Here is a 576,716-nt window from a genome sequence, read left to right as displayed (position 1 = left end):
CAGGTGGCGAGTGTCAAAGAGTGGGTGGAGAAGGCAGGTGAGCAGGTAAGACCCCTGTCACACTGACGAAATGAATCCTGCAGAGGGATGCAGACACACGCAGAGAGAACACAGAAATTCTGTGTCCGCAGGCATCTAACTACCATCCTAAAAAGGCAGCAATCTGCCTCCATCCACAACACCTGTGTTCAGCACATCAACTGTCCGCTGTCTGCGCGTGCACGTCTGGCATCTCTTGGCAGAATTTTTCATCTTGCACAAGTGATCTGCACGTGTTCTGTACATGCCATGTCGCACGGTGCACCCAAAGTGTACACTATCGATGGTTTATATTTCCCATCCGCCATGAATTTCTGCAGACCGCTTGTGGTCGCTCGTCTGCACCCCTCTGCAGGATTCTTTGCATCAGTGTCACTTGGGTCTAAGTCCTTCCTTTAACAGATTAGAGAGACCTGGTGAGTTGTGCTGGAGGTTTCTACAATCAACAGTTGAACAGGCCTTTGCAAACAATAGGTAACAGGGAGGGCCTAATGTTCACCATAGTGGCGACAGAGATCTGGTAGGGAACTGTTGCAGCCTCTGACTTGATATACTCCACAGCTGATTGCCAGATACAAGGCGGGTGTGGGAAGAACTGCCCCCCCCCACCCCCAATGGTTGCCTCCACATGGTCGTCCTGGCCTATCTGGGTGATCCCTGTAAAAATTTGCAATCAAGGAAGGATCTAAAATAAATGATTGGAGGATCCACGATCCCTCCTCTGGTTCACATCCCTCCCAGTCCATTAGATACTGGAGGCCCCAACAATGTTGACAGACATCCAAGATCTTGTGGACTGAGCAAATAGTTTCTCCATCCAACTTACAAGGGGGTGGAGGAAGGTTAGTTGGAGGACAAAGAGGGCTGGCGATGTCATGGTTGATAGCAACTACAAATAGACTGCAGTTGGGTTAATGACCAAGGTAACAGGCCAAGAGTTTTCCAGTAACACACATGAGGGGAATGTCTCTAGAGGAAAGCCAAACCTTTAGTCCAAGAGAACATTATAGGGTTGTGGACCCTCTGTCGGTCAGAAAGCTGCGGTTCTGAGTAATGTGTGATTGGTTTATTTCTAAAAACGCCAGCACCTCCACAGGTGTATCAACTACCTTTTTTTCCCTTCCTGAGAGGGAAACAAAGGTGGTTCAAACGGGGAGTGGCTGGTACCTGTGGAGGTCAAGATGTTATGTGAATACTCACAATCCATGGCAAGTGTGTGCTCCAAGAAGTTGGGTTAGAAGAGGCAACACAATGTATGGCAGATTATAGTTTCTGATTTAGTTTGTCTGGCAGACTGATGACAGCCATGCCAATTTAAACTCACCGGTTAACCTAACCCCACTAAGTGCGTGTCTTTGGACTGTGGGAGGAAGCTGGAGTACCCAGAGAGAACATGCAAACTGCACATAGAAAGCTCCCAGCCAGATGGCAGGCTTGAACCCAGGCCCTTCTTGCTGTGAGGCAACAGTGTTAACCACTGCGCCACCGTGCTGCTGGAATATATGCAATGTTGACATTTAATTTTTTTTTCAAATTGTCATGAAGTTTAAAAAAAACTCTCAAAAATTGGAATTTTCTGGTATTTATGTCATAGTTCAAGCTTCACAGGGTTAAGTAAAAAACACAAGGAACATGAAATTATCCTTTAATGTTGTATACTTTATTTGAAAATGAGTCTTTTGGAAGCCACACATTGAGCTGGTTTAGGCTTCAAAGATGCTCTCATGCTGTCAGTTCATATGGTAAATGTGTTCCAAAAGGGAATGTCTTTGCAGCACATTGTAGATAAACACCATAAGATATAACTTAATGATGTGCTGCAGAAGAAGTAAAGTGGTTGACTGGATTTTTCAAGTTTTAGGATGCGTCTTGCTGTGCTGCAACACAACTTACAGTACATCTCATTTCTGCTTCCTTCCCTAACTCCAGAAACTGGATGCAACCTTTCCTGCTGCAGCCTCCCAATGTGCACAGTCAGCAGAGTAGTCAGCGTAACCCACTGTGGCATTTGCATCATGCCCCTCAGTGAGTGTGTGTGTGTGAACTGAATGTGTGTGTGTTCAGCTCCTAATGAAGAGAGACAGACTCTGTTGGGGTCTCTTTTTTCCAAGCCTTAAGGGGGCTCTGGTACAGTAGGTGGACAGTTGGTATATGTCTTTTTGCACGATTGAATGCCTGTTAGTTTCCAAGTCATCATGCATGCATGATTTATTATTATTATAGTTGTTGTTTTTATTATTATAATTAGTATTATTAGTATTGTTATTATGTCTGCGTGCATGCAAGGCTATGAGCACACTATGCCACACCATACTGTACATGAACGTGTGAGTGTTTGAAATGAGATCCAGGTCTCGGCCTCTCCATTTCTCTCTGCAGGTAATAAAAATATAGAGTGCCCTCCAGATCCCTTTATAGAGAGAGAGTTGAGACCGCAGCGAAATCTAGGACAGGCTCCATTGATTTGGAGGCTACAGTATTACTAGCCATCACAGCCAAGGCAATATGAGAGGCCTTTTTTAAAATCACACAGCTACCCCGAGCCCAGAGGGACAGAGAGAAGGCACAGCGAGAGGAGAGGGGGAAGGGATAATTGGGGAAACTATCCTTACTTTGTTTCCTCTCCCTGCCATCCCTGTTACATTGTGTGGATTTTATCACGGAGGGAAATAACATATTTCACACTTCTACTCACATTTCTCCTTTTGGTTTCACAATCAAATCTCCACATCTCAGAGAAGACACAGAAGATGTAACATGAGTGCTGAGCTGCTCCAGGAGTCCCTGCACATTGCGGACGTGTTTTCTTTTTGTTTTATGGGTTGAAATTTACATTTCTATTTACTGAATGCAATGTACATGCTGGGGTGTGTTATATACACTCCTGGGTCCATTAAATGTGTTAAAAGCCCATTGTCTGATTCCCCAAATGTCAATCATGGGGGGTGGGAAAAAAAGCATTCTGCTCTCAGTTTGGTTTTCATCCAACAGCAGTGATTGGTACCATTTCAAGAGCTGGGCTTTTTACACTTCAAAGGTGTGGACAAATGAAAAAAAAATGTTTTCATGGTGTCTCCTTCTCCTGGATTGGGCTCTTCCAGATCTCAGGAGAGCAGTGGAGTGTTCTGGGTCGGGCCAGGAACCGACCTCCTCTGTCTGGCTAAATAAGATAAGACCCTGTCATTGTATCCCTCCACTCCACAGCCCTGACCACATCAAATATTCATGGGCCACAGCAGACTCTTAAGTAAACTGGCCAATTTGTTGCGGAAGACGTGCATTAAGATTGGCTGGGCCGATATGCGACTGGCCCCCCGGGGGAGGGCCAGACAGTAATGGGCGGCTGCCATTTTGGATCTCCCTGTCTCTATTGTTGCTACCCGTCAGAGCGGTGAGGGGAAGGGGGAGCAGCACGTGGCGGTCTGGCTGACGGTAAGAGGCCGGGTGAGGGAGGGAGGGGCAGGGGGAGCAGAGATGGTTGGAAGATAAGAGGAGGTCACGAGAAGCTGTCTTTCATCTGGATGCATGTCGAGAGCAAGTTAAGGAGGATATGTGATGGCTGCAGTACACACATAAATGGTAGCAACTTAATAGATCATATCAAAGGGATAAACAGAGAGTACATGTGTAGCGCCGCACACCAACACTTTTGAAAGATGGCTCATGTCTGCATCTCCAAACAATGGCTTCCAAGGATAGCCCATCTTCACGTTATATCTCCCCGAGGACACAAGTTGACAAATCACTAAAGCACATTTTTATTTTGCTTTATGGGCGCAGAAGTTGAGCGGCGTCTAGGGATAGACACAACTTTACGCTCCGCGATTCCCTGTAGGGCATCCGATGAAAATGAGCTGAGAAAGCTGTGTGCAGAAACGTCTGTTAGAATAAAAAGAAGAGGAAGAAGAGGAGCGGAAAAAAAATAAGAAGATGAAGCTCATAAAAACCACCCAACTCGTAAAACTGTTGAGCCGATCTGAGAAAGTGAGGCTTCCTCGAGGCGGGAGAAGCGGGTGAAGAGGAGGGGTTGTAATCCTCGATGGCAGCGGGGGCGAGATGACGATCTGTGGTCGCTGAGAGGGCAGCGGGGACAGAGATGGTGGGGCCTGGCACGGTTATTAGGTCACTTCCGCAGAGGACCAACGGGTGTTTAGAGAGTGACCGGTTTGCCGGGTGACCCCTGACAGCCTGCTCGTCATCTGGCACCAGGGAACTCTGGGGGATTGGCAAGAAGCTTGTTGTGAATATTAAATGTGACATTCTGCCTTTCGCTTACAGAGAGAGTAGAAAAAGAGACTGCGGGAATAATAATTTGGGGTAAAAATGGCTTCTTTTTTTTTCCTGTGGAGATCATATCATTCTTTGCCACATTTAATTCCTGCTTGAATTGTAGTTGAAATTTGCTGTACAAAACTATATTTAAATCATCTGAAACCTGCATTCACAGCATGCAAAGAGCTTATTTCTCACACCCTCTGAGAGGTTTGATTGTTGCCTCAATGGGCTACATAGTGAATGAGGCCATTTACATGCTAATAGCCGAGCAGTGCAATTTTCTTATCATGTATGTAAATGAACACATGTGCCGGATCAATTTCAGCCAAATATAAACAGTCAACAATATGCTGACTTCATGTTGATGTTTCACTTTATTTATTCGCTCGGTAATTAAACACTGCCGACACACACGATTCCTCGTTGATAGCCTCGTTAGCATTAATTAAGTCCAATTAGGAAAACAAACCGATCTTTCACACCTGTGATTTTCCTACATATCTTTGAGATTCAGTGCATCCAGGATGCATAATTCGACCTATAAGAAAACAGCCCACTTTCTTTAAGTACAGACATATGGCGGGAGTATACATATATCAAATGTGTGGAAGTTTTGAGGCCTGCATTACTGGAGCAGATATTAAAGTAGGAGTTGAAAATGTATCAGAGGGGCGGGGGGAAGGTATGCACAAAGGCAGAGTGTGTGTGGGTGCAGATGAGGATTATTCTGAGTTCTGCCATCTGTAAAAAGGCGGACAGGTTTGTTTTCCAGAATGATGAGACAGAGCAAGTAAAAACAGCAAACAAAAGTACAAACAAAGTAAGCAGTGTGCTTCAGATGAGGGTAATGACTGTATATCTGCAGTTTTTTTGTTGCATGTGAGAACTGAATAAACCCATTTACAGTCTCTGTGCCATAACTGTGTATAGATGAATGTGGCATTGTGTGATCTGCGCTACAGTGCAGCCAATACTGGGTCAAAATTCCATGGTACAATTCTATAAATGAAATATATATATATATATATATATATATATATATATATATATATATATATATATATATATATATATATATATATCTCATGTGACCATATTTCTTTTTCTGCTTGAAACCACTTGTGCACACTCCTCTATGACCAAAAAACATAATAGACATCTTTTAAATTTCTAAATCATCTATTTTCCCACCCTCTGACAGTTTTATGTAGATTTTGTATTGCCTTGTTCTACCTCCCTCCTGAAGCTCCCCGATGTTTACACCAAGGTTTTGTAATGGCTGCACCATTTGAGCAAATGAAAAACTAAAATGTCTCATGCATCATTTTAAACACATTTCCAGTAAATTAAGCCTAACGTATTTGGTATCTTTGGGAACTTTATTAGAAATTAGCATAACGCCCTGACAGAGTGAACACTGTTTGGCCGCACAGCATGAGCCTGTAATGACTGAGCCGCCGGTAGGTCAGTGAAGTGGAAGGATATTAAACAGCAGCACTGCAGTCTTTAACATTATGTATGTTTCCTGCTATTAAAGCTTAAAGAGCAATTTAGTTTCCCTCTATTTTGTTTGTTTTTCCAGACTCATCTATAAAGATATGTGTAATCCAGCTTGAATGCAACATCATTTTCAGTGTATTGGTAGGCAATCAGCATATCCATGTCGATCCACATATGGATTCAGCATACAATCTTTGGACACTAGTACTAGGTTGGACCCCTTTTGTCTTCAGAGCTGCCTTAATTCTCTGTGGTATAGATTCAACAAGGTGTTGGAAACCTTCCTCAGAGATTTAGTCCATATTGACATGATGACAAACAGTTGCCGGAGATTTGCCAGCTGCACATGCATGATGAAAATCTTCTATTGCACAACATCCCTTCGACTGAGATCTGATGACTGTGGAGGCCATTTGAGTACAACTCATTGTCATCTTCAAGAAACCTTTCTGAGATGATTAGAGCTTTGTGTCATGTTGCGTTATCCTGCTGGAAGCAGGTAAACTGTGGTCATAAACGCATGGATATTGTTAGCAACAATACTCAGGTAGGCTGTGGCATTTAAACAATGCTCAGTTGGTGCTAATGGGCCCGCAGTGTGCCAAGAAAATATTCCCCACATCATTACACCACCAGCCTGAACAATTGATGGATCCATGCTTTCATGTTTTTGAAGACAAATTCTGACCCTACAATCCAACTGTCACAGAAGAAACTGAGACTGAGACCCTGTTTGCTAAGCATCAGTTTCCTGTTCTTAGCTGACAGAAGCAGCACCCAGTGTGGTCTTCTAGCCCATTTGTATCAGGACATGTTGTGCATTCAGAGGTGCTCTTCTGCATACCTTGCTTGTAACGAGTATTGTTTAACCTATCAGCTAAAAGCAGTATGGCCGTTCTCCTCTAACCTCCAACATCAATGAGACATTTTCACTTAGAAAACTGCTGCTCACTGGATATTTTCTCTTTTTTGAGCCATTCTTTGTAAAGATGGTTATGTGGGAAAATCCCAGTAGATCAGCAGTTTATGAAATACTCTGACCGGCCCATCTGGCACTAAGAACCATGCCACGTTCAAAGTCCACTCTGATGCTCAGTTTGAACCTCAGCAGGTTATCTGGACCATGTCTACATGCCCAAATGCATGACTAACATGCAGTGACTGATTTTTTTGTATTAACCACTAGGTTAACTGGTGTACCAAACAAAGTGACCAGTGAATGTAAAATGACCTTAGCAGAACTAAGTACTCCTAAATTTTGTTTACAAAGGGATATTTTTATGAGTTCAATAAATCAGACTAGAGACACTGTTATGTAAGTTGAGTGTAAATCTGTTCACTGCCATTTACAAGCTTATTTAACCATGCACACATTTAAGTGCTTCCCAACAGCACTCATTACTTTCTATTACAGCCAACAGAAACTGCTGTCATGTAAGATGTCGAGCCAGTCCTGCAGACCCCATAGGTCGTTTGTGCAAGCTGTTATTATAACCTGGATTTTAAGTTTAACCGACCTCGAGCACATGTGGGAATAAATGCATGTAAAATGTGCTCTGGTTTCATCACCTTTAATTGGAGTGGAGCTTGGCACACTGGTAACCTAGAAAATTGAGTTTTCTCGTTAACATTTTGAAAGCATGTATTTTACCCAGATTACAATCTTTTCTAAATCTAATTCAGTCATTTTGGTGCCAAGACCTAACTAAACTGCAAGCAAAAGCAAAACTTAAAAATAGCTCCAGATTAGGCTCAAACTCAAGGTTCAAAGTTGGACTATAAACACCATCACGCCACCTGCCTCTTAACACAGACTTTCACATTCTTTGATTATGAAGAAAACCCACATAGGTTGTTTCGAGGACACTTGCACAGGTTGCATCAGATTGTAGAAACCAATGACTGATGTCATTGTTTATTTGGAGAAAGTTCTTGTTTTTTTGTTTTTTTTTTTTTTTGCCCAACCCTAAATAAGTGAAATTGAAAGTAAATAGTGAGTGAAAGCAAAAGTTCCAGACAGTGTCAGATGATAGGGAAAAACTACCATTATGGTTGTTAGTTGAAGGGCTTGTTGGAAATATGATATTAGATAAAAGGTCAGCTCAAGGTCAAATGTCAGTTTAAACCTACAGTAACAGGATTGTGTCAGAGTAACTTTCCATGATCTGCATAGCAAGGATGCAAAATCATATTAAATGGAAAGATGGCTCAGCCATTCTGTGCTAACAGGCATTTTAAACAAAATGTCCACTGAACTAAGGAGACAAATGCAAACCAGACAGGGGAAAGCTGGAGGTCATATCACCATAAAAAGCAGTGTCATATTTTTTTTTCATCACAAACACTTAAGCTCCGTCCAGATATAAAGCGATTTGCACGTTGTGCCCCACTTTGTGGATGATGGCTGGTTGCTAGTGGACATTTCAGTCAGCACTTCCATGGTTCTCTGCCAGAAAACAGTGGAATGCTCCCTCTGGGTTGGGGGAGAAAAGCTGCCCGAAGCAGGGGAGTATCCTGGGATCTTATTCACTAGTGATGGGAAGGTGGAGCATAAGCAGGCCTGTGCTGGCCTGTCATAGCAAAGAGAACTGAGCCAAAAGGCAAAGCTTCTTAATTTACCAGTGGATCTACATTCGAACCCTCACCTATGGTCATGAGATCTGAGTAATGATCGAAAGAGTAAGAGTGTGAATAGTGGCGGGGTCCTTACTCCTTGTGTAAATTTCCTCCAATGGCTGATCCATCTGGGTTCCACCTTAAGCCTTGATTATACTCTTTTGTGGACATGGACTCAAACAGCTGGAAGCCAAATAGTCCAAATAGTCATTCCTGTTATACTTCTTTGAAACGTGCAGTTGGTGCATTGTGATGTAAATTCTCCACAGTCAAGTATGCGTGGTCACAAAAAACAGGCAGGCATGTGGACGTCTACACGGACCTTCGCACTCATCGTTTGAAGATGAAATTCATGTCACTTAGACCTGAATGGATCTGAGCAGATCCCAGTGGACTCGCGGATGTGGAAAGTATAATCCTTGCTTTAGAGATGCGGTGTGAACTTCAGACATCCAGAGGGCTCTAGGAGTAGATCAACTTCTCCTCATTGTTCAAAGGTGGCAGTTGCGATGGTTCATGCATCTGGTTATGATGACTCCTGGGTGCCTCGCTTTGGAGGTTTTCCAGAGACGCCCAACTGGGTGGAGACCCGGGGTAGACCAGAACCTGCTCATATGGCCTGGCAATGCCTCAGGATCCCTTAGGAGGAACTGTTAATGAGGAGAAGGATATCTGGAAAACCATGCTTAGCCTGCTGCCATCAAAAGATAAAGGATGGATGGTTGTGCACATTACAGTCTAGTGAATTTCCATGTGTGATGTAGGGTATGTCCAGCATTTAGAAGTTCTTTGGTATTTCCCAGCACATCATACCTCAGTCAACACAATTCCTTTTAACACCCTTTGGGAGACACTTTAATCACCTGGCTCAAAATTGCGATAAGTTTACCTAGAGAGCCGCCCACTTTGCTTGGCTGTAAATTATTTTGCCTGCCATCACTAGAAGTCACTGAATTTCATGAATATTACATGGTCTCCATTCCATGGCCATATTACTGCTAGTCCCCTCTTGTATGTACGCCCAGATAAAAAAGATAAAAAAGCAAGGAGGTCATCCCTATCACCATCAGAGTCCTATATTTCTGTATAATACAGCATTATGAACCCTTAAGCACACAAATATTGTAATCCACTCAACCCCAGATTAATTAAGCATTCACTCATTGTGATGTTTACCAACAGAACCCTTCATTACTATTGCTTTCAGTCTAGAACAAATCTGGCAAACCCTATAAAATACTTTGATCATACACTGAAAGCTCTATGTCAAATATTCTATAGGTATTATATCAAAAATAAACTTTTTTATAATACTTCCATTAGTCAACCCTTACGACAACTTTGAATGCATGTTTTGACAACAACAAGACTGTATGTGTGTATCTATACCCAAATAAGTGTATTTAACTGTGTGCATGTATGTTTTAAGAGAGAGTGGCTGTGTGTGTGTGACATACTCAGAGGTCACTGTCATAAAAAAAAAAATATGGAGGGAAGTTTTGAGCGCGAGAGGAAATCCAATTAAGACCCCGGTACAGTAGTAGTGGCATTTAACAAATATCTCTCCTCTGTCTCTCCCAGCAATGGCCGGGCGAGTGAGCTGCACTAATAATAACACACTCACTCTAAGTTATAGTCTTATACTGCGTTATGTCTCCTATATGTCCAAGAAGAATTACATTTCTATTCACTCTCATGACGAGGGCATTTGTCAACACCTAGGGTAACGACCAATCATCGGTGGTTTTATCCATCATGTGCTTTCGTATGTGCACGTATACAAACACAAAGATGAGGACCCATCCATTACCTGAAATGTCTGTATTCTCCCAAGGTGGATAAAAAAAAAAAAAAAAAAAAAAAAAATCAATGCAAAGCAATATTACTATTGGATTTAGTTTATGCCATCGACCTACTTCTGTGGCATGTAGATCATCTGAGCAACGGCGAATGGATGATCTGGTAACCTCTATCTGGGGTCACTGCATTAATGCTCGCTGCTGTTCCTGAGATAGTGACTTTACCCGTCATTTATAGATTTTCAAGAAATACTGGCATGGGTTTGAAGAGGCTTTCCACTCAAAATGCCTCTTATGGAGATAAAGGGTGAATTCTGGAAGATGTGCATGCCAAAAAATAATAATATCCTGAAAATTAAAGGAAATTAAAGAGGCCTTTTGTTTTATCGAGGGATCTTGGGTAATGTAAAAGCAATTTGCATGGTATTAGCAGTTTACTGGTTTACTGTTTTGTGCAAATTGGAGCACAAACACAATTTAAAAAAAAAAAAAAAATCTAATTTTTTAAATTGTGGTCTATCCTTTAAATACATAAATAAGAGAAAAACATAATCACCAAAAAAGAGCTTCCAGCTCATCTCTTCTCAGAATTCATGAGTAATGCTTTTGTTTCTGTCATAGGCAATATTAAAGCATTATGAGCATCAATAAATCAATTTCAACTATCTCGAAAAAAGAGAATGTGTTAGATCAAACCTGGATTTTTCTTTAATGGCACAGCAATGATTAAAACACAAATCAAAAACCAGTTATGCAACCTGATATACAAGCGTGATGTCAGGTAAGACTTTTTAATTCCTATGAAAGTGCAGATATCTCTAAGCAGGGGACAAGGTTTTTGTGCTGCCTGGAGCTTTATGGTTCCTGTTTGTAGTTTGAGTTTGATTGACCTGTCACTTTTGGCCACGTTTGTTTTCCATGCCCAGCACATTCCCACCCAAATTGTTGCATGCTGATGCTTAGTCAGTATGCAAGAGTCTCCCTTTAGCATCACTTTCCAATGTGAATAAGAGCAGAAATCCACAATGGGAGGCAGGTGGGACTGTGGACTGCATAATCACACTGACCTCCAACCAGAAGACCACCAAGATGAGAATTTGAGTTGTGTCTGGGGACACTTTTTTCTATCCCCTTTATATTATTTTTTTCTTTTCCAAAATGTCCTTGATTACCACAGTTAATGACACCAGCAGAGTTGCCCACAGTCTCATGGCGTCTATTTCAGATGTTTGGGGACTGCTTATGATTCAACTGGACTAGCCTGTATGCTGAAAAATGATACTAAAGGGCTACCTACTACATTACAATGTGAAATTATTTGGTCTGACTCAGCATACTCAGCGTCATGGTTCTGACCCACAGCATACAATGAGTTGGGAGGATGTTCTTGTAGGTTAAATGCAAAGAGCAAAAACAGTATTGTACTTGCCAAAATGCAATACTGATACCATCAACCATTAGCTGATAATTATTTAGCTGTTTATGACCTCTTATGCAATAATTTACAGCAGCAGCACTATCAGTCATGGATTGGCCTCCCCAGAGCCTCAACATTATTGAAGCAGTGTGGGATCATCCTGACAGAGAACAGAACAAAAGGCAGAAACATCCAAAGAAGAGCTTTGAATGTCCTTCAAGAAGCCTGGAGAACTATTCCTGAAGACTACTTAAAGAAATGAGAAGAAAGCTGCCTCAGGGAGTTCAGGCTGTGCTGAAGAATAAATGTGGTCACACCAAATATTGATTTTCAAGCTCGTTAGAATACAAACTCTGTTTTTGCTTTATATACTGTATTTCCATGAATGTTTGCACGTTTCAATAAATTGCAGCACCTTTAGCACCTTTTTCCCCCCATGTTCCTCACAGAATACAAAGAAACGAAGGGTGCCTCAAGATTTTTTCCACGGTATTGTAAATAAATTAAATGCTCGTGTTGTTTTCATTATTAGTATTTTGAAAGTGGCCCAGCAAACGAGTCATCAAAATCTCTACAGGCATCGTGTGATCTCCCCAGATACCAAAACTAGGCCCTATGTGTCATCTGTTTCTTTGTCTTTCTGCTTCGTCCCACCCAAGTGTCTCTACAACCCATATATTTGAACCCAGTGACACAAAGTGACACGGTGGCGAGAGACCAACTCAGCAACTTGTGGCACCACTCGTCTGGGAAGATAATGAGTTCCCATAGGCTAACAATAGGGCAGTGTGTGTGTGTGTGTGTGTGTGTGTGTGTGTGTGTGTGTGTGTGTGTGTGTGTGTGTGTGTGTGTGTGTGTGTGTCTTTGTTATTAAAGTACAGAGAGACAGCACTAGAAAGAAACAGGGAAATTCTTTAAACTTTAAACTTCAAATCGGCCCAGTTTGGTCAACCCCCAGCAGGATTTGGCTGTAATGAGGACTGGTTCTGCTCTCTCTGTCTGCTGCCCTCTGTCAGTTTCTCTCTTTCTTTTTGAGTCTCTACTCTCCTCAGTTGATGGTACAGACAACAGATCACTCCCAGGAGAACTGGCCCTAAAACATTATCTATCATGTTGACAGCTCAAGAGTCTTAAAGTGAAGAAAATATCATGTACTACACATAGATAAACTCCTCCTTCAAGCTCCTCTACACTCAGTTTTTCTTTCCTTTTACTCCACATCTTTTTCACTTTTACTGACAGCACACGTATTGAAGAAACTACAGATAGTAAAGGGTTGCAAGTTCGATACCCGATGATCAAATGACACCTTAAATCTGTATGTGACTGGTGCTACAGCATTACCACTTTAGTGAGCACTTGAGACAGAATACTGTGATACAAGTCAACAGGAAATTGCTGGCAGTATGTCATCCTGCCTGTATATGTCCTTGTAAAAATACAACTGTGCACATTTGAGTGTGGGCAAGAGGGAGAGGGAGATATATATATATATATATATATATATATATATATATATATATATATATATATATATATATATATATATATATATATATATATATAATGAAGAAATGAAAGAAAAAGGACACGGGGGGAAAGGAGTGTGAGGGGAAAGTTAAAATTATAGCTATTGTAACATTAATTTGTCATTTTATGAAAGACATGAAGACAAAAATCTAACTGAATTTTGCAGTCATGCAAAAAAAAAAAAAAAAAATCTTAGCCACCAATAAGCCATGTGTTTCACTGAATATGTCTAGGTAAAAAAATAAGAACTGCAGACTTGTTTATTCCATATAATAAAGCCATCTAACAGAGGAGGTGACAAGCTAAATGTCATGATGATAGAAGCAAATTGATGAGGAAGTTGGAGGGGGCATGGTTAGCCAGAACAGATCTCTTATTCCTGCAGACAGACAGTAGGCTTATGTGTTTGCAGACAGCAAAGATAGGTGAAAGGTGAAGGGATGAAAAAGCATTAGAACAGAAAGTTTGATGTGTCTAATTTTTATAAACATATCCTGTCCCATAATACACAACAGTCCAATCAGAAAGCCAAAAAGCCAAAAGGTAAATTAAAAAAAACAAACAAAAAAAACAAAAAAAACAATCCATCATCCAGTTTCCTCCACTTATCTAATTCAGGGTTGTGGGGGTGCTGGAACCTATCCCAGCCATCACAGGGCGAGAGGCAGGGTACACCAATTTGATCTCATGTCATACCTACTGATACTAGTGCTCAACAACGGTACATGAAATAATCAGTTTCATCATACTGCAAATCTCCTTTACTGTATCTCATTTAGGAAAGTATTTCTATGTGCAGTGTGTTACCTACTAACATACTTGCAACATTTAACTACGTGTGGTCATACCGACTGCTGCATTTTGTAAACATTTATATTTTAATGAATCTAATCACAAATCTATCTTCTATATTGAAGACAATTTAACAGCAGATTTCTATCTGCTAGCTAACAGCGGCAGACAGAAATCCTGTTGCTGTTAGCTAGCTAGTTAGCACTAGTGTCACGACTGGGACTAAAGATGGGTCCTCTTCCTACTGGCTGAAAATTGGTCATTAGTCCCTCCCCTTTGCTCGTGTAGCAATAATGACAAATGTGGTGGTACTGAGGGACAGACAGATGACACAAGGGTGACAGTGTAAGAACTGGGAGCTCGAAAGCCCGATAATGGCACTCTGGGAATTTCACCCAGAGAATCTCTAGTTCAAAGTTATACCAGTTACCAAAAAGGCAATCATGTTTGTTACACTTCAGACAGAGAGGTAGTTCAAGTTATGAAAAGAAGTCATTTATTGACAATCATAAAAAAATAAAAGAAAACCACACATATGGTTTTAAATTAACTCTGAGTGGCTGTGGCTTACCATCTCCAAGTGGAGATGTTTGGTCAGAATGCACAGTGCCTTGCTTGGGGAAAACCAAATGAAGCACATCAGCACAAACGCCTCATAGCAACTGTTAACATGGAGGTGGAGGGGTGATGAGTTGGGCTCGTTTTGCAGCCACAGGACCTGGGTACCTTACGTCAGTGAGTCTTCCACAGACTCCTCTGTATACTAAAATATTCTAGGGTCAAATGTGAGACCATCTGTCTGACAACTAAAGCTTGGCCAAAATTAGGCCACACAACATAAGTACACCAGCAAATCTACAACAGAAGGGTTAAAAATGAAACCAATCAAGGTGTTGCAGTCAAAGTGAGACCTCAAAGTGATTAAAATGCTGGGGACAAACTGACAACAGAGGGAGACAGGAGTTTATATGCTCTAAGGGTAATCAGGGAAGTGGGAACAGCTGGGGAACAAAACACAGGTGAACAGAATCAAACAATCAAAAAGGAGGTAAGCAAAACTACACATGGCACAGGAGATAACTGACTACCAAAAAGAATAAAACAGGAAATGAATAACTGAAATGCTGAGCACAGAGAACTTAACACAGGAGACAAGAACAATACTCAAAGGGAATAGACTATAACCAACACTAAAACACTTAATGGGAATTGAGAGCAAAGAAAACTAGTGAATATGAGGAAAAATAAAAGGAATTCAAACCCTGAGGAACAATGACACTAATAGAAGTTGGAACTGGTATTATAATGATATGATGTAGATGAAAGTCAAAAATGTAACTAATAAACTAAGAGCCAAACTGATCATATAAAACTAAAAGAACTCAAAGACCCAAACTTGAAAGCCTGGGACCATGACAGGAAAAGATTACAGACCATCTGTGACGGGATGTCTGCTGAACTCCTCACAAGCTATAGACCCATCCACCACACCAATCTCCAAGCGCTTACTTTCAAACTTGCTATATAAAGGTCAGTCTACTGTGTGCATTGGTGCTGCACTTCAACACTGAATATAAATAATGAGGTGCAGAATTGTCCAATATGGGAACAATTTCTAGGGGTACTGGGCTGCAAAACCTGCTTAGAATTCATATGAAACTGGGACACAGTCCTAGTTTTTAGTGACTGTCCTCCTTGGGTTGAAGAATTTGTATGACCTCCAGGCTCTCCAAACTCATTGTATAATTAAAAAATGCATGGCAGACATACCGCTCAAGATGTGGGTTGAAATATGTGAAAAGTTTGACTACAATTGGTTATCTTGCTAGAAAGGCATTCTGACTGCATTCAGTTATGACTTTTCCAAGGTCCGGGCAGTGTGAATGAAGGTAAAGAGTGGGTAAAAAGAGAGATGGAGAGAGGACAAATGTGTTGAGGTGTGTGACGACTCTGTAAGGAATGATAAAGAGACAGAAGGAGAGACTGCTGGTTTTACTGCACCAAGGCCGACATGCTTGGATTTATGGTGTGTGAGCATGTGTGTGTCCTAACTCTTAAGTGTCCGAACTTGCTGACCTTGTGAAACTCCTAAAAACTGTTTGAATTCATTCAGTGCGATGACACTGTCCGTTTCCAGTGGGTTTATTAAGTGAGGAGCAATACAAAGACATTTTAAGAGGGACAGATCCGCCCTCAGATACTCTCATGCAAGCAATAAATCTTTTGTCTGATCTTCAAGGCATGCAGCCTCATTCTTTGATGTGTCTAATTTTTTTTCCCGCCTGCAAATAATTTCTTACTGGGTGCTGAACGTTCAGACAATGACAAAATCGTGACATTTCTGACAAATTATATTTCAGACTTTAAAAGGTTTTCAACATCAAAACATTGTTTTTTCCCACCGGAGCTAGAAAAACACAATAACCTGGACTAAATTAACCTGGAAATGCAAGGTGGATTTCCATTATTGAATAGTTTTAGGGCAGTTTCTTTTTATTTATTTATTTAATTATTATTATTATTTGTCACGGATTTAAGGCGATGCAATATTAATATCTGAAGCACCTAAATTTCTGTACTGATTCTGATTGGTATTACTTTTCATCCTCTTTGATCGTCTGCTCTGAAAATAATCTGAAGTTATGCAAATGCATTGCCTTTATGCACTAAGGCACCCTCTCTTAAGCAGTTTTCTAAAGTGAGCTTTCCCATTTTGTTTGTTATTGTGCTCATTCACAAGGATGCACATGCATGCACATTCTACAGATTTGCAAGAAAGCGACTCCAACAAAAGCAGCGGCGTGCCAGCAGAAGAAGACGGGTATGGAGACATGCAAGTAAACCCTAAAAGATGAAGAAAATGCTTTCAACACAGTTGTTAGACTTCAAGGCTAAACGAAACTAAAGATTTGTCTGTTAAGGAGGCGAGGGAAAAAATTTGGCCACCACACTCTTCAAGGTCGGCTTCTTTCCAAACCCTGTGAGCGTTCCAGTGCTGCAACATTGTTTGGATCACTCCCTGGAATTTGTGATCTGACCACTTGCTATTTCCTCGATGTCAGCTTCTGTGTCAAACTAAGCTGACCCTCATGCCGAGTATCATCAGTGGCAAAGTGGTGCATCAGGTCAGGAGCATTGAACATTCACAAGGCTGGGCGCAGTAAATTCAGTGGCCAGAATAAGGAGTTGCATTTGCAAGAGAACATTTGGTGCAAATGTTTTGTGCCATTATGCTCTCACAGTTGTCGCGCTTTACACCCGCCCTGCTCTGCTACATTTGACTCCCCGCGACATCTTCCCCTTTCCCACAATCAACACCTACTACTGGTTTTGACTCAGTAGGTGTGCAAGCGCATGTGGCCAAAACAGGACTTGAATTGCTTGCAGCTTTGGAGCCTTGAAGCAGAGCATGGCCACAAGTGGGCAAGAGAGAGTGACTCATGAATAGCACCAATAAAGGTGTAGTTTAGGTAATAAACTTATATGTAAATAATAAAGCATTTCCAAATGTGGCATTTGCAGTTCATACTGACATATTTATATTGGGTCCCATAAGGTTTAACAGATAGCTTCAGATGGGCTGCAGCTCCATTGCTACCATGAATTTGATAAGCAGTTAACAAAATGGATGGAATAAAGGATGGCCTGTAATAACTCATACATTGTGTATATGATGTCTCTTAGTAAGACAGCGGTGCTGATGTATAAAGACGTCGCGAGCATGATGACAAGATGAGTTGTTTTTATAGCTACAAATGTAAGGATAGTGTAACATTCTGTCAAGAAATATATAACAGAAGAGGGAACTGTACACATGAACCGACGTTACAAAAGCCTGAACTTGGTGAAATGATAAGCTTACAGCGAAGTCAGCAAGGGGGAGGTGAATAGTCTTTTCACAGCAGAGGAAAGGAGGTAAAAAAAAAAGAGAGAAAGAAATGAAACGACAGAGGCGAACAGTCAGAATGTGACAGCAGAGCAGCAACCTTGAAACCTTAGGTGGGCGAGAGAGGAGCCTGAGGGGGCTTTATGTTAGTGAGGGAGAGAGGGAGGGAGATCATAGGCCTATTGCTGCACAATGACAAGAGCCTCCACCTGGGGACAAGGGCACATGTGACTTCAATTCTCTTCTGCTTTGTGTTAGTGAAGGGACGGCGCCTGCGTGTCATCACCCCCACCGTGCAAAGAACACAGTCGAACATGGATTTTGAGGTTCATTACTGAACATCCTAATCTTAGATTGTCACACAGCTGCGTATGACACATCAGTCTGGTTTCATAAAAATGTGCTGTGAGCATGATGTTCTCCTGCACTGAGGAACTTAGTGAAGTTTTGTGCCATTTATTACAAATGTACTATACTTAATGCTGCTTCATACTTCCGATGATGTTTTTTTCTCGTATGCCAGTTTGAGAGATTTACTGGCGAGGTTTTTTTTTTTATTTTCCCCATGATTCTATAGCACACAAGCTTAATGTTTGTCATATGTGAAATCAGTCGCAGCGAATATTTCATTGCCCTCATCATGTGGCTTTGTAGCAGAGATTGAAAAGCACTAAAGACAAGGACAAGTGTCTGATGCATATATTGTATATAAAAGATGGATGCAGCCACCGTGACAACGCTCACTGGCTTTTGGACAAAAGAGCTCAATAGGGACCACCTGCTGTTTTAAGGGCTCCAGTTCCAGTGAATTTCTCATTTATTATCTCCACTGATGTTTCAGAAAATCCTTATATAAAGATTTTTAAGGCTTGAACCAAACCTGCCAGCTACAAAGGGAATTCTAACCATAAAAAGATTTGATGTAGCTCAAAAAAAAGACAAAGTCAGAAGTATGACTGTTTATGTAGTGTGTGTGTCTATATATATATATATATATATATATATATATATATATATATATATATATATATATATAGGACCAGGCTTTGAAGAAATTTTTGCTACTCTAAAGTTGAGTATTTTAACATGGGATTCTATGGGAATCGACTCACTTTTGGCACCAGTCTCAAGTACCTCTAGTACTTGTCATAAAGTGGAGTGCAAGGAGTGTGAAGACCCAAATGTAGACATACGGAGGCAGACTAAGGTGAACAAAACTGAGCCATTTATTGTAGTCTGATGGCAGGTTAAAACAAATGCGAAACATATAGTGCAAAGGCAACTGAAAACTATAAGCTACTGAAACCTAAAAACTTAAAAACTTACTAGAGTTAGGAAACACTACAAGCACAAACGGGAACATAAACAGATGCTCTGACTCAGGACAAGGGGAGACTGTGGCAATAAACACACACAGAGAAGGATGATTGGGGAAGTGGAGACAGCTGGGGAGGACAAGACACAGGTGAGCACAATCACAGGAGACAAGACACAGGAAGCAAAACTAAAACCAAAGAAAAAGAAACACAAACTCTCAGCATAAAACAGGAAGCGTGATGTTAAAACAGGGAAGACACAGACACATGAATGAACTAAATGCAAGGGAGTTGTCAAAGCAGGGAAGAATACTGAGGGAGGAATGAGACTAAAGCAACTCAGAACTAAGAGCAAGACTTAAGATGCTAAAATTACATGAAGCAAAATGAAAACATTAAAATCAAGAATCAATAGAATATGTAAATAACTAGAAGGTTCCAAAAACTCAAAGATGCTGGGTAACTGACCCAGGACCATGACAGTATTGTAGATTTGGAGGCTTCCACATTGCCTAAAATTTTCATCTATGGAAGTTACCCCTTGAAAGGATAAAGTGCCCTTTCGTATGTCTATGCTTGTGATCTGGTCACCATAAGGTCCACATAATCATCAGTCATTTGACTGGCAATTATGCTGAAATGTTTTTAAAACCACTGAAAGACAGTTTGTTGAAGCTTTACCCCGTATTGCTCGCAAATGTCCAAATTTTCATCATTTATGAACGTTTCGAGCACCACAAGCAAAATGTATTCACCTCCATTCTTCTTGTGATTTACTGGGGCATGTTTTGCTTATTAGACCTGTTGGTAATTACCTTCAGAAGCTTGCATTTCAAGCTTTTACTGTCTTGAAGTGTAATTTTGCGTAATTTATTTCATACGACCTTGGCCTGCACAGTCGTACACTCGCACGCTCACATCCCTTCTTTCCCTTTAGGACAGCATCCGCTGGATGAAAGGTGCAGGCCCCCACCCACTCACCCACCCGCCCGCTCCAACATCCCCTAAACCTTCTACTCTCTGCTCTCTCTCAGTTGTCAAACATCAAAAAGAAGGGTGCAGTTTCCAAAAAGTCTCACCGAAGGCTCAGAGCAAAGGGGTTGGGGTTTTTTTTTTTTTTTTGGGGGGGGGGGGGGGGGGGGGGGGGTGCTAGAAAAAGGGAACATGGCTGATTTTCTGGCTCTGAGCCCTGGTGCCTTATTCATGCCCCACACACTCCCCTTGTGTGTCGGGCGAGGACAGGGTTCCAATGATTAGTGTGAGAATGTTCTAAAGAGAGAGGTGCCAAGTCGCCGCCTCTAGCAAAAGTTACACAGAAGGAGAGAAGTGTGCGAATGCATGTGTCAGTAAAAGGGAAAGAGAGGGAGAGAGGGTAAGAGACAGAGCGATTGTGCGCTGCTGCAATGATTAAGTCATTTCATATACTCGCCTTTGAGTGTCTTGTCTTTGATGCAGTAAAAAAAAAAAAAGCCCCTCCCACACAGACATCATTAAGGAACAGAGGAATTGTCTCTCAAGTTGGATGAGGAGGATGAAGAGGGATGGCGGTGGCGAGCATATTGATGAACCGGGGGGTTATCAAACAATCCGTCCACAAAGATACAACACGGCAGATTTGCGTCACAGTTTGTTGTCTTTGCTCTGCTGCGCATCTGGTTTGCTAAAAGCTCTGCTGCATTATTGAAAACTAATTAAACAATGTGCCGTCATTTTCTGCTTCTTTTTAAAGTGCCCCCCCCTTTAGATAAAGTTTTAGGCTCCTGTCTGTTATGTTCCTCATTATCAGAGCTGAGGTAGTTGCAGCAACAGCGGCACTTAAATTGGTATGCTGTAGCTGTAAAGTTAGTCAGCTGGAGGAAAACGTCATCTCCAACAAAAGTCCTAAAAAGCAATAAAATATCATTTTGCTGGGATTTGTTAAGAATTTGAGCTTTTATTGATTTCCTTATGTCTTCACCTTCTTCTTGTTGCGTGTGTTTCCTTTCTCCGCTGTATGTTTCTTCGTGTCCTCTGTCCTCCTGCCTGTGGAAATAACCCAGAGCGTCATGTCAAAGGATGCCTCAATCCCTAAAAAAAAAAAAGAAAAAAAAGAGGAAATAGGAGACTTGCTGGAGGAGCTATAGTGGAGGATGCACAGGTATCTTGTAACACTCTACATAAAAAAGTTTATGTGATTAAAAAAAAAAAGTTGTGATATTCTGCCATATTGTGCTACATTGAAAATTTAATTTAAAAGTAGCCCGAAGTACAAACATTGTCACTCTGAAGATGAATCAGTGTTGCCTCAAGTCCCCTCTCCTCATCTCCTTCTCCGCTAACATCTCCAATGGGAGGGGCTAAGATGTGAGGAAAGGAATCAAGGATAAAACTGACAAATGAAGAGAGGGGCGTGTCTCCGTCTGTTTCTCACGTGTGCTTCTCGTGTCTCGTGTCGTAGCCCACCTGCTTTTTTCTTGTAGACTTTTGGCTGACTGACCCTCTTTTCACTGATCTATTGATAGTAATGGTACTGATACTGTGGTAGTAATATTTTTACTATTGTGAGGAACTAAAAACACCGCAGGGTTGTTTTGCTATATACTGGCACTGGGCTGATCATCGTCACTCTGATAATGGTCCATTGCTTGAACCATCCTCACCAATACTTACACTTCTCACATTGGGGACAACATGACTCAAAAAAACTTAAATGTGATGCAATGACACAGGAAATGGCCTCAAAAGTGGCACATTGTCCCTCAAGAGTCATATTAGTTAACGACACTAAAGCAAGAATGCTAGCGGGAAAAAAAAAAATGCACATTTAATATTCATAGAAAATTTGTTTTCATTTATGTGCATAAATCAGTGCATTAAAACGTGTTTGTTTCCCAAACTGCCACAAGACTGATCTGCAATATTTGTAGCAGAAGCTGCAGCTATTTTTTTTTCCCTCCTCTCATTGAGCAGATACGGATCTGCTGGGGTGTAAGCCGTGCGCACCACTGTAACTGATTGTGTTTACTTGTCCCCGACTCAGTGCACCTATTAAACTACAAAATCTACATTAAGTGGTCTGGGCATTTGACACAAAGAGCCTCACACTTGATCATGTCTGATAACAGTAGATTGTGCTTTTGATTAATGTGTCAGTCAGGGAGGCCATGAATAACATCAGTGCGAGCAGGTCGGTGAAAAGTTTTCCCCATGTGCTGTGGCGGCTGCTAAAACAGTGCGAGTGTTTTAACAAAAACTGATGTTGAAAACCCTAATTGTCTATAATTATTAATGAATATGTGAGCAGATTAGCCACTAAACGGCACATGAGCTGCTAAAACCAGTCAGACAATCCCACCAGAGCCAAACAGCAGGAATCTCAGTGCGACAGTTGTAGCCTCTATAAAATATTGGACGATGTGATGCAGAGACGGGGAACGTAACCAGTTTGTTTGCCTTCATTTACAGGCGGCAAGATAAAAAGAAGGCTGTTTAAGTCTGATGCCGTTGGTTCTCTCTGCCATCAAAATGAAAGACTTCTAGACTGACAGACACAAAAGGGCTTTTTGAGATTTGTTGCAACTGCAGGAAGCTGTCTCTCCCTCCAAATTTGCCACTTGACAGTGATGGAGTGTGTGTCTAATACAATGATGTGTTAGTCCGCACATGTGCGCGCAGAAGTGCACTCGCAAACACAACTGGGAGTGCGTTCAAAGACCCGAAGGCTGTCTGACAACATCATTAGTGTGTCTCTGTCTGTGTGTATTACGTCTTCTTTCTTCTCTCTCTTACCTCTTTCCCCTCTCCCCCACTTTCCTTCTGTGCGCCTCTCTCGACGGGAATCGCGGGGAAACAGGTGGAAGACTATTCACAGAGAACAGACATCATACATTCCCTCTGTTATGTCTCAGAAGCAGATCAATGGAGGTGTGGAGATATGCACAGCTACTGGGTGACAATGGGGAAAGCGTAGATTATTGCCTCTGTAGAACTGAAGTGAATCTCACTCTTGGTCGAAGTTTTGCTGTTTCTCCCGGTGGAGCTCACACCCCAGTGTTTGTCAGGTAACTGTGAAACATGTCTTTTCAGTCAGAGCTCTTATTGCCGTGCCATATATTAGTGATTCCCAGTCATGGGTAATGGGGATGCATCTGCAGTTGTTTGGGAGTGTATGGAAAGATTAGACTCAATTATTCCAGTTAACTAATGAATAGAGCATACTTGAAAAAAGTTTAGTTAGCAGCTAACTAAAAGTAATGGATGATCAGTAGAAAATAAACTGCTAAAGTGCATAAATACTTAAAAATAAGTTATGATGAAAAAAAGTAAAGATGCAAGCAGCACAAATCGGTACATAACACGTGGACTGTACAGTTCACCACATGTCGTGAAGGCAAATAGTCGTGCACATGCTCACAGCTACATGGTAATATGTTGTTAGCACTGAGGCTCTTCTCCATGAGTGAAGACAAAGTTCACTAAAGTAAAGTGTGGAGGCACCACCACAAAAACGTTTATAAGAATAAACCTAATCAGACAATTAAATCACCCTCACCCAGTAAAACACGGACATTTTATAAAATGCTAACAAAGACAAAGTGAATAAAACTAAAGCTACTCAGAGCTCAAAGTCATCCACAAGCCAGGAGCCTCGGTATGAGCAAAGGATCAAAGCACTTATGAGGAAAATTATGGAGATCAGTGAAAAAGAGATACAGTAGGGGTTGATGGCCTCTTATCTGGCAAAACTATAAGCATACCGGAAAATGATTTAAGTACCCGCCATTTGTTCCATTATTAGTACTTAATACATTTATGAGAACACCTGCCATAAAACAGGAAGGCACATATTTTAGAAATCTGTCAAAAACCTGTTTAAAACTAGGCAAACAACAAATTAAATTCATGTTATTTTCTATCTATCTATCTATCTATCTATCTATCTATCTATCTATCTATCTATCTATCTATCTATCTATCTATCTATCTATCTATCTATCTATCTATCTATCTATCTATCTATCTATCTATCTATCTATCTATCTAGATATAGATATAGATATACAGTAGATATGATGCACGCAGCCTGAGCCCCTTACTGGACATGCACACTTCAACAACTCACATATCAAACACCTCCACACGTCTTCTGGATGCATTTGCTTGTAGAAACAAACAGAAAACACTATTTAATGTGCTGCATATCAGAAAGGAGTCTTCTGAAGATGATTACAAGCAATTCATTTCCTGCTGATGAGCACTTCTGCTGGAAGACAACTCATCTTGGCTTCGTATTGGCCTCATGGCAAATAAAATTAAGAAAAGACGGTGGTTAAAATATGCAAAAACAACTCCCAGTTAAGCGTTAAGGCAGTTTTGCATTTGATCACTTTAATATAGTTTTTTTGTGTTGTTGTTTTGTTGTTTTAGGTTTTTTTTTACTGCTTGCATCTGTCCAAAATAGGTTTGACAAGAACTGAGAAAAACAACAAAGGGCACAAAAAAAGAAGAAAGGGGAGGAAAGACAAGGAGGTAAAATTGTGCTCTTCACTGCTGGGCTTTGTGCCCCCTTGTCTCCACATGAGAGGGGGTCCTCTGATGAGGTGTTGATTGCCTGTGGGCACAAGTGGTTTCTCCAAACACTCTAAAAGTGCCCTATCCCCTGATTAGATTTAAGTGTTATAACGGCAAATAGGCCCAGACACTCGAACATACATTACAACGTTTAGACAGAGCTTGAGGCGAAAGCTTTCATTAAAACAGTGTCTCGCAAAAGAGCAGAATGGATTAAAGGTTGTTTGGAGAACAGCACATGTAGGGGTATTTAAATCCAAAGCTGGCAGCTGTTTTATTTTGGCAGCGTGTTAGAGTATGGCAGATTGTTGGGATGTTTGAAGAACAGAGATGGCTCGTTGGGATGTGAGGTCCTAATTCCCAGGGTGTTTTACACTGCTGTTCTGTCAAAGCTGCTGCCGTCGCACAAGTTCAAGGTGTCCGTCAGGGGCAGCCATGAAATGGTAACACTGGGGGTATTGTAAGGATGGAAAAAAATACAAAATTTCAGTTATGGTTTTAATTTCTACCAGAGAAATATAGTTTGTCAGTGTGAAAACGAAGTACTTCATCTTTGTGTACTTGGCCCAAGTTCGGTGTAAAGTAGGTGTGAGAAACTGTTTTTTCCGAATGCATGTGAATTTACTGCTACAAGGTTGCAAAAAAAAAATAAAAAATGTATAGAGCCGCCTGAATAGTTTACAAAAGAAATGTAGCCCGAACACTTTTGAAACATTGATATTATTTCTCCAGTCAAAAAACAGTCATGCTATAAAAGCAAAAACTCCACCACAGAAGAACAGTGGTCTGGTCTCACATTTGACTCAGAGTTCACGGTCGACTCGATGACTGCAGTCCTGTGGCTGCAAAACAAGCCAAAACCACCACCTCTCCAACACCGTGCTGACAGTTGGCATGAGGCGTTTTGCTGATATGCTGTTTTTGGTTTTCTCCAAATGTGGTGCTGTGCATTACAGACAGACATCTCCACTTGGGTCTTGTCTATTCAAAGGACATTGTTGCAGAAGTTCTTGTGGTTTAATGAGATGCAATTTTGCAAACCTAAGTTGTTGCTGCCATATTCTTTTTAGATAGAAGAGGGAAACCCTTCCAAACAAGCCGTACTTGTTCAGACTTTTTCTAATTGTATTGTCATAAACATTTATCATACTAATGGATGCCTGCAGAGTCTGAGATGTAGCTCTTGGGTTTTTCTTTGAGCATCACATGGTCTGACCTTAGGGTGAATCTGCTGGTACATCAATTCCTGGGAAGATTAGCAGCCGTCTCGAATGTTTTCCACTTGTGAATAATCCTTCCCTTTGGAAATGGCCTTATAACCCTTCCCAGATTGATGAGCAGCAACAGCTGCTTTTTAGATCATTGCTGATATTTTTTTACTTTTTGGCATTGTGATAACACACGTCTGAATGCGCCAGACCAGCAAACCACCAAAACTTCTGCTGTCATAGAGGTGCACACACTCGCTGATGATCAATTAATCAAGTTCATTTGGTTAGCAGCCGCTGTCTGCTACTTACCCTCTTATAATTCCAATGGAAGCAGTAAGGGTGTACTTAGTTTTCCACACACTGCATTGTGGCTTAGTTTGTGTTTAAAAAATGATGTCATATATCATGTCATCATGTTCATCTCAGGTTGTATTTACCTAATTTCAATACCTGGTATGTACCAGGTGATTTTTTTTTTATTATGTCCTGATATGTAAAACCTTCAGATTGAAAGAGGGTCTGCTTTCTTTTTCATGCCGCTACATCTTCATGTAAATTGTCTCATCTGTTACATGGTGAATGGCAGCTGTTACCTTAATAGGATTACAAATGGACTCTAGTCAGTTTGAATCTGCTTCTTTTTGTCTGTTTCTTCCTCTTCTCCCAAAGGAAAATGTTTGTTTTGATCCAATATATAAATGGATAATATATAGCAGTTCTTATACACTTGCTGGAAACTCTAACAAGGACATCCAGCAGATGGCAAGGTATTGTCTCTGATGCTGGCACAGCTTTTATTTAGGAACTATTTTTCAATCAAGACTAGATGTTCAGAAAGACTGTCTGCAGATGGTTATTCAATTTCACAATGTTTGCTGAGTATCCATAGCTGCACAGTAAGTATTCCTGTATACCTGTGCACACCCGTGAGCCCGGACTGACATCTGTCTGCATATATATGGGTGCACACACATGCACAAGCATGCCCATTCTGTCTGCGATGCACACGGCGATTTACAGGCACACAGACAAGACATGAATATTTAAGAAGCTTCAGTCTGCATGCGTTCCATATATGTCACCATCATAGTCTCGAGAGCTTGTTGGAGGGCAAGGGCCCCAATGAGGAGTGTGTGTGTGTGTGTGTGTGTGTGGCGGGCTCAAAGTGGCCATCTTCATATATCATGTAGCTCCTCCTTGCCAAGAGCACTGCTTCTGTCAAGTGTGTGTGATGAGCATCCACAAGACCTCTCCACACTTCACCCACTCATTTGTGTGTGTGTGTGGTGTGGTGTGTGTGTGTGTGTGTGTGTGTGTGTGTGTGTGTGTGTGTGTGTGTGTGTGACTCAAGAAGAAGAAGGGAAAGAGAAAGAGTGAGGCAGAGGGAACATCATGTGTATCTGCTGTGTTTAGAAAGCAGGTCAGTGGAGTAGGTTGGAGAGTGAGAGTGTGTGTGTGTGTGTGTGTGTGTGTGTGTGTGTGTGTGTGGTGTGTGTGTGTGTGTGTGTGTGTTGTGTGTGTGTGTGCACGCGCACAGTTGGGTAGGAGGCTTTTAATCTTCTTAGGGCACTCAGTTAGTCAAATGTAGTTATTATTGCAAACAGCACATTTCATAATAAAAATGTATTTGTCTGTGCAGTCAAAAAGCTGCACAAAATACACAGAAAACAGATGAATATTTAGCATTTTCAGTTAAATGCATTAATTTAAAGAGTGGCAAAACCATTATGCTCAGAAACATTTGGTGGTTTGTGACAAGGATGAAGTTGGAGCAAACCATGATGAAAATTAATAATCATAGCTAATTACTTAATGTTTTTAAACTAATCTGTTTATACCTCTTTCATCACTAGCTCTTGGTGAAAAACAAAACAAAACAAGTGTAACCAACTTCCCGAGATACGAGAGCAGATTACATTTAATAGTGAGATAACTGATAGAACAACTGTGGGCCTAAGATCAGAAGAACCTGGTTCGTGGAGCCAAGGAATAAAGCAGTAATAATGAGCCGAACACAGAGATGAAATTGAGTAGCAACTCTTATATTGTTACATAATAAAAATAAAATTTGCCATGGCTTACAATCAATTAACTGAAAACCCCAAAACAAAAAAAAAAGAAAATTGTGCACAAGTCCCACTAGGGATGAAAAAGGAAATTGTCCGTCTGAGTCTCTTATGGGAAAGACAGCCCGTGTTGCAGGTGTACCGGGTATGCTGAGTCTATCTGAATGGTCTGTATGTGTATATGTGTGTACTTGACTCTTTCCTTCTCTGGATCTGGGTCTTTCTCCAAAGTCCTTTAGCTCGCCATCGAATTGGATCGGAGTCTCGCTGGGTCCTCAAGACTGTTTTTCTTGTCCACTCAAAAAACCTGACCTACAGATAAGGTCATACATGTACATGTCCATTACTTCATATTCTTAGATGCATCATTAAAGATTCAAAATCAACATATCTATTGAATTTAACCTTGGTCATATGTCCTCAGTCAGTTAAATATCTGTTTTAGTTGTACAACATTCAGCAATTCAAAACTAATCAACATGAGAACTAAATATTCAAGCACTCATATTACTTACTGTTCGTGTGAACAATGTTCTACTAAGTTACAATTTCAAATCAATCTTGTGAAAAGTTATCAACCTGAATAAACAAACAATTTTAAACAAAACGAGTACACATACAAGTTGGTTTAGAGGGTATCAAAGAAGTGTGCTTAATTTCTTCCCTTGCATTACAGGCCTATTAATACAATAGAGAAACTGCACCAAAAATTGCCCTCTAACCTGCTTTAATTTACAAAGGAGGAATAGAGTTCCCCTATAATTTGAGCTTACAAAACACATTTAGCAACAATACACAACTACAACTCTTCTTAGCATACATTACAATACATAAATCACAGTGACTGCAGCCTACTTGCAGTTACACATTCAGTTTGCACTTATTTCACCATAGCTCACTCATTAGCTTTAATTCCAGCAGCCGAAACAAGCTAGCTGTAGCTAAACGAAACGTGGTTCTCACCGTTGCTCTGGATTTCAAATGGAGTTTGTTAGCTTCAGCGCATCCACAGCTCCCAACGCGAACGGCAACACCAGCTGCTGTAACTCGTCTCCCTTTGCCGAATCACTCTCTCCTGAACTCGCAGCAAGTAAGCTAATTGCTTCTGGCTTTCTCTTCACTTATCAACCGAGATGTTCTCCCTTCAGCATTGTAGCTACCTTCTCCATTTGCGCCTCGACTTCACCCTACGCTTCTGAGCGTGATTCCTGATTGGCTGCTGAACAGCGTCGGATCGCATACACTGAACGATGCATTCAAGTGCAGTAGGGCATTTGAAATTTAAGCATACACTCCTATTAATTCCATTTTCCTTTCATTAGTCAGTTTTGTCACCTGGGCTACACCCTCCCCTCCTGAACCTATGCACGTCCCTGTGCATGGTAGATGGTTAAATGATGATCACTCGGGGGGACAGAGAAGGGGTAGGACCAGGTTCTTTACCATCACCTTCGATATCTTCCCAAGCTTTGGAGAGTCCTTGAAAGAATGACTTCACTGCAGTGATTAAGGGATTACCTAACTCCGGATAGTCGAGCCGTTTTGGTGGTTGACGGTCCCTCTCAGATCTTCTGACAAAATCATTCATATCTGTTCCTTCTTTTCCTTCTCTTCATCCATCAGGACTGTCCCATCTTCCTCAGATTCTGCACTTTTACTGCCATTCTCCTCAGTACTCGCTGTTATCTTTGCTGGAACTAGAGGTTGCTCACCTTGGATGCTCGGGTATTCAACCTCAGGTAATTCTTCTTGAGTGAAGGCTGTCTTTTTCTGCTTGTTCGGTTGGATTTAGGTAAGCACTCAGTGTCACTCTGATAAGAGTTAGACTCAGTGAGTATCAGGGGACCATCTGAAGTACTGTTGGACATATCAGGTAAGTTTTGGTCAAGATCGGGTAGATTGTCAATATCAGGCGGGTTGTCAATATCAGGCAGGTTGTCAATATCAGAAATTCTCTTGGCATTCTGAGCGGTTTCTGGACTCTCGACAGGGTGAAGGCCTGGAGGTTCAGCACGCTGTGTATCTTGTACATTAGTCAACAATAGATCAGGTTCCACAGGACTTTCACAAACTGTGGGAACAGGAGACCCTGAATAAATTGGAATTAGTACATCATCTCCTTCATCTGAGGAGTTTCTCCTCCTCTACAGCAGGATTAGCACGAGTTCCTGGCTTGCGGGGTACTGGGTTTTGGACAGGCGCACTGCTTTCCCTCCATGGGCAGATACCCACATGGAGTAGTAGATCTCTATGTAGCGTCCTTAAGGGACCATCCCTGTTCTCAGGCTTGACCATGTAAACTGGGAGGGTACCTGCTCTTCTCACCACTACATGCACAGTGGTTCCCATTTGTCTGACAGCTTATGTTTACCCCGAATGCGGACATTTCTGACCAGCACTCGATCTCCAGCTTCCAAATCTGAGGCTGTTACACGTCTGTCGTACCTTGCTTTGTTCTTATGAGCTATTTTTGCAGCCTGGTCCATAGCTACCTGGTAGCTTTCTTTGAGACGTGACTTGAGGTTTCTCACATACTCGGAGTGAGATGAATGCTGACTCTCGTTTACTGGCAAGTTGAAGGCAAGGTCAACTGGCAGACGAGGTTGGCGGCCAAACATCAATTCATATGGGGTGAAACCAGTTACCTCATTCCTGGTGCAATTATAGGCATGGACAAGAGGTCTTACATGGTCACGCCAACAACACTTATCTTGATTTTGAAGAGTGCCCAACATGTCAAGCAGGGTGCGATTAAATCGCTCCACAGGGTTTCCTCTTGGGTGATATGGAGTTGTCCTAACCTTGTGGATACCGGCGACATGACAAAGTTCCTTGATTGTTCGGGACTCGAAATCTGGCCCCTGGTCACTATGTAGCTTTTCTGGGATACCATAGTGTACCATGAAATTTTCCCACAGACACTTTGCTACTGTGCGGGCCTTTTGGTTGGATGTTGGGATGGCAACTGCAAATTTGGTGAAGTGATCTGTGATCACAAGTATATCCTTGGTTCCACTTTTGTCGGCTTCCAGGGACAAGAAATCCATGCAGAGGAGTTCAAGGGGTCTGGTTGCGCTAATATTCACCAAGGGTGCCGCTCTTTCAGGTTGTGCTTTCCTCCGCACGCACCTGCCACATGTCCTCACTTTCTTCTCTACACCCACAGCCATCCTTGGCCAATAGAACCTGGTCCTCACAAGATCCATGGTGCGGTCGACTCCCATATGACCCATGTGGTCATGCAGGCTGGTGAGGACTGTGTCTCGAAGCTCTGATGGAAGTACAAGCTGGTAAGTTATCTGAGACCCTACCTGGCGTCGTCTATACAGAACTTTGTTCATAAGCTCAAGACGGGGGAGTTCTCGGAGAAGGAGCGGGAGATCAGGAAGTTGATCCCGCAATGTGGGAGGTGGTGTGCTCCCCATGCTCCATCTGGGAAATGACATGTTTATGCATTCATCAGCCCTTTGCTTATCTGCCAGTTCGGTCTCAGACAGGTGGGGGATGGTTGGCAGGCCACCAAACCGTTCTTCCTGTCCATAGCTGTCGGGTACAGCACTAGGGGACATGGCAAGAGTCTCCACTAAAGCAACGCAGTCTGTCTTCCCCTCTTCCCCATCATCAGGACGGGCACTGTAGATGAGCTGCCTCTCACAAATTGCTCTCACAACTGACTGATCTACTGCATTGATGTTCTTTGGATCAGAGAGGTGATCTTGCGTGAACTGTTGAATGCGCTCTCTTTCTTTTTGAGACCTTAAATCATCTGCCAGTACCCCATGGGGCCTTCGAGATAACCCATCTGCATCTCCATTCTGTTTTCCTGGACGATAGAGGAGTTTGAATGAGAACGTGGATAGCGCTGATAGCCATCGATAACTGGTTGCATCAAGTTTTGCAGAGGTCAGGATGTAAGTCAGTGGATTGCTATCTGTTACATACAACAGTGAAGTGGTTGCCGTAAAGATAATCACTGAACTTCTCTGGTCACCGACCACTTGAGTGCCAAAAATTCCAACTTGTGTGCTGGATATCGACTCTCAACTTCGAGACAGCCCTCTGCTTGCATAGCCTATAACTCGAAGCTGGCCTCTTGTTCCTGATATAACACCGCTCCCAGGCCAGTGGTGCTGGCATCGGTGTGCAATATATAAGGCTTCTGGGGGTCAGCAAAGGCTAATACAGGGGCGGGTTGGTAAGGCTCTGAATGACTGTCTCGAAAGCCTGCTGGCAACCTGGCGTCCAGCGACTTCCAAAGGGCTCTTTCGGGTTATGGTATTGGTCTCTTCTCTGTGTTATACCTACTGGTTTCCCCTTGATTTCTTGTGGTAAGGTGGGTAACCAGAGGTCAAATTGTGGAGAGGTTTTACGGTGCTAGAGTAACCCTTAACAACCTCCTGTAGTACCCAGCAAAACCGAGGAAAGATTTTAGTTCTCGCAGGGTCTGGGGAACAGGCCATGATTTAAGGGCTGCTATCTTCTCAGGATCAGTCTGAACCCATCTCTGGAGACTATATGGCCCCAAGTATCTAACTGAGGTCTGAAGAAGATGCATTTTTCTGGGGATAGCTTCAATCCGAACTCTTTGAGGCGAGTGAGCACCTTCAATAAGTCTCTCCTCATGCTCCTCAAGAGTTTTGGAGAATACTATCAAGTCATCCAGGAATACCAGCACGTCCTTCAAATGCATGTCCCCCATGCACCTTTCCATCAATCTCTGGAAGGTGCTTGGGAGCATTAGTTACACCCTGGGGCATCCTGTTGAACTCCCAGAATCCGAGGGGACATACAAAGGCTGTCTTTTGTCTGTCTGCTTCTTCTTCGACCTCTATCTGATAGTATCCTGACTTTAGGTCGAGTACAGAGAACCACTGGGAACCACTGAGAGCTGAGAATGTGTCCTCCAGCTTGGAAGGGTTGTATGCGTCTTTTATAGTCTGGAGATTCAGACGTCTGTAGTCAATGCATAGCCGTACTTGGCCATTCTTTTTCCGTACTACCACTATGGGTGACGCAAATGGTGACTCTGACTCTCTGATTACTCCTGCATCAAGGAGCTCTTGAATGTGCCTTCGGACAGCCTCAATGTCTTGAGGGTGTATTGGTCGGGCACGCAGTTTGAAAGGGGTTTCATCTGTGAGTTTATGTGGTGTCTCACTTTATCTGTCTGGCCAAAGTCCAGATCATGCTGCGCAAAGACATCAGGCATGCTGTTGAGCTGCCGAGTGATGCGTCTCTCTCATTCAAGTGGGACTGGGGAGTCACCAAAATTGAAATGTAAGATGGACTCTTGAGATGACTGAGTTTCTGGGGTTCTTTGGAGGGATTCTGATTGCTTGACTATGCCATGTTCTTTTAATAGGATGGTCTGAATAAGTGCCAATCTCTGCAATAGTGCTTTTTGCAGGGATGACAATGTCATGGTCTGACTCATTGCTTATGACTACTGGCAACTTATGGGGCCGAACCGAGGGAAGGTCAACTAGACCAGCTCGGACCAGCAGCCCACCTGGCAAGGGGGATGATGATGGGTACTCAATAATAACGGATTTTTCACCTTGGAGGCCATTGGCCAGAGCAACCCCCTCCACCACTACTGTTTTACCGGCTGGGATTGACTTGAGGGCTCCTGCCTTGCATTCTCACCAACCCCTGCTGGTCATTACTTGCTTGTTTCGTCTCAGCTCAATAAGTTTGAAAACTACTTGTAGCCATATGGGAGAGAATGGCGACAGATTACATCAGTCCCTGAGTAAATGTCAACAATACATCTAACGTGTTTGTGCCTATAATCATGAGGGACTGTGAGGTATCAGGCACAACTAAAGCGAGTGTGGTCACATCTATCGAATCCCCTAAGAAGTCTTTTGGAAAAGTTATGGTAAGCTCAACATAACCAAATATGGCACCAACTGGCCATTTGCACCTTCCACTTCTAAGAGGTCGTGCAGGGGCTTAATCTCCTGGTCGGAGAGGTATTGCTTGTAAAATGACTCAGGTACAGTTGTAACTTGCGATCCCTGAGTCAAGAAGACAGCTAACCTCTTCCCTTTCACCAATCACTTGAGCTGTACTCTTGGTACCAACCAACCGTTGGGCATTTGGGAGGGTTGGTTCTGCTTTGAATGTCGTAGGCCAGAGCGTGGTTGAGCATTAAGCTCTTCCGCGGATGTAGTCGCCCCACAGCTCTTGACAGAGAGTTTGGATTCACTTGGCATGTCTGAGGGACATTGTTGACTCCCCTCAGTCCCTGTTTGTCCCACAACAGGAACTGTTAACCGTTTAAAGGTGAGGCAGCACCATTTTGTGACTCCCACTTGAGCTGTCTTTCTTTCAACTGCTTCTTCTTTTCTCCTACTAGGATAGGGTTGGGAGGGTCAGTGCAACGTGAGGCAATATGCCCATCTTCGCCGCAGTTGAAGCAGTACCAGGGTTTTGGTTTGTATATCTGTTTCTTTTTAGTCTGCCTTTGTGCGTCTGCATCCCCTTCCTCTGGTCTTGACATTCTGCCCTGAGGTTTCCATGGAGATCCCTTATTTTTTCTTTCTTCTGTGTCATGAATGTAGTTAACTGACTTTGTAAACTGGCCACCTGTTTCCTCAATTCCTCAATGGCATTGTTACTACCCTCATGTTTCTTTTCTGGTTCACAAGCATAGGCACCTTGGAGCTGCAACTGGGCTCTGTGTTTTGTGGTACCCATGTGTTTTTTCATACGACTACTTTTTGCTTGTTGTCGATCTTCTTCAGAGCGAATCAGTAGTAGGAGATCTGAAAACTGGGGGGGATCGGTTTTCTTTTGTTCAAGCTGCAAGGCACTCAGCAGAGCGTCATCCCAACAACCCCTGCAGAATTGTTTTAGGAGATGTTTGTCAACCTCTGTACAGGCAATTCCACCCCTCTTTGCAACGCGGCTTAATGCAGCCTGAAGTCGATGGAGGTAAGTGGATGGTTTCTCACCTGGATCTTGGAGAGTGTTCAAGAATCGGGCAAAAAGTTCCTCCCCATCTTCCACTGTGCCAAAGGCGGAGTCTAGGAGCTGCAGGTAGGCTGCGGGTGATGACTCAGGCCGTAAACCCCTTACTATATCCGCTGCTGGAGGAAGCAGGCTCTCAAGAATCTTTCTGGATATTTGCAAGGGAGGCATACTAGGATCACTTTGGAGTAGTTCAATGTGTGCGCGCCATGTGTCATAATCGGTTTCATTATTAGGTCGGGAAGTTTTCCCGGAGAGAAGAGCGAAGCCTCACTTGGGACTGCATGGGTGGAACAACATCTTGACTCCGTACTATATGCTCAACCACGACCTTCTGGATGTCAGGTGGGTTCATATCAGTTAATGAAAGTGGCAGTGTCCTCCCTTTACTAGTGAGGGTGACATGGTCAGTGGCACCTTTGCTGCTTGGTGTGGCATTTAGGAAAATAGTGGGATCTTGTTGCTCTTTAATAGTGGGTGAAGATAGTGTGATGGTCTCAACATGTGTATGGGGAGAATCTTCGGCTACGGGTTGAATGGCTTCAACATCCTCCCCAATCTGGGACATTGTTTGCTTCAACACCTCACTATAGTCTTTGCCACTCAGCTTGGCTAGTTCTTTAAGTTCAGCTAAGTAAGTTTTTGTGACATTACTTCCAACCTGGGCAGCATATACGCTACTGAGTGCACTGATTTCATACACAACAGTGGGGTCATCATGTGAGGTGTATTTATAAGGTAAGTGAGCCTCTAAACCTTCTATGGCTGAACCACTGGAATATTCAACGATCAGGTTTTGGTGGAACTTAGACAATGAATCATCAACAGAAAAGCATCTCTCAATCTCCCCATAATGTTTCAGAAGTCGATCACCTGCTCATCTTGGCTGGCCACCTTAGTGACTCCGCTGATAATAACTGCATTTGGAATTTTGACGCCAGACTTCTGTATGAAATCCATACTGATCACGTCTCAGTATTGCTGCTAAATTCAAATGGCTCCTGGCTGGCTCGCCACTTATGTAACCAACTTCCCGAGATACGAGAGCAGATGTACATTTAATAGTGAGATAACTGATAGAACAACTGTGGCCTAAGATCAGAAGAACCTGGTTCGTGGAGCCAAGGAATAAAGCAGTAATAATGAGCCGAACACAGAGATGAAATTGAGTAGCAACTCTTATATTGTTACATAATAAAATAAAATTTGCCATGGCTTACAATCAATTAACTGAAAACCCCAAAACAAAAAAAAGAAAATTGTGCACAAGTCCCACTAGGGATGAAAAAGGAAATTGTCCGCTGAGTCTCTTATGGGAAAGACAGCCCGTGTTGCAGGTGTACCGGGTATGCTGAGTCTATCTGAATGGTCTGTATGTGTATATGTGTGTACTTGACTCTTTCTTCTCTGGATCTGGGTCTTTCTCCAAAGTCCTTTTAGCTCGCCATCGAATTGGATCGGAGTCTCGCTGGGTCCTCAAGACTGTTTTTCTTGTCCACTCAAAAAACCTGACCTACAGATAAGGTCATACATGTACATGTCCATTACTTCATATTCTTAGATGCATCATTAAAGATTCAAATCAACATATCTATTGAATTTAACCTTGGTCATATGTCCTCAGTCAGTTAATATCTGTTTTAGTTGTACAACATTCAGCAATTCAAAACTAATCAAACATGAGAACTAAATATTCAAGCACTCATATTACTTACTGTTCGTGTGAACAATGTTCTACTAAGTTACAATTTCAAATCAATCTTGTGAAAAGTTATCAACCTGAATAAACAAACAATTTTAACAAAACGAGTACACATACAAGTTGGTTTAGAGGTATCAAAGAAGTGTGCTTAATTTCTTCCCTTGCATTACAGGCCTATTAATACAAAGAGAAACTGCACCAAAAATTGCCCTCTAACCTGCTTTAATTTACAAAGGAGGAATAGAGTTCCCCTATAATTTGAGCTTACAAACACATTTAGCAACAATACACAACTACAACTCTTCTTAGCATACATTACAATACATAAATCACAGTGACTGCAGCCTACTTGCAGTTACACATTCAGTTTGCACTTATTTCACCATAGCTCACTCATTAGCTTTAATTCCAGCAGCCGAAACAAGCTAGCTGTAGCTAAACGAAACGTGGTTCTCACCGTTGCTCTGGATTTCAAATGGAGTTGTTAGCTCTCAGCGCATCCACAGCTCCCAACGCGAACGGCAACACCATCTGCTGTAACTCGTCTCCCTTTGCCGAATCACTCTCTCCTGAACTCGCAGCAAGTAAGCTATTGCTTCTGGCTTTCTCTTCACTTTATCAACCGAGATGTTCTCCCTTCAGCATGTAGCTACCTTCTCCATTTGCGCCTCGACTTCACCCTACGCTTCTGAGCGTGATTCCTGATTGGCTGCTGAACAGCGTCGGATCGCATACACTGAACGATGCATTCAAGTGCAGTAGGGCATTTGAAATTTAAGCATACACTCCTATTAATTCCATTTTCCTTTCATTAGTCAGTTTTGTCACCTGGGACACAAGGAATCAATGACCATTTCTATCATTAATAAATATAGCATTATAGCAGGCATATTATACTTAAAAAAATTGAAAAGTTTAACACTAAGAAACAACATTAATAATAACAACTTTAACTTTCCCTCTAGTTATAATTTTATATAACTTACCCATTCAGATTGTATTAAGGCTTAAAGGTACAGTCAGTCATTTTTTGGGGATATTTAATAGAAAAAAGATATATACTTGTAATATACATAAATTACTGCGTAAGTATGTCTTTCCAAAAAATTGATGTATTCTCATAAATTTATAATTCATCTATTAAAATACATAGAGATCATCCCCCTGTGGGACATGTTCGCTCCCCACTGGTTGTTGCAGCCCGCCCGGGATGGGGGCACTTGGTGGTTCCGGGGCACGGGGGCTGGGTGTTTTGGCGTGGCTGTTGGCCTGCTCCCTTGGGGGTTGTTGGTTCGGGTGGGGGCGGGCTGCTTCTGCGCATGGGGAGGGGGAGGGGGCTCTGCTCAGTGTGGGAGGGTCTTGGGAGGCTCTCGGGTGCCTGGGGTCCTCCCCTGGCTTGTGCGTGGGGGTGGACAGCCCCTGGGGGGGACTGCTACCCATTGTCAAGCTAGTTATGTGGGCTTCTTGCCCTTTGGCTGTGGGGCCCCCTGCTGGGGTCACCCTTCTCGTCCTCTTGGGTTGGGCATGCAGTTGTCATCGAGATGCGTGGTCTCGAGTCTTTGGTGCCCATGGGGGCTGTGGGTGGCCTGGGGTTCCTGGGTCTATCTCTGGCTATCTCTGGCTCAGGGGGGGTCGTTGTTGTGGCTTCTCACCCTCCTTACCAAGTATGTGTGCTTTGGTATTTTATTACAGGTGCAGCAATTAGTGATTCCACCCCCACCCCCACCCTGGGCACTTTCTCCTGGCGGTTCTGGTGTTGTTGGGTCATATCATTTAAAGCTAAATAAAGAAAATAAAATGAAAATAAATAAATAATAACAACAAGAGGAGCCCACAATACAGCTCCTCTTGGCATGATCTGTTTGGCACAACACATCATACAAACAATAATTTTGCCTTGCTTAAGTTGCCGGACAGGACAGGTTAAAAAGAACAAAAAATACACAGAGTTTGTGGAAGCCACTTTGTTCTTCCACCATATTTGAACGCAGTGGCTGAGAAGGACATCTCCCTTCCTACTAATCCTGTTTGCATATGTGGCTGGAGCCTGGCCACATATGTAGTAGCCAAAGGTGTAAAGAAAGTCGTAGGTATTTGTGTGCCGCGGAAGGACAGTTAAATTTGTGCCTTCACATTAAGATTGTAGATATGAAGGTTTATACCAATGTTTTATTGTCGGAGAAGGGGTCCCCTTCGCTGAACAACTGAAAACATGAAGGAAAGAGACAACGCCACTCGCATCTTAATGAAATGCCCTCATCCCCCCATCACCTCAAGCCTCAAGTGGATTAAAAATCACACTTTTCCTCTGATAAACAGTTTGATTACATTCACAGAGAGTTTATTCAATAAGCGTCAGGCGTCCACTTCAAAGGTTTACTAACAGTGGCTAACAGCAGCTAAGAGTAGTTAATAGTAGCTAACAGCACCAAAAACAGAAGTGCTTACCTACAGAAAAGTTCAGGATATCCTCAAGTGAATTTTGTTGAGGGAAATTCTCATTTTATATCTGTATGTTTACCAGTAAATAGCAGGTATTTGTGTCTGTGTGATGCACCTGTACAGTCTTTGACTGGAAAAAACTGAGTTGCTACACTTGGAGGTTATTCATTCAGCTCATAGGCGTAGGAACCGTGGGGTGGGGGGGTGGATGTGTCCCCATGGATGTTGGCAACTTTTGGAGAGTTTTTTTTTTTAACTTGAAATCCTCCGCTATCACCATGTTTTGTGTACATACAGCCTTTGTACTGCATCCATTCGTAGGCTTTGGCATCGCCCGGACCCCCAAGAGTAACTGGCTGTTAGGTTGTACCGTAAGTCACGTGACCTTAATAGCGGAAGTGGGTCTGTTTGTGTCCTCGTGATGCAGCCGGTGGATACAACGCCGCACTGAGCAGGTGGCCCATTACTGTGATACTTCAGCGCAGCACAGCGCATATATCTGTGGATTTACTGAGCTAGCTGAAACCCTGCTAACTGATGGATGGAAATTTGTTCATTCAGTCTGTTTACATGTTTTGTTATTTGCACAGAGTATTGGATGTACAGGAGTACACACAGGAGGACACACTGTGGTGAAGTCTACTGCACTGCAGACTGGCTTGTTAAAGAATAAGTAGCCTTTTGCTATTTTTGCTCTGTATCTTTTCTGTTTTCATTTTAATAGCACAGCTGTGAGTCTTTTGTTATGAAGGAAAAAAGCATTAATTTATTTCAGGAGCATTATTATTTAAATATGCCAGTGGTTTATTTTTGAGCAATTTCACACATACATCCACAGCTGAATGTTGATAAAAGTGTCTGTGTGACATTTTGGACATGTAGCTTTGACTCAGAAGTGCCTTTTTGTTTATACCTTTTGGGAAGAAAAAAATATCAAGATATATTTTGTATATCACCATTCGGGTAAAAATATTGAGATATTATTTTTGATCTATATTGCCCAGCCCCAGTAGTTCTAAACATGTTTAGGGTGTTTTTCTTTACTTTTTGTCTCTCCAAAGATGTTATTTCTCTCTCCTACAACCTCAATTGCAACTACATGCAATAACCAATAGCTACTTTCCTTACTAAGGAGTTGGCAACAGTGCTCCCCCTGTCCCCCCGTATCAACATGTAAGACAGTATATTAGATATGTGTAATGATATCTTATCAGGAGAATGGTAGTACATAGAGTACTGACTGAGTTGAAGCAATGAAAGGTGGAGAGGCTGAAGAAGATCAAAGTCTTGGATTAGTTTAGTGAAATATGTATTAGCCTGTTATTACTTTTTAAATATAAAACTAAACAATTTTATCATGAGTAAAACCATCAAATAGCATTTTTTATGCTTTGCTCAGAGTATTTACGGATCTGTCAGGTTTCCGATGTGTGTCCCCCCCCACTAGTAAACTCGTTCATATGCCCTTGATTCAGCTCATAAATAAACAAACCAGATGAATAAAACTGCTGTTGTCTGGTACTTGAACATTCTGGCTACATGAAACAAAGGTATAATAAATTCAAAGATACTCACAGTACTCATGTTATTTTGCATTCTGAGGATAATCAGATAAATAATATTAAACACATTTTTTAAAACAGTTGCTGCTAAAAAACATTTTCTGTTCTGAGCTAAACTCACCTAAAAGGTTTAGTTCAACTGATCAAGTAGTCTCCGGTTTCATCTTTGTGACCACATATATGATCAAACACAGTGAATTTCATTACAGCATGACAAGAAATTGGTACCATTGTACTGTTGGCCAAAATGAGATGCAATTTGGTAACTGCTCATTGAGACGCAGCCACACGTAAAGGGTTAACGACACAGTCGGTGATGCCTCGCTTTCCACAACACTGCGTGATGGGTAAATGACACCCCCCGCAGAGTCTGACAGTAGCTCACAGCGGTCCGTCACCTCATGTCCACTCACAGTGGGACGCCTCGCACTTGTGATGTTATGAGATATTCACACAAAAAGCACAAGCTTGCACAGGCTTGTATATGGCTGGTCCCACTGATCTGACTTAAGTGAAATGATAAAATAAGAGTGGCTCCATATAGAAAATAGGACACTGACTTAAAAATGCTGCAGTAAAGAAAATATTTTTTTATAAGGCACCTTTAGACGTGAATAAATTATTGGTTAAAAAAAAATACAGCTTTTTGTTAATTTAAAGTGAAATTATTTCTTTATAAAAACACTTTGGATAGGGCCTTATTAAGCCCTCACAAACATGCAAACAGTGCAGTAAAGCGACGCACACCAAAGAACCAACATGCCGTAAAAATGTCCTCAACAAAGCTTCAAAAAATTAGAATTGCATTATTTTGCGAATTTTTCATTTATATGTCAAATCCCAATCCATAGTACTGTGCAAAAGTCTTGGCCTTCCCCTCATTTATTTATACTTTTCTTCTTTCAAAGTTTTTCTGTGGCTGCTTTTTAACTCGGGCAGCAGGGTGGCGTGGTGTTAGCACTGTTGCCTCACAGCTAGAAGGTCTACCTTGGCCTGGGCCTTTCTTTGTGGAGTTTGCATGTTTTTTCCCGTGTTTGCGTGGGTTTTCTCCTCCCACAGTCCAAAGACATAGTGGGGTTAGGTTAATTCTAAACTGCCCATAGGTGTGAATGTGAGTGTGAATGGTTGTCTGTCTGTCTGTGTTAGCCCTGTGACAGGTTGGCAACCCGGACAGGGTGTACCCTGCCTCTCACCCTATGGGGGCTCCAGCCCCCCCGAACTTGCAGCCTATCACAGAAACACATCACTTTCTTCACAGTTTCTTTGGTTGAACCTATAGAGTTCCTTACCTTTTAACACTGCTGGTTAGTTTACACTGGGACAAATTTCAGCACTTGTTTGTATGCAAACTCTTCATGAGAAAAGGAAGCCATTCATTACTTTCAAATGGAAGTTTTAAGTGCTAAAAAGGTTCATCGCGCATCTGCCAGCAATATGCAGCTGAAGGTGCCTTTTTCTCCTCTCAAGGAGAGCAAACTTTCAAAGGGGGGAAGGGGAAATCTAACTGGAGCACAGAGACTGATTTGACTGCAAATGATTTAGACTCTGATGAAGACAAAGTAGTGCTGGAATGATGGTCTGTTTGCACTATTAACGCTGCATCAGTCATCGTGCTCCAGTCGCTCAGTGCTGTAAGCATTCAGCTGGATGAGGCAGAAAAGCACATGCACCATAAAACTCTACTTATGTGATAGATATCCAATTAGTTATTGTCCAGCGCTGGCTATTTGAAATTAAGCAAGTATAATAGCCCTGCATTTTTATTGGATCGCATTACACTCTGAGAGGTTCTTCTCATTTTAACCTCACTACCGTGTTTCCGCTAAAGCAGGAGTGCAAATCAAACTCCGAGCTTGAATGTTTATCTACTCAGTGTGTAACACTGTAATGTGGCCCCTGTTTCAGAACAAGCCTCGCTATATGGCAGATATGAGGCAGAAACAGTCATGCGATACATTACCCCTGTCCACTGTCGCAAGCTTCTGTTACAGAGCAATCTATAAGTACTTAGCTGCTAAGGAAATTAGCCGCTCCACCGGCTGGAGAATGAAGAAATCATTGCAGAGTCCGGTACGCTCCTGTGCGCTCGTGTAATTGTATTTCTAACAAATGTGCTTGCAAAGTAGGGGGCTCCAGACCTCTTCTACTTCCATCTCCTCCTCCTCCTCCCTCCTCTTAACTAAAACCCCCTTAACATGCAAGCGCGAGCTAACCGTGCACCTAGGCCGTGCCAGTGCACCGCAGCCAAACCTCATTACCGTTTGATTATGCGAAATCAGCAGAGAGGAGCGAGAGAATCAAAGCCGCCACTGGAGATGAGTGAGTTGTACAGTAAGTGTCCCTGCCCCACTGGATTGGTCGGGGAAAGATTAGAGAACTTGCTCGCTGAGTCTCACAGAGATCAAATTCTCTCCGTTTGCCTCCCTCTTGGGTGTCAAAATGAGTTTCAGTGATGAGACAGATGTCAAGGTCTATCCTGGAGTTGCTTTGGGGAAATGAGAAGAGCAGGTTTGGGTGAGCTTGGAAAATAAGGAAGATGCTCACTAAGATAGGGATACAAAATTCTGGGACCCTTGAAGAGAGGAGTGGGTTAAAACACCATCATTTATATTCAAGGACGGCTTCAGCCTAAGAGTGGGTGTAAAATCGATGCGGGGGCTTTACCTCGTCTCATCCTCACTTTTTGTTCATGCTGAAAAGACGCCTCTGTGCTCGCTGTTGCAGTCCTCAACAGAGGCTGAAATGATGTTTAGGGGGAACTGAATACAGGGATGACAAAATAGCAGGGTGGCATGCATGTATTCATACACAAATAGGACCAGAAATGCAAGCAAAGACACACACACACACACACACACACACACACAGCAGCCATCAGTGCTGTGTGAGATAACAAGACCATACTGAGGATGACCGGAGGGGGTGGAGAGACGGAAAGGAAAGACGGATGAGTGAAAGAGTAAGAAAGTGGTCACGCTTGGCTTACTTTTGCCATGTAGCTGCCCTATCTCCCTGCCGCACTGACCCTCTACACGACAAGCTCCACGTCTTATCAGCGCTTTCCTTGGTCCCTTGGTCTTTCTCCCCTGGCACCACGCGGAACGTGATGCTGAAAACGCAACGCCAGATATAGGTTGAGTCATAGAGCGGCACTATCAGCTTTGTACACAGACCCCGTTAGCCTGCAGTCATCAAGCAGTTCAAGGTGTGATTTAAAACTGCGGACCACTCTTTCCCTCAGGCGTATATAGAGAGACATATGTTCATAAAGCGCGCACACACTTCAGCATCCCTTAAGAAAACACACACAGAGGTATGAGCTTGCCTAAGTCCAGCCTTTAATTGAAGTGCTACTGCAGGTAAAGAGTGCATTTATATGCATTTCTTTAGCCAAAAGCAACTGGCTGAAGCATTTGCAAACACACATGCACGCACACTCGAACACAATGGCAACAATAGTTATTGAAGGTGACAGGGGCCTTATCCGCTTAATCCAAATTTACATACACCACTTCCGTTTGGTATTCCATCAAAAGCATTAAACCCCTCCCTCTCCCATGCAAATAACCCCAACACTGGGCTTAGTGTTGGACTGATACTAATGGGGCTTTCTGTGTGAGTCAGTTTGGACCTAAGACCCAAAACTGCCAAAAACCAAATGCAAATACAGGAAAGAAAATCACATATTTCAGTCGATCTCACCATCAGGATTAGCCAGAATGTGTGGGGTTGTGTGATTAGGGGGGAAAAAAAGAAACCCTTTTGGTAGATGTTTTATAATCTTTCCATTCTTTCAAATACTGGATAGAGTTTAGCTATATTTTTAGCATTAAATGGTTAGTTTAGCTACAAAAGAAAAAAAATCTAATGTATGCCTTATATTTAAACATGCCACCATTCTTTTATTGACATAATGAAAGAGCATTAGGCAAAATAGTCCATCCATCCATTTTCTTCCTCTTATCCAATTCAGGGTCATGGTTGGCGGGCACGGTACACCCTGGACAGGTTGCCAGTTTGGTGTGGGGGCCAACAATCCCTGAACCTGGACAGTCAGCAAACCAGATCTGTCAGTCGGGCCATTTCCCTGTCTGCCACTGGAAGCATAGCGCATGTGGTGCTCATGTCTGTGGCACCTTGCACATCTCGTGGCCTAGGTTTTAATGTGGCGTTGTCCACCGCCCCATGTAAGGCAACCCTGCAGTGACTGGATGCACGCTGGGCTCCTTTTACAACCCAACACTGCAGAGGTGCCCATCCCGTGCCCAATGGGTTGCAGCAGCTGTCACCTAGACCGCTGACTTAGAACTGGTGTGGACCAGCGGAATTCCACTCTTTAATTAAAACACAGCATCATGAAGGCCCTGGCTGTGTGATAAGTGATCTGTCCAGTGCTCTGAATGTCAATAACTTCTATTTCATCTTTGTGACAAAACTAGAAATTAAAATTCCAACAAAAGGAGCCCTCAGACTCTCAGACTGAGACTGATAAAGGTTTTTTTGCAGACCACACTGTGCAATATAGATCTTATGAATTGATTATAACATCCAAGTCGATGGACTGTGCAACAATACTGGTAATACTGATTTGCAGGCTACATGCAGCTGCACTTCCTCTGTTATTTCTTTCAGTTGTATGACCTCCTTGGCGGGGTCAAGGCAGTGGCTGGAGAAGAACTCATTCTGCACTCCTACTTGCTGGTGAGTAGATGTGAGTTAAGACAGCATTCACACTGTGAGAAGGTCATTATTAATTTCTGATATTGTTATTTGGTCCCGGGCTGCCCCCCCCCCGTGTTCCTTCTGCATTATGTTTTAGTGTGAGCGTCTTACCTCTGTAGTTATCTTATGGGTTTACTTCCTGTTTTACTTTGATAGAAAGTTGTCCTTCATGCTGTGCTTTGTGTTTTGTGTCTAGCTATGAGTGCATTCACACAAAAGGGGTGGCGCTGACCAATCATGGATAAGCGTTCAGGCAGCAGAACAGCTGATTTTAACAAAGGAAGAAAAAACAGTGCTATGGCAACGATACGAAGAGGTTAAACACATAATACACAGCTGCTGCAGACAAATCAAGTGTGTGTGTGTGTGTGTGTGTGTGTGTCTGTGTGCTTTGAACACTGTGGTCAGTGAAACTGGAAAATACCTACTACACTAATAAAATTTTGATTATTTAAAGGTGAGAAAGGAAAAAATTGTGACTGTAAGCTAACAGATTTTTCAGTACTGCAGCTTTATCATTAGGACACAGGAGAATCTTATAGATTATAATCAAGTATTTTCATTATTATTCTGTCAGACGCAGCCCCGGTGGTGTTTAAGAGTCTGAGAGCAAATAAACCGTGAATATAATAAAAACAGAATTCAAATGTAGGCTTTGTCTATTTGGGAATTTCATATAAAATACACAAATACAAATAGAAGCTTATACAACAATTAAAATTATAAGTTTGTAGCCAAAAGGGAAAAAATATGGAATAAAGTTGCATCTAAGAATTTGTATTTATCACTATATGCTCCTTGTTTGGTTTGACTTGTTAGGTCAACAGCATATGTTACCATGGCGATGTACCTCAGTTAGAAGTGGATTGCCTTCGTAGTACAGAAAACCCAGAGTTAATCCTGAAGTCACCTGGATAAGATCAAATGGATTCCTGTTTTATTGTTTTTGGACTTGGCTTTTGGATTCATAAAAATTCCTGCATTTGCATCTTTACTTTGCAAATCCTGGGAGAACCTCTCTTACTGTGCCACGCAAGGCCACCATGTTGGAATCATCTCTCCCTGTGATGGCTGGCTCCAGCCACTCAACTGGATAACAGAAGAAAATGGATGGATGGATGGATGGATGGATGGATGGATGGATGGATGGATGGATGGATGGATGGATGGATCAAAGCATTGGTTTCAGGTTGGTCATCTTTAGACTGAGGCCGCTCCAAATTGCACATCTATGACTTTAACCCTGTTCGTTAGAAACTTGACTTGAAGATGTTTCCTTTTGTCGACTTCAGACTTGATTTGGATCTGGACTTGATTTGGTGTGAAAACCAACACTTTTTACTGCTTTCTCTTTATGCTCAGTTTAGATTTTAATACTAAAAAAGCCCAAATTGTTGCAAAGTCCTAAACTATGAATCAAACGTGCCATCCTTTTGGGTTCATTACTGCGTAACACAACTCCAACTGTTTTCCCTAAACCCAGGTATGTTGCATCAGTTGAAGACTAATAGGCACTTTCCCTAATGACACTCAAGTCAAAAGCAATCTGGGCTTTCATCAACATCTAGTTGATGAAAATGCACACTACTCTTGTACCAAGAGGAAAGTTTTCTATTTCAAGGAGCTATGAGGCACATGGCCGTAGCTGAAAAGCAAATACCACTGTTTACATTATTGCCAAGAACATTGTGTTGGGTTATTTTAGTCTCAGCGTGAGTGTATCGATAATGTGTTAAAGCTGTTAGTGATGCTGTAACAAATGTGGCTTGCGCCTTTAAATAGCACATTGTCCCCATCTGTCATTAACAAATGCACGGATCTTGGCATGAATTATTTGGTGTCCCTAGTAGCCCTCCTTGGGATGTGCGGGGGGGGGTGTTGCTGAATCAATAGCCATAAGGAGTCTGGCTCCCGTTTGCTTTCAAGATCTACAGCCAAAGGACCAAGTCATCAAAAGTTAATGAGCTATTTAGATCATGCTGTTTCCTCAGCCCTCGACTGAGAAAACACTGCTGGACTAGGGAGCAAAGAGCCCCCCACGCATGTGTATGCTTATGTTTATATGCTTCATGTGTCTCCTATAGATCAGCAGAGAGAGACTGGCAGCTGAAAAAGAACAAAGCAGTGGAAATGGTTATCATGCCTGTGCAGTTGTTCTTGCTTTGTTTGGTGCAAATGCTTGATAGTGGTTACAACCCTTTTTTATGGCCAGTAATGTGAAAACAAAGCTTCTTTTTGACTCCATTGTAATGCTATGTGTAATGTGCAGAACTTGATTCTTGCAGTGAGAACTGTAATTCAGCCTGTATTATCCAGCTGCTAACTATTAACTGGAGTGCAACAAATCAGTCTTATTAAATTGGTTTAGTCATGTTGTTTATTGTGCAATTTTGTCAGGATCATGTCCAAAAAGTAATCTCAGAGATCCCAGGATTAAATGGGAACTCAAACCAGCAACCTGCAGTTTACTAGTAGGCTGCTATAAACTTGAGTCTTTTTCTCATCCAAGTTGTCCACCCAAGCGTTATATCCTGCCCTATCAGCGATTGTATGGCCGTTATCAGACTCCTCTACCCACTGTGAGGTTTTCTTATTCACTGGAAGTTGCTTCACCCTGCTGAACCAAAGTAGTGAATTTCCACAAAAGGTTACTACAAGTGAAACAACACTGCGCAAAAATTCTTAATCTACTCCTCATTTCTTATATTTTTCTTCCAAGGAGCCAGACTCTTTAAAGTGGTCTTGAGCAATAGTTCTTCAGGCTTTCTGAAGGTCTTTCAAAGTTTGTCTTTGGACATTGGCTGCTTTTTCACTCATTTTCAGACCAGTAATTGTACCTGACCATTTTCAGAGGATTTTTTTTTAAGCCACTGTAAAGCTTGACTCGTTAAATAATTTTTAGTGAACCTTCTGATAAAAAAGAATGTATATAAATTTGTACATATGAGTTTTATTAAGTATAATTTTTATTACATCGGGCATTTTTGTGCAATTTATTGTTTAAAAATTTATTGAGCACATTATTTTTCAGGGGGAAAAGTCACACTGATGTACAGTAGAGGTCTCAAAAAATCACAAAAACTCATGTATGAAATATGATACACTTAGCTTTACAGGATTGACACTGACCTATGAATCATTCAAACATAAAAAGGCTCCTAACTCAATGGATGAACCAGTGTTACATACAAAGCAATTTTAAATTGCATCTTTATGCACTTTGTTTCTAGCAGACAGTCATGTAAGTGTTCCCATTTCTTTGATTGATTGATTGATTGATTGATTGGCCTTATTTTGAACATGTTAAAGCCACACAAATAATTTATTTGAAACTGTGAGAAATGCCAAAGATAACACAGTTTGACAGTCATAAAATAGCATTTTTGCATCAACAAGGTGATTCCCAAAGAACTACTGGCCAAGAATCTGCAGTATCTTGGAATAATGTGCAGTGTGTCCTAAAAAAATTGAGGAAACTGGACAAGTGGAGGACAAAAGCAGAAGCGGTAGACCAAAAAAATAATTAAATAAATAAAAATCTACAGCAGATGAACAGTATCTGAAAATCATGTCTTTAAGAAATAGGAAAATAAATCCACCAAAGATCTGACACAGATGCATCTGGACCTTCAGCTGATCCATCTACTGTTCACTGAAGCCTCATCAGAAATGGTCTCAGTGGAAGGGTGGCTGTCAAGAAGCCATTCTTAATGAAGGAAAACAGGGAGAAAAGACTGAGGTATGCCACATTACACAAGAACTGGACTGAAAACCAGCGGCAACAAGTCTAATTAGTGATGAATATGAGTTTGAAATTTTATATTAAACTAATTTTATATATTATATTAAACTAATTAAATTTTATATTAATCCACAGAGGAGGTCAGGAGAGAGGTACAACAGTGAGTATCTACAGCATCTGTAAAACACGGTGGAGGCTATGTCATGGTTTGGAGCTGCATTTCGGCCAGTGGTGTTGGAGATCTTGTTAAAATTGATGGAATTATGAACTGAGAAAAGTACCATCAGACTTTGATCCACCATACAATACCATCTGGAAAGCATCTGATTGGGAAGAGCTTCATTTATCAGTACAAAAAAGATCCCAAACACACTGCCAGTATTGACTTTCAAGCTCATTCTAATTGTTCACATGTGTTTCAATAAATCACTGCACCTATTTCTCGTTTTCCTTGCAAAATAATAAAAAAAAAAAGATTGGCTCAAGACTTGTGTATACTGTATATATTGGATGTACAATGGCCACTGGTGGTTGTGCTGCAGTTGCCTACCTTGTTCTTATTGTCCCTTGTTGTGTTGGTATTTCTCTGCACAGACCCATGATTTGAATCCAAGTAGTAATTATTGTTGGTCTCACTCCACATTTTTTACTGCCCTTCATTAGACATCTTCCTTTTATCTCTCCTTCTCCACATCCTCTTCTTGGTATTTTATGTCTTTTTACCTTCTGTCATCCTCATTTTCTGAGTCTCTTCCCTTCTTCCTTCACCTGAAGTCAGCTAACAAGGCCTAAAGCAGATCGGCTAACATGTCAGGAATCCTCCCATGTTCCCTCACTGGCTGTTTCCCTGGCCACCAGCCTTGTTAAAGGGATGGCACATAAATGTTGCAGGCAAGAAGTTATGGCTGTCCAAATTCCCTAGAGGACAGTCAGAGAATGGGAAGGGCTTCTCATTACTAAGACTACAAAATGTGTGCACGGGCATCAAGAAAGTAGGATGTGATCATTAAGAATTAACCTTAATCCCAGTGTAGTTATTCAGAAGACTTGTGGAACAAAACACAACAGATTTCTACAATATATATAACTGAAAGTAGCCAGCAATTCCCATTCCGCATGTTCAATATCAACACTGTGGGAGGAAGGTGTAATGTACAGCAAACTTTCAGGCAGAACTGCTAAAAATATTTTTTTTGACCACAGTGCCGGTCAAGCGGCAATGAAGGAATGAATCAAACTGAGGTGAGTGGAGCAGAGCATTGATTTTCAGGATGTTCCCAGTGGAGGAGGTTTTATCTGTTGTGTTCTCCACAGATGCACATTAACCTCCAACTCTCTTTGAAATACTCCTAAACCCCCAGAGGACTCAAACCTCACCTGTGGCGATTAATTGGTCAACCTCTATATCGCCCTGCCTCTGCCAGTCTGCCCAACCAGTTCTCCATTCGTCTCCCTCCGTCTGCCTGTCAGCTTTGATGCCTTCTCTTCTCCAACTCTTTTCCCACAAAACATTAATCCCGTAGCTTGAGAATCAGGCGCCAGAGGTTCAGCGAGTGAAAGAGATTGGGGATGAACTTTGGCTTACTGTCAGGCTTGGCAACCCTTCCACATAAACCTCTAGGAGAAGGCATGCTGATCAATGATCACTTGTTGAAGCACATTACTTCTACATTTTAATATATATATATTTCAGAAGCGTGTAATGTAAGAAAAGATAGCTTAAAAATGTCTGGAAAAATCTTTCTGTCTTTCCAAAACTGATGGAGAGCCTGCAGGACTGTCTGTGACACGAATGAGTAACATGGCTGTTATTCAGTTCAGAGCTCAGGAGATCACCTAGCTAGTAAAATGTAACAGGCCGTCTTTTAAAGAAGGACATTTTGACATGCTAGTAGGAAATAGTAAAATTAATGACTCCCATTTAGTTCCTTTGATTTGAGGGTTAGATGAACAATCAAACTTGCTTCATTTAATGGTTTAAACTTACTGTGTTCTGATCGTGATTTCAATAATGTGTTGAGACTGTGATTTTTATGAATGTGTCAAGTGGTTTGTGAGTAAAATTTTAGTCATGACCATGAGTCTCCTTTTAGCAATTAATGACAGCCAATCAGAGCTCATGTTCAAGATTGTTGTTCAAATCTTATTAAAACCAATTCCAGCATCACTGTACGGTCTGTGGGGCACATAAAGCCAAGTTCTCTGTCTCTTGACACATAATATTAATACTGTAAAGAAGTACTTTTAACTTTTATACCAATATATGGTATAAATTTGCATAACTAACAACACAAAGTGCATTTAATTTAAAATTACTTTACTATGGTATAGTCTGCTATATCAAGTTCTTATGAATTATCCAACTTAAGTACTGCACACTTAAAAAGTCAGTCTGGTTAGTGCAGTTACTTTGTTTTGACATTTAGTTTAGCCATTTTATCAAGAAGGTTCTGCATTCATTCCAACCTCAGTCCAAATTAAATGCTGTGGCAGTTCCTTTAAGGGAACTGTGCATTAACCTCAATGCAAGCAGCATTGTTATAAAGAGTGGGCCAAAATTTCTCCATGATGTATGTAAAATGTAATGTAAAATGTAAAAAAACAATAAAGTCATACAGAAAACCATTATTTCAAGTTCTTGCTGTTAAGGTGGTTCTACAAGCGACTGAATCATGAGGTGTACTTAGTTTTTCCACAGAATCCTGTAAAAAAACTTAATGATAGAAGTTGCAGCTAGTATTGTGATCATCAGCCAAAATATGTTGAAATGCACTAATTTATTATATATATATATATATATATATATATATATATATATATATATATATATATATATATATATTTTTTTTTTTTTTTTTTTTTTTTTTTTTTTTTTTTTGGTGTTATTAAGCAATATGCCATGGACAAATATTTATCTAGAAATGTAACCATGAGGTGTCCTTGGCCTTAAATGTGGTGCAGATGTTCTCCCATTTATTTATGCAATAGAGATAATTACAAACAGCCTGCGTATAACTCGGTGGTATCGCCAAGTACTGTCCAAAATGTATCAACAGCTGCCTGTACTTGTTCTCTAGTGAGTCCACTATAAAGTAATATATTAGATGATTGAGTGAACAAGTGGACAATTCAAACACAGCCTGGGACACTTTAACAGAACAGAGCCAGCCTTAATTAGCGCAGTTAGTAACACCTGTGGTGTGATGTTTGACAAGTCAAACATCTGCTGTGACAAAGACCATTAAAGGCTCATTGGAAAAGAAAACCTATATAATCCAGTTGGTCATTGTTGACTCTGTCATTTTATATCTTTTTATGTATGTTTTTTTGTCTTGTTATACTTGGTGTTAGCTTACATTTTGGCCTTAATTCTTTTGTTCAAAGCAACAAAATGAGAATCAGTAGTATTACTGCACTCTGAAATAATGTGGAGCCAGGTTATGCTACATTGCAAAAATTTGTGAAACTTAATGGAACAATACTGTGTACAAGTCTTGTAAAATTCAAACACTCAAATGAAACTTTAAGGTTAAATATGGAGTTCTAGCAAGCAGTCATCAGCTTAGTCTTTGCCTTGTGTAAAAAATAAGCAACAGTTTTGGGTGTAAAGTGTTCCACAGTAATGTCATTGTAATCATTGTCATTTTTAAGGAATGCAGTTATATAGTACACTCCTGTTCTAAATTATCCGTACAATGGGTGGATAAAAAGAGCAAAAAAAATCAAATGTTCCTTTTTCTTGTTGCGCTCTTGTGCTACAATCAGCTGATGTCAGTTCATGTGCAGGGAGGAGGAAAATGGAAAGCGCACACTGTGTTCAGACCAGAAGCAACTGCATTATACTGCTAACACAACATCGGCTCTTTGGAAGCATCTGCACAGACATCATGCTAACACAAACCTAGCCAAGAACCAAGACTGACGCTAAAGCTGAGGGTAAGTAAATGTGGACGTAGCCTAAAAAGAAAACATTCACAGGTGTTTTCATTTTGGCTGATGAAACCTCAGGCTCAGGTTTGACAGAGTTGAAACAATCTACTTTAAGTATTTTTCATTAATTGTCTCTTGTTGGTTAAAATGCTATGATAATGAATAAGAATTATAAATGTGTAGATTTCCACTTTCATGGATGAAAAAATAATGGGACAGAGAAGAAGAAGAAGAAGGCAAAGACACAGGGCCTGCATACACAATCTTAAAAGGTCTCCCCCAAAGTAATGACTACAACTGATAAACTAATCTGTATGAGTAATGATTTTTTTTAAGGAGATAACAAAATATGTCTTTGACTTTAACACAATACAACAATTAGCAGTTAAATTTTCTATCAGTTTTGAACTACTAGGGGGAAAAAAGCCTTGACAGGCTGAGGCCCACTAGGGATGTTCACCGGTCATTGATGAGTGCTCTCCACAGGACTTGAGCAACAGCCACTGAATTATTGAACATAGCAGCGTCCCTAAGGTGAGGCACTGCATGGAAGTCTTCAGTCTTTGGCCCTGACAAAGGGAGAAGAAGGCTTGATGAAACATGGTGAGATGCTTACAAGCCATCCGTCACGCTACCTCCCCGGCCACATAGAGGCAGGATTGGATTTCCGGCCAGGGGGATTTGTCCTGTCAGACTGGGAAATGGGGATTGAGCAATACTTCAACAAGATAGTGTGATAAGAATAGCCATGATTGTTTCCAGAGTTTTCTAAATCTTCATGAATTAAATATTTTTTTGTAAGAAAATCTAATACATCTGTCCGTTTCCCACTTGTGTCACTGGCATGCGTATTTGCTTTTATGCGGTAGACCACATGTGTATAAAGTATGCATATGTTTATGTGGGTATGTCTTTTATGAAATGCATACATGAGTAAGTTATGTGCCTGAGCCTGTGAGGCTTATGCCTGACCCAGGGCACGAGTCGTAATACTATCAGAACTCTCCTGCTGAGCACCTGGTTTACTACTATATACCCCTGAACCTCAAGCTGTATATGAAACCCGATAACAAGCACAGCCTCTGATTTATGTACTGACGTATACACAGTGAGCTGAAGTATATAAGGTGATTTAATATATGAGGCATGGATTAAAGGTGCAATATCTAAGTTTGTTAGTTTAAAAAAAAAGGTGAAAACACTAAACTTATTAGCAGGTTGTGCATCCAACCATCCATCCATCCATCCATCCATCCATCCATTTTCTTCTGCTTATCCTACAGTGCCATGAAAAGGTATTTTTCCTTCTTTGGGGGGTTATTTAGGGTGCTTTCTATGGAAGCTTGTTTCTGCCACTAAAACAAAAGAAAAAGAAAACAAAAATTACGCGATCTGTAACTTGAAGTTTTGAGTTGTTTTCTTGATATATTGATATAGTAACTCGAAATTTTGAGAAAATAACCCGAAATTTCGACTTAGTAACTCGAAACTTTGAGTTACGCATCTCAAATTTTCATGTTAATTACTCGAAATTTCGATTTAGCACTGCCAATCAGGAGGTTCTGTGATCCGTACATCATTTCCTTGTTAACCGGAAGCAGGAAATTGAAGGTATCAGCTGTCCAACAGATCGACATGAAAACATTGATTCCTTACCTTTTATGAAGCTGTTTTTTGCTAGAAGACATTTTGACCATTGACGGTTTGCTAGAAACTGCTAGCTTACTGATACTGTCGCTACCCCATTTTGAGTGTGCATGCGCTGGCGGCATCTGCATCCGGGTAACAAGGAAATGACCTCTTTCTCAGAGCTTCCTGATTGGCAGTGCCAAGCTGAAATTTTGACTTATTAACATGAAAATTTCTCAAAATTTCGAGACAACAACTCGACAACTTTCACATTACCGATGGTGATTTTTTTTTTTTTTGTGGCGGAAACAAGTTTCCATAACTTTCATTTGTTCTTCCACACCATAAACATGTACGTATACATATACGTGCATTCACACAGGTCAATATCATGCATGTGGCTGATCTCCTGAAGGCATGAGACAAAGTATGACCCTTCTCTCTCATACATTTCTTTTTTCTGTAGTAAAGCAAACAGTATTGAAAACTGTTTGAATGAGGAGTTTATGTATACGTACATGTTTATGTTGTGGAAGAACAAATGAAAGTGCCCCAGTTAACCCTCCAGAGTCGATGGATGTGTCGGCGTCCGCAAATGATATCACCGATTTAAGATAGCTGCAGAATGCAGCCTCTCTGAGTGTTGCAACTTCAACACTCCACACTTTTTACATACCAGTTTTTTTAATTATGTTGATAGGCCAAGTAAAACCAGATATATGATCAATAATTTACACCATGCTTTATCCTGTATATTGTTGTCATGTTTGACGTGTGTTTGGTGCAGGAAGAAACTGCAAAAACAGGGTATTCGCTAACAGAAAGTGCTTGCGAACAAAAAAATAAAGTGTGATATTTGGTTGCTGAGGACCAGGTAAAAGTTGTGGGATGGGGCGAAAAACATTGATGTCAATGGCAAGTTTTGAAATTTGAGAGATTTGTGATATTTAGCGTGTTTGGAGTGTACAGTTAGTGTGTAGTGTAGTGTGTTGTAGCTAAACAGCCACCAAAGGCTGACTCAAATGTAAACGCTGTCTCCAGGTGTACAACAGGAGTGACACAGCTGGAAGTGTTGGCCTGTGATGTGGTGGACAAGAACTGTTTTTGGAGTGGTTACTACGGTATGTCAAAAGGAAAAATTAACTACAGTCGCAAACGATTTGCTGAAAAAAATGACACCAAACAATGCAAGGTAAACAGTTTTTAAGGTGAAATATAAAGGTAAAATCAAAAGTAGTCAAAAATGGCCACTTATACCGTAGATCCGAGAAGGCTGAGTATAGATTTGTTTAGGATTTCATTGACATCACAGGAACTGCACATGCTATCAGTGCCAGATCAGAGCCAACCAAAGCTGGGTGAAACCTACAAAAATAAGGATTAATAAAGAAATGTTGGGACCTGAGTATAATTGCCTATTGTTCAGTTCCTTGAGTAATGTTTAGTTGGGCCTATATTTTTTATGGGGTGTATGTGCTGATGTCTCAGCTGCAGTGACAAACACGCGCTGGGTACATTGCTGATAATGTCAGTTTTTATTTCCAGGTGTTTACATCTGGAACTCACCTACCAAAAAGTGTTGGAACATGTGACTGACAGCTGTGTTTTGTTGCCCAGGTGTGTCCTGTTACGGTGATTATTCAAAGAATAAATAGCGCTGAATGTCTCTGCTCAGTTTCAGATCTGAGTTTTGCCTGTGCAGACTCTGCATTTATAGTTAGAGGAGTAACCAACATGAAACCCAGAGAGCTGTCTATGGGTGAAAAACAAGCAATTTTGAAGCTGGGAGAAGATGGAAAATCAATCAGAGCCATTGCACAAACATTAGCCACAGTGAGTACAACTGTCTGGAATGTCCTGAAGAAGAAAGTCATCACTGGTGTACTAGGTAACAGATGTGGAACAGGTAAATCAAGGAAAACAGCAGCAGTTGATGACAGAAACATTGTAAGTGCTGTAAAGAAAGGCCCTAAAACAACTGTTAGTGACATCAGCAGCAACCTCCAGAGGGCAGGAGTGAAGACATCACAGTCTAGACTTCATAAACTTCACCAGAAGATGCAAATCACTAATTTGCAAGAACAACAGGAAGACCAGACTGGAGTTTGCCAAGAAGTACAGAGACAAACCTCTGAAATTCTGGGACAAAGTTTTATGGACTGATGAGACAAAGATGAACCTTTACCAAGGTGATGGAGAGGCTAAAGTTTGGAGAAAGAAAGGATCTGCTCATGATCCCAAACATATGAGCTCACCTGTGAAACACAGTGGAGGTGATGTCATGGCTTGGGCTTGCATGACTTCTTCTGGGACGGGCTCATTAATCTTCACTGATGATGTCATGCGTGATGGCAGCAGTACAGTGAACTCAGAAGACTACAGAAACAGTTTGTCTGTCATTTTAAAGAAAGAAGCAACCAAACTGATTGGGAGATCCTTCATAATGCAGGAAGATAATGACCCAAAACCCACTGCCAACACTACAGAGGAGTTCATCAGAAGCAGGAAGTGGGATGTTTTAGATTTGGTTTGCACAGTTACTATTTTTTATTTTTTTAATTAATTTAATCATTAGCTAAAGGTTCTTACGGCACGGCGAGACATCTGTCTGGTTTCCCACAATGCACAAGAATTGGTTCTCCTCCTCCAGTATTGGTGAAATTTTTAGTGAAACTTCAATCACCTGATGGGTCTTCACCTAAGCTGTGCTTAAGGTCAGCGTTACATTTGTTGTTTTATGGGCCAAAACCTGGAAATTGTGATGGATCGCGAGCTGGACGAGGTACTGCGTCACACAGCAATATATCCTTCTTCCCACTTTTGTGCTGCATCTATTCTTCTTTCTCTTGGTATGAAATACCACACACAGCTTGAGGATGCCACCTATTCTTCAGCTTAAACAGATGCCGATATCTCACCTACGCACACATACCCACCTTGGTGGGTACTCGCACAGAGAAACTCACAATCTCACACCGGCTCACACATGCAAACACCTTTCTCCGTTTGCCCCTGTCTGCGTGTCCCATGTGGATAGTTGCATCAGCAGCGGGGCCTCTGACTGTTGTCATGGTGTGAAACATCCCTATAACCCCAGTGGATTTAACCAGCCCCCTCTGTCTGCCTGCACATGTGATGCAAAGCACCCTGCTATCCAGCCAGCTGCCTTCCACAGGTGTTGTCACCAGATAGAGGATACAAGAAGAGGAGGCAGGGAAACGAACACACTGTTCTCCTGTTACCTGGTGGACCGCAGCTCATCGAGGCTTACAGATCCCTGCGATAGTGTGCATTTCTGCCTAGGATCCGAAACTCCTACCTGCTCGCTTCCACAGGCTTTGCAGTCAGCTGCGTCATAAATCGCCTAGCAACCACACCTGGCATCATCATTGAGACCCATCTGGGATTTAGCTGTGCACAAACACTGGCTTAAAAGATGTATAACCACTGGGCTGGACGTGGAGACATTACCCAGGCACAAAATGACCGTGTTGCAGATCAAATCAGTGATTTTGTGAGTGAAGAGTTTTAGCGACACAGCTCTGGAAAAATAGCAGCTTAATCACACTTGAACAGTCTCTGAGTGGCAGTTTTGTTAACATTATTCCTCATCTGCAAGACAGTGAGAGCAAAAAAGGCAGAAGGGTGTATTTTACATTGCCACTGAGAATTTTGGGGTCACTCAGAAATGTGGGCTTTTTGGTGATTTTAATAGCCCCCCTTCCTTGTCAGGCCTACTATTCGTTTTCCCCAGTCTGTCTCTGTTTGTTGCCTTGCAGGTTCCTGGTAGGCAGAGTGAATCAGTACAACTGGGAGTATCTTGCCAGTCTCTCCAAAGCATTTAAGAGCTGGCTGTCTCAGCTTTTGTTTCCTCTACACAATCCCCAAACACCATGATGTTTGATTGACTTTTTAACTTTAGGCTTTGTGCACTTACACTTATTATTCAAACAAACAAATGACATCATATAGAAGTACATCTAAAGTGTTTTTAAATTTTTGATAAAGATTTCAGATAATTACATGAGCAGCTGAGGCATTAAATGTCTGTGTGGAAACACGATATGTGAATTGAAAAAGTTCTGTGAGAAAATTGAGGGTTACTAGATGTAACTCTTGTTTTAGGAGTATACTCAAAACCCAGCAGTGGGGTCCACCATTCTGGGCTAGCAATAAGGAAGGCCATATTTTCATTGCCATGGCTCTACCCTAAATTTGCATCTTCATTAAATGATGCACATAAGAACCAGTTTGTAAAGAGAGTAGTACACAGTACTGCATGATCTCGCCTTAATTTTGTAGAACAATAACGCTATCACCAGTTTTCAGCTCTAATTTCTAATCAGCTGTCATAAATAATTATCATTAATTTCAAACATTTCTAAGCAATTTGTTATATTAGATGAAAACAATTGTGCTTCTGTTTCAAAATGAAATACTGTTAAGTGTGACTGAAACTTTTGAACAGTTTTGTGTGGCTGTGAAAGAGTAGGCACAGTGCAGTGCAGGACTAAAAGCAAGTAGGGATCATACTTGCTCCAGCATTGTCAATTTATATATTTTTTATTCCTTTCTTTTTAGAATAGCCCCGATCTTAGCTTTTAGAAAGCCTTCTGATTGGTGGGGAAAATGGATTTCAAGACTGCAGGGTGTAAAAGAGAATAAAAGAGTGAAGCTGGAAAAATAGATGTAGATGGAGGGAGATGGAGATAGAGCAGGATTCAGCTAATGGTCAAAATGGGTCCGGCTGCTTCCTGAATTGTTAATAAAACCTCTCAGAGACACTGATGAGCGTGATTGATTGATACACTTCTAACAATGCAAGCCTCTTCAGTGCACTCAAACTCATTTACCTCTGCCTTTCAGTTCCTCTTTGTTCGACTGCGGCTTTATCAGCACTGATCATCAATAAAGCCTTTATGCGTCGTCTTTGAATATTAGAGTGCAGCAATGCAGCTCTAACACAATATTCATCACAACATCTCATGAGGACGAGTCACTCAGCTCCTGTGAAAATGGTCTATCGCGGCATGAGTGTGCCTGGGATTTCTATCAGCTTCTGTTTGTGCTGCTGTGTGGAAGATAACCATCGCTGTTTGTGTGTTCTCATATGTGCTAAATGGATATGCATGTACACTACAGCGTACTTTATTCCATGCGATTGCTATCAGCTTGTGTTTGCACTCTTGTTTTGGTAGATAACTATCTCTTTAGGAGTGTGTGTGCATGTGTGTGTGTGTGCGCTTTTGTGTAATGCACACCAGACAGACAGGTAAACATCATCGCCGGGCCGTCCCTTCTTCTCCCACTCAGATAGCGTCTCTCATCTTGTTGACTTCACCTAAGCCTCCAGATTGCATTTTGACAACACCGATCATCTTGCACTGTCGCCGGCATCCAACTCCAGACAATGCCGCCGCCACTGCCGCCAAGATCTTATTAAACAGAAAGAGAGTCAGGGAGGAGGAAATGGTGCTGAATGAGAATGGGAAGCTCAGCAGACTTTCACATCATGAGTGAAAACACAGAGAAAGCAGGAGAGATGGTAAGTTGGGTCTGATTTTAATAAAAAATACTAAAAGAAGGATGCCCTTTTCTGCGGGGAGACCAGCTTTGCTGAGGGTTTCTCGGCACTCACTTTAGCTGAGGGAAAGAGAAAGAGGAGGGTGTTCAGAGGCGTTGGGGGCTAATGTGTTGTCAAGGCTAAAGCGACACGCCTCACACTGAGACGATAAGATAGGAAGCCCAGGCAGCGTTGTGAATGTGGTTGCCAGGGAACTTCACAAATCTATGCATACCGGAGATGGGAGCGGAAGAAGCAAACATCATTCAAACACAAGGTGAGGAAATGAAAACAGTCAGTGAGAAAAGACTGTGCTTTTGTAATATATTCTTGATTTATTCAGCTGAAAAGTGAGTTAGAAAAAGTCCATTTGGCAGCCTCTTATCAAAAGTGAAGTTTTTTTTTTTTCACTTTTGTGTAATCCACCTACTCAACTAGACTAGCATCTCTTTCCCCCTTTCCTCTTTACCTGCTCGCCTCAGTCCTCCCTCATTTCTCTTCTCCTGCCTCTCAGGTGTACTAAAGCCGAGGCCAATCTGTCCCTTCGCCATTCATCCACTTCATCCCCTATCTTCACTTTTTCTTCGCTCCTCAGCTCCTATCACTCCTTTATCTCATCTTCTTCCCTCTGCTGCCTCCCCCTGCCTCTTCCACTCTTGCCTTGCCATTTCATTTCTTTTTCTTTCTCCCTCTTTGAAATGCCTGTTGCTGATCCATCAGGCTTGCAGCTGGAGTATGTTCCCACTCGTTTCTCACAGTGAGTAAAGTCTCTCTCAGAGGAGGTGGCAGTGGTGCTGGAAGGTAGCCTCCACTCCAGTAGGGTACCAGCCAGTTATTAATTACTCCCCAATTCCTCATCTGTCTGCCGAGGGAAGTAATTACGTCTCTCCCCGTTTCTCCCCCTCGTCGGCATCAGAAATGACGTGATAACCAGGAACCCAAATTACTCCAGCTGATGAGACAATCATTGAGTGAGGGAGAGCAAACTGAAGATTTTTCAGCCCCGCTGTGCTTCACCCGTCGGGGTAATGGCACCTTGATTTGGTTTAGGAAGTCTCCCCAATGCATTTGCAGGGCGTTTCCAATTTCCACCTCACAAAACACTAGAAGATGGGTAGAGAGAGATAGGCAGAATGAATTAAATGAGGATTTTTTTTTTCCTCTCTTTCTGCCTGTTTTCCCCCCTTTCTTGCTTTCAATAAGCGAGTGCAATCATGAGGAGGTTCTAGCTCCAATCAGCATTTTGCAGCTGGAGAGAGCGATGATGGAAGAGGGACATTAGCGCCGGATCCTCATCTGCCACAGAAGACAGAGGGAAAGAAAGAGTGGAAAAACAATTAAGGATGCTTTTTCTTTCTCTGTCGTTCTGTCTTTCTGTCTGTGGAAAAGACAAATTTGGTGGCGGCCAGGTGTCTTCACAGGTGTATGTGGATATATTTTTTATAAATATGTGTGAGCGAGACATCATTTCAGCCCATTTTGACTACTTGATTTACCCTGAAATATTATCGCTTTCTTCACAAAATAAAGTGAGAACACATTTGAACTGACACTATCCGTTTGTTAAGTATGGGTAATTAGCCATTTCCTGTCCAAAGTCGGTGGTGAACATTATAAAAGATCCAGATTCTTCCAATGCCACTAAAGTATTCAGTGCTTCAAGTCTCCCAGGTGTTACAGTCAAGCTTACTGTCCAGGACAGAAGATTTACAAGGTAAGAAAACAGCAAGTGGAGTTAGAAGTTAGCATTGCGACAGCTAGTTGTACAACATTGCTACTTAAGTTAAGCTAGCTTATATACAGACCTGCTCCTCCATAGCTAGCTAAGAAGGTATTGTTAGGCTAATATAAATACAGAATCACTAAGAATGCCTTTAAGGAGATATTTAAATTGTCAGTAAAATAAAGATTTATCACTGTCGCTGCCAGTTAGTAGCTACAGCACCTGTGAAGTACAATCAACAGAGTGTCTGAGACTGTTAGCATTTTGGTACATGGTTTGAATCAAAATTACTAATGCCATAATCCTGAGCTACATCTCCACACTAAGACCTTATTTAGCCAGAAGCTTCAAAATTTTGAGGTTATGGGCACTGTGAGGTTGCTTACATGTAAATTAATAATGCAAATAAAAAGCTGTACAGGGTTAGAATAACAGCTGGACAGTTTTTAGGGCTCATGACAATAAAAAAAAAAAAAAAGTAGCATTTCATTATGTGACGTCCCCATTTTGTTCCATTTTCTGCTGCATATCCAGGTTTGGGTGAGGGGAAGTAGCTGTTTAGGCAGGTATTCCTAGTCCTCCCTCTCCCCAGCCACCTTCTCCATCCAAGAGGCATAATCCCTCCAATGTGCCCTGGGTCTGCCCCAGAGTCTCCTCCTGATTGGGCATACCTGAAACACCTCCAGGAGACATTCTAGTCACATACCTAAACTGTGAATTATCATGGTGGAGGGATTTGTGTGCCTGTGTATTCCCAGGAGTATGTTGTTCAAGGCATTTGTCCTAGTAAGGTCTCCCAAAGCAAACTGGTCCTGTATGAAGGGCCAGAGTAAGGGTGATTCAGAAGGCTCCAAGGAAGAATGCAATCAAAGCTGGTTCTTGGGACTACTCTTATTCATGGCATTTTGTAAAAGCAGAGCATCCTTTTTCAGCGGAGATGCAAAGATCACTGAGACAAACGTGCCATTTCCAATTTGGCATTGTGCAGCAAAGGGCCATATTTCACCCCAAACTGCAATCATTCACCAAATCTAACCAGTTACCTTTTAGTGACTAAATCTAACCAGTCAGTAAAAGCCAAAGTAAAAAGCAACTGAAAAACAAAGCAGCAAGTGAAAGAAAGCAAAAAAAAAAAAAAGCCCCAGCGGTACACGGATCATGGTTATGCCACAACCACACCACCACCATCCTAATGCACACTTTGTTGGTCTCTAAAACCTCTCTCATCATCCGGTATCGCCTTGGCACTGGTGGCATCTGACAAAATGATGTTACATTCCCATCGATTGAGAACATGTTTGCACTAAAATAGAGCCTTTCAGCAGGCTCATAATACAGCGATGAAATTCAAAAACTAATAATCACAGCAGATTTAGCAAACCTGCTTTCTTTTGGAACTGATTAAAGTCATCTCTGGGACTCATAGTCCAATAGAACTAGATAAAATGTGTATTATTGCAGTGTGCGCGTGTGTATAGCCAAATTTTCTGCACCTCCATAGGAGCTCTGTGTCAGGGCCAATCGAGACATCTCCAAATGCCCCCCATCCACCCCCTTCCCTCCTTAGCTGTCAAACTGCAGTTTAAATGGAGCAGAAGAACCAAGAGGCTAGTGCAGCTCTCTATATTGTATTTCAGTACCTGTCAAGTGCTTATTGATTGGCTGCGGTGGATTAGGATGGCTACATTGCTGCAGTATGTGTACGAGTGTGCAGTGTACGTTCAGGTGTAGCGCTACGCTGGAGGTCTCTGAACTGGCAACAAGCGTCTGAAATCACACCACCTAATCCGCCGCTCACTTCCTTTATTTCTTTCTAACATCTTTTTTCCTCTTCCTCATCACCCCTCGCTAACTTCTCTTAGCCTCGCTGTCTTCAGTCCAGAACGATTTGGATCCTAATAGTCTTTTTACAGCCGCCGGCTAATGTTGCCATGGGGGAATGTAACAGGGCCATAACGAGACAATCCCATCCCATATGCAGAGGATATGAGGGGGAATTTGTCTGCTTCAACAGTGACAGGAGCAATCTGTACTGTGGGGTAGTTCCAATGAAGAGCCTATTGCAAAAAGGGGGGAAAAAACTCAGTGTATTCAGGATTATGGTGTAGGAGCCCATTGAAAATCTAATGGACTAGTCACATCAAATAGACTTGGTAGGAGCACGCTCAGAGGAATACATGTATGCCACCATGCACACACAGTCACACAGAGAAAGAGAAGCCATTACCACCAGTGGCTAGGCTATTACTCTCTGTCCAGTATGCCAGTGTGAGTTAGTGGAAGTGTGTGTGTCCCAGTCATAGTGTATCCAGTCCCAGAGGGGTCTCAGGACAGTGCGGCCTGTCTGAATAATTACCAAAGCCTTTCTATATTTAAAAAAAAAAAAATCACAAAGGTAATAAAGAAACCTACGATACAGCATTGAGCATATTACGCTGAAATGAAGCGTGAGACGAAGGCTACATTGGAAACATGTCAGGTGGTAATTTAATGGCCCTTGAATGAAAACATTTTTGCAGTGTCAAATGGAGTTACCATCAGATTGTACTGGCTTTTGAGGCTTTCCAGTACAAAAGGACTCAGTGATTCCTTATTTTCAGCATAAAACACAACTCATGAGTTTAGTTATTCCAAACAAAGACAATCTGTTTGCAGGCTTTAGTCGAAGTTTTGGGGGGAGGAGGTGGTAGAGGTATTGGAAAACAGCAGCTAAGATAGCTCCAGCTATAATCTCCAGTAATGACTCAAGGGGGTATCAGTTGGGCTATAAACATCCCCAACCACTGCTTGAAAGGAGTTTTGTCTACTTATGTTAAACAGTATCTTACAGTGTTTTCTTTGAGTAGTTGTTACAGTGTTCCTCTGTGTTGCCCATCAATAGCACTCTTGCCAAAAGATATCAGGTCCATTTTTTTAAAGCTGATAATTTTGTGTATAGGAAAATTAATTTCAGATTTTGCATGTCAGAGAAAGGAAATGCACAGATTTATTACAGCTCGACTCTCTTCTTGTATATTCTAGATTTAAATTTTTGCAAACTGTTGGCATAAGACAACAGACTATAATAAGACTATGGTAAGCGCCCAAAAGTAGAAATCCGAGAGACTGGAACCAGACAATTTTGGTAACTTTTGCTCGGAGGAAGGACTTGCCAATTAATTTTCTTTCCACTGATAAATGGGTTCATCAAATTGCGTGAGCTCTACTTCATTGACTTTGGTGAGCTAACAAAAAGGGCCCTTTTCACAGCTCATCATAAATGCAATTTGTTTCTCCTGTGCTTTTACTGATATGAAAATTCAAAGTCATCTGTGAAAAGAATTCCTCTCAACATAGCTTTTCCTAATTTCAACCTCTGAAGGGCGTTGAAATATATATTTTATACTAACAATGGTAAGTAACACCTAATTGATGCTACCACGGCTGGCTTTTTTGGTCCTTTGTCTTTCCCCTCGTGCCGTCAAGTTACATAATCATTGTTTCAAAAGCATTTTAATGACTGCATTTCAAGCTGTATTTTGGACTTGCTGTGTGAATATATGTCCATTAAATATGCTATTGAAGCAATACATAGGCCTGTTTGATGTCTAAAAATAAAAACATTTCACTTTCCAACTGCATTTTTTCTACTTTTTAAAAACTCTGAGGCATCTTTCTACGCCAGCAATCCCTTAAAACTATGAATGTCTCATTTTCATGTCCCAACTCAGAGCCCACATCATTTGAAAAAGAATATATCTAAGTAGAAGTGTGACAGCATTTAACAAGAAAAAAAAAACTTTACCAGGTGTCATCCAGCGTAGGAGAGATAATATCATATTATTAATACAAATCACATATTCGATTCAGTGTTGAGGGCAATGAAGTGGCTTCATTTCAACATATCGTGTAATTTTCTTTGACTCAAGTAAAATATCATGTCATTTTGACCAAGTAAAAAAAGTTTTTTGTGACTATATTTTCACAGTAATCGTAGATTCATCTTCAAGCGCACGTCTTAAAACATCACATCACGGCGTTGTTTTAAACACATTCATCTCTGCCGAGTCCCCGGGCCATTTCGGGAGGAGTGATATGTGCCTGCTGGCGTGGCACATAGGCTGTCTGTTCCTTCAGATTCCTCCCCCGACCAGTCATAATCTGCGTAAGTCATCCTTGATTAACCCCTGCTGAATGACTCTAATTAGAGCCAATTAGCCCAGGCAGAATGAGATGCTCTTCATGCAGATGAACCCGATGGAGAGGTGGAAGGACGGATGGAGAGATGGAAGCGGGGTCGAAGTGGAGGTGTGGAGGGCTGGGGGGATGTGCTGAATGATTGAGGGATGGGGGTGTTTGGGGCGTGGAGAGAGCCTAGATGTGGTGGGAGGTTGAGAGAGAAATAATGAGGGGATGAAAGACAGGAAGGGTGGTAGAATCTAAAGAAGTCAGGATGGTTCAATGACTACGCAGCCGTACAGCGTGAATAAACACTTGTAGGGGCGGAATAACCATGATTAAATGTTTCTTTTTGCTTACAGTCTCATATGTTTTATGCTCATATCTCACAGTAATCATAGTCTGCACTTCTTGTGGACATTTTCCAGAAATCCAGGAGGTATTTTACATGTTAGCTTGGATTTTTTTTTTTTTTTTTGTGCATACTGTGTTTAAGCTGAAAACATGAATAATTTTAATCTTCATTGCTGTAACAGGCTAATGGCTATGTTAAAAGACCAGATAATATTTAGCATGATTTTTTGTGCAGCTACCAGAGGGTTTAAAAGTATTGACTTCAGGTGAGGGTCAGAATGAATGTATCTGTTTGCTGTTGGGCTCCAGCTGAGCCAAAATTGCAGGCTCTAGCCTAGATGAGCAGAAATCGATGACTATATGCCAAGAAACAGCTCCTGTCAAAAAATTACTTTATTACAATGGTTTATTGATTTTGTTTATTTTCCTGATGGGTATTACCTTTGGATTTCAAAGGGGCATTATGCTTATTGCATTAACTCCTCTTGAAGGCATGTTTGGAACACGGTGTTTGGAAAAAAGTTCATTTATAATGAAATGAAAGAAGAGTTTATACTGAGTTGCATTATGGGAACTGTAGGGTTCAGATTTTCTTGGAACGGGACCCAAACATAAACTCAGAATATCTCGGCCCTGTGGCTTCTGGGTTTTTTTTGTTTTTTTTTATCATTTTGTCTTTCTTCTAAGCCTTTGAAGCCCACTTGAATGCACATAGCTGGTCCTACTAGGCTTTGGCAATATGCTACATAATAAAAACCATTCTGAGAAATGGAAACACCAAACAATTTTCCTTAATGGGGACCAATTGTGCTCTTCCTTAATTTCTGTTAGAGTAGGGGATGCACATTTTAAACACGACCAAAGTTTCAAATAAGTAATCTCTGTAAGCAAAACATTCAGTTTTTTCTACTCTTTGCTCTCTATGATGTCAAAAGACAGCAGCTATATCTAATATGGTCCTCTCAGGCTCACAGCTCTGGCTGTGAGCAAAGGGGCAACCAGTAGGAAGAAAAATGACAAAGGGATGTAAAAGGCAGTTAATATGGCTTCTTTCAGGCAGAGGATGAACTGAAGAGCTGTACCAATTCTCAGTATAAGGTAAGTAAGGATGTTTTTAACTGAATTATGCAAAAGTAAGAATCAAACCATGGAGCTGGGAGTGAGTATAGTATGTTCATTTTACAATATTTTCCTGTAAATTCTATGTAAAGGTATCCTGTAAAAAGTAGAGGATATCATGTTCCATTTGGACTTGTACAGCCTGTCTGGTTGTGTGAGGGGGGACAAAAATATCTACCTAGGTATCCAATTTGAGGAAATTAAAAGTGGCGTCTTTGAACAGTGCAGCGACTTCCAGTTTTTTCAATCTAATATTTCATTTACCATTATTTGGTGCTTTGGTATAGTCATGGTTTTTGTTTTTATATTGTGAGATTACTTATCCATGGAAGCCACCGCCAGGAAAAAAATAGCCATCAGTAAGCCAAAAAAAATTGGTTAAGTTTAATTAAATTTCAACTTAATTTGAAATTTTGACTTCCTCAGATGGAAGGTCAAAATTTTGAGATACCTAATTTTACGCCTCGGCCTAGAGGAAAGCAGAGCGCAACATAAATGCGACTCCCCTGCTTCCAAGAAGAACCAGCACCACAGCAAGGTTCCCAAACAGGATAGTGTAATTATATTCTAGAGGTAGATCACTTCAGGGTGGGCACAGCCAAAACAACAAACAAAACACAACTAACTCAACTACCACCATTATCAAAAATCCAAAAGAAAATGCAGGCCTCTTACCTGCCTCCCTGGCAAAAACAGGAGAAAAGATACTAAAAGAAAAATGCTTCCCACCTCTACAGCAACCAGGTAAATTATATTAGAAAAAAGGTTTTTACAATATATACAAAGATAACTAGTCTGGCTCTTCCAGACACAGACAGACACACACAGCAATGCACACAGCCTTGTTGGAAACAGGAAGACAGCAGAGGGGCAGGGCCAACCTTGTCAGGTCCCAGTTTATAGCTGGCACTCTTTAGTCCCCAACCAATGGTCAGCTGCCACCTGGAGTTTACATTAACAAAGCATAGAAGAGAAAAAAATGAACAGCACCACCTCCAGGTGTGGAACACAATACACAAATTTATGACCAGGGTCATAACACTAACATGAAATTTTAAGATAACGCAATTTTTTTGTTGTTGTTTTTTTGTTTGTCTTTCAGTGGCAGAAACAAGCTTCCACACTTATCTTTAATTACTTACTATAAACATTTTTTGCCCATCTCCTCAATGCTTCCCTCTCTGTTTGACTACATCGGTTTCCTTGTAAATGGACTAGCTCTTATATAGCACTTTTCTACTCAGTCTGAGCACTCAAAGCGCTTATACAGCACGTTTACATTTACCCATGCACACCCATTCATACAAGCACTTCCATGATCAATTAAGCTAAGTGCTTTTAATTATCTAACATTCACACACATACATACTCCGACGTTTGCGTCGGAGAGCAACTTGGGGTTAAGTATCTTGCCCAAGGATACATTGGCATGTAGCCTGGAGTAGCCAGGAATCAAACCGCTGACCTTCCGATCAGTAGGTGACCTGCTCTACCTACTGAGCTACAGCCACCCTTGTCTTTTCTTTATCTCACTTCCTGTTCTATTTCTGGTAGTTGTGCTTTTTTTAGTGTCTTAGTTTTACTTCCTGTATTTGTCTTGTTTTGTCCTTGTGATTCACAGATTGGTTTCATCTACTCTCTTAGCTCTGGCTGGCATTGCTTTCCTTTGGTGTTTTTAGCTTTCTGCTTAGATTTCGATTCTTCTTCTTCTTTTGTTCAGTATTATTTACCAGTTTGTAAATTCACTGGAGTTCCTCCTGCTTCCTCTTTTGAACACACATAACAATATTGCTAAAAAATACTTAACTGTTTGACACTTGCTCTAAAGAAAATGTGTAAGTGTCCCTTTAAATATTATTGTTTACCAACCTTAGGTCCTGTTTTCCGTACCCTTTACCCTCCGTGTGTATCCATCCACTTTTTCAGCCAGGAAGAGCCTACCTACCAGATACCCATGCCAGCCTCCCTCAGCCCTCCCCTGCCATCAACCAGCAGCAGGGGTGGAGAGGCCAGACTGAAGAGCCCACTCAGCCTGCCCAGTGATTGCCTCAGTCTATCATCAGCCAGAAGATTTCTATTATTGCAGATGGATGATTGGTCTGGCTAGCTGCCGGCCTGGCAAAGCAGGCTCATTTTTGAGCAGTTTGAAGTGTGAGCTCCAGTGTACCGAGGCAGGCGGGAGGGGGACGACAAATCGAAAAGGGTGGGCAGGGGGGGATTTGGGGATTTGGCGTAGAAATAATGGAGCAGAAATGGTCATAATGACAAGGCACGCTAACGCTGGGAGCATTATGCACAGAGGACGAGGTTGTTAATGTAGACTGCCTCTATTTCCGACAACAATTTGGACGCTAATGGGGAGTGTTTTCCTGCTAAACAAACAGACGTCCCACTCTCAGAACAAGGAGTTTGTTTACTGTTTGTACGGCGATGCTAGCTCGACCCAAAACCCCATGACAAAGCGTCACGCTCTCCTCGTCAGACATTAGGGCATTTTGCTCAAAGAATGAAAGGTGCTGTAATGCAGTGAGATTACCCAGTTAGAAAAAATAAAACCTTGACTTGAAGAATATCAGAAAAACCACACTGCTGCACTCTGTAAAATGTTGCTCATTCCCAACTCCCTGTGTCTGTCTTATCAGAAAACCTTTTCCTTACTCCTCTGTAGTAAGATGATAGCAAATGTCCCCCCCACCCCTTGAGCTACATCGCACAAAAGACACACTATTCCCTTCTGCGCACGGCCAAAGGCTTTATATCTGAGTGCCACGTCAATATCATATGACTATCATATGGCTGCCGTCCTTCATGTTGTTTTTTTGCAGCAAATCCAATTACCACAACACATTTCAGCTAGGAAATTCAACTATTTAAAGCATATCATGCTTCAACTTAGCGTCACCAGCCCTGAGGTCAGTTTTGCTCTGCTGTTGAAGCGCTGGACTCTGCAACCTGCAACCTCAATCGATAGTCTTAAGGGAATTTACAGTATCTGGCTACATGGCCTCTGCACATGGGAGATTGGAGAAGTACAGAGGAAATACAACCCTACATTTTTTTTTTTTTCTAGTATTGATCTCTGCAACTAGAGCTTTAAAATGGTATTTAAGGAAAAAAAGAGCAAATATACGACTCTTTGGAACTTCTTCTGATGTTAAATGTAAAGCTTTAAAGGCTTCATTTAAGGAATTAAAAGAAATACTACAGTCACTGTGTAAAAAGTGCTAGTTTTGGAGTAAAGATCTGGATGTGCGATCATCATCCCCAACCATTACTTTACCCTTTGCTCCCTCCTCTCTCTGCGACTTTATTTCATTTCATCTGTTTACGTAGCTAAAGAGCTTTGAACCTCAGTGCATCGCCAGCTCTGCAGCTGCCGCTGTCACCTGCTAATGTCACCGGTAATGATGTGAGGCTGGTTTTTCCTTGAAATGGCGTCACGGAGCCAGGACTCAATCATTTCATTTAAGCAAAACAAAGTGCGACAGCGACAACTGTGAACCAGCCGAGAGAGAGCGGAGCGGCTGCGACGCTTTCGTCTGCAAATCATTTCGCTAACACCTTTGAAGTGGTGACATGCCTGTGGAAAATGTAGCACGAAGCCCCCGGTTTACGGGATGAAAGGGGAGTCGGCTTCTTGTCAACTTTTGACCTCTATATGTGAGCGATCAGTTGGGGTTTGGGCCAGCTGCCGCAGACGGCGCGCCCGTGTTTGATAAATGACAGTGAGTTCTCGTCTACTTTATTGAATTGGAGCTGAACTGCAGAGGAAAGGAAAAGTAAACTGAGTTAAAAATCAACTCAAATGAACTGAAATAAACTCGAGCAGAAGCAAATCACATCAGAACAAAAATCAATTTACTGGGGAATGAGTTGCTCATCTGCACTGGTTCGCCTGGGCCTCGTATTGCTTAGGATACTTCAAGACGGTAGATTAAGAGTACAGTGATCCAGCGCGTCTGTGTGAAAGGCAGTTGACCCTGCTTCTGCTTGAAATCAAGAAAGTACAGGGCTTGACCTCAGTAGAAGCACTTGGTTATCTTCCCTGGCAGTCACAATGAAATAAAAATGTCAGAATTATTTTAAAAAAACCCCACCTGATCTGGCCTAATATGATGTGACCTAACCCTGGTTAATCCAGAACAGCTGTCAGCGCCAGGAGCCAGACGTGCCATCATTTAACTGTGCGCCTATTTTTATTAACAACAACAGTTTCCTGCTGTAAAAGATTCAACAACTGCGGTGTATCCAATTCAGGCTTTCCAGGATAACACTGGCAACTGTTTGGTTGCCAGTATACAGCTTTAGTGTTCAATTGGGATTTCCATAAACACTTTATCACTTTATAATGTATTAAAGTGCTGTAAAATCTATACCTATAAAAATAACATGACTCATGCATCTGCATGTCCTCGCCCACGCAATTTAAATTCAGTTTCAAGAGACAAGCTTTTGTTACGATTCCCCTTCTCCTCGCACTGCACAGCAAAGTGAATTCTGCTGGAGTCAACATTTTAGCAACTACCCTGAAGATGATTACTGACGAACCTCTTGCTTGTGGTGCATCATTGCTGCCTGAGCCTTAAATTAACACAAATCTTACTCACACAACACCAACGCAAAAACCACGTTCCTAACATGCTGTACACGTTTGGAAAAACTGCTTCTACGGCCATAACGTTAAAACGAAGGCTTCAAACAGCGAGATCATGGTGGCTGTTTCATGTTTTATTTGCAGTGTAGTCCAGTCTGATTGCAGTCCCCATTATATCAGAAAGAGTGGTGGTGGTGGTGGGGGTAACCAGCTGAGGTCCTGACGCTCATAATTGACTTTGAAAAAAAAAAAGAAAATGAATACAAAATGCAGCTTTCACTTACAGAACGCTCGTGAATGCAATTCGAGCTGCACAATAGCGACAAAGAACAAATCAAAGCTAACACAATAAATGGCGAGTGAGCGCAGAGCCGGGGCAAGCGGCTCCCCTTTGCAGGGAGCTATGGCAACTGTCATTACAATGAAACAGTTGACCTTGTTTGCGGCAAAAAGCAGACACTGAAATTATCTTACTTCAGCTCCTCCAGGTGCGCGCACTGAAACGCTCTGTCACTGAAACACACAATCAAGCCACATGAATTTGTCCAACAGGCTGAATTACTTTGATAGATTCGCAGTGGCTTCGAATGTAAAAGTGTCATTCGCCATCAGGGTCACTGACAGTGAATGAGTCCTTTCATGTCCGAGCTCCCAGTCAATCTTGTTTCCATGCACGCTGCACATCTGAGGCCTAAGTAATTTCCCTCGGCTGCTCCCTCAGATCCGCTCGCGCCATACCGCGTTTTGTATATTCATGTGTGTACTTTCCTATCTTAATCCTAGCTATTACTCGCATGGCTGGCCATGTCAAGGGGAGATTTGTTCACTCACAGTGAATGGGCCAATATTGACAGCACGCCCACCGCATCAGCGATCAGTGTTAGGGCTTAGCACAGACGAGACTCACTGGTTTGAAGCCGAATTCAATGAGGAGGGTGGTGTGTTGGAAAACAATCCTCACAGGGAATCTATGGAAATGCTAAATGTTGCTCTTAGACCGTCAGGAGTGATAATTTAACAGCGGGGTCTGTTGACTGATGTGGCGCGCATTTGCTGCTGCTTTTAATGGTAATGCACTGTTTTGTATTTGCTTGTAAAGATGTGGTTTCAGGCCAGTTACATGGTGCTAAAGCGGCATGCCAAAATTTATGGTGCTTATCTTTTTCTTTATTTTACCCTTTGGCTTAACATTGACTTTAATCTGGCACGCCTAGTTACAGCACTAAAAGCGAGTGAAGACTCTCGTTCACGCTATTGCCTCAATCTCATCGATTGAGGGATTGATGATCCCATTTCTACACGTTTTTCAGGGTTTACACTGTAGTAAAACACTATTCTGTAAGCATGTGAGAGGCCAGAGCCAGTTTACAGTATTTACCACATGGATTTCACACATCAGACCAGCAGGAGCAGGAATTTCTTAGCTTAGCAGTCATCTTTGGCAACTTCTTTTCAATTAGCCACATTCCTATGTCTGTAGTATTTCTTATTTTGAAATATGTGCAAGGACAAGCCATGGTCATATGTGTATTCAGATGCTGTTCATCTGCATATATAGTATTTTAAAGCCTACATTCACTTAAGAGGGTGATGCAGCCTCTTAAGGGAATCTGCAAAATGGAGTGAAAGCGTGCTGGGCTGGATGGGAATTTGGCCACAGCTAACTGTTAATCAGTCTTAGGTAACATGCAAATACAAAAGTAGAGTTTCACCAACCAAAAAATAAGGCGCAGACTTCTTGGATGGGCTCTCATTACACTTAGTCATGCAGTAGGCCGTATTCTTTATTAAATAATGCCATTTAAAATGCTCCAAAGGGCACCGGCAACACAAGAGGTCCAGCTCAGGTAGGCACTTGCACATGATTACGCCCAGCTTCACTAAATTAGCTCTAGGCTGTATGTTTTGTACCAGGTTGTAAACATGATTATTTCTCTGGGCGTTTTAATATGGGAGTGATGGGATTAGAGCCACCCGTTCACAAAAATGCAGCTTTTGGCACTTCTGTTGGCTTCATTTTTAACATCAGGAGGCTTCTGCTTGGTTACAACACGCACATTTTAATCCATGTAGGCAGGCAAAGATGATGGTCCACAACCTAAGGAGTCACCTACAAACATTGCTTTGCAGTTGTTGCAGCTGATCTATCAAGCTCCAACTAAAGTGGCCCCATTTTCCTCACCCTACCTTATCATTTTTTCGTGTCATGAGCTAAATATGTGAGTGGATTTCCTCACTAATTGGACGCCTGACAAGCGGCATTGTCCTTTGTGACAATGTGACGGGCTTATACAAAATGTTCCTTTCAGTGGCCTCCAGAAGAGGCCAAGGCCAGATGGGGAGGGGAAAAAAAAAAACTAAATGGAACAGCAAATCATAACCCACAGTTTCAGCTGACACTGATGTGACGTTACTTAACAGGCAGGCGGGAAGATAGAGGGTGAGGAGGAGAGTGACTCCGGGAAAACTGACAGGGATTAGGCCCTATTTGTTTCACTTTCTGGGTACTCCTTCCTGCCTGCTTCCAGGAGTTTGTGTGCAAATGGGTATTTCCATCTCCCACTCATCGTCGCCTAATTGGCACTTAACAGCTGCCCCTCATGGCCTCCTCGCTAGCTCCGTTTCCACTCGGATTTTTCCTGGCGTAGGAAGGAGCAGCGCCGCATCAGACATCACCCAGCTGAGAGGGCACTTTCTCCTACACTCCTTACTCCCTTTACTCCCTCCCCTCCTACCCCTCATCATTCCCTTCCCTCGCAGCTATCTTGTGCGGGAAGGAGTTTGCACCCCAGACAGCCCCGAGCGCTCATTATCGCTTTTCTCAGCCACCCTGTCGCTCTGAAATCCACCCCTCTCCCCACCCCTGCTACTCATCACCCATCTCCACCTCCACCTTCTCCCTGTTTCTCTGCCTCCCCCAGCCCCCACATGGAGAAAGCACCATGAAGATGTTCTGCATCCAGGCCCAGAGCCAAAAGAGACATATGGCTGCATTTTCAAAATCTTATCTTTATTTAAGCAGATCCATCAATCAAAAGTAAATTTCCTCTTCTGCGGCGATTGCTGGGCTAAAGGACAGCTGTTGGGAGAAAATTTGTGCGGTTTATTTCCTTTAAGCATAAAGGTTATCATAATATTACACCAAGGCAATTTTAACTGGAGGGGGAAAAAAGCACCAGATTTGAGTAAAATGTTATGTTCAAATACATCAGGGCATGCGGATGTCAGATTACACCAAATGAGGGAAAATGAAGCAGAGCGGCACCACTCAGTGTCCCCCGGTTGCAGGAGACTAATGGATAGCGAGGCCAGCTGGGGAGGGTGCAAACATAAGGCGCTATTTTGAATGCAAATTGACTTATTTTAAGAAATTCTGTGTGCCTATGCGGCATTAGATCCCAGAATTTTGACTGTTTTTTTTTTTTTTCCTCTAAAGAGACACCATGTGTGCAACATCCAGCATTTAACTCACTGACCTTTTATGTTGTTGTTGCATCGCAAGCAGCCGAAATGCTGAATAACTCTCTGCACGCTCAGCAGAAGTTCCTGGAAATTTCAAAAAGGTTCGAGAAATAAAAAGGTCAGACGACAGTGAATATTACAGTAACGTGCCGTTATGAAGTTTTAACCCCAGCAATGTCAGCTAACCATATTAGCATTCCCACATGGAGCAAGGCTGTGAGTCGGAATAGAAATGGGCTGGTTCAGTGAGCAGGGGGGGAGTGGAGGTCCCATTCGTCTTGTCCTGTTTAAATACACTGGTTAACTCCTGCCAACAGGGAAGCCATTCAGCAAAAGGCCAAGGGCATCTGTCATGTGTCCAGCACACTGATATTGTCCCACTCCCTCTCCCTCTCCCCTCTCCACCCACCCACCTCTCTTCCTCCATCATTTTCCAACTCTTTGTTAATTGCCGCTTCTCGCCGTCATTCTCACCCGCTTTTCCTCCTTTTCCCTCTGCCTCGCTCTCCCGCTACCTCTCCTCCTCTTTTGATAAAAGGAGCGAATATGCAGGGAGCTGACATGATTAGCAGCCTCATATCCCCATGATGGATGGAGCCTGCTCCATTATTAATATAGTAAAAGCACCAACTGCCAGGTAAGAGCAATGTCAGCATCCACAATATAACGCTGTGTGCCCACGGATAATGGTGAGCACTTATTTTTTATCTATGATATGCATGGGCTTCAGGCCGAGGAGGAAGAGGAGAAGGAGGTTGTTTGGGGGGGGGGCACACATGGCACTAAGGCGAAGCTTTCAGTTGGGCTAATTCCCGATGATGCTGTTGGGCTGGTTCACTAGAACAGCAAATTATTGCAGAAACTTGGAGGGTGAAGTGATAGGATGTTGTGTTTCATTAAGAGACGTTTCTCTATTTTTTTTGTTTGTTTTTTTTGGGGGGGGGTAGGCTGGTTGATAAAATAAAAGGGGAGATCAGTTTAAACACTCTATATAGACTGCTGGGAAAATGTAAAGTGTTCTCTTAATATTGCTATACACAAACATAAAAAGTGCCTTAAATTTTAGTGTTTAGTGTTTAGTCAGTATTCCTTTAATTTAATAGTATATACGCTGCCATGCAAAGTGTGGCATAAAAAGGCTCCTAACTCAAGGGATGAACCAATGTTGTGTCTACACATAACAGACAGCTTAGCAAAAAAACCAAAAAACCAAAAAAAAACAAAACCAAGTTTAAATCATATCTTTAGGAATTTTGTTACTAGAAGCTTAATATAAACAGTGTGTGACAGACATAAAATAATATTTTTGCACCAGCAAAATGATTCCCACAGAGCTATTAGCCAACAACTTGGAATATTTCACTTTTTTTTCCCTAGGAAAATATTAAAAAATGAAGGGTGGCTCAAGACTTTTGCACTGTACTCTAATTAGTTTTGTTTCATGACCTGCAGACTCTCGTTATCGTCCATCGTTCTTAAATCTGAATTGTCTCATTCTTGAAATCAATAAAATTTTATAGCGACTCACACACGTGGCCTTTTTTTTCTTTTAAAAATCAGTGTTTGCTGTAATATTTAATATTCCCTAATGAAACCACGGGTTGTATAAGAGACATGGGTGTAGCCTCAGGGTCTAAAAAGTGAAGGAAATGTAGCTAATTTCTGTTGACGAGCAGGGGGCAAATCTGCTGCTATTAAAAAGATGTCCAATTCCATAGAAGCCTGTGAGAAAGCAAACTGACTTCTCAGCTCATTTATGACTTCATTAAATACTTTCCTAATGGGTTTATGGTCTCAAACACTAGTTTCAAGTTTTATTAAGCACAACTAAGTACAGCATGATGTTTATTCAGTATAATATGAGCACACTAAGAGAGAAAAAACAGATGATATGGCATGCTTTATGGCAGGTTATGCTTCAGGCATACTCTGCATCTCTGTGTTTCAGTCAGATCTGCTCCTCACTTTTGACATTCAGATTAAAAAACTCACGATAGTGATGATCAAAATTCTTTAAAACAGGTGTCCACAAACCACTGGGTAACATCATGATGGCTACACCCATCTTGCAGTCAGTGGAAGGACCTCTGTGGCCGGTTCACGTCTGGTTTTCAATGGCAGCGTCGTCCCACTTCCTCACTTTGCTAAATAATACATTCTTCAGCAACAGCAACGCACACACTGGCCTGCAGCCAAACTGCTTCCAAAATGAATGCAGTTAAACTTCACTCATTTTGTACAATGATTAATGCTCATTTAAACAATGTGCATAAATGTAAAATGCAAAAAAAACAAAAAAGTTATACATTGTCGCATTTATTCAGCACATCAACATCCATGTGAACAATAGTCAGGTAGGCTGTGGTGTTTAAACTTTCATCAGTTGGTACGAAAGGGCCCAAAGTGCGCCAAGAAAATATCCTCCACCATTACACCACCAGCAGCCTGAACTACTGACACAAGGCAGCGTGGATCCATACTTCCATGTTGTTTACACCAAATTCTGACCCTACCATCTAAAGGGAATAAAATAAATTAAGACTCATCAGACCAGGCAACATTTTTCCAATCTTCAGTTGTTCAATTTTGGCAAACCTGTGTCAGTTATAGCCTTGGTTTCCTTTTTTTTTTAGCTGACCGGAGTGGCACCCGGTGCGGTCTTCTGCTGCTGTGGCCCATCTGCTTCAAGGTTCCACGTGAGGTGCACACATACATGCTCTTCTGCAAATCTTACTTGTAACAATTGGTTATTTGGGTTACTCTTGCCTTCCTATTAACTTGAAGGAACCGCTGACATCAAGAAGGCATTTTAACCCAGAGAACTGCTGCTCACTGGATATTTTTTTGTTTTTCAGACCATTCTCTGTAAACCCTACGGATGGCCGTGTGGGAAAATGCCCTCAGATTAGCAGTTCCTGAAATTCTGAGACCAGCCTTTCTGACACCAACAACCATGCCACATTCAAAATCCCTTAAATCACCTTTCTTCCCCATTCTGATGCTCACTTTGAACTTCAGCAGGTCACCTTGCCCATGTCTACATATCTAAATTCATTGAGTTGCTGCCATGTGATTGGCTCATCAGAGCAGATGAAGAGGTGACCCTCATAAAGTGGCTGGTGAGTGTATGTGCCATACAATTTTGCTGTAGTTGGTGTATTTCATCTCTGATTGCAGGCTGAAGAACTGTTTATAATGGAAATCTACCATAAATATAACAGTAAAAAAAAAAAGTACAAACTTGTTCCCAACCCATGGAATTCAACCTAAAAATGCTATAATGAATAAAGTATGAACAACTAAACTAAACTATGCCACATTGGGATAATTTTAAAAACAAATTTAACAGTCTTTTGTCAGTTTTTGTCTTCGTCTTTGATAATCCAAGGAACCACATGAAGAATGCATAAAAACAACAGGATTTATCTCGTAAATATTTTACACTCCAGTCAGCCATGAGGAGATTCCCTAAACAGGACGGGAATGCTAGATTGCCTTCCAGAAAGCACACGGCAAACGTAGAGGGTGCATTTACATTTCTGTCACATGCTATCTCTTCCCTTATAGTCATGAAATTCTGACTCGGGTACAAGATGACAGAGGGAGAAGAGGAGGGAATTATCGGGAAGAGGGGAAGGGCATTTCAGATGAAGGGGTGAGGAGTAAAAAGGTGCAGATGCAAAGAGAAGGGAGTGGGAAAAATAGAGAGGCGGGAAAGAAAGACGGAGTGAGTTGTGTCAAACGGATAAATGTCAGCAGGAGCTTCGTCGTCTGTCTGAGTTGAGCTCTCCTTCCCAAAATGCCATGTGTAAATTGCGTAGCTGGGGCCCTCAGCTAGCCTCCCCTAGCACTGTAATAAGATTACAGACCTCTACAGCACACTCTCCCTGTGTGTGAGAGTGTGTGTGAGAGACACACAGAGTGAATACTATTGAGCCTGTGTGCAAATGTACAATTTTGATGGCTTACATGGGGGCCGGCGAATAAGCGGGATTACTCACACCACCAAACAAGACTTATGGAGGAAGATTTGGATACTTATTTTTCACTCCACACACACACACACACACACACACACACACACACACACACACACACACACACACACACTGTGGACTTGTTTTCCCCACCGGTTTTTATTTACAGCTGCATGAAAAAGTGAAGAGGATGTTCTTTTTTTTTTTTTTTTTTTTTTCGTGTGGGTCAGTTTAATAAAACTCCTGCATGCACAATAAAATGCATGCACTCAACGTTTCATAGCACAGTCTCTACAGAAGCACTGAAACAACATTATAGGGGATTAAAATATCATTAAGTATGATAAGTTGACTCTACACACATAATGCCTCATCCTGCATTTCTTTATAATTAAACATTTGCACTGTGGGACAATATAGGAGGCTATTAATACTGCTTCTAGCTCAGCACATGATGTTTACACCACGGCTTCGCCTCTCAGACTAGTCCTTCAGACCTTCATCCAAATCTAATATACCCATCCATAAATAGCTCACCTATCGAGCCCATATTTGGCGTGAGTGATTGGACAAGGGAGCCAATCCCGCCCGCCAGAACTGCCTAACCCCGCCTCTTCGCCCTCCGCCGCCGCTCTAATGCCTCCTCAACCGCCCATTCGCCTTAAATGGGAACGCACGGGAATTGATTGACAAGCTGAATCACGCCCCTTCGTTTACCAAGCTCCGCCCCCTCCTTTGGCTCCCCTATCGGTGTCTATTTTGGCAACACGGATACGCATGGAGCCTCCATCACCTCCAGTCCCTTTTACGCACCGACTCCCGATAATGCGCGCAGGTACAGGGAACCCAGTCGCCACATTTTTTTCAGCCGCTAAGCTCAGCTATTAATCTTCCTCTTAAGGACTAATATGAAAGAAGCGGATTTAGAGGTCTGACACAGCCAAGAAAGGAGGCATATTTTCCCCTGTGGATCATTCTTGTTTTCTGTTACCAGAGCGTAAGCATGGATGTCTTGGCGAACCACAGTATCTTTCAGGAACTTCAGCTCGTTCACGACACCGGCTACTTCTCTGCCATGCCTTCGCTGGAGGAAAACTGGCAGCAGGTACGTGTGAACTTTCAATTTCCATCAGCTCGTTGCACAGCTTTAACCACACAGCCGCAGTTCGCCGATTTGCGCTCGGGATGCAACTTTTCCCCCCCCTAAAGCGTGGACGTGCGTGGTTCAGGCAGATATGTGGAGGTAAAACGCTTCCCGTCACTCGCATATCTGATGATTTTTGCGAGAGATGGCAAAGTGGATAAAGCACACCGGTGCGTAATGAAGCTGTCAAATGTGATTTGGGAAGAAGAACATCCTAATCCCATAATAGGGACTGAAATTGTCGTGAATAATACATTTTGCATCCTTCATATTACTGAGTTTTGAACCCTCGTGCATGAAAGAATTCCCTCTCCTTATTCATAATACATACCCTAACAAGTCTGGCTTTGTACCATCATTAGCCAAAGAAGAGGCGAGCGCAGACTGAGAGAAGAGAATAAGCTGTCACCAGAATGTCCACGTTTTTCCCCCCATTTGCTTCACTGTGTTCAGTGGGTGTCTATGGAGAGATACTGTGTGAAGCATTGGGATCCACGCGGCCACATGGCGCTGGGTGTGTGGAGAGATGCGCCGGCGCTTTACGCCATCTGCGCTTACACAGTCCTTAAATGCGCCACATCTTTCTTTAGTTTGTAAAACTGTTTGTAAAAATGTTATTATTGCTGGATTTATATTTATTGGTAGTGGTGGTTTGAGGGGGCGGTTTGGGGGGGTGGGGTGTCTTTCAACATATTTTAGTGTAAAAAAAACCAAAAAAAAACTACATTTGTGCTTTTTAAGGAATTATTTCTCTGAGCCCAGTCTTTTCTTTTTCATTTTCTGCTTCAGTTCAGTGTCACCTGTCATGCAGAGAGAGGATGAACATATTTTCCCAAACATCCCTCCTACTTTCCTCTTTTCCATTTCCATATCCAAATAAGGGCCACGCATGCAGCCCACCTGCATTGCTGCTGCTGCTTCTGCTGCTGTTGGAGATGATGCTTTCCATGCTGCACTTGAATTACCGGACACACACACACACACACACACTCACTAAAAAAATCATTGCATGGAAATTTGATGCCGATATTGTTCATGAAATATGAGCTCCAGTTTTTCCCCACTTCTCTGCTCCATGCGTAAGGTGGAAGGGGGTGGGGGTGGAGAGAAAGGCAGAGAGAGAAACCGGTGCGTGACCGCGGATCCATTCGTTGCGGCCAAGTAGCCTAATTGGCATCCTACTGTTAGCCACCGACGCATCTTTTCATAACAAGTCTCCAACTCCCTGCCTTCCCTGTCAGTGGATTTTTAAATTGCATGGGGCCCACGTGTACCATATGCAGTGCATGTCTCTCTCTCCTGCTTCTCACCCACAGCCTGCATTTTAAAATCAATACCTAATGCAAATGGAAGAGCAAAGACAGCTGCATATGTGGGCAAAAAAAAAAAAAAAAAAAACGAGAGAAGAAGAAGCTGGGAGAGATGTCTGGTATCATTTTGTATGATTTAATGTAATTTCTGAGTGTGAAATGTGATTGTATAGATGTATAGATGTATAGATTGAATCTGTCCTTAGCCTGGCGTTAATGGAAAGAACAAACTGACCCTGAGCTGCATTTCTTCTGCCTAATGTTATTTAGAAAGTTACTTTATGTAGAAAAAAATGGATAAGGTCGGCTGATTCATCCAAACTCTATAGAGGCTGGTAATGATGCGAGCTCGCCTACAAATTGCCTCCATACAGTGCAGCTAAGTTAAAGTTAGCTGGCTAACTTTAAATGTTAAAATGAGAGATAAATGGAAGGCAGTGGGAGAATTCTGCATCAGCATAGGCAGTATTACAATAGGAGCGTAAACTAAAAGAAGAGTTTACGCCCTTTAATCTGGGGCTACTTATTTTTTAAGACATTGAGTTTACATTATCTTTTAAAGGAAAACCAACATATCATTACAGTGCAATCTGTTAGTGTTGTGTGTGTGTATATATATATATATATATATATATATATATGTCAAATCAGACATGCATGGATACCCGCTGTGGTGACTCCTTGTGAATAAGGGAGAATATCTGTACATATGGGTTTTTTATGATGTGCCAAGCACTGAATTTTGGATAAAGTTAAATAAGCAGATTCTTCAAAGTGCCCTGAGGTGTTTCAGGATGGGTGCAGAGTTGTGAAACGTATTTCTAGGAGGACTTTGCCGTAACCTTTACAAAATGGAAATGGCAACACTTACTGAGGTGTATAACCTGTAATGATTTTAAACATCTGTAAATCGTGATTGATTGGCACAAAGCAAAAGTTGTATAACATTTTCCTTCTATCGTAATAATTAATAGTGGGGTAGTTAGCCCCTTATGTATCTGGCATTGGTAACTTTCATGTACCACTCAAGTCTGCTATATCGATACTCATTCAGTATATAAGGGTCTAGATACATGCTTTCTTCAAGAAAATACAAAGTCTTGAGAAGAAGGTTTCTTATCTTTTGGAAAACAATCAATATTTTGGGTAAGAAGATCGCCGCAGCCTTGAGAGCAAAAGGATCTGAACTTTTGCAAATCAATCTTTGTGCTCATTGTAGCAGCATGAAGATGCCACTGAGCTCCCCTGAATACAGGAATTATGAGTTGTGGCTCGCCTTAAAAGCTCTGTGTCCAGCCGAGGACCCCGCGGTTTGAGCGGTCCCCTCTGTATTCCAGGCACAATTTAGAATTTGATGCTTTTATGGGGTCTGATGGCGAGATAGGAGGCAGTTGTAGTCAGCCCCTAAATGGGTCCCTGAGATGCGATGGCAAGAGTGATGACTGTGTCCCCTGTTGGTGTCTGTGAGGCATGATTCAGGCGGTTATAGGGGGATGGGGAGAAGAAAAGGAGTAAAGTGTTTTGGAGGTCTGCAGATGGTACATTTGAGGCTGCTATTTGTTCCATTATTGAACCTAATAGTGCCAAAGTGAACCGTGCGCCGCCTCGCTTCCAAATCCCAGTACAGTTGGTTGTTCAGAGTTGGAACAAAGTGCGGGGATGAGCTGGATTTGGAACAAGCGGAGCCGGTCAAAATGAACTTATTATGTGTGGAACTCAGTTTGTCTCAAAGCGAAAGAGCACACGTGTTATTCTGCATCTTTATACCAGCACAAATGCTGGCTTGGCTTCACTTTCCAATGCTTGTTTTGCTCTTTTGTAAACTGGCATTTGCTCAGATAAAGCCACAGCTGGGTTTGCTGTCAGTTTGTCAGCATGAGTGAAAAAAAACAAAACATCTGGATCGGATTTCAAGCCAGTATGATAGAGTTCTTCAGTCTCTGCTGATGACGCCCCCTCATCCACTGCACTTGACCCTGATGGGTAGGATGTAACAGGACACCTCCGACAGCTCTCTGGCATTGACCTCGGGACACACTCTATACCCGCCAACACATATATTGTCCCTCAGAGGTTCAACACACACACACACACACAGAGTGCACACATGTAGTACGAATGCCTGCACAAGCAAAATGTCTATGTGCTGCTTGACGGTGCATTATGAGCTTCCATATATGAGGACAGACTGTACACGGCAGGCGCAACCTCCATAAGTAAGTCCGTGTGCTCTGATGCATCCACTTACATCCAACCGGCAGTGGCGGCAACTCCGTCTGGGGCTGAGGGGGGTGGAGGATGGAGGTGGAAGAAGTTGCAGAGCATGCACATTCTCCCTACTGCAAGATTTTGCATTTCACAGTCTGGTGGGTTCCCCCCACCCCCCAGGAGTGAGGAGTACAGAGAGATAGACATTCAAAAGAAGGAAAAAAAAAAGAGGCATGATGTCCTGATGGATGGAAGAAGAAGAAGAAGAAGAAGAAGAAGAAGAAGAAGAAGAAGAAGTGGGGATGCAGATCGATGGAGTCATTTCACATTTTGAGTGGGAGGGAAAAGTCGCTCCATGCTGGGCTGTTTAAGCCAGAGCCAGGGCCAGAGAGATATATCAGCATGAGGTACCCCCCCACACACACATACACACACACACACACACACACACACACACACACACACACACACACACACACACACACACACACACACACTCTCAGCCTCTAGAAAGATGGCATGGCAATGAGGACTGAGAGAGGACGTGGCGAAGGAACCGTGAACATCCATACGCATCCACATACAGCCTTGAATACGTCTGTGCACGCTGGTGTGTATGTCTCTCAGTATGTTATGTAATCCTCAGAAGGCCACAGCTGCTTTCTCACACACAGCAGGCATGCTGGGGAGAGCAGCCAACTTGCCCCCCCCGCTTTCCTGTCTTCCCACATCCCTTGTTTTCCCTTTCTCTCTTCCTACCCCCTCTCCCCCCATTTTTTTTCTTCCTGCTTATAGAATTGACACAGTATGGATTTTTTTTTTTTTTTTTTTTTTTTTTAAATCTCCTGAGGGCTGTTGTGCAAGATCGGGAACGCTGTAAAATGCAGCAGCTCGCCAAGTCGCTCTGTTTCCCCTTGCGGAGCACCTGCATCCAACACTTTTGGACGTTAGAATCACGTCTCAGTAACGAAGCTAAAAATACACCGCCTGGCTTTTAAAACAGATCTCACACGTTCTCTGCGACCTTTCGCCGGCTGAGATTTGATGTAATTTTATGCAAATTAAAATTAAATCAATCCTGTAACGGGCACAGTTCAGCATTCTGCGAGCAGGCAGAGGAAGGACAAACTGGGACTTAATCTTATTTGTGTCAGAAGAGCTCCTGCTAGTGTTTTCATTCCCGGCATGTTGCTTTATTAAAATGTCACATCAACTCTTTAAGTATGAGATGTGGAATTCCCCGAAATTGAGTTTGGACCCCCTCCAATGGAAAGAGGAAAAAAAAAAGAAATATTAATTGTCTTTTAGTTTCAGCTGACATCTGGTTCTGTTTAACCAAATCCTGAAAGTTGTTATTTTTTTTTTTTCCAGATGCATGTGTTACCTCATGATGCTCAGAGTATGGAATCGCACAAACGCAGCATCTCTGCTGGACTCATTTTTAAATGTTTTCTGCCACAAGGTTATCAGTCAATGCACCGATTCTGATAAATGGTGTGCGTGTTGGGTTGTCTCTCTTCCGTGGGGCATTTCTGTATTCAAAGAGCAGCGAGTTCATCTAATTAGCAGAAACAGGAAAAGTGTGTGTGTAGAATCAGTTGCACAAGAATCAGTTCTTACAAGGCAGCAATTTCTGAGGAACTGTGCTGCACTTGCATGCATTTAATTTATTACTTTGCCTTTCTTTTAATGCCTGGAGGTTGGTGAGTGTTTGTTGCTACACGCGGGGGCCGCAGTTTCATTATTTCACATCAGGACCCATTTTCTTTGTATGCACACACAGTCACGGGCAGGTGCACGGGTTTGTGTGTATGTGTATGTTGTATAATGAGTTGTGCGAGTGGCCCTCTGACCCAGTAACATCCATTCTGCCATAAGAGCACTTAGTGAACTCTGCCACCTCTGTCTCATCACTCAAGCGGCCGAGAGGCGATTCCCAGTGATAGGTGCCGGCTACCGCTTCACGGGCGTTGATGAAAAGGTGGGAAGCGCTGATGAAAGAGAGGACAGCTGAGGAAGTATTCATTTGTCTGGCGCTCCAGTGACTGGCACACCAGAGAAAGGCAAGAGTAGGTGGTGTAGAAGAAAATGGCAGAGGGGAGGGGTGGTGGGGGGTAGGAGAGAGGATAAGAGGGGGAGGGAGAGCGGTGAACAAGCACATCTTTATGTATGGCTTCCGTCTGCGAAACGCTCTGCCACCCCAGGTTTGATTAACAGTGAGAAGAGAAGCTAGTCATTTTTTTCGCCTCACACCAGCACACATGGCTTGGCAATGACTTTCACATCATTTGAGGCGAAATCGGGAAGCCGTTACAGCACCTTACAGTGATCCGACATGCTTCGCTGCTGCCATCCGGCTTGGCAACCGCAAGAGAGGAAAGAGAAAGGAAGAGAAGTCTCAGACACTCATTTTATGCTTTGGAATCACCACCAACTCTCTCTTTATCTCCCGACTCTCTCTCCCTCTCTAACTCTTTGACAAATTCTGAGAAGACACTTTTGACGAAGTCGCAGCCGCCTTGTTTGATTTGCCCTGCTCTAACCCTCATTTAAAGTCAGCCGCGCTACAGAAATTTGAACTCAGGAGAGTTACGCAATCAAAATTTGGCACAAAGCTGAATAAAGGCCCCTTTACATAGAGCATGTCACAAATAAAGCCGAAAAATAGCTTTCCTTCTGTTATTTCAATAAAGTGTAGTGCCATGAAAGGGTAGGATGACAGTTAGCTCCACATTTGCAGCTCTGATATTGAGCAAGTAGATTGAACATGTCAGATAAGTGTTCTGGAGGTTGTCAGAAAGATATGCAGCCTTGGCCTGCTTAAATGCATCTAGTCATCACAGTCATAACAAAAACTTATGAAGTTGGTAGGTTAGTTAAAGGTAAGTGGAGCTCTGTTAAAAACTGACCTGAAGTCAGGAGCCAGTTAGCTTAGCATAAAGACTGGAAATGAGGGGAAACAGCGAGCCTGCTTCTGGTAAAGCTAACAGGATCATAACTTTTTATGATTAACAAGTAAAACTACTTGAATCTGTGAACAAAAATAAATGTAAAAATGTGACGTTGCCCTGTGTTGGATTATTCTCCTCTCAGGCATGGTGATATTAGGCTAAGATCACAAACTATTTCTTGAATATCTTAACATCCACCAGGTTGAGGCTAGAGGAATCTCTATAAACAGATGTTTGTATGTATGGATATGCAGAATCAGTAGGTTTATAGTACAGGACACTTTAGTCCAGGAATCACAGTTTTGGATGAATGCAGGTAAAAAAAAAAAAAAAGTCTGACTGGAAAACAAAAGAGAAAAGGCATTTGCTAAAATGCAATCTTGAAACAATCACCCATTGACTTATGAGGATTTTGGTTTTAATTAGCCCAATTAATTGTAATTATAAACAATGAGTGGCATGTGGAAGGAGAAATTTTGGCCCAGATATCTGTTGGTTTATGCCAAAAAATCTGAAAAATATTAGCCACTGTCCCCAGACTCTAAGTCCTCAGTCAGTAACTGATAGTTCCAGTGGGGGTTAGGGTTAGTTTAACATTCATCCCATTTACTTATTTTTATCCCCTGTTTGGTTTACCCACAAAGAAAAGTTTATGAGAGGAGAACTGTGAGGTTAAAATGCCCAAATGAAAGTACAGCACTGTACAAAAAACACCTCGTTTCTTTATATTTTCCTTCCAAGGAGGAAGACATTTTTTTAAAGCAGTCGTGAGCAAAAGTTCTCCAGAATTTTCTGAAGGTCTTTCAGAGATTTTTCTTTGGACATTGGCTGCTTTTTCACTTTTTTTAAGCCACTTAACAACCTAATGACCCATGGATCATTAAAGCATAAAGAAGCACCTAACTCAAGAGATGAATCAGTATTGTGTCTATGCATAACAGACAACTTAGAAAAGAACCAAATTTAAATAGTGTCTTTGAGCACTTTGTTACTGGCAGCCTGTCACAAAAACAGATCATTTGTTTCAATTTCTTTGAAAAATGCCAAATATAAAACAGCCTGACAGACATAGTATTTTGCACTAGTAAGGTAATTCCCAAAGAGCTATTAGCTGAAATCTTGGCATATCTCGATACGGTGTGCAGTGTGTCCTTAAAAAAGTGACAGGTCTAAAAAAATCTATCTACAGCAGATGAACAGAATCTGAAAGTCACGTCCTTAAGAAAGAGAAAAAAGTCCAGCAAAGACCTGACAGGACCTGAGAGATGCATCTGGACCTTCAGCTGATCCATCTACTGTTCACTGAAGCCTCATCAGAATTGGTCTCAGTGGCAGGGTGGCTGTCAAGCAGCCCCTGCTCCATTACACTGAAACAATTCACCGGCAACCTGGTTGGTGCTACTTATTGTCATCAGCTCTGCACATCTGTGTAAATATCATTCAATGAGAATGTGTGTTCTGATTTTGTGTGCCGATAGACTCTCCAGTACTACTTTATATTGCAATGATGGATTTAGTCACAGATTTCCAGCTGCTGTCACAAGTAAATATTAAGGTAATCCTGCCCTGGTAACACTGTTGCCAGGTAGTTGTTGGCACATTAAAACATTTCTTGCTGGCTAAACCCAGCTCGACTGAAATTGCTCCTTTGCTTGTTTTATTTCATTCAAATACTACTAAGGAATCCGTCCATGCAAAAAAAGACCCTTACAATTCAGTTTTCTTAGCTACTTTCTCTTCTTACTCACAGTTTGTTCAGTCTTCCAGCCTGCTCACATATTCAGAAATCCCTTGGCTTTAATAATGCCCACACATTCACACAATGTCCAGGCATTTCGGAGCCATAATCGGCTGTAACATTTGAAGCGTTGCATCCCTTCCTCCAGCCTACCTGTTGCTAGGCAGCCTCAGCAAGCAGTAAGACCAGTTGTGGCCTATTTGCTTGTTTAGCTGTCAGTCTGTGAGGCTAATCCCACCCCAAGAGACTTCTAGCCATCCAGAAACCAGAAATCCAGCCATGTGGACCATCTTGCTTCAAAGATTGCACAAGAGAAAAGGGGGTATAAAAAGATGGAAAAGAGGGGAGAGACAAGGGCAATTTGCCCAGAGTAAACACTGCTGTTTGTTGATGTCATCTGAAGCCAGTCATCAATCACAGCCCTAAGCTCTTGGTGGTGACAGCGGCAAGGACGTGACACTCTCTGAAACCGGCCGGATAGCCTATAAAGCAGGACAGCCAGCAGTGAAGATCGGATGCAGGCCGTGTCGACTACGTGCTGTAAAAGTATTATAAGAGGATGTCATCTCGGATTGAGGTCAGACTCAGGGGGTCCAGTAAAGACATAACAATGCCAGTTATTGGTGTGCTCGACTTACATTACATAAGCTCCTAGGAGTTTGTGGGTCTTTGTAAATTTGTGTGCAGTCACGTGTGTGTTATGGTTTGTTGCTCTGAAGCTGTCCGGCTAGTTGGTCAGTGTGATGGGGCTTTTTCAGCTGTCATTACATCCCTCCCTCGGTTTATCTCCCCAGTGATTGATCTATTTGTTCTCGCAGCAGTCTTTCTTACCTTCATATCTCCTTTTGTACTTTTTTGTGTCATCCCGCTCCTTTTCACCCATCCTTCTTATATCTTTTTATCTCCTTCATCTCTTTTATGAGATTTGGTTTCAATGTACCTACCAGTTGTATTAGTTTCTCTGTCATCCTCCTCCTCAAAGCTGCTTCACATCAGTCACTTAAAATTTACAGAGCATCGTACCTGTTTTGGCAGCTTGGAGCCAGGGGTGAGGGCACAGCTGGGTGCTCGGAAATAGATAAAGCATGTTTTTCATTGTCAGCAGCTGACGCTAAATTCTCCGGAAGATTAAACTGGGTCCCAAATTACCCTAAAGACACAGATATCTCGAGCCAACTGGGTATGTCGTGTAGTTTCAGTCATTCCAAGCCCCTGCAGGGTTGAGTTGTCTGAAAAAGATATGACTTGTTTCCTCGAAACCAGACAGATTCAGCTTGAATTGGGATTAGCCTGTATGTCAAAGCCTGAAAGCACAGTTTTTCCACTATGAAAAATAATGTTTTAACATGCTTACTTTGGGGGGGAAAAGGATGTTATAAGTGTCGACAGACAGAAGGGGGGTGAGAAGATTGTGCACCCTTCTTAACTCTTTGAGCAGCCTGGGAAGTGCCCTTCTGTGATTTAATGAGACCTGTGGGAAGAGCCATTCATCAGCATGACAGCATACCTCTGTTTTCCATTGTTCTGTTCTCGTATGTGGAGAGCAGTGTGTGTTTTAGCCTTAATGATGGGCTGGCAACCCTTTGATTAGATGAATCTCCTGGTGCTAATTAAGATTTAGGCTGCCAAAAGACATCTGTACTTATGCCTTCCTCCCCTGCTCATTCCCTAGAAGTGTTTTTGTGTGTGTGTGTGAGAGAGCAGTTTACAGGATGTGCCTTGCAGTGGTGAGGATTTTGATATTTTGGTCTAAACTGGCAGTTTGGGTGGTGTCTGTCTTGTGGTCAACATACGTGGCCTTGAGCAAAAGCATGGGTCATTCAAAACATATCTGAATACCAGAACTGAAATCCAGATTCTTTGGACTTAAAGTGTGTTCATAAAATCTCCTTTTCTAGTCATTTGGTCTGTTTCTCAGTGACACGTGGTATGAAAAATTTGAGTGATAGAAAATCTCCACTGATTTCATGCACACGTGCAAGGATGTCAGCTAACTTTAGAAATAGAACCTGCTCATCCCTTTATTGTAGGTTTAGCCAAAGTTGGTGTGGATGCCCAGGTACTTGTACTCCTCCACCACATCAACATCCTGCCCCAGAATAGACGCGGGTCATGTAGCCATCCTCTTCCTTCTGATGTCGATCACTCTCTCTGGTCTTATTCACATTCAGAGACAGATTATTCCTCCCAGATCATTCCACAGATTTACCCACTAATTCTCTGCACTCCTCCTTCTGCCTATCACTAACACATCCAACCACTGAGCATTTCTGTAGGTGGTGTGAGCCACAATTGTACTAAAAGTCTGAAGTGTACAGTGTGAGCAAGAATGGAGACAGTGCAGTCACCTGTGTGTACTGCTAAACAAATATTTTGTGTTTATTTTTAGAGCCACGTGAAACCGTTTATCACATTCCTTGTTGAAATGCGCCACACTTTGTATAACGCTGCAAACACACACACACACACACACAGTGTCAGGTTAGTTTGCAGAGTTTGGCTAACCTTAGCAGTGCTAGCAACACTAGCGCTGATTTCTTCCATGCTAGCACCCACATCCCAGTGCAAAATACACTACGTTGCCAAAAGTATTCGCTCGTCTGCCTTCACACATATGAACATGAGTGAGATCCCATTCTTAATCCATAGGGTTTAATATGATGCAGCTATAACAGCTTCAGCTCTTCTGGGAAGTCTTTCCACAAGGTTTAGGAGTGTTTATGGGAATTTTTTTACCATTCTTTCAGAAGCACATTTGTGAGGTCAGACACTGATGTTGGATAAGAAGGCCTGGCTCACATTCATCCTAAAGGTGTTCTGTCAGGTTGAGGTCAGGACTCTGTGCAGGCCAGTCACGTTCTTCCACACCAAACTCTCTCGTCCATATCTTCATGGACCTGCTTGGTGTGCAGTCGTGTTGGAAGAGGGAGCATCCGCTGATCCAACTCTGTGATTTTATGTGGCCTACCACTTTGTGGCTGAGTTCCTAACTTTCCGAATTGCTTCCATTTTGTTATAATACCACTGATATAATACGACTGAGGAATATTTATTAGCAAGGAAATATACTGTGGTATATTTCTATCATATATACTTTATGGATTCTTTAAAAAAATAACATTATTGATTTGAATTGTAAATAAACAGAAATATCCCTATTGATTTCTTTCAAATGCCTGATAGACAAAAATGACTCAATGGGGAGATTTTTGTATTCTCATTTCACAGAATATTTTAGTCTTTTTTAAAATTTTATCCTTCAAACTGAAACACAGAGCTGAAATGTGCTTGCTTAAATGTGTGTGAATGTGGCTCCTGCAGCCTTTTTATTCACATTTTCTCTATTTTCTCCTCATGTTTAAATGCCAAAAAAGAAAAAAAAGATAGAAATACATTATTCAATGCTATATCAATAAAAACAAACTATCTCTGTGGGGATCTGTGTCAAATCTTAGCAAACACCAGTTTGTGACTTAAAAACATTTACAACCCTCTGCTGTGGATGTGTTTATCTCCGTCTTTTAACTAAACTGATGGTGTCACATAAATGTTTCACTACCCAATTCCCTCATGCTTATTTTTCAGAGGAAAACAGTTTGATAACTTATGCTAACAGGAACGAAGGCATCCCCACCCTCCGCCTGACCCTCCCTTTCTGAACCCTTCCCCAAATCACACCCCGCCCGTGTGGCTAGACGGCACGCGCTCCCGCTCGCCAGTTTACCACTGTGTGTTATTCAGTCTATTGCCCCAGATATTATTTCATTGTAAAATGATGCCAATTAGTAAAGCCAGTCGCCGGTGGCTGTGGTCTGGCTTCTTCTCCGTTCCGGCGGGGAAAGTTATTTGGGTCGGCAGCTATTTTCAGCCTGTGATGTTGCCTGGAATACTTCAGGGAGCAGCCACTGTTTTATAAGAGAGCACATCAATAATTTTCATTGCTCTGTGTGTGTGTGTGTGTGTGTGTGTGTGTGTGTGTGTGTGTGTGTGTGTGTGTGTGTGTGTGTGTGTGTGTGTAAGCAAGAAAGAGACAGAGACAGGCAGGGTTTATTAGGTTTACATGTGTGTGTGAGAGAGAAAAGTGGCTGTTTTCTTTTTTCCTGAATATTCAGTGGAGCAGGTGTTGCGCGTAAACACGCGCACTTGTTCCTGTCTTGAAAACATTTCACTGTAACTGGCATGACCTGCCGTTAATTTAAAACACATTAATTTGCCAGCCTTTAAACTTTAACCCCAAAATCTTAACACAGCTCTTAATCTGGGCTTTACCCTTTGCCCTCTAATCACCCGCTTTTTCGTGCTGAAAGCTGTTCTCGGGGGAGCGGCGCATCACTTAAAGCGCGCACACACTAACACGGAACCTGAAGGCCAAAGTCAATGAGTTCCTAACACCTTTCTTAGTGCGTCTCCCCTCCCCTCCGCCACACAGCCGTACATTATCGTGATGAAATTGGGGTGAAAAGTCCTCGCACTCCGCTAGCGCTTCCCGCTGAAAAGCCAGCCGCTCTGCACCGAAGGGTGAATGAGTTCAGCCTGCCGCGCTGCCTCCTCCCATCCTCGTACCACCTAAACACACACACACGCTCACTACACTATCTCTTGGAGGAGAGCCCAAAGCGGCGGTGGTGACGAGGAGACGTCTTTCAATATTTTAAGCAGCTTGCGCTAATCTTTGTCGCTCAGGTTTGTTTTGAAGGCGCTGCAGCTGGAATAAAGACAGAACGACAGCACCCCACCTCCTGTTTGCGCGGCTCCAAACGCGCGTAAAGGGATGCGCACGCTCTTGCGTAACTTCGCAGATTCCCTCCAGTCGCGCGCGCAACACGTCTGCGACCCTGCGCTAATCCACCTTGGCCTCGCGCGGCTGTGCCACTGACCTGCTTTCGCTATTCACGCTTGTTTTCTTGCCACCCCTCCTCCTCCTCCACTTTTTTTTTGCTTCTTAGCTAACCCTCAGATTTGGTGTTGTAATGAGGGACAAAGACTTTAAACTGTGGCTCTGCCAGCCACACAGTTGCACAACACTTGCGAGGCAAAAGCGGGGTAAACAGAGTCTGCGGAAAGAAAAAAACAAAACTAAGGTGGCTTCTTATTCAGCGTGTAAAAACGAACCATTCTGGCTCTTATCAGTGTGGGCACGGCGCCACAGTTGCACTTCACGGTGTGTGGACGTGATTGGGGTACCGAACGGCCCTCGCTGACTGGTACTGTATGAGGAGGAAGCAGAGTTTTTCCGCTTCACTGTTCCCTTTATCTCTCTCCTCTACCCTCTGTTATTTTCGGCCCTCCTCCCCTCTCTTTCGCTGCCCGCCGCTCTTTTGTTTCTCCGTGCCTTTTCCAGCCAAGGCCCCATTCTCTTGCCCCGTCATTGTGTGCGGTAATGAAGATTAGCCAGGCTGCCGCACACAATGGGGTCCCCACATCCGGAGCACAGACTCCCCAAATCCTGCCGCAAACTGCTCTAACCCCGGTGTAAAACCACTGTTGTCTCTGACACCCCCCCCCCCCCCCCCCCCCCCCAACACACACACACACACACATACACATACACACCCATATATATATATATATATGTTTGTGTGTGTTATGGTTCATTCACATTCGCACAAGCGTGACCGTATGCACTCTGCTGTGTTGAAAGCAAATGGCTGAAATGTCTCCAGATTAGATTAGGATGGTTTTGACGGCTGAGAGGGAGCGCTTGGCGACTCATACGCCGATAAACAGCAGCTCACCCAAATCCAGTTAAAGAGAGACAGAGTTCCCCTCCCCAGTGAGTGCAACACGGCTCCAGTCATCGGGATTATACACCCCATCCTCCATGGCCCGCTATTCTCTTTTTTTTTTTTGCCTCTTTTTGCATCTATCTCATCCTCCTCTCCTCCATTCCTCATCTTCAGTCTCAAGATGCTCCTTCTCTTCTCTTCTCCTCTTCTCTTCTCTTCTCTTTATCCGATTTCACCCTCACCTCTCCTATCCTCGACTTAATGCCAGAACAAAGACATTTTCCACACTTTGTCACAAGCTATTTAGATGGAACAGGAGAGGTCTTTATATTCAGTACACTTGTTGTATCCCGAGCGCTAAGACCTCTTAATAACGTCTGTATCGCTCTCAAGGTCGGCAGATCTTCTCGAGTTCAATGTGTTTACTTGTCAAGGTACTTTCGGCATTTAGAGGCTTCGTGCGTCGCTTTGTCTGCGGTGGAAAAGATGGATTATCCAAATGTGGCAGCAGTTGTTTACTGTAAGGATACAGTAGCAAATGTGCATAAAAAAAAAGTCACATGCCAACTTGTCATGCACTGTATAAACTGCTTAAAGCAATGCTGGCTTCCATATTTAGGAGAAGGCTGTGTGTATAGTCACCGATCTGCCAAAAGTTCAGATCTGATCAGAGCCTGGAGCTTAAAGAAACTGAGTTGAACCTGTCATTGTGTTTCTTTTTGCTGTTGAACTAACTGAGCCTTCTATAGTTAGCAAATTGACACAGACAGCCCTCATGTCCCACTTAGCAGCTCTTCTGGACATTTTGATTTTTTTTTTTTTTGAGTACTCCGGGGACTTCTCAACCATGTTGGGACAAAACATGGTCACATGGCCAAGTTCAGTTTCTAACTAAGGGGCACCCTGTGAGCCTGAAAAATGAAGTGCCACAAACTGCAGTTCCTCTAATGGCCACTTGAGGCTGGCTCCAAATGTAGTCAATCCCCATGTTAAAATGCCCAAATTTGCAGCAGAAATAAGCATGTTTACAGCCTTGTGCAAAAACAATTATGGTCCCTGTAGGTAAGTTCCCGCTTCATTACATGTGTGCAGGTGGTTCATTTATATTTAACTAATCTCTAAGTGGATAAAGGCTTATTGCTAGAACCGCCGATAGTCCAAACCCATAGACCCACTGGAGGGGTTTTAACACTTGGAATGGTAAAGAGATCATTTCTTGAAAAAGTTTTATTAATTTCATGGAATTTTTCTAATTATGCGAAAAAATTCAACATATATAAAATACGTATTTATGATTTTAAGGCTTTTGGATTGTATATAAGAATCAACACATTTTAATGCATTAAGTATCACAGAACAAAGTAAAACAGAGTAGAACAAAGAAAGTCTATCATCTCATCCACTTCTCCACCTCACCTGCAGCCTCGCTCTCATCCACCACTCCGCCTCAGTCTGCAGCCGTCCTCAGCTCGGCTCCTCGGGCCCTGAAACCTTCTCTGGATTTCACTCTTTATTTGCACCAATTACATCTCCACAATCTGAACTCTCTGCTCAGTTCAGTTACAGTTGCTCTGCTGCTCAGCACAGCCAGCAACCCACCCACTCCTCCCCACACTCCACCCTACTCTTCTCCACTCTGCCCCGGTCCAGCATCCTGCTCGAAGAACTGCCTCTTTTATCTAACTATCAATCAAATCGAGCTAGCTCTGGCTCATGTTATAGAAGCATTCGTATCAAAATGTGTGTAAACAATATGCATTGCTAGACAACCAGGCGTGCCCCGAATGTTGAGCACAGCATTTTTACAAGGGGGTCAAAATGATTCTGTCAGCAATTCTAGGTAGGAGTGGTTGCAATTTTTTTTTTTCCCTTTTATCCCACACACTCCAAAATTCATTATAAGATGAATAAACCCATTTTTAGGAAAGGTGGTGAAATCTGAGATGAAGGGGTCTTGTTTTAACAGAGTTACGAGATTTTTAAGTCATGTGGGATAAAGGCTGTGAGTGCTTTGAGTGACAGCTGTAGCTGGTAGCTGCCTGCTACTCCTCGCCTCAGCTAAATCAAATCGCTGAACTGGGCCTCTTGACCTTCTTTGTGGTGTTGGTGCCTTTTGGAGTAATTTTAATGCAATTATTTGACAATAACATGGCTCGCTGTGTGGTTAATTTTATTAAACAATGCAGGAAGTCTGTGCTCCAATTCTATTCTATTATTCTATTATTTTAATACAATCAACCGTGCAATGGATGCCCACAGAATGCAAAATGTCCCGTGCATGTGGCACAATGTGTGATTTACTTCCCCTTTTTAGGAATTTTTATGGTTACTTTTAGAGACTTGCATATACATTTACTGCCTTTTTTGTATATATTTTCAAGGACATATTTTTTAAAACCTGTACATGTTTGCACTGATAGGATTTCATCCAATTTTGTTGTGCATGTGCAATTCAACTTGCTTCAGTTTCATTTATATAGCCCCAAGTCACAGCAAGAGTCACTTCAAGATACTTTACATTGCACGACCCCCCTGTGAGCAGCACTTGGTGACAGTGGGAAGGAAAAACTCCCTTTTTAACAGGAAGAAACCTCCAGCAGAACCAGGCTCAGGGAGGGGCAGCCATCTGCTGTGACAGGTTGGGGCTGAGGGGAGAATGAACACAATGACAATAAACACATTATTACTATTATTATTATTATTATGTCCATGCATTTTAGCCCTAATTAGCAGCTATCTCATCCATACAGTTTGTGGATGCACCTTGCTGACTGAGCTTGTCAGCGTCAGATAATTTACCGCTCCCGCCTCTCTGAACCAACATGGCTGCAGCGAGGCTTCAAAGCAGTAAATCCATAAACTGGTGGGTGATGTCACCTTGGCCGTGTCCATCTTTTATATACAGCTCAGACTGGCCCTAACTAAACATCAGGATGTGGCGATTTGGAAGTCCAAACAGGAAGGTTGACAACACGCATGAACAGTTAGCGGCCCGTGTGGTGTTTTTGTCACTTTAGTTATTTATTTATTGCCATCCGTGTTCCTGTGTTATGGGTAAACAGGGACGGTGGGGGAGGAGAGGTCCCCGGTGTCGGGGTGATGTGGATGTGTCCCTTTCTGTTGCGTCTGCTCGGAGAAAGCAGTGGGAAATGTCTTTCTGCTCCATTAGGCAGAGGTCACCAGGTTTTTATGCTCTGAGTGCTCCATCATTGTGGCTTTCCTGCTAGATGAAAGGTGCTTTGAAGATCACACACAAACAGACACACACGTGTCCCATAAAGCTCTGATAACTTGGGGGGGGGGGGCTTACAGCGGAGACGTCTCACTCGAATCCAGCAAACTAAACCTTATTCTCTTACTGCGCTGTGAAGGGTGCAGCCGCTCAGTGAATGCAACCAATGAAAAAATGCGACTGGATTCAAGGAAAGTGAGTCCAGTAAATCACAACAGAAAATAGTGCCTATAAACAGCTTCGAGTGGCCATTGTGCCTATTAGAGCGCCCATCCAAACAAAAATTGACTGCATATAAAGGAGGTGTCAGGTTAACAACCAAATGTGCATTATTCCCTCAAACTCTGTCAGCAAATTGTGATTTAACAACTGGCAGTGTCTGTTATCAGCTTGAAGCCCACACTGTGTAAACCCGCCTCAAGCTGCTGCGTTGCCAGGTTTTGACGGAGGGGCTGACGGCGGCTCTGATTATTACTGTGAGGCTAATGTCGCCTGATAAGGCGGTGTGTGTAATTAAGCTGTTTCCGTAGTGTGTTATCTGAAGCTAGGTGAGGCTCGGCTGCCTGGAGAGATGGAGCTGTTAGTCAGTGAGGAAGAGGAGGACGCCTGTCTCCTGTCTGTGGCATTTAAAGCTTCATATCTTTCTCTCCCCCCTCCCCGCTCCAATCTCCAAACCCTCTTTTTCTTTTTTTGCATCTTCCTTTACTTCTTCTTAAACTTGCCGACTCTATTCTTTGCTTCTTTCTCAAATACTGAGGCCTGTTACTTCATCTCTCACCTGTCTGTCACATGTGTCTCCTCTCTCTGATTTTCTGATTGAACTCAGTTTCTCCCCCTTCAGCTCTTTCTCTTTGTGTCTCTTCTCCCTCTGTCTCTCCTTTGCTTCGCTGCTTCGTGGCCCTGTCGGGGCGCCAGGAGCTCTAAGATCCCTCCTGGCCAAACAGTGCACCCCCTGCTGCTCTCTCCATTGAGAATAACAGCAGCACGAGGGCGCTCCACTATTCAGATCGGTGTAGAGGAAAATGAGGCCTTATCTCCCCCACCTCCCACCCCCCCCTCCATCCTTCCCCCCCCTCCTTCTGGCCCTGTAGGCAGGTTACCCGCTCAACTGGGATCTGCCGATGACGCTGTGCTGCTCTCCAAGGAGTCTGAAATCTGGGGGCCAGCGAGTAAGGAGCAAAAACCCTGAAGGGGAGCTTAGTCGAGAGGGCGTGCTTTTTGGAGAGTTTGTGTGTGTGTGTGTGTGTGTGTGTGTGTGTGTGTGTGTGTGTGTGTGTGCAATGGGGATTGGGTGGTGGTGGTGGTGAGTATTGCTCAGTGAAGCTATAGATTACTGTCTCTGTCAGCTGCGACGGCCACTGCTGATGAGCTCCTGCATGGTATCATTTCGTATCGATTAGCAAAGACACACACACACACACACACACACACACACACACACATACAAACACACAAAAGCTTTTGGTAAGATGGCCGCCGCCTCGGGCTACTGGTCATTTAGCTGTCACCTCAAAGTGATGGTCTAGCCCAGCTCACTGGATCAATGCGAGACACAGACCTTATAACACACTCTGGCAGGAAAACACACACGTGGGCGCAGACACACTCGTAAATGAGCGTACTGTGCGAAAGACTGCTCTCCGAACTTTTACTTCGACAGAAGCGCCGAGTGTGTCGCTGAATTACAAAGATGACTGTGACCAATGCGTCAGTAAAAAATATACAAATAAATAAATAAAAAAACAGTGTCATCAGATGAAATCCAAAGAAAAAGAAATAAAGGATAAGATAATTTGGTTACTTGGTCCGCTGCAGGCGAGATGCAAAAACTGATATGATTGTTACTTACCTGTAGGGTAACACTGTGATTAATTTCTCAGAGGGATTTTAATCACAGCCGATAGCGCGGCGTTATTGCATTCACACCCCGTGAAAAGAAGCCGAGGCCGCCCCATTTTCTGTGACCAATGACATTGTGCGATTTAAACAAAAGCATACAAGAAGCAATAAACAGACTGTCACTTGGATGTGAAACAACAAAAGGCAGAGGAGCAAAGCTGTGGGAGAAGCCTATGTTAATTCATCCATGACATGAATGTTACTCGCTTTTAAAATGAGTAATCAAACTCCTGCTACATATGAAAATGGCCAAAACAAATAATCAGTGTGTCATGTCGGTGACAAAGAGGATTTTTTTTTTTTTTTTTTCTTTTTCAAATTTTTGGATGACAATCAAAAAGCACATTCTGTGCAACCAGTATTTTTGTTCTGAGGAAAGCTTTTAAAAGTCACCCATCTAAAGATGTGACTCACATCTGTAAATATGTAACAGGTCAGCTTTGGTTAGCACAAAAACTCAAAATGAGGGGGGGGCGCAGGTAAACTTTTTTCTAAACAAATGTAAGGAAATTTGCCCTCAATCCAAGAAAAATAAAGCCAGGGGAGAAGTGCCAATAGCAGCAGTTCCTCTAATGGCCACTTGAGGCTGGCTTCAAAAATGAGCCAGTCCCCACAGAGCCCAACTGCGAGGTTCCAGAAGGAAAAATCCCGTTCATGTTTCCCTATGGGAATTTTGATTATGAGCCACAATACTGTAACCATCCAAAGAAGACTTTCTGCGAGCTACAACATTGTGAAACAGGGGTGTGTGCTGCTGTGGAAAACCCCAAGTCTGCATGATCCTCAACCTTGCTGTGACAAACACATGTTTTATCCATCATATCGTGGACGAGAACTACATTACCCACAATCCTAAACTGAGACAGCAACAGCTGTAGTTGATGGAGGTTCCTCGAAGTACAGGTCACTTAGTGAACCAACCAGAGTGGTGACTGCAGTCAGGAATGAAGCAGTGTAGCATACTGATAGTTAGGCTATACTTTACTACACACAGACACACACAAAACACAAACTACAAGATATATTCAAAAGTATTATTATACAGCAGTATTAATAACCCTTTGAACACCACGATAGTAAAAAGGATTAAATTCAGGAAGGCTGGAAGTTGATCACTGTGGAATCTGGGATTTGCAGTGTTATATGGGATCAGCTTTAAAAGTAATTATGTACACAGTGTTGTAGCTTTGACTTTTTGATTCAAATCAAATCTTTATGGTCAATTTCAATTCAATTTTATTTAAATAGCCCCAATTCACAAGGTGCTTTTTATTGTAAGGTAAAGATCCTACAATAATTACAGAGAAAACCCAACAGTCAAAACGACCCCCTATAAGCAGCACTTGGTGACAGCGGGAAGGAAAAAAACTCCCTTTTAACAGGAAGAAACCTCCAGCAGAACCAGGCTCAGGGAGGGGCAGTCATCTGTCAGCTGAGGGGAGGGATGGAACAAAAGACATGCTGTGGAAGAGAGCCAGAGATTAAAAACAACTAATGATTAAATGCAGAGTTGGGTATAAACAGAGTAAAAGGAGGTGAATGAAGAGAAACACTCAGTGCATCATGGGAACCCCCCAAATCAATCTTCTCATATAAATCCAGGCAAAAAAGATCATAGGGTAGTATATTGAATCTGGAGCTTTTCATTATAACGTAAGACATTAAAAATGATGTAAAACTAATGACAGTCATATCTTCAGATTCCACAAAGTGCGTCAACTCTGTATCAACTGTCCACGTCTGAATTCTGAGCAAAAATAAAAATCCATGCAACACTGCAAAGAAGGTGCTGCAGGGAATGATGGGTCATCTCTGAAAAGATGTGACAGCATCTCTCCCCCCTCGCAGCCTCAGTGTATTTAACAATAGTTCTGCATCACCCCTCCTGCTCAGGGCCTCCTTATAGCCCTGCCCTTTTCAACTCTGCTAGCATCAGGTCTGAATATTATTCATAGCACCTTGTCTCTATCAAGGCATCTGTAAAAACTAAACACGATCATCCTAAAATTAATGAGCCGTATCCACCCCATTACATTTATCTGTTTAGTGGTGTTTTGGGCCTTCCTTTAGGGCATTATGCATGCTCTTCTGTTCATATTTATAACCCAGGCTTTTTATTAGCAGCGTAGTGGGGTGCTAACAGTTGGGAGGCAGCATGCGCTTTGATGGTGATGGCAGGCGGCTCAGCGCAGGCCAAATGTGAAGGGAGGTGATGGAGAGAGAGGCTCAGCTGCCAGGCCGAGGGCCCCCGTGGAAGAGGGGAGGAGAGAGAGAGCAAGGCGGAGGGAGGGAGGGAGGAGAAAACGAGAAAAGTCAAAGTGTGAAGAGTGCAAGTGAGTGAAACGGGCCTGGTTCACAGCTCTCAGCCTGCTCGGCTTTGCGAAAAGCGTGCGTGTCTTGTGATCAGCGAATATTTATCACACCTGCTGTATTTTAAGCCTCACTAACCAGAGGTGTGCGGTGCATGTGTGATTTCAGTGTGTGCGCAGTAAAACAAAAGGGAGCAAAGGAGGAGGAAGGAAGCCAATTTAACCCGACTAATTTGAGCTCAGTCAAAGAAATTTACATTAAACCGACTTCATCACTTGTATTTTATTGATATGTTTGTGATGCTTTGTGATTCTGGAAGCTGAAGCGTGCTTTCTCATTCACTGGTACATAAATGGGAAGTCTCACGGGTGCAAACACATGCAGTACAGAGACAAGGCCCATACCCGATGCAGACTTGATCCTGGGCGCTGCTGAACTCATTTCAAACATTTCTGTGCTAAATGTTCTGATAGGAACAGTTACTTTTCAACCTAGATGATATTTGGGCTCTTGCAAAGCTTATCTGCATTCTGAAGTCACAGCTAGAAATAATTACTGTAATTAACCAGAGTGTTGTGTTCAAATCAACAACTACAGTCAGAAAAAAAACTGGCAAGAACCACTGCGGTAAAATGAACAAACTTAATCTTAATAAGCAATTAACTAATTCTGTGTAGTATCTTTAGTTTGTAGTAATAACAAATATTGATATAAGAAAGCCAAAGGATACACACTTGTCTTAAAGCACCTACACACTGTGCCCACTTGGGTTGAATACTGTTGGAGTTTTCCCAGTGCTGTGAAAAAGCCCCCCCTCCTGATTTCTTAACTTTTTTGCATGTTTCTGATCAACAATCAGATTTTAATATTAGACAAAGATAACCCAAGTAAATCTAAGATGTCGTTTTTAATTGATGATTTTATTCATTAAATGAAAAGGGGTATGCAAGCCTGTCTGGCCTCATGTGGAAAAGTAACTGAGTCTTTCATTTCTCTGTGGAGAAATTTTGGCCCACTCTTAATTGCAGAATTGGTTTGATTCAGCCCCAGTGGAGGGTTTTCCAGCATGAACGGCCTGTTTAAGGTCACGCCAAAGCATCTCAATTGCATTTAAGTCCGAACTCTGATGAGGCTGCTCCAAAACCGTCATCTCGTCTTTTAGCTAGAGGTGGACTTGCTGGTGTGCTTCGCATCATTGTCTCGTTGCAGTTTGAGCTTCAGGACACAAACTGATGGCCAGATATTCTCCATCAGGATTCTCTGGTACAGAGCAGAACCAGACTCAAACCTTCCAAAGAGTTAAACTTTTCTCTCGTCAGTCCACAGAATAGTTTCCCAATGAGTTCTTGGAGTAGGCAGTAGGCTGTATGATAATAATGGAACAGCTGCATTTCCTTCCCTGTTTTAATGCTGTGCCTCCCTAGGAGCGGTCATCTACATACATAATACAAACAAACTCCTGCTGCCTGAACTCAACTTGATTTTCAGTTGGGGGTGGCATGTTGGTACAGTGGTTAGCACTTTGGCCTCACGGCGAGAAGGTCTGGGTTCAAATCCACCATTTGGCACGGACCTTTATGTGTGGAGTTTGCATGAATCAGAAAAGATGGTGCATTTAATTCTCATTTCTGATATTGTTCCCATATATGTTCTTTCCACTTCTAGATAGTTTTCTTTTTATCTATGATGACTCTGGAAAGTCACAGTTAGAAAAGCACATGTGCAAGTTATAAAATAATCACTGGGTTCTATAATATTTGTGCAACACAGCACAAACAAGAAGTGCAACTAAAATATATATTTAAAAATATGACAAAGTATAAAAGTCATAAATCTAGCTGTGTACAGAGCTCACAGAGCTGGTATTGTGCATGCAGACTATGACCTACACTAGCCTGATTTATGGTTTTGGTCCACTTGAGCAGAACAGTTGGAACGTCAACTTTGCAACTGCGCTGTGGTCTAAAGCCAATTTTAGTAAAATCTGAAGCACTGGTCAGGGGTCAAATTTGATTGCAGTCAGCAAAGAAGATGCTTTAGGTGAGGAGTCCTGTGGCTGGTGCTGAGTTACCGTTTCCCTCTCAGCGCCTATGCAAATGCCACAGATAACCAGCAGATTCAAAGCCAGGCTGCTTTTGCTGTGAAGCGACATTGCTTACCACTGCACCGCAGTGATTGATTACTGGCAGCAAATACTTTTGACTGCTCAACATGCAACACAACAATGAGAAACAACCTCATACTGTATATAAAATGACATCAACATGTTTTTGATTTGTGTTTAAACAAACTGCCATCTGGTGATGTTAATCTGTTGTTTTCTTGTCTGATCACAACCCTTGTGCAGTCAGCCGACGGCTGGTTGGGACGGAGATGCCTGCAAAACGTTCACTTTTCAAACAAATCAAGTCTTTATTTTTTATTCTTATTATTTTAGATGTCTTTCCATCTTTCCAACATCCTGCAAGGACGGCTTTTCATTTTTCAACCAAATTTAAACATATAAGGACATCTTTCCGAGGATCACGTCTGAGTGATCGGAAGCAACCGTGCTGGGAAGTCACCCTACCCCACGAAAAGTGATTCCCCCTGGCTTGGAGGAGGGGGGGGCTGCTGGAACGACCGTTGGATTGTCTCAGCTTATCTTGGCTCCCACGAAGGAATCATCCCGAAAGCCTTTCAGGAAATGGACCATGGCTTTGTGCAGAGCCAATTGATGTTGGCTCTCCAGATCGGCGTTTGTCCAAATGGAGTCGAGGCGGGCCATGAGTGTTCCTTTATCTTGGCTATTGTGGGATGCTTTGGCTCTTGATTTCACACACACAGATGCCAACTGCACATTCACTTTAGGCCGCAAGACCGGCAAGTAGTTTATGCTTGTGCGTAGGTGTGCACACAAACGCACGTACAAGCACTGCATAATTACACGGAGTAGCGTAATTATGCACACGTGCGCTTGCAGAAATTATGCGCGCGCACACACAAGCAAACCGGCATAATTACATGTGGCCACATGCGTACACCCACACCACTTCGCACAGGATCTGCTGATCAGCTGCATGACCTTCTCTCTAACAATGTTAATGTCACCACCGGGGGGGGGGGGGGGGGGGGGATGAAGAAGGGAAGGAAGGGGGAAGGACCTTGATGGAGTGACTGGAGAAAAGAAAGACAGATTCAGAGAAAGCGCCCACGATAAGCTTGTAGCACCCATCGCAGCCTCACCTGGGGCCGCTTTCATCCTCTGTACGCGGTCAAACGCCTTCCATTCTGTATGCGCACACACTTATAAGACCACTATGCATGTACGCACACACACACACACGCACACAAAACACCCAAGCACATCACCGTGGGTCGTAACCGAACATTTAGTGTGCGTGAACCCTTTTTTTTCCGTGTGTGCATGTGTGCGAGGCCCGTGGCTCGCCCGCTGACAGGATCCTGTTACGCCAAATGTCACACTTCCAAAAAGGATTCACCCCCCACGGAGAAAATGAAGTCAGGACCTGCGTTCGCTCTGTCTCACCCTCCTCCCTCCCCTACCTTGTCCCTCCATCACTCTCCTCCTCCTCCTTTTCCTTCTTCACCTCCTCGCTTATCCATTTCTATCCTCTTTTCTGCTCCCTTGAACTATCGCTACCTCACGCACGCGCACGCGCTCACTCACCTTGCTTTGCAGTCCTCAGCATTTTGCCGAATAAAGTACCTTTTAACTGGAGGGTTTTAGCGGATAATTAGTCCTCACCTTGGGAGAGGAAGGGACAACAATGCGGGAGGAAAAAGGAGAGGGAGGGGGGAAAAAAGGTTGATTTTGGGCAATCGATAGAGGGGCTGAAAGGCGTTGCTGCAAACAGGGCAGGGTTGTGATTTTTCTAGAGCTCGCTGACCACCGTGGGCTTCTCCCGGCACGTCTCGACGGCGTCAATATTTAATTGTGCACCGAAAGAGAGAATAACGAGTGGGAAGGCTCCCGTCGGATTTAATTCGCAACTCATTCGGTGGAGCCATCAACAGCAAAGACCTCTCAGACCGTGCATGAAAGAACTTATTTTTTAATGCCATCACCGGTAAAAGAAAAAAAGAAAAAAAAAACACGTAGGCGTGGAGTCTAGGGAGGAGACACGGTGCATTATCTTCACTTCTCGCTGTAGATGTGGTCTAGAGCAGCTTTTTAATTTGATGTCAGCAATGCAAATATTGTAAACAGTAAATAAAAAAAAACTCCACATCCCTTTTTGTTCCTGGAAGAAAAAAAAATCCCTCAGCAACACTGCCCCCCCCCCCCCCCCGCCTCCATACACACACACACACACACACACAGGCGTGCACACATCCTCCACCACCTTCGAAACAGAAAAAAAAGGGGGGGGAAAAGTGCAGTTTTATTTTTAGAAGGTGCAAACAAGGAAAAAAAAGGGGGGGGGGGGGCTGTAAGATTGTAAATGTCTCTGATGCGTTCAGTCTGCACAACCTTATTCCTGATAATGGAACTAGCTACTCTGTCTGTCAGTGCCTATTTACACACAAATGAAGTGGCGAGTTGCACGCGCCCAGTGGAGCTGCTAGCCTCCATCTCAGCTGTCAAAATGGGTTAGTGGCTACAAGCAAAACACAACGATCCCTGGGATCAAACTGGCGCCGGCCATTCAAACATAATAGCTTCATCCTTGGACACGGGGCGTCTCTTTCCCGTCGCTCGCTCTCTTCTTAGAACCTTGCCAGCTTGTTGTAAAGTAATAGACTTCTCAGGATGCCAGTTCACACAAATCGGGGATGCAGCTTTTTATTTGCCTTCCGCGGGGAGAGGTGTTTGGAGTAATAGGGATGAAGCAGACCATAACTACAGCTGAATAAATCTTCCTATCTTGGCTCAGTGGAAGCCGGTGCACACATGGTTTGTCAAAGCTCCATAAAATGTTGTTTGATAGGAGTTCTGTACAGTTTAGGAGTTCTCCTCCTGCTTTCCCCTTGCCTCTTTTTTCTCCCGCACTACAGCGGTTGCAATCAATCAGTGTTTAATCAGCCGTCTTGCTGGAGTTGCCAGGTAATCCTGGCTGTCTTGGTGGCTATCTGTGTGTGTGTGTGTGTGTGTGTGTGTGTGTGTGTGTGTGTGTGTGTGTGTGTGTGTGTGTGTGTGTGTGTGTGTGTGTGTGTGTGTGTGTGCGTGTGACAGCTGGCAGAGCTACTCGCTTGCCTGTGTGGGTGAGTGGATGGCACCGTGCAGATTTTTTTCTCTGCACAGCATGTAAAGGCATATCGGATGATCTGATGGCTGTTGAAATTGTCAAGTGGGATTTGAGAGTGAGGGCGTGCAAATGACCAAATGTGTGAATTTGCCTGGATTGATTCTAAACTGAGTGTTTTCTCCCACTTTTGCCTCTTGTAGACCTGCCTAGAATTGGAGCGTTATCTGCAGACAGAGCCCAAGCGTTTGTCGGAGCTCTTCGACCAAGACTTGGATGGCCTCCTAACGCCAGCCTACGTAAAGGAGGACGGAGAGGAAGAGCTGTCAGACACCCTACTCCCCAGCCTGCCTAGCCTCCCTGAACCACCGAGCCCACCTCCCGTGATCCTTTGCCCCACTCGAAAGAACTTCCCTGCCACCGGCGCCATGAGAAGAGACCTCAAACCCAAAGGACAGGGGGTGGAAAATGTAGAAGGCATGGAAGGGGTGCACCAGGCTCAGCTGAGCGCCGTCACCTCCCTGACACCCCCGTCATCGCCAGAACTGGGCCGACACCTCATCAAACCCAACCAGACGCTGACGGCCTCGGCTGATGGGACGCTCACCTTGAAGCTGGTAGCCAGGAAGGTGGGGCTCAGCGCAGCCCGGTTGGTGGCGGGACACTCGCTTCCTGTCCGGGTGAAAGATGAAGAAGAAGGGGCTGCATGTGTGATCGGGGTTGGAGAGATACCAGAAAACAAGAAGAGGATCCACCGCTGCCAATTCAATGGTTGCAGAAAGGTGTACACCAAGAGCTCCCACCTAAAGGCCCATCAGAGGACACATACAGGTAATAAGCCTTCTTCTTCTTTTCGCTTCTCCCTTTAGGTGCCGCCACAACCTTCCACTAAATACATGAACCTCCTCTGAGATCTTCCTCCTGACGGGCAACTCCATATTCAACATCCTTTATTCCAGTATATCCACAATCCCTCTGATATACTCATTTGCAATATTATCCATTGAACATCTTCAGCTCTGCCTTCAGTCTAAACCACACATCACAGCGGGTCTCACTACCATCTTGTAAACCTTCCCTTTCACTCTTGCTGCCATCCTTCTGTCACAAATCACCCCTGACACTCGTCTCCACACTTCACGGTCACTCTGGTAAAAAAAAAAAAAAAAAAAGTATAAGCATTATAGTTGGGAACTTTTCAGATATGTCAGTAAGTTGCTTTCAACGAGACAGCTGTGAGGACACTTCACAAGAGGTAGCCCCCTTGATGCACCTGCTGGTAATAAAACTGACTGACACTCATTGTTGGTGACAGGTTAAAAAGGCTCAATCCTGAAGCTAAATGACCACTGCGCACCGAGCGAGACGTGGACAGTATGTCTGTGTCAAACACAGACGATGAAAGAAGAGAATTCAAAGAGGGTTTTATGTCTTTTTTTTATTGCACACAATCCTACTTTCTTCTTGTTTTTGGATGAGCTTTCTGTCTCCTACCATTTTTTTTCTTTTCTACCAGTGCTGTCTCAAAGCCTCACCCGCTCAGGGAGACGTGTTTAATATGTCGGCCAGTTCTGCAGCAATCTTTCGGCCTATCGCGGTCCATCCTTCCACCCTCTCGGGGTTTTGAATTCTTAGATAACCTCACTTGAAAATACTGAGGGAAAATCCACCTGCTACACTTTCCTGGAACAAAATGCACACGAAACGATAAGAAATGTGCAAGAAGAAGCAGCTCGGTAATCGCAGAACGGGCTCTGTGCCATATTGAAATATCAAAATGAAAGATAAAAACAAAATGTGATGATTGAAGAAAAAAAAAATACACACACACACACTTTTCTTATCCCCACTCTTTCCACCTAAGTACTTCTCTGAGCCAAACCAGGGCAGGTCCTCCTTGTCAAGGTTCTTCTCATGAAGGAATGGGGGAGGGTGCAGAAGCTATAACTCTCCCGCTCCTCCATCTCAATCCCAAACCACTCAGACCTCTGTCAGGGAGCTGTCCTCTGTCTGAGTAAGTGCACAGTGATGGATGGATTGACCTGGATAGGCTGCCATTTCCTCGGTTTATTTCAGGCCCTCCCGTCCTCTATGCTTTCTATAAGTCTAGGTCAGTGTTTCTCAATCTGAAGTTGTCTTTTTTTTTTTCCAGGGGTGGTAAAGGGATCATTTTTAAAAGCAGGGAAATATTTTTCAAATGTAACTTTGTATTATAATCCCATGAGGCAGGTCATGAGGGATAACCATCTCAGAGTTTTTTGTTTGTTTTTTTCCCAGTGTGTCAGTGTTTGCTGTTATTAACTTGGAGGTTATTTGAGCCGTTCTCTGTGTCTTCTTTTGGTTGGCAAGGTGAGAACAATGTTATTTTTGTTCGTTCTGGTCTCTACCCCCACACTCCGAGAGAGGCGTTCGGGGGTGTAATGAGATGGATATTGACATGTGATAGGTAGCCATATAGCTGCTTCCTTATTTATTTTAACCGCAGGAGGTACAGCAAAGAGCGTCCATCATAGTAAATGAAGTTACAGCGACTTAAATTAGATTTGGTTGCTTCCCCGCCTTCTAAATTTATCCGCTGCTCGGTTGACAGATCACCAAAGCTGTCCGGCAAAGATGCGACTCGTTCGCCGGCTCTGGCTTGCCCGTTTGAAAAGAAGTCATCATCTGAGTGTTAGAGATGATGAAAACATCACACCCTCCGTGTTGGAACAAATTTGCACAGACATGCCATCATTGATTCCCCCAGCGTGATGTGTCTACAACCCCTGTGATTAGACTCCGTGCCAACTGGGCCAGCTATGGGGGACCAGTGCCACTGGTGCTATCCAGTCACAAAATCCATATAGCAAAGCACCGCACAAGAAGCCTCAATTAATAAAACTGAAATCTGGAGATTTGTGTCAGCTGTTTGATGAGTCAATTTATATCAAGGCTAAACTGACCAAAGGAACCTGAGCATAACACTGTTGTTTGATGCTACTGTACTGTGTAAAAGTCTTGAGCCAGCCCTCATTTCTTTATATGTTATTCCAAGCAGCCAGACCTTATCTTCTTTAAGAATTAGTCTTGAGCAGTAGTCTCCAGGCTTTCTGAAGGTCTTTCAAAGCTTTTCTTTGGATATTGGCTGTTTGTTTTTTTTCATTCTCAGTCCAGTCCTTGTACCTGACCCTTTTCAGAGGAATGATTATTTGGTTTGTTTGTTGAGCCACTTAACACTGACCTATGAAACATTAAGGCATTAAAAAAAAGACACCTAACTCGAGGCATGAACCAGCGTTGTGTCTGCACATAACAGACAACTTAGCAAAGAACCAAGTTTAAATTGTATCTTTAGGCACTTTGTTAGTAGCAGCTTGTCATAAAAAAGCAAAAACAATTTGTTCCAATTTCTTTAGTTGAATCTATGAAAAATGTCAAACATAACACAGTTTGACAGATATAAAATATCATTTTTGCACCAACAAGGTGATTCCCAAAGAACTGTTAGCTAAAATCTTGGCATATGACAGCATGGTGTGCAGTGTGTCCGTAAGAGATTGAGGAAACTGGACAAGTGGAGGTAAAAAAAAATAAAATGAAAAATTTTTTTTAAAGCAAATGAACAATATCTGAAAGCCACGTCCTTAAGAAAGACCTGACACAGGACCTGAGAGATCAGAAATGGTCTCAGTGGACGGGTGGCTGTCAAGAGGCCATTCTTAAGGAATGGAGGAAAGGCTGAGGTGTGCCACATTACACAAGAACTGGACTGAAACTCAGTGTCAACAGGACTTTTTTTTATTAAAATCATCATAATATGTAGGGGGGGGGGGGGGGGGTGCCAGGAGAGAGGTACAACAGTGAGTGTCTACAGCCATCTGTAAACCAGGGTGGAGGCTCTGTCATGGTTTGAGGCTGCAGTGGTGTTGGAGAGGTTGTTGAAATTGATGGAATTATGAACGCAGAAAAGTACCATCAGATTTTGATCCACCATGCAACACCATCTGGTTTCTTTTTTCATGACAATGATCCCAAACACACTGCCAATGCAGTTAAAATCATACCTGGATAGAAAAACACACAATGCAACACTATCAGTCATGGATTGGCCTCCCCAGAGCCCGGACCTCAACATTACTGAAGCAGTGTGGGATCATGCTGACAGAGAAGTAAACACCAGACAAAAACCATATCTTAGGTGGCTGTACTGATGAAATTGCAGGCGCAGTGATCGACACTGCTGTAAATTTGTATGGTATGTGTCAAGATGATCCATCATTTTCATATGTAACTTTATTTGTATTGTGGTAGCTTTTTGCTTTGAGCTGGGACTTTGATATCCATTTGAATATAGTTTAGGCTTAGACCTCTGGAAACAGGCAAAAACACTGTTTTTCCCACATTAACTTAAAACAACTTTAGGAAAATTAGTTTGGGATATTTATTTTTTATCCTTTCTCACATGTGTCACACAGCAGGAAATAGTCTGCTTCAGGTGCATTCACATTATTAGGAATACTCTGTGTAGTTTAGGCAGTAGAGCTGCTTGGGTGGAGCGTGCTGGAGGCAGGACACATGATGACCACTTTAAAGCAGTGAATTCATCGAGCAGGCGCCTGCACCAATCCCACACTGGACATCACAAAGACTTTGTACTGCCTAGTTAAAGAACTGCTAATGCCCAAAACAGCAGGATGAGCAGCTCTTTTAGGTAGTGTGGAAAAGTTCAGCGCTGCAGTGCCAATCAGCTGAGTGTTTGGGAAGTTGTAGAAGGCTGCAGGAGAGGGAGAGCACATGTCAATCATCTGCACTGACACTGTCTGCTGTCTGGCCCATCAAGTGTCCAAGTTTGGAACTGGCTTGGCCCCTGACATCCCCAGATTTGTTTTCTCTCTCTTTTATTAACCATTTCACGATTATTAACCACAGGTTGCCACAACTGAAGTCAACATCCTCATATTTCAGTTTGTTTATATTTATAATGGCGCCAAGTTAATATTATGACTTGACAAATGACTTCAACTATAATTTCATTCCCTTTTTCCGCTTATTGACTAATTGTTAGAAGTGCCCATCACTGCACACCCGAACAGACTAACAGAGAAAATTGAGGATGTCATCTTTCAGCTAATGTGGCATCCTCTTGCCTCCCCCCCATGTTGAACCTGTAAATTATTTTAAAATTTGCATTAAAACGATTTAATGACAGTGCTGCATGTTCCACATAGCACCATTAAAAACAGGTTTCCTTGAGGAGCCCTTCCCCCTGGAGCCTATCAGTGTCACATAAGGTGCTTTAACATAAAAGCACTGAAAAAGAACATCTGTCTTGTTATTCAAACCAGGAAGGTAGAATGATAAAGGGGGTGATGTCGACTTAAGATGACAAAAGGAAGCACAAAAGCTGAAAAAAAAAAAAAAAATGGCCCAAGCAGAGGAAGAGAGTGACGTGGAGTGAAACAAAGAGTAGATGAAGACAAGACAGGAGTGGGGGGAGGTACAGTGGAGCGACCCTCTTCAGAAAAAGACAGCAGTGCCACAGGCTCCCCCCATTCACTGAGCCATTATCCTGACAAGTTTAAAGATGTCATTACTCAAATCCTCTTTTTCTTAGTTGTTATTTCCATAAATTACCGACGGAGAAAAGGCAACGATTTAATCTGGAATTAGACGGGCTGAGTTGAAATGACAGTGCCCTGTAGAGCTTTTTGTGAATAGGCTTATGGGAGATAAGGAGTGGTACAATTAGATTTTGGGAAGGGTAAAACACGAGGACTGTTGGGTTATTCTGCCTTCGTGCTCGCGCTCCTTTTCTCTGTCGCTCTTTCGGTGTTTCCCATCATTTCCTCTCTCTAGCTCTCTCTCCTCCGCTCATTCTGTGCCGGTCTTTTTTTGTCAGTGCTCTGTCTCTGCACGTTTGCCCCTCTGTCCTGCTCATATTCCATCACTGCTCTCTTTTGACACTTTATTTTTCTTCATGGCTGAACAATTTAATACAGAACGAGGCAAAGTGTTGCTCTTCATTTTTAGAACTGCTACTTTATCTGTTAGTTATTGTAATACTGACAAACTAAGGAGTCCCATCTGATTTTTGAAACCATACTGACGACTCCAGGTCTGCTCGTCCAGCTGCTTCAGCTTCCTAGGGCTCGATCAAAGAAGATCCCAATTAACAGCTTTTAATTTGGATCGATTATACTCATTTCCAGCTACATCATTTTTTATGCCTGGACTCTACTAAACAAACCTCTTATGACTCACAGTTGAAAATCAGTCTGATTCATTTTATACTGGGCCTCACTGCAGCCCCTCAATTTATCCGCTGCCTGAAACAGTCATTTTAATTCCCCTCCCCCTTCTATGTCCCCCAAACTTTCTTCTGATTGGCTGCCTTTCGTAAACAGAAAGTTTGAACAGCAGGTGGGTGGGCTTATGTGGCTGACGTGACCATATTAGGAGTATCAGCTCTAAGTGACATCATATGTAGAAAAGAGTAGAAAAAAAACATCTGAAAAGGAGCATTTAGAGCTGTCAGTAGTCTACTTGGATATATGAATTTTTTTTATTTGACGAGTATTAATTGAACATTATTATTATTAAAACAATGATAGGATGCTCTTACCATAATAGCCGCTCCATCTACCGCAGAATTTTGATATAATCTCTTTTTATGATTTTATGATGGAAACTCATTTGGCCTTTACAACCACAGACAGACTCTTTCCCCTTTTATTTTTTAAACATTGCAATATATCATTTTATTAGAAAATATAAAGCCTTTATCTAAAAAAAAAGAGAGAGGGAGAGAGAGACCCTTCATGCCATACTTTCCCACCACCCTAACATCTCTTACTAACACACTTCACTTCTCCATTACTTCCTCCATATTTCATCTTTGTCTCCTCCCCTCGCTCATCCCCAAGCCCGCGGTGCTAGTTGGGGGCAGGAGCCTATAAAGCCGCCTCTCCGAGAGCCTCTGTAATGACCTCTGAGACCCAAATGCCCTGCTTCAGCTTCGGCTAATGGAGGGAATGTAATTAACTTCAACACTGGCACCTGAGAGGCTGGAGAGAACGCGTGCGTGAGTGTGTGTGTTTGAGCATTCGGAAGTAACAGATTACACTTAATGGGATTACAGTGACTCAGGAAACACCCAGTTATCAGATTATGGATGGGAAATATGTGAGTGCTCATTTGATTATTTTAAAATAAATTTAATGAAAAGACATTTTTAAAGATGGAGGGGGTGGAGCATTTTGACTGTATGCATTTCTTCCCTGAAATTAGCGTATAGTGCCAGTGAATGGGGAATTTTATTAAATCATACAGAATAAATCATTGTTTTAAACAGCAGCGCGCAACTGTCCACAATCCTGATTCTTTAAATCATAACAATAATCCACTTAGCTACATAATCTACATTATACAGGCAAAGTAATCCAAAAGTAACAGAAGGTAATCAGATTATGTTGCTGGGTTCAGGCTAATCCAGTGGATTAGGCTACTGATGGCCATTTAAAGCTGTCAATCAGTCGCAGTGTGTGTTTTTAAAAGTAGCCTTTCCAGTCCAGTGTTGTTTGCAGAGGCGAGTGTGTACCTGCTCCACTTGACTGTTTGGGCATCTTGAGAGAGAGCGGAGGAGGGAGAGTTTTTTTTTTTTTTTTTGGGAGGGGGGGTCTGTTACTAGGCAACGAGGGCAGTGTATCGTTGGAAGAGTCGGTAGCTGAGTGGTTATGTACAGCTGCAGGCTCTGGTCCTCCCTCCCTCCTCCCTCCCTCCCTCTCCTCCTCGTGCACCACCACCACTGCTACTACCACCACCACCACCATCGCCCCCTCAGCCCCGCTCCTCCCTCCTCCCTCCCGCCTCTTGCCCTGTACAGCTCTACGGCTACCGTCGCTAGGCAACTGCCTCCGTGCTCTGCCAGCGTGCTCGGTAATTGGCCGGTGGCATGGCGGCGTGCCGTTGCCAGATCCAGCCAGCTGCACTGCCTCCTCATGTTTCACTGCACCCCCCATCCCCTTGTCTCTCTCTCTCTCTCTCTCTCTCTCTCTCTCTCTCTCTCTCTCTCACACACACACACACACACACACACACACACACACACACACACACACACACACACACCCCACCCCCTTGATCCCATTGCTAGGCAACACATTCAGGCATTCCTGCCTCCTGGGAATTTCATTGGCCGGAGTCGGATGGCCCAAACCTGCAGCTCTGGGTGTTTCTGGGATGGATGGAAGGGGACAAGACTAATTTCTGGATCTAGACCAAAAGCACTTTAAACTCTACAGCTTTTTGTTAAAGAGACAGTTCGCCCAGAAATCAAATATACATGTTTTCCCTCTGCCCTGTAGGCCTATCTGTCCATCCAGATTGTTTTAGCATCGCTCACTTTTGAAGATATCATCTGTAGAGATGTTTGCCTTGAATATAATGGAGCTATATTGCTGATTCTGATCCTGGAATGGGTCCCTAAAAGAGTCAGACAGTGGCTGAACAAATAAGAACAAACCAAATGAGTGACATTACATTCAAACTGCAAAAAACCCCAATGGACCAGACAAATTAAAAAAAAAAAACAAGGGAAGGCCACTCAGTCCAGCCTAGAAAGAGCCATCAGTTTGAACCTAAATCACCACAAGAGCTACATTTAACAGAAGACCTGAGGACAGGTGTACTGTACCGGATCCATCGAATGGCAGAACGGAAGTTTATCATCATTCAAAATCCCTGTCAGCTGAACTGCACCATGAGCTTGCTGCACGCTTCTTATTGGTTGGTAAATGTAGGCAGTAGAAAGAAAATAGCGCTTAGATTAAACTGCTTGTGTCAAGGTTGTGATATATAGTTTAAAGAGGTCATGAGTTATGGAGAATTAAAGCAGGTATCTTACGGCAGTTTGAGGTTCTCCATGTATTTCTGCCATATTTAAATAAAAGGAAGCTAAATGAATTACAATCTGTATTCATTTGGTGGTTTGGTTTGGCATTTATTTTGCCATTTTCTCACCATTTTCTCACCTCGTCCCTGTTCTAACCTAACACACTTCTGTTTCCCGCCGTCAAACCTTACATAATTCCTCTTAATGGTGCTCCACAACACGGAGTATGTTTGATAGAAACTGCTTGAGCAAGTCCATTTGGCAAATAATTTTATGCTGTTTTGGCTCTTAGGACAGTTTTGCCATGAAACTGGACTCGGTCTTCACACGGAGAAATAAGAAATAAAGTTTGGATCCTGCCTGACATAAACTGTGAATATCTACAACAGCTGGCCCATGTATTGGCAACAACCCCTGTTTTTACATTACACAAACACTCTTCTCAGTTTTGACAAAGCAGTTGATCTATTGATTGTAGCCCCTCTGGATAATCACATTCAATAAATTAAGCCAGTTGTTGTGCTGAAAACACTCGAGCTGGTCAGCGTGTCTCCGTTCAGCCGCGAGCACCAATCCAGATGGGATGTGACTGATGCAGGTGACACATCTTCGGAGTTGGACGCAGCTGGCAGATTGTGGCTTCCTTGCTATTATGTGACTGGCCTAATTATCACTACCCCCCTCCTTCCTTGCCAGCATATCTGCAGCCTCCTTTGCCTTAATCCACTTCTGCAACACTTCTCTCCTACTCTACTTTTCCCTCCCCTGGTCTCATCTCACCTCCTCCTCTCAGTCTCTCATCCACCTTGCCTCTAATCCCCACCCCTCCTTCCCTCTCCACCTCTTCTCTCTCTCTCTCTCTCTCTCTCTCTCTCTATGTTTCTCTCAACCCTCCACTCCTCTTCTGCATGTTCAGCAAGATTGGAGACCAGTGGGAGCTTCTCCATCTCATCACACTGCTCTCTTTACAGTCCCTAAAAAAGGAAATAGTGACAGGAGGCACAGGGATCTTTATCAGGCTGGAAGCTAAAATGCACTAACAATATACAGGACATACTCATAAAGCTCTGCATATATGAAACATGAAGATAAAGGGTTAGTGCCAAAGAGCCTTTTTTTTCCCCCCTTGTCCCCAGAACACAAATAAGCGTGTGATTGGTGTGTGAGCGATCAAACAGGTGCTCATGTGTGCTTTTTTTTCACCCCCTAGGTGAGAAGCCATACAAGTGCTCGTGGGAGGGCTGCGAGTGGCGATTCGCCCGGAGCGACGAGCTGACGAGGCACTACCGCAAACACACCGGCGCCAAGCCTTTTAAGTGCAACCACTGTGACAGGTCTGTCAAAACACACCTCTCCCGCCTTCCCCGTGTCTTATATGTTTTTCCTTGCCTTTCCTTTCTGAGCAGTATTTGAAGCACTTCCACAAGCACAGCAGGCTGCGTTTTAACATTGTGTTTGGTGTAGTAAAGACAAGATGCTGGTAACGCACCCGAAATGTGTTTGGTACTGACCCAGTTTAAAAGTGTGTTGGCAGGATTACTAATGTGCGCTCCAAGACCCAACTTGCTCAGTCTTTGAGTGAGAATGCTCGCTCTGCTCTGTGCCCACATTAGGGATGGTGCAGCATATTAATAGTGAATCTTCACACATGATGATACATGGGCTTGACTTGGGTTCAGGGAGGGACAGAGGTGTAAAATGAGTTTAGAAGCCATTAGAACTGAAACACCCAAAAACCTGGCATGTTCATTTAATTTGGGGGGCAGTAAGTAAATAAATACTGACTTTATTGATGATAAATTATCAGAAACACTGACAATAAAGAAATTTAGAATATTCTCATTTTGGTATGCACTCACCTGATGGGTAAAATAGCCAAGAAAACTGGGTATTCTAGGGTAGGCCTACCTTGTCTTGTCTACATTTCAGTCAAATTGTAAATTAGTAGAAATTTGTGGCTTTTTAGACATTTGGAGGAAAAATGTATTTAGGGAATTGCCGAAGACACCATAAACCAATATATAGATGTTAGTGTGTGTGTGCAATACTATGAGCAAAGCCCCGGGATGGCCCAGTGATTGGAGAGGCTTTCCTGTGAACCAGATGATTCCTGGTCTTATCCATGTCACTTGAAATGCCCTTGAGCAGACTGACCATCAGAGAAGTTTACCACACACAGTATCTTGCTACAAACAACAACAACAAAACTTTATAATAACTACTACTAATGAATTTTAAATGTATTGCTAATTGAACTTTAATATATAGTCATTTTACAACTAAACAGTAAAAAAAAATAATAATTTAGAACTCTTTAGAAATGTCATAATTCATGTTTTATTTATATTAGTTATATATTGTATATATTCAGTTTGATTCAATTTTAATTACACAGCATCAATTCAGAACAACAGTCCCCTCAAGGTGCTTGATTTTGTGAGGTAAGAGAAACCCCAACAGTAAAGACGACCCTCTATGAGCAAGCGCTTGGCAACAGTGAGGAGGAAAAACTCCCTTTAAACCTCAGGAAGAACCAGGCTCAGGGAGGGGTGGTCATCTGCTGTAACTGGTTGGGGCTGAGGGGGGGGGAAAGAAGAGAGCAGAGAGAAACAGGACAGAAGGCAAAGAACTGACCTGAACTGAATTCGGTTGAATTGAATTGAATCCTTAAGAGGCTTTTTTTTTTTTTAATGTGCAGAGTTAATGTTGCAAATGGGTGTATTTTAAACCAAACTGCAACATTTTCCTAAACCTACCTAAGCAGTTTTGATGCCTAAATAAAAGTGAAAGCACATGAATTACAGTCTCCAGGTGACTGACTCCTTAGTATTAGTAATTTTCATTTTATTGTTGAGTAACATTTAACCAATAAATACAGTTAACTATCAATTTACTGTTGTTTTTTTTTCAGATAGTTATGATGTCAAATATGTATCTCAAACTTTCTAATTGTCATATATAATGTCTTGTTTGCTGTTTTAAGTTCATATGAATTACAAACATCATATGAAACTTATGTACTTTTACAGCCTTTCACTCGAAAGCGGTGATCTGATGTAATTTGACTGTGACACTTCCTCATTAGTCACCTATGGCTTCTGTTTAATTATGAAGCAAAGGGAATTGTTTGGTAATTTTCCAGGCTCCTTAAACGTGGTTCCACTGACCAAAAAAAAAAAAAATCAAATATTTAAAGGCAATTATTCACTTTTTTAAAAGATCAGCTTGTCTGAGACACAAAAATCTTTACTCCTATTTTAATTACACCTTGCTGTCTGTCTTTGATCTGGCCCTCGCTGACACCTCTGGGATCTCTGAGCAATATTGTCTACAGGAGCCAAAACAGTGCAGCAAGGCAGCCCATATTAAAAGGGTCTTTTTAAAGGATTTCATCACAAGAAAAGGGAAATTTAAAAAGTTCTTTTTATTATCAACACTGCATATTGATTTTGTGAGGTAAGAGACGACCCCCTATGAGCAAGCACTTGGCAACAGTGGGGAGGATATACTCATATATATATATATATATATATATATATATATATATATATATATATATATATATACCTGCAAGCTAAGTACTGCCTTAAAATGTGTTTCCCCCTTTAATACAGAGGCCTTCTGATGACTTTTGTACGTCTTTTGGTATGCATGTCCTTGGGTGTGTGAAGGAGGACACGCAGTAATATTTTACGGTAATAAAGCATTTTATGGCGATTCTAGCAGCAACAGTGAAATAGCCCTATAATGGCAACCAAACAGCAGTATTATCCTGTGTAGCTTATATTTCACAGTACAACACTGTATTGTTTTTACATGAAAGAAACTGCTGTTGTAGATTACAGCACGCACACTGTGAAATAACATTTTAATGCTGGAAAAGCTGGTTGCAAGCACTCACTGGGTTTTAGCATACACCCATACTTAACATTTGTTTTACTTATTTCTGCTTACGTGTTTTACGCACATTTGTCGACATGCTTCGATTTGTTCTACTTGCATCACGCGTCATTTCCTTTTCTGTAAATTAGATGCAACAGTATTTAATTATTAGTGGAGCTAGAAATTCACGAAATAAAGATGTCATCCATTGTGGGAAAATGCTGCCAGCAAAATGCAGTGTGTGTCTTTTATAGGACAGGGCAGCCTTTTTGACAGTTTCAAAACTGATCACAGTGCAGTGTGTTATTGAATATGTGACTTCTTGAATCATGCATACGTTCATTATGAAAGGACAAAAAGAAATTCCCTCTTCACCTGAGGTACTTTGCCTTAATGTCTGCTGAAGAGTGTGTATGCATATGTGTGTGTGTCAGGGAGCAGAGGGCCATGCAGTGTCAACTTAATCAGGTCTCAGCTGGACAGACTGTAAATACAGTATCCCTCCCTATTGATCCCCCCCCCCCCCCCCCTCCCCCATTGCCAGACCCCCCCTACAGGCACATCCCTAATTCGGGCCCACCTCTGTCATGTGTCACAAGATGTCCAACCCCTCCAGCCTAGCACAAACACTCACACACACACACACAAGTGCACACACACCCTGCTGAGATGAAGGAAGCGGGGAAACAGGGGAGACAGAAAAAAGTCGGGGTGGAAGATTGAGGATGGGGGAAGTGTAGGGAGGATGGGAGGAGGAGACAGACCTACGGTGTGCCAGCTGGTGTTGTGCCCCCGAGTCGTGACTCATACTTTACCATCTGTCTCAGCGAGCACACTCACAGTGACACATACACACACACACACACACACACACACACAAACACCCACGAATGTCTTGTGAGCCATTCATTTATCCCACGTGTTTGTACGGGTGTGCATACACACACACACACACACACACACACACACACACAGGTATGACAGTAAGACGGATGACTGGTGGCTCATCACATGTGACTCCCCCTCTTGGCCAAACACTGATTCATCAAGACATGTTAGACAGTTTCCTCTGTCTGAGTGGAGAGAGCCAATCTGAAACCTGTTTCCAAAAAAAAAGGTAAAAAAGGAACTCCTAGAAATTCTCTGATGGGGTTACAAATGTAAAATAATGTTATGTGTGTAAATTTCACACATAGAGTCATGCATAGAGTCATGCTATGGTATGTTACATTAATGGCAATCATCATGAACAGAACTATAACGAAAGGAGTTATTAAAATTAATAGTTAAGGCCAAGATAACTCACATTTATGGCTAAAATGCTATCATAAACCTCAAGTGGCTTCAGATTAACATTTTAAAAATAAAAACATAAATTGGTAATTGGTTCATAAACATAATGAACCAGTTACCAAGGAGAGCATGCAACAGCTGCAATATTACACTTTAACCTACACCTGTTATTTGATCCAATCTCTAAGGAATCTTGTCATAGTCGTATAATATATAAGTATAGAATAGAATAGAATGCCTTTATTGTCATTATACAGGATGTACAATGAGATTGGAGGTTTTGGAGATTGGAGATTTGAGGATTGGATAGTTTTAAAAGGTGATCAGCATTGCCATATGGCAGTTTGTATTTATATAAATATGGACGTAGCTTCCAGGTCTGAAAAATGCAAAGCGCCCTAAGCCTGCATTGCATTGTTCAGCCAACAGGGGGCGAGTCCTCTGAGTGCAAAAAGAAATCAGCTTGTATAGAAGTGTTTGGGAAAACTGCCCTACATCTGACTTGATTTATTACCTCGATAAACGCTTCTTTGATGAGTTTATGGTCTTAGTCTCCAGCATCAAGTCTTGCTTTGTGCAGCTTGGTGTTCATCCTCAGCTCATTTGGTTGGACTGATGAGCGTTCGTCTGTCCTTCCACAATTCACACGAATTGCTACTCCTCCTAGAGTCAATCTGAGTCAAACTGGCAAAGAATGATTACCAATCACCAATAAGCTGGACTCAATTCTGCTCAATATTAATTTTATGTCTTTATAAGCTTATTATTGCAGCCCTCCACAACAGTCCTAGTTGCTCCTGTGGCCTTCTGGGAAAATTAATTCCCCACTCTGATCTAAGGGTCTTCACCCAAATCACTAGTCAGATTTTAGTGAATATTTTGTCCTGTATGACAATGACATCAAAACTGTACTTCACACGTTAGAATAACCTGTGGATTTGGATGGCTCAGGAGCCAGATGAGCTACTGTGTCATGGATATTCTGATTTTAATTACCGTCCCAGGTTATTCTTTAGGGTGTGGCTACCTGGTCATTGATAACACTGATGTATGAGAATGCAGCATCCATGGTTTCTCAGTCAGATCCAGCACGCACTTGTGAATGAGGTTTCTTCATCTGGTTGCATCCTCTCTGATATGTAGATAGTGTCAAAAAGTTATATTATCTAAATAAGAGTGTGTTAGTTATGAAACGCTTGGAATATTTTCCCTAAGCCTTTAGTATGACACTTATCTGGCACTGCTGGGTATGATGCACTTGAACACTAGTGTATGTGGTTATTTATTCTGCCATAACAGGCAACATTTTTCTTAAGCTTAGTCGAGCTTCTTTTTGTAGACGCTTCCTAAACCATTAGAAACTAGAAAACATTGCAAATTGGAAGCTGTTTGTTTCTTTTTTTTCTCCAAAACATTAGTAAATTTATCCACTTTATTAAACTCTAAAACAGCCTCCGCCTCCGTCCAAAATATTTCTCACAGACTAATCAGCAAAACATGCAACTCCCAATTATCTAAAAGAAAGCAACACTTTCTTTTTGGAAAGCACTTCTCTAGGGAACGGAGCTGTGGTGTTAGTTCAGTGAGCATGCCATAGAAACAGTGTTGATCTGGAGATGAAAAAGTAGGCCTCATAATGGCTGCATCTGTATGGAAGCAAGTGCGGCATAAACAAAACACCAGCTGAAAGCATACATTATGTCAGTTTGTGGCAATCAGGTTGAAATAATCATTTGTAAAGATTATTTTTAAAACCCTCTCAGAAAAAAAAAAAAAAATAGGCCGATGTACTTCCAGAGCAATTTCATTTTTCACTATGCAGCTACGCCCCGGCAATTCTGCAAGCCTGATTTCAGACGAGAGGCTTCGATTCATCTAATTTAGCTACCGTTTTACAGCACATGTTTTGCATGCCGCTTCTCTCCCCCCACCTACCACACTGTTTCAACAGATCCATCTGCGGGCTCTCTAGTTATTCATGGCGCAGCTGAAGTCATTAGGAGTGCTGCTGAAAATGCTGATTATGAATTAGTTACACATATACTAATTGCGTGTGCATTAGTGGCTCAGCACTCACTAGCTAACAGCAACATTTAGCTCAATCGACAAAACAAACTTCTTCCCCTTGCATTGGTAACGAGCTAACAAGCTGTTCTCTGTTTCTCTCTCTTTGGTTGCAGGTGTTTCTCGCGGTCGGATCACTTGGCGCTACACATGAAGAGGCACATCTGAGAGATTCGAGAGAGGTCAGCGGGAGAGTGGATGGAAGAGAGAGGAAAAAGGATGGAGGCAGAGTGGAGGAAGGAGGGAGCATCATCTGCAGAAAAATAACACCTTGGATTTCAAAGAGAGATAGTGGGATGGATTGAAGAAAAAAAAAACCCACAAGATTTGTTTTTTCTTGACTGGAGAAATAGGAACCACACAGGGACAACAGACAGAAATACAGGCAGACAGACAAACTGATCCTGAGTGGCTCTGTCAATCTGTGGACGACCAGTTGGTCCATGATTCCACGGTGACACATTGTCACCTCACAACCGTCCCCCTACTCCCCCCCTGTTTTGTCGCGTGGACTATACAGACGCTCCATCCCACCCTTCATATGTGTCTCAGAGGGGACGTCACATGATGAGCAGCGGGCCACGTGCCTGTAGTTGGCAGCTTTTTATTTGTCACCCTTTGCGGTCTTTGCCTTGCTGTGGTCCCTCTGTGAAATGCTTCCAGCCCTGTTCATGCAGCAGTGCTCCACATGCCAGCTAGGACACCAATGCCAAACTGGACCAGTTGTATAGTAACTTTTGTGTACTGACAGCAGTACTATTCGTAGAACACACTTTTGTTTAAAAAGAAGAGTTAATTTCCAACAGCAGCTCAGCTAAGCAAGCGCGGACGCTGGCTTTAACTCCCACAACACTTGCCGCAGCCCTTAGAATTCACCAAATCTTATATATCCAACAAATGTTTAACAGTTTTTCATCAAATGTCTGTCATATCCGCCGACTGGATCCATTTACAAATCACTATGACTCGATGGCATCCGAGCACTTGCCTGAATGGAGCGTTCCATTAGATTTCGAAGACTTGAAAATGGGAGTTCGTCCCACTGATGTGCTGTGAAGACTTACTGAGGTCATCTAGAGAGCCAGCTTGCTCTATGAACACCATCCTTTTTAGGGTCACCACTAGGCAAGTCTAACTAACCTACACTGGGGAAGAATCCTAGAATTTTAGCTGGAACTGAGTGGCTCAAGAGATGTGAGATGGCTCCTAGGAGTGTTCTTCCTCTCTGGGATCTTAGCTCCAATGAGTTGTCAGAAACTGTTGCACAATTGACTCTGTTGGCAAACTTTTGTAAAAATGTATCGACTGTCTTGAACTGGGAATTAATTAGGGACTCAACAAATGCTGGTTTTTCACATACCATCCGAGCGTGGACAGCCAAATGCACAAGTTGAAGCAGCTAGTTAACTGCGATAGCACACCGAACACAAACGAAAATCACTATGTATGTAAAGGCTATTTTGTTTCTAAGAAATGGCACTCCTGTTTGTTCGAAAAAGACAGTTGGAAAGTCAGTTTCGAAGAATTCATTAGAAATGGATGCAGCCAAAAAACAAAACAAAAAACTCACGTCTGCAGTAGATGCCTGAAATGATCTCTTTGGCCTATGAGAGTGATTGGCAACTAACTAGCCACTAGGTTGAAGAGGGATCTATCCTTTTCACACCACACCATACTTTTTCCAATTTAGCAGCTCTTAGACATCCTTTTCAGAAATTAAAAAACAGCATTTAACAGCTCTTTAAACCTGGCCCTATGCAGATCCAAGAACATTCCTGATCAACATGTAAGACTGAATGCAGATTTCCAATCTTCTGGACATGGAAGAACTTGTTGGAAGACACAAATTCAATCAACTGGGTGGCTCTTCTCAGAGCAAATCGGCATGAATGTATCTGTTGCAAGTCTGAACATGTTGCTGGGCCCATAAGTGTGGTTGGTAAGATCATACCAGACACCATTTGTATTTATACTTTTTTACATTTAAAATGAACAATGATACTGGGAAAAAACTAGCTTGTCACACCTGGTAACTTTTATTGGACCACTGAGAGGTCATGAGTATGGATTTCCAGTGGGTGGCTGGAATGTGTTAGGGGAGGATGGGATCTGCTCAGTCAGCAATGATAACTGCCCCATCAGCTCACAAAACTGCAGCAGAGTGAAACCCACACGCACAAAGAGGCACATACATTCACTCCTAGAAAACTGGAATTATCATTTGTCCTGGGCGACCTGACTTTACTTGGATGCAACAAAGCCTGATAAAAATCCAGTTCTTAGACATCATCATGTCACAGACACATATAAGGTTAACACAGGCTCATGTCAAACGCACATACACATATAACAGAGCTTGAACAAAAGTAGACTGTGAAGATACTGAGAAATTTTACTGAGGACCCCTGCATCAAAGTGTTAATTCTTTGTTTTACAAGTCTTTTAATTTGTGTGCTCCGCCTTGAGGCAAAGGTTAGTCTGAAGCAGTTTGTATTTTGGTAGGAGCGACACAAAATAGATTCTACCCTGTTACACCAGAGGCACATATCAATTTTGGACATGAATGCAGTCTAGCTCAAGTTTATTTGGACATGATCTAGCAGTGGCTTTGAAAGTAAATGCAGTGTCAATTCCTTCATCATAGTGAAGACACCGAGACACCTTTAAACTGCTGATTTAGTTTTAAGGAGGCCAAAAATTTTCACAGAACTTCCAGATTGGAGCTACTTTTAGTCTTTTGCTGTGTCTCAAATTGCATACTTACGTACTTACTCTTTGCAAGTGATTTTGCACTGATAGGTACAGCTACGTGCAGTGCAACGACTACCTGTTAGGTGTGCACGTAACGGTCAAAAAGCTGAGTGAGACAATTCTCACTGCCAGTGGTCAACATCTTGGCTGCATAGTGGAAGAAGAAAGATCTTTACACACTGGACATGTAAAATTTGTGCGAATGTTTCATGCAATAAAAAATATTTCTCGGATTCACCTATTCTTAATGCAGCTGTTCACACTGACCCTGTAATATTGCAGGACAAATTTGCATCATTTATTTTTTCAGAGGAAGCTTGATTTTTCCAATTTTTCGCATGCAAATAAACAGATCTGACCAATCATACTGTTTAACCTCAAACACACAGCTAGAAAGTCTGCTCAATGAAATTATTTCTCTGCCTCCGCAAATGTGGTCCCAACTCTACCAACAAGAGCTCAAACCGTTCCACTGACATTCTGAAATATGTACAAAAGTGGTCGTTATACATAAAATTCTCCCTGCTGCTGCCTTCTCATGACAATTGGATGAACCCAGAATCTCAGTTTGGAAACATCAGGACCAGCTCATCATCGCTTTATGTAAACTTAATTTTTTCATAGTGCATTTTTTGAGGACAAAATTTTCATGCTTTTGTTACACAGCAAGTTTGCATGCAAATTAGTTCCTGTTGTTTTATTGCAATGCGCTTGGTGTGTAAAGGCCTAAAGACTCACCAGCCAGTTTACAGCACAGATCGTGACGCTGACATTAGCTAGCTAGCTAACAGCCACAGATTTATATCTGCTTTCAAGGTTACGTTTTTGTGGCACTGCTTAATTTTTATGTATGTTATATTGGCACCTCCCACACAGACATGTTACAGTGTTACAATAAAGTTTAAGACCCAGATAGCCATTAAAACAGGATTTTGGAAGTTTAGCAGAGTTAGAAGTTAGTCGGAATTTAGCTAGCTAGCTATACCATGCTCTGACTGAAGTATTTCTAAAACAATGCTATTGCTTTGGGCATAAACAAAGATAGAAAACTAAATAGCAGCAATTTTTGGATGGTTATATTGGACTGTTTGGTATATAATAATGTGCTACCTGGTGGCTAGCTACAGAGCTATGATAAAGCTAATATAAACACAATAACACAAGGAAGATGCTGAGTAAGAAGACAAGAAACCGTCCACAGAAGGTTTGTCATTATGTTGCTGCATGATTTGGCTTACTTGCTATAGAAAACTCCTGATTAAATAACACATAATACAGGCTTAAATAAAACAAGTCATAAAACATTACAGTACATTAAAAAGACAATAACCACAATCAGTGTAGTAGATGCTTGGACCCGGAAACAGAGTTGATATAATGTCACTTAATAAGCAGATTGTCATTTCTGATAACCTGTCAGCTTCAATTTGAGAGAACGCATCACTTTCAAAATTCACACATGTAAGAAAACACTGCCCTGAATGGAAGTGCACTAACAGAAGTATGAATTGAGACACAGTTAAATAAAAGTCATCAATACTGGACGCATTCAAGATTTGCTTCACAGACAAAATCGAAATGAAAAATGTTTGACTTCAGATGGGTGTGTCATACCAGGCTAGCAGATCCATGCTTTCCTTGCTTAGCCCCTCTCCTCGTGTGAAAATGAACTGAAGAATTGCAGTTTAACCTGTGGGTTAAAATTGTATGATTGATGGCAGCTCTACTTGTGCTTGTTTCAGTATTTCAATGGGGCATGCTCCTGTTGAAGTGGACTATTGCAAATGTGTGGGAAAATTGGGAATTATTATTTTTTTTGTTGTTGTTTTGCTTTTTTTGTTTTTTTTATGTTCCTTACCAATCAAGGATAGCGGAAGATTTTGGACTGCAATGCTTAGACTTTAACAATCCAAGATATGAATCCCAATTACAGAACAGTTTCAAATTTGGTCTGGCTCTTCTTGTGAGCTGACAGAAACACAGTTTCTCTTCACGTGTCTGCCAGGAGCTCAAAAACTGGGATTTCAAATGTGAATGTGTTTTCTTGGAAAGGTCGTTTCATGTTGTCTCTGTGGATGCGGCTCAGTTCTGTGTCATCTTAATGAATGATTGTTAATTCTGCTGTGCCTGTGTTTTCTGCGTCCGTTTGTATTTGCACTCTGAATTTTTTGGAAAGCTCACTTGCATATCTGCTGTTTTCTGTCTGCTTGTGCACTACACTTCACACAACAACCCTTGGTGATGAAGCACTGGTCACAAAGCCTGTATAGTAGCCGTTTTTTTTTTGTTTTTTAGCACAAAAGGTACATGCATACACGCTACACAGATTCACATACATTGCAGACGTGCAGACAAACCACATGCTTGCAGACACGCTCGGGTGCATCCACGAGTTCATGCGCAAATATGTACAAGCACATCCCAAATCCACACACTCACAAAAACACACAGACACACACAAACACCTATCCTGCATTCTCCTTGTGGGTTTTTCCTACACCTTGTGAGAGTCGGAGATCCAGACTGCAGCTCTTGCTCTCAGCAGAGGGGGTGCACACACATTACTATGTCTGTTTCCACCAGGTCTGAATTTTAAATCAAACACACCCCCGTTTTTCTACCAGCATTCTCTCATCACTTCCCCCTCTCCCTCCTCCTTCCCCTCGTTCCCTCCCTCCCCCCTTCCTTCCATTTTCTCAGATATGATCCCTTTCAACTCCTCTCCTCTGTCTGACCCCCCACCACCATCACCACCACTCTTGCACCCACCACCTCTGCCTCCACCTCCCATTTCCCTTCTTTTTTCCCCCTCTGTTCTCTTTCTCCTTTTCTTTCTCTGTAAAAAGTGTTTCAAATTTATCATTTGTATATTATGATGTATGGGTACAATAATGTTCTTTATTATGGAAAAATGAGAAAGATTTATTTTTGTTACCAGTTTGTTTCATAATTCCTTTTTTAAATTGGTATTGTAATATCTCTATGCAAGGAACTGTTCGGTGAATCATTTTTATTTAAGAATGTAATTATGTGTAATAAATGGTAGAAGCAGCTTGTCGTGGAGTATTCATGGTTCTTGGCTGGTCTGTTAATGGCAGTTTCATCCGCTAACAATATGCACCTAATCATCCATCTTCACATAAAATATTTTATGATTTCTTATCAAGTCTCAATCACAGAACCATTCAGATTGTTAACAATACTTGCCTAGAGGACGTTCGCATAGCCTTTTCCTTTCTCTTCTCAACGACCAGAGCAATACTAGGGATTGACCGATTTGGGTTTGCTGCAGTCAAATGTACAAACCTGCTCAGTGAAAGCGGGCAGGTAATTTAATTTTCATCCCCCTATTTCTGCTATTTGCAGCAAAGCAGCCTTGGATGAGTAAAAAGGGCTCTGATTTATCGTTTCTTTTGATCAAACACAGGAAATGGGCCAGAATACCTTTACTTTGCCTGAATGCACACTCTCGTTGTCTCCCTCCAAGGGAGTTACAGCATGTTAATTACATTTGGTACCAACCAAGGTGATGACTTATCCGCTATTCCTGCCTTTTGACCATGACTAGCTGATAAAAGGCTAATCGAATAACTAATGGCTAATTAGGGAGTAATTACTCCCTGGTAAATGGCCCTATGCAGCGTATTAATTCTCCTTGGGTCTGGCAGTGAGAAACTCCCATAAGGTTTTTTGTTTCATTTAATGCTTCCTAATTGAAATGGGCACCCTCATCAAGAAGCTTACATGTATCTGTCGAACTTAATGTTCTTTTATCTTTAATTACAGACAGGCTGCATATTATCTACCTAAATACACCTACTATGTCAATCGCAGAGACACATTATAAAATTAGAAACGATAGAGTCATTTTTCAATAAAGGTCGCATGTCCCTCGAACGGTTTTCAATCGTCATTTTCATTCCCTGTGATGGAAATGAGGTTGTATGCGAGTTCACAGCAGAGCTAAATGGTCTTAATGTGTTCCAGCAGGGAAAGGGCCACAGAAACACATTCACATCACATTCACATTCATAAATACACTATCATACAGTTTAATGTTATTGTTGTAGGGCAATGGGCAAAATTTCTTTGGTGCGTTTAACTCTGCTGCTGTCTCAATTACAGCAAATGTCTGTAGCAGCTTACATTACAGTGGCAGTGCTAAGATGTTGAGATTTTAGCTGCATTTAGCTGGGCCTAATAAGAATGTAATGGCTGTTAAATTAAACATGTTCTTCTTTACCTCACAGTGTGGGGAACATGAATGTCTGGACCAGATTTCTTGGCAATTCAAATCACTTCACTCAAAACCACAAATCTCAACCCCCTTTTTTTTTACACTGACATGGTGCTATTGTCTTACATTGTATGTTGCCTGATTTAGAACTAGTTCAACACATTTCCACAATTGTGTCGGTGCAAAAAAGCTGGCAACAGTCAGGTAACACAAAATTATTGCCTTAACATTGGAACCACCAAAGTCAGTGGCTGTGGAAGTCACTAGTGATTGCAGATGCAGTGAACAGATTCTGGTGGTCATCATTTTCTTCAAAAATTATAAATTTTTATAGTAGCACTACATTACATTCAACCCAAACATGTTGAAATAAAAGTTAGTACTTCAAAGGCACCAAAGCAGAACTGGAAAAGATTCTAAACTGATTTATCCAAAACTGGAGCAACTGATATCAGTAACTACAGTAGTGATTACTATAAAACCAAGAACTTCACAGTTGCAGCTCACACATAATGCTACATGATCCAATGTAATAGTATGTAACATTTTGTTCTGAAACTTGCTGAAATTGGGGCTGCTTCTTAACCCTTTAAGATCTATAATAGAACATATCTGTACATTTACACATGCTGTAGTACCGTTTTGTGGAATATTTTAATTTGCTATAAATCAGTAGAGTCTTCAGAACCTTAATTTTAATAATATGTATGAAAGAAATTCATAGTAACTATAGAAAGTAGCTAAAAAGTGCATTAACCCACAAAGAAATTGAAAATTATTTTTGTATTTACATATTTTGCTAGATACAGAAATGTCATTGTTGTAAATGCTAATGACAACAATAAAGTACATGGAGTACGTTTTGTTGTTTGCGCTTTTTACGCGATTTCTGTGAACCCATGAGAGGAAGGATACAGCGCTCTGGGACACGCTGAATGCATGATGTGTAAGTGTAAATTCTTACAGATTGTAAGTGTAAATTGTTTTATATGCAGAGAGAATTATTGCTCTATCATATGTGATTGCATTTCGACCGGCATTTAAAGACAGTTACGCAATTGCAAGGGCCACAAGGCATCAAGACAGAAATTTCTCTAAAGAAGTGCTGGCACCATGTCGGTGGAAAACATGTTAAAAGCCTGGTACTGGTGCCTAAATGCTGGTAGCAGCATGGCCACAACCACAAAATTGTTTCCCCTCTATTGGAGCCACTAGCAACAGTGGTTATTTGAAGGACTAAAGCAAGAAATGCACAGACGATTTCCACATGAAACTCTGATTCTGTTCATCATAATTTTTTTCCTACAAAAAAGTTCGTCCCAACTTTTCCTCTCTACGTGTAAGGCTACATCTTAACTTAAGCCCGTTTGCCTCATGGGGAGCACAGGACATTGAGAGCTCCCTGCCAGCACACTCAACTATGGGCGATCTCTAAATCCCTCCAGGAATGTCCATTCCTCTGCATTTCTGCCTCAGTGTCCTTTCTTTCCCCATTTTTCTTTCCCTGTGGATTCCAGATCAAGCCCTCAATTCAATTCAATTCAATTCAATTCAATTCAATTCAATTCAGTTTATAAAGCACCAAATCAAAAGACCCTACAATAATTACAGAGAAAACCCAACTGTCAAAACAACCTCCAATGAGCAAGCACTTGGCGACAGTGGGAAGGAAAAAAATTCCCTTTTAACAGGAAAGAACCTCCAGCAGAACCAGGCTCAGGGAGGGGCTGTCATCTGCCAAACCAGATACTTACTCTGGATGGCATTACTTAGGCCTCCAGTAACACTGTGAGAAATCTTGGAGTCATTTTTGATCAGGATATGTCCTTCAATGCACATATTAAAGAAATATGTAGGACTGATTTTTTGCACTTGCACAATATTTCTAAAATTAGAAACATCCTTTCTCAGACTGATGCTGAAAAGCTAATTCATGGATTTAATACTTCCAGGCTGGACTATTGTAATTCATTATTATCAGGCTGTCCTAAAAGCTCCCTGAAAAGCCTTCAGCTGATCCAAAATGCTGCAGCTAGAGTACTGACAGGGACTAGAAAGAGAGAGCAGATTTCTCCCATATTGGCTTCTCTTCATTGGCTCCCTGTTAAATCTAGAATAGAATTTAAAATTCTTCTCCTCACATCCAAGGTCTTGAATAATCAGGCCCCATCTTATCTCAAAGACCTTATAGTCCCATATCACCCCAATAGAGCACTTCGCTCTCAGACTCCTGGCTTACTTGTGGTTCCTAGGATACTTAAGAGTAGAATGGGAGGCAGAGCCTTCAGCTTTCAGGCCCCTCTTCTGTGGAACCAGCTCCCAGCTTGGATTCGGGAGACAGACACTCTCTCTATTTTTAAGATTAGGCTTAAAACTTTCCTTTTTGATAAAGCTTATAGTTAGGGCTGGATCAGGTGACCCTGAACCCTCCCTTAGTTATGCTGCTATAGGCCTAGGCTGCTGGGGGGTTCCCATAATGCACTGTTTCTTTTCATTCGCCTTATTTACTTTGTTTACTTTGTTCTGCAGATGATCAGTTTCCAGTTTTACAACTACTCTTTCAAGAATTTAGCTAAGACAGCTGGGTCAAGTGATGACTTTTTAAGTAATGGTTTAATTACTGCCACCTTAAAAGCCTGTGGTACATAGCCAATTAACAAAGATAGATTGATCATAATATTGATGCATCAATTAATGGGTGGACTTCTTTGAGCAGTCTTGTAGGAATGGGGTCTAATATACATGTTGATGGTTTGGAGGAAGTAACTTTCAAATCAGAAAGATCAATTGCAGTGAAAGCATCTAAACAAATACCAGCAGTGCTGAAAGCAGCCAAACATAAAGATAAGCCTTTGAGATGGTTATGAATCATTTTTTTTCTCATGGTTAAAATTTTATTTGTGAAGAAAATCATGAAGTCAGTGAGATAATCTACCTCTCTGGGAGCAAAGTAGCTGCTCTGCACTGTGTTGGCACATGGCATTGAAGAGCATAATAATTGAGGAATTATATCCTTAAACTTAGTTACAGTACTTTCAGAAAGATTTAAACTGCAATAAAACTTATTCCTCACTGCTGTGTATTCCATAACATAAATGATTAAAAATGATCAGACAGGAGGTTTTTCAGGAAATATTGTTAAGTCTTCAGTTTCTATGCCAAATGTCAGAAAACGATCCAGAGTGTGGTTAAAGTGGTGGGTGGGCTCAGCTACATTTTGAGAGAACTCAACTGAATCTAATAATAGATTAAATGCAGTGCTGATGTTAAAATCACCCACTATTAGTATTTTATCCGAACTGAGCACTAAATCAGATAAAAAGTTTGAGAAATCAGACAGAAACTCTGAGTAAGGGTCAGGTGGATAATAGATAACAAATAAAACAGGTTCTGAATTTTCAAATTAGGGTGGACAAGGCTAAGAGTCAGGCTTTCAAATGAATTAAAACTCTGTCTGGGTCTGTGATTAATGAATAAGCTGGAATGGAAGTTTGCTGCTACTCCTCCTCCTCTACCTGAGCTTAGAGGATTCTGACAAATAACGTGACTCGTGGGTGTTGATTCATTTAACACATACATCCTGCTGTAACCAGGTTTCTGTAAGGCAGAAAGAATCAATATGTGGATCAATTAGTAAATCATTTACTAACAGGGACTTAGAAGAGAACATTTAATAATCAGCATTTAACTGTTTTATTCTTTGGTGCAGTTGAGGATGCTTTTTCTTTTTAAATTTTTATGCTTAAACTGTTTTTGCTGGTTTTTGGTTTGTGTTTTGGTGGTCTGGGAGCAGGCACCATCTCTATGGGGTTGGGGTTTTGGGGGGATGGCAGGAGAGAAGCTGCAGAGAGGCGTGTAAGACTGCAGTTCTGCTTCCTGGTCTCAACACTGGGTAGTCAGGTTTACCAACAAAAAATTGAAATTCTAACAAATTGGGCCCCAAAAAATAGCCCCAAACCATGCCAGATCATACAGTGATAAACACACACTGAACTGAAAATCCAAAATTGAGCAGGAACACATTCCATGTATTTTCTGCTTTCCTGATAGCACTTTACACTCAGTGAATATAATGAAATTACTGCAGACACAGTGTGGAAAGAAGTGGATTTGCCATCCAGCTAATTACACCAGGGATGCCAAGCAGAATAATCTGAATAATAGGAAAACTGAGTTGATAAACAGAGCTGCTGAATCCTTGGTTATTGTGTATTCTGCCACTCTGTCCCCTCATCCTGTCGCATCAAAGATAACATCTATGTAAATCTGGTAGGATTAAATCATTATATAATGAATGTTTGTTATTTTATTTGAAATATTCATCTAAATCTGCAGTAAATATATGAATAAACAGTAAATGCATCAATATTTGGGCTTTTATTAAAAGTTGTTGACAACCATGTACTTTGTATGAACAAAATATCTCTCAGTTTTTGGTTTTCACAGGTATCATGCAGATAAATTATAAATTATTTAGCAGACTAGGACATTAAGGTTGTAAGAAAGGCATATTTCTGAATTGGAAATTAAACTTAAAATGAAAAATGTATCATTTAATGATAAAAAATTCAAACCACAGAAAAAAAAAATCAGCTTTTTCAAGCATACTGTGCCATTGTTCAGCACCCTGCAGGCGTACGACGGTGCCCTTGAATAGTCTATATCTCTGCTCTGCTATTCAGCAACAAAACACCTGAGCACATTTCAGAACCGTTGTCTTTGTTTTATATACAACGACTGAGGCATGGCTCGCGCAACTGAAAGAGGGTATAAATGGTGTAAAGCACTGAATTGAAGCATTTAAAATGAAAGAAAAAACTGATTCTTTAGGCAAGGCACTGATTCACCGAACCAGTAGAATATAAAGCCCCTTTTTTCACGAGGTTGCGCAATAGAAAATTTCACAGAGGGAGCTGCCAATGCCTGTGGGTGTCTTGTGGGCGTCTGGCAGCCATATAGTAATGTTGTTGTCACATCTGGCAGTGTAGAGATGCTGGCATACTGGAAAGCTGCAACAAGTTTAAAGCCTCCCCTCATCCCGTCACACTCCATGCTTCAGCCATCAGCACACTCTGCCACTGACTCCAGTGATAACGAGAACTCTTTGCTAAAATTACAAAACTACTTAGCAGCTGATATCCATGAAGTCAAGCTTTGGTGTTCAGTGTCAAAATCAAGATAATCTAAAATCCAAGCAACACTTTTGTCCTGTGAATGGTTGGATTCTTTGGTTACGTGCCATGGACAGCCAAGCGCTTAGGTGTTTCCAATTATTGGGAATATGTCGAGGTGGCCCTCTGTAATTAAAGCCTAATGATGCTGGTGGATTCAGAGAAGCATCCTCATCAAACTTTCATTACTCTCCCTCCTTATGATGCCTACCAGCAACCCAAACCCCTCTAGGAATGCTCAGATGGCCTACTGCCAAATCAAATCAAAGTATTTTTTGGTTTTAATCTAAAAAGGTATTTTTGATTTTATAACTGCAATAAATAATTGTAATATGAAAAAGGAAAAAGTAATCTCCAGTCCTATTGTTAAGCTCTGAAAGCAATTTTCTAAAGTCCTTTGAAAGAATATAACAGAAGAATCAACCAGAATTACATTCAATCTGGCAAAATTCCTAAAACTAAATGATTTGTATTAGAAACAAGTTGCATAGGCAAATATGTTCTCCTTGTTATAAGTAAAAATGAACCAATAAATCAACAATAAATCTACTTTTGATTCACTAACAATGGGGAGGAAAAACTCCCTTTGAACAAGAATAGACCTCTGTTAGAAATGGGCTCAAACAGGTTGTAGAGCAGAGAAAAAGTATAAAGTTGTCATTTCCTAAAACAATGAAGAGTATTATACTGAGTACATGAGCTCATCCACTGTACAATCTTTATCCTGTATTGTTAGGGTGGACCCTCAGGCCTCAGGCAAATATGCTTAATGACCTGTTGCCAACCACATGCCATCAACCAGTTGTGAGGGAAAAATGTATAGTCCCTGACTGGTTTGAGTGGTTGCTGGCAGTGACCCAATTTTCTACCATTTTTAGGCCTAACATTCACCCTCACACCAACGGCCACAGAACTGGTCCATGCTAGCTAGTCTGCCTCTGATTGATTGTCAGGCTGAAGTGTTTAGCTCCTCATCCTTTGATTTTTGGGATTCTCACTGGATAAAGTTGAGGTCTAGGGTATTCAAATCAGCTATGTATGGCATGACTCAAATCCTCTAGAAAACATTTAAACTAACCATTGCTGATTAACATTTTCAGCAACTGCTTGGCTTATTTCTTCCCTCCAATGATTCAGAAACTCACTAGTGTATTCCCCAGCACCTCCCCATTGGGTTTCTCTCCCCAAAGAACTATTTTAGGCTAAATTTGGATCCAAACAGTTGCTCCTGAGATGAGCTCAATTCATGAGTTGCCACCAAAATAAATAGTATCAATCTGTCCAAGATATATGCTACAAAAGCTCTTTTTCTCCAGAATGCTATCCCATTCCAACTCAGGCTATATAATATGCATGAATCTGTACTTGTTTCGCCTCCAGCTTCTGAATGCTCTTCCACTTCAGAGAGAGGTTTGAATGAAACTACGGGTGAGATCCTGTGTTTGCAGAGAGACTGAGCAGCTGGATAGGCTGGTGGCCTTGTGCTCTGAGACAGCTCAACTACAGAATCATGTGAGAGCACCTGGCTCTTCTATATGCTGCTTGTTTGACAGACAGCACAGACACCTGGAAGCCCAATGAGAGAGTGCAGTGTAAAAGCCACTGCTGCTCTACAGGGCCATGCATTATGCAGGAAGCTCTCTCTGTCTCTCTCTTTCTCTCCCTCTGCCCTCTGCTCTGCGGTAAAAATAGATCAACAGACCTGAGCGTTCAGCTCTTTTTTATGCTTCTCACTTTTACTTGGATCTCACCAGGTGCAGCGGCTCTTGGCTCCCTGCTCGCATTTCTTTGCCTGAATATATGTGTATCCGTGTGCGAGTTTAAACACACACGTGTTTGCACACTCTTTTGAGAGTGTGTGTATGAATGTCTGCATGTCAGCCGGGGTTGTTTTATCAGTTTTTCACTGAACTCGGCTTTCAATAAAAGTGGAGTATTAGACTCACAATGGTGTTTCCAGCCATTATGGTGGGGAGGATATTATTTGGCAGTCACAGGTGGCATGACATTTGGAAAACTGGTAATAAAACACTGCACTGCAAGACCAAAAGTATGTGGACACCCTGTACTTATGAGTTTGGGGCTGCTGGCGCCCCTTACTAACAAAGTTAGCTTCATAAAAATATGTCTTTTCCAGTTCAGTGTGGAATTTGATTAGCCTGCACCGAGCCCTGACCTTAACCCAAATCCAGCATCTGTGGGACAAATTGAGACATCAAATATGAGCCTGGACCTGATCAACCTCATCCAAAATCTGTGGGAGCACATCCCTGCAGTCATATTTCAAAACCCTGCAGCAAGCTTACCCATTAAAAAGGTTATAAACTGTAATAATTTTGATGTAAATCAAATTAGCTCTTTACGTTTATCCCCATTTTGCATCTGTTGGGGTGCAGATGGAGCTTCTAATATGAGACATCTTTCGAAACTGCCTGTACATATCACAGTCCCGGGGCATGCTGCTGTAAAGAAAATGGTTGCATCCACAGTTTTGGGTCCCTTCTATTTTTAAACTCAACCAGAATGTTAAAAAAAATCACAGTTGAAATAATAGCTTTAATGCATACATGTAAGTATGCATCAACATCCAGCATGCGTAAAGGTCTCATGCTCCTGAGTGCAAAGGCTCCCTGAAGACCATTGATCCGTGTCTATGACCACAAAGGTCTCCGGCTCCTCCCTGATTGCCATTCTACTGCTAATTAAACAGTCTTGCTTAACGAGTTCACATTGATAACAAGGTTGGAGGGAAAGGTCACCCTGTCATGCTCACTTCAGCTGGACACGGTCAATAACAACCCTGCACACAGAGGTAGTCATCCAAAAGTTAAAGAAAGAAGCAAGGATTTTCTATTTGGAGAGATGGATGAGCCAGACTGTGCTGGTGCAGATTCTTTTGTGTGGGCCAGTCTTACGTCAGCCATTAGAATTTGATTGGTTTGAAACATCGCTTTTGAGAGGGAGGAAGAATACTCTTCAGCAACTGTGTATTTTATCTTTTTTAGCCATACGGTTACAAGTTTTCTGTGCTCCCTTTCAATATTTTAATTCGATGCCTTTGAATGTTAATCCTTTGAAAGACTATTTAGACCATCATAAAACACTAAAACTCTGCAGTGAAGCTCAGACTAATGAAATTCATTTTGTGCATTAGCAGCACTTTATAGTAATGATGGTTATGCATGTTTCTTTTCCCATTATCTATACATTTACATTACCCATAACCATTTTTTCAAAGGATGTTTTCACCTTTTAAAATCCACCTGAATCTTGAAAGCAAACCTAGAAAGACATAAAGCTTGAATGAAATTAGAAATCAATGAATGTGATTGTTTCTCCCTGTTATCTTACAAGTGAAAAAGTATTTGCCCCCTTCTTGATTCAGATCACGAAGCACATTTTAATATTAGAGAAAGATAACCTGAGTGTACCTAATACAAAAAGAAGTTTTTAAATAATGACTTTACTTATTAAGGAAAAAAAAGCTATCCAAGTCTACCTGACCCTGTGTGAAAAAGTAATTGTCCTCTAAACATAATAATTAGTTCTCCCACCCTTGGCAGCAAGAACTGCAATCAAGCATTTGTGATAACTGGCAATGAGTCTTTCATGTTTCTGTGGACAAATGTTGGCCCACTCTTCTTTGCATAATTGTTTTAATTCAGCCACATTGGAGGGCTTTCCAGCATTAATGGTCTGTTTAAGGTCATGCAAAAGCATCTCAGTCTGGACTTTGATGAGGCCACTCCAAAATCTTTGTTTTGTTTTTTTAACCATTCAGATGTGGACTTGCTGGTGTGTTTCGAATCACTGTCATGCTGCATAACCCAAGTACTCTTGAGCTTCAGGGTACAAACTGATGGTCGGACATTCTCCTTGAGGACTCTCTGTAGAGAACAAATTTCATGATTACAGTAAGTTGTTCAAGTCCTGAAGCAGCAAAGCAGCCCCAGATCATCACACTACCACCACCACGTTTGACTGTTGGTATGATGTTCTTTTTATGAAATGCTGTGTTAGTTTTATGTCAGATGTAACGGGACTCAAACCTTCCAAAAAGTTCAACTTTTGTCTCCTCAGTCCAGAATATTTTCCCAAAATTCTTGGGGCTTTTGGCAAATGTGAGACGAGCCTTTGTGTTCTTGTTGGTCAGCAGTGGTTTTCTCCCATGGATGCCATTTTTGCCCAGTCTCTTTCTCATTGTTGAATCGTGAACTCTGACCTTAATTGAGCCAAGTGAGGCCTGCAGTTCTTTAGATGTTGGCTTCTTCTGTGACCTCCTGAATGCGTCATTGATGAGCTCTTGGAGTAATTTTGGTAGGTCGTCCGCTCCTGGGAAGGTTCACCACTGTTCCAAGTTTTCTCCATTTGTGGATAACAGCTCTCACTGTGGTTCACTGGAGTTCCAAAGCCTTAGAAATGACTTTGTAACCCTTTACAGACTGATAGATGACAGGGACTTTGTTTCTCAGCTGTTTCTTTAGATCATGACATGATGTGTTTCTTTTTTAGATCTTTAAGCCTGCTTCAGACGGCTTCTATTTAAGTGAGTTCATGATTCAACAGGTCTGGCAGTAATCAGGCCTGGGCGTGGATAGTGGAATTTAACTCAGGTTTCCAAAAAATGTGATTAATCACAGTTAATTCATGATTTGACAAGGGGGGCAATTACTTTTTCACACAGGGCCTGGTAGATTTGCATAGCTCCCCCAATAAATCATTTGTATTTACTCGGGTTATCTTTATTTGATATTAAAATTTGCTTGATGATCTGACACATTACAAATACAAAAAAAAGAAAAAATCAGGAAGAGAGCAAATAGTTTTTCACAGCACTGTAAATATTAAGTTGATTGTCCCAACACAATGATGGATCATACGTTTAAGGTTGTTAAGTGAAGTTACTAAGGTCCTCTTGTCAATCCTCATGCTGAACATTTTGATCATTGTCACTTTGGTGTTTATCCTATTCTTTCACTCTAAATGAATAGGATAAATTATAATTTGTGAAATTAACATCATTGCATCAGTTAGGATCATGTTGCGATCAAGGACATGAAACTACAAAGAGGAACCAAAAACTCACCTGATAAGTGTTTACTGAATAAGAGTCATTTTCTTTGACATTTGACACAAATCAGCCTGCAGACTGATTTTATTCAGTGACATTATTTGCCAAATACATAGGACAACTCTGTATATGTAAACATTAATTTTATCTTGGCAAAAAATAAAGATAACTTAACAATGAATAGCAGCACACACATTAACAGGACTGTAGATGGGGTTTTTTTTGTATATCTCCCAAGCTAATCTTCACTAAGGTGCCTCTTTCAACAAGAAGAAAGTGTTTTTTGCTGTATTTTTCAAGTGAGCCCATAAATGTCCACTGAGAAGCCCAGAGCCAGGCACACACACGACCTATATCTACTATCTAGCCTGCGCATCATTTATCTTACAGCGGCAGAATCAGGATAGATTGGTTCAATTAGACTGGCCTTTAATGTAATCTGTTTAATCCATTTCTATCATCAAAGCCAATACCTACCGCTCTCCTCTGAGAGTCGGATTAGCTGTGCGAGTGCATCTCAGAGCCAGCATCTCAGCTATAAAAACGCAGCCTCTGAGTCAACCGGATCGCCTCGATACTTGCGATATTTGTTTTCTTTACAAGTGGCTGTTAAGAAAACAGAGTGTCTCAGTGAAGTTTTAATGGGTGAAGATTTAAGATCCTCATATCCTACCAGAGATTGGAAGCGCTGTTTGGCACAATGCCCGGTGGCCCAGTAAAAAGACAAGGGAAGACTCGGCTTCCATTTTATTCTCTTCATGAACTGCAGCTGATTTCGTGTCTTTAATGGGGAAAATAGTGGCCTATAGAATTGCCCCAAATATTCATTAAATCTTTGAAAGTTTGTATGTAAAGTAACTGAACCTCAAAAGCAACTGTAGTTCCAAACTAATCTTCTACTAAACACCTTTTAAACTTAGCTAGATACAAACTGTAATATATAATGTAAACACTATATAAACTTAAATATTGCTCCTTTATAAATGGACGCATGATTTTGCTCTTTCTATTTGAGTAAATGTGCTTCGGAATGATTATGCATTATACAGTTAAGCTAACCTAGCTCACTGTGCTAAGACAACCAAATTAAGTGTTTTGTTAAAAGAATGGCTCACAAAGTTTATATTTAGGTTACCTTGTCAAAGGCAATCTAAATTAAAAGTTGTAAGGTAATATTTCACAGAATATATCGGGTATGAATTGTGTTCATGCTACTCGAGCTAAATGGGAAACGCCCCAACAGGCTAACGATACTTTTATCTGGCTAATCTGTGCAATTTCAGTTAAGTTGTTCATTTTCATCGAAATTTTGGTAGAAATTTTTCAAGTTTAAGATTTGACAAAATATGAATTTAAGTTTAAATTTGGGGGGTTTTATTAGTTTTTCAATTTACAAATGATTTGGACTATTTTATTACAGATCATAAGGATAAAATACATTTTAGAATCTACTAATAAACCAATAAATTTAAATAATAAATCTAAGATAAATAAAGGATGCAACAAACAACACGACTACCAAATAATGTAATTATGGTAGAGGAAACTGAAAAGTTCCACTTTGGAATAATTAGACAAAAATAAAAAGGTATAAAAAGAGAGCGCCCACTGTGAAACAGATTGAATAGCTGATTGCTTACATTTTGAAACTGACCTCATGGTTGTGTACAACAAAATAAGAAACACATTTTAACAAGTTAATTATTGTAAAAGTGGAACAAAGAAAGTGCATCTTCTCATCCACCTCTGCCTCAGCTTCACCTCTCTCTTCCGCCGCCCACGCTGCTCTGCCTCAGTCTGAGCCCTCCTCAGCTCCGCTCCTCAGGCCTGAAACCCATCTAATTCGGCAGCTCTGCTCCAGATTTCTCTCTTTATTTGCTTGGATTAGTGCACCACACTCAGGACTCTCTGCTCAGTTCAGCTATGGTTTTCCAGCTGCTCTACACAGCCAGCAACCTGCCCAGTCACACACTCTGCCCCACTTTGCCCCGGCTCAGTATTCCATCTGCAATCTGTTCAGCCCTACGGTGAATATTCATCTTTTTCCTAACGGCAGTACCTTCAATGTAAATCATATCCAGCTTGCTTGTGTTTGAGTACTTTTACAAGATCCCAAAATAAAAATCTGTCCCATGGGTGTGTGTCCTCCATCATTGTGGTTGTTTCTGAGTGCATGGCCTTAAATGAAAAAACTTTTGTGGGATCCTGCAAAAGCACTTTTTTTTTTCTCCAATGTCTCTCGAGGGGTTTCGTATAAAGGAGTCATAATATGAGCAAAATATAAGTTTAAATAGCATACCCTTGTAAATACAGACATCACTTTTCTCTATACATGTGCCATGTTTCAGAATGACTTGAAATGACAGCGTTAAGCTAAACTGATTATGCTAACCAACTAGCCTTGTAGTTTTGCTCAAAAAGAGGTCACAAAGCTTAAATTCGAGATGTTTATTTTGTGAAATCTGATGTAAGTCATAAGTTAACAGCTTACAGAATTTACTGGTCACAAACCAGTTTATATTTACGCTGCTGAAACTGAATGAGAAACAAGCTAGCAGGCTAACAGGCGGTACATTTATCTCAATGCAATGTATTTGTCAGACAGGAGAATTGGAGACAATTCATTTTGAGATAAGTGCTGTTTTTCTGGTGCACTCTTTCTTAGTCTGGTTAAATGTAAATCTTCATTTATTAATGCTTAGGCTAAAGTAAATATGTGAAATCTAACTGAAAAACAAATGTAAATGGCTGCAGAGCTGCCGTCTTAGAGACCGTCACTATTTTCATTTGAAGGTTTCCGTGATACTTCCTCTATAATAGTGTGCTGAAGGAATCAGGGGTCTGTGAAAATGCCTCAAAAGCCATGACAAAAATTTCCCACCCTCAGAAATTGCAGGGCTTTCAGTGCGGCTACAAGACTGTTTTCTAAATTCATGGATTTCATCCAACAGCCGCAGTCTGCTTCTACCTGCTGAGATTTCCACAGGGAAGTGGGATTTTATACTCAATCCCCATCTATCCATTCCCCTACCCTGCATGTTCCTGTACTCACACTGTCTGAAGAAAGAGGAAATCAGTGTGTGTGTGTGTGTGTGTGTGTGTGTGTGTGGGGGGGGGGGGGGGGGGGGGGGGGGGGGTGCACATGCATCTATTTCTGCTTGGAATGTATTTTTCTGATTTATACTGTACATACTCGTGAGCCTTTATCTCTTTCTCCATAATTCATGACTTTTTAGTACATACAAATTTAGAAATCCTACACTGTATTTAGTGGGTGAAATTACGATTTATTTTTTTCTTTCACCTGCCTTCACAGAAAAGCCATGTTTAAATAAAGTATCTGTAATAAATTCTCCTCCTGCTGTGGATTACCTGTGTGATTGCTTTTCAGCAGAAATTCCCCATTCAGCATTAGCAACACTGCGTGTCACAGTCGATGGAAGCGCTCCCATAGCTCTTTTTTTTTTACTGTGTTGGGACTGCCTGCAGATATTAAAGCAATATGTGAGGCTGTTTGTCTGACTCCACTGGCTTTGTGTTTTAATGACTCCTGTGTGTTTGTGTGTAAGGACACTGTAATAAGACATGGTGATAAAGACTTGGTGCTGCATTGGTTTGAGTAGAAACATGTCCATGGATGGCAGCTTTGTCCTCTAAAGTATGTTTGCCGAGGTTCAGGCGCACGTGTGCACACAGCAGCAAACAGTGTGAATTGAATGCAGCTGACAGGTTTGATCAGAGCTGATTGATTTGGCGACACAAGGCAGGGCTGCACGTAGCCGTATGGTAAGGTTAAGGGCTGGACACCTTAACAGAACCTCCTCCTCCTTCTCCTTCTTCACTCCTTCCCCCACCACCTCTTTTAACACAATCCTTATTGCAAACCATATCTGACAATAGATATTGAACAGGGAAGCAGGAAGGATCAATGCTTGTTGATTGGTCAGAAAACACAGGGTCAGGGCTGTTTGAAGGGCTTCCAGCCTAAATCATTCCAGAATGTTCCTGGAAAATCGTGAGGTTTAACAGATGATATTAAGTTAATCTGCAAGAACAGATCAAATTTAGGCTTCTTCAGTATGAAATATATATGATATATATATATATATATATGACAGCATATTGACTTTCAATGTACAGATGTACTATGTGAGAATAAATAAGGGGATAATTTCATACAGATATTAATTGATGAAGAACGATTTCTTTCTTTTTTTTTATTTTCAAGCATCCAATTTTCAGCAACCTCCTCTTCTGACATCACATCTATGTGAGCCTTTACTGCCATCTGCTGACGGTTGCATAAAAGTGCAGGGGTATAAATGCACACCATTGAATTAAGTATAATTTATATTCTTAACTAAACCTGCAGCACATGTGCCATGTTTGAATCTAGTCCTAAATTAAAAAAAAAAAATTCTGTGTGTGTACAATTAATTTTTATTTCTGACTGTTAATGTGTCTTGTTTCTACATTGTGACCTTATTGCGTTCTAAGTAAGAAGTGTCGTCTCCATCATCTTGTGCAGGTGACATGCTTGAACAACTCATAAAGCGTACCTGCTGAAAGAATGATGTAGAAAATGATGTAAGCGCTGCATGGACAAAAGTCCAGGTGCAGTATATTACTCCTAGTTTAATTGCATGCAATAACACGTGGGCGACAGCTCAACCTGGTGGTTAAATAAAGACAAGCTCGGAGTGCTGAGTCATAGTATTCGGCCACATACGCAGTTTGCATGCACACTTTGCTGCAGCAACATGGCCGTACGGCTCTTTGAGGGTAAAGATCATGCAACAGCTTACCTGCACTACAGGGTAGCACCCCAGGAACTCATCAGCACAGTTATGAACTTTATGGAGAAAAAGGTATGTGTTTATGATAATGTATTTTATACCATTTGAAGAAATCCTGTGACTCTATCTTGCATTTAGCCATTTTTATTGTGTTATATGAACCTTCAGGCAGCATTCCTCAGTGTTAATTGTACCCTAAAAATGCTGTTGCTGTTTGAAACAACATTCCTCTTAGACACCAAAACCATTCAACCTTGCACTGGATGTGGGCTGCGGATCAGGGCAAGGGACCAAACTTCTGGCTCCATACTTTACCAAAGTGGTCGGAACTGATATTAGCCCCGCCCAGATTGAGATGGCGCAAGTCAATAACAACCCTCCAAATGTCTCATACAGGTGAGGGGGAAGGAAATAAATAAATAGGTTAAACTGGAAACATTTCCATCTGTATTAATCGCCGTTTCCTTATCCCCACTCTGATCACCTCAACAACAGACAGTCTCCAGCAGAAGAACTGCCATTTGCAGCCGGAGAGGTGGACCTTTTGAGTGCCATGACGGCAGCCCACTGGTTCGATCACCAACGGTTCCTCAAGGAGGCTGATAGGGTGCTGAAGCCTGGAGGCTGCCTGGCCCTCCTTAGCTATAGCATGGACATGGAGCTGGAGTACGGGGACGTCTCCAGCATCCTCAATGATATCTGCAAAGAGGTTCATCCCAAATCTGAAAATCTAATGTGTAGACTTAAAAAAGCTCTCAGGTTTGAAGCTTGCGGGTTTCTTTTTTCCACTAGTTTTACGCTGCCCTGCTTCCATTCCGAGATCCCTACATAGGAAAATCCTCTGCAAAGATCTACCTAGACATGTATAACTCCTGCACCTACCCAGACAAAGAGTGGTGAGTGCTGAGATGCTTCACCATAAGTCGACTTCAATTATATTTACCAAAACATACATATGAGTGTGAATGTCTCCAGGAACGAGTGTCTGTGGATAAAAAAGACCGTACCACTGAGTCATTACATTGGCATGGTGGAGACCTTCTCCAGCTACCAGAAACTGAAACAAGAGGACCCCGCTGAGGCTGAACGCCTCTCGAACCACATCAGGAACAAGTAAGATATTAAACTCCATGGGTCTAATCATTAACGCCCAGCCTTGAACTCTCACCTCCCTTCTCCTGGCACTGAATCTTGGCCTCCTAATCTCCCCCAGCTTAATTCATTTATGATGATCAAACCCGCTGGAATTCGAATTTGAATAGTCGGACAGTCTTGGGCATTAATCAGAAAAGCCAAACATTGCTTGAATAAGCTTAACTGTTGAAGGCTTTTACTGCTTTGATAATATAGCCACCATTAATTCTCCAACCAGTGACAGGACAGAATAGCTCAGCAAGCAGAATATATGGAGGAGAATTGCTGAGCCATAATTTTTACATGGTTATATATATATATATATTTAAAAAAAAAAACATGACATTGTATTTAATTACTGTTAAAATTAGGAAGATTTAAACACAGTTTTGCTGTCTGTCTCTTGAAAAAGTTTCACCTGCATATTTGCCTTATTTAATCAAGGACACAGGCTCTGGCGGTTGCAGTTAATTTATTACTTATGTAATCTTCTAAATCATAATAGACCATTCTCTCTCTTGGCCTTTTGTCCTAGGTTGATGTCTGCCATGCATGTGTCCTCGCCTGAGACAGAAGTCACGATGTTTGTGCACTATTTCTACTGGCTGGCATGTAAACCTTGATCACTCGGAACAGCTGAATCCTGTTCAGGATTGTCTTCCAAGCTTTTTGGATTGTGGCCCCTTAAAGCAAACCTTTGTCTTATCATAGCTCTTTGTCATTGGTACAGGCAAAGAAAAAAGTCCCAAAAAGCTGTTCTCAGCTATACTGTGTGAGTCCTTTTGTGGTTCACAATCCCCACAGGGACACACTTGAAACATGCAGTCAGATCTGAAAACATGTTTGTCTTAAATCAGAATTTTCTTTTAATATAAATGGGAAACTTCTGTGAAATGAAGCATATTAACTGGCTCACAGGGCATATTACAGTGAACACTAGATGGAGCCATTTCATTCAATGATGTCTAACTCAAGTCCATTAAAAGCCTTGTGTACAGTCTCAAGCTTAACTCAAATCTTAATTTTCACAAATACTAGAGATAAACTGCAATAAAAACAAACCTATCACATACATTTGTCTATGTGAAGCCTCTGTACTCTGTAAAATATGGAAAAGCAGACACTGTAAAGAACAGATCTAAAAAACACTGTCAGTGATGTTTGTGGAGACATTAAATATGAACTAATATCACAATTTCCTAGCACAAATTTATATATATATATATATATATATATATATATATATATATATATATATATATATATATATATATATATATATATATATATATATATATATATATATATATATATCGGGTCCTCTACCAGAGGCCTGGGAGCTTGAAGGTCCTGCACAGTGTCTTAGCTGTTCCCAGGACTGCACTGTTCTGGACAGAGATCTCGGATATCGTTCTAGGAATCTACTGGAGCCACTCTCCCAGTTTGAGGGTCACTGCTCCGAGTCTTCCGATTACCGCAGGGACCGCTGTTACCCTCACCTTCCACATCCTTTCCAGCTCCTCTCTGAGCCCTTGGTGTTTATCGAGCTTCTCGTGTTCCTTCTTCTTGATGTTGCTGTCACTTGGTATTGCAGCGTCTATCACTACAATCTTCTTCCTTTGTTTGTCCACCACTACAATGTCCGGTTGGTTAGCCATCACAAGTTTATCTGTCTGTATCTAGAAGTCCCACAGGATCTTAGCTCTGTTGTTCTCAACCACCCTTGGGGGCACATCCCATTTTGACCTCGGGACTTCCAGGTCATACTCGGCACAGATGTTCCTGTATACTATGCCGGCCACTTGGTTATGGTGTTCCATGTATGCCCTGCCTGCTAGCATCTTGCACCCTGCTGTTATGTACTGGATTGTCTCAGGGGCATCTTTGCACAGCCTGCACCTGGGGTCTTGCCTGGTGTGATATAGACCCCAGTCTCTATCGATCTTGTGCTTAGAGCTTGTTCTTGTGCTGCCATGATTAATGCCTCTGTCCTATCTTTCAGTCCAGCTTTGTCCAGCCACTGATTGGATTTTTCAATATCAGCCACTTCTTCTATCTGCCAGTGATACATGCCATTGCATGGGCCTGTCCCTCCATGATGGTTCCAATTCCTGCCCCTCTTCTTTCTCTCATTTCTTCTGCCTGGGGTATTCACTAAGAGCACATGATCAGCTGTGGCCATCTTCCTGATGTATTCATGGATCTTCGTTGTTTCATCTAGGACAGTGGTTCTGACACTCACTAGTCCTTGGCCTCCTTCCTTCCACTCAGCGTACAGTCTCAGGGTGCTGGATTTGGGGTGAAACCCTCCATGCATGGTAACCCGCTTTCTTGTCTTGATGTCAGTGGCTTCTATCTCCTTCTTTGGCCAGCTTATTATCCCAGCAGGGTATCTGATGACTGGCAGGGCGTAGATGCTGATTGCCTGGAACTTGTTCTTCCCATTCAGCTAACTCCTCAGGACTTGCCTTACTCCCTGCAGTAATTTGGCGGCTGCACCTTTCCTTGTGGCCTCTTCATAGTTCCAGTTTGCCTGTGGGATTCCAAGGTACTTGTAGTGCACTGGTAATACAATCCCCTCGGTTCTGACTACCTTCCCTCTCTTTGTTACCATCTGACTACACTTTTCCAGTTCAAATGACATTCCAATGTCACTGCTGTAGATCCTAGTGGTGTGGATCAGTGAATTGATATCTCGTTCACTCCTGACATACAGCTTGATGTCACCCATGTAGAAGAGGTGCCTGAAGGTTGCTCCATTCCATAGTCAGTATCTGTATCAAGTCTTGTTAATGATCTGGCTGAACAGTAATGGGGACAGAACATCTCCTTGGTAAATCCCACACTTGAATGTGATACATTCAGATACACTCTTATTCTTAGATATACTAGTAAAGACTTTCAGTTCTCTAACACTGTATTGACTGGAGTCCTCTTTTGATTAAGCGTGGGCACTGGTAGACCGGACACCGGTGGACACTTCTTGTTGCCTCTCCAGTGCACCAGTTGCTACTTTTATTTGCACCAAAGCAGGTGTAATGGATTCATAATGGTTTATGCTTCTTAACTGAACTGACTGACATCCCTGAACTTTAAGTGACTTTGTGTTACAATGCAAAGTGTCCCCTTGATTGAGCAGTGTAAATAAAATGGCAGGGAAAATAAATAATAAAGGGGAATTTATATTTGCTTATACTGATTTATTTGATGACTCATTTATTTATTTTGGCAGTCGGGTTCCTCCATACAATTTTCTCTCTTCTTCCTTCTTTTTTTCTAATTCCTTCTATTCTTTTCATCTCATCTTTTCTTCACCCTTCTCCACATGGCTCCTATCAAATCAACATCGTCTCTCCTCCTGTCTATGCATTTACACGTTGTATAGTGCCATGAGATTATGTATACTAATTAACCTAAATGTGCTCGAAAATCCTGTGAATCTCAAAAGATGTTATTGTTCATATATTTTCATAGTTGTTAACTTATCTACTAGAAGTGACTGCCATACATATTTTGTACCAAATAGAGCATTTATTTCTATTGTCATCTTTCACAACATGCCAATTGTTTCACTGCAACTTCCAAAGAGTAATATTCACTTTTTATTCACGCTTTATACTAAAAAAAAAGTCTTCTAGAACATTCTCTGGGTCCAAATCCAGCACCCTAAGTGACCCTATAGCACTCCCTCTGTGCGTTTGCTCCTCCACACCACTAGGGCAGTCATAAGCAGGGTGATTAGTACTGGCACTGCGATGAATGGTGCAAGGATGCTAATCGGTGGGTCATGCAGGAGTCGACCAGTCAGAGCGCAGTCATGGAAGTAAATCCGGTGAATCTCCATGAAGAAATGGTCAACTATCTGATTCGGCCAGAAGCAGTCCATCCTCAAGGCCACCTGGTACGTGCAGTTTGTGAGTCCCTCATAGATCCTGCAGAGGATGACAACCACAGGCAAATCTTCATGCTAAATACACTGGATCCAGTTTAGTATGTGAAATTAAAGGAAAGGAATCAGTGTTACTAAAATTGGTCCTCTCAAAAATGTTAAGAGAAACATTTTAAAGCAATGAAGTTGAGAATCCAAATTTGCTTCAAGAGCGTAAATGGTGTTTCAGAAATTTAGATTGAAATCTTGTGACGTCTTTTAAATGTCCTTTCAGAGTGGGAACGGAGCTGGGTATTCCTGTTGGTAGGGTGGAAAAAAGGCAAAGGAGTGTCTAGAATTACCAGTGGGCTTAACACTGCTAAATATAACTGCTAAGTAGTGGAGAGCAGGAGAAATGGAGATGCATACCAATAGAGTAGAGCCCTCATACAGCATTGCACCATCCCAGGAGGGATTCTGTTCCAGATGGCCACTGCGCTCAGCTGTATTTCTGAAAACCAGTGATCAGAGTGATCAGAAAATCCAACCGTCTGAGGTCTAACCCGAAACCTAGTCCTAATGGAAGTTAAAGTAAGAGTAAACTAACTTTTTTGGAAAAAAAATTTGATGTGTTATTTTTTTTGTTCTGTCATTTCCATGGGTTTGGAGAACAATTAATAGAAAACAAAAATGACATATTCGGATACCGTAGGGTTAAATTTGGGGGTCATCACCAATGACAACTTAGACAGTGGCCATCCTGAGTAGGTTAAAAGGGCCCCAGGTCATCTACTAATCTATAAAGCCTGTCAGAAATATCTGTAGACAATATTTAGCACCACATAAGCCTTTGTCTACACGTGATTTGATAAATGATTTTAATTGGAGCAAAGTAAATATGTGCATGTCACCACAGCCACTGTTTAGTTTTTTCATTTCTGTTATATTTTAAATACAATTTGGTGCCAGTTATGTGTAACCTTGTGTTTTAGTCCAGTTTCTTAAAATGTCAAAATGCAAAATTTTAGGCTTCGTAACTGTAGTCCATAAACCAGTGGCTGACAACTATCTTTTTATATACAGTATATAACTGTAGTAGGGTTAGGGTCATACCTGTACCACAATAAGCAATGCTACATTTCATGTCTTTGAATTCATACTTTTTTTGTCAGTGTGACTACATGGCCTGCATGCACAAATATGACATATTTTTTAAATATTTCTACTCGTCTCTGTATTCATTATTGTCCTGTGAGCCTCAACAGTTGCGTCAAACATTGTTGCTAGGAGTTTTGTGACGCAACTGCAAACCCCTCCAAGTGTCTGTGCAAATTCTTTATGAGTTACAACTGTGCATACATACGCGTGGACACACACACAAAGAGTACCACCCCCAGTTATGTGCTGGACCAAGGGAAGACTATGAACCAGGTGGGAAATCACACAGCTTTGACAGCAGCTTCTCTTCTGGGCCTCATGGCTCCTTTCATCCTCCTGTCTGACTCATTCCCCCGACTGCAAGTGTTTGGAAACGAAGCCACCAAGTACTGAGACAATATTATGGCTAACGAATACAGTAAAGCTTTCCCTTGGTGTTGGTGTATGTGAGAGTAGGTAGATAACTGGACACATAAACAAGTTTTATGCTTCTAATAAGCTCAAAAAACAGTCTTTCAGTGCACCTGTTAAGATATTAATATGATATAAATGAGGCCTTAAAGTTGACATATTAAAGTAGGTGTGCCCAAACTCGGCCCGCGGGCCACTCAGGCCCCGCTCCCTACTTCCGGTCCGCGAATTGATCTCAAAAATAACATAAAATTTGGCCCTTCAAGTTACTTTTTTGACATTTCGCCTTCCCCTCCAATTAGGAGGGTTAAGCAAAATGTCAAAAAAGTAACTTAAAGGTCCAAATTTTATGTTATTTTTGACATCAATTTGCGGACCACAAGGGGACGTGGCTGGAAGCGGCCTGTGGGCCACAAGTTTGGGCACCCCTTGTGCCTGTGGCCCTATAATACTGACTCAGTATTATAGTCAGAGTGTGAATCAAGCCACAATCGCATCAGCTGCTTCTTTCATTTCTTTCTTTTTCAGGTCTGATGTTTACATAGCCACTTAACACTGACCTGTGAATCCTTCAAGCATAAAAAAACACCTAACTCAGGGGATGAACTAGTGTTCTGACATAAGAGGCAACTTAGCAAAGAACCCATTTTAAATTATATCTTCAGGCACTTTAAGAAAAACGAGTAAATGGTTTGACGGCATAAAATAGTATCTTTGCACTAACAAGAGCTATTAGCCAACAATGTGGTGTATCTCAGCATGGTGTGCAGTGTGTCCTTAAATCATTTGAGGAACCTGGACCAGTGGAGGACAAAAAAGAAGTGTCGAGCTTAAAAAGCTATCTAAAGCAGATTAATATCTGGAAGTCATGTCCTTAAGAAACAGGAAAGAAATCCAGCAGAGACCTGACACAGGACCTGAGAGATGCATCTGGACCTTCAGATGATCCAGCTACTGTTCACTGAAGCCTCATCAGAAATGGTCTCAGTGGACGGATGGCTGTCAAGAAGCCATTCTTAAGGATGGGAAACAGTGAGAACAGGCTGAGGTATGCCACATTACAGAAGAACTGGACAGAAAATCATCTTGTCAAAATTGATGGAATTATGAATGCAGAAACGTACCATCAGATTTTGATCCACCACACAATACCATTTGGAAAGAGTCTGATTGCTAATGGCTTTATTTTTCAGCATGACAATGATCCCAAACACACTGCCAATGCAGTAAAAGCATCCCTGGAAAGAAAAACGCACAGTGGAACACTATCAGTCATGGATCGGCCTCCCCAGAGCCCGAACCTCAACATCATTGAAGCAGTGTGGGATCATGTTGACGGAGAACAGAACAAAAGGCAGAAACATCCAAAGAAGAGCTTTGAATGTCCTTCAAAAAATCTGGAGAACTTTTCCTGAAGACTACTTAAAGAATCACAAGAAAGCTGCCTCAGAGAGTTCAGGCTGTGCTGAAGAATAAAGGCGGTCACACCAAATCAGAATCAGAAGAATTTATTGTCTTTATATGTCAAACATACAACGAAATTATGTTCCAGAACACCCATCCAAGAAAAGACAAACAAATCAGACAAACACGGGAGATAAGGTGCTGCCGTTTTAAAAGAAGATGGAAATATAGCGAACACAATGGGGTAAGTGAGGAGAAAAAAAGCATCTCATACTTTGCCCCGTACCAGGACAATATATGAGGTTAAAAAAAAACTCTGCATAGCGTAGTGTAAGCACATATAGCATGGGAGCGCTAGGGTGGGGAGGGAAGGGAGCCAGCAGAGGCGAGTGGGTTCGGGTTACTGTGGAGCTGACCCAGCTCCCCCCTCAACTAACAGATTCTGATAAGAGGTTGAATGTTCATCAGCAGCTTGGTCTAGGGCAGGGGTCGGCAACCTGCAATCCGGAAAGAGCCATTTGAACCCGGTTTTCCACCGAAAACAAAACAGTGAGAGCCGCAAATACTAGCGGAAGCCGGTAGCGGCTACCGTGAGTGACGCATATATTGAGAAACTAAATTAAATAAATAAAATGATTTTATTTTAATATTTCAAGATCACAATAATGTTCCAATTTAAAACTACAACAAAAACCGAACTGACAAAAAAAAATGCACTTCAATTGGATACTTACAATTTACTTCCGCAAGCCACACAGAGCCGCGGATTAAGACTGAATGCAGCTCCGGAGCCGTGGGTTGCCGACCCCTGGTCTAGGGATATTAGTTCACACAGGTCAGAAGACGGGACAAGCGGGGGCGTAGAGCATCTGTTTACATAACATCCAGTAGAAAAATGAGATACCTGGCTATCCAAGGCCAGTCAAGGAGCCAAATTTCAGATACTACAATTGTTTTGGTACAGGCTGTCATAACTGATTAATTTGCTGACAGCCTTACAGTCTTTCTGGCACCTCTCAATGTCAAAAAATCCAATCATCTGAATTGTCTTGGTTCTTTCCTCGCTGCGCAGAAACGGACACTTCTCCAAGATCTAATCCCTTCCGATTCAGCTCTAGCATATACTGAGTCTGAGTTGAGTTTGTACTGCTCTGCATCCCCTCATAGACAGCCTTACCAAGGCCCTACGGCTGCCCAGACTTCACGAATTTCACGATAAGCCAGGTATCCCCAAGTCCAATCAGGAGAAATCCTGGTATCAATAAGCCAAATATATATGCCACGTCCTCAATCGACAGTACAGTCAGGCACGCCATCTTCCACTCTCCACAGGAATCCATAACGTAGCCAGCTGGTTATGTCAGTCGGACAAGAGGAAAGAGGGTTCTCCTTTTCCCAATCTCCTCGTGGTGAAAATTTGATCAATCAATAGCGTTGAGAGACCAGCTGACCAGATCCATAATTTTAATTTCCAGTTCGGAAGATGTGTGAAGAGAGGCTCTAAAGCAGCGAAGCAGGGTAGATAAGGAAGGGTTAGGGAGAGAAGAAAAATGCGTCCATCTCTGCTGAGAGCAAGAAAAAAAAAATTGACTTTCAAGCTGATTAGAATTGTACAAACTCTGTTTTTGTCTTATATGCTCTGTTTCCATGTATGATTGCACGTTTAAATAAATTCTTGCGCTTTGCACCTTTTTCATAGCAAAATATAAAGAAACGAGAGGAAGCTCAAGACTTTTGCCCAGTCTTGTATCTAACACTAACAATATAATGATTTATTGAGCTTAGCGTGAGTTCAGGAAGGTCAAGAGGTCAAGCCCTGCCTGAAAACCCAGCAGAAAAGCTGATTTGAAGGCCATCTGACAAAGCCTCATGTAAAGAGCACTATTTAAATTGCTTTAAACTTGTTATAGTTGCTCCTAAAACTGCAAGCCCCTTTGCAACACACATACTCTGCTGTATACCGGGTCTGGTAGTTGCCCTTGCTGCCACAGGTTGGAATACCAATCCTCTTTTCATTATAGTGGTCCTGACTCTATAAATGGCCAATTTTTTGACTTAGATGTAAAATTTTATGCCATAATTTCAGTGATTTTATGTTCTGCTCTGTGTTTCTTCCCCTTTACGTGTTCCAGTCAGTGAACTCACTCCATTGTGTCCGGCCAGCTGCACCATAAACCTCGGTTCAGTCTTCCCATGTCAAATTTGAACTTAGCCAAGCAGAGATCACTGATCATCCTCTCGTAGAATGCTCTGCTGCAGCCAGACACTGAAGGCAGGACTTGAGCTGCAGAGTAAAAACAAAAGTGAGACAAGAGTTTTTTAAAAAAGCTCTGTTGCAGCTTTGCAGCTTGCTTCGTTGTAAACCATTCAAAACCATTTTGCAAAGTGCTGCAGTGGTTATCTTCTGTTTAATTCTTTCATAATTACAAATATGTTTGTGCAACAAACAAGGTCATGTCCTGGCAATGGTTATTCCTGCTGGGCCATTTCTTCCCTATTAGGCTGTTACTTTCACTAAGAAAAGATTTTAATTTGCAGGCAAAGTCCCAATCCCATTTGTTTACTTCAGAGATGGGTGTAAACAGCCTCTGAACGTGGAGGCAGACCGCGGCCATCCCGCAGGACTCGAGACTGAATGTAGCACCACTGAGGAGTACAGTTGGAGAGGGAGGCTTAATCTGGTGTAAAACGCCTGTGTGGAAACAAACAGGTTGTTGTTACGATCGCAAAACACGGTGGATCTCCAGTCTGCTTGGGCCAGATAAGGGCCAACTGTGTGCCTATTATGTTTGCACTGTCCCTGCTGGCTCTCTCTACACTCAAAGGAAGACTGAACATGTTGACAGGGGGGGGGTTCATAAGAGATGCTACAAAAGGAGAATGTGAGAAACTGTTGTGGTAAAGCAAAATCTGAACATATGTGTGGTAATCTCCTGAAAAGGAAGTGAATACTAGCTTGTCTACCATCTACAGTCAGTGCATCACCAGTCTGTCTGATGGAAAACTCACAGTTGCCTCTCAACTTGGCTGTTAACCAGCTTTGTATTCAGATTACATTTTCCAGGAAAATCAAGGGAAACTCTGACAGATGCTCTTCTGCCTGAAGGTTTATGCTCTGTTGACTTCCTGCCTTCAAGTCTGTTAGGTGAGGAAACACACACGGGTCCAACAGGAGTCATAAATTCTGCCTGACTCTCTGCAACTCAATATTTATGGATTTTAAAAGCTGATTCTATATTACATGATGGATGCTGAAATCATTCCCACAAATATTAATGCTCCATGCTGACATGAACGCTTCATAGGGCACTCATCACTGGATGATATTTAGGCATTTTTCTTCTAATTTTGGGACTAATTCATCTCAAGGGCAACACTAAATTTCACCTAATGCAATTAAACAGCTCTGTCAAACTTTGTGGTCCAATTTATAAACACATGTTCAAGCTCTAATATACATAAACCATCTACTTTGGCAGTTGGTCCCAGAAATATTGACAGTAGGTGGCAATCACCTCATTCAGCTGTGGTCCTTCCAACTAAGATTTTGGCTTTGTTGATGTCAGAGGAAAATGGCCAGGCTGGTTGGAGCAGATAGGAAGGCAACAGTGCGTACCCTGAAGCAGATGGGCTACAGCTGCATAAGACCACACCGGGTGCCACTCCTTTCAGACAAGAACAGGAAACTGAGGCCACAGTTTGCGTGGGCTCACCAAAATTGGACAACAGAAGATTGGAAAAATGTTGCCTGATCTGATGAGTCTCGAGGTGGATCCATCCTGCCCTGTATCGATAGTTCAGGCTGGTGCTGGTGGTGTAATGGTGTGGAAGATATTTTCTTGGCACACTTTGGGCCCCTTAGTACCAATTGAGCATTGCTTAAACATCCCAGCATACCTGAGTATTGTCAGTATTGTTTAGTAATTCAAAATTCCCAGTTAACTCGTACTGCCAACCGGACATTCTCAGTTGCAGCTCCAAAACTCTGGAACCGTCTTCCTTTACAGATTAGGTCATCTGCCTCCCTAACTTTATTTAAATCCCACCTGAAAACAGATTTTTCTTAACAATAGCTTTTCCAGGTCCAGATTAATTTTAACTCACTGTCATTTTCTCCTATGTGTGTCTTATTATTCAAATTATTTTTCTTATCATCATCATTATTATTTCATATTAAACTTGTATTCATATCTTTTAATTACTAGATTGTTGTTTTGTTCTTAAATTGTTTTGTTTTACTTTTTTTTATTGGATATTTACTTGCCACGCAGCACTTTGGTCAGTATCTGTTGTGTTTAAATGTGCTATGTAAAAAAACGACTTGAGTTGACTTGACTCATTGCAAGTCAGTGTACCCATCTCCTGATGGCTGCTTCCAGGGGGATAACACACCATGTGACAAAGCTCACATCATCTAAATCATCTTTCTTGAACATGACAATGACTTCACTGCACTCAGATGGGCTCCACAGTCACCAGATCTCAATCCAGGAGAGCACCTTTGGGATGTGGTGGACTGAAAGATTCTCATCGTGGATGTGCAGTTGATAAATCTGCAGCAACTGTGTGATGCTGTCATGTCAACATGGACCAAAATCTCTGAGGAATGTTTCCAGCAACTTGTTGAATCTGTGCCAGGGAGAATTGTGAAGGCAAAAAGGAGGTCCAACCCAGTACTAACAAGGTATAATGAATGAAGTGTCTGGTGACTTTTGGTTCTAGGTCTGAAAAGTGAGGCCTGCATCGTTCTAATGGCCAGCAGGGCCATTCCATGTAAGTGTATGAGAAATCTCCCTACTTCACTCTTGATTCTTGAGCTCAGTATTTTTTTTTTCCTGGTGAGTTTTTTTTCTCAGTTGCTATTTCAAGTAAAACTCAACAAAAACACTGCGTTCCTTTTGTAAATTATCGTCCAAAAAGCAAAATGCAGATGGTCAAAATACTTTAGCGCAAGACTGATCAATGGCCCACTACACTGAGCTTTTATTTAATACAGTCTATATCAGCGATCCTCAAATGCAGGCCTCGAGGTCCGGTGTCCTGCAGGTTTTAGATGTGTCCCTGATCCAACACACCTGATTCAAATGGCTGAATTACCTCCTCAGTATGCAGTCAAGTTCTCCAGAGTCCTGCTAATGACTTCTATATTTGACTCAGGTGTGTTGGATCAGGGACACATCTAAAACCTGCAGGACACCGGACCTCGAGGCCTGCATTTGAGGATCCCTGGTCTATGTTGTGTTACGAAGGGTTGAAAAAGGTAGATGAAAACGGTCTTCTGAGGGTGCAATAAGGAATGTGAGGGCACATACTAGTGAATCACATGGTTGAGTTAATAATCTTAAATGGTATTTTTTTCAGATTTTAGATGGACAAAAATATAAAGCAGATGCAGCTTACTGGACCTTTAATGAATGGATCAAATCTACCCTTATAGACTAAACATTACCAAAAGATCCCAAGAAAACAAAATCCTAACCCATCTCATCCTTCTGTCAAATCATCCAAGCATTTTTAATCATTTCCAAATATGCAAACATTTAAAAGATCAGCTTTTTTTTTCAGAAAAAGCTAAACAAGGTTGAAGATTAAACTACTAACTGAGCATAGCCGAGTACCATAGACTTACCTGCCATCAGCAACACAAACCCTGCCTTCAGGAGCGAGGCGCTCTCCAGAGTCATGCTGAACACAAACTCCAAAAAAGTTTGACGCACTCCGCTCACTCCCTGGAGATCAGCGGCACAAGCCTCATTCTAACTTCCACAGCCAGAGCCACTGAGTCGGGAACAACACCGCGCTGCCACGTTAGAAACAAATTGACCGCAGTTCACGGTGCGCTGTCAACAAGAAGGCGGCAACTGATTGTGTGTATAAGCCCCCTTGACCTTCCTCAGTGGCAGCCTCCTTCCTCCCCCCCACCCCGTCACTGCAGCCCTAATCATAGAAGCGCTGCTTGTCATCTGAGCCCCTTGTCCGGCTGCTTACTGCGTGAAACTGCTCGCAGGGGACGAAACAAAGTCAGATTCCAAAATTAGTGCAGTCAAACGGCCACACTTTATAGCACACACACACACAAACACTAGTGTGTCGTATTAATGCCTCATCATTGTTGAACATTCCCATTATAACCATTTATCGTCTATAATTTGAAGGACGTTCTCTCTAACATACATGACTATCACAGCAGAGGCCAGCTGTGAGATAAGATGTCATTAGACTCGATATGAGTCTTAATTAAATGTCACATTTTCCCCATTTCTTATTTATTATTTGTAATGCATTAATCTGAATACGCAGAGACAACCCTGGCGGTGGACTCACACTGGGACCCATTTCACAGCAGCAGCAGCGCACAAAGACAGAATTCCCATTTTCATGTCACGCTCATATCAGTGCAAATCTCAAGCAGCTCGCACTGTCTATAATTGAATGTTTTATCTGAGGATTGTTGTACAGGAACAGATTGATTAGTATTCTCAGTGCTGCTCTGTATTGGGCTGCCACCCAGCGTGGCTGCCTGTGCCGCTGGGTGTGTGTGTGTGTGTGTGTGTGAGAGTAATCCCGTCGCTCGAATCAGTGTTTTCATGTGGCTGCCTTCACAGAGTTCAGACTGACAGGCTGAGAGCCGTATCTCCCTTACATTTGTGGGCATTTTTGAGGATTTAAGAAGCTTTCAGAAAACGATGATTTGCTTTAAAGGCAAACTTGCTGTTCATTTTGTGTGTTTTGTGTGCACGTCTGTATAAAACGATCATCAATTATGGCACGAAAGAACTTTCATTTCAATTCAGTTTTATTTATACATAAATCACAACAGTTGCCTCAAGGTGTTTTATATTGTAAGGTAAACCCAATAGTCAAAACGACCCCCTACGAGCAGCATTTGGCGACAGTGGGAAGGAAAAACTCCCTTTTAACAGGAAGAAACCTCCAGCAGATCCAGGCTCAGGGAGGGGCAGTCATCTGCTGTGATTGGTTGGGGCTGAGGGGAGGGAGACAGGACAAAAGACATGCTGTGGAAGAGAGCCAGAGATTATTAATAACTAAAGAGTAAAAAGAGGGGTGAATGAAAAGAAACACTCAGTGCATCATGGGAACCCCCCTCCCCCCCATCCCCCCAGCAGCCTAGGCCTATTGCACCATAACCTGTCAAATAAATCAAAAAGGAAAGTTTTAAGCCTAATCTTAAAAATAGGTGGGTTTCTGTCTCCTGCTCTACTGGGGTGATATGTCACTATAAGGTCTAACTACTTAAACCTTTAACTTTGGTTAAGGCACTGCATTAAAATGATTAAGATTATAAATGGCTGCAGGTGTGGGGGCGGGGCGTAAAAAGCCTTGAATTGAGCATTCCTGTCCTCAACATATTAGTTTTCTAAAACTAGGCATCATGAATCTGACTCAGAAACCGAGGACACTGCCTGCTTGTATAATTGCGATTTGCCAATCACAAGGTAGCTGTGTCTTAAAGTATACCGTGCTTTGTTGTTTATTTAACTGTAAATATGATCATATTTCAGAAAATGGTCATTATCCTTTATTGAAGAAGACTTGAAAAGTAGTGACTGAAATCCACCAGAAGAATGTTTACTTAGGTCGAAAAATAAGGGAGAAGTAGGATCATTTTCCCATAGGCCTCTATACAATTTGATATTTTACAACTGCATGAGTCGCCCCCTGCTGGTCATTAGAAAGACAACAGGTGTTTCCACATTTGCTTTAAAAAGATTGAGAGGTGTGGCCCAAAAGGGCACACTTTCTTCTAGATTTTAAGGGGCAGCACAACAAAAAAATTAAGTAACGTTGTAATTTTATTCTTAGATTTTAGCATTTTACTGTTTCTAAATTTATTTCAATAAAAATCATTTAGGCCCTGTGACAGACTCTGGTCTGTCTAGGGTGTATCCAAGCAACGACAGCTGGGACAGAGTTCAGCTCCCATGTGACCCTGAATTGGATGCGTGGCTAAATAAATGGACATCTTTCATTCTCTGTCTCTCTGTATGGCCACCACAGTGGTGTGGAGGTTAGCACTGTTGCCCAACACCAAGACGGTAACACACACACACACACACACACACACACACACACACACACACACACACACACACACACACACACACAGAGGGAAAGAGAGAGACGGAGAGACAGAAAGAAGGTGGGTCATATTAACCCCAAGACCCCACTAACCCCTGTCAAATCAACAAAGGCAGTGCCTTAGAGTGTACTCTTAGGGGCTGTACCCCTAAAAGTACAATAAAGTACTTTGTTTATTTTGTGGGTTTCAATATATAATCTATATATAAAACTTATGAGACTTTTCAAATGCCAACTGTTTTAGAGAATAATTATTCATAAAGCTTTGATGGAAAACAAACAAAATAACTCATATAATAATGTTTAACTTTGTTCTCTCTTCATATGGCCTTTTGGGATAAACATGACGCTTCCAAACGAGGCCCACGCGTTGTTTCATGTCCCTCGGCAGCTTTAGCTGCGTGGTACGCAGAGAAGGATCCGAAGCGAGCAGTTCCCCGTGACTTCCTCTAGAGAGCAGCAAAGGACACTAAATAAACCGCCCCTTGGGCACCGTGAGGATCCATCAAGAATGATTCCCGTCGTTTTCCAACCTTGGTGTCCGTAGTAATTCAGCACTAGATCCAGTTATGGCCGAGAATTCACTTTGCATGGATCACAAATCAATATCTTTTTTGTCCTCGTTTCATACTTCCGCGTCAGTCCACAAATAAAACCAGTGTGCAGAATATCTGTGTGTGTGGAGACCGGCTTGTAAAATGAGCGGCCCTGAAAACGGTACAGTGCTCCAGCCTTTGCCTTCACTGCAGCTCCTTTACACCAGCACCATCAAACTTTATAGGCTGTGGCCTGTACTGGTGGGTATTTGCAGAGGCTGACCCTGCTGGCAAAGGAGGAAACTTTTCGAGTTGTTACTGAAACTGCAACACGGGGCAAATCAGTGTTCCATTAAAACCACTCTAACTGATCTCGTTTGTCTGCTGCATTGTTACATTGTTCCCGAATAATCTCGCTAAATTACGAGTGTTTTTTTTTTTTTTTTTTTTTTATACACTCCTAATTTGTAAATGAATGATCAAGATAAAGATATTAGCCAGACACGCCACCCGAAGAGAAACGAAAACAAAACAAAATCTGCTCCGAGCAGGTGTAATGACAGCCGCATTGAAGTCTAACAGCCAATCAGGAGAGGCGATAAATAAGGTGGGCGGATTTCCAAAAAATAAGTACTAAACGCTCTAAATCTTTTGGATGGGGCTTAATAGGGCGAAGGAGATGTCGATCATACCAAGGAGGCGTGTCCCCCCCACCACCACCACCACACAAACACACACTGCACCCCCCCCCCCCCAGCCACCGGCGCAATGGCAATGCGAGGAGTAAATGGCTCAGAGTGTCCACGGTGGAAACCGACCTAAACACTGGACTAGGAACCGATACACAAACACAACAAGGCGCGGTGCGTAAAAGCTCTCCACGGCGCACGGAAACGGTGCCAGTGTCAAGAAGCCAAGAAGAAGACTCCGACGGGGTTTTTTTTTTTTTTCTCTCTCTCTCTCTGTGGTTAATTTTTGCGTGTGTTAACAACAAGGATATCTTAATTGGACATGTGAGTTACGGGAGTTAACAAGAGAAGCAGGCTTTTCCAAGATGAAGTTTTTCCCAGCTTGCGTCCTCGTCACTTTGGCGGTGATCCGATCGTGTGCGGCGCAGTCAGGTGAGTGCTGGGATGCGCGTCTTCGCGCCCGGGTCTTCGGTCGGGGTCTGACTTCAAAAGCACCAATAAGTGAGAGTTCGGACATCCAAAGACCAGATTTTCTGTCCCCACACGGACTTTTAACATGTTAGCAGAATGCGACTGAATGATAAATGAAGGTCGCGGTTAAACGCCGGGTCTTTGCCTCTACACCGCTGGTCCAAACTTAACACAAGTTTATAGCCAGCCACGCTGATGCTGATTTGAATGATCGCACTCGCACCTGAAGCAAAACTGAGATTCGTCTGCCTCTGCGAGCGTGTCGGGCTCTGCGTAAAAAGCGCTCCAAACTGTCCCTCTTGTGTCTTTATAAGCCACTTATTTTTGATTTTTACGCCCATTTTTGAGATATGATTGAATGTCCAGTTCTAAAAAAAAAAATCTCCCACCAAAGAAAAATCTGTCATCAAATCTCTTTCGAACTAAACAGACTACAAGACTACGAATCTCTGCTGATTTCGATTCTACCCTAAATATGAATGAATGCGCCATCATTTCAGTTTAATTCCCCAAAGCGGGCATTGATAGATCGCAGACGGCGGCGATTTGTGCTGATCTATAAATTGGGCTCGGTTGCACCGGTGGCACAGTTTTTCTTTTTTTTTATTGCTCACTGCCTTTGAATAATTTAGATGTGGCAGATATACTGAGGGCGATACAGGCAGCGGGAAAACATTTCGCTTTCATCATCGCGACCCCTGTGGAGTCGGTCCCTTGACGAAAATCACTTTAATGCTCCTTCAATGTGTCTATTTTGGCTTTGGGTGCGTCAGTGACACTCAGCAGTCAATTTATAGTAAAGTTAAAGGTGTTTTTATTTGCATGCTCTGGCGGAGCTCCTTTGGCACTCCTGTCGGGTATTCGCTGAGAATTTTTACGTGTAATATTTGAGGTTTTCCCTCCTGCTGTGATGTTTTGTTTATGATGCATTGATTGCAACAATATTTCCTTGCGTGCTTATTGAGGTCAATTGAAGTTAAACTTTTTCCGATGACCCCCCACCCCCCCCGCCCCACCCCCACCCCTGCAGACACACACACACACGCTTCCTCATCAATAATTTAATTTAATTTGGTATTCGGTGGGATATCTTTTCTGCAATTCTGTCCAGTTATTTGCAGTTACATTGTAAGCATGGGAGGATAATTGAAACAATAAAGCCTGCTCAGCAAAGACTGCTGAGCTGCAGAAAAACAAACAGAAACGCACTCACGAGGCGGCAAAATGAGAAAGTTTTTAGATTCCTGCTCAGAGGTGAATGTGGCCCAAACTCCCAGGGACACAAATGAGATAACAGGATGCTTTTCTTCCCACCTCCAAAGACAGGTTGGGTTTTGGCTCGGCCTGTGGTGGCTTCACACACCCACACGCACACAGTCACACACTCACACACACACACACACACACACCGCCTCTCTCTGACTCTGTTGTGGATCTTAGATGGAAGGCGCTGAATGCTGCCTATTAAACAGGAGAGGATGGATGCACGGATGGACGGGTGACACACAGGATGAATGGGGAAGTAAAGTGGCACCCTCGCTGGTTTATTTATTCTCCATGCATGCACTCCCACTCCGGGATATTTGTGATGCAAATTCTGCCCAAGAATCTAAGCTATGCCTCTTGGGGAATGCATTGTGTTTGTGTTTATTGAGCAGTCCTGAGCGTGCTCCTATAACCCTCTCTCCTTATTGGAGGTATGTAAAAAAAAAAAAAAAATACACCACACATCATATATCAATCACACCTAAAGCCATGCAAGGGTGAAGTAAGTCAAGGCGAAAGATGTTCACTTTTTAAATGGTGATTGAATCTGTCTCCTGCTGCCAGACAAATGTCTGAAGCAGTCCTTCCAGTCAGGGGTGCACGCGCTACGTGGGCGCATGTTTGTGTGATGTACCCTATGAGCACATGTGTGCCAAGTGTGGATGTTTTCATACAGTACAACGCATTGATTCTGTATTTTCATTAGTGGCACAGTCGCATTTGTGTAGACCTTTTCGTTTTAATTTAAACAAACATGAAATCAACAGAAATTATGCAGCGATCAGGCCACATGGATGGGGCTGATCAGCTTTCTCATTAAACTCTTGGAAGGCAGCGCAAAAAAAGTCTCAGCTCTTAAGTCTTTTCTCAGCCAAATGTTAATGATAATTTGAGAGTGAAGAAATAAAGTGACATGCATGACAATACATGAAATTTCCATCTGAGAAAAAAATCCCAGAAAAATGGCTCCATTTGTGTGAGGCCAAAAGAGGAAAATCCTTTTAGTAGAGCGTGGGTTCAGAAAACATACATTTGTGTCCCCATCACCAGGACTGTGTGTGATTAAAAACACACACACACATACACACAGATGCTGTTGAACCTACAACACTTTGCAAACCCTATTTTAATCAAAGCTGCTGTACCCATGCTGGGCAGCCTTGGAAAAATGTCGGGAAGTTGGGCTTTAAGAGCACATCCAGCCTAATCCTCAGCAGCTTGGAACAGGTTAAGGAGGCTAAAGCTGACAGTTGATTAATCTATTAATCATTTAGCATGTAAAATATGAGAAAGCAGAGATGCTCACAGCCAAATTTAATGGCACTTTTTGTGACCGCTAGTCTAAAGTTTGAAGATAATGTACAGCTTGTTCTTATAAATTACAGTTTAATTTAATATCTGCTTGACTAAACTAATTGATTAAAGGGTCTTTCTGCTGCTCTCTTATTTGCTCTCAGAGTAAATGGATCTGCACGTGTGAGTCGGTGAATATTTTTCCGCCCTATGCAACCCTCTCAGGGATTTGTGTGTCCTCCTGGCCTCCAGCTGGGATCTTTCACACGTTAGGCAAACATGTTGTGTCCTATGGAGCAATAAGTAAACTAATTGATTAACTGACTTCATTTCCACCTGAAGAAGAAGAAAAAAAAAATCCCTCATTTTAATCTGTAAACATTCCAAAGCTGTAACTCTGTGCTTTGAGAAGTCTGGGAATTTTGGAATTCACCAAGTTTCCACATGTCCATCACTTGACCAGAGTGTGACTTTAAAAACTTCCACTTCCACTCAATGAAAACTGTAAATTAAAAGTAAGCAACGGCTGTATAAAAGTGTGCCAGTAGACTCTAAAAGGTCCGGAAACCCGATGAATGTGCCACGCTTGGGAAATCCAGCCTGGTCCGAGTGCAGGGACCTCCATCATGAATGACGGTGTCTTTGTAGCTGCACATACCGCTGAGTTAATAAGTTTCAGTGTTTACTATTTACAAACTTCTCTTTCTGAGGTCACGAATGAACTCTCACACTCTGTCACTGGAGCTGCGAAGAGGGTCAGTCATGTGCGTTCAGTCAAATTTGCACTCGGGGTGCGGTTGCCACGAAAATGTCACATCACAGATGACGGCATTCTCTCGAGCAAGTTATCTTTTGGCAGAGCTCGACGGGGGCGATCTTAGGCTTGCAACTTTTGATTTTGGCGCACGCTGCGCTGTCAGACGCTGTGGAAGTGACGGTTAACGACTGTTTTGGGGAATTTGTGGGCCAAGAATTGCCGGGGCGTTCAAGTTTTGCCACCCTGAGGAAGTTGATAGTTGAGTTGAGCTGCACAAGTGCAAAATCGGGATAGCAGGGGTTTGTGGGAACATGAACTTCACAGGCTGTAAACGGCTGTGGACGGTCGGGAATGGGCGACATCTGCAGGTGTGTAAATGGCTGAAAATGTGGTTGCCAGGGTTACCTTAATAAAAAAAAAATTTTAAAGTGCACAAAAGTAGTTTCACCATCCTCATCTACCTTTTTTTTTTGCCTCTGCTTTCTAAAACAAGTGGCTCAAACATTTTAATCCCTCCAGCTCTTGAGAGTGCCTGACAAATGCTGCATTCACACGCATGTGTGTGTGTTTGGGTGACATTTAAAGATCTCCTGTGAAATGGCGGAGGGGGAGAAAGGGGCAGCGGGAAGGGAACCCGTCGAATGCCAGTATCAAATTACTGGGCGTTTGTCAGCTGGCACACACGGAGCTGGCCGAGGCTTTGTGGAAGACTGACGGAAATGAGAATTTATTACAAGCTAATTAAGCTTTTTTTTTTTTTTTTTTGATAGCATCAGTCTAGACCGTGAGCCCTTTATTTGACAGCATGAGAGATGAGGGGGGTGAAGGAATTCAATCTTGCTCTAAATTAGTCAACACTGCTATCATAACTTGATATCTGCCAGGCTCGACCCGTGCCAGGCTTCAGCTGGATGTTTGTCAAATACGCTGTGCGAGCTGATGGAGCTTTGTGTGGTTTCTGTGCATCTGTCAGTGTCTTCTGCTGAAAGAGACGGAATAAAGTATGGCAGTTTGCACAAAGGAATAATAATGGCAGTTCAGTGAGGGTGACATTGAGGTGTGGGCTGTTATTTGCTTCCTCTGTCATAACCGGACAGTCTCAGCAGGCCGTAAGGGAAGCCTTACAAATGACTATGTGACGCGTGGGGGTGATGGAACGCTTCTCCAAGGCCTGAGACAGCAGTACACTGCCTCTCATGGTACTCGCTGGATGAATCAGCGCTCAGATTATTATCTGCACGGGCCAAAACAACGGTGACGCTGTTCTCTCATAAAAAAAAAAAAGAGAGAGAATAAAAGTCATCTCTTTTTGTCTCCAACTTTTCTCTTCCCATGCATTCAAGAGCAATCCGACGACGTCACGAGCCTGTTTGCTTGACATTTTGTTCGGCCGGCAGCTGTACAGAGGGGCCTCTGTTCTTCAAGTTTGCGTACCGCCCAAATATTTACATGCGGAATCACAACTGCACAGCATGGGAGGGAAAACATCCAAGACTCGGGTGCAAAATAGCGGCTTTATTGGCCTCTGTAATCATCCCGAAGCTTCTTAGTCCCGCTCCGTCTCTGGCGCCGTGTTTGTGTGTGTTTGGCAGGACAGACTTTTGAACCCCCCCGTGCTTTTGCTTCCTAATGATGAGCAGGGCTGGCTTTGGTTGCGCCGAGGCGTCCGGTGCCAACTCCTAGTGTGAGTTAGATTGGCCAATCGAAGACTGTAAGCCTGGCACAGATGTCCCCCCCCTTTCAGGAGGACTGAGATCTCACTCGTACAACTAAACACAGAAGGATTTACTGTAAACATGAACGTGTCAATGCACTCTTTAAATTTCTCGATGCGTCTCTCTTTCACACACACGCACACACAGATAAAGAGTCATGCAGGTTCATGATTGTTAAAGGGACAGTGACAGCTGTGTGCATTAAAGTGCAAGGCAGTTTTATTTTCTCACTGAGTGTAGTTTTAGAGTTGGGTGATTCTGATTTATCTTTCTCTTTCTCAAACACACACACATGCACACACCTACACACACACACACTGAGCGAAGCATGGCCCAGGAAAAGAAAGGACAGGAAAGACAGAGGAATCTTTTTTTTTTTTTTCCTTTCCTCTTCTGTTTCTTCTAGACCACTGGAGGGTTTGTTCAGCCCGCCACTTGTAATTCCACTCAGAGACAAATGCCTCCATCCTGCATCTGAGGGGCTTCCTACACACACACACACACACACAAAACACATATACACACAGTAGCAAGCGACACAAACACACACTGATCTTGCCTAGCAGTGCAGATTGGCTCACACAACCTTCTTTGCTTTGTCCTTTATTTCATTACCTCTCTTCCACTTTCTGTCCAGCACATTTGTCATCTCCTTTCCTCGACTCCATTTCCTTATCTTTCCGTCTTCTCCTCTCCTCTCACACACCTTGCCTCCTTCCTGCTCTCATCCATTAGCATCGCTCATTGTGTGTTTCTTTGACTTCCTTTCCATTCGCTTCTGCTTTTCTTTCCACATTTTTAACAGCTTTTTAATAAAATTTTTATTTCCTCTCTTTTTGTTTTCTCCTCACTCTTCCTCACTGTTTCTGTTTCAAAATCACACACACACACACACACACACTCTCCTCCCTCCGTTTTTCATTAGCTGTGTGTGTGTGTCTGTGGGGCTTGTCACTGAGCACACAGGGAGAATGGAAAGCAGCTCATTTTTTTTCCCACTTTAATTACGACACCCAATTTGTTTCACGGACAACATGCTGTCGGCAGCTCCTTCACACACCACTCAGTCACTTCCGTGTGTGTGTGTGTGTGCGTCTCTCTGTGTGCACTTGGAGACTTACGAGCTGTAAACCCTTTTGAGGGAGGCTGTAAATGCTGATTTTGTGTCAAGCATTTGGTTAATTGCTCATGTTAGAGTCTCAGATAAGGTTAGTTTTAAAAACCTAAACTTAGAGGGTTTTTTTTTAACAACTCTTTGCAAATACAGCTAGCTGCTAGCACAGTTAGCCACATGGACGCTCACACAGGTGGCAAGCAAAAATCACTGTGTTAGCATCTAGCGGGTGAAACTGTGGATGCAACCACTGGAATGTGACCCACTGGCAAACTTGGTTGCCAGGTATGGCACGGTCATCCAGGTGAGGCCTAGCAGACAGCTGCTGGCGACGTTGGCTGCTGCCTCTGTTAGCATCCACCTGCTAGTTAAAGTGGCTGTACATCTAATAATTCCAATTTTCAGCCTTATAAAATTTAAATGGGTAATATAGTCAAACATTCAGTTGTTATTAAGGAGGAAATTAGCTATAGAGGCCAAAACTGTACAACCACCAGTTGCTAGGTAAAAAATTTCTGGCTGTTGCTGGATGAAATCAGTTGCAAAGTCGAGTCTGTGCAAATGATTGCTTTGGTTGTTGGCAGACCGCCACGGTTGCCTGTAGTTTTTCATGTTTGTCTGCAAATACGTGATAACTACTAGCTGATCAGTAGTACAACTTGAAAACGTGCGACGCAAACCAGAAATGGAGACGGTTCTCCTTCAAAGTAAAAGTTGTGGAGTTAGCACTGGAAGCCACCGTGTCTCAAAAGGGGGAACTTTTACTTTAAAGGCAAACTTTCTTCATTTCTGGATTGCATTGCACAAGTAGTACTGCTGCTCAGCTAGCAGGTAGTTCATATTTGCTGACAAACATGAGAAACTACAGGCAGTTGCGGCAGTCACGTGGCTGCGAAACCTCAATATGGCCCCGGAGTCTTTTTTGCAACGACAGTTATTGCCATCTAGTGGCCTTCAGATAGAATGGCTTCATTTCTTGACCTGGAAGCAACATCCATTCTTTATACTGTCCATGCTTACAGCCCTAGCGGTTGCTGCTTTTTTCTCTGCCAAAGCAATAGCATTGCTAAAATCGAAACTGAACCAACAGTGAACCAGAAGAATTGTTATAGTGAACCATAAAAGCAGAACTGCTAAAGCATGGTACCTGCAGGTAACAATTCTCTCTTTGTCACTATAGTACAAGCATTACATTCACAATAGTGATTAGTACAAAGCCCAGAAGCTTTATGGATAATATTAGGGTGTTTTCTGTCATGAGGTTTAGGTTTGGGGAAGGCCTGTGGTTCTGAGTTAAAGCTTATATAGAATCAGTACATGAGCTGCACAAATACGTATGTGTGCATATGCATCTATTTGTGTGCTTGGGCTTGTGTATGCAAGTGCTGGCTTTGAACTTACATTTGCAGTGCTTTGCTCAGGCACGGGGCCAACACAGGAAGTGGGACAGTGTTCAGCTTCCTTTGATTGGCAGCGCTTCTTTGGCGAAGCAGGATCAAATGCCATCGACTGTCTTTCACAAACGAGTGTGTCTGGTTTTTTTTTTTCTTTTTAGTTCCTTTGCCTTCTTTCACTTGATTCCCTTTGCTTTCTGTTCTGGCTCTCAGCGCTGCACAATAGAGGGCATTAGAATCACAATAGATTTCTTCCCCCCCCTCCCGTAACCTTGACAAAGGCTTCCGTTTTAATGAAAGTCTGTAAGAAGAAAAATGATCACTGGTCTCTAATCCCTCATATGTGTATGTGTCAATCTGACAATTCAACCACGACCTGTAGATTTTTGTCATTACCTTCATTGTGTTCCCCTCTCTTTCTCTCATCTGTGTGAAGCGACTGCACACACACACACAGACACACACACACCTTTATACGCACATCAACTCTGTCTCACGTTTTTATCTTACTGTAGTTGAAAACTTAGCTATTTCAGATGTTTATCATTAGTTTGCTCCTGTTGTGTGTCTGTGCATGCATGTGTGCGTGCGTGTGTGTGTGCAATCAACCCCGCCTGGTGTATTGTGTGTGAGCTAATCCCTAGTAAGATATTCACGGCAGCTAATCTGTTTAATTACACTACAAATTAAGGATATTTACTGTTCCAAGACTTTTATGCGACACCCGCCTTAATCAGGCCTTAATCTGTCTGGCGCTATAAGAGTGTGTATTACGCCGTGTGTGTGTGTGCGCATGAGTGTGTGTTCGATTGATACTCTGTATGCTTAGGCATGTGCGACTTTGTGTATATCAGGCTGTTCCTGCCAGAGTCTGTCTGTATCTCTCTGCTTCAGTTGTTTTCTGAATATTTGCCCACAATTAAAAGAGAAAAGAAAACAAGAGATTATTGTGTTTTTTCCAGTTGTCAGCATGGCAGAGAAAGGCATCATTTACAAGGATTAAAATTTAATATCAGTAAGATGTTGCTCCACTATTTAAAAAGACGCAAACCCAGATCTACACCAGCGCTGCTCTCCACGACTTCGACTGGCGTTCTGCTAATTCTGCAGGATTAAAAATTTGTTCAAACCAGGGAAACAAGCTGTGTTCTTTGTTAAGGGCAGAAATATGAAAGTAGACAGCTGCAGTATGCACGCACTTCACTGTACATTTGAAGTTAATGCATTGCCTGTAATTGTCAACCCCTACAGAATTTATTAGTGCGTTTATTGTGGTTCTGCATGATTTTAAAAATGCACCAAACCACAACGGTGGCACGGTGGTTAGCGCTGCTGCCTCGCAGCAAGAAGGTACTGTGTGGAGTTTGCATGTTCTCCGTGTCTGAGTGGGTACTCCGGTTTCCTCCCACAGTCCAAAGACATGCAGTTAGTGGGGTTAGGTTAATTGGTGATTCCAAATTGCCCACAGGTGTGAGTGTGAGTGCGAAAGGTTGTCCGTCTCTCTGTGCTAGCCGTGCGACAGACTGACAACCTGTCCAGGGTGTACCCTGCCTCTCGCCTTATGGCAGCTGGGTTGTACTCAGCAACCTTGCTCTTATACAGTATAAGAATATAACCAAAATACAGTGAGCTGGCAGCCAGCTGAGTCGAGCCTCCTGTTGCAATGAGACGCATCACAGATGAGTTGTGCTCATTGGTCCAGACTGACTCAGATTGATTGCAACATAGTTAGATTAGATTTATTTTCATTGCATATGTCACAAGTACAGTGCAATGAATCATCTAACCAGAAGTGCTTGAGCGGTGAAAAAAAAGAGCATATGAAAGAGTATGTGCATAAGCAGTATATGTACAGAAGTGCAATAATAAATATACAGAAGTTTAAAAATTAGATTGCAATTCTTTGCAAACCTTCGCCAATCTGTCTGACAGTGACTGCAGTCTGTCCAAGTCGGACCACAAATTTTTGGAGACAAGTTGCCCCCCCACCAGGTGATCTGTGGAATGGCCTTCCAATCACGAGTGGTCACCCGGAGGTTGAAGGTGTTGCATGCGCAACCTCTGCGCAACCAGCTAGTCACCACAACTACTTGCAGTCAGTTGGTGAATGAGAAAAATTCAGTGCAGTCGCTGTGGAAGGAGATTTGATGGCCTACTTTTACTTAGTGTGACTGAGCCACTATGTAGGTTGTGTTGGTAGGCGTGTAGTTTTTTGAAAAGAGGCTCTGATTTGCTGACTTCAGGTTTTAAGCTACAAAAAATATAAATATTGTAATTCCTTCAGAATGACCTCTTTTTGGTGGAAAAAAGTCAGACTTGTTTAAATTTGAATTAATTTTATTGCCAGTTTCTGGGAAGAATTGTTTGCAGTTGCTAGACGTTTGTGTATTTTAAAGTAAGCACCTGTACCTGGTGGATATTTTTATATCGCCTACCTATGAGCAAGCTTTTGTGCTGTTTGTTTGTGTTGGTCAACTGTAGTTTGTAAGTATGCAAAATTTCATGCATATTGGTTCCCTTTGTGTGTTCACATGTGTTTATGTACAGTGTATTGTATGAGTTAGAGGTTGCGTGTTCAGATGGGGCACACTGTCCTTTCTAAATGGCCCCGCCTGCGATGGTGACCTGTAATAAATGAGTGGGCACGAGAAAGTGGCAGCCATGACAGCTGACTGGGGAGAGTGGGAATAGAGCGGGAGAGAAAAGGTGGAGAGGGGTGTGTGTGTGTGTGTGTGTGTGTGTGTGTGTGTGTGTGTGTCTGTTCAGGGGAGCGTGTGTTGGAGAGCAAAGCGAGACAAAGCGTAGGTAAAAGAGATGGAAATTCTCTAAGGACAGATAAGGAGCAAGCATGAGAGGATGAAAGGAAGACAATGGAGGGAGAGAAGTGAGGGATTGTGGGTCGATCGTCGTGAAACAATAGCCTGACCAGAGGTGGAGACTCTTTCTGTGCTGCCACTTGTTCTTTTTATGCTCATTACACCCACCCTCCCTACTTTTTTTTTCTTGCTTTCTCTGAAGTCACCTTGCAGTCCAGTAGAAATATGGCCGCCCCTTTGGTGGGTTTAAAGGTGCATAAAACTTGCGGAGAAGTTGTAGGCGTGTGTGTGTGTGTGTGTGTGTGTGTGTGTGGAGGTGAGTCACCTTCAGCAGCAAGAAAGATAAGTGAGTACTGGAATGAGTGCATTTATAAGAATCTGTTTGTGCATTTCTGTGGTTTTTGTGCGCAGGTTCATTAATTTGTCTGTGGCCAAGAGGCAGAAACGCACACAGGCGCACACCTGAGCGCCCCCCCCCCCCCCCCCCCCCCCCCCCCCCCCCCCCCCGCGCCACACCTTAACCAGTTGCTCCGCGGCAAGAACGCAACCGCTCCCGGCAAGGTGAACACGAGCTGATGGAGGGTGATTTGCAAGATGTGCGACAGAGGGAGAAAGCAAAAGATGTGGTCTAATTTCAGCTGGGAAAGGAGGAGATGAATTGTGTGTGTGTGTGTGTGGTTACAGTACGTGTGTGTGTGTGTGTCCAGCAGAGGTTAAGGTGGAGTGAGCGCAGCAGTGTGTTGTCTCTGAGGAGCACAGCTATCACCGCCGCTGAACGCTCCAATTAATCAGCCAGGGCCACACGGGCATTCACTGTGTGTGTGCGCGCGCGCGCGCGCAGTTGTGTGTTTGTTCAGTATCCATTGTGAGATTGTGAAGTGTGTCACGATCAGTGGGATGTGTCACTGTTTTGTTTTGTTTCCATGGATGATGCTAATGGGGTCACATGTGCCTGTGATCTCCAAATGGATCCACAAAAACTTCCAACCAAAAAAGAATATCTATCAGCGCAGTGACTTGAATTTTGCGACTATTATTGGATTTCTGGTGACTCAGACATGAAGACGGCGTGGGTATTTTTAAAAACCTGCGCCAAAATGGTAGAAGAGTGCTTTAGAAATATTCTACAAACCACTGCTTCTTACAAAAGAAGTCCGTGTCCTCGGATCTTACATCTGTCATAGAAATTTCCACAAATACACCTCACCAAATTGGCTAAACTTGATCAAAGAACATGTATAAACGATTGTAGCTTGACGGTGTTTAATACTCGGTGACGCAGACGCCTCGAAGCCCTATTTTTAAAGGATTACTTCAGTCAATTAGTTTTGCTCCTTCATTAAGTTGATTGACTCATAAGACAAGCTAAAGAATAACCAAAATCAAAGCACAATATTCAAAAGCTGATGCACTGTATGTGCACTGTTAGCTTCCTTTGTGAGTCACATTTAGCCAGTTATACACAGTCCTAAACAGCCATCTTTGACAGCTTCATGTGGTCGGGGAAAGTGTGACTATGTGGTAAAGATTTCATGGCTATATATATATATATATATATATGAAATTGATGTTGTACATAGAGTTTATAGCTACTGCTAATTTCCAAACCCTGTCCCTTCTTGGACTTTTACATCCACAATGCACAAACAAGATTTATAGCAATTTAAGTACATAAAACTACAACTAATCAAAACTCATTTAAGAAAACACAAGTTAACAAAACTCTCAAAACTAAGTAAAGAATATATAATTTATATGTGACAGTGATGCTAACGAAATGCTTTTGGAAACGCTCATATGGAGCTTTTTGGAACAAATGACTGATACTGTCATTTGGATTGGAAGATGACTGTCGACTTTTAATGTCTTTTCCAACACTAGAAAAAAAAGCAGAAAAGCATCATCATGGTGACACTGTTTTCAAACAAACTATCATTTTCTGATTTGAACAAATCCTTGACTCCCACACTTCCTTGAGACGAACATAAACACTACAATTATTTGGCTTGTTTCACGTATTACTTTGTCTTGGTTATTCAACCGGTACTTTGAAACATTAAGATCTGGAGCATAATTCATAGCAGTTCCGAGGTATAAAAGAAAGGAAAAAAATATATTAAAATATTGATCAAAGCTGCTTTGTAAAACTGTTATTCAGGCACTTGCAATGTCTCTATATCCAGGGTTCATTGTGAGTCCATTAAATTCCATTCTAGCTGCGTGCATTCATGTGTCTTCCTGCAGATAAGGACTGTGAGAAAATCCTGAGAGAAGTAGGCACAAAGAGTGAATGAAAGACTGACAGTGAGACATTTAGAAAAGCAGAGATAAATATGAGGGCAGATGGAGTCGAAACGCACGTGGTTTCATCGTCCGGCGTTTCAGACAGCACTTCATACTGTTTTGCCGCTGCCCTCTGTGAGCCTGTGTTCCGCCTGAAAATGGAATTCTCAAAAGGCTTTCACTCCCTTGAAATCATGTTTCAACCGCGGGGCAGTGGGGCATACAAACAGGTTCACTCACAAAAACTCATTGTGGTCTGTCATAGCATTTTGTGCCGGATTATGGAGTGCTTTCTGAGTTTTTCCAGTTAAGGAAACATTTTAAATCAATTTAAATAAAATGTTAGGCTCATGAGCCTGTTTAATTCAGAAAGACAGTTATTTCCTCTTTTCTCAGGACATTTTTATTAACATATTGATTGATTTTTATCTTTAAGCTTTCTGTGCTGGTCTCATTTTATTGATACATATTTAATAAATAATCATGATTAGGATTAAACTCGGAGGGTTTCCTCCGGGTACTCCGGTTTCCTCCCACATGCCAAAGACATGCACTTACTGGGGTTAGGTTAATTGGCTAATCTAAATTGCCCATAGGTGTGAATGAGAGCGTGAATGTGAGTGTGAAAGGTCGTCTGTCCCTCTGTGTTGGCCCTGCAACAGGCTGGCGACCTGTTCAGGGTGTACCCTGCCTCTCGCCCTATGACAGCTGGGATAGGCTCCAGCCCCCCCGCGACCCTGAACAGGATGTGCGGAAGCGAATGGATGGATGGATGAGGATTAAACTCTGTCATGAATCCAGTGCTTTTTTTAAGATTGCTGCCCAAGTATAGTGAACAATCTGGCTAGCTCGAACCCTTCAGGTCTCACCTTCTCACCATATTGTCTGGCTCGCTGGCCAGGTTGCTGTTGTGGTGGTACTTGGTATCATTCAGCTGCTTCTCCAGAGAGGATCTTGCCCCACAGTTGGACATACTCCAATTGCACCATCTTGGACTGCAGTTGGTGCTGAGATCATCAAGGCTGCAGAGCAGAACGTGGGCTATGGTCGCAGCCGATGATGGTTAGAGTTCAACTGCTGCATTAGGGACTCACTGGAGAGGCAGCTGATTATATTCCTCAGTGATGTTTGGCATAAAGTACCAACCACCCAACTGGTCACAGCAGATGGTTGCCCCTCCTTGAGCCTGGTTCTGTCTGATGTTTCTTCTTGTTAAAAGGGAGTTTTTCCTTCCTACTGTTACCAAGTGCTTGCTCATTACTGGGGTGTTGATTACTGGGGTGTTCTCCAAAATATTGTAGAGTAGCCCTGTGACAGGCTGGTGACCTGTACAGGGTGTACCCTGACCCTGAACAGGATAAGCTCAAGAGGATGGATGGATGGATGGATGGAATTGAATGGTATTGGTCAAGTTCATCTTGGTTTTCTTGGGATGTTTAAAGAGATAGTATGCACAACCATTTATATACTACTGGGAGAGCTGCACCAGAGATCATCAGTAAGGATATGGTATCAGCTGAGTTGCCGGTGTTCTGCTGTTTGTGTATAGGTAACGAATCAGGTGAGACCTGGCACCTTTCTGGGGTAACAAGGTGTCTCATAAGCCATGCTAGGTGAGCAAGCTGTGTGTTGTTAGCTCTCCTTCTACACCACCAATGTTCATACATTGCTGTATGATAAGATAATTGTAGTGTAGCAGTGCATGGAATTCCTGTTCTACAAACATGCAAACCAAAGGAGAAGAGGTTGGGTATGATTTCATGAAAATCCCAAGGACTTGAACTTCTGGTAGCATAAGTGATTGCAGTTGACTCATTTTAGTCATTTCACCGGCCAACAAGCTTCCCGGAGTAAACAAGTGATTTCTGTCACAGCTACTTCTCTCAGACTAAATGTCATGGTTTTGACAGAGCTAGCGAGCAGAGAATTGATGCAAAAACATTTTTTCTTTGAAGTGAAGATAAGACAGTGAGGCAGAGTTGTTGCAGTCAGAGCGCCAGACAGAGAATACGCACACACCTAGAGACAGACACTGTCAGGCAAAGCAACACTTCCTTTCTGGGCCCTGATATCTACCTGCAGTACATGTGACATGCGTATACACTAAGCACACACACACACACACATAGAAGCAAAGACTCCACAGAAAGAGAGAAACAGCAATAGTAAGAATAAAAGAGAAAGAGCTCTCAACATCAAGACAGCAAGTGTGATTTGTGTTCTTCTAGAGAATTACCAGGAAAAGGCAAGCAAGCAGAAGAAGGGGAAAAAAGGCTGAGGTGAGAGGAAAGGAAACAGTTGCAGCCCTGTGGGCTACACAGACACAAAGAGGAGGAAGTGTGGCTATTTGCCTTTTCTTCTTCTCCCACCATCTGCCCCTTCGATTCTCTTATTTAGTTAATTAGAACGCTGCATCTCAAGGCCACTGCTCCCAAATGGCATCAGCTGTGTGTGTGTGTGTGTGTGTGTAGGTAGGTGTGTGTGCATGCGTGCGTGTGTGGGAGACTGGTGCTGCGTATTAGCATGTGTGCGCATACCTCAGGCGTGCTTGTGCATGGAGCATCGTGTTTGTGAGACTATATGTTTGTGAGTGCAGGTGTGTGTGTGTGTGTGCCCACCGAAGGCTTGTATGTTTGGAGGGCTAACCAAAGGCAAGTCTTGTTCAGAATGGTAGGAACAGGTAATTGTAGCACCTTCCTTCATAAACAAACTCTAGTAAAGTGTGTGTGTGTGTGTGTGTGTGTGTGTGTGTGTGTATTTTGGCTCAAATGTGCACCAGTACAGCATTATTATTATTATTATTTTTTTTTAGTCTCTGACTCTGGTAATAGAATTTAAGCTCTCCTAAGCTTGTGTTATTAATTACCCTGAGCTGCTGTAATCTCAACGTGGCAGTGTGTTAAAGTATTAGTTTTCTTGGACATGCTGCCATAAGTTACTCAAATCTGATCATTTGTATCCTTTATCACCAATCAGACACTGTATCCAGAAGTATATGGACAATTCAGCCCGCATGCTCTTTGTCCAGGGGTGTTTTGAATGGTTTGGGCAACTATGTATAGCCTAAATAGATGGTGGATGCTCATAATAACCATGGCCAGAGTTTCAGATAATAAGGTCGGTGTACATGGAAGTAATTCCTTTGCTCAAAACATTTAGCTTACTCAAAATGTCCATTTTTTAAAAAAAAATGTGGCTCTATATGATGTCATTAAGGGGGTTTGGCCATCTAAGACCCCAGTCACACAGGTCTACAGACTAGTTGAGCCACCTGTTACTAGGGAAATGTGTATACTGCAACTGGTTGCAAGTGGTTGTTGGCGATCAGTGTAAAACAGTTTGCTAAGCCCCGTGATAATCAGTGGTCGCTAGGGAAAAATGTGTATTCTGCAACTGGTTGGTGAGTGGTTGTGGTATGTCGCTTGCTGTTGCTGTGTGAAACTGGTCACAGATACATAGTTCTGCATCAAAAACCTCCTTGAGATTGCTTTGGTTGCTAGAAGAATGCCACAGTCACCCGTAGCTTGCTTGGAAGACACCGGCTTATCCACAGACACTTGTTAGCTAATCACAGATTGGTAGTGAGACTATGGAAATAGATGCAAAGAGACCCTTCACTTTCAAAGTTTAAGTTTCAAATGTTGTTTCAAAAGGTGCAACTTTTACTTTGAAGACAAGGATTCTCAATTTCTAGTTTGCATCGCACTCTTCACAGTTTAACAACTGCTTGGCGAGTTGTTGATGAATGTTTGCAGACTCGTTGGCATCGTCCATACAAACAATGGGTAACCGCAGCGATCAGTGCAGTCGCACCAAGATTTGGAGCAGCACCCCCTTTCCGACAGCCAGCAGCCTCCACCAGCCACTCACGTGGGAATACACATTTTTCTCTAGTGACTAGAGGTTTGTAGGGGGTCGCCAATCAGTCTCTGGGCTTCTGTGACTGAGGCCTAAGAGACACAGCTCTGGCTGAGAGCACGAAATCCCCACCCAGCTGCCATTGACATCTTTTGTTTGCGAGGGGCAACCAATCAGAAGAAAGCTGGCTTAAGGGAAAATGGAAGGGTGATAAAACAGTTTGTTTCAGACAAAAGATGAACTGAGGGGCTGCACCAAGGCCCACTATAAATTAAGTGAGGATTATTTTGAACTTGGAACCGTGTGAGCAGCTTTTGAAACATGTGTTGTTGCATAGCAGAAATAACTCGTGTGCTTTCATCTCCTCAAGTTTTGCATGACCTCAATTTTGAAAACATCTCAGACCATCATACATTGCTGCAAGGTGACCCCCATTGCATGTGCATTTAAGTAAGGATTTAACCCAATCAAACTAATATAGAACAGCAGTGAACATAAGCCCGCATTGCAGGTTGTCTGCACTTTCTTTGTACTGCGGCTGTGGCAGGGGAATAACATCCATCATTTCTGTGATAGAGGACACTGACTGGCTGATATCTGATATTTAATAAAAGGCCAGTGTCTGCTAGATAAAATGGCAAACCAATATATCTAACCCTACATAGTATGGCTGTTAGAGCTCTTATATAACTGTGTGTACTTGTTTTCCACAGCAATGCAGAGAAAATGTAACCACCGCTAAGGAGAAGGAGAACTGATACAGTAATCAATAATAAAAGCTCTCAAGGTATATGGTAATTATGTAAATGAGTGGTGCCTGACCAATCACAATGCATACACAGTACAATTATGTACTGATTGTTGGTCCCAGTTGGGTTTCCGTTCTTGAACCAACAATAAAGGCAGAGTAGACGGCGAGTTGCCACAGCCGCGTTCGAGTGATTTCTTGAGCACCGTGAGGAAAACAGACATAATTATTGTCCCGAGTGTTTCTGCCACTTTTGAGATTGTAATCAGGCTTTGACGCTCGTTCGGAGGGCTGATCGGAGGACACGCGAACAAGATGTGACTAGGGGTGCAGTCATGCTGAGGCTGACATGGGAAGGACAGACCAGAAGTCTTGTCACTCTCTCCCTCCTTTTCTTTCTGAATCTTGTCTTCTGACAGATATCGTCTCCCGCATCTCTCCGTCTCATTTTCTCTGCCTGGAAGTTTTTTTTTTGAGTGGCATGAGAGAGAAGGAGAGGAGGAGGAGGGAAAGTCAGCAGCACCAAAAGCTGACATGGCATTCTAAGTTTGTAACTGTGCTGCTGTTGCTGTTTTGCAGCGCACTGCTTCCAGGCTGAACGCTCTTTGTTGTGTGACATCAAACATACGAGATACCACATTTGCACTCCTCCCTTTGCGAGCGAGATGAACTTGGCAGCTCCTTTAACTGTATGCGTGCCACCGGAGACCGCATAAACTCCCATTGAAGGCAAATGGGAAGAAGGAGCGGAAGGCAGCTCTTCTAGGAAAACATTATGGGGGTGTTAAATTTCTGACGCGCATCTCGACTGTTAGCATATGAACTTAATATGGGCCTTTTATCACCTCTAAGCTTTGGTTTATTTTACCATTATTTCCCCATTGATTTGTATTCCTGCAGAAGAAGCACCTTAAGAAGTTTCATATCTGGAGCACTGCACTCGCTATTCTGAAAGTATATCTAGTTAAAAGGGAGAAAGGGAGGGAAACACTAATGAAGCTTTGTAAAAGATGGTGATGCAAGAACCCAGTTTTATCAGTGGGAGGGCTGCCGTAATCGGCTATCTAGGGGAGGGAGGCAGCGGGGGTGCCTATTTATCAGGGCAGCTTTAGAGATTCACAAAGAACCTGCAACAAATGCAGAATAAAGCCAGAGATACGTAAGAGTAGACACACACGCAGTGTGCAGTTCTGAAATGAGATAACATCCATTTTTTTTTAGTTCTGCACTTTATTTTAAAGTGTTTGCTGCTTTGAAAGTATGAAGTAATTAATTATTTTGACATACAGTGTCAGATTTTTGCAGCTGGAACTAAGTAAAGGCAGCATTTGAAGAGTTTTCAGTGGAGTGTCAAATGCAGGAGAAATTTTGTGCACGTAGTGAGTGACTGTCTTGGCGTAGCACTTATATTTTACTGCACTGATGAGCCAAACTCACACAAAAAACCTGCCAATTATTTTCTTGATTGATTGATGAAATAATTGATTTCTCAAAAGCATGAAAGCCTTAATGGCCCGTAAGGCTGAGCTATTTATCGATATACATTATATTGACAAAAGTATTAACTCGTCTACCTTTACAGACATATGAACTTGAATGGCATCCAGTTCTTAATCCATAGGGTTTAAAATGATGTTGGCCCACCCTTTGCTGCTATAGCAGCTTCAACTCTTCTGGGAAGTCTTTCCACAAAGTTTAGGAGTGTTTATGGGAATTTTTGACCATTCTTCCAGCAGCGCATTTGTGAGATCAGACACTGATGTTGGATGAGAAGGCCTGGCTCACAGTCTCTGCACTAATTCATCCCAAAGGTGTTCCTATCAGGTTGAGGTCAGGATTCTGAGCAGGCCAGTCAAGTTCTTCCACACCAAACATACTCATTCATGTCTTAATGGCCTTGCTTTGTGCACTGGTTTGCGGTCATGTTGGAACAGGAAGGGGCCATCCCCAAACTGTCACCACAAAGTTGGGAGCATGAAATTGTCCAAAATATCTTGGTGTGCTGAAGCATTAAGAGTTCCTTTCACTGAAACTAAGAGGCCGAGCCCAACTCCTGAAAAACAGCCCCACACCATAATCCCCCCTCCACCAAACTTTACACTTGTTACAATGCAGACAGACAAGTACAGTTCTCCTGGAAATCACCAAACCCAGACTCATCCATCAGATTGCCAGATGGAGAAGCATAATTTGTCACTCCAGAGAGCATGCCTCCACTGCTCTAGAGTTCAGTGGTAGCAGCTGCTTGGTCATAGAAACCCATTCCATTACGGCCACATGAAGTTTGGAGGTCTAACTTCGTGCAGAAAGTTGACAACTTCTGTGCACTATGCACCTCAGCATCCGCTGACCTCTGCGATTTCACTGAGATCCTGAGGGCGACCCATTCTTTCACAAATGTTTGTAGAAGCACTCTGCATGTCTAGCTGCTTGATTTTTTTTTTTTACACCTGTGGCCATGGAAGTGATTGGAACACCTGAATTCAATGATTTGGATGGGTGAGTGAATACTTTTGGCAATATAATGTACCATGATAAACCTGTGAATAGCTGATATTGGGTCGGGCTCTAGTGCATAGGATTAAAGATATCAGCTTATTGTGTTTCTCTTAGGGATTCCACAAAAATGCCATAAAGCTCAGAGTGTGATTATCCTGCTTTGTCAATAGTTCAGAATAAAGATCTTTTCACTGTTTACTAAGCGGTAATGTTTATTTATAAAGACATGCAACCACGAAATGTTTGGTAGTTAATTAGGATTCAATATTAAAGTGTTTGTTGGCAACTTATTTTCTGTGAAAGTTTAATTAGTTAACGAACTAATAAGTTTGCATCAGCTCAAATAGAAACTGATGCACTTCTCAAACTGCTTTTGCAGTATAATCCATTTCTCTTTGGGCAATACATCCCTGATGTATTTCTTTATCTGGTCACTCTTGGCTCCAAACAACCAAGATGAGGCTTTAAAATCAAGGCTCACCACTGGGTGACATTGCAGATACATCTATATTATACACCCAAGCTGCAGAAGTGGTTTCAAATACTTCTATTAGCATCTTAATTTGTGCTTTTGCTCCTTTGCTGAATCTCCATTTGTAAATCCTGTCATCCGCTGTGACCCAGCGAGCTGTGATACTTGAGGATATTAGGTAGGGCGCGTTCCTTCAGAAAACTCTTTAGTGTTTGAAGACAGCTGCCTGAGTAGTGAGAAGAAAAAGCAACAACTTTATATGGGGTTGTGTTGTTTGCAGATGGGGTGCCTGTGTATATACACGTAGCATTTGTAGGCTGTTGCCGTGCACGTATAGTGTATATAAGACATAATTTAGTACATGAAGGCACAAATTAGTGCTAATCATCATTTAACACCAAGTGTATAAACTGCATTCGGCAGCAGGCTGCATTCGTATCAGCACGCATTGACAGTTGCTTCCACAGTCAGATGCTATGAGACTACAAGGCTGATATAAAACTATACTGGCGCATAAAACACTTACTGCTCATTTGCCTGTGTGTGCCTGTATAATGAGCATCTGTGCTGTTTTTATATAACGTCATTACCTTTAACAGCGCACCTGTCTCTTCTACGCCACAGATTAAGAAAGGAGATTTTGCTGCTCCCCCCCAGAAGCCCTTTTAAATTCCAGCCTGCAATTGTCTTGGTGGGTAGTAAGCAAAAGGAAGACTTGCACTGAAACCTGCGTGCGCGCAAACACACACTTTGCACAGCAGGAAAAAAAAAAAAAAAATCTGTTGGGGAAAATAGTGCTGCTAATTAGTGGAATTAGCCACAGATCAAAAGGTTCAATTAAAAAAGTGGTGTTGTTGCGTGGAGGCAGCGGGCCTCATTTGCATCACAACACATGTTCGGCGCGGACAAGGCAACGAGCGGCTGGACAGACCGAGGGATCCCACAATATGGTGTTCACCATCAGGGAGTGCAATAAAAAGCCGAAACGGGCATTAACATAGTTCATTAAAATAAAATATACTGCAGGGAGCTTAAAGGGGCGGGGGAGCAAAGTTTGAAAAGACCTCACAGTGGACTTTATTATTAGAACAACCTTCCTAAAAAATTGCCAAAATAAAAGCCCAAACTAGAAACTTGTATCTCACTGTAATAGAGCCAAGAGAGGAAACTGATACCCCCAAACATTTACAGGAAGCTCTTAATATATGCGACACGCATTTTAATTTGCCCAAATGGAGTCACACATATGTCCGCAAATTAATCGTGGACGTTAAAACATGCACACACACTAATCAGGAGCATGCAATTAATTTGCACACAGGTGCGCGCACTCTTAAACCTGCCGTGCGGTCGTCCGTACAATGCGTGTTGTTAGCCTTTTGAGTTCCAGGCTTAATTAAGAGTATAATTAAGTGTGTGGTTTTATGGTTTTGCTCAGCGGGGTGTGTCGTTCTGTTTTGTGCGCGCGTGTGTGTTCGTGCGTGCACGTTTGTGCATCCTGGGAGCTAACGAAACACGCTCTCCGCCACAGCTTGCACCAATGCGGCCAATTCACAGCACCGCTAATTTACCATTTAAATACCACATGTTTGTCTCCTAATTAAATGCAACCCCGACGCCATCACCCCCCCCCACCCCCGCACCCAGTTTTTTTTTTTTTTTTTTTTCTAGATGCTGTTTGTTTCAGATTGAGTTGCACAGTCTAAATGTCATGTCAGGTATAGTGTGATTTCCTGCATTGTTTCTTCTATAATGGCTTTATAATGGCTAGTGTGCTATTTTTCTTCAAGGTAAATGTAAGTCTTTGAGTCCCTTCTCTTTCCCCTCTGTTATTCTCTAAGTCACCTTTTTATAAGTGACATTTGAGCGCGTGTCTCTGGGTAGATTGTATGTTTACATGCACTATTTGTATTTCCATATTTGCTTTGTGCTCAGCCGCTGCAAAAACAAGTCATATTAGCATTTTCTGATATGCAAAGATAAGTAAAGAAATGTTTCTTGGCTAAAAGAAAGTACTATTGCCTGTTGGCAGATGAGGAGAAACGTGTCAGAGTTACAGTTTTGTCTTCAGGCCTATGTTGCAACATACTGTGCGACATAGATCTACCAACCTTAGGAACATTGAGTTTGATGCTAATTGACTGTATGATGCTAAGAGCTACTGAACTGTAGTATGATAAGACACGGTCCTTCTTCCAACAACCAAGAGCTTTCTGTTAGAAAAGGTTCACTTTTCTGTGTCAGTTCGATCAACTTAAATACTTCATGTGTTTCAGTAGCAGGGACCGTGCTCTCCGTTAGACTGCCAATGTTTCTTGAAAGATGGATGCAGTAGAGATAGATCTAGGTCTGAGACTGCCAGCACTCCTCACTAAGAAATAATGGCAGTCAATCAATTATACTCTTTTTTTTTTTTTTTTTTTTTTTTTTAGTTATGCATTATTGTAGATTGGACTTGTCACACCATTTAAATACTTGCCGTTAATTTCCCTGCAGTGTCAACCTGCATTTGCTGTGCCTGCTCTGCAGCGGTGGCATGCATATATACATTTGTCACTTAACTAGAAATATATTTACTTGTGTAATATTTAAAATGTCCAGGCTCTGAAATGTACCCAAAGTAAAAAGTAGCTCTTTGCTCACAGCTAACTGAACTTCAGGTTATGCTAATATGATGATAAAACAATATCCCCTTACATCTTTCTCCATCTCTGAGAGTGAACTTGTCACACATTAGCCTTTCTTTCCTCTCCCTGGTAAGAACTGCACCTTCAGCTAGCAGATGCAGTGTGTGACAAACTGCATGGAAACCGGTTGTGTGTTTGCTGATATCTGTTAAGCTGCTTGCAATGTTGTATTCTCTACTCGTCATCAGTAGCGCCAGCTAGATGATGAAGTATAGTGACCAACAACTTATTGATATCTGCACCTTGAAAGCCATTCTGGCCCATTCCAGCCCACTGTAGCCCCTCAGTATAGTGCAATACATGATGCATAGTTTGTTTTATTTCTACATATTTTAAGTCAGTCATGGATGATAAGCACCAATGATGAATACGCCAAAAGTGATTAGTCAGATTAGCTCCCAACTCTGCTGCTCTGACATATATTTGTGCACAGAGATATCACTGGCCCTCTCCCGCTCCTGAGCAGCTTGCTCTTTAGTTGCCAAGTCTAGTCTAGTTGACTTTTGAAATCTGGAATGTCAACAAGCAACAATGTTGCAGGTTTTTCGGTTGCTTCTCTTTTTAGTGGGAGTGGGTAGAATCTCACCGATTGGCCGACTGGACTGATGTCGTTCACGATACTGTGAGTATTATGACTTTGCATAATAGGTTTTACAGCAGTGTAACAACATCATGACACTTCCGTCTGCGCTGCTCAGCAGGGACAGTCATTGTTTACATGACAACAAGAGAGCACTCATGCAGAAAATGTTAACACGGGTCAATTTTAAGGATTTGCACAATCACCCTGGGCTGCAGTTTTTCTTTCTTTCTTTCCTTTTTTTTTTACTGCCTGAACAGTTTTGTTCCGTTAGTTTGAGGGCATGTCCGTGCCAGCATCTATTTTGTGTTCAGTGTGTGTATGTGCGTGTATTCCCATGCTGCTGCTGTCTGCTATGGTGGCAGTTTGTAGCTTCATGCTGTGTTAAATGGGAGTGTCCAGGCTGCTCCGAGGCCTCATTCATCAGCCTCACACAGGAACAGACCTGGCTGCTTGGAAAACCGCCTGGGACACACACACACACACACACAAATACACACTCAAATGCTAATATGTACGCCTTCAACTGCACAAATAAAAGCTTGACAGATTTTATAGATATGTAACTGCAGCCAGTGAGTGTGTACAGACACAAGCTGCACATGCTGACTCGACCGCAAATTAGGACGGTTTGACACCTGCATCCCGTCCGTGACCTCTCCGCCCTCTGTGGTCTCCCATTGGTATTTCCCACCGTCCTCAACCTCACTTTACTATTTTGCAGCTGAGTCTTTCACGCCTGATTCCATCTGCCTCTTGGCTGCTACCGTTGTTCACGTTCACAGAACGGCTCCCGGCTGAGCCAAGCTCGCAGTGGCCAGCACTGTTAAGAATCCAAACAATTTCCTCCAGTTGCATCTACAAGAATTTAATAAAAAAAAAAAAACGGAGTAGAAATAAAACACATTTAAAGTCGAAGGTTAGAGTTTACCCAAGAGGCACCTCTTTCCTTCTGGGTGCTAAATGGTTTTGAGAAGCACTCAGTTTTTTTCCCTCTTTTTTAATATTAAAAGGTGTGAGGTTTTTTCTTTGCATTTTCAAGGACCTGTATTTTAAAAGGTTTTCATGGTGGCCTGTGAAGCCCCAATTGTTTGTGTGCCATTTGGTGAACCCTTTTATTCAAACTGCCTTCTAGTGCTGTGAGTGCTTTCCTTATTCGCCAAGTATGACTAAATATCATGTTTTTATCTTCATTATATTATTCAAATCAACTGCCTTGAGAGACCATTGAAATTCAACAGGTATTTTTGTTCTCAGAAGCCGGCTTTGAGTTTAACAAGAGCACAGCTTCAGAGTTTAATGTTGAACTACTTTGAAATTACCAAGGGGATAGAGTATTTTATTAATGTCGTGCTCAGAAATTGTTTCAAGTCAGATATTATTGAGAAAACAAAAAGTATTTTTAAACTTTGGGACTGCTCTTAACTGAAGTATTCTTCCCTATGTTGACCACATCAGGAAGTATAGTCATTTCAGCCAGATCGCTAGGCCTCCAGACAACACTATATTATCATTTCTGTCTGCAGTATTTGTCTGCATGGCTCTTCTCAGGGGCCTGTCACTCTTCCAAGTGCATACATGGAAAGACATAGGTAGGGGAAAGCAGCGGCAAGAGCCCAGCACAGAACAGAGTAAGCAGGCATCAGTCAAAACAGAAGTTACACAGGAAGTCAGACAGCATGAAAAGAAGGAGCTGGGTGGAGGTGGGTTGCAAAGCGGCTTGGAGATTGCAGCGAGTTTGGGTTTTGCTTGTAGGAAGTGTAGATGGGTATTGGCTGAACTATTCGCTGATGTGGGCTGACAGTGGGATCAGCTGATCCGCATAGGAGCATGTAGCTCCACAACAGGGCGGGGTTAAATGTCAACCATTTTATCCCAACAACAAGGATTTAAGGACTTGAATGTCTGCTTAATTACAGAATTAGAATTTGCAATGATTGTGACGAACTGCTAGCTTCATACTTTAGATAGCAGTACTACCAGTGATACTAACCACTGTAGCTTGAAAGCTAAGTATTTAAATAACTGGAGATCCTGCTGGTCTTTTTTGCTCTCGCTCCATGATTTGCCTGCAACCTTTGCATCAACAGGGTACTTTCAGCTGCTCGCTTATTTCCCAAAGAGCTGCCACAGCAGATCAATCTGAATATTTGATTTGGCACAGATTTAACACCGGATGCCCTCACTGACACAACCATCCCATTTATTTGGGTTTGGTGCTGGCCCTAGGAGTACACTAGCTTGTGACCCCCTGACGCTGAGTTTGTGTCCCATCCCAGTCTTGAACTGGGGATCTTACACATGTACCACAGAGCCACAGCTGGTGAAGTACAGCAAATGGGCAATATTTAGCACCAAATAAGCCTTTGTCTATCGGTTAGTGCATCAATCCCTGACTCCCCCTGTCTGCAGTCCAAAGCATTCTTGGGCAAGATCCTGAACTCCAAAATGCCCCTAATGCATTCATCAGTGTGTGTTTGGCATCATTCAAATTGTATGAATGAATATGTGTGTGATTGGGTGAATGAGACAGAAAGGTGAATACCAGTCCATTTACCATTTACAGCAGGTGTATATGGGAACACTTCTCCATACTACAGTTTTCTCCTTAAACCAGCAATACTCAAGCAGAGCTCAAAACCTTCAGCTAGCATCCTCCCCTCCCAAATCCAAAGCCCAACGAATGAATTTCATGTTTAATCCCGCCTAGGTTCATCATTCAAACCAAAGGAATCATGGTGGGGTGATGTTCAGCATTAAACTCTGCTGAATTCTGCAGGCTGCAGCCAGGGGTATGTGAAGTTTGACTTTGCCACCATTAGTCGATCACTTCTTATTATTTTTGTTGGTACCACTGTAATGAGGAGATCACCCGAGAATCACGGCTAAACCCAAGTTCTGAAAAGCTTGAGAAACTGAACCAGAGCTGCTCTCAGCACTGCAGTGTCTCTTTTTGCTCCCATGAACTAAGCAGGAGATTTATATGGCTCCTCTTGACCTTGAATTTTCTGTTTTATCCTTTTTCTTTTAATTTTAACTTCTGTTTCTCTGAAGACTTATGCCTTTGTAGTGTGAAATCACTATTCCCCGTGTTGAGTCATGGTAAAGGAAAATGGAGAAGGCAGTTTAAGAAAGCTGGAATGGAGTCAGAAAAAGTGTGTTTTTCCCCTGATGAAACCCTGTGACCGCTTTTATCATCCCTAACAAGTTGAAAAGCAACACCAGCAGTGGTGTGGGCATCGTGAAATTTCCTACCTTGATGAACAGCTCAAAACCGCTACTAGAGAGAAAAAAAAAAGTGATAAAACAGCTTTGCAGCGTTCCTTTTCTCTTGGGTCTTTTCACAGGAGAAAACGATCATTCTGGCGTGGTTAAACGGTCACATTTTGATCCTGATCTTTCTGCTAACTCTCTGTGGAGGTGCCGGTGTCATCCGTGTCATTTTCCTTTACCGAACCAGTCGTGGCTTCTTTTTCTAATGAGGTTAACCCCAATCTGATGGGCTGCCGTCTTCATATTGTGCAACAGATCAAAGACTGTATAAAGCTTGTTTACTGTTTCCAGGTGACCTTCCCCCCGCAGAGTAATATGTGCCGCCCGACTCTCATCGCTTCATTTTCACCCTGTGTGTGCAGTGTGAATTAGTGAGAAAATACGTGTTTTCCTTTTATGAATCCTCCTGGCACTCAGGTTTGCTTCCTGTGTTGGTGGATCTTGCCTGAGATCTTTCTCCTGTCTCCTTATGTTCTTTACTTTCGCCTTCCTTTGTGAGGTCGGGCCCCTTGCTAATTAGACATCCATGCCTCCCCTTGGGGGTGGGGGTGGGGGGGTGGTGGTGAAGCATGTGATTGACAGGGGTGATAATCAGTGTAATGGTATCAAGTTGTGGCGGCAAGGCCAGCTGCCTGCCAAGGTGTTGAGAAAGCCTGCGGGAGAAGGTGGGAGGCTGTTTCTTATCAAATCCACCACTGTTTTTTTTTGTGTGTGTGTGTGTGTGTGTGAGAGAGAGAGAATCTGCCAAGATGGGCGCACAGGGACGCCACTGTAAGCTCAGCTTGACTGTGAGCTTATTGTGCCAGTTCAACCTCCTTTCAGGTATCTTTGCTGAGAGATGCCACTTCTTCCCCCTAATTTCTCTCATTTCTGCTCTCCTCCCTCACTCCTTCTCGCACCTCCTCTCCTCGCTTAGCCATGCAGCCATGGAGGTGTCATTAGCACCGTGTCCTAATTAGTCCAATGCCAGCTAATTGTGCTTCTGACGCTGCATCTCTGGGGAGGCAAGCCTTGCTAATTTCAATAAGAGTAAACAAGCAAACCGCTCCCCACTGATGGCTATGGATTAATTAGAGACCATCCACTTCATGTGCCTACTGAAGTAAAGGAGAGGGAGTCTGAGGAGGGGGAGAGGGGGGGGGGGGAGAGAGAGAGAGAGAGAGAGGGGGTCGGACATGGGGAAAAAAGGCGAGGTGAAAGAGAGTTCGTTCTCATCGTTGTCACGCAACACACTCGGAGACTGATGCTCATTTTCGGGAATTACCATCACTTTCATTTCGCCTGAGCTTTTGCAAAGATCGACCCTCTCAAGCGGCACCCCCCACCCCCCGCTGAGAAAACACCGGCCCGCTGAGAAAACACCACCCCGGATGTGTTGTTTTTCACCAGTTTCATTTAAAAGGTTGAACTGAAGCAAACAAGCTTGTTTTCTTTTCATTGGGAGATTTGTGTACGCTCAGGGCCCCGATTGCTACCGTAAAGACGTTCGCGCTTCCATATAGTCAATTTTCATTCAACCATGCAGAGCTACTGTGTGTGTGTGTGTGTGTGTGCGCGCGCGCATGTGTGCACATGTGTGTGTTTCTATAAAATTTCAGGTTGGCTGAGCAATCATGCTCCTTTTCAGCCGAATTTTGCCTCATGTCCATGCAGTTGCAGACACACTCGAAAGCTCCTCCCGAGCAAGTACAACTTTTTTTATTCTGCCCACTGAGCTGTTACACTCCAGCGGTTCTTGTTGCAGTGCCTTGCTCAAGGTAGCATTGTATTTAAGGTGAGAGGGAAAAGACTTCATTCATTTCAAGGCTGAATGAACTGAAGAGAGTTATAAAATGTGATAGAATAGATGTTTTATGTGATGTTGCCGTTTCAGTTGCTTTAGAATTTTCATTTAATAGGCGACACTTTTCAGTGAGCTGTGATATTTTCTAGTGCTTAAAGGAACAATTATGCCAATGCTGATCTATCGCCAAATATTGGCCAATTTATTGCCCCACCAATATCTCATTTGGGATCTAGAAGAAACCTGAAACCACGCAGAGATACGAGTAAAACAACAGCGGTTATCAACCTTTAGTTCCAGAGGAGCAGGTCATGAAGTGCAGCAAATAAGGCGAGAGAGAAATATCAGGAGAAAACTGTTAATGAGAACTTGTAAGTGGATGCATTCATATTAACACTGGGTGTGCTCTCAATCCTGTGTTTACTCATGCACATTAAAGCTTTTGGCTTTAAACTTAATTCATTTACACAAAATACTGGAAAGGCGCTTTCAGGTTTTCGGGGTTTGTTTATTTATTCGACTGAATTGAATATTCTAACATATCGGGCTGAAAATCAGCATCAAGCATTTAAACATTCTTGTCATTTTCTGGATCTCTCCTGTTTTTTTGGTGACGTTACGTACTGCTCGACAGGTTTATGTATAGAACACTTTCCCTCGGCTGAGGACAAATTTCACCTGCTCTCATCACGAGCACTCAGGCCGGAGGAAAAACATCTGCATTTGATTTTTAGGTGATCTGAGCCTTTAAGAGGAAAAAAAAAAAAAGAAAAACAGATACTAATTCTGAAGCTTGTAAAAATCAAAGCAATGAATGAGTTGCGATGCCTTCTGAAAGAGGCCCACCACATCAAACACTCTCAGTGTGGCTGATACAAATTTAAACTCGTATCTCATCGATACAGACCAATGAAGCTACTTTCTGGTAGCTCCACGTGTGATTTGGCAGAGTTGTACACTAGATGCCCTTCCTGAGGCAACCCTAAAGGGATTTGTGTGTCCAGCTGATGAGTTAACCACTACACCTGAGCAGATACAGACCTATGGTGGGGGATTTCAGATGCCCCGACATCACTTACTTGTCATGTGGCTAAAGTTATAATCCATTTGGCAATAAACTCCAACGCTATGGTTTACCAACTTGGTTTGAAGATTTGAGGCAGCAACCATATGACGTGACAAGTTTTTTTTCTTTTTTTTTTTCCTATTTTTCCGATGCCAGATGAGCTGATGTGAACGGTGAGCAGGTGCCATGCTCACTTCCGCCCCCATATGAGAAAGTCACAGTAGTCAGCAGTGAACGGATGGACTGCAGTGTGCCTGCGTATCCGTCTCTCTGCCTCCCTTTTTGTGCTATCTGTGAAATGCAAGTCTTCACATCTCACACTGCTGCAGACGGTATCGCACTCTCCCTTCGCACCTAATTAATCACGCTATTGAACTTAACGCCACTCAAACAAAATCCAGTTAGCAGGGAGAGTGAGGTGATTTGCCTTTCCCTCTCCCACTTTTTTTTTTTACCCCCTTTCTTCACCCCCACCCGCCCGCATGTGCGATTGTTACATGCGGGCGGGTTCGTTTTTCATGGTTCAGTGCACATTGTTTAATCGGGTTCACAGAGAGTCTTTCTTTATCACCACAAGCCTGTCTTTGTGCCATTAGGTCAGGAATTAACAGTCAAGCTCCACATCCAATAGTGATGGAGGAGGCTTGTAAATCTAAGGCCACCGAGGGGTGCGCCTCCGCCCTCCAGAGATGAATGGACTTTCATTACCAGCTTCATTGTCGACACTTAAACGCACCTGCATTCAGGTGTTCGCCATTAAAATGTAAATATAGGTGTTCCTTTGGGAAAGAATGCAAATACTAAATAAACTGAGTAAATGTGGCTGAAGACAGACTGGAACGCCAAAGTGTACATGCACACACACTCACAGCACACATCCTCTCACACTCTTTAATGACAGCGGTTAGAGCTGCCTCAGGGGAGCCGAGGTGTGGGCGCTGACGTTGTGATAGACGGTTATTTTTCAAGAAGACGTTAAAGTTAGCACTCTCAAGTGTGTGCATTTCAAGTTTTGTCATCCAAACATGTGGCCACTGCCTGCGTATGAGACGGAGAGAGAGGGAGCGAAAGGGAAAAAGGAGGGGGAGGAAGAAGGGGAGGAGGGAGAGATGGGGTATTGGAAGGATTTATGGGTGTAATAATGGAATCTCAGCGGCTGGGCCATTGACACTGAGGCATTTTCTCTCATCCTCCTCCCATTATTAGATGGATGGAACAGGAGGGAGTAAGCACAGCAACATATGGGTGGGAGAGAATGGCATGCTGCTGTGTTGAAGCGCAAATTGCATATATTGGGGATCGCTTTGCCTTTTTACCATCCGGGCGTTCATACATCAAGCTACAGCACTGTGCAAAAGTGTTGAACCACCTCTCACTGCAAATATACATGGAAATAGAGCGCATATATATATATATATATATATATATATATATATATATATATATATATATATATATATATATATATATATATATATTAGGGGTGGGACTTGATTAAAAAAATTAATCGAATTATTCGAAGCTTTGTAATTAATTAATCGACATTAATCGCATTTTAATCACATTTTAATATTTAACATGAGAAATATTAATTTAAGTTTGGTTGATGAATGAATCAATATACAAAAGCTTAAACTTCAAAATTTTATTTTCCCACCAGTCTACTACACAGACCAACGAAGGGTGGAAGTGCTCCTGTGATTAGCAAACTCCTGAAATTAAAGTTAAGCTTCATAACTGGATAGTTTTAGTCAACATTAATGTCTCACTTAATATAATTGGAAATTAATCATTCGCTCAGCTGTATTCCTTGATGTTGTTATGCTTGTTTTAACAGCTTATTTTGAATAAAGACTTAAAATTAAACCACAAAAAGGAGAAAAAGTTCGTTCTCGTTTAACCAGCTGCTTTTCCACAGCTGTGCTTCACACTCACGTTTGCTAGGCGACATGAGCTACGCAGAGGTGACGGCAGGCGACGCTGATATGAAGGATAGCCGCTGACTTCCAATCTTTGTGGGCTTCGTGGGCTGCGAAGGACCCAGTCTACGTGGGCCGGGTCTTTCACAGGATGCGGCCCCTGAATTTGGACATTGTGCGTCGATATAATCTGTATGCCGGGAACTCATGCACTCGAGAAACGTTCCACGGTGCAAAGTGCGATTAAAATGCGTTAAAAATTTTAATTCGTTAATTTCCCCGTAATTAATTAATCAAAAAAAAAAAAAAAAAAAAAAAAAAAAAAAAAAATATATATATATATATATATATATATATATATATATATATATATATATATATATATATATATAAATATAATAAAATGATCCCACACGGTTTCAGTAATGTTGAGGTCCCAGTGCTCAAGGAAAAACAGAACGCCTGGAGGACTATTGTTCAAGACCACTTTTAAATAAATGGCACCTTGGAAGCAAAATCTAAAGAAATGAGGGGTGGCTTGGAAAGATTAGCTCAGCTATTACAATTAATTAAACAATAAAACCGAACTGAACCTATTTGAGCAAAAAAGTTAAGTTGAAATGTTTGATATGCAGTAGAAAATAGCAGCCAAGTGCAATACATGAGCTATTTAATTAGATAAATAATAGTCACAAATAAGTAAATGAATCATAGAAAAATCTACCTAAACGTACAGCTAACAGAAGAAATGATGCATTAATAGCAATAATAAATCCATTTTTAGCTAAAAATATGAGAATATAAAAAAAACAGAAACAAATACAGTAGCTAGCTAAAATGCTATAAACTATGTTGCTATGTTGCTACTGCAGCTAACAATATAAGTTGGCAATTAATTAAGCAATGTAAAAGAACTGAATACATGGAAATAGCTGAAACAAACAGTAGCCTATAAATAGCTAGATTTATTAGATAAAAGGGATAAAATGGTTACTAATAGAGCTGTATCTGAAAGTATGCCAGTAGTTGCGGAAATTCCAAAACTCGTTTGAAGTGAGTTTGCCTGAGCTCATTTGAGCAGGCCGGCATTGGGGATTCGTGTTCATCCGACGGGGCTGTGAAGTGAAATCAGATGAAAAGCACTGGAAACCTTTGCGCAGAACTCTATTATTCACCACTCAAGGTAAACTCATTCCATCTATTACAATTCATGGTCTTCTTTTGCTGCTAGATAGGATGCTGCGGCTCTGGTGCTAGTCATGCTTATTATGTTTACATTCAGATTCAGTGTTTCAGTGCCTTTACGCTCTCGTGTCCCATATTAAAATCCACCAGTCATGAGCCACATATCTGTGGCTTCCAAGGCCACGATGTTGCGTTTCCTGATTATCTGTGCTGCTGTAAACAACAGTGTGACTTCTTATAGTAATGTGATTTGTTTCTTATTACCCACCCTTAAGGACACTACTGCATTAAGCAAAAATTCTTTGTGCACTGTTTTTCCTTATTCAGCTGACTGCAGATAGATTAAAGCTGTAAATTATGGACCTGCCATGCTTCGGTCTATACTGATAATGAAGGATCTAATGGTATACTCAATTGAGGAAATATTTTTTGCTTCATTTAGTAGATGTTTACATGCTGCCTTGAAAGAACGTGCTGGAAATTTCTATATTGATCTGCAACTTTCTGGCTTTTTTGTTTTGTTTCTTGTTGGAGGTAAATACAATATATATCGAATATAAACTGGTTGAATGGCTGATATGTCCATTCATCCAGCTGCCCATCTGTCTTTAGCTACTGTATTTTTTTAAAGCTAGTAAACTCACATCATCCAGATGTTCCAGAAACTCCCCTCCAATATGGCAGATTGCTGCGTACACTGCTCACTGGCCATCACTGTGCAGCAAACACCTGCCGCTTCATAATTAACACCTGCTGTGTGATAACAGTCACCTGCTTTTCCCTGCATTGATTATTTAACGGTGACAAAATTGAACGTAATGAATGGCTAAACGTTTTTCTTTCACGTTCATCATTTACATCAAAGTAGCGTGCTCTTCGCACGCTCCCACGGCAGCGATGCAGCTTTTCGTTGGCATGAGGACACTACGGTCTGTCACAGGAGAGTAGGAAATCACCTGTAAAGAATATGTAAAAAGATGGCACCCTGTAATTTTAGCTTGAGAGTGATAGTGCAGGGTATTAGAAGTATTTCTGACATCCAGTTTGACCCAGCTGCATTGCCCATTCTACAACAGCCTGTTTATAAGAAGATGCAATAATAGGCGTATTGAGACCATAAACCTAAGTAGATTAAATAACGATTATAACGAGACCAGGCGGCACTCATCATATATCATCAAAACTGTGGCTTTAACCTTTGATTGGGTGAGAAACCATATTTTAGTGAACATCCAAGTTCACCTCCCTCCCCTCTCTGAAGTTGTAGAACCAACGTCAAATGTGTTATATCATAATTTGGAGGGTATTTGCGCTCATGTATCAATTAAACAACGATCTATATTTGGTGATTACAACCAAAACCTGTGCGAATTTCATCTACTAGGACCAAATTCACATCATCATCGACAACTCAAATAAAATTTTCTTATTTACTGGGAAGTGATGTTGTGTTACACACGTGAACCCAGTTTTGCCATTTGCTTGTGGCTGGGCTCATTTTCTGCCCTCTTTCTGTCCTGTCAGCTAAAAGCTTACGTGTGTAGTCCCTACATGCTTTGTTCACTATCAGAACTTTGATCTCCTAGAAGTCGAGCATTTAAGAAATTTTACTAAGTCCCCCTAGAGATTCCCTTATGTCTCCTCTTTTGGATGTTAGCTTTTGTTCAAGTGTATTCCTAGTTTTGTTTTATCGATGGACTCCTGTTTATGGGCCTTGCCTTGGCAGCTTTGTTCCCTTCACTGACTGCCTTCTCATGTGTGTTGAATTAGAAATTTGGTGTTTGGTTTTTAACTCTCGCTGGTGTTCTGCATTTGTTCCGCTTTTCTTAAAAATCAACCATGTAAGAGTAGAATGGGAGGCAGAGCCTTCAGCTTTCAGGCCCCTCTTCTGTGGAACCAGCTCCCAGCTTGGATGCAGGAGACAGACACCCTCTCTATTTTTAAGATTAGGCTTAAAACTTTCCTTTATAATAAAGCTTATAGTTAGAGCTGGATCAGGTGACCTGGAACCATCCCTTAGTCGTGCTGGGGGGCTGCCCATGATGCACTGAGTGTTTCTTCCTCACTCACTTCTGTTTATACTCCACTCTGCATTAAATCATTAGTTATTAATAATCTCTGGCTCTCTTCCACGGTGTGTCTTTTGGCCTGTCTCTCTTCCCTCAGCCCCAGCAGGTCGTAGCAGATGACTGCCCCTCCCTGAGCCTGGTTCTTCTGGTGGTTTCTTCCTATTAAAAGGGAGTTTTTCCTTCCCACTGTCACCAAGTGCTTGCTCATAGGGGGTTGTTTTGATTGTTGGGGTTTTGTCTGTATTATTGTAGAGTTCTGACCTTACAGTATAAAGTGCCTTGAGGTGACTGATGTTGTGATTTGGTGCTATATAAATAAAAGTGAATTGAATTAAGTAAACCTTTTATTCAAAACAAATGGTTTGAACACCTTTCTCATCTTGTATTAATTTCTTTTGTGCTTACAGTGTACTTGGTGGGTTTTGACTTCATAGTTGATTAAACCTTTTAACTATAGTCCATTTCATGGCTACTCTAAAGGTTTCAGCTCTTCCAAACAATCTGCTAAAGAAGATGAAATTAGCTACTTATGGAATCCTGAAACAAGTGCATGCTGGCTCGAAAGTTGATTTAATGTAGGTGATTATGTAGTCATATATAATACTGTAGTTACTTCACAAATGTGGTTCATAACCTTTGCTGAATTACAGTTGACCTGGTATGCATATAATCTGCCAAACTGCAGTGGCATTCAAATGAAATGTCAGCCTTTATTATATAGTTTACCATTTTCTTCCATGTGCTATAATTCTTGTGTGGTGCTGTTTCAGCTGCAAGACTGAAAAGGTAGATTGTCAACATGTGCTACAACCCGTTAAATAGAGTTTTCAGTCTTGCTAAGTTGAACTCAAGAACAGATATGTTGAAGCTAAATTAAGTCATCCACATATTCTCTTGTACCCCCCCCCCCCCCCCCCTCACTGGAGAGTTTCCTTAATGTAGAGTGATGCTGAAGGCCACACAACTCAGCATTCTAATGAGAGGAAATAACATGCAGGCCACAGACGAAAGCAGGCAATCACAAACTTAACATTTTAAATTAAGCTTTGAGTGTGCTTCCATCAGCAGAGCCAAAAGTTCTTCAAACGTAGTCACACCGCTCGGTATTTAGACTTCACCACTCCAAATCATCGGTTCCTTTCTCAGCTTTTCAAAAAAAAGAGAGTGTTGGCAGGAGTGGCGTAGAGTTGCCCTCACGTTCACCCTCTGTTGTATTTCAAACAAGAGAGCGATTGAAATATATGCTAATCCTCAGCTTGTCTCTGCTGCTATCCCACAGTTCAGAACAGCATAATATTTCCATAGCCATGCAGGCATTTTTGAGGGATTAAGTAGGGGTTAGGAGGTGGTCGGGGAACCCCGGGCGGCTCTACCGTGCAGACACTACATCAGCTGACAGTCGGCACAGTAAAGGGCATTTGTTTAACTGTGATTGATGCGGTGTCAGTAATGTTGGAGACAGTGGGAATCCAGATTAGAGAAAATGACCCATGGGAGCTGAATGAGAGATGGGTGGAGGGAGACGGAGCGAGAATGTGAGGCAGGCGAAACACGGTCTCTGTGAACGCCTGATAACCCGTTTTCTCACTGCGACACATTTCACTTTGAAGCCCGGCGTATTGCTGCGCCGGCCCATAAACTGAGATATGCACCAGTTTCTTTTTTTTTTTTTTTGCTCCCCCGCGGTTTCCTTTTTAATCTGTGTCTCTTGTTTTGTAAAGAAGGCTTAATTTCAGCTGGACACTGCAATGGCGATACCCACAGCTCCCTTTTTAACGTCCAATCAGTGACTTCAGCCGAAGCGTTTTCACGCTGTGTATGAAATTAAAGTGACGCGGGCCAGTTGTGCTTCAGCGCCGCTGTCATGGCTGGAATTTATCTTAATTTAAGAATTAAACAAGTAGTTTAAGAGCTCAGGTATCAATAGTGGAGCAAAGAGAACCCAGATTTTTATCCAAGTGAAACAGGCCGCCAGTAGCAAATAAACCAATAAAGCTTTTGAACGTCTTTGGAAAGATAGCTTTGATTTCATGCTAAAATACTTACTAGTGGTTGTTTTTGTTTCTAAATCTTAAGTAAAACTGGAGGGAACTGGGGTTCAGTTAATTGGCATGCATTGAGATACTGGGATTGGTACTGATTGTGAATTCTCACTTAAATCTGTTCCCTTTTGCCCAGGAAAAATGCCTGCGGGAACATGGGGATTTTAGCATGTATGTGCTCAAAATGTGCCAAAAGAGAGGTGCATTCTTGACTTTGCCAAACAACTTTTCTTTTTTTCTTTTTTTTTCTTTTTTGGCAATTATAATTGGATCAAGTTTTCAGGTGCTGGTAGTTCCTTCAATTAATTGTCGTGTTACAATGAAAGCTTGCTTTCATAATCAACAGGTAGAAAATCAGTCTCCTAAATACATACCACAGGGATCCTTTCTCGTTTTTTAAAATCATAAACTCAGACATACGAGTATACGTCCTTCTATATGACAGGACTTGTTTGCTAGATTTTTTTTACACATGTAATACGACAGAAGAAAAATGGATCATTTGTGTATTGGTGTGCTAAATAAAATTTTTAGATTAAAAACAAATCAAAAGTTTCCCTGAGCGGAGTAACAGCATATCTGTGCCATGACTGCCAAATGCAGCAGCCCCCACTTCTCTTTTGTCATAGTCTGCATTTTTCTTTGGTTCTTTTCTTGTGTTTTACATTTTCCCCCATTTTCCACAGGTCTTGTTTTTTAACCTTCCTTTATTTGTGTGGATATTACATGTCTTTCAGTTTTTTGCTGTTTGTCTCTGTGATTTACTGTGTTTTTACTTTCTGCCTTTGCTCTTTTCCTGCTATTGCTAATGCTGGATTGAGTTCAGCTCTTCCTTGCATATATAAGCTGTGTGCCTGATGTCTGTTTCCTGCCCAGCATCTTCCCATTTGTATCCTGTTTTTCCCAAGTTTTGATTATCCTTGTTGTCCTTTTGAACAACAACTTTTTTTTATTATCTTTTTTTTTTTTTGTTTTGTTACAAACACCTGTCTGCATCACCATTTTGATGGCTGTGCCACACAGTGTGTCAACTAAGAGACTTTAGCTCATAGTCACACAGTCCTAGAAACCAGTTGGCAACCATCTGGCAACTATCCGGTTGGGAATGAAAAATCAGTATTTCCTGACTAGTCAGATAAATTCTTGCTGGAGGTTGTTGATAATTGCTGTGAGCTGTTTATTAAAGCCCCAGTCATGCAGGTCTACTGGTTGGTCACTGACCCCCTGACAGCTGCCAATCACTTGGGAAAAGTTTGTATTCCGTGAGTGGCCGGCAAGTGGTTTCCCGTGGTTGCTGGTAGTTGGTAGTGAGAAATTGGTCACAAAGTGGTAAACAGTGCTGCTCCAAATGATTGCTTTGGTCGCTACAGTCACCTGTAGCATGTAATGGCAATGCCATCAAATGCTCAAACAATTTGCCAAGCGGTAGTGAAACTGTGGTGAAACTTGAAAAAGTGCAATGCAAACTGGCCTAATTTATTAGGTGGTTTCTTTAGCATCAGAGCTAAAAGCCATCTGAGAATTAGACTGAGTTAGAAAGGTATCTGTGAATAGAAATGAGAGATGCAATAGATGAAATAATGATGCATCTTGAAATTGTACAAGTGTTGGGTGTAAGGTTGTATGATTCTTGTGGGTGCCAAGGGAGAAAAAGTATAAAGACAGTTCATCCATTGTGGCTATAAGCATGGTCTGGACAGAAGGTAATGGCCCTTATTCTAATTCTCTAAAAGATGAGAGATACGAGAAGTTCAAATGCACAGAGACAAGAGAGAGGAAGGGACAAAAAAGAGAGGCAGGGGAGGGCTGGAGAGGCCCCATTCCATGCCTCATTGAGTCCCCATTCAGAACAGCCAACACTTCATTAAAAAAAACCAAGGCAGAAAGGAAAAAAAAAGAAAACAGGCCGCTTGTTTTTCATATTCCATCATGAAGCATAGAAAGCCCAGAGAGTGTATTTGTTTTATCACAAGCACTGAGCACTCGAGCGTATCTTCGAAGGAGGCGGGCTGCAAATTTGTAATTTATGATAATTGTTTTCTCCAAAAGTGTAAATATATCATGACGATTATTTCCAGGGAAGTATGCATGCTAGCCAATGTGACGTTTCATCAGATGAAGGCTGAAAAATTAATCAAGCTAAAATGCTTCTGATGCTGGTAAAGTGAGCGGGGCGGAATATGGTGTCAAAACACTTGTACTTTCACACATGAATGAATATAGATCAGTCATACATGCAAGCCCAGTTGGCTTCAAATAAACTCAGCAGCAAATTATGGTAATTTTTTTTTTTTTTACATGAACTTTTATTCATTCAGTATTTCCTCCATGTTAGCAGCATTTTGATTGTGCATGTTTACATGCATTACACACTGGCAGAAAAGTAGAACTTTATACATTGTGACAGTTTATAGCTGCAAAATATTTAAGTGAAGAATTGGAATTACTGTTGTAATGACATAAAAAATGGCTTTACTTAATTAATACAGCAAAGTAGAAGCTACCTTCAGGAGTATATTGAGTAATGTGCAAAAGTCTTTAGCCATGACATTCTATAAAAAAAAATGCCAAAAATAACCCAGTTTGACAGATATAAGGATGATCCCCACAGAGCTATTAGCTGAAAACGTGGCATATCTCAGCATGGTGTAAAGTGTGTCCTTAAAAAATTGAGGGCAAAAGAAGCCATGGTAGCCCTAAATACTATAAAATACACAAGAACTGGACTGAACAATCAGTGGCAACAGACCTTATGGAGTAATAAATCTAAATCAATTTTGTCAAACCTTTTGTCAATTTATTATTAGTATGTACCAAGAAGGTCGGGAGAGAGGTACAACAGTGAGCTCCTACAGCCATCTGTAAAACACGGTGGAGGCTCTGTCATGGTTTGGAGTTGCATTTCAGCCAGTGGTGTTGGAGATCTTGTCAAAATTGATGGACAGCTCACACCCTGTCTTTGACCTGTTTGACCTGCTGCCCTCTGGCAGGCGCTACAGGTGCATCAAAGCCAGAACAAACAGACTCAAGAACAGTTTCTTCGCCAGAGCAATCACCACCCTGAACTCACACACTCACCCACTGTAACTGTGCAACACCCACATCTCTGTGCAATATTATATTATTCATACTGAACAATATCTATCACTCCTATATTGTGTAATATCCAGTATTCATTCACTAGTGCAATATTCATTCACCAAGTGCAATATTCATCATCTTCATTATTATATGTATACACGCATTTACTTTACTACAATGTACAGATGCACCAATGTAGGTATGTATGTATATATTTTATACATTCTATTTTTTGTATGTTTTACACATTGTTTATTTTCTGTATATCTCTTGATCACATTGATTATACTAGATTATAATATTTTTATAATATTTCTATTTTCATTTTAGAGAGTTTGATTTTCTGTTACATGGCACTGAACAGGAGTGGCCCTCCAATCTCATTGTACATCATGTATAATGACAATAAAGGCATTCTATTCTATTCTATTCTATTCTATTCTATTCTATTCTATTCTATTCTATTCTATTCTATTCTAATTATGAACTCAGAAAAGCAGAAGAGTCTCAAAGAGTCATTGGCAGTGGCTGTGTTTGTCAGCACAGCAATGATCCCAAACACTCTGCCAATGCAGTAAAAGCATACCTGGATAGAAAAACACACAATGGAACCCGGACCTCAACATTATTGAAGCAGTGTGGGATCATCCTGACAGAGAACAGAACAAAAGGCAGAAACATCCAAAGAAGAGCTTTGAATGTCCTTCAAGAAGCCTGGAGAACTATTCCTGAAGACTACTTAAAGAAATGAGAAGAAAGCTGCCTCAGGGAGTTCAGACTGTGCTGAAGAATAAAGGTGGTCACACCAAATATTGACTTTGAAACTTGTTAGAATTGTACAAACTCTGTTTTTACCTTATATACTATATTTCCATGTATATTTGCACATGTTTTGTTAAATTGTTGTATCTATTTCCCATTTTCATAGCAAAATATAAAGAAATAATGGGAAGCTCAAGACTTTTGAACAGTACTGTACTGTTTTTTGACATTAATAAAGCACACTAAGCTAAGCTAACAGCAGCAGTTGCTGCCATGTTGGAGAAAAGTGAAGACAGTGTTTCTAGGTTGAGCATGAAACCGGTGAAAATCATTTTACTTTAGTTGTGTTTGGTTTTGGTAATTTGGTTGTCCTTTACGTTGTCAATTTGGAGAACAACTTTTCTTCAGAGCAACTACTCTCATAACAAGTAGAAATGTTGAGGCCGTCTGAGATTTTACTGGTGTTTGAAAAGGGATGAAGTTAATTTTATATTGTGCTAGAAGGTGGCAGATTTATGGTGCTTTTGTGTGCATCTTTAGTGGGCAGATTGTAAAATCTTTGATGTTGGCTAATTAATGCTTTATGCTAGCTTTATTTTTCTTCACAGGGACTCATACATGTCAGTAATCAAAGGACCTATAAGCTGATGCAACAACACAATGATATCTTTGCTTCAGTGAGTGCATCTTTAGACCAATCTGTCAAGCCCTTGTTTTCAGCATCCCTCGACAGTTTCCCACCAAATGAAAGATTAAAATGTTACTTGTCATTACCTTCTTGATTATTATCGCACGAGGAGTCTGTATTGTTGATTACAGATATTGATCCTGGGTACCCAGCCAACACTTGCCCCTTTCCACACTGTCAACAATTACTTGTAAAGTATGAGTACCCTGCTTGGCCTAATTGCAAATTGTGGGTTTCACTGTTGATTGCGGTCTCAATTTGCCAAAACAACTCACGACATGGTGCAACTGCTGCTGTTCTTGCATGACTGAAAAATAGAGTACATGCCATGTGCATTACTGAATTCTGCTTTCTAACCTCTGGCTTACCAAGTTCGAGGTACATTTAATTTTATTTTTTTTTTTTTTTTTTTTCCCTCCTAAACCTCTTTTGTGGAAGGGTCAAAGCCAAAGAGCATGATGAGTTCTTTTTATCCGAGTGTCTATCTTTGTGTCTCCATCCTCCAGGTATTGATTTTTGGCGACCTTTCACCCCAACTGTGATTAATGGAATTGCCTGTCATGGACACAGGCTTGGGTCAAGGTCTTGTAAATGCACGACACATGTTTGCGTGAACTCATCGATCGATACCTCGCTTGCTCTCATGTCACGGGGAATGGAACCTTCTGTCAGGTTGTTGCTATCAGGGCCTCATCTTGATTCTGTAAAAGGTCCTTGAAATTCAGCTGAAAGCTGCTACATTGGAGTGCAGAGCATCTACATTCGATGGGTTCCCTTTTTACTTGTCCTTTTAAGAAGAGTATCCAGTTTTTGCCTGGTATATGTTATATGTTGTCGTGATTTGCTAGACAAACAGCTGTAATGCCTTGTGAAGGTAATTCTTGATGCATTTTTAAAGAGTTTACGTCTAAACGAGACTCTTTGAACACAGTGGACACCTGCTCGTACAAAATGATTGCTGGCATGAAAGGAGGAAGAAATCTTGAAGTTGTGAGTCATCTTAGCATCTTTGCTTGCGAAACACTTCCTTAAGGAGTGACTCATGTTTGACTTTGAAGTACTGATAGATAAATTTCAGGTTTGTTCCTTTTCAAAGTATAATTTCCCCCACAAAATCCAACTCTCACACTGACAGCTGCAGACACAGACTGAGAAAAGAGACTTGAGGTCGGTCCTGGATACTGAGATACTGAAATGAGAGGACATATCACTCTAGAGTCTATCAAATTTCATTCTGACAGATGGGACCAGTGTGGGGAGGTACCGCCCGGTGATGGGAAAATTGCGGTAGAAAATAGGGCAGCCTGGATTACGGAAAGGTGTGAGGTAGGGAGTGCCATTACGAGAATGTTTGTGGTGGTTTACGCAGCCATGGTGAGTGTGTTTGTGTGTGTGACAACAAGAGGACTGTGGATATTTTTGGAAGAAGGGGAGGCGGGGGGGGGGGGGGGGGGGGGGGGGGTGATTCACTGGAAAGATCACACTGAAGTGTACACTGTAAAAAAGGAAAAAAAAAAAAAAAAAAAAAAACTTGCAACAGTGCCAAGGAGTTTTTTTGTGCCTCCTAAACATCCATCCATCTGTTCATTTTCTTAACTCCTTATCCAATGAGGGTTTGGGGGGAGGGGGGGGGGTTAGTTTAAGCTTGCTGGCTTTGAGTGAGAGGTCCATATTTTATTCTTGAGCTCTGTTGGAGCAACCTTGCATGACTCATAGTTTAAAGCAGTGGTTCTCAAATCCAGGCCTCATGGCCCAGTGTCCTGCAGGTTTTAGATGTGTCCCTGATTCAACACACATGAATCAAATGGCTGAATTACCTTCTCGGTATGCAGTCAAGTTCTCCAGAGTCCTGCTAATGACTTCTATATTTGACTCAGGTGTGTTGAAGCAGAGACACATCTAAAACCTGCAGGACACTGGGCCACAAGGCCTGGATTTGAGAACCACTGGTTTAAAGTAACCCCTATTTACCTCATACTGGGCCTTGGTTCAGCCCCTTAGCTCCTCTGTCTGAAACTAGTTGGTTCCCTTTAAGCCAACATTCTTCTCGTTGGCTCCACCTTGCAACCAATATATTTGAAGTGCTGACATCATACAAGGTAAGAATAGAAAAAAACTGTTGAAAACCAAGCATTTAGAGTACTCTGAAGCCTGATCTTTTGTTTTCTACACCTTAGTGCTTTCTATCTAGCATTCACATGCCAATGAACACATCAAAGAGCAACTTGGGGTTACGGATCTTGCCCAAGGATACTTTGGCATGCAGCCTGGAGCAGCCAGGGATCGAACCGCAAATTGATAGGTGACCTGCACTATTTCCTGAGCTACGGCCACGTCTAAGCTGAAACAAATGTGTAATTATTTTTGCAGTTATTTTGTCATAAAGCAAACAGTTGGACAGTTTTATTATTTTTATTTAAATTGAGACAAAAATTGCCCAAAATTTACAATTATTCATGTGGTTGATTTTGTGGAATTTGTATGAACAAAATTGGCTCCCCAGAGTCTGCAAACCATGACTGCCTTTAGAAAACTTTCCACCAGTCCATCTGGTAGATTTGAAACATCTCAAAACACATGTCTACTATTAATATTAGAAGTAGGTAATGGTTAAGTCACACCAGAGTAAAAATAGGATGGCAATCCCCTTGTCACTAGGAAAAATTGGTGTTTGCACAGTGCAGTAAATATTTTTGCACTTGGTGCCCAATTGCGAGTAGCGGCAGCAACCAACTGGTTGCACGCTCAATCTCGCAGAAGTTGACCTTGCAACACCCTCAGCTTCTAAGTGTACACTTTAGATTGCAAGGCGATTGCAGAGGTTGCCTGTGGCGGTCCTGCAATCACACTCACATAGATGGGTGAAGGTTTCCAAATAAAACACCAATCCTGCAAAAGTTGGGATGCAATAATTTGAAAACCTCACACAGTAGAGGATCCGGAGAAATCTCTGTGCGCAAGAAACAAGGCTGGAAATCAATCTTCTGGCCCTGAGGCGACACTGCATTAAAGGCAGGCATGATTCTATCCCTGTCTTTGGGGACCCTTTCAAGGGCAAGAAGACACAAAGTTCATTAGACCCAATTGCAAGAAATTTGGTTGTGCTGCAGTCTGCAACCACTGTTTTCCCTAGTGTGACTGTAGCAATTAGGATGAATGATCACACTACAGGAATATAATTTATCCTCTAAGGACACTGAATTGGGTCTGGGCCATGTGTTAAAAGTCAGTCTAGCATTATTATTTGCCAAGTGTGTGTCTGTCTGTATGTTTGCATGCAAGTGCACAAAGTTAATTATTTACTCAATGCTCAAAGATTCAGACAACTAAACTAGCAAAGTAAATCCACAAGAAAATTGGCTAAAATTGCTCCCAAAACAACCCACTGCTCACCTGGCCACCTGGTCTGCTTGCCCAACCTGAGCATAAACATGTAGCATTTTGGAGTGATTGATATATTTGTTGAGATATCCATCCACAGTAAAACTTACTAGAATAAAAAGATAAAGTCTGTCAAGACTGATATTTTTATAGTGTAGCTTTTTTGTGACTCAGTGACCTTAACCCTCACCTGACACGCAAAGAAAAAATTTACACACAAACACTAATGCCTGGAATCTGGATTCCCCTTGAAATAGCAGAACCTCTTGTGCTATGCAGATGACTTACACGCGTGGGCGCGCGCGCGCGCACACACACACACACACACACACACACACACACACACACACACACACACACACACACACACACACACAAGGAGAAAGCACCCAGAATAGCAGCCCTGCCACATCCATTGAATTCCAGTACCCAGCTGGCTGCCCTGTGGACACACATACACATACCCAGTCGCACATTTCACTTGCATATTTTTCACTGCCCCCTGCCAAAACCATACTGATACCTCTTCTCCCCCACTACACATTTCAGACTTGTCTCCCATTAGTCTGATTTGGTGCATAGTGTTCACTGCTTGCCTCACCCCATCAATAAACAATACAAGTTCACCCTCACAAGGCCTGTAGCTAATCCCTCAGCTGTTTGGAGTTGGCAGTGGACAGCCAAAACACTGGAAAAGTCTGTTCCTCTGCCAATTGCAGTACAGATCAGATATCAATTTGTCAACAGAGCTGGCTGGTTCGCTGGACAGCCTGCTAGCTGGCTGGATGGCTGGTTGGTACAACGCCTGAAGGTAGAGGTGAGTCAGCAACTCAGACAGCCAAGAGTGGAGAGCCAGCCAAGCAGGCAGCCGATATATTCAACTGCAGAAAGTCTAAACTCTGAACTTTTTTAGAAAATAATAATTTAAAGAAAGTTAAGACCATTTCCATAGAATATAAAATTTGTTTGTTTCTGGGGGTTCTTGCAAGTTTTTACTTGGTGTTTCTTAAATGCTAAAAGACATATCAGAGCCAAAAGCAATTAACAGGATGCATAGCTAAGCTTTTTTTTTTTTTGGGCCTACTAATATAGTGACAGTAATGACTAATGACAGTAACAAATCTAAACTGTTAAGTAAGGCATGGTGCTAACTTACCAGGGCTAACAATCAGGGGCAAAGTTTGTCTCACATCAGCAACACTGTAGCTTTTTGATGTGATGCTAAAGGCTTTTAAAATCTCTCCTCTGCTCTCTGTTTCACCATATTAGCATTCACTGCTCCACTCCCCGTGCATCACAGTAACACAGAGGAGATGTGTGCAGGAGTCACACACATCAAGAAGTAGATGGTTGAAGAATAGATAACATTATTCAGTTGATGACAACCTGTTAAATTACGGTGAAAAAAACACATTCCCAATAAGGGTTTCATTATATGATTGGCTTTCTTGGTGATGTCACTTTTGTTTGGTCATGCTTAGTTTGAGGCTGGCAGGATGCTTGCAAGGGGGTAAGGGAGGTAGCAGAGACTACATAATTATAGATGTGCACACGTTAAATGAGGCAAAGAACTTCAGTTGCATACAGGCTATTTTAAGGTTTTAAAAAGTCACTTTAAAACATGGAGATGTTTTGTTGTCAGGGTTCTTATTCAATGCCAGGAAAAGGACTTGAAGTGAATTAAGAAACTGTTGATTCTAAAAAACAAAAATCCACAAATGTACCTTTTCTCCCTGTGGGAAGGTAAGAGCTCTTGCCGCTGGGTACCGCCTTTAAAATACAGTTGGTGGTTTGATAACAGTTCTTTTAGTGTGATGCCGTGGGTGTGTTGTGTTTTTAAGTTGAATGGTCTTCATGGGTATTTTGGGCCATTTTTGCCCCACTAATGCAGTTCCAAATAATTCTGAAGATCCTACAACAGAAGACATTTTAGTGGTATTGTTCTTCTTGTTTCCAGTATTTACTCTCACCTCTTTCTCAGACCACACTGGTCTTGAGAATTCGAGTGGGATGGTCAGCTTTAGTGCAGGAGAAAAACAAAGAAACTCAGCTCAAGTTCTTGGATAATTCTCTGTGAATATGCTATTAGTTTTCTCTGTTTTGAGAAGCAGGTGTTTCATGCCGTTATACAACACATCTACTCAGCAGTGGATATTTAAATGGAAAAAGTCCCATTGTTGCATGTCATTAACGTTTGTCTGCTTTCCCCTATAGTTTGTGTCTTGCCCAGTTTGTTGTTCTCCCTCTCTCTGTGCTTTTTCCTTAAGCCAGGAGGGTTCTTCCTTTTAAAAAGGGATTCTTTATCCCACAGTCACTAAGTGATTGCTCATAGGAGAATGTCAGATTTTCTAGATTCTCTCTCTAATATTGCAGGGTCTTTACCTCACAATACAAAGGGTCTTGAAATGATTATTGTTATGAACTGCTGATATATAAAGCCCACCATGTTTCACATTTTTACACCGGAGTATTTTCCACCGTACCCTCCCCTGCTTGAAAAGAGAGTGATTAAGGAGTCAATTGCAACCTAACCACTAGAAATTCCACAAAATCCATTTGGCTGCTCCATTAATGGTGAATTTGTTCATTTTAAGGCCAAAGTGCACAAAATTAATGTAATTATTCCATCTGAGAAATTTAAGCTTTTGCACCTCAATAACCTTAATGCCGGCTGTTGGTGGGACTCATGTGATCTGCTTCCCTCATGCCTTTCATCCACTGTTTTTGGACTGTGGCCATTTCCCCCTGTTGGGGCCGTTGTCAGATCACAAAGGCCTCATTTTCCATTCTTGTGGCACGTAGCTGAATTAAAATCTATTACAAAATGTGACAGAGCCATTAAGAAGACGGATAGTCAGAGTACTCTGTGGGTTTGGCCCGCTCTTTGTCCACCTCGGGGCTCAATGTCTGGACAAAAGCTTGCCCTCTGGCAGCTCCTGCTGGGCATGGGGCTGTGACCTGAGGCAGTGTGTTAGGGCATGCATACATCTGTGTACGTAGTGAGGGGGATTAATGCCCTGAAAGCTCTGCAAGGGGTCTGAGGGGACAGACAGTGAGAAGTGCGTGCAGTGGTAGGCCTGTAAGACCAGTAGGATAGGTGAGTAGCCCAACTGTCACATGTCACTGCAATCTCAAACACACATACATACACACATTGTACAACCTCTCTTGGGTTCGTGTTAGAGGACAAGAGGTGAGGGACAAAGGGGGGGTGGAGACATGATGGATGACAGATGAGAACATTGAGGCAGGAGAGCTCACAGCTCAGTGGGAGGAATTTATAGATCGAACAGAACAGTAAGTACTTGTCCGTGTCATCTCCTGGAGAGTGTAGGTGTATGTGCGTGTTTGCACATACTTACATGTGTGCATTGGGTTGTTTTCCCACAGTCTTCAGAGATGTCTGGCTGGGAATGTTTTGTCTGCAAGTACTCATTAGCCATATATGGAAAAGCTTGTTTTCTTCCACAATTCCCCTTGTGACTTATGACGTGTAGCTGCTTCCCTGCGTGGTCTGTTTGTAGCTGCTTGTTATTCCTCTCGGACTCAGGTGTGTTTGAGGAAATATGAGGTTGGTCAAGGTTTCCGCATTGATTTCCATTGCAGTGGTGCATTTTTATTATTATTTGGTAGAATATCATCGACCCTGGAGAGACAGAAATGGAGCTTGGATAATGCAAAGGGAAAAGTCTTGAAATTAGAATCACCCCAGAGGTTAAATTTCCCATCTAAGAAGACCGTCACACATCCATGTCTACCAAGTTGGAGAAGGAATTGATACAACAATGGCATTCTGAAAATACAGACAAATACAGGTTTCATGAAGTCAACTCCAGACTCCATAAAAATAATTCCCGATGCTCCTAGAGGGAATGGTGCTGAAGGAAACTTCCCCAAAGCAATCTTGTATCCTACCTGAGGTAAAAAAGAAGTTGCAATTAGAGCCTTCCCCATTCTCTGGGGCCCTAGGATTTCAGGAGCTCATGGATGGCGGTCATCTATCACCCCTATTGACCAATTACTGTTCCAAGCCAACCAGCTTCTAATGAGCTGCAAAAACACAATGGAATAAGAGTCGATATCGGGCAAATAAATTATTAATCCACGGCTGAAATTTTTATTTGCTTGCTTTCAGTTACACTTGGCAGGGATTGAAAGGAATAGGGTTAAGAAAGGAGGTGAGGTTGTGGCTTTTTCTGTTTTCTTTCTTTTTTTTTAATGAACTCTAGTGTGGTCTGTAGCGACTGCTGGATTGGATGGATTATCCTCTGTGCTTAATAGATTTGAAGGAAGCTTCCTCTGCTTGTCTTTGTTTAAGAGTGTTGCCTAGTGAGCGTCTAGACAACTCTTTTTCAGCTGAATCCATTATCAATTCTAAAGGTGTAAGAATTAGGGCTGCTGGGTAATGGAAAAAAGTTATAGTCGTGGTTATTATGTCCTAACTAAGGTAATTGTTATTAGTAGAACTTAAAAAAAATTTCTTCTCCATATGAATTTAATAAACTTTAAATATAATTAATGAATACCAATTAAATAAATGTAGAAAAAAATGTGGTAGAGGTGGTGGTCAGGCATTAACCCCAAAGTGTTTTTGGACTGTGAAGCTCAGTTTGAACCAGTTGTGATAACGAGAGGCCCAGGTGGCAGTTGCATTGTGCACTTTGGGAGACCTGCACAGCAAACACAAAGCGAACACAGCAACTGACCTGGAGGAAGGGGTGGGGGGGTCTATAGGCCAGCAACCAATCAACACCTCATTTGCACGTCACTCAAAGCAGACCAGGTGAGCGACCCTTGACAATCCAGAAACAGAGGACAACATAAGTTCACCCAGGGACAGGAAAGCAGGCAGCTATTAATGATTTTTCCACAGGTTCATCTATTCTACAGAAACCTTCTTATGAGTTTTACTTCCTCTAGATATATCATGCCCAGTAGACTCGCTTTCCATCATTTTGAGCTGAACTAAAACAGTAAGTTTGGGTCCACGCTAATGAAAATGTTCTAAAAGAAAGCCAGTTTGAGTCTTTCATTTGTCTAGGTATGAATTTAAGAGTTAATGATAATTGCCTAGTTGAAAGTCACCTTAAGGTGTACGATCAAAAACCTCTGTCACTGCAGCCTTGGCTGCAGTCCCCACTGAAGGAGTTACTTTGTGATGTGCTTGGACTACTCCATGGAAATCCTGTTGTGTGGTGGTCAAGCACCATATGTGATGCGCTCTGGATCTCCTTTAGTCAAAATGGCAGTGGTTCAACTTGAAGTTAATTTTGGGGAAGGGGACAAAGTGGCAAGGAACCAAATTTGGTGACTGAATCAGTGTAGGGAAAAATGTGATGATGGAGCATCTGATTTGCATTGTGCCACATTTGGTTCAAAGTAGCCACTTCTTGCTTAGATGCACATCTTGGCATTTTCTGTCAGCTTTATGGGGTAGTCACCTGGAATGACTTTCAGTTAACAGCTGTGCCTGTCAAGAGTTAATTTCTTGAATTTCTTGCCCTCTTAATGTGTTTGAGACCATGTGTTGTGAAGAGGTAGAGTTGGTATACAGTGAACAGCCCTGTTTGAGTAATGTTCTAATCCATATTATGGCAAGAACTACTCAGATAAGTAAAGAAAAAACAACAGTCCATCATTACTTGAAGAAATGAAGGTCAGTCAATCCGAAAAATTTCAAGAACTTTGAAAGTATCCTCAAGTGCAGTCGCAAAGACCATCAAATGTTCTGATGTAACTGGCTCTCATCAGGACCGCCCCAGGAAAGGAAGACCAAGAGTTCCCTCTATTGCACAGGATAAGTTCATCAGAGTTACCAGCCTCACAAACAACAAGTTAACAGCACCCCAGATAAGAGCCCACCTAAATACTTCACAGAGTTCAAGTAGCACACACATTTCAACGTCAACTATTCAGAGAAGACTGCGTGAATCTGGACTTTATGGTCAAATTGCTTTGAAGAAGCCACTTCTAAGGAAGAACGACAAGAGGAAGAGAATGGCTTGGGCCAAGGAACACAAGGAATGGACCAGTGGAAATCTGTCCTTTGGTCTGATGGGTCCAAATTTGAGATTTTTTGTTGCAAACATTTGTAAGACGCAGAAAGGGTGAGCAGATTGTTCCTACATGTGTAGTTCCCACTGTGAAGTATGGAGGAGGAAGTGCGATGGTATGGCGGCTCTTTGCTTATGACACTGTTGGCGATTTATTCAAAATCTGAGGCATACGTAACTCGCATGGCTACCACAGCATTCTGCAGCAACATCTGGTTTGCGCTTAGTGGGACCATCAGTTGTTTTACAACAGGACAATGACCCAAAACACACCTCCAGAATATGTAAGGGCTATTTGACCCAGAAAGAGGGTGATGGAGTGTTGTGTTAAATGACCTGGGATGGTTTGGGATCGGTTGGACTGCAGAGTGAAGGCAAAGCAGTCAGCAAGTGCCCAGCACCTCTGGGAACTCCTTCATGTTGGAAAACCATTTCATGAAGCTGACTGAGAGAATGCCAAGAGTGTGCAAAGCTGTCACCAAAGTAAAAAGTGCCTACTCTGAAGAATCTAAAATCTAAAACATATTTTGGTTTGTTTTAACACTTGTAAGTTTACTACATGAGTACTTATGTGTTCCTTCATAGTCTGAATGAGTTCAGCATTAATTTACAATGCAGATAAAAAAAATAAAAAATATTGAATGAGAAGGTGTGTCCAAACTTTTGACTGGTACTATATATAAGTATGTAGATGATTTAACTAAGTAGCAAAACCACAATGTAAAATATTCTATTGCCAGCCTTGCATTACAACGTAACATATTTGCAATAAAGGGTAATGTACTTCAGTGTATCAAATTGCCGAATGGTCTCTATGAGTGAATCAGTGGATAAAGTTTAAGTAACTTGCTAACTGACTAACAAGGCCACACTTCACAAGTATGAGTGATTGTTTTGTCAATGAAATGACAGGAAGTTAGGGAAAAAAAATGGCTTTTAAAAATTCCAAAAGTCCAAATTAACATTTTCATTCTTCTCATGTTCTCCATCCCACAGCCTGCAAATGAACTTCTTCTCAAGCAATTAATTTGTTTTTCATGTCTAATGCATAAACAGGCCCATAAATCAATATTCTTTTGTCAAAAGAGAGAAAAAAAAATGTTTTTCGTAATTGATTGCTTTTCTTGGGAAACTCAGCATATGTGGTTTTGGACTGCCCAGACAAACTGAGACAAACAAAACTTTAAAATAGGCCACAGGCTTCCCCTTATATTTATTTTATAAATCCAAGTAATAAAGTAAAATAAAACCAATCATTAGTCACAGCCCTTTACGATTTCTTGGATAACCAAAGAGCTGAACCTGTTTGTTGTCATCTTAGCCTTTTTCCAAGCTGTTAAAGATATGAAGAACACATTGTCTTCCTTCCCACAGCCTGCAGGTGTTTCCAAGTTTCTTTCTAGCTAAATTTGCTGATTTCACCCAAGTGGACCCGAAAGTCCAATATTTCCCTAATTGTTTCCTGTTTTTTTTTCCTGACCTGCAATTCCCTGGTTGGCACTGCTGTGTGCTCACTGCAGTTGCACTCCACTTCAACTGTGAACCTGAGATAAACCAGGGATCCGAGTAAATTCAGAACATCAAAGGACATGCAACTCATTAGCATCATTTGACTCTTGATATTTTGCCATGTTGTCTTTCCAGCTCATTTGCATATTTGTGTACCTGTGCAGGAACTTGTGGGACTTAGATGCAGTAACAACTACTGTGCAACTCACAGATAAAAGAACAGCAAACTATCTCCTCAGATTAATCTTGTTACGCTGCTCGTGCAAACCATTGGGATTGGCATTAACAACTATAGCAACTATGCCTTCAAATGTTCCCTTGGGTTCAGTATGTACATTTCATTTGGTATCTTACTTTATCTTGCAACACTTATCATCTTTAGAACACTTTGTAATGCTGTTTAGTGGGCTCTCTGTGGACTAGGCAGGCAATCACAAGCATCAGCTTGTCTATTATCAAGTGTATTTAAATTCTAATTGTATCTTCATAAATTCACATCATAAAAGATGATTGCTGAGTGCTAAGGTAGAAATTGAAGGACTGATTTTTATTTTTAATTAGTCATGTAGTCAGTAATACTAGAAAAATGTGTTTAAAACCATGGATGCAGTTTTGCTTTGGGCATTTAACAGAGGCACTGTTGCACTTCCTCTTTGAAATTTTGAGTATCAGACACTTCATTTCCTGCATTCTGATTAATTTGTTCTGCAGAGACTTGTGATTTTTGGGACCAGTTTACAGTAGAAATGTGTTGAATACTGTACTGTAGAAAAGTACAGTATGATGCAGTCATTGCATCATATTTTGCAACAGATGGCTGTAGACACTCACTGCTGTATCTCTCTCCTGACCTCATCTGTTGATATTGACAACAATTTGAGCTAAAAATTTCATATTTGTATCCATCCCTTCATCAGACCTGTTGCCACTGATTTTCAGTCCAGTTCTTGTGTAATGTGGCATACCTCAGCCTTTTCTCCCTGTTTCCCTTCCTTAAGAATGGCTTCTTGACAGCCACCCTTCCACTGAGACTGTTTCTGCTGAGGCTTCAGTGAACAGTAGATGGATCAGCCGAAGGTCCAGATGCATCTCTCAGGTCCTGCGTCAGGTCTTTGCCGGATTTTTCCGTATTTCTTTAAACTTGACTTTCAGATACTGTTCATCTGCTTGGCCTACCACTTCTTCTTTTGCCCTCCACTTGTCCAGTATTCTCAAAACTTTTAAAAGCACACCATACTGAGATATGCCAAATTTTCATCTTGTTGGTGCAGAAATACAATTTTATGTCTGTCAAACAGTGTTATTACGTCTGCCAAGGAGGTTAGAGTTTGGATGTGTGCCATTCTGTCAACTTAATTGAAAATTGACGAAATGCCTTATAACTTAGAAACTATAACTCTTATAAGTGGGGTGTGTATTGTCAACATATAGAAAGTACTGTATAAAGATTTAACACAGGTCACATTTGTCACATCTTGCTTTTACATTTCACATCTGCCTTTCCTTCAAGTTGACCCCAAAATGTGTTACATCTTTAAAGAAAGTATTGCCAAAAGAAAGAGAATGAGCTGACTGGTTATTCACACCCAGTTATTTACAAATCAAAAACTATTATCCATTACCTACTCCAACACATTTGTGTGATCAAAGTAAATACCTGTCTATGCTGCCCTTCACAACTTACATTTAAAGGGAATAAAGGGATGTTTTTAACATGCAGCTTGTCTTCTTCTTTCGTCTCTTTACTCTTCTAAATTCTGCGCCTATGTTCCAAACTTTAACCATTGTGTGCCTTTTTATTTGCCCGTCTCAAGGGACGAGTGAGCTCCTATCTGTTCTCAGATTGACCACTAATGTGGTCAAACCACTTTTTTTTTTTTTGCCCCCCTACCACGTCTGCACACATACCTGATATAAATAACTTGTACGTGATTTGTCTCCATTTAAGGTGGTTTGGTTGAAAACTGAAGGGGGGGGACGGATTATCATCCAAAGCGGTGTGACCTCTGGCTGTGCGCCTCTCTCGCTGTCTAACTGCCTTTAACTTTATTTGGCTGTCGACTTGAAAGAGTCTTGCTGGGCTGGCTGCTGCGACTGCGGACGCACACGCGCGCGCACGCACATATCCATTCGCACATAAACACACAGAGAAATCCACCCATATGGCATCATTTAAAACTCCTGGCAACTCATGTTTGTGTTTATCAGGACAACAAAGCCCCACTCCTGGACCACAATGGAAAGCAACTAAAAAGGTTTCCTGCTCAATTTAGCAAACACGCTAATAATCCATTCCATGGCTAATATTACAGTGATAGGGGTCACTCGAGGTCATGGCTGGACTGGGTACTGACTTCCACTGTGAACACTTGTCTCTGTCCAAAGCCTTGATAGCGGACCAACCGTAGCTCCTATTTGATACAAGCATAGTGTTAGGTGCTCCGAATTAATCCTCTGATAAGGAATTGCTGCTCCTGTTATGAATTAATAAGTGGATTAGTGCTGTAAAAAAGCCTGTAAATAGCACGAGCGCTGCATTATCCTTGATCCGTGCTCTTGAATATATATGTGACATCATGCGCTGCATATTCTCCGAAGGCAGAAAAAAAAAAAATCATTACCTTAAGTTCAATTATTCAACTCATTGAATTCATTATTCAGCATCGTTAAAATATAGAGCTGCTACTTACAAGAGAATGGCAGAGGATCCCCCCCCCAAAAAACTCAATTTGCCCGGGATTCTTTAAAAAGTACTTAAACTTGTATTAGTTTTATCATTTTAACGAGAGGAAATGTCATTTGTGTCTAATTCAGGAACAAAATGTGCCCGTGTGTAATTGAAAAGCAGCTTTTTCTTCTTCTTCTTTAACCAACTTATTCCCAGCAGCTCCTCTCTTGTTAGCAGAGTATGTGAAACAGCACAGTGAAGGCCTCAGCCATGTTCTATCAATAGTGTAAAAGTGCATAACACTCGCCCTTTTTGGACTTAGTATTCCCTGCAATTCCTGTTATTCACACTGCCTGCCAATGAAGCCCATGCTTCTTGGACTTGGCTCTGACCTGCAGGACAGCGAGCTTTGTGCATGTGGATGTGTGTGTGTCTGTGTGTGGGAGAGAGATTCTTGGGTGGTGTGGAGTTAAAGGGGGCAGTCTTTGGAGGAGGTAACGGTGATGGTAATGAGTGTGAGCAGAAATAGCAGGACCGCTCTGTTCTCCAGGGCGTGAAGGCTCGTGTACAGTAGCGCTCCCAAACAACAAGCTCAAACACACGGTGTCATGGTGACCTGTTCTAGAGGTCAGCAGTGTTAGCGCTCAGCTCTCTGGGCCCGATCACAATGAAAAATGGCCTCAAGGCACATGGCCTCTACCACTGCGCATGTAAGGGCAGCTCAGTGTGGGTTTGTTTGCAACATTTGCCCATGTGTTCCATTTTAACTGTCTTCGTTTCCCTTCCCCCCGCGCTCGCCTCCCTCTTTCTTGGTCTCCGCTTGCGTCCAAGCTTGAACTCGCCCTGGGAAAATGGAAAACAATCAGAGGCAAATTGGCGCACTGCCGCTGCCTGCCACACACAAGTGGAAGGGGAAGTGCCGCATGCTCTTACAGGGCGCTCGCTGGCAGTTAGCGAACAGCAGCTCGCTGATGGATGTGAAGCAGAAATGATGCACACTGATAGCGCTGTGCCTGTTTCAGTCCCCTGAAAGATAGACTGAGAGCAAGTGCTCCTTTTTGCAAAGCATCTGGCAACACAAGCCCGCAAAATGTATTCATGGCACCATTCACATTTTCTGAAGTGCAGTTTAAAGTACTTCTGGAAATAGCCTGGGAGGACGAGCAGTCACAACAATGCATGGCTGCTGCCAGCTTCCTTGTGTAAAACAGAGGTACTACACACTGTTGTTTTCTATTTGCAACTTAATTGAGTGAGAAAACAACTCTGGCAAACTTGCTCCCCAGGTTAAGAGTGGTCCAGCAATGGAATCTGTTAACAGCAATGATGAGCATCAACATTGTTTTCGTGCCTGGAGTTGCCACGTCAGCGCCCACCTAATGGAGAGGTGCTGCACAAATTGACGGACAGACGGGGCAAAGGTTGGGAAAGTCAGCTAACAGGTGCGCGCGAGCGAGAAGGAGCAGGATTTTTCTGCTGATTGGTGAATTAGTGTCCAGTTTTGTCGAGCTCGGCTGTTTCACACCGAGTAGCCTGACAGTGAGAGTCGTTAGTCAAAGCTCGGTCAGCTCACAGTTTGCCTGCTTCCCTTCCCTTACCTCCACAGGTAATGGAGAAAAAGCTGCCTGGATAGTGACAGTGCAGTGAGGTGAATTGTGCATCTGTGTGCACATCTACATTGGCATTTTTTTTTTTTTTTTGTAAATTTACTTGTGTGTGAGATGACAGATGTCATATCTTAACCTCATTCTTGCCTCTCAGTTTAGCATAAAATGCTGAACTCTAAGCTTGAGTCATAGTTGTTATGAGTTCATCTCTCTTTCTCTCTAACTGCTGACAGGTAGCACCTGTTCTGCCCACTATGGCCAGATGGACAATGCTCTAGTGCACCTGCCCCTATTGGTGGCATTGCCACTTTGTGCCAAGCCTCAGTGCTGGCACCTGAACTTGCATACACACACACAGTTGGAGCTCATGGATACCCCTTTCCCAACTTGGCACGACTTATTCTGAAAGGCAGGCGTAGTAAATTAAAGGTGCATGCTTGCTCTGTCTGAGAGGTGGACTATAAACAGTAAAGGCTGGGGTTGCTCAACCAGAGTGGGTATGCTGTCTGTTACTACATTTATATCTAAGAGAAAAGATATGATCACTGATTTTTAGACAACATACACACAAGGCTCTGTCCGTTAAGAATCAGATGGTGGAATGTGTTCAGTCTCACAAATATCTTGGAACAATTATTGATTCAAACCTGAGCTTTGAAGCAAACTGTGAAGCTGTGTGCAAAACAAAGGGCACCTGCATCTGTCATGTTTGAGGAAGGGCTGTCTCATTTCCACATTGATGAAACCACAGTGATTTCATTTTTAGTTTTGCTTTTATTAGGTCTGTTTTCTTTCCCTTGGTGGCAGTGGTTTGGATATGTATCTGTAAAGAACAGAAACTAAATTGTTAAAACATCTGTGGGTCTGATTAAAGAGCCCTTATGCCCATATATGCCACAGTTACAGTGGCTTTACTTGACAGCTTGCACCCTTTGCATTGTGACTTTCTTCTAGTCTTCTAGTCCCGAAGTCCAGAATAACAAGGTTTAATAACAGCTTTGTTCCAGCGGCCATCACAGAAGCATATCATAGTTTTACCATCCTGCATGATGCTGTGTGGATTCTCTACTTCATTATTATCCTTTATGCTTATTGGTTGTCTGTTTGTTGTAAAAAATGTGCACGTGAGGATGGATGAGTCACTTACTGTAGACCAAATCTACCTGCGGGTACAAATGAAGCAACCTGAACCAAAAAATAGATTTGGTCATCACCACTTGTTGGTATATTAGACTAATCTGGAATCCAGTATTTAATATTAACAGCTTCGCTTTATTTGCTTTTAACTGGACTGCATGATTTCAGTGAGTCCAGTCTGACCAGGGCAGAAGACCCTCAGTGCTCACAACTGATACTGTGAGTGTATGTTAACAGCTGAAGGCCTCACTTCAACAGATTCTGACAGCTGAACATTAAAAGACATTGCAGTAACTCTTACTGAACGTGAGGAGGGGGGGGGGGGTGCATGTAATCCCAAAATGCCCCCCCCCCCCCTCCCCCCAATGCAGACAGGTGGTGAGCAAAGACAGTGGCGGTAAAACAAAAAAGGGGGACTTTTGCAGGAGTCGCTCCAATACCCCGCTGAGACCGGAGGGAGGAGTAAAGGCAGAAACACCTGTGTTTACTGTGGCTTCAAAAGCAAGAGAGAAAAATATACAGAGAAGAGACAAACTTGGCACCGAACAAGGCAGAAAGCTCTTCTCTCGCCCTCCCTATCCACTTCTGCTCTTCTTTCCATGCAGTGTTTGATTCAGCTCTCCTATCCCCCCCTCCCCTCCCCCAGCCAAGCCTTTGATACCCCCTTTTCTTTTCCCTCCTCTGGCGCTACTTGCGGGGGGGGGGGGGGGGGGGGGGTGCGGGCGGACGTTGTGCAACGTGATGTGAGCTGACTGGTGCCTATCTTTATTTATCAGGCCCGGTTGCACATGTAAAATGAGCGATTTAGGGGTTGCTTACCTGGGATCTGTATCTGTTAATGGTGAATTCTTGCAAAATGAGCATTTATTCCAATAAAATGTACCATCGCTTGTGACTCACAGGAAACTCAAAAAAAAAAAAAACTGCAGAAGCTTTGATATAAAATAGAGAAAAACAAGCCAGCGCCCGGAGGCCAGCTTCTCTGACAATATTTTAAATAAAAATCATACTTTCCCTTTGAGTGAGTCACCGCCACCCCTCTCCCCTCCCCCCCACCCATCTCAGACAGAGGTCAGGAAGGTGTCATGTTTTCCTGAAGCAGAGGAGGTGGGCAGCCTTGCACCTGCTCTCACATTTTCTTAGTAGCTGTCTTCATTTCCATTTATTTATTTCATTTTGTGCGAGTCGCTGTATTATGTGGTTCCTCTGTCAGTGTTGCCCATGCTACCTCCATGCATACAAGGACAAGTTATTAGAGAATTACAATACATGTGTGCTTGAATGAGTGCCGTTATTAAAAAAGCGAAGCTCTCTCTCGATATCAAGAGCCGCTGTAATTGATCTGGTTTTATTGAATTTGCCAATATTAAAGTTGCTATTGACTTGTATATTCTGCTCCGAGGAATACAAATTTACGCTCCGTGATGGTAACAATGCTTTAAAGATGGCGTTTTTGGTCCCTCAGCCCAAGCTTCCTTCTCCTCGCTACTCTGCTGAGCAAAGAAGCTGGAAATGAAAAGAGAGAGCAAGGGAGTATCTGTTATCTAATGTTTGCGGAGGAGGGAGACAGCTTCCCTGATCACGACCCTCCTTGTACCGGTGACAACGAGACGAAATGTGCCTCCGTATTGGGAAGGATGGTTGGACCAATTGCTTTTTTGTCCTGTGACAGATACGCTCCACATGTGTCACAGCCGCGGACCTGTCACCTCGCCGGAGTAGAGAAGATGAGATAGGGAGAAGCAACGGGGAAGGGGAAGGCAATAAGGGTGCTGGCGCAGACGATGCTGTCAGCCCGTCCATCAGCACACATTAAAATAGACATCAGCCGCCAATCTTGCTGTCTCTTCCTCGCAAACTTCCATTGTTTTGCGAAGAGGTAGATGTATAGGACCTGCCTTGCTAAATGCTTGCAGAGCACCACTCACTGTCACTGCAAAGTGCCTCTACCGCAGCCTCTAACATAGTCATTTTATGTGCAGCAGCAGGACCTGATATGAGACAGAATGCTTTTATTCTCCTATAAAAATACAGTGGTTGAATTTCTCTTGTCCCAGTACTTTTAATTCTCAAGAAGAACTCAGGGTGGTTAAACTCCTGTTTGAAAATGGTTGGATAAGAAAACTGACACTGTGCATGTCAAAGCTATAGCTAGTGGCAGCTTTAGACAGGGACTGAAAAATGAAGATAACGCAAAGAGCCATAAGCTGCAGTTCCTTGATTGGCCACATGAGACCTATGTTAAAATGCTCAGCTTTAGAGCAGAAACAAACAAATTTACAGCCCATGACAAAAGCACTTTGGGTGTCTGTTGTTAATCTCCCCATTTGTGGCAACTTTGTGAGGGATTTACTTGTTTGCAACTCACTTGTTGCAAAGCACAAAAAACAAATCCCTACAAGTTTTTGCATGAAAAAAAAGAAAAACAACTTCATAAAAATACCATTCAAACTCCAAAACAACCAACTTGGTTGCAGGATGCATGCTTCTATAGAGTTTTCACATAGATTTTCAAATTATCTAATGATTTTGGAACCAAAAAAAATCCCAAATACTTCAACGTTCAGAGCTAGAGTGGAGAGACTAACTGACAGAGCGGGAAAAGCAGAAAAATGTCACCCTGCCGATAAACACACAACTTTCACTCTACAGCCATCAGCCACCACAAAATCTGGCTCCCTTACAACAAAACCAGATGTATAGTTATAGATGTATAGTTTTTAATCTGTAGCCAGTGTCATTTGAGTGTTGTCATCTCATTGGCTGATTCGAATCTTCCCTCTCTCTGTGATCGGTTGATACTTGTTCAGTCTTTGTTTCTTTCAACCAAACAATGGTTACATATGACAATCCGGTCTTAAAGTCTGATGTCATTTCCGGGTCCAAATGCTCCTAAATACATAGGAATGGCATAACCAATGACTGTTCACTATTAAAGATGATTGTAACATACCTTATCAACTGCAGCCATTTCCGTTTCTCTTTCTCATCGGTAAAATGACAGCTGAGTGTGTTTTTTTTTGAGTAGGATCAGTTAAAACAACCAGGGACACAGCATTATGGCATAATGATCACGTGACAGTTTGGACCCGGAAATTGAATTCTACGTCATCACTTAACAACCGGATAGGGACCTGCTAGAAATCGACTTGGACACCCTTCAGTCTAATTAAAGCTGTTCATCCATTTGCTATTCGCTATTAAAGCTATTCATCTGTCAGTGTTTCTGACTGCCTGTGATTTTGATTATGCACATACGGTATGGGAAAACATATTTTTGAGTAATTAATTTAATTCCAGTTAAGATCAGTGCAGTTTAAAGAGAAATCTCCACAGGGTCAACTTTTTAAGCTGCCTTTTCACCTAAACAAGCATCCCACAAGTTCACCTGTGTTTACACATTTAAGAAAGTGTGGGGGGGGGAGATGCCAAATCTGAAGCCGAGAACTGTTTACAGGGTCAGTTATGAAACCAAGCTGAGGTTATTTTGTGCTATGCAGGCATTGCAGCTTCTCATCTCAAGCTTTCTTTTTGGTCGTAGCTTATAACGTTTTGCAAATGCTGTTTGCAGGTTTGAGAATTTTCTGAAGTATCTGAGACACGTTGTGATGAATCAGATCCATTTTAATATTTATGCAGCACAGAGAGGAGAACTCTTGCAGTTTGTTCTTTGAAGCGCTTTCAGTGGCCTGACTTGTAAACTATATCAAAAGTGAGCATCAATTGCTGACCTCGGTGCAAGTTTGATTCAGCCATACATCCAGGTGTTAGTCATGTGTCATGTTTACAGCTTGTACCGACCTGCCTCAGGCTTTCCTCAACACAAAGGCACATCAATATAGACTAAGCTGATTTTCATCTGACTGCCTCACAACTTAAGCTCAAAAGTCACATGAATGCCGCCAAATCAATACATTGACTTCATGTCGCACAATAACCACACTTTTCTGCACATATTTGGCGAGTTAACAAAAAAAGGCTCTGGGATCCTGTTGTGGCTTAAGCAATTGTTAAAACTTCACTTATAAGCACAAGTGACAAAAAAAAAAAACCAAAAAACATTATAAAACATTATAAAATTATTTCAGTACCACCTCAAAAACTACACTCTGTGACTCCATAGCTTGTATAACCACCTTTAGCAGCAATAACTTGAACTAATGGTTGTCTGTATGACTCGGGTTGAGGTTCTGTTGTACACTTGCCATTGTTCTTGCGATGATTTTAGGCCATGCCTTAGCTGTTGGACAGACAGCCTTACTTCTATATCTACAATATTTTAGTATACAAGGGAGTTCATGGTCAATTCAATGACTGCAAGGTGCCCAGGTCCTGTGGCGGGAAAAAAACAAACAAGCCCAAATCATCACCCCTCCACCACCGTGCTTAACAGTTGGTATGAGGCATTTGTGTTGATATGCTAACGTGCTAACTGAGGCCTGGTGAGCTTGAGATGTAGATCTTGTTTTGTTTTTTTACAGTTTCTCTACACATTGCTGGTCTGACCTTGGGGTGAATTTGCTGCTACATCCATTGCTGGAAAGATTGTGGAAACATTGTTCGTCTGAAGTTGAATTTAACTAATTTTGAGACCTGCGAAGAGCCAGAAGATTTTGTTTGTTTTTTTACTTTGTCCTGATACACAAAACCTTGGACCTGAAAGAAGATGCACTTTCTTTTTACCATGACTGTAGAATTAACAAGCCCCTATCATAGCTATCCATCCAGATTTTCTCTTTTTGGATTTTAAAAATCTGTGTGAAATGCTCAAAACAGGCCAAAACCCACATAGTAGGTATCATTTTTAAACGAACTCACTACATTTTGTAAGACAACCTTTTGTTTCTTTTAGTGTTATATTGTCTTTTATCTATTGCTTATTGTCTACAGCAGAATAGTATATACAAGACAGTCTGTAAAGGTGTTGCTTGCATAAAACTAAGTTGCACAAGTCTAAAAATATAACACAATTCATTTTACATGTGTGAAAAGTAGGCGTATTCATGTATTACCAGACACAGGGCTCTGTTCCAAAGGACACAATGAGTTTGACTTCTAAAATACAATGTTCTACACTTGTGCTCGGTAAAATATATACAGTTGGAAGAAAGAAGGAGTTAAATAATATTTATAAGAGCTAATGTCAGTCAGTCATTGGAAATTACTCTGAATTTTATTTTTTTTTTTTGCATTTTTGGCCACAGCGGCTTTTGTTGGCAGTGGAGAGAGACAGGAAATGGGGAAAAGATACAGGGGAAGACACGCGAGCAAATTGGCGACAGGCCGGGACGCGAACCCGCGCCGCCCGCACCGCGGCATATGTATGTGGTCGCTGGCTTCACCACTAAGCCACCCAGGCGCCCCATTACTCTGAATTTTTAATATGTGGCTGTATTTTTTAAATTGAAGTGATTCCTCAATAATGAACTGTTCATACCCCCCATTGGAATCGCAGTGTGAGCCTCTTGTGTTGGCCCTTTCACCTTTATACAGAGCAGGAATCAACAGCAGCAACCTGTTAGGAGAAAGTAGATACAATTTAGCAAATCTTTTTTCATTTTGAAAATCAAAAATTGAATGGTAGGACATCTCAAAGGATTTTGAGTTGGCATGCATATCTAAATGGCCTCCGTTTCAAGGAGTAAATCCAACTCTGCCCTGCATTTACTCATATAATGCTTCCGCATTTTGTATAATTCTACTTGAATTGAATAGTTTGGACTGCAGGTTAATTGGACGGTTGGCTGTTCAAAAGGACTCTTTGTGAAATTTGAAATAACCTTCCAAACAGTCCAAACATCCATGAATGTAGCGCATAAAACAGGCATCTGCTGGAATGGAGGAGGTGCAGCCAGAGGCACCCGGTGGACTATCTTTGCTATGCGGCGAGCGTTCGGACTAGTGTCAGGGTCGAGGTATTTTTAACAGTGCCCCCATACACACAACCCGCTATGCCATGTGCCACCTGCTGGACCCTGTCAGCTGTTGAATAACTGAGTGGATGAGGGGGAGGGAGATGAGATGCCAAGTTGTGTTTCATATGTCCTTTATGGGATTGTGGCTCTTTGATACTTCCACTAAATCCCCGTGGCATTCAGCCAGCAGATGGGGAAAAATAAATAAATTGACCAAACATAAAATTCGGATAGAAGAGAAAAAAAAAAGCAGCCGCCAAAGCCTGTTGTTTATTCCACCCAAGAGAGGCAGAGGTGGTGGGAGATCAATACTTAGCAGATATTGATGGTACTATAGTTGTTATTTGCTCTGAACCCTTTGGCTGTGGACATTCCTCCAGTAGGTGAAGGCACAGTAGGGGTCCCTCGGTATTCTTTCCCTTTGTGGCCGCAGCTGCTCTCATACAGTAAACCAAGGTTCAGATTGCAGCAGCTGGGCCCACCTCTAAACAAGACTAATTGTAACCTGATTTCCCTCGCTGCACCCGAGCCAATTTGCGAAGGCACAGGAAGAACAGCTAGTCAATTTCTACATTTTTTAGTGAAGGTTTTGAAATGTTGATTTGCTGCACATTGACTCATTTCAAGGGTTCTCTTTTCTTCAGCTCTCCTTTGAAGCTTTGCACCTTTCAAGGCAGATTGTAAGTTTAGGACGGTTCTCTGTGGAACGTCTGTTTTGCCCCACACCTTGCTGATAGAAAGGATGCAATCTGAGTGTCTCGTGCTCTTGTCCTTGTGGCTTTTATGACAATCGGGCTGCCAGAGCACCGTGGACTGAAAGAATATAAACCTCGCAGGAACAATGAAAGCAATAGCGCAAAGGTTACGCACACCTAGTACACAGAGCACTGTGCAGTGTGTTTGTGTGTGCACGTCTGTGGAAATGATTATCTGCTCTGGATGATTTGCAGCGCTGGCCATTGTAAAGGGGCAAGGCATCCTGCAGATCAGCACTCAAGAGTTTCTTTTGTTGCTCAGCAACTGCACAGATTGTACAGTAAACATGTGTAAGGGGGATTTGTGCCTTTGTGTGTGTCAGTCCACTTTTAACTTTCCACTGAACACTCATGCACTGGACATGACAGGCCATTTTGAAATCCTGCACCACTCTAATTTTGGATGAGGTGTGGAGATGAGTGATCGAGAGTCCATTGGTCTGCTGATACACAATCTCTAAGTGGCCAACGTTTCAAACAGAGAAGTCACTGTATGTCAGTTAGAGTTAGACCTATCACCCAATAACAGCTGGGATATAATCCAGCAACGAAATGCAATATATATAAAATACAATACGATCCAAGAATACTTTGCTTATCCCAGATCTGGGGAATAGTTTTGTTTGAGCAGTTTAAAAAAAGTGCTACTAAAACCAGAAACAGAGACCTTTCACCTTCAAAATCAAAGTTGTCCCTTCCTGCTAAAACCAGCAGGTTCCAAGTTCCATCAACAGTTTTTTTTTTCTGCTCTTGACTCTGTATGATGTCATAGGTAGGGGGTAATATAGTCATCTCAGGGACACAGCCAGCTGGCTCAAAGGCAGAGGAGCTTAAACAGTTTGTTACAGAGAAAGGCTAGAACGAGGGGCCGCACCAAAGGCCTGGGATAAGATAAATAAGGATTATTTTGTACTGTGAATCATCTGGTAGATTCCAAGAATGATGATAAGGAGCTGGATATGAGCATAATAAGCTCAAACTAAAATTTAGGAAATGACTCTGTGTCAGCAGGGAAATCAGTCTTTTTAGTGTCTGTCCCTCAGGACAGAGATCAGTGGTTACAGTCAGCTTGACTTTTTTTTTTTCACCTCAGAAATAATTATTCAAACTTCATCCAGGCAAAACCACAACTGATACTCGTCACAACACTGCTACTGTGCTACATGACTTACAGTCAATGAAAAACACGACTTGATTTGCACTTAAAATCTAATATAAACTGAGTTTAGATTTAAAGTTACAGTTATGTCATCATTTTTAAACATGCCATCAGAGTGACACAGTCATCAACAGTATGGCTGGAGCTTCTGGGTCTGAAAAGTAAAGTCAGTTTGGACAAGCCTTAGACATGCATTCTTTTTTGTGGCCAGCAGGAGGCGACTCCTTTGCAGAAAGAAGACTATTAGAAAACTACACTTGGCTCCATTGCTTTGTTACCTCAGTAAACTTTCCTGATGCTCAGTCGTTTTTGTAAATATGGAATCTGTTTTTGTTAATACAGAGCTGTTTCCATGTGCATACACAGAAATTCACATTTACTACTTAAATTCAGAGTTCAGCCAGAACCTCATCGATTTGCTGAACAGAAATTCAGAAATGACTTCACAAATAGTGATGCAGTTGCTGGAGACACATGCACTCGGCAACCTTGCTTTTATATAGGAATATAACCAGAATACAACTATCTGACAACAAGGTGAGCTGAGATTGCTATTGCAAAGAGACGCGTTGCAGACGAGTTGCGCTCATCGGCATAGGCTCACTCAGACTGATTGCAATATGTTGGCAATCTGTTTATAAATTAGACAGCATTAATTTTCAAACCTTTACCTCTCGTCTGAGAGTGATTGCAGTCCAATAAGTTGGACTGTGATTGTTTGGAGACAGGTTGCCTCCCACCAGGTGACCTGTGCAATCGTTGACAGTAGTCCCCCACCCCCACCCATGCACCTGTAATCAGTCTCTGACAGTAAAGAAAATCAATCACTGGGCAACCATCGATTTAACCTAGTTGCAAGGAGATTTCTCTCCTACTGTCACACTAGTGTGATGAAGCCATAACTGATATCAAAATGGCTTTTTGTCTGTCAATGGGAGCAGTCTTTTAAGATATAATAAAGTAGGATTTGCTGTAGTTCATTTTCAGTTGGATTTTATTTGCACAAAATGTTCTGTCCACTGAGACTTGCTTAAATGAGACAGAGCCGCCTGTAACTTGGCACCGATTTGGAGAAAACACAAAAGTTAATTTAAGGTCTATCAGTGTACATAAATTCCTTTAATTGAAAATTCCTTTCAAGGCAAATTACAATTGCATATTTTCAATTGTAGCGCTTGGAAGGAAAATTTGAATTGGCAGGTCAGTCTTTTAAGAAACTGGAAGCAGCCAAGGCAAATACAATCAGTGCATTTCTGATGAATATATTGCATTCAAAGAGGCATTTGAGATACTGAACTACATATTCATTGGATGCTGGTAAACTGACAGGTTTAACTCAGTTTCAAAATTTCTTCTTTAAAAATCCCACTGAAAAATGGAACTGTTTAAGTATACAGTTCTACAGCAACCCATAAAATCACAAGACAGAGACAAATGTTTAGTTGTCCTTACTAGGGTATGTTGAGAAAACGCCAACAATAGTAATATGCTGTTACTTTATGCATACAAAACAATGTTGCTGTTGATGTCAACGTGTGCTTTAATTAGACTGGTTAACCCTGTTGTCCATTGAAAACCAGTTGAGCATGAAGCACCAGCTTAGGGCAAAAAATAATATTACCATTCAAAAGCCTGTCAGTCAGACCTTGATGGAGAGAGTACCCATATGCACCCGCATTTGATGATTTGCCTGCCACCCCTGGCATGGACAAACTTCACATGTGAAAGGCTCTTCTCTAGTCAGCACCATCAAGACTGATGTGATGTGACAAGGACAAACATAATGCGGCTGTTTCATTGTCTCTGATCGTCTATTGTTGCGGTGTATTACTGATATCGAGTCAGGCAGGGATCGGATTGCGTTCCAGCACCTGCGTCCCATCAAAAACAAACACAAGGGCTGGTATGATTTGCTGGATCATTTCCAATCCAGCTGCTGTTCAGAAGGCTTGTGGGAGGGAAGGTGATGAGGGGGTTGACAGGTGGAACCACAGCTTCTTCAAATCTTGTTTCAACTTTCTTGTGTTGGGCAAGCAAACTTTAAAAAGCACACAGATAAAAATGGCATTCTTGAAAACAAAGGTATTAGTAATGGCATTTATGACCCAGTGCTACTAGCGCTGCTTTAAGAATTTAATGTGGCTATTTCATTGACACTTTAAAGAATGAATCTTTCTATTCCACTCCGTTTCTACTCTAATTTGATCGTTTATCGTTCTGTAAGATTTCCTTTTTAGGATATACTTAGATGACGGAGCAATTTCTGAGATGTTGGCATTTTTTTCTACTGCTTCAGGCTGTTTACCTTCCCTTTGTTCATCTTTTTAAATCAAAATTCCTTCCATTTTACTCATCCTAGGAACTCTTTGAGCTTCATGCTCTCATCTATGAAAAAAATCAAATTATATTCTGTCCACTGTTGTGCGTACACAGTACACAACAGTTAATATGACCTATGTGTAAAAAAAATGAACTGCTGGATCACTGGAGGCATATTGTGAATCATTTCAAAAACATTATGTAAACTTTATTTCCAAATGCTACAGGTTGTATTTTAGCATTACACTGTTAAAAAATAAATAAATAAAAAAAAACTAAAATTACAGTATAAAGTACTGACTCAAAATGAAGACATTTTTCATATTTTTTATAATTATTTTAATTCTTTTTCTGTATTTTTTTTAACCACACAGTTAGCATTTACAGAAGCATTTATAGGGAGAAAAAAATTGCAGATAATGTACTGGCAGAAAATTACCACTACCCCCCCCCCCCCCTTTTTTTTTTTTTTTAACATGAGGTCATGTTTCAAAAATAGCTTTTCAAAACAGTCATACCTGCTGGAGCCACTGTGTTAATAAGAGTCTGCACTTCAGCAGATTCAAAGTTGAAAGTGTGATATTTGTCAAATCTATGTCAGCTTGAAATCCTTTTGGTCCCTCTCACTCTTGGCGCCAGGGTGTCTCAGCAATTGAGCAGGTGACCACATATGCTGTTTGGTGGTGTAGACGGTGGAGGTTCGAATCCCGACCTAGTCGCCATTTACTGCAGGTCTTCCCCCATCTTTCCTCCTGCTTTCCTGTCTCTCTCCACTACAAAAAAGCTATAAACAAAGCTGCAAAAGGCTAAAAAAAAAAAAAAAAAACTCAATGTGATTATAATTCTGTTTACCTCATTATTGGCAACTTTGAGCTGAAATCACAGCACAACTGTTGCCTTTAACTCATGTTGTATGCTTAATTTGTCAGACAATGTCATTAATAAAATCTGGAAATCAGAGAAGGTTCATGGATTTTGTCAAGGAGGATATGCAGCGTGTTGGTGTGCTAGAGACAGGCTGAGATGGTGGCAGATGATCTGCTGTGCTGAAGGCTGTAGTGTCTTCTAACTTGATAAAGTCAAGTCCTCTGAACTTCTCATTAGTGACCACAATTAAACAGCTGGTAGTTTCTCTTGGTCAGCATAAAAAGGATTTGTTTGACAGCACTCATGAACCAATACCAGCACAAAAGGGAAAGTCCAAGGAACTCAGTGAAGATCCCAGGAGAACTGTAGATTTATACTTGTGAAGGTCTGTTGGAGCCATTTCTGATTCTATTCTTTTTGGATGTGTCACCACTTTGCTGAGATCTGGTAGAAGACCCAAACTGTCACCCTCAGATGAGAGGAAATTGGTTAGGATATTCAGGAACAACCCAGAAACCACCAAGGCTGCAATAAACTGGAAACTGCTCAAACACCAGCATCACCGTCCAGAGTTAAGTAAGTTTGACATCACCATGGACTAGGAGGGTGCCAACCAAGGATGAAGTCCCTGCTCCAAAATCAACATCTTTAAGCCTTCATCTAAAATTTGCAGCTGCCTACATAGACAAGCCAAATGACTTCTGGAGAAAAGTTTTAGGTCAGATGAGACAAACATTGAGATAAGTGGCCACAATGACAAGAGGTATGTTTGGAGGAGTAAAGGTGAGGCTTTCAAAGCCAAGAACACTGCACCAACTGTCAAGCATGGTGGTGGTATCATCATGCTCTCTGTCTGTGTGTGAGGACTACCTCAGAATTCTTCAACTTCATCTCAAATCAACAGCCAGACAGTTGAAACTTGGGCACAGTTGGGTGTTCCAACAGGACAATGATCCCAAACACACATCATTTTGGATGAAGCCGCTAACATTAAGCTTCTGTGATAGTGTTCCCATAGTCCCGACCTCAATCCTACTGAAAATTTGTCGACTGCACTTAAATGCCAGGTCTGTGGCAGGAAACCAACCAATTTAAATGAAAATATCCAGCCAGAATTATGCCAGAAGCTTGTTGATGGCTACCAAAAAGAACAGTTCAAAGAAATCATAAAAAGCCCCAAATTACCATGCCATTCATGCCCATGATGAGTCGATATAGTCTTATGACCCAACTGTGTGTTTTATAAAGGTACTGCACTTCACTCGTTGACTTCAGCAAGTGGAGAACCCCCTGTTTTTAAGCAACATCCACAATGGGTGATGAAATCATTCAGAGGTCATCTTCTTGGTTTAGTTCAGGAAAATTCAGGTCAGCTGGTCCATGATTCTCATTCTGTTTTGCAGACCTGTTTCACTGGCAGAAAAGAGCATTAAATAACTTCAAAGATTTACTGTTTTTTTCTCCCTCTGCATTCTAACAGAACAGTACACACTGTTATCTCGGTTATCAGCACGTACATCCTGTAGTTGTCTTTCCCCTTGACCACACTGCTCACTTTTGTTTGACATTTTAACGCCTTGCTGATTATCACTGAAAGTGGCGTTCAGGTAGACTTTGGAGTAAATGCTCCTTGTATTTTGCTCTATATTCATCCTCTTTGAAAGTGTAGATTGGTTTTGTAAATTTTTTTCTTTGTATCCTTATTTATATTCCTCCCACAGGAGCTGGGGACACCATACTATTGCTCGGTACAGTAATCCAATGATTTTCCTCCATGTGGTCGAAGTCACAGCAAGACTCCGCGGCCCTTTTTATCCCCGGCGGGAAATGAGCGGACATCACTCACATTGAGGAGATTGTGGCCCTAGCTTGCCCAGATGCTATTTCGAAATTGCCATTGTCTCTGCCAGCTACACTGTGAGAGAAATTGTGCCTTCGTGTGTGAACGTCTGTGTTTCTGTGGATATTCTCGCCTGTTTCTGCCAATCGCTTAAAGACAGAGATCGGTTGACGGGTTCACGCTTGTGCAGAGTACTTACCTGTTATTAAGAGCTGATCCGCAGTGATGCATGAAGAGATACCCTTTCATGCGTGTAGATGCAAACAGTTTAATCCTTTCAGGGTAACAAACGAAAGAGATATCAAACACAGGTTGGGAAGCTCTTTCTTTCTTTTTTTTTTTTTTTCAGGCATGTAAGTGTTTGCACCTTGTGCATTTGTCTGAGAAAAGCCATCGGGGCATGCTGCTATTTGTGTTATTTGTTTTTCAGCTCTTGTGCTCATGTGTTTGTGCACAGTGGAACCTGAGGTGGGTCACGCCGGGAGGACAGGCGTCGGCTCATTTTTTATCCCTCTCCCGCACGCCTTGGTCAGGGGAGGCTTTGTCACCAGCTATCTGCCTGCCAGCTCTGGGTATTGTTATTCCAAAGTGCAGGCCGGTTAACATTTCTCTTGTCACTGCTACATCTCTCCCACAACACAAGAGGGGGAGGGGGGCAAAAGAGGAAAGGATATGCTCCCCCTACTTCTCTGTCCTTTCCTTCCTTTTCGCTCTTTGTCTCTCCTCACCCCTTTCTCCCTTTATCCCCCCTGAGCTTTGCAGAAAAAAAGCCTCTTTTTCATCTTATGGTACATCTGCTTCATAAAACACTGGAAGACTTTTGCTAAAATAGAGTTGATGCACTTGTTAAACTTTCTGGGTTGTAACTCTGAGCTGAAACCTTTCAAGAATAGTTATGCATACCACAAAGAAATGTTTCATTTCTTTCTTGAATATGACACAAAAAAAAAGAGCTGCAAACTTGTGGTAGTCAGATTTTTTTGTTTTGTTTTGTTTTTTTTAAGTTAATGTTTTTTCTGGGCTAACACTCGGCATGCACCATAGAGGACCATGCTGAGAGGCTGTCAGCAGTGTGAAATACAAAATTCCTCATATCAGTCCGGGTCAGCTGAGACTCATGATAAATACCTGTATTCATCATCAAACTTGGTATTTACAAATATAATTTGCAGCAGTGATGAATGCTGCTGATAAGTCGGATTCAGACTGACTGATTAGGCCATTACCTTGTGGCAATTAGCATTAACACTTGGACAAGACGGAAGCTGTAGGCGTTTGCCAGATGCGCACGTCCCCTTGGACCTTTTCGAGTTGATGACAGGGCTTTCTGTGCCCATATTCCTCAGATTTATTTACCCTGCAAGAGGCTGGCAGGCTCAATCGCCCTGCAGTAAAGTCTTTTACGCGGTGCGCTGTTCGATTGGGAGCAGCTCATAACTCAGGCAGTCTATCAAATCAATGGGTAGCGTGTTGAGCACTGATTTAGGATGGTAATTAGAGATGTTAATTGTTTTCATTACTCAGGGCCGGGGGAGGGTAGCACCAAAGAGAGAGGGGGGAATGGGTAGTCCGGTCGCAGATCTAGGGGTTTCATCACTCTCAGGGACGCAGAATGACCTCCCAGTTGCCTCCAGATGGTATCTCCATCTATATGTGACCTCCACTAATAGCAAAAATTCTGTATCTTTGACCTGTGAGTGGCTTTTGTGTGCCTGGCGTAGAACCAAGAAGGTTACACTTTGATATATTGGCTTCTGTTAAACAATCAGCTCTGAGGTAGAACATGATTTGCAGCAGAAGGAGAGAGTATTAATGAATACTTAAGCATGGTACATCATATCCCCTGACACTTCCCTCTAACCATTTAAACATTATTTACGAGGGTACATCTAAATAACTTTGCACTTCCGAGCTGAAACCATAAACTTCCCAACTGGTTCGAAAGGGACAATTTTCATATACGGCGACAACTGCGCTGTATTCGGTTAAATGGCAAATAGCTGAAGTGCACGGGTATTGAATTGTTCTTGATGGAGGTCATGGTGCTTCAGTACAGATGAACCATCCAGGGTGTATTTGAATGTTTAAACATGATGAGGTTCATTTCATCATTTGAAAAACATGGCCACTCATATGAGTGTCACCACAAAAGCGAGACAGTAGTTGATGATATTGAATAGCACGTCCTTGGATGACTGAATTGCAGCTCTTTTATCAACTGAACACCATTATTAGGACACACAGTGATGAGTCTCAGGCTTCTTTGTTTTATTTTGTTCTCTGTTTTACTTTCACAAGTGGCTGAAATGAAATATTCAGTTTTGAAAGAGTGTATATGTCTTTCTTTCAAGCTTTTTTTTTTAACACATCGACTCCAGGCATAATCGAGCATTACATGGACAATCTAAGAAGCTGAAGCTGGTGGGGTAGTCAGTTTATGCCACATTCAGTTGACTTGGACTCACACAGAGATCTGCCAGGGATGGAAAAAGTGAGTGCATGACAATGGCTTTTACTTGGACACTACAGACTAGTTATAAGTGTCCAAAAGATTAGAAGATAAACTATTAAATCAATACACACAAAAAAGGGAAATCTACTTATGTTCACCATCTGAATTTTAATACGTTTTATTGATTTCAACTTACAACATCATCAAAATGTTATCTGACTAAACCCTATGATTTCAAAAACTATGTGACCCATGTAAAACAAACAAACAAATAAACAAACAAACAAAAAAACAGGGCTACTACAACCCTCCTGTCATAAAGAGTTGTTTTACATAATTCTCAGATTGCGCTGAATCCTTCTTTTAATGGGTTTGCAGAAATCACATAGAAAGTGCAACAAAATACTATCCATGTGCTTTATCGTGTGCATTAGAATGTACAGCTATGGCATTTCTGTATCTAACATAATATGTAGATGCATAAAACGGTTTTCAATCTCTTTGTGGGTTAGTGCATTTTTTAGCTACTTTCTGTAGTTACTATGGATTTCCTTCAGACATATTATAATTAGGGTTCTGAAGATTCTATTGATGGTACTACAGCATGTATAACTGTATAACTGTGGTCTTAAAGGGCTACTGACAATAACACACTGACAGTTCTACACAATGCTCTTTGGGTCTCAAGGAACAATAAAAAAAATGTGTTGATGCACACTCAATGATCCAGGTAAGGAAATCCCAGAAAGTCGATCCAATTCAACTGAAAGCATTTTCCGTTGGGGAAACATTAATCACTAATCCAGGGGACATCTTCAGTCTGAGGAAGTCACTTCACAGCAAACATTTCCATGGTGAAAAACCATTAGCTGACACTCTTTCCTCGATGTCTAGTCATGATTGAAAAATATTTCCAAAATGAAAGGTGAACCAAGGTGTCCTTGGTAGACTTTCTAAAAAGAGAAATTTTGTGTTAGACTTTTTTTTTTTTTTTTTTTTTACTATCCTGTAATCAATTACAATAAAATTAAATGAAGAAAACATTTTCAACAGAAAGAATGTAAAGAACAAAAAAAGCTTAATGGACTCAAACTCAAGATCTCACACTTTCAAGCCCCATTTCTTTTCCTACATAAATAGTTCAGAGTCTTGTTTATTTTCTAAAACAGGAAGAGCCCCCAACTTATTTTCTTATTTCATTCAGTCAAAGGTGCCCCATTTTATTATCCATTTTATTTTCATTTTCTACTAAAAGGGTCACTTCATGTGATTATGGTAATGAAAAGTCCACTTAAGTTGACAACAATAAGATGGGTGTTAAAAGCGGTTTGCGGCATGTCACCCTCAACAGGTGGCTATTAAGGGGTTAAGTAACTAAAGTTAAAGCCTCTTGTCAAACTTAGCTAGATGTCTAGGGTCTGGAAACTGAGGGTATGCTGGTCCTGGGAAGAGCTGCCACATACACTATATTGCCAACAGTATTCGCTTGTCTGCCTGGAACCCTAAATCCATGAAGCTTTCTGTTCACTGTTCTAGAGCTAATCTAAAGGATACATGAAGTTTGGAGGTCTGTAGTGACGGACTCTAGAAAGTTGGCAACCTCTGTGCACCATGGGCCTCCGCATTCACTGACTCCACTCTCTGATTTTACGTAGCCTGCCACTTCATGGCTGAGTTGCTGTTGTTCCCAATCACTTCAACTTTGTTATAATACCACGAACAGCTGACGGTGGAATATTTAGTAGCGAGGAAATTTCATGACTGGACTTGTTGCACAGGTGGCATCCTATTACGGTACCACGCTGGAATTCACTGAGCTCCTGAGAGTGACCCATTCTTTCACAGATGTTTGCAGAAGCGGTCTGCATGCTGGGTGATGGGTGAGTGAATATGTTTGGCAATATTGTGTATGATTTCAGTGAAGGTGCTGCGGAGTGTTGGCTAAACTCATCAAATAAGAGTTTGTAAAGAAGCAAGATACTTGTTGTGTATCTTAGTTGGTTTCTCTGATAATTATGGAAATGACGGTAGCCATAAAAAAGGTGGATATTCTCTTTCCCAGCTGACTTCAAAATTAAGCTGACTCATACGAAGCTTTGACAGTAATAATGCCCCGAGGTCTGACACTTCAAGCCTAAAGCAAATCTGTTTGTAATGTCTGTTAATGTGACTGAAGAGTTGTGACTGAACTTAATATTTAATGATATTCGACATCTTTTGTCAAGCCTCAAGTCTGGAAGCATTACTCATTTCCCAGCTTTTAAGGTTTAGTTTCTGTTTACTCATGTTTTAAGGCAGCAGGGGAGCATTTTGGGTTAAACTACGCTGTGTTACAGATCAGTGTTTATATGACAAATCAATGAGCTCAAGCAAAGTATTAGCAAAGACTAATACTTGATTTCTAGGGTGGTGGCCTGACATGCATAATGGGGTGTAACTGTGTCTATCTTGGTCATAATGTTAATAATAAATATGCAGTTTTTCTCATTTGGCAGTACATGTGTAGACTCAGTTGGCTTCTGTCCTTCCTGTGTTTTGGCAAAAATAACTTTCGTTCAAGTTTTGTCAGCTCCAAGTCCAATGCGAACAGCTCAGTTTCACTCGTGATGGCAGAGTAATGCAGAAATACCAGCACACAAGGGTAAATGGAAAAACAGCAACGCTTCTCATTCCAGCAGGGATTCAACACAACGCACGCTCGCTGGCTGCTTTGTTAGGTACACCTGTTCAACTGCTCGTTAATGCAAATATCTAATCAGTCAATCACATGGCAGCAAATCAGTGCATGTAGGCACGCACACATGGTCAAGGCAGCCTGCTCAAGTTCAAACTGAGCATCACAATGGAGAAAAAAGGTGATTTAAGTGACTTTGAATGTGGCATGTTGCCATGGTGTCCGGTGGGCTGGTCTGAGTATTTCAGAAACTGCTGATCTACTGGGATTTTCCCACACAGCCATCTCTGGGGTTTACGGAAAATGGTCTGAAAAAGAGAAAATATCCAGTGAGCAGCAACTCTCTGGATGAAAATCTCTTGTTGATACCAGAGTTCAGAGGACAATGTCCACTCTGCTTCGAGCTGATACTAGTGGTACTCAAATAACCAAGCTATACAGACGGGCATCTCAGAACTCTAAACACATCGAAGCAGATGTGCTAAAGCAGCAGAAGACCACACTGGGCACCACTCCTGTCAGCTAAGAACAGGAAACTGAGGCCACAATTCACCAAAATTGGACAACAGAAGATTAGAAAATCATTGCCTGGTGCATTTCTGGTGCAGTATTTGGATGGTCAGATCAGAATTTGGTGTAAACAGCGTGGATCCATCTTGTCTTATATTAACAGTTCAGGCTGCTTGTGGTGTGTTTGCGTGTGTGTGTGTGTGTGTAGGGGAGTGTTTTTGTGGCACACTTTAAGCCCCTTAGTACCAACTAAGCATTGTTGCTGACCATGTCCTATAACCACAGTGTACCCATCTTCTGACGGCCGCTTCCACCAGAATAACGCACCATGTCACAAAGTTCAAATCATCTCAAACTGGTTTCTTGAGCATGAAAATGAGTTCTCTGTACTCAAATGACCACCACAGTCACCAGATCTCAATCCAATACAGCATCTTTGGGTGGAATGGAAGATTCTCATCATGGATGTGAAACCAACCAGCTGTGCAACTGTGTGATCTGTCATGTCAATATGGATCAAAACCTCTGAGGAAGGTTTCCAGCACTTTGTTGAATCTGTGCCACGAAGAAGGCAGTTTTTAAGGTAAACGTGAGTCCAGCTCAACCCAACCCAACCCTGGTGTAACTAATAAAGTGCCTGGTGAGTGTATGTGGAGTTAGAGGTTTTAAAAGTTGCAAATATTCACAAAAGCAGCAACTACCACATGAATCGCCGTCAAACCTTCCAATGGTGGAGTTCTAATAAATACACAGCCCACTGTATTCAAACACTAACCTATCATTCTGCGAGTGAGTACATGCTGTACTACATAGAAATGTACTATCAGGAGTATTTGTGCACAGTGTTACAACGCCATGCCAGTTATATTTTCTGCACTCCGTGAATTACATTGTTTGAGTTTACATTCTGGTTTAGAGATCAGTAACACTTTATTTTTATCAGGGTTTACTTGGCAGCTGAGTGTTCACCCTCCTCTTTTGTTAATGTTGAAACTCTACACTCGACTGCCCCGTCTTATCCCTTCAGAATAATGAGCATGCGGTTCATTGTACATATCTGTAAGTGACATTTCTATTGGGAAAATTAGTGTCAAGTGTTACTATCTTTGGACAGGGGAGTAAGACCTCCCTGACCCTATATGGCGAAAGTTCTTCTGACTTCAGCTGATTTAGCTGTTTTCCCCTTTCTGGCCTTCGAATTTTCCTGCTCATCGCAATCACTCCTTCATGTGAGAAATGCAGCTCTCCTTCCTTAAAAAGAAACTGATGTGCAATCTGTCCATTTTATATTAGGTTCTTGAGACTGAGTGTCTCTCGCTTTGGAAAGATGTTGATTTGTGTTTGTGATCTCTTTTATCTAAAGATTTTTCTCCTTGCCCTATGCAGCTGCGTGAAGTATTCTCCATGGCCTTGTACGAGGCTAAATGAAATCACTCATTTTGCTGCTCCATGCATGATTAGACCAGCTTCATTCTGGTCTGATGTTTGGACTAAAGGGGTTAGACATTAAGGAAGGCGTATATGACAAGCTTAATTTGTGCATATTTCTTCTGCAGGGGCATTCACACTTCTTATCTGTGCATGAGGGGAAAAAAATCTCCTTGCATAACATAATATAGTGATTTAGTTGATCTATTGAAGTCTTTGAGCCGTACAGCAATGATGGGAAACTGCAGTCAGGAGAAAAGGAGGCATTTGATGACCCCTGCATAATGCCTGTAATTATGACAGCAGAGGATGGACATGGAGTTAACGGAGCAACCACATCAAAACACACAAACACTGGAGCCTGCTGCGCACCACCTCATCTGAATCGAGGCAGTTGCCAGAAATAGCCCTGATTGGGCCCTGAATAATTCAATGTCATTTTTTTCCCCTCCTCTCCCTCCTCCAAAAGGACTTGGGGAGCAATTGATGAGAGCGGATGAATATTTAATAGCTCAGAGTCTCTTGGACAAGCCAGGGCCTGGGATGACAAGCTCCAAGAAATCAAACAGAGAAGAAGAGAATGAGAAAAAGAGGTTGCGCAGTCAGGGGCAGCACAAACACAGAGGAGAGATATGAGTTCATACGCAGGCAGAGGCAAATGGATCTTTGCCATACGTCTACAAGCAGCCAGCGCCGCCACGTTCTCTCAGGCGTTTGTCTCAACATATTGCAGTGCCTGGCTGAGAGTTAAACACAAGTGGTTGACTGCCCTTGTGAAAAACTTTGATACTTTGCAGTACCCGCTTTTGAATGGTGTCACATTAATTATTAAGATGGATGTTTTAGAAAAGCATCAAATGTTTTACATTACAAATGAAGTCTTTTTGAGGGTTTCAAGCCAGGAGAAGAAAAAAAAAAAAAAAAAACTTGGTGGCTCAGTTTCCAAACTCATACCGGGAATTTCCCAGGAGATGCAAAGTATGTGCTGTGAGTTGCTAATATTTTACAGTGATGGAAGATGAAGATGGGTGCTAATATTGAGATCAGATTAAATGTACATTGTTAGTGCCAGTGCAAAATCATGAAAAAATACAAGAAACTGAATTGCAGCTTTAAAAAAAAAAAAGTTTTATCAAAATACTATAAATATATACGAATATACAAATAGTACACACCCATGCTAAAGCATTATTTTGGCCTACTTGTGCTGTTGGCAAATGTAAATACTTAATCACATTGAGAAAAGTAAATAATAATAATAATAATAAGAAGAAGAAGAAGTTTGGTAGATGTCATTCATGTGATAAAAATTTGTCATTTTAGCCCATTGCTAGGTGGTTGCTGAGCAGTATAATTCAGCTTTTGAGATGTTAATAAATTTAAAAAAAGAAAAAATTATACATATATGTATATATGTTTTTACAAGTTTTTGTATGTGCATAAATATCAAAAATAGGTTATTTTTAGTCCATTGCTAGGTTGGTTGTTAGGCGAAATGATGACATCTTAATATCTGACATAGATAAGAACCTTTAGATGTACCCGTGTGCCAGTTTTGGTTATTCAACTCCTGATCATCTCAGAAGAGTTTGCGGACAAAGAAACAAACACACAGACAACGATTTATTGTAGAATAGTAAGATTTTATTCTTTTTTTTTATGCAAGATCAAGTTTCATGGCACAATAATGGCCACTTTATTTACAAAAACAAATGCTTTTGACTATGGGGCGTTTTAATTGGTTTGGAAAATTCCTAAAAATTTCTTTTATTGGAGCTTTTGGTACAATGATTATAGTGAGAACAGGCTGGAAAAAAGAAAATAAGGAGAGAAATAAGTAGATTTCCACTCAATTTTTTTTTAAGATGTATTTTAATTGTGATTGATTATTTTTTCTCTTTTGATTTAATAATGATCTCAATTAATCCAGAGTAAACACTTTATTTGGCATTGTGTTATACATAATGGATCTTAAAATGTATTATTTCAATTGAGCGATAGACAGAAAATCTTATCTTACAAACTTATAGTGTCATATTTAATGCATAGATTTCTTTCACCATTTTACTAGAAAACAAGGTATCTATGTTAACCAATTTTAAATTGGTTCAATACAGTAAATGTTAATATTGAAATATTAATTTTTTACAAAAGTGAACTTAATTAAAATTACAAAAATTTTCTTTGGCAAAAACTACAAATACATTTCATATAGGCAGCCTTTTTGTATATGGCAGTGCACAAATGATCCACCAGTGGGCAGAAGCCATATCAGATTGCATGCACCAGCTCTTAGAGGAAAAGTGTGATGTTATTAATAATATTTAAGTTGATGGCAGCAGAGTTATAGGGTGGGGAAAAAGTGTGCATTTGGAGAAGGTTTAGTTTTGAATCATTACAGTCAGAAAAGAAATAATAATTTTACCACATGTCAAATATAGAGGTCTAATCATGAAGAAAAATGACTTCATGCTCCCAAAAGATATTATTGTGTAAAATTGATTTTTTAAAAAAGCTCCATTGATTTCATTGTAATTTCTTTTTTAAAGGCCTGCTCTCCCAATCTTCTGACTCTGATGTTGTCATTTACGATAACGCTGAAAGCCACTAGCATAAATGCCAAATATGAAAACACAGCTCCCAGAATCACTTAATTAATCAATGTTTTTTCAACAAGAGTTCTTTCTCTCAAATAATTGGAAATATGAAGCTTTAGTTTGTAATGACTTTCTGCTCGTAGGTCCAGTTTGATGATTGATTTTTTGAAATTCAAATGTTTTTATTAAGTTTTAATACAAAGTCTATAAAAAGCAAAGCTTTGTAAGAGGATCTCTATTAGTCACTATTCATTTAAAGGCCCCATACTTATGTCCACCTACCAGATTTGACATTTTAAACCAAAGATATTTTTGATATCTAGAATTATGTAAATTAACATAGGATCATTGAAGAAAACTAATGAAATTAACTCATAAATGACATGTCCATATAGCACTAACAGTGTTAACCGTGACTGATTGGTGTTCAGTCAACCCACAGACTGCGTGCTTGTGATTTTAAAAAATCTTAAATTAGTTTTGTTACCTTCCACCCACACAGAAAAGGCGAGAGGTGAGATTAACTATTCTGTCCTTGGAGTGTTGATATTCATGTATATTCACCGCCGAGAACACTTTTTGAAAATGAACAATCACAGACGGAAAGGTCACCGTTGTGCTGAAGTAGTGCATTATGGGAGTGGAATAATTGCTTTTCTCACATTAGTTCCTATTGTAATGAAATCTTGCCAGTGGCCCAGCGCTGAATGACAGATGACGCTACAGTTCAGTCACGCAACCGTGGGTGCACGTGTTGGTGGCGGTGGGTAAAGTTGGCAGCGGTGGGGTTGGCGGAGGTCAACTGGCTTTTTTGTTCCAAAGTGCCCCCCCCCCCCCCCAAAAAAAGTCTCCACATAAATCATTTGTATCATTTTCAATCCTTTTAACTAACTGCGCTACTTTCATCAAGGGTTTGTGCCATTGCACTCTAATTGTTTTGAAGTGAGAGCTATTGTCTGAATAGAGCGAATGAATAGAGCTTAATGACTTGTAATGTGGCATATTTAAAGACACGTAGCACGACCGCGGAGCGGTAATTTTGCCGCCCTTTTTCTTTTTCTATCTGTCCGTCATCCCGAGCCTCTGAATGTGGGCGTGTTTGTGTGCCATGTGTGTAAGCGTGTGCAAGAGCGTGTGCAAGAGCGCTTGCACGCGTGCGGTTAAGCACTATTTCTTGGCGGCGCACAGATCTTTGAAACCCAACTGTGTTAATCATGGTTTATGTGTGGGAGACATCAAACCTCCCTCCACTTCGCCTGTCTCACCCGCTGGGACACACACAAACACGCACATGCACTGATCTCTCAAGGGCACCTTTACCATTTACAAGGCTGACCACTGGCGATCAGTTATGTGCTGTGGTGCCTTTCTGTTGGAGAGATGAATCACTTTATTTATCATAGACATTTTTACAGGATGTACATAACTCCTCTTGCATCGGCTCAGTATGTTTTCTTCACTACTTGACAACAGCTCTGTGTCCTCACACTGACTGGCTCCTTTGCATGTTTCCAATATCACAGCTGCCTAATGCCCAGTATGTCTAGAAGGCCACTCTGCCAGTGGATTTAGCTTCAATATAGCTCCAGTCTTTTAACCACGAGGGCAAAAAGCTTGAGAAATGAGAAGTCAAGTTGAGAGAGGTATGTCTGTTGCACTTGTGACAGAATAAAAATGGGAAAGTGTAGTGCAATGAAAAGGCAAGTAAGGAGGTGAGATGAATAGGCAATTACTTTTCTTCACCTGAGGCATCCCAGCTGGAAATGATCTCCATTTGGTTTGTATTGCGTTTTGTACTAAATTTTAGGGAAATCTTATTTCCACAGGGAAGGAAAGCTGACATGTACGCTTTATGGTGAGAGCTGCAACGTGTGAGTGTTAAGTGCTGACCGTGAGGTGTGAAGGTGATCTTGAATCCTGGATGTGCTTTGATTATAGAAGAATGGGGATGGATGATTTTATTATTTGCATACAGGTCTAGACGGTGTATAACTGTAATACCATCGAGCTCCCCTATTTAGAAGTGTTGTGGAAATATGCAGTTTTTTTTTTTTACATCACGGCTGAAGATACACGGCCAAGACTATGTTGACAGCTTACTGAGAATCTGCCTCAAAAAAGCACCAGTATTATTTTGCCAATAATCTAATTAAAATAGATATTTGAATATGAATATGCAGAAGGCAAAGGACAAGAATTGTAACAGAAGATTTCTGCTTTGAGTTTAGTCACATTTGAGTAGGCTTTGGTTGTATATATACATTGCAATAGCCAGTCATCTCAAAATTTATCCTTTCACCTTTTTGGGGTTTTTTTCTCAGTAATTTTTAATTTTGACCTGCAACCAGAGTAAGATGTGATTAACTGAATATGCAGTGGCCACACTGAAAGCTCTGCAAAAATTGTCAGTTGCTCCCAGAAGCTTAGCAGCTAGCCACTGGGTTTGTAGATTTTGAAAGTCTTCTCCTATTAAAAGGAAGGGTTTTTTTTAGGTTGTTTGTCATGGACTGTTGCCAGATCATTGGGTTTCTCTTATTAATGTTGTAGACTCTTTTATTGCAACATGAAGTGCACTGGGATGAAACAATGTGATATTAATGTAATTGAATTCATTTTTGCACATGGACATATTTCAGTAAATTCCCAAGTTACAAAGGCCTGTGGCAGAACATATGAAATTGTTGGATATTATAGGAGATAGGGTGGATGGAGAGGTCAACAATCCCCTGCTTTGATCCCAGTGGGACCATCCATCCATCCATCCATCCATCCATCTATTCTCTTCTGCTTATCCTCCAGTGGGGCAATTTTTTTTTTTAATTTCCAGCTACAGTTTTGAATTGCTCTTTGTAAAATCTGGGCTATCCATTTACTCTGACCATTGATTCATCACTGTTATGCAAAGCCTGACTGATATAAAATTTTTAAGACCGATACCAATACCAATACCTAGTGTTTTAAAAATATATTCTGATGCGTCAGCCCTTTTTTTCCTTTCAGTCACACAAAACATGGGTTAATGTTAGTTATTAATTTATTTGTTTACACTCTGCCTGACTTAGCTCAGATAAGCTGGACAAGCCAAAAATTACTGTTATCATGTTGCAGGTCCTCTAATTGATCTGCAACATGATAACAGCAGCCTGACAGAGGTGTCCACATATTTACTCATAAACATTCTCTGACCCAAGAAGGGCACTCTAAATAATGCTACAGTCACACTATGGAAAACAATGCCTAAAGACTGTAGGGAGAGCAAAATTATTGGTGTGCAATAACCTTGCATTCTCGTTGCCTTCAAAATAGTTGCTTTGAAGATGGGAACCAGGTTGGCCACCACTCGCAGTCAGCTTATATCTTCAAAGCAACTTTGATGCATCGAGACGTCAAGAACATCTTAATAAGAGTCATTCTGCTATCAGCTTGCGATTAGTTGCAGGCAAAATGACACAGGTGCTCGGCAACCTTTCTTTTATATAAGAATATAACCAGAATACAGTAATCCCTCGCTACTTCGTGGTTCGCTTTTCGCGGACTCGCTGTTTCGCGGGTTTTCAATCAATATTAGTGTAAAATATTTATTGCGGTATTTTCGCTGTTTCGCGGGTTTTTGCAGTACTCGTTCTTCACGTGCTTAGTACGTGTTGTACAGTAATGTATATATTTGGTGTATAAGTGTGTGGGGAGGGTTTATAAAAACTTAAAATAGTGTATAACTACTAAAATAATGTATAAGTATTAAAATAAATATAGCGTCCCTACTTCGCGGATTTTCACTTATCGCGGGTGGTCCTGGAACGTAACACCCGCGATAAGTGAGGGATTACTGTACAACCAGCTGAGTCAAGTTCCCTGTGTCAAAGAGATGCATTGTAGATGAGTTGTAGACTGCAGTCAGTCTGAATCAGTCCGCAGTTGTGTGGAGACAGGTTGCCTCCCACAACACAACCTGTGCGATTGCCTTTTGATTGAAAGTGGTAGAGGGTCTTTCACATTCAACATCTGGATGACCAGTTTGTCACTGCAAAATTCTGTGCAATCATGAGGCAACCACTGTTTTTTTTTTTTTTTCTCTTGTTGCATCTTGTTGTTTTTACTCTAGTTTGAGCCATAAAGCTGGACAAAGAATGCAGAATGTATTGTTGGTACACTACCAGCCTGATTTTGATGAATCATGGAGGATGATGCATCAATTCATTTGTAAACCTTTGATTTCTGGAAGCATTCAAGCCTTGCGGCACATATGCTTCTCCCCACACACCAGTGACAGCGTCTAACTAACACGTTTAGCTGGACTTCTGTAGACGTTTCTTCATCCATGTGGAACCTTATCCAAGCCCATTTTCACTGTTTACACAAATTTGACCTTAATGCTAATTCTTTTTATGATGATAAAGAGACTAAGAAAAAAGGAAGAAAAGGGAGAACAGTTCTTTTCACCCCTGCAACCACACAAATACCACACACGCCACTCACACTCATACAAATGCACACACACACACAGGCTCACCCTTTCTTTTTGCTGATCACAGCTTTCACAATTAGACAAACTGTGATAACGCTGTTTATGCAGCGGGGAGATCCATAGCAATTATGCTTGGAGGGCATTTCTCCTCCAGTGCAGGGTGGCGGATGTTGCTTACGCTTCACACAGACGTCTACACGTGCTGTTTCACAAATTCATGATTCCTCCTTGGGGGGTTTGGAGGGCAAGGGTTTGTTCTCGATTCCCTATTGGGATTCATTCAGGGATGAAAAGGAAGATGAAGGAATTTACCAAGAAAATGAAAGGAAACAGTGGAATAAAACTCCATGCTTAAAGAAACTTGTAGACATACAAAGAAGCAAACTTGTTTGGAAGAAAAAAAAAAAACTCTTAAAACATTTTAAACTGAACATCTGCTGTCACATTGTAACAGAAACCATTACTTATTTTCCATTTGCCACTTATAGGCTCGTGGGTTACTGATGAAAGAGTGATAGGTGGTATATTATTTTCTTCCGTTCCCCAGTCTGAGGTAAACATTACTTTCTTATTCACTCCATAGCTGCTTCACAATTTGAGGAAAACAAACACTGTGGGTTCTGAAGACAACATCATTTTTATTTTATGACTGTGCTTCGCCAGCTATTCCCCGACTGAGGTAAACTTTCAGCTGCGTGACACTTGGTAAGAGGAAGCACACTTCTTGCCCTCTTCCACTTGCGCGAGTCAGTATTCTGTAAAAAAAAAGAAAGAAGCTATATCCAAAAAAAGTGTACTGGTATCACTGAAAATAAGAATTTTGTATAATTATGTGCATTATAGAAGCACAAATACATAAGTAACTCTCCCACACTCAAATACAGTCCGTCACTAATCCCCGCGCATCCTTGGAAGCTCCAGTTAATGAAGACTGACACATCCTTCCACCCGCCCATACCTAAATCCACACACATGCACACCCACTTACCCCTCACTCTGCTCTTCATCCGCTACCTCGGTGTGCAGTCACGCTCGGTGCAGCTTGAGCTTCGTGTGTGTTGGGGGGGGGGGGGGGGGGGGGGGGGAAGAAGAATAAGAAGACAGACTCTTTTGATCACAGGATGCACTGGGCCTGCTGTTCTCCAACACTCCCAACACACAACAGCTGAGGCAGTTGTTGTTTGATGAACGCATGATTAGAACTTTGGTTTGGGGGGGGAAGGGGGGTTAAAGCACCATTATTGTTTTCAGGGGTTCATTTCCTCCTCCCCGAAAGACTTCTAGTACAGTCATCATGCATGTATTACATTATCCATCCATCCCTTTTTTATCCAGTTCTGGGTCGGGGTGGGGCTGGAGCCTACCTCAGCTGTCATACATTGAGAGACGGGGTCAGGTTGCCAGTCTGTTGTAAGACTACCAGATAGGGACACACAACCACTCACCCTCACATTCAAACCTGCTGCCACTTTTGAATCTCCAACTAACCTACTGTAGCATGCATGTCTTTGGACTGAGGGAGGAAGCCGGAGTACCCAGAGAAAACCCATGCAGGCACAGTGAGCAAACTAATGCTAACCACAGTGCCGCCCAGTGTTGGCTCTTCCTGTCACTTCCTGCAAGCTCAGAAATTAGTTGGAAGCAAGAACGGAGACTTCTACACCTCTGCTTTATTCTACAGAAATTAACTTTGACCATACAATATCAGATCTCTGTGGTTTATATAGTGCCTATGTACAACTCATAGACAACGTAAAACATGGACGTAGCTTCTAGGTCAGAAAAATGAAGCCAGTGCCTTAAACCTGCATACTATCTGAAGTCCACCAGATGGTGATAGCTATGGCTGTAAAAAGACCTATAGAAGTCTATGTGGAAACAGCTTTCTGGCTAGATCTCTAGAAACACTTCTGGGCTCAGTTAGTTATTTTGGGTCCATCCATCCATTCAAAATGGAGTATTTTTCATGCTATGAAATCACATCTTCATTGGGACAAGCCAATGGGAGTGCAGTTTCACCGTCAGATCCGCCCATCCTTGTCCAACATGTCCTCCAGTCCAAACAACAGTATCAGTCATTTGTGCAGGCCCTGAAATTGGACCCATATGATCCAAAATGAGCGCTCCCACCCGCGGCTTCGCGTGCCATTTGGTCACGTCTGCGGGTAATGTCGCTGCATCTCAGGAGTTCGGACAGGTCACCTATTAATCAGAAGGTTGCGGTTCAGTCCCAGGCTGTTCCAGTCAACATGCCAAGCCATGGGAAAAATACGGAAGCACTTGCATAAATAAGGAATGTTGCATAAAGTCCTTTGAAGTACAGTAGAAAATGCTATATAAGAACCAGTCTATTTATTTATTGCTTTAAAATTTCCGGTTGTATCTGATGTCATTTAGTTCTCATAGACTTTTCAGAAATCTGAGAAAATCCATATTTACATGCTTTTTCAGGATTTGGATTCACACGCCCTTTGGTAGATGACCACCAGAGGTCGCTTAATTTTTTTTTTAAAACCATAGATACTGGTCATAAAACTTGGCTGCAGAAATGACCTATGAGGTCGTTTTCTAAAGGAGGACAGGCTCTCCTTGTCAGATCTGGGAGGGGGGGGGTTTGCAACAAAGATGACAATGGTGGACATTTTGAGGTTTCAGAAACCAATGGATGACATCATGGTAGCTACAGCCACTTTTTAGGTGATGCATCATCTTGTGTTACTATTCAGCACTGCACTTTACAAGGTAATTATTTAGTTAATTTAGTGGGCTATATCTATATATATATATATATATATATATGTAAATACAAAAAATTGCTGAAAGACATCATGTCTTTCTAATCATCCAAGTCACGTAAACTAGTGAAGTTCTCATTATTTAATTTAGTAAGTGATTGGACAGCTGTTTGTCCAAGATGTCCAAACAAATTATGTCAAGTTACATTGAATGATTTCTTGTCATATTAGGTCACATCCTAAATAACAGTCAAAACTGCCGCTGCAAGAGTCTGATTGTAGTAAAACTGAAGCACCCTTCAAATTTTTTGGCACAGCTTTGGGTAGTTTTCCATCATGGTCAGATAACATTTTAACACTTGACAAACATTCACTATTAGTCCTCACCATATTTGTCTCCGCAGTACAATCCTAACCAAAACATCAGGATTCACATTCGTCTCGTTTTTTTGCACTCACGCCTTTCCTCGGTCTCCTCTGCCGTGGCGTCTGGCAGCTGCTCGGTCGCCTGTTCCGGGGTGCGTTCTCGTCATAATTCTCAGGCCAGCTGTCTCAGATTGATGCTGAGTGCACCACTCCCAGATGTGGTTATTCCTGCCTCCGCACTTATTTTGTTTGGGAAACTGAGTTAATTAGAGGCAGCAAAGGCGCAGTGTGTGTGTGTGTGTGAGAGGGAGATTTGAATAGATGGGGACTCCATCTGTACCCTGTCTAATAAATGCCAAAAGCGTAGAGGGATTGCATGTCTGTCTGTTAAAGTAACACCAGAGGTGGACCTCTGTATATTTTTGATGCAATCAATAGCAGCCCCCTTTCATCTCTCCTCACTTATCTGGCAGCGGGAAAAAAAAAAGACCCAGATCTCCCTCCTTTCTTGTTGTCTCTTTCAGTCGCACCCTCTCTCTTTCATTGTCATCCAGCACATTGATGTTACAGATATGAAAACCTATCCAGCAACAATCCGCCTGATCTTCTGCCTGATATATCAGAAGCAATGCCTCTCTTGTCTGACTCCAACAGCAATAAAGCACAATATTCTTTTTAACATGCCCACACATACCGCAGTTTTTCTCCCTTCATATTATATTTGACAGATAAAGCCAATCTTTATTCTCATAAAGTGCACACTAAAAAAAGAACACATTTTCCCAGCTTTTCCTCCTGAGTGGCTGCAGGGTACACAGTGCCATCTAATGAGGGTTCTGTATACTTTTGGAAATGAAGTGCCTGACTGCACTCACTATAGTTGTCCTGTCTAATTTGCTGAAAAAGATGCACCTAACTAGCCGTTTATTTCACATTACCGCCTAAATTGGAAGCTGTGCGCACTCTGAAATGATTACACCTTACTAGACAATGAAAGGTACCAGCTGACCAGCATCTTTGATTTATTTATACTTTTCAGAAGCAGGATCAGTGAAATGGGATATGTCCAATATCCAGTGTCTCCCAAGGTCTCTACTCTAGTGTCTTTAGATGCAGGAAGAATGCCCAATAGCCTTTGCTAATGAAGCATAGGTCTCACTAGAAAACTATGCTCCAGGAAATCCTGGTTTATGCTGGACAGGCTGGTTGGTTGAAGTCCAGAGATGATTCAGACCCTCTACGACTGAGTTCAGCCCTTCTTTCCCTCCTAATCGGCAGCTAAAGTGAAGTGGAAATTTGCCCTTTGGGTGGAAATAAGACCGAAGTACCTGCCATGCTTCGGTTAGTTGTCTTTCTTTGCCCTGGCTGATGAAATCAAGGGGTGAATTTACTAATGAGAAATCAATGTGTGTACGGCAAGAACCCGGAGGCACCCCCCCCCCCGCTCCTCCAGTGTCATTCTTTTATTCCCTGCACACACACCCTCCCTGCTCCCTGCCTCTCTCACTTTAGCCTGCCTCACTTCTCACATTCGCCTTCGCAGCGTGGCGGATTTTTGACACATTTCTCTGAATTTGCTTTATTGCGATAAACATCATATGTCTTCCTTTGAAATAAAGATCAGAGTGGCTTATTTACTTTACCGGCCTATTTTTTTTTTTTTTTTGCCGCAGATATCTAGAGCTTTGAGTTTGTGTGTGCTGGAAACGGCGTTTCAACTGTGTGTAAATGCTCCAGGGTGATGGCGATCCTGCTATCTGCACCCTGCACTGTATCTCCAAACTAGCAGATTTTGGTTTTTGGTCAACACACAACTCCTTTTGAAATGCTGCTCTTCAACGCAGGTGGCCTGAATGTCTTGTAACTCAGTCACAGCTTTGAGAGTTATTAATATGTGCGGGGGTGTGGGGATACTCAAGAAAGTTATTTAATCTCATGGATTTGATGTGATTTTTGCAACAGTTGTGGAGAAAAGAAGCAAAACAGCCAATGGTTGGCTAACAAATTGGAGACCTAGCCTGTATTTACACTTTGTGCCGCAATACCGTCTGCTAGTTTCACCCTTGAGGCATCATAATTATGAATACTGCGACGCTGACATCATGATCTCTCTCTCTCTCTCTCTTCTCTCCTCTAGGTAAGCCAAGAATCCTCCTTCCATCCTTACGAATGTGGTTTCAGAAAGGCCCTGCAGTCATGAGTAATGTATGGCTTATTTACCGTGATTCATCCCAATTATAAATGAGCATCATATGGTGAATCTGGTTGATGCCATTAATCAAGAAACACTGTGTGTTGTTCATTGGGGGTGGGGGTGGGGTAGTAGTAGTTGTTCATTTGCAGAAAGTTCTTGCATGCTAAAACGCGCGTGCGGATTTTGGTGCAATAGCATTCACACCTTGCTGTGTATGTCGTCAAGAGAGAGAGTGACCAGATGTCCCGCATCTTGAGACAGTGTCCCACATTTTGACCAGCTCTGCAGGACGTGCACTTTTCTAATGTTCACATGCACTGAGTAAAAGCCAATGGGAAGGCTTTTTATTAGAGTCATGAAAGTTAGCCTGTCTAGTGCTATGCCAATCAGTGAACGTAGAGTTATCTTTTTCAGTTTTGCACAAGAGGAAATCTGGTGGTAAGTGAGACAGTATGCGTGTGTTGTAATTGGCTAAAAAGAGGTTAAAATTTATGGATGGATCCCTACTGAGACCCAAAGACAGAAGAGCAGCTGAAATAACAGAGAATATGGGAGTATATAAAGACTATCGCCCCAGATCACAAGAGCAAACTTTAGCTTCCTTTTCTTATTGCATTTACTTAGCAAGAGAGTTGGAATTCAAATATAATATATAATATATTTATGTTAAAATATAAGGTGTTCCACTCAGTTTTTCGGGATATGGTCACCCTACCCATGATGTCTAAATCATCATCAGTGATGAGAAGTAACTCAAACCCTATACCTACCCAATATTTTGGGGTAATAAAGGGCAGTTACCAGATGTCATATAATCTGAGTTAGTATTAGGATTAGGGGTACCAAGACCTGCTTTCAAGGTATGAAGATTTTTAAAAAATGTGCTGAAACTGCACCCACAATGATAGAAACAAGCATAATTCATAGGTGGAGCCTGACTATGTCCATTACTGGAACAGAGCTTTATACACGTACTTTGACTCTAAACTGTGGGATAGGGGCACTGCAGGACGGGCGGGGAGGGGGGGGGGGGGATTCCTGTGCTCCTTAACCTTCCCTCCTCCTGTTGCCCCCCCCCCCCCCCCCCCCCACACACACACACACACAGGTCTGCTAGTTACAATAAAGTTGGATCTAATCTAATGTTATATGTACAGCATATAATATTTTGACAATTAAAGCTGTATATTACTTGATAATACTTCTGTACATTTACCAACTTTGTGTCATTTTAAATAGTTGTTTTGCTGCTTTTGCTGAAGTGAAGTGGTCTGATTCTGCCACAGCCGACATTTTCAGTTCATTTTGATGCAGCACCATGAAAAAAAAAAAACTACGCCGAAAAAACATTAGCTGTCATAATCCTGACAGATTAGTGGCAAACCTGCTAATTGTCCCAACAGAACTTGTTTCCCTCCAAGAACATTTTTTCCCTGCCAAACATTTTTCAAACAGCAATCATACCTACAATGCACTGATCACATGCCAGTCAAAAACTTCCACTTTACATGACAATTACAAGCACCTTTCTGTGTGGCGAAGATAAGAGCGAAGAAACGGATTGACCCCCATCCTTGCTGTGTTTCCGTCAACAATTAATTAATACCTGAAAACATGAACCTTGGCTGATGCTTTTCATTTTTGTCTAATTATGGAGCTCTTTGAATCGATAGATGTTTGCATGCACGCGCACCCACGCAGTTTTTGCTTTTTTTCCCACTCCTTGCATAAAATCACAAATACAGCTGCTCTGCAGTTGATTTCGAGGTGATTAGCTGTGCGGTATTAGGCGGCAGCCTTGACTGACCCTCCTGATGTTGTCGTCAAAGTGGCTGAGGTTCCACATAGGCCAGGATCAATACACTATTAAACCTATTTGTTCCCCTTCGATCTCTTTTAATCTCAGGTTCATTGTACTCCATAACAGCAAAGATCATACCAGAAGGTGTCAAGTCCTCAGCAGAGACAGTCACTTCCACATTTCTTTTGAAAGGTGGATGTTTGTTGCACCATTTGTGGAATTAATGAGGTTCTAAGTTGCTGTCAGAGACAGATTTTCGAGTCAGATTCTTGCCTCTAACACTGAGCTTTAAAATTTGTCAGGAATCACCAAGTGAAGGCTTCAGAAGTAAGTTCAGTTTAAGAATTTGCTACATGAATTTAAACACTATTAAAGCTTGTAACTAGGGTTTAATATTTTTCCCGAAAATGACATGAATCAAATCCCGGGAAATGACGAGCCATTTCCCGGGAATCCCGGGAAAAAGTTTATTTATTTTTTTATTTTAATTAGGCCTTCTGTAGCCTGTGTCGGCCTTAACCTATTCTGATATTGTAGAGGTAGCTTTCCAGCTATGTCCTGTTATGCCCAGTAGGGGGTAACGTCGGCTTGATTAACGCAATAAAACCTACATCTGGACATTCGACTGCTCGAGCTATGCGGTGTTGTATCGTTCCTCAACACTCCCTTAACAAATATAATTCGAATATTCCTCCATTGTACATGGAATTATACCAAGATATTTTACAACTGCTGGTACAAAACAATACGGTTCATCTCCACAGCATTGATAAAGGCTCAGCCACGCTGTCGTGGCGACATCTGTTACACTGTATCTCCACCAGTGGAACGCTGTAATAGTCATTGAAAAGTTAACTACCGTACTACACTATAATATGGCATAACACAGGGCCTTGAGTAATGCTCCACGACTTGGTCATTGCCATTCTGGCAACAGCAAATTTATAACACCGTGTCTGAGGGTTAAAGTAGGTTCGCTGTGAATCGTCTTTTGAAAAACTGGCCAATCATTATAGCCTAAAAAATATACATTTTACTCAACTCCATTTTAAAAGCGAAATATGTTAAAGCAATCTATTTCATGATAATTTCTTCACACATTAGGCCCGTATCCTAATTCATGATTGTTAGTAAGCGGCTGCAAACGAGGAAAAGAAACACTCGAAGTTAAACAGATATTTCTTTATTGTTCAGGGCAGGCATATTTTATAGGCTATATAATGCAATATAACAATATATAATAATATAAAATTATATAATACAAAATACCTTAGGGTAAACACATTGCCTACGATTTCAACAAATTAAAGAGGAAAAAAGTACAACTGTGTAATACCTCTATTAAAACGCTTGAGATGAAGGCTGAAGCCTTAAACGGAGGCTGAACGTGCCTGAAATGAAGAGTAATGCTTTTCGCATTAAACGAACCCTTCTCTCAATATTTCCTTAAATTTAACTTTCTGAAGCTTTCTTTTCTTTCTGAAAGTCAAATCGACGCGCGCGACTTGTTTCCCGGTTTCCCGTCTAACGTTTCCCGGGAAACGGGAAATGGTTCTGATCGCATTTCCCGGGAATCCCGGATCCCGGGATTAAACCCTACTTGTAACTGATTGAATTCACCTTATAAGCATTAGTTAGCATTTAATAATTCAAGAAATGAGTTCAAGCCAGGCCAAGCTAGCATGTTTACTTCAAAAAAATCTGTAAACACCAGCATGCTGTGTAGTTGAAACCAAGAGAATAGCTGAACAGAATATTTAATTCATATACTGACTTTACCAGCGCTCTTTGAAAATCACTATGCTGCTCTCTGGTCTATGGATGTAAAATGCAACAACTATGAGCTTCTGGCAGACAAGCAGTCCTCATGCTTGAGTGACTTCTTCTGTTTAGTCTTCTGTACTGAGCGCAAGTACTTTGTGTTGTATTTTTTGCCTCTAGGCTTACACTTATAAAAAGTGTAGTCCCTCAAGCGCTGTAAACTGCAATTGTTAAGATTACAAGTTTATAATATTACTTATGCTGTTCAGATATCCACTGCCCACATGATACTGGCCTGCCTTTGGGGATGGAAATGGTGGTCTACCAGTCGGAGGGTTGGTGTGTTCACCAGCTTGTGCAGACTGAATGGCTATCTGATAGGAATGGGGATTTCAGGTAAAAAATACTACAAGATGTTTACTGGGGAACCGCCTACAACCAGTCAGATTTGTCTGAGGGCAATTTACATTACAATGCACCAACTACACTTGTGCCCAAGGCAGTGAACTTATAGCGGACTTCAAAGAAGTAAAACAGGTATGAATACTTGGCCATCAGGGCTTCAGCTGTCAGTGTCTAAAAGAGAATATAATCAAGACATTAGACTGATGACATGCCAGGTTTATCTGGTGGAGTTTGTACAATTCTCCTCGCACAGCACAATCTAATCCCACCACGCTTTGGAAGGTTTTAGTATCTGGACTGTGGTTGGCAAATGGTTTCTAGGTCCCAGTAAAACGGATAATATGCAGTCAAGTGTGAGTCTTGATTTCTTCAGGGACATTCAGATGGTAGGGTCAGAATTTCACAAAAAAAAGCATGAAGGCATGGATCCGTCCTGACTTTATCATCAGTTCAGGCTGATGATGGTGGTGGTGTAATGGTGTGGGGAATATTTTGTGGCACACTTTAGGCCCCTTAGTACCAACTAAGCTCAAATGTCCTCCACAGTCACCAAATCTCATTCCCATAGAGTACCTTTAGGATGTGACGGAATAGAAAATTTTAGATGTGTGGCCAACAAATCTGCAGCAACTGCGTGATGCTGTCAGGTCAATATGGACCAAAATTCCAGCAGATTTTTTGGGAAAATTAAGGCAGTTCTGGAGGAAAAATGGACTCGAACCCAGTACTACCAGGGTGTAACTAATAAAGTCAGCAGTAAGTGTATATTTTAGAACTAGGACATGCCTACTCCAGGGTCATGACCATGTCTGCTAGTGTAATAAGTAATAAATGGATTGGCATGAAGTGCCACTCCCTTTTTCTGTTCTTTTTTGAGAAACCTCAAATACAGTATAATTATTCATGATAGTCTTTAGCATGAATTGTGTTTTATTTGTGCCATTGTCACATCAGCCAACATTGTACCTTTTACTCAGTACTTGCAAAAGAGCCCATTCCTGTCAGCCTCAGTTGTCCTGACTTAAATGTTAAGTTGAAAAATTTAGCATGCTAGCATGCTAATCCCTGGGCCAAAATATCAGTATGTGAGCATTTTAGCATGCTAATTTTAATAAGTAAATTCTTCAGCAACGCTTTTGTGTAGCCCTGCAGGTTACTCAGTATTTTGTGCATTTGATTGTGATGGCTAATTCTGATTTTACCTGAGGTCTCGTCAGATAGATTAATTTATATAATATATAATTAGACAGTTCAGACTCTTATTTTATTTCAAAACTAGAAATGGCACTGTTGCCATGTGACTATGAAATTATTCAGGACCAAGGAGCACTTTAAATGCTTTATTTATTTGGAACTATACCTCTTTCCTCTTCTCTTCTGCTGTGGGAGATAGCTAGAAAGTGTTTAGTATTACGGACTGAATTGCAAAGGTCACTGGATTTGTTATTTCAAAACAGAAAGCCAATATCCCCCCTCCCCGCCAACAAAAAAAAGTGGCCTAAAATAGTCTAGACAGCTTCGCTCCAAACTTCAAAGTCCAAACTGAACTTCAGTGCTTCAGGAAGGTTCAGAGGAGCCGACAGAGGATGCAGCCTAGGAGGGAGGGTATCAAAAAGGGCCAAAAGGAGAAAACTGATTTCAAGTCTATCCTTTAGGTGCATCTCAGGATGGCAGGATAACATTTTTATACACTGCTGCTCTTGCCAGTGAAACTGAGGATGCACTTGGGTTTAAAGTTAGATCTTTATGTTTTGGTGTGACGTTAAGACGTCTTTGGAGAAGTTGCTTGTGTGGGATGTTCTTGTTCTCGATGAGGCATGTTCTTAATGAGGCGTTTTGATAAGCAAGCTAAGATACAGGTATAGGTTAAGGGTCTAGATCAAATGCCAAGGAAGGCAGGAACTGTTTTTGATGCACAGAGAAGAACGCTGTAGTTCAGTTCAATTTTAAAAGATGTGTAAGGATAAGGATGCGGGAATTTTATGTATAGCCCTTCAAGAAGTAACACTAGGTGAAAACACAGGTCTGAAAGTGCATTGATTGGTGTATATCATTTGTTTTTCAGTTTTTCAGGTTTGTGTATAACTGTGTTACGATTTTGACAAAAAGGGGCTCTTTGTTTGGTGTCCTACTTTTATCCCGATAAAAGGTGCTCATATATTGATGGTGGTGATGGTGGTCAGATACAGATAGCCTCAATGGTCTTGACCTTTCTTTGGCCACCTACTCCCCCCCCCCCCCCCCCCCCCCCCCCTGCTGTCACCTGCTTTGATCTGATATCCATGCAGTCTGTCATCCAAAAGTCCTTTCAAATTTCTTTCAGCTCATGTCATTTATCACTTCATCCTTGCGCTCTCTCTGGAGGAGCTCAGTCTGTAGTGTACAAGCAGAGATCTTAAAGTGTTGCATGGTTTGTGGTCTGAGACTTCAAGACTGTAGCTATGTTTTCTTTTTGACAGCACTCCTGGTTGGCAGTGTTGGCACTTAGGATTTTCGTCATATGTGCCATTTCAGACTGCATGGTTCTGAGACACTCCGATTTGTATACAGTACAGTGGTCTTTATGCGCCCATCTATCGGCATCAAGGAATGACTGTACACCATGCTTTCCTTTTTCCACATAAATTTGTGCATGAAAGTTAATGTCTTTCATCTTCATAATTAATTGATAACTCTGCAAGCAAAGCAGTCTGGTGAAAGTTCAGTCCTTGCCAGAGATAGACGTCAGGTGGAACAGAAGTAAATTTTGCAAGTCTGAATCTGCTTTTGTGATGTAACACGACTCCTCCAGATACCTCTCTCTGGTACTTGAATTACTAAAATTTGCATGAATTCCTTAAAAATATAAAAATAAAAATTCTGTTTGCTTTGGCTCAAGCACTTTTGGCAAAAACATCTCAAACATAAGTGTATCAAATGAAGAAAGTGTATGTCAACAGTTTTTTGAGCAGCTCTTTGCCAATTCTCTTTGAGTCCGTACTGACCCTTCATAGAGTTTCAAAACCAGACACATAAGTGGTGTTTTTGCAATATGTTACCCCCTAGCTACCATGTAAAATATAAGAGATGTCCCCTGTGACACAGCAACTTCAAGCCATGTCTAGAAATCAAACACATCAAGGAGCAGGCTTACATGTTCTGCCACTCGGCAGTCTCACAAAAAAATCAAGGGAAACAGAGTTCAGGGCTGGGGACATATACTTCCCATCTTTGGCAGTTTCAGCGTGATGTACATTAATTCAAAGTCAAAGAGGGGAAGTGGTTGAATTAAAGCGCCGGCCCCCCCGAAGGATAATAAAGAATTGAGGCAGGAGGAGATGGTGGAGAGTGAACAAGGGAGATGAAGTAAAAAGGAGAGAAAAGTAATACGGAGGTGGAAATCTTTTACTATGCTCATTCTCTCCTAATGTAAGGCTCCCATGGCAGAGAGACAGAGAGGGCATGTGTGGAATGGCTGATGAGTCTCCCGTTGCTGTCTCGCAGACAGACGATTCCTCCATTTTACCCTGAAAGGCTGTAAAAATGTACACCATAAGTTAAGCGCTGACGGCGGTGAACTTTTGGCCCTCGGTTGACCAATGGGCTGAAGTCGGCCCGCACAGAGCTTAGATGGACCCCTTAAATCAACTTTCCAGGGGTAAGAGACACAATGATGGTGCCTCTGGCATTGAGGGTGTAGATGACAGGAGTGGATTGCAATTTTTTAGTTTTACTTTTTGTGATTTTTTTTTTTTTTTTTTTTTAGGTGTACTTAGATAAACTTTATGTACAACTTAAAGTTTTCTTTAAACAATCTCTCCATTGGATCAGTCAATAATTCTCATTCTGTAGTGCAGTAGTTCAAAGGTCACTTTGAAATGCTACACTGAAAAAGTTTTTAATGTACTCTATTAAATGTGGCCACAATGAATGCATTTATAACCTAAGTTACTGTAGCTTGCATTGCAGATCTGGATGGGAGGTACAAAAACATAAGCCAAAACCTCAGAGGTGCTGGACGGGAGCCTCTGGTCTTCAGTTGACAGATAGGATAGGGTGGTCCCACAGATAGTTGAGATGGTGTAACATCTTGGAATGAATGTTCAAATAATTAAACTAACTGATTCTTATATAGCACTTTTCTACTCTACTTGAGCATGCACAGTGCTTCATACAACAGGCCTCATTTACCCATTCACACCCACACTCTGATCAGCACATTGGAGGGCAACTTAGGGTTTAGTATCTTACCCAAGGATGCTTTAGGTGACCTACTCTACTTCCTGAGCTAAAGCCACTCCGTTACACCGCTGGATTACCACAGTACAAACTGAGACTGCCTGTCAAAGATGGATGCAGTCTTGATGTCACTCATTCTTCTTCTTTCGGCTGCTCCCTTTAGGGCTCACCACAGTGAATCGTCTGCCTCCATCTCACCCCATTTCAAGCATTCTCATCTGTCACACCAACTCTCTACATGTTCTCCTTCAATACATCCACAAATCTTAGTCCCTAAATTTAAATTCCCCACTCTCACCTCTATATTCCTTCCTTCTTGCTGCCTCTGAACACGCCTTCCCACTTGTCTTCAGCCAACAGTTGCACAGTTTCCACCAGCACCCTGCACTGGAGGCAGTTGTTATTAACCCTTGCCCTGACTGATCTGGTATAGAAATCTCTTTTTCTATACTGGATCAGTTGGTGTAGAAAAATTATCCACAAAGATTTTATGCCATATGTGCTTCCAGATGCAGCTCTCCCCATTTAACCACCTGTGGCTGAGTTCCTGATATTACTTAATGGTCTTTTTTTTTGCAAAAAAACCTTAGCCTTAATTTGTTGGCCATTAGTTTGAAGATGTTAAAGCTCCAGCAACACTTGTATAAAGAACAATTTTATTGTTTAACCATTGCATTTCAGCTTCTGTCCTTCATCAAAGTCACGGTCATGACAAAATAAAGCTCTTCTTTATGATCCAAGTGTTGCTGGAGCTTTAACCTTGGAATTAGCTACAGTTATACCAGAAACCTTTACGTGCCAAGCAAAGAATGGCTATGACAAACTGATCACCCCAAAACCATACTTTTGGTCGTCTGTTTTATGTATCTGTTTTACTCCAAATGGGGTCATAATTTGCAAAATCAATGTCATGTTACATTAAACAGGACCCAAATCTACCAATTAAGACCAGAAACTCAATAGGAAATTGTTTAATAAGGTGATAAATTAAGTGAAAAGTAGTGACATTTTGTCATAGACTTGTATTCAATTGATGTTTTTGCAGATAGAAGTCGCCTCCTGGTGGCCACATTGGCTTCACTTCTCACCATCCATTGGCTACGCCCTTCTGTTATATACCCTCTGTGAATACAGCAGTCTACCACCAGCACAGACCTTTCTGTTTCCCTAAAGCAATGTTATCTTTAGACCTTGCCTCTCTTAAAATGTAGATTTACGTAAGACTAAGGGAATCATTGTGGAAATGGGGGCTTTGACTTCAAAACAATAAAAAAAAAATCAGTAATGTTCGTCCCCTCTATTTTCTTTAAAAGCCTGTAATATGGCCTTGAATAGCTGAGATGACACAGATATGGTAGCTATTTGTCTCCAATAGGGCTGCACCCCAAATAATTGACGATTTGCACAGGTGCTTGTTGGGTTAGAATTTGGATATTTGAATATTCACTGTTGATTACTAATAATGTTTGAAGCCCATGTATTTGAGGCATCCCAAGTCGCATATTCATTGTCATAATATCTGACAGCCTGTTTGTGTGCTTCAATGATGCTTCAGTTGCTTATTATTTCTGAATAGTTTTGTCTATCAAGACTCCTTGGAGGCATGCTTTTGTGCAGGAGGTAATCAGGCTTTTTCTTGACTATTTCTTTTATTCAGCATTTCAAATGTGAAGGTTAAATATGTATGCCAGTCAAAAAAAAAACAAAAAAAAAAAAATCCAGTGTCCGTCTCAGGGTGGGGTCTCAGTATCAGTGTCCTCTCTTCTCCTCTCCTCTCTTTTCCTCTTATTTTGACACCGGATCCCAGTGGAGCTCCACCAGGTCCACTCATAAAAGAACAAGTGCGCCTGTCCATATCTCTGACAGCCACACACGCCGAACAAAGGCACACAAACACGCGCACACGCCTCTCGGAATTACACTTGTCACAGTGCTCTTACTTGATGCGATCCCCTGATACGATCCACAGATAGCCAAGAAAAAAATGTTTAACCCAGCCTCCATAAAAACACACACTCACACCTGACGCACTCTCTTAGTGGAAAACCAAGCACATCGACACTCCCTGGAGTCGAATCCACTTGAGGATATCTGAACGAACGATAAAAAGAGGCCCCATAATAAGCTGCCTTCTATGCCAGAAGCAGAGCCTGTTCTTATGTGAGCTTGTATAATGCTAGTTAAAATGCCTGGCTGTGGACCAGTAATATTAAGTGACCGCAGAGTGGTTTCAGCAGAGTTTTAGCTGTGTTTGTGCAGTAACTTCACATCTCCAGTCCTGGGAGATTGTTGGAGGGAAAAATGGAAGGGAGGAGGGTGGTATGCCATCCATGTCAGCCCCCCCCCAATCCCTCCTTCCCATCTTCTGTCTCTACAGGCAAACTGCAGAGTGATGACCCCACCACCACCACCACCCTCCACCATCTCCCTCTGTCTTAGCTTCCTATGCCCCTCAACAGCCTTCACATTCACGCACCACATAATCGCTGCCTTTCTCTCCCTCGCAAGGTCACTCCTCTCCCATTGTGTTACCTCTAGAGTCACTCTCAAAAGGCTCATTCAGATCAGTTATGGGGCTTTTGTAAATATTTAGTACGGGCATATGCCACGAACCTCATCATTTTTCCTCGCTCTATAATTCACTGGTAGATTGCCATGCAGTCGGATCTTGTCCTTGGTGGAGCTGTGAATGCCCAACACTTCAGTCACAATAAATACATTGAAAGCGTTGCTCTCTAGATATATGGTCTTTTCTGTTGGGAGAATTATATGCAGTCCTCTTCATTCAAGTGCAGATTGTGTGTGTGTGTGTGTGTGTACATGTAAAGTGGATATATTTTTCTCCAAGTCTGCAATGCTATTTTTATTTGAGAATATTTCATCAATTGAAATTCATAATCAGATGAGGTTATGATTTAGAATACATTAGAATGTGTAAGAAATGAGCTCCATGTGTACGATTAGCAGCAGCATGAGGATGAGTCATGTCTTAAGCTTGCTTGTGTGTCTGTTCACAACTACTTTAGTTTCATGTCATTTACTGCTTAGTTGGTAGGTATTTGCCCAAAGGTTGGTACAAATATTTCAGATATCAGCTGGTTCCACTTTTTCTAATGTGAGAATTGATAATATTTTATGGCGCGCTGTCAAGGCAGTTTGAATATATTTAAGATTTTGGCATTATACATATTATTTATTTAGATTTGTCATGCACAAATTGAGCATAGTGTTAGTTCAGGCATACCACAAAGTCACGTTCAGCCCACAGTGTCATCTCAATGCCAACACACATCTGCTTTGATCTTTCTGCACGTGATTTTGCCAAATTAAAGTGATTATTTTAGTTGCCGTCCCCTGCCTACAGTTCTTGCACAGCTGCAAGCCTCTTTGCAACCCACACCCACACCCATCCCACTTCCTTCTTTTTTTCCTTCCTTCTTTTCTGACGTAATATCATATCTGTTCTCATGGATGCCTGCTCTCTTCTGTACTGGGTGGTGCTGCTGTTGCTCTGCCAGCCTCAGACTAAGACGATGAGTTGAGTTCATACTTGCTACCATACAAAAGATGGATGTAGCTAATGTGACATCTCCCATTGTTTTCTGAATTCCTATTTTGAATCGTTAAGATTTCCACCGTCGCCTTCTTGGTTGCAAACAAACAGATGCAACAAGGATGGTTGCATCTGACTGTGAAATGGCATCTGCTGGCTAACAACTTTTCAATCACAAGCATTAAGCCAATGAGAGTGTAGCTTCATACCATGAAAAATCATCCATTTTGAACCATACTATGACCAAGATTTACAGAACAGTCTTAATTTGTCATTCAACATGACCCGAAATGAGCCTATAAACTCAGCAGGAAAGTATTTAGAGAGGTCAAGTCAGAATGGTGTTTTTCTATAGACCTACGTATGACCAGTAGTCTGGTGGCCGTGAGATAGAAGGCAGATTTAAGGCACTTCTGCACTGGCTTTATTTTTCTGAGCCAGAAGCTACGTCCGTTTTTCAAATTGTCTGCAGTTGCTGCAGATGCAAATAACAATCTTCTTTTTACTAAATGGGTCTCGATTAAATTGATGATTATCATCATTCACAATGCAAAATCTGCGCTAATTCCAGGTTTCCAAATACATTTAATACTTTTTTCTGTTTTGAATCATACTGCACTGAATACAAGACAGATTCTGACAGGGAATTAGACCAGTTTGCATATTTGCATTTGGCTCATTGCCTGGATCTGTTGCTTTGGATATAAAGAAAGGCAAGTTATTCCAGCATGCACACTGTTCCACATAATTATTATCACCATAGTGTACAAGCATGATTAAACAACTCATAAACATGTAAAAATGTTAGCTCTAAAAGTGATTATGTTTCGATACAAGATACAGTGCTGCTCATTACAAATAGAAAGCATTTCGTTTTACTATGTGTGTCCATGCGGGCGTTGCAATGTGTGTACTTTGCCACTGGCATGATACAAGTTCACTGAGGCTCAATAAATGGTGTGGCAAACTGTATCAAGCAGAGCTCTCTCAGCGAGCTCATGAGATTGGTTGATAGATAGATTTCACACTCTGGTGGCGCTTCACACCAGCTTTGGTGTTTTGTCAGGGAGCATAACAGGTGATTATTCTACTTGGCTTACATAGAGAGGGGGAGGGAGCTGGAGTTGATACTAGTAAGGGGGTTAGTGAATGGGAGAGCGAAGAAGAGCTAGATGGCATAAATGCATAAATTAAAGAGAAGAAAATGAGATGAGAGATGTAAAAAAAATAATAATAATAAAGAAATTTTAAAAAATGGGGAAATGTTGTGGTGCGGGGATGTCAAACAAAATCAGTTCTGTAAAAAGGATAAACCAGTGTTGGGTCTACACATAACTTAGCAACGAACAAATTTTAAATTGTGTCTTTGGACACTTTGTTACGAGCACCCTGTTGCAAAAGCGCAGCATTTGTTCCCATTTCTTTACCTGAATCTATGAAAAATGTGAAAGATAACATATTTTGACACACATAAAAGTAAAAAAGTATTTTTCCACTCACAAATTGGTTTCTTAATAGTTGTTAGCTAAAAAACTAACCTAAAAAACTATCTGCAGCAGATGAACAGTATCTGAAAGTCATGTCCTTAAGAAGCAGGAAAGAAATCCAGCAGAGACCTGACACAGGACCTGAGAGATGCATCTGGACCTTCAGCCGATCCATCTACTGTTCACTGAAGCCTCATCAGAAATGGTCTCAGCAGAAGGGTGGCTGTTAAGAAGCCATTCTTAAGTAAGGGAAACAGGGAGAAAAGGCTGAGGTGTGCCACATTACACAAGAACTGGACTGAAAATCAGTGGCAGCAGGTGTGATGGAGGGATGAATCCGAATGTGAAATGTTTGGTTCAAATCATCATCATCAGTACGTATGGAGGAGGTCAGGAGGGAGGTACAACTGTGAGCATCTACAGCCATCTGTAAAACATGGTGGAGGCTCTGTCGTGGTTTGGGGCTGCATTTATGAACATAAAAAGGTACAATCAGATTTAGATCTATCTGGAAAGAGTCTGATTGAGAGCAGTTTCATTTTTCAGCATGACAATGATCCTAAAAACACGGCCAATGCAGTAAAAGCATACGGGGATAGAAAAACAGTGGAACACTATCAGTCATGGATCGGCCTCCCCAGAGCCCGGACCTCAACATTATTGAAGCAGTGTGGGATCATCTGGACAGAGAACAGAACAAAAGGCATCGAAAGAAGAGCTTTGAATGTCCTTCAAGAAGCCTGGAGAACTGTTCCTGAAGATACTTAAAGAAAGCTGCCTGCATCAAAATAATGTAGGAAAAAAATCCAGGTTGGGTGATTTGTGAATGACCATGGTTGTTTTATTTTGTTGTTTATTTTTTTAGGTGATTGGTGCCATTTTATTTGCTAATTTGTTGGTCTCCTTCAGTACTGTGCACTATTAGCAGCGGCCAGTTAGAGCTGTGCTTCCTTGTTTCACTGATTAACATATTCACAAATCATAGCAGTGGCAATTAAGCCATGTTTATTGGTTGTTGGCCACTCAACCTGGACAGTCTGTCATTTATATTTGAGATGTGGTTGTGCACCCAGCTGATTATTTTGTATTACTTCATCTGGCTGCTTTGTTTAGGTCCTTTGGCTTGTCTGGTTTAAAACCAAAATATCCTCCGTGAATGCATTTGCTGAAAATTGCATGTTGTACATACCTAATGCTCATCTATGACAATTGTCATTTCCCAGACTCATGATTGGACCCTAAAAGCAATATTTTTCATCAGTTGCAGAAGCCCTATCTTCTTTCATCTGCCATCTCAGTCTGCCTTCCTTTTACCTTCTCTCCATACCTCTAACCCTTCTAACCTCCATCCTTAGTTGCCATTACAGTCCATCTGCTTGAATGAAATGGCAGACCCGAGTGACAGGTAACAGAGCATGTAGCGAAATGCTACATCAGCAGTGGACCCCCTCGTGTCATTTGTCCATCCACCTATATAGGGAGGAGGCATGTGAGAGTACGGAAGAGTGGCTGGAACCCCTTCTAATTGGCAGCAGGTGATAGGTGGATGGTTATACACACACATACATAGAGGTGTATTTAAACATGATTCTAAAAGAGAAAGGTCGACAGCTACACACTTATGTGTAAAGTGTAGGTAGGCGCGCACATAGTGATATTTCATATGACATCTACTACACTGTTTTCAGCCAGGCGCACACACACACACACACACACACACACGTGCACACACACAAGTTGAATGACAGGGTCAGACAGCTTTGGGCACAGTTGATGTGGGGAAAGTTGTTTCTTCCAGTTCAAATCCTCAATATACGGCTGAACAAGGCCATTGGAGAGGAGATGTTACTCTCCCTGCTCCCTCTGGACTCTCTCTCTCTCTCTCTTGCTCCCTTTATATCAATAGTCTTCCTGATGCTCTCCCTCTCTTTAAAACTCACCACACCGCCTTGCTCCCTTTTACCTTTACTTCAAATTCCATCAGCACTCTCTCTCTCTCTCTTACTGTTTACTATAAATGTTTGCATGCAATGAGGTGAGTCCATGTGCTTGAGTGGTGTTCACATTGATTTCGCTCGATGCTCGAGAGCAAAACCAATCGAGCGTGTTATAGCTATAAAGACGCTCACAGGTATAATAGAGTGTGAGGTTGCAGAGGTTGCACCTTTAATTAATGGTCAGCAAAACAATTTAATACGCACATGACATTAGTGCACGGTCAGACCAGGAAGTGGCAGAGCAGAATATATGCGATTGCCGGAGGCATGGGTTCATTGTGACTGCTGCCTGGTAATGTTTGTGCTGTGTGCCATAAAGTTAGCACAGGATAACAGTCTATTGATTTGGTGCGTTTACATGCTGAAAGGCAGGCTGAAATGTGTTATCTTTGGTTTAAAGGATTATTTTTACATTTTGGGAAATAAACATGTTGAATGTGAAGCTAAAGTTAGCTAGATGTTGGTTATGATAGTGCAGAGAATGGAAACACAAACAGCTAGCCCAGCTTTCCAAAAAAAACCACCTGTAAATCTCATTATTTAATGCCTCAGTCACACAGGCCTAGAGACCGGTCGGCAAATGGCTGGATGTGTATTCGGTTGGTGAGTGGTTGCTAGATGTCGTTAGGTGAAATCGGTTGCTAGCAGATTGCTGCACCGACCGCCCTTCCCTTCTTTTTAGTGTAACTTATTAGTAGTTTATATGTTAATGCTAATGCTCCTGTATTGCTTGACATGTTCATAAAAATAAACAAAAAAGATATTGGTTATAGTTTAAAAAGATTGTTCCAAAATACACATGTGCCGCCTAAACAGTTACTGAGATACTGAAAGCCTGATGGACAGATGTTGGAAAACTGACTCCCTGCCTCTCAGTAGGCAACACAAAAGCCCATTGCTAGGTGGTTGATAAACAATTCGACTTTTGTGGACATAAATCTGATGTTATTGTTGTGAAATTCAAGTGATAGGATGCTTTCATAAGGATGTTGTAGGTGCATTGAAGGCTAAAAACAGGCCATTTTAGCCTGTTGCTAGGTGGTTGCCAGGCAACACAATGACATCATAATATATCATGCATAAAATACAAATTATATGATACTTTTATTTGTTGCTATAGGTGCTAAAAACATTTGAATGTGTTGCTAGGTGATTACTAGACAACATGATGATGTCACAAAATCAGATATAGATGAGAACCTTCAAGAGCTGAAAGTCTAACTGTGTGCCAAGTCTGGTTCCTTTGTTCCTGATGGACTAGGAAGGGTTCACAGACAAAGAAACAAATACACAGACAGACAGTATCCTCTGGCTCCTTCTTATATTCATGGGTATGAGACCTACTCATCTACTTCTCATTATGAAATCAAACAATAAAACTTTTTTTTTTAAAGTTTAACTCACTCTTTAAATTTGGCAGTGAAATAGTATTTTTAGTTTCTACTCATATGATTCAGACTGATGAAACATGAACTATTTCCATAAAAAACTTGAAAGATAATTTGTTGGATAAATGCATCTCCAAGAACTTCCCAGGAGCTGCACAAAAGCAACATTCAGCTGCAAAGCAAAGGGGAGATGTGCTCACTGCTGTTGGTGCTGCTTATTTGTCAGAGCTGCCTGACAGACTGTGTAGGGCTGAAATATTCAATTCTCTCCAGTTTATTACATAAAATTGTGTTTTGGCAGCACCGGTGCAGCAAGCGGACACTCCTCCTTGCGCCGCTCTCAGTTGAGCCCCTTTCCATTTCTGCTGTCAGCTTCTTTTACCCCCTCTGTGTCTCCAGTGCAGATGGCCGCTGCAGACGGTGGCAATGCCGCGTGTGTTTGTGAGCACTTGGCGAGCCACGGCACAGATCAACCGCGCCGTAGTACGCGCGTTCAACCCCAGTGACAAGAAGGACAACGTGCGTGTGCGGCGCGCACACGCAGAAACTCTTGGAAGCACATACATAAAGATGAACACACTTTGATCCACCAGTGGGAAAACCCTTGTTTTTCTATTTTCTCAGTTTCGTCAGCGTCTTTGTGTCTCTGCTCGCATTATAATTCAGTTTAGAGTCGGATGCCTCTGTGTCATTCACACATACGTGCCAGCAGTGTCACAAACAGACACACAAGCACATTGCAATTGTGTGAAGTCCTTTGCAAAGGAAATCCTCAGTGAGGAAAAAATGACAGCAGGCACAAACTAAAACTCACTTTATCTATTTATAATAATGACGGAGTCTATGCACAGCATGTGAATTTGTATTGTGTTTGCTTGCTGCTGTTTTACATGGGGAAAAAGCACATATATATTCAGTATATACACACTTACCCATTCATATAAATGAGTAAGTGTGTCCAAACTTTTGATTGGTACTGTATACCAAATGTTTACACTGCAATGCAAATTTTTGCCAGCACACGACTTTCAAAGAGCAACTAAAATGTGAGTGTTTTCACTCGGAGTTCGGTCCCACTGGCAGTGTTGTCGACTCTCCGCTCTCCTTAGCTCCCGTACACACAGCGTCACCTCAGGGATGCTCTCACAAAGAGAGCGCCTAATGAATGTGGAAAATGAGAATACCAGTTTGATGAACTCTGTTACTCAATTAGTGCAATTAATTTTCCTGTGGCGCTGCTGAGCAAAATGGAGTCACGGATGATTGAGCCACTGTTTCGCTATCTTATTTTATTTTTAGGCAGCTGCCTGCGCATGTGTGTGTCTGAATGTGTGTGCGCGGAGGGGGAGAGGGAGGCAGTGAGGGAGAGAGAATTTTTAGAGGGGGTTTCATTTTGTTTGTGAACGGAAACAGAAATTGTATTCTTGCTTGTTCGCTGCACAGGAGCAGCTTTTCGCCTTTTCTCCTCTAAGCTGATGCTACTGATTTAGCCCGAACTGAATTACAAATCTGTATTCATCAGAGAGACGAGGAGGCATTGTTAAAGGCTGATTGACTCTGATATTCAAAAAAAAAAAAAAAATTAGGTGAAATGAAGGAATGGGATGTAATAACACTTATTTAAAATGATCCAAAGAGAATTTGTCTCAATAAAGACACAAATAACAGCACCTCCACTGTGTGCTGTGAAGCAGTATTCATCCACTAAAAATCAGAAAAACTACATACAATAACATGTTCATAGAGGTTATGGCAAAACTTGAATCAAATCAACATATTTTTCTTTAGCTCTTCAGGTGTGGCAAAGTTGTATCGAGGTAGCCACTTATGCTTTTATATGCTTTTATTTTATAGTACTCATATTATGTTCTAGACATTTAATTGTGCACATTTTGTCTGTATATTACAGCTGTGAACAACCAACTTTTATTGTATGAGCAGATCAGAAAAATGTTGAATAAATTTTACTGTTAATTAGCGATGACTGTGCACGATGGTGAGGGTTACTGAGAAAAACAAATTAATCAGGTCTCTCTATATATAAGTCATACATATAATGCTGTAACTATTAAAGAGAAGGTAAATTCATTATTTGCTTACTGTGGGACTTATAGGCTCTTGTGCTTGCCCTTCACTAGTTTCTTCTTGCTAATAAATGTAGTAATTTATGTTTTCCCCCTCAATAGTCCTGTCTGTTTTCCTTGAGATTTGTCAGCAAAAGCTTGCTAGCTGAAAACATCTTTTTTCAGATGGAAACTTTTGCTGTACAAGACAGAAAAAGTATCTCTAATGCATGAAGCTGCTGCAGTCATTTTTTCACTGGGGAAAACTAAGTATACCCCGACTGTTTCAGTGGGAATTAAGAGGGTAAGTAGCAGCCAGGTGCCGCTAATCCAGTGCACTTGATCATCAGTAAGCGTGAGCACCTCTATAAAAGCAGACAATTTAGCAATTTGCTGGTCTGAAGAATTCAGGTGTGTGTGTGTTAACACAATGCTGAGGAGAAAAGACGTTGGCAATGATCTTAGAGATGCAGCTGTTGCTGCCCATCAATCTGGGAAGTGTCATAAGGCCATATCTAAATAATCTGATGTCCATCCTTCTACACCGAAGCTTCTTTCAGCTGCTCCTTTTCCGGGCTTCACCACAGTGGCTGGAACGAGATGTTTGATTTGATAGGGATTTTTTTTTAACCCTTCCTCCCAAGAAGGGTTACAAGATTATATCAGGAAGAGGATCTTTCACATGATGGGTGAAAGTGGTATTAAGCACTACGCTATGGAGAAAGACTATTAATATGTAGTAAATATTCGTGACAGCTGCCAGTCTTTCCAGGAATGTTCCAACAAATTCACCCCAAGGTCAGACCGTGCAATCACCAGAGAAACTTAAAAAACAAACAGGTCTCAGTTAACTTGTTAAAAGTTCATGACAGTGCAATTAGAAAGCCTCTTCTCTCTAAAAAGAACGCAACAGCACAGCTTAGGTTTCCAAAGCTGCATCTGACCAAAGTGGAGCTGGTTGACCACATTTTGGAATAAAACAAACAGTGTATGAGCACAAACACCTCCTGCCAACTGTCAGGCACACTGGTGAAGGTTGCTCATCGGCCTGATGCACCTGCTAAATTCAAACTAGCTAGCTAATCTACAGCAAACTCCTGTAAGGTCCAGATTTCACTACTTATTAATCTGGAGGCTTCCTTACACTTATGTATAACTGTATATTTAACCATGTCGTTCAACAGAGCAATTGACTCAAAATGGACATGCCGAGATTTAAACTTATCACAAATGACAAAAATGACATCTGACTATCAACGATGCGGTAGCTGTCACAATTTTTTGCAACTTGTTGAGCTTCAGGCAACGTATTACTAAAGTCTCCTACATTGAAGATGACAGTTTGATACACGTACTCACCAAGACAGTGTAGCAACACATCTAAAAATACATATCTGTCAGTTTTAGATAGCTGTTTGACGGCTCTAAAATTGGTTGGTGGTCTCTTCCTTTCTACAGTATAGCAAAGGTGGTGATGATTGAAGGTGAGAAGTCTACACTCGACTCTTTGGCTGTTTTGATGCCAGGTACATGCGGTGCGCTGCATATAGCGTGTTGGTGTGAATGCATTTATGCAATCAAAATACCAAGTATTAATGTGGAAGTACACAATTTGAGACATGGCAAAAGGGGTTAAATTAAATCTAGTTTTACATAGTTGGTCTTTGGGGCCAGGATTTCCACATCAAATGTTAAGTTCACTTAAATGTACTTTTACAATCTCCAGCCCCCACAGTCTAAGGCCAAGTCTGTGTTGAAGTCAGTGTTTTGCTGAAGCCATTTGGCCAGACCAGCTTCTAGCCGCCCTCTCAGACCTGTTACCATGCAACCACGTCAAAGTGCCTGGCATAGCAGGGCCAACAGGCGGGAACCCGGCATGCCCGCAGATGGTAGGGCGGTCAGAACAGGCTGTGAGAGTGGTACCCCTCACTGTTCACACACATACACATTCACACACGCACAGCGCTGTCGACTGTTGCTTTGTGTGCTAACAGCCAGGCAGGCTCAACTCCCACTCTGCTCTCTGACAGGCTAATTATTGTGACTTGTGTTGTAGCTGTTGGAAGACGTTGTTCTCTGGTCACTAAGTTATTCTGCAGGTAGATACAGTGCTGGTTGTCAGGAATATGATGTTTCTTTCTGGGATACATCAGCATAGAGACTAAAGTGGTGTTAATAATTGCATATATATATATATATATATATATATATATATATATATATATATATATATATATATATATATATATATATAAAATAGAGAGAGAGAAAAGAAATGTTACACAATCCCCTAGTGAGACAGTCAAAATTAGAATTATCTGGTCAAATTGTGACTAAACCCAGCCAGTGATATCTGAGTTGGTGTGTGTGACAGAGACACGAGCCTCTATTGTTTAAATACATGCAATCACATTCTTCACATTTAACAATCTTGTTTTATTTCAGATTTAGGAGTGTTAAATGGGCACTTCTCCACCCTCTTTCTCAAGTCGCGATAACTATCAGCCTGGGAGCGACTTAAAACAAACACGGCTTTGAGTGACAGGTGGGTGCTTTGCAATGCCAGCATGGCTACGGTTGGCAGGCAGCGGTGACAGTCGTCCTGCTGCCACACAAGCTGCTCCCACTGGTGAAACTGCAGGCGAGTCCAGGCTGGTCACTCCTCCCTGTCCTTTACTCTCTCCATCTATCCATTGAGCTATCCATCCATCCTGTTTTCCCTTTATCACTGGCCTTTCGTCACTGTCCTTATTTCCGACTCTGCCTCTCTCGGATGCCTTTTCCTCGAACCCACCATCTTTAATCTTGTTTCTTTTCTCTATTCCTCACCTTCCTCTCTGCTTTCATCTGTGCACCTTTCCTTTTATTGAAAGGCTTTAAAGAATACCAAGTTGGCTCCAACTAAATGCATCAGTCTTATCAGTCTTGTCACTCCAGCATTCATGATCTTGCACCAAATAAAGCTAATCTGTATGGAATTGTTGAAATTCTGGGGTTGATTTGAACTGTTGAAAACGCAAATATGCTTGCAGCACAATGTGCCAGCATGTAGTTGCAAGGTATATATACGTAAGGAGAATACATATTTTTGCAGAAAATCCTGCCCTGAATAAGAATGCCCTGCAAAGAGACCCGGAGGGTTTAGTCAGGTTGCACATTTATGGCTCATTACTGAAGATGGTCAAAAAGATGGATGTAACTACCGTGATGTTAAGTGTTTTCCATTTTCCTCATTGCCATCTGATGGTGAAAGTGCATGCTTACTAGCTAACAACTTGTCAATCACAAGTTGTTAGCCAGTAAACATACCCTGGATAATCCTCCCTGAAACTTAACCAGAATGTGCAAAATAGACCTAATGGCTTATTCAGTGTAAATAAAGTGACTGAGCCCATAAACACATCAGGAAAGGGTTTATAGGGGTTATACAGTACAGTACAGTGAGCTGTTTTCCCAAAGACTTCTATAGGACTGGAAGGCTTTATGTAACTATAGGCATCTTCCCCTGGTGGCCATTAGGAAGAATGCAGATGTAAAGCACTTCTGCATTAGCTTAGCTTTTTAGACCTGTATGCTATGTCCATGTTCTGCTACCTTTATACTGTCTGTGCTCATTACAAAAACATTAAACCCAACTGTCATAGGGTGAGAGGCAGGTTACAACCTGGAGAGGCTGCCTATCTACTGAAGGGCTAGCACAGAGAGCCGTTCACGCTCACATTCACACCTAGAGACAATTTACAGTCACCAGTTAACCTGACATGCATGCCTTTGGGCTGTGGGAGGAAGCCGGAGTGCCCAGAGAGAACCCACACCAGCAGAAGGAGTACATCCAAACTCCACAGCAGGCCAGTGGATTCAAACCCAGGACCTTATTATGATGAGGCACTGCTAACCATTACACCACCATGCTGCACTAGCTAGAATAATTTGGACAAAATCCTTCTCGATAGATAAACACAAATCAACACAGATGGTGTCAAAATAGTAGACATCCTGGACGCATTCCAACGCAGCTCTTTCTGGAAAAAGTCGCCCACTAATCAGAAGGTTGGTGGTTCGATCCCTGGCTCCTCCAACCTGCATGGGCAAGATGAATGTGTGTGTGAATGAAGCTTGTAGTAAGAAAGAGTTTTGAGTGCTCAAATTGAGTATAAAAGGCTTATATAAATATCAGTCTTTTTACAATCAAGGTCTTGTGGCACCAAGACATTAGCAGCAGATCTGTTAAGTCCTGTTAATTTCAAGGTAGAGTTTCTCTGGTTCATCACCTCCCAAATGGGATCTGGCGAATTTGGAGGTCAAGTCAAAAGCAAAAACTCCACTGTGTGTCGTGCTCTTCAGGAACTCTTGACTGCATCATTCTCCTGAGAAAGACTGCCATTAAGGAATATTGTTGTCATGTATAGCAATGTTGTATAGCGATATTTAGGTAGCAACATATGAATGCAGGACAGCATGGTGGTGCAGCAGTGTTGCCTCCTGCATTCAAATCCGTCAGCAGGCTGGGTCCTCTCTGTGGGGAGTTTGCATGTTCTCCTTGTGCTTGCATAAGTTCTCCCTGATTACTCTGGCTTCCTCCTGCAACAGCTGCAACTTTAGTTGTCTGCCTCTTAGCCCAACAACAGACTGGCGACCTGTCCAGGGTCTACCCTGCGTCTCACCCTGTGGTGGTGTGACAGCTGGGCAGTTTGTGGTACAGTTGCTCTTCTGTGATCAGACCTACTTTGCTCACTGTGCAAGCATCACTGTGCTTGTTTGACCATGACCTAGTCCTCATTTCGACTATTCTCCTTCCTTGGACCGCCTCTGATAGACACTAAACAAACCACATATCAGGAAAAGCGCCACATAACCTGCCCTTTTAGAGATTTTGTGATGTCGCCATGTACCCATCACAGTTTAGCTCATTTCTAAGCCACTCGGAAACCTAAGCTTGTCCTTTTTTACTGTCAGCTTTCAGAAACGGCTCCTCACTCACAACCACAAATAACCCAGCCCCTGACAGGTGAAATCCTAACCAGATAATAAATGTCATCCACGTCACCTGTCAGTGGTTTTAATGCTGTGCCAATATCAGTTTATAGAAACAAGTTTGAAGAGAAAAAAAGTATTTTCTTTAAAAAATACTATGTGCATGAGAGCCGTGTGTAAAATGTCTTTGTTCCCTTGTGCGTTAGTCACATTCACGTTTTCCTGCACAAGTTAGCTTTTGTGCAGGAAAACGGCAATTTAACTAACTTACAGCATCTCTCTTGCCACTACTAATACAATACAAGCGTAATTATGTTGGAGGCAGTTTTTACCTTGCCTATGTTGTTTTCTGCCATTGAGTATTTAGCCACTGTTGGGAGTTTAGAGTATTTATATCACGTTAAAGGCGTGTGTAGTTTTTCACATTGTTGATCTCCAGCATCGACAGTTGCTGCAGGTATCTTTTTTCTCTTGCATCTTCACCACCCTGACTCTATCTGGCAACCCATCTATCCTTTAAAAGTGCGCGTGTGTGTGTGTGTGTGTGTGTGTGTGTGTGTGTGCGTGTGCGTGTGTGTGTGTGTGTGGGGGGTCTCTAGAGACTTTCGGTACTGTTCTTTATGGGTCTTGGCTTATCTATGTGATTTACAGTCCAGCACTGTGAGCAAGCGAGTGGCAGACAAGGCACGCCATCGATCGACAGCCATCACACAGGAGGGAGGAGGCGTATTCGTGTGTGTGTGTGTGTGTGTGTGTGTAAATAATGCAGAATATTGCATTAGGACAAACTTGGCTTCTGCTGTTCAGACTGCGTCCTAATTGTCAGGCTGGAAAACAGATGGCAACGAAATCTATGTCTCCTCTTGGTTCCCTGGGTGTCGCTGACACACCAGAACACAAACTTTCATTCGTATATTAACAATTCTACTCTCCCCCACAAGAAATGATTTATGTTATGCAAAGTTATTGCATTGGGCCCTTGTTTTTGGGTACAGGCTGTTTTATTTGGCATGGTGTTCTAATTTTGACCGTGTGTGTTTATGTGTGTCAGAGTGAAGGTCTGTTGAGGGACGTGGCACCCGTGGGTGGTGTTTTAGCTCAGTGTGTGTTCTGTATTGCTACACCTCCACATCACTGCAACACCACAGGGTTGCAGTTTAACGCCTTAACCACTACATACTGTACCTCCCTCAGAGACACACATGCACGCTCAAACTGAAATAAATGCTTGTGGTCAGGAACCCTGCGGATCTGATAGCATCATCCCACTTGGAAGCTTATTTGCTACTAGAGGACCTTGGTCTGTTCTACACAGGTGATCACACACACAAACACAAGTGCGCGCACGCACACACACACACACACAGCATTAAAGAGGAATCAACTTACAATTCATCTTTACCAATTTATCTCTGTGCAAGAGTCTTTGCAATGAACCTGAAGATCAAGTATTCAGGCCTAAATCAATGCTACAGTCACACTAGGGAAAGAGATGGTTGGAGGCGGCAGCAGCACCAAAATTCTTACAACCATGTGCAGTGGACTTGCAGTCTTGTTGCCTTTGAAACTGTTGAAGACCAGGTTGCTTCTGAGATCAGGTCTGCACCCACTTGCACTCAGTTGCTGTCTTCAAAGTTACTTTGGTGTTTCGAGAAGGTGATAAAACAGAAATGAGATGGGATCAGTTTGCTATCAATCTGCTACAAGTTCGTAATTGAATGAGGTCAAGTTGGCTGTTTACATGCAATCTGTTTGTGATAATACAGTGATTAACTGTGATAAGTTGGTGAAAAGTGTAAATCTGTTGCCATCTGTTACAAATCTGTTGCCGTGTACTGTACATACACAGAAATTCACATTAACTTCATACAATCAGAGTTCAGCCAGAAGCTTATTGAGTTGAAAAAGACATTTTGAAATTCCTCCACAAGACATAGTTGCTGCAGGCTGGTGATACAACTGCTAAATGAGATATGAGCTCAGCGATATGACGAGAATACAACCAGTTAGCAATCAGTTGAACTAAGTCCCCTACTTCAAAGAGACACATCGCAGATGAATTGCAGTCATCAGTGCTCAGTGACTCAGATTGATGGCAATATGCTGGAAATCTGTCTGTGTTTATAAATTAGATTTAAAAATTCTTTGCAAACTTTCGCCAGTCTGTGTGAGAACGATTGGAGTCCATCCGAGACAGACTGCAATTGTCTGGACACGGGTCGCCTACCCTTGTAACACCTTGTAATCAAAAGTGATCGCCTAAAGGTTGAGGGTGAACAGTTGGTTGCCACAACTACTTGTGATCAGTGGCCAAACGCAAAAAAGTTCAGTGCAATCGCCAGGCAACCATTGATTGCTCCTAATCGCAAGGAGGTTGCATAATTGAGCCATATAGAAACTGAAGACCGTGAATGACAACAAAAACCTTATCACGGTTTCATGAAGTGCGCAGCATGTAGAGATCATGAAAACTCCTACCTGGCTCTGAACTCTACGCTTTACCAAGATTTTTGAGATGTGAATCTTTCTGGTTTCTATTTATAGCTGCAGTTCTATTGACCAATCATATGTGAGCAGGCTTTGCATGAAGGTCAGCAGTCTGAAAACGATCCGGTGATGTTTAACCTCTTTATTTCTTTTTTTAAACTGCATCTGCATTTGTAAACAACTGTGCCACACAGGTAGTTTTTAACTGGCTAATCTGGGTAATCTAAATCTGTTTGTATAGAAAAAGCTCAGTTAAAACAGTGCTTTGCTCATTCTCTGCTTTAACCCTGGTGCGGTTACTACATATTTTCAGCAGCCTGTGGGTGTTCCTCAGCACCCGCACTCCCCTCAGCCTTGTCATTTCTTTGACATTTAACAATTTTTTTTTTTCCCATCCAAGTTAGAACAAACTGTTCAGAACAAACCCACAAGCTCATTCTGACTGACATTGTTTGGTAGTTTGCACTTAGGGGTAGTTGTCAGTCATTACTTAAGTTCTAGGTGGATTAAAGAGGCACTAACCACAGGTTAAACTAACTGTGTTATTGTGGTTAGCCCTGATTAGCTTTTGGGGGTTCAGCAACCACACATGCACCCGCTGTATTAAATGTAAGCTAGAGTGTTATACCCTAGTAGTAGCAAGTCTAAATACATACATTTGGCATGTGCATGTACATGGATTGCAGAGTGCTGTGTACTTTGGTATTGATATTGTTTGTTCAGGCTCATATTTGTTATGTGCCAGTCCCAAATGGGTTCTCCATTTGTACTCTTGGCTATGATTGTGCATGAGCCTGCGTGCGTGCCTGCATGTGTGTGTCTTTTGGCAGCCGACTACTGCCTTTAGTTTCAAAAGTGTTTCATTCAGAGCCAGATGAAATCCCTCCTGCTTATACGGCAGCGATCAGACGGCGTATCATGCAGTCATCGCTTCAGGCTAATGCACACACACACTCACTCGCACACACACAGACACAGGTGGATTTCAGTCTCCTGATGCGTATGTGTAGTCTGTAATATGGCTGAAGAGCTCCTTACACATCCACAGTTCCACTCTTTCTTTTTTTCGTGGAAAAAAAAAATGTCACAGACAAGAAATGCACAAATGGATAGATGAGGAAGGAGTGAAATACTCAGGGAATGAGAGGGCATGAATGAAAAAAGAAGTAAATGCAGAAGTGCCAAAATCTGCAGTTCTTCTATTGACCACTTCAGGCTGGCTATAAAAATCAAGTTAATTCTTATGCTAAAAAGCCCAACTTAACATTAAAATGAAGCATGTTCAGTCTCTGAAGCAAATTTCCCCCTCCATAACACTTTTACAGGGGGTGATTTTTTTCATAGCTCATTCATCTGGATACTGGTAAGCCTTAAAGTTAGCAGTGTAGCCACCTTGATTGACAGATGTGTCTCCACAGGTAGCTGTAGCTGTCTGCAAGGCGATTCTGCAACTTGCTATCTGCAAATTTAAGTCACTGCATTGGACCTCTCAACCTTGTTGGTCCCTTTTGGAGCATTTTCAGTTAACTCATCTGACAATAGGGCTGTGCAATACAGAATGTTCTTCAGTTCTGCTGATTTATTAGTCTGTTGCTAATCAGCTAGAGTCTGTGCAATGGATACAGCTTGCCAATCATGCTTGCTACTGCTAGGGTATAACTTATCACTTCGCCATCTTGTCCAAATATGTTCTGGTTCCTACTTTTGGTTCCAAATCGCTAACTCTGAGGCTTCAAAATCTGGAGTGGAGAAACAAATGGGTGGCTCTGTTCAATTCAATTCAATTCTGTTCAATTCAATTCAAGAATAAAATAAAACAAGAAAAAAACAACAATCCGATGACCCCTATGAGCAGCACTTGCAACAGTGGGAAGGAAAAACTCCCTTTTAACAGGAAGAAACCTCCAGCAGAACCAGGCTCAGGGAGGGGCAGCTCTCTGCCCCAACCAGTTGGAGATGAGAGGAAGAAGAAAAGAGCAAAAGACAGACTGTAGGTGAGAGAGCCAAAGTTAAGAAATTACTAAAAATTAAATGCAGTAGTGGTGTATGAAACCAGAGGACAAAGAAAGAGGGGAGTGGAAAAGAAATGCTTTGTTCTTCATGGAAAGAGAAGAAGGGAGAGAAGCTAATATGCAAGAAATGTAGTCTCTCCTTCTAGTCCTTGTCAGTACTCGTGCCGCAGCATTTCGGATCAATTGAAGGCTTTTTAAAGGAAATTTTAGAACAACCTGATAACAATGAATTACAGTAGTGTAGCCAAGAAGCAATAACAAGTGTGTTAACAAGTTTTTTAATCATCACCCTGAGCTAGAAGGTTTCTAATTTTAGCAATATTGCCCAAATGAAATAAAGCAGTCCTACATGTTTGTTTAATTTGGACATTGAAAGATATATCTTAATCAAAAATTACTCCCAAGATTTCTCACAGTGTTACTGCAGGCCAAAATAATATCATCCAGAGTAAATATCTGCTTTGATGCCATATTTCTAAAGTGTTTAGGGAAAAGTACAATAACCTCTGTTTTGTCTAAATTTAGAAGAAGGAAATTAGGGGCCTTTACGTCTTTAAGACTTAACTATGATTTAACTTATAGCTTTGTGTCACCTGGCTTCATGGATAAATAAAGTTGGGTATCATCTGCATAGCAATGAAGATGTATGCAATGTTTTCTGATAATATTGCCTAGGGGAAGCTTACAGTATGAATAAAACTGGTTCCAGCACAGAACCCTGAGGAACTCCATTATAAATATTAGTGTGTGAAGAAGACTTCCAGTTTACATGAAGGAAGTTGGAGTTTATCAGATCATTTTCAAACCATTACAGTTTGAATTGTTCATCAAACTGCAGTCATTCATCATAAACTGCATATAAAATGCAGTCTATGATGAATGACTGCAAATGGAGCCATTACCTCGTTCCACAGCAGCAGGCCAGATATGCTAGTAATTTTCTCTTTTCCTTAATAAGCTGTAAGAAATTTCTCATGAGTGCACTGTACTCTATTCAGAAAATGTGTGTGTGTGTGTGTGTGTGTGTGTGTGTGTGTGTGTGTGTGTGTGTGTGTGTGTGTGTGTGTGTGTGTGTGTGTGTGTGTGTTTAGCAGCGAATTTTAGGGTAGGATCCAAGTGCTCGAGGCATGTGCCTGTTTTGAATATAATTACACCATAATGCTTATGAGCATATGCTTGAGTGGGTGTGACAGTGGTGTATGAGTGTTTGACCTCAACACGCAAGGAGCAAACTGGTTATTTTTTTTTTACTAATTAGTTTGTTTATCATCACTTTTCTGGACCCCCTCTCATTTTCATACAAATGCACACACTAACAGAAGGTAGACCAAGTTGTGTATGTGTACAGAAATGTCTGTGGATGTGACAGATGTGTGTGCATGTTCGTGTATATGTGTGAGTGGCTTTCAAGTAATGGCCAATGGCAGGTAGAAAGGTGATGGATTGCCTGATTAGTGGTCTGGCAGGGCTCTCCTCACAGATGGGCTGTTAGATGTGGGCATCTGGCCCTGACATGCACACACACACACACACACACTCACTCTCTCTTTTTCTTTCTCTGTCTCTCTCTTGCTCACACACGTGCGCACACACACAAACACTATACAGGCATATATAGTGTGTGCATGTAAACATACCTGCACATGTGTGCTCTATAGAGACATGAATGCACAAATAAAACTTTTTCTCTCTTCCCCCACCATCTGTCCCTTGTCTTCTCTCCATCCCTTCCTTGTCCTCCCTCTGTCCTTCTCGCTCTCTCCCACTGTGTGCCTGGGTCCCCATGCTTTGCTCGTTAGTCAGTGTAATTACCAGGGAAGGGGAACAGATTAGGGTGTTTACGCGCCAGGATGTTTACATGGGCGGACACACATGCTGCCTGTATCATCGTGCAAGGGATTAAACACGCACACACAAGCAGGGCAACAAATCACATCAGTGGATCCATGACTTATGCAAAAAGGTTACAAATCCAAGCATGGGCATTATCCTTAACACCCGCATACATATAGGATGTAGATATGACACATTCCCACGTTTTTTTTCCATGTGGGAATATGGACATAGTAACAGTATATGCCTGCTGTGAGGAAAAAGTAACTGGAAATGGAGCAGATGGGTTTATGATACATGCTTACTTTTGATCTAGAGTATACATTTACCCACCCCTGATTTCTTGTCTGTCCATTTTAATAAATTAACATTTCTAATTAAACAGTATTTAACATAAAAAGCCTTATTGAGATATTCTGACCAGGGAAGATGTTAAAAATGATTTAGATTTAAAGAAACGGGGAACATTTTGTCAGAATCTTTAGGCTCAGAATATTGATAGCATTGCCACATATTTCCATTCAGTTACAGCCATGTTTTTTGGGTTAGCTGACACAAGAAGATGTAATGATGGAAAATGATGTGCACGATCACAAAATGTGATGTGAACAGCAAAATGGCATTGCAGCTAAAACTGATGATTTGAAGTGTGTACACTGCGCCTGAGGGCCTAGGCAGCACTACAGCCTGATACTGCAGCTGCCAGCAGCCTCAGCATCAATATGAACATCTGAAGGAGTTTTTATAAATGAATTAGCACTGGGTGTGAAAGAAGAAAACTTGTGTTATTATGAATATTGTGCGTGCCAGGTCAGAATATCAAAATTTTTTGGAAAGTGTCAAAGATTGCAGGACTGTATGAGATGTTCTCAGCTCACTCTAGGCCTCAATCACACAAGCCTAGAGACCAGTTGGTTAGGGAAAAATATGTATTCCACGACTAGTTGGTGAGAAGTCGCTGGAGGTTGCTACAGTAGGTAAAATTGTTCACAAAAAAGATATACAATGCTGCATCAAAAACTTACTTGCAATTGCTTTGGTTGCTAATAGAGTGCTGCAGTCCCCTGTAAGTTGTCTGGAAAATGCTGACTTGTCTGCAAACACACGCCAACTGTTTGCCTACCGTTTGTGAAACTGTGAAAAGTGTGATGCAAGAAGAAACAGAGACCGTTCGACTTAAAAGTAAAAGTTACACCTTGTGAAACATGTTGGTTGCAGTAAGATGGCATAACTTTTGTTCTCTGTTTGTTTTTTGTGTTATACTTTTTCAAATTTTACTACCACTCAGTGACTAGTTGGACTATGTTTGCGGACAAATTGGCATCTTTCACGCAAATGACGGGTGACCGCTCCAATCTGCTTGCAACTGAAGCAGTCACATGGAAGTTGTTTGGTGCAGCACCCACTGGAATAAAAGCCCTAAAATACGGCACTATCCGAGGTAAGATACCTCTGTATCCATCAGATACAGACAATATCCCAACGAATGATCTTTGAGGGATTTGGAGAAATCTTTGGAGATTTCTCCGTAAACGGATAAGATTGGACCCTGAAAAATCCAAACTCGGAATGAATATCCGTTACATATCTGGATAATATCCATTTAAACATCTGTGACAGATCAGATCTTCCCATATCTCTCCTGAAACATTACGGATATGTGGCAGATCCATAAAGTTGGATCTGCCACGGAGCATTCTGGAGTGTTCTGGATCTTTCCAGATACAGGCCCTTTTTGTCCCGTGACCACCTTTGTGACCTTTCACTTAGCAACAGCAAGCAACTTTCAGCAACCAATCACCAATCAGAAGACAAATTTTTTCCTAGTGACTGGTTGTTGCCGAGGTTTGCCAACCGGTCTCTAGACTTGTATGACTGAAGCCTAAAACAAAGTAAGAAAAGAAAAGTGAACTTGGAAGGATGATAAAGTTTTAGAAATATACACCAATCAGCCAACACAATAAAATCACCTGTGCACTCCCCAATGGCAGCAGCCTCCCTTAGCTCCCTTACAACAAAAAATGGGAAAAGATTGGCTGACAAAACACTAAAAAAGGTCAAGAGAGTGTTGGTTGGGATGTAGATGTGGGTTTTGTGTTCACCTGTGTTTGGCATGTGGTTTTAATTTTGTGGCTAAAATCAATATATAATGGATCTATGTGAGTAAAACTCATTACCACAAATGGCCAATAACCACTGTATCTACATATTTAACATTTTTGTGAGTTTTACAAATACATTGTTTTATTATTTATAAATTTTCTCATGAGAATCACACAGAAAAGTAACCATGTTAAATAATCAGAAGTCACTAAAGCCCACTGTAGAACTGTACAGAGTTGATCCTCAGTTGTCTGACGAGTTCCATCAAAGTCACTGTCAAACGCTTGATGAGACCCTAAATTCAAACAGGACTGGGAAAAATTTCAACGCTCAAATGACAGAGTGAAGGTCACTTCAAAGTTTAATTACCCCCAGGCTCTCTGCTCTACTTCTGATGCACTCCTTGCACCTTACACATCCCGTCCTCCACATTCTGCATGGTTTCCTCCGCGTTTGCCGCTCCATCACCATATAATTTGATTTTATGTACATGTTTCCGTGTCAGACCTGCAGGTGCTCGCCCGCTGAACTGAACCGAACTGCTGACGTGACAGTAAGGAATCCTCTTTCAGTGTGTCCCGCTATCATGAAATTTCCCACCAGGGCCACAAGCCAGCCAAGCCCCCTCTGGGCAGGGCTCATCCTATTGCGCGGGGGGGAGATTTTGTAATGCTTATCCCAGCATTTGATAGGCCCCCCTCCTTGTCTCTGTCTGGTGTGATGATAATGTCATGTGTCGTATGCCTATTCAGGCTCAAAGTAATATCATTTGCAGCGTTTTCCTCTCTGCCTCTAGCCCTTGCTCCATAAAGCTAATCACAGTGCTTGGCTTTGGATCGGGAAGGGCAAAGAGGGGAGAGAGGGGGGAGCTGCAGGGAAGTAAGCAGGGGCTAATGGCATTTTAAGGGTGGGGAACCACTCCCATTACTTATGATAATGAAAAGCTAATCCACACACCTTCAGCCTACAGATGCACGTGTGAAGATAGATAGATAGATAGATAGATAGATAGATAGATAGATGTTTAAGCAGTTAAAGAACCATTCGTGCTTTTGACTCTGAAATTTTTCCTCTGGGTGATATCATACAGAGGACACTGAGACCTCATTGAGTTAATTAAACCACAGTGAAAAGATGTAAAGGAATAAAGCCTGAGACTCATCAAGTGGTGCTGCTGTAAAAATGCAATTTTCAAGTTATGAAGTTGTTTCATGCACTGAAAAGGGGTTTCATAGGAATTCAAATAAAAACCGTTAGCCAGCCATCTCATAAACCAAAGAGCTTTTGGAAACTCTAAACTGGGGAGTCATTATACCCAAGGCAGGGACAAGAGCCTAATAAATGCAATTGTGATGTGAATGTACTTGGCCTGCTTTTTTTTTTTTTTTTCCCCACGTTTTTGAAAGTCACCAATTAAATCTGGAGGAACGTTGCAGGTTTTCAAAGTAGGATTTGTTTTTTGTTTTTCTTGTAAGGCTGCTCCTTATCTTATTCAGATCAACTATCCAAATTCCACTCCCCAAGCAGTTATTGCACATGTAAAGCATATGCAGTGACAGGCTTACAAGCTTATAAAAGCTTGTAAAGTTTTCTAAATCCTCCCCACATGTATTAATACACAGTCACACATCCTCCTGCCACCTCCTTCTTTTCCCCTGTCTGGGTTGGGCAGACAGGTTTTGTGTAAATAACGCTTCAAAAGTGGGTGAAGTGTCCAGAGAGATGAAGGAGCACCATGCATCCTCTTCATCTGCCTGTCAGCATCCCCCTCTTTGCCGCACAATACGTCTGTGTCACTTATTTTCTGTCTTCATATACTCTCGCTGCAGTCCTGTAAAGCTGCCTGACAGCTACTTTTACCAAGTTTGTTTAGTTACAGTACTGGATAGTTGTTAGATCATATGCACTGAGGTAGGGCTACAGAGCTGAGTGCTGAGAATTAGCATTGGCCGATATTAACCTTGAACATCAGCACCATTGCCATGACAGCAGTCTAAGGGAAGGGATTCTCCACAAGAAACAGTCATGTGGAAAAGAAAGTTTTCACATGGACAGCCTATAGTATCTCTTAGGGACCCCTTTGTTCATCACATCTAGTTCACGGCTTCTGCATCACAAGAAGTTAACTGATTTGTCTCTTTATTGCTAACAGAAACAAGACCATAATAGAATTAACTGCACATAAACCAGGGTTTGGAGACATTCTTGTTTGCTAAAAAAGTGGAACTGGAATGAAAACATAGTCTAAAGTACTACAGACAAAACACTGTCCCTATAAAATAATTTCTGAAGTTCAGTAATTCCATCCATCTGTCCATCCATCCATCCAACCATTCATCCATCCATCCGTCCTCTGTGATATTTTTGATGTAACCAGCAGGCCTCTGTGCAATATGTAGTAAGTTACTCATGCATTATTGATGTTTATAAGTTTTTTGTTTTATCCAGATGCTTTAACTTTGAACTGAATGTTTTCAACTTAGTAACAAACAGCTTTCATTGTGCTACCACATATAGGAAATATTTTATGTTTCTGATATTATGTGTGCCATAAAACATGGATCTTACATTCCTGTGTATTTATGTGTGGAAGGGGCAGTTAAAACATGCTCTGAATATATACTGTGTCCCCCACCCATCCACCCTGTTTGTCCTCTCAAGGTTGGGGGCTACATCATGTTTAAAAAAAAAAAAAGAAGAGGAAAGGGTGGTCTTTACACGCTCTGCAGAACACGCCTACTCCCCACGTCCCAGTCATCCTCCCTCACTCCCTCCTTCTCATGACTTTTCTTCCCCCTAATTTCCCTCTTTGTATTCGTCTTCTCTTCATCATAATCCCCCTTCTGGTCCTTTTTATACCACTTTTCTCTCCCTGCTGTTATTAGTCTTCTGTATTCTCTTTCACTGTCACTCTTTAACTCTAACTGAAAAATATTCCAGCTCTGTAGATTTGTGCACCACAGCCCTTTGATTTCAAGGCTGATCGTTAGGATACTGAGCGCACTGTGCCGACTGTGCCGATTGTCCCAGAGCCCAAGGACGAGAATCAGTGAGCTGTCGACTGTTTATAGTTACAGAGACCTATCTGCTAAATGATACTGTTGCACTACGGGGTAAAACATGCCATGTTTGTAAAAGTCCTTAGAATGGTTATTTGTGAGGTTGTACGAATTATATGTGAAAGTACTGTAGTAGCAATATTAAATGAACTGGGAGTATAGTCCTAAAATAAAACTGTAAAATATTGCAGCGGTAAAATTACAGCAAATTACTGGAATTGATAAATACAGGAAAATATGTACTTTTTGATAATGAAAGTGTTGACTTTCTTGACTAATTATTTAATTAAATTAAATGTATTTAAACTCATTTACAGTGAGGTCAAGTATTTGAAAAAGGATACAAACATTAAAAGGAGACAGAATGAACAGATGTAATAATAGCTGAGACAAAAACAATTAATTAATGTATGAGACATAAACCAGTTAAATCAGGTGTATGATTCTTTATCATAATTAGTCGCTTATTTTACTGAATGTGACACTGCTTTCACATTCGTGCTGTGCTACATTCGCGCTGGTGTTTGAATTTTTGCATCAAAATGAAATTGCTCCTCCTGATTCACCCACATTTCAGTAGAACTTAGAATAAGAATAGAAAAAATGTATACATAAATTACAAAATTGCACCAAAACTTGACACAAAATTCATTCAGCAGGGTGCTGCTTTCACTTTTAGATTTTTCTAAAGCATCTTTGCAGACAAATATGGCGCTCATTCAGCTAGCTTAAGTGCATCTCCTCAGTTTAACATATAAAGTCTTACACTTCACTCATTGTACCTGCATGATGGATGTGAAAAAAAGTACTTATCTCTGTCTTTTTCCCTTGCAATATTTTGCATACAGTGCAGATTTTGCTTCTGAAACATAATTGCATGAGGGGATAACATATCTTTTGTCCAAAGTGCTGACCATTTTCCCTCAAGCCTTCATTACTCACTGTGTTTATTGGACACATGTCTTTTGAAATGGAAAAAACTTGTGTTGGCGATTTCAGTGTGTCTTTGTGAGCTGGATGAATGCACACTGAGGGGGTGCACAGGCTCACTTTTATGGACTTCTGAGTTGACATTTGACAATTCGTGCTAGGAACCATTGCACTGTTTTTCTTGGCGTTCCTGCGTTCATTATACTGCAGTTTATTGGTGTGTTTTCATGTGTTGGATAAGGTAGTTGTGTTGTTTTGGTGCACAAACACAATTCTGCAGCACTCTTTGCAAATAATTTCTTCCTTATTAACATCACTTGCCCCAAATCTGAAGTATTTCCAAACAACGGATGGTGTTCCATTTATAGAAACAAGCTCTTCACTTTTTGCTGTGCCAGACATTTGAATTATGTTTCAGCGGTCTGCTGCCTGTCGTATATCTGTCTTTTAATGCAGGGTTATTTGTCTAGATGACATCCAAGAAAGTCCAAGCTGCCCGATGCAGGGAACAGCTGTGATTTGCACATGCAGGCACATTGTCAGGCACTGATTTGGGGAGTGCTTGATTTGACGTGAGCTGCATTTCCAATATCAGCCAATCACGTTCTTTTAATTTTGGACATGATCAGCTGGTGCTGAAAATGCACGCCCCACCAATAGAAGGAGAAGCAAAATCAAATCAGGCAGCCCCTTAAATCAGCACCTGAAGTTTTAAGTATCAACAAATCATGTTTGTTGAATTGTGGGGTTGCTCCATAGTGTAGTGGTTTACACATTCATTTGGCAAGCAAAAGGTTGCTTATTCAATTCCAGCCAGCAACACAAATCCCTTTTGGGGTTGTGTCAGGACGGGCATCTGGTGTAAAACCGATTGAGATAAAAATCTGATTAATTATGCAGCCCTTACAGGTACGGGTTGAATGGTTTATGATTTGGATTCTCTAGTCTATCCGTAAGTAAACTGTGTGCATAAATATTGAGTATTGTGAGTGTGTCCCATGTAATAGTAATTATTTTATAGTTTGAGATGTCTGTTCTTGTGTTTATGTGCTCTACGCAGACTTCTCTCCAAAGTCACCATATGCTGTGAAGATGTCCCTTTTTTGTTTTGAGAGAGAGAGTTTTTGGGAAATGCACTTAATTTCTCCAGTTGGGTAGTAGAGAACCTGCACGAGCTAAATGCCTGCCAGTCACTATTAGGCATATCCCATCCTGGGAACACAATGGGCAAGTAAAGCTGGTCTGATCAGACAACAAGGAAGTTGGCAACTAGGGAGGAAAGGATGGCACAACAGAGAGCAGACGGTTGGATGGAAAAGGCAGCAAAATGAAAGATCCATGGAGCAGGTGAGGGGATCTGTGCAGCCATGGATTGATATGTCTGCTAATCCCCGACTGTGTTGACAGGTGGGTCCAGTCAACCCTTCAGTGTCTCTTTGCCAAGCGAGGCCCTCGGCCCACAGTGGACGAGTCATGCCAGGCTTCAGCTGTGGGCATGGGGGCCACTTTACACAGAAAGAGAACAGTGGTTACTGGTCAGGGCTCCTTGCAAAATGTTATTGTGTAGACCTGACTCACCGGCCTAGAGGGACTTTCATAATCTGCCACACAGACAGCAGTAAAACTGCCGCAGACATGTATGAGTGGACACACATCACATCAAAGTTGCTGGTTAAATTTTGGCATCCCGACAGCACACATATAGAAACAAGAGTCATTAATTAATTAGGATAATAATTAGGCTTTCTACTAATAAAAGAGTTACCGCCTGGAATACAAGCCACCCTGGTTAGTGCTTTGGCTATTTCCTCAAGTAGCTCAACAGAATTTAAGAAAATGTTTTTTTGAAATCAGAAATTCATTGTATATAGTAACCCACCAATATTTGATTTCTGAAAAGTCTGTTACTCAGCTATTTAAGTTACTTCTACTCCTAGAAGAGTTGCTGGCCATTCCAAAAGTGTTGGATGATGATGAGATCAGAACTAAAGTTTTTCCAAAATAAACTGAGAAAACAATTTCTTTATATATATATATATATATATACAGGTAACCCATTCAGATGCCCCCTCAAAGCTGTAGTATCTCAGACATGTGCACAAGGTCTTAACCTGAAACCTTTAAAGTAAACAGCAAGCAAAAGTAAAACAAAGTAATCATTTTCTGTAGGACTTTCTCAGTCTCTCACATCACCGTGGAGGAATTTTGGCCCACTCTTCTTTACAATGTTGCTTCAGTTCGATGAGGTTTGTTGGCATTTGTTTTTGCACAGCTTCTTTAAGGTCCAGCCACAGCGTTTAAACCAGGTTGAGGTCTGGACCTTGACTGGGCCGCTGATTCTTTTCTTTTTCCACCATCACCTTTCTGCTTGGGATCATTGTTTTGTTGTATGACCCAAGCTTTAACTGTTGCACAGATAGTTTAACAAACATCTCCACTCTGGTCTTGTCTGGCCAAAGGACATTGTTCTAGAGGTCGTGTGGTTTGTCCAGATGCACCTTTGCAAACCTACGCTGTGCCGCCATGTTCTTTTTAGAGAGAAAAACCTTCCTCCCGGCAGCCCTTCCAAACACGTCATACTTGTTCAGTCTTTTTCTAATTGTACTCTCGTGAACTTTAACATTTAATTTGCTAACTGGGGCCTGGAGAGTCTGAGATGTAGCTCTTGGGTTTCCCCGATCATTACACCATCTGACCTTGGGGTGAACTTGCTGGGATGTCCACTCCTGGGAAGATTGGAAACTGTGTGGAATGCTTTCTGCTTGTGAATAATCTTTCTCACTGTAGAATGATGGACTTATAACCCTTCCCAGATTAATGGGCAGCAACAGTTGATTTTTTAAGTTCATTACTGATGTCTTTCCTCCTTGGAAGTGAGTCTTACTTAGCCTCTTAACTCTAAACTCTAATCAATAATGGTGTGCTTGGTTTTTCACACACTGCTTCTGCATTTTGGCTGAGTTGTTAATGGTGTAATATGTTCATTTCAGGTCGCATTTAATTAATTTTGACACTAAACTAATTTTGAGACCTGCCAAAGGATCAGATGATTGTTATCATGTCGTCATACATGAACCTTAAAAGTGACAGAGGGTGTACTTTCATTTTACTATGACTGTTATTGTTTCAGACAACATCCAGCATTACTGTGGTCATAATGCACGGACCCCAAAGGACTAATTGTGCAATTTCTGCAACTCAAGCAGTATGACAGAATGACACTAATTAGCCATAGGTAGACTTGCAATGTGGAAAACAGGAAAGGCCTTTCCCAAAACACTGTCACAAAGATGGAAACTAACTACTCTTTAAAATGTCTTTTTTTTTTTCCCCTTTACTATAGCATAATGATTTTAAAATTGTTGCATCAGTGCCCTCAGCAGAGGGTTCAGGTCCCACAATGGAGATCTGTGTAGAATCATATCAGATCCTGTCCCCTCTGATCCAGAAATCTCCTACCATGAGCAGCCGTGTCGCTTGCTTCCCTCCTGTGTGTTATTTTGCTGCTGCAGGGCTGTGTGCAAAACAGAATAGCTGATTGGGCCTCCTCTCTTTCCAAAAAATCACTTTATCTTTCTGTGGGCTTAAGTGTTACTCTCAGGCAGCCACAGGGGCCTCTCTGAGTCCCTGAGTATCGCGGCCTTGCCTTGATCTTGTTTACTTAGTATTCCAGTGGAGCCCTGAAATGAAGGAGAGGAACTAGCAAGTAGGAAAAAGGGAGAAAAGGAAGAAGAAGAACAAAAAAGAAGAAGAAGAGGGTGGCTTCCTCACCCCTTTGCAACCTCTCCACTTTGCTCTTCGACACTCGAAAGAACTTCCACCCTCTGGTAACTTTTCAAAGGCGCCAGTAATGGTCTTTGAAGCAGCCATCAAAAATAAGTGTTTTTTATCCTCTCCTTTTTTGTCAGGCTGAATGCTCTGAGGGGTTGGATGACTTTTTGTCTCAGCTGTATGTATGAGAGGAAGAGAGAAAGAGGGAAACATAAAGAGACCAAGGGGTCTAACAACCAGAAAGCAAGGAAGTGTGTTTTTTTCCTTTTTTTCTTCTGCACCTTTAGACCTTTATCTTAGTTTCCTCCACTGTTATGATTTCCTTTCTGCTCCGTCCCCTTATTTCTAAGGGGCAATTTTGTTTTTGAGACTAGCTTGACAGATGCACTGCATTTTTAATTTAGATTTTTTTTGAGGTTCCATGCTTTGCTACATTTATTTATCTTTTAATTCAGTGCTCGTTTGTAGACAGATAAATAGCCCTCTTTGATAAAACTGATTGAGATAACAGACTGAAAAATAAGGCCTAGCGCAGACGGGAACTTAAAGCCAAGCTGTGATGAAATCTTGGTCTTTATATTTATCAGAAATTAAATGATCAAAGTAAAATGGTGTATTTCTTTACCATGAAACTCGTTTATTTAGTCCAAACCATTATAGTCATAAAGAACACCGTGAGTTGTACGATACTGGGCAAAAGTCTTGAACCACCTCTCATTTCTTTATATTTTGCTAAGAAAATTGGAAAAAGGTGCAGAGATTTATTGAAACATGCTCAAACTTACATGGAACAACAGTGTATGGATTTTTCCCTATTTCTTAAGAACTTTCAGATACTGTTCATCTGCTGTAGATAGCTTTTCTTTCTTAAGCTTGTCACTTCTTTTGTCCAGTTTCCTCCAATTTTTTTAAGGAGATACTGCACACTAATAGCTCTTTGGGAATCACCAGTCAAAATACACCAACAAGATGATTCCCTTATTGCTGCATCTTTGTAAAACTTTGTTAGCTTTGGTGTTTTTTATAGATTCAACTTAAATAATGGGAAAAAATGATATTATTTTGTAAGAGGCTGCTAGTAACAAAGTGTCTAAAGATACAATTTAAAACTTTTTGGTAAGCTGTCCATCATGTCTAGACACAGCACTGGTTCATTGCTTGAATTGGGTGTCTTTTTTAATGCTTGAATGATTCATAGGTCAGTGTTAAGCGGCTTAACAAACTAAAAAAGCATTCCTCTGAAAATGCTCACATACAAGGACTGGACTGAAAATGAGTGAAAATGCAGCCGATATCCAAAGAAAAACTTTGAAAGACCTTCAGAAAGTCTGGAACACTATTGCTGAAGACCACTTTAAAGAAAGTCTGGCTCCTTGAATGCAAAATATGAAGAAACACATATATACATGAAAAGAATAAGGCAACAGCAAAACTCAGAGCCTGGTTGCACGTGGCTTGTAAAGCGGCTTGCAGATTCCCAACAACTCTAGGAAGTCTAAAGCAGCTTAAATATGGGATTTGCCAATTAAATGCATAGAAGGGTATCAGCTGAGCCATCAGCAAGTGTGAGCTGGCAATAAGATTAGCTGATTTTACAGCCTTTGAGGTGAACTCCAACTACTACTGTGCTCAGGATTTTAACTGAATTACTACCTTTATGTCAGATTTCTTTAGCAATCTGTATAGGTCACGTGTAGTTACACTTTCTTATTGAAAAGATACACTTGCTCAATCAGAATTCATCAGGCAGAATTAAAAATCGAGACATTCTTTTCTTAGAAAGTTAGCAAGCTACAGTCCCCAAAGATTATGTGGAAAACCATAATCGTAAATGGCAATTATTATGTCATTATTACATAAATGGCAATATAATCTCATAGTATTAAAAAAAATTGGCAATCTATTTTGCATTGCTTTGTTTTTGAGCTTCTGTCTCTGAATGCATCCCATAAGTTCCTCTTTACATGCAGAACGCAGCTAGAAGACAGTCACACAGTTTATAGTGTAATTAGCTGCTGTCTTAGTTAATCACAAGCTAATTTGAAGCACCTTTCAAACTGCATCAATCTGAGTGTCAATCCACATGTCCTAAATCCAGTCTTCAATATCTGGCGTGTCTCTCTTGGCTGCCTCAAAGGGAGTGATGCATTTTACATGGCTGGCTACAGAAATGGCATGGTTTTTAGTAAGAACAGAAGCAGAGCTGGATCGCTGAGCATAGCAGATGAGCACCAGCCACAGAAAATGTAACTTCCTTATCATCAAATCCAAGAAAATACAGAACAAAGTATCACAGCAGCAAACTCCACCAAAGATCTCATCAAAATCACATATCCATCTGACAGTCAGAGGAAAACATGGCTTTTCTCTTTGACTCTCTGTTTTTCTTTCCAAAGGTCATAGAGTGAACGCACATGTATCTGTCTTTGAAATGCTTTTGGTATCAGTTGCAGCTCACCCTCAGCTCACCCAGCTGCACGTCAGTGTTAAGAGTGCACGAGAAGACTGGATGATGCTTCACTGGGTGGGTGGCTTGTAATAGGGTTGTCTGTGCGTTTGCTTCCTGTGTGTGGAGTTGATTTCTGCAGAACAGAATCGCTTTTTAACAGCACTCGAGTGGACGTTTTCAGAAGATTTGCTCTTTCGTAACAATGGCTGTCGTGCTTTTTGCGATCATTTAAATCCCGAAAGAAAACCACTCTCTTGCTCCACTACAAATTACGGTTGGTCTCAAAACTGTGACTATAGCTGGGCAACTTTATTGGATTTTTTTAGCAGTCTCCTCACATGATATATTATATCATTGGTCAGCCGGATCCCCTGTACTTGTGTCAAAAATGCCCCCAGAAAAATCAACATCCTAAGGTTAGTGGTTTGTGATTACAACACTACCAAACCACTCTCTGTTTCCTGTCTTGTTGTAGTGAATAAATAAAAGTTTGTCACTAGAAGCTATTAACCCTTTATAGGGCACTCACTGAAATGCTTTGATATGCAGAATTTTAACTGTACATTGTTATTGGGGGACATAACAAAACTTAATTAATGTTGTGACATTTTTCAAAATGTTTCATTTTCATATAGAAAATCAAGGTAGATGAAGTTACCATATTTGGTTCCCTGCCCGTCTGTGGTTAAAAAAAAAATCCAAGAAATGTATATATAAAAAAAATACAAGATAAATATATATGGTGAAAGGAGCATCCCTGCCAGCATACATAGGTGGACTCCATATGGTATAAGTAAGGGCAAACATTATGGGCCCCATAAGGTATTTTTTCTGTGGTTTCCATGGTGGCCCTACAGCGGTTTGCCCTGAATATGTGTTCATTGGGACCCAGATGGTTGACTTACCTGAGGCCCATGCATGCGTTTTAGAAGATTACAGCAGATTCCTTACAACATCACTGCTTCCATGTCACCTGGGCCTGGAATGTCCTGGTTTTAGGTGGAAGGGGCAATCTAAGTGTCTGCCACATGATCATCTTCCTTCTCGTCAATATTACTGACGGCAAGGTGGGCTAGCATAACCACAGTCTCCCTGCTCTTCTAAACAGACATTTGCTAAAAATTAATACACAAGCAATTAAATAACTGGTATAATGACAAAAACTGACAAAAATCACTCATCTTCACTATTTATAGCCTTAAAAGGTCTAGAAATGGGTTAAATTTCTCTCTGAAGAATTATGTTATTTTTCGGTGCCATAAAAAACTTTGGCAATATAAAAAAAATAATGTTCTAAGCTTTATTCCCTCATTTGTAAAGGAAATACACTTAGTATCATTTGTTAAATGCATCAGTCATATGTCCAAATATGGTCAATTATTTGTTTATGTGAACAGGGTGTAAGATCAAATTTGGTGCCCACATTTTTCATGCTGTAATTTAGCTCATTTCATTAAGTCCTTCACAAACAACATATATGCCATTACTTGGGACAACTATTCAACAGTAAATTATGTGAGTTTTATCAACTTAGCACGGTTAGGTTTGATATTTTGAACATAAATGCACAGCGAGCCGAGCCCCGTAAGCGTATTGGAACTGCCTTCCAATATGACCTTGCAGACTAATGCATGTGCTCATTTAGGTGCTTGTTTAAGGTTTGGAATAACAAATCTGAGTTTTACACAAATAATCCACCAGTACTTTGGCAGAATTTCATTTGTAAAGATGTATAACATTTTCATCTATGCAAATAGGTATTTAAATTATCAGCCAGGAAATGTGTCCATCATTGAAAACAATTATCAAAATAAAGATATTAATTTTCCATAAGCAAATACAAGGACAAAAGTTTTGATTCTAGAACCTTTCTGGTTTCCTGTTGTAGTCCAGGTAGTGTTGATCAGTCATGTTTGAGCATGCTCTGACTGCGCGGTACGTCATTATGACCAGAGTGCAATCTTAATCATTGCTGAATATGTCACGAGTAGTCAAATTTAAATGGATATCACTTTCCTACAACCAAAGGCTGTATTATATTAAAGGTGGACATAGCAGCCGACTTGTTTGTAAAGTCTCATTTTTGATACCCAGATTTTAGGATGTCAGCCAGTGCCATTTTGTTTTATTAAAACACGACAAAGCATTTGTTCCATCCACAATTCTCAACAATAGCTGGAGTACTGGTCAAAATGTACTTAAATGCACACAAGGATCAACTAATGGGTGCTGCTACAGGTGCTGGTCATAAAATTAGAATATCATGAAAAAAGTTGATTTATTTCAGTAATTCCATTCAAAAAGTGAAACTTGTAGATTATATTCATTCATTGTATATTATATTCATTCATTACACACAGACTGATATATTTCAAATGTTTGACAACTAATGAAAACTTTTTGAATGGAATTACTCACATAAATCAACTTTTTCATGATATTCTAATGTTATGACCAGCACCCATATGCACTCAAGGATCACCTAATGGGTCTACACCGGGGATCCGCAAATCTAGGCCTCGAGGCCGGTGTCCTGCAACTTTTTGATGTGTCTCTGCTTCAACATACCTGAGTCAAATATAGAAGCCATTAGCAGGACTCTGGAGAACTTGACTGCATACTGAGGAGGTAATTCAGCCATTTGATTCCATGACTCCATGACTTGCCGCTGGAGTACAGTGGAAGCTCCTGCATGGTGGCAGTCACCTCCAGACTAAGTTTTCTAACGATATCTGATATATTGTCAGCATTTTATTGAAATTGTTCTTAAAACTACCACAAACAAAAACAGATTATTAACAGTTCATCTTGTTGGTTTATGATAATATTTCTACATTTTGTGTATTTTCTTAAAGAAAGTCTAATAAATAGCCAGGTTTTGCAGTCCCATTGTTTTTTTTGTATTTTTGTTTGTTTGTTTGTTTGTTTTAACCCAAATTTCTCTATTGTGGTTCGCTCCAGTCCACTCACAAAGCTGTTTCTCCAATCTTTTGCTGGCATGAAAAATTTATCTGACCTCAGGTCAGGGCTTTGACAATAAATACCATTTTTTTTAAATGCAACAATGTGGGAAAATGTTATTTTCATTTTATGCTCCATTTAATATATTTTTTTTAGATGAGTCAATATGCTGACCTTATCAGTGTGTATCTGTATTTTCTGATTGTTCTGTTTTAGTTATTTTAATAACCTTGCAGCTCTGCATCAATGCTTTTCTAAGGTAACTGATTTTCAGATCAGATGTTTTTTTTCAACAGATATGTAACAGCCCATAGCTTCCCATTATTTTTCTCTTTTTGCCTTTTTATTAGGAAATGTGGATTTATAAGAGGATTCATATTTTGTACATCCTCTGTCTACTGCTGCCCTCACAACCCCCATAGCTGTACCCCCCCCCCCCCCCCCCCCTTCCCTCCCCGAGATACACGGCAAAGAGGAAAAAACAAGCGTAGGAGATGCTACACATTCCTCTTTTGAACTCCACAGGAGTGAGGTGCTTTCAAACGCTCCCATGTGCAGTTTTTCCTGAGATGGGAGGAGGGAGGGCAGGTAGTTCAGTGAGTGAGGGACAGGAGAAAAAGTGAAGAAGAGAGAGGAAGAGATAGAAACGCACGGGGAAAAAAATAGGAAAAAAATGGAGGACGGACACTCGAGCATAACAGAAAGTGTAGGAATGGATTTGTGTATCCCGCTGGGGGTGAAACGGTAAGCCACTTTCTGTGTTTTGTAGGAAGTGGATTGATTTCCCCTTCTGTGACCTCTGTCTCACTCACTGCTGTTGCCAAGTGTGATACAAAAGTCTTTTAACTGGAGATGGAAATACAGCGGCTGCTGCTTTTGGAAGCAGCAGAAACTCAGTCCAAATGTTCTCCGGCGCGGCGCAGAACAAAGTCACAAAGGTAGGCCTACAGGTGTAGCCTTCTTGCAAGTGCCAGGTTTTTATTACATACCCGCTGAGTCTGCCCCCCCCCAAACAGGAAGTAAAACAAGTCAGAAAATGTAAGTGTTGGTGTGTTAGCATTTTATGCAGCATATAAAGGCACCTTCCTGTAACACGAAGTTAATGCTCATGATTTCTTTCTCAAAAATATCATGCAAATATTATTTGATGATGAATTGTCTTTATTTCGGACATATAAAACAATAAACCAATATACATATATTAGCATATACGTATACACACAGACATGCCTGTGTACACACATACACACAAACCCAGAAATGTGCACAGACAAAATAAAACGAAATCCCCGAAATGGAGTAGGAAGAAGTATGTACATTTACAGTATTAATCCCTACCCCATGCTCTACACTCTATTAATGTACAAAGTTCACCTTCACCCTCATACCACTTCAGCACGTGTCTACACTAACCCCACTAAAATAAACAAGAGCAAAAATAGGAAAAAAAATGTATAAATATAGATATACCTAAATGTGATTAACTTTACCAATTCTACTATTTAATTTAATTAAAGACTTAATTATCCTTAATCAATTTCATACCTTTCCAAAAGCATGTTTCAAAAGTATATTTAAAATGAATAATGCTGAAACATTGCTGTAGGCCCACTGGAAAACTGTTCCACAATTTGACTCCAGAAATGGAAACACAAAAGGTTTTAATTGTTGTTCATGCCTTAAGAGTCCTCAAGTTCAACTTTCCCCTGAGGGTATAATCAACAAACATCCTCTCTACATTTCCTGGCATATATTATATTTGGCTTTGTACATAATTTGTGCAGTTTTATATTTTATGAGGTCCATGAGCTTTGGAGTTTTTGACTTGAAAAAACAAAATGTTAACGTGGTCTCTAAATCCTGCTTGATTAATGATCCTAATTGCTCTTTTTTGAAGTTTACATAATGGTTGGAGTGAAGTTCTGTTTGTGTTGCCCCAGACTTCCACACAGTACCCTAGGTAAGGCAATATAATTGAGCAGTAAAGTAAGCGGAGTGACTTGTTCTATTTCAACAGTGTTTATTGACAATTTTACCTTCGCATCTTTCCTAAAATTTCCAAACATGAATTTAGGTTTGTTTAAATTTAGTGATAGCTCGTTTTTAATCAAACCATGTCTTTAATTGATTCATTTCTTTTGTGACAATTTCCAAAAGCTGCTGTCAGTTCTCTCAACCACAAATGATATTAGTATCAAATAAAGCAAACTGCAATATATCCGATGTTTTACATATATCATTGATGTACAGGAGAAACAATGTTGGTCCCAGTACTGACCCCTGTGGGACCCCACAGACAATGTTCAAGCACTCGGACTGATGGTCACCAATTTTCACAAATTGCTGCCTGCTTCTCAAATATCTCTTAACCCACTCCAAGACCACACCTCTAATACCACAGTGCTCCAGTTTATCAAGTAATATTTCATTATTTATTGTATCAAAAGCTTTTTTTTAGGTCAAGGAAAACTCCAAGTGCACATTGTCTTTGATCTGTATTTTCGATTAGTTCCATTAATGCCATAGATGTCGATCTGTTTGATCTGAAACCATACTGACTATCTGTTAGTATTTTATGTTTATCAATGAATTTGTCAAGTCTGTTGACAAATTCATTTTCCAGTATTTTGGAGAATTGAGAAAGTAGAGAAACAGGCCTATAATTTGTGAATTTTTTTGTACACTTGTATTACTTTAGATATTTTCATTTGTGTTGGGAATTTACCAGTTTGAAGAGACAAATTACAAGTATGGTATGTTAAAGGTCTCGAGATACCATCAATAACTTTTTAAACAATTTTCATATCAATTTTGTTCCAGTCTGTAGAAGTTTTAGTTTGAGATTTCTCAGCAACGTCAGTTATTTCCTTTCCTTCTACCACTGTTAAAAACACTGAATGATGATTACATTCGATGAGTTCAGCTGCTCTCCCTGCACACAGTCCCATATCAGGGATCTGGTCCAGCACTTACAAAAAATCTATTAAATTCATTAACCCCATCCTCAGTAGCACTAATATCTGTATCATTATTAGTGAAATATGTAGTATAATTTGTTTGCTTAACATGGTTTTTAATGATAGTATTTAATGTTTTCCAAATCCCTTTAATGTTGTTTTTTGTTCTTATCTAATAATTCCCCATAATATTCTTATTTACATAACCTCAAAATAAGTTATTAATAAGTTATTTTTATATTCCTTATATTTATCTTCAGCTTTTCTATTTCTGTATTTCACAAATTCTTTATATAAGGTATTTTTCTTTTTACAGGCATTTTGTAATCCTTATGTGATCCAAGGACACTCTGCATATTTTTGCTTTTTGCTGTATTGTTTTTATGTGTGTGTGTGTGTGTGTGTGTGTATATAAATATATATATATATATATATATATATATATATATATATATATATATATATATATATATATATATATATATATATATATATATATATATATATATAGAGAGAGAGAGAGAGAGAGAGAGAGAGAGAGAGAGAGACTGTTTCTGTGTAAACTGAAGCAAATGCAGACTTGCTTTAATCCTGCATTCTTTCTATTGGCCAGTAGGCGGCGAATCCTCTAGTTGAAAAACATAGAAATCCTGCATCCTTCTCACCTCATGTCTGACCTCAGTTGATATTATTGTGATGAGTGGTCTTGAGCAATAGTTCTCAAAGTTTTCTGAAGGCATTTTAATGTATTTTCTTTGACATTGGCTGCATTTTCACTCATTTTCATTCCAGTCTTTGTACCTCACCATTTTCAGATGATTTTTTTTTTCCTTTTTTTGTAAGGCCACTGACGTATGAGTCATTCAAGCATGAAAAATGCATCTAACTCAAGGGACACACCAGCGTTGTGTCTACACGTAACAGACAACTTTGCAAAGAACCGGTTTTAAGTTGTATCTTTAGGCACTTTGTTACTAGCAGCCTGTCACAAAAACACAGCATGTGTTCCCATTTCTTTTGTTGAATCTATGAAAAATGCCAAAGATAAAACAGTTTGACAGACATAAAATAGTATTTCTGCACCAACAAGGTGATTCCCAAAGAGCTATTAGCGGAAAACTTTGCATATCTCAGCATGGTGTGCAGTGTGTCATCAAGAAATGTTGAGAAAACTGCACAAGTGGAGGACAAGAGAAGATGTGACAAGCCTGGAAACTACCTGGAAAGTGCCTGAGTGGCAACAGTTTAATTTTTCTAATCAAGAAATAAAGACTAGGATCTGTCCTGCACATGAAAGCACTTAATCTTTAACAACAGAAATAATGCCATCACATAAAGAGAAAACTAGCCAAAAATAGATTTAATTCAATAAATTAAAAAAAAGGTAATTAAACTTATCAGTTTATCCCTACAGTAAAAGTCACGATCAAAAGGGCTAACAGGGCTAATCTTGCATCCCATGATGGTTAGTATAAAAGACAGTTTACAGGGCTGCGAGCGACCGGGTGATCTTTATTGTCCATTATTCAACAACGATTCGCCCACTAATTTGAGTCGCTTTCTTCTCGGACTCGTTTTCATTCACGCTCCCTCAGGTGCAGAAATTCTGTACATTCTCAAGCCTCCTTCAACAGGTCATGTCCCCACATCGGATCAGTGAAACATAAAATTAAAAAGACTCTTAGCCTTTTGACATCTCCTCTCAGGGCTTCAAAAGTTAATCTGTCCTTTGTTGAATTCAAATTAACTTGACCTTCCCCTTACAGCCTCTGAGTGTGTGTGCGTGTCTGTGCATGTGCGTGCGTGCGTGTTCCACTGAACCTTTTAAATGGCACAGGCCAAACTAGTGCTGTTTGCTTAAATGATACAAACACACACTCACCCATGAGGCAACCACACAATTTACCAGAAGGTGGGAATGTGGGAGTGGTAATCGCAGGTGAAGGTCAAAGCAACCACCGGCCTTAGAGCAGCCCCACGAGCTCCTCAAAAAAGTAGAAAAAAAATCTAAGTGAACGCTCTGTCCGGGCCTGGTGTAAATCACAGAGCTGTAAAACTGGTTCTGTCTGTGCTGCCCACCCTCATAAATTGGCATCTCCCGGCCGCCCTCGCCCCACCGCCGGCTTCACACATGCTTTATGACAGGAAGATCAGACCACTAAATGAACGGAGTAGTGGGGCTCGTAAATCGTCCGGGTGATGACGGAGATACAGTGAGGGAGGTTGTTTCGCTTGACTCTCCAGCAAAGGCGAAAAGTGAAGTTTGGCCCTCGGAGATGTAAAGAGACAAAAGACAGGAAACTTTTTTTTTTTTTTTTTGCACAGGACAGTGCTGGAAACTCAACACATGTCGTGCACTTCCTGCAAAGTAGATGGATTTGCTTTTCAGTGACCAATTTGCATATTAATGATGAGAAATTGATTCCTTCTAAACTACTTTGTTTTAAGATGTAGAATTTGCATTACTGCTTTGCATTTGGAATATGAAGACATGGTATATTGACATAAACGCATTTACTAATTATACATTAATTTACTTAAGTAATGGCATCATTAACTTACACGGTAATTCTCTGAGTGTGTTCTTGTCATTTAGAGCAATGCATGTGTGTTGAGGTTTTAGCTTTTCAATTGAAGTTGTACTAAAATCATATTCACAGCAATAATTTTCCAAGTACAGGAAAGTTTTTTTTTTTTTTATCCTATTCCATTAGAAATCTGGAACTCAAATCAAATGCCTCTTAATTGATTTCAGCTCACCAGTGACTCATCCTTTCATGCTATTGATTTATGCCACTGAGAGACTTCATATTTTTTATCACCATCTAAATTCCAGAGCTGTTCACAAGATCAATAAAGCTTAAAGTCTCATACATGTGTTAAATGACTCATCTACTGGAGTATTGTTTTCTGTCTGTGATGTTTAGGGCTTTAAGTCAGTCAGCAACTGCAATTTCACTTCCTTTGTTTTGGAGCACACACACGCACACGCATGCTGTGTTCCTTTCTGTGCAGAGGAGGAAATTCATTTACCTACAGGGGGCCATTGTGCTCGCACAAACTGTTTTGAGGAGCCATTTTTCATTCTTTATGGGGCCATTTCATCAGAATCCCTGTTTGAAAATAGACAAACTCTCACATTAATTTTAGAATTATGACACGGTGGCATGCAAAACGCTGTTCTTTTCACTTCTCTGGCCTTGTGTTCAGGGTTAGTCGCGCAGCCATAGAGGAAGTTTTCGGGGCTAGGCTTTGCTCACGCCGTTGAGATTGAAGAGCAGTCACTGCAATTTGTCTCATGCAATGTGTCTGGGTTTCAGTGGCCTTCAGATCCTTGAAATGCCCTTTAAAGTTTTACAGTCTGTTGTATCATCCATGCAATGTATAGATTTTCTTCAAAACTGGAAACATGCTTGTTGTTTTCAGTTGACAGAAAGTTTTTTCATTGGTCATATGTACAGACATGATTAATAGACTGTATATAAAAGATGGGAATGGCCACCATGGCTCATTGATTGTTTTATGGTACAACACTAGTGGAAACGGTGGTTGGAGACAACCAGCAATCTCACTGCCATTAAAAAAGTTGCTCTGAAGATGGGGACCAGGTCTGCAACCACTTGCAGTCAGTTGCCATCTTCATTGCAACTTTATTGCAGGAAGATGGTAATAAAACAGCAATAAGACAGTCAATCTGTTATCAGTCTGCAATCAGTTTGTATCAGACTGCACTCACTTTGTATCAGTCTGCAATCAGTTTGTGTCACTCTGCAATCAGTTTGTATCAGACTGCACTCACTTTGTATCAGTCTGCAATCAGTTTGTATCAGTCTGTTATCAGTCTGCTATCAGTCTGCAATCAGTTTGTGTCACTCTGCAATCAGTTTGTATCAGACTGCACTCACTTTGTATCAGTTTGCAATCAGTTTGTATCAGTCTGTTATCAGTCTGCAATCAATCAGTCTGCAATCAGTTTGTATCAGTCTGCAATCGGTCTGTTATCAGTTTGTATCAATCTGTTATCAGTCTGCAATCACTTTGTATCAGTCTGTTATCAGTCTGCTATCAGTCTGCAATCACTTTGTATCAGTCTGTTATCAGTCTGCTATCAGTCTGCAATCACTTTGTATCAGTCTGTTATCAGTCTGCAATCAATCAGTTTGCAATCAGTTTGTATCAGTCTGTTATCAGTCTGCAATCAATCAGTCTGCAATCACTTTGTATCAGTCTGTAATCAATCTGCTATCAGTCTGCAATCACTTTGTATCAGTCAGCAATCAGTCTGCAAATGAATGGTTCAAGCTGACACTTCCATACAATCTATTTGTGACACTTCAAGTTGGACTGTGATTGTTTGGACAAAGGTTGCCTCCCACCAGGTGACCTGTGCAATTGCCTTGTGATTGAAAGGGGTTGCCCAGAGGTTAAGGGTGCTGCATGGTCAACGTCTGGGTGACCAGCTGGCAACAGCAACTATGAAAAAAAATGTAACTCATTCAGGGGGAAACCATTGTTTTTTATTAAACAGGTGAGTTACAAATGAACTTTACCCTCTGTGTAGTTGTGATGAAGGGTGAAATTGCTATGGACTTAAAACTTGTAACTTTTCCATAGGAGTCTATGGGGATTTACCCACTTTTAGAGTCAGCCTCAAGAGGCCGTTCCAGGAACTATAAATTTGGCACTACTCTTGTCTTTATTTTTCTGTCCCAGAGGTTGCTGCTAGGCCAGATTCTCCTTCTCCTCTTAAGGGTTACAGTGAATCCAGGCAACCTCCCTTACCAGACCAGCTTCCCTTTCCGAAACACTACGTATCCCAGCAACCTGCAGACACCACTGCCGGTTTGTGTTGCACGAGCTTTAAACCATCCCACGTCCCACCAACTTGGTGGATTTCACTAAGCGAGGCATTGAGAGTTAATGCACAGTCTTTGGTTTTGCTGTCTAATTGAGTTTGGCAGCTTGGCACAAACAAAAGCTGTTATGCAACAAACAAACAGATTTCAAAGAAACAGATTCAAAGGAGAAGTTTTAGTGAGTACAAAATGTCATAAGGCTAAATAAATCCTGATTACTTTCATGTTTATTTGTTTTGTTTCAATAATGCTTTCGTATTGTTAGGGATCAAACCAAAGGACATTTTTTAAATGAGGCCCTTGGGTATTTCAAACTTCACTGTTGTAACTCTGTCTGCCTTTGCACACAAAATTATTCTTAGAGCACATCATTGCCAACATTTCTGTGCTTGTTTATTTTTTTGGAACAGTTGCATTCCACTCTTGTGTGTATCTTCATAGATCTCCAGCATTTATTCACACCATGGCAACGTTTTCTGCAGCTACATACACATAGTGTTTTGTGTTTGTGTGTGTGTTTGTGCGTGCGTGCGTGCGTGCGTGGTAACTGAATCGGTTGATCCCTGTGCTTAATGGATGGAACGGCCTGAGATTTGCTGCTCTGTGGTGCAAGCCCAAGGGACTGAGAGGTGTTCACAGGTACAACACACACTGTTATAGCCTGCCAACCCCACACACTGCCAATCCCGACACACCAGTTACCCATAATGTATGTTCTTTGCACAATCATGCCCACTTCTGCTGCTATACTTGACCTTCTGAAAACTGTTGCTCTGTTGCAGTCAGCACTGAACTTCTTATCCTTTATGTCCACCTTTTATATCGTTACACTGTACATGATTCTGAGATTCATATTCTTCCTAGCTTCCTAGCTCTTTCCATTCCTGCATTCAGATTTCACCGATATTGTATACTACCCGCTGAATCTATAAATTATGCATTTTCCTCTCTCTCACATGTGTGTCTGTGTTGGAGAATTGATGTGTGTGTGCATGTGTATGCACGGCAGCTGGGAGATTTCCACATGTCTCCTGGGTTCTGCTAATTAAAACATCTCCGGTCTTAATTTCACTCAGATTAAAATCACACACTAGCATCTCAGACAGGGGGACTCATTTAACTTGGGTTCAGCTGCCGTGGTTTTGGCACAGTTTGCATGTGTGTGCATGCGCGCGTGTGTGTGTGTGTATTTTGCCTTTGTGCTCACAGACATTAGTTTTGTGAAAACCAGCTCTCCCAAAAAAGAGATTTCATGATTACAGGGCTAACCTAGATACTTGAAGATGCATGCATAAAATGGTGCGACTGTCCCGGCCCGTTTGACGCTCTTTTCGTTAAAATCTCCAGATCCTGACTTTTTCTTGAACTTCCTGCTCCTCGTTTTGAATATTTCACGCCGCCTTGATGTTCAAGGTGCGAACGTCGGCCGTTCTCCCAAGAAGTCGTGGCGCCTCTCAATGGCAAACCCCATTAAAGGTGCCTGTTTATGGCGTGAGGGCCTTCATTAGACGAGATGAGAGCAGGCGTGTGGATGTAGCCGTGTCATTAGCGCCATGTTCTCTCTCGTCCATCAGCGCTCCTTTATGGCACATTTCACTCCCAACTAGGTCGTTCGGGTTTGCTTGGGCAGATGGAATAACCTCAGCAGCATAGAGACATAAAGCAGGCGGCCGCATAATGATGCACGCACGCATGCCTTTGTACACAGACATAATCACACTTGGTCTTTCTGCATCACACACCCCTCCTTGTTCTTTTGCTTCATCTCTCTGTCTTTCTTTGCACCGCTGTCCTGCTCGCAAACTAACTTCGGGGGTGCGGAATAGGCAGACTCACGATTATTCTTTCCAGTCTGCCTGCCAAACTCTCTTCCTCATACTTGGGCTGTGAAACGCAAACACACACCCGTTGCGACAGGCATTCTCTTGGGGAGGAGCAGGGTAATCATCCCGCAGCACCTCTGGCAAGGCTAATTAAAGCATTGCATCTGTGCCTTATCCCACATCTGGAGCAGGTGGCGGCATCGCCTGGAGATCCTTCCCTTCCCCTCCCCTCTCACACCTCGTGACTGCAATGCTAAACAATGACAACTGCAAGGGCGTGCACAAAGCGCCTCCTCTGTCGTTTAACTTTTTAAAAAATTTTTAATTTAAACTTATGGCTGCAGTGGGACTTGGCAGCACTTTGCAAAGTCTGGGCCAGCGAGGGCAAAGGTAGAGTGGACCAATTTCTCTGTGGAAGAAGAAATCAAACAGGGTTAGTTAAGGCAGGCCACAAAGTCACCCTATAGCTGATCTCAGTGCCAGGTGATGGCTCAGCTGATACCTCTCTATGGATCCTACCGGTAAATCTATTATGATGCATGCTAATTAAGTTAGTTTAGCCTACCCATATTTGCTGCTGCTGCTTCTGTTAGCTACTTTGCAACCCACCTCCACTCGTGTGCATGTGTGCACACAGAAGGGCAGAGAGTGTGACTTTATACCCACCTGTGAGCCTATAAAAATGGTAAAATAAAGTTTATGGTTGGTCTGAATGTGGGGGCTTGGATGTGTGAGGCAGGAGTTGACCAGAGGTGAAGAGGAAACTGATTCTATTTTGAGGTGGAGGTCTTTTCCCCACCAGAGCCTCCACAAGTAGAATTTAGTGTGTTAGAAACCACCGTGTGGAAGTTAGAGTTAGTGTTTCTCTCCTCTCTACCTCTCACTATCAAAGCACCATTCTGTAACCGCACTGAGCCATATGCAGGGCAGTAATGCAGTTCAATGGAGCTCCTACTTCCTTCAACCAAATAAAACCAACAGAAACAATTTTTTTTTGCATATTTGTCACACTTTGATGCTTCAGATCATCAGACAAATTAGAATATTATACAAAGACATCCTGAATAAATACAAAATGTAAATTTTAAATTATTTAATTCAATAAGGGGAAAAATGCAGTCCAAATCTACCAGGCCCTGTGTGAAAAAGTAACTGTGCCCCTGTTAAATCATGAATTAACTGTGATTAACCACAGTTTTTTGAAAGCTGAGTTTCAATGTCACTACCCACATTCAGGCCTGATTACTGCCAGACCTGCTGAATCAAGAACACACTTAAATAGAACCTGACAAAGTGAAGCAGGCTAAAAGATATCAAGAAGCAACACATCATGCCACAATCTAAAGAAACAGCTGAGAAACAAAGTCACTGACATCTGGAAAGGGTTCAAAGCCATTTCTAAGGCTTTAGGTCTCCAGTGCACCACAGTGAGAGCCATTAACACAAATGGAGAAAACTTGACAGGCCTAATAATTTACTCCAAGAGTGCATCAACGACTCATCCAGGAGGTCACAGAAGAACCCAGAACATCCAAAGAACTGCAGGCCTCACTTGCCTCAGTTCAGGTCACAGTTGATTCAGCAATAAGAAAGAGACTGGGCAAAAATGGCATCCATGGGAGAGTTCAAGGTGAAAACCACTGCTGACCAACAAGAACACAAAGGCTCTTCTCACATTTACCAAAAAAACTTGCCAAGACTTATGGGAAAATATTCTGTGAACTGACTGAGTTCTTGCTGCCAAGGGTGACACAGCCAGTTATTAGGTTGAGGGGGGAATTACCTGTTCACACAGGGCCAGGCAGGCTAGGATAGCTTTAATAAATGAAGTCATCATTTAAAAACTGCATTTTGCAGTCTTGCATTTACTCGGGTTGTCTTTGTCTAATATTGTTTGTTTTAATGATCTGAAACATGTAAGTGTGACGCACATGCAAAAAAAGAAAAGAAATCAGAAGGGGGCAAATACTTTTTCATGGCACGTGAGTCTTAAGCTTGGTTTGAACAGATGCCTACTGAAGTCTAGGGGCTGGAGGTGCAGCAATAGAGAACATTAACAAATGTCTTGTTTTTAAATTTACATTTCATGACTTGAAATGGTCCAAAAGTTCCATCTTGCAAGCGTCGTACTATTTGAAACATTAGATTAACCCAAGAAATGCCCTTTTCACAAAATTATTACAAATGTTAATATTTAAAAAAATCTCTGTTTCCTGTTGTTTCCTCACAGTGCCTGTATGTTATTTAGTTTATAGTTACTTGTGTCCCTATGTGCTGTACTCAATCAACAACCTGTCCCATCAGTCCCCAGGATAGGGTTTCAAAAGCTGGAGCCGGTTCCTTGGTTCCTTTTCCTTTCCCCATTCCTGCTTCCCACTGCTGAATTCTGACACAGAAGCAAACCCTCTCAAACAGAAAATCTCTTTAAAGACAGATTCAAAGTCTCAATTGGGCCAGTGGGGATAAGTGAAGGTTTATACTAGCAAAATCAAGTCAGACAGTGAGACGAGGTGATAAGAATTGACAGAGCAGGGCTGTTGAATCGCAGCCAACAGGAATCTTCAATTACACCATCCTCCTGAGAGAAAAGATCATTTCTTTATATATATATATATATATATATATATATATATACGATTATGATGTGTAAATAATCAGTCAAGCAGCAATAAGGTAATTTCCAGCAGAGCAAGTTAAAGTTTCTGTAATCTTCTGCAAGCTCTGCTTCCTACTTTATTATCGCACTTCTTTACTAAATCGTTATGGCATTTCCCATTCAAATTACTTCCTATTTGGCTGATTCTTGATGACCCTCCAGCTTTCACAGCACATCCCTCGAGGCCCAATGACATGCCTATAACAAGGAGCTTATTGCAGTGTTATTGCCCAAGCATCGAGACGGTTCCAGGGGCCCGAGGGCACATGTGATGGCACTGACAGGTCCCGGGGACTCGACTGTCACTGTCAGGGAGCCAGCGGGTTGGCTAGATGCAGTTGTCAAACGGCGGGGCGAGGAAACACAGACAGCACAAACACTAATGCACGTGTATCGCTTCCACGCTTGTGCATATGCAAACAAACAGCATGCACGGGAGCGTGACTGCATGCGCACGCAAAATGAAAGCATAATTTTGCTCTTGCCGCGGTGTGACAAGAGCACGCACACATAAAACACACACACGCACACATACTCAACCTGGTGAGTCCTTAGGGAGCGCCTGACAGCTCTGCCCTGAGCTTCCAATCCGTCTCAGGGAGCTCCAAACACCCAGTGCAATTACTCTTTCTTGCTGACTGCACCTGCACAACATAATTGAGAAGGCTACTGGGGCTTTGTCACTTAAGGTAAAGATGTAAAAGAAAAAAAATGTGCCCTGGCTAAGCTGCAGAACTGCAGCACAGGGCTGTTACACCTCAAACGGCTAGCGCGTCTGGGGCACAAACATCTAGCTGAGCTCTGGCGTGTTAACTGAAGGGCACAGTGTCGGACTTGCAAGGAAAAGTGAATCTGGATCCTCCACAATAACTTTTGTGTGAAATATTCTGTGATAAATGTGCAAGATTTGAACTGTGCATATACAGTTCTGTCAGCCAGACTGAGAGTATGAAATATTCATGCGCTGTCTGCCGTTCGAGGTTGGCATTCATGGTTTGAGAGTCTGTTTTAATGATCAGAGGTTTAATTAAGCTCTGGCAGAGTGACTAGGACTCGCTTCGTGAGACCAGGGGGATCCCTAGTATCCCCTAGTCTTACTTTAATGAAACCAGCAGCAGGTCATTGTCTCTAATGAGGAAATTGACTTGGACCTCATTAGATGTCTTTTATCTCTTTCTATATGCTGTAAATGAAAGGGGGGGGGGGCACCCTAATGTCCTTATGTAGAAGTGGTGTAAATTTAAGTTTCAGGTCGTTTGCGTTAAACTCTCTGACAGACGTCACTCTCCCTTATGAATGAACTGGGGGAAAAAAATGCATGTTTGGCTACTTAAATTATTAATAAAGCAATTATGATGCCCGGGTGTTTGAGAACTGAACCTGTCAGAGTGGAAGCTCTCTCGCATTTAAGAACTTGAAAAAATATATATTTGCTCAAGCAGCAATGAATGATTCTGACAACTGTAATCAGTGGACATTAGTGGATATCAGCATCCTGCAGAAAAGTTGTTATTCAGCTGTAATGTTTGAACTTTTTTATTATTATTATTTCTTCATGGTTCTATAAACAGCAGAACCACCAGAGGGGCTCATTTCGGCCCCCAAAAGTAAGTAAGGCTGCCATGTTAAAGTGCTCAAGTTTTCAGCAGAAATAAACACGTTTAGAGTCTTGTACAAAAACAATTATGGTCTCTGTAGCTAATTTCCCACTTCATTACATCTGTATGGGGTTTTAGGGGTTTTGTTAGTTTTACAAATGATTTAGATTGTTTCAGTGCAGATTGTAAAATATATTTTAGAATCTGCTAATAAATGAAGGTTGCAACAAATAATACAATACCTGACACAAATCTAAATAACTGAATTATTACAGAAGAACATTATGGAAAAGTAAACAATGAATTTTGGATAACAGGTGGTATTAGTTATGTTTAAATAAAGACGGTATAAAAAACAGACTGAACTGGTCATTATCTACGAGAAACACATTTTAATACAGTAATTATTATAGAGGTAGAATAAAGAAAGGTCATCATATATATATATATATCATCATATATATATATATATATATATATATATATATATATATATATAACTGGAGGGCGGCCACAAGAGTTGTGCATTAGAGGTAACCATAAACCCTTGGGAAGGCTCAGGGATGCAGCAAGCTGTCTGTTGTGTCACCAGCACCGTTCTAGACAGGCAGACTAGCTGTTTTGAGCGTAGGCTTGGATGCTGCGTCCTGATTCTGGCTTCATGTTTACCAGTTCAGTGGTTTCCACAGACGTGGATTCTGTTTGTGGTGGGACCACATGCGAGGGGCATGGAACATAAGGTACAACAATGCATCTTAGATATGTTTTATATTAACACACATAGGTGCTCCACTGCAAATCTTTTTCAATTTCCGAGCGCGTTGCAATAATTAAATAATGGAGGCGTGTGATCAGCTGCCTCTTCTGCGAGTCTCTCTTCCTGCTGATGGACCTCAGCTCTGCCGCCTTAAACTGTAGCTGACGATGCTGCAGGTTCTAGCTGAAGAGGTTGTCCACCTTGCAGAGCACAACGAGGGCTACCCTCATTGTCTGCCGTTCAACAGGATGGAGTTGAAGTCCGTCCATGAAAGAGTCTCTGGAGAGGCAGCTGAATGATATCAAAGACAGGCACAACATCTAATGTATGTGTTAATCTATGTGGGAGGCCTGCATAAGACGGTGATTTCCCAAAATGCCCCAGTTCTACCAAAAGTTTCCACATTTGTTTTTTGCTGTTCCTGTTTCAGCATTCCACACATCTAGACAAAGGGGCACGGTCACTCTGGGCCCCCTGTTATGCCAGCTCTACTCTCCATTGCTGGCAGATATTTGTACAGATGGATTACCTGAGACTGTTTCAAACAACAGCCCTTTGAATTTTACCTGGATTTGTCCATCGCTCCAGCTCAGAGTCTTTCTCTCTGTCTGTCCTTGCCTGAACCCACATCCTAATATTCATGGATTTCTACATGTGCATTGAATTCTGTGGAATTGTTAACCAAATGCAAGATAGCATTAGTTCTCATATGAAAACTTTTAACAATACATTTCTCTCTATTTTTCTCCTCATGGCTACATTTCTCCATCATCTTTTCTATACCTCCACCTTCCATCAGGTTGCTCCTTCCATCCTCAAATCCCTTTCTCTTCCATCTTCTTACTCATCTTCCGTCTCCTCCTCCTCCCTCCATCCCACCTGTGAAAATATCTTTTATCCCTCTTGCTTATGTATTCCCCCCGAAGGCACACTAAGCTCTTTTCCTATCTCCTGCTCTCTCTTAGCCCACTCTCATTCTCCCGTCTTTCTTATTCTATCATTTGTGTGCTAACTTGTACAGAATAGACACACTCCCGTGTCATTTGTCAACACTGTCAGTTCAGATGGAAAGAAACCTCCTACCTGCCTGCCTACCGCCCACCCCTGCTTCTTTATGTCAAATCCCAGCAGGTAGTGCCTAAGCCTTCTGAGTCACCTTCGATATCAAGGACAACACCCAGTCACAGAGAGTAAACCCCGTAGGTGATACAAAACTGTCACAAAAATGTGAGAATTTGCCAGTTGCCTTTACTGGAAACCTTCTTTAAATGTAGAATGGGAAACCTGACTAATGAAAGATCCATCTGATAGCTGGGATAGGGCTGGAGCCTATCCCAGCTATGAGAGGGCAAGAGGCAGGGTACACCCAGGACAGGTCACCAGTCTGTTGTAGGGCTAACACAGAAAGACAGACCAACATTCACACTCAGTTAACCTAACCCCACTACGTGCATGTCTTTGGACTGCAGGAGGAAACAGAGTACCTGGAGAAAGTCCACACAAGCACAGGGAGAGTATGCAAACTCCACGCAGAAAGGCCCCGGCCAAGGTGGATTTGAACCAGGACCTTGCTGCCCAACTAAGGGAGCATAAACATACAAATTAAGGCCTTCAGAATATGAACACTAAGACTTAAAAAAATAAGACTCTGAAGACTTGAAATGGTAGCAGCTTATTTCTGGCATGCTGTCATAAAGGGGGGGAAAAAATCCTTGAAAAGTCAACTGAAGCGCACCACATTGTGATTTGTTTGCATGTTAAGACTTCTTGAAGCTTTTGTTTGATCTAAGCACATGACAGACTCTAGTTTCCCTAGTCCAGTTCCAATTACTACACAAGTTAAGACTCTTCTTTTAGCCCATAAAAAGAACTGCCAAGACTCAAACACAGTGGCAAAAGATTTTCTTTTTTCTTTTTCTTCTTTTTTTTTTTTTTGTTTGAGCGATTCAATCAGTTGAAAATTAATTTGAAGACATACCCAGTACGTTATAATTAAATTTGTATTAAAGAGTTTTAAGTTCATTGTGGTTCACCCAGAGTTCACCACCTCTCAGTTGTTGCTAATTCAAACGTTGTCCTTAAGCACATTCAGTGGGTTTCGCTTTGCCTTATAATCAACAAAAATGAAAAATGAATATATTTTTGGTTGCTGGATGGGAGTTCTGCTCACGGGGAAGTCTGAAAATTAGCTCATCTGAGACCAAAATATAAACCCTTGTGGTGATATGAGTTGGTTACCCTTTTTGAGGAAAGTTGCATGAATTCATTTTGACAAGGACGTGTATGTGTCTCATGCAGTAATTAGAAAAATATACACTGCCTAAAGTTATTAGACTCCTAAAGCTAGAACCTCTTTGTAGTTCTGAAGCTACACTTCATTTAACTTCCTATAAGAGCTAAAATTGTCACGACTTTGGTTAAATAATATCTTCACTATAATATAACCTCCTCTCATCACACACCAATGTCTCCTTTTCACAGTGCTTGCCTTTACATCGTCACTCGCCCAAAGAAAGTTGCGGTTCCTTCCTAAACGTTGCCACTGAAGCGTCAGAAGCAATTAAGCCTCGGCATTTGAGGTTCTGCTTTCAAGTCAAATGAGAAGGAGGCAGAATAGGGGGACAAAGGGGGGGAGGAAATGAGGAAGATCAGGCTGGTTGTGTTACAGAGATGCTCCATGCTGTGGCTACACATAATTGTAATCTACACCGCGGTTCTTTGAAGATTTGTTTGCATGGTGCACTAGTATATACAGAGAGAGAGGGGGTGATAACGAGACAAAGACTGGTCTGTGCAAGCAATGTATGCAACACTGCAAAGGTTGTCAAGGACATTTGTTGAGTGGTATGTCTTTACATGGGCAGATGAAAAGCCATATTAGATGCTAAAAATTTAAAGCCTGGTTAAACTGAACATGGACTATTTACAAAAGATGGCTGTAGCTTTCAGGTCTAAAAACTTAAGCCAATACAGAAGGGCCTTAAACCTGCATTCTTTTGAATGGCCAGCAGATGGCACCTCCTCTGGTTTCAAAAAGAAATCTGCTGGTATTGAGGCCTATGTGACATTTTATGTGACATCACTAAAGACTTTCTAGACCAGTTTATGATCTCAATCACTTGTTTGAAGTCTTACAGAGTACCCCATGAAGTTTATTTTTTACATTACGGACCATTTTAGAGCCTAAATAAAGCAGGGCATGCTTTGGGAGGGGCTTACCTTTCGATTCACCACATCTGGGTTCAAAACACCAAGAATGGTGACGTCACAGTGGTCAAAGTGAAATACCATTAATGGGTAACCACAGAGTAACTGCTCTCGACTTTGACATAAGTGTGTGAAGTGCCAAGTAGCTGCAACGAAGCATATTAGAAACAAATAGAATGGTTACCTACGTAACCCGGTCCGGAGAAGTGCATTAAAGCAAGCTGCAAACCAATGTGGTATGAGTGAATCGTGACACATGTGGACAGGGCTTTTACCAGTTATAATTTTTCTATTGGCATAATGTAGCCCATAGAAATGTCACCGTGAATAAATGTCTCCATAATATAAGCATATAATATCTAACTTTATCACTTTTTTTGCTAAGAAGGACCTAAAATGACCCACACTCATTTATTTACACTTTTGAAAATGCTTTTAATGTATTACTTAAAGGTTCATTTTGATTGGTTTATACACTGGTGTTTTTTCTACTGTTACTTACATTTTTTATAAACATATTTATTTTTGCAACATGAGGCTCTTGAAGCTTTTAACATCTTCTCTTTAAAGACATTAATGGCTTGGTACTTGAATAATTCTTTAGAGTAAAATCGGACTATAGTTTGATCAAAAACAATTATAAAGAGAAGCAGCACTTCAAATAATAATAATAAAAAAATGTTCTGTTGATCCTGCAGTGTTGACTCTGTCATGCTGTGGAGGGCATCTGGAGGACATGGTTTGGGTCCATTTGTCCCCTTAGAAGGAAAGGTCACTGCAGTTCAATACAATCAATAATTAACCTGTGTGACCACCTTTAACCTTTGATGAAACAAATCTGGCAGACGGCAGAGGTTTCTTCCAGGGTGATGATGTCCCCATCGATGGGGTGCAAAGGGTCACTAAATGGTTTCATGAACATGAAGTGATGTGAATTATATGCTACGGCCTTCAGCGTCACCGGATGTCAAGTGAATTGAACATGTATTGGCTGACCTGTGGAAGCATGGTGTTTGTCCCTGCAGTAGAGTTCCAGAGGACCTGGAGGACCAGTGCCAAGCTGCTGATAGCACAGAGTAGCACAGCACCTTAATAAGGCAACTGTATCCATGTGTAGTCCAAGCAGGAAATGGCGATTGTATAGGGAAATTCTTATAGTCTCAAGGAGAGGATTTCTTCTTCCTGTTCTTGTCCATATTTTCCTACTACTCAACTTCTACATTTTACTGTTAGTTTCATTGCATTCTATGCTTGACAGGCATCTCTAAAAGCTTGAGACAGGATTGAGGTAAACAGTCAACGTTAAGCTAAAAGGCTTGGTTTTGTTTGATCTTGCATGAATTCCTCAGATAATACAAGGATATGTGTTGTCTCTGGGCTCCAGTGAGGTGGAGGGGAAAGGTGGAGGTGGTGGGTGGAGTGGAATTACTCACAAACTCCTGAGTTCATTACTACCCCAATGAGCAATAACCATCCCTCACTTAGCTGAAGCGCAATAAGCCATTTAATTTCATAATTATCGATTGCTTTTGATGGCCACAGCAAAAGGTCAGGATGAGGCTTTTTTTTTTTTTTTCTTTACTCAGCTGGGTGAATGTGAAAGCAGGTTTAGTTGAAAGAAGAGTGAGGAGAGGAAGAGACTGACTCACACAGACAGACTCTCCCGCTGAGTGTCTGACAACTGGCAGGCTGATTGGAGATGGAGACACACAAACACGCACTCGCACATTTTTAACATGAAAAAAAAAAAACTGTGGGCTGTACACATGTACCAGGCGCGCATAAACCATCCGAGAAATTCACACGTAGATTTTCACAGCCTTGAGGACAGAGAGCTAGAAAACGCTTTTACCTGGATTTTGTGAAAGTACAAAAACGCCCACAGCACACTTCAGCACTCTCAAAGGACATCTCACTTGATGCAAAAGAACAGATCAAAAAATATCTGATCATTTATAAAGAATCATAAACACACTCAGAGAGGGAATCTCATTTGTCCTGCCCGCATATTATTGTCTTAAAAATTCACTTCAGATCATTTAACAGTCCAATGCAGCAGCTTTTCTTTCAGTTCTGTATTTCCGTCTCTGTTCTGGTGACTGCTCCTCTCAGCTCTCTCACCTTTTTGTGTGGTTTTTTTTTTTGCACTTTATTTGTCTTTTTCTCTTGCTTTGTCCTCACTGCTTTATGCTGTCTGTGGATGGAAGCTTCTTTAAAGGAAGTATAGGAGTATAGGTGAGCTCTAATAAGAAATAAAGGAAATATGAAGTCGTTCAGTTAAATTTCTTCAATTAATGGTTCCCAGCATATAATACAGAAAAGACTATTATTATACATCCTGCCATTTAGTGAAATGCAGACAGCCAGGTAGCTTTAACTAAGGCCTCAGTCACACAGGCCTAGAAACCAGTCAGCGACAATCATTGGTCACTAGGGGAAAATATGCATTCCTCAACCAGTTGGAGACTGGTTGGTGGCAGTCGCAAAGATTACTTTGGTTGCCACAGTCATCCATAGTTTGCTAGTGTGCAAACTCTTGCCCGCAACTTGTCGAGCACTAATGCGAAGCAAAAACACAGTAAAAGTTGTGCCTTACCACCGCAACCAACACATTTTAAAAGACACAGGTTTTACTTTGAAAGCAAACACTCTTTATTTCCCGTTTTGTTCCCTGTTGCACTTTTCAGTTTCACTGCCACTCAGTCAGTATTTGCAGAAAAGTTGGTGTTTTCCGGGCAAACTGTGGGTGACCAAAGCAGTCATAAGGAGGTTTTTGGTGCAGCACTGGAAGCATTCTCCAGCAATAACTCACCAACCAGTCGGGGGAATACACATTTGACTGGAGGTTGCCAGGGGCTCACTGGCTGGTCTCGAGGCCTATGCGACTTAGGCTTTAGCAATTGATTTCACAGACAGTCAGCAACTTTCACTAACCACTTGTCAGCCAGGCAGGCAATACATATTTTTACATTTTTTCGTCAGCTGCCAGGGATCGCCGACCTTTCTCTAAGCCTGTGTGACTGGGTCCTCAGCTATGATGCACGAGTCTGGCTACGAGTCAAACTTTTGTTCTAAAGACAGTATTTTGCATTCGATTGCTGGCACTTCAGCAACTAACTAGAAAAAGACTGCTCTGTTAAAATATCTAGAACTGTTGGTATGAAGTGCATGTAGTTAATTTTTCTGTATATATTTAAAATATTCAAGGAGCTGTGTTAACAGAAAGCCTTACCTGCCTTCTTCACATATTAGCACTGTCAGAGATGCTGCTATTGTTAAATTATTATTTTTGAACACTGTATGCTAACTAACAGTAGTCACAACTTAATATTTTTGATGGAATAGAATACATTTTTAAATGAATTTTTTTCTACTTACCAGTTTTTCTTCATTGAGTTTTCAGTACTGCCACAATAACTCAAACTGAAAGCAAAAAGTAACAAAGTGCACCAGCATGAGGAGAAATCTGCTGTTAAATTAGACCAATAACATGTTTCAGAGTGCATTACAACACATATTACAGTGTATTATTTATTATGAAAATTTAATAAACTAGGAAAAACAAAAAGATTGTCAGTATTTGTGTGTCCTTTCCCTGCTGTTACCTTGTATACAGCTTCTGCTGCTCTGTGCTGTGCTGCATGGGGACGCGTGGATACAGGTACAGTTACCTCACTGACACCATGAGGAGAAAAGCATTGCAGTACAGTGCTGCGGTGGTTAGCACTGTCGCCTCACTGCAAAGAGGTCTTGGGTTCGAATCCACCATCTGGCCTTTCTGTGTGGAGTTTGCGTGTCCTCCCTGTGTCTGTGTGGAGTCTCACCAGTTACTATGATTAACTCCCACAGTCCAAAGACATGCAGTGAGTGGGGTTAGGCTAATTGGTGATTCCAAATTGCCCATAGGTGTGAATGTGACATAATATAGTCACATATAATATGCAGCACAATATAGTTTTGTAAGTCTTTGTATTTAGCATAATTACCCATTTAGCCTCGTATTATTTCTTTTTCAGAGCTGATGTCGTATTTTAACTTACTTTGTGCTTTCTGCTTCTGCTGTAACACAACACAGCCTCTAACAGTCAACAGGAACTCAAAGCCTAAAAACTATTTATGAAATTTGTCAAATATGCTTTTTGCTTTTTAAGTTTTGGAAATCAATAAAAAAATCTTAATAATAAAAAAAAAAAAAAATGCTTTTTGAATCTTTATTTTAGCCATTCATTTTATCATATCAGGTCATACACACCATTGGATAAATATCTTTAAACTGACCAGACTTCTACATGCCATGATGCTATATTTAGCTAATATTTCACTCAGTCGACCCAGCAAAAAGTCACGTTTTAAGTGTTGGATGAAATAACATTAACAGGATCATTTAAAAAAAAAGTTTTGTCCTATTATGATTGCCAGCATAACCTGTCATCTGTTAACATGTCCAAAATCTGCTAATTCATTGGTGGATAATCCACTAACACGTTTTAATGCACAGCTGTGCGCGTACCTTTTAAAAGTGCATCTCAAACTTGCTAGCTTCCACTCTGTTGTATTTGTATTGCTGTAAAAATATTGGAGCGAACGGAGATGATGTGACGGCTCTGTTTTATGTTAACTTCTGTACCAATGAGGACAAAATGCCGACTACCTAACTTAGTAGCTAGTTGGCCAACCTTAGCTTGCTTTCTCACTGAAATGAACTTCAGCAAAATATCTGAGGCCGGGTTATTGGGCTTGTTGTGTGTGATTAATGAACTCTATTTCTAAGCTAGTGCTAGCTAGTGTTGCTCACGCAGGCAATTTAAAAAGTTATTAATAAAAAAAAATGCTAGAAGCAGAAGTTCTAATGGTATAAGTAATATAAAAAACACATATTGGTTAGTTTTATTTAAAGAATAAAATTAACTGGAGCAGCAGAACCTGATTAAATGAACCCGCAGTAAAGTCACAAAGTAAAATTTCCTCACGCTTTGTTCTCAGTTTCATTCGCTCCCTCCCACCCCTCCTAACGCTGTCATACCGACAATTCCTGACTCATCAGACACTATTGTCATGCACCCTCCATCGGCATGCACACAGGGCTAAGTTATTGGCCCTTTTTTAATAAGGCTATGGATTGTTTGAGGAATGGCACCGGCACCACTGTTGATTATATCGAAAGCCTGTTGTTTTATATCCTGCGAATGTCAGATTTCTGCTATTTACATCCCTCAACTCCTGGGCGCCAGCGAATGGTTATTGATTTTGCCAAAGATTAATGGGGGTGGCTGCGTGGAATTAAAAACAAAAAGACCCAAAAGAGGCGAGTGGCGGAGGCAGAGGAGAAATTGAGGAGTGTTATGTGGTAAAGACAGTTGATCTAAACAGCAAAAAGAGAATAGGAAGAGCAGGGACATTCAGCTTATCAGCGATGTCACTAACTAGTGATCATGGAGCTCACACTTGACTTGGATAAGTTTTAAAGCAACTTATGCACAAAGGTTTAAGTGCCTCATTTTGGTGTCTATCTCTGCTGGCTCTGTAAACAAAATAGTTCCATATTTCTGTGCTGGCACCAGTTTTTCAAGCAGTTTTTTTCAACAGGCTGGGATTCAGTTCAAGACTTGGCGGACTGTTTGATGCTGCTGCCATGTTTTCGACCAATTGTCTCCATTGAATTTTGCGCCTACAGCTACAATTCATGATCAAGATCCAGCCTGCAGCTCAGTCTGTTCAAGGCCTTCTTCTTATTCTTTCAAAGGAAAAAGATGCCCACTCTCAGGCACTCTGTTGCACATCAACAATCTGTGATGTTCAAAGTATCCCAGGAGTTATTTTTCAATGAAATTATGTTGTAATGTGTGCTTTTATGAGCGATCCTGTGTTTAGTCTGCTCCTCACTTGAGTTGTTCGTTGTTGTTGAGCTTCCTGGAATATCTTTGAGTGTACTTATTCTTTTGTGTGTTGTGTCTTGTTTTACATTGAGGAAGGTTTCATCTAACATTGTTTTATATTTCTTAAATAGGATTCTTACACATAACATGGTAATAATGGAGTAATAACATGGAAATTAAGCGGTAATTGCCACAAAATAAAATATATTAACTATTTAATTACCAAGGAAATATCAGGTATTAACTTGGTATCAACTGATGTTTTTATTTGAGTAATATTAGACTAAAATTTATATAGTCGGGTGAAACCTGGGGGTAATAATGTGAAAACAACTGTAACAATCCCTGTGAGGCAAAACCAGGTATTAATAGCATGATAATTTTTTAGTGGAAATATAATATTATATTGCCTCTTTATTTTCACATTGTTACCCCACTATATAATATGAATCCACTCATTCCAGGAATCACAGCAATTTAAATTTGCATAAAAATAGTTCCATGGTTAGTGTTAGGTAATAATCAAATATCTCATCATGAGACTTGGTATCTGGGAAATTATTAGTGGGATTTTCTTCTTCTTTTTTTTTAGACAAAATGATTAATAGAACTAATTAATCAATGGTACAATCATTTGGAAATTTAAAGAATTAAAGAAAAAAATGTTTAAACTTGCATTTTTGTTCACATTTGCACTGCACACCACGTCTAAGACATTGCACTATCCACCCATAGCATTATTATTATTATTAGTTGAAGCCAACAATCTCAAGGTCACCACTACCTAATTATTTTTATTAGTATTGCTTACTGAGATCATAAATGAAGTGAATAATAAGATCATTTTTGGACAGATTTCCATACACTCATGGCTCTTTTTTGCAGTCAGAGGAGTCGCCCCCATCACCATTAAAAGGGTATACAGGACATGAGTGTTGGCTTCACTTGTCAGGCTCAAAGATTATGTCCATGATTTATATACAGTCACATGCATGTGCACACTATGCTCAACTATTGATGGGAAAGATACTTTATTTTATTTTAATTTATTAGCCAAACAACAAATTGAATTCATATTTTTATATCCAAATTTGAGCCGGCACACTGGATTTCACTGAGAAGTCTGAAGTTAATCAAGCATAACGTTCAACTACTGCAATTAATTTTTCTGTTCAGGAATGCAAGCAAATAACTTTAATTTGGCGTCTTAATCAAAAAGTAATAATGCGCTTTACTATTTTTTCAGCTTTTTTTGTAAAACAGTTAATTTGAAAATTCGTGGATAATATTAATAATTATATTTTAGCATTAAAAATATCATTTTGATTAAAGAGCTTGTGCATACTGCTGCATTAACATTATAGAAACATAAATTACCAATGCTGTCAATTTATGGCAGATGTGACATAAACCTCACATTGAGTGGTGGTCTAATAACTTTGTTAAGCACTGTATATATAATGTGTGTCTGTTTGTGTGTGTTTTGATGGCTAAAAAGTTTGCCTTTTTCCAATTCCAAAATATTAAAATATGGGTCTTCTTTCTTGAGGTCATTAACTGGTCAAAAACATCTCTGACCATATCAAATATGTATTTCAGTTTGGCATTGAAATACGTTTATGTCAATACAACTGTAGGAGTAAAGCTTTGAAGGACAGGGGAGAGATGGAAAAGTGAGTTTCGAAGAAAGAGGAGTAAAAAAAGTGAATGAGTGATAGAAAAGCAGTTTGGGGACCTTGAGAAAGAACAGACAAGGACTGAGTCAGAAGAAAGAGTGCCATCAAAAAACTGATAGAAGAGAGAAGGTTGGGAAAAATGGGAAAGAGTGTTTAAAAAAAAAAAAAACAGATGGGTTGTGTAAGAGGAAAAAAGATGACAGGAGCGGAATGAGGTGGTGGGAAGACATAGGGTGGGAGGGAGGCCGGTGACCGCGTACAGATAGATGAGTGACATTTTGGATTCTCTCAGCAATAAAGCGTTTCCCTAGACACGGGCTGTCTGGGTTTAGATAGAGGCCGTCACACTGAAGGGCTCATTTGCCTTTCAGTTGCTCATTATATCCAACCCAAACTTATTTCCTCCTCTGGGAGGCCACTGTCCCCCGCGGCGCTCTGACTGTTGGTGTGTTTACACGTGCAGTCGTCCATGTGTTCCTACAAGCAGGATGTTTTTGCATGTGGTGCATGGTGGTGCTCCTGTGTGTGTGTGTGTGTGTGTGTCCTTTCAGGGGAGGGAGAAGAAACGGCGTGTGTTTGAAAGTGTGTGTTATCTCACTGCGATGTTGTTGGTGACGCGCCGATTTATTGTGCACAGAAATGTGAATGCACGCTGACACACGCGCACCATAATGTGATTTATGAAAGGACGGCGAAGCTAAACACACTTGAAGCACAAATGCACACACACACACATATTTACACCAAAGGCATATCTTAGCAAAGCATATTCCTAGCTCTGATATTAAAACGCGGAGGCCTCACAGCATAAATGTTCTTGAACCTTCGTTTATAATGATTTCTCCCATATGGTTTCTACTAATATTCCGCTTGGAGCCAACTCACTGGAACTGACGCGCGCACACGCAAACGCGCACGCAAAAGCAATCTTGCGTGTGCGTACACAGCACGGGGTGTATACGTGCGCTGATCACAGGCAGCCCTTCTGTGCTACATTAACTGCAAACCTCATTTCCCCACAAAGAGAAGCCACTGGCTGAAAATTGGCTGGGACGAGTCATTAAACCTGTGTCTGACACACACACACACACACACACATCTGTTACACAAATGACTTCCCCCACCCCAACTGCAAGCGCCACCCCCCCATCCACCTGTGTCAGTGAAGCAGGTGATATTCCAGCACCCGCTGAGAAATGATTGCCCTTTTGATGGAGGAGGTCCAGTGTTCATGTCGCTGTGTACAAATGTGCATGTTCCTTTAAGTGTGTGTTCATGACAGGCATGCAGTGATTAGTAGTCATGACTTCATGGGAATTAAGACAGGTAGGAAGAGAGGGGGGGGCAAAAGAAAGGGTAAATAAATGAAGAAGAAAGAGAGAGGGAGCAAAAGGTGAAATAAGAGAGGAAAAAGTAAAACGAGAAGAAAAGATAAAGACAAGGAAAGAGATGAAAGTTGGTTAGAAAAATCAGAGAAGGACAAAGAGGAAGAGGAACTACGGGGGGTCAGCCGGTGAGCATTAAAGGGGCGAGTCCCTGCCGAGAGATGATTGATGGCACTGAACCCCCACTGGCCGCAGATCAGCCGCCGAGAGCTGTCAGGGACAACTTGAAGTTAAACTTGCGAGGAAGTGGGGGCGCCCTGATTAGCATAAACAAATAAAAAGTCCCAATATATAAATATATTTATAGCACCTGAAGCAAGACTGAACTTAACCAGTTTTTAAACTAGTGGAAACGAGTGTTGTAGACGCGTCTCATGGCTTTAAAAGCATCTCGAACCTCATTTGCACATCTTTCCACACTAAAAAAAATATGTAAATATGCCATCACACAGAATATGACTTCTGTACTTTTTTCCAAACTTCATATTAAGCAAATATTTAATGGACTAACAGTTGAAGTTTTTAATCTCATGTGATGAGAATAAAAAATATCTTGTTGACATGGCAAAATAAGCAGCGAAAAACATCTCAACTTGTGATGAATGTTTTCCACTTATTTAGCGGCTTTGCTTTAATAAATCATCTGGAAGCGCATGTTAAGTAATATTACAAGTTTATTAGGCCAGTATTAGAACAGTATTGTGATTATTTTTTTTATTAAAATGCCAAATATTTACTTGTATATGGTGGGATAATACATTTGTTAAGCACTGTATATTTTACAATAATAAACAGTTTATGGAGAGTCTAATATGAACTCTTAAACAGCAGTAAAGAGGTATTATGGCCAAACAGGCTTAGTGCGTGTGCTGTGGTTAGCACTGCTGCCTCATAGCAAGAAGGTCCTGAGTTCGATTCCACCTCGGTTGGGACCTCTCTGTGTGGAGTTTGCATGTTTGTGTGGGTTTTCTCTGGGAAATCCAATTTCCTCTCACAATCCAAAGACATGCACTTAGTGGGGTTAAGTTAATTGGAGAGTCTAAATTGTCCATAGGTGTGAATGTGAGTTGTTGTCTGTCCTTCTGTGTTAGCCCTATAACAGGCTGGCAACCTGTCCAGGGTGTATCCTGCCCCACCACCACCCTGCAGCCCTGTAGGATAAGCAGAAGAAAATGGAAGGCTGGATGGACAAACAGTATTAAACTGTAAACCATACAGTTTGTATAGTAATGTAGTGATTTACCATCATAAAAGGATTGTTGTAGTTTACAGTAGACACACTGTAAATTAACAGATCAATGCTAGCAAATCTAATTTTACTTCAATTTAACAGGGTTTTTTTTTTTTTTCTTATTTTGAGAGATTTCTTTTACTCTCAGACTTTACCGACATCCCCTGCAGAGAAAAAAGAAATTAGGTGCTTAGTTTAACGTGTACAGGGACAAAAAGTAAAAGTGCGCCGGGATGCCGTCTCATCAAGCGGCACCTTCAGAGATAAGGACATGAAGAGGAGGGCTGATTAGGAATAGGTCAGCCTTGTTCTTCAAAGTTTCCCAATTTGCAAATGTCAAACAAAGCTGTACTTTGTTCAACTTTGTTAACATGACTGCTAAATAAATTTCATAATAATTTTTTTTCATCTGTTATTATTACCTTTATTTAACTAGGAAGTCCCACTGAGATCAGATCTCTTTTATAAAGATGACCTAGTCAAGGTAGCAGCTGAACAAAATATCTCAAAAATACTACTAACACAACTTAAAATAAAGGCTCTAAAACATAATATACGATATGTAAATATCCATAGCATAAAACATTAGTGGCCTGTCAAGAAAAAAAACATCCATAAATCTCCTTCACTGCGTTCGATGATGCTTTGAATTTCCCCAATAGATGCAGACAGATTAAAGTAAGATGCTGTTACCAGCCTGGCAGCCAGTAATCTCGCCTTGTTAGGTTAGGAATCCATCCTCACTGAACATGAGATTATGAATTTCACTGTTTCACTCTGGCGTATATAAAAGTTTACACTAGCGGTCACGCTGACCCTTTGCACTACACTTGAACCCGCACTAAAAGGCTCAGAAATATCATGAGTATCGAAGTCTCTATTTAAACATCTTTAAAAGTTTTACCATTCTATTAACCAAGGGCAGCCTGCTGTGTGAAAGAGAAAAGTACCCAACTGGAGTTTAATTTGCACTATCGGTCTTACGGTTTTTCTCCTGAGTCTCATTTTGTCATGAAACCCATCATTTCATATAAACTAAGCCCATGCGAGAGCTGAGCCCATAAGCTGTGTGGCTGCCTCGTCAGCATCACCTCAGGGCTGTGTAGTTCTGATCACCGGGAGAAGAAGACGACGACGATGGCGATGGTACAGGAAGCAGTGATGAACTGTCTGCCACTGATGTGGTCCACTCTCCCGGGACGTTTGAAGCCGGGTGTGTGGGAACGGCTACGGCTTCTTTTTTGGAAGACAGTGCAACTAAAACCGGAGAAGTTTTAGAAAGAACTTAGGAAAGTTCTGCGTGTGTGTGTGTGTGTGTGTGTGTGTGTGTGTGTGTGTGTGTGTGTGTGTGTGTGTGTGTGTGTGTGTGTGTGTTTAAGGCCTCGGTCCGTCCTTCATCTGAAACAGACACTTTTAAGTTCCTCTCACTCGCTTGTCATTGGCTGCCCCTCGTGAACTAAGCTTTCATGTTTTGACTGAGATGACTCCAAATTAACAGAACCCCCCCCGGAATCTAATAAATCAGCATGCAAGATATGATCATATCTCCATAGGCATCATTCTCTCATTCTACTTTAAAAAGAAATGGACCTACTTTAATAGCTCTCCTCTATTATTTCTCTGGTGCAGACCGGTCTAATCAATAATTCTGAACAATGAATTTGAAATGATTGCAAAGGTGACCGAGAGAGCACCAAATGATTTTCCGAGTGTCAGGTTATATTTTCCTCTTCAGGGCTAAACACTTACGTAGTAAAGAATAAAAAAAAAAAAAGGAAAAAAAAAACTTTCTTGTGTTTTAAAAGTGCAGTTATTGGTTTTCAAACTTGGGAGAAATTGTTTTCTTTGACCTTTATTGATCAGACTGTCCTGAAGCGGCACAAATAAAGCAGCATAAATTCTCACAAACCGAGTGCCGTTCCCCCCGGCCTGCATAAGGGATCACACCGCCAGACCGTACGCCATGTTTGACTGTGACCTCAGTTAGGAAAGTTCAGGGATTTGTGCCGTTACTTTGAAGCTTCAAACCAAAACAAACACGTGCAAGGTGAATAACTCAAAGGTTTTTTTATTTTTTCCTTATTCACAAGACTCGTATTACTTTTCCAGCACCCAAGCCGTCTCATTCTCGCCAGATAATAAACATCCCGTTTCATTTTTGAGAGATGTCTCGCTTGTCATCCTCTGTTGATAACGTTCAAAAAGAGAGTTTAAAAGATCCAAGATGGACGTGGATGTTTTCCCCCTTCTGCTGCTAAAATTGATTGCTCCATAACTTTTGCATCATGCACACTGTTTATCAAAAGGGAACGAGATATGTTTTCTTGCAGTTTGTGTAGCAGATGTCCTTGGTAATGTGGGTGTAACTAACTGTGAGCTAAAGCAGCTCCAAAAACCGTGCTTTGAAAAGAGCTGTGACCCTGTGCCGGAGCGCCAAACCTGCCCTCTTTAACTTGTCGTGTCGTGTTCATGTTGGTCTGCTGACCTCTGCTGCTGCCTCACCACCCACTCAGTCCACGATTACAGCTCGAAATGGACAAGCATTTTCTGCTGTTTAAAGACGGCTGCAGTTTTCTTGCAGTTGGTAATCTGAATTTTCTAACACAGATGCGAGGAGGAAAAGGAGGGCTCGCAGCGCATTCTCGACAAGAAGTCAAACACACGTGCGTGTGTGCGTGCTTGGAGGTTTTAGAAGTTTTACTTATAGGGCATGAAAAGCAATTCAATGCAGTTTCGAATAGAATAATAAATGAAATATAAACTAAAAAAATGCATTTAAAAAAGTCAATAAATTATGAAAGATACAAAAAAAAAAAACCCAATCAGGGTAGCTGTAATATTTTAAAAAACACAAAAATACAGTTAGAAATGAAAATAAAAGTACACAAAAACAGGGACATTTGCCTAAACATAAACCTGCATTCTTTCTATTGGAAGTTACTCGTGACAAACAAGTAAAAAACTGTGGAAGCTGCACATACGGGTGTCATAATTCTGAAAATGCAACTTTAAATAAAAAAAACATACCACAGGCAGCCTATGCACTGAGGCCGGATTCTGCCTGAACTGAGGGTGACGGTAAAACTACACAAGTTAGGGCAGAAACTACACATGGAAGATGGCAGCTGGTACAGCTGCCACTCGGCCCTGAATCATTGATAAGAAAGGCAGCAAGAGTTGCACTGCAAGTACTGTCTTTTTATCCTGAACTTTTTACTTACTTTCCTTCTTTCTTTTCTTGAGAGAGAGCCAACAAACAGCTATATTTCATAGTCTAAAGCATCAGCAGTTGCTAATGTTATATAGATTCCTAAATTAACATAATGAAACCTAGCATTGTACCTTGTAGTAACATTATCAGATAACATTATCCTATCTTCTGAGTCTCTGTCCTGTCAACAGAACATAATGTAAAGATTTTAAATAAATCATCTGCGATACCCATGTCAGTGATTTAAAGCAACTTTTTAATAAAGCTGGTTTAAACTGTGAGATTACTAGCTGCACAATTTCTCCATGTCTGGTTTCAAGACACTGAGATGTTGAAAGCCTAAATGCTTAACTCAAGGCTACAAAATGGGTATAAACAGACCAGTGGGTGTATCTACGGCCACATCTGTTATTTTGTGCACAGCTACAAGAAAGAACTGCTTGGTGTGGCTGCGGCTCAGGAGGTAGAGCAGGGCGTCTACTAATTGGAAGCTTGGTGGTTCGATTCCTGGCTGCTCCAGTCTGCATCCTTCGGCAAGATATTGAGCCCCAAGTTGCTCCTGATGAATTCACTGGCGTGTGAATGTTTATGCTAATGGTAGATAGAAAGCACTTAGATGTAGGAAAAAACGAGTGTGTGCATGCAAAAGTGCTTTGAGTGTTCAAGTAGGAAAGCGCTATACAATATAAGAAGTCCATTTGTGTTCAATATTTCCTTCTTAATTCAGTACTTTTTGCCTCAAATATAACTATGTTTAGTCACGGTGCAGTCCTGAATTCCTCTCCCACACCCTTAGGGATTTACAGAAAAATGATCCAGCGCATTATCAGGTGCAATTTTAAATAACTGATAAAAGCCTCCCTGTTTACTGTTCAGAGCAGTAAGAACTTCAGAAAAATGAGACAGTCTAAACCTGCATCGGGAGGATAGAAACATGATAAGAGAGCAGACACGGAGAGAATAAAAGCCAAAAACGAGGCAGCACTGGAAGAGATGAAGTGCGAAATGAGAACAAGCTCGGCTCAATATTTCAGTGAAAATAAGCAACGAGACAAGAGTCTGCCTTCGCCTCTTACTTCATGCATGGGTCAGATATATGTCAGAATCGCAGCGCATCCATGCTCCAAACGCTCAGATGTCTCTACTTGTGCCCGCTCCCAGTTAATCTCTGCTTTCTGAATGTACCAAAAACATTGTTTTGGTCATTTGTTTAGATTTTCTTAGACTCAATTTAGGAAGATTAAAATCAGTTGATTTCAACGACTGGCGCTTTACAGCTTAAAACTAACAGAAAGCCAAAAAGTGGTTTCAGATTGTCCATATTAAAATTGTGTGTTTGTGTACTCAGTAGCTGCCATTGTTATCGCTCATTTTCTTCTATTTGCAAAGCCGGGAACGTCATCAGTGTAAGTGAGAGCATTGTAGTGAGGCGATGACTCATTGCAGTCTGTTTTTACTGCTGAGGGTTTGATCATTTTACAATGAAAAAAGTCTCACCAGTGGCTCACTCTTTTATTTTATTTTGGTTTTATTTATTTCTCCACCTGTTCGGTTTCTTTCTCTTTTCTCACCCTTTGCTTTCTGATAAATGCGCCGGCTCTTTGTTTAAGTGCACCAAACCACCTATGTTTACCTTTGCCTGACAAGGAGCTGGCGTGGCCGTATGAATAATGGCTGTGTCTGGAAGGAGCAAAAGCAGTTGTAGCTCTGCCAGGCCTCATGAGGAGGAGTTGACGTTTGGTCAGCAAAGCGTGTGACTTTGACACGGGAGCCCGCTGTTTACAGGCTGTTTTCTACAGTTTTTTAACCGTGACTGTGAGATTTAACTAACCTTAATCAATTCAGTCCACCTAGCTTAAACATCGGGAAAGACTTTATTTATACAGCCTTTATTGAACTGTATAATAGAAGTACAGAGATGAACTGAATTTAAAATTCCAGGACGATACTGATGTTTAAAATAACAGTTTGGCTAATTGGATGACAGGATGTCACGGTTCCAGAAAATAGTAGTTGGTATCAGTACCAGCAGAACTGCGCGATATCCTCGAAAGATTATCCCAAGTACTTTAATCTCTTTATTTAAAATGTGTTTTCAAATCACTGGCATGGTGGTGACAGACGAAATTTTAAATGATAATATTAAATTTGGTTGACAGGACACAGACTGAAATGTTTAATTGCCAAGTAGCCAACGTTACTAGAAGGCACAGTATAATGTTAGTCACACACAGTGACATCAGTGAAGACATTTATGAGAAAAACCAGCGCGACCGTAATTGATTGCATGGTGCAATCCAAATAAGGTGCGCTAAAGGGGCAATAGTGAAACAACCCCCAAAACGGGGATGGTTCTACAACAGCATCCTGACTGCCATTGGGTATCAGGATTAAATCCTTGGACCCATTCTCCCTGCTGGTGCAGTGGGTCCTGGGTTCCTCCTGGTGAACAACAATGCCCGGCCTCCTGTGGCGAGAGTATGTGGACACTTTCTGGAGGACAGGGGCATTGATACCACTGACTGTGCCCCACGCTGTCCAATAGAACAACTCTGGCTCATTATGTTTTGATCCATCTGACGCAGCCAGGTTGTACCTCAGACTGTCCAGGAGCTCATCTCAAATGGTCCAGATCCTGGAGGAGATCCCCCGGGACACCATCCGTCATCTCATTAGGAGGTAGTTTGTGTTGGGGGCCACACAAACTACCGAGCACCATTTTGAGTTGCTGTAATGAAATCTCCTGCTGCATCATTTATTCACTTTGATTTTCAGGGTGTCTTTGAATTCAGCCCTTTGTAGGTTGATCATTTTCATTTCTATCAAACGATGACGCATCCTCCCCTTCCTAACACATTACCCACTCCATATCAGTGTAGAGACCCAGTATGATTTCTTTTTTCAATTAAAGGTTTTGTTTCATGTTTGGATTGGGATTGGGAGAGTTTCCATTTGAAGAAGCTGACCTGTTTTGTTTTTTTAATTTCTTTTGTTATACTTTGGTTTTTGTGGTGTCGTAAATTAAAGTAGTTTATATGTTGCACCCTTCTTGCCTGGCCGGTGTTTGTGCAAAGCCACCGCTGTATATTCTGCCTATTGTCCTGACTTGCAAATATCAGCTCCCCGGCTGTACACACCCAGGTACAAACACACACACACCTGAGTTGTCAAGTGGACACGGCCTTGTGTCACCCCCATGGTTTACTGGGGAAAAAAGGCAGCAGCTCAATACTTACATCCTCCATAGCTGTGAGAAAGAGAACAATCAAGAGGGCAGAGACAAAGAAATGGATGGCTAAGGGCAGAGAAAAAGACATTAGGGAGGGAGAGAGAGAGATGTAGAGCAGATAGATTCAGACACTTTTGAAACAAGCCCAGAGAAGAGAGCATTTACAGTAAAGCGTGTCGATGTGAATGTGAATGCTCCAGGACGTCATTCTCGTTCTCACAAATAAAAGACTGTCTCTTTCTTTCTGTTTCTCCCCGCTCTCTTCCAATTGTTTCTTTGCTTGGTTTTACCTTGCTTACTCACCCTGAATGAATGCTGTTTCTCTCTTATTCTGTGTGTGTGTGTGTGTGTGTGTGTGTGTGTGTGTGTGTGTGTGTGTGTGTGTGTGTGTGTGTGTGTGTGTGTGTGTGTGTGTGTGTGTGTGTGTGTGTGTGTGTGTGTGTGCTGCTTCCTCATATTGGCTTTTGAGAGTTGTTTTCCCCTCACTTTTCACCTCACTCCTCTGATCTTTTATCACCACACACACTCACACAAAAAGTCTCACACACACACTTGCAAGTAGGTTTCAATAACAGATTATTACAGAAGCCCCGCTAACCTTTCATCTCTACACAGAGAAAAAAAATCCTGTCTCTCTCACACACACACACACACACACATGCGCGCGCGCGCGCGTTTATCGATCCAACCAATTTTAGATCCTCACACAGACTTCCTTTGAGTTTGTAGCCACTCTTAAATCAGTTCATCTAATAACTAATCTGTGTGTGTGTGTGTGTGTGTGTGTGTGTGTGTGCATGGTCAGCAAATCTCATTTATCACCATAGTTCAGGTCCCCTCACTGCCATTCTGCCCCATACATCCTGTACCCTCTGCAATATGGTGGATCACAGAGGAGAGGAAGTGCGCTCATCTTTGCAGAGCCAACGATCCATAAAGCAATATGGGAGTTTATGAGCTCTCAATGTTGTTCAATATGAGGGCAAGTTCAACTATGCAATAGCCGTTTGTCTTTTTTTTCTTTTTCTTTTTTGTTCCGTCCTCCTGAATTTTTTGTACTTGGGTGTGAAAATTTGAACTTTGACTTTAAAAAATATTCAAAGGAGGAGGAGAAATGCAAATGGGTGATACTTACTTATAACCTGAAAGACAGCAATAGCGACCAACCAAGAGCTCGCAATGCTAAAATATAAGGTTTCAAACACAAGAAAACACAATGGAAATGCCAATTGATCACTAATTGATTTCCTGTCTAATTGGTACTGCTCAAATTCAGTCCAAGTTCTCATCAGACACATCACACAATGTGGATAAGTGAATCCAAACAGAACTGACATATGCCAAAGCAGCATGAATCGCAAAGAGGCGCTGATACAGCACATTCAGTTACGAGTCACAAGACAAAATGACTTCAATAAAACATAAATTTATTAGCTGATCAGTTCAAATTAAACAAAGTGTAAGAAAACGTAAAGAAAAAAAGGAGCAAAAACACAAGGAGCCGGGAGACGTCAGGCACAAGAGAGCATTTATGCGCTCTTCAGTTTTCAAAGTAAAACAGGAAATAACCAAAATACAAATACTAAACACAGAGACTCAAACTAGACTTGATAACAGAGACATGGGGATGGGAGCTAATTAGCAGGGCTACATTGAGAGAATTAAAAACATGGCACACTACACAGTGTCATTATTTATTTAACAAAAATTAGTCACAATGCAGAAGTAATGTGTGTGAAAAATAAGTACACCCTTACTGTTTCCATAGGAATTAAATGGGTAAGTAGCAGCCAGGTGCTGCTAATCAAATGCGCCTGATCATGAGCAAGTGTGAGCACCTCTTCAAAACCAGATGTTGTGGCAGTTTGCTGATCTGGAGTATTCAGGTGTATCTTCACACCTGTCTTGAAAATGTTCAAGACAGATGCCAATCTTCTCAGGAGTGGACGTCCCAGCAGATTCAGCCCAAGGTCAGACCATGCAGTGATCAGACTCTACAGGCCTCAGTTAGCATGTTAAATGTTAAAGTTAATGACAGTGCAGTTAGAAAAAGCCTGAACAAGTTGACTTGTTTGGAAGGGCTGTTGAAAGGTTCTTCTCTCTAAAAAGAACATTGCAGCACAGCTTAGGTTTGCAAAGCTGCATCTGAACAAACCACAAGACTTCTGGAACAATGTGCTTTGGACAGAACAGACCAAAGTGGAGATGTTTGTCCGTAATGCACAAAACTATGGTTGGATAAACACGAGGCACAGTGGTGGAGGGGTAATGAAACTGTGAAAGATGTGCCACTGGAGCACGAATGCATAGGACATTATCTGTGGATCCATCAACTCCCGTGGATTCACAGTTTGGGCATGTTCTGCCACATCCCAGAGTTTAGTGGGTGTTCCAATGTCTTGGACTTCTTCTTGAGTTCCTCAGGGCACACTGTCCTGCTGGGGGAGCCCGTTGCAGTATTACTGTACTGTGGTTCAGCAGTGGAAGTGTAATTTGACCAAGCTTTCGAAGGGTATCCTAATACAAGCTCCTGAAAAGCCTGGTCTGAACCCCAATACAAGACTTTTCAACAGTACTCATTAGCATCATGTTTCAAGTGCTCAGTGAAAGCTAGCATCATTAATACAGTATAGGTTTTCACCAGGAGCCCAGAGCTGCTGTATAATCACTAAAATCAAGATTTCATAACAAACCATGTGCTAACTTTTAATATGTACATGATCTGTAAATGGGTGTAAATGGGTTAAGGTATGACAAATATTTCCTTCATCATGACAGCTGCAAATCCAGTTTGTCTGTTTTCCATGAGAAATTTGAATGTTTATATAAGATAGAATGGGTTCATTTAATCCCTACTTCCCTCACTTCTGCTCACCAAAACAGCCGGCGGTTTCTGTATCTAGAAAAAAAAAAAAAGATATTTAGTTTTAAAAGTAAGACCTATTCAAAGTTGAACTGCTGACAAACTTTAATGAGCAGTTTAATTACATTGAGCCAAACTCCATTCCGGTGCCACGCGCACACACACACACACACACACCACCACACACCAACACACAAACCTCCGGTGGTGCCTGCAGTAACATGGTGATGGTGCCAGCTGAATGGAGCAGATGGTCGCAGGACTGAGGCTGGGGAGCCTGAGTGACTGGTGGAAATGCTGGCAGGGACGGAAAGGGGGCTTGATGGGTGAAAATATGAGGAACTAATTACAGTGGTAGCCTCTGCATTAGTCGATTGTTATGCATTTATCATAAGCGCTGCAGACAGCCATTTACTTATTTCTACAAAAAGTTGAATGGGGGGTGGGACAAAACTGTCAAAATTAAAAATAAATGAGTCATGAAAACATTAATATTCAACCAAAAAAGTATTAAAAATGAATGTAGACAATAATTCATTTATAAAAATCATTGTAGTCCATTTGTCTCGTCTCGTTTCTAATGTTTTAATTGCCTTGTGGACGTGCATTTTTTTGCACTTTATGTCCTCATTACATACATCTTGCAAAAAGTTTAAAAAGTTACTTTTTCCATATTTACTGAGCTTTTCCTTTAGTTTAATTTTTTTAACATTCTTTTAATTCAGTTGACTTACTTTTTTTGCATTATTCTTTTTTCTTCTCATTTCTTTTCATTAAAAAACACGCATGGCAGGTCTTATGGTATTTTCAGTTCTCTGTAAATGAAGAGCAGGTAAATGAATGAACTGAAGCAGTTTTCTCTCTCTTTTCATGCCTTTTTACAGGGCTTTTCAAGAGTACCACAGGAGGGTGATGTAGGAAAAAAATGGCTGTTTTTATGCATGTGGCTAAAACTACCATTGTCTAATTGCCTGAGGTTCCCACACACCAACAGAGCTGTGTCTACTCCCCATAATGTCTTCAAACTCTTGTAATCTCGTCAGCCAAGTAAAGTCTCCAAGTGAAACACTCTGTAAAGGTCAACCGATGCAATTTGAATATCTTTGATTAAACGGTGTGCCGGTGCCAGACCTAGACTGTAGGTCAGTGCCTCAGAGAAATGATATCCACCCCTCTAACCCCCTCTTGTCCCTCCCCAAGTCTTCCCTCTCGCGGCTCCCTCATTGTCGAGGGTCACGTCTGCTGCACTCTTTTCAGCAATTTATGTAATCCCTCAATCCTCAATTCCCTCCCACTGTTCCCTCTGTCCTTCAGTCCTGGCTCGTTCACTTTTTTTTTTCCACTGTGTCGAGTTCTCATATTCACAGTTTTAGTCCTCAGATCTCCAGTCCTGGATGTTTCTTTGTCTTGCTTTCATTCTCCTTTCATTCTAACAGACTCAGAGTATATGCCAGTGAAGCGATGCATCACAGTGCTTTAGTTAAAAATTCCCGCCTGTATAGTCATGGTCATAGTTTGTAAGATTGAAGTTGATTCAGAAAAAGTGTGAAATAAGATATATTGTGTTTTCCATCAGTTTTAGCATGGGGCAAAAAAAAAAAAAAAAGCTACTAAACTTATCTAGGTTAGCTGATTGTCCTGACCTTTAAGTATGGTATATGAATGTAATCAAATTTATTAGCTTGGTGGCCTTTACACATAATGACTACTGTGGTCATGAATGGCTGCAAAACATTAATTGTACTTTTTGTGTGCCTCCTTTTTTTTTTTTTTTTAACTGTATGTTGATCTTTGTGAATCTGTCAGCATATTTAATATGCTCTGTAAAGCAAATTGTCTGTAACCTAACCCCCCCCCCCCCCCCTTTTTTTTTTATTTCCCTGTCCGTAGTTTGCCCTGGTACAGAGAACAAGCTGAGCACACTGTCTGATTTGGACCAGCAATACCGCACCCTGAAGAAGCTCTACGAGAACTGCGAGGTCGTCATGGGGAACTTGGAGATTACCAGCATTGATCGAAACCGCAACCTCTCCTTCCTCAAGGTACGGGAGTCAAACTGGCTCTGACTTGTTCACGATGTGGGTAGATAGAGGGAGAGCACCCTGTGTAGGACAATATAGGGCAGCAGGTGGGTTTCAGGACCATGAACAGAGACAGACAGACAGACAGGAAGACACTGAAAGTTTCACAATGAGAGAGCTCGGTCTGTGTGTCTGCGTGTTCTTTTGTACATCATAAACATTCACTAATTTATGGTGAGCGCTAAATCAAGATTTTTAGATCCTTAAAGGCAATAATCATCGTAAATCTTCACTGACTCAACATTGTGCTAAAACATACACGGCAGCTCACTCTCTGGGCAGTATTTACTTTTAAGGGAATAGTGTTGTGTTTTTGTTCTTGATAAACTTAAAGAAGTGTATCACTTTGCCTTCTATTGCCATCTATTGACCTTGAAGGAGAGGTCAGAGGTCAAATGTGACATGATATTTTGAATCTTTGACCAAGTTCAGCTGACACTTTTCTACACATCCAATTTCAAGGTGTCATATAGGGACCACTATTTGAGTCAACCTAAAGTTGTGGCATATTTGCAAGCCACTTTGCAACCCATCCCCACCCCTCTTCCTCCTTTTCATGCTACTTCTGACTCAGTCAGTGTAACAGATATGACTGATGTGATCATTGCTACTCTATTTTTTTTTTTTTTTGACTGAAGTGGTTCTGACAGAAATGTATTTGAAAAGATAACCAATTTACCAAAGTCCTAAAAGTTTTATAATGCCTTTTAGAGACAACAGTTTTTACTTTTGCATTCAGCGCAGCTGATTCACTGAATCTCTTATCTGCTGGGAGTTACAATAATATAACAGGCAAGGGGTTGAGAATTTTATTCACTTCAAGAGAACCCATAGATATTGATTGAAGCCCTTTGCCAAGACAATGCAACACCATTCTGTACAATGTAACTCATGATAAGAGGCAGTGGTAAGAATTACAATGGAAGAAATGTCTGTGAAAGACTGCAGGCAAATGAGAGGCACTCTGAATGCAAAGTGGCATTACCATTCCAGCTGAACACAGTCATCTCCTGGGTCTGCAGCTGCTTTTGGAGTGTGTGCGTGCGTGCGTGCGTGTGTGTGTTGCAGATATCCGGCCTGTGTTTTAAAATTCACTTTTTTTTTCTTCTGCATGCACACATACTGTATGTGCCACCAGGCCCAGTCCCTCCTCCCTGCTGTTTAATGAAGTGAGGTGCAGTCTAATTACTGGGCCAGAGCTATCAAATGAATACCATAAACAGTCCCATTAGGCCCAGCATCATTAGGGAAACAATTAGGCATCTGGGGGATTGTTAAGTGAACGTGAAGCAGTCGTAAAGCAGTAATCCTATTGGTTACAAGAAATCAGAGAGACCCCACCTGGATTCTTAAATGCTCACTTACACACCCTTCTAAAGCTTGGTAGTGTTTACCAGTAATTAAAAAGTTGCATCAACAAAATCAATAAAAATGAGCTCTGACTTGTGTTCACCAAACAAAAGCAGATGGAAGTTGTTTTCTATTTTTAGCTATAAGCAGTAAAGTCACACTGCTTCCTGTTCCTTTTGTTTGTTAGTCTGCAACTTAAAATACTGCCCCTAAACTTGGAACATACGCATAATGGTTCATGCAAAGTTCAGCGTCGGCATATCATCTGCACACACATCTCAACGCAGTGCACAGACTCAAACGCTTTGAGCTGCAGGCAGTGTGGAAACGCTAGGAGAAGAAAAACCAGCAGCTTGGGAGGAACATAAAGTATATATGGACGAATGGACGGAGGCAGTGTGGAGGGATGGACAAAAAAAAGAAGGGAGAGAGAAAAAGAGAAGAGCTAGAGGGATGTTACTTTTATGGCAGGCAAAAACAGCTGCTGTGTGAAAATTACAATGTACAGCTATTGTGTGTGTTTGTGTGTGTATATGAAGTGGGAGGAGGGGGCATTGCAGGGCAGAAATAGAGAGGGAGAGAGGGCAGGGACAGACATGAAGGCATGGTGAGTTTAGCCTGGTGAGATGCTGACAGTGAGATGGATGATGTGTCTCTGCAGCCTTCTCTAGTTCAGCTTTCCTCTAAAGCACATTTCCTTGACTTTTACTTACTCTCTGCCTCCGTTCACTGGACTAACAGATTGTAGATCTAGGTCAATTTGTATTTACAAACACATCCTGATACTTTTTTATATAGCCTATGGGCCCAAACAGGTGGGGTTTTCTCAGTCTGGTCACCATACAGCTTCCCTGTGTGAAAATATGTCAAATAGCAAGAGGCTGTTTTAAAATAAGAGGATATTTGAAGGCTTTAATGTCTTATAATACGCCACATCTGTGACCTTTGCTGCCTTTGACAGAATCAAAGGGGTGTTTAATGATAACAACAGTGCAGTCATTTTTTGGCTTTAATGTGAGGTCACATGTATTGAATTACTACCAATGTTGAGGTCAGCTGCCCCCAAGTCGACCCCAATCTAATCTAGAGGAAGGAGAATGCGAATTATGTGATAAAGGTATTATATGTACAAAGACAGACCATATTGTTAGTTCAGGCAGACCATGAAGCAAGGCTTAGCCTCAATCCTGGAAGATCAGTGTTAGATCAGTGTTAGGTAGACTTGATAAATCTCAGAAAGGGTGCTGTTGGATCATAATTTTAGGGGTCCCCGTGTTCCTTTTGGCCAAAAATTCAAACCCAATTAAATCCAAAGTTTCCAAAAAGAAAATCACTGGGATGAGCCGGTTCTGGTGCATCTTGGTTGCATAAAACGCAGACAAAAACCAAAACACAGACAGTAACAGAATTAAGACTAAGATACAGAGACAGAGAAAGATGCAGAGACAGGAAGAGAAGAAGAGGACAGGAAAGGGAAGAGCAAAGAGTAAGAGAGTGAGACAAAGATCAGGCCATCATTTATATCTTAAAGATGATAATTGCCCACTCTCCTGTTACTGCTCCTAATTTACATAAAGTCTCAACCCCTGAAACTTGAACAACAACCAATCACCTGTTGAGGCTTTGCCAACTCTTGTCCCACATGGACTAAAGAAATATACGTCACCAGGGTACCGCAGTGGTTTACAACAACTCTGGCAGATGTCATAATGAAGGACCTTCTTCCAATTAAACCCTCTGCTCTGAAAACACCTCTCTGACAATCCCCACTTAGCTAGAATTTGTCTCCTGCTAATCTATGTTACAAAAACACAGGTGGGTCTGCAGAACTCCACTTTTGGAGCCCACCTGTCATAAGACTTCCTAAAATACAACATGAGGTTACAATGTCATGTGAACCAAAGATGTTCCTGCATCCCACCACCAAGGCCTCAAGCATAAATGAGTAATAGATATAACAGGCTTTACCTTTACCCCAGTAACCTTAAAGCATACAGTGTTCATTAATCCAGTGTGTGAAGGACTAATATACTTTAATACGTGATATAAAACTAGTGACAGTAAATACCAATATAAAAGTGATAAAAATTCCCAACAGTGCCTCTGCAAATCACTCTACAACCCACCTCCACCCCAGTGCCACTTACTTCTCACTGAATCAATATTATATCTATTTTTCATTGATGTCTGCTCTGTGTACTTCTTTGGTAACGCCTCACATCCTGTAATACTAAAGTTAAATTAGGGTTGTGTGAGGATGAGCTCAGTCTCACTATTTCCACCATTAACAATGTACTGCATATATATTTTAAACTCAAGACTAACCACTGCTATAGAATATTTAGAATATTCAAATATTGCATATTGGAAACTTCATTTCACGGGTTTCCTCAAAAGCCACCTTGCAAATTGACTACTTCTCAGTCAGTGTAGATGGCATGGAGGGATGAATGGGATGAATAAAGAGAGAAATGTTAAGGAATTGGTACAGAGAGCTCCTTTTCGTTCATAACTAAATGACACACATTACATGTTTAAAAAGTGGTAGGCCTAATTAAGATTAGCTACAGTTATGGTCAGAAGTTTACATCCACTCATCATGGGCATGAATGTCATGGTAATTTTGGGCTTTTAATGATTTCTTTGAACTTTTCTTTTTCCAGGGTGCAATGATTGTACAACATCTTTAATGACTTGAAAAAACAAGAACAGGGCGCACAAGTTTGAATTTAGTTGAATTGAGTTTCTCTGATGCACACGGGGTCAAAAATATACATACAGATTCAAATGTATACATACCCTCACTTAAATATTTTAATAAGTGGTTTTGAAGGTTCCACAATATCTTGTGTCTTAACTTACCAAGTCAAGTCCTCTGAACTTCTCATCAGTGATCACGATTAACTACAACTGATAGTTTCTCTTTGCCAGCATAAAAAGGCAATGACCATACTCAGAACAATGGCAAAGTCCAAGGAACTCAGTGAAGATCTAAGGAGAACTGTAGATTTACACAAGCTCAGACGGTCTCTTGGAGCCATTTCTAAACAACTGCAGATTCTAAGATCATCAGCTCAAACAATTGTACATGAGTACAAGTTATTTAGATGTGCCACATGTTTGCCAAAGTCTGGAGGAAGACAAAACTGTCACCCTCAGATGAGAGGAAGTTGGCTAGGATGTTCAGGAACAACCCAGGAACCACCAAGGCTCAAGCCTGCCATAAACTGGAAACTGCTGGAAGACCAACGTCCCTGTCCATATTGAAGAGACTTTTACATCATCACGGACCAAGAGGGCCAACCAAGAAAAAAGCCCCTGGTCCAAAATTAATCTCGACTACAGTTTGCAGCTGCCCACATGGAAGAGCCAAATGCCTCCTGTAGAAATGTTCTATGATCGTACTGTATAAAGTTTAAACATGCAGTTACATCAGTGCCTCCTTTCTTCTCTGTCTGCATCCACTGTCATTCATCAGTATAGCTGGCAGAGGGAGAAATGAATGTTTATGGATCATCTAATCCACGTTAGCCTGCCAACCTGTGGACTGATCAAAAATGTCTTGTGATATCTTGTTATCAGTTCCAATATCCTTCCTACTGTTGTTACGATTGGAACATTTTGGACAGTCAACAAGAAAGCAAAGGGGAAACAGCAGGAAATGGTTCAGGGCAGAATCAAAACCAGGCCCCTGAAGCCTTAAGGCATATGGGTCTCCTGCTTAACCAGCTGTGCTATAGCAGCTCCTTTACAGCCGTCTTAACCCCGTTAATAATTTGAGATTCAGATCAAAGTCTTTGGCTTCCAAACCAGCTGGCGATGCATAGTGCAAGATGGCTCTATAGTAATACTCTAAAAAAAATGGACATAGTATTCTCGCAGACACCAGTATCTCTGGTCTGAGCTCCAACTGATCTGCGATCTACAATAATTTCTTTCTTTCTTTCTTTCTTGCACATTAATGTGCAAATAAAGCTCATGCCACCAGTTTTACAGGCATTTCCACACCAGCTTTGTAGCTGGAAATGTGTGCAAACTAACAATAACAGTGTCGCCATTTGAAATCATTCAAAAGACTGATCCATGCATATTAACGCTTTTATGTCCATTTTATCTGTACTGTTAGCATAGCCTAACCATTCCTATATTTTATAAATATTATTTAAGGAAAAAGACAAAAAGTAGGATTTAGTCATAAATGAGTAGTGGCATCTCATCATTATTAGCTACAGTATCAGCTCACTAAAGTTGGCAGAGTTTTCCTTCGTAAAAACTTCTCTCTGAAAGTGTCTGCGGTTCTTCAAAAGTACTTTAAGTTGAAAGATGAATATTTTGTGAACACAGTCACAGGTGTCTGAAGGGCATCACCACACGCCTGGCACGCCTCCCTCTTTCTAGTTTGCTGGCCAGCTCCTCTGGACACTGTCTGTCTGTCACTCAGAATGACCTATTTTCCCAGAAGTGAAGCGCAGAGCTGCGCCAAGTGGCCCGCAGTGGCCCACAAGCATCTAATGATGTCACCTAGGCTGAAGGACTCTTCATTAAAGTCGGATCAATCTGGCGGCTAGCGCTGCAAAACACAGGGCGCAATGCCAAGGCTGCAGCTGAGAGCGCAGCAACGGGCGGATGTCCATCCACGAAGCCACGAAAACGTCATGCTGCAAAGCATGTGTGTCACAGAGTGCGCTTTAAACTCTCTCTAAAGTTCCCCCCAGAGGACTGAATCCATCACAAGTTAGGGATACAAACACACATTCTTGTACACGCACACAGTCTCCAGCAATAAAGGGAGATGAATGACACGGTCACTGAGGTGTATACTCTATGTCGACATGCAGACGGAGGCTCTCTTTACTAAGCTTATCTCTTGCAAACACCAGCGAGAAGAGACAGAGAGAAAAGAGAGATATAGCTTTTTTAACCAGCGCTCATTTCCAAACCCTCCCTTCTTTTTTTTTTAAAGAATGGCAGCGTGGCTATGTGACTTCAGTTCAGCGCAGCCGGGAAGCATAGGAGAGAAGAAAAGAAAATGAGATGAGACAGGAGAGAAAAGAGACTTCTTACACCAAAGGCTTCCCATTTTCCTTGGGCTGTGTTTCAGCTGAAAATGAAAGCGTTCAGTTGTTCTGCAGCTCAGCTATTCTCAAAGCGTACATCCTCAGACTGCGCTCCGCTGCCTCTCACTGTATGCATGTGCGTGCATTTTGATGTTAGCATTTTAGAAACCGAATGTGGTCTTAAGTCAAAATAAGGGCACGGGATACGCTTAAAGGGAGTAAAGGTCACTTAGCTCAGAGTGGTGGTGTTCATTTTTTTTTTTTTTTATGATGAACTTTCCTCCTTGCTCTTTTACATCATAACCTCTTCAGCCTTGGAGAGGATTTTTCCTCATTTTATGTCCTTGCTCTAACCCGCTAACACTCGTGTGTTAGTCAGAGATTACGGCTTCTCTGTGCCATTATTCAGAGCTCATCTGATCGCTCGCCTCTGTGTCTGAGAGTGCAGTCCTATGCCATTAATTTACTGCGAGGCAGTAATTCAGACTGCACTCGATCACACTTGTTTCACTGTGTCTGCCCTTCAACATGTTTGCCATTCATCCAGTTTGTTATGATATACTGTATGGACACTTTTGTGTACTTTCTCAAGGTTTGCCTCTCCTTTTTTTTTTCTTTTTTTTCTGATGAAGGAAAATTAAAAAGCTACTGAAAATTGGATATTTCCATCAAAGGGATGGACAGGGTAAGCAGTAATACTCAAGTAGACTGTGGCATTCAGAAATTTCTCAGTTGCTACTAAGGGGCCCAAAGTGTGCCAAAAAATATCCCCCCACACCATTACACCATCAGAAGCAGCCTGAAGTATTGACATAAGGCAGGATGGATCCTCACCAGGTTTACGCCAGATTCTGACCCTACCACAGGGACGTTACAGCAACAATTGAGGCTCATCAAACCAGGCAACGGGTTTTCCAATATTCTGTTGTCCAATTTTGATGAGCCCATGAGAATTGTAGCCTCAGTTTCCTGTTCTTAGCTGACAGGAGTGGCAGCCATTCTGCTCTTCTGCAGCTGTAGCCCGTCTGCTTCAGTGTTTGACGTGTTGTGTTCTCAGAGATGTTCTTCTGCGTAACTTGGTTGTAACGAGCGGTTATTTGAGTCACTGTTGTATCCCCATCAGCTTCAAGCAGTCTGTTCAGCCTCCTCTGACCTCTGGAACCAACAACTGCCGCTCACTGGATATTTTCTGCTTTTCTGACCATTCTCTATAAACCTTAGAGATGGTTGTGTTGGAAAATCCCAGTAGGTCCATTTCAGCAGGTTGTCCTGACCATGTCTGCATGACTTAACTCACTGAGTTGTTGCCCTGTGATTTGCTGGTTAGATATTTACATTAAAGAGCAGTTAAACAGGTGTAACTAACAAAGTGATTGTTTTTTTGTTTTTTTTTTTGTGTTCCAGTCCTCCAGTAGATTTTCCAGGACCTTAAGATTTAGTGCCATAACAGAGTAAAGCTGGTCCTTGATGCTGGCCACACGTTAACGCGTTCAAACAGCGCTATTTACTAATCAAATATACATAAAGGGGGGGATTTCCTTTGGGTGCTTTGGGTTGCAGAGTTTCTCCTCCATGGCTGGAGTTTGTTCTGGCTCATCCTGTGAATAGATTGGGATCTGGTTACCTCACACCTGAGCACCTTTGGCTCTTTACCATTTTCTGTGTTTGCGGGTTCTGTGATGCAGCATGATGTTGTGAATTGCTGATAGTCTTGTGGTATATTGGCTGCAGTCGGGTTCTGAAATGTCTAACAATGTCATAACAACAGCATGTGGGTGCAAGGGTGCGATGAGCAAAAATCTATTGTAATCTCTTTATAATCTATTGCATAGAGACCTTTAAAATCATGGCAATGGGGACACCAGCCAAGAAATTGTGCTAAAATAAAGACTTCACCTTTGAATCACTTGTAAATGTTTTTAGCACTGAATAAAAGTCCATTCATTGTCTCATGTCAGATTGATTTAGTAAGTGTAGAATCTTGCCTCGCTGACTTCCCATTGAATCTGAATGCCTCTGTTTTGTCTTTGTGCTGCTTGCTGCCTGCCTTTTTTGGATGAGGCCAAGAAAAGAGCTTTTCCCTCAAAACGAGGGATGTTATTTACATGGAAAGAGACACAGAGAGGTACCGCACAGGGCCACCGAGGAGGTCAAGTGCTCCTCTCTCTCACTCCCTTTCCCTGCTCTCTATAAATGTTTCATGCTATTGTGCTCCACATTGCTCAATAGCTGCCACAGGGCCTCTTCACCACGTAATGACACCATGATCCCGAGTGACGGTAGGAAGAGGGGGCCTGCTAACCGGGCGGATCGTACAGTTTCATTAGCCTCTGAACCGCAGAGGAGCTCATAAAAGGTTGGGACTGTCGCTTGGAACGGGGGGCTGTTAGCGCCTCGCGGGCGCCCAGCAGCGTTTGCATAATTACAGCTCTTAACGCTGGGAAAATTAGCACCCTGCTCGTGCCAGCCAGCACCCTGCCAGATCACGGTGGCACTGCCCTGATGTATCTCATAGCTTGTTAATTGTTGGATAATGGAGACATCGAAGTCCAAGAGAAGAAAAATAGGATATTTTATTCTGGAAAAACGAGACAAAAAAAATTTAAAGAAATAAATAACAGAGTGTAGCCTGTAGTTAAGGAATATCTTATAAAGAAAGGTAGGAAAGCAGACACTAGAGACAACTGGAAAAAAAAAAACAAAAAAAATAATGCATGAAGTTTTCTATTTGTTGCTATCATTCCCTTGTTTCATAAATTTTCATGAGCTAACATTTTGCCTAAATATGTGTTGATTTTATCATCCCTGATGTATCTTTTTCAGAGCTACAACATGTGTGTGCACTTACTCTTTCACCCTTCTGTTAAGATATACAAAAGGATGAACACAAACGACCAAAAACATCTTGATGTCTGACAGCTGAGCATTGGCAGCTCTGTCATTTCCCGCCTTTCTCTCTCTTTGATTTCCAAAGACAAACAAAAGCTTGAAAAGTGAGCAAAAACGCTGCCTTTCATGTAAGTTGCTGCTTAGACTGGATCAAGTTATTACTTGTGCTTTGTTGCTGCAGGTGCAGTTGTTCTATCTGAGCGGTGCGGTGCATGCCTTGATCATTTTTATGACTATCAGAGGTTGGTGCATTGATGTTTGTTTCAAAGTGTCTGTTGTTTATTTTAAGATCAATGTGAACAAAAAAAACCCACCACCATTAACTAAGAACTGCATCTGCCTAATGTACAGTACTGTGCAAAAGCCCTCATTTATTTATATTTTATTAAGAAAATGGGTGCAAGGAAAAGCAGGATGTCTCAGCATTATATTAGCTGAGGAAGTCAGATTATTTACAAATGCAATATCCCTTACACGCCACATTTTTAGGTAATATTGTGGAGTCTGAAAGTGATTCAAAGTGTCCAATCTAATGGACATCATCATATCTAAAATATTAAAAAAAGTAATACTAACATAGATTATTGTCTTCAAAGTTCTACAGCCTGAAGTAGCAGCATCATTTAGCCAGAACTGTTGTTGCTCTAACTCCCCTTTTTAACTGCTGCTGCACTGATTGGCTAAATGTCCAGAGTATATCCCGCTTCTTGCCCAAAGTCAGCCGTGAATAAAGTCCGGCTCCCTCATGGCCCTACATGGATAAGTGGTTAAGAAAATGGACAGATGCCAGTACCAATGGAATTTCTATTAAAATTACAAAGTCATGTATTATAAGAACTATTTATGTGTAGTAACAGAAATTAATGTGTTACAATTTGGGTAAATGGCATGATCCAACCACTCACAGAGCTTAATCTGATTAACGCGTGTGTGAGAGAGAGCTAATGGAAAACACTTTTCAACCATTAATTGTGATTAAACGTTTGGTATCTGAGAACAATTTTGGTTAATGGAGGTGCTTTTGAATAGAGAGTGCACATTAGAATTCTTCTGAGCCTTGATTAGAACGTGTATTAACTTTCCACAAACACACACTCTAACATTCGCTTAGCAGGCTAATGTTAAGTCTCTGTTATAGTTTGCCATCATTAATCAACCCCAACAACTCACCCAATTCCAATCCCATTGAATAGACATTTTAATCAGCCCCATACATATTACCAATAGGCATCCTCCTCCACATTCCAGCAGGTTTAGAAGGGGGTCATCACCCACTGTGATCGGTCGAGTGGATCATGGTCAACTTATTAGTATACCAGTACACTTTTTTGTGTCACCATTCCAGTTGAAGTCAGAATGTCCAATTTCCCAGTTGGCGTTTTCAACTGGAACGCCCTCTCAAGTCAGATTTTAAAATTCAGAAAGCTGGAAAAGTCCCGACACACCGACTTAACAATCCAAACAAAACAAAGCCTGTACTTTTATGCATTTCCAACTTTATTACTGGAATGCATTCAACTCAGGAGTGACGTCATTCCCAGCTCTGACATCTGACTTTCTAGACAAATGGAACGCAGCGTTATTTACCCCTACTACACCTGCTCATTTGAGGGGAATCTTAATGATGTGACATAGCAAAGGAACATCGCTCACAATAATACTCTATGTCTCATTGGAGACTGGAGTATTTTATGATAACTAAAGTGACTGACACATTTTAAAAACCTGAACATTCTGTTGAAATAATAAAATAAAGTAGTATAATGAAATTAAATAAACATCACAGAAAGTAAGGAGTTTGCGTTTGGTCGATTATCTCTTTGTTGCAACAATGCTTCTTGGCAATAAATCTTATACCATTGTAAAGGCTGTTTATTTCCCCTTAAATGGTGTCACATTTGTAAGGAAAATGCATTTGTGGGTTGAGCAGCAGAGTTGGGTATGTGGGTTGTGCCCATGAAAAACTTTATTAGCTTATTCTGCTATTGGCTCTTGTTTGGTGTTTACTAGATTGTATGATTGAAGTCTGAAGAAACAATACGTTTTGGCAATTTAACAATTTATCCCTTTAACAAACAGAGGCCTCAGTAGCATGTGGAAGAACCATACACAGCCATACACAGAACAAGAACTTGGCAACAGTGGGAAGGAAAAACTCCCTTTTAACAGGAAGAAACCTCCAGCAGAACCAGGCTCAGGGAGGTTCAGTCATCTGCCGCGACTGGTTGGGGCTGAGGGGAGAGACACAGGACAAAACACCAGTGGGGCACTAATTAACATTTACTCTCAGCCTAATTAACGTATAAAGTCTGTTCTAAAGCCTTGTTGAGCTTAACAAATTTGCAGCCCTTTAAAAAAAATTAGCCAAACTTGTAAAATCTGAAAGTCAGTATTTTGCATTTGTGCATACTAATACAAAAGTTTTAAAGTGATTCAGAGTTATTTTATATGTTGAATTATCGCGTAGTTTGAGTTGGTTAAGAAATAAAGGAGGTGGAATACATAAAATACATAATAAGTGTCCATGAAATGCATAATGAGTCATCTATGAAAATATACAGTCTCTACTATATGTTATTTATATACCTTCAAACATTATTTTTTTTAAAAAAGGCAAAGAAAAACAGGCCAAAATAGGAATTTGGGGTTGCCTTTGTTTGACCTGGCCCCCATGGGAGCTTTGTCTCCTCAGTTTGGATACTGCTCTGTCTTCATGCCCCGAGTGAAATTGGTAGGTGGTATGATAGTCACTGCTCCTGCTCATTACTGGGCTCCTGGCAGACTGGTCTGCAACATTGGAGAGTCGGAGCCAGAGGAATAGGAACGATGCACATACCCAAACACGCGTGCATGCTGTACATATTAAGGATGCGTGCATGTTCACACAAACATGAATGCAGATAACCTGGCTCACATTCAGGATCCATTTGTCCTCACCATCCCTGCATGTCTGTGCTAGCGTGTGTGTGTGTGTGTGTGTGTGTGTGTGTGTGTGTGTGTGTGTGTGTGTGTGTGTGTGTGTGTGTGTGTGTGTGTGTGTGTGTGTGTGTGTGTGGTCGACTGCACGCCTGCTTTTTTTGTCTGCCTGATCAAAGCAGACGGGGTGCAGAGCAGAGGTCTCGGAGGTGAAATTAAAGTCTTGCTTCCTCCACGGCATGGAGGGGGGAAAGTGATTACCGCTAAATTAAAAGGTACGACCATAAAAGCGTGCCACCGCTGAACCCTCGCAATTCATCAAAATGATCCCACGGCGCGTCTTTTGCTTATCAAATTGTAAAATATTGTCCATGACAGTGGCGTAACAGGGGCGTAATTAATGCACTAAATCAATTCCGAATCACTCTGCGCAGAGTGGCCCTGCTGGGACGCCATCATTATCACAAATTATGGTGGCAGATGCATGGGGCCGAGAGGAATGGATAAAGCTCTAGCGGCGTCTTCCCCTCCTCTACAACAAGTTCATTTCATACTCTCTGTGACTCAGTGAGTGTCAAACTGTGTGGCATTTCTCCTCACTCACACCTGTGCTACCTTATTACAAGGTGCAAATAGTTTTATTAGTAAGCGCTGCTTTAAAAATTCACATCCTGAAATGATCCCTTTGGTGCCGCTGACATGTGGGGTTTGATGACAAAATGCATGTCTTCATCTTCAAAGAGGTAAGTCACAGAGATGAATATATTATAGCTACATTTGTTTTCTTTCTTCTAAATGTGAGAAGCTCAGCATTAAAATACAGCTGTTTAAAGGAGATATTTACTCCCTTCAGCTGAATGCATGAGATATGAAGGGTGTATGCTCAAAAAATATTTTTTCTTATCTCATATAAAGAAAAACCTTATCTTTTGTTTTAGAGACATTTGGCATGACAGGAATAAAACTAAAGGTGGCAGTCACTGGGGTTTAAGCAGATTGAAAGTACCTTTTGTTTATCCTCATGAGCCCAAAACATGCATGACTGGCTACACTGCTGGCATGTAAGTGTTGTCCTCCTGTGGATTTGAAGCCAGAACATTTATATCTCACAGAGAAGGAAAATTAAAGGGGTGTCCATACAGAAAGCGACGTGGTGACCAGAGACCACGGAAAGTTAATGGCATTCAGCAACTTCAAGCGGCATTGGACAAAATAGCTGCTGGTGATGTAAAGTGGGCAGTTTCTGAGTAAAACTGCTACGCAAGTGATTGAGGCAATGAGAGCAAAGGACATCAAGGACATCAAGGACTAACATATGAGCAGGTGGTAAATAAATCGTGCTACAGTCATACTAGGGGAAACAGTGGCTGGAGACTGCGACAAACCCAAAATGACTGGGACCACGTGGAATGAATTTGTGATCTCATCACCTTTTGAAATGGTTGGTTTAAAGATGGGGATAAGGTCTGCACCCGCTGGCAGTCAGTCGCCCCCTTCAAAGTAACTTTGGTGCAGTTCACAGAAACGTGGTGGAAACGCGGGCCCATTCTTAAGCATTTCGCCGGTTCATTGAAACCAGCACCAGCACTGGCACGAGTACCGGCTCCTTGGCGGTGGGAAAGTAGCACATGTGTCTGCATGGGTTCTTTCTCTTTGGACTGAGCAAATCAGAATACCCCTTCATGAGAGCAGGTTAATTGGAAATTCTAAATTGTAGCTGCAACAATGTGTCTAATGTGACATGTGTGTTACATTACTACAATATTAATTAGTAGTAGTAAAGAAAGATTTATATTTTTGCTAGCCAAATGCTACCTTCAGGGCATGACATTAATAAGAATAATCAAACACAAATACAATAGGTTTCCATTCTTCCACAATAGCTCATGTTTCCCACAAGCATTTTGCATATAGTAGTGTGACCAACATAAATACAGCCAAGAAAGCCAGACAGTGTTTTTCCTGGTGTGCTCTCTTAAAAATTGGGAAATGCAGATTGTCCTAATGAGAATCTCGTAGTTATAGTCAGGTTAGAATGAGGCAAGGCCATGGAATAACACATAAATAATGGAGTTTCTCTTGTCCTAGTCTTGTCTCCTACAACTTCCCATGAACTTTCTGAAATCCTCTGATCTCATCTGCTAACTTATGAAAAGTTACATTATGAGCACAGTCCACAAGACTGAACAATTTTGTGTCTTGCTGTGCTTGTGTAACCATTCTCTGAAATCATATGCCTTTTTGAAGGCATATGAAGTCATTGCTGCAGGATATATTATGTATGCATATTGCATTTTTATGACATTTCCTAAAGATTTCGTGACTCGCAATGATTTATAAGATTTTTTTTCCATCTGCATATTCTGCAGCATGTACCCAAAAGAAGTTAAACTTCTTCAATTCTGTATAGTTTCATTGTTGATTTAGGCAGTGTGTTTGCATATGAAGGACCACATGATGCGCATCAGAAACACTCTGAATGTCTGATGGCCCCACATTTTTTGTTATTGCTAGAGTAATGATAGTGGCGAAATAAGTAAAGAAGGGGGGGGCACCAAAATCATTACAGTGAAGGAAAAAAGAGACACTAAAAAATAAAGACATATGGAGAAATTTAGAAAACCTAAATATTTTGTTTTGTTTTATTGAGAGTGCCCTCGTGTACATTGCAGTAGCTGCATGTTATTACCATCTACTTTTGCACTGTAGCCACCCACTTTTAGGATACACTTTCAAATTACTATGTACAGTGCTGTGAGAATCTATTTGCCCCATTCCTGATTTCTTTTTTTGTTTTTATTGTTGAATAATTGTCACATAATAATAATAATTGTCACTCTTATGTGTTTCAGATCTAGAAACAAATTTTAATATTAGACAAAGATAACCGGAGTAAACACAATTGCAGTTTTTAAATGAATTTATTTATTAAGGGAATAAAGTTATCCAAACTTACCTGGCCCTGTGTGAAAAAGTAACCTAATAACTGGTTGTGCCACCCTTGGCAGCGAGAACTGCAATCAAGCACTTGCGATAACTAGCGATGAGTCTTTCACATCACTGTGGAGGAATTTGGTCCACTCTTCTTAGCAGAATTGTTTTAATTCAGCCACAATGGAGGGGTTTTCCAGCATGGACGGCCTGTTTAAGGTCAAAGCTTCTCAATCTGATTTAAGTCTGGACTTTGATGAGGCCACTCCAAAACCTTAATTTTGTCTTTTTTAGCTATTCAGAGTTGGACTTACTGCTGTGTTTTCTGCTGCATAACCCAAGTGCTCTTGAGCTTCAAGGCACGAACTGATGGCCGGACATTCTCCTTTGGGATTTTCTGGTAGAGATCAGAATTCATGGTTCCATCAATTACAGCAAGTCCTCCAAGTCTTGAAGGTGCAAAACAGCCCTAGACCATCACACTACCACCACCATGTTTGACTGTTGGTGTGATGTTCTTTTTATGAAATGCTGTGTTAATTTTATGACAGATGTTAACGGGACTCAAACCTTCCAAAAAGTTCCACTTTTTTCTCGTCAGTCCACAGAATATTTTCCCAAAAGTCTTGGAGGTCATTAAGATGTTTTTTGGCAAATGTGAGACGAGCCTTTGTGTTCTTATTGGTCAGCAGTGGTTTTCTCCTTGAACTCTCCCATGGATGCCATTTTTCTCCAGTCTCTTTCTCATTGTTGAATCATGAACTCTGACCTCAAATGAGGTGAATGAGGCCTGCAGTTCTTTAGATGTTGTTCTGGCTTCTTTTGTGAGCTCCTGGATGAATCGTTGATGAGCTCTTGGAGTAATTTTGGGAGTTCGTCCACTCCTGAAAAGGTTCATCACTGTTCCAAGTTTTCTCCATGTGTGGATAACGGCTCTCACTGTGGTTCACTGGAGTCCCAAAGCCTTAGAAATGTCTGTGTAACCCTTTACAGACTGATAGATGTCACTGACTTTGTTTCTCAGTTGTTTCTTTAGATCATGACATGATGTGTTGGTTTTTGGGAGCTTTTAGCCTGCTTCACTTTGTGAGACAAGTTCTATTATTGTTTGATGATCTGAAACACATAAGTGCAACAAATACTGGTCTTTAAAAACTAAGAAAGTCTTGTATCAACATAAAACTAATTCTCTTAATATCATCACATTTGCATGAACCGGTTATAGGTTCACTGCTACCACCAGCTGGACTGCAGACTCGAATGAAATGTGGGATGCACTTTGCTCTAAATGCACTTTTGGGATAAATGTGCATCAAGTGCCGTTATGTGTACAGGGTCTTGTCATTTTTCACACATCTGCTGTCATAGTAGGCGGTACCTGAATGTGCACATGAGCACTAATAACCCCAAATGTGGGCACAGGGACAGGTCCAGATTGCTGTACCTTAATATCAATCCACTATAGCTGTCCTCATATGCATCCTAATTTAACTTGGTGACACGTAGCTGTGGAGGTTTAAAGTCTCTCCCAGTGCAGTCTTAACAGACAGAGCAGTCACACCTGTGATGCCGATGCCACCATTTAGAGCCTTCCCCCAGGTCCCATTTGCAGATATTAGAAATGCATCTTAGCATCAGATTAATTTATGAATGTGTGTAAATTGTTTCTTCCTTTTTAATATCTTACTCTCTGAGAAAATACGCCCTGCATCACGCTGCTGCTGCTGCGCTGAACTGAAGCAACAGATTGAGTTCCTCGGTGACATTTACACTGTGTGCGAGTGTGAACATGTATCTGTGCGCCTTACGATATGTGTGCATTATGTGACTCATGATGTCTTTGTGCTCCTGCCTTTGTGTTTTAATCTGTGTGTGTTAGTTAGGAGTGATTGAGATGTTCACTCCCAGTCTTGACATTGTGAGGTCTTACAAACTGGTAGAGGAAAAAAAAAAAACTGTATGATGAAAAACTGCATTTCACCGGATTCAAAGGTGTGTACTCAAATATCCTGAGATTATACCTACATGAAAATTAGTAATAGGTTGCAACATACAATACTAACTGCTGAGCCTGGTGAAACGTGCCTCCTGTCATGTGTGTGATCCATCTAATCCATGGAATATTATTTTCCGATGGATTTGAGCTAGCGATTTCTATGAATGGACCTCCCTGCTGTGCGGCAAACCAGGCCCTCCTCAAATTCTATTCAAAATGCTGCCCAAAATTTTCATTCTAATTGCTAACACAGCTTCTGTAATTCTCAAGAGGGAAACATGTAGAGAACATGAAATACTAGAAAGAAATAGAAGAAACAAGGCTGTGATTACAGAGATGCCAATTTTCTTTGGATTAATATTATCACAGCACTCTGAAAGGAAATGTGCAAAAATGGGATGTTTTACAAGATGGTAGTTAGACAAAGGTGGCAAAAGTACAGACATTCTGTACTTAAGTAGAAATACTAGTATTTGTTAAAAACTACACTGGTAAAAGTTGAAAAACTGGTTCAACTTCTTTAGTCAAGTAAAAGTAAAAAAAGTACACGCTCTGAAATGTACTCAAAGTAAAGTAAAAGTAGCTCTTTGGAGAACGTTTCTACCTGCTATTTTTGTGTAAAGCTAACTGAAACCCATTATATATTACTGTAATAATATAAAATAATATTACATGAGAATACAAATGTTATTCCAAGCTAAATTTTAATTCTATTGAATGTACTTAGCTTGAATCTGTTATGTAGGACACAAACTGTGAAAGGGAATTTAAACACAGCTCATCTCTGCTACACTGATGTAACCTGTAACTGTGACCATAAACACAGTCTCTGTGCTCCAGTCCAACACAGAGCTTTACTGTGAATACAGTACAGCAAGCTGACCTGTTTATCATGCACTAAACTGCAGTATTTTCATACAGTCTTTGAATTACACAAAGTCAGCATACCTCAGTTTGTTTTGCAGTCCTTAACTTTAAATCTAAACTCTCCTTCCTCTCCGGTCCTCTTTCTTACATCTTTCTCCATCGCTGAGCGAACTTCTCTCTCTCTCTCTTTTCTCTCCCTGGAAATACAGCAGCTGTTTTTTTAGCTAGCAGAAACACTGTGTGACAGACTGCGAATACTGTTTGTGCTGATATTTGTTGAGCATTTAGAAATGTTGCATTTAAAATTGCCTGCAACACGTTATTCCCTTTATGTTTGTTCCTCTTCAGTACCGCTAGCTAAGATGCTGGAAGTACCGCAAGCTTACTTACGCCAGTAGGATTGTCTCTTATGTGTTATTGTTCCACCATTTAGGCTCAGATTGTTTGACGTTTGAAGGCACACTGACCGGAAATGTAAACGTCTCTCAGGTGTGTTAAACCCAAAGTAATGAGCCTGTTTTGAAAATGTAAGAAGTAGAAAGTACAGACATTTGTGTAAAAATGTAGGGAGTAAAAGTGAAAAGTAGTCAGAAAAATAAATACTAAAGTATTTAAGTAGCATTTAAATGTTACTTAAGTACAGTAACAAAGTCTTTGTACTTTGTTACTTCCCACCTCTGTAGTTAGACTTGCTAGAGACAGGAGGCCAAGCTGGAGGGATGGTAAGATTTTCAGCGGGAGTGACCAAGAGGGACGGGAGTAGAAACGAGTACATCAGAGGTTCATGTCAAGTTGAGCAGTTTGGAGACAAAGTCAGAGAGGCAAAACTGAGATGTTTGGGTCATTTGTAGAGGAGGGATAATGGATATATTGGACACAGGATGCTGCCAGGCAGGAGGAAAAGAGCAAGACCACAGAGAACATTTATGAATGTAGTGAAGGGCATGCAGAGGGTTGGTGTGACAGAGGAGGATACTAGAGATAGCAGACAGATGATCCACTAAAGGTACCTGCTTAAAGAAGACTTCAAAAGGGAAATATGGTAATTTTGGGTGAAGGTTTTACTTTGCAAATGACAAACAAGGCAAATTTGTAGGAATTAGAGACAATGCAGGTAACAGATCTGTGCTAACAGAGCTAATGTCTACAGATAGGTGATATAGTTGGTGTTATACATGACTTTATTTGGCTACAGTTTTGTATTGAACTCTATCTCTGCTTACAGGATTAGATGATTATTTTTTAATAAAATCTGTCAAATTACAAAAAAAAAAAAGTGAATACAATTGTATTATAGGCTGCAAATTGGACAGAAAAATTGACTTTTGATGGTTCTCCTTAAGTTTTCACTGGTAACCTAACATTATTGCAAGAATGAATGTTCGATAAGCGGATCTCTTTGTAAGCTTATTGGTATGGCCTTCCACAACACGTTTGTCATGTGGCCCATTGGGAAAATTAATTGCCAAACTATGGTTTTACTGAATTTGCAGGCCATTGCATTTTGTCTCTCAACTTCTTTGGAAACGCGTCTATACAGTTTTTCTTCCTTTGACACTTCTTAAGTTGAAATAGTACAAAGAAGCTGAATACAGACATTCAGAGATGCAGAGGTTTTGTGTAACATGTGTTTTACAGTTGTTATGTCCCTGTCTGTATATCCAGATTTGTTTTGATTTTCTCAAGGCTGACATTTTCAGATTTCATATAGTGAACTATCCTGACAGCGCTTTGACAGATTGATATGCAATTTGGTGCAGCCATTCATTGCACTCTTAGGATGGGTTTTAATAACTCCGGTAACCCTGACATTTCATCCATTATGATACTCTTGACAACTTCTCACTTTGTCCAATATTTCAGTTTATGATCAAATACACACAACAAAATCTTATGACATTCTCATCAAGTTCATCAATAACCGCTAAACATCGGCACAGAGCACAGCTCCATCGGAGTCACCTTGGCAAAACTACATATTGTAAATTACAAAACCAAAGCAACAAAGATAATATGCTCCAAGCTTGTAACGCCACACACAATTAGTAGAAACAGATGCCAGCCCTGAAATGTCAAGTCAAACCTGATTATTTTTACCCACAGTATTGTACTGTAGATATTCTTAAAATATGCATGCAGATAGTGAGCAATTCTCCTCGGTACACGTCAGTTTCTTCCTCACGAGTTATCGTTATTTTGGATGAAGGTGTAATTTATGCCTCACCGTTCTGCTCAATAATCTTCTTTACTTCTGACTCCTTAGTGATAGTTTGAACCTATTGTGTGCTAACTTCTGAAAGGTGTGCCTCTTTGTTTCATGCCATAATTAAAAACCTCATGGAAGAGATATTATTCTGGTTTCTGAATAGTTTTATATTTTTAGCAAAGTATGTTTTTCCTAACTTTTCATGCTTCTGATCCAGCTGGGATTGTGACAAATGTGTGTAGCAGAGCGTTATATGTCAAGAAAGAAAAGACGCCAGTATTTTACCCTTTACTTTAGAGATTTTGGAGAGACTGGTGAAGAAAGGGACTGCCTGATTTCTGTTGCAAAGTGACTGAAAGCCTTCCACTCCTTATTGGTAGAAGGCATAACTACTCTGACATTATACTGTTTAAATACATATGTAGTACAGAGGGTGTATTCAGTATTGCTGAAAGTTGGATGAGACGTTTGGCACTCCTTTCCTATCTGTTTGCTAAATATAAAGTTACCACAGTAACTGGCTAACTTATTTCAGCATAAAGATTGCAAACAGAGGGAAACAGCTTGCCTGGTGGCATCCAAAGGCTCCATCGAGATCCAACATTGTTTCTTTCCCAAAAATATCAAAGAGGAAATGAAGCAGAAGCAAACTTAGATACCTTTGCAGACACAATTTCAGTGGAAGCAGTCACATTCATGATTTGTGTTATCAGTCGAATGAAGGTAGGCTCTAGGATTCTCCTCAACAAAATTAAGAATGTTGTTGGTAGAGAGAGCAAGTGAATGCATCACATACTAGGTCTCCAAAACGAAGCGTTAAACTCGACGATGTCACGTGTTTTACAGTGTATCACAAAAGTGAGTACACCCCTCACATATCTGCATATATTTAAGTATATCTTTGTGTCAAAATGACACTTTGACACAATGAAAAGTAGTCTGCACACAGACTACTTTTCATTGTGTCAAAGTGTCATTTTGTCAGTGTTGTCCCATGAAAAGATATACTTAAATATCTGCAGAAATGTGAGGGGTGTACTCACTTTTGTGATACACTGTAGCTCATGTTCCAGTTTCTCGTAAAAGTCGTTTATTTTGCACATGTGCTTGCACGGAGTCACCTCCGCCACACACTCCTGTTTACAAAAAGACACAAATTTGCAGACGCACGCACACACTTTGTGTCACTGCAAATCAGGACATCCATCTCTGATTAGGCCGCTTTGATTCCTGAGTAATGAAGTAGCTTAGTGCTGAAACGTGGCGTTCTCCGCAAAGTGCCGATGATGCCGCTGAAACAGTTTTCCGATGAGACGAAATGGCAGACAGATATCCTCCCTAAACCAATTCGCACTCACTTGCACACATGTTTTATAACGAGAAGAGACAGATCAAATCTGACAGCTGCCTGGTTCTGGACTGAACATGGTTTCAGCTTTCAGATTTTACTGTGTCCTTTTTTAGTCTGAATTATCTCTTTTGTTCTTGTTCAGTGCAGTGAAACTAAACATGTTTGCACAAGTCTGTGTACAAATATATGTAAGAAATTCTATGTGAAAGAGAACTAATGAATATGTGAACTTCTTTGGAAGCATAGAAACAGAGCAGGACTGAAAACCCTGCCAACTTGAGGGGAAAACAGTCCATCACATACTGAGCTAAAAATGCTGAATTTTGCTACGACGAGTGACTATTTGAGCACCCTTAACTGCTAGAAAGCTGGAAGTACAGTGACCTGAAAATGACACTGGGTTTCTATTTTAAGCCGATAACACAGATTGTTCATTAGTAGTACAAAACCCATCTGCCTTTGGTGTTCTTCAGTCCCAATTAACTCAACTTAAGTTTGTGTTAATGCAGGCAAATCTACATTCATGTTGTTTTCAAATAGCAAAGGGTTACCATTGAATCTTCCTAAGATAAAAACTGCCCAAGTAGCTGAAATTGTACGGAGCCCCACAAGGGACATGGGAGAAAAAAAGGAATAAATCTTATTTCTTTCTCCAAATGAAGACACGCTTCATTTCTGCCATTTTCTTTAACCTTTTTTGGATTGCAGTGATCTGCTCTTTATTAATGCACCCAACCAGTACCTAAAGAGGTTAGATAGTGTCTGCCGTTGTGCTTAATGTTTTATTACTGGCTGTGGAAGTCGTGGATGCCATTGTTCCCTGTGTGCTGCCACTCACCTCTGTATATCCATAGTTTTTTTTTTAGTTAGTTTATATATAAATCTCTGCTTAGAATGATTCCTTCTTATCTATGTAGGTACAGTACATGTGTTAAAACCACAAGTAGTACTGCATTTTCTGCCTTGTATCACAAAAAACAAACACAGCATTTCAGCACAAACACCTCATACCAGCTGTCAGCACGGTGGTGGAGGACACTTTGCCGTCACTGAGTCGAGCATGAACTCCTCTGTATACGAAAGTATACAAAGAGTCAAATATGAGGCCATCTGTCTGCATGGCTGAGCATGAATGCGTGATGGAAATGCTGTGGTGGGACCTTAAGAGAGCTGTGCATAAACAAATGCCACAAATTTTCAGATTTTTGCTGCTAAAGGTGGTTCTACAAGCTACTGGATCATGGGGTGTACTTAGTTTTTTTACAAGACTGTAAATGCTGTGTTAAGTGGCACAGTTCATGTAACATACTTATCTCTACACAAATAAACTATAAAACATTTTCCAGTTTTTTGCTACGAAGCAAAACTGGCAAGAAGGCACCTTTCTGCAAAGTCAATACAGAGCCATGAACTGTTTCACCCTTCAGTGTTGAAAGGGCTCCGTATCAATGAGTGTTTTTCAAATATAGATTTTTTTTTTGACAAGTAAAAGTCTTGCTTTGCCAGAGTACCTGATTAGCTTACTGTATTCTTCCAAAAAAGACAATTTACAGGATGAGTTGTTTCAGATTTGTTAAAGCAGCTTTGTAAGTATTATCATAACCAATGGAGGTGATGGCCCCAAGCTTCACAAATTAAAAGCTGCATTTATTTTTATATAAATTATTTTTTTTTGATCCCGTGCTACATCACAGAGTATCCTAAGAGTCAAAAAAGAATAGAGTTTTTTATATTAAAAAAAAAAAAAATATATATATATATATATATATATATATATATATATATATATATATATATATATATTGTGCTTAAAAAAAATATTAGGGCCAATATATGAAAATACTGTGTGTACACTGTGTGGTGCTCTGTGTGAGAGGAAGTGTGATTTATGTCCTCACTGGCCTCTCATAACACAATCATTAACTGTAACTGCTATTTTGTTTCCATACATTCACCTCCCTGTTCACTGGGAATTCATGCATTTTGTCTTCTTTTCCATTGACATATAAATTGATTATCCAGGCCAAGTCTTGCATTGTCTACCTATGGCTGGATCCTACCTCTGCATCCAGCCCAATCATCAATCACTCAGAGAGGGCCATTAAGCAGCTTTTCTTCGCCAGAAGAGTGAGCTGACATTGGGCCTCGGAGGGCACCCGGCTCTTCCTTCTTTCTCCTCTCCTGGACTCGTCAGACCCCCCCACCCCCCACCCCACCCCCCACAATGCAGCAGATTTGCCTCTTCTCCAGGGGTGGGGGTGGGCTGCCAGCTCTCAAAAACGGTGTCCTAATATGAGATGACCATGAATAATGAGGGACTTAAATATGAGGTAGGGTAGCTAGGTGGTATAGCAAATAAAATGCATCTTGCTATATCTCTCCATAGCCACTGTCAAGCGAGCAGAAGCCAGCCTGTGGCTGACGTGCACTAGCTTTGTCACATAACTGCATTATGTAGGGTCCCCAAAGGCTACAGCATAATGCGATCTGCTGTGCGACTGTTGCTGGGTTTCTACAGCAGCCTCACCTCATGAGTTATGTATTAGTGTTTTGGCTGAGGCTTAAGGATCAGATACTGTACTGCACTGTCACTGTTTTAGTCTTGCCTGCTAATGTGCCACAAACCTTCCCCTTTGGTAATTTTAATTTCAGAGTCAGGGTCTTTACTGTAAATGTGTCTTGACAACACAGACGCCTCATGGACGCTCCTCATGAAGCAGGCCTATATGAGATTGTCGGGCTGTCTGAGACAATAAATATCAGTGCCGAAAGCCAGTAGCACAGCAGATGCTGGAGGCGCACCTCTGGATATCAACACACACACACACACACACACACACACACACACACACACACACACACACACACACACACACACACACACACAAAGAAAAGTGTCATCCCAAAGTCATTCTCAGCACCAGCATCTGGTGTTGAAACTGGAACATGTCCATCTCTGACTTGCCTTGTCTTTCACTCTTTTGATCCGACATGGAAAAATTGTACAATTGTACATGTTTATATAGATTACTTTTATTAGTCAATTTTATTAATTACATTGAAATTTGTAATCACTTAAGGAAATTGCAGTTAGGAGATTTCAGCTTCTACTAGTTTCTCCTCCAGATTTGTTCTAATTCTTTCCACATGAAGAAGATCATGAATAAAATACTGAAAGATGAGTGAACAATTAAAAAAAATAATCTGTTTCATTAACCTTTTTCTGAGTTTAGCTCGGACCCGTCTTAACTTGAATGGGCCCCCCCCCAACATTTGACCCTAATTACTGCATAACTCGATTCAGGACAGTGCGTGAGAGTAGATACTACTCCAAGTAAAATACTTTGATTGAACTGGGCAAGAAATTGACCTTCCTTTTCCCTAATGTGCTGGTAGAGAAGCTAAAATACCTTAAGAGGAGTAAATTTCAAGCCAGTCTTCATCGACATGAAAAGTATTGTGTGGGTTTCAAGCCTTAGGAGCTGAAAAATGAAGCTGACAAGAGTTCCAAGAACTGCAGTTCCTTGAATCGCCACTTGAGGCTTCCTCCAGAAGGACGTCAATCCAGATAGACCCATATGTTAAAATGGCCACCATTACAGCAGAACTAAACATGTTAACAGCCGATTACAAAAACTGATTGGATGTCTATACAGTTTCACCCTGCATGACCCATCATGTTTAGGCTTAAAGTTACGCATTATTGGGATGTGAGTGCGTTAAATTTAGCTAGTTATTCTTCTTGACTGTGTTTGTACTGTTGGTGCCTGCTGGACATAATAATATTGCTTCATGTTCATTGCATTAACAGCCTGTCAAAGGTTCTGCACTCCATGTTTTGATGAATGAAAGTCTAGAGTTTTGTTAACACTACAGTCCCACTAGTGAAAAGAGTACTTGGAGATGGCACAACCAAAGTTACTGCAACCATGTGCAGTGAACTTGCAAACTCGTGGGCGAAGGCAGGGACCAATACCAATAAGATGGAGTTGGTCTTCTATTAATTTGTGATTGAATGGGCTCAATTGTGAGCAAACTGTTTGCAATCATATGATGGTTGCAAATCTGTTGTTATCTTTTGCAAACCTGTTGCTGTCTACATACACAGAAGTTCACATTAACTACTTTCATTCAGGATCCAGCCAGAACCTCAAAGGTTTCAAAGATACTGCATAGTTGTGAGTCACTAAGCAACATTGCATTTATATTAGAATATAACCAGATTATAACCAGTTTGCAACCAGATGAGTCAAGTCCCCCACTGCAAAGAGTGGCACTGCAGATGAGTTGCAGTCATTAGTACAGACTCACTCAGATTAATTGCAATGTTTTAGCGATCTGTCTGCATTCATAAATTAGATGGCAATAATAATAATTGCAAACCTTCTTTAATCTGTCTGAGAGTGACTGCAGTCAGTCCGAGTCAGACCGTGAATGGTTGGAGCCAGATTGCCTCCCACCAGGTGACCTCTGCATTTGCCCATCCAATGCAATCAGTAGGCAACCACCAATTTTTTCCTAGTAACAAGGATGCAACTAATTCTAAATTCTAATCCTTTTCCCTATGCTGTACTGCTACACCCAATCTCATGGTTCTCTCCTGTGCCAAATCACACTTTAGCCCCTGCTGTTGTGATGGTGGCAATCCACCTTTTCATATACAGTACCAGTCAAAAGTTTGGACACACTTAGCCATTGGTGAGTGCATCCAAATCTTTGACTGGTACTTTATAATCTATGTTGCGTTATGCTAATGAAGCTAGCTAACACTTGCTAATAACTCAGCACTCTCTTGTCATTTAAAAACCAAGATGACAATAGATAAACTACCAAATTTGAGGCTTCAAACAGCAGTCTGACATCATGGTGTCAATGCTCGTATATACAGTCTGTGTTCACCCAGCCAACCTTAACAAAGTACCTGAGGGTACTTTTAGCAAAACTTGAGATCTTTCTTGCAAGTCCTTTTAAAAGCACTCTTGAACTCGACACAGATACCTGTGCTGAATAACTCATTTTCACAGTGACATTTCATGCAGCTGGATTTTCATTTATTTCAAAGTCAATGGCTCTCCTCTCAAAGGCCTTGATTTTTTATTTTTTTTTCCACAGGATTCCTCAAAATCTTGAATGTCACACCCGAGTGCTCTCAGCATACTTAGCAGCCAAACAGTCACATGAGGTGAAGGAGTGCATACTTCTCTTACAGAGCTCATTGAAGCGAATTGGTAAACAGGTCCCTGCCCGCCCATTGACTTTGCCGCCGTGTGGAGGAGTCAGATTGTGGTGGCGCTCCAGTCGGATCAAACTGTTGAGAGTCGGCAGTCTTGCTGCTGACATGCGCCGCTGCACTCTCCTTGACTCACTGGCAGAGTGCTCTATATGTATGGAAATGAGCCATAATCACCATAATATGTGTCCCATCTCTTGTATTTTATAATGGTGTTATTATACTTTTTCCCCGCATGATGCCCCCCCCCTTCCCCTTCTCAACTTTCATGTACCTTCCCTTCTAAATCTCCCCTTGTGAGTGCAGCCTTCCTTCTTCCTTCAAAGACTCCTTCCTCCATCTATCCCTCCTTCTACCTCATTTACACTCTCACTCATCCAGATGACAGGAACAGGTGCACTATTAATTATGCTTTAAAACATATCTTCTCTGCGCTCCACTTCCTTCCCCTTTATCATTATGCACTTCCAAATGCTTCACCAAAGTGCACCCCCACCCACCCACCCACCACCAGCCTAAACTTCTCAGATGTTGTTCTTTCTAGATTGTTGCTCACCTTCACTTTGGCTTTCTACACCTTCTTCTTCTGGTGCCAACATTTTCATTCCTGCTCTCTAATATTTGCATATGTATGGAAGCTGAGAGCAGCTCGTGCTGTTTTCAGGCCTGTTGGTTGAGGATTATAACTTAATTGTTTCATTATCTCAAGATATCAGACTGTTTTCACGTGATCATATCTGACTATCTCATTATGTCGAGACGGCAAATTGCGATTTTGGTGCGTTTGTGTTTCTTATCCGGAGATAACGATTGAATTCCATTATTATCTCAAGGTATCAGACATTGTTTTCTCATGAGCGCGACAAATATCTCATTATTTTGAGATAACAAATCTTTGGTTTTTCAGAGATCCAACTGCTTCACCCCACTGATTTTGTCTAAGAGTCTATCCAAATCGGCTTATCCTGATGAAAGGGACACTGTCAGAAGAAAAGACTAGAGTAGATTAAATTAGAAGTAAATAAATAAATAAATAAAACCACAGCAAGAGTAGCACCCCTTAGATAGAACTGTCAGTAGCATCTACCAATGGATAAATAGTCTTGGACCAAAGCATAAAGAGTTATTTAGGTGGGATCAAATGACATCAATATCAAGTTTTGGGTTCACCGCCACAAGAAGAGCTTTTAGCGTCTTTTTACTGTGGATACACAAAGCCAAATATTTTTTAATATTACTTCCTCATTTGGTGCATTGAAGATGGTGGTAGAGAGATTTCACTCAAAATTCTTACAGAGGTGTTATCTATAGAAAGAATCATCTACATATATTCTTTTTGTTATGCTTATGAAGCATGGTTCAAATTTATTCAGTTTAACCACTGTAGAAGTCAGCACTTGGTGTGAGTGGTTTTCACGCATGCAGTCATGTGAAAAAGAAAACTTTCACAGGACTACATGCAGTCAGAATCAGAATCAGAATCAGAAGGTTTTATTGCCATATGGGTGAACAGGTTCACAGCATTAGGAAATTGCTGCGGTACTTCGTGCTTACAGAAAAAAACAAATAAGTATAAAAACTATAAGACAATATACAAGTAGCCCTGTGACAGGCTGGCGACCTGTTCAGGGTGTACCCTGCCTCTCGCCCTATGACAGCTGGGATAGGCTCCAGCCCCCCCGCGACCCTGACCAGGATAAGCGGAAGCGAATGGATGGATGGAATATACAAGTATACAAATTGCAAATATACAGAGATATTAGAGCTATAACTATAGCACAATATTACAAAATTACAAAATATACAGTGCAGAGACTAATTAAAAGATAAAAGAATGTAAACTATATTCCACTAATATGTACATCAGTGCAATCAGACAGGTGCATAGACATAGGGTCATCAGCGTTTGTGGAGGGTGGTGGTAACAGTCTTAGGGTAATTGTTCATGAGTCCAACAGCAGAGGGGAAGAAACTGTTCTTATGGCGGGAGGTTCTGGTCCGTATGGACCGTAGCCTCCTGCCTGAGGGGAGAGGGTCAAAAAGTCTGTGCCCAGGGTGAGAGTGGTCGGCTGTGATCCGACCTGCACGCCCCAGTGTCCTGGAGGTGTACAGGTCCTGGAGAGATGGGAGGTTACAGCCAATCACCTTCTCAGCAGAGTGCACAACGCGCTGTAGTCTCTGTTTGTCCCTAGTGGTGGCTCCAGCGTACCACACAGTGATGGAGGAGGTGAGGATGGACTCAATGATGGCAGTATAGAACTGCACCATGGTCCTTGCTGGCAAGTTGAATTTCTTCAACTGCCGCAGGAAGTACATCCTCTGCTGGGCCTTTTTGACAACAGAGGTGATGGTGGGCTCCCACTTGAGGTCCTGGGTGATGGTAGTTCCCAGGAAGCGAAAAGAGTCCACTGTGGTGATGGGGGTGTCAGTCAGGATGATGGAGGGTAGAGGGGCTGTGTGCTTCCTAAAGTCCACTATAATCTCCACTGTCTTCTGGGCGTTCAGTACCAGGTTATTGTGGCTGCACCAGGACACCAGACATTTGACCTCCATCCTGTAGGCCGACTCGTCCCCATCTGAGATGAGTCCGATGAGAGTCATGTTGTCTGCAAACTTAATAAGCTTGACAGACTGGTGGTCAGAGGTGCAGCAGTTGGTATACAGGGAGAAGAGCAGAGGAGAGAGGACACAGCCCTGAGGAGTGCCAGTGCTGATGGTCCGGGAGTCCGAGACATTCTTCCCCAGCCTCACGTGCTGCTTTCTGTTCATCAGGAAGTCAATGATCCACCTGCAGATGGGATCTGGCACGTTCATCTGGGACAGCTTGTCTTGGAGGAGATCAGGGATGATGGTGTTGAAGGCAGAGCTGAAGTCCACAAACAGGATCCTGGCGTAGGTTCCCTGGGAGTCCAGATGCTGTAGGATGAAGTGCAGAGTCAGGTTGATGGCGTCGTCCACAGACCTGTTGGCTCTGTAGGCAAACTGCAGGGGGTCCAGAAGGGGGGCTGTGAGGGACTTGAGGTGGGACAGCACCAGACGCTCAAATGACTTCATGACCACAGAAGTCAGTGCCACAGGTCTGTAGTCATTTAGTCCAGTGATCCTTGGCTTCTTGGGGACAGGAACAATGGTAGCGGTTTTAAAGCAGACAGGCACGTGGCAAGCCTCCAGTGAGGAGTTGAAGATGTTCGTGAACAATGGGGCAAGCTCGTTAGCACAGTGTCTCAGTGTGGCAGGTGAGACACCATCTGGACCTGGAGCTTTGCGAGCTTTGACACTCCTGAACTGCTTTAGCACCTGGTCCTCCTGAATACAAAAGACTGTGGGGGTGGGGGAGGAGGGGGACTCTGGGGTGGGAGTCCTTGATGATGTGGGCTTCTCTGAGGTGTGGGGAGTGGGGGAGGTTGGGGGGTGAATATTTGTGTTGGCTGTATTGTGGTTGGGACTGGTGGAGGTGTGAAGGCTGCTGAACTGACCATCAAAACGACAATAGAACTCGTTCAGTCTATTTGCAGTTTGTAGGTCGTCTGTGGAGTGGGGGGTTTTAGGCTTGTAGTTGGTAATCTGCCTAAAGCTTTTCCATACAGAGGCCGCGTCGTTCTCTGAGATCTGCTGCTGTATATTCTCAGAGTGATGTGATCTAGCAGTGGCCACTTCCTTGCTAAACCTGTACTTGGCCTCTTTGTAGCAGTCTTTGTCCCCACTTTTAAAAGCCTCCCTCTTCTCTATCCACACTGTGAAACTAAGTACACCTTTACTGCTAAGAGAGTGAGTAGCAGCCAGGTGCTATTAATCAAAAGCGCTGGACTGACTGATCATCAGCAAGTGTAAGCACCAGGGGCAGGGCTTCTGGGGGGGCTGGGTGGACAGCACATCCCCGGCCCGGGCCTAGACGTGTCCCGGATGGGAGAGAGGATAAGATTTCAGGTAGCCAGGCCTCTATCACGTCCGAGGAGAGCTGGAGAAGGTGGGCCCTCTCCTGATTGTATCGAGATGAGCACGGTGTATGGCCAAAGGCATAGCCTACTTTACATGACCCATCATTCATGTTTTAGATGGGAGTTTTAAAGGTTGCCGCAGTCAGGATTGAGTCATGGGTGCTAACAACTTTACAAGACCGACTGACTTTAGTGATGTAGTAGGTGTAAAATATTGAATAAAATGTTGGCTCTATTTTCACTCTTACATTTAACTTTATGACACGCAAATTTTCAAGTGGATCGCCGATATTTTCTCAAAGTGTATTTTGGGTAAAACCAACCATCCACCAACATAAGTAAGATAACATAAGTGAGCTCTGAGCTGAAATAGATAAAGTGGGTGTCAAAATGATCCGATCGCTATCCGTGGTGCTGAACTGCTTTGAATTTGTGTTGTTTTATCATTAATTATCATGTAGCCTCATGTTTTTTTTGTTTTCTTGGTGTGTTATATTTCATGTCCATTTGATGGACTTCAAAATGACATAGTTGTTTTCCATGGTGCTGAAGCTTGTAAGCCCCACTGCATGTGTATGTTGTAAAATTATGTTATGATGTTATGTTATGATGAGCTTTATTATTTGGGTATAAAGGGCCCGGTCATTTGCCTCGCCCCCAGCCCGGCTCTGATTTGTTCCGCTAGTGGTGAGTACCTCTATAAAAGCAGATGTTTTGGCAATTTGCTGATGTGGAACTTTCAGGTGCGTGTTAGTGGATGTCCCAATAAATACACCCAAACGTGAGACAATGTGCAATGCTCAGAGAAACTGCAAGAAATCCAAGAGCTCCACAGGCCACAGTTAGAATGTTAAATTTTCATAAATGTTAAAGTTCATGACACTAAACTTAGAAAAAGACTGAAGAAGTATGGCTTGTTTGGAAATGTTGCCAGGAGAAAGCCTTTTTTCTCTAAACAGAACATAGCGGCACAGCTTAGGTTTCCAAAGTTACATCTAAACAAACCACAAGACTTCGGGAACAATGTCCTCTGGACAGATAAAACCAAAGTGGAGATGTTTGTCCATAATGAATAGACCCACATTTGGAGAAAACCAAATGCAGAAATATCAGCACAAACACCTCACACCAGCTGTCAAGCACAGGGGTGGAGGGGTGATTGTTTGGGCCTATTTTACAACGGTAGGAGCCACAGAATGGCTGAAAAAGAAAAGAATCAACGGTCCAGTCAAAGTCGAGAACTCAGTCGTGACTGAAATGCTGTGGTGCGACCTTGAAAGAGTTGTGCATAAAAATCTTGTACCAATGCACGACTTTAAGTCTAAAAAGAATTTAAATGGGTGATTTATGTAAAAGTTTCCCCTTTTTTTTAAGCCCTGCCACTTGGAACTCCCATCTGAATGGCAAAACTTCTGTTTCACCGCTTTTTACAGCTTGTGCTGTTGTATTAGCACTAGCATCATAATTTTATCCCTTGTAGTGTACTTGTAACCATCGTCAGGAATTAGTATTAATTGAAGATCACAATAACAATGAATCATGCAGTTAGCTGTAGTGATAAAACAGCCTTTATAACATGCTTCATAATTAATGAAAATAAAAAGAATAAAAATATAACATTGGATGTGCAGAAGTAATAAATCACAAACACATTTGGTTAGCATTAAAAAAAACCACCCTAAACAAGCATTATGTTAGTATCCAAGTCCATCTCTCACTTTATTTTTGCATCTGTACTGTACTGTATTATTTCTTATTACCATGTTAGTTAACACTGACCTATGAATCATTCAAGCATAACAAAGGACTCAAGGAGCTCAAAGTCAAGGAATGAATCAGTGTTGTGTCTACACATAAAAGACAACTTAGCAAAGAACCAATTTTTAAATTGTGTCTTTAGGCACTTTGCTAGTAGCAGTCTGTCACAAAAACACATAATTTATTTCCATTTCTTCAGCATAATCTATAAAAAGTATGAAAGATAACACAGTCTGACAGGCATAAAATAGTATTTCTACACCAATAAGGTGATTCCCAAAGAGCTGTTAGTCAAAAACCTGCCATATCGCAGCATAGTGTGCAGTGAGTCCTTAAAAAAAATTAGGAGAAACTGGACTGGCAGGATAACAAAGACCTGAGAGAATCCATGTATATCCATCTATGTTGCAAAGGTATCATTTTTAGCAACATACACAGAAATGAGCGGTGTGTCAGAGTTTTTTGCATAGTCGTGTTCATGTAAAATGTGTGCAGCAATTATGGTTTCAACCCTTTAATACCGAACTTCAAATGTCCCACCATTCGCGGACTTCCGGCAGCAATTACCGTAATAACCATTTCGGCGGCGATTACCTGGTGTTAGAGGTGTTACCTTCCCTTAAATTCATTAAAAAAATTTTGTAAAATTCAGCTGTGTAAAGTCTTGGGTTTAGCCCGAAGGCAACTTGTGGGAGGACTTGCATCGGAGAAAATTGTATGTACGTCTATCAGCTGTGTTGGCAACATTTCTCAAGTAACTGCAAAGTACTTCAGATAAATCCATTACTGAGGGCACACAGGTTATTACCCAAAAACGTGATGTATTTTGTTAAAACAAGAGAGTACCGAATGCTGTTGACCCAATAATCACACGATATTATTCATCTTTTTTACCAACTGTAGCTGAAATGTAAAACGACACAGCTGAGTGTGCGCACCAGCCCAGAAGGTCTCGGTTTCTCAAATGACAAAAACAGTTTACCCACTTCACACAAAGACTAATCCTTCCAAATCAGTGTTACTATATTGCGCTGTGCGAGCTGAATGTCTGCGCCTCCGTACTTTGCAAAAACATTTCCACATATCTGGAGGGCTCGCAGGTGCCCGAGCTCAGCAACTGCACCAGACAGCCTCTGTTTCCAAGACAGCGCGGACACCTTCTATCATGATGATGTTGTGTGGAGTAAATAAAGCACTTCTGGCTCGTCTGCCTTGGCCTCGGCACCGTGTATCCCGAAGCTACAAAGAGCAATTTAGCAGCATGTGAAATTCACATTTTACCCAGAGGTAGAGCAAAAGAAGAGGAGAAACAAGCCTGTCGGGAGTGCATGAGATTCTGTTGGACTGAGTGCTCCACACTAGGCCACTAATTGCCTGCGATTGATGGTGGAAAGCGCTAGAGGAAACGTTAAACTTGCAATGCATCATGGGCAGTTGACCTGTGTCGACTCAGTCTTGTCTGTCCCTCTTGGCAATGTTTTTTTTTTTGTTTGTTTCCGTGCGTAGGTGGGGGGGTTATTGGCATCTATGAGCCCTGTGCATGCATTCAGACTGTTTGTTTATGTGCGGAGCAGAGAGAGAAAGTTCAGCACAAAGCCTTTGTGGCGCTCAGAACAGAAAAACACTCTGATCCATCAGACTTCACGCTTGAATCAAAAGATAGAATCTAAAATAATGACCTGCAATGTGTAAAAGATTTTAGAGCTTTTTTTTCCCCTTTTGGAGCCGCTTCAGTGGCTTTTTCAGTCGCCGGCTCAAGTCATTGTAGGGGAGGATTAAGGTGTGTGTGTGTGTCAATCGAGGGTTCATGCACCTTGCTGGTACAAATTAGCCCTCCCACTCAACCTTGTTAAGTGCAGATTTTTTGGGAGAAAATACGAGGAAGTAGAAAAAAACCATCAGTTTCAGAGCCCACTGTCCACCTTGTTAAATCAGAGCACAACGCCTACAAGGCAGCAGTGGGCGGCTTCCTCCGAGTAGCATCCTTCAGCTTCTGTGTTTCTGAAACAGAGCGCGGTTGATGCGGCAGGAGGGGAAATGCAGGTGCTTGTGTTTACTTCCCTCCGGACCTCCCTCCCTCCCCCTCCTTCCTCCTCCAGCACTGAGGAATGCAGATACATATTGATCGAGAAAGCGTTCAGGAAAAACAAAAAAACTATTTATGGCGACAGAAGGAAATTAAATAGTGTCAAAGAAAATTACTGAGAAAGAGCAAAGTAATCCTTTAATTTAATTAGGTACATTACAACAACAACAAAAAAATCCTTTCTAAGTCTAATTTTTTTTTCTTTTCTTCTGCCTCCTCTCTCCCTCTTCGCCTCCATTGCTCCTGCTGGAAGGCTTTCCTACGGTTGCTAAGCAACAGGGAAACAGTTTTTCTTTGGTATTGCCAGTGGGTCCCGGAGGCTGGCAGGGAGAAGGGGGCACAGTGGATGCACTGTGGAGCCTGCCAGCAGCCGAGCGCATGCCTATGGCTGGGTCGGGGTTGCGGAGCAGCCTACGACGCCCCTGGCAGGCACCTGGAGGGTTACGGCGGAGTCAACGATAGAAGGGCGAGCTCGCGTAGCGCTCCCGCCCTCAAGCAGTAAACACGAGGTTGCAGAGGGGTCAACGTGATGAAACGGCACGACTTCCAACCGAGGGGGCCCCGTCAACAAAAGGCCCTCGGAGAAGAAAGCCTTTCCGGAGCTCTTTGTCTTTAAAGGCTGAGTCACATGTGGCAGAGTTGCGTAAAGTTGCAGAAGTTTCTAACAAACATTAAAAAATAAATAAATCGCAACACATATTTGACAAAAAATGACTTCGCCAAGGGGTTTTTGACAGGCAGTGGAGTACCTCACAATAGAAACCCTTTCTTGCAATAACTATGCTAATCAAAGCGTGCACTGAAATGGATTCTACTACTCTTTTATTATGTTGTTCTCTCTCTCTTCAGGTGATTGACACATTGTAATCTTGCTAATAAGCACCTCCAGTGTCTGTTTCCTTCCTATTGTGTTAGTGTTATAATAGGCCACCCTGGCAGGTGCGCAGTGTTTGCTTAGCACTCAGTATAGAAAGAAGCTAATCTTGGTTACCTGCTATTATCCCAAAACGCAGGCGACCAGCGTGCTGCATCCTAACTGTCACTCTCCGCTAATGTCCCCCCAGGGGTCAGCAGCCAATCAAACCTCACATTACTCATTTCCTCCCTCCCTCCCAACCAATCATCCACATCATTATTGGCCTGTCTCTGGTCATTAGGATGGCTCAGTAGCTGCCCTGTCGCTGGAAATTTCAAATGCCTTTAAATGAGAGTTTACTATTTAATGAAGATTTCTGCAGGACATCAAGGCAAACGAATGCCTTGAATTCCTGTCCAGGGCTGAGGACAGTTTCCGGTGAATTAAAATAAAGATATTCTGAAATTCACAGGGCTTACCTTGGCCACAAGTTGAAATAATTGCTGCTTTCAGTTCGCATCCAAGACTCGAAGGCAGACCAAATTAAAAAAAGCGAAAAGGCTCTTTTTTTGAGCAGAAAACTGGCCTTGCGCAGTAGTAAGTCCAGCTCATCTTGGCACAAATATTATAAAATCTAGGAGATATAGAGGAAACTATTTTTTCTAGTCATGCTTATGGCCCAGACACAAAAGAAACATGTATTGATATAACCTATTTTAAAATAACACTCTGTTCTCTGCATAGCATCCAGGTTTTAATGACATCCACTGCCAGTTGGTGAGATGCAGTCAGCTAACTTTTTCCAAAACAGTGCTAGCAAGCTGTTATTAATGCTACAGTTGCTCTAGGGAAAACAGTGGTTGGAGACCACGACAGAACCAAAGTTATGACCATGTGCAATAAACTTGTGATCTTGTTGCCTTTGATTGCTTCAAAGATGGGGATCGGGTCTGCAACCACTTGAAGTCGGTCATTGTCTTTCCTTTTTGATAAAGCTTATTGTTCGGGCTGGATCAGGTGACCCTGCTGCAATAGGCCTAGGCTGCTGGGGGGTTCCCATGATGCACTGAGTGATTCTTTTCATTCACTTCGTTTCACTCTGTTTATTACCCACTCTTCATTTACTCGTTTGTAATTATTAATCTCTGGCTTTCTTCCACGGTGGGCCTTTTGTCCTGTCTCTCTCCCCTCAGCCCTAACGGGTCGTGGCAGATGACTGCCCCTCCCTGAGCCTGGTTCTGCCGGAGGTTTCTTCCTGTTAAAAGGGAGTTTTTTTCCTTCCCACTGTCATCAAGTGCTTGCTCATAGGGGTTCATTTTGACTGTTGGGTTTTCTCTGAAATTATTGTAGGGTCTTTACCTACAGTATAAAGCACCTTGAGGCGACTGTTTATTGCTATATAAAAAAAAGGGTATTGAATTGAACTGAAAATGACTTTTGTGCATCAAGACAGGTAAAATAGAAACACGATGGAGTCAGTCTGCTATCAATTTATGGATGAATGGGGTCAAGTCAAATTCTGAAATTATTCCTCAAATGGTGAAGTACCACAAGACAGCAGTTTTACTACAAAGCTCAGCAACCTCGCTTTTATTTTGGAATATAACCAGAATGCAACCAGTTGACAGACAGTTGAGTTGACTCTATTCATGGCTGCAGACTGACTCAGACTGATTGTAACAGGTTGGCAATCTGTCTGTATTTACGAAATAGATCGCCATCATTTGCAAAACAATAGCCAGTCTGTCTGACTGTGATTGTTTGGAAGCAGGTTTCTTCCCTTCAGCAAAATCCAGTGTCCCTTCAGCAAAATTTTTGTAATTGCAGGTTTAAGTCACTTCAGTGTTTGCTTCCGTGTTTGCTTCCGTTTTCATACCTAGAAAACGGAAGCAAACACACACTAGAAGCTACAGTAAAGATGGATGTACCTAGAAGCTACATCCATCTTTACTGTCTCAGTTTTAATCCTGACATGGATTCCATTTCTAAGCTAGCATTAGCTAGTCTTACTGACTGTTGGCACTGTAGAAAAGGGAGGTACTGAGGCAAGGGATATCAGCACAATGAATTTGGAATTTGTGGAAAATGTGTGCTTTTTTTTTTTTTTTTTAACTAAGGAGGATAATACTCACCAAAAGACAGAGACATGCACGCTCACACTTTTAAAAAGAAGTGAGTTCTAATTAGCTTGTCAGTGGTGGCTGGTAAAATGTGTTAGTGCACCATTTAACAGCTGTTGTATGTACATTATGTCTGTGATTATCTTTGTGTGTGTGTGTGTGTGTGTGTGTGTGTGTGTGTGTGTGTGTGTGTGTGTGTGTGTGTGTGTGTGTGTGTGTGTGTGTGTGTGTGTGTGTGTGTGTGTGTTGTACACACACTTATGTGTACGCAAATATACACACATAAAGCTGCATATCTGGTACTTTATATGAAGAGGCAATTTGGTGTCTGTTTGACTGACACTGCTGCCAGTTTCCTCAGTTTTCCTCTTATGAGTGCTTTATCTGTTGATGTGCCACTAAAGCACTAGGTATTGACATTTAACCCCAAGTTTTCAGTTATTTTTCTTAATTTGATTAGTGACCCAGGGTTGTGGAAAAACACTTTTGTTGAGAATTCATAGAAAAAAAATTTAGAAGTGCTTGCCTTGGCCCCATCCTTCTGCTTAGCATGGTAGATGAATAAATTTCCTTCAACAAGTGAAGAACGCAGCGGTAATCAGCATGATTTTTTTTTTGTGACTTTTGAGAAGGTCAATTGATGCACAATGAGGCAGATGGTTGAGGTCTTCCATACTCTTCAGCAAGGCACTCAGCACACTGCAGCTCTCTATTTTCACATTTTATGAGTCCCACTCAGCTTTACTTGAACTGAGGCAACATTACTTTTTTATTTTTTATTTATTGTTGTGTTTTTGTGTGTGTGTGTGTGTGTGTGGGGGGGGGGGGGGGTTTACTTTATTTTTTCATTGTTGGGTCACACAGTTATGTCTTTGAGAGAATATACTGCTGAAGCCATTGAAAATCAAATAAATCAGACCTTTACAATTTGTATTTGAATATGAAAATATTGTTTTTAAAGGCATGATTGCCTATTGGGTCTATTAATGTCATATACAACTGCAGATTCTCAACCCTAAAAGAACAGTTGAGGGAATATAATCAGAGAAATGCAATCAGTCTGCAACTAAGCTGACATTTTAATCATTTTGGTCTGTACATCCACATTTTTTTTTTTATGAGGTTGACATTTCAGAATGCAAATACCATGCTCTGTGCACAGAAAATGAGAGGAATGCATTATTGCTTTAACGACACTGCTAAAAAAAAAATTAAAGGAACACTTTTTAATTCGAGTACAGTACGAGTCAAAAGTTTGGACACACTCACCCCTGAATGGGTGGTCCTTAACAGCCTAAAATCAAAATGTGGGGCATTATCTCAAGATGTGGGACATGATGTGGTCTTCTGCAGGCTAACAGCAGCAGAAGACCACACCAGGTGCCACTCTTGTCAGCTACGAACAGGAAACTGGGGCTACAATTCACCAAAATTGGACGCTAGAAGATGAAAACTGTTGCCTGATCTGATGAGTCTTGATTTCTGCTGCAACATTCGAATAGTAGGGTCAGAATTTTGCATGAACAACATGAAAGCGTGGATCCATCCTACCTTGTATTAATGCTTCCGGCTGCTAGTGTTGGTGTAATGATGTGGGGGATCTTTCATTGGCACACTTTGGCCTACAACCTACCTAAATATTGTTGTTGACCGTCCATCGCTTGGGTGTCCTACCAAAGTGTAACTAATGAAGTGTGTGTAATTAAGGGTCAAATTTGAAAAGGCCCCATCTATTTCAGATAAACGATGGTGAAAATATGGTTTTGCAACTATAACTATTAATGGGAGGAATAGTTGTGATTCTGGTTAATAAAAAAAAAATGCTGCCAAATCACCACAGTGTTCACTGGACTCAGTTGTTCTTTCATTTACTTATCATTTAATATTCTTTTTTTTTTCCCCCTGCATACAGTCTATCAAAGAGGTGACTGGTTACGTGCTGGTTGCACTCAATCAGTTCGACTACCTGCCACTGGAGAACCTGCGGATCATCCGAGGCACCAAACTGTATGAGGGTCGGTACGCTCTGGCCATCTTCCTCAACTATAGACGGGACGGTTTGTATGGCCTAAGGCAGCTGGGATTACGCAACCTCACAGGTCAGAATGAGTGAAATGCATTTTAAATGGTATGCTTGGTTCAACATATCCATGTAAAATCCTCTTCACTTTAGCTGTTTCCATCCTTAGAGGGTGAATGAAGCAAAAAGTAAAAGAACAAATCAGTAGTAAATAAATAAATAAGGCAACCAAAGTAAATCTATTTTCATAACTGTAAATACAATAATTTGTTTTTTAAAAAAATGAAATTTTAGCAATTTAAACTTCCTCATAAAATAAATACTAGCATCTTTTTGGGAATTATGCAAACATTTTCCAGCGCCCTATAAATCTTTGCCACTTTTGACAGTACAAATGCTCTGCTTTGACTTGTTTTTACACCCACAGATACAGTTTCAACAGGGCCTTTTTAATTAAGTCACAAATTAGAGCTCAACTTTTGCTATGCATCTGCTGTGCTGGCAAATTAATCTTCAGTGTTGCCATATACAGAGATCAAATGTCTGCGAAAAGTCCTATTTTCCTGGTAATTACAATTTTGTTTACACACCCCAAAATGGGCTTCTTTCATGTACTAAGTTTTTGGAAGTGATTGCACCATGTTTTACGCAGCAGCTGTTCCTTTTCCCCCTCTTGTTTCTGTCATGTGAGAGTACATGAGCTAAAGTGGATTGCATTTGTAAAGGGTAGCTTTTGTCTGCGCTAAATTTATCTTGGTATCCGATCCTTGAGTCGTGACCTCAGCTTCGGTTAATCTTTGCCATTTTGATGTGACCCAGTGGTAGGGCGACCTTCCATCTCCAGTCAGAATAACAGAACCAAATACAATGTTGTATTACATGCTTTTGAAATCGTGTTTTTTCTGCACCTGCTTTACTGTCTTCCTGCTGAATTACGTACAACCCCCAGTCACTCAATTTTCTCATTATGTGTATGAGGCATGTGATGTTCACAGCTTTAATGGCAGCATGGCTGCTAAAAGGTTAGTTTTTTTCCCTGCATGTTGGGGAGTCAGATGCTGCCTTTATCTGCCAGCTTGGCTCCAGCACTACTATCCCTCAGAGGAAGAAACACAAGATGCCTCAGGAGAAGCTCTGGCTGATGGACAACTGTCACATACAATCTTAGGAGAAGCAGTAGAGTCTGGGGGGGTCACGTCTTCTCTTTTACAGCATAATTTGATGCTGTACTTTGGGGAACTGCAGGGAAGATGGTACACAGAGAGAAAGTGTGAAATAAGATGAAGGTCAGGAAGAAAAACAGAGTGTTCCAAGAAATGAAGATGATGTCCAAGACTGTATGAGATGGACATCTTAAACAGGCATTAGGCCAGTTTTTGCTTTAGCATATCGTTATAAAACAGTGGCTATAAATTGGTGACACATTTGTGTTTCTATTGGTGCTTAGTGCAACCCAATTGCGCTGCCAGGGAACCATCTTGTTTTACCAGGAAACCGCCGTTACTTTTCGCCAGGTTGCTGAAATGGTGGATGCTGAAACATCCAGAGTAATGGCTGTTATTACTGAATGCATCATTTGTCATGTAAAACTGCAAAGCAAAATACACTGCTCAAAAAAATAAAAAAAAAACACTTTGAAAACACATCAGATCTCAATGGGAAAAAAAATCATGCTGAATATCTACACTGATATAGACTGGGTAATGTGTTAGGAATGAATGGAGGCCACATCGTTTGATGGAAATGAAAATGATCAACCTACTGAGGGTTGAGTTCAAAGACAGCCTGAAAATCACAGTGAAACAATGATGCAGCAGGCTGGTCCATTGTGCCAAAATTTCATTGCAGTCTCAAAATGGAACGTAGTAGTTTGTATAGCCCCCACCTGGTTGCATGTATGCCTGACAGTGTTGGGGCATGCTCCTTATGAGATGATGGATGGTGTCCTGGGGGATCTCTTCCCAGATCCAAGGGTATTTAAAAGTAGTGAGTAGGGAGCCTTCAGCTTTCAGGCCCCTTTTTTGTGGAACCAGCTCCCAGTTTGGATTCGGGGGATAGACACCCTCTCTATTTTTAAGATAAAGTTTAAAACTTTCCTTTGTGATCAAGCTTATAGTTAGGGCTGGATCAGGTGACCCTGAACCCTCCCTCAGTTATGCTGAAATAGGCCTAGGCTGCTGGGGGGGGTCCCATGATGCACTGAGTGTGTTCGCTGGAGTGCATTCACTTGATATGTGTTTATACCCCACTTGGCATTTAATCACCAGTTTTTATTAATCTGTGGCTCTCTTCCACAGTGTGTCTTTTGTCCCCCCCCCCCCCCCCCCCCCCCCCCCCCCCCCCCCCCGAGTCTGATTCTGCTGAAGGGTTCTACCTAAAGGGAGTTTTTCCTTCCCACAGTTGCCAAGTGCTTGCTCATAGGGGGTCGGTTGATTATTGGGGGTTTCTCTGTTCTACTTTAGGGTCTTTACAGTAAAAAAAAAAAAAAAAAAAAAAAAAAAGCACCTTGAGATGACTGTTGCTGTGATTTGGTGCTATACAAGTAAGAGTGAGTTGAATTGAATTAAACTACACCAGGGCAACACTGAGCTGTGGAAACTCAAAAAGCAGTAACTCAAAATAGTTGGGGTATTCTCCTAATGAGACAACGGATAGTGTCCTGAGGGATCTCCTCCCAGATCTGGACCAGGGCATCATTGTGCTCCTGGACAGTAGGAGGTGCAACCTGGTGGTGCCAGATAGGCCAATAATGTCCCAGAGGTGCTCTATTGGATTTAGGTCAGGTGATCGTGGGGGCCTGTCAGTGGTATCCATTCCTTTATCCTCCAGGAACTGCCTGCATACAGTGCCTTGCGAAAGTATTCGGCCCCCTTGAACTTTTCAACCTTTTGCCACATTTCAGGCTTCAAACATAAAGATATAAAATATAATCAACAACAAGTGGGACACAATCGTGAAGTGGAATGAAATTTATTGGATGTGTCAAACTTTTTTAACAAATAAAAAACTGAAAAGTGGGGCGTGCAAAATTATTCGGCCCCTTTACTTTCAGTGCAGCAAACTCACTCCAGAAGTTCAGTGAGGATCTCTGAATGATCCAATGTTGTCCCAAATGACTGATGATGATAAATAGAATCTACCTGTGTGTAATCAAGTCTCCGTATAAATGCACCTGCTCTGTGATAGTCTCAGGGTTCTGTTCAAAGCGCAGAGAGCATCATGAAGACCAAGGAACTCAAGAAGCCTGGAGAACTATTCCTAAAGACTACTTAAAGTAATGACTGAGAGAGTTCAGGCTGTGTTGAAGAATAAAGGTGGTCACACCAAATATTGACTTTCAGCCTCGTTAGAATTGTACAAATGTTGTCTTTGCCTTTTTTGCTGTATTTCCACGTTGCTGTATTTCCATGTATGGTTGCACCTGCTTCAGTAAATTGCAGCATTTCCCATTTTCCTGCACAATATAAAGAAATAAGAGGCAGCTCAAAATTTCAGTAAACATTTATATGTCCAAAAAGGGGTTTAAGGACATTGAATGAAAAGAAAATAACAGTTCTGAAGCCGAATTAAATGAAAAATGGAATCCCATTCATCTCATTCTTCATGGTACGTGAAACTCAAGCAACAGAATAACTGTCCCACTGTCAGATACAGGAAAAAAAAAAAGAAAAGCTGTCTTTTACCACATCAGAAATATTGAGCCAGTAAACGACAGTTAATAAAATTGCTTGGAAATGAAAGATGTCAGTTAAGCCTTGCCTTTGTTTGTCTAAGTCTCTTTTACAGTACTTTGTTTCAAATAGTATCACTCCATTTTATAGCTTACTAAACGGGACAAGTTTATTAACTGTTTGTAGAAAAGACCACAAAGGACAGAGCATGAAGCCTTTTTGAGTCTGTAGACAGCATCTTCTTTGTCTTTAATCTCGTTGGATTTTGGAAGAAATTTTTTGGATTTCTTTATGGCACCAAAACAGGATGCAATCCTTGTTCTTCCAGCACGAATGGAGCAAAATCTTTTTGAGTATTATACCATGGCCAGTGGGAAAAAATCACGTCCAACACGTATGTCCTCTAAAGCACAGCCAAAGCACAAAAACAAATGCATGAGAATCCGCCAATGACTGACGAGTGTTTTTCAAACTCAGGTATCAGAAGCGATTCGTTTGAATCAAATGAATTAATAATAGAAGATCATTGAACATACTGCTAATTGTAACACATTTAAGGTTGTTTTTTTATTTTTATTTTTTTGTAGAGAAGATTGCCAAAACATACAAAAAGGGAAAGGTATCAAACTGGCCAAGCCACCAGGGTGCTTCTGCTAGATCCCACTTTGTTGTATTTTGCCTGAGGTTTCTTCTCTGGCATCGATCTGCCTACTTTATCCTGCTCTCCTGTGGGTATTGCAATTTATCCCACATCTCTCCTGCATTCCTGCTCCAGGCAATTCTATGTCCGACGCTTCACAGACGAACCAAATTAAGCTTGGTGTAAAACAGAAGTCACGTGTCTTCCAGTCCTTTGTTAAGTTTTGGGAAAGAAGGTTGAGCAGGAGCAGTAAAATGCTGGAAGTCCATACATCACCGCTGGCGTTGAGGATGTTGTTCGGCAGAAATTTATAGTGGGTTCTTATGCCATTGACTTTGCAGCAGTGTTTTTTTATGATTGATGATCATACAATGGTCCATATTGAACACATGACAGATTTAGTTTAATACGCAGTGTTTTATGGAGTTGGAACACTGTGATAAAGGACCCCTGAGAGAGGGCACACTGACATTCTAAGCCAGTAAACCGGTAGGGTGCCTTCCATTGCGACCACCCCTACAAAGGAAGTAAGCCCTAAGAGCACTTTGTCCCCAAATGACTCATGATGGGCAACATATTTCTCTTTTCTGTTCCAGCACTGCAAATAACATAGACTGAATGGATCACAGAACAGAAAATGCCATCTTATTGGCCAGCTGGGGCTCTGATTAAGTCCCCCCCTGACATTAAACAGCTCAAGTGGGTTCACCTGTACTCTGAGGTGTTTTCTTGCCCCTGCAGTGAAAAGAATTGCGTGATCAGTGTGCTTCATAAGCTTGCAGGAATTAGACAATGATGCAATTACTGCCCAGTATTTCTCTGCCATTTTATGTTATAGAATGACCAGTTGGTCCAGTAGTTTGGGGATGTTGACGGTGGAAAAGAAATTGTGGTTTCCATAGTGAGTGCAAGAAGCTTTTCCTTGCATTATTTATGCCCACAATGCATAATGCACACCTCCAAATTTCTCTCTTTTTTTTTTTTTTTGTTTTGTTTAAAGTTTTGGTGATTGTGTTAATCCACAGAGGCAGAATTTACCACAGGTTCCCTGCCCGTCTGCCTGGCACTCCTCACATGCCCCGTTTCAGCACATAATCAGGATGGGTGCCTCACATCGCTAGACTTTAGTCCATACCATCTGATCCCAGCACACCCTGGTGCTGCAATTAAGCCAGATCCAGGCATGCATATGGATCAGTGCTGTTCCTCTTGATTCCCTCCACACCTCTCCCTGGGAAAATTGAGAAATGCAGTATCTCTCTCTTTTAAGCTGACAGTTAGGCCAGCAGATTATTCTCCTTTCCTCATGATGAGGAAGATACCATGCACATTTGCTTAGATTCATGTATGATAAAATGTATTCATTTGCAATTCATGTTCTAGCCCACACCACTTCCGCCATATCTAGAAGGCATGTATGCATGGCCAGGGAGAATATATTCAGCGTTTCTTGCTGCACACAATACATTAAACAATAGTTTCTCAGCTACTTTATCCTTAATCTGGATTTAGTACACAGTAGGTGTCCGCAGAAAGCATGAAATTCAATTTGGCTGCAGAGTCAGTATGCATACAGCTGTGCAGTCTTCATGGAAGCAGGGATATAGAGTAATCTGTGTTAAAGGAACTCCTCTGATACTGGCTTGTTCAGCTTCGCCCTGTGCTCCTCAAGCCCCTTCTGAGCTGGTATACAACACACAAAGTCACAAGCGCTGAGTGCGTACATACAACACGGCTCGCTACACACTGCAGTGCTAATTACCCCATGCAGAGGAGCAGTGGGCATCGTAAGCATCCGAGCTGATGAAGTGCTGCGTGCGAAATGCTTCTCAGATCCAGTTTCCGCTTCTTTCTTTGCTTAACTTTTGCTTTGTTTGTGAGCTTTTTTTCCCTTCTTCCTCCATTTTTTTCCCCTACTCTGTGAAATTTGGATAGAAGCCAAATGGCTCAGCATGCCCCAAAGAGAGCTCCGACTCCAACTTCCCATCTGGCAGCAATGCCCCCTTTGCCCGTGTGCAGAAAGCAAAGCACCAGTTTGTGCCATCCCCCTGTTCTTTTTCTGACAGCCTCTCTTCCTTTATCACCCACTTTCCTTAAGGCTCACTGGGGCAATAGTGACACTGTCATGTTTCCACAACCTGGCAACATCCCAAGGATCCCCTAATTTAAAACTAATAATTTTCTGCTGCTGTCTCACTAATTGCAGCATTTTTGTGTGCATTTTGAATGCATTTAGGCCAAATTACCAACAGCAGTTACTGCTGAGATGAATTGATTAACAGACTTCATTATAATTAACCCCATGTGCATCTTCATTTTTAGAGCATGACTATTGATTTACCAGGTCACAGGCATTCTAAGTAGTTTTTCATTTTCACAGCCACTCTGCTCAGCTAAAACAGCAGAGCAGATGGTGAGTTTTCTCCATGTCTGAGGAGATTTGTGTGCTGATAGGAGCAAATGAGGCAATGATCAGATCACACCAATATCAGCGCAGATACTTGCATCCTCATCCCAAGAACTCAGATACTAATAAAGTGACCCTTTGGTATATATGCCTTGATGCTCCAGTGGTGACAGCAGTGGACATTGTGAGATTGTGTTTCTCTCCTAGAGAACAAGCAAGTGTGCACTGAGAAGTTCAAGGAGTGCTGGTGGAGAAAGATCCAAGTTTGTCAGGTGGAAGGCCGTTTGTATCCTATTTGGGGACTTTGTGTGGACCTGCTCCTTATGCTTTTATTTTTTAATTTGCTTTTTACTTTCACCCCCTAGTTATGGCCTTGGTAATGATCCTTGGTTTCTGTTGCTCTTTTTTTGCTTTGGTTTTCTTTTCCAAGTCTTTTTAGTTATGTCTCCATCTTCGCCTATGTCTGCATAAGTTGTTTCTTATCCCTCTTCCAGATGGTTCCTGGTATTTTGCAAGTTATTTACCTCATGTGGTTTTCTGTTAGTTTACTTCTCCCTTTGATTTCCTTCCATTATCATCTTGATTTAGTTCACCTGCACCTTATTATCCCTCTCCATGATGTTTATCAGGCCATTATTTCATCCATCCATCCATTCTCTTCCACTTATCCTGTTCAGGGTTGCGGGGGAGCTGGAGCCTATCTCAGCTGACATAGGGCAGACGCAGGGTACACCCTGTACAGCTCGTCAGCCTGTAGCAGGGCCAACACAGAGAAACAGACAGCAATTCACACTTACATTCACACCTATGGGCAATTTAGAGTAACCAATTAACCTAACCCCAGTAACTGCATGTCTTTGGACTGTGGGAGGAAACCGGAGTACCTGGAGGAAACCATGATTTCATCTCCCTATAATTCCCGTGTTTGCCTTTGTTTTGCATGCTGGCTCCTTGAATTAGTCTAATATATATCTGTAAATAGCACACGTCCCTTCTTCACCTTACAGACCAGGTGGTAAACCCTTGGCAGCTTCCAGTCATTACCGAAAATTTTTCATTCCGTGATCAGTTGGCGAGCGGTTGCTGGAGGTTGCTGGTTGTTGCTTGGCGTAGCAAAGACCTCCTTGTGATTGCTTTGGTCGGTAGCAGATGCCACAGAAGATGCCAACTTGTCTACAAATACTAACTAACTACTAGCCCAGTCTTTGTAAAACTTGAAAAAGTTTGACACAGCCCGGAAAAGATGAGAGTTCACCTTTAAGTTAAAAGTTGTGCCTTACTGCTGCAGCCAACATTTTTCAAGAGGTGCAACTTTTACTTTGAAGGCGAATAGTCTCTGTTTTCCAGTCTGCATCAAACTTTTGACAGTTTCACTACTGCTCAGCAAGTAGTTGGCAAGTGTTTGCAGACAGGTAGGTGTCTTCCATGCAAACAGGGAATCTGCTAGCGACCAAAGCAATCACAAGGAGGTTTATGGTGTAGTACTTTATACTGTAACTCTTTGTGGCCACTTTCACCTAGCGACTTCCAGCAACTTCCAGCCAGCCATAGAAAACTATGTTTGCCAAGAAGTCACTGACCACTCTAGACCCGAGTGACTGGGGCTTTAGACACCGATTTCCCAGTGACAGCTATCAACCTCCAGCAATCACTCGCCAACCAGTTGTGAAAGACACATCTTGCCTTGGCAATCATGGCTGCCAGGGTGTCGCCGATCAGTTATTAGGCCTGTGTGACTGAGGATATAACCCTGCAAACTGAAATATAACACTTAAGACAGACCAGACCAGTTTGTCACATACAGAGTCCCATAAAGCCTTTGTGCAGCACTGTACTGATGACCGTGGATACCTTGTACATTTATGTGAGATGGCAGCAGTTGTGACAATGGCACAAACATAAGGCATATAAGTTATGTGTGCATTACATTAATATTAAGCCAATTTTTATGTAGCTAAAGTAAGGTATTGTATAGTTACAATTTCTATGAATGAGACATGCAAAATAGCCTCTTTGCAAGTTGGCTATTTCTCAGCTACTGAGAATTAGCAAACTTCTTATTCTTAAGTTTTAGAAGAATAATAAAAGCTGAATTTGATCTATACAGTAAATCCCCACAGTGGAGAGTATAAAGATCCTGCACATCAAAGATATTATATCCTCTTCTTATTCTTTTTAAAGGCCATAGACCTAAAAAGAAAAATCCTGCAGCACTGCAACTCACATTAAGACAGCTGACTCGTGTTGCCTTTTATTTTTCCATGCTTGCCTCCATTTTTAACTTTTTCCCACCTTATGTTCATCTAAAAATCTGGCACTTGAGGAAGATATGTTTGTACACAATGAATGTTAGGCACTTTGCCTGGCTGTATCTTTTCCATTCCACTGCCAGTTTCGGGCAACATTCCCTTTTGTGGGGAAAAAAAGCCCTAAAATAAATATGGGGGTAAAAAAGCAACCATGATAATTGCGTTTGGAATTTGTATAGGGAAAAAAAAAAAAATCTTCCAAGGCCTTTTTATTTAACATAAAGCTTGTGGTGTGATCTCCAAAAAGTGGTGTAATTACCGAAAGATCAAATAGAGCAAAAGCTAATGCTAATACCCGCTCTCACTCCGGACTGTTATGAGGAAGAGGGAGAATAGAGGGATGGGGCCCATTAATAATGAATCCAGTGTCATCATTAAGGCGCCAAATGATTAAAACATATCTCCCAGCTTCAAACGCTGCTTTGGTACCCCAGAAAATGCTGCAGTCGTGGATCTGCAAAGCAAGAGAGCCCTTCAGTCTGCTTGTGAAATAAAGTTTTGCTTTTTTTCTTTCTTTCATCTTTATCCCTCTTTTTGGAGTGTTGAAACACCAAAGCACCAGCATTCCTTTTTGAAAACAAAAAAAACCACTCAGCGTTACGTAATGTAATGTAATGCAACCCATGAATCCACACAGGCGTTTCTTAGATATGAACTTTCGTGCAAAGTCACATTGGAAATCATGTTTTCTGGATATTTCTGGGGGCTTTTGTTGTGTGTAATTGTGACACACAACAGGTTGATATGTACGGTTTAATCGTCACTTCCTATTTTCCATCATTTAACTTGCTTGGCCCAGAAGTAGCTGTGACTGTGTTCAGTTTTATTAATGTTTTTTTTCTTTCTTTTTTCCCAAGTTCATTGACAGGAATACCCAAGAGAATTCAGGGTTGTCCACATTATTAGCTGTGGCATGTCTGGAAGGATGGCAAAATGATCTCTAATGGAGTGGTAATAGTCCCCCAGGGCAGTATCCCTGCTTCTCCGTGCCCTGTTCTTTGATGTTAGGTTTCACTTCCACTGGCTGACACACTGTGCTTTATAGGTCAGTGTTAGCTGACCGTGGCTAACTGAGTTACCCACACACCTGAAAGACCCTCCAGAGAACAAGAAGGAATTTACACTATAGTACCATATAACATTACCAAAGAAAAACCTGCTTCTGAACCTCCCCCAATCCTACTGTGTACCAAATGCCCTCTTGTGATCGACTGTGGAGAAGCTAGTAAGTTTATTAGTCATAAGTCAACAGGCCTGATAGCAACTCTGGCAATGATGACATTGATATGTCAAGATCAGCGAGGATAAACAGAATGACTCATCACTCCCTGGAAGCATGCACCAAGCTCAGCACATCAGAGACTGGGAAGTTAGTTACCCAAAGGGCTTTCAAAGCTACAGGTGGTGCCTACAGAAGTTTCCAATGACTGTAGTCAGTGCAGATTTTTCATGTGAGTTGTAGCTTGCTAACATGAAAGCAGAGCATGGATGGCTTAATGTGCCACCATACTGGGTGTCAAATACTGCCTTCTTGTTAGAAGCTGCAGGTCTCACAGGGATACACTGAAAGCATCCTTCAGCAGTGGTACGTTGCGACACCGGCCATAGCAGTATCCGATGCCTACGAGCTAACTTTTTTTAAACAGTGAAAAAGTTTGGATTGAGAGGCAGTTGAGGTGACATTAGTTTAGGCTCCAGCAACTGCCTGGTCACTAGAGAAATAAAGAGTATTTCCCAATGGTTAGTGAGTGGCTGCTGGCAGTCACTGTGAATTCGACCGCTGAAGCCCAAGTCACTCAGGCCTAGAGACTAATCAGTGACCCACTAGTAACCATAGGTCGCTCAGAAAAAAAGTGTATTCCTTTACAGGTTGACAAGTGGTTGCGGGAGATTGTTTACGGCCCTAAACACTTGCTGGAGGCTGGTGGATGTTGCTGAGTGAAATTGCTTGCAAAGAGGTATACAGTGATGCACTGAATGCCTTGGTCACTTGTATGCACTGCTGTAGTTGCCTGCTGTTTGTATGGAAGATGCCAACTTGTGTGCAAACACTTTCCAACTACTCTCTGAATAGTAGTGAAACTGCAAAGAGTGCAACACAAATTGGAGACGGAGATGTTCGCCTTCAAAGTAAAAGTTGCGCCTTTCGATATGTGTTGGTTGCAGCAGTGAGGCACTACTTTTACTTTGAAGATGATGGTTCTCCATTTCCAGTTTGCATCACACTTTTTCCAAGTTTCACTTCAGCTCAGCAAATAGGTGGCGAGTGTTTGTAGACAAGTCAGCATCTTCCATACAAACTATGCGCAACTGTGGCAATCTGCTACTACAAAAGGGTTTTTGGTGCAGCGCTCTCTTTGCAACCAATTTCAGCTTCTGACATCTTCCAACATCCTCCAACCTCCGACAACCCCTCGTCATCCAGTTGGGGAATACATATTTTTCACTAGTGACATTGCCAGGGGGTCACCAAACACTCTGCAGGCCTTTGTGACGGAGACCTTAGTTAGTAGTTAGTTTCTCATCCAGGGGACCACAAGTTCACAAAACATTGACCACGTTTGGATTGAGAAAGTTTGGATTCCTGTTTGGGACATTGTGTATCAGTTTCACTTTTACTCACTATCTGGTTAGGTTTACTCAGCAAAACTGCTAAATTATGTTTAGGCACAATGTTTGCATTTTTGCACAAAAGGTGTTGTTTTATGTTTTGGAAAAGCTTGTGAATTGGGTTCAAATACTTTGACATTTCTAGTGTATTTATATCTGATACCAAGGCAGCCTGAATCGGTGTCTATATGCAGTTGGTTTGAAGTCAGGCATGTCTTACTATTGTCATGTGCAATCACCAACAGCAAAAGGCAACTTATGAGCGTCTCTAAAATTAACTGGCTGTATTTGGGGCATTTAAAATGATCTCTTAGAAATAGCTAAACTCTTTACATTTGGAGATATTACATTTCAGCCTAAATATTCTAGGTTAGGATGAGCATCAGAGGGCCAAACATTTGAAATTAGAGCAAAGCAGGCATGAAAAGTTAGTGAACACAACCAATATTGGGGTTTTTAGTAATGTATGCGATACGTTACTTAATTACTCTCCTGTAAAAGCAATTTGTTACATGACTCATTGCATTAATTTTGTATTACATGGCCTGAAATGCATTGTGACATAATTACCAGTTAACGAGTTGAACCTTTGGCTAGGGTCCCACACGTGTGCATCAATCCCTAATGAGGGGACACATACAATTTTTCATTGAATGTCTTCTTTTAAGCCAATGACACAAAGTAAAGTTGAAAACCAGTAAATAACAACATATTTGCAACTATAGTGTTTTGACTGAATTTAGTACAGGGATGTGCTACTTTATTGTATTACTAGAAAACGTCATGTGATTACAGTAACACGTCTGACAAACCTGTGAATGAGAAGACAATCATTTTTTTTAAGCCTTTAATGGCACTGTTTGAAAAATGGCTGCTGAAATATTTTCCCAATAAAGTCATGTTAATGAATGTACTGCAGTTATACAAATTAGAAATAAAGACAATAATGCAAAAAAAAAAAAAAAAAGGTGACCCATAACAAAATTAAACACTTTCACAAAGTCAGTGAGTTAACAAAACTGCTTTAAATAATTACAGTAATTGTTCCCAGCATTCTCCTTTGTCAGAACATCAATAATTTCCTGCTAAATTTTACTTAAACTCAAACCACTCCTACTCAGAGTGAAATTGGTGTGTGGCGAGCCCGAATGAGTCAGCATTTTCAGCCGGCCGTTCTTGGAAATCCGACCTAATCAAACCAAATAACCGTGACTTCATCAAACTTGCTCATTAGAGCTGAATTAATTTTTCGGGAGATTAGAATTACTTGTGACCAGAGTCTTGTGTTCACATTTTAAATGATCTGAAGCAAGAGATGTGAGCATCGTTTCATTTCTTAAGAGAGAGAGAGAGAGGAACAACTCAGCATGCCCACCGATGTGACACAGGACGTTACTTGACATTGCTGCTGTGTCAGAACGATATTTTGTCCAGTGGCTGGGTATACTGTTTGTTTTGGTTCTGTTTTTTAAGCATTCTTAAAGACAAAATGAGGCTGTATCCTGTCTCTGACAGCAATTACATTCAAAACACCTAATTGTTTGTCTTACCCACAAGCCTCATGCTACCCTTTTGACATTGCAATACATTTGCATGCTTTGGGCACTTGGAGAAAAATAAATATATAAAAGAATGGCGGTTGTGTGTTTGTGTGTGGGTGCAATTTCCTTTCTGCATTCTCTCCCGGGGCATCTGTTCCCTTTGACATTGTGTCTTAATGACATTTTTTGGGTCCACTATTTTTTAAGTCTCCCCTCTTGAGATTCCCCAAAAGAATGAATCCAATAGAGTGTCAAGCGTGGCCAATGATTGTCTTTGCATCTGCTGAAGAGGCCACATAATCCAAAGGTAGAATCAGGGGGGAAGGAGGTATCCTGCATAACTGGCTCACAGTACCTCACACTAAATATACAGTAGAACCAGATGGAGGTAATTTACTGGTCATAGCTGATTTGCTAATGTGTGTGTGTGTGTGTGTGTGTGTGTGTGTGTGTGTGTGTGTGTGTGTGTGTGTGTGTGTGTGTGTGTGTGTGTGTGTGTGTGTGTGTGTGTGTGTGTGTGTGTGTGTGTGTCCTAAATTACCCAAGTAGAGGGATGAGTGCTGCAGCTCTGTGCCAGAAAATGACAAATTGCCCATTTAGCCCATTGTAACTGTCAGTTTTAATGCAGAAGGTTAGTTCTGTTTTTAACACTTCTTAAGCATTCTGTGCCATGGAAATATGTAATGAGTCTAATCTGAATTACAAAATGCACATCAGGCTGGCAGAGTGTGTGTGCATGCTTGTGCACATTTTTCCCCTCTAAGGGGGAACTTTTCTTTTTTGGCACCCTGACTCAAGAGTGGACATTTAATAATAGACCACATTTCAAGTTATGAGCTCAGCCGCACAGCAGTTTTACTGTCTTCATGGCTCCCCTATGGTCCATTCTTAGTGCCCTCTAAATTTAAGTTTGATGTTCTTATCTTGGACAATTGTACCAAAACACCATTTCCAGCACGGTAATAGAGCAGAAAGTGGACTGACTGTCGGGTTAAATCCACTGTAAAACGACCTATCGCTGGTGTTGGAGGAAAAACAACACAGGGCTGCAATTCTGGGGTTGTTTGTACGGTGAAGCTGGCAATTTATTTGATGAGTGAGTTCCTTGACCTCAGGGTCAGTAAATATAGAACTAAGTCACATTTTTTTTTGGCAAGTTTCTGACTTTTTAAAGCATTTTTTGAACTACATTTTTGCTATTAACAAACTTCCAAATCAGTTCCTCCGCCACACGCACATCAGCGTCGGCCATTGACGACCGCTGTCATTCATTACCTTTATTAGTATTCAGCGGCCCTCTCATGTGTTTGGCTGACTCTCTTGTTTGCCCATGCTGATTGGAGGGCCTCTGGTTAATTTAGATGCAGGGAAGCCGGTGACAGAAGAGGGCTTATTAGGGCCGTGAGCCCATCCGGCCTTAAGTGCAGAGTCTCCAGTTCCATTTTCATTTGCCTCCATTATTGAATTTACTGGCTTCTCATTCGCCCTGATTGCATTTTGTGTCACCTCTAAAAAAAAAAAAAAAGCATCCCCTAGAGGTAGAGGTACTGCAAAAGTTCGAAGGGAGATTTCGATTATGACGGTACTGAAACCACTGAGCTTTATTTTGAAGCTTTCTTTTTTTATTAAGTGTGAGAGAAACATCTCTGAAACTTTTCTTAACCCTAGAACATTAAAAGCAGGTGATTTTCTCCCATGTGTTGCAGAACTCATTTTAGTGTTCTAGGGTTAATCATGATGGCTGTGCAAACTGTATGCCTGGTGGGTGTAAGAGAAAGAGAAATTAATAAAAAAATTTTAAAAAAAGAGCGAGCGCGAGAGGGGAAATAAGTGTTTATGTCTGTGTGTGTTTATAACACAGAGAGGGAGCGTGACAGACGGGTGGAGCAAGAGTGGGTGGAGGAAAAGGAGAGTGATGGCAGGGATTCATTTAGCGTCCATTGAAGCTTTAGAAGTTTCAAAAAAAAAAGAAGAAGAAGAAGAAAAAAAATTGTCATCTCTGCCGCCTCCGCCTCCTACACAGCTTCCATAATCTCCTAACGTGAAGCATTTTTCATAAGGATTCATCGCAAAACAATATCATTCGAGACTGCAAAATTTAATCAGGGGCTTTAAAACACAATTATGGTTATCAGGGAGGACACGGCTGCAGCGCTCTGGATTGTGGAAGAGAAGGCGGGAGGATGGAGATGGGCGGGAGAGGTGCAGCTGGGGGGTAAGGTGGGGAGGCTGGGGAGGCTGGGGGGGGGGGCCTCCCCCGCACTGTCTGCACCCTAGCGCTCCTCTCCCATTTGTCACCGAGCACAATATCTCTTTGGCTGGCAGAGCTAATAATGGAGAAGTGGGGAAATGGGACTCTGGAGACCCACCTCCGCCTTCCCGTGAAGATCAGATAAGTTCTCCTCAAGTCAGAGGCCCCGAGCCATTGTGGATTTGCTTGTAAGGATTGTATCATTTATAAGATGCGGCGGCGGAAGCGTTTGACAGCTTTTTAGGTGTGTGAATAATGCAGGCCTTTATAAAAATGTGCAGCAGCGGGAGCAAAAACGTTTCCCCTACTGGAGAAGAACGACCGCTTTACCCGCTTCACACTTTGAAAAGTTCATTTCATTTCGGCCACTTCCACCACCCAGCCTCTTTTGCTGATGTGTCGCTTTTTCTGCGTGTGTGTGTGTGCCTCCAAGGAAACCAGTGGTTTCTGTCTCTATTATCTAAGCAATCTGCAGCCATTTATCTACCAGCGGCTCGTTTGCAGTTTGGAGACTTAACAGTTATTCACGGGATTTGGGAAGTCGTTTTCACTTAAGCAGCTACTTTCTCAGCATGCTCCTTTTTTTTTTTTCCCTTTTTCCTCTTTAGAGTAAACATGCTTGGAGGCACTGTACAGTAGAGTTCTTCACAACTACACACACAGAGGGTTTCCTGAGGGACCGGCTGCTTGTTTTCTAGTCAAGTCTTGTTTTTACCTCAAATCATGGGCTTTCTAAGTCTCACTGTAAATTGCCTGAGGAGAGAAATCTGCACCTTTAATTACAGTGGTTTGATTTTGGTGAGATTGGCCAGGTCCATACACATCAATGCACACTCAGTTCCTGACACCCATAGCACCAATTAACCATGCCATTCACGCACACACAAACATCCCCTCTTTGCTCAGTATTCCCAAATATTGCACTGTGTGTGTCTTTTGTTCAGGAAATCTTTTTGTTCTCTCTCTTCTGGAGTGGAGGCAGTATATGATGGGCATTCCAGCCATAAGATGAAAGAGATTTTTACACTAGAGTGAAAAACTGAACTCTTTATTGTTCCCTTGGTCCTGCTGATCCCACTGCAGTATATGCTTGCAGCCTCCTGTGTGAAGTTCAAAGTGCTTTGGGGTGGATGCCGGTTGGTTTAGAACAAGGATATTTTGTGGGTGGATATTTTGTATTTTTGTTGTTCACCCTATTTTTTTTGTAGAATGATGGCAGTTGTCAGTTTATGCTGACCGTATTTTGGCTTATTCTGTCTCCCAAATAAGCATAGTGCTAGTTCAGGTAGGCCATGAAGTCAAACTCAGCCACAATCCCAGCAGATCCGTGATACACTTTGACCCATTTGAGACTCTTGGGCCTAGAGAGCAGTCGATGACCCCCTTGGCAACCTCTGGTTGGTAGGGAAAGATGCTTATTTCCTGGCCGGTTGTTGGATGAAATCCGTTGCAAAGAGGGTGCTGTATCGAAAACCTCCTTGTGATTGTTTTAGTCACCAGCACAGTAAAATGTGAAAAAGTGCAACACAAACCGAAAAACAGACAACATGCACTTTCAAATTAAAAGTTGTGCCCCACAGCTGGAGCCAACACGTTTCAGAAGGCATAGTTCTTACTTTGAAGGCAGTCTCCATTTCCGGTTTGTGTCACACTTTGCATTGTTTCACTACCACTTGCTGAATAATTGGCAAGTGTGTGCAGACAAGTTGGCAGCACCGTATGCCTCTTTTTGGCCAGTTTCATCTTGCAACTGCCAGCAACCTCCAGCAACCAGCAACTGGATAGGAGATATACATTTTTTTCCATACCAATTTATGGTTGCCAGAGTGCTGCCAGCCAGTCTCTAGGATTGCATGACTGGAACTTTAGCAATCGATTTCATAGCGACTGGATCAAGCAACCAGGGGAAAACACATTTTTACCTCATGACTAGTGGTGACTAGTGGTTGCCAGATGGTTGCAGACAGTCTCTAGGCCTATGTGACTAGCAATTTACAGTCATTGTGCATTTTCAAGCCACTTTGCAACCCACCCCTACCTGGGCTCCTTCTTTTCATGCCATCTTAACATACTGTAATGACTTCTCTGTAGTATATAGGAGGGGTAGAGGGCTTGCTGCTGCTCTGTCAATCTCCAGCTTTCAGTGATTTGTGCTCTCCCTGCCTTATGCTTTCCAGGCGTGCGCATGCAAAGGTGGGGCCACAAAATATAAAATGCATCAAACTGATATAACCATCATCTTTTGACTATAGTTGTTCTGACTGAACAGTTATATTGAAAATCAGTACGGCAAACAGAACACAATCTCTCTCCCTCGCTGTTTCTGTAACTTTACTTCATTGTCTCTCTAGTGAGTCATTATTTTCCAGAGTCACAGATTTGTTGCAGTTGCAGTTGTGTAATGTTCATCGGTGTTCCCTGAAGAGGTTGCACTCTAAGAAAATGAAGGCAATTTGTTTCATTCCCCAGTTCGGCACCTTCTGTCATGCCAGCTGTCAGCGCTGTGTCACAGGCCACAACAGAGCACCAGAAACTGATGCATGTAAATGACTACAAAGAGCTTACACGTCTCTTACAACAACACACATACACACACACGCGCGCGCACATATCATAATTCTGAGATAAAAGCAAATGTTCAAACAATGCTTTTGCCTGCTGGGTCTCCAGTAAAGGCTTCATTTGTGAAGGATGAGAATAACTGTAAATTCACGCAGCATTAATTCCCTCAGTACTACACCACAGTCATTCCACCCTTACCATTCAGTCACTCTAGTTCCCTATTTTTAAAGCAAAATATTATTTACCATGACTAATTCTTTCTACTGAGTTAAAAATGCTCTTTTTTTGGTGTCAGTGCTGAAAAACTGCGTACTAATGTTTCATCATAAAAGTTTTAAACAGCCAACACTTGAGGTGTTAAAATATATTTGAGAATTTGGGGGGGATTCACAAACAGCTTTGGCCTGCTGTGGCATGGGCAGGGGACCTAAGGAGATGTTGTGGGGTGTTTCCCACTGGGACCCTGGCAGTGAAGTGGGGCCTTCATGGATCAGGCTTGTTCTGTTCTAGAGGGACTACTCAACTGGATTCACATACAAGGAGTTTGGAGGCCAAGCTAATACCGTAAGCTTAGTTTATGGTCACCGTGATGGTTGTAGTGTGCAACCTTGACATCACCAAAGCCTCGTAACCACTTATAGTGGTGCTTGCAGTTGTAATATTCTGCTGAATGATAGGTGTCGCCATTCAGAAGCAACAGGAGAAAAAGGAAGCAAAAGCAACTGCGACATTATTTTCAGAGTTTTCTCCACAGTCTAATCTTTTTAAAGCTGCTGCAGAATCTTGCTCTCTGCAACACGGGAACTTCTTTACTGATGGTCAGGACTATCCTTTAAAGGGTACAACATGATCGCACATTCGTGTCGCCAGAGAAGTGCACAAACGACCGGCCGGAATGACACCAAAGTGCAGCACAGCAGTTGTGATGCCATATGGTGACAGTGGCGAGCGTAAATGAGTCGTTAAGGTCTTTGCGGGGTTTTGATAGCTGTTTTGAACTAGATTTTGTGGTGCTGCTGAGGAGTGCTAATGTAGGGGTTGTACTTGATGTGCAGTAAAGTTCAGATTGGTGGTATGTGTTATAGTAAAATCCAAATGAATGCCAGGACCCAGGATTTCAATGCAAAACATGGCCCTGTGATCAAGTGATCAGCATTAATCACTTAATCTTTTCTGTGGTTTTAATGGTGTGGCTGGTTAGTGTATATCCAGATACTGTATGTTCTCTTATCTTGCATATTCTCAGCTTAAGGCACTCATATTCCAAGCATACCAAGAAGAGAGCTGTGCAAATCGTATACATAAAAGTGCAAAAAACATGAATAAATATCTCTGCAATTGAGAATTTATGGTCTTAAAGTATCTGCATTTATAAACTAAAATCTGAGCAAGTAGAAGAAAGTGCATTCTACTTGATCTATATGTGTGTGTATGTGTGTGTGTGTGTGGGGGGGGGTGTCTCAAGAGGCTTCACAGCATTCTCTGTATTTCTCTCTCACTCACTGAGTGATTAATTGGCATTTAAGAGGTAAAGCCGCAGCTTAACTCTCCAGCTCTGCCTGCAAATGTGAGGCTTTGTCAGCCTGATGCAACTGATCTCCAAGATGCTCTTTGGTGTTGGACAGGAAGTACTTATCATTGGGATTTTGTGTGTCAGTGTGACAAGTTTCCCACTTTTACCTGATTGTTTCAGAGGTGTTGTTTTCATGAGGCTTCTGGTCGTGTTTGTGTGTGTTTGCAAGTGTGTGCGTTCAACTCAAGAAAAAGAGGGCAGCCGACTGTGAAAAGAAAGAGTGATCATCTCGATTTCTCTGTTCCCCACACTCAGCAAGTCAGCCCATCACCGGAGTGAGGAAGTGCTTTTAATGCTAGAGAGGATGGGTGGGTCTGAGGGGGGTGGGTGCAGGGTGGAGGATGACAAGTACAGGGAGATGATCGTAATAGAAAAGAGCAGAGTGGATGGCCTGAATGCACTCAGCTTGAGTTGTGTGATGCGTGACACACCCGCCCTCGAGACAAGACAATAACGGCAAATGCATGGACTCATCAGTCGAGGACATATCACTATTACGGACTTATTCATCAGCATAATTAGGGAGAGAAAGAGATGTGGGACAAGTGGCTAGCAGCACTGATGAAAGCTCATCAGCAGGCTCCCTATAGAGCTATGGCCACTGATTGGTGCTGGGGCCATCATCGCCTAGGAACTACTTCAAAATAGGGGCTCTTCGCTCTGCTGAACGACAGTAAAATGAACTTAATTGGCTTGTGAAAAGCAGCTTGGTGAAGGGATCATTTTTACTTCCCTAACAATCTGAACTTATATCTTATTGGTCTGTTCTCCAGTATGTAAGAGTTGGACACACAATACAAATAAATATCCCAGTGAAATCTTGGAATCCTGCTCTTACTTTGAGCTCGATTCTTATTTCTTTTTCTAACTTTACATAACTGTTCAAGGGTCACAGAAATATTATCAGGGCACTCCCAACTGTTTTTCCTTCCCTCAAAATTTGTTGCTTCTAAAAGAAAATGACATGTTGAATATAAATATAGAAGCAGGGATGTGAAAAGGTTACTTCCATATCCGCTTCCTCAACATTATGAGGTTTCCTCAAGTGTTCAGTCATTAATTTCAGACCTGTGTTTTTGCCCTTTAATTGGTTAATTTATCAAGTTCAATGACAGCTTCAATGCTTGTTTAGTTGTGCAGTTTTGTTTGTGCTCTAGAAAGTTAGAACTGGATTGAATTGGACTGGAATTAACGTGCTGCCATAGAAGCTCTTTTGGAGGATGGACACAGCGGATGCTGAAGCGGATATTGCACAGAGGTCACCAACTTTCAGCAGGGTCAATCGCAGAATCCAAAATACATCTACTCATTTGAGGATTAAATATATATACACAAGATATACATTTTATGTAGCTAGTGTGTCACTCACTGATTTGTGGAGTATAATTTTGATGCCTCCTGTTTAGCATTTTGGTTTGGTTATTTGGTTACTCAAAAGTGAAGCTTATGCAAAAGGGCCTAAAACTTGCATTGTTTTTAATAGTCAGCAGTAGTTGATACCTGTGGTTGCAAAAAGACTTCCAGTCCAATAGTGGTTTCTTGCATGACATCATGTGCATATTGCTTGAGAGCTGTGAGCCACATTGGGTGAGATTTAACCACGAGCTTAAAATGTGTATTCACCAAACGGTTGGTTGGTGGTTCCTGGAAGTTGCTGCAATAAACAGGGGGCTGTGCCCCAGTAAAAGTTATAACTCAGCGTGGCAAAAAGTGCAACTTTTACTTTGAAGGCAAACAGTCTCCATTTCTGATTTGTGTCATGCTTTTCAGTTTCAGTAGCTTTTGCTCAGTAGTTGGGAATTGTTTGCAGACCAGTTGGCAAGTTCCATGCAAACTACAACAATCTGCTAGCGACCAAAGCAAGGGCAAGGTTTTTGCCAGCCACTTGGGGAATGTAGCTGCCAGATGACCATGGACCACTTTCTAGGCCTGTGTGACTGGGGCCTGTTTCACTTGAGCCTACAACAAGTTAACATCAGGTAGTTAGAGGTCACGTCACTGCCAAATCTCAATGGAGGTATCAGAAAATGACTTTTTGACTTGAATTCTATTGTTGAGTCCATTTTTTAAGTCTATGTTTCAGAAAGGAGGATTATGAAGTACACTCATTGCTTAACAGCTTGTAATTGATAAGGCATTAGCCAATGAATGCATTATTTCATGTCAGACCCACCCCTCTCTTATTACATCCAGTTTCAAAACACCAAAATGGCAAAAATATTCAGTTCGAGGCTTCAAAACAGGTCTTTAGAAACCAGTGGGTAGCTACAGTCTTCTGTCTGTGATTTGGTCATATTTGGTTTGGAAAGGAGAGCTAGAGTGTTATTAACTAACTCACACTGGCTAACAAGATTGGATAGGATGGTACGATGATAATTTACAGTGAAATTAAATTGGATGCTAATTATAGCTGCCAAAAAGTGGGGCTAAAACAAAAAATGTACAGGAAAACCTAAATAAACTGTTTTAAGTAACTTTTAGTCACTCAGAGCAGCCAAACCATAAATAATGCATAACTTTAACCCTAAAATTAATTTTAACACAAGTCTACTAGGATTGACTCATTTTTGGAGCGAGTCTCAAATGGCCTTGAGCATTTATCTGGCTTCATTTTTTATCTGCCCTTGTTCTCAGTCAAATCCCTTCTAAAGCTAACCTCTAATCCCTAACCCAAGCAAGTGGTACAGTCCAGTTTAAATGAGGCTGATAGTGCAGCTATTTGAGTTAAAATGTAATTTTATTCTTTGAACTCATTCACTGTTGTTTCGCAAGACTTTTAAAGCTTGCCTTTGCTAAATATGAAGCACCACCCTTTTCTTACATATGGAGTATTGGAGCAAACCAGAAATGTGGGGTTTATAGGATTGAGAAATAGGGAAGAAATAGATCAAATGAATTCAATAAAGGTGGTGTCATTAAATTAAGTAATTTATTCCTTTATTCAGAATTGCATTTGATAGGATTCACAAAATCATCTCCTCTAGTGATCGCCTCATATTCCCCAGGACAGTTCCACATCAAATCTAATCTCTGATTCAACATGTCACTTCAACTTTTGCTTGGTGATTCTTTTTTTTTTTTTTTTTTCTCTCCATTGCAGTGAGGCACTTTATTTCACTGCCAAGAGAGTTGTAGCAAAATGCTGCACCAGAAGCAGTCTTGAACCAAACATGACCGGACCATATGGCAACAGAGCCCTCAGTGTCTACATGCAAGCATAAAACTGCATCACTAGGAAGTGTGTCACCCAGTGGAACTTAGTCCTTTGGTTGAACATACAGACTATCAAAAGGGAGGATAGGAGCTTTCTTCTTCATCTTTTTTTTTTTTTTGCACCTATTTTAGAGGCTACAGGGTAGATCAAAGAATATTCTTTTCTATAGAGCTAAAATTAAAGAAGCGATGTGGGGGCGCTGTACATGATATGAATATTGCTTCTGCTCAAAATTTTCTTTCTTTGGACAACTGGAGCCCCATTCATGTGGGAAAGTGGTTTTCATAGTTTCCTGGGGTAATATCCCAGCCATTCAGACATTGTCTTTACCATTATAATAGGTGAAATCTGCTACTAACCAACATATTTCTTAAAGTATAATGAGATTCACTGTAAATTTTACAGATTAATACATTATAACTGCTTGAAATTAGTTGTGCTCTCCATGATTTGAAATTTCTTCCCCATTTTTAACCGTAAAATGATTACATTAAAATTTTATTCTGCTGAGCCTTTGGATTGGGCTCTTACACATTGTCACAAGTATAATGTGTAATCATGCATGACCTTTGTCGCTGCCATTGATATTGAAAGTTGCTGAGCCTGTAGCCCAAGAATTCTCAAAATGCTGTTTGGTAAATGGACTGGTACTTATATACAGTAGCACCTATCTACTCAATTAGACCACTCAGATCACACACACACGCATTCATACAGCACTTAATTTAACATTCACATGCACACTTGCACTACAGTGGATGCATCAGGGGAAACCTGGAGTTCAATACGCTGGCCACAGATATTTTGACACATGGACCGAATTAACCAACCTTCTGATTTGTAGACAATGTCCTCTACCACCTAACCTCTAACCCTCTGAGCCACAGCTGCCCTATGAGGAGTTTGTTTTTTCTGTAACAGTAATTCTGCAGAAGAAGTGTGAGCTAATGCCATTAAAGGGGCTCAGGTGGTGGAAGATGAGATGCTCCATGCAGGTCATGAGTTATTAACCAAATTTCCCTAATCACAATAAAAACTGATGATTTTTTGTCTACCACCTTGGTCCAGACTTTAATGTTCATGCTTTATCATTAAATTTATTTAATGTATCCTGTTCATTTTACTGACACCACTGGCAGAACATATTTTCCTGCATGTTTTCCTGCATCAAATAAAGTAGCTCCATATCTAAAATCAATATGTTTGTGAAATGTGAAGTGGCTTTCATTGGTTAAATTGCCATGAAGTCATCAACAAAAGATTGCTGTTTCTATCTGCAGTAATTTACAAAAGGAGCTCCAATGTGCATGCAAGGAAAGCTTGAGGTGGAGAGCAGCAAGACGCCACAGAGAACAGAAAGGACATGACTAGGGTTGCTGGTTGAGTCAGAAATAGCATAAAAAGGAGGGGCTGGGGTGGAGGTGGGTTACAAAGCAGCTTGCAGATGTGCAGCAATTGTTGGCTTAAGCAGTGTGTACAGTGCCATCTATAGAGGTGAACCATCATGTGATGTGGGTTGGGTTGGAAGGTAGATCAGATGGAACCACTCAATAAACACTGTGTTTCCAGAAACTCATGAATTCCTTGTTTTATTTTGCCCGGCTCCACAGTATTCCCATCTTTGCATTCAAATTTTTTGCTAATTGAATGATGACCACATGCTTGAAAACTGATAAAAAGGAAGATAATAAAAGGACAATTAGTTGAACCCTGCACTGTGCTTCAGTATACAGTATTATAAGTGTTTTATGTATCTGTCAAGCACAGCCAGTTTTAACTGCACAAAACCTGCTTTTTAGACTACATACCTTGTTATTTGTGATGCTTAACCAACACTATGTCTTTTTTTCAGTTATTGGACAAAAAAAGCCTTTAAAAGCTTTTCAAGGTGTCACCCCAGCGTACCCTAGCATAGCCAAGCTACTATAAATCCTCACTTGCTCCTGCAAAATATGAGACAACATCTGCTGAGTCTGTAGTTTGACATAAACTAAAACATCCTTCAGAACCTTCAAGGCGTTTTCATTTACAGTGTTTTCATCTCATAGGCAAGACAAGTAACAATCCAGCCAGGGCTGCTCGCTTCCAGTCGGATGTAAAGAGTTCATTTCTGAGCAGAGTAGGGCCATTACCATGCCGTGGTGAAAAGAAGCCTGACACAAGCAAATGCATGATGAGCCTGTGTGCAAAACCTGTAATCTTGACCTGTTACGTGTTCTCCGATGACCTCTTCAATGCGCACAGTATGTCTGAACAAATCGGCTGTTTGTTTAAGGATCTTCAGAGGTGTGAAGTGGCTCGACAACAAAGCCCTCTATTGTGGCAAGGCGACTGAAGGGCAATCACGAAGTGCACATATGGACGCACCTCCTGTCTGTCATAAATTTAATGAATCTGGGCTCGGTAATAGATGGCCGCTTATTTCGCAACTACTTTTAAATGCTATCAAAGCGTGCTGACAGTGTAGTCCACATGCTATTTGAACAAGATTCTTCCTTTTTTTTTTCTCTCTCTAGCCGCCATCCATGAATGTTAAACATGCCCCGATAAATCGTCCGTTGTGACGGGAACATGATTACATGAAGCTGCGGCTGTAGGCCATCCAGCAGGCAGACGGAGCACCATGTCACCTCTAAGAGAGCTTTGAATAAATGCCCCCGTCTCCACCAAGGCCCACTTCTTTAATCAGGGTGTCGGCTGGTAATGATTAGGTTCGTGTGTGTGTGTGTGTGTGTGTGCGTGCTTCTCAGCAACCGAATCGTACCCACACACTGTTAATAATCTGCCTGGAGAGACAATGCCCTTCTTTACCTTCAGCTAATCCAGCCCTAATCTGAAGCACATTGTTACTTCTTTTTTCATTATTAAATTTCATTTATTTTGACAAGTACTTTCGCGGAATCATATTCAAGGAGACGGAGATGCAAGATGATTGCATCTAAATCCCTCAACTAGGTTAAATTATACAGTCAGCTGGTGTCCCAGAGAGAAAGAGAGACTGATGGGGGCTGTTGTTTCCCTTCTGCTTTGGGTCACAGCTCGGGAAGGGGGGGATTACTGCAGCATCATTTCATTCAGTCTCTATATCCAAAACCTGGATTAGTAACAGGGAGAGGGATTAGAATTTATTATCACTCTTCATGCTCAGGCATCTGTTAAGGGCACTGGTCCTTGAAAAGAAACATATTTTTGCTATTAAGCAAATGCTGGATGAAGATCCCGCCTTTGTCTTTGGCGCGTCGGCTCTCATTTTGATAGAATGTGGAGTAGGTCAAGAAAACCCACGAATCCATTATTTCCCATGAGACCGTTTGATTATTTGGGCCTCTTATGAGCTGGACGGGTCTTGAGTGCAACTATTAAAAAAAAAAAAAAAAAAGTTTAAGATTTAAATACCTCTAAACTCAGAAGCTGTGTGTATTCTGTGCTCCAGTTTTAATTAACACAACAAGTATCTGGTGTCTCCCTGTGACATTCAAACTCATTAACTCCGAAGATAAATGAAATTACTTAATAATACTCAGTGCATAATTAGGAAATCAGACTGGCATATACTGTGAGTTTCTTTAAAATTCATTTACTAATTTTTATGAGGTACTCGGTACAAATATCTTTGGATGTGCATTTGTCAATAGCATTTATCATCATGCTCAGATGCACTTCAGGGAACGGCATATGCAGTGTGCTACTTTGAGACAAAGAGAAGAGTTAACCTTGAAGTATTGATTTTCTGCCATCCTGCACATGTACTATATATCCACTGCTATGAGCTCATTTGTCTCTTTCTCTCTCTTTTTTTTCCCCGTTTCTCCTTGTGCAGAGATACTGAATGGGGGCGTTTATGTCGACCAGAACAAATTCCTGTGTCACGCAGACACGATCCATTGGCGTGACATTATCAAGAACCCCCAGGCTGAGCTGCTGGTGGTGCCGTCCAACAACAGCAACAATGGATGTGAGTACAGAGCGAGGGGCGAAAACCAGTAGAACCAGTGGCTTTGCACTAAATTAACTTCCTGAGGTCTAAATCATAAAGTCAGACTTGTGAACCCAACTCTTGTTTTTTTAAAGTCATCAAAGGAGTATGCAATCATTCCAGCCCAAAATGACCTTCGTGCCCATGATGAGTGGATGTAAACCACAGCTGTATATAGTTTATATACAAGTTTGATATGACAAATATCTGTAATGGTCATCTCAGGCATGGAAACCCCGCCCATCTGCTGTTCAAACCTTCTGTTTGTGTGGAGCAGCCAGTCATAAGAAAGCTGGCTAAAAGTAAGGTGGAAAGGATCTAATGGGACTTGTTTCAGACAGTGAATGAACTGACAGGTTTCACAAAGTCCCAGTAACTAATAATTATTTTAACCTATGAATTATGCAAAGTTTCTCTAATAGAGTCCAAAAATAAAAATGTGGAGCAAGGGATGAGTATAATAGGTGCCCTTTAAAGTATCTTCAGTGAAATATTAAGGTGGCACATTCTAACATGCTGCAGACACACACACACACATCCAGCAGCAGTTACACCCTATCCCTTTTTATTCCTTCTGTTTGCCTGGTGGTCATTTGGAAGCAAAATCACATAGTGTTAGATCAGCGTGTGAACCTTTCCATTGTAGTGGTACGTTAGCAGCTTTACAGCAAAGCCCATAGAGCTGCTGTCTGCTGTGCTCTTTTTTTTTTAAATCTCAGTGAATCTGACAGCTGGTTTGAAGCTGCCCACTTCCCTTGTTACCCACCGCCCTCACCCTCTTCGTGGTCCCTGCTGTCCCTCCCTATGCTTTGGACATAACAGGCGTCAGTATCCGGCGGACATTCCGTCAGGCGAACTGGTCGCTAAAGACGACTCTTTCAAACTTTTCTGTGCGTTTATGGGCGAGCCCTTTGCTCGGTTTGAGGGATGGAGAGCAGTGAAGTTTCTCCAGGCCCTCTGCATCAAAGCATGTCAGTGTGAACAATAGGGACAGCTGTGGCACCAAGTGGCAGCAAAGATGCAGACAATGGGGGAAATGTTGAGAGTATCTTTGTTGAAAAGGCGTGATGACCTTCTTTTTTTTTTTTAACACTTTGCAGGGTGAACAGAATACAATCTGTGTAGCATCAGCGGGGAATACATCATGCAAAGACAGTTACGTGAAAAATAAAGGTTTAGGAAGACACTGTTAAGTATAATATGTGTGAAACATTGCTATTTTGTTGATTAGATGCCACTGATGTAGGAGGAAGGGGATGAAAAGCAACAAAGAACAGAGGAGGTGGGCCAAAAATGACAAGAGAGTCTGTGGGAGTGGAGGTTGCCAAATTGAGGGCCTTTGCCAAGTTGTAGTTAGTATTTAACATTAACAACCCCACAGTGGGAGTGGTTGAAGGGGCCGGGTGACAATCTGCCGCACTATTCCACTTACTCTGTAATTAACCCATAGTCAATTAAGTCTTGATGATGGGCCACGGGCAGATGAAGGCTGTGAATGCTCTGTCAGGTCCCACTTTGCCTGCTAGCTCTTGACGGAAGGGAGAAGAAGCTTGTCTTTCATGCTCGTGTTCCTCGCAGGCCATGAGTCGCCACAGTGACTTCAAATCTATTGTTGGATGAGCGGAGGAGATTCGACAGATCTGTCACTGTCATTAGTCAAGCAGTTTTAAGGGTGCGCACAAGCGAACGATTAGGTGTTTGATGTGTGTGGGGGCAGCGTCTTCAAGGCATGTTTGTGTTAAAACTGCATCTGAAGTTTGCAGAGGAGTTCGCTGATGTACGGTGTCTTTTGCAGGCAGACGATGTCATCGCTCATGTAACGGACGCTGCTGGGGCCATCAAGAGGACCAGTGTCAAACTTGTGAGTACAGTCCCACCTCACAATGTTGGTTCACAGCAAAGGCTTGAAAATTGTGGTATGACCAGCTCTGTCCTACTGCCCTTCTTTGATTTCACATGAATGTGCAGCTTTTCTTCTTTGCAGATTATGAAGCCAACAAAAGTCCGCATTAGGAGTGTGGTAGTATACTGTGAATCAGAAGACTTTTACTCTGGAAACGAGGGGTTGTGCCCCATGTCTTATCAACTTCATTAGACTGTGGTTCAATTTATCCAACAATGCCTAAACATCCTGGTTAGAAGAACATTATTCTTTGGGTTGGGTCCAGTTGTAGTTATAAATTGCACCCTAAGAAAATCCAAAAACTACAGCCTTTATTGTAAAACTAATACTGGTGATCGATGTTACAGGTTTTGCAGTCGAAAGTAGTCTCAACAATCTATAAACACAAATGCACAGTCATGTGAAAAAGAATGCTTTCACATTTTGCAGCCTTGTGAAGTACATGATTCAGTAGCTTGTAGAGCCACCTTTAGCAGGAATAACTTGAAGTACGCATTTTCTGTATGACTTTATCACTCCTACATCATTGTGGAAGAATTCAGGACTGCTCTTCTTTACAATGTTGCTTCAGTTCAATGAGGTTTGCATTTATGCGCAGCTCTCTTAAGGTTCCCCACAGCATTTGACTCAGGTTGAGGTCTGGACTTTGACAGGGCATTGCAGCACTTTGATTCATTTCTTTTTCAGCAAGCCTGTTGTAGATTTGCTGCTGTGCTTGATATCATTGTCCTGTTGCATGACCCAGTGTGGACCACTAGAATACTTTGGTATAAAGAGGAGTTTACTGCAGAGAGTCCTGTGAAAAACTTTTGTTTTCACTGTCGTTGATGTAAGTTAATTATATAGTTAAGTAGAGAGCCATGATGGAGTTAGCCCACATTAGCATGGGGGGAATGACTAATAACACATTTGCGATTTTTGTATGCAAACAAGTTTCACCATGGTAATGGTGTTTTAAAAGTGTTTATATACGCTTTTAAAACACCGTGTGCCTATATTTTTTGTTTAAGTTTGACAAAGACAAGCTAGTATTCCCTCTTCTTTTATCTTTGATGTTAAGCTAGGATAATAGTCTTCTAGCTGTAGTTCATTTTATTCATATACCCAGGATCCTATACAGAACATCATTAAACTTGAGTGGGGAAAAGGTTAATTTGTGAAGTTTAAATGTGTTATTAATTTTATTTAAGATTTGAACAGTGTAAGCTAGTTGTTTGACTGAGCTTTGGCTAACCTCACCCTGTTTGTAATGTACAGGCTTGGGAATAATATCAGTTTTCTTAATCTACCTCTCAGGAAAACATCATGTTCATAGAGATTATATCTTTCTGACCTTGCAAGGCTAGGCTAAGAACTCCCTGAACCCATCACATCTTCTGGACGTGATGTTAATATTAATCTCACTCAAAGAGGAAGCTCAAGTTAATTATTGAGCTTATGAAAGAGGTTTTATTTTCACTTTAGATACAGACAGTATAGTCCCCTACCAGTCTGCCAGTAAGCTGTACTAACTGCACTACTACTCCAGTTTTGTGCCTAACACGTCATCTCAGTCATCTGCAGAAAGAAAAAAAAAAAAATGCAGATATGCCTCCAGGCCCAAAAATAATAATTCATTTTGCAACTGAAAATGCTTTTAAAAATCTATTTACATAAAGTGAAACAGCAGAACTCAACATTAAAACACTGACAACTAGGCTAATGAAATTCTGTTTGGCAGATCCTGAAAAATCTGCTTTAAAATAATCTATAATCTCTAGTAATCTGCTTTGACATAGATTTATTATTTTAGGCTTCGGGAGCACTTCTTTTTTCTTTTTCCTTCTTTGGATGCCAAACTCATAGCCAATTTCAGAAATGTTGTGTTATTAAATATTAAAGGAAAATGACTCTTCATCACCGTGGAGCAGTATTTGATACAGGATTAAATGTTTTAAAAAAAAAAGTAAAGATACCAAAGGAAGGAGTTCAGCTAGAGAAATGTTTGTCAGCCATATAATTAGAGGATTTTGTCCTCACGGAAAGACCTAGAGAGAGGCTGGCTTGTTTTTCTCAGACTAACAGACTAATAGATTACAGAGCATTGTTGTTGGGTTTTTTTTCTTCACTACTGCATCATTATGTTCGCAGCTCAGCACAGTGAGCACAGCAGTTTTTAATGCCTCGGCTTCTAGCTCCTGCTGACTTGCTGGCTGGTCTAGCTCCTTCTTTATCAATAATGTTTGGGAGACTGTTCTTCATCATAAATGTTGGAGCAACTCTGATGAAATAGGAACAGGCCACATTTTACTAATGATACTTACATAGCTCACTTTAAACTAGTTGAAATTACACGCAGGAAGGAAATTGGAATAGAAGTAAATATTTCCCTGGTTACCACAAGAGTTGGCATATCGGCGAGTAAAGCCAGGCTTTCTGGGATTCAGAACAGTTGGACGGTCTCTTTGGCCAGTCGGCTCGCTTGGCTGAAGGCACCCATTGTATAAACACAGATATGGTGAATCTGTGAGAATCAGTTTTTTTCCTAACTTTAAGTATCTGGGGAAAACCAACTGAGTTTCCACTAGCACAGCCCCACCTCACATTCATACCTGGAAGCTGCCAAGCACTATTTTCAGCTGTTCTGTCTCTGAACTGAAGCCGGCACAGTTAGAGGAGAGGAGTCCTCTTCAAGGGTATTCAAGGAGGTTCTTGAGACAGAAGACAGTGCTTCATGATTTTAAAGTCCATGTGCTTTCTAGCCAGCAACCTTGTGGTCACAAACCCAGTTGGCTGACCTTTAGGTTGCTGAAGCCCCTAATTTCTTCCTGCCTGGTATGATTGTGAGTAGTTGTGACTTGAAAGGAAGGTTGAGCGTGGTGGTATTGTCTCTTTTTAAGAGTGTGACTGTATGTGTGTGTGTGTGTGTCTGCGTGTGTGTGCCAGACCTTTAAGATTCAGTCTTTCCACTTCCTGTGCAGTGACAAAAACGGTGTGTGCAGAGCAGTGTGACGGTCGATGCTTCGGGCCTTACGTCAGCGACTGCTGCCATCGCGAATGCGCCGGCGGCTGCTCTGGCCCCAAGGACACGGACTGCTTTGTACGTCAGACACACATACGCACTCGCTCACGCTTTATCTCTTATTACTTCTTTTATTTCTGCCTTCAACACACACATCCAGCAACCAAAAAAAAAATAAATAAATCAGCCTCTCTATACTCATCCTTCTTCTCATTCCACATCTTTTGCACAACATCTGTTTGCCCGAAAATGAACCACTTTGCTGATAAATTGTTTGTCATTTTATGGTGCTGTAAAAGTCTGCCACAGCCGCGCTCTTTAAAGGACAAATTGGGGATGCGGCGTTATAATTAATACCCCTTTTATCACTTCAAGTTCCACCTTTTCCTCAAACTGGTGCATGACTCGTGTGCGCACGCTGACAGAGATGATATTGTAGTTGTAATTCACAGAAAGGCTCATCCAATTCAATTACTGCTGTTTCCGCCTGTGGCCACAGACGACAAATCACTTAAGAGGTTTATGGGAAAACATTTCACCATTTACATCATGGCTGTGGATCAATGGCTCCAATTTTTCTCCCATTTGGCGTTCAAAGAGACAAAGGAGGGCTGCACGATTCACATGTCGCAATCCCACGTAAAAATGAAATGCTGCTATAATACTCTTTCACTCATAGTGACTTATGCAGGAAAATCACAGCCCTCCCCTCTTGCCTTCCACCCAGCTCACTGTGGTTGTGTGCCCTCTGCAGGCTTGCACCAATTTCAACGACAGCGGGGCGTGCGTGACCCAGTGCCCTCAGCCGTTTGTGTACAACCCGACATCTTTCCAGTTAGAGCACAACCCCAGAGCCAAGTACACCTACGGAGCCTTTTGTGTCAAGAAATGTCCACGTAAGTCTGCACCAAATTGTGAGCGAAGTGTACAGCCAAGCAGCTGCAGAATGGTCTAATGTTGTATTGCAGTGTAACATGTTGTAATGTTGTACCACAGTAATATAGATGCTCATAATGACGCTCGTAAATAAGTTGTTTTTTTTAAAGACTGTGCGCTGGTGTCTGCTGATGAATCATTTATCCTCTGTCAATCCAGAAATTGGACTCCAGACAATTACTTCAAGTCAAGATGAATTACTGAAACATAAATCAAACATGAATAAATTGTTTATCTCAATCATCTACTTGCTGCGCCATCTGCTTCAGCTTCTGGCAGCTGAAAAAGCAAATCTTAGCTCTTTCTGTCATGGATGTGCAGTCGCTGTGATGCAGTATTTAAGCAAGCATGCAGCAAAATTCGAGCTGCATCAACAGATTGCATATTCAAGTTCTACTGATCATCAAATGATCACACAACAGTTCCGCTTTCCTATTTCTGTTACCAAGTACAAAGTGGATTCATTACGGTTTCGAAGTAGTAGTTGTGGGTCATTATTTTTGATCATTATACAAATGTGATTAAAATGCAATCCTTTTCCTGCAATTAGAGCGGTCCATCCAGGAAATTTCTTTGATTTTTATACAATTACGTTTCAAATTTACTGTCGGGGTCGTGAGCTGTATGCTGCGAGACTGGTGAAGTTAACTAATTCTCAGATTCCTGCTGCTTTTTTCTATCAGATAATTTTGTCGTGGACCACAGCTCCTGTGTGAGGGCATGTCCCAGCAACAAGATGGAAGTGGAGGAGAACCGAATTAAAATGTGCATCCCTTGTACAGACATCTGTCCGAAAGGTAAACCCAAACAGCAATCTCTGTGGGGAAAAAAAAAAGTGCCAAAAAATGCAGTTCCTTGAACAGCCACTTGAGGCTGACTATAAAAGCAAGTCAATCTATACTCACTCCCGTGTTAAAATGACCAACCTTAGAGCAGAGATAACTATGTTTAATGCTTGTTATAAAAAATGATTTTGATCCATGTAGCTAAGTTCCCATTTCATAAAAAAGTACAAGATTTGAATTATTTGTAACTCACCTGTTTACATTTTATTTAGGTTTTAAGTTTGCTTTATTAGCAGCAGCTAGCTGTATGCTAGGCTTCTCCTTCAATAGTGTGATTCACAGAACTGGGCATGCCCACCATGTTTATGTTGTATGTGCCTTTTCAAGACAAATATCATGGATTTCTAAGCATATAACCTAGCACTCCATCCTCTGGCTCCAAAAAGCCAAGGGAGTAATTGCTATAAAACTAAAGTCAAGGGTTCAAAGCAGGGAGTCCATAAACCAGCAGGTAACGTAGCATTGTCTGTACAAATCTATGGGTAAACCAGGTGATTTCAGCAAGAATAATTACTCTTAAAGTTCCAGTATGCAAAAAAACAGCAGGTAGCATACAGTAAATAATGACAGAGCAGGATCTGACCTACAGGGTGATTTTTAGTCAAAACAGAAGCTACACCAACTGTTGGCTGTAAATACAAATGCACCTTTAAAGCAAGATTTTCAGTTTACTGCTTAAAGACTTATTCTATCATAGGTTATCAGTTTGATAAGCTCCACTTATTGCATATTTGAATGATGTGCATTTTCATAAGCTTATCATCAGGCCTCTGATTTGTCAACTGTTCCCTGAACCAGTCATCGGTAGCCACGGAATTTATACTGTGTCCATCTTTTATATACAGTCTGTAAGCTCAACTAAAATTTGTTGAAACTTCAAAAGTTTGAACATTATGCGGCCTAGGCACGGTTCTAACTCTTGGTTTCATCTCAATTGATGCTTGAAGTCACTCACTCACCGCTAACTGGTCTGATTTTGATTAAAGTAGTGGTGATGGGGTATTTTATTGCCCACTCACCTGGGTGGTAGTAGCTCTAGGCTGTCAGATTTGTCCTGGGATATGGATAAACTGAAAATAGGCTTTATTTTTTTATTTCAGCATGACAATAATGTGCAGCCTTAATGGGCAAATTATACAAAGTGACGCGATTATCAGGTTTGATTCTGAGAGTTGATTCATTTTTTTTTTTCCTTGCTTGCTCCACTACTTGGCTTTCTATGCTGCATTTACTGTATGTACAAGAGCTTATGCAGTTAGAACATTTTAATCTAATAGCTTTGTGCTAACAGTGATGATGGTGAATCAACATAAGCCCAGAGGAATCACTTAAAAAGCTTTATATAGGAAATGTAATTTATTTTTACGGGAGGCAGGTTCGCTTTTTTATATTACAATGACTGTACTTACAGCTGAGATATTGATTCCAATGAACCTCCTAAAATATCAACATCCTCTTTCCTTTTTTGGGCCAAGCCACGCAGCACTCACATCTGTAACATTCTCAACACTACGGTAAATTTTATCTCATCTATTTTATTAGTTTAAGCCGTCTCTAAACCTTCTATACTGTTGATTTCAGTCGTTAATAGTCACGGCCAAATGCAAAATTAATCTCTACACATTTCATTAAAGGGGCTTTGGCTACATGACACTCATTTTCTCTTATCACTGCAGTGCATATCCAGTGCATACTCATTACATCCTGTTGGAAGTTAAATATGGCATAAATGAAGGTCACATGTTTGATCCCCACAACACTCAACATGATAATTAACACAAAATAGTCCCATAATGAGAAACTGCTCCTACCTGCTCAGTAATTATAAGTCATTTTGCTACAGGTCCATCCGCTAAATGCCTAAAATGGCTAATGTGAAATTAAAAAGAATTACTTCAGTTCAATACCGAGGATTAGCCCCGTCATCATATTGTTCTCGCAAAGGTAACTGATTTGACCTTTCTCTTTGGAGGCAAGGCAACTGTGTTTTTCTTCAGGTTTCTATGTATGGACTGTGGCATCCATTGATTGGCTAATCCCTTGATTACATCGTCACATCGTAGGGAGGGGTTAATGAGGGATAGCCCAAAGAACTGTGGGAAATGATAACAAATTAACATTTCAGATATCGAATTGGCTGGTATAAATCACTATCAAAAACTGGTTACACCACTTAATGCCAGCCTTATTCATCATCCCCTCCGCCTCTGTCAGAAATACTTGGCTCACACTAGACCGCAAGTGTAATTAATGCAGATGTAATGAATTCATTATAGGGAGGAATTGGCTGTGGACTGGCCCGTGCTTTCATCAAAAGAATTCCAATGCATGGAGAGGGGCTGTGGCCTTGCCTGGGCACCCAAAGCAGGACTATATTTTCATAAAAGAATATGAAATATTAAAGTGACAAATGGCTAATGGTAGTTTCTCAAAATTGGGCCTTTGCAAAACACAAGGACACTTCAGATATTCACAAAAATAGGGGAAAAAACAGGTAATATTTCCATTATTAAAGCAGCTAAAATGATAATTATTTTAAATAATTGCTTATTTTGTGTTTGTTGTGTCAGTGTGTGACGGTATAGGAACAGGAAGCCTGCAGGCGGCTCAAACGGTGGATGCCAGCAATATCGATAAATTTGTCAACTGCACCAAAATCAATGGCAACCTCATCTTTCTCATTACTGGCATTAAAGGGTGAGTGACACTCACACTCAATGGTTTTACACAAGTTTTTGTTAACATATGTGACATAGCATGCAAAAACCAGTCTGAAATCCAAATTTTTGATGTTTAATATTTTCCGTATTTATTTCCTATGAATTTTTAACTAGAAGATGCCAAACTGTCTGTTCTTTGTATTGTTATTCTTTAGTAATTGTGCAAATAGATAAATACCCACTTGTAGCACATGCATAAATGATTAAACTCCTGATTTTAAAAAATCCACTAGGTTCACAAGAAACCATCGATCAGTCACCATACATGCAGTGCCAGTGCCACAGGCTAAAGACTGAACAATTGTCAGCATCACTAAGGGGCCAAATTTCACTGGTTATCTGACCCAGTTGTGTGTGGCTGCACTTAGAGCCGAGAGGTTTGCTGAATGAGGGTTTGTGGCAAAACATTGTGCTGTTTATTTGTAGTTTGCACATCAAAAACTTCAATAAACTATTTTTCAAACGTGTTTCTGAGAGAAATTTGAAGACAGAGAGAAGAAATAAATACCAGAATCTTCAGTTGTTCTCGGTTGCATCATTGTTTGGCTGTTTTTAAGCACAGCCAAGATTCTCTAACAGCTTTTTTCCAAGTCATGGACCTTTTGGTCTCCATCAACTCTTTAGAAAATATTTCACCCCATTGTCTGCTAAATGCCTATACTATAGGTTGCTAAATGCTAATGGAACCATGTTTAGCTGTTGGTCGCTAACTTTACTTGTCTGCTATTTAGTGCTGGGTAACTCTTGGGTTTCAATTCGAGCACTTTAGAGTGCTAGACTTGAAGGCAACTGGACATTCATGAAGATGTTTTACTTCTCTCATAAAAGGGTTTTTGGTATTTCGTTCAATTCAGTCGCCTCAAGTTACTTTATAGTGTAAGGTAAAGACCCTACAGTAATATAGAGAAAACCCCAACAATCAGAAAACCCAAGCACCTGGCGACAGTGAAGGAAAAAACTCTCCTTTAACCGGATTAAACCTCCAGCAGAACTAGGCTCCAGAACCAGGGAGGGGCAACCATTTGCAGCAACCGGTTGGGGGTGAGTGGAGGGAGACAGGACAAAAGACACACTGTGAGAGAAAGAGCGAGTTTATCTTGGAACTGAAGAAGCCTCATGGACAAGAGTTGAAATTTCTTCAAGAACCTAAAAGAAGTCCAGTTGCCTTTGACGCAAGCACTTTTGATCACCGATTGACTGAGAACATAAAGTTATTATACTTTGTACTTCTCTTCAGGGATATGTATCATGGTATTGGACCTATGGACCCTGAGCGCCTCAATGTTTTCCGCACTGTGAAGGAGATTACAGGTAAAACAGCCTCACTTGGAAACACTGAATTAAAGAGCATTATACAGTGTGTTTGTGCATGTGTTTGTGGTGTGTCTGCATGTATTATCTGGCCTCTAAAGTAGTGAAAGAAAGCTTTAGGAAGAAAGCTGATTTTTGCCAGTAAACTCTAAAAGCAGCTCTGGCCTGTATAATGTTATTGTGTGTGCGCAATATCTCCATAGTCATACATGCTTTCAGTGTGTGCTGCTGCTGTGTGTGCATCCTTGTGTGTGTACTTATTCATTAGCTATTAGAGGCCTTAAGGGATGAGCAATACCTCGTACACAAACCCTTTTGTCATATTAAACCGCGACTTGCAGTTGAGCCAAACAGCTAATGGAGTGAAACTGCATTTTCATAATGAAAACCTAAGCAATAAGAAAGAGCAATGGCCATTCTATCCCAGCCATTTCCTGCGCCTATCCCTTTTAATGTCATTTCCACAGATGCCGATTTGATATAATCTGTCATTAAAGGCAACCAGACAAATTGTGCAGAATATTAAATCCATTCTTTTAATTAGCAATATTAAATATTAAATATTGTCTTCTCCATGCACATTTCCTACAAAGAGAGGGTTCTTGCTTGAACTTCAGAGGCGATGCAGCTCCGTGACTGAAACTTTGGATGTGGGCAACAGAAGGATTTTTATCAGTTGCTCATTATTTTTGTGCTCCTTGATCAAATACCGCCACAGCCTAATTACCGCATGTTCAACCACTTTGCCGCACGTGTCTTCTTTAGGTTACCTCAACATCCAGTCATGGCCTGAAAACATGACAGATCTGAGTGTTTTTTCCAGCCTGGCTACTATCGGAGGCAGATCTCTTTACAGGTATGAGTACACACACACACACACACACACACACACACACACACACACACACACACACACACACACACACACACACACACACACAGAGTTAGTTACTAGCTTTCTTCCATTGATCTATATGTGGAATTTCTTCCACTCATCCATTTTAGGGCTGCGGGTGTGCTGGAGCCTATGCTAGCAGCCATAGGTTGAGAGGCAGGGGACACCCTAGACAGGTTGCCAGCCTGTTGCATGGCTAACACATAGAGATAACACATAGACAACCATTCGTGCTCACATTCAAACCCAAAGCCAATTTAGAATTGCCGGTGGGCTGTGCCTTTAAAGGGGGTGAGGAGCTCCAGTGGGTGCTTGGATTAGGGCCACTCCTCCTTTGTTTTGAAATGAGCCAACTGTGTTGGTTTGGGCATCTAATCATGAATGCGTCCTAGTCAAACTCCATTTAAGGTTTTCCAGGAAAGCCCAGGTGGAAAGAGACCCCGTGAGACTCAGATTATATCTCATGTGGAAAATGTGCTAGACAGAACAAGGATGCTTACCCACATGACCTAAGGATGGATGGATGGATGGATAGATGGATGGATGGATGGATGGATTCTGCAGGATTGCAAATGCACGATTCTGAATGCAATCAGTGATGAAGAGGATGAAGAGGAAAAACTGCAGTAGAACCACTTATTGCTAATTCATTTCTGAGGAGTAATGATAAAGTCCCACATAGCTTTACAAGATGCATTTGAATTAAATTACACTAAACTAAACCCACTACACTCACTTCATTTTATGCCTATATGGATTACATGCTTATATTGCACTGGCCTATAGCCAAAATGCTTCTGAAATAAATGTAATCAAACTTGAAGAACCTGAAAATGATACTTAAATTTGTTAGATGGCCCTGGTATATTCATGATACCAGGTTGTTCTAAGATCAGAAGTTCTTGATTAAAGCCAGAAATGAGTGATTATACATTTTGACCCTTGAGTTTTGGCAAAAATGGCCCATATGGGTGTAGCTGCTATTTTCAGATGGCCACTCTTCCTGAACTATTAATCCATTTTTGATGAAGTTGGGTTCATATGGATTGGAACTGTCAAATTTCAAACCTTTTGCTATTGTCTTTAATTGACCTCATGACCTCAACCTTCACCTTGAATTTGATCTTCCTAGAGGTGGGAAATCTTTTTTTTTTTTTTGTAACTCCTAGACATTACACCAGTGAATTGCCATAATGTTAGCATTTGCTCTGTTGACACCCTATAAATAATTGCATTTGGTCGTGGGGACATCCACAGACAGACATGTAGCCAGGTGAGGAAATGCACATATTTACTTGTCACAGTAGTCTGTTTAACGATGTGGCAACATGACTCAGCATCTTTTGTGAATTGAGGTGTTATGATTTTCAAACATACTGTTGCGAGGTCACTCTTCTCTCTGTGGAAAGGAAAGGCAAAACATTATCATATGAAATAACCATGCGCTTATACAACTTTTGGAAAATTGTTGACCAGTATTATCAGCTGTCCTTGTCAAGGAGAAACCTCATAGGCTGTAAAATGATTTCACAAACTGCAGAAATAACCATGTTTAAAGCCTACAGCGAAATTACAGTGTTTCTACCCAGGTTGGCTGTCTCTTCGCAGAATTACTCAAAAAAAAAAAAGTGATGCACAGATTTGCATTTACCAGAAGAGGGATTTAGCCCAGCTGGTTTTTGGATTCTTTAGGAAAAAGTTGGCAAAACTGGACAGTTTGAGTGAGCTTTTAAAAATGCATGTTTCATGGTCTTTGTTCGGAGAATATCATCTAATTTCTTACTGTTTTCCTCTATCCGCATGCTCACTGTTGGAGCTACTGAGCCACCGGCAGGGTTTTGCTCACAGAAGCGCTTTGAAGCAGTGCTGTCACGCAGCTTTGATTAGCCCTGTTTTGATAACAGGTTCAGTGTTTGCTTGCAAGTGACAGATTTGAGAGATAGTGCTGGCAGAGTCAGAGGAGGTCCAGTCGTGTTTTCTAAATGCTAGTGACGAGCATGTAGCTCAGCAGTGCTCTGGTACAAGTCAGACCTGGAGGAACATTTTGTATTTGCAGAAGTTTCTTTATTTCCTTTTTTTTTTTTTAACATATTTTCAATAACAGTTTTTCCTCTAGCTTTACATGACTTCTTGTTCCTCTTCTGTCTGGCTCTTAACTCTTAATCCATTTTCCCTTTCTCTCCTCATTACTGTTCCTCTCCATCATATATTTTCATCCCACCCTCTAACCTTGTCTTTTCCTTTCCGTTCTTTTCTTTGTCTCCTAAATCCTCAATTACTCCTTCATCCTCTTTTCTCCCCTTCCATCTTGTTAAAATGTCTTTCCAAATCTTCTGCTGTGCTTCCAACTGCTTCTTTTAAATGTATTTCTCTCTGACTTCCTTTCTTCTCCCTCCTCTTCCCTTCTCTCCTCTCTTTGCATCGACTCATTTCTCTTTCTATTCTCCCGTCTCTTTCAGTGGAAGTGGTATTTCTCTTTTGATCTTGAAGCAGCGCTGGATCTCCTCTCTCCAGTTCCAGTCATTGAGTGAGATCAGCGCCGGGAACGTCTACATCTTCAACAACAGCCGCCTGTGCTTCTATAACACCATCAACTGGACGTCGTTGTTCAGGACCCCGAGCCAGAAAGTCCTCATCCGTAACAACCGAGAACCAAAGGAGTGCAGTGAGTAGATGTGTTGTTGGACTATTGCATTTTTCCCCGTTTGCAAACCTCTGCACATTCTGAGGGAGGAATCAGAGTTTAAGCAACATTGCATCATTACACCATGTCTTAGCCGCATAATTAATCCAAGATGGTTAAAATTTTGATGTCAAAGTAAGCTGCTGGACACTTTCTAAACCTATTAAGAGCTCCTGCTCTCTTGCTTTTTCTCCCATGTATTGAGAAACCGATTGTGTGTTGAGGAGACTCAACAGCAGGACTTAGAAAGAGTAGTTTTTTATTGCACTTGTGAATAAGAGTTTAAATATTGCTAAGTTGGGATTGGCTGGAGTTCAAGTTTCAGTGTCTGACAGAGAGGCTGTGACTGGCAGGGAGACTGAGGCAGGTTCCAGGTGAGCTGGGCAGACAGCGTGGCAGGTTGGCAAAAAGAAGAGAGCAGTGATGGTTGAGGGAAAAAAGGGCATGAAGTTGAGAGTCAGAGAGGCAAGCATGGCAGCTGGAGACAAGGAAGAGGTGGCAAATGAGGTAAAGGACCTCAGTCACTAGGAAGCAAGGAGTTACTTAAGAGTTCAATCAACATGTGGACAAACTTGACTGGTTCAACATTTTCTTGAGTGTTAGCATTACCTATATCTGTCACTATATGACTGTATCTGTACATACATTTCATAACACAGGGAACAGTTAAAAGGTCTTTATTGGGACGCTTGGATGGACAAATTGCTGGAATAATTTCCTAGCACCTGTGCTATGTAGCAACAAGGTTATGCAAAATTTGAATTCCACTGGAAGCCAATGAGGGGCAGCAAGCATAGGGGTGATGTGCTAGCTGGCTAGGTTTTGGTAGCAGAATAGCATCTGCTCTTTGGGCCAGTTCATGTAAAATTTTAGCTACAATAATATAGGCAGGAGACGAATAGAGTGTGTTCTAGAAATTTCAAATTATTGGCTGGTAGTGTAGGTTGGATTTTAGCAATGTTTATTAATTAAAAGTACCATGACAGTAATTCTTTAATAAAACACAGGTGAACAGAATAATCTGTCAAAGAGTGGAGAGCAGAGCATGCAGAGACTTTAGTTGCTCTGTCTAAACCCTGAATGACCTATGTAAGCGATGCCTAGTGAAGTAGTTTGATTATTAAAGATTTGTAAGGAGAAACCTGAAAGACTAACAGGGTGGTTGTGGCTCGGGTGGTAGGGGGTGTCTAAAAATCAGATTGCATGTGGATTGATCCGTAACTCCTCCAGTCCCCATGCTGAAGTAAGCTTGGTAAAGATACTAAACTTTGAGTTGCCCCGATGCATCCATCGTGGTGTGAGACTGGGTAAACGAGACTCGTAGTAGAAAGGGCTCTGAGTGCTTAGCTCAAGGTTCCAAAGGCCTCAGTCACACAGGCCCAGAGATCAGTCAACAACCCCCTAGCAACCTCTGGTCAGAAAATTTGTATTCCCTAGTTGGTGAGTGGCTGCTGGCTGTTGCCAGGTGAAATTGTGTGAAATTGTGTTTCTCTTTGTGACCAATTTCATACTGCCAACAACCACTCACCAACCAGTCAGGGAATACACATTTTTTCCTAGCTACCTGTGGCTTACCAGTGGTCACTAACCAGTCTCTAGCCTTGCGTGAGTTGGGCTTTAGTAATCAATTCCACAGCGACTGCCAGGAACAGGTCAAGGAATACACATTTTTCCCTTGCAACTGGTGGTTGCCAAATGTCACTGATAGGTCTCTAGGCCTTTGTGACCGAGGCCTTAGTAAGTCCACTACAAAGCAAACATGTACTGGATTTAACAGTCGATTTATAACCCTACCCTCACCTGGTCTCAAGCTCCTTCTTCTTCTCCTGCCTTCTGGGTGTGGTGTTCTGGGCATATCCTACTGTCAGTAGGCCCCCAGGTAGACGTAGGACATGCTGGAGAAATTACATCTCTTGGCTGGCCTGGGAAGTTCCCCCAAATGAGCTGGAGGAGGTAGCTAGGAAGAGGGAAGTCTGGGCTTGTCTGCTTAGGCTGCTGCCCCTACAACCAGACCCCAGATAAGAGGCAGAAAATGGATGAGTGAGTGAGTGAGTGAGTGAGTGAGTGAGTGAGTGAGTGAGTGAGTGAGTGAGTGAGTGAGTGAGTGAGTTAGTGAGTGAGTGATTGAGAGTCAATGAACAATATGAACACAGCTAAACTGAGAGACAGAGAAGAAAAAATTAGTGGGAGGCATGAAAAAAGGGAATACAGAGGAAAACAGTAGGGATGAGAATAAACCACAGCCATAGCCATGGTGCCATTAACACTGATTATCTCTACTCCACTATTATCCACTGACATGCCCAATTTCATGGGAGCTGTCATGCCTTAAAGGTATGTTAAATATAATGCTTGCAATGGGAAGTGAAGACCTGATGAAATGAACAATAACAAAGTAAAAGCATATATTTCTCAAGGTAATTCATTGATCCCCAGGGTAATTATCTCATTTATAATATTTGTGAAGATTTATTAGAGATATTTGCCACTTGAGCTCTCAGTGTCTGAGAAGGAGTTAACTAGGCTACTGCTGTGGTTGATATCATTAGCCAGTTAATAAGTGCGGTGTGTGTATTAGAGATCGATCGATGACACCTTACACAGGCCTCTTCATTAGGCTCAGCCCACTGTCTACGATTGACTGTTCCGCTGTTGACAAAGGGTTCGGCCCCCACCAGGCGACAGTCCCAGGGACCTGTGTGTCACTCACCGATTGAGTCTGATGAGCGTTATCGATTGTTGTGGTTCAACAGGAAAAAAGGGGGCTTAGAATTCTGGTTGGGGTGTTCCTTAATGGCAGGGATGTTTACTCACACAGGTGGGCAGAAACTCACAGCACTTTGAGTTTTCGATAGCAGTATAAAAAAAAAAGGCTATGCAGTCCATTTAACAACACTTACTTATCTCTTGGGCATGAATATAGAATTGATACACACATTGTGACATCCACACACTTCTAACTGGGGCCAGGCAGCACGGTTAAATAGGCACCAACCTTGTTTTTACCTTTTTACCACCAAGGCATTTCAAAGAGACATCCTTCTTCTGCCAGTGAAGTCTATGCATTCCCCAAGAATCCTGTGTTAAAAGATTTTAAAATCTGGCACACTGATTTCTGACAATCTTGTGACTCAGCTTTCATGTCATTCACCACCAGAGGTGATGAAAGTTGGATATGTGTTAATGCATCTAAATTTTGCACCATGTGCCTAATTTTCAGAACTGAGACACAGTTGGATCAAGCTGAGTTCAAAGCACCATATGACATACATTTCCAACTGTTATGAAAATTGTTACAAATAATCTTCAGATAAAGCTTCATATAGAGCTCTGCTTCTCGAAAGCAAACGTCCATCACGGCTATCAAAATAAGGGCAGAGTTGCCAAACAAGATGTGAGGTTAGCAACACTTTAGCAGCACTATTGCTCAGGCCTTGAGGCTGGTTGGCGATCCCTGGTTATTAGGGAAAAATGTATATTCCCCAACTGGTTGGTGAGTGGTTCAACGAGGTTGCTACTGTAGGTGAAATCAGTCGCAAAGAGGGTGGTGCACTGAAAACCTCCTGTTAGGATATTGCTGCAGTTGCCTGAAGACCTAAACTGGAAACAGTTTGCGTAGCACTTTTCACAGTTTCACTATCGCCTGCCGAGTAGTTTGAGAGTGTTTGCAAACAAGTTAGCATCTTCCATGCAAACTACTGGCAACTGCAACAACCTGCTATTGACCAAAGCAATCGCAAGGTTTTCAGTGCACCACTGTACACCTCTTTATGACCAAATTCACACCAGCAGAAGCCAGTAACCACTTGCCACCTGGTTAGGGAATAGACATTTTTCCCTCCTGTCCAGTGGTTGCCAGGTGCTTGCCAACTGCTCTCTAGGTCTGTGTGACTGGGGCCTAAACCAAGTAGTACTGACGTGCATGGAGATGTGTAAAACTGTGACCCACTTTTGTAGGAATTAAGTAATCTGCAGTTATTTTGTCTAGAAGAGGACAACAAATAACGCTTCTGTCACATTTGCACCAAACAGGTGATCGTATGTTTCATGTGTTGACACCAAACTCCTTCCTGAAGTTATTCGAAGAACATGTTGCACCATTTTGACCATTTGAACATTTCCTTCACAGTCCAGCAGCGAATGGTGTGTGACCGGATGTGTTCAGACGATGGCTGCTGGGGCCCAGGTCCAGCCCAGTGCCTCTCCTGCCGATACTTCAAGCGAGGCCGTACCTGCGTTCAGTCCTGCAACCTCTTTGACGGGTGAGTAGTTGATTCATCCACTAAAAACCCTTTCCTTCCTTTGATGTATTCTGAGCAAATGTTTTCCATGAGTCTGGAAATATCTTTGAGTAGATCTGAAAACAAAACTGTAAAAGGGTAAAAAATAAGCACATTTCTGATCATTATGGTCTCAGGAAGCTGCATTAATTCCTCAGCAAACAGCCATACGTGACAAGCAGTGGAAATAAAATCAATTTAAACAGCTTTAATGCATAAGAATGAAGTTGAAACATCCTCAAGGGCTCTGTAGGAGGAGAGTCTAATTGCTGATTGGCATGAATGTAATGAGATGAACCAATAAGAATTTTACAATGTGAACAGTCAGATGAACATTTGGCTGCCTATTGCACCTACTCTCCAAACTCAGTTTAAGTATACACCATTGTTGAAGTACATTTCATTACAAATTACCCATTTGGACTGACAGACATGAGTGTTTACTGCACTGAGCCGGAAAATGAAGCAAGCTGTCTTGAAGTGTCCTCACAATCCACTGATGTTTAGTGTTCGCTGTGAATAATTGCATTCAGGTCACTGCTTTATGTTGCCAGGAGGCACATCAAAAAGATCATTGCCAGTTCACCTGGGGAGAAACCCTCCTTTGTAGACATAGTTTCCAGCCTTTTTCTTGCTGCTCGTGAATGAAAGGGGAGATGTTTTGAATCACAACACTTGAAAGCATTCATCTAAAATAAGACTGTACCGGCAGCATCTGCCACACTATAAGTATGACTTTACTTGCAGGCGGTGTGATGTCAGGCTTGTGTTTTCCTCAGGGGAAGAAGAGAGAGTGCATATGAGAGCGAGCAACCCTCGGTCATGTTGACTTGTTGCCGGTCCTTTCCAGCACCATTTGTGGGAGGGAAGCTTTGAAGTCGCTGGGAAAAACAGCTCATAGCGAAGGCTTTGAAGAAGACGAGGAAAGGCGCATGGCAGGGAGCGGTTGGAGCACACTTGTTTCCAGTACTGTAAATACAGTCAGTCACAATGAGGAAATACAAGTAATATTCAACAGGCCCACTTTTTATTTCGAGTCGCTGGCTTGAACTGTGGAATCAGAACATCCATGTTAAAAGGGAGTTTTTCCTTTCCACTGTCGCCAAGTGCTGCTCATAGGGGGTCATTTTGACTGTTGGGTTTTCTCTGTATTATTGTAGGGTCTTTACCCACAATACAAAGCGCCTTGAGGCGACAGTTTGTTGTGATTTGGCGCTATATAAATAAAATTGAATTGAATTGAATAACCTAAAGGCCTAGTGTGACAAGTCCCCACCTACCAAGAAAGAGTGCTGGGAAATTGTGTTTTCAACAGATAAGGGGAAGCTTTTTGAAAAATGTACACCTCGCCTTGCCTGCTTATCGTGAACAGATGTGCTTGCACAAACAAAAATTTGTCCTGCCCCAGTAACCACTTTGGTAGTTGGTGGTCACTTGCTTGTGCCATTTATATGTTTAATTCTCAAAGGTTTATTGACAGAATGGACAAAAAGAAGAAACAATTAGTACGTTATAAAGAAAGTCCAAAGCGGTTTCAAAAAAGCGAACTTTAAATTCTGTTCTCAATCCAGTTGCCAAATGGTCATTTAAAGCGCCCACTTCAATTTTTCTGTGTAAGCAGTATATTGGGTTGACTAGTACTGTTCTCAAAAACTTGATGCTAATAGCAAATCACTAAGTACAACGTGAGAAGAGTTGTAACTAAATATAATGGTGTAATTTAATAAGTAAAGTAAGATAAAGTCAGAATTATTGTAGTTGTAGATGTAAAGTTTAGAAGACAACTCTGAGTGGGGTGAATTTTCCATTTGGATGCTGGAGTGTTTGTTAGGCCTCACTTCCACTATCTTGAGTCATCAACCTGGGCCTCTCCAATGTCTTTGTGCTGTTGGTGCCTTTTGGAGCTCCTTTAATGAATTATCTGGCTAATATTATCACTTGCTGTGAGGAAGAGACCATCCAAAAAGTTTGTCCATCAGTTTTGGTGACTGAAGTTCTAGTGGTTTATTATTCGTCCGCAGCTTATTAGCTGATATGTTTGTCTTTCCTTTACACCTGTACAGTTCATGGATGCGGTTTGCAAACCAAGCTAGCTAACCTTAGCTGATAACATAGCACTCCACCATCTCATCCAAATAAGGTAACTTAAGGTAAAACAATCATGGCAGCAGCCAAAACCAATGAATGAAAAGCAATGAAGATTGAAAATGCAGAATCCAGTATCAGTGGGTGCCATCAAGGTGGCTACAACATGAAAACATACCTAAACATGTATAAGGAATATTATAGTTTGACTGTACATTAGAAAGCATTAAAGAAGAAACAGTGTCATTACTGCATATTGCTCAAATCACTCTGGTGTTGAGCAGCATAGTACAGATAAATAATAGCTGCAGGCTGTTTGTTTCCTGGTGATGACCTCTGTGACCTTGCTGTAGTGAAAAGTTTGTATTCACATGAGAGGTGCTGAGTTGAGATTCTGCCATAATTTTGTTACTTCTTTCATAACTGCATGCTCATACGGGCTCCATATACTGTAGGTTCATACAATATCCTTCCAGTCACTCAGAGCAGTTGCAAACCATCTGGCCACCACCTGTTACTAGGGAAAAATGTGCATTCCCCAACTGGTTTGCAAGTGGTTGCTGGAGGTTGCTGGCTGACGCCAGGTGAAATCAGTTGCAAAGAGTGTGCTGCACCAAAAACCTCCTTGCGGTTGCTTTGATCACTGTCAGATTACCATTTGCATTGCGTTCATTTTCACCTAGCGACAGCAAGCAACCACATGCCAACTGACTGAGGTGGAACCAGAGTATATTATGTATATTTACATATATTTTCTTTATTATATGACCCGTGTGTTCAAGGTTAGACTGTAGATCCAAACACACTGTGTCATTCAAATTGTTGGAGAAAGTTATATCCTCTGCATGAAAATGCATTTTACACGTACAAAGAAGGCACATCATGACATAAAGTAAATATAAAGTAATATAAAAAGGGGTACTGCTAATACTGTTCTGTCCAGTTTTTACCTTTAAAACATCATTTTATTTTTTTTCCACCCCTGTCTGTCTGTCTGCATGCATGGCTGGACCTTGACGGTGGATTTTGATAGCACTGCCTGTTTTCAGCACCATCTGAGTTTAGTTGTGGTGTGGGTTTTACTGTATGCAGAATAGATTTGCTTAATATCCCATTTTGTTCTGAAGTTATTGAAGTGTATATCTCTTAAGAATTTAGTGTTAGCTCATTAAAAATGTTTTCGGGACAGTGATCTTAAGTCTTAAGATTCTTCAGCTCACCCTTCTATGTTTCCATTGTTAATGAGGAAAGGCACTAAATTCCCTTCAGTTTATATGTCTGTTGAATAAAACAAAGGGAGAGCAAAGGAGTTTGGGGGGGGAGGGAGGACTGAGATCCTGTCCACTGGGGTTGGGGGAGGAAGGAGGGAGCGGGTGAGGGAGGTGCTGAATGTGTTTAATTAAAAAAGTTGCTCTGGTGGGTTGACCATGCTCTGGCTATTTGGATGTTTGGATTTTTGAACAGTGGCCACAGTCCTGCTTAAATTCCCCCTAAAACAGGGCCAATCCCCCATCAGGCCATACCCCAGTGGGGCCTTGGTGCGCACGTCCAGCCGTGAAGGGGGCCAATCAGGAGGAACGGCTTTGAAGGAATGGAAATGACCCCAGAGAGCGCGACTGCAGAGGTCTTTGTCTCTCGCCCATTCTCCTCCATGTATCTTTTCTTCCTCCTCAACCAAGAAAAGAGATATCTCTCCACTGCCTGGGTTTTTTTCTAAAGGATTCCCCTGGATAGCACCTCCGAGAGAGGAAACTAATTTATTTTGGAACAAAGGGAGAAATGTTCCAAAGGAGAGGGAGAAATGTAAAGAGAGCTACGGGAGTTTCCCACTGAAAACATTATTAATAAAAGGACAGTCTGTAGCCTACACACTCTCCTTTTGGATGTGTCAGACAAACCGCTGTGATCATAAAGAACCAATAGGACCATTTAAAGAAAAACTACCCTGATATAAAGGCTCAGCAAAGGGTAATCTGGGATTTTATCTTCATTTTTATTGCCTTTTAATGTGAGCTGAACACTGGAGTGTCGGGATGTTAGGTTTCTTTTTTGTTGCTTTTAGAACTACCAACTCTAAAAGATTTTCATCTAATATTACCCACATGAAAATGCATAAAAACCCACATACCCGCAGGAGATCCAAATTTCTCAGTGCCAGATCGTATAAAAAACAGCTCACAAGGAGGAATTTGCGGACTCTTTATTCCACCCCAGTAGCATCACATGCAAATCCGAACAAAAACACTCACACACACACACATACACATACAGTCCCTCTCATTATCCCACCACTGTGAGAAAGAGGTTTGTTTGTAACTGAGTGAATCCTCCTCTGAGAGCGTCTGTCCTCTGCATTGGCTGATCGATCCCTCTGATGTGAAAAGTGGTTTTGATCGGCAGCAGTTGTTATTGACAGCAGCCAGCCTCTGCCCGCCTGAGACGCCGCACTTCAAAAGTGAAGATAATGCGCTGATTCGGACACAAACAAGTCAGGAATTTTTAGATTGAGAGCATGCGTGTGCGCACACACTCACAGAAACACATCGATATACACATAGAAGGATTCAACGGTATGGCCCTAGGCAGTGTGGAGCCCCTGCCAGGGTAATTGCAGTGTATAAACCCAATATGGAGCTCTATTGTTTACTTTCTTTTCCTTCAGAGGCGAAAAAATAAAACCAGCATAGAGTACACATTAACTGGCTGACTAAAGCGCTTGGTTGAACTCTTAGCCATTGCAGAAACTGCAGCGATTGTTTGATAATGGGATGAAAAGAAAATGTGTTTGGCTTTTTTTTTCTTTTTTCTTTTATCACACACTCCCTCTGTCTCTCCACTCTCGCCCTATCAAAAGCAAACTCCTCTCTGCGCCCTCTCCGTGGCCTCTCCTACCATCTTTCCCATTCCTCCTTCCCTCCCACCATTTCTCCTCCTGCTTCCTTCTCCTTAAACGCATCCCTTCATGTTTGCCCATGATTTAAAAAAGCTGTTCATTATTCATGGACTTTTTCTGTAAGCATATTGACCATGTGAAGCCGTTAACCTGATCAAATAGTTTTAAGCAGCTCGCTGCCCCGCATGCCCCTCCTGCAGAGGGCACTACAGCACCGGGTGGGAATCTTGGAGGTGACCTGAGTAAATCCTGATATTGTATCGCATTTTGAAAAGGCTTCCATGTGCAGCTTGTGCCTGTATGCACTTGTAGCATACTCTTAATCAATATTTCACCTTGCTCTTAAATCTATAATACATGCATTTCTATTTCCATTTTTCTTCTCTATCAGGGAAGAGCGTGAATTTGCCAATGGATCCCTGTGCCTGGGATGTGATAGCCAATGTGAGAAGATGGATGGAAACACTATGACATGTCTTGGCCTGGTAAGACCCTCAGTCTCAACTTCCCTTTCACTTAACAATATGTTTTTATAAATACAGGGGAAAAAAGGCTTTTATATTAAAACCACTCCTCTCATTTTTCTGTGCAAGATAGTCTCCTATCTTTTACGTGGATTTCCAGCTTGTTTTGTGGGGAGTCTATCTGTTTTGCACACAGGATTTCAGAAGATATAAGTACTGTTTGCAAAGGTGAATGGTAGGTTAATGGGAGGAATGATAAAGTACTGTAGCTACTTTTGGAGGCATGCTTTTGGCAAGCATGCATACACACACAGTCAGAAAAAAAGCAAAATGAGATTAGTTTCTGACCTTCCAGTAAAGTCACTTTTAGAGTGATCACACCACGACTCTCCAAAACGTTTCCTTCCTAAAATGTCGGTGGAGAACATGCACATCTGTATGCATGTGCACAGAAATCCCACATATACCAACAGAAAATGTAAACAAATCTGGTCATGCAGGGCTTCAGCTGCATCATTATAATGCTAGACTATACTCCAGTGCTTATAGCAAACCTGTGGGGACGCCCAGAAAAGGTTGCCAAAATTCTCAGGGGTTGCAGGATGATTAAGGGGATTGGAAAGCAGGAGAATATACATATGCAGAAGAATATATTTCCACAACAAAACAGCGTGTGTGTGTTATTTTTGCCAATGTTCCTGTGAATGCATATATTTTGTATTGTAGAAAGTATTGAAATAAAATCTAGAAAGCTGACAAATTAGCATAGATGTTGTAATTGGATCCAGTAACATGATCAAAACTGTTGTCTTCTATAGTGTTTGACTAAGGTCTAGAAACTAGTCAGCAACTCTCTAGCAACTTCCAGCTGTTAGACAAAAAAGTGTATTCCCTGGTCAGTGGTTCTTCAAGGTTGCTGGCACCAAAAACCTTCTTGTGATTGCTTTGGTTGCTAGCAGATTGCTGCAGTCACCTGTAATTTGCATGAAGGATGGCAACTTGTCTGCAAGCACTTGCTGAGTAGTAGTGGAAGTTTAAAAAGTGTGTAAAAACTGGAAATGTGGAATGTTTGCATTCAATGGAAAGGTTGTGCCTTACCACTGCAACCTTTACTTTGATGGTGAATGGTCTCTGCTTATGGTTTGCGTCACACTTTTCACAGTTGACTCAGCCTTTAGCAATTTATTTCACAGCAACCACTTGCCAACAAGCTTCAGCAACCACTTGCCAACTGGTTGAGGAATACACATTTTCCACTAGCAAATGGGGCCTTAAGAAAATATATGGTATTGCAGATGAATACTGTAATGCTAGGGGCCAGACAAAATAATGATACAACAATATATGATTTTGCAGTACATTATCGAGACACTGGCCAAATATCAGTATTTTTATTAAAGCATGCAGCGGGTTTCCTTACCAGAGTTACTAATCCATTAATCACTGTGGGGCCCTTATTAAATTTATCAAATCAAAGTGAGCATAAGCTGACCAATTCATTGTGAACACACAGGCACTCAAAGACGTGAGTTAATTTGTTAAACTGATATGATAAAGAAAGAAATGCAAAATTACCTGATATAAATTAGGCCATATTCCCCTTCAAGGCCATCTTCTCATGCATCTCCAGACCTCTTTTTATAAGATTGTTATTTTTAGGACACTTAAGCAGAAAATGGGGTACGCAGAGGGAAAGCAAGTCAGAGGGCATTGTCACGTTTTTGTAACTGAGTAATAATGGTGATGCACAAGCTTCAGAACACAATGAATAAATACATAATTACAGTTTCATCTCTATTTTGTCTTTTTACTTACACAAATATCCAGAGAATCATTGTATCACAATACCGTGGGCAGCGTATTGTCAGTTACTCTGCAATTCTACTGCAGACAACGACCAAACAAATTAAGAGTTTTTCCAACACATAGATCACGTGTGTCTTCAAATTGTTGACTAAATCATTGGTTCTCAAAGTGATCCATGTCCTAAGAAATCATTAAATGGTGCTGTATTTTTAAAAAGTGCAAATATGCAGATGGAACCATGTTTGCCAATTAAACAAGCCTATTGTGCCCATTACTGCCTCTCCCATTGTGTTCGTGCCAATGCAAACTGATATGATTGTGACACATCATGTTAGTGTGTCTCTTGACAGACATCACTTCCTTCTTTGCAGGTTCTTCTTGTTACTGTTTTGCTTGGCTGATTAGCCATTTACTTAGCTGGCTAGAATACAAAACACAATTCATGGACACAAGCACTGGGCCACCTACACAATACAAGCGCAGGAGCCATGAAAACCAATGCCATGAAGCTCCCAGTGCACAGTTTTTGTACTGGAGCTCGGCATTAACTGAGACAGCAAAGTATTTGGGACTTTTATGCACTCAGCGACCCCGCTCTCTAACTTTACTATAGGGTTTGTGGTTAAGTTGGTGTGGTTGCTAAATGCTTCCTCTTTGCAATAACACAACTTCAAGGTGATCATGGAGTATCTGGGAGGGAGGAAATTTCACAGATGGACTTGTTGCAACACTGTCACGTTCAGATTCAGTGAGATCTTTAGAACGACCCATTCTCTCTCAAATCTTTTTAAAGGCAGAGTTCGTGGCTAAGTGCTGGATTTTATACAACTGTGGCAATGGGACTGAAAACACCTGAATTTAAAGATTAAGAGGAGTGAACCTTTTGCCCATATAGTGTATGTCATCAAGAGGTGATTATGAGGCTATCTGTGGAAACTTTTCTGAGCTGTAATGGGTTTCTGGCACCATAAAGCTTTAGAACCCCAGGGCCAAATTGCTTGTGTTGATATACAGTACTTGCAGCATTTCTTTTTCCTTAAATTAGTCCAATAATATATGTTAAAGTGCTGTTATTGAATTCAATTAACTGCTTTATTGGACTTTTTTTCTTTACTATGATGAACTCTGGAAGTACATTGTATTTTTAGTTATCACTGCCTGTACCATCCTGGTGGCATAAATACTCCACTGGAGCAAATGTGGGTGTGATCTATAACTATAATTTTAAAGCACAATGTTTCATTATAAAACACTGCGTCTAATGTGCAGCATGACTTGTTTCATGGAATCCAGTGACTGTGTGACTAACCTTTTATGACTGTCCTCTGAGAGAGAGAATAACAGATGAAGAGAGAGAGAGAGCATCTCCTCAAGGATGCACAGAGGCTGGTGACTTTGAGATGCTGGTCACAGCTGAGTAGTAAATAACACCAGAGTCAATCATCCACACACGTGCGGACAGCACCCACGGACATACTTGAATGCATTCAGACATCTGTATGCGTCTTCACTAGCGCGCGCGCGCATGCGGACGCACAAGCATGCAAAGTGAGCATAATGTTTATTGACGGTGTGTGTCTGAATGTGTCAAAGGGTGAGAAGCTGTCCATCAGGTCGCCGTGGCCATCATTAGCGGCAGAGCGCGGAGCTAAAAAGCCCGGCCCCCAGAATGCAACTTGTTCTTCATTACACACACATGCAAACACACACACACACACACAGATTTTTGCACAACTGTAAGCTCACACTTTCATACACACTCGCATAAACACAAAGAGTACAGTCAGTTTTTCCACTCCCATTCTAACTTATTCATGCTCCTGCTGCAGCTGAGCTCCTGCTCTCTTACCTCTTGTCATCTCCTCCATCACTTTCAGTGTGCACTTTTTTTTTGGCATGACCTGATTCCTTTTCCCAGTTTTATCAGGGATGCAGTGGAACACATTCCATCAATTTAACTCATCATTTAAATCACTGTGTGGGATGAATCTCCATTCTTTACTCTTGTTAACTTTTCCATGATTTTATTTTTCCTGCCAGCTTCCTTCACCTCTTCGCCCATTATTTTGGTCTACATGTCTTATCGCAACTTCCACCTCTTTGTTCTATATTCACCTTCTTGTCTACCACCAGTTGTAACCCATCTTCTCATCTTGTTCCTCCTTGTTCCCCCTCGCCTCACAGGGCCCAGACCAGTGCGTAAAATGCCTCCACTTCAAAGACGGTCCTAACTGCGTGGAGAAGTGCCCCGATGGGCTGCAGGGAGCCAACAGTTTCATCTTCAAATACGCCAAGGCCAACAACGAGTGTCATCCTTGCCATGCCAATTGCACCCAGGGGTAAGAGAGCGATGAAACATAAAGATGTGGGTCTATGTGTAAAAGTTAATCCATTTCTTTCAAGTGTCCGCTCGCCTTCATAGATTCCCCTGAGCAGCCTCCAGCTTTGGTGCTTTTATGGTGTTAAAAGCATCATGAAATCATACTGCATTGCACTCAGGTGGCATACCAGACAAGGGGCACCTCCCTTCCAAGAAGAGAGGGAAAGGGAGAGGGAGAGAGCATGACTTAATCTTGCAGCTGCTATATTCTTTGACCTGTAGCTGGATTCGGGGATGTCCTCCAGTAAGGGGCAGAATGTATTGACCCTTAAGGTACAGTGCAGATGAACTATGAATGAAGGGACAAGTGCAGACAGACAGTAGGAGGGGAGATATGAAGCTAGCAGGTGGAGTGATGTAAGAAAATGATTTTTAAAAAAGAAAGAGAGAGAGAGAAAAAATGTTGGTTCTAAGTAAACAAGCAGGTGGAAGGGAGAACAAGAGCTGCACGCAACACAGCTCAAAAAGGTCCAGATTTATCTCATTAGGTAGTGAACAAGATAGGATTCTCCCTGAATAGTAATGCTAACAAAACATAGAAATTGCCATCTTCTGCTCATATCAGAATAATAAAGGGGAAGCTTTCTGTGCTTGTTGTAAAAAGCACATTTAGAGCTCTTCACAGCTGCCAAAAGAGGTGCGAGATGGTCATACACAGTCGTACTGAATTCGATTAATCTATTGAAACTTTGGACAACAAAAAAAAAAAGATGACAATTGTTTTTTTCTCTATTTCATATCATTGCGATTATGCTTTTGCAATGATAAATTGAGGGGGGGGGCATAAGGACAATGAAACTCAGTCCTGGGAACACAGGATGGCCACTTGTTGCTTTTTGTTAACACTTTTTTTTAATTGGCAGCAATTTAGTTGAATCTTTTAGTCTGTTGACCTCAGTTTTGAATACTTGACTTTAGCATTACGAGTGAAAGAAGTGACTTTTATATTTTGTATGCCTTAATACAATTTAAAGGGCTGAGATATGTATAACAATTAACTATACAATTGTCACAAAATGGTAAAATTAACAATAGAGACCAAAACTGTTTTACTATACCAATCTGTAAATATGATCATTTCTGCTGTTGTCATATTAATTTAATTTTTCACTGGTGGACTTTTGTATATTGTGCTGTAGTATGTGCTGTTTTTGTTGTGCTGAAGTTGAGCTGAGTATTATATATGTGTGTGTGTGTGTGTTTGACAGGTTTAAATTGTAAATAGCCTCACAGTTTAGCCATCGTGTCTCTCCCTACATACTTTAATACTAAGGCCAAAGCAGTATAACGCTTCAAAAGAGTGGCAGCTGTGGTTACAGATAAAATCTACTTTCTTTATGTACCAGTGTGCCGGCTTTATGTTTTCATCAAGCTGAGCATTGAGGACCAGTCAGACCGACAGAAGATGATGAGTGAGGTGCTGAGGTGGAGCTTGTCGGTGGTCTCTGCAAACAAAGTTAGACTTCTGAATCCTAGCAACAGGGATGGCGAGACGATGTGAGGTAGAAAGGAACTTAATGTTCTTTCTCTAACGTGGCAGGAGGTCATTTTTATTTTACTGCAGCTAGCCTGTAAATGTTGATAGTATCAGCACAGCTTTAAAGACACGTGGAAAGGAAAGCTAAGGACAAACGAGAGGATGGAGAAGTGACAAATTATGACAAATGCTTCACAAGCACACATATCAAGAATATTAAGAATAAAACCACAATTTTACATCTTGAGTGCCTTGCTTAAGAACACCTTGACGAGGCAGGTCGCTCATTAGGCAACTTTACTGACAAAAAATAATCCCTGGCTTGTTGTGTGTATTGTCAGAAAAGTCCTTTGTTCTCTGCTAATGCAGAAAGAGAACTGACTGAAACACACACACAACACACCACTGGATGCAGACACTGATTGCTTGCTAATTAGCTATTTGGTACACCATTTAATTGACAACCAAGTGACTTTGGAGGACCCACAGTTGTCACCGATTTAATTCCAAAGTTAGCCTGCTCTCCTAATTTGCTAAGCAATTTGTTGTGTCGTGTCTGCTCGTGCAGCTTTCGCACGCACACACACACACACACACACACACACACACACACACACACACACACACACACACACACACACACACACACACACACACAGAAGCATTCTAAACCTGTTCTCCTGTGTCTTTCTTGTTGTTCAAAGTCTTCCACTCAAGGCTCTGGAATTAATGAGCAGCTAAGAGTCTACTCTAATCACTTCCTGCTTACTTAGTGTTAACAAGACTTCTTACTGATCGCTGTGCTATCGCCACCATCCAGCTTTGATTGTTACGATTGGAAGAAACAAAGATAAACTTGTGTTTCTTGTATTTGGAGAAAAAGATAAATGTGATTCTTTTAAAGAGCAAAGACTACAAAGACTAAAGCGTTCTTCCTTTCAGCCATCAATCCCTCTGGAATTAATGATGATTGATAATTTAGTAAATGTGATGAAAACATAAACTGTAGACATGCAAAGAAATTTAAATTCTTTCAGCTGCAACCTCAGGGATGTTAAATGGTCTGAAACCGTAACCCCAGAGAAAAAAAAGCATAATTAAAAACAGGAAGTAGGCTTACTTGCAATTTGTAAGTAGGATCAAAAAGCTTAGATGCCTTGTTTTTTGGATTATATGGCTACATTAAGGCTTCTAATGATAAAATTGCTCATAGACACATGACACATAAGGATCTGTTCCTTTTATTGATAGTTGTCATAGAGAGGCTTTAAACTATAGATGTCCCTACCATCTACTGTAGTCCACGAGATCTTCTAGGACCTTGATTGGTCAGTAGGTGATGATTTTGTACATGCAGGTTAGGTATGCACCATAAGTTACCCTCCCTGGTAAGAAGTGAACCGCCTTCGGAGCAATGAAAATGCAGCATTAACCCTTAGCTAAGCCCCAAATCCTACTTCATAGTACAGGCATCAGGTTTTCCTCAGGCCGGAATAATCTTTTAGATGTATAGTCCGGCCATAGCTTTCAAAAGGCTCCACCAGGCCTCTCTGAAATAGTGAGATTTGCCACAGATGATGCATACAATCACCTTTAGTGCTGATTTACCCAGCTAACAGATGCCAATTCTGACATTCAGCAGAAAAATACTGAGGTATCAACATCAGTGTTGTGTTGTTCTTCTGGCTGCACTAACCTTTTACCTCAGTTTTTCTCTTTACCAATCCCTGAGCGAAATGCATGCAGCTATCTATCAATTTTAGCTTACTACTTCACTTTGTTTACTACGGAGCTGCAACCTTTGTCCATCTGACATGTGGCTCTGGGCACAGCGGTGTTTTGAAAACTTCTTTTGTAAATGTAAATTTTTGTGTATAACGAGAATTGAGAAACCCCAAAGAGCCGAGGAGATTAGCATATTTAGGTGATTAATATCTGTGTATTCATCACTTGGGTGGCCCTCTTCCTAACTGACAAGCTGTCGATGTGAAAAAGCTGTAGCTTTATGAAAATGAAAGATTAACAAGCAGCCATACAAACGGTATGACACCATTGTTGTAAAGCTGTATGCTGTAAGGAGCTTTAGATTCTTTAAGAAATGTCCCTCCAGCTACCATATTTAAGATAAAGGTCATTTTAAAAGCAGCTAAATAAAGCAGCTGTCAAGGAAATGGAGATGACCAATAACACCAGTAGAAAGCGCAACAGTAAAACTTGTCATACCAGAATATATTAATCTCTATGCCATCTTCACGCTCTACACCTTTAGACCATGACTTCAAACCTGATATTTCTCGATCTCATTACTGTTTTTCCAGCTGCAGTAGGTGGAGTTCTCAGTAGGGACAGAAGTATCCTTATTGTGCCCTTTCTCTATTGCATTTATTCAATTTTTTTTTAACGATTTAAAGTTTGTTTTTTCTTTTTTAGATTGAGATTTGTCTCCTTTCCATTAATTTCCCCAAAGGTTTAACACAGCACTTTGGTTTGAACTAAATGATGTATGTTGGGATGTTTATTCTCACTCCAGAAATCCATTGAAATAGCATGTGAACCAAATGAGAACAAACAAGCCTTCCAGCTCAAACACCTCTTCGTGTCATATTGACAAGCGGTCAGCCGTGCTCGGGATTCAATATTTCACAGGTCCCTGCCCGGTGACAGCTGATTGACGTGGAAGAAAAGCAACATGAAGTTTACTCATAACCTGTCCCCAATTTAATGGATGATCTCTCTGGTTTCTCTGCCCTGCAGGTGCGTCGGGCCGAGACTCCAAGATTGCGTTGGGATGATGGACAGGTAAGACATCTCAAGATACATTTGTGATGTGGGATTGGGAGACCACCATCAGATCCTGCCAAAACTCATTAAAGTTTCTGCTAAATCCTGCTCCTCATGATGCTCATTAACAATAGTGCAGTCAGTGTTGTATTTCGTGACTGACAGATAACATGGGAATCTTTTGTTGTTGTCTAAGTTGTCTGGTCCAGTTATGTTACTGTTAGTGTCTGATACATGTAGATGGAACCGGTCAAGAAAAAAAAAATTCTTCCTAAATGTAACATTTCAAAATATGCTATGTGTTCGTTATTATGGAGGACCACAACTGCCTATATATATATATATATATATATATATATATATATATATATATATATATATATATATATATGAGGGGTGGGACTTTAACACGTTAATTTCGATTAATTAATTACGGGGAAAATAACGAATTAAAAATTTTAACACATTTTAATCACACTTTGCACTGTGGAACATTTCTCAGTGCACGAGTTCCAGGCATACAGATTATATCGATGCGCGATTTCAAAAATTCAGGGGCCGCATCCTTCGAAGGACCCGGCCCACGGTCCGTTGCAGCCCACGAAGGCCGCAAAGGCCAGAAGTGAGCGGCTGTGAAATTGGACGGTCTAGCCTTCATATCAGCGTCGCCTGCCCTCATCTCTGCTAGCTCGTGTCGCCAGCAACCGTGAGTGCGAAGCACAGCTGTGTAAAAGCAGCTGGTTAAACGGAGAACGAACTTTTTCTCCTTTTTGTGGTTTAATTTTAAGTCTTAATTAAAAATAAGCTGTTAAAACAAGCATGACACATTTCAACATCAAGAAATACAGCTGAGCGAATGATTAATTTCCAACTGTATTAAGTGAGACATTAATGTTATTTTCTACTACTGTGTAGTAGACTGGTGGGAAAATAAACAAAATTTTGAAGTTTAAGCTTTTGTATATTGATTCATTCGTCAACCAAACTTAAATTAATATTTATCATGTTAAATATTTAAATGTGATTAAGTTTGATTAATTAATTACAAAGCTCCTAATTAATTAGATTAATTTTTTTAATCGAGTCCCACCCCTAATATATATATATATATATATATATATATATATATATATATATATATATATATATATATATATATATATATATTGATGGTAGTGACAGTCTGTGGAGGGCCAAAATAAAAAATATAAAATTAAAAAAAATGACTCATTAACTGAATAAGCATGCCATTAAATGCAGGAGACATAATATTAAATATAAATGGAAGCATATATATAAATAGTGTGAATGTGTGTCCCATGAATTTTGAGGAAACAGTTTGTTTTTGTTTTTTTTATTCTGAAGCACTTTAGTTGTAAATGTGCTGTATAAATAAAATAGACATACTTACTGAATATAGTTAAAACATAATGATAAATATGTTTGTGCTTTTATCTGCTTTTTATTCATTTACCTACATCTATATATATATTTTGTACAAATTTCCCATTTGCATTTCTGCTACATATTACCTATAATGAAATATGTATTTCATTTTTAATTTTATGTTCACCTTTTTTCTGGATATGTTCTTTTCAGCACTTCAGATAAGGCAGGTTGTCAATTCAAGGTGTGTTTTGGTATAAATTTTTCATCTTTTAGAGATGGCATCCTCCAGTGTGAAGATTGGTAATAACTGAGTCACTGTCTAATCAAGCTGAAAATGCCCCCTCATTTGCATAATGAAGCAGAAATACATTAAAAAATGTAAAAGGGAAAAATATAAACTGAATGTTAATTAAAGTAGATTAAAAAAGGTAAATAATACATATAAGCAAATTAAAACAGAAATATATATTCTTATAACATTTTACAAATTTATTAATTTATCATTTTATTTGTAATATTTTGGTGCATTTGACAGCTTAATTCATTTTTTAATGATCTATTCATTTAGAGTTTTTGATAATGTTTGCATTAGTGTATTAGAAGTAGCATGAGCAGTGACACATCAGTTTTAGGCCTTTCATCACATTGGTAGGTTTTTTACTTCAGTCTCAAGTCAGGAATCATTTATCATTTTTGGCAATATGCTCATTAGATGACTTGCAGAAAGTTATGACTATTAAAAGATGCAAATTGATAACACTTAAATAACAAATGGTGACGGGCACAACAAACCCCACACAAAGCAGACGTTATAGCTGATTGTTGAACGTCCAGCTCACAAACTTGCCACGCTCCAAACACTGAATCACCAAGACAACACACAGGTCCTATTAAACTAAAATAACTTTCATTTTATGAATGTAAATGCAGTTTATCATGTTAAATTCAGGTAGCCTGCAAAATCCAGAATCTGGATATCAGATCAGTTTCACTTAAACTTAAACCAAATTTATAAAAGAGAAGATGCTTTCAGTGACTGAACAAAAATATACTATGAGTTGCCAGCACTGCCCCTCAGCCTCCTGGCAGTAGAATATTTAGCTGGCACAAATCCTCTGGCAGCACAAGTACTAGAACACATAATTGCAGGTCTCAGTAGATCTTAATGGGGTCCATATGATCCTTAGTAACTTGCGAATGGCTGGGTAAGAATCAGAAATAAGAAATGCTAAAATCCTAATCAATCTAGACCACAGGGAATACTGTAAGTTTCGTCCGCATCTATGGTGGGAATTTGAATTTGAACATCCCAGGTGACATCATTCTCGAGTTATCGCGTTCACAAGATTTTCAGAAAAACTTAAACTCTGACCTCTGACCTTGACCCGGTTATAGCAAAAATCTAATCAGGTGATGTAGGGGGTCACTGGCCGTCATACGTGCAAATTTGGTGTTAATCGGACTGATACAGTAATTTTGCTGTGAATTGTTATTAAGCAGACAGACAGACTAAAAACAATACCATGTTCCCCCCTCCGGGGCCGGGGTAACTATCTCTGATGAAGCTAAAGTAGCTTTGAAAGGTGTGAAACTGGAAAGCAGCAGGTGGGGAAGGCCGTCAGCACCTTTTAGCTCCCTTTTGATTATTACGTTGACAGACCACCAGCAGCGACGCCGATGTAATAGCTGGTTCTGTAATTACATTCACCAATTTGCTACTTTTTGTGATTCTCATGACAACTGTAGAGTGTCACATTAGTCTAAAAAATGCAGGCTAAATTGGGTACTTCTTGGAAGAAAGACGCTACCTTTTTTGATCCACTGGGGAATTTGATCCATAGCATAGTGAATAATTTAAACACTCAGAATGGCAGATGGTAAATATAGTGTGCTAGTAAGTAGTGATTTCACACACGATCATTACGGGCAGGGCCGCAACCAGGGTTTAGCGAGGTTATTTTCCTCTTAATGTATTGCTGAAGCTGTGCTCCAATGACTAGAAGAAAAAGGCTACACTTCTAAAGAAACTAGCCCTGAGAGCTGCGATACAGTCAAAGCCAGAAATTTTGAAAACTGTTAAAGACTTTACAGCCTTCCTCGTTTGCAGTAGCAACTGTGTATGTAGAAATATGAAAGACAGAATTATTCCTTCCCCTGAACAAGGGAGTTAAGTTACTTACTCTGTGTCTCTGGCCCTGCTGTGCCTCTCATTAACTCCTTGTATCCAAACCAACCAATCATGCACCAACCTAACCCCCCTAAACACAACCCAATCAGAGGCATTGTAAGGTGGTCTATAACTCCCAGGGAGTCTTTCCAAAGTAAAAGCCATCTAGAGCGTCACACATTGATTGGCGCCAGTTTTTACTGTCTAACAGAGGTCCGGTCCTTGGTGACCTCACAGCTGGTTACAGCCATGGTTTATGCTAGCTACTCCCCTCCTGCATCTCTGTGCTAAAATAAAGCATACAGGCACATTCAGAACCTGATATTTAAGTGGGACTCGGCTGCTATTAGAGCTGCAGCTTTTTAGCTCGGTAAACTACAAAAACGAGTGACACAGACACGCGTTTAAAATGCAGAGTTTCATTATTATTCCGATATAACACTAAATGTTTCAAACGCTGAATGAGCAGTGATAAACTCACTTTGACAATGAGACTCCCCCAGCATAAACAGAAGTGGCTGCATTACTAATATCAACAGAAGGGGCAAACAACAGCAACCAAGTGGGGTTAAGAACACACGCTGAACTTAAACAGCCCGAGGACAGCAACAATTCTATTAAGATACCCATGAAAGTCAATTAGAACAAATTCTAAAGAGAGACAGAGTCATTAGAATTTAACCAAACCAGTAAACTACTAAAAGCAGAGGCCACGAGGTCCTCTTAAACCGAGGAAACAAGACCTTTTTGCTTTCCTCTGGGAGTCTTCTGCTGAGTCTCTGAGTTCTTCTTCTGCTCATACAATGGCATTATTCCCCTGTCTCATCTGATGACCCCGTGTCACTTGTCTTGCTATAAAACCTTTCCTCCTAATTAAAGTAGTCCTTTCCCTTGTTTAGTGCTGTCTCACTCCGTTATTTGTGCCACCACCAGTTTCTCATCTTCTTTTGTTTGTCCCCCCCCCCCCTCTGCCTTCTCCTTCTTTCTCACCTCCTGTTTTCAGTTCCACCCCCCCACCCCACACACAGACTTCCTTTATTTGTTGTTTCACCTTGTCTGTCTTCCCCTCTCGACCTAATCATTTCAAACTGCCGCATTACTATTCACCACATAGCCGTATATCTCATTATGTCAACGCCCACAGCCTCTTTGTAAATTTCAAGCCCCCCACCCCCCACCCCTTCTTTAAGTCCATCACGATCGATGTGGCAAATGCTGTGGCACCTTGCTCGACCAGAGCACGGTGGTACACAAGTCTTCCATTAGCTGCTAATGGCTTCCGCAGCTAATAGAGTTTTCAACTTCTGGTATCAGGTAGGAGCAGGTGTTATTTTATGCCGTGTGGTCGTGTTGATTCTGCCATCGGCAAGAAGGGCAAAATGGAATACAGATTGGAAATAAAGAGAAGAATAAGAATAAGAGTGAGGGGGTAAAAATAGTGTTATTAAGAACAGAATTGAGTGATAGCATAACACTAGACACAAGTGAAAGGGGGTATGTAAATGGCAAATGCATTAGTGCCATCATTAGTGAAGCGAAATAGCTTTTAACTTCCAACCTTTAGGCTTCCCTTAAGCAAGATTCACCTCAGAAGATGGAGAAGCAATTTGCAAAGGATAGGTACCGTTAATTTCTCATTTATTTGAAATTTTAAAGTCAGAGAAAACTAAGTCATAAGACTCGCTGTGCTTGGATTAACTATAAGGAAATCCGTTCGGGTGCAGCACGAGCCGCAGCTCCTTTAATAAGCCAAGTAAAAGGATCACGTAGCCTCAAAGGCTTTTATCTTCTGACCTGTGAAAATGGAAGTAGCCTTCAATTAGAAATTGCTGTGTGCTCTATAGGGTAGGACTATTTGGTAAAATGGGGTAGGAAAGCTAGCAGAAGTAGCTGCGAATTTGTGTGTGTGTGTGTGTGTGTGTGTGTGAGTGAGCTTGTTTATTATTATATACTGCTGCAATAGCATGTGGTAAGGTGCAAACAAGTTGAGAAACTCTTGCGACAGTTACATTAAGGGTTGTGGGTGGTTGCTGGTGGAAGATTGGACTGTTTGAAGAGTGAGGCATGAGTCAGTGAGGTGATCTAAGAAGTGATGAACCATGCAGCAAGGGCAGGAAAGAGGAAAGTACTTGCAAGTAGAACTAAGCAACCCAGTTTTCATTCCAGGGGCGTCAAATACTGCCTTTTCTGTCAGAGCTGCTGTTGTCTCAGAGATAGGTGCAAAGTGTCCTTTGGCATCTGTGCCATGACACCACAGGTTTGTAGTTGCAGTGAAACCGGTCCTCACTGGCAGCTCATCTCATATGGACTCCTTTTAAGGACACCTTAATGTCTAAACCCTCACTCAAACTAAGAACGGCATCCCGTCCCATCTCTTCCCTTTAAAGTGGAGTGCGTAGTCCTAGGGCATTTGTTCCTATAACCTATCTTGATATTACCTCTGTTACGAGCTGGTCCTTCAGTAAAATTGAAGAGAAATGAGCCGATACCACTCTTATCAAGACGAGTGTATCGGCATCTAGCATCTGCTGCGAACACTCGATCTAATGTGCTGGATCCAGGGGACACTTTCTCTGTGAAACACACCAGTGGCATCTCACAGAGCTTCAGTATTTGATGCCCTGTGATGTGTTGGCTTTACAGTAGCAGCACTTTTTGACCGATTAAAAATAGGCTGTTTAATTGTGCGGCACACACGCACAAACAAGCTATTTAATTGCCGCTAGCAGATGCTGAAAAGGCTCTTAGCAGAACATTGTTTGTTTTCCACATGGCTCTGCTGACACCAAATGATCTCTTAGCCTAACAGAAACGGGCTGCTCGATTAATAAACTTTGATGGTGATCTTGAAGAGAGGAGCCAGCGTCACATTTTTGCAGCACAAGACTTGATTTTGACATTGAGGGGTTAAAATCTGAAGTGGTGCTGGAGCAGACTGGATAATTTGTCAGCACTAGCTGAGCTTTGCACTTTGTTGCAATGTGCTCGTTAGTTTCTTAATGTTTCAGCAATGTTAATGTTTTTTTTTTCCTCTTCCTCTGTCTCTACAGGACACCTCTAATAGCAGCTGGCGTTATCGGTGGCCTATTTATCATCGTCATTCTGGCTCTCAGCGTGGCCGTTTATGTTCGACGCAAAAGCATCAAAAAGAAGAGGGCGTTGCGGCGTTTCTTAGAGACGGAGGTGAGAGAGTCGAGGTTATAGCAAACATCAAGTTTGTTTAAGCAAGTGAAATGTGTTATTGTTTTTGTTTTGTTGACACTTTGCTGCTGAGAACATTCTTCTTGCCTGTGTTTTTCCTTAATTTTTTGGCTGAACTTTTCACATTTTAAGTTTGAGATGTTTTTTCCCCCCTCAAAGTTTCCTTGCACTAAACTTCTCTCATAAGCAAACCTTGAAATATTAAACCTTGGCTAAGGTGCTTAGCCAAACCACGCAGTGCGAAGGAAGGTTGAAAATTATCCCCATTGCCCATCGATCTGACCTTGGAGAAGGTTCATTTCTGGGAACTGTTTGAGTGCAGAGTGGACTTCATTATCAAAGGTGAAAGCCAAAGATCGAGGTGCAGGGTTTATATATATATATGCATTCATGCTTTAGTTTATCACTTTTGTGGACACTCTCCCACTGTTTTCCCAGCCGTTGTATCATTACTGCAGGACCACTGAGTGGCTTTGCCTGTAGGAGAGGGGTAGGCTGCTTGTCATTCTGGATTAGGATAATTTACAGGTAGAGGGTGCAGTGTTATAGACAGCTGTCAGGCTAGGGATGGCAGCCATGGGCAGTTTCTGCCTCATCCCGGCCATGCACATCCATCTTAATCAAGCAGGCCCTGTTCAGACAGCCGCTTGACCTGGAGGGAAGTCTTCAGTCTGTGCAGATTCGCTAATGTACTGTCACAGAGAAGGAGGGGGCCGAGAAGGATCAGGCTGGAGGGGGGGATCCTCTTGACCCTTTTTTTTTTTTTTTGCATCTCTCTGTGTAGTGTTCATTTTCATCCCCTGCACTGTTTGATTCAGTGCTGCAGCAGGAAAGCGTGAAATATAGCCAGCCTAGTCAATTTTTTTTCCCCATTCTCTGAGGGAACGTGTAAAAGTAATTAGACATAAAATCTTAAACGCCTCTGGCCCACGGGCTACACAGATTAAGCACAGGTCACGGGTTCAATCCTCACAACAGCCCATATGCACACATATTAGCAGCCTTGGAGTATCTTGAGCTGGACATTTAACCTGAGTCTTTGTAGGTCACTGTGTATGAGTGCATTAGCTGAATAGTGAAAGAACAAAGCAGTGGATCAATGCCATTACCTGACAGTTTATGATCGGTGCCTGCAGGGAAGCGAATATGTAATTACATTACTGTCATTTAAAATAATAGAAGGATTAGGATTTCACTCCAAAATCCTATTATTTATGTAAAATGTGCTTGATTTTATTGCTCGTTCTATAAGGGATCAGGTTCTCCGTTTGATTCTTTTTTTTTTTTCTTTCTTAAATGTATCATCTCATTTTGCATGCACACTCTGTGTATGCACACACATATTCTCTCTCATCTGAATGCTTTGCTACACTCTCACCCTTCCAGCATCCTTAAAAAGAACCTGCACTTCTTGCAGTCTATATCACGCCTTCCAGAGGCTCTTTTTTTTGGCTGATGAAACGACGTGATAGGCTTTTGGACGGCTGGCGAATGTGGATTCTCTATTCAAACGAATAATGGAGCTGACTCTGAGTCTGTGAATGGAGATCAAGCTTGTCTGGATGAGGGATTTGGGGATGGCGCCGGCTCAGGGACTACCCCTCTCTCTCTCTCTCCTTATCTGCCGTAGCTTTTTTAAACAGAGTGCTCACCCTGTGTGTCAGACAGGGAAAGATGCCTCCAGTGCACGCTGTCAAAACGTGATCTGAGCGCCCAGCCTGCATTTCCATATCAAGGACACGTGTGAAGGCTGCTGCACTGTGTTGACTTGCAAAAAATACACTGCTGTTTCACGTTTTTTTTTTTTTTTTTTTTTACCATTGTTTTCTCTGTTTTACTATTCACTGTCTGTCTTTTGTTGTGTCCTCACCTTCTCGTTTTCCTTTTTTTGATTCCATTTTTGATCTCCATTTATCTGTCTCGCTCCCTCGTGAACAGACATTTTATTCCTCCCTCTTTTTTAACTTTGTTTTTTTTTTTTTTTAGGGCCCGAGCACGAACTGTGCGAAGGCCCTATTGTAATTGCTTCGTTTATTATTAGGCCCGAGCCGACGAAGTCTCGGCGAGGAGCCTATTGGATTCACTATGCCACATACCCCAAAATGCGTTAAAATCCCCACGGTCGCATGGGACGCGGTCGCCAGTGACCCCTGACCTCATAGGGACGTGGGTCAGGACGAGACGTTTCCGAAAAGGTATGCGTCGGGGTGACTGGGAAAACGCCTAATTGTTTTTGCTCGAATTCTCCATTATTCTTTATTATTATTTTTCTTTATTATTATTATACTTTCTCTCTCTTTGAACCCAAATTTGACCCCCTGAATGTGCACGAAAAGTCACCATTTTTTGCATGGTGGTCAGGTCTGGCGAAAAATTACGTATTTTAATGTCGCCACAAACTAACTCCAAAACACGGCTCCACAGCGCCCCCTGGAAATTTCATTTTTCGGGGCCCTTATGGGAGAGGCCGAATTCAAGTTTGCCCTAGAGTCATGAAATTCTCGTCACACATAGAGCATGTCTGGGCAAACAATAAATCCTCTTGAGGCACCCCTCCATGACCCACAGGAAATCCACCAGGTTGACTTGAAATTTGGCTTTCGCCGAGTCAGCAATTTCGCTCACCTTGTATTTGCGCGAACTTCTCCTAGAGCATTTGACCCACAAACACCAAAACGGCTCAGCATCATTTAGAGACATAGGGCATCTAAAGTTATCGAAGGCTTCGTATTCAATTCAATGGTCTTGTCACACTACGCCCCTGAAGTTGCCCTTCGTTTGACCAAAAATTCCGGTCTTCTTTCCTGCCATCAATCGCACATGCTTTGCCCGATCTGCCCCAAAATGGAATCATTTATGAACACACCTACACTGAATCCATAAGTGCAGAAACCACGTCGATTGATGCCATAGCGCCCCCTACAGAACAAAATGAAAATTTGTATGGGGGTCCACAAAATTAGTTTCTCTGGTATGCATGAAAATTTTTTTACACAATCTTCTGATCCTCCTGGTCAGAAAAGGCAATCAGACCTATGCCCAATTTTGCACGCCACACGCGCCACCACACCGCAAATGTGCGTTGCGTTTATATGGGGAGCCAACAATTTACTTTCTCAGACATGCATGCAATTCGAGACAAACATTCTGTACCCCAGCACGATCAAAAAAGTCAATGAGACCCATGCCCACATTCCCACAGGAAATCCGCTAGCTTGGCTTGAAATTCTGTTTTTGCCAATTTTGCACTGTTGGACACCTCATATTTGCTCGAACTTCTCCTAGGGCATTTGCCGCGCTAACACCAAAATGCCTCTGCATCATCTAGAGACATAGGGCATCCAAAGTTATCGAAGGCTTCGTATTCAATTCAACGGGCTTGTCACATGAGGCCCCTGAATTTGGCGTTCGTTTGACCAAACATTCCCGTCCTCTTTCCTGCCATCAATCGCACGTGCTTTGCCCGATCTGCCCCAAAATAGAATAATTTATGAACACACCTACACTGAATCCATACGTGGAGAAACAATGGCGATTGCTGCAATAGCGCCCCCTGCAGAAGAAACTGAAATTTTGTATGGAGGTCCACCGCATTGGTTTCTTTGAAATGCATGAAAATTTTTTTACATGTTCGTCAGATACTCCTGATCAGAAAACTCAATCAGACCTATGCCCTATTTTGCACGCTGCAGCCGTGACCACCACCCCAATGTCAAGATGACATCATTATGGAGAAACCACAACCTTCTCACACGTATTGCGCAATCACTCACGCACTCTTTCTGCACTTTGCTTGCATTTTCCTTTCCCTTATGTACTGTACAAGACTTAATTTAGATTTGTGGATTCAGAGCAACAAGTGCACTAGTGCCCCCTACAGATGGAACAAAAGCATTAGATAGTGGGAATCACATTTAGGTTTTCTGAAATGCATGAAAAAAGGTAGAAAACTTCGCCACAGTCAAATAGATAGATTCAACGGTGTTATCATGTCCATCCTTGCCAAGATTTTCATCTTTTGCCAGTGGGGATTACATTTGGCAGAACAGTTGGCTCTCTGACAGCTTGAAGGGGGATCTCAGGTGGCTCGCAGGTGGGTTGCAGGCTGTTTGCAGGGCACGTTGTTCGCAGGGAAGGCAGGTCGCAGGTTGCAGGAGCAGCGGCTCTCAGGCGGCATGCAGTGGGGTTTGCGGGGCTCGCAGGTGGCTGGCTGGAGATTTGCGGAGCTCGTAGGTGGCTCGCTGGGGGTTCGCGGGGCTCACTGGTTGCTCTCGCTGGGTTTGGCGGTCGCGCACGCAGCGAGGGCCGTAAAACGCCGCTTGCGGCTTTAATTATTATTATTTTTCTTTATTATTATTATTATACTTTCTCTCTCTTTGAACCTAAATTTGACCCCCTGAACATGCGCGAAAAGTCACCATTATTTGCATGGTGGTCAGGTCTGGCGAAAAATTACGTATTTTAATGTCGCCACAAACTAACTCAAAAACACGGCTACACTGCGCCCCCTGGAAATTTCATTTTTCGGGCCCCTATGGGAGAGGCCAAATTCAAGTTTGCCCTAGATTCATGAAATTCTCGTCACACATAGATCATGTCAGGACAAACAAAAAATCCTCTTGAGGCACCCCTGCATGACCCACAGGAAATCCACCAGGTTCACTTGAAATTTGGCTTTTGCCGAGTCAGCAATTTCGCTCACCTTGTATTTGCGCGAACTCCTCCTACAGCATTTCACCCACAAACACCAAAATGGCTCAGCATCATTTAGAGACATAGGGCATCTAAAGTTATCGAAGGCTTCGTATTCATTTCAATTGTCTTGTCACACTAGGCCCCTGAAGTTGGCCTTCGTTTGACCAATAATTCCGGTCCTCTTTCCTGCCATCAATCCCACATGCTTTGCCCGATCTGCCCCAAAATGGAATCATTTATGAACACACCTACACTGAATCCATAAGTGCAGAAACCACGTCGATTGATGCCATAGCGCCCCCTACAGAACAAAATGAAAATTTGTATGGGGGTCCACAAAATTACTTTCTCTGGTATGCATGAAAATTTTTGTACACAATCCTCAGATCCTCCTGGTCAGAAAAGGCAATCAGACCTATGCCCAATTTTGCACGCCACACGCGCCACCACACCGCAAATGTGCGTTGCGTTTATATGGGGAGCCAACAATTTACTTTCTCAGACATGCATGCAATTCGAGACAAACATTCTTTACCCCAGCACGATCAAAAAAGTCAATGACACCCATGCCCACATTCCCACAGGAAATCCGCTAGCTTGGCTTGAAATTCTGTTTTTGCCAATTTTGCACTGTTGGACACCTCATATTTGCTCGAACTTCTCCTAGGGCATTTGACGCGCTAACACCAAAATGCCTCTGCATCATCTAGAGACATAGGGCATCCAAAGTTATCGAAGGCTTCGTATTCAATTCAACGGGCTTGTCACATGAGGCCCCTGAATTTGGCGTTCGTTTGACCAAACATTCCCGTCCTCTTTCCTGCCATCAATCGCACGTGCTTTGCCCGATCTGCCCCAAAATAGAATAATTTATGAACACACCTACACTGAATCCATACGTGGAGAAACAATGGCGATTGCTGCAATAGCGCCCCCTGCAGAAGAAACTGAAATTTTGTATGGAGGTCCACCGCATTGGTTTCTTTGAAATGCATGAAAATTTTTTTACATGTTCGTCAGATACTCCTGATCAGAAAAGTCAATCAGACCTATGCCCTATTTTGCACGCTGCAGCCGTGACCACCACCCCAATGTCAAGATGACATCATTATGGAGAAACCACAACCTTCTCACACGTATTGCGCAATCACTCACGCACTCTTTCTGCACTTTGCTTGCATTTTCCTTTCCCTTATGTACTGTACAAGACTTCATTTAGATTTGTGGATTCAGAGCAACAAGTGCACTAGTGCCCCCTACAGATGGAACAAAAGCATTAGATAGTGGGAATCACATTTAGGTTTTCTGAAATGCATGAAAAAAGGTAGAAAACTTCGCCACAGTCAAATAGATAGATTCAACGGTGTTATCATGTCCATCCTTGCCAAGATTTTCATCTTTTGCCAGTGGGGATTACATTTGGCAGAACAGTTGGCTCTCTGACAGCTTGAAGGGGGATCTCAGGTGGCTCGCAGGTGGGTTGCAGGCTGTTTGCAGGGCACGTTGTTCGCAGGGAAGGCAGGTCGCAGGTTGCAGGAGCAGCGGCTCTCAGGCGGCATGCAGTGGGGTTTGCGGGGCTCGCAGGTGGCTGGCTGGAGATTTGCGGAGCTCGTAGGTGGCTCGCTGGGGGTTCGCGGGGGCTCACTTGCGGCTCGCGCTGGGTTTGGCGGTCGCGCACGCAGCGAGGGCCGTAAAACGCCGCTTGCGGCTTTAATTAGGGCCCGAGCACGAACTGTGCGAAGGCCCTATTGTAATTGCTTCGTTTATTATTATTTTTTTTTTTATTATTATTATTATTATTATTCAGGCAAATGAATTGGCTTTTTGGGGGCTTTATCATATTCAAAAACTCATGAAACTTTGCACATGCGTCACACCTGGTGAAAATTTAAGTATTTTAATGGGCTCGGGCAAGGGCGCGCCCAAATGGCTCGCTAGCGCCCCCTAAACTGGAGCCCCACCGCTGTGTTTCACGTACATGAATGAAACTTCATACACATGTATATCATGTCCAGGCGCACAAAAAATCCTCTTGGAGCCATGCCCTAAACCCAACAGGAAGTCCGCCATTTTGAATTAATTATGCAAATTTGGCGATTTGCAGCCCTCACACTTTTTCTAATAACTCAGAGGTTTTAGACGTTATCATCTTCATATTTGGTTTGTCTAACCTACACCCCCAGGGGAATCTAAATCTCGAAAATGGTGAGTTTTTGCCAAGGGGGAGGGGTCCTTATGCCCCTTTGAACTTTGATCATTCGCCATGAAAATTTGATTGCCTCTCATTCATACCTACATGATCCAATGTGCATCAAACTTCTCCAGTAGGATGAGGGTGCCCCCCTGAACACATACATATGACAATATTTAATATCAGTCGCAGCGCCACCTAGTGGGAACAGGAAATGTCATATTTTACACTTGGAGGTCCAGCTCCAAGGTGGTTTAGCAGAACCATCTCAAATTTCACCTGGAAAGCCTTAAGAAGTTGGACTTACTGTGTTTTCAAAACTGTGAGTTTTTGACAAAAGGGCGTGACCCTTATGGGACGGCAAAGTTCGATGATTCGCCATGAACACAAAAATGGCTGTAACTCAAAGCCAACTTGCCCAATCTGGCTCAAACTTCAGTGGTGTGATAAGCACCCTGTCCTGAACACATTCATATGCATAAAGTCCATAAACGTTAGAGCGCCGCCTAGTGGCAGCTCGGAATATCTTAAAATAGCATGTTTTTTGAGTAGCCCCGGAGCTACGTTTTATCTACATGTATGAAAATGTACAGGCTCATGTAACATACTAAGACGTACAAAAAAGTCTCTTGGACCCATACCCCAAACCCTACAGGAAGTCGGCCATCTTCAATTGAAGGTGTCAATTTTTGCGATTTCCACGCCTGCTATTTGAACGAACTCGTCCTAGGGCATTTCACCCACTGACACCAAATTGGCTCCAGATCATCTACACAAGTAGCCCATCAAATATTGTGGAAATCTTTACAAAATATTAAACGGCCTTGTCACACCAGGCCATTAAATTTGGCCTTTGTTTTTCTCCCTCACCACCAAAACTGTTTGTGCACTTGTTCGCACATGCTTTGTCTGATCAGGCTGAAAATTTAATCACTCATGTACACACCCAGGCTGAATCCATAACTACAGATTCAAGACTGTAGGCGCAATAGCGCCCCCTACAGAAGCAAATGAAAATTTGTATGACCGTCCACAGAATTAGTTTTGCTCTGAAATACATGAAATATCTTTCACTATTCCTTACAAAATCCTCATCTATTTGATAAGCCTCCTGCCCTGAACACATTGATATGCATAAAGTCCATAAACGTTAGAGCGCCCCCTACTGGCAGCTTTAAATATCATAATATACCATGTTTTTTAGCTAGCCCCTGAGTTACATTTTATCTACAGCTCTGAAATTTTGCACACTCATGTAACATCCTAAGACATACAAAAAAGTCTCTTGGAGCCATACTCCAAACCCTACAGGAAGTCCAGCATCTTCAATTGAACGTGTCAATTTTTGCCATTTTCAGGCCTGCTATTTGAATGAACTCCTCCTAGGGCATTTCACCCAGTGAGACCAAATTGGCTCCACATCATCTAGACAAACAGCCCATCAAAAAAGTCAATCAGACCCATGCCCTATTTTGCATGCTGGAGCCGTGACCACACCCCCAAATATTCCATTGCGTCTATGCCGAGAGCAAAAGATACCTTTTCCTATAAAAGAATTCAACTTTCTAGAGACCCATCACGATCACAAAACCTCCGAGTGCGGCACGGGTCGACGAGCGCCACAGGTCGACGCGCGCGGAGTGCGAGGGCCCGATATCACCGCTTGCGGTTTTAATTATTTTTTTTTTTTTTTTTTTATTATTCAGGCAAATGAATTGGCTTTTTGGGGGCTTTATCATATTCAAAAACTCATGAAACTTTGCACATGCGTCACACCTGGTGAAAATTTAAGTATTTTAATGGGCTCGGGCAAGGGCGCGCCCAAATGGCTCGCTAGCGCCCCCTAAACTGGAGCCCCACCGCTGTGTTTCACGTACATGAATGAAACTTCATACACATGTATATCATGTCCAGGCGCACAAAAAATCCTCTTGGAGCCATGCCCTAAACCCAACAGGAAGTCCGCCATTTTGAATTAATTATGCAAATTTGGCGATTTGCAGCCCTCACGCTTTTTCTAATAACTCAGAGGTTTTAGATGTTATCATCTTCATATTTGGTTTGTTTAACCTACACCCCCAGGGGAATCTAAATCTCGAAAATGGTGAGTTTTTGCCAAGGGGGAGGGGTCCTTATGCCCCTTTGAACTTTGATCATTCGCCATGACATTTTGATTGCCTCTCATTCATACCTACATGATCCAATGTGCATCAAACTTCTCCAGTAGGATGAGGGTGCCCCCCTGAACACATACATATGACAATATTTAATATCAGTCGCAGCGCCACCTAGTGGGAACAGGAAATGTCATATTTTACACTTGGAGGTCCAGCTCCAAGGTGGTTTAGCAGAACCATCTCAAATTTCACCTGGAAAGCCTTAAGAACTTGTACTTACTGTGTTTTCAAAACTGTGAGTTTTTGACAAAAGGGCGTGACCCTTATGGGACGGCAAAGTTCGATGATTCGCCATGAACACAAAAATGGCTGTAACTCCAAGCCAACTTGCCCAATCTGGCTCAAACTTCAGTGGTGTGATAAGCATGCTGCCCTGAACACACTCATATGCATAAAGTCCATAAACGTTAGAGCGCCGCCTAGTGGCAGCTCGGAATATCTTAAAATAGCAAGTTTTTTGAGTAGCCCCGGAGCTACGTTTTATCTACATGTATGAAAATGTACATGCTCATGTAACATACTAAGACGTACAAAAAAGTCTCTTGGACCCATACCCTAAACCCTACAGGAAGTCGGCCATCTTCAATTGAAGGTGTCAATTTTTGCGATTTCCACGCCTGCTATTTGAACGAACTTGTCCTAGGGCATTTCACCCAGTGACACCAAATTGGCTCCAGATCATCTACACAAGTAGCCCATCAAAAGTTATTCAGGGTTTTGTAGAATATTGAACGGTGTTGCCATGGCAACCCTCTGAATTTGGACTTTTTTCAATTTCAAATTCACAGAGATTCTAAACATCAGCCCCTGGGCTGTGCTTTCTCTATGTACCTGAAAATGTGCCTGCTGATGTAAGATGCTAACATCTACAAAAAACTCTCTTGGACCGATAGCCCAAACCCAACAGGAAGTCAGCCACGTTTACTTTAAAGTGTCATTTTTGCAGCATTTTTCGCCTTTTTCAGGCCTTTTTGCCTCAACTCCTCCTAGGGCATTTGACCCAGTGAGACCAAAATGGCTCCAGATCATCCACACAAGTAGCCCATCAAAAGATATTCATGGTTTTGTAGAATATTGAACGGTGTTGCCGTAGCAACCCTCTGAATTTGGACTTTTTTTCCATTTCAGGCCCAGATAGGTTCTAAACATCAGCCCCAGGGCAGTGCTTGGTCTGTGTACCTGAAATCGTGCATGCTGAAGTAACATCCTAACACGTACAAAAAAGTCTCTTGGACCGATAGCCGAAATCCAACAGGAAGCCTGACATGTTCTAATTAAGGTGTCATTTTTGCAGCATTTTTCACATTTTTCAGGCCTGCTATTTGAATCATCTTCTACTACAGCTTTTCATCCAGTCACACCAAAATGGCTCCAGATCATCTACACAAGTAGCCCATCAAAAGATATTCATGGTTTTGTAGAATATTGAACGGTGTTGCCGTAGCAACCCTCTAAATGTGGGATTTTACTCATATACCACAGTGCACCAAATTGTTACATCTCTGACATACATTGTCCGATCTGCCTCAAACTTCACAGGCTTAATGGGAGGGTAAGGGAGACCGGACACACCCCTCTATCAGCTTTGTTTCACACTCATAACGCCACCTAGTGGCAACAGGAAATCAGTAGGACACTGATACTCATCATCCTATGGTCATTACAGTTTCATTGATGGCTGCAGGCATTACATAGAGCATTGTGACATATTAATTAGTGGGCACTCACCGACGCCACCTAGTGGAAGCGGGAGACGATCGACGCGAAGTACGGCTAGCCTGCTGAGCCGTCAGCAGCCGGGTGAGCCAGCTACTCTCTCGTCTGCGAGAACCTCCGAGCGCGGTTCGGCTGGAGCGTGCCACGGGTCGACGCGCGGCTTGGCTGGAGCGCGCCAGGGGTCGACGCGCGCCGGGTGCGAGGGCCCGCTCATCGCCGCTTGCGGCTTTAATTTTTATTTTTATTTTTATTATTATTCAGGCAAATGAATTGGCTTTTTGGGGGCTTTATCATATTCAAAAACTCATGAAACTTTGCACATGCATCACACCTGGTGAAAATTTAAGTATTTTAATGGGCTCGGGCAAGGGCGCGCCCAAATGGCTCGCTAGCGCCCCCTAAACTGGAGCCCCACCGCTGTGTTTCACGTACATGAATGAAACTTCATACACATGTATATCATGTCCACGCGCACAAAAAATCCTCTTGGAGCCATGCCCTAAACCCAACAGGAAGTCCGCCATTTTGAATTAATTATGCAAATTTGGCGATTTGCAGCCCTCACACTTTCTCTAATAACTCAGAGGTTTTAGACGTTATCATCTTCATATTTGGTTTGTCTAACCTACACCCCCAGGGGAATCTAAATCTCGAAAATGGTGAGTTTTTGCCAAGGGGGAGGGGTCCTTATGCCCCTTTGACCTTTGATCATTCGCCATGAAAATTTGATTGCCTCTCATTCATACCTACATGATCCAATGTGCATCAAACTTCTCCAGTAGGATGAGGGTGCCCCCCTGAACACATACATATGACAATATTTAATATCAGTCGCAGCGCCACCTAGTGGGAACAGGAAATGTCATATTTTACACTTGGAGGTCCAGCTCCAAGGTGGTTTAGCAGAACCATCTCAAATTTCACCTGGAAAGCCTTAAGAAGTTGGACTTACTGTGTTTTCAAAACTGTGAGTTTTTGACAAAAGGGCGTGACCCTTATGGGACGGCAAAGTTCGATGATTCGCCATGAACACAAAAATGGCTGTAACTCAAAGCCAACTTGCCCAATCTGGCTCAAACTTCAGTGGTGTGATAAGCATGCTGCCCTGAACACACTCATATGCATAAAGTCCATAAACGTTAGAGCGCCGCCTAGTGGCAGCTCGGAATATCTTAAAATAGCAAGTTTTTTGAGTAGCCCCGGAGCTACGTTTTCTCTACATGTATGAAAATGTACATGCTCGTGTAACATACTAAGACGTACAAAAAAGTCTCTTGGACCCATACCCCAAACCCTACAGGAAGTCGGCCATCTTCAATTGAAGGTGTCAATTTTTGCGATTTCCACGCCTGCTATTTGAACGAACTTGTCCTAGGGCATTTTACCCAGTGACACCAAATTGGCTCCAGATCATCTACACAAGTAGCCCATCAAAAGTTATTCAGGGTTTTGTAGAATATTGAACGGTGTTGCCATGGCAACCCTCTGAATTTGGACTTTTTTCAATTTCAAATTCACAGAGATTCTAAACATCAGCCCCTGGGCTGTGCTTTCTCTATGTACCTGAAAATGTGCCTGCTGATGTAAAATGCTAACATCTACAAAAAAGTCTCTTGGACCGATAGCCGAAACACAACAGGAAGTCAGCCACGTTCACTTTAAAGTGTCATTTTTGCAGCATTTTTCGCCTTTTCCAGGCCTTTTTGCCTCAACTCCTCCTAGGGCATTTGACCCAGTGAGACCAAAATGGCTCCAGATCATCCACACAAGTAGCCCATCAAAAGATATTCATGATTTTGTAGAATATTGAACGGTGTTGCCGTAGCAACCCTCTGAATTTGGACTTTTTTTCCATTTCAGGCCCAGATAGGTTCTAAACATCAGCCCCAGGGCAGTGCTTGGTCTGTGTACCTGAAATCGTGCATGCTGAAGTAACATCCTAAGACGTACAAAAAAGTCTCTTGGACCGATAGCCGAAATCCAACAGGAAGCCTGACATGTTCTAATTAAGGTTTCATTTTTGCAGCATTTCTCACATTTTTCAGGCCTGCTATTTGAATCATCTTCTACTACAGCTTTTCATCCACTCACACCAAAATGGCTCCAGATCATCTACACAAGTAGCCCATCAAAAGATATTCATGGTTTTGTAGAATATTGAACGCTGTTGCCGTAGCAACCCTCTAAATGTGGGATTTTACTCATATACCACAGTGCACCAAATTGTTACATCTCTGACATACATTGTCCGATGTGCCTCAAACTTCACAGGCTTAATGGGAGGGTAAGGGAGACTGGACACACCCCTCTATCAGCTTTGTTTCACACTCATAACGCCACCTAGTGGCAACAGGAAATCAGTAGGACACTGATACTCATCATCCTATGGTCATTACAGTTTCATTGATGGCTGCAGGCATTACATAGAGCATTGTGACATATTAATTAGTGGGCACTCACCGACGCCACCTAGTGGGAGCGGGAGACGATCGACGCGAAGTACGGCTAGCCTGCTGAGCCGTCAGCAGCCGGGTGAGCCAGCTACTCTCTCGTCTGCGAGAACCTCCGAGCGCGGTTCGGCTGGAGCGTGCCACGGGTCGACGCGCGGCTTGGCTGGAGCGCGCCAGGGGTCGACGCGCGCCGGGTGCGAGGGCCCGCTCATCGCCGCTTGCGGCTTTAATTTAATTTTTTTTTCCCCACCTCTCTTGGGAAAAGAAAAAAAAAGAAAGACTACTATAAAAGAGGCTGCCTCACACTGTGGAGCTTTTGAAGAAGCCCCTGAAAACAAATAGCTTTTCACAGGGAGAGACAGCACAAACAGCAGAGTCCCTTCACTGCTGCAGCGTGACCCCAGGCCTTGAACTCTGACCCCAGTCCAATGAAGCAGGACTAATGCGTTTGAATTCGCCCTCTCTTCCTCCCCCTCGGGGGCCTTCTTCTGGTTCCTTTGTACAGGCATGGGCCATGTGAGTGTTTCAGCACCCCGGGATGAGGACAGCTCGCGTTGCGGCGTATGTGCAAGAAAGATTTCAGCATGGACAGCTCCTGTTGTTCACCCCAGGGCAGGCTGACTGAACAGAGGCGTGAGGCGTCATTACAAATGCATGCAGTGCAGCCAAACATTGTTCATTATACTGAAGCTTATGTTAAATTTAAGTCAAGATCCCTGAGATTCAAACAGAATACGACACCTAATTTGTCATGGCGAATATTAAAGAAAGGAGTGTGTTTCTGTTTGATTTATTGGCTCAGTCGGCAAAAAGCAGATACAGTGCATGTATTATGAACCATATGGAACTTATGGGAATCATCTGTAAAGCTGGTACAAATTTTTACATCATAACTTTGTGTATCACATCCAGCCTCTCAGTCCCCAACACATCAGGATATACAGTATAATGTCACAGCAACCTCTCTGGAACTGCTAATCACCTGGATATTCCTGTGCAGCCTTACTCCGAATGGTAAGAAACAGAAGCTCTGAACAATCCGGAGAGAGGCAGTTGTGTGAACTGAAATGCTTGTTTTTTTTTGTGTGTGTGTTTTTTACGGAGAGGTCAGAGAAGGATGTCCAGGCTAGTTTGAGCTGACAGAAAGGCTACGGTAACTTGGATAAACCAGTCTTTACAGCACTGGTGAGCAGGAAAGCATCTCAGAAATGCCCAACATGTCAAACCCTGAGGCAGAAGACACTGCCGGGTTCCACTCCTGTCAGCCAACAACAGAAATCGGAGGCAGTAGCGGGTACCAGGCTCACAAGAACTGGACAGATGAAGACTGGAGAAAAAAAAAACATAGTCTGGCAGAAATCCCAGCTCTACAGAGTCCTCTTCTTTTTCTGCTTTGCTGATTAGCTGGATCAGGTGTCAGGTGTGTTCAGCTAATCAAGTAATAATCAGGTGTGGGTAGATAAAATAAGCGCTAAGGCTTCTAAGGACCAGGACTGTTTGTTTCTGTGATTGTTTTTTTCTCCCTGGTGTTGACTGGAGGGTCAACAATTGCCATAATAAAAAAATAAATAGACTACGTGAATAAATGAATATTCACTTTAAAGCAGTATTACATTCATATACTATCTATTTTTATCATTATTCTTTTAATTTGTATTTGTACGTTAGTAGGTAAATGGGAGTGTGGTCTAGTGATTTAATGGAACATGCAAACATACATAGAAATACAGTATATGAGGCAAAAAATTCTAACCAGCTTGAAAGTCAATATTTGGTGTGACCACCTTTATTCTTCAGCACAGTCTGAACTCTCTGAGGCAGCTTTCTTCTCATTTCTTTAAGTAGTCTTCAGGAATAGTTCTCCAGGCTTCTTGAAGGACATTCAAAGCTCTTCTTTGGATGTTTCTGCCTTTTGTTCTGTTCTTTGTCAAGATGATCCCACTTCGATAATGCTGAAGTCTGGGCTCTGGGGAGGCCAATCCATGACTGATAGTGTTCCACTGTGTGTTTTTCTAGTATGCTTTTACTACATTGGCAGTGTGTTTGGGATCATTGTCAAGCTTTCCAGATGGTATTGCAAGGCGGATCTCCAACACCTCTGGCTGAAGTGCAGCTCCAACCCATGACACAGCCTCCACTTTGTTTTACAGATGACTGTAGACACTTACTGTTGACCTGACCTCCTTCGTACATATCGATGAATATTTAAACAAGAACTTTCAAACTCAGATTCATCACTCCATCTGACCTGTTGCCACTGATTTTCAGTCCAGTTCTTGTGTAATGTGGCATACTTCCGCCTTTTCTCCCTGTTTCCCTTCCTTAAGAATGGCTTCTTGACAGCCACCCTTCCACTGAGACCGTTTCTGATGAGGCTTCAGTGAACAGTAGATGGATCAGCTGAAGGTCCAGATGCATCTCTCAGGTCCTGTGTCAGGTCTTTGCTGGATTTTTTTCCCCCTCTTTCTTAAGGGCATGACTTTCAGACATTGTTCATCTGCTGTATATAGACAGTTTTTAGACCTGACACTTCTTTTTGTCCTCCACTTGTCCAGTTTCCTCAGAGTTTTTAAGGACATGCTGCACACAATGCTGAGATATGCCAAGTTTTGAGCTAACAGCTCTTTGGGAATCACCTTATTGACCCAAAATATTTTATGTATGTCAAACTGTGTTATGTTTGACATTTTACATAGATTCAGCTAAAGAAATATAACAAATGCTGTATTTTGTCACAGGCTGCTAGTAACAAAGTGCCCCAATTTTTATTTTTTTTTTAAATTGGTTCTTTGCTAAGTTGTCTGTAGACACAACACTCTTTCATCCCTTGAGTTAGGAGCCTTTTGATGCTTGAATGATTCATAGGTCATCCTTGCACTTAAGTTACAAGGATGGGAATGAAAATGAGTGAAAAAGCAGCCAATGTCTAAAAAGTCTGGAGAATTACTGCTGAAAACCACTTTTAAAATTACACAAAAGTCTGGCTGCTTGTAAGATAAATATAAAGAAATTAGGGGTGGCTGGTTTGCAAATTACTGTAAAAATAAAAATAAAACCAAAAGGTTTGGGGGTAAGAAGCAGAATAATTAAATTAAAAATATGTACATATATAAAAACAATATTTTTAAATACATTATGCTTATATATAGTATAATAAAATTTTAAAAAACTTTAAAAATTTTAACAAAAAGAGGGAAATTAAATTAATTGGGTAAACAAAAAAAAGCAAAAGCAGGATGGATGGATATTTCATATATTTATTGAAGTTTTGGGTCTGCCATTTAATATTCATCCATTTTGGCAGTATTGGTCCTCCATACATCTGAACACTAGCCTCAGGAAAAGGCATTTTCTCCACAAAAGTTACTGAGTCTGTTTTAAGTGACAGGAAAGTTGAGTAGAAAAAGTCTGTTTTAGTGAATACAGCAGAGGAGAAGTTCTTTGCTGCTGTGAGCTCACTGAAACCGTCTTTTTCAACCATTTGAGCCAGATTCAAATAGCAAAATCAAGAATAATGTAAGTCAAATAATTTGTATTTATAAAGCCAATTTTTTTAAAAAGAACTTGACCCAAAGTGCTTTCCAGTTGAGGCAAACTTATTAATATTCAAAGTCTTTAAAAAGGCAAATATAAAACATGAAACCCACATAAATAAACATGATTAAAATGAAGAGCACATGATGCTGGTTGTTCAATAAGATAATGTTAGATGGGAAAACTATTTTGTGACCTCGAATCCTGTAATCCGTGTCTTTCAGTCGAATAGCTAAACAACTATTGCATTATTAAATTTGCAGTTTCAGGGTCATTGTTGTAGAACATTTTTGTCTCTCACATGAATTTTAATGACCCCGTTTAACCTCTATTAAATCGTTTTTACTAAACGATTCCTCCCGGGTGTCTTTGTAAGTCCGACATTTGTTGAATCTACCAATAAGAATCAAAATAAGTCAACAAAGTTCAATTGAAAATTGATACCAGCCAAAAGACCACCTACTGTGGTTGCTCCGGGGCAAACGCTTGTGGCATGACAAAGTTGTTTCACCTCAATATATTTCAATTACACACAACACAACAAATGTAGCTTTTTGAATGGGTAATGTGAACATTAAAGCATATACCCGAGGGTTTGCAGAGCAAGTTCATGTTTGAAGACACTGTTTACTTATTCAATACACAATAATTCTGTGAATGTATTCTAGCTCGAGGCTTGAACATACTGCTTATTTGTCCAATGAAGCATCCCAATCCTCTCCACCGCGCCACCAGTGAAGCTCATTTGGCAAAGGCACGGCACATTATTAGCTGGTAAATAAAGTGGCGTGGTGTGTGTGTGTGAGTGTGTGTGTGTGTGTGTGAGTGAGAACGAGCTCAAGAGAGTTTGTAGGCTACGGGTCTGTGTCTTATTTAATAGACCTCCTCTCCCTCTCCTCTCAGTCCAGTCCAGCCTCATCCTAATGAAACAATAACAACTACAGCCTGTCACCATCTGCTCTTATTACTGCTCCATCACCACCTCCCTGTGCCTCATCTCTGCTCCCTCTTTCTAAATCACTTCATTTCTCTCTACCTACAGCGGCAATTGTTTTTTTGTTATTCCAGCAATGTATGCGCGCACACTGAAATGCAAAAAATGCTCTTTGCACAAATACCATGCTGATATGATGGATGTGACCATAGCTTGCCCTTTCTGTTGAGGTAAATACATCCAGTCAGCAACCAGTCATTGTTAGAAAATGTAATATTTCATTTAAAGGCCCAGACACACACTGTACAGCCACGGTGATGTTACCCACTGGTTGTAAAGCTTTGACTATAGCCCTTACCATCTTGGTTGTTTTGGAAGCAGAACGTGACCTTATGAGAGTGGAGATAGCGTGGCTGGTGACTGTGGAGGCCGTTGGAGTGCAATGAACTCATTGTCATGTTCAAGAAGCTAGTTTGAGAGGATCTGAGCTTTGTGACGTGGTGTGTTATCCTGCTGGAAGCAGCCATCAGAAAATGCAACATAGTATCACAGCAAACAGTGTAATAGACCTACTTGTCCATGAGGGTATCGTTCTTTGTCTGTCCTAGCCGTGAAATGGACAGGAATGCTTAAGTTGCAGTACCAGCAGGGGGCGATATTTATTTATTTAGTATAGTTGAAATGACTGCCAATCAAGACAAAGTTGGTAGCGACTTGTTGGCGTTAAATAAATCATCGCCCCCTGCTGGTACTGCAACTTGAGCACGTGTGTCTATTTCGTGCCTAGGACAGGCAAAGCGTGACCAGCGGGTCTATTACACATTTGATAGTTGGTTGGAAGATGGGTACACTGTGGTCATAGTACTCAGGTAGGCTGTGGCATTTAAATGATGCTCATACACAAGAAAATATTTACCATCACACCACCATCAGCAGCCTGAAACATTTGATGCAAGGCAGGATGGATCCATGCTTTCATGTCGTTTATGGAAAATCCTCCCAATGTTGCAGCAGAAATTGACACCCGTCAAACTTTTTCACAAAAGCAGCCCATGAGAATTGCAGACTCAGTTCCCTATTCTTGTTGTGTCACACAGTGTGGTCTTCTGCTGCTGTAGCTTCAGCATTTGACATTTGGTGCTCTTCTGTTACTGTTGCCTTCCTATCGACTCAAAGCAGTCTGGCCATTCTCCTCTGACCTATGTGAAGCCTGCTGTACAGGAGTAGTGAAATAACAGTCTGCCTGTCCACAGTATGACCATACAGTTACCTTAATATGTGCTTAGGTCATAGATCAACATTAAGACAGTGAATGAAATGAATGAAAACATCAGTGTAACATCAACAGAGCATCATTTTAAAAGGCAGGGTTGCTGCCACAGTACAATCATTCAACAATAAATGAGATCAGTACGTATTGACGAGCCTTTGTGGAGTCATACCGAAGCAGATCAGTGTTAGTTTGGTACGAGTATGATCAGAAAATGTTGGGAAAACTTAAGTTTTGAATTGCTGTATGTTGCATGAAAAAAAAAAAATCGATGCTTGGAGTTTTGTCAAACAAGTTTACTTTTGACCTTGGAAAGAAAATTCAATTTCTCTTCATGTTAAATTTATGTTCCAAAGCTTTTAAAACCTCTCACATTTGGCCAGATGTCATACAGCTGCGGCTGTTTATTTCCACGCTCAATCTTAATAGTTATGCGAAAATACGATTTTGGCGCTCGGCAGCCTGAATGCCAGTCTCTCAGATGGAGGCTTTGGACAGCACATTACGATTACACAATCACTTAGTCATCCTCTAAATGCTTCTTCCTTCCCCCCTTTCATCTCACTCACTTCCCCTCTGTCTTATAAAATTTGTCATTTCCCTTCCGCTGCTCTAACTCACTACCTGCAGTGACATCTCAGCAGGCTTAACACCGCGCCTTCAGGACCGGCCGTAACGATGGCCATTAAACGACGTGTCATTGCCGAGCTGCAGGCAATGTCATCCATTCTGCGTACCGGCCCGGCGCTGGGATTGCCGGTCCTATTGTGCTGATGGTTTTATATCACATTGAGTAAGCGTTTGTATGGCTGACCGACTGATATATGGTCTCATTATATTGTTTGATGGTCGTGGCCAAGCTGGGTGATTATGCCTCTGATAAACCGCAGCGAATGAGGGACCCAATAGGCTCATTAAGACATGTATTGATCAGATGCATTGACTTTTTGTGTGTGTATTGTGGTCTGGAATGTGATCTGTGTGTGTGTGTGTGTGTGTGTGTGTGTGTGTGTGTGTGTGTGTGTGTGTGTGTGTGTGTGTGTGTGTGTGTGTGTGTGTGTGTGTGTGTGCTTCATCTGTGTTAGCATTCTGAGTTGTGTACTATAAGCTGCCTGGATGAATGTGTGTGTGTGTGTGTGGGGCTCTCTCTTGCCTCTGGCTCAGATCTTCTCACAGCTCGGTTACAGGTGCCAGCTCCTGCTTTTTATATTTAGTAGCCGAGGCTTTGTTGAGCGGCTAGTGGTGAGGCGGGTGGCCAGGCCAGCTGCTGGGATGCTGCTCGGTGTCAGCTGTTACTGGCAGGGAGGCGGCGCGCGGAGGAGGCTTGTCATAACCTTGAATTGGAATTGTTTTGTATGTGCACAGCTGGTGAGCTGCTGCTCTTTGTCGACTGTGATAGCAGCTGACACCAGACTGTGATTTGCCTAGTGGTGGGCACGCTGCAGTCCACTCTGGTAACTGCCAGTTCTGACAGAACTCCACATTCACACCCCCGAATTATTTGTATTCCAAAAATGTGTGTGTGTGTGTGTGTGTGTGTGTGTGTGTGTGTGTGTGCTGCAGAATCATAAGTGTCAGGGCTGGACGGTCTCGGGTTTTTTGGCTGCTTTTTTATTTGCTACAAATAAAACCTCGTGCTCACCTTGCACCGCTCCATCGCAGAATTTTTACTTATTATTTTATATGGAGCGGCTTCCCTCCCCTGCTGCATGCTCCCAGCGGCCCTTAAGATGTGTTTTACCATTCACAGTGCCAAGAGCATGAGGTTAAAGATATTGTGATTTGATGTAAAAGAAAGGCACGCTTCTGGTTTTTGGTACTTTTGTGATAAAAGCAGTAGCTGCGAGGAATTTTTCTTTATGTTTTTGGCACTAGATGAGGTGGCGAGTGTGATAAATAGTCTTAATGTGTGGACTTGTTTTGTTCTCTCAGCTGGTGGAGCCTCTGACCCCGAGTGGAACGGCGCCGAACCAGGCTCAGCTGCGGATCCTGAAAGAGACGGAGCTGAAGAAGGTCAAGATTCTGGGATCGGGAGCTTTCGGAACAGTCTACAAGGTCAGTGTGTGCATCTGCATTCATAAGAACCCACGTGCGCGCGTATTCCCATTTAAATGTGCGACCTCATGCACCAGTGAATCAGCTTAATGGCAAAGAAGATACTTCAGCACCTCAGCAGACACGGACCTCTCTTGGTGGAAGAACAAACCCGGCTCGATGACCTACGCAGCGAGCACAAACCTTTTCTCTTTGTAACAGTTTTCTGACAGACACAAGCCGAGGGCGGCTCAAGGACCTGGAACAGAGACCGCTGTTTGCTTGCCAAACTCACTGCTCCTGGCAAAATTATTCATACCAGCCTGAAAATCAGCAAAACCATCAAATAAATACTAGATTCCTCTTCTCATCTGCCCACTTTACAGCATATTTTATTTACTTTAATCTGCATACAATTTATGACGATACAATCTGCAGCTTCTTTGCTTCTAGCAGAATTTAAGCCTCATAAAGTGAATGAAATTGTTAAATTTATCTTTTCTAATCACTTTACCCAAAGGGGTTTAAACTCACTTATGCACAGGCTAAGTGTTGAAGGCCAGCAGTATGTATGAACAAAGGGGGGGGGGGGGGATTTATCAGACCTGCAGGAGAATGTTAGGAGGACACCGTTAAATGCAACCACCGCCACTCAAAATCAGCACTGCAGTAGCTCTGTGTGTGTGTGTGTGTGTGTGTGTGTGTGTGTGTGTGTGTGTGTGTGTGTGTGTGTGTGTGTGTGTGTGTGTGTGTGTGTGTGTGTGTGTGTGTGTGTCAGGGCTTGTTTATTGGGTACATTTTTGGTGATTGCTTGTATATTTCAGGGCATCTGGGTCCCAGAAGGTGAGACGGTGAAGATCCCCGTGGCTATTAAAATCCTCAACGAGACCACCGGCCCTAAAGCCAACGTGGAGTTCATGGACGTGAGTATTTATCTCGCCACAATTTGTGTCTGTTTTCATCGGTGTGTATCCGCGGCCGTGCGCGTGAGCCGTAAAGTCCTGTCACAGAGACGGCCGGGCCCGTCACTTTGTGGGATTGTGCATTCGGCGGTAAATTCTTATGAGAGCGCCTTCTCAGTCGGAGGCTGTAATAAAGTGAACGCCACTAGGCTGTACAGGCAGCCATGTATTGAACAAGACTCTATTAAAGAACAGCAGTAGTTTATGAGATATGACTTTATTGGAATCTGGGAATGATGGAAGGAAGAGGAAGATGAGGAAGGGTAAGCTGTGGATTTTCCATTTTTGCCCCCCCTTCTTCCCTTCTTCCATTCTCATTTTCCTGTCTTTCATTTCACATACATAAGGTTTCATGGCCAGAGAGTCTTATTTATACCAAGGTTGCCCAAAAAGGTACCTCACCATCATTTATCTGTGCATGCTGGAATATGATTGTGCACCCTTTCAACTAGATGATCACTTCAACTAAGTGATTTGAATAGATTTTGGTGTAAAAAAGTAAATAAAAGGCTGAAATAGCTGAAGCTATGGCTATACAGAAGCTGTTAGCAAACAGTATGGCTCATGAAAAAGTAACAAATTAAATTGATTTCCAAACCTAATGAAAAAACAGTTGAAATGGGCGTGTAAAACTATATATATATATATATATATATATATATATATATATATAAGGCAGAAATTAATAGCTAAAGGTACAGCTAACTGGGAGATACGGAAGCTTGTTTTCACCACTGTGGAAAAAAAAAAAAATTCCCATCCATAGGTTGGCAGGATGAAGAGTGACAGGCCCACATGTGCACTTGGCCGCACAACACAGAGGAAGGCTTACACGCTGGATTAACACTAATTGGACTGATATCATATTTGGAGTCTGGTAAACAGTTCTCATAGGGAATCCATGATCTTTGCACATAAGATAGCGCTAACAACTGTGACAATGCTATGTGAGACAGATGGCCACATACAGCGATCACCACTATAAATTTTAATGAAAAATCAAACAGAATTCACAACCGGCCGACCGCTAACCACGGTGCCAGCTACTTTATGGTTTCTCCTGTTGCACCACAGCTGTGCTCGCACCTTCTTTTCCCCCTTTTTTTTCACAGTTTTTCCCTCCTTTAATCCCCGCATCTTTTCCTCTCCTTCCCTCCTCTTTGCCGTTCCCTCTCTTCCTCTTTCTCTATGTCTCTCCCAGCGGGGGTCCCAGTCCATCCAGAGCCAATAGGCTCTGTCTGCTGGCTTGTTAAACAGCAATCTAAAGGCAGGCTCACGCTTCGCCACTGAGAAACTGGCCACTGGAGTGCCAGCTCCAAACACTCTCTGAAAGTCCACACACACACACCCAAACAGCACACTCTTTGCAAAAAAAGCTTCTCTGGGGGGGTAGTGGCCTTGCATGTGAAAGATGCAGAGTGATTTGCTTGTGTTGGCAAATATGTGAATTCGACTTCATTATTTGATGTGTGAAATGCAAAGGCCCTAACAATACAATAATTTAATGTATTTTTTCCACTTTCTCCCTCACTCTCTCTTTCTCTCTCTCACACACACACACAAGCTAGAACATGCACAGGTTTCACAAGGCTCTACTAGTCCTGGTTTGAGTGTGTGTGTGTGTGTGTATGTGTGTGTGTGTGTGTGTGTGTGTGTGTCTGTGAGGGGAAAGTGAGCAAGTGAGCGAGATGGGAAAGGAGGGTCAGCTGGCAGTAATGGAGGTCGGCGTTCAGGGAGATGAGAGGGAAACCAAAACACACACACACACACACAAAATGTAACGTTTGCCCGGAGAGTTGAAAGCAAGAGCAAGAGTTTAGCCCGACACATTTTCCGACTCCCGGGTCTGCTGAGATCACAGTCTGAGAATAAAAGTGCTCTCCCCTTCTTTCTGTTACACACACAGATGTCCTCTCCCTCTTTGCTTTCCTCTCTTGATCCCAAGATTCGCAGCATTCCCAGCGTAGGGGTGGCTGATGGCGGGCAGTTGGGGGCAGAGAGGGTAGCAGGTGGTTTGATGAAGTGAAAAAGTAGTTGCACTACTTCGGGGCCGGGAGGCTCTGTTTAAATCAGGGCACTGATGGTGCCAAAAGCCTCACCACGGCCTATGGCCCCCGCTCCTGTTTAGAATTAATCTACTCGCACCCACACCGCCACCACCCCTCTCCCTCTGAGCTCATTCTTTAGCATCTAAATTTAAAAAGGCACCTCATCTATCTATCGGCTGCCCCGGGGCCAAGCCTGGATATACACCTCCTCGACCACTTGCTGTATACAAAGACAGCGAGAGAGAGAGTGTGTGCGCGTCCTTGAGTGCGTGAGTGTTTTCGAGAGCTGCCGAGAGAGTGTGTCTGCATGTCAGAGAGAGAGAGAAAGAGCCCGAGAGAGGCAACAGGAGATGAGAACGACTGAAGTGAGTGTTTTTGAGCAATGACACTAAAGTGCAGCTTCTGCTCAGCCGTGATGCGTATACGTGCCGGCCACAAGTATCAGTCCTCGCCATCATGACACTTCATCAGCGGCACACATCCTTCTGCTTGCAGCTCCGCAATAACAATTACCCAACGTTGACTCCCAACTGTTCAGACCCCTGCGTCCATCTGCTGCAGAAAGAGATGAGAGGGAGGACAGAAAATGTATTTACACGCCAAAATCACAACAATTCACGAGGAGCTCCTGAAATCAGAGACGCGGTGACTTTGTGTCAGGCAGTGGCACGAATTCTAAGCATGCACATTTCAGTGTTTTTTAATTGGAGCAACATTTAAGAAGCTCTGTGTGTTATGCATGCTAAAATATAGATTAAAAAGGCTGTGTTTGTGCAGCTTTGAAGAAGGGTTCTGCAGGGTTTTCTCTCAGTATGAGTTTACTCAGGGCAGATGCTGTGCATGCAGATATAGTAATCATCGCACAAATATTAATTTATGCATCTAACTTTATTTCTAGTAGAGATACACTGCAGTGTTATCCAAGGGTAACAGTTAATTGGTCAGAGAGTTTCAATAGTACTGTAAAAAAATCAAATGATGCTTAATAAACTGAATATTGATAACAGTGATTTGTAGCCCTACAAGACCCTGAAAACAGGTTCCAAGACACTTCTATCTACATCGATCTCAGAGCATCATATACCAGTGTTTTGTCGAGGACACACAAGTTGTGCTTTGGCGTTAGTGCCTTGACACACTGGGTTGAGGGCAACAGTGAAATAGGACCGTCTCTTCCAAGTCATCACATATTGAGGGTCTTAGAGGTTTTGCGTAATTATTCAATGTGCAACGTTAATGTTAAGGGGTTTAAAATAGCCTAAATCTTTCTGCAAAGTCTAAACAAAGTCAAATGAATGTGTGAAAACAAAGCAGCTTCCTGGCTGGTAAACTTTTCAGCATATCGCTATCAAAGCTCTGGAAAGGAGAACACTGTGGACGCTGTTGTTACACACAAAAAAAATGGTTTGTCCTTATTATTTTCCCTCTGTTTTCTTTTGCTTTCTTTTTCTTTTTAACAAAAAGGCTTGTGCTAATTCGAAATAATGCTAATGCTAGAACGATCCCAAAGGAAAACAAAAAGAAATCATTAAAAAAAAGGGGCACAACAAAAAATATGGGAAACCTCTGATCTACAGTTCCCACCAGTGTCATTAAATATTACTGCAATGCACAAAATCTTTGCCTAACACCTCCTACATAATCAGGAGTCGAGCAGTCAAACTTGGCACACAGGCACATCTTGGGCCCCTGAAGGTTCATATCTATATGACATTCTGTGGCGCCATAAAAACCACCTACAAAAAAGGCTAAAAAGACCCATTTGTAGCATTTACGCACCTACGACGCCTTATAAAAGCATTGTATCAGTTTAATATCACAATTTATATCCACAAAACTTGAAGTATGCATTAGGTATTATAATGTCATCATGTTGCCTAGCAACCACCTAACAAAAACAAATCAGTAGCATGGGCATGTGTTAGCTTAGAAAAAAAAAACAGGAAGTTTCTCATCCACCGGGTCATTTGTGACCCTGTGGATGCTAGCAGGTTGATGATATTGAAGTTTCATAAAAATATTACATAAAAATGTCAAGGGAGATGTTGCAAGTATAACTTTAAAGAGTTTAAAGATGACGTCTGTCAAGCAGCAGGAGGGAAACAAAGTTGTTTTTTTTTTAACCCTGAAATTCAGCAGTCTTCTTAGTCAGTTTTTATCCTCCCTCCCACCCTCTCACCCAGGAGGCCCTGATCATGGCCAGCATGGAGCACCCCCACCTGGTGCGTCTCCTCGGCGTCTGCCTGAGCCCCACCATCCAGCTGGTCACCCAGCTCATGCCCCACGGCTGCCTCCTCGACTATGTGCACGAGCACAAGGATAACATTGGCTCGCAGCTGCTGCTCAACTGGTGTGTCCAAATTGCGAAGGTAAGTGACTATAATCAGGTTGAAGTAGGATGGCGTCTGTTGGCGCCGCGGTGTTTGTGTGCTACTGTACTGCTGGCAGGTGTGAGGGTGGTAATGGATTTTATGGATTTGTGTTCTTGTTGGACGAGTCTGCCTTTTTTTTTTTTCTCTTTTCCACAGCCAGAAAATTTGACTGAAGGTGACATGGAGAGGCTTGCCAAGTGCGGTGTCAAAACCAAACAAGTTTAATTTTTATTTTGCTAAAATATGATCTCATGGCACTTTCCAAATTTGTATTTAAACAGCTTTCAAAACAATTTTGAGCTGCTATCACAAACACAAATGTCCCTAAGCTGCCTGACCTTTCAGTTGGATGCTTTACTTACTCAGGTTTCTGTTGTTGTTTTCCAGGCTTTGTGGAACTGTATAAACATCTACATTATACAAACCCACAGCAGTCATAAAAAAAAGAAAAAATCTGAAAAGCAGCTGCATGCATGTCATTTGAAAACAAATACAGAGCCAACGGGGTGCATTGCTATTAAACTTTAGCTGTAAACCAGTTTCCACAGATCTTCACATGACGTGATCGGCCCCTGATGCTAAGTAAGACTGAGGCCCAGCTTGCCTCGAACTCTTTTCTTGAAGCATGTGAACATTATTCTTTCAGGGAGTGAGCAGCATCATAAGAAATGTTCAAATTATAGACCCATCCTTTGCTGCTCAAACAAAATCTGCACCCGGAATTGTCGAAACAGCAGTAAGGCTTGAAATATTGTGTGCGTACTTTTGCTTACCCAAAGAACATTTGTGTTTTGTTTGCAAATTAGGCTGATGCAGCCAGACTGCTTGATAGTGTAACTGCCTGGTAAGATTTAACTTCTCTGAGTTATAACTCTGGGATGGCAGTGGGGTGCTAGGCTGCAATTACATGCTGTGCAGGCAGACATCTGCTGTGATACAGAGGCATCCCCCCATCGGTTCTGGAAGCAGTACATGCAAAAGAAGATCTGACAGAAGTCGGCTGATCACACTGAAAGGAGTTAAGACAAGGAAACAACTTTTGACTTTAATGCTCTCAAAGTTTTGGATTCGGAGCGGTTCTGCCCGCTGAGGTTTAAGTCAAGCAAAGAGACTAAGGAACCAGCTCAACTACGCCTCCAGGAAATGGTTGAGTAATTAAAATTGCATTCAGCTATTTCACTGGTCAGTCTGGATATCCTTAACTGAGCAACTGCATCACAGCTTCATTTACGCCATTAATCGTGCTTCAAAAATATCCAGGAAAATACTCAACACTCTATACCGATCTCGATACCATGGGAGGATAAAAATGACAAAAATATCAATAGTCATTATTTTCAAATGAATAAGGAGAAATTAAAAACATGAAACAGAGGACATCATTAGACATAGACTTAGCTGCTAGCTGCTACCATAATAAACACTTAACAGACCAGCTAAGGTGGCTATCAGGTAACTGCTAATAGTTAAATGGCTAACTATAACTAGGGTTGCCACCTTTCACAAATGAAAATAAGGGACCATGGCCCAAGTCGCCTGATTCACATTTTATGTTGTAGGGGGTTTCTTTGTGAAGGAGTGATCAAGAAAGCAATTAGTCATACATAAAATTAAATACTTTTTTTAGCAATGAAGACTTTATTGTGAAAGATTGTTGCATATAAAGTGCTGTTAAATCAGGCTACATTACATGCAAATATATAATAAGGTGCAATGAAACACAACTTCCGCACAAGTTATTGCACAGTTAACCTAGTAAACGATGTACTGTATGATCTACCACATGACAGTAGCACTAACATCTAATCTGATCTGTTTGTGTAGAGTGTGCACTAATGAACTAAATAAGTTGAGAACTTACTGCAGCTTTAAGAGTTACACTATGTAATTTTTATAAAAATATGTTTGCTTTTTACATATTTGTTAAAATCACATCCCACCAAAACGTCACCATGTCGGACAGCCAATAGCTACTTTCAGCAAGGAAAGGTCACGTGACGTACGGTATATACCAACAGCCAGGTACTCTTGGGGGTCCGGGCGACGCCAAAGCGTCTAAACGGACGCAGTACGAAGGTTGTATGTACACAAAACCCAGCGACAGCGGAGGATTTCAGGTTAACAAAAGACTCTCCAAAAGTCGCCGACGTCACCAGGAAAACTCGCTAAATTTGTCGCTAGTCGCTTTTTGGAAAAAAACTCGCTAGGGGGGGTCTGAAAGTCTAAATTCAGTTAAAGCTAAATCTAGCGCCAAAGTCGCCAAGTTGGCAACAGTGTTTCGTTTCTGGGGACGTGGTGGAGCGTCGGGTGTAGTAGCGGACATTTGTAAAAGGCGTCTGTCGCTAGGAAACGGTGACAGCAGCGCCATTCACGACAATTTTGCTGGCCTTAGTATTTCCTGTATTTATTTCTGTGCTTAATTGTTACATTTAGTGTTGACGTGTGTGTGACAGACATGAGTATTGGACATTTTTGAAAATACGGAACAAATCGCGTCCTGTATCGGTTCAATACCGGACGCAACATTTAATTGCCAAATAAAGGACGATTCCGTATTTGACGGGACGGGTGTCAACCCTAACTATAACATGTGCCTACATTAACGAGAACGATAGTGAGGCGAGGGTCAGCAGACAAACAGGGCTCTCTGTTACATACACTTGTCATTGTTTACAATCTGAATGAATAAGGAGAATTTTTTTTTAAAAAAGTCAGACAGATGACATCAGTTAATAGCCTGTGGTTTAAAGACTGGCTTTTAGCCAACATATTTGTTTCTTTTTTCCTATCCACCCAGTTTTAACCTGCATGGAATCAAAGCCTTACTTTGTTGACCTGCTAAACTTTTATTGCCACTACTGCTAAACCAGTATCCCTGTCAAAAGTGGACGTCGGTGTACACAGACAGACGGTGCTGGTTTTAGTTTTTAAAAACTGCTTCTGTTTCAGTTCTCATCAAACAATCTACATTTCCAGTTTGAAGCAATGCGAGCATAGCAAATAAAACCAAAGTACAGCAGGAGACATCCAACACTGTCCTTGTGAATGGAGGCCTTGTATTAAGCCATACACATTTTTGCATTAAACCACGCTAATGGTGCCATTAACACCCTTTCAAACCAGTGTGCTACATGAAAAAATAAATATTGCATGTTCATAAATGGCTCACTGTGCATGAAAAGCCATTCACCAAACATTCTTAAGATAATTGCCTATTTCTAAAGCACGTCTTTATCAGAATTGATTTGTATTGGCAATTCATTCTCTTGTTTCATCAGTCTGAGTCAGCGATGAGAGCTTTGGGTTCATAGGGTTAGTGGGAGGTGGGTCAGCGTGAGAGGGCTTAACCCTTTATTCTCCAATGATGGATGATTCACCTGTGGCAGCAGGGGGGGAAATGACCAGTTCTTGTGGTTTGTAAGGCAACGGAGAGCAAGAGAGAAGACTGTTCAAAACTATCCTCAACCCTTACTATACTGCAGCATTCAAATGATTGTGACTGATAACACTGACTGCTGTTCAGTCTTGATGTAGGGTCGGGATGAGGCTGCTCGTCTGATTGAAAATCATACTCGGATAATTTGTTTTTATTGAGTGAATTAGTGAATTGATATAGTAGCAGAGCAGAGACACACTGTTCCTCTTGGCGCTAAACAGGCTTGTATTTTCCTTTATTGTTTCCATAATTATCAATAATGGCTAGCAGCTATCAGAGTGCTCGCTGGACTGCCTGGGGCTTAATGGCAGGCTATGGTTTGCAATAGTAAAATGACACATCACTGAGAGCTGCGTTTGCAGTGTTGACATCTCAGCGTATGGCTCGAAAGGCTCATTTTGTTACCAGAGTAAAGTATCTGTTGCTCAGTTCAAACATTTGTAAAAAGCCGTCCTAACATGAGGTCTTAGCTTAGCTTAAAAATTTCTAGCAAGGAGTCGTGGAAAGGACTGAAACGTTTACCTTGGGTTGGATTCCCTTTTGTCTTCAGAACCGCCCTAAATCTTCATGGCACAGATTCAACAGCTCTCCCCCCCAAATGAAAAAAAAAAAAATCAACAGCTCAGATGCCTGCTCTTGAAAGATATAGAGACATGTATGACTTAGTGTGGTATACAGTCAATAGAATAGAATCAATTTGACTCCATATGAGCCCACCTTGTTACAGTTATGTGTTGCCAGTTACTGCAGGGAGTCCATCTAACAGCATGGGTTTTCTAAGTCCCATAAACCCAGCACATGGAGTTAAAAATGCTCAGAGCAGGAAAGCCAGGTAGCTTGGTTCTTTTGTGTTAAGTTAGCCTCTTGGATCCTCCTCACAGGTCCTCCATCACAGAGCCCTAAGACATTTTTCAAGCCAGAAAAAAAGACTGAAATTCTCAGTGGGGTGTGTGTTTTTGCGTACCTGTGTCTATCTGAGCAGAGGCTTGTACGTATTTGGGCATGTGAGCCGAATAAATAACTCAGAGCCCTCTTCTCTGAGTGATCTTGGCACTCTCAAGGTAATGACGGGGAACCTCTTCTCTTGGTGAAAGAGCATCCTTCAGAAGACGCACAATTTTCCAGCAAAGGGGAAAATAATTTCCCCTTGCTCTTCAGTTAGCTTTGTAAAAGGTGGGAGGAAAAGGTATATGAAAAAAAATGTGCAAAAAAAAAAAAGAACAGAGGGTTCAAAGAAAGGTATTTACAGCATACCAGCAGCTGCAGGACATATGCCACAGGGCCGAGGACTCACTGTGAACTGTTAGTGAACATATACACAAGCATATGCATTTATCAAACACATCTTGTAGTATCATGAGTGCTAGCTGTGGTATTCAGGTCTTTACAGAAAAACACTTTGACATTTTGTGAAATTACCTACTTCAACTGCTTGGTGAGAGTTGGACTTGATGACTGGTAGCACTCATGAACGCCCGGTTGTTTTGCAGAAACTGGCAAGAGCATCTTGTTCAACTACTACTGGCTCCTAACTTCACATCGAATGGACATTTTGGCTTTTTCGTCTAAATTGCGTACAAGCAGAAGTGACCCAGTCACTTAATAAGAAATTCAGAAATTTGAAAATCAGGTGCAGTGGTTTTACCAGTATGGTCTACTTTATTATCAGTGGTAAAAGTTTTAAATGCAATGTGAAGACCAGAAAAACTGCAATTTAGGTCTGCTTGTAACAGGTTTGCAGTGCGGGTGGAGAACATCAGGCAACTTGCGGAATCTTTTGGAACCTGTAATGGCACGGGCAGGCAACCTTGAATTTTTACCAAAACATTGGTAGAAGTTGGGGTGTGCAAGGCCCTGAACCTCTGGGCAACCACTTTTGATTGCAAGACAGTTACACAGGTCACCTGGTGGGGGGCAACATGCCTTCAAACAGTCAGTCAACTGCAATCACTCTCAGACTGACTGGTGAAGGCTTACAAATAATTGCTGTCTAATTTATAAATGCAGACAGTTGCCCAACTCGTTGCAGTCAGTCTGAATCAGTCTGTGCTGATTCTTCTACGACATGTCTTTGCATTATTGTAGGGTCTTTACTTTACAATATAAAGTGCTTGTTGTGATTTGATGAAATCCTGTCGCTATTTGTGGAGTCCCATTGTGAATACTTGCAGGCGCACATTTTCAAGTTAATGTGCCTTCTTCAGTTTTTCAGACTGAGAGCTGCTTTTTGTCCTCTGGGTCCAGTTTACCATCACTGGTGATGATCCTCGACAATAAATTTGCCACACGTGTTGATGTTGGGGCAGGAGGCTGTCCCAGAGGTGCACAAAGAGACAAACCTGAAGGGGTTAACTCCCAAAGATGCATCTGATGTGGTCTTTGCTTTTTATCAGTGCAGTTTGGAACTTGTTGATCCTGCATATTAATATTTTCATTAATATGTTGTGAATTGTAGCTTCAAGGTTGTGAAAACAAGGGAATTTGGTAGTACAGCTACCTGAGAAAAGTACAGTATTTGATGAAGGTATAATTATAGTTCAGTTTCCAGAACAGTTGAGCTATCTGTGCTTGCTGCCCAGCCATGAAAACCTGGCACAGAACAGCACTGTTTTCTTTTGTCACCATACTGTAATGTGGTGGCAATTTGCCAGTCCCCCCACCACCATTACCACAACAACTACACAAACACCAGCCGTATGTGGGCTCTGACCCGGGCAGGTGACTGCTGCGCCACAAATTGATTGGCCGAAGCCTGTCGCCAGGCAGTGACTCTTCATCACTGAGTGTTTTGGGCATTGAGATAATGGCCCCCATTAATCTAGAGCCACACTCAGGGCTGTTTCACTCCCACTGCCACACACACACACACACACACACACACACACACACAATGACAGGCGCTCACATACACTTACACACATAACCCTCACAGAGGTCTCTTTAGATGTGTGTGAATAGCCTCTAAATTATAAGTCTCGATCTTTCCTTTGCTTTTTATGCCCTTTCCTTTATCCCTCTACTGTTTTCCCTCACTCATCTGTTACTTCTTTTCCTCATTTTTTTCAGTACTTCCTCTTTAGGTTCTGTCTTTCTTTTCTATTCTTTCTCGCTCTCATTCATTTTCCTGTTCTTTTTTCTTTTTGTTGTTTTCCTTGTCTTCCTTTTCCCCTTTTCCTGCTGTTATTTCCATTATTTCTTTCCGATTTCCACCCATTCATTTCCCCTGTTTCCTTTCCTCTGACCTTACTTTACCCTTTCTTTTTTGCTTCTCTTTGGTTATTTTATTTCCATCCCTGTTATTTTCTGTATTTCCTTTTTTTATTGTTTGATTTTTCATCATCCTGGCCTGTCCTTTTCTTTCATTTATGCTTTCCCTTTTCTCCCATCCCATTTTCTTTCCTTTTTCTTTCCTTTCCAATTCCATTTTTTTTCCCTTTCATTTATTTGTCTTTTCATTTTCCATTTTCTTTTTCTATTTATTTCCCTCCTTTTCCTGTTTCTCCCTCTTCATTTCCTCTCCCACTTCCTTTTTCTTTCATTTCCTTTATTATTTTCCTTTTCCCTTTCCTTTTTATTTCTTTTACATTTCCCTGTCTCTTATTTCCTTTCATTTTTTATTCCATTTTCCATTTGTTTAATTTCTTTTAGTTTTTCTTAATTAATTTATATATTTGTTTTAATTCTTTTTCCCTTCCTTCCATCGTCTATACTTTCTGGGCCTTTACGTTTTCCTTTCTGCTTTTTAATTTCTTTCCTTTCTGTTTTCTTTTCCTTTTCTCTCCTTTGCCCTCCATTTCTCTTTTCTCTTCTTTCATTCCATTTCCTATTTCCTTTTTCTTGCTTTCCTTTCCTTTTTACATTGCTTCCTTTCCTTCTTCTGTTCTCCTTCCGTTCCTTTCCTTTTCATTCACTAGATAACACCTCATCTCCTTGCCTTTTTCACTTCTGCCTATGTTTTAATATATTTTCCTTTTTTTGGCAGTCATGAATCCCTCCATCATTTCCTATAATTCCCAGTCTGGGTCTCAGATCCTTAGATGACCCCCATGTGTGTATTTACGTGTGTCCCTCCATCTCTTCCTCCATCTTGTCTCCATCTTCTCTTTTATCACTCACTCACTGAATCTCCCTCCCTCTTCCTCTTTCTCGCTCCCTCTCACACCCATATAAGGAGTATTTTTTCATTAGGTTTTGGATTATTAATGGAATAATTAGGAATGGGATGTATTTTAATGAACAAATCAATCACTGAATTAAATATGGGTTTGAAACTGAGTGTATGCGGGACTACAGGAGTCTTTTAATTTGGCTCTCCTCTCTTCCCCTCTCCCCTTTTCTCTCCCCTCTCTGTCTTCCATTCACAGTCTCTCTCCTCGGGCTCGCTATAATGAAAGTAGAATACATTCAGCAAGTAGCTGTCCTGCCACTGAAATGATTGGCTTTGTCAGTGCAGCTCTGGCTGGACAAGGGTCTTGACTGGGTTTTTGGGAAGGTGGTGGAAGTGGCCGTTGATGGCTGTTGAAGGTGGGGGGGGGGGCATATCTGGGCCACTCTCAGCTGGTGAACAGTGAGGCAGGAGAGTAATTTGTATTTGTAACACTGCACATGACGGGAAGCACCTTCCAGTTAGATTTTGGGCTCTGCTGTCATTGTGGCTCCTTGCTAACAATGACGGCAGACACTGGCCTTGTAGCATTATTGCACTGCGTTAAAATACGCAAGAAAGTGTGTCTGCACAAGCAATGACACAGACCCCTTTACACACACACACTCACAGAGTAATTTCTGGCAAAATCAGCAGGCCTTTCCAGGCACTGCTTAGTCAGGGAAAGGAAAAGTTAAATCCTGGGACTTTTACATTTGGCTTCTGATCTTTGGCTTCAGATGTGTTCATTCGTGTGTGCTCTTCCACATCAGCGCGTGTGTGCGTTAGATTTGCATCCCGCGGTGGCTCCCCAGAGATGCCACCCCAGTGGCAGGAGATCCAATCTGGTCAAGGTTAGTGTGGAGCCCTCCGTGTCACTCACTTCCCTTCGAAACGCCAGTCTGTGCTGAGCAAACACATCTCGCCTGCAAACACGAACGCCTGCACTCGTTAGCCCAGCTTTAACACTTCTTCTTCTTCCCCCTCCTCCTCCTCCTGCTGCTCTCTCTTTCCCTCCCTATTTCCCTCAGCACATTCCCCCTCATATTTCCCTCCATCACTAAAAAGATGGCGCCAATTCTTTGCTTGGAATCAGATTGTCTCCTTCCTGTGCTCTTGTGTCTACTGTGCTTTTGCGTCTCAGTGAGCGAAATGTGTCAATAGTCTCAACATGCAGATGTGGACCTGGACAGGTGTGTTTTCTGATGAGATTGCCCTTGTTTTTATGTTTTATTTTTTTTTGTTACATACCAAAGCTGCTACTGCTACTTTTTCAAAGGGTGAAACCACAGGAAAATGTGATCTTAGGCCTCCTGAAATGTGTCAAATACATGTCTTTAACATATGTGTTATGTTTCATAGCTGTCAGGCATACGCAGACAGCAGGATTTTGGGAAGTCAACCGAAGCTGAGGCTACTGAGATACAATGGCATGATGTTGCCCAGCAATATGTAGTGCATTTCTACTCAGTTTCTTACTACAAGCCCCATTCCATGACTAACATTCACACATGCGTTGGGGGAAACATGGGGTTCACTATCTTGCCCAACAGGGAGCCAGGGATTGATGGAAAACATAGAATTCCGCACACCAGAGCGCTCCTGGAAACTTTTTAAAAATTTGAACAGACCTTAAAAAGTAACGTTTCGGGCCAACACCACCAACCTTGGAATTAGTAGACAACCCACTCTACCTCCTGAACCACCCCAACAACAAACCAACTGCAGAAATTGGTGGATGTAACCCAAATTTTAATGCATTGTTAACATGACCCAACCCTACACCCCTACAAAGTTTTATCAAAATTCATTTATTCAAAACTTTTCAAGCTATCGTGTTTAAAGACTGAATGGCACGCACGCAGATGCTACCAAAACCATTACCTCCAACAAGGAGGTAATGGATGAGTGAAGGTGTGTGTGCAAAGCTTTGCATAGCAACAACACAGAAGCCAAAGCTGGAGCTCACATTAGAATTTTATCACAGAATTTTACCATAGACAGTATAAAAGATGGACGTAGCCTCCATGACTTCACCTACTGGTTCTGTCCTACGCAATCTGAAACTTCAGCGTTAGTGTTTTGGCCATTTTGGAGAAGTTGGAGTGGTAATTCAGGAAACAGCTTGGTTAGTAAGCTGCACTCATGAATTGTAACTCAAGGCAGCACATATTGGTTAATTCGATCGAAGTAAAGGACTAATAAAATACTAGAATTTCACTCACCAGAACTTCTGGGATGGACTGTGCCACACGCTAAGCCATATTAGTCAGAGACTCCCATTTAAAAAAAGCCAAAAAGGCTCTAAGAGCACACACAGTGGAGAAATCCAGTTTAATGACAGATCTGATTCAGCTGCCGGTGTCAGGTCTGTCAATCAATGTTGTCATGCCCTTAACCCAGTCACCCACATGGATGAGTTATAAAAATATTCATCCCCTCTGGGGACTGACTCCCCTTCGGAGCCAGCCTCAAGTGGCCACTAGAGGAACTGCAGTTTTTTCCACTTTCACACTGTAGTCACGTCTCAGCTCTGGAGGTTACTCAGAGTAACAACGGTACCACGATACAGCAAATCTGTGACATTAGTTAATTGTCTTGCAAGACAGTCTGTGTAGATGAAGAAGAAAAATCCCCCTTAGACACATTTGTATGTGTATCATATGGTCCAGTATAATAATGTGTCTGCTCAATTAGTTAGCTCTGTGATTAGCTTTCCTCTAAGTCTGCTGTCATTTTACAGTGTGTGTATATTGCTGTATCAATAGTTTGTCACACCCTTATTCAATGATCATAATCCTGAGTCCAATTGTAGTGTGTCTACATATAAAGTACTTAGACAAAACTGTAAAAATGCTCAGTAGTGTGCCAGACTCACTTTATGGATTACTATTATTTAAGTCATTGGTTGACTGCCGTACAATAAACCCAGCATATTTTCAACAAGCAGAAGACGTCTAAATATAGAAATATCAATAAACTGGTCGACATCTCATTTATACATTGCGCTTCTGCTGTTACAATCACATCTACAGTTGTAGTACTGTGAATATGAACAAAACAGAGATCGATATAAATAGAGTTTAAATTGAACAGTTTGTTTGGTGTGCAAAGATCACTGTGATTTCTCTGTGGCAACCGTGGTGCCCAAAATATTCTTCAGTACGTGGTTTGTTCACTTGTATAGAGTTCAGATCTTAAATCTCTCTTAACCCATCATTGAAAATACTACAGCCAACTGCCTAGCAGGGTCTGGTAAAGATAACAGGCTGGGTCTGCTGAGAAAACCCCAAGAGATAGTCATCAAGCATCTTCTAAGAGTCAGGCTCACACAGTGTGCTGGTAAAAGCACAACGGTATATGTGAATACATATACTGCTGGTGAATTTTTATACTGCATGTACAGTCAGGTCACAGCTTTTGGACAAGGACACAGTTTTTGTAATTTTCCCTCCTTGCATTTCTACTGCCACAGTGGATTTGAACTAATTCAATGAGTTTGACAAAAATAGTAACCATTCAGGGATTACTGGCATTTTTTGCATAGTCTGTCATTTCCAGGTGTCATTTCCAGTATATAATATGCTATTATTTAACAGCAACACAGTACTTTTTAAGATATCAGTCCCCATTGCCATCCTTTAGCTTTGAATAAAAGGCACTGCAGCGGGAGCAATTAACTACAGAGTGATGAAAATATTCCACTGTGCACTGAAAGGCAATTATGATTATGAACTGAAGAGTAGCATGATTCCTGTCAACAGTGTCCATTTAAATTCCTGTTAGCAGCTGATGAGCAAACATGATGCGGCCAGGAGGTGAAACATGTTTTCCACCTCCGTGTATTTATCGCTGACATGTTGAAAACAGTTAGAACTTAGTAACTAACACATGTTCTCTTGTGCATGAAATCATAAGTGGGTGAGCTCGCATGTCAGAAAACTGGCAACTTCTTGGGAAAAAAATGAATGTATTAAACCTTAAAGCTATTTGTCCTTTTGTCATTTTGAATTAGGCTTCAGTCAAACAGGCCTATAGACAAGTATTCACGGAGCGGTTGGCAAGAGGTTGCTGGTGGTTGTAGGCAGTCACTGGGTGAAATCAGTTGCAAAGAGTGTGCTGCGCCAAAAACCTCCTTGCAAATGCTTTGGGCGCTAGCAGATTGCCACCATCTCCCGTAGTTTGCATGGAAGACGCTGACTTGTCCACAAGTATTTGCCAACTACTTGCCAAACATGTAAATTCACCTGCAAAGCAAGTGTAAAACCACCATTTTAAATGGCACAACTTTCCACTTTGTGTTGCACGTTTCACAGTTTCACTACTGCTCTGTGGGAATAGCAGCAGTTAGCATGCAAACTATAGGTGACTGCAGCAAGCTACTCACAAACAAAGCAATCGTAAGGAGGTTTTTGGTGCAGGACCATATACCTCTGCAACCACTTTCACCTACTAGTTGATGAGTACACATTTTTTCTCCAGCAATCTGAGCTTATCACTGACTTGGACTTTAGTAATGGATTTCATAGACAGCCAGCAATCTCCACCGATCATTACCCAACCAGTCGAAGAATACACATTTTGAGGGCCACTGTGACTCAGTGGAGCTCTTTTTTACACCCTATTTTGATGTCAGCAGGTCCACCATCCAGATCCCTTCACGAGTCCCTCCAAACAAACTATTTAAACAGATTTGAGCTTTTTAAATGCTAAAGGATTTTTTACTCCAGACATGACAAATTGCTACTTGATGCCAGCTCTAGCTGTGAAAATAGCACATTTTAAAATCCTTCACATCAAAGAAGGATATCATATATTTTAGCACATAAGCCGAGTGATTGATGAATTCCTTTTACTCTATATTTTCCACTAAAAAACACATTATATAAACTTATAGTGAATTTATTACTGTCAGCAGGCTATACGGTAGTGATCCATGTTCAGCTCTTTATTTCCCTGGGGCTTCATTAATAATGCAGTCCCACAATTCTTTGCATCTGAGAGTTTGTTGGAAGGCACATCACGCCGCGATTACCAAACAACCCATAATACTATCTTTCATGATAAGAAACAAAACCTGAGTAAGTGTTGTCTTTTTCTCTCTAAACTCACACGCACACGCGCGCACACACACACACACACACACACAGACCAGTCCCCAGGAGGATGCACATGTCCCTGCTGATGCAACAAAATTAGGAAACAGGGGGGAGGGAGACCGTGGAGGAAGAGTATGAGGTGATGAGGAGAGCGGGTGGTGAAGAGATAAGCCCCCTGGGTCTTTCTAATTATCTGGAAGGATCAGCAGTGCTCAAGGATGCATAAGAGGAGGGATTTCACTGCCAGATCCAATGGTTGGGAAGGCCTGATTGGATCGGTCACCTCTCACTATGCACGCCGATTACTCGCAATGCCTGAAACTGAGACTCATTAGACACAAGCATCTGCACGCATGCAGATGAACGGCGGCAAGGCGGAAATTCACAAGGATTCTCCACCAAACACCTCATAGCCATGCCTTTCTGAAATGGCTGCAAAAAAAAAAAAAACTTTCTTCTTCACTTATTACAGCATCCTAAATGTGTCATTTTCACAAAACAAGCATAAGTGATTTTGCCAGGTTCTGATGCGAATCAATTTTGTGCAATCAGGATCTCATTTTCTTTGCTACAAGCAGCCTTATTGCAAACAAACAGAAGGAAACGGCGTGCTGGAATTAAAGCATTTTGTTACCTATTTGTGTGCATGCGATATCAACGTTAAAAAAAAAAAAAAAAGTGGTTTTACATATGAAAAGTAGCCAGTGGGCAGGAGAGTCTGTCAGCTTCTCACCGAGATAATTATCCAATGTGATTAAAAATCATAACTTCTCAGTGTCACAGCGAGTAGCCGACAAATTACAGGCATTACTGTGAATAGTGGACTGAGTGTATGGCTTGGTGCTCAGCTGATTCAAATAAGGATCAGATGTCCTCATTGTTCCTTTTACACACACACACACACACACACACCCTCCCCCTTCCCCTTTCTTTCTGTTCGCTTCACCTGTCGAAGGCACGGGGCCGCTGAGCTGTTGATGAAACCCATCATTACCGTCCTCGCGGCTGCCCGCAGGCCATCCTAAACTTCACAGGATCCCACTTGAGTGCTGCTAATTGATGCTTGGATAGCACCGTCACCCCACAAGGACATTTAGTTACATGGCTGAAAATGTCATCTTTTGTTGCAGCTAAAGCAGGAGGGTTTTTTTTTTTAATTTGACTTGAACTTCCAGGCTTTTACACCATTACTGTACGTCTATGTTACCCATACTTACTCAGGAGAGCTGAAATGCATTGCACTGAAAGGGGAAAAAAATCCACTTTTAATTCCATTGCAGCAGCCAAAAAATTTATTGACATTTGCTCATGTAAATTTGCCCGCAGCGGTCTGTTATTGCCTGCACAGTGACATTTTGGAAGGATCTGTCTGTCCCGCAGGGGAGTTGAGATCATGGCAACAGAGCCTAGATATTTTTACCTTTGCTTCCCTCTCTTGAGGAAAGATATAATTAAGAAAGGAAGGAGGAAGACATCAAGCGCTGATAAGTTCCGACATTGTTTTTAAAGTCCTCTCCCACTGAGGGGTTTGCTTTTCCGTGCTCTGTCTCACGCATGTACGGTGGCCCTGAGGTGCAAAATGCAACAAATATCTCAGTTCAGAGGTGGACCCAAATGCTGATGTGAAAATCTGTAAAGGAACAAATAGTGAGCTTTATTTAGGCTGATAATAACTATAATGCTTAAAAAAACAAAAGCCAAAGGGGGAAAATTAGGTCCTGTAAAAAGAGGGAACCCACAAAGAATCTCACGGGACAAAACTAGAAACAGAAACAAAGGGAGACATGACTGCACACTCGGCAGCTACATTATTAAGTGCGGCTGTTCACCTGCTTGCTAACACAAATGTCTAATCAGCCAATCACATGGCAGCAACTCATTGCATTTAGGCATGTAGGCATGGTCGAGATGACCTGATTGAGTTCAAAGCGAGGATCAAAGCAGGAAGGTGATTTAGGTGACTTTGAACGTGGCATGAGTGTTGGTGCCGGATGAGCTGATCTGAGTTTTTCGGAAGCTGCTGATCTGCTGGGATTTTCCCACACAGACATCTCAAGGGTTTACAGAGAATGGTCTGAAAAAGAGAAAATATCCAGTGAGCTGCAGTTCTCTTGGAGAAAATGCCTTGTTGATGTCAGAGGATGGATGTCCATGATGTCCATCCCTTTATGACCACAGTGTACCACAGTGTGGATAGTTGCTTCCAGCAGGATAACGCACTGTGTCACGGAGCTCAAATCATCTTAAACTGGTTCATTGAATGTGACAATGAGTACACTGTACTCAAATGCAGCCCAAATGGCCTCCACAGTAACCAGATCTCAATCCAGTAGAGTCCCTTTGGGTTGTAGAGGAACGGGAGATTCACATCATAGATGTGGAGCCAACAAGAGCAACTGTGTGATCCTCTCATGACAACATGGACCAAAATCTCTGAGGAATGTTTCCAGCAACTTGTTGAATCTGTGCTATAAAGAATTTAGGCAGCTCTGGGAAACACTGAGTGCACTAAAATCATAGAAATAAATAAGAAACTCAAAATAGGAACCGAGGTTCAATCAAAACCAGGAATGAAAAACTTTTTAAAAAATCAAAAGAAAAGAAATCCAAACTGGCTCTAAAACTCCCGAATAAAAAAACCAGAAGTCAAATAATACAACAAAACTAAAGCTTAATATTGCAACACAAAACCTTTGGGCCACAGCAACAGCAGTGAAACGGAAACCATTTCAGACAACAGAACAAAATTACAAAAAAGATGATGTCGATCCAGAAATGTTGAGTTTTGTCTTTTGTTGTTGTGCTCCTGAGGGCCATCGGTAGCCTTTGTGCACAGAAACACAGAAGCACACAGATCAGCAGCTCCGGTTGATAGATAGGTACAGTTTTTCCTGCCTTGTGACTCCAGAACGGCTGAACGCGGAGTAAATGGGCCTGCGCCCCGACTGCCACAACCGCCGCCGAGCCGTCGTTATATATGTCACGTCGTGTCACATTCACCTGCACCGTTCATTAGCCATCCAAACCACCCGCTGACGCAGGAGAGGTAATTCAAACAGAATACCACTTCTGCGTTTAATCTCTGCTTCGGAAAATAAATTGGACTCAACTTTCTCTTGCAGCATTTCAGAATAAATTCTGAATTTGTTATGCGCTCTCGATTGAAGAGACTGGCTCGCTCTCACTCCCGTCTATTTTTCTCGCTCCCACACAAACACGCAGCGAGGTTTTCACACACATGCTTTGGAGACTGCCAGCTCTGTGGGAATGCCTTCCATTCTATCTCCAGCTCAGCACACGGCGCATGACAGACGACCACCTGCGCCACCTGAGCAGAGCCATTGTGCATGCTCCTTATCGCACTGGTCCCAGTTCTCGGCATGTGGACAGTCCCATATTGCTCATATTGTTGTTGCCTCTTCACCCATTCTGTGGGGCTGTGGGATTTTTTTTTTTGGTGGGAGAAGGTGGGGGGGGGGAGGGTACACCACATGGAGTGCTCTTATCACTCCTTCTGGAAACAGACACATCACCTTCTGGTTCCTCTAAGAAACTCAACATTCTGTTTTGGGTTTTTTTTTTTTTGACATGAATTCCCAAATAAAGTGAAGTCCATGGATACTGTGCATGTGTGTACCTGAGAGCTGTATCATTAAAGCTATTCAGCCACTGATAGGTCCCACTGCAACCTTCTGGTTAAAGTTGGTAATAATTCAGCAAAAACTGGATCTGCTGACTTGGATATATTACCTGTTGTAGTCCGTCGTGTCCATCCTCCTCTTCCTCATCTTACCTTCCAGCTGCTCTCCTTTATTCCCAGCATCTGTTATTCTGCAGCATTTTTCTCCACTGCTGAGGTGCACCGCTCCCCGCAGTTTCCCCGCTACTCCACTACCCCCCCTTTTTTTTCCATGCCTGGTTTCATGCTCTTGTTTTTCTACATTACTGAAAACTCAGATCTTCATTCTTCTTTTCTTCGTGGTATACAGTATAGGAGGTGCTAATGGGTCGCCGACCAGCCGCGACCTCGTCTGTTGCGTGCTGTAGAAGACTTTTAGCCTCTGTGAGCCATTCAGCAGCCCGCAGAGATGAAAAAGAGCTTCCATGCTGTTTAAAAATGAGATTTTATCCTGCTTGCTAGCCTGCATCGGGTCAGAAAAAAGATAAACTATTCATAATAAAGCCCTTTGCTTTCACAAGCTATTTTACCGAACAGTTTAAAAAATAAAAAGAAGCAAACATTCATTCCCTTATATCTTGCATATTAGCTCAGATCCTTAACCTTTTTTCTCTCTCTCTCTTTAGCACAAAAACTGAAGCAGGTGGTGTAAAATATGAAAAAAAAAGTTCACATATTTTATTGCAGCACAGCTTAGTCAGTAAGTGGAAACATAAAAAGGATGAGTCAGAGGTAAACACAGCCATGACAAGAAGAAGCATTCCTCTGCTGGGTCTGTTAAGTGACATTAGAATAGTTAAAGCTTAAATCACTGACTGAACACCAAGTTGCTAATTGCACAGCTTTGGTACTTTTGAGCTGCAATTACTCGTCACTTTTCAGCCAGCACATCCAGCTCTGATGCATCTGCAGTGAACGCAAATATGGCAAATATGACAAACATGAGGATATCAGTCAGTTTAGGTCATGGCTTTGAGATCCTTGAGAGTTAACATACAAAAGTGAAAGACAGTTTGGAAGTGACAAAAACTGCATTTCTCTGAGTGGCTCCAATAACGAGTGAGTCTTACAGACTTATAGGCTTCCGTGGCAAAACGCCCAGCTTTACAGCACAGTTCATGTTTCCATGCTAGTACAAAAAGAGAACTAGATGCAGGGTGATTGTTTTCTAAGGCTTAAGTAATGTTGCATGTAATGTGTTCCAAAGTGACGCATCACTGTAATCACAACATTTTTCAATAAGACACTACTGTAATGCGTTATTGTACTAAATTGAGTAATCACATTACAGTCCCAGTTATGTTGTTACTTGGATTACAAAGGTTCTTCAGTTATGTGCGTGGCAGCCAAACAGAATGAAAAACATCAAACGAGCACTTGAGCTACAAATCAGCTGATTTCTGTTAGGACAGGGATTTCTGCCAGTGTGTGGGACTGTAGTTTCATGTTTATATAGTTAACTGATAATGACATGACAAAGTAATTACGTAGCATACTGCATTACTTTTAAGGAAAGTAATGTGTAATATTTTGCTTTTTTTGACCCCACCATTGGGCTTAAAGTCATGCATTATAAGACCACTCTGACCACTTTCAGTAACCTGAAACACTGGCGGGTCCACGCTGGTGGTGAGCTGGCAGGTCGGATGCTTTCCTGTTGTTTACACCAATTCTGAACCTTCTGTCCGAATGCTGCAGCTGAACTCGAGATCAGCCCAATTTTCGTCAAACTGCCCAATTTTCGTCAATCTGTGTGAACTGTAACCCCAGTTTCCTGTTCTTAGCTGACAGGAGTAGCACCCGGCGTGGTCTTCTGCTGTTGTAGCCCATCTGCTTCAAGGTTCAACATGTTGTGCATTCCATGCCTAAATGCACTAAGCTGCTGCCATGTGATTGGAAGACTAGATATTTGCATTAACAAGCAGTTGAACAGGTGTTACTAATGGAGTGGCCAGTGAGTCCACATGACCAATAATATCCCTTGCTGTGTGCTTAATGGTGAGATTATCTGTGCAGAAGAGCCCATAAAGCAGGCATCCAGCGGACCTAGCAGGGTTTAATGCATCCATGGAGTCATTTTAAACTGTTTAACACCTGCTGGCAAATCAAATATGTTGTTTTTTGTTCTTAGATTGTTCAAAAATTGAAACAATAATCTGCAATCAGCCTCACTTACCATTTTTTCTGCAGTCACAAACAAAATTCTATATGCCTGCGTGTACAATGCATTTAAAATGCTGGTATTTTGTCAGTTCATGCACCAACAGTAGACAATGGGCAATGGTGCCAACTTGTCCCAAAGCACATGCTGACTTTTGCAAAGGTCTTGACTAAACAGCTATTGAAAAGTTACACAGAGTAAATGTTTTTGACAGAAAAAAAGTTTAAATATTTCCAGCTACTATAGCAGCATTTCATGCTCAGAGGGCTTCAAACATACCCCCCCGGGTGTCATTTGGGATTTGCAGCAAGGAGGTTAGGCCCTTAACCTTAATGCTGAGAGCCGTGGAAAACTGCAGGGAAAAGGCTCAGTGGGACCTTTCATATAGGGTTCAAGTACATGTTTTTCTGGAAACAGCGGCCCTGCCTGAACTGGACAAATGTATTCAAATAAGCCACTGCTGTTGACAGTGACCATTCATCTGGTTGTGACCCAGTGTCAACATTAACAGTGAAATTTTGTAACACAATGAGAAACTCAACTTGCCATTTAAATGAAAGGACACGAGCAAATCCAGATGATTCATATTCGTCCCTTTTCAGGCTACAGCATGAAACATTGTATTTTATCTCCTTTCCAAAGTCCAAAGTCTTTCTTTTTTTTCTATTTTGCTTCAGTAACTTGTGACTGTTATCCAACTTGTGAATGTTATCAGATGTCCTTGAAATCTTTGCATGCTCACTGCCACCTTACACCCCCCTCCCTCCCTTTCTTGTTATATGTTTCAGTCTCATTGTTGGTTCTCATGGTGACACAGACTTTAAGATGCACTCCTGCTAAGTCCACAAGGGCTTAAGAGCTTTAAGGGCTCTGATTTGAACTTTAGGAGACTTTTGTGCCGGTTGTTAGTTTCTGCAAACTTTCAGACTCTCCAATACGAGCCTGAGCCCTTCTGGAGCTTCACTTATATCAGAAACTGAAAATCATAAAGCTAGATTTTGGAAGTTGTTTTATGCCATTCATTATTTGTTAGAAAACTCAGGCGAGATGCATCTTTTGTCTATTTAGCTACATCAGCCTGAGCATCAACTCTCCTTCAAAGGTCAGCCATAAACATTTACTTTGAAATTTGAATGCCTCAGCCCAGTGGGAGGTTCGGAGTGATGCGCAGTGCCAAATGTAGTTCTTCTTCTGAGGCCAACAGTGCTGCTTTTGCCACAGGAAAATAATGGCTGACAGAGGGACAACAAAGAAACTTTGCCTTTTGGGCAGGTAGACAGGTACTTTGTTTATTTGCTATTTGTTCAAGCTGTTCCAGGGTTCCTGCAGATCCCTAAATTGTCTGAAAAACAAGGCTTTGATTGGTATTAAAATGTCTCAAATTGGGCTTCCGAAGATCTAAAAAATGCAGAGAGATAAAATTGTTTTCTGATACATGTCAGTTAAAGTCTCAAAATAATTAATATCACATCATCTTCTCTCACATTAGTAGCAGAACCAGCATCTCTGATACTGTGATTTGAGGCTGTGATGCTCGGAGCAAATGATGTGGGGGAAGGACAATTTCAGTGAAAACAGGCTTCAGCCAGTTTTTGAGGCGCAGATGAAACTGATACCACATAAGGCAAGGTGTATTTTGTGCAGGAAGTGTTTCCAACTCATGAGGGGAATTAAGCCAGAGAAATCCTGCAGCGTTCCCAGGCTCTGGCCACATATTTGGATGCAGTTTAGCCAAAACAGCCTACCTCGTTTTGGGATCAGCCCCTTGCATCTCACATCAGCTTGTTTTAATGCTTGAAGAGGGCCTGAACTAAGCCAGAGAAATCAAACAACAGTTTTGGTTACTGTGAAGTTGGTATTAAATTGTATTCCTATCATTCCTATCCGTAAAATGCAAAGTAAGTGGCCTCGCTGCAGTCGTCTGCATTGGCCTTGTGGCCAAGTGTGGTTCGTCGCCAGGATGCCAAGCGTGGCTAACTTAAGCAGTGCTAGAGGTTTATTCCTTGCAGGTTAACATCCATACACATGCTGAATGTGGTTATGTATTGCTTTTCCAAAAGTCTTGGGGATCATCAAGATGTTTTTTGGCAAATATGAGACGAGCCTTTGTGTTCTGTTTGGTCAGCAGTGGTTTTCTCCTTGAACTCTCCCATGGATACCATTTTTGCCCAGTCTCTTTCTTATTGTTGAATCATGAACTCTGACCTTAACTGAGGCAAGTGAGGCCTGCAGTTCTTTAGATGTTATTAAGTTTTTTTGCGACGATTTAAGTCGTCAGTGAGCTCTTGGAGTGATTTTGGGAGGCCAACCACTCCTGGGAAGGGTCACCACTGTTCCAAGTTTTCTCCATTTGTGGATAATGGCTCTCACTGTGGTTCTCTGGAGTCCCAAAGTCTTAGAAATGACTTTGTAACCCTTTAACTGCCGTTAGATGTCGACTTAGTTTCTTTAGATCATGGCATGATGTGTTTGTTGTGCTTTTTGAGATCTCTTAGCCTGCTTCACTTTATCAGACAGGTCCTATTTAAGTGATTGCTTGATTCAGCAGGTCTGGCAGTAAATCAGGCCTGGGTGTGGCTAGTGAAATTGATCTCAGCTCTCCAAAAAATGTGGTTAATCACAGTTTAGTCTTTATTTTGTTAAATGATGAACATGTCTGAATATTAAACTAAATAAATTCTCCAAGGTGTCACGAGAACCATCTTTATGCATCTACTACACGGTTCTCAGAGCATCAACAGACCATGCTTCTGTCAGTTACAAAAAAAAATTACATTTTTTTTTTTCCCGAAATTATGCTCATGTGTACATCATGTACATCACCACAAATTATCCAATCACTCTTCCGTTTCTTTATGGTACTCCATGTCTCGGGACTGTGGGGACCTTAACTCTTAAACGGGGCTAAAGCGGCACAGTCAGCGGGACCCCGTCGACCTGAAACGCTGGCTGCACCCCCTCCCCGCCCCCATGCTCCCCTGGGACGCTCCTGTTTACTGCCCAGGGTGGCTGAAAATTAATTGGCTCCTTGAGCTGCTGTACATTCCCCGTCAGTGCGATGGCCTCCCCTCATTGCCCTGTCACTTTAAGTCGAAGTGTATTAATGGACTGTGTGGGCCATTGATTCCTAATTTCTCTCGACGTCAACAGAAGGGATAAATACGCCCGAAGTCGGTCGTCTTCTGGCTTATTGTAATCAGCATTGTTATTGATTGCCTGCCCGAACCCCCCAGAAGTAATCTATTTTAAATACACTTTCAGTAAAAGGGGGTGTTCGGTGCCTTGTCACGGCACATTGTCTATATATTGGTGAGGAAAGCCACAGAAGTAGAAAAAAAAGGGAGACGGGAAGAACAAGTGGTAAGTGTCCTGAACTGGGAGATAAAAGAGAAAGCAAGTGAGAGACATGCAAACAGGCTGATGGATGCATTTTACGTGTGGTGAAATATGCCTTGCTTTTGCGTATAGGTGGTCTCTGGGTGGTCACCGTCAGTGTGAGTGTGTGTACATGTGTTTCTACACATGTCTCTGCAAGGCCGACGGATGATGGATGAGGGCTCAGCTACGAGCGAGCCAGACGTTGGCGCTATCGATTTATCCTCACATTCGTCTAGGAGGAGGAGGCATGGGGTGGCTCGCCACGACAAGCATTTCAACACAATGTTCCTCGATATGCCCACGTACAGTACACACACATACACTCATATATATATATATATATATATATATATATATATATATATATATATATATATACAGTATTTTCACAGCAAGTGTTTCAAATGGGCAATGATTTTCTCGCACCAGTGGAGGCATGAGCCTTGGTTCAAATTCTTCATTGTCTATTAACCACAATGACCACAAGGTGTTTTTATTGATCCACCTGCAAAATGGCATCCACTTGTTTAATATCCAGACGAATACACTTCAACTGGCCCAGCCTTGTCCGTCTGCCAGCTCATCTGGTTGTTTTGTTCAGATATTAAAGCAAAAGACAAGAGAGGAGTGCGTGTTTGTGCTCATGAGGGCGTTAAGCCATGCCTGTGTGTAGGTGGTTGTGTGTGGGTGGCATTGCCTGCTTGACTTCATATGTGTGTCCGTAAGTGTGTGTACATAGCTGCAAATAGGTTTTTGTGCAACTGTCAGAGTTGCTGCTCCGTCCAGCCCATTGAGCAACAAATTAGGGCTCCAAAGCAAAGTTGTCTCCACTCAAAGCTTTGTTGTTTTTCCCCCCTTACTCGCTTTGCTCATCGAGTGTTCATAATCAACGTTAACAAATCGGCAGGGCGTCCATTGTTCTCTCTACCCAGCCATCTTGAAAATGGCCCCAATTACTGAAGACACCAAGGCGACGTGTCAGTCATGAGTGAACGAGATTGCATTTGACTTGGACACGTTACAAGACGTAGGTATTGATGTTGCACACTCTGGGACACAGCGAGCACCTGTGTTCTCTTCTAGTGAGACCAGCTGCAGTGGAGCGTTATACAGAGTGTCTAATCCCCAGACATTTAACAATAAGATGTTAATGCCGAAGTGCTTCTAGAAGGAAGTCTTTCCACTTGGCAGCCGTCTTTGGGATGCTTCTGGGCAGTTATTTTGAAGCCACTTTCAAAATGAATACGTAGAGAGCTATAGCTTTAAATTTATGTGTTCTTTGGGCTATTACAAACTTTATAAAACCATCAGCCTAATCTGGTAAAAAAAATAACTTTAAAATTAGGCTTTGAAAGCGGTTTCACCCACAGATTACATTTCTAGAAGAGGAAGAAGAATCAATTTATTGTCATTACATGAAACATGTAACGAAAAGAAGTTCCAGAACACCCATCCAAAAAGACAAACAATCAAACAAACAGTGGAGATAAGTGTCTGCGGCCTACTACATATGTTTGCAATTACACTCAATGGCTTCATTAACAGCTCAAACAGGACTGCTGATGTGATCATACCATACCACTCAAGTCCCATGCTTTCAAAATGACAGTTCTTTTATTCTTCTTTCATTCAGACAGTGTTTAGTGTCATAACAAGTAGAAACAGTACTGTGCAAAAATTTTGAGACATATTTTGCTTCCAAGCAGCCAGACTTTGTCATTTTTTAAAGCGGTCTTGAGCAATAGTTCTCCAGGCTTTCTGAAGGTCTTTCCAAGGTTGTTTTTTTTTTTTGGACATTGGCTGCTTTTTTACCTATTTTCAGTTCAGTCCTTGTACCTGACCATTTCCAAAGTAATATTTTTGTATGCCAGTGATCCCAAACACACTGCCAATGCGAATCTGGATAGAAAAACACACAATGGAACGCTATCAGTCATGGATTGGCCTCCCCAGAACCTGAACCTCAACATTATTCAAGCAGTGTGGGATCAAGTTGACAAAGAACAGAACAAAATGCAGCCAACATCCAAAGAAGAAGCCCGGAGAACTATTCCTGAAGACTACTTAAAGAAATGACAAGAAAGCTTGTTAGAATTGCACAATCTCTGTCTTTGCCTTACTGTATTTCCATGTATGTCTGAATATGTTTCAATAAATCACTACACCCATAAGTCTTTTGCAGACTACTGTTTGTTTGCCGCCGCATAGTTAAAAATGTCGCAAAACTATACTCCAGTTCGGTTGGCTGTTGGCTCTTTACTGCCATCTTTGCCATTACAGATTATCTCATACAGTAGGTTCCTATTCAGGTTCAAATATTTTTCATCATTGATTGAATGGCCATGAATATCAACAGTCTAAGGTTTTCTAACAGGAAATCTTCTTTAGTCTTGTCACTGTCATTTGAATGTTCTGAGTTTTAGGAACTTCAGATTGAGAAATGTTGAGTTTTGTTTTTGGAATTTCACAGGTAGATCTTCTGTGTCAAAAAAAAAGTTTCTGACATCTCTGAAATTCTGTAAAAGCTGTCTTGGAGTTTCCATCTCTTTGAGTCATGTATATGAGGAGCGCTAACGATGAAGGATTGAATCTAAATGTCTGCTTGGATGTGCAGTTAATGGCAATGACAATTATGACAATAATTTTATGTTAGTGCTGACATTTGCTGCATCACCAATCTCAGACTGCTTCAGTCGTGAAATTTAAAATGATGAATAGCTTCATGAGAGGATTCATAGTCAACTCCTTTTTTCTGTCTCAGGGGATGATGTACCTGGAGGAGAGGAGGCTGGTCCACAGGGACCTGGCAGCTCGGAACGTGCTGGTAAAATCTCCCAATCACATCAAGATCACTGACTTCGGCCTGGCCCGACTGCTGGATGGTGACGAGAAAGAATACAATGCAGATGGGGGAAAGGTTGGTGTAAGTGGAAGAGTATAAATCTTCATCTGTATACAGTGCTTATCAGCTCAGACCGATCGCACACGCAGGACAGCTGACATGAAAGTGATAGATATAAGCAACCAATTATACAGGAAGTAATAAAGAAAAATGTTGGTGCTGATGACCTGGAAAAAGACTTGTGATGCCTCCTGCTTAAGTAGCTCAATAGTGTAAAAGGTGCAAACTCTATTTAAAGTAGTCATTATATAGAACGGTACTTTTCAGAATCATATACATGGCATTATTGGATCATTATTATTGATGTATTTAATGCTGCAGCTGTCAATGATTTTAATTACTTATATTATTATATTGCTGAGTAGTTTGAGCTATAATGATAGAATTTATCTGTCAAATAGAAAGTAACTGAAGCTTTAAAGAAAAGGGCATTTGTTTGCACCCAAAAAAGAGTGGCGTTGGACCAGAAAGTAACATAACATAGTAATGCTTAAATGATATACAAGCACATCAAACCTGTACAGTGCTGTGAAAAAGTATTTGCCCCCTTCCCGTCTTGTTTTTTTTTGCATATTTGTCACATGTTACATCAAACAAATACAGTTTTCTAATGATGATTTAATTTATTAAGGGAAAAATGATCTGAAAAAGCAAAACATCATGCTACAATCTAAAGAAACTGCTGAGAAGCAAAGTCATTGATATCTATCACTCTGGAAAGGGTTACAAAGGCATTTTTAAGGCCACAGTGAGAGCCGTTATCCACAAATGGAGAAAACTTGGAACAGTGGTGAACCTTCCCAGGAGCGGCCGGCCTCCCAAAATCACTCCAAGAGCTCATCGACGACTCATCCAGATGGTCACAAAAGAACCACAAACAACATGTAAAGAACTGCAGGCCTCAATTGCATCAGTTAAGGTCAGAGTTCATGATTCAACAATAAGAAAGAGACTGGGCAAAAATGACATCCATGTTCAAGGAGAAAACCACTGCTGACCAAACAGAACACAAAGGCTCGTCTCACATTTGCCAAAAAACACCTTGATGATCCTCAAGACTTTTGGGAAAATTATTTCGTGGACCTCCACCACCATGCTTGACTATTGGTATGAGGTGTTTGTGATGATATGCTGTGTTTGTTTTTTGTCAAACGTGGCGCTGTGCATTATGGCCGAACATCTCCACTTTGGTCTAGTTTGTCCTAAGTACTTCGTTCAAAAAGTTTTTTGGTTTGTTCAGATTACATGGGCCCGCCCTCCTGCAGGCCCACCACCCGCAGGAGGTGTCGTAGGGGTCGGGTGCAGTGTGTGTCGGGCGGTGGCCGAGGGCGGAGGCCCTGGCGGACCGATCCCCGGCTATCGAAACTGGCTATTGGGACATGGAATGTCACCTCTCTGGTGGGGAAGGAGCCTGAGCTAGTGCGTGAGGTTGAGAGATACCAGCTAGATATAGTTGGGCTCACCTCAACGCATGGCCTGGGCTCTGGAACCAGTCTCCTGGAGAAGGGCTGGACTCTGTTCCAGTCTGGAGTTGCCCTCGGTGAGAGGCGGCGAGCTGGGGTGGGTATTCTTGTATCCCCCCGGCTTGCTGCCTGTACGTCGGAGTTTTCACCGGTGGACGAGAGGGTAGTTTCCCTGCGCCTTCGGGCTGGGGAACGGGTCCTGACTGTTGTTTGCGCTTATGCGCCGAATGACAGTTCAGGGTACCCACCCTTTTTGGAGTTGCTGGGTGGGGTGCTGGAGAGTGCTCCATCTGGTGACTCCATAGTCTTGCTGGGAGACTTCAACGCTCACGTGGGCAATGACAGTGAGACCTGGAGGGGCGTGATTGGGAGGAACGGCCTGCCCGATCTGAACCCGAATGGTGTTTTGTTATTGGACTTCTGTGCAAACCACAGTTTGTCCATAACAAACACCGTGTTCGAACACAAGGATGTCCATAAGTGCACATGGCACCAGGACACCCTAGGTCGCAGGTCGATGATCGATTTTGTAATCGTATCATCAGATCTGCGGCCGTATGTTCTGGACACTCGGGTGAAGAGAGGAGCTGAGCTGTCAACTGATCACCACCTGGTGGTGAGTTGGATCAGGTGGCGGGGGAAGATGCTGGACAGACCTGGCACACCTAAACGTATTGTGAGGGTGCGCTGGGAACGCCTGGCAGAAGCCCCAGTCCGGGAGATCTTCAACTCCCACCTCCGGCAGAACTTCGACAGCATTCCGAGGGAGGCTGAGGACATTGAGTCCGAATGGACCATGTTCCGCACCTCCATTGTTGAGGCTGCTGCTCAGAGCTGTGGCTGCAAGGTGGTTGGTGCCTGTCGTGGTGGTAACCCCCGAACCAGATGGTGGTCACCGGAGGTGAAGGGAGCCATCAAGCTGAAGAAAGAGTCCTATCGGGCTTGGTTAGCCTGTGGGACTCCGGAGGCAGCTGACAGGTATCGACAGGCCAAGCGGAATGCAGCTCGGGTAGTGGCCAAAGCAAAAACTCGGGTGTGGGAGGAGTTCGGTGAGGCTATGGAAAAAGACTTTCGGACGGCATCGAAGCGATTCTGGCAAACCGTCAGGCAACTCAGGAGGGGAAAGCAGTGCTTCACTCACACTTTTTATAGTGCGGGGGGGGTGCTGCTGACTTCAACTGAGGCTATAGTCGGACGGTGGAAGGAATACTTCGAGGACCTTCTGAATCCCACTGACACGCCTTCTGTAGTGGAAGCAGAGTCTGGGGATGAGGGGGATGACTTGACCATCACTGGGGGTGAGGTCACTGAGGTAGTTAAACAACTCCTTGGTGGCAGAGCCCCTGGGGTGGACGAGATTCGCCCTGAGTTCCTGAAGGCTCTGGATGTTGTAGGGCTGTCTTGGTTGACACGCCTCTGCAACATCGCGTGGAGATCTGGGGCAGTGCCATTGGATTGGCAGACCGGGGTGGTGGTCCCCATCTTTAAGAAGGGAGACCGGAGGGTGTGCTCCAACTTTCGGGGGATCACACTACTCAGCCTCCCCGGTAAGGTCTATGCCAGGGTGCTGGAAAGGAGGGTGCGTCCGTTAGTCGAACCTCGGATTCAGGAGGAACAATGCGGTTTTCGTCCTGGTCGTGGAACGCTGGACCAGCTCTTTATCCTCTCAAGGATATTCGAGTGTGCGTGGGAGTTTGCCCAACCAGTCTACATGTGCTTTGTGGACTTGGAGAAGGCATTCGACCGTGTTCCTCGGGGTGTTCTTTGGGAGGTTCTGCGGGAGTATGGGGTGTCTGGCCCATTGTTGCGGGCCATTCAGTCCTTGTACAACCACAGTGAGAGCTTGGTCCGTATAGCCGGTAATAAGTCGGATTTGTTTCCTGTGGGTGTTGGACTCCGTCAGGGCTGCCCTTTGTCACCGATTCTGTTCATAATTTTTATGGACAGAATTTCTAGGCGTAGCCAGGTGGCGGAAGGCTTCTTCCTTGGTGGCCTCAGAGTCTCATCTCTGCTTTTTGCAGATGATGCGGTTCTGTTGGCTTCATCACGGGGGGGCCTCCAGCTCGCAGTGGAACGGTTCGCAGCCGAGTGTGAAGCGGCTGGCATGAGAATCAGCACCTCTAAGTCTGAGGCCATGGTCCTCAGCCGGAAAAGGGTGGAGTGCCATCTCCGGCTCAGAAACGAGTTCTTGCCTCAAGTGGAGGAGTTTAAGTATCTCGGGGTCTTGTTCACGAGTGATGGGAGAAGGGAACGGGAGATCGACAGGCGGATCGGGGCTGCTTCTGCAGTGATGCGGACGCTGCACCGGTCCGTCGTGGTGAAGAGGGAGCTTAGCGTAAAAGCGAAGCTCTCGATTTACCGGTCGATCTACGTTCCTACCCTCACCTATGGTCACGAGCTTTGGGTAGTGACCGAAAGAATAAGATCGCGAATACAAGCGGCAGAAATGAGTTTCCTTCGAAGGGTGGCTGGCCTCTCCCTTAGAGATAAGGTGAGGAGTGCGGCCATCCGGGAGGGGCTCAGAGTAGAGCCGCTGCTCCTCCACATCGAAAGGAGCCAGTTGAGGTGGCTCGGGCATCTGATTAGGATGCCTCCTGGCCGCCTCCTGGGTGAGGTGTTCTGGGCATATCCCACCGGGAAGAGGCCCCGTGGTAGACCCAGGACACGCTGGAGAGATTATGTATCTCGGCTGGCCTGGGAACGCCTTGGGGTCCCTCCGGATGAGCTGGAGCAGGTGGCTGGGGAGAGGGAAGCCTGGGCTTCTCTGCTTAGGCTTCTGCCCCCGCGACCCGGCCCCGGATAAGCGGAAGAAAATGGATGGATGGATGGATGGATGGTTTGTTCAGATGCAACTTTGCAAGCTGAAGCTGTGCTGCCAAGTTCTTCTTAGAGATTAGCGGCTTTCTCCTGGCAGCCCTTCCAATCATGCCATGACTGTTCAGTCTTTTTCTAATTATAGAGCCATGAACTTTAGCGTTTAACATGCAAACTGAGGCCTGTAGAGTCTGAGATGTAGCTCTTGGGTTGTTTCCAGTTTCTCTGAGCATTGCACGGTCTGACCTCAAGGTGAATGTGCTCAGACAGACGCTCCAAGGAAGACTGTGGCATCCTGGATGCTCCAGAAAAGCAAACTGTCCAAACTTCTGCTTTCATGGAGGTGCTCACACTCGCTGATGAAGTGCAGTGAATCAAGTGCATTTGACAAGTAGCACCTAGCTGCTACTTACCCTCCTCATTACTGTGGAAGCAGTAAGGGTGTATTTAGTTTTCATTTTCGCATGACTGTACGTGTCTCCCAGCCTGTCATCAAGCTCTTATTCCAGCATTATTAGATTATTGATGAGCAGTAGGGTTTAATATTTTTCCCGAAAATGACATGAATCAAATCCCGGGAAATGACGAGCCATTTCCCGGGAATCCCGGGAAAAAGTTTATTTATTTTTTTATTTTAATTAGGCCTTCTGTAGCCTGTGTCGGCCTTAACCTATTGTGATATTGTAGAGGTAGCTTTCCAGCTATGTCCTGTTATGCCCAGTAGGGGGTAACGTTGGCTTGATTAACGCAATAAAACCTACATCTCGAGATTCGAGTGCTCGAGCTATGCGGTGTTGTATCGTTCCTCAACACTCCCTTAACAAATATAATTCGAATATTCCTCCATTGTACATGGAATTATACCAAGCTATTTTACAATTGCTGGTGCAAAACAATACGGTTCATCTCCACAGCATTGATAATGGCTCAGCCACGCTGTCGTGGCGACATCTGTTGCACTATATCTCCACCAGTGGAACGCTGTAATAGTCATTGAAAAGTTAACTACCGTACTACACTATAATATGGCATAACACAGGGCCTTGAGTAACGCACTACGACTTGGTCATTGCCATTCTGGCAACAGCAAATTTATAACACCGTGTCTGAGGGTTAAAGTAGGTTCGCTGTGAATCGTCTTTTGAAAAACTGGCCAATCCTTATAGCCTAAAAAATATACATTTTACTCAACTCCATTTTAAAAGCGAAATATGTTAAAGCAATCTATTTCATGATAATTTCTTCACACATTAGGCCCGTATCCTAATTCATGATTGTTAGTAAGCGGCTGCAAACGAGGAAAAGAAACACTCGAAGTTAAACAGATATTTCTTTATTGTTCAGGGCAGGCGTATTTTATAGGCTATATAATGCAATATAACAATATATAATAATATAAAATTATATAATACAAAATACCTTAGGGTAAACACATTGCCTACGATTTCAACAAATTAAAGAGGAAAAAAGCACAACTGTGTAATACCTCTATTAAAACGCTTGAGATGAAGGCTGAAGCCTTAAACGGAGGCTGAACGTGCCTGAAATGAAGAGTAATGCTTTTCGCATTAAACGAACCCTTCTCTCAATATTTCCTTAAATTTAACATTCTGAAGCTTTCTTTTCTTTCTGAAAGTCAAATCGACGCGCGCGACTTTTTTCCCGGTTTCCCGTCTAACGTTTCCCGGGAAACGGGAAATGGTTCTGATCGCATTTCCCGGGAATCCCGGATCCCGGGATTAAACCCTAATGAGCAGTATATCAGGTCCTTTCTGATTTTTCCCCCATCACTTCTTTTTTAGTAACTAAACTACTTTTTGTATCTTTTTTGCAATGTTACCATAGAGAGCTTTAAAAAATGCCAACTGAAAGCTGTCTCAGAGTCAGAGGCTGCATAGCTGTAAAGTAAAGAAGACACAACCTCTGTTACACCATCATCACTCATTTCAAATGTCAGCACAGCCAGTCTCTCTCACACACACAGCGGAGTTGCAGTGATTAATCTCTCTGTGTTTTTCTTTTGTCAGACAACTTTGTGAAGATCAAATAATGATCTTATCGGCGTCAGAGCAATAGCAGAGAATTACTTTTCATGTCGCTTAGCAGGTAGTATCCGTACCCTGCCATCAAATCACTGTTTTGTGCCCGTTCAGCGGAACAAAAACAAGACACATGTGTAAATGAGAACAACAAAATCATAAGTGTGGCTGTATTTAATCACAGCAGAAGTAACGATGGAGATAAGGGGGGATGTCAGCAGGGTTACAGCACCGTGTTGGCTCCATCTGGCCAGATGTTAATTGCGGAGCTTAATTTTCCTGTTTACCAACCAAAAAAAAAAAAAAAAAGGGGAGAAAAATAAGGAGAAAGGCTGCCATCTTCCTATTTCAGGCATTTTGATGCAAGTCGTTATCTTACAAGAGCAAAACAAAACAATAGTGGTGTGATTACAGTTTCACATTTAGCCAACTTAACATGGACACACTGTGGATTTTTTTTTTTGCTTCATGAGTAAGTGAAGTGGCATGCATGTGTAACAAAAACACCAAGAAATTTGTTATGTTTAGCAGTTTTCGACAGACAAACTGTGGTGAATTTAGAAGCACTTCATGCAAACAAATAAGGCAGCCACGGCTCCAATCAGTTTGTTTTGTTTGGGGACCCCGTCTGCATTAATTAGAATTGCCTTCTATTTTTCCCCACTCGAGACTTCCTATGCAAATGTCCCTTTATTAAATTGGCTTGTTCGTTGCTACATCCATTCAACTGGAGGCCTGTAGGTACTGTAGCCACTGCAGTATATGGGAGGGGGGGCAGTATTTTCATAAATCAGACAAGTTTGATGCAGCCATCTGAGTGATTGGCTCCATGTTGGTATTCACTGATGCCGTGAAAAAAAAAAGAAAAGAAAAAAAGAGAGAGCTGTTGTCAGCACATCTACACGTATGCCATAAAAATAGACATGCCGTGGGAGATAAATCAACAGAGATGAAAGTGGAGGTGCCACACCACATTTCCAACCTGAAGCAGTTTCATTTCCTCCCTTCCTGTTCATTACCCTGAAGAATGAGCGTATGTGTGTGTGTTTGTGTGCGTGCGCACGTGTCAGGCTACCACACAAACGGAGGGGCTGGTTTTTTAAATGACCATGTGCGCATATGCATGCTCACGTGCAAAAGGACACATAATTGCCTTGCTCAGTGGACATGCTGAAAATCCAGTCAATATGGAAATCATATGGCGGTTAGGATTTGGTGACGTCTGCCGTCGTCCTTGTCAGGAATGTCAAGGGACCCGCTGTTATTGCTATTTCACACCCCTTTCCTGCTCTTCGGGCTGCTCGGATAGAGTGAGACAAATGGCCAATACAATCTCATTTAGCATCTTAAAAAGCGCACTCACTATTGACTATCTCTGAATCTAATCAATCACAATACTTGAGTAATATTGAGCAAAGCAAAACTGTGGTTGAAAGCGCTGTCATTTCCCCAATATCTTTCAAATGCTGGAGTAAAAGAAAGGGCTGCTGTTGAGCAAAAATAGCATGATGGAGAATTGTTTGCAATTCAGGTATAAATGGATTAAATGAATGAGAAGCTAACAATTCAGATTTTTGTTCATTTTTTTATGTCTCTCCTCAGATGCCCATTAAATGGATGGCTCTGGAGTGCATCCACTACAGAAAGTTCACCCATCAGAGTGACGTGTGGAGTTACGGTGAGTGTACTTCGTGTATTTTATTTCCTGTGCTCCAGTGACCTGAAATCCTGTTTAGTTTATTTGCATTTTCTTCCCCTCTTGTTCTCTGTCATTCTCTGGGGCTTTTTGTCTCGCCTTTCCCATCTCTCTCAATCTTGTTTTCTTTTTTTTTTTTTTTTTTACCTACTCCTACTGCATGACACACTCCAGGTGTGACCATCTGGGAGCTGATGACATTTGGAGGCAAACCTTACGACGGTATCCCCACACGAGAAATCCCAGACATCCTGGAGAAAGGGGAGCGCCTGCCCCAGCCGCCAATTTGCACCATAGATGTCTACATGGTCATGGTCAAATGTGAGAACACACACACACACACACCCACAGATGAAACCAAAATATAATACCAGCAGGAATGGCATTTTTGGAAAAAATATGTCACAATAAGTACAGTATGATGAGTACAAATGCACTGATTAAAAAAGGCTCCTTCTGATGCCTGAAGCCACTAGTGATGTGCAGGGTATCATGCTACAAATAAAAAGAAATCATATGGATAAGCTTGCTAATTCAATTCAATTCTATTTTATTTATGTAGTGCCAAATCACAACAAACAGTCACCTCAAGGTGCTTTATATTGTAAGGTAAAGACCCTACAATAATTACAGCCAGCAGTCAAAAAGACCCTTATGAGCTGCACTTGACAAAAGTGGGAACTCCCTTTTAACAGGAAGAAACCTCTGATAGAACCAGGCTCAGAGAAGTGCGGTCATCTGGCACAACCGGTTGGGGGTGAGGGGAGGGAGACAGGATAAAATACATGCTGTGGAAGAGAGATTAATAATAATTAATGAATAAATGCAGAGTGGTGAATAAACAGTGAAAAGAGGTAAATGAAAAGAAACACTCAGTCCATCATGGGAACCTTGAGACCACTGCTGTAATTTGGTGTTATATAAATCAAATTCAACTGATTTGAATACTTGCAATCAAGTATTCAAATTTAATTGAAATACAAAAAAAAAAAATTAAATGCTGTCACCAGATAACCAATGATTTAACCTATTCACAAGGAGGTTGCTGTCCTATTTTTACTCTAGTGTGACTGAGCCATCAGTGGACCATTTGGAAGCCTTTGGCATTTTGAGCATTATCATGTTGGTGATTTTTGTTTTGTTTTTCTTTTTAAACCTGTGGGTGTTTCATCCAAGTCCAGTGCTAGCTTGCTACTTAGCTGGCTTGCTAGCCTGGCATGTTTCATACACCGTGATACTGAATAAGATGCAAATTTTTGTTGAGGTGAAAACAAACTGGAGTAAGTTAACCAATTTAGAGTTATAAAATAGCATTATTGTAGTGTAATGGAATGCTAAAACAGATTAACTGCACCCATGATCATAGTAGTCACACCTCAAGCATAACTTCAAGCCTCAATACAATTTTAATGGCAGAGTTATATAAAAAGACATCTCCTGTACAGCTGTCATAAATGCGGAAAAGAACTATAGAGATTAAATACTTTTTTTTTGTAAAAGGTTGTGAATGTGTTTATTTCTGCTCTAAAATTGGACTTTTTAACATGGGAGTCTATGGAGACTGACCTGCATTAGGAATCAGCCTCAAATGGCCATTAGAGGAACTGCAGCTTCTCAGTTAGCTTCATTTTTTGGCCCCAGAGTTTTGCTGCTTGGTATTACCAAAGTCCTGCTTTCTATTATTGTTGCCTAAGCAACAGATAGCAGCATGAAACGCAGGGTTATAGAGTAGCACTGCAACACAGTAAGTCTTGTGGATGATCAGATTTTTTATTTAACATGTTTATTCACTACTGTAAACCAACTTAAAGTGTCATGCATGAGTTGTAGTTTAATAATAGGGTTCATATGTTTAATATTCATCTGGTGAGATGTTATGTGGGCTCTGGGGTTTCATTTCAAGGGTAGAAGAAAAGCTGATATATGGAGAGAAGGAAAGCGGATGAGCTGTGTTGTCGTGAAACTATGATGAGATGCTGGTTTATGGTCTGCAACTTACAGCCCAGCCCTCACTGGGGATTATGTCCACATCCTTGTTGGTGTCATCTTCCATCTGGACAACCGCATCTCCCCAAACGCACCCGCAAGCCAGTATAACTCATCCAAAAAGCTGCCTTCTCCCATCCTCCCCAAATTCTCCCATGTCTTTCCCATCTTGCACTCATTCCCCTGGCTGAATTCAGAATCCTGTTGCTGGTGTACATGGCTGCGGAGGGACCCACCCTCCCATATTTCCAGGAAACTGTCCAGACTTGTGTGCCAAACCATGCTCCGAGCTGTGCCAGCCATTGGCTAGTTGGCTGTCCATCCACGCACCAGTCTGGTATTCACGCCACCCTGTCTGAGCTCAGCTATGGTGGAGTGACTTTTCTGTCACTAACGGTCTTCTGTTGCCTGAAAAATCCCACAAAAAAAATGGCCTCATATCCACTCTTTCCCGCTGACTTCTTATTTTTCCTCTTTTCCTTGCAATTCTTAGTTCTTTTTAATTATCTCATCTTTTGTTGTACAAATATTTTATCTGCATTATGAATGTTGTCCTTATTACTGGCTGCTTGTAACCTAGTGAATTTGAACGTATTCTACTGTTACACTCATTGTAATTCACTCTGCGAAGAGCTTAAAATGCCAAATGTGTTGAAAGAGAATAATGTGATCCAGCTTAGAGCTTGATATCAAAACATATTCCCATGACAAAAATGTTAATCCAACTGAAATGTCATAATATCTAATAGTTGCCAATGGCTTTTGACAGCACAGAAGCAAACCATGAAAGCCCTGCAGCCATTTAGCCTAATAATGCCAACTTATTCTCTCTTTCCTCCTCGTGGAGAAATGTAATTTTTATGTGCTATGGTAATTTGTCTGGACGTGTCTGGACAATAATGTTATAAATGCTGAGGTTAGAGGGGTTCCTTCAACTTAACAAGCAGCAAAAATGCTTATGTACACCTGATTTATTAGGGTAGATGTCTGATACCAGCACACTGCAAACGCTTTAAATATTAAAAGTAAAGGGAGGATAATTTTTCAATCAAATCAAAATACAGTCAGTCAGTGTAATACATTTTTTTGTAGTTTTGCCTCTGTACACCATCACGGTGGATTTTAAATCAAACCATTGACATGTGACTGATGTGCCGAATTTCCGCTTTAATTTAACGGGTTGAACAAAAGTGTTGCTTTAACTTTTTAGGGGAGACAGCCATCTTTGTACACAGACCCCCATTTTCAGAGCCTCATAAGTCAACTGTGACCAGTGGTGTCCAGCTCAGCAACACCGAAAGGCCCAAAAGACCACAGTGCAATACCGTCTTATCGGATTCAGCCAAATGTTGTAAAACTGATCAGACAGCACTTCACAGTGTAAATGGATAATGACCCAAATTAGACTGCAAAAGCAACCCAAGAATTTCTCAAGGCAAAGAACTATTCCTCAGTGGCCAAGTCAGTCACCCGATCTCTATCCCAATATAGCAGCTTTTCAGTTATTAAAGACAAAACTGAAGGCAGAAGGACCCACAAACCAGCAGCAGCTGAAAGTGGCTGTAGTAAACAGCATAGATTGGTAGATGTGGACCAAAATGAAGACTCACCAGGCAGGCAGACGTAACAAAAACAAACCTTTATTTAGGCTGTAGTGTTCAGTCTATCAACTAATGAGCAAGTGCAAAGGGCAATTAGGGGAAGTGAGAACACCTGGGAAAACAGCTGAAACTGATCAACCTAATGAGACTGTGAAAGTAAAACTAAATACAAGGCACAAGAGACAGCAGAGTACCAAAATAAAACAGGAAGTAGGAAAACAGGGAACATAGATGAAGACTTAACAAGAAACAAAATGACACCAAACTGAAACACAAAGAAGTAAATACAAACCACTATTCAAGGTGTAAACAGAACCCAGAATGCAAGTGTAACCACAACTAAAGAGTAAAAACCCCAAAACATAACCTGAAATACAAAAAAACGTAAACTTTACAGAACTCAAAACACTGGATCAGAGACCCAGGACCATGACAGTAAATGTCTGGTTGAGCATCTCAATCCTTCGATTTAAAATTGTTGGTTTGTCCAATTACTTTTGAGCCTCAGAAAATAGGAGACTGTCACGGCTGGCCGCTGCGCAGACAGGAAGGAGGACCCCAATATGCAGACTCAGGACGGGTGTAATTCACACACACGTTTTATTTTCTCGATATAACAAACGATAACCACGAGCTCTCCCCGGAAATACGCCAGATGGGGGAGAGACGTGAAACAGACTAGACTTCACCATAGACTAAGCATAGGACAGCGGACAACAACCAATGACGCGACAACAAGCATGGAAAACACAAGACTTATATATACACGCAGGTAATGGACAAATAGGAAACAGCTGGGAACACAGGTGACGCTAACTACAAGGACAGGACCAGGGGAAGCAAAACTGAACACAGACTGAGACAGGACGACTAACATAAAACAGGAAGTATCTCGATGATATGTACAACAGGACACAGGGGGACAAAAACAGTGAAACCATAATAAAACAGAACTATACAAGAACATAAAACACTGGGCCGCCAGCCCAGGACCATGACAGAGACTACATATAAAAATAGCTGTAATTCCTGAACAGTTAATGCTTTCGTTAAAGTATTTCAGCAATGTAGTGACCAGATGCCATGGAACTGACAATGAAACTCAACCGACTTGTAGTAACAACAAGCTCAATAAGTATTAGTGACTCAAAGTGGATGGTCCTGAGTGACTGAAGCAACTACCAATGGGAGTGAGGGTTAAAATTGATTGACATATGTGACTTAAACCTGAAGCAGGTGAGGACTGCAACAAGGAGCGTACCCATCTTGTTTTTGTTTTGTTTTTTCCATATTCACGGCCGTGCGCAGTGTGATCATCACTTGTGGTCAGACTGCAATTCGGTGGAAATGACCTGAAGTGTGGCACACTTAAGGTTTACCAACACATTGTTTCTCTCCGCTCAGCCTACCTGCCATATTTGGCTCCTCCCTTTTCTCAAAATTTTCATAGATGAGTTGCTGTTTTGACACAGTGGAGGATATCTGGTGAGCACTGCTGACAGTTCAAGTGGTCAGAACAGGACTTCCATAGAAGGATCTGAAGAAACAGCATGTGTTTCTATCTTAATGTGACCCCACACGTAATCGGGGCAGGGCTCTTTGCCTTCTTGTTTTTGAAGACAGCTCTTTATGACTCACTGTCATATTTTATCTTATCTTCCCTATAGGTTTCAAATCTTCTGAAACTGACTACTATTTACTTACCAACTGTATTTGCACACACACCACAGGTACAAATGAGAACGGTGACGCCCAGTGAGCATCACCATCAAAAATAACCCAAAGAGGTCGAGCACCGAGTCAAAGTAGCAGGAGAGTCACGCTGCCCAGTCAGAAGCCAGAAGGAAGCTCAGCAATTGGCCGCATTAATTCTAATTGCATGTTGACTGAGAGCCGTTGTTTGTGATTTCATGTGCTGTCACACTGCGTGCCCCGCCGCCTCAGCGCCACCCCAATAAAAATGAAATAGAGTTTGATTGCTGGAGTAATTGCGCCTCATTTAGGTAATGTGCCTGCGTGGGGCGTTACAAGTGGAAATTTGAACAAAGTCAAACAGGCGACGTGACAGCAGAAAGAGGCAGGGTTTAGTTAAGAGGAGCTAGAGTGAAAGTGGTGCTCAAAATCAGGACCAGCAGGCGAGAAATGCACGTAAAACTGCAGATTTTGAATTTGATAAATACTGTATCGGTGTAGCGAGATATAAGCAAGTTTCTGCACCTTTGTGAGCTGCTAAATTTGGAAATAAAGCAAAGAGAAATCAGACTATGCAATAAGCCCCCTATAGGAGGGCTAGAGACACCCCGCTTTAGTCATCGGTGCTGCAGAGTGTGTAATGGAGATGTAGGCACTAAAATAAGCAGCTCACTTTGCTTGCTATCTAATCCGAGCTGAGACACCACCTGGCATTTTACCTTCAGGGGTTTGCTGTGTTTACTGCAGCAGTAGCCTAAGGGAGAGAAATGTGGGCTAGAGACTAAAATTAAAAAAAAAAAAAAACCTCTTTCCTCTTTCTTTATAACAACCTCTGAGTTGCCCTTGAGCAAAGCATTTGGCACCAAAAATGTATAGAACTTGCATTAAGTGAACACAGTTGTTGCTCATTCAGCATTCTTGGACTAAATGAAGGTTGAAGTTAGAAAGGATCACAGTGACACAGCGTTGTTCAGTGCTTTCTTTTAGTGCTAATCTGAGACATCTTTTAGCTGAAAAATTTGCCCTTTAATCGTTTCTCCGTGCTGTGTATTCATAGGGCTGCTGGATTGCACCAGAACCACACTTCACCACTTTTTTTTTTTTTTTTATCCAACTGAGGAAACAGAATATTCACATTTAGTGTAATCTACTTGAAATTCAATCATTGCTAAAGAGTATTTCATGCAAGAGAGCCAATAAAGACAAATTAAATACTCAGAACTCTAATATTGATGTTTAAAGTGTTTTGATTGATTCACATCAAGTTGTGCAGTGAACAGCATGCGAGGAAACATTCCACCTTAATAGCTGGTGGTAGCTGCTGGTTGCATTGAAGCACAGTGAAAGGCATTCATACGCTAACAGTTGGTTAGTGATATCATTGTATGGATGCTAGTATCATTTGATTCTACCAAATTAAAAAGAATAACAGGGGAGAGCGAGAGCAATCACCCTGCAGGGGCATAACAGAACAGAGGGAAGAGGGCACATCGGGGGAGAGCAGCGAGATGTGAGGAGCATGCAGTGGCTGATGAAGACGGTCAGGCGGGCTGAGATGGAGATTTATGATCTATTCATAAAGTCTGTCTAGCATTTGAAAATGTGCTCAGTCTAATATATGAAAACCACTGTGGTTACCTTAGAAACCAGCCACAACCCAGCCATGTTCGTGCATCATCAGTGCCCTCCGGTATTTAGACACATAGCACTGAGTGTATGCTGTAATAAGCCAGCTGTTTGACAAATATCATTTTTGTTTGGGCAACACTTTGCAATAAGGGTTTCAAACTGGAAAACAGGAACTACTGAGTAACTACCATAATTTTACTGTGGGGGTAAATAAAGAAATGATTTGGTGAGGATGATGTAATTCTGAAGCAATGAGAAACTACTGAGGAACTATCATGATGGATCATTTAGGTACGGTTTGGAGACAGTGGCACAAACAAAAACACAGGCGGTGGAGCTGGAGGTAGCAGAGTGGAAGATTTTCATTGGCGGTGACCAGATATAAACACATGAGAGGGACGGCTCAGGTTGAGCGGTTTGGAGACAAAGTCAGAAAGGCAAGGCTGAGATGGTTTGGACATGTGCAGAGGAGAAATGGGGGATATATTGGACTAAGGATGTTGAAGATGGAGCTGGAGGCAGGCAGGAGGAAAAGAGGAAGACCACAGAGAAAGTTTGTGGATGTTGTAAACTAGGACATGTAGAGGGTCGGTGTGGGAGAGGAGGATGTTAGGGATAAGGTGAGATGGCAGTAGATGATCTGTGGCGTCCCCTAAAGGGAGCAGCCAACTGAAGATGAAGAAGAAGGTAATAGTGAAGTAGTCTTGAAGTTATGAGGACTTTCCAGGTAACTGCTGAGTATCACTGTGGGGTAAAGAAAGTGAGACTGGTAAGGGTGACGAAGCAATGGGAACCTACTGAGGAACTATAGGGATGTAATAGTGAAGTAGTCCTGAAATCATGAGGAACTACTAGGTAACTACTGAGTCATTACTGAGTGTTATACTTAATTACTTGAGGCAATCACAGAGCGTAATTAATCAGTAATAAAGAAGCAATTAGTGTTTTTATTTTGCTGTACTTGCGCCGAGTTGATTGAGAATGACGGGGGTAAAGGGGGGGGGTTGAGGATTTATAGATAATTATGAGCTAATCACTATCTAATGATTCACTAATACTGTGTTTAGCAGCTGGCTCTTAAGTATTTAATAGCCCTGGATCAGAAGTTATTAGGGAAGTACTAAAAAAACGACTCATTAACGATCAGGCTGTTCCTGATTTGTTGCTCCTATTCCTTTAGTAACTACCCCCCACCCCCCCACAGAGTAACACAGGGCTGATAGGAAGCTGCAAGAGGCTCAAGAGTAGTCCTTCTGAGATGGCTAGAATAAAGATTAAGGAATTATAGACAATTAATAAACATCTTCTCTCTATATATTTCTCTACGTCTTTTTCTAACTCCTTGACATCCTGACATTCCTCCCTTGCCCTCTTTCTCTTCCCCAGGCTGGATGATTGATGCAGACAGCAGGCCGAAGTTCAAGGAGCTGGCTGCTGAGTTCTGCAGAATGGCCCGTGACCCACAACGATACCTGGTGATTCAGGTGTGTGCTTTGCAGAGAAAAGAAAATATATATATATATATATATATATAAGTTCTTATCAACCATTTGCATATTGTGTAACTAAATTTAGAAGCAGACACAAAAGCGTTTTCTGACGTGTCCCTGTCTGCATGCTGCTGAGATGAATTTAGTGCCTGTCAATTAGAACTGTTACACGTGTATAATTCAGGGAGACGACCGCATGAAGCTTCCCAGCCCCAATGACAGCAAGTTCTTCCAGAGCCTGCTGGACGAAGAGGACCTTGATGATTTGATGGATGCGGAAGAGTATCTGGTGCCTCGAGGTTTCAACATGGCCACTCAGTCATGCACGCTCAGGCCTCGAGTTGACTCCAACAGAGTAAGGACACTGACACTGTTTTACAGCGTGATGCATTTAGGGAGCTGTGCTCTTGACACTGTTTGTGTCATCAGTGATCTCCTGTGAAAACAGCTTTAATTGTGTGCATATCTCTTCTCTTTTACTGCCTTCTATAAGTGCTCAAGGTGGTTAAGATCCTGCAATACACCGATGATTTTCCTCTGCTAATAACCCACCTCCATCATTTCCGTCCCAGTGCGTGTGGCTTAAAACCGGACTCTTTAAGTAGTAGCTCTCCAGGCCCCAGGTTTCATTACTCAGAGCTCCATGGGCAAATAACAAGCCGCTATCTTAAAATGCTGGAGTAGTTTACTAATAGGCAACGAGTGCAGGCTGGGCTCTTAGCTCTGCAGCCTGCACCACGTGCTGCCAGCCCATGACTCCACATCTTATACACCTTTAGCCCCATGACCTATCGATTTGCCAGCAGCTCTTTGTTTCCTGACAACCACACAGGCACATCAAAAAACAAAAAAAAAAAAAACAAAAAACACATCATAATCGAGCCAGAGTCCTGCTTGTTTGAGGTCAACAACCCAGTAACCAATTGAAACTCTTTTGATTATACAGTCAGAAGCTGCCGATTGCCCAGACAGGGAAAGGATGTATAAATCCATCAGCAAGCTGACTTTGCTGAAGGAAGTTATTCAGGTTGTGCCGCCTCAGACGCAGTTCAATACAGGCGGTTATCTTATCTGTGCTGATTTGCTCTCACTCGCTCGTACTTGAAAAGACGAGGCGATAATGACTTGCTTTGAAGAAGGGATGAACAGAGAAGTTTGGAGGAGGAGGATGTTGATTGCAGTGGAGGGAAGACTGTGGGAGTAGGTGGACGGATATAACCCCGGGACATTTCCTTCTTTTCTGTTGTGTTTTGTAGATCTGCTTCCCGTAATTGCTTCTGTAGCACTAGCAGCTGGCAAGAGTGCAGAGGAGTTGGCCAGATTTAAATAGCCCATGGCAAGCCAACACAACACCGCAAGAAGCCCTTTGCTTCATTTGTCATGTTTTGTATATTCTTGTGGGCTTCTTTTTATTTTTAATTCTTTTTTAAGGTTCAGGTGTTTAGACTGTAGCTTTGCCTGGCTGCTCCTCACTGTCCCTGAAGGCTGATGACTACACCAGCAGAACTTTTGTCTGCGAATTTTACTTCAAAAGGCAGCAGCATGGGTTAAAGACTCACTGCTTTTTGCCGCAGGTGGAATAAAAGTGGCATATATGGGCTTAAACTTTATTGTTATTAGCCTATTTGCCATAGATATATCATCAAAGAGTTAGTGTCCAGAGTGGCTTAGACTGAACACATTCACAGCTACCATTAGTTAGGTGCATCAGAAAGCACTTCAATCAGACTCATTATACTCAATGGATAATTTCCATCAGCAGTGATTTATAATGCTGTGAAAAACTGTTTGCCCCCTTCCTGGTTTCTAATTTTTTTTGCATATTTATCACACTTACATGTTTCAGATCATCAAACAAATTTTAATATTAGACAAAGATAACCCGAGTAAATACAAAATGCAGTTTTTAAATGATGATTTCATTCATTCTATCTATCCAAATTGTGTCACCCTTGGTAGCAAGAACTGCAGTCCAGAGTTTGTGATAATTGGTAACGAGTCTTTCACATCGCTGCGGAGGAATTTTGGTCCACTCTTCTTTGCAGAATTGCTTTGATTCAGCCACATTGGAGGGTTTTCCAGCATGTTTAAGGTTGTACCAAAGCATCTTGATCAGATTTAATTCTGGATTTTGACTAGGCCACTCCAGTTGGTACAGTGTTCTGTTTATGAAATGCTCTTTGTCATGTGTCGGCTGTGTGGAATGCTGGAGTTGGGCCCAAAACACATGACTCAAGGAAACAAGGGGGAAACTTAACAGCAGCTTTATTGCTGAGCTTTTACTAAAGTAAAATATTTTACCAGAACAGGAATGAGGAAACCAGAACTATCACTCTTCTTGAAAACATACCACCAAGAGGGGCACAGCTATGAGCGGATAATGTGACAAAGGAGGAGGGGAGACTGAGACAATATATACAAACACAGGATAATGAGGGAACAGGCAACAGTTGAGAGAGCAGCTGAAACTAATCACTGATAAAGAGACAAGGGAAGTAAAACTAAACCCAAAGCACACAAGACAAGAAACTATCAAAATAAGACAGGAAATAACTAACACTGAGACCAGGACTAAGATATACAAACTTGACACAGAGAGAGAAGATAAACAAACAGGGAGATGAGATTGGAGGAGCAGAATGGGAACACAAAAGGGAATTAACAACCTATCAACTAAAGCAGTCAGGGAACTAAAGGCACAGACAACAGGAACATCATAAGCACCAGGGATGTAAAACATAAACAGAAGGCCATGGAGCTCAAACATAAATCCCATCTCAAAGCCCAGAGCGAAACTAAAGACCTTTAGAACAGGAGCACAGAGCAAACAGCAAGAAATAACACCACAAAGAACCTGTATAAGGTAAGGAAATAAACAAGACATGTAAACTTCCTGAGCAACAGCCACCCCAAACAGCACCTGAGATTCCCTGGTGGTCCAAGTACTAACCAGGCCCAACCTGGCTTAGCTTCTGAAATCAGACAAAGATCGGTCGTGCTCAGGGTGGTATGGCCATAAACTGTTATGACAGTTTACTAATACTTGCAGATGTTATATAGTAATAAAATAATTCTAATAATTGCTGTCCCAAGTGGAGGGGTCTTGTTCACGAGTGCAGGGAGATGGGAATGGGAGATTGACAGACGGATTAGGGCTGCGGCTGCAGAGATGTGCATGCTGTACGGACCTGTCGTGGTAAAAAGATCAATTTACCATTTGATCTATGTTCCCACCCTCACCTATGGTCACAAGCTTTGGGTAGAGACCGAAAGAACAAGATCACGGATACAAGCGGCGGAAATGAGCTTCCTCCAAAGGGTGGCTGGCCTCTCCCTTAGAGATAGGGTGAGAAGTTTCCCTGGGTTTCCCTGCTTGGGCTGCTGCTCCCATGACCTGGGCCCAAATAAGGATGGATGGATGGATGGATGGATGGATGGATGGATATATAAAAATTATAAAATTTATTTCCCACCATTTTGTGGTGAAAATTTCCATAATGACCCAACATATCTGTTATTTAATGAGCAAATCCATGTAAAATTACAGCTATTTTTTATATAATTTTACACTCAATGCATCATATTTTAGATATGTATCTACAGCAATAAAACAGAATTTAACAGTTTTATCTTAAAAATAAACATGACATATTTGTGAAATTATATTAAACTTGTGACTGTATATTTAGCTTAGTCTTTTTGTGTGGAAAAAAGAATTTTCCCTAAAAAATAAAAGGGTAAATCATGCACATGTTTTTCACATTATTTTACATTGGGCATGTTTTTCTTAAGTTATCTGTCCTCAACTCTCATCCTCGCCTCTCTTTACCTCAGAATCAGTTTGGCTATCGAGATGGTGGTGCAAATCCTGCAGAAGGACCCTTGGCAGGCGCGCAAGCCTGCATGAACCAGGAAGCCACGGGTGGCCTGAGCCCACCCCTGGACGACCAGCGTTGTAATGGAAGCCTGCATAAGAAGAGCCTGAGCCAAGCTGGAGTGGAAGACAGTGGAGGCCAGAGGTACAGCGCTGACCCCACCATCTTCCTGGGGGAGAGAGTATTGAGAGGGGACACCGATGAGGATGGATACATGACGCCAATGAAGGATAAGAACTCCTCAGGTACTCATATTAAGCTTTGTGAAACATGTGGCCACTGGAACCATTTAGAAGAGAGTTAATCCAGTTTCATTTTGCAGAGTACATGTAAGAAGCTGAATTGCTTTAAAGAAGCTAAAAATAAGTCCAGGTAGGAATTCTGCAGCCATGCAAGGCATTTAGTAGTAATGATGCATAAATGCATTTGAGGAGCTGTATTTAAACTTTAAAATAACCTTACCTTACCACGGAATATAAAGATTGACTTTGCTTCAATCATGTGTTTAGATCCACAAACTGAAATATAATTAAAATTATAAACTACATAATGCATGTGCTACAAATTCAAACCTTGTGCACCTTTCTCTCTGTCCTGTCATCTCTTTCTCATTCACAGAGTAAATACAATCTTTTGTACTATAGCCCGCCTGTCATTTTTTCCTCTTCATTTCATCTCATTCCATTGATTAAAATTCCTACTGAGTTTCCTTCGACGGCGGTGTGTGTCAGCTACTACTACAGAGTCATGTTTTGCCTTTGATCATAATTCAGTCCATCAGCCCTGCTCTTGCACTACTGTCTTTGATTTTTTTGAGCAGCTCAAAATATAACAAAGCCTGCAGCAAAATGCATCTGATGCAATGTCAAGGAGCGGAAAAGTGGGCAAAATCAATAGGTTTCTCACCCCACTATTATAGCGCTTGGAAGCAGTGAAGAGGGGTCATTTGTTGGCATTTTCACCCCCGGCAGATGGAGTTTCCAGTGCCAAAGAACTGCTGGAAAGATGCCCATCTAGTCCTGAGTGCCTGCCATTATCGCCATTATCATCTCCATCTTCTCTCCTCATTAGCGAGTGATCTCTTTCTTTTACTCTCTTTCATTCTCTATTTCCTTTGTTTTCTCATCTCTTGATTTAATTTCTGTAATTTTTTTGTTAGTTCTGTCTCTCATGAACTGCTTTTCTCTTCTTATTATTCATATTCCTACCCTACTTCCCTTTTGTGATCTGTGCTGCAGAATATCTGAATCCCATTGAGGAGAACCCGTTTGTCACACGACGTAAAAACGGCGAGATCCACGCCCTGGACAACCCAGGCTACCACAGCACACCCAACAGTCAGCCCAAAGGAGAGGATGAGTACATCAATGAGCCCCTCTACCTCAACACCTTCCATAGCCCTGCTGAGCTGGGCCTGGAAGCTCTGAGGAGAAATGGTCTGCCCTTACCTACCCAGCCTCCTTCTTCAATCTCAGCCACAACCTCAGGCTCCCATCTGCCACTTACCATCCAGACTAGCCTGCCCCACTACCCCCTCCCCACAGCCCAGCCATCTCCATCTGGCATGCCTTGCCACCACGGTCCACCAACTCACATCCTCCATGGCCACCACACCGTCAAACCTGCAGGGCAACCTGGCAATCCAGGTGGCAGCTCTGTCACTCAGAGCCAAACAGGAACTACTGCTCAAGCCCAGGTGAGCCAGTCGGGTGCCCTGTCCACTTCAGCCACCACTGGGCATGGTAGCTTGCCAGCCTACCAGAGCTATGCCACAACACACCCTGCCAGTTTGCTGAAGCATGGAGGGCAGATGTCAGGTAAAGGCAGTGGGAAGAAGCTAAAGGTGACCTTTGACAATCCAGAATACTGGCAGCACAGCTTGCCTCCCAAATCATCTAACCAGGTGGCCTCTGATGGCGCCCAAGGAGGTTCCACCAATGCCAAGCTCTTCTATAAACAGAATGGACACATACGGCCGGCAGTAGCTGAAAACCCTGAATATATGTCTGAGTTTTCCCTGAAATCTGGAACCATCTTGCCACCTCCACCTTACCGGCAGCGAAACACTGTGGTCTAGATTGTTCCTTTTAACAAATGTTTCCCAATCTTCCTCTAGCCTCCGACATGCCCAACATCCTCTCCAGTTCCATGGTCCCACACAAAGGGAGAGTGGCCCCAACCATAGCCACTCGCAGCTCTGCCCAGATAATGGGACATCTGCTGTAGATTGTAGCAACATCTGAAGGAGGTGGACCGAACCCAGCATAAACAAATCAGACCCCTGAACCTTTACTATATACAATCTTGTCCATTTCTGTCCTGTAGATAGAGACTGTGCTCCAAGTCATTGAGAATGTCAAGGTTATGTTAGGTTTCGGTAAATAACGGACACATGATTATCACACAGCAGTGGACGGACTGTATCTGGGGGACCTGAACTCACTGCCAGCCACTTGGGTTTCAGATTTCTGAGAGAAACAAGATGTTTTAGTATTCCTTTTTGTTTTCCAACATAAAATTCTGAGGATGAACAGTATTCTGCAAAGGGTTTCCTTAAACAAGCAATCACATAGAACAAATACAGTCTGTTAGATGTCACGATATCTGGTTTTCTGAATGACCTTAGAGTGAGTTAGCTGTAGAAAAAAAGGAAAATATGGAGTAAAAAAAGACAATATAGAGTGGGCATCAAAAGACGGAGCACTCATCAATCATATTCAGTGTTTTTGCCTATAGGATTATACCCACCGTGTGTTCTTTTATATGAAATATGTGAAACTCATCTCATTCTTCTACTGTAACTGTGATACTGTGATGGACAAAACTACAGTGAGCTTTTCTTTCACATTTGTAGTGCAACCATGGACTTTTTAAATTGCCCGAGAATCTGCAGGGCAACTGCTGTTCTGTTGATTTTGCTTGGCTGCTGTCTGTTTGGAGAAGCCGACTAGAAACAGCTTTTCCAGGGCAAATGGTATAAGGGAAAATACACTGTAAACACTTTTATAATCACAGACTTCAGTGCTTAAAAGATTTTTATACACTAGTTTTCCCATTCAGATTGTGAAGCTAACTCGAGCTAACGAGCTAGTGAGAGTGCAGTTATGGAAATTGCTGTATAGTGCTAAACAGTAAAGCAGCTGAACTCGAGTGGTGTTCAGAGAGTGAAAAGTGGGGGAGTGGGGAGGAAAAGTTTATGAAAGTTCATACAGGCTGACTAATGAAGACCTCAAGGAACGAACAAGACAGCACCAGCAGAGCACAGTTAAACAGACTACTTTATATGTGTGTGTGTGTCTGTCTTTATGTCAGTGTGATTGGGATAAGTGTGTGCATGTGTGTTCACATTTTAGCAAGCCAGAGATAACCACATTGAGGGAAAAATGTGGTAAAAGTCAGTGTTAATGGAGTCAAAAGCGAAAGACTTTCAGTACTAACCAACAGTTGACTTTTTTTTTCGCATACTGTATGTCAAGTAAAAACAAATCAATCTAAAATCAAAAGCTCAGTAAGAGACCCAACTGTACGAAATGGCACCTAATTTCTGGAAGGGTTTCGTAGATTTAGGGTGTCCTCAGCCAACATTGCTTTCTTTCATGTTGGTCAAAGTAAAGAATGTGAGTTTTTATCATTTTATTAACTGGAACTGGAGATCATCTCTGTCATGATGTTTGTTTTTGCCCGTCATTGCCATTTTGATTGCTTGAACCTAGAAAAAGTCTAAGTCTAGACTACTTCCGACCACATCTGAACTAGACGCTTTTCTTTCCTGAATCATCTTTGAAGGAATTTTTCCAGACCCCGCCCATTTTCTCATTAGACTGTTAGTTGGTAGCAATTGTTAGTTGGTAGCTAGTTTTATTTTGGCTACTCCAGCTATTGGTGGTTGATATCCAACTTGTTGTATCTTGTTCAGAAGGCAGAACTTGATAAGCTAACCCATCAACCTTGTCCCCTAGAAAATATATTTTATAGAGCAAACAGAATGATGCACAAATTTAGATTTTTAAGCTGAATTTATTCTTTAGCATTAAAGCTAGCTTTAGCCTCATGTGCACCTCCATAGAATTGTAACTACACCTTGTGGCAACATAGATCTCCGATCTTGCCAACCAGTATGTGGCCATAGAATGTGGCTAAATACAGAAGACTTGACAGGTTTGGTTTATTTCAGGCAGAACCACGATAGTTTTGCCACCTCCTTCTGCAAATGTGGAAAGCACAAAGCAGGGAGACCCTTTATAGTGAACAGAGCAGACATAACAGATATGAGGGGAGGAGATGTGGGTTGCGAAGCGGCTTGCAGATGGGCAGTAGCTTTAACAGTCCTACATTAAAAAAGAAAGTGTCAAAAGGATGCATAGAAGGGTATGAGCTGAGAAATTAGTTGATATGTTTGAACTGCCATGGAGCTTGACTTTGTGGTCTGGCTAAACTAAGCCTTTGCTCCCTATATATTTAGCCAAGGCAAGTCAAGGATGCAAACAAGTCCTCTGTTTTGAATAGTTTTTTTTTTTTAATTCACTACAGTGTAACTGGTAAAAGAAATCAGTACTACACTCCACTGACATTTGTTTTAGAATTAAAGCTACAGTATTATTAGTTTTCATTAGTTTGTTGGTAAATTGTCAGACACCCAACTAGTATTACTATTGTCAATTGTGCCAATTTATAACATAGAGGAATCTAAAAAAAGTTGTCTTTTCTTGTTTTATGTAATTTGCACTTTCAGCAACACTGGGTTTTAAACGAATTAGTCTAGCCACTGTTTAACGAAGCCTCTAATCTATAAAGGCTTCACATCTGTTCTTAGACCAGAGTGATATCATCACTCTCAAGAAATCTCAAGAAAATAGTTCTAACTGTCACTACTGATGCCTGTGTAGGCAACTTGCCAGTCAATGCTGCTGAAAGCACTGTATTGCAGCCATTATTTCTTCCACCAAGCCATACACAACACACTGGGTGGGGGAAAACACCACAAAGCTTGCCAAACTTAGAAGTTCAAGATAAAAGTTGTGTAATTCTTGTTTGTCTCAGAGGTCCTCTTGCAATATCTCTCATATTTAGTTCAATGTAGATCTTGAACCTTTAACAACACTGGCATTTTCCATTATTAGTGGAGCATAAATATTGCTTTGTCATTGTTTCAACAGCCTTTCATCACTCTGCTCTGCCAGATCCCAGCCCTGCCTAAGCTGTGTTCTTGTGTAGGTTATTTATTTTGTGTATTTAAGAGTGTGTGAAAGTGTACTTGTCTCAGTCTATTCACATTTAACGCTGTATGTGTTTATCCTCCCCATGGAGCACTTTGATCAAGGTTGCGGGTATAAAGAAAGGATTTCCACTCCGTTACTGAAATATTCAACTTGTTTATCCAGTCATTTAGCACTTCAGAAAGCAATAGTTTTGGCAAAAGTACAAGGAAGGACCTGGGGCCAAGAGGTCACAAAGGAAAACACATTTTAGGTGGTACTGACCAGCTTCAAGAACGTCCTTGTTTCCATTTTTTTTCATTGGCTTCAAACAGTATTTATAGTACTGCTTTGATGATGTCATGATTAATTGATGAAGGAGTATTTTGTAGTCTCTTTTCGAGCTCTAATTCAGTGAAATAGAGACAGCATTTAATATCAATGTGAAATATTTATAGCGTGTTTGAGTTTGTTTATACTGAGCGATGGAAGCGACTGCCAAATCTGGGTTTCAAGAAAAAAAAAAAGATGGTGGTAGAAAGAAAAACACACGCCTCGGTTTATGCCTCTTTTGCCCTAAATTAAACTGCAGACCCAGGCAAAATGTGCGAATCAAGAACAGATTGAAGCACCGAAGAGACAAATGGTTTCAAATGTCCTCAAGAGCACTTAAGAGAATCCAAGGCATCCTCCCTCCATTTTTGAACTAAGTCACCGAGTTGTTTATTGACAGAAAGGTAGGAAAAAAATCACCTGAAAATCCACTTTTGTCAAGTCCTGTTTTAGCCATCCTAAGGCCTTGTTTACCTTTTAAGAGTATAAAAATGTGTTGTGTCTATGTGGAAGCATTTTTTTCCTCTCTGAAGATGAATACTCATGTCTTGTTTCAAACTAATTTTGCCTTGGTGTTACCTGCTGCTATTTGTCTCAGTCCTTAACACGCTTGTGGCTCGTGGCAGTTCAAACACACGCCAGGGGAAACACTGCTAGTTAGGCTGATCTTTTCATATTTTCTTTTCTTTTTTCTTTTTTTTTTTACTGCTTCCTCAAAGCCAAGGTGCAAAGGCATGTAGCCATGTCCCGAAGTGAATCCTTCAATATTTCGTCCTCAAACACCATACAGGCTTCAACAGAGTCTGTTGTATAGTGAATATTACATTGCATGGTTTCCAAAGTGAGTGTTTTACTGCCTTCCATCTTTGTATCTCTTCATTAATGACAATATTATATTCAAATTTCTGTCCAGCGTGGGACAAATTAACCACATATTTTCTACAGAGTTTAGTAGCACAAACTGGGAATCCTGGGAATGAGTATAGTACACCCCCATGTAGTCTTTGTAATATTGAGTTTTGTCCATACTATCAAAGATGTACCTTTTTTCCACTATTATTTTGGCTACTGTACATTATTTAATATGTTTGTAATTCTAGCTACACATTTTTGTTGACATTTTAATTGCACAAAAAAAAAAGAAGCTACCTTCAGCTGCTTCCTTATTCACAAGAGGTTGCCGCAGCAGGTAACTCCACATTTGATTAGGCAGATTTTCACACCGGGTACCATTCCTGACGCAACCCCAAAAGGATTTGTATCTCCTCCCGGGATCAAACCAGGGATCTTTCACTTGTTAGGCGAACGTGTAAACCACTCTACCATCATCACTCACAAATGGAAGTTATTCATTTTCTGTATTCAAATCGTTATATCAGTATAACTGTACAGAATCTTTGGGATTTCCGCCCAAATTTATCTAACACACTTCGACAACAAATGTGAATAATATTTTTATAAAGCACTGAAATGGCCGATGTGGTGAATTTGTAAATAAGGAGGCGATGCTTTGAATTTATATTGGTCTTCTCTCCTACTGCTGTTTTCTCTCCTGCTTATAATGACTTGTATAAAAAGAGCCGTACCTATTTGCTTTATGTAAGTGTACCCTTTTGACTAATGGGGATTTCATTTTAAAAGTGCTTGTTGACCCCTTCTCATGTGAAACTCTGTTCAGTGGCCCTCCTTCAGACGTTTGTGGCTGTCCACATGTAATTTTCAGTTTAGGTGAACACTGTAAAACACTATACAATCGACAGTGATTGGTGTCTCACTTTGACTACTTCCATTATAGTCAGTTGCATTAGCTTGATAGTGTAGTTTTGCCTGTAATCAAGCACGACGGGCTGTGCACACACCGGGCGTAACTGTTGCAGCATTTGACCATGGTTGTTGCGCTAGCTGGCACATTTTGTTAATCTTTACATTTGTCAAGCTACTTACTACACATAATACTAAATTCCTTTGAAGTGAAGGTGAAAATGTTACACATATAAACATCATAATGAGCTGTAACACATGTAACATCAATCCCTGATTTAAAAAATCTCCTGTTTTTAGCCTTCCAGATAGCTAGCATTGACAGGGACTGTTGCTCTAGCAGCCAAATTTTGTAAAACATTTACAACAAATTGAGCCTCTTACCATGCTTAATGCTTCTTTGACATTGCAGATGGCAGTTGAACATGCATAAATACAAAACACCATAACACATATAACATCAATCTCAGAAATCCCTAAAAATCTGCTGGTGTTAGCTAGCTAGAAATTGTAGACTGTGATTGTCGCACTAGATTGCATGTTTTGCGATGTCAAGCTATTGACCCTCATGCCTCATGCAACACGCCTGATAAAATGCTGCAACTATCTAGCTAGTATTAGATCGATATTTGGCGCTGACCTGCTGGATGATAATTAGTTGTTAATGCCTTGCGTTCCACTATTAAGTCACATAAGCCTAGAGACTGGTCCACCAATCCCCGGGGTATCTCCGGTCATTATATCTGGTCGTCATATCCCCCCAATCAGTTAGCAGGCGGTTGCTGGAGGTTGCTGGCTGTTGCAAAGATGGTGCTGCACCAAGAACCTCCTTGTGATTGATTTGGTTGCAGGCAGATTGTTGCATCCCCCCACAGTTAAGTAAAGGCGTCCACATTTCTTTGCAACCGATGTTGCACTAGCGACTGCCAGCCATCTCCAGCAACCTTTTGCCAACCATTTGTGGAATACACACTTCCCTAGCGACCGGCAGTTGCCAGGTCACATCCAGTCTCCAGATCTGAGTGGGGCTTTAGCAATTGATTTCACAGCAACTGCTGGCAACCTTCAGCAACCACACCCCAACTGGTCGGGGAATATACATTTTTCCCTACTAACTGCTGTTTGTCAGATCATAGCCAACCAGTCTCTAGGCCTGTGTGACTAGGGCCTTAGCAAGGTAAGGGATGGTGCAGTGCACGTCAGCAAAAAATAACAAGGATGGGGATGGGATTACGCAAACTGAGACACGACATCTGATTTTGCTTTCCCAATGCCTACCATGTCACTCAATCAAGAGAACTCAATTCCATCTTTCTAAATGTCATAAAACTGAAACCTGTGAACCCAACTAACCTATATGAACTGTGTTTGAGAGTCAGTGTTACCTTCTCTGCTTACTTTCCACTGGAAATATTACTGAGCCAAGTCCAGCCGCCCCTTCCTCTTTTCTGCACAGCCTTCACAATACGCCCTGCTTTCATTTAATTTGTTTTGCATGTTTTCAAAAGGAGACATAATGGAGAGAAGGCATCACCACTTGCTCCTCTTTGCGTACTGTTGGCTTTCAATACTTTCCCCTTGTCCCTTTATCCAACACAGTCATTGCTGACTTTCTCTTTGAGTACTTTGAAACCATACCCAAAGCTTTATATCATAGAAATACCGTTCCTCATGTTTGTTACATGAATCTGTCAAAAGTATATTTTTAATTTAATATAAATAAAGATTGATTCAGTATACAGTGTGGTCATTTGTGCATATGGGTGCAAAACATAAATTTACTTGCAAGACTGATGAAATTTTCAAAGTAAGTTTTTTTTTAACCTGATATTTACTTAGAAAAGTGCTACTATAAAGTTTTTAATCCTTGTTATGAGTTATGTATCTGATAAGTCAGGCAAATCAGAGATTACTGACTCTATTAGGCATTCTGTATCTTTCTAAAATGCATGTCCGCGGGGAAGCTCAAGTCCTCATCCCAGATCATAGGTTTCCTTGCTCGACACACCACACTGCTGCCTATAAATAGAGCAGAAAATGAAAGCACCGTTCAGACGCTCTAATGCGCATGCTTACAGCTTCAATAATAAAATTTAGCAGATGGTGTCTTTAATTAAGACGAGGAAGCTCTCAAGTTACAGCGTGCTTATTTTGACCTGGCTTCTTGAGATCAACATTACAGAAAGTTGCACTGGAGACGAGATTCTGCACCACACCACACTTTCATGCTCAAAAGGACTTGCAGATGAAGACCAGCTGCATCAAAAGGTCCACAGTGTGCTCGCCTAGCTGCTGCTTCGAAAAACTCATCTCAAATCGGATAATATGTGGATATAACATTTTGCTCTCGCCCCGTGCTGCACTTAATCCACTGTTTACCCAAGTGTTGGTTATGTAAACTGGCATAGGCAACATCGTTTGCTATGCAAGCGCTCCTTCATTGCGGCTCCACTCCCAGGCTTTCATTTCAATCATAAATAATACAAAACTGTCCAATGGCAGAATATGAGCTTTCTGAAGTCACTGCTATTAATACTAATAAGGCAACGGGGTGCTTTAAGTAAACACTGTTTATGAACTAAAATCCTCCCCCCTCCTTTTTCTTCCTCCTTCCATCCCACTCCCCTCTCTGTATTAGTTTCCTCAGAGCACCGAGACTCAATTAGTAAGCACATCGAGTTCCACCATCGTAATTTAGAGGGAGGGGGGGCACTTCTGCTGTGGATGAACAGTATTTGAACTATCTCCTGTTATATATTCTTATAAAGCTACTTATTTAAAATCTATATTAGGTCTGGCTTCTTGAATGGCTGTCCAAAAAAATTATGCTTCCCATTTGCTACGTAAAAAGGAAATTTAATTGATACTCATTCCCTTCCTAACACTGAACTCACATAATAGACAGATTATCTTGAACATTAAGCACACTTCCCGACAAGACTTTGCACATTATCACCCACACCAGACAGCAAAGGGGGAGAGGTCACTGTTAATTTGGCAAGTGCTGTATAACCATTTGTCAATGTATTACAAGTCTCCTTTAAAGCCGTTCTTCCATTGAAGGCTGCTATCGCCGCCAGGAGACGAGGGTTCAGCTCCATCCCTGAGGCCTGTAGCAATTACACTTACAGCTGCCCTGTACACCTGTGACATAGCTCGGTGATGACAGCTCATCGCCAACAGACTGCCGCCGTTTAATTGCAGCGTGTCACCTTGGCGGGGTGTTTTACCCACATATCCTTCCACCGTGGAGGGGCAGCTTTTTGAAATGGAGCCACAAGATTGATGACTCTTTAATATGACAGCCTGGGGTTTGACTAGTGCTTGTTTTTTGTTTGTTTTGCACTGGACTTGTACTTATTTCTTTGGTTTGGAAGTTTTTTCTGCTGGACCTGGACCCCGAGTTCTCTGATCCTCCTCATAAATTCCCAACATAAAATGGTAAGAATTATTCCACCACAAGGGAGGCTACCTTGAAATAAAAAACAAGTGCTCTACTTATATGAGCTTATTGCTCATTTAAATAAAAGAAGACAGTTTTATTTCAATGAGCTACTTCCTCAAATGATTAAAACTGCCGTTTTCCCATTTTAGTGCACTTAGGATACAGATAAAGGTTTTTGATTTACAGCTGACAGTTTACTAAGGCCTCACTTCCTGCTGTGCTGCTGGTGTGCCTGCAAAGTTTGCCTTTTTTTTTTGCACTATGCATTGATATAGGTCAGTACTGTTAAATATGTATCATATTTTGCATCAGCCGAAAGGCATACTGAAGAAACCAGCCACTTTATTAGGTATACTTTTCTAGTAGAAACCAGTTTGAGATGATTTGAGCTTTTTGACATGGTGCGTTATCCTGCAGTGGAGGACAATGCTCAGTTGGTACTAAGGGGCCCAAAGTTTTCCAAGAAAATATCCTGGATCCATGCGTTCATGTTGTTTACACATCTGCACATCTGCTTCAAGGTTTGACGTGCCATGCATTCAGAGATGCTCTTCTGCATACCGTGGCTGTAACAAGTCTGGACATTCTCTTCTGACATCAACAAGGCATTTTCTCCCAGAGAACGGCTGCTCACTGGATATTTTCTCTTTTTCACACCATCCTCTGTAAACCCCAGCTGGTTGTGTGGGAAAAATCCCAGCAGATCAGCAATTTGAAATAAAGGCTACAGTCGTAGCTTCCAGAACTGAAGCTACTACAGTGAATGTACTTTTTACAAATGCCTCAGGCTTAATGAAGAGTTACTACTGTAGGTACTCATTCCCCACATATGCTTACAGACAAACACACTGTTTAAGTGTGGTTTTGGAGAATGTAGTTTAAAAAAAAAAAAAAAACACCCACACCACCATCCACACTCTTTATCTTTAGCGCTCTGTGCATTGGACATTCAGGCTATGAGGCAGGAAGGTATTATTTACTCTGTTTTTTATGACGTTATCCTCTTTCTTAAACATCCGGATGCTTTTAGATCCAAACTGCTACAGAGAGTCTGACTCATGGCTGCTAGAAATGAATCATTAATCTGTTCCTCTATTAATCTGCTTTGTTACGGTACTCTTCATCATGTTAATGCTAATCTAGCGTCATTACTCTAACATATTGCCCGTTTTAACTTCAGATGGCATATTTACATTGTAATAACACGGAAAAGGCTGCTGCTGTTGTGCAATTAATGTAATGTGCAATTAAATTCAGAACGCGTTGGTTATGTGGTTAAAGATTTGAAGGATAAATCACAGTTATCTCCCATCACGGGGCCGTAGCTCTCCTGCCATGCCATGACTGTGCATGGTTATGTTAGCTGGCAATTTTCATGAGTTATGGTCAGCATCATCCATTGCTGAAGCGAGCGCCGTGTTTTCAGGGGCAAAGCACTGCTAAAATACAGATTATAACCACAGGTTTTGCCAGCATAATTAACCTGCATGATCATTAAGTCTTCACCAAGCTGTGAAAGACACGTTCCCCTCCATGTAACCTCAAAACGGTCAGACCAATCACGACAGCATCACATGTATAGGCTGTATATGATTTCTATGAATGAATCGGTGAATGAGTGTGATCCACCGATCAACTGCACTGTGATGTGCAGTTAATAATTCTAATGTATGCATGTCATTTCACAGTTGTTACAGATTTCAAGGGACATTTTGCAGCTTTAGATATGAAGCTTTGGTAAGCTCCTGCAATATTGGTAATTAGTATGCCTCAGCAATCCTGCCAAAGCCATGCAGATCCAGTAAGTGGATATTTAGTCTAATCATTTAGAAAAGAACTTTCTTATTACACTTCTTTTTTTTTTTTTTTTGCTAATTTGAGCAAAGTTATCTACCCTTCAACCCACAAAGCTCAGTGAAACGTATAAATGCTTATTATTGACTTGGCTGAAACCTGACATTTTAAATCCTGAGATCATTTTTAAACTTGAATAGATGTTTTCTATTTATAATTAAATATTTCTTTAAAATTTCAGGCTGCTGTGGTTGTTAGATCAGCATTTTTTTTTTTCCGCCAACTAGACTGGAAACTAGTAGGACTTGCTAGCTCAACGCCTCGGGCTCATACATAAGTCTGGGGGAAAAACAGACCCAAAGAGACCTATCTGCAGCCTCCCACTGAAGACGCTCGGTCCAGTCTTTAGCTGAGGATTACTGTGTGGAAGGGAGAAGGAGGAGGAGGAGAAGGAGGAAGAAAATGAGACAGGAAGACAACTTTTTCACACAGCACAGTAATTAGAGCAGAGACGGTGGCTGAGGAGACAGCAGAAAACAAGAGAGACAGACTTGGAGAGAAGAGGCCAAACGGAGGTAAAGGTTGGGCACAACAGCCTGAGGCGCACTGTCAGGGGCAGAGAGCTGCACAAAATCACTTCTGAAAGGGTAGCTGGAGCTGTTGTTGACTAAAGTTGCAACAATACTGTGAGATGCTTGATTTTACCACCACTTAGAAAAACAAGTAAGTAAAAATAAAAAGTGCACTTGAGTGTTAAATAGAATATGTATCTGCTGTTTCTTTTCTGCACAGTTATACGTGCTGTTATACAATCCAGGTGAAACAGGGGAAACTAGACTGTGTGGCTCTGCAAACTCTCAGACAGCTAGAGTCATCACTTTAGATTTTGAGGCATTTTTCAGCCCTCATTGGGGGGAAAAAAAACCCCAAATTACCAGCTGCTATGTTTGTGTTTTCTAGAGTTGTGGTCAGACGTTTATCCACTCATCATGGGCATGAATGTCATGGTAATTTGGAGCTTTTATTGATTTCTTTGAACTGTTCTTTTTCTAGGGTGGAATGATTGTACAGCATACATCTTGAATGACTGAATTTGGCACACAAGTTTGAATTTATTTTGGAATTTCTCTAATCCACCCAGGGTCAAAAGTATAAATATGTTTTTTTTAACTTGATAAGGCCACGGCCTGTTTGTTTGACAGCACTCGCTGGATCAACCAATACTCAGGACAATCTGAAAGTCCGAGGAACTCTGAAGATCTAAGAAGGAAAATTGTAAAGTTGGAAAGGTGTCTTCAAGCCATTTCTAAACAGCTGCAGAATCCAAGATCCAAGAACAGTTGAACAAAAGTCGCTGTCCTGAAAGAAAGAAGTCTCTGCTGTAAAACTGACACCTTCAAGCTCGACTGAAATTTGCAGCTGCCCACACGGATGAGCCAAATGCTTTCAGGAGAAAAGTTTCACGGTCACACAAAACAACAATTAAGCTATTAGACCACAAAGACAAGAGGCATGTTTGGAGGAGTAAAGGTGAGGCTTTCACACCTAAAAACACTGTAAAAAAATTAATTTAAAAAATTAATTAATTAATTAAAAAAAAAAAAAAAAAAAGAACGCTGTACCAACTGTCAAGCATGGTGGTGGTAGCATCATGCTCTGGGCTGTGTTGCTGTCAGTGGTACTGGCATCAAATAATGAAGAAGAAGAAGGACTACCTCCAAATTCTTCAACTTCACCACAAATCAACAGCTTGATGGTGTCATGATGGGGGGGCTGCATGGTGAGGGAAAGGACCCAAACGCAGGACGGAACGCAGACTTAACTAAAACTGCTTTATTTGCCAATTAACATGAAACACAAAAAACCCGAAATCTCTACCTAGGCAAAAACACTCACAAAGCCTGGGAGAAGGAAAACGCAAAATACTAAACCTGAGCTTACACAGCTAAGAGGGGAACAAGGACGACACCGCAACAATGAACAAAGGAAAACTGAGGGCTTAAATACACACAAGGTAATTAGGGCTAGTGAAAAACAACAGGGAACGACAGATGAACCTAATGACACAGGGGAAGCAAAACTAAACACATAGCACAGGGAGCACAAGACTGTCAAAATAAAACAGGAAGTGACTCAAGACGCAGACCTGACACAGAACACTGGGAAACACAAGGAACTAAAAAAATAAAAAATCAAACACAACCAAACCCCACAACAAAAGTAAAACACCAGAACAGACAAATGAAGCCAAAACAACAACAACACACGGTCACATGGACCCCGGACCATGACAGATGGTTGAAACTTGGACACAGTTGGATGTTCCAACAGGACATTAGTAGACTGCGCTTAATAGCCGGGCGATTATCAGGCACATCTCAGCTGTTGCTGGGGAGGGCGGCCTCTGGTGGGGTCGGCTGCCCATTGCACCGGGGCTCTGGGGACTCCATCTGGGGCCTTCCTCTTCCTGCTGCTGGGGTGCACACACAGTTGTCATCGAGTTGTGCGGCCTCGGATCTTCAGTGCTCCTGGGGGAGCTACAGACGATTGTTGTCTGCCTCTGGCTTCTGAGGGGGTGTTGTTAGGGCTTGACACCTTTCTTACCAAGTATGTTTCATAACAAACACACACACATGCATACACATACAAACAAACAAATAACAAAGCAGTGTGCTTGTTTCTGTTTTTGTTTTTCTCTCAGGTGTTTTTTTGTGCTTTATTTCAGATGCAGCACTTGGAGACCCATTATTTGTGCTTTGTCTCTTCTTTTCTCCCGCTCCCCTATGCCACTTTTTTCTTCCTGTCTCATTCTGTTTCCTTTTTATCCCTTCTTCTTCTTCTTCTTCTTCTTCTTCTTCTCTTTTATCACTTCTCTCTTTTCTCTATTCTACCCATGCCCACCTGCCAGCTCTGGAATAGCAAAACTACATCATATTAATATGAATAATTAAAGAAAGAAAAGAAAAAGACTAACAAGAGGAAACCATTTAAAGCCCCTCTTGGCAAAGCAAAGGTGTTTGACACAACAGAGCATTCAGACCATAATTTTGCTTGCTTAAGCTACTTATTTTGTAATACCACAGTGGAAGTTGCAAAACAAAACTAAAACCATCTAATTGAATTGAGGTTTCTAAAACTAAAATAAAAATTGCTGTTTTAATTTTTCGGTCAATAAAAGCTTACTGCACCAAATTAAAATATTTATAAATGTAGAAAAACAGCATTTCCAGTGTAACCCAAAGCATCACATTGCCACAAAGTTATTTTATTAGCTCATTTTGCAAATTGAATTTCATTTTTATGGTTATTTTGTGGTCTTCCAAGCAGTTTTCCCCCAAATACCAAGACCACTGATCCTGTAATCTGATGCTGAAATTAACCAATGAATGGAAGCCACTCTCAAGTAGTAGCCAAGTAAAGGCATATTTGTGGTCGCTTTTCCAGATAGTTGCTTGAAAACAAAGAATCAAGAACACAGTTTAAAAATACACACAATTTTATTTTATAATTTTATTTTAACATTGGCACATCTGGACTTCCATATCACAGAACATCTGTTGACTTTCTTGATGCCGTCTCTCACACACAATACAGACAACACTTACACGTAACACATTACTACACACACACACACACGTCACACCCTTTACTGCTTAGTGGAGATTTTTACAGTGAGGGGTTTCTGACTTGGTTCCTTTTTCCTGCGGTGACCCCTAACAACACTCACACACACTCACTCTCTCTCTCGCTTTCTCACAAACACACAAACACACTCACGAACGCATCCACACACTGGCCTGAGGACAGAGATGGAGAGCTCTAATTTCCACAGGGCCCACAGAGTCTCTCCATCCCTCTAAACTCAATCTCCTCTCTTTCTCTCTCTCACAACACTCTGCACACTGGCAAAATTATCACACACACACACACACATTGCAAATGTGTGTAGTCTGGCCATGTATGCCAGTGAGAAATATCTCTTTACTTTTCTCAACACAATAATACATTAACTTTACCAAGCAGTTTGTAAAACAGTTTATAAAAACAAAATGGACATTATTATCCTTTGTATACTATCAAGTCAGTTTTCAGTGTATATATATATATATATATATATATATATATATACCAGCAACTCAGTTATATAGTATGTCACTGATGAGAAAATCAGCTAAATCCCTTGCATTTAAAGAGGCGCAGAGATGTCCAGATGGTCTGTGGCTGCTCTGTAATTCGTCAAAGAAAATGATGCTGAACAATGTAAGAAATTTAGCAAATAGAGGCAGAAAGTATCCCTTCTCTTTAGTTGATGGCAAATGTTGTTTAAAGATGAGGCCGGCGTGGTTTGGTGTTTTTGTTTTAATGCACAGTCTCGTGGAAAATAGAGCCAACAGTTAATTTATCTTCATAACAAGTGTGTGTGTACAGCCTATAATAGGAAAACCAGTGGCTTTTAACCTTTTTACGAGTCCAAGAAATAAATGCATAATTTTGCCTTCTTTAGTAGCTTTTATTTCTCTTTGGCTAGTTGAAGCCTGGACATGCATTATTGAATGACATGCTGATGAATCACTTATTAAGAAGTGCAGAAAACACCCTAAATAATCCTGACACAGAAACACAATATCTCTCTGCTGTTTCTCCCCTTAACGCTGAACACTTTGATGTGGCCAAATGGAGCAAAGGGGGCATCTAACTGCCACCTACCTGCCTCTGCTTTCATCCAGGAGTAAGCCTAATAGCCTGCAGAGGGATTCCCACAAACGCAAGAAAGTCACAGTAAGCATTACTTACTTTTATATCCTGAAGAGCTGTGATTTAATTAATGTAGCCACCGAAGGCCACGGCGGGGCCGCCACTGTGATGAATCAAAATGAGCGTGTGTGTGTGTGTCTTTATGATTGTTCTTGGTTATATAGTACTGCTGGAGCACAAAAGTTGTCTCGTATGTATGTGTGCGCATTTGTTTCTTTGTAAATGTGTCGGTGTGTTTGTCCTATCGGCTCCTGCGGTGACTGAGTGGCTCTAATTGAGTGTGCAGCTCACTCAGACAGGAGGTCTCAGACAGTGTTGACATTCAGGCAGTGGAAGGCCACCATTGGGGATGACAGCTGATCATTCTTCCAGCCAGCACCCTAATTACAGAGAGATGGAGCAAGCGAAGGGAGGAGGCGCAGAGAGAAAGAGAAAGAGAGAGGGGCTTTTTAAACAACAAACAGGTTCCGGTTGCTTCCAATCAAGCCTCCCGTCCTGCTGTTTCGTCCATTCATAATGGCTGCCCCCCCACTGGTGGGTAGAGAAGCAGCCAACACCCCACTGTCTTCCTGCTCTCTGTGACCACACTGCTTCCCTCCGACTCTCTCAAGCTGGCATCTTTCACAGCACTTTCCCAATTATACCAAAGTCGTGAGCTTCTGTGTGTGATTTCATTGTCGCCAAAAAGCGTTGAGCATCTTCCTGTGTGTGTGCATCTCTCTCTTTCTCTGGAGCACACACACATAAAGAAACATACTGACATGCACACAATCCCTTTGATGTATGGAGTCAATCAGGCTTCATTGGACAGTGTTGTGATAGCCTGCGGATATCAACAAGGCTGCTCTCTGCTCACCCACATGATAAACTCTTTATGTGTCCGCAGGCTTTTGGAGTAATAACAGCATCTCCGGCCTACCTCACTCTCCACTATCCAGTTCAGCATATGAATACAGCTCCGTATGCGACATGGTCAAGGTACCTGCTGAAGTTCAAAGTGAGCATCAAATTAAGGAAAAAAGTGGATTTAAGTGATTTTGAACGTGGTTCTTAGTGATAGACAGGTTGGTGTGAGCGTTTTAGAAACCGCTGATCTACCTTCTAGCCGATCTATCTTTCCCACACAACCGTCTCTAGGTGTGAAAAAGAGAAACTATCCAGTGAGTGGCAGTTCCCTGGGAGAACAGCGGAGAATGGCCAGACTGCTTCAACCTCGTTGCACCCAAGGTATGCAGAAGAGCATCTCTTAATGCACAACACGTCAAACCTTGAAGCAGATGGGCTTCAGCAGCAGAAGACCACACTGGGTGCCGCTTCTAAGAACAGGAAACTGAAGCTACACTTCACAGACTCTGATGAGTCTCGATTTCTGTGGAAACATTCAGATGGTAGGGACAGAATTTGGTGTAAAAGACATGAAAGCATGGAGCCCCCCTGCCTTGTCTCAACAGTTCAGGCTGGTGGTGGTGTAAAGGTGTGAGGGCATAGTTTCTTGGCACACCCTGGGTCTCTTAGTACCAACTGAGCATTGTTTAAATGCTTCAGTCTGACTGAGTATTGTTGCTGACCATACCCATCCCTTTAGGACCACAGTGTACCCATCTTCTGATGGCTGCTCCCAGCAGGATAACACAGTGTATTCAAATGATGAAAACACCAGATCTCAATCCAAGAGGGCAATGCTGGGTAGAGCAGGAGATTTACATCCTGGGTGGGCACAGGGGATAAAGTGGGTCAGATCAATCTAGCACGGTGTTCCAGCACCGCCTGTTAATGAGCGATTAAATATAAGGTTAATATCTATTACTTGCAGATGAGTTCACTTTTAATGTGCTGCGGCACGACATTGGTTCCAGTCATGTCATTGCTCAATAATAAGAAAATAATGCCATCCCACAGCCCACATATGCCTTCAACCCATCCCCTTTTTCCTTCTCTGTGATTCATTCACGGTGCAGATGTAAAGTTGCGGTTGCAGTTTGTCTCAAAGTGTGTCTTCTAGCTAATGTACTGTACAGTTACTGTATTTCCGAAGGAGAGACAAATAAATGTTAATGTGCAACACTGAGAGATGGAGAAAGACAGGACAGGAAATTATTTTCAAAGATAAGGACTGACTTTTGCTGCACCAGAAATTAGAAGAGTTTCCATCCATCCATTCTCTTCTCCTTATCAGGGCTGTGGGGGACAAGAGGCAGGGTACACCCTGTACCGGTCACCAGCCTAACACAGAGAGACAGACACCCATTCACACCTATGGACAATTTAGAATCACCAATTAACCTAATGACTGTGGGAGGAAACCAGAGTACCCAGAAGAAACCCACGCAAACACAGGGAGAACACAGGGAGAACTCCACAAAGAAAGGCCCGGGCCAAGGTGGATTTGAACCCAGACCTTCTAGCTGTGAGGTAGTAGTGCTAACCGCCATGCCACTGTGCTGTGAAGAGTTTTCAAATCAGATATTTGATCTATACATGATGTGCTGCTTAACTTGTGTTTTTGTGGAACACCTTGCAGAACAAATTGAAGTATACTAATTTTCTGTTATTTAAATTTTGCATGTAAACACTGCAGGTCTCCTAAGAAGTTTGGTCCAGTTTAGTGCAGGTTAAACTGGTTAGTTTGCAGTACGGTGCTGAAGTTCACAGTAATGCACGTTATGCTGGACTGGTACAGAGCAGGCATGGTGTTCACGGTCAGTGTAGCAGAAATCAATTTATATTTAGGTGACAGAGTCTCTCACCAAATTCTACCTTTTATTACTAGCTTTATAGTGTGTGTAGTGGGGTATTGATATGCTATCATATCAATATGGACTAAAATCTGTGAGGAATGTTCCCAGCACCTTGTTGAATCTATGCTGTGAGGAATTAAGGCAGATCTGAAGGTAAAATGGGGTCCAACCCAGTACTGGCACTGCCTAACCAATAAAGTAGCCGGTGAGTATATGCAGTCTGCTGTCAGTGTCTACAGTTAAAATACTGCTATGCACTCAGAAACACTTTGACAGCCTTCACAGCCTTATCCTGCACCCTGTCAACATAGCCTATCCAGTAGGAGCCCAAAAAGGCATTTGAGTTATGCCTATAATACAAGAGTCTCAGTATGAAAGCATATTCTAACCATCAAACAAATGCGTGACAAAGGCAATTGCAAAGCAAAGAAAGTTGTTTTCAGTACACTTCAATACTATGGTGTTTACAGGGCTGGTATGCCATTCACTGCAGTGTTTTCATTTCGAGGTGCCACCTAGGCTCTAGTGCCATTCTACAGTAATCTCTGAGAGTACATGAGGACGTCTTGTGAATGTTTAAAATCTTTAAGCTATGATCAGAGCGAGCAATAGGCACTGCAAGTAGATGCTTTGTTGTGGCGTTTTTTTTCTAGCAGTGGCAGTAAAAAGATTACACCCTGCATGATTCAGTACTTTGTTCAATCACTGTAATAAAGTATTGCTTTGTATACAGTACCAGTCAAAGGTTTGGACACACTCACCCATTCATGGATGGGTGAGTGTGTCTGGTACTGTAATTCTACTTCATTGCAATTAGAATAAAGTACAGAGGTTTTTTTTTTTTAAGGTATAGTTAAGAGTTCACATTTACAAGTACTCTTAAAAGGCATGACTGTAGTTTTACTGACCACCCAAGACCATAGCTACACTCTGACCAACCAAAACAGCAACATTTTACATGTTTGATGCTTTGAGGACATTTCACTCAAATATGTGTGTGCTTTTACTAAAGTAACATTTTAAATAGAAGCAGTCTACTATAATAGAAGACATTCAAACCATGCTCTACAATGTCTGAAAAGCCAGTGTGGAATTTCCTTCTTTCTAAAGGCCAGCAGGGTCCAAGTCAAGAAGAAGCTCAGGCTTTATAGGACTTCACTGACTAATGGGTGATGCAACATAAAGTACATGTCCTGGCCTATGTCATTGCTGGACAAGGAGGTAGATGCTCTTGTTGTAGGGACTTATTAGCTATCGAGGTTTTTCCCATGACATCATGCGCACATTGCTCAAGAATTGTCCACGATATTAGACATGATGCAACCACCAGTCACTAGGGAGAAATGTGTACTCCCTGACTAGTTGGCGAGTGGTTTCTGAAAGTTGCCTACTGTCTCTAGATAAAACTGGCTGCAAAGAGAGTCCCGCACCAAAAACCTTGTGATTGTTTGGGTCGTTACCAGATTGCCACGGTCGCCTGTAGTTTGTGCAGAAGACATTGACGTGTCTTCAAACACTCACCGACTCCTCAGCAAGCGGTAGCAAAACTAGAAAAACTGCAACACAAACTAGAACCAGAGAACATTTGCCTTCAAAGTAAAAGCTGCGCCTTTCAAACGTATTGGATGCAGTGCTGAGGTGCAACTTTTACTCTCAAGGTGAACGTTCTCTGTTTCCAGTTTGCGTTGCTCAGAGAGCAAATGTTTGCAGACAAGTCAGCATGTTCCATGCAAACTATGGGCAACCGCAGCAATCTGCCAGCAGCCAAAGCAATTGTAAGAAGGTTGTTGCAAAACATTTGGTGAATACACATTTTTTCCCCCTCACGACTGGTGGTTGCCAGATGGTTGCAATCTCTAAGCCTGTGTGACTGGGGCCTTACTCACTTGACCTTAGATTGTCACATGTCCAAAATGGTGGACAAGTTAATGTTACATGGTTAGCAGTCATGTGACTATCCAACCTCAAAAGCTAATTAAGCTTATTAGCTTAAATTGCTTCCATAATGCTCTGTCATATTATAAGGGAGTCAGCTCTGTTTCCTGTTCAGGAAACAGAGCTGACATTTTTAGGCCGGCTTTTTATTCATAGCAGCCATGGGGCTTATAATCCATGACTTAATATCTTAATACAAATTCTATATCACAATATTATCTCTTGGTGGGGCTCATGAAGGTAAAATTGGTCCAAAATAATTTTTAATACCAGGCTGTCAACTTGGTATATAGTGCCGTAAATTTGGGCATTTTAATACAGGAGTCCATGGGGACTGATTCACTTTTGGAGCAGGCACCAAGTGGCCACAAGGGGAACTGCAGTTTCCAGCAACTTTACAGTGGCTTCTTTTTTTTTCTTTTTTTTAGCACCAAAATGTCTCCACTTGTACTCGCATTTTAACAGCATCATACTACTACTTTTATTTAGTTAAGAATGTAAATATTTCCTCCACTTCTGTCCGGTACACTCCTGCATGTTTTTCTTTCCATGTGGTTAAGTCACTGACACACAGATCACATGTAACTTGCACATTCAAATACAGTAACACACAGAAACATTTTATGAATTAAAAAAGCACACATACACGCACATATCATGTATGCCTGCAGGACTCCACTTGAGATTCATAAACATTTAATGAGTGTCTAGTGGGTGGCAGTGTGTCTGACCTTGCCCATACCCCTCTCTTATTGTCATACATCACACAGAACCCTGTGGACTTGAGCATGGCAGGGAGGTGACTGACAGCTCTTTATGTGTGAGCCTGATCACATGTGGAAAAAAAAAAAAAAAATTGGGTCATGTGAGGAAGATATGTGGAGACATGTGCAGCGACAGTGATGGCATGGATCTGTGCTGGCTCCACGTGTGTCTACATATGTGTGGACGTGTAAGAGTGTGGGTGTTCAACATAGTTGTCAAGTGCTTGAGCAGGCCAATCTCTCATCTGCCATCCACTCAGATGAACTGACATGCAGCCAAACCGCACCGACATAAAGACAGAGCGGAAGGCATCACTATGCAGCTCAGCAGTGTAGTTTGTCCTGACCCTGTCTGGGGCCCTCTCCTCTCCGCTGATTCTAATGAGCTCCCCCGGGATTAGACTTCAGCGGCCAGCGTCCCAATGAGGCACAGGGGGGGGGGGGGGGGGGCTGCAGAGGGACAACATCAATACACCGACACAAAACAGTAAACACACCTTGACACAAAAATACAAACTTGTCTTAGCAGAGGAGTGTTGGCATTTCATGTATCAGCTACATACCGTAAAATCCATTTTTAGCGCATCCTATCCAGGTATACAGGTACTTTTTGCACAGACACCCACACATATACTGTATCAGTGCTCCCTTTGAGCTTAACCAGCAAATAATTTAATAATCACTTTCAAATCAATTTGTCTTTTTTCAGCGCTGAAAGGCTTTTCCATTAATATCACATACAGTTGTGTGAAAAAAAACATCGCCCCAACTAAGTCCACCCCATGATTCAGTAGCGTGTAGACCCACCTTTGCCAGCAATAAATTAAATTGTTTTCTGTATGTATCAGTCTCTCACATCATTGGGGAGGAATCTTTGGCCCACTCTTCTTTACAGTGTTGCTCCACTTCATTCATTCAGGCACAGCTTTCTTAAGGTCCTGCCAGAGTAGCTCAATCAGGTTAAGTCCTGGGTCACTGCAGCACCTTCATTCTTTTCTTTTTTCTTTTCAGCCGTGCTGTTTTAGATTTGCTGCCGTGTTTGGAATCATTGTCCTGTCGAATGACCCAATTTGGACCAAGCTCTAGCTGTCAGACAGATGGCCTCACATTTGGCTCTAAAATGCTTTGGTATACAGAGGAGTTCATGAGTGTAAGCTCCCAGGTCCTGTGGCACCAAAACAAGTTTAAATCATTACCCCTTCACCACTGTGCTTGACCACTGGTATGAGGTGATGTGTTTGATTTTTACAAAATGTGGTACTCTGCATTATGAGCAAACACCTCCCACCTGGGTCTATTTTGCCCAAAGGACATTGTTCCAGAGATGTTGCAGTTTGTTCAGGTGAAACTTTGCAAACCTGAGCCATGCTGCCAAATAAACCATACTGTACTACTTCAGTCTTTTTCTTATTGTGCTATCATGAACTTTAACAATTAACATGCTTACAGAGGCCTGTTGCGTCTGAGCTGTAGCTCTCTGCTTTTTGTAGTTTCTCTGAGCATTGCACGGTCTGACCTTGGGGTGAATTTTGTGGGACATCCACTCCTGGGAAGATTGTGGCATTGTGTTTACACACATCTGAATGCGCCACACTTCCAAACTACTAAACCATCTGCTTCTATTGAGGTTCTCACATTTGCTGATGATCAGTTGATGGAGTGTATTTGATCAGCAGCTCCTGGCTGCTGTTTACCCTCTTAATTCCCAGGGGTGTACTTAGTTATTCACATCAAAATTCAAATAGCACTGCCATAGCAATATAATATATATAATATAATATAATTATACTGCCGAAGCATGTAACTATCGTTAAAGCATTTCTCCACCAGAGGATAAACTTAATAGTCTCTACATTTGTGCTTAATTAAAAAAAACTTAAGCTAGTTCTTATTATGTCAGCAAAAGAGACAAAAGGAAAAAGTCCAATAGAGTTTAACGGGAATCATTTCAGTTTTCCGAAAACTTTCAGGCATATCATCTACAAACTGCTATCTAAACCACAGTTTTTAAAGTCATGTTCCGTCTTTGCAAGTGACGCAAAACCCTTATATGTCTGAAATTTCCCTCACTGGTATCAAAGGTTAAATGGTAAGAGGGCTGATCAGGTATTGTGTGCGCTAGACAAGCTCATTAATGTGTCACAATTCATTATCAGAGCCTTGTCCTCACCTTGTCAGGTGGCTAATGGGAATATCAATCATAGGCTTCCCCATCACGACCCTTCTCACATCTTTGCTTCGCATCTTGCCTCTGTTGACTTCTTATCCCGAAATACCACCAGGCCCAAACAGATCTGTCTGGAACAAATGTCAAACACAATTCGGCTCAGGAGTAAACACCCACAAACATGGCTGACATACAGAGTGTGGTTCTTCCTTTTACAAAGCAGAGGTGTGTGGTGCTGTTGTTTTACAGATGTTTAACAGCTGTTGTACATGGATACAACATGTCCGCTGTGATAGGTGGATAAGCTTTTGTGGACAAAGGAAAAGCTTTGGAAGTGCTTTCAGAAAAGAAAAAAAAAACATGAAGAACAGAATTTAAGCAAGTGATAAAATAAAGGAGGCGAGGGATAAAAAACAACAAGCTTTTTCACATAGTCCTAAGGGTTTAGGAACAGCTTTAACTTAAAAATTTGAGTACATTTTTAGGCGTTTTTGACACAAAACCCCCGGAATGATAAAGGGTTAAGGACAGGTAATTTTGTATTTAATTTTTTTAAAATTATTTTAAATGAATTTTTAATGCATCTGATTTAGGTCATTTAAATAAATTCAATTATATCCTTTTTTAAAAAAAAAAAAACACGAGCCGACTACTCGCTGATCAGTAGACCTTGAAAAAGTTTGATGATCTTGAGTATTTCATGAGTATATCCACTTTGACCTTTGACCTCTTTTAATTTGGTGCATTATATGTTAAAAGCATGCTCATCATTATTTTGACCTTTGAGCCGCTTCAGGTTCAAACATCATGTGTGGAAAAACTATGATCACTGCTTATTCATTAATTATTAATTAAACTGTGTTTATTGGTCTGTGTTTAGATCTCAGTTAACACTGGAATTATCATCCAGTGTTTTTTTTGTTTGTTTGGTTGGTTTGTTTGTTTTCATATCCAAATTTTTTGTCTTTGAGCATACAGGAAGACAGACCCACCTGCGCCCCTCTGAGCCCTGCTCATGGGTACTGGGCTCTGTGGAGAGTTAATGGTAATCATGCAGGTCAGAGTGACCTGCAAAGGAAAGTAACAGATTTTCTGAGCATCTACCAGAGTGGAAATTTATGGAAATGCTGGGCTTAGCAGACCCCTCTCAATGAAGTGAGAACCACTTTATTCAGTGTGTGTCCATCTTTGACTGTGTTTGAGTTTATCAATGGCTTAACCATAGATAAAAGTTGCCATCTTCCATGCAAACTACAGGCAACGACAAGGAGGTTTTCAGTGCAGCAAAATATACCTCTTTGCAATCAACTTCACCTGCAAAAGCAAGCAGCGTCCAGCGGGTGTTGCACATTTTTTCCCAGCCTGACCGGTCTCTAAGCCCAGGTGACCAGGGCTTTGATTGATCACAGCAGACCTGAGATGAGCTCCAATTCATCAACAGTAAAAACACCTGTAGAGGAATTCGGATGGCCTTCCAGGTGTTTTTCAGGTGTATGTGTGTGTGCTTTGAGCCACACCTTTTTCTGGGATTTGCTGAACAGCAATTCAGGAAGAAAAAGCAAAAACAAGCTGAACACTGCGCACAACAAATAGTGGGTCTAAGTGAATGAAAGAAAACATCTTCCTGGGCACTCAGGGAGCACAGGGGTGGAGCAGGCGACCACATATATAAGCAGCTTTGCGGTGCAGGTGGCACAAGTTCGAGTCCCGGCTTGTCGCAGATTTGCCTGCGTGTCTTCGCCCATTTCCTGTCTCTCTATACTGCCAATAAAGGCACTGTGGACAAAAAAAGAGCATCTTCCTGTTGCCCCAAAAACACAGAGACTGTATGAGTGACAAATGAGGGTTTCATGTAAGAAAACTTGTTGGAACAAACTTTCAGGAAAAAGTGAAAACATTTTTCCAGCTTTTGTCTCACGTGTTGTCGTAATGCTCTTTGCCAGCATATCAGAAAGCAGACCTGAGCTTCAAAGAAGCTGATTTGTGAGTGAAATTAGCAAGAAAAGAAATAAATAACTGGTGTTTATTCAAATAATGGCTTTCACCGCTTAATCACACCTGCGTCCATCTGAATGAAAATACTCATTTAGGAATTAAAAGAGTCTCAGTCCTTGGATAATCACTTTAATTGGTTTCTGAAGCAATTAAACAAACATAATAAGAATCAGTGGTAAAAGTTAAGGGCTTTTCATGAGAAAGCTTTTTACATGGTTATCCTTTGATTTCTACCAATTTAGATGTAATTAGTTTTTATAATAAGTGTCCTAGAGAAAGCTGGGTCATCTGAATGAGTTACTATAATTACTTAATTATTACTGTAAATCTTACACTGCTAATGTATTAATTCCTTTTTACATTAATGCAGGTGGCTCGGTTGGGCCTGTGGAGCTTTACTGATTCAGCCCTGCTGGCTTATTGCTGAGCGGCTCCATTTCCTTGCCGTGTTATAAAAAGTAGTAGCTTGTTTAAGAGAAGCAAAGTAACTGTCAAAGGAGCAACGAAAACTGGAGCAGAACAGGAAGTGTAGTACTGAAAGAATGCCATGAATGGCAGGTGGTCAGGAGGCCAAGCCTGCATTCCCTGACTGTTTCTCCTCTTTGTTTTCCTTCTCTTGTGTTTTCTCTTTCTTTTGTTTCGACTTGATGCAGCTCCAGGGCTGAGAGGAGTTCATCGACTTGGACAGCTCGATAGCAGGCGTCGCCTCCAAAGCTCCTGCTCTCAAATTGCCTGTAATTTCATTTTTGTGTGTAAATATGTGTTTCTTGTCAGGTGCGTGGCGGCAAGAAGAAAAACAGGCATGCAGACAGCTCTGACAAGCAATTATACCACAGCTTGTTTGGGAGGCAGATTGGGATGAGCTCCGGTCTGCTGGCAGGGCAGAAGATTCAATACTCCAGAGGGAAAAAAAATGGCAATAGGGAGAACAGTGGGGAGAAAACCACAGGCACATCCCTGGCTTTTATTTTATTCTAATTCCCATTGTTGATTGAACAGAACTGGAATTATGGGAGGAGATCATTTGGGAAAGGCCAAACAAATAAGCCCTCAGTAGGACACCTCAATTGGTAGCTTGACTAAACATCACGTAAAATTATATTTCAAAAGGTTTTATCAAAAGTATATTTCCATGGATCTGAAGAGCAATCGTTCTTTTCTATAAATAGCCTGTTTATGTCCATGTGCCTGCTTTCATCTTGAAGGTCTCTCTCTCTCTCTCTCTCTCTCTCTCTCTCTCTCTCTCTCTCTCTCTCTCTCTCTCTCTCTCTCTCTCTGGGGAAAGAAAATCATGCTGATATCTATTTTGAAATGTTGGGAACCAACAGATGCCCCATCTTTTGATGGAAATGAAAATTATCAACCTACAGAGGGCGGAATTCAAAGACACCCTGAAAATCAAAGTGAAAAAAAATGATGCTGCAGGCTAGAACATTTTGCCATAATTTCATTGCAGCAACTCAAAATGGTACTCAGTAGATCTGGACCAGAGCATCACTGAGGTGGAACCTGGTGGCGTCAGATGGACCAATACATAATGTCCCAGAGATGTTTTCCTGGATTTAGGTCAGGCGAGCGTGTGGGCCAGTCAGTGGTATCAGTTCCTTCCAGATCAGCAGTTTCTGAAACACTCAAACCACAACAACCACTCAACATTCAAAGTCACTTAAATCATCTTTTCCACACTGATGCCTAGTTTGAACTTCAGCAGGCTGCTGCTATGTGCTTAGAATTGAAGTAATGAGCAGTTCAATGAGCTTGTTAACACCAACTTGACACCAGATTCTTGGCCTCCTTATCACCAGTATCTCAGTTTAGACAGCTCAAATATTTTGGAGTTGAGATGTTACTGTTTAATACAATGGAACTACAAAACTCAGAAGTAATGCTTCTTTCAAGACATCATCACAAATACTTAAAAAAAATCCACAAACCTTATTGAGAGCAATTTCTTTGTAGGAACTATTTTTCTGTAGCAATAAACAGCATTCAATCATATCACTCTGCAGAAGGAAACAGTCTTCTGCTCATGACAAGAGGTCGAGCTGCGAACTCTGGTTGGCATATGTAGGCAGCAGAATGAAAATAGCTCCTCCATGAAAGTACTGGGTCATGAAAAAGAAATTGCCGCTGACTTATTCAAATGTTTTTGCTTATTGCTTTGAGCTCGACAAGACAAGTGTCTTACCAATACTTCCAAAACTGGCCAGAGCAAAAATGAATAGATTCAATTTTGCGGTGAACTGTCTCTTTAAAGAGCAGGATGTGTACTACTGTAATCAGAAGGTTGGTGGTTCGATCCTTGGCTGCTCCAGTCTGTGTGCCAAAGTATCCTTGGGCAAGATACTGAACCCTGGAGTTGCTCGCGATGCACTTATCAGAGTGTGAATGTTAGAAAATATTCAGGGTGGAAAAGTGCTATATATGAATCAGTGTGTATAAAATGGTCCATCCTTTTCTCAAAAATGGTGTTTTCCCTGTTGGTTCATAATCCTTTACAGCAAACAGCTGACCAAGAAAGTCAGTCAGCAGCAGAAATCTACAGTGAAGTTCTGTAAACCAGCTAGCACTGACACTGCTGCTCTGTGGAGTTTCAGACAGGATTGTCAATTTACTAGATGTGATGATTAATCAATGACTTTGCTGGTTTCTTGACATTTTTAGCATATGCCAGCTGGCAGAAATGCCTGCTGTCTTACAAAGTCTGGGTCATGTTTAATTTAGACACATCAGTGGTGTTCAGTAATGAGGGGAAAAAAAATTCCTGCATCCATGAATTTTCCTAACCATTAAAAAACAAACTCGTGTGCAGTTTTTCCTTAGGTCAGCTTTATGGCATGGCTTTTTGCCAAGGCTACAACCTTCACAGCCATTCTGTCGTCAAAGCTCGTATCACTTCAGTGATCTGTAGGAGCACAGGAGAGGGTGTTGACCGTGGTTACATACATAACCTTCCCATGGTGCACAAATATGTGGATGTCAGAGCTGGCGACTCGGGAGGTGGCATGTGACAGATGGGCAGGCCAGTTCAACTGTCCTCGGTCATGAACCGGGAAGTCTCACCCTCAGAGGGAGTCCCAGGGCAATGTGAGGTGGCTCTGTGGGAAAGAGTACAGTTAGTCCATTCTCAGATGTTCCATTAACTTGATTAATGGCCTAATTACCGCCAGTAAACACTGCCAGGAGATAAAAAGCAGGAAAGCGGAGGAAGGTTTGGGCAGTAGAATCAAGCTGGCTCATGGTCAATCAATTACAGTTGTTCTTTTGTTCCTAAAGAACACCAAACAAACTTAGACAGCTTTTTTAACCTTTGTTTACCTGGCGTTGTTTCACTGAGAGCAGTGCTGCGCCAAGCAGCAGCCTCCACTGAAGCCAGTGTGCCTAAACCTGCAGTTCCTGCTGCAGCCACTCGAGGCTGACTCCAAAGTGAGTCAGTCCCCATAAAAACTCCCACGTTAAAAATTCATAGCACCTTTACAGGGAGTGTTTGTTTTTCTTTTCTTCTTTTTTTTTTTTTACAGATTAGTCTACTCGGTAAAAGTGAATGGCAGGTAGATGCCGACACAGCTGGCTGTAGCTGCAAGCTGTCTACAAGTCACTGAGGTGGAGCACAGATGTGTCCAAATTCAGGGGCTGCATCCTTCGAAGGCCACATTTGAAGGGCGATTAAGAATAGATAAAACTTTAATGATCCCACAATGGGGAAATTTGTGCATTACAGCAGCTCAAGTACAGTGAAGAAGGATAAAATAAGATAAAATTTAAAACACACACTACACTACGCACGAACGATACACTGCAAACACACTAAATGTCACAAATTTTTCAAATTTCAAAACTCACTGTCGATATCACTGTCTTTCTTATGCTACAGTCACTTCCGCAATGTTCTTCAGCAAATGCCACGTGTCACAGCCTAATGTTTTTTGATTGGTTGATGTTGTGCATTTTTCCACCAATAGGAAAGGGGATGTCTTTCCTATTATGCTTTTTACTCATAAGCATTTTCTGATAGCAAAGATCCAGTTTTTACTGTTTCTTCCTTCACCAAACGCATCAAGCATGACAACAATATACAGGAAAAAGCATGGTGTACTTATCACCTATCAACACAATTTAAAAACTGGTGAGTATAAACTGCGGAGTGTTGAAGTCCACACTTTCAATATTCAGCGAGGCTGCATTTTGCTGCTATGTCATCTTAAATCGGTGATGTCATTTGAATGCACAGCCACTCAGGAAATACACATTTGTCCCTAGTGACTAATGGTTGTCAGATTGTCGCTGAGAAATCTGTAGATCTGTGCAACTGAGGCCTTAAAAAAACAGGTCAACACAAGCCTAGCCAAAACTAGCATCCCAATTACTAACAGGTGTAATTTGCCAACTCTAGCACTACCATGAGCTCAGCGCTACACTCTTGTCATAACAGGCATGGTCCCATCTGGTGTACAAAAAAATGAGTTGCCCAAAATGCTAAACTTGAGGCTTTGTATTTGACTCTGGCTACATTTGTTGTTTTTATATAGAGTCTGTACGTTGCACAGGTACACATCTGGACAGTACTGGGAGCTAAGCAGATCCACTGGAGCAGATGGAGAGCCTTGCTCAAGGATACCTAATTGGTTGTACTGAAGGAGAGGCTTGTGGTGCTCTTGGTGTTCCACTAGAGGTGGGCAGATCAATTCAAATATCAACAGTATTGATGCCAATGTTAGTATTGGTATTAGATCGATACTACTTTCCTTTTTTCTCCCCACTATGTTCAGTCGATTGGTCCCGTTTCATCAAACAGTAGACATGTCTGTGCAAACACTTTCTTTCCTTTCATGGAAACACACTGACCCCCCCCCCCCCCCCCCCCCCCCCCCCCCCCCCCCCCCCCCCCCCCCCTCCCCGACTCTGCTGTTTTGTTGTCCTGTGGTCATTTGACTCAGCTGTCCTGAGCAGACCCATGTAGGCTGCAGTGAGTGAGAAAGAGGAGCTTCATGTGGAGGTATTTTCTATGAACGTGAAAAAGTGGGAAAGCCACAGAGTAGACAGGCAGTCCCCTCAGAGAGGCAAGGAATATCCAGGTAGCTCATATAGTGATGAAAGTGACGTTTCAGTCATGACTCGGGTCAGAACTTCAGCATCAGGTAGTGTTAATTTAGTGTCACTGGTCGTTGTAGTTGTTGCTTTGGCAGATTGATTACCTATAGATTATTTTCAGACATTCAGATAATACATTCAGCCCACTGAAGTATATTAAATGAATTATGGTGCTGAAAATGAAAAGCATGTACCTCAAACATGAAGCATCAAGCGTGCCTGAATAAACCCTTTTGTGTTAACTGTCAAGTCATTCCTATTTATATAACACATTTAAAACAACAGAAGTTGATCTGAAAGTGCTTTTCACTGAGTTGTCATTAAAATGTATTCAAATTAAGCATGTTGATGACATGCTCACTTCATCAGTCATGACATGCTGCTCTCCCGTACTTAAGCTGCCTTTATAACTTAAAAGTGTCGGTACTTGGTATCAGTTATACTGTATTTACTTAATAGCCGATCATTAACAAATTTGCAGTATCGCACACCACTGTTTCCCACACACACTCACACACAGATGCATCCCATCAACAAATAATCAAATCAAGTGGGTTCAGTGGTACGTCCCACAATCAGCAGATTCAACGTAAATAGTTATGACAGGGTTGATATTTTAGGGAGCAAAACCACTTTCTAAAATGTAACGCCGGGGAACAGACACTCAGCGACATCTCCAATTTTGGGGTCTGGCCCTTTAATCAATTAAACCACCAAACAGCAGATGGTAAAGCGTTTGAAACTAACTAACCGGTAAATAAATTAGGATACTTGGCAGCTACAGCATCAGATATTTACCTCACAAGTCCGTAGACACAAATGTCAATATTGCTGAGTGTTTAAATGGGCACATCTTTCTGCAGGTGTAGTTTCATACACAGGCCTTGTGCAAATTGGAACTATTGATTTATTTATGGAAGAGTTTGCTGTTATTGACGGTGGTGGTTTTCAAGTTTTAAAAGACTGGAAGGCCTTTTCATGCAAAAAGATTTAAATCAGACTCTGCATGTATAATTATCACTGGTAAACAAAACCTTGTTCTTGTTTTTCTGTCTCTCTGAAAATAGCATCCGGCAAGGGAAACAAATACCTCCAACAAATGTTTTGGAGTAGCGTGTCTGGTGCCCCCTCTGCCATCCCCGTTCGCCGTGTGGGCGGCTCGCTTCAGCCTCGCTTCAATCTGCCCTCGTCTTCTTGCACAGATGTGGGTTGAGAGTGTTGCGAGGCCTTTGCTCTCTCACGGAGGGAAGCAAGGATGCGAGCCTTCATCCTCCTCCACACTAGTCTGAAATGCAGCCAAGTTCAGTGAGGCAGCCGCGACCCACCCCATGCAGCACTTACAAGTAGTTCAGAGGCTGCTTCCTGCTCTGTGACGTGGAACAGGAGTGTGGGCTTCTCTGGGAGTCAGCAAAATAAGCTGGTGAAATGAGTGGAATTGATTATGTGATTTATGTATTTATGTAAAAACAAGAGCCAGTGCTATGATCAATGTGTGGGCAATATAACTGAAATATTCATTGACTTTGCAGTGGTAACCTCCAATTACTCGGTTGTATATATTTGCTGTAACATGTACAAAACCTTTGCAAGAGTCTCTTTTATTTATGATGTTAATGATTGTAATGTGAGGAGCGTTCCTACTGACTGAACTTCTTTACTTCGTTCTCACTTCTTTAACTCCATAAATCATTGAGTTGTTAGCTTGAGCTTCATTTTGAATCCCCCCTCACAGCACCGCTGCTGATACTCTCCTCCAAAGTGAGGTCTTTGGTTCGTTCTCAGTAACACGTGTATAAAATGGGACTCTTTTATATTGTTTTCATTGATTCTGTCATGGCAACCTTGTAACAGAGCCCTGCTTCATAATTGGATTGCTACATGGGACACAATAAGCTTCAATTCCTCCAGCAAAAGCCGGTGAGAGATGGCAGAAGGTGGAAATGCTTGTCTGCTTTGTGCGATGCAAAGCCGCTTTGAAATGTGTAACAAAAATCTAATTTCACACGAGTAGCTGTAATATAGTGGTGCAATATTTGTGTAAAAGTGTTTGAAATGAAGAGAAACATTACAGTAAAGGGAATGAAAAAAAATTGATTTGTGTACTCATTTCATAAGAGCTTGTACCTTGTGCATCAAACAGGGAGTAGAGTTAATAATTATATGATTAGAGTTTAATGATGAAGGATAACACCTATTTTCTTGTATATATCCTCAGGCGCATTGTACTCTGTGTTATTGAGGAATGCTAAATGCTCTCCTTTCACCGGTTTCGAGTTTTACAGTAATTGGGCGAGAGTCGGTACATTCCTTGAAAGGCTTACCAGAACAAGAAACTGACTGTCGGAGACATAAAACCGGATAATAAGGACACCATCCTGTCAATCCGGAGTGTTTTTGTTTTAGTTTTAATGATGGACTCTGTCAGTAGGTTGTCACAGTTTCAGTGGGACCGCATCTATTTGTTTTGAGAATTTTCTTTGAGTCATACAGTACAACACCAACAGTCAGGTCTGCTTCAGTTTAAGCTGTGGTTTTGAGATAACTCTCAAACAAAATGCCCCAACTGTGAAAATGAGTTATCCTGCTGGCTGACATGTATTCTTGATACAAGAAAAGATTAGGATTTCAGTGTTTAGCAAGATAATTCCTCACCGAAAAATAAGCTACTTATTTATCAGCGAAAGTGTTTTTTGTACTTCACTTTCTTTCAGACCATTTCTATCAAAGGTACCTTTAGATCTTTTGGGTACTTTGAGGGATTTACAAACTGTTCCCCCACTACTGGCTTAGCTCATAGACTGTTTATAAAAGGTGGATGTAGCCACTGTGTGTCTGGCTCAGATGCTTTGATCTGTTTGGAAGGCAACACTAACTCAAATAACCACAAGGTATGCAGAACAGCATCTCTGAACGCACATCACGAACCTTGATGCAGATGGGCTACAGTAGCAGAAGACCGCACTGGGTGCCATGCTCGTCAGCTACCAACAGGAAACTGAGGCTATAAATTGTAGTCTCAGTTTCCTCTCAGTGACAGGGCTCACCAAATTTGGATAATAGAAGATTGGAAAAGCATTGTTTGCTCTGATGAGTACTGATTTCTGCCCTGAGATACAGATGGTAGGGTCAGAATTTGGTATAACTAACATGAAAGCATCCATCCTGCCTTGTACCAACATTTCCGGCTGTTGGCAGTAGTTAATGGTGTGGGGAGATATTTTTCTGGCCTATCCATAACCCAACAGAGCATTGTTTAAACACCATGGCCTGCCCGAATATTGCCTGAGAATTGTTGGTGACCACATGTACCACAGTGTACCCATGTTCTGATGGATGTTTCCGGGAGGTTAACATACCATATTACAAAGCTCAGATCATCTCAAACTTATTTCTTGAACATGACGAGTTCACTCAAATGGCCTCCACATGAATAAGAGACTGAAAGACAGAATGACAAAAGCACACAGGTAGGAGGCTGACTGACTCCTACCTGAAGGGGGGCAAAAGAATGATTGGACTAGAGTAATGATGTTAGTATTGACTCTGACCGCTTGGGAAAGTGGAAGTGATGTAAAGAACATACTAGCAGCTGAACACCAAGGAAGCAGGCAGATGAATGATTCCAGATTTTCTTTACTGAACTCATGCATAAGCTTAATTTTGATGGCTTCAGATCCTGGAAATGATACTGTTCCGGTTTTGTTAGATAGGTTTTGATACTGTGGCTCACACTCCCTGATTAAATAGGTTACATCAGGTGGTGGATGTGTCTGGATCAGTATTAAACTGGTTTAAATCTTATCTTACAGACAAGTTTTTCTCTGTCTGCCTCCTGGACAGATAATTGCTGATTTTAAAAACATTTCTTACCATATATATGCAGATGACATCCAGCTGTTCTGTTCTGTCCAACTTAATGAGCTTTCTAAACATGTTTTGGTTAAATGCTCATTTCTTACAGTCAAATTCTGACAAAACAGAGATTCTTATCATTGCTCAGGATAGAAACAAAAAAATGACTTGGGTCTTTAAGTTCTTCTTCAAAATATAGCCTGCATAACCTTTGGGTTACCCTGGACGGTTCTCTATCTATATACTCCCATGTCAGGAAGTTGACTTAATCCTCATTTTCTCATCTGCCAAGTTAAGGTGTGTTATTTCTAGGGTGGAATTGGTGCAAATCCTTCATGTTTTCCTTTTTTTTTCCTTTTCCTAGTTTGTATTATTTCAATTTCCCTTTTTTTAACAAATCATCTTCAAATCAGGGACATTGTCTCTCAAACTCCACTACTACCTTGTATGTTTTGATTAAAAAGAAACATATATATTGAAACATAAATGTATTGCTGGAAAGACGGCAGATCCAAGATGACAGCAACCATAACAGCAAAGATATTCCAAAAAATACTTTATAATTTTTTTTCTGGCCAGAAATCCTAAAAATATTATTGAGTGCATACAAAAGCTATTTTTTACTAAACACAAAGAGAATTTCCTAAATTCTTATTACTATTATGGGATATGATTCACAATGCATTGTGGGATAGAGCAATGACATCACCAGTCATTACCATGGAAACAAATGAGTGATTTGTAACACAAATGAACATGAAATGATTTGCACCAAGAAGGCAGTTATTTGTTTCAGAAACATGCATTGTTGAATAGAACATTTTATAAGAAGTTCAAGCCATTTTTCAATATATAGTTTTTTTTTTTTGCGTCATTTCGCTGTAGTTGCCGTTGCTAATGACAAGATCTTAGACAGTGATACGTTGCACATGCATTCTAGTCAAGTTTTCTTGTATAGCTCTGATTGTATCTGAATTACAACAGTTTCAACCAATAAAACCAAACTGATTACGTCATAATGTCATTTTTTTTTAATAACAAAACAGAGCAATTGCCCTGATTTATTATTGTGCATACTTCATAGAAATTTGGTGCCAATATCTTAAATAGTTTAGGAGTTGTGAGGCTTAAAAGTATTGGGCCTCATATTATATATATATTTGTTATTAAGGTTTATTTTTGGCATTTGGCCTCTATTTGATAGGATAATAGAGAGAGTTAAAAGGAAAGCAGGGCCAGAACTTGGAGGAAATTACATACAGGAAATGGGCTGGGGCAGGCTCCAACCCAGGCCCCTGCAATGGCCTTCAGCATATGGGTCGCTCGCTCATCCAGGTGAGCTACATCAGTGCCTCAAACCCATGCTCTTTGATGTGAGACTGACAGGACACCAGTGTGCTGGCCAGCTGCTCCTGGCTCTGCTCTCACTGCTCTGAGATCAGTTACAATCTACAGAATTGTGCATATAAAAATAGAAGTCAACACATGTTTCACCACTTGAATGCCTTTAATATATAATGACTGCGTACTACTGCAGCATGCATCCTGTGAATGTCCTGAGCCACCCCTATTTTAGTACTTTGCTATATGGAGCGGTCCTAATCTAAGACCGCTGACCACACTTGTGCCAGAAGATTAATGACAGTCAGTTGCCTCATCCTAATACAGAGTAATGTATGTTTTAATATAATTAAGACTGTCTTTTAGTCTGTCACTTCCAATAAGAAATGTGTTGAAAATGTCACTGAGTTATATGTACAGTGGCAGAAGAATGATAAAGACTGCTTGTTCAAAAGATGAAGAACAAGTACCAGAAAGTATTGGGTATATTTCTGCAGGATTATTATATTTTTTAAGGAGACTTTCAAAAGGCTGTACAAAAAAGGTAATTTCTCCTTCGGGCTTCATAAACAGCAGACATGACAGGCTGAGTCACAACCAGTCTCTGTAATTATTGCAAATCACAGGATGTCCACAGCTCATATTGATCCTGTGCAAAAAAAAAAAAAAGGTGCAGCAGGAGTGGCAGTGGTAATTTGTTCTGAAAGTTTTCAGATGTCCCAGCTCCCTTCTTGTTATTGTACAACTTATTAACCGCCGTGGTTCTCTTTTTCTGTCCTGTTGCATTTGTGGAAAGGGAAACGGAGAGCGGCGCCACAACAGATGGCATCTCACACCCTCACTGTCCCCTGAGCCCACTCAGTGACCAGTACCATGCTGCCACTCTGGACGCAGACACTGTGTGGCAGAATTCATTAGCAGGATCAGGCTGGCATAAGGAGGTCTGCGACACAAGGATTCACCGGTCAGACTCGGGGGCCTACCATTTCCTGTGTCATTTCCTTTTAAAGGCGCTCGGTTAGTCACCTGAGTTGCTGCCGCGAGTGCAAAGCTCCCCTTTCGCCAGTGAACGATTATCACTTAGGCTTGTGGTGAAGATCCCTGAAAACGAGTCATTGATTCAGGAAATGAAACTACCTTGAGCTAAACTAACTGTGTGTGAACGCACTCTGTCGCCGCACACCAAAACAAATCCATACAGAGCACACAGTCCTTCATGAGGGATTTTCAAACACCTCGCTTTGTCACAGCTCCTGGATTATACGGGCGATAAATGGATTGAGGCAACCAATTCACAGTAGAATAACCTTTGCCGGTACGCTCTAACCTCGTTGCCGGCCACATCTCAGCCTCTTATGTTTGGCCTTTTTATACAAATCACATTACAGTCCATTGGCCTTTTGGAGCAATCTCCAATTCAGAGTCTTGAATTGAAATGAAATAGAAACAGACACTTCTGCAAAGGCACAGCTGCATCATCACAGTAAGGTCATTGCAGCTCTTATGTTTTTCAAATCGCCTCTCAATAGCTCTCTGAAAGACCAAGGATAATATCAAAACTGAAAGTCCAGGCCAATAAGTGTTTAGTTCTGGGAGCGATGTTGAGGTTAGAGCAGTTCATTGTAATCACATTTGGAATAATCTCAGTTGTTGTTGCGCAAAAGCCCAAACAGCCCCTGTTTTCGCTCAGAAGTAATATTTAGCCGTCTGTTCTGCTTCCGCGGTTTTTGCTTTCAGTCTGGGAGGGATCGAGGATGTTTTCTCGTCTCCGCATCTGCCGTCATCTGCTGTTTTCCGTGTTCATAAGCTTTAACTGGCACCAGATGAGCACAGTTGGTCAGTGTTATTTTCATCCAGTTTGCCTGTTTATCTGGGTGTCTACTGCAAGTTAGTCCCCAGAAAGGAGGAGAGGTTGCAGCGATGTTTCTTATTACATATTCTCCCTGAAGAACTCCACACTATGTTCACTGAAAACTCGGGCTCCCGAGACAGACTGACTGACTCTCACTCTCTTACAAATAAACATGACTCCTGGTTTTCCAGACCTGAGCTGAATCGCAAGAAGGGAGGAGATCTGAGAGCTAGGATGGGGTTTGCGTTACTGTAGTTGGATGTTTTATGTATCAGATTATTGATGCAAATAACCAGCCTTGAGAGCCTCGCATGCTCCTGTAACTGTTGTAAAACATCATTTGTTTTATTATTTATTTCTACAGTTTAATGAGGCAAGATCAGATTTCTGTCATAAGTCATCAATAGCAGTTACAGCAGCAGCTCCAGCCTCCTGGATGTCACACGATCAGCTCGGGCTAAATTAATCAGATGCACGGTGCCCAAATAGAAGATTTTCTTAAATTATTTCCTTCCCAATACGCCTCAGAGTAAACAGTGATTTCCCCGTGTGCCTCTGTTTGACTCACAGTTAAATCTGTCCTGTCTGAATGTAATGCAATATGCATTACTGAGGAACACTGTGGATTGTTTGGGAGATCAGGTCCAACAGCACCACCGTCTGACCGTCCTGAGGAACTACAGGAGGTCCTTCAGCCTTCATGAATCCAAATCATGCATCTGGAATATGCATCATCCCTGAAATGTTAGTATCTACAAGTATCTCAGTGAGATTTATGCTCAAAAAACAAAGTAGTACATACAGTGTTCAAGTGTTTTCTGATATTGGAGGCGCTTTGACTGTCTTCTGGAGGAGCAAGATGTTAAAAAAAAAAAAAAAAGCGTACAAATATACACCAAGTAGGCACTTTGACTAGTTTGTTTCCCTGCTTTGACAACTTCCACCAAGTTGTTGAGCTAATCTGACACTTGTCTCACTTGTCCACCTCCCCATCAGCTGGCATTCTCACCAAACTCTTCAAACTCGTCTCCTGAGAGGCCCCTCAGACGTTCTGGGACCGGCTGAAAATCCCCAGAAACATCATGTCAGAGTTCCTCTCCTCCCCGTGTGCGCTAGAGACAAAGATGTTCGCGCATGCACACTCGCACGCATCTACACACTCCTGTCTGTCACCGCTTACCACCGGGGTTGCCACAGACATGCGCTGACATCACAATTAAACTGAGAACGCCCCGGCACTGCACGGTCATCCATCACATGCGCCCACCGGTCCCAAACACACACACACACACACAAACACACACACATGCACACAAGCAGATCAGAGAGGGAGAGAGAGAGAGAGAGAGTGGCAGGAGTGTCTTCCTGCATGCTAAGAGGGAGGTATGCATCTCATGCTGGCAGCTCCACAAAGCATCTTGATTGGGGTGTGAAAATAAATTTTCAGCCTCAATTGGGCAGCAGCCTACAATATGCTGCTCGTCTTAAGTGGATTTTCCTCCGAGATTTGAAAAAAAATAAATAAAAAGAATAAAACGCTTCTCCATTTCTGGCTTTGCTCTCTATCGCCCCTTCTTTCTAAAAACGTCAGACGAGACCTTTTGATGCAGTTTTGATGACACATAGACGGTAATATTATCGCTATCCTGCAGTTTTCCTGTTACTACACCCCCACCCCCAGTGAGTGCTCAGTCATGGCACAGAGGTGAAAAATAATCCCCTGAGTACCAAAAGAAGATGCCCTCTCAGGAGCTCCTGGCACTCAGCAGACGGGCGGCCCCGCGATTCTGATCTCATCAAGCGAGCACGTCCGCCTCCATTAGTCTCTGGCATTGTGCTCGAAATTGCTCTGACTTGTCGGGTGATTACCTCAAATGAACAATTAGGCGGCTGGCTGTCACAATAACTTGCTAACCTGTCTGCGAATCGGCTCGCCGGTTTTAACGGCTGCTGCCATCAAGGTGCTCCAAATAAATGATCCATTCTGGAGGGGAAATGTCAGCTCATATCCCTCATAATGAATTGGTGCGCAACATCTAGTCGCATACACTGTAATGGGATGATGAAGGAGATAATGCTGTTATTGGACAATGAATAAGTTGGCAGAGAGCTTCTTGAGGAGATCAGTTTTTTGTTTTTTTTTAAGTGGACGCATTTCTGACCGGTCGTTTTAGGACTCGAGTTAGATTTGAATTATTAATTAAGGCTTTCATGTGCTGTTTAAGTGAATGTAAAATGCATGATTTAACAAATGCGTCGACCTTCAAGTCAGTACTTCCTGAACAGCCCCTTTTTTTTTTTTTTGCAGCAGTCAAGAGTACTTCACTGATTTCACTGTGGAGATTTTATGCAACAGAATCACACGAGAACCTGGAGCTGCGATGTAGGGGCGACTGTAGCCCGAAGCCTGTAGCCTCAAGCAAAAATAGGGAGCAGTTACAGATCTTGCAAGTTCGCTGTTTCGTAGTTTCACACCCTCTGATATTTGATTTATTATTATTATTTGCCTTATTTTGGCTGGGGAGCGGGAGGTCTGGGTTTCTCAGCTTCGGCTGCTGCCTCCGCGACCCGGCCCGGATGAGCAGAAAAAGATGGATGGATGGATGGATGAATGGATGGATGCCTTATTTTCAAACTGGTGGTCTTCATTCCTTTTTGTATTGTACAAAAAAATATGTAATAACACATTACTCTAGGCAGAGGATTCACTAGAATCATTTCCCAGGTGGGGATAAATCCCAACATAAGTCACTTTCTATCAGTGTGCTGACATGTACACCTTCAAAGATGCTCAGCCTTGTCTCAAGGGGAACCTGTAAAAGCCTGTGGCGATGGGTTACCTGGGTTGTAAATGCAAGCAATGTCCTTCCTTAATTTTTATTCAACTTTCTTTATAGTTTTTTTATTTACTCATTTTATGTGCTGTAAAAAAGTATATTTTTTTTCATATTTGTCACACTTACAGGCTTCAGATCATCAAACAAATTTTAATATTAAACAAAGATAAACTGGGTAAATATAAAAAGCAGATTTCAAATGATGATTTCATTAATTAAAGGGGAAAAAGCGATCCAAACCTACCTGGCCCCGTCTGAAAAAGTAACTGCCTCCGAAACACCTTGGAGACACTGTTTGTTGTGATTTGGTGCTATTTAAATAAAATTGAATTGAATTGAATTAAACCTAATAACAGCAAGAATTGCAATCAAGCGTTTGCAATAACTGGCAATGAGTCTTTCACATCATTGTGGAGGAATTTTGGTCCAGTCTGCAGAATTGTTTTAATTCAGCCACATTGGAGGGATTTCCTGCATGAACGGCCTGTTTAAGGTCATACAAAGCATTTCAATTAGATTTAAGTCCAGACTTTGACTAGGCCACTCCAGAACCTTGTTTTGTTTTGTTAACCATTCAGAGGTGGACTTGCTGGTGTGTTTCAGATCATTGTCCTGCTGCATAATCCGAGTGCTCTTGAGCTTCAGGGCATGAACTGATGGTTGGACTTCCTCCTTCAGGATTTTCTGGTACAGAGCAAAATTCATGGTTCCATCATTTACAGCAAGCTGTCCTGAAGCAGCAAAGCAGCTCCAGACCATCACACTACCACCACCATGTTTGACTGCTGGTGTGATGTTCTTTTGGTAAAATGCTGTGTTAGTTTTATGGCAGATGTTGGCAGATGATCATTTATGTTGCGTTTGCTTTGATATGTGTGGATATGCAATCTGGTTGCCGGTGTTTGTGAGGCCAAGAACAGTGTAAAGGTTTAGTTTTCAACAGGCCACCATGACTCAGACTCCTGTACCAATTAGTGGTTCTAGTCAGTGTTGCTGCTCGGGGCTGTTGTGCCAGTGTTCATAAACCCAGTGTTCCTGTAACTGAGCTGTATATGGGGCGCAGGGATGCAGCAAAGGCTGAGATCTCTGTCTCTTAACACGTAACAGAAATATAGTGTTGATGGACTCTTTCTGAAAAACAGCAAAAAAGAATTCTAGACCATTCATGATGGCATATTTGTTGCGTTATATATAAATCATAAATTTGCTAAATAAGGCTCTCATACTTCTGTGTACTACATTAAAGTTCCGTAAGTACTGCAAACTCAAAGAAACCAGTTGGTATGGAGCTCAACAGTGTGTTTCCAGAGGTAAAAATTACATTCATATTCTCTGTAGGGATTGTGATTATGAGTCATAATGCTGTAACCAGCTAAAGTAGACTTACCACAAGGCACACCGCTGTGAAATGATGGTATGCACTCCAGTAGAAAGCATAAGTCTGTATGATTCAGCCTAGTTTTATTCATAATGTTGTGGAAAAGAATTGTTCTACCCACCAGGGTCATCCCCAACTTTTAGGGGATGTCTATTTTTGTCGAACCCTTTAATATGATCCACGGCGAAGTTGTTTAAGAAGTAAAAAAGCTGGATTTGTGAATCTACCTACAGGAAATTATAATAAAAGGTAAACAATGAGGTTTCCCTGTGGCCATAAATGCAGTTTTCCTCCAAAATGTTTATAATTCAATGCCAACAAAAATTCTCCCTCCCACCCAAAACAATAAATAAATAATCTGGGCTATTGTCCAAAGTGAACACAAAATAAGTTAAACCAATATTTAGAACAAAAGTGTTCTCATCTCAACGTGAAAACTACACATTCATCCTGAACACCTCTCCTTCCTGGCTGCTAAAGCAAAGATGGCTCCCCTTTCCACCCAGCAAGTGAATCTATATGTTTGATAAGTGCTTTACCTTTATCCTGTGAATATTTTAACACTCCCTTCTTGATGCCATCTATCTATCATTGGCTTCGTTGGCCCGAGTCACACAGACCTGGAGACTGGTCCATGACCACTGGCAACCACTGGTTGTGAGGGAATTGTTATTATTAATTAAGTATTCCCCCAACTGGCTCCTAGAGGGTGATGGCAGTCTATAGCAGCATAACTAAGAGACGGTTCAGGGTCACCCGGTCCAGCCCTGACTATAAGCTTTATCTTAGATGAAATTATTATAATACAACACTGTTATTAACCCTACAAACACTGCAATAGTGAAAAGAAATAGTATTATGAGTAGTTCCATTTAAAGTAACTATGTACATATGTATCTTTTGTTTTATGTCCAAGTCAGACCTCTTCATGCTAAGGATTCGCCTCATAGCTGGTTGGCTTGGTTCAAGTCTTAAAACTCTTCATATGAGGATTTTCTGAAATGTCATTGGAAAAAAAATGGAGTAGGTGGTCACTGTTCTATATTTGCTCTATAACTGGCCCTTCTTAAGATGACATTTTGAGGTTCATATATTATGCCAATTTATCAAATTTTACAGTGCACCATCCCTCTGAAGTTTCTTTTTGCCAAATTCACAAATTTTTTACTCCATAGTAACTGTAATAGTTGTAGCTTGTGGTTAAAGTGGTACAAAGTGGGATAATTCATGAACTGTCCAAGATACAAAGTAGCCGTGTACTCAGCATCGAATCTTTGAAGATGTTCAGGGTGTCCAATCTTAACATAGAAGAGAAAGAACCATCAAAAGTTCTGCAAGATGTGCCCAATACTTCAGTATATTTGTTAAAGGGTAAAAAAAAAAACCAAAAGATAATTTTAAAAAGAAGCAGATGTGTTTCAGCAATAAGCCATCATCAGCACAGCCGCAGTGCACGTGTCCCTGTAAATCCCATTTCCTCACAGTTGTCTGGACACGCCGACATCCAACACAACAAGAGCAGAACAGGCATATCCAACCATGACCTTTCATATGCACCGCCGTTAGAAGATAAACAGACTTTAACAAAAAAGGAAAACTGAGAAAATTGCAAAACATTTGGCGGTTCAAGGTTTCACCTGCGCAGATTTGTTGCTTTTTGTTGTACTTACATTCTGCTAAATGGAGATTTTGCTGTGTTCATAATGTTTGAGGGCTTTGGAGGATGTGTAGTGGTGAAGCTGTAGCTCTTAAATATCCTTAGTACACTCCTTCCATAAGATACTGATACACCCTATTGAAGTTGCTGTTGTTGTGTGTTGTGTGTCTTTGTTTCATTTGTTATGGTGGAAAATTACATTTTCCATGACACCGGTTCAGGCACATCCTGAAAGAACCTGGAGCAATAACCTAAAGACCATTTGTTGAGCGTTTGTCCCCAGAATGACTTTATCTTTTCACAAAGAAGACTTAGCTTAGTTTATTTTCATTTTATTTTAAAGTAGCTCAAACTATTCCAAAGACAAATATACCAAAACAAAGTCAAGCAAATGTTAGATCTCATTTTCAGGGCTTGCATATGTCGCAAAACCAAAGACATTAATATTTCATCTGGCCTTTTATGAGCAGTTCTAGAGGGATTTACAGTCAATCATGAGAACTCACTTGGGTTGTTTGTCTTGTACACTTCCCTTTTCATCATAAGTGCAACACAGCATCTCTGTATTCCTCGCTGTGTTGCCATAAATCCTCGCCAATCCTCCAGCTCTGAATTGGGAGCAAACCTGGTCTGCACCGATTGGTCTCAGCAACGGTGGGCGAGTCATCAGAAGCCCCAGCCATCGGTTCCGGATACATCTCAATGAGGCATAGACATTCACGAGAAATGTAATCTCCGTGTGTGTGTGTGTGTGTGTGTGTGTGTGTGTGTGTGTGTGTGGTTATGTGAGAGTGTGTCTGTTTCTACCTCTCAGCCAACTTGAGGAGAGCCCCCCTCAAGGAAATCCTGCATCAGTTCAGACCAGATTACCGATCAGAGTGTGACCAATGTCAGAAAGCTGAGAGCGTAGTAATGTGGCCTAATGGTGAGACAAGCCCGGGACTCTTTAATGGTAATGAATACACAATGTGAGCCCAAGGCGGGAATGAGAGCGGGGGAGTCGTGACCAGACTGGTGAGGAGGAAGAGATAACCACGCTGTGTGGCAAAGAAGAAGAAGGTGTAATGTTTACTGTGTTTGTGTTCAGGGGGAGCACATCATGCAGTGAATGCCAAGCATGCTTGTTTGTTTTTTTTGTTTTTTACCGCTGTATCTCGACCACAACATCCTGCAATCCAACAATAAAAATCAAACAACAAAAACCTTCATTATCCTCTCCAAAACTGGCACGTTATCTCACCCATTAGCGAGCAGTAATAGACGCCCCAGGTGTTGCAAACTCGTGCTGTGGAGGCAAACATTTTTACAAAACTGCTCTAGCGGAGATCCAAAAATATCAGTTATGTTGAGATATTTTCTGGATAACTGTGTGGGGAAACAATAACATAACATTTCTGTTTGATTAAGCAACTCAGCCATAAAAGCGATAAAATGGCAGCGTCAGATGAGAGTGCGTTAATGAGCGCATTTAACAACCTACTGAAGCTGGTGAAGTAGAAACTGGGGGGGGGGGCTGTTTTTTGGGGTTTTTTTTGTTTTTTTGGGGGGGGGGGGTGTTTAAAGGTCATTGTTTTGCATATTTTGCACATTTCCGAAGCATAGTAGGATATGTCATTTAAATTTTAATAAACCTTCAATGTCAATGCAGCTGCTGGTTTGCATGCTCTTGGTGATATTAAAATCCATTTGCCTTGGCCCGCTGGATTTTAAACAAAAACACACAAAAAAAAGGAAAGGACACAAATTTGAGTGGGAGCTCCTTCTATACTGTATGCAAACAAACAGGGACCTGCTGCACCCACCAGAAAGATATGAAAACAAAATCAAAGGCCTTGGAAAACAGCTCGAATTTTATTTCAGAGCAGATATTTTGTAGCAGGAAACATTTACGACAAATTGTAGTAAGTCAAATGTTTCTGGTTACAGTGGTTCCAAAATAATTTAATGAGGAAGCTCAGGATTTTACAACAATTTTACAACAATAAAGCATCACCGAGATCTTCTTAGAATAGCTGAATATAAACTCAGGTAAGCACTGCTGAAACTCAGGTTCAGATAAATTTTTAAACGCTTGAGGGTCAGAATATTAGCTTCAGTAAATAAATTCAGGTAAGTCCTTCAACTTTCCCTTCCCTGGTGAGCTGTCAGTCTCCAGATCCCAGAACAGGTAGGTTTCCAACAGAGATTTCTAGAGAGTGGGTCAGGCAGGTAAGATTCTCAAGCAAGCACAACAAGAAGACAGGCAGGAAAGTGCAGGAAGCAGGTTAGCAGATTAATAGATATGTGGATACATTTCAAAGCAGCAACGAGGCTTGGGCTGTACTACCAGAGAAGAGCCAGTGCCAGTAAATGGGAATGGAAAACAGGTGCACCTGCTTGAATCCTGCACCAACTAAGCCCACTGCTGGCAAGAGGTAAGCACACATTAATGTATACACATGCCAGATACAGAGAGAGATGGAATAATTAGAGAAAAAGACTGAGGACAGATCCACACTGGGAGAACGAGGGAGTAATGACATAAATCTACAAAAATGCCTCAGATTGTGTTTCAAATTGATTTGAAATTGAATTTCCTCCATATAGAAAGCAAAAACTGCAGTCTTTCAGGTTCAGAAGTAAAAAGTAAAATTAAAATGAGGTGTCCAATTTTCAGTGCAAGCTTTGTAAAAGTTAGCACATTTCATTTTTGTTTGCAGAAGCATTTGCTGGCTACAATTAATCAAATTTGATTGCAAAGCCACCAAAAAGGAAGTGAGCTTATATCGCAGCATTGCTTTGACCTCCCAAGACCAAACCACCAGTAGAACCAGTAGGCATGGATCATGTCAGATCCTGGTGCTGGCCAACTTCTTGTACTGGAGGGTTGCTGTGGTCTACTCCTAGGTCCACCAACCACCTGGTGATGGTGTTGGTGTTGTGTCAGCTCTGAATTGGTCTGCCCTTGTGCTATTATTCCCTTGTAGCTGGGCGTAAACACTGGAGGGATCTTTGGAGGCCATTCATTCTCTTGGCCTCTGCTTCTCCAGAATATTTCTTCAACCAGAGCTGTGAGCTTTTGTTTGGTGGTTTCTAGAGTCTCAGTTATGAACATCTTGTTCCTCTTTTTCATCCAGGACTTGTCTCTCGTGACTTCCTTCTGCGCCTCAGGTGGATGACTAACATTTTTCCAGGCTTCCATGATTTTGGCTTCCAGCCTTCTTCTCCACAGGGGGCTTCCTCTACCTGGGCCCTTAATCTCAACCAAGTAATTACTTGATTACAAGTGATTACTAAGATTACTGAAGCAGTGCCATGTATGATCTTATTGGTTTCAGTGATACTGGTAGTGGAGATGGTGAGCAGTGTTTACATCTGAAACATGGGGCTGTAAGTGAGTCGGGGGAGCCATGCTCTTGGTTGGGTAGTTGCCTGGAGTCTGGACGCAGTCTTTGTCTTCAGCTCAGCAGATGCATCTCTCATTGCAGGTGGTTGGGCATCATCCAGTTCAGTTCCACTGCTCTCTTCTGCCAGGGCTGGCTCATTATTTCCATATTGCTCACTGTTGCTCCTACTGTGCTGTAGCCTCTGGATCTTCAGCTTCGACGGTAGCTGCTTTCTAATGATGCCTTTTATCAAAACCCAGTTTTGCCAGTTGAGTGTGTGGCTGGCCCATTTAGTCTTTGTTCAATTGGTCAGATTTGTCAACACAATCAGCCCGATGAGACTTTGGTGCATTTTGTTTATTAAGACTTAGGATTGTGAGTCAACTGCTTTCACATATTGTTGTGTTTGTTTTGTATTACAAAGTCTTGACTGCTCAAATCTTGCACTTGGCAATTACCACCCATGAACTCACACTGAAACAAATGAAAATGAAACATTTTGAGATGCTAAAAAAAAGTAAGTGAAACTAAAGTGAAATTAAAACAAATGCTCCAAAATAAAAATTCATTGGAAAATGACTTTTTAGCAGTGCCACAATTGTGTACGTCAAAATATTCACTCTGGAAAAAAATGATCAAGCAAAATAGTTCAACATGTTCTTTCAGCTAAAACTACAACCTCAAAAATAACCACAGACACAAAAGACCCATAAAAAAATGCCTATTAAATTTTAAGACACTGCTGCTATTTTTTTCCGACAAAATACAAGACAAATGTGGTAAGTTTTAGTCTGTTTTCTCATTTGAATTGCTTTGCTGGGAATGGCAAACAAAGAGGAGGCGAGGAGAGAGGGGTTTGCAGCTGAGCTTGTTTTGTAGTATTTCTCATTTAGTGTCCCTGTCTGTTGTATGCACAGCCTTGCTCTCCCCATGTGATGACTCTCAGCCTGTGTGTAACAAAGGCTTCCTTCAGTACCACAGCCAATAAAAACAGGAATTAAGGATGATCAGAGTGGCTCTTCACCTTCCTGATATCCTCCAGTGGAAGCCGGCATAGAGACTCGGTGCCAGTTGAGCTTCTCTCTACACTGACTTTCACTGACTTTCTTTGTCTTTATCTTTCTCTCTTTTCACTTATCTTCAAGGCATTTCTGGGTCTACGCCATTTGTTGCTGGCATTTCTATTACTGAGCTTGATTGTGGCAATCAGAGTGAGTCTCTCAGAGGAAGATGTAGGGGCAGGGACAATACGCAGTAGAAAGGACGCATTAAAGAAACTGTATGTCTGAAATGCATTCTCTTGAATCATGCTGCCTTTATTTTAAATAGCAAGACGATGAAAGACCATATTTCCCCCTCAAAAAAGAAAACATACAAGGAGAAACGGGACTTGCAAAACTAACTGAGTTCATTTTAAGTGTTTATTAGCAAAAGCTAATGCTAAATAGTTAGCAGACACAGTGTATCAAGCTGTTTTGTCTCTTGTGGGTCATCCAGCCAAAAGATTCTGGCTTCTCTGTATCATACTGACAATCACCAAAATTTATTAAAACCACATTGTTGTTTTTCTGCCCTATATCCTTTTGCTATTGCTGCTTCACTGAGGTAATTTTCTAGCCTGTCCTTTTTTTTTTTTTTAAATCACTCCTTTAAGCCCTCCTATCATTTGTTTAAAAAGTGGATTCTGAAAAGAGAGGGGAAACTGGGGGGATATCATGTGGAAAAAAGGCAGACTTTAGATAGATTTAAAACATACAGATCTCTTGAAGTCTTTCTTTGGCTTAGGAAATCCATTATTTGGTTGATTACCTCCTGCTTATGAAGAGAGCTACCGCGCCGAGTGCAACCGACGGCAGTCAAAACGGACTTGCATTAAAATGCAGCTCGGTGTCCGCGCAGTCTATTGGATCCAATCAGAAGGTGAAATCTACCAGCCAAATTGATCTGTTTCAACACACATCCCTGGATTACATTTTGCAATAGATTAAAAGATGGAAGGGAAAAGGCATTCGCTCTTATTCTCTTTTGTCAGCAGAATGGTGCAGGAGTCTGATTTAAAATAATGAAAAATGTAATCTGTTACAGTATCAGGACTAGAAAGTATGACACAGAGAGAATAGCCCACATACAATGCATACTTTTGCTGAAATTACACATATTCAACTTTGCTGCTCCACCAGCCCTTTTCTGAGGTGAAATTAAGCTCAGCTCAGTACATACTTATGTCTAAAAATGAGCAAAAAGACATTTTTGTAACAATTGAAAGTCTACATTGATTAGGTAGAAACAGTTATCAGATTTTATTCCTTAATATTACCACTATGTCACTTTAAATTGGTGCATCCCAAACTGAAAAGGTTCAGCAAAAGGAGCTGTAAGGTGGGTCTGAAAATGGGGGTGGGTTCAGAACAAATGCTTGCTAATGCTAATGACCGTGTTGCTAACTGTTATGATAGCGATCTGTTCCTGTAGTTAACAGTGAAACGGCACAACGGCACCTCAGCAAGGAGCGGCGCCAGGCGATCAACCACTGGCTACAACCCTGAACGTATTATCTTGACCTTATAATATAAAGTGTCTTGAGATGACTCCTCCTTTAGAGGTTTCTTGTGTGACATTGTGCACCCATTGCATGAGAGTTGTCCATCATACTGGACATGATACAACCACCAGTTGTGAGGGGGAAATGAGTATTTCCTGACCATTGTGTGAGTGGTTCTTCCACGTTGCTGATTGTTGCTAGGTGCAGCAAAAACCTCCTTGGTCACTAGCAGATTGCTTTGTCTGTACCTACTTTTCATGGAAGAAGCCAACTTATCTGCAAACACTTGGTAACTACTAGCAGAGAGGTAGTAAAACTTGAAAAAGTTTGCTTTCAAAGTAAAAGTTGTCCCTCAGCACTGAAAACTACACATTTCAAAAGGTGAAACTTTTACTTTGAAGGCAAGCCATTTCCAGTTTGTATTGCTCTTTTCAGTTTCACAGCAAACTGAAGAGTAGCTGGCAACAGTTGGCAGACAGGTCAGCACATTCCATGTAAACTATGGAAGACCACAGCCATCTGCTAGCAACCAATATAAGGGGGGTTTGACAAGTGATCGCAAAATGGACATTTTTCAGTTGTAACCAGTGGTTGCCAGATAGTCTGGGGCATTATTCACTTGATCCACACATCCAAAATGGTGGACAATTTAACATCATGTGGTTAGAGGTCACGTGACTGCAAAACCTCTATATATATATATATATATATATATATATATATATATATATATATATATATATATATAAATTGAATGGATTTTGTTAGCAGAACAGCTAAGCCATGCAGTTTTCATGTTATTTGCCAGACTTCTTGTACCTTTGTGATATGCATTTGGCATTTGGCCATGTTAGCATGCCATTTACAGTTACAAGAATGCTAAACTGTTACTTAGATTTTTCAGGTGATTAATGGAAGTTTTTTGTTTTTTGTCTCTTTTTTGGCAAATAAGGTACTGTATGTATTTTATCTGGTGGCCTCGTGATCACCTCTGTGCATTTTGCAGATGATGTGTTTCTGTTGGCATCATCAACTGGAGCAGTTTGCAGCCAAGTGTGAAGCGGTGAGAATGAGAATTAGCACTTCCAAGTCTGAGACCATGGTTCTAATCCAGAAAAGAATCAGATTGCAGATACAAGTGGTGGAAATGAGTTTCCCCTGAAGGGTGACTGAACTTTCCATTAGAGACAGGGTGAGGAGCTCAGTCATTTGGGAATAGCTTAGAATAAAGCCACTCTAAGGCGTGCTGAGGTCGTCTTGGGTGAGAATTTGACCGGTTTGCTATTACTGCAATTAGCAAGCGCACCCCATCACTGATACCAGACTGATTTGTTTTCTCTCACCAGATCGCTGCACTATACTATTATTTCACTGTAATTAGCAATCTACCACTGTGGACGGCCAGTTTAGTCCACAATGTGCACACGCAATCTTGTGACAGTCCTGTTCACGCTTGATTTCACAGGGCTACAGACAGCAAAATGATGACCAGCATGAAAGCGAGGGGAAAGAACCATAGATGTCTATGGTTCTTCCCCTTGGCTTTCACACAGACATACGTATGTATGTCTATAGGATGAAGTGGAAAAGGCGAGCACAAATGACAATTTTCAGCTTCGTATTAAACTTACATTCCCAGGAGTTCAGTGTTGCCAACTTAGCAACTTTTGTCGCCAGATTTAGCAACTGTTCAAACCCTACCCAGCAACTTTTTTTTTTTTTAAAAAGTGACAAATTTAGCGATTTTTTTCTAACTAGAACCCTGAACTAGAATGCCTCCTGAGTGCCTCGTAGGTGAGTGTCATGGACCCCTAGTTCTCCTGTGCTGGCTCACCACATCCTATCTTTTTCTTCTTCTTGGTATTCTCTCTCTCTCTCGCTCTCTCTCTCTCGTCAGTGTAAGTGTGTGTGTGTGTGTGTGTGTGTGTGTGTGTGTGAGAGTGTGAAATAACCCCAGTCTTGTGTTTCAAGGGCAGGGTCTGTTCCTGGGCTCCCAACCTCTGGTTCCACACACCTGGAGGTAATGATTTCACCTGTTTGTAATCACTCACCACCAGCTGCTATTTCAGATGGAGGAATTGCTTCAGTCGATGCCTGATTGTTGAACTAACCAAGTTAGTAAGCCTGGCAGTGGAGCTTTTGTGTTTGCTTCCCATGCTCTTTACTCACTGATCTCTCTTTTGTGCAGAAACTCCTGGATGGATGGATGGATGGATGGATGGATGGACACAGACTTTATCTGTGTCCATCATGTGTCACTGTCCCATTGTTAGTCCTGGTAGCATTATATCCTTGTCTGAGAATAAGTTACAGTAATTATTGTTGATGCATAACATATTTTTGGTTGGATTTCTGTTCAGTGTTACATAAAAATAACTAGGCCTTTGAGTTATCCTTTGGCACTTTGGTGTGCAGCAAAAGGACCTGGAAGCACGACAACATAAAATATATTGAATGCACATTATTTCCTTCCATTTGTTTTTAAATAGATGTCTCGTAGCTGAAAGACAACGTCTTTCATGTCATTTTTTTCCCCCCTTCCATCTATGTGCATGCTCCATTAGCCAGCGTCTTGCTGGCAGTGTCTCTTCCATTTTAGAGCTGTGGTTTACTGCCGGCATGCTTGGTCAGGCTTGTGATTTGCAGAAAATGATGAGGTAAAGGCTTAAACCTGGCCAAAAAATATATGTGGCTGTGAAAATGGATGTCCTAAATTTGAGCCACTTGAAGGGGCTGTGTGATTTAACCAGCCAGAAAGTTTAACTGCTTTTAAGTTGTTCACACTTCAAGTCTTTGGTCACCCTGATATTAAGTGTCCTCTTTTGTTTCTGTAAGTAAAATTGTGTTCAAGCACCACTGGCTTTTTCTCCCTTTTCTTTATAGCTCTCTTAATTTGTCATCATTACTTATGAAAAAAGCTAACAGTGCCTCTTCCCTAATTGTGGAGATGAGATAAGTAGAACATCTGAATTCAATGAAAGGGGATTAAGGAGGATCCCGGGGGCTTCCACCTTCTTTTTTTCAGATTCAGACAAAAGGACCAAATCCCTGAGGACGGAAGGTAGGAAATTCCTCTAGGCTGCATCTCCCTAAAGAGAAAAGTACAATCACAGTGCATGAAACAACCGCTCAGTGACCTCTTTAGATTTTAAAGGTTCACCAGTTTTGGTAATATTTTATTGACTGTTTTTGCCTGCAGCACTCCGCTTTTATGTTTATTGGCAGTTTTTTGTTTAATTGCATCATTATTTGTATTTAAAAATGCTTTTCTAATGTGGAAAAAAAAAATGTGAAAGTGCTGTACATCACAAGGAAACACAGGTGGGACCTTTAAGGCTGACATTTCAGTTTCAATTAATATATGCGGCCTATCATCTGAGGACTTTGAAAGTGTGCCGTCTCAGAGAAGCTGGGGAATTATGGAAATGCAACTTCAGCAAGGAATTGACTGCCCTCAGCTAGGAAATTACACTGCCACAAAATAATTAAAAGCCATGTCTAATTTAAATACATGCTTCTGCGCTCTAAAATACCCCCTCAGACCTCTCAGTGCGAGTCTGGAAAATGCCGCTTCCACAGGTTTCAGAGTGAAATCACCCACGGGCGTCTGCAGCAAAGCAACAGTGATTGGACCTGCCTTTGAAAAGTGTAACAGAGAAGAAAATAAGATGTAACCCTTTCAGCAGAATCAAAACGGTGCTTGGCTGTGTATGTGTGGCACAGAACAGTGTGGACTCATGCAGAGAGAGGGAGCAATGAGGTGAAATAGAGCTCAGATAAAATGGAGTTGATGTAGGAGAAAAATAGGCAATATAGATGGAATAAAAAGCAGAGAAAAGAAAATTGTGTGCGTGTGTCCATGTGTAAGCATTTTTTTTTTTACACTGTGGCTATTCATAAGTCTTTCTCTTGCTTTCATGTGCCTTCCACATATGCTCATCTATACCATATGTGACTTGTATAGGTAACAGCCCTATTATGAAGCAGTGAAGCGACTCAGGCACTATCCCCGGTCTTGCTGACAAATCTCCAATGTATAGGGCCTTGTGCTCTCTGTGCTGGGATTCAATTAGACTCCGTAACAGTAGGGCCTGCCCGGAATGGGATGGAGGAGTTAGAGCCCTGTCATATGGGCCCAGTGGGGCGGCAAGCCTCCACTCTGTCTGCCTAATACTGGTGTCACAGCTGCAGGGAGAAGCCCACTGCCTGCAGCTCTGACTGACTGAATTAACTCACTATATTTGTTTTGGGGCTTTTTTTTTTTTTTTAGTGTTTTTCTCCTCTCAGCTGCACTGGATCAGACTTTTATTTAAAGGTGGTGCTTTTCCCAGCTATGGGCTGTCAATTTATGCCTTTATTTTGCCCAAATGCAATTCAAGTAGTTACATTTCTCAGATTATGCACAAACTCTACAACAACAGAAAAAGAATTACATATATACTGTAATTTTTTTATTTTAAAGCCAAAGCCATAGTGCATTCTTTCTCATGGCCAGCAGGGGGCAACTGCTGGTTGATTGTAATTGTATAAAAATCTATATTCAGGGGTTGTGTCCTTTGAAGAACGTGACCTCTGTAGGCCGCATCCTTCACGGACCGGGAAGGGAAGGGACAGAATCGAGCAGCTCTTAAATGGGACATTCAATCCTATGATGCTCCTCCTGTTGCCTAGCAACCATGACAGCGGGCGCTAGAGACATTTTGGACAGCCTTGTTTGACAGTGATGGATGGGCAAATCTTCATTTTCTCTAATTTGTTTTACTTTTACAGAAGAAAACTGAGATGTGTGTGATGCGTCTGAGGCTGAGAGAAAACCACAGCCACGTAAAAATAAGATTATTTGAAGGATCCATAGGGTGTATCCTTCACGGGACACAAACTAGAAAAAGAAATAGAAGGACACATCTGCGCATTGCATTTGGAGGAGCCTTCGCAATGGGGCAGCCTTTGTCATCTCGCTGTTACGTAATTAGCCTTTTTTCAATATGGAGGATTGCCTGCGGTATGTTCACTGACTCACAACATATACTTGGCAAGTCCTTAGCCAATGAACAAGCAGTTTCACAGTCAGACCTGCCCTTTGTGTGACATCCAGTTTTTTAAACCAAAATGGCAATGATGAAAACCATAGTATGTCTCTTGCGTTCCCAACTTTGGTTGTAGGGCCCCTGGCTGTCCCATTTATATACAATGGGTAAGTATAATTTTTCATCTGAGACACAGGTAGCCAAAAGCCAGAATACTACTAAAACTGAATAAATGGGGAGGTTGTGTCATGAAAGACATCCGGCATAAAATGCATGCCAAATCAAACATGTGAATCATCAAGAATGAGATTTTCACACCAGATCGACCAAGGCCCGAGCTAATAAAGACCGCCTCCGCTGCTGTTGGCCAACAGGGTGCAGGTGAAAATTGTGCCACTGTTGGTCAAAGACAGAGGAGGAGGAGTGATGGAGGAAGGAGGACAAAGGAGGGTGCAAGGGATATGATGAGATGAAGGCAGATGATCTGCTGTGGCAACCCCTAAAGGGAGGAGAAGAAGAAGACGAAGGTGACGGTGAAAATGCCAATCTCAAGACCTCAAAATGGGACATTAGAAACCAATGAGTGATGTCACAGTGACTACACATGGTATTCATGTAGTAACTTTTGCTCCTGTTTAGTGTATAATAGATGATAAAGCAGGGTGGGTTTAGGCCACGGCGACCTTGATTAACAAGTCGTGTGAGCGTGAAGTGTCCTTTCTCGATTAGATCTACCCCTCAATGGTCATGCTCATGGCAACTGCCACGATGTGATCCAGTATGAGGTTTCAAAATGGAATCTGACAATTTTTTTCTATTTAGTCAATAGATACAATTTACAATGGGCCTTATCTGCTATAAAAAGTGAGAAGAGTGAATTTGTACAGAAATGAATGCTCCTGAATATTTTTTGACTGCCTTTTCTTGCACAGCACTTTCATAATGCCTTGAAAGCAAACAAGCTATTTCAAAAAAAGATTTCCATATTCGAAGGTCAAGGTGACATTCACCTGCCTTAGAAGTGTGAGGTTTCATTAATGCTCAAATCAGGCCCGTGCAACCTCAGCCATTCTGAAGGAAGATGTAACTCTGTGACTGTCTCACAAATTAAAATTTTATCGCAGGATAATTAATTTTACCAAACAACTGAACACTGTTGTTGTGAGCAAACATTTCTCAAGCTGCAGAGCAGCAGCCTACAAATTCCCAGCAGCAGAAAGGTCTGAGCGGGTTTAATAAGATCCACGCATTGTGTGCGTTCATGAGCAGAATAGGAATGAGTGCAACAGTGTAGCTTATTAATATGTTTTAATAGCTTGCGGTCACTTTACACCTGATGACCATATTTAAATGAATGTGCTTGCTTTAACCCTAAAATAATCTCATTTATGCCCGTAAATATATGCTGAAGATCCATTTACTCCAAACAGGGGACAGGAAGATGAGCGCTATAACAGCCCAAAGCAATTTGTTGCGAACAATGAAAAAAAACTAAGCACATGCTCCCACCATTCTGCTCTTTATGAGACCATTTTATACTTCTTTATTTTTGTGCAGCAGTTTTGTACTGCAATATAGAGAGTCCTGCTTAGGACACGATTCATAGTCAGTGCCTGAATTTGGTTAAACTGAGAAAGAATCTTCAGCCTGCAATTTTCCATCTTTAATGTGGAGTCCACTTAAATCTGCTATTTGACATTTTCTTGTGCACTCCAAAAAAATCACAGCTGTCTCTTATGACCTTCCGCTGATTGGTGCAGCTACTGAACACCATATCTTTATTTCAGTCTCTTTCCACCCCTCGTGAGGCCGTGTCTTCAGGCCCAACCAAACAACTTTCCCGCCATGGAGGCCAGATCGGAATGTAATCAGCGACAGAGCCTCAGAAGCACAGACCTGCTTCAAAACACTCAACGTGAGCAGAAAAACGTAACCAGGTACAGCTATTCCTTGCACTGTTCCGTCTGTCCATCGCTGAGGCCGGAGCCAGCGGGACGCTGGCCCCGCCACCGGTGACTCGGTGTGGGATAATCAGTGTGGAGTCGGAGTTGGGATTACGACGAAGCAGGTAACGCGGAACGGTAGGCTGGGGGCAAGCAAGGTGACAGGGTTGAGTAGAGAGTGTGTGTGTGTGTGTGTGTGTGTGTGTGGGGGGGGGGGGGTTCTCCCTGCCATCAGTAGACCCAGCGTGAGATGTGATAATCACAGCCCACCATGAGCCCCCCCCAAGCCTGTCCACAAACCAGCTATTACTGAGTGCAATCACGAAGACGGAGACCCATCAGAAAGAAGGAAACAAAAAGACACAGCGGTACCTGCCTTTATGCCTGATAGACACGCTTCTGTGGGGAAAGGTATAAATGAAGTTACTGAGTGAGTTGGAAGCTTCTGGTACTTGAAATCAGCATGAAAGTGTGAATCAGCAGAGAAATATTTTTCTCTACAGTAGCAAAATGATAAAACGTAAAAACGTTAGGGTTTTTTTTTCTTTACAGTTAACATTGATTAAGTTTTGAAGGCAAGAAAGCAGCTGCGATAGGTTCCAGCCTCCCAGCAACCCTAAGCTGGATAAGTGATTAAGAGAGTGGGTGGATGGCTCCAGTGTATGGACCACAAGAAATTGCAGAATTAGATAACTTATGTGGTACATTATAAAATAATTAGGTCTACATTTTGAAAATAAATAAACAAGTTTGAAAAAACAGCAAAATTATATCTAAAATGGATGACATTTTAGTTATAATTATTCCACAATCTGTTTTAACTTGAAATACTTTAAGATGTCTTTCCTTCCCAGTAGCACTCTTTTAAAGGTTGCATTTTATTTAAAGTCATTAGCATATCTACCTAGCTATATAGGTTCCATTTGCAGCTTTTTTAAACTTAACTTCATTAGGCAGCACTCACACTTTGGCATTTTAGGGACCGTCTTTGCTGCTGCTATCATCAGTCAGTGACAGTGTGTCAATTCACAGAGCAAACTAAAAGTACAACTAGCAGTTAGCATGAGAGTCAATACCTGTCTGTGTTGAGTCCTTTAATTGCATAAATATAACCCCAGTGCCTAAAACTCTGCTGCTGTTAGCGAGCTAGCTAGCATTAGCACTGACATTCTCGTCAGTGCTGGCAAAGTATGTTCCTCACATCCGCTGAAAATTGTTTGGTGGTTCCTAAATTTGTACTATGGAGCCAAAATGGAAACTGCTGAGGATGCGAAGTGTACACAGTCAAGCCCTTTGAAGGAGCCCAGAGCTTTCCTTTCTCCTTCCTCCATGTAAAGGTTGACTACAATGGGTGACACTGGGGAGCCCATGATACATCCATGCTTTTGTCTGCAGTAACCCTCACTGTATTTGAAACATGTGGTGGTAAGGCGAAGGTCTAAGAGGGTGGTAAAGCTGGTTCTAATGTGAAGGAGCTGTCTTGCTGTAGTCATTTTCTAACAGTCTCCACTAGTAGGTACACAAGTGAAAAGTGAGACACCATCAAAGTTCACTATGGTTTCATCTGGAGTCAGCATAACTTTGCAGACCTTGTTGGTGATGTCAGTGGAGCTTCTGTTCCCCAGAAGTGGAGCCAAGATGGTGGCAAGGTTCTTGGAAATGTGGCAGAGTTTATACTGCACACAATCTTGGTGGGACTTTGTGGATCTTCAAAAGCAAGATTTAGGTAAAGGCGGTTGTATGGAGGGTGGTAGGATATTCAGAATTCTCACGTGATGTGGCGCACACGTTCCTCAAGGTTTGTCTGCTATATTACTACTTGGGTTTGTTGGTAGAAGAAGGCTGCAGTCACCTACATATACTTTGCATTTAAGACTTGTTTGCCAGCTTGTGAGTTTTTACCACCCACTGAAACTAAAAAAAGTGCAACGCAAGCCAGAAACGGAAAATATTCACCTTCAAAGTAAAAGCTGCACCTCAGCACTGCAGCCAACCTGTTTGAAAAGACATAATTCTTATTTTGAAGGCGAACAGTCTATATTTCCAGTTTGTGTCACAGTTGTTGTTGTTGCTTGGAGAGTACTTGGCAAGCATTTGAGTTCGCATCTTCCATCCAAACTAGGGGCCTTTCCTTGTGACCAGAGCAATTACCAGGACATTTTTGTTGCAGCGCTGTATATCTCTTTGCAGCCAATTTCACTTTGAGACCACCGTGAACCTCCAGCAACCACTTGCCAACTGGACAAGGAATACACATTTTTCCTTAGCGAACAGTGGCTGCCAGACGGTCACCAACTGGCCTGTGTGACTGAGGCCTTATTCACCTATCCCTAAAGCAACACAATGTAAAAAGTGGTGGACAAGCTAATGTCATATGGTTAGTGGTCATGTGAGCAGATGAGAGATGTGAATAAAAGATGGGCACCATGCCGTACATGACCCCCAGTCCCTGAGCTGTCCCCAGGTTTATTCTTGCTCATGAGGAAGCTTTTTTTTTTTTTTTTGGTTGGTTTCATTGTGGTTCCTGGACTTCACGTAGCCATACTTGTCATTGTAAACACATTTGCACACTCAAAATGGCGAGCACAAGCAGGGAAGTGCATTTAATGTGTTTTTGTAGTATTAGCTAGATGTAATATTTGGGATGTTTTCCATTGGGTTATCATTATTCTGCCTATCCACACTATTCATCCTCCTCCTCCTCCTCCTTTCCCCAGACAGCAGCATCCCTTCAATCTAAATTTCATCATGATTAGTCAGCTGAGAGAGTGGCCAGACTGTTCAGGAAACAGCTGCACTTTAATGTTAATAACTGTGTGTCTTCTATTACACTACAGGCAAAGTATTTGCACACAGAGAAATGGCAGTACCAGCAGTGGCGCTAACATTATTCATGTTCACAGAGAAGACAGAAAACATTACAAGTGAATCATGAATGAACAGTGAAAACATTTTTCTCTTCCTCTTTTCCATTACAAGTTAATCTTGCTTCATTTAGTAAAAAATAGAGCTACAGTCCGATGCAACCACAGTCACGATTATCATTATTAGTCGTACCATATTTGTGTGTTCTGTTCTGCCAGCGATAAACAAATTTTCCATTTGTGTTATTAGTTCCTGCCTGCGTTCTCTGTTCCTGTTCCTTGCTCCTGCCATTATACATTTGATAGTTGAGATGCTGCACACACTGAGTAGTTGTTCTCTAAAATGAAAGCCCGAAAGATGAAAGTATTAAATAAAGTAAAAAGTTTCATTATTTAAAGAGAAAGTTTTGTAAGAATAAAAGTGATGAAATAATTTTCTGTAATTATGAACTGAGTTTTAATTGTTTGTCTTTATCAGTATTAAGTATTGTTAAAGCATTATACAAGTATTGTTAAACTCTTCAGGTTCTCATTCCCACATATTAGATTTGAGTTCATTTGGAATTTTGCCCACTAAATGTTACTAAATGTTATTTTACCTCAGAGATACCCATTGGTATCATCAGCACAAAAGTTTTTTTTTTTCTTTTAATGTACCTAATTTCATTGCTCTGTATGGATGAATGCACACAATGAGAGCTGTTTTTGTTATGGTAGCTGCCAAACGTACAATTACAAGTCCCATTAACATTTTGAAAAGAACGCTGATGCGCTAAAGCGATGGACTTGGATGCACGAGGCGAAATTACAGGCAGTCGATAGCCCCTGTTCACTGATTGTCACAGAAACACAATGAAGTCTTTAGTAGTTTCACAGAAGAGATGGAGGGATGGTGTTTCCATCTCAGAGGTGACCAGGCAGGAAAGTGATGGGGTCATGTTAAATTACACTTTAATTCAACACATGATGACAGTCATTGTCACTGTGTTTTGTATCGAGTTAAATTCCTGAGAGAAAAAGTAATGCAGTGCGTTGGCATACTCTGGTAGAAAAGTGACTGTTTTATTATTATTATTATTATTATTATTATTATTATTATTCACTGTATGTGTGGTAGGTGGGTGATGGTGGTACATTTCATGTTTATCTCATGTACAGCAAGTATGAGTGCAAATGG

At 41.7% G+C, this 576,716-nt stretch overlaps 4 protein-coding genes across 4 annotated transcripts; 3 read left to right on the top strand and 1 right to left on the bottom strand.

Moving 5' to 3' along the window:
• The first annotated feature begins 80,508 nt into the window (after positions 1-80,508).
• On the top strand, positions 80,509-129,211 carry LOC115790792 (Krueppel-like factor 7). Its single transcript, XM_030744741.1, has 4 exons — positions 80,509-80,756; positions 107,559-108,186; positions 117,435-117,558; positions 123,580-129,211. Exons 1-4 carry the CDS (start codon positions 80,655-80,657, stop codon positions 123,629-123,631), a joined length of 906 nt encoding a protein of 301 aa, XP_030600601.1. The 5' UTR covers positions 80,509-80,654; the 3' UTR covers positions 123,632-129,211.
• A 16,213-nt stretch (positions 129,212-145,424) lies between these two features.
• Positions 145,425-147,686, top strand: LOC115797314 (putative methyltransferase DDB_G0268948). Its single transcript, XM_030753862.1, has 6 exons — positions 145,425-145,561; positions 145,725-145,885; positions 145,985-146,198; positions 146,282-146,385; positions 146,465-146,602; positions 147,159-147,686. The coding sequence occupies exons 1-6, from the start codon at positions 145,454-145,456 to the stop codon at positions 147,244-147,246; spliced, it is 813 nt and encodes a 270-aa protein (XP_030609722.1). The 5' UTR covers positions 145,425-145,453; the 3' UTR covers positions 147,247-147,686.
• Positions 147,687-149,611: 1,925 nt separating this feature from the next.
• LOC115797234 (receptor activity-modifying protein 1-like) lies at positions 149,612-159,315 on the bottom strand. The gene is made up of 3 exons (XM_030753758.1): positions 159,094-159,315; positions 155,610-155,748; positions 149,612-150,555 (listed from the first exon to the last, which is right to left on the bottom strand). The coding sequence occupies exons 1-3, from the start codon at positions 159,146-159,148 to the stop codon at positions 150,300-150,302; spliced, it is 450 nt and encodes a 149-aa protein (XP_030609618.1). The 5' UTR covers positions 159,149-159,315; the 3' UTR covers positions 149,612-150,299.
• A 3,839-nt stretch (positions 159,316-163,154) lies between these two features.
• Positions 163,155-519,154, top strand: LOC115795711 (receptor tyrosine-protein kinase erbB-4-like). The gene is made up of 27 exons (XM_030751753.1): positions 163,155-163,221; positions 337,709-337,860; positions 377,363-377,549; positions 404,069-404,203; positions 406,020-406,085; positions 409,088-409,206; positions 409,883-410,024; positions 410,748-410,861; positions 413,480-413,606; positions 414,867-414,940; positions 415,706-415,796; positions 418,295-418,500; positions 422,648-422,780; positions 428,168-428,261; positions 432,231-432,385; positions 436,658-436,702; positions 443,291-443,423; positions 464,341-464,463; positions 465,267-465,365; positions 469,636-469,821; positions 494,483-494,644; positions 502,542-502,617; positions 502,810-502,956; positions 510,930-511,027; positions 511,218-511,388; positions 514,868-515,153; positions 516,147-519,154. Exons 1-27 carry the CDS (start codon positions 163,155-163,157, stop codon positions 516,983-516,985), a joined length of 4,227 nt encoding a protein of 1,408 aa, XP_030607613.1. The 3' UTR covers positions 516,986-519,154.
• The last annotated feature ends 57,562 nt before the right edge of the window (positions 519,155-576,716 follow it).

This window comes from Archocentrus centrarchus, chromosome 2, assembly GCF_007364275.1.
Source record: "Archocentrus centrarchus isolate MPI-CPG fArcCen1 chromosome 2, fArcCen1, whole genome shotgun sequence".
Lineage (NCBI taxonomy): Eukaryota > Metazoa > Chordata > Actinopteri > Cichliformes > Cichlidae > Archocentrus > Archocentrus centrarchus.
The sequence above is the reverse complement of the archived record's forward strand: the minus strand, read 5'-3'. Positions and strand labels throughout refer to the sequence as shown.

Excerpts from the sequence above, each read along its gene's own strand:
- LOC115797314 (XM_030753862.1), top strand. The coding sequence starts at position 145,454 with ATGGCCGTACGGCTCTTTGAGGGTAAAGATCATGCAACAGCTTACCTG. Across the intron at positions 145,562-145,724 it reads TGAACTTTATGGAGAAAAAG|ACACCAAAACCATTCAACCT; the intron begins GTATGTGTTTAT and ends CATTCCTCTTAG. Across the intron at positions 146,603-147,158 it reads TCGAACCACATCAGGAACAA|GTTGATGTCTGCCATGCATG; the intron begins GTAAGATATTAA and ends CTTTTGTCCTAG.
- LOC115790792 (XM_030744741.1), top strand. The coding sequence starts at position 80,655 with ATGGATGTCTTGGCGAACCACAGTATCTTTCAGGAACTTCAGCTCGTT. Across the intron at positions 108,187-117,434 it reads CCATCAGAGGACACATACAG|GTGAGAAGCCATACAAGTGC; the intron begins GTAATAAGCCTT and ends TTCACCCCCTAG. Across the intron at positions 117,559-123,579 it reads AAGTGCAACCACTGTGACAG|GTGTTTCTCGCGGTCGGATC; the intron begins GTCTGTCAAAAC and ends CTTTGGTTGCAG.
- LOC115797234 (XM_030753758.1), bottom strand. The coding sequence starts at position 159,148 with ATGACTCTGGAGAGCGCCTCGCTCCTGAAGGCAGGGTTTGTGTTGCTG. Across the intron at positions 155,749-159,093 it reads GTTTGTGTTGCTGATGGCAG|CTCAAGTCCTGCCTTCAGTG; the intron begins GTAAGTCTATGG and ends TTTACTCTGCAG. Across the intron at positions 150,556-155,609 it reads AGCTGGCCGGACACAATGGA|GATCTATGAGGGACTCACAA; the intron begins GTGAGTTCACTG and ends CATCCTCTGCAG.
- LOC115795711 (XM_030751753.1), top strand. The coding sequence starts at position 163,155 with ATGAAGTTTTTCCCAGCTTGCGTCCTCGTCACTTTGGCGGTGATCCGA. Across the intron at positions 465,366-469,635 it reads CCAACGTGGAGTTCATGGAC|GAGGCCCTGATCATGGCCAG; the intron begins GTGAGTATTTAT and ends CCTCTCACCCAG. Across the intron at positions 494,645-502,541 it reads CAGATGGGGGAAAGGTTGGT|ATGCCCATTAAATGGATGGC; the intron begins GTAAGTGGAAGA and ends GTCTCTCCTCAG.